At 45.5% G+C, this 502,537-nt stretch overlaps 7 protein-coding genes across 9 annotated transcripts; 4 read left to right on the top strand and 3 right to left on the bottom strand.

Annotated features, from left to right (window-relative positions):
* Positions 1-12,142: 12,142 nt before the first annotated feature.
* Positions 12,143-177,492, bottom strand: LOC132582446 (neural-cadherin-like). The gene is made up of 33 exons (XM_060254019.1): positions 177,307-177,492; positions 128,904-129,101; positions 127,175-127,400; positions 124,179-124,383; positions 120,966-121,077; positions 119,206-119,455; positions 117,967-118,109; positions 104,747-104,919; positions 103,429-103,597; positions 100,135-100,305; positions 96,347-96,519; positions 94,288-94,455; positions 92,985-93,234; positions 87,825-87,952; positions 86,975-87,161; positions 85,347-85,490; positions 77,781-78,064; positions 74,553-76,167; positions 67,499-67,592; positions 56,949-57,133; positions 54,608-54,837; positions 51,987-52,264; positions 51,612-51,826; positions 45,090-45,217; positions 40,809-40,936; positions 38,932-39,055; positions 38,506-38,686; positions 36,098-36,264; positions 33,605-33,869; positions 31,255-31,429; positions 23,315-23,559; positions 15,954-16,108; positions 12,143-12,607 (listed from the first exon to the last, which is right to left on the bottom strand). Exons 2-33 carry the CDS (start codon positions 129,028-129,030, stop codon positions 12,188-12,190), a joined length of 7,515 nt encoding a protein of 2,504 aa, XP_060110002.1. The 5' UTR covers positions 129,031-129,101; positions 177,307-177,492; the 3' UTR covers positions 12,143-12,187.
* A 30,002-nt stretch (positions 177,493-207,494) lies between these two features.
* PDCD5 (programmed cell death 5) lies at positions 207,495-217,318 on the top strand. Its single transcript, XM_060254520.1, has 6 exons — positions 207,495-207,812; positions 211,421-211,461; positions 213,006-213,067; positions 213,816-213,907; positions 214,566-214,637; positions 217,105-217,318. Exons 1-6 carry the CDS (start codon positions 207,747-207,749, stop codon positions 217,147-217,149), a joined length of 378 nt encoding a protein of 125 aa, XP_060110503.1. The 5' UTR covers positions 207,495-207,746; the 3' UTR covers positions 217,150-217,318.
* Positions 217,319-219,877: 2,559 nt separating this feature from the next.
* ANKRD27 (ankyrin repeat domain 27) lies at positions 219,878-307,289 on the bottom strand. 3 transcript variants are annotated; one of them, XM_060253590.1, is made up of 29 exons: positions 307,266-307,289; positions 277,695-277,833; positions 276,031-276,141; positions 275,273-275,429; positions 274,796-274,950; positions 273,915-273,974; positions 273,770-273,823; positions 273,347-273,412; positions 272,464-272,540; positions 271,741-271,862; positions 269,966-270,044; positions 266,416-266,548; positions 256,223-256,315; positions 254,858-254,985; positions 251,690-251,772; positions 250,331-250,446; positions 248,017-248,109; positions 246,544-246,741; positions 246,001-246,060; positions 245,755-245,868; positions 241,283-241,327; positions 236,144-236,266; positions 233,207-233,404; positions 230,982-231,101; positions 230,011-230,172; positions 227,614-227,713; positions 224,267-224,348; positions 221,706-221,778; positions 219,878-221,281 (listed from the first exon to the last, which is right to left on the bottom strand). In XM_060253590.1, exons 2-29 carry the CDS (start codon positions 277,794-277,796, stop codon positions 220,988-220,990), a joined length of 3,198 nt encoding a protein of 1,065 aa, XP_060109573.1. In that variant the 5' UTR covers positions 277,797-277,833; positions 307,266-307,289; the 3' UTR covers positions 219,878-220,987. The 3 variants fall into 3 exon arrangements, with proteins under 3 accessions (XP_060109573.1, XP_060109572.1, XP_060109574.1); XM_060253589.1 differs by lacking the exon at positions 307,266-307,289 and adding an exon at positions 286,754-286,974; XM_060253591.1 differs by lacking the exon at positions 307,266-307,289 and adding an exon at positions 286,754-286,861 and having other exon boundaries at positions 221,104-221,277.
* Positions 286,905-288,503, top strand: RGS9BP (regulator of G protein signaling 9 binding protein). The gene has a single exon (XM_060253592.1). It carries the CDS (start codon positions 287,384-287,386, stop codon positions 288,092-288,094), a length of 711 nt encoding a protein of 236 aa, XP_060109575.1. The 5' UTR covers positions 286,905-287,383; the 3' UTR covers positions 288,095-288,503.
* Positions 307,290-319,682: 12,393 nt separating the features above from the next.
* On the top strand, positions 319,683-326,951 carry NUDT19 (nudix hydrolase 19). The gene is made up of 3 exons (XM_060254124.1): positions 319,683-320,381; positions 324,528-324,735; positions 325,984-326,951. Exons 1-3 carry the CDS (start codon positions 319,683-319,685, stop codon positions 326,217-326,219), a joined length of 1,143 nt encoding a protein of 380 aa, XP_060110107.1. The 3' UTR covers positions 326,220-326,951.
* A 9,251-nt stretch (positions 326,952-336,202) lies between these two features.
* Positions 336,203-416,587, top strand: TDRD12 (tudor domain containing 12). Its single transcript, XM_060253841.1, has 32 exons — positions 336,203-336,226; positions 336,357-336,518; positions 337,446-337,582; positions 338,191-338,310; positions 339,203-339,258; positions 347,125-347,210; positions 348,170-348,365; positions 356,630-356,724; positions 357,812-357,885; positions 360,002-360,073; positions 361,299-361,359; positions 362,514-362,618; positions 364,229-364,411; positions 371,269-371,425; positions 384,993-385,120; positions 386,974-387,165; positions 387,866-387,994; positions 389,766-389,877; positions 390,278-390,417; positions 390,924-391,144; positions 394,521-394,620; positions 395,255-395,442; positions 396,193-396,403; positions 404,138-404,230; positions 405,299-405,468; positions 406,337-406,518; positions 407,160-407,214; positions 408,275-408,376; positions 409,181-409,294; positions 409,371-409,524; positions 409,611-409,677; positions 416,391-416,587. The coding sequence occupies exons 1-32, from the start codon at positions 336,203-336,205 to the stop codon at positions 416,495-416,497; spliced, it is 3,993 nt and encodes a 1,330-aa protein (XP_060109824.1). The 3' UTR covers positions 416,498-416,587.
* A 2,840-nt stretch (positions 416,588-419,427) lies between these two features.
* On the bottom strand, positions 419,428-453,807 carry SLC7A9 (solute carrier family 7 member 9). The gene is made up of 12 exons (XM_060253943.1): positions 453,700-453,807; positions 444,517-444,664; positions 442,363-442,605; positions 438,597-438,722; positions 436,315-436,414; positions 435,336-435,380; positions 431,319-431,442; positions 427,752-427,855; positions 424,944-425,040; positions 424,308-424,457; positions 423,538-423,712; positions 419,428-419,489 (listed from the first exon to the last, which is right to left on the bottom strand). The coding sequence occupies exons 1-12, from the start codon at positions 453,805-453,807 to the stop codon at positions 419,428-419,430; spliced, it is 1,482 nt and encodes a 493-aa protein (XP_060109926.1).
* Positions 453,808-502,537: the final 48,730 nt, after the last annotated feature.

The raw sequence follows: 502,537 nt of genomic DNA, 5'->3' as shown, positions 1-502,537 counted from the left end.
AGAGCAAAATCTTGCGTGAGCTTTTGATACAATTCCATTTAGAACACTATATGCACACATTTTCTGTTCCTGTGATTAATGCAGTCTTGTAGCTGGAGAAGGAAGTGCTTGAACCCAAGATTCACTCCCCCAACTCTCGCCACCCATACCGTTTTTCACCAGGCACTTCTGTTAATCAGCTGCCATCTTGTTCCGTCAACAGCTAACCTAGGAAATTCCGCTCAGGGTTCTGGCTTACTTGTGTTGTCTTGTGATGATGCCGTTCCTTTTCTCCTGTCTTCCCCTTTCCTTAGGAGGCAGATGCAATCTATACCTGGGTGCAAAGTTTAGATTCTGAAATCCCACCCCCCAATCAAACCATATTTCGCAAGGTAATCTTGTCAGTTCCTGTGAAGCTTACTAACCCCAATGGGCATAGAATCCCAGCTTTTAACTTTCTTAGCATCCAAGCTGTGTCTTATGATAAAGGCTTTGCTGTCAGCATCTAGGATCTGGAGACGTTTTGCTCCCAGATGCCAGTGAGGATTCTGTAGCAGCTGTCCACAGTGCAATGCCTTTTGGAACCCTCTTTCCTCCCTATCACAGAACAGCCAGTGCTGTGGGAAAAGAAGAAGATATTGGATTTATATCCCACCCTCCACTCTGAAGAGTCTCAGAGCGGCTCACAATCTCCTTTACCTTCCTCCCCCACAACAGACACCCTGTGAGGTGGGTGGGGCTGGAGAGGGCTCTCACAGCAGCTGCCCTTTCAAGGACAACCTCTGACAGAGTTATGGCTGACCCAAGGCCATGCTAGCAGGTGTAAGTGGAGGAGTGGGGAATCAAACCTGGTTCTCCCAGATAAGAGTCCACACACTTAACCCCTACACCAAACTGGCTCTCTTAACCACTACACCAAACATTTGGCCTCTCCTGCCATGGATTTGGGGGGGAGATTGTCTCCTGCTGGCTACAGCCAGAGGAAAGCTAGAACATCCCTCTGAACTCCTTTACTTCCAACCAGTGCGAGGATTTCCCTGTACACCTTTATTTTTTTGCCAGCCATGAGGCTTTTCCAGATGATGTTCACTTGCTAGTAATCACATTGCCTTCATGCCATTAACTCTGCGACCAGATCTTTAGCATTGGCAGCAGGTCAGTCTTACTTGCAACCAGGGGTGGAATTCTAGCAGGAGCTCCTTTGCATATTAGGCCACACACCCCCATGTAGCCAATCCTCAAAAAGTTTACAAAAAAGAGCCTTGTAAGCTCTTGGAGGATTGGCTACATCAGGGGTGCATGGCCTCATATGCAAAGGAGCTCCTGCTGGAATCCCACTCTTGCTTGCAACCCAAACTCGAGTCTTGTACGTTTGTCACAGAGGAACACGCTAATCACAATCCAGGAAGCCCCCTCAGAAGCACCTAACCGTTTGTGCACCTGCTGTCTTCCACTACAGGGCCCCCATCTGTGTCTGCTGCTTTTCAGTCAATGGTTATTTTCACACCCGTGTTGGTGGTTAAGTTGTAGTCGTTAAACTTGTTTAGATTCCCCCCCCCCCTTCTGCTACTGTTATGTCCTGGGTATTGGGTTTTCGTTATGTGAATTTGAGACAGTTGAAGCATGTATTTTTTGTAACGTGGCATGTTGTGATGTCTCATTTAAACTTTTTAATGGAGATAACACAAACAGAGAACAAAACACACACCCCTCTCCCTTCTGCCCAGCTGTGTTGGGTTCCTGTGTTCCATTCTGTTTGTAATAACAATTATTAAACCTAAACTAGATGACATCAGGCAAATTTGGTTGTGCTCCACAGGACCTTGGTGTTTTAAGGGAGAATTTTGCTTTTACTATACGTGAGAACACGTCTCCAAAAGAAAAGCCCCCTCCAGTACCACAATTGTTTCCTTCCCTGTATGAAACAAAACCATTAATCGTTTAATGTTATGTTCAAGCAGCTAAATTCCACATATCTGTACATTCTAAATTTTTATAAAGTCTGCTAACTTTATAATGCTGCATTTTTTAAAAGAAAGTCACTGTGATCATTTTTAATGCTAATTTTAACATTTTTATATGAAACTAAGAGATGTGACTTTTCTTTCTCATCATAGCAAGATAAGTCACCTAGACACCACAGGTGTATCGCTTCTGCAATTTAAATCCTCCCCCTTGAGATGAACAGGAGTTGGGCAGCTCTTCTTTCTTTTTGCCAAGAGGAACGTCACCCCCCCCCCCCATAATCATGGCCGGTTTTAACATACAGAGCAAACTGCAGTGGGAATCGAATGTCTCTAGAACATATTGGGTCTGTTCAAATAATCTGCATCAAAGAAGTATTACAATTAATTTTGGAACAGTGGGAGACTTAACGGGGCCTCCAGCTAGCTTCTCCATCTTTTTTCATAATTCAGTCAAGTTGTTTAAGGAGATTAAAGGTCCCTAACTGAGCACTATTCCATTTCCTAATGATTTAAATCCTTCGCCCACCCCAGTTGTTCCCAGGTAAATTGCTTGCCAAACTAGATATGGTTCTGTCAGCCACCCACAAAACAATTTCATATTTAGGTAAGTATTCCATTAAGTAATATGCAAGATCCTTCCACACTCTCATACCACTGGCCACACACCCCCCCCCCAAAAAAAGAAAGAGAAAGCAGGCTTTAATCAGTTTGGATTTAAATCAAGCCTGGACGTTGGCCATGTTTCTTTTCCACAAGTCAGCGAAGCCCCTGAATAATTTCTAGTCCGTATCCCTTAATGAGGTTGGAGCCCAGTGCCATTTCCACATAATATAATAATAAAACATTTTAATAAGTAGTAAAACTTTAATTAAGCCTGTCGTGACGCGTGCCTGATCTTGCCGGGAGCGGAGGGTCAGGTCATTGGATTGCTCGAGGAGAGCGCATTCACTAATTCAGGCTAAGTACACCTAAGGCACGGTCGTAAGTTAGAGAAGGTTGCCCTGTTTTAAAGGCACTCGGTGTAATCTGCCAAAGCCATGAGCCATTACACACAGCACCTTCTAATACAGTCTCCAGGAGACCCACGCGGCCACATGGTTTCATTTTAAAGGACAGTACGAGCAGCTCGGTTCGGTCTTCTCCATTCACTGTCGGGGTTGTGCTGTACTCTTCCTCTCTCTCTCTCTCTCAAAACTCCCAACCTATTTCTGTATTTTGACATTGTAATGTTATCAATACAAACGTGGTCCAGGTCTTTTATTGGAACTGTCAAGTGCCATAGATGATTTTTTTGTCCTTAAATGTGAAATAATGTATTACATTGCATTCAATGGTGTGCGGGCTCTGCCTTAACAAGATCTTACACCACAATAAATTTGTTAGTTGTTATCAAATGCCACAGGACTCTTTTGCGATCTTGGCTACAGCAGAAGAACAAGGCTGACCCTGACCCGGATGGCCCAGGCTAGCCGGAATTTGTCAGATCTCAGAAGCTAAGCAGGGTCAGCCCTGGTGAGTACTGGAGAGCCAGTCTGGTGTAGTGGGTAAGTGTGCGGACTCTTATCTGGGAGAACCGGGTTTGATTCCCCACTCCCCCACTTGCAGCTGCTGGAATGGCCTTGGGTTAGCCATAGCTATCCCAGGAGTTGTCCTTGAAAGGGCAGCTGCTGTGAGAGCCCTCTCAGCCCCACCTACCTCACAGGGTGTCTGTTGTGGGGGAAGAAGATATAGGAGATTGTAAGCCGCTCTGATTCCCCGATTCCGAGAGAACGGTGTATAAATCTGCAGTCTTCTTCTTCTACTTGGATGGGAGACCGTCAAGTCCCAAATGGCTACACAAAGTCAGGCAATGGCAAACCACCCCTGAACATCTTTTGCCTTTGAAGACTCATGAGGGGTCAACTGCAACTTGATGGCAGGGGGGAAAACAAGCACCACAGGACTCTTACAAGGCTCCCCCCTCTGGGACTTTCCTCTTCTAGGAGCTCTACTGGGACTGACCTAAGGCCACCCAGCAGCTGCATGTGAGGAGTGGAGAATCAAACCCGGTTCTCCAGTTTAGATAGAGTCCACCGCTCTTAACCAGTACACCAAGCTGGGTCTCTTGGATAGACCATCAAGTCCAAATCTCTCAAAGGTACCCAACAGCAAACCACCTCTGAACATGTATTTGTCTTTAGAACCCTACAGGGTCACCATAAACCGACTGTGACTTGACAACTAAACGGGGGGGGGGGGGAGTATGGAAGGTGTTTCAAGCTTCTCTTCTGCAGTTGCCTGCAGAAGAGAAGTTTCTCACGCATAATGCTCAAAGCAGCATTGGTAAGGCTGTGGAAATAAATCACCAAAAGGAATGGTGGATGGATATTAGAAGTCACACCATCTTTGGTATTGACAAGTTCATTGCTTTTTCTAGCCGCAGAGCATTTCCCCATGCAGCCTTTTTTGCTGTTAACACAGCGCCTGATTATTCTCGATAAAGCCCTTTTCAGAAAAGCACACCTGCAGGTGCTCATCCTTTTTAAAACACAGCTGCTGAAAAACCTGCCCTCCTTTTGTCTGTCGCCAAACGCAGCTCATTTTTCTGCCAGAAGCAGCTTTTTCTGACCTTCCCTTAAGTGCCGAATGGAGTTAATATTTATTTAAATCATCTCTGGGCTTTGACAATGTGTAAGAGTAGCTTTTATTGAGTCTCCCAAGTTAAATGATTTAGCAGTCGCAGGTTTTTTTTTCTCCCTGCCTGTCTGCTGCACTTAGCTTGAGTGAGGTCAGCAGCTTGTCTTTGGAAGTTATTCAGATGGCGTTAAAAAGGAGTTGCTTTTTTTCTATCCACAGGGATCAGCAGCTGCCGTTCCTAATGCTGACTCCCCCCACCCCTCCAACAAGCACTTCTGGAATTTTGTCTGATGGGGAGAAAAGCCAACGAAAAGTAATTTAATTGCACGTGGCATGCACTTTATTTGGAAGTCAAAGGCTGATCCAATGTAGGTCATTTCTTTTTTTTAAAGATAAAGCTGATATTTCACAGGTAACCATAAAGCATTCAGTTCTACACTCTTCCCTCATGGTGCCTCAAACTATAACACGGTAAAACTTAATGCAGAACAAAAGCAAACTTAGGAGCCCTGGCAAATATCAGTGATTATACAGAAGACCTGCTTCAGGTGATGTGTTTTTGAAACGAATGATCTAACCTGAGCAGGTCAGTGTCAGCATTTGATTTTTCTAATGGTGAACTCTTTGCAATGCAAAGCAATGCACCTCAACAGGTCTTGCAGAGTCATGTCCATTTAAACACTGCAAGACGCAAGAACTCTTCAAAATTCAGGCAACTCCTTGGCTTCCTCCAAAACTAAAGACCACAAGGCTCAAATGCCCCAACTTGTTTTTTAGCTGTTGCGAGGTCTTCGCTTCAAGCATGATAAACCTCACTCTCCGATCCTGGGAAGATGTTCTGCGGGCTCTCGGCTCCCCATGCCTGAGTGCTGTGTTATCTCTGGCCTGTCATTTTTATCATGTGGAAAAGCCCCCGTGGGGGGAAGGGGGGAATCTGTAGAGCTGACAAATTGGCAGATTAAATCCTAATGTATGCAAGATTATTTAAATGTCAGACCTGTAACACAATTTGGGTGTAGGAAATCAGAGTTGTTGTTACGAGAGGTTACCCTGTAAAGCTCTTGGAAGGAGATTAGTCGAAGTACCAGATTACCGAAAATCCAACTACCTAGGGACATGCTGATTATTTCCCCCTCCTCTCCTCCCTTCAGCCACAGGACTTCTAATCAAGCCCAGTGTCCTCATTCTCAGCGGTGCCTGCCAGTGTGGTTAACTTTCTTATATTAGTGCTCTGTTGAAGAACTAGGCACATCCAGAAATAGAAAAAAGAAGATATTGGATTTATATCCCACCCCATCCTCTGAATCTCAGAGTCTCCGAGCGGCTTACAATCTCCTTTACCTTCCCCTCCCCCCACGACAGATACCCTGTGAGGTACATGGTGCTGAGAGAGCTCTCACAGCAGCTGACCTTTCAAGGACAACTCCTACAAGAGCTATGGCTGACCCAAGGCCATTCCAGCAGCTGCAAGTGGAGGAAGGGGGAATCAAACCCGGTTCTCCCAGATAAGAGTCCACACACTTAACCACTATGCCAAACTGGCCCTCCCAAAAAGACTTGGGGAAGGGAATGTTCCCTGAAACAAGCAATGTGCTGTTGGTGGTCTGTGACACACACAAACACACATGCAGCTGCCTCATGAAGAATCAGACCCTTGGTCTCTCAAGGTCAGTATTGTCTACTCAAACTGGCAGCAGGCCTCTTGGGTCTCAGAAAGAGCTTTCACGTCATCTAATACTTGGTCCTTTTAACTGGAGATGCTGGGGATTGAACCTGGGACCTTTTGTGTGCAAAGCAGACACTCTATCCAGTGAGCCACAGACTCTCCTGACATGCCTGGAGGAAGATACATGCCAGTAGGATAATACCAGCCTCTGCCCTATGTTATTTCAATATTTTGAAGTGTACTAGTGTCTAGGAATGCTTTTCACTACTTCATCCACTGAGGAGGCTAAAAGGTGTTTTGTTTTTTTAAAAACCCATTCCCCAGTTGATACAGGCTCCCAAAGCATCACTGCTACAAATGGCATCAAAATTTAACATTAAAAATGTTCCATGGGGAGTGGATTCTCAGCCAAGCTAAATGCTGGTATAACAGAGGATGACTCCCCCACCCCCGCCAAGCCCTCTGCCTCAAAGATCTCAATGCACATCTCTCACTTTCAGACAAAACAAACTTGAGCTTTCCAAGTGTGTTCTACACAGTCGTATCTACTTGAAGTATTTACAGCCTGCCTTTCCACCCTAAAGCAACAACAGAAACAGACCCAGCTGACAAGGCTATCTAACAGAGGCACTAGGATAAAAGTCCTTTGACTGGTGGGTTTGACCCCAGTCAGCTTTATGCACCCGGAAGGAAAAGACAAAACTTAGCCAAGCTGGAATTCAGCTGCTGCTAGTGGGCTAACAGCAAGAACTTCTTTATTCCCTAGGGGGGGGGGGAGATATTTTTCATCAGCTGCTACTTGAGATCATTTAAGAGGAGATGCTGGAGACTGAACCTGGAACTCTTGGCGTGCAAAGCATGGGCTCTGTATCTCTGAGCTGTACCCCTTTCCTATAAATCCGGTTGGATACTGAAGCCAGACCTTTGGCCTATCTTAGGCCGCGATCAGAAGAATGCTTTCTCAGAAATAATCCCCACTGAATAAAATGGGACTGACTTCTGCATACATCTGATTAGTCTTGCTCCCTGGGCACTGCCAGCTGCTTTTCTTGTTGTAGCTGAGATCTAACTGAAGATGCCAGGGACTGAACTTGGAATCTTCTCCAAGCAGATGCCCTTCTGCCAGTGAGCCATCTCGTTGTGGCCCACTGAGAGACTCTTCGTCCCAAGGGTCACGGTAGTTTTTCCCAGAGCGTTCTGGGCCTTGTGCAGGGAGGCTGCTTCTCCCCCCTCCCTTTTCTCCATGAGCCACTGAGGCAACTCCTTTCTGCAGAGACCGATTCAACCCTTCGGCACTACGCAGCAACAGAATGCAGGCCAGTTGAAAGAGGCAGGACTGTATTTTGAGAACAGCGTTTTATTCTGTATGGGACACAAAGGGAGTAGAAAGGCATGTTACAGGCAAGAAAGAACACGCTCTTGACAGGTTTGAAAATGCAACCCAAATAACGGCGGATGGGATTTTGGTAGGAAGCCATAAATTAACACTGAGTAACCCGTCTGATGCATTTCAAAGGGCAGGAGCTTTGGGGGATCACAATAGCAGCCAATTCCTGCCGCTTGTTTGTCACGCTCACAGAACATGCAGAGGTTGGCAGCACAACACAGCCATCTCTTGGTCCACAGTTAAAATCAATTTTGCTTTTGGCTTCCTGGAAGTGGATTGTGTTTGGACTAGCTTATTGTTTGCATAAATTTAAAAAAAGCATTCATGAATATTCAATACCAATGAGCTTCACAGGTAGGCAAACCATGTAAGGCTGTGCCAAAGCTTCCTGTGTCAATTTGCGTGGCATCCTGATGAACAGTTATCCAGTGAGGGCTCACCCTCCACAAAACTGCATATATATTTGATGCTCTGACAAACAGCTAAATGTTGCAAGCATCTCTCCACTGAGCTCGGTCATAGCAGTTCTGCACTAGCACTGAGCTCAATGATGTAACAGAACAGACTGTTATAAAGAATACAAAACCTGCAAACTTTAAAGAGCATATTCACTTTTTAGGGTTCTTGTAACCAAGATGTGAAGATTCACCTCGCACGTTCGTAAATTTCAGACTCGATTTATAACAGCCATAAATATTGTTGTGAAGAAAATGGAGAGAACTACTTTCTGTATGCATTCCTAGAAAGGAAATCCAAATAACTCTCCAAGAAATAGGTTACTATTTTTTACCAGCTTTCCTCTTATTCCACTGTGATATATATAATCCACACATCACAGCCGAAGTAAACTCTGCTTTCCAAACAACTTTAATAGAATATCCAGCATTTTAAAAGATGCAACTCGAGATTACATGCCCAGCAAAAACACCATCTATTGCCAGAGATTCTTTTAGTGGTGAAGAATCTCAGATTAGGATTTTAGAGACCCAAATCCAAATCCCTGCTTGCGCCACTGAAGCTTGCTGGGTGACCTTGGGCCAGTCACCCTCTCTCAGCTTAACCTGCCTCACAGGTGTGAGAATAAAATGGAGAGAAGAAATATGTAAGCTGCGTTGGGTCTCTGTTGGAGGGAAAGGTGGGGGTAAAAATGAATTCAGTTAAATTAAAACTATACACCACAATTGAAAACGGGTCCAAGAAGCAAAGACGATTGGGAGGAACTGTGGCTTAGTGGTAGAGCATCTGCTTGATAAGCAGAAGGTCCCAGGTTCAATCCCCGACATCTCCAACTAAAAAGGGCCCAGGCAAGTAGGTGTTAAAAAACCTCAGCTTGAAACCCTGGAGAGCTGCTGCCAGTCTGAGTAGACAATACCGACTTTGATGGACCAAGATTTAGTATAAGGCAGCTTAATATGTTCATATGATTTCTTATGTAAGTCACTACTAAGACCCCTAAACTATCAGTCCTAAAAGTGGGAGGAAGAACTTGGCCTTAAAAACCTGAGGAAATGTCTGATTTAATGTGAAGAAAGCTGCAAGTCGTTTGCATTTTTAAAAAGGAGTATTATTGGATTTCTATGACTGGATTGGGTGATGCGTAGTAAACATTTGGGATAAGGTGTACCATCTATGAAAAGTCATCAACTCTTGAGCTTTTCTGTTGGAAAGACCTGAAATGCATCTGGCCTGTTACATTCCGTCAACCCAGTCCAGTTTAGGGGTGCATCTAGCATACAGACCCTGACCTGGATGTCCCAGGCTAGCCTGATCTCATCAGATCTCAAGTTAAGCATGGCAAGCCCTGGTTAGTACTCAGAAAGGAGACCACCAAGAAAGTCCAGGGTTGCTACACAGAGGCAGGCAGTGGCAAACTACCTCTGTTTGTCTCTTGCCTTGAAAACCCTACAGGGTCATAAGAGCCTCGTCAGATCAGACCAGTGGTTCATCTAGTTCAGCATCCTGTCTCACACGGTGTCCAACCAGTTCCTCAGGATGGCCAACAACAGGGCACGGAGGCCAAGACCTTCCCCTGACGTTGTCTCCTGGTTCTGGGATTCCAAGGTTTAATGCCTCTGAACATGGAGGTTCCCCTCAGTCACCATAGCTAGCACCCACTGATAGACTTCTCCTCCATGGATCTATCAAATCCCCTTTTATTAAAGCTGATTATTCCTGTGGCCATCACTGCCTCCTCTGACAGCAAATTCCATACATTAATCACTCTGTCGGCATCCACTTTCCACCACCATAGCATACAGAGTACCTGTGCACATGATTCCAGCCGGAAACTGGGCCTTTATGCAACAACCCTTTAAAAATAATGTAGTTTGACAAAGAGGACTGAATGAGAAGACACCAAATAGCTGATCAGGGTGTTTAGCTTTTGAGATAAGAATCAAAGTCCAAGAAAAAGTAACGAGGGTTGTCTGGCCACGCATGAAAAGCTCATCGCTTAGAATGCATTTGAAAAACTGAAGCTCAGGAACTTTGGAAGCGATTGCCCATTGTGCTTCCAAAAACATCTCTCTGCCTTATCCACATCTCAGCAGCCTTCTTTATTCCTTCCCTGTCCACAATTGATCTTCCAGGACCCCCACTGCCCTGGCTTTTCTCATAGCAATAGATTTCTCTCTGTTTTGTTTGCTTAGGGGGGAAAAGTACGAATAATCTAAAAAAGGAAAAAGTAGTCCCCTGTGCAAGCACCAGTCATTGCCAACTCTGGGGTGACGTCACATCACAATGTTTTCACAGCAGACTTTCTACAGGGTGGTTTGCCACTGCCTTCCCCAGTCATCTACACTTTCCCCCCAACAAGCTGGGTACTCATTTTACCGACCTCAGAAGGATGGAAGGCTGAGTCAACCTCAAGCTGGCTGCCTGAACCCAGCTTCTGCCAGGATTGAATTTAGGCCGTGAGCAGAGAGCTCAGACTGCAGTACTGTAGCTTTACCACTCTGGCCATGGGGCTTCCACGAATAATCTAAGGAACATTAATAACTGTGGAGTTCTCTTTTTGTTAAGAGGAATTGGGCAGAAGGAACAGGATGTGGAAGACTGGCAGAATGAAACTGAGCTTTTAAGATTTTTTAGCTGATGATGCTGCCTTCTATTCCACTGCACAGCATTTATCCCGAAAACGATTATGTAGGAACCTAAGATAAGACTGAAATTCACCATGTAACACCTTTTCTACTTAAGATATTAGCAGTCAGGCAAAGATACCACCAAATCAAAATCTGAGTTAGTATGAGAAAGGCAATTTTAAAAGGACAGATCTATGAAGCACGATGCACCCATTATTGCTCTGAACCAAAGCGCCCCTCCCCGTTTCACTGTCAAAGGCATGCAAAATTCCTAGTTCTGTAGAAGCTGTACCAAACACTAGCAGGGTTATTTTATTTAGTTGTTTATTTATTGCACATATCCCGCCCTATCCCATGATTATGCACTGTGACATCTGGTCAGTCTCCATTCTGGATTCCTGATATTCTTGTTCCCAACAATAGGTGCCAGCTGTAAACAAGATATTTTTTAGATCCTATTGCTTGTGTTGCATCTTTTCCCAACTTTAGGGCCAACTTTAGCCAATACCGTTCAAATGTGCCAGTCAGTCCATGAGTATTTGGGGGAGAGGGGGCAGTTTTAATATAGTGATAAAGTAGGGAATTGCTTCACTGCATGGACTAGACATGAGTAGACAGCTTGAAACAACAGCAGTTCAAAGCCATGATACTTAACAATGCTTTGTGTTCAGCAACGCTGGATCCATCAGGTGTGCTATCTCCTGCCAATCAAGATTGTTTGAGGTCTTGTTTTTCCTTGAGTTGTTTCCGAAATAGACAACTCTTTGGAGCAGTTGCTGGAGAAGACCGTTTCAGTGGCGAACCTGCTTCTTTAGGGGAAGAGTCGCAAGATAGCTGACTTCAAAGTTTTGTGACCAAATACAAGCTCTGACTTCTTCAAAGCTTTGTGAAGGACCCACAAGAATTCTAACCCAACAATAAAGGCCGGTTTCTTTTGAAAAGAGCACTGAAAGCTTGCCAAATCCAAGTTCTGACACTGGCAAGTTTATAGAGTCAAGTTCAAAATGAAAATTCATTTCAGCTGTACATTTAGTGATTAAAAACTGCACACAACACGTCGAACATGGCAGGAACTGTGCAAGAGATGTAGGGCAGGGTTACGGAGTTCCTGAAAGACTTGAGCCATATGCAGTTAAGCCAGTGCTGCCCTTTCTCTCCTTCCCGATATGCACGCAGAAAAAGTTCTGCAGAAAAGGCATCCCTGCTGGTCACCGACAAGGAGAATATTGCTTTTAACAGTGTCTTCTTGCCATGACTGTTAGGCTGATCCCAAATCCCATTCCTTTCTTGTCTTTTCCACAACAGAGTTTTACCATCCTTTTCATTTAGAATCGGCAGCTGTTCTTGCCACGGCCTAAGTCCTTTCCATGACCTCTGGTTTCCTGCCACTTTGTCTCTCAAACACCTCAGAATGTACAACTTTGTTAAAAGTCACAGTTTTAAAAACAAAACAAAAACCTAAGCATTATGCCGAGACAAATTCCATAGTCTAGACATCATCAGGATCCACATGCGAATAGAGTTCACTCAGTTTTTCAAACTTTGGCCCCCACTCTTTCATATCCCCGTACACTGCATCTTCATCCCATCCGCAGGACCCCAGGGAACTCAGACTGCTGGCCTCTGAACACTCCCCTTCTGTGTAAAATACTTGCAAAGAATCACAGGGCAGAGCCTGGTGCTGCTGGTCAACATTTCTGACCACGCCCAATAAGTAGCACCCGAAGTCTGTGCTTGAGAAGGAGTCTCCTTTGCCTGCCGCCGGAGCTTCTAGCTGCTGTTTTGGACTAAGGGGAAGCTCACAGCCCAAGGGACTGCTCGGGTCTGTCTGCTTCCCTTTCTTCTTATAGAGGGAGTAGGCTGGGCTGGTTTGTAGAGACATCTGGAGCTCAGCCATGTTATATGCATCCTGGAAGGAGATAATCACACAAACACATGAGTTACACTAAATCTGACCACAGGTCCATCAAGTTCAGTATTGTCTACTCAGACTGGCAGCATCTCCAAGGTCTCAGAAACAGAACTTCTGCATCACCTATTGCATGATTCCTTTAACTGGATATGCTGGGGATTGAACCTGGGACCTTCTACACGCCAGGCTGATGTTCTACCACTGAGCTGTATGCCCTTCCTAGCCCTTGGCACTCATTTAAAAAAAAAAAAAAGCTCAGAAACCATAAATATGAAGCTGCCTTATACCAAATCAATTCATACAAATAATATTAAGGTGCTTGTTGGTTTGCTCCGCATATATTCAAACTGTATATCACTTACAATATCGCAAGACTAGTCCACAATATTCGTGTGCAAAGTTGCAAAAAGTCTATTCCTATAAAGTAGAAGGAATGAACTTTTTGTGACTTTGCACATGAATACTGTGGACTGGTATTATGGTATTGTAAGTCTGATATGCAGTTTGAATATATGCAGAGCAAACCAAAGAGCACCTTAATATTATAGTTTAGTTTATTCGATTTATATCCTGCTCTCCCCACCGAAGCAGGCTCAGGGCAGCTCACAATACACAATAAAGTCACAATAAAACAATTAAATTAAACATTAAATTAAAACAGTTAGAATAATGCATTATCTGTATGCATTATCTTTATGAATTTATTCAGTAAATAGTTGAATACAGAGAATCAATTATTTCATCATTGTGATGGTGTCTATATTTGTGCTGTATACCATTTTTCTGTGATACCAAATCAAAGCATAAGCCCATCAAATGCAGTATTGTACACAATCAGTGTTGTATCATCACAGGTTTTTTGGTAGCTGGAACTCCTTTGCATATTAGGCTGCACCCCCCTGATGTAGCCAATCCTCCAAGAGCTTACAGGGCTTTTAGTACAGGGCCTACTGTAAACTCCAGGAGCATAAGGGGTGTGTGGCCTAATATGCAAAGGAGTTCCAGCTACAAAAAAAAGCCCTGGATGTCATGATTTGGAGTATCAAACTGGGATCAAGTTCAAATACCCACTGTTTCATATAAGCACACTGGGTGACTGTGGGGCCAGTGACACTAGGCCTAACCTTCCTAACAGGGTTGTCGCAAGGATAATGTGGAGGAGAGGGAAATAATGTACGCCACTCTGGGTCCCCCGTTGGGGGGAAAGGCAAAGTATAAATGAAGTGCATACATAAATATATTTACAAGGTTCCACATGTTACATCTTCCTCCCTTGCATCAACTACATTTGTAGTGCACTCTCCCCCCTTCCCCCCCCCCCACACCAATAAACAATACAGGCAGGGGTGAAATTCTAGCAGGAGCTCCTTTGCATACTAGGCCACACACCCCTAATGTAACCAATCCTCCAAGAGCTTAAAAAACTCTTTTTCGTAAGCTCTTGGAAGACTGGCTACATCAGGGGTGTGTGGCCTAATATGCAAAGGAGCTCGCTGAACATGAACCTCTGAGACTTGTTGCTGTTTTGCAAAATCAAGGGGCATGATGCTGTCAAACAAGGAGCATTACTTCAAAACAGATCCCCAGCCTGAGTAAACTTATCTGCCCCCCTCTCACAATTTGAAGAGGGAGTTAATCTCATTAAACACTAATAGGATTTTAATACTTAGCTCTCTGTGTGCCACCTTGAAGTTAAATATCCCTTTAAGTGTATAAAACACGTTCACGGAAATTCACCCAAGTCTTCATCCAAGTGTGGGAATTTTGGGGTATAAAATTCGGATGAGTGTAGAAGTCACATCTGAAAAAATTTAACTCCTGCTGGGAACTGAAATATCTATCAGGTGTTTCTATATTTTTCCTTTACTTCCGCTAACAGTTCAGTTAGAGGCGAATTTTACTGTCATACCATCGAGTGGTTAAAAATGATTAATCTGTACAAATATTATTTTTGCCACTGATGAACTAACACAGCAAGTCCTGCAGCTGAAGTTCATGTTCTTTAGGCTCAGAATACAAACCCCAACAGCTTGTAATATTCACCTTTTAACAGAAGTGTTATGACCAGGCCTCAGATTCAGCAAGAGCTCACAGGAGCATAGCTCCTGAACCTTTCTGACCACTTCCCCCTCTTCCTTTCCACCTACCTTGTCCATTGAACTGAAGGTGCGGCTGCAAAACATTTATTTATTTATTTATTTGTTTGTTTATATTTTGGCTTATATCCCGCCCTTCCCACCGAAGTGGCTCAGGGCGGCTCACAACACAATAAACTCACATAAATTCAGCTTAAAACATTAACATAATAAGGTTAAAACCATAATTAATAAGACATAAAAAGATAAAAACCAGCGGTCTATTAAATGCATTTTAGTTCCATCCAAAATTTTTCTCAGTGTCAGTTAGTTGTTGTAGGCCTGCCGGAAGAGGACTGTCTTACAGGCCCTGCGGAACTGCCCTAGGTCCCTGGATTAGGAAAGCAGCCAGCCAGCCAGCCACCAGGGGCTTTGCCATGTCCCCAGCAGCCCTCATTAACCCCTGGAGAAACCCACACCACCCTTTCTCCACTTCTTATGTGATTTTGGGTGGCAGGTGGCTTGCTGGCCTTTTGACGGCAGGGGGCAGCCCAGGAGAGCCCCAGGTGAGCAAGGCCTGCTTGGGCTAGTTGGATCTCTAGCCAGCTCAAGCAGACCTCACTCGCTCAGGGCTCTCCTTTTTTGCATCTGGTTGCTTTTGGCTGGGGGGTTGGTGGCATGTGCTAATGAGTTAAAGCTCCACCACCTATTTTCCTACAAAACAACCCCTGGTTATGACCCTAATTTCCCAGCTCAAACAGGACTCCGAGCTGAGGAACACCTTTTCTCCCCTCCCTAACTAAATCCCCCACCCTAACCTAAAAACCTCGAACAGAAATATATGGAACTGCCCAACATTTCTTTACAAAGTTTAATAATTTGTGTGGCCTACAGAATCTGTCTGACCCAATCTTGGATGGAAGAACTAATAATGGGTAGGTAACAAGAATCACTAAACCATAAGAGCAAGTTCTATTTTTCTTCAGTGAGTATTTTTTTAATAACAGAAAAGTATCTTGATCTGTGTGTTCTTGAATTCTAATTCTGTTCCCTCATTAACTATTGTAGCTCACTCAAAAGGGCTTGTGCTTTAAGGCAAATCAACATTGTTTTAGACACATTTCTATTTTCCCTGTGATAAAATACAATCCAAAACAAACATCAGTGTCCAGCAGTAGAAGCAAAATGCACTATAATGTAATGGACTGTTGGCTGTTTAACCTACAATTTCTGACCACTGTAACCAGCTGCTGAAAGGAGACCCTTACCTGATCCTGCTCGCCACCCCCTTCTTCGTTGTAGTTGAGGATGTTCTCTCGGATGTCCTCCAAGTCATCCTGACTGGTGGTGACATGGTAGGCTCCCCCGTTTGTACTTTTGTGGCTCTTCCATCGAGTCCACAGGAAAACACCACTGAAGAGAACTGTGTAAAAACATATGACAGAAGCGAGACTTGACATTTGGAAACACAGCTTACTTATAATGACTGACATACAGTAGGATCTCAAGAGGGTAACAACTTCCCTATTGAATATTACCAAGTGTAAAGAGGCCTCTAATGTCCACCTATTTAATGAAACAAGTGTGTTTATACAGAAGCCGTTAACGTGTGAATTTATTCCCAAGTGAACCCATCCCACAGCTTTCAAAAGCTACTTTCTCATCCTCCGAGACCCAGTTTTAAGGTCCAAACCAGTAGTACCTTAGCCAAACCAATCAGATCCCAACAATATAGGTGTACAGAGATTTAGACCTTAAGAATGCAATCCAATAAATGCAGTGACTCTTTCAGTAGTACCTTTAGCTCTCCTTTTGTCAGTCCTATTAATAGCAGTAAATCAGTTATAAGGAGACTATTAATCCAGAGGAAAGAGAAGTGGATGACGCCTCTTCTCATTCACATTTTGCAATCCTAAAAGCACTTCCTTGGAAGAAAAATTCCACAAAAACATTAGCACTTAATTAAATATAGATGTAGGGTCAACATATCATGATCCAATTATTTGTTATATTTTTATCTTGCCAAGGCTGGCTCTCAAAGGAGCTTGAAAGGCTTTTAAACAAAATGCAAATGGCAAATATAAATAGTTTTTAAAAAATTCTACCAGCCATATAATAAATTTACTGGATGCGTGTGCACACGTAATCTCCCAACCTCATCCCTTTTGGATAAAATAGGAATCAAGATGACCTACCTCTTATGGTTGTCAAGGGAGATGAATGACATGAAGCACTTTACCGGCTAAAAATGACACACAGATGAAAGACAGTACAGATGAAAAAAATTAAAAGACATTGATTCCATAAAAACCCCTTTTCAGACACGTTTCGTTCACAATAGCAATACACCAAGTTATACTGTAGTGTGCTTGTGGTGGCAAACCTTGCCACAAATAACAAATGTGACAAGAAAGAGGGTGCTAGTGGTGATAAAGGAGCTGGGGAAAGGGTAAACTCTGAGGCATCTTCCTTCCCAAAACAAACATGAACCAGGTACTCTAAACCAAGGGCATTGAATTCATTCGTTATGAGGGCCAGATCTGACATAAATGAGACCTTGTTGGGCTAGGCCATGTGTGTCATAAAACAATACCAAGTAGCAAAGATATAAACTTTATAAAGGACACACACAAACACAATTTAAAAAAAAACAAAAAACTTTAAACATGCTTAAAGCATAAGCACTTGTTGGTCTTAAAAATGCTTACTTTGTATCTCTCCTACGCGATCCAGGGAACTGGGCAAAGGAAGAGAGGCTTGGCTCAGTAGCTCTACTGTACAACTGAGCAAGCATGGCAAAGCAAGTTGTAATGCAAAAGGAAGTAAGAGAGAGGGAGAAGGAAGTAGACGACAACCAGTTGCTCAGGGGCCTGATAGGAGCCCTCCGGGGGCCTGATTTGGGCCCCGGGCTCCATGTTTGATACCCCTGCTCTATACAATGTCAGCACATGGGACCTCAAAGGATGCAATCGCTTGCAGAAATCACACGAACAAGTTCTGCGCAACATGCAACTCTCCTGAGGGCCTAGGTAATACAATGAGGTGCACGGTGGGTGGGAGACAGGTAATAGAGACAGCATCCATCAGGAATGGTGGTGAGAAGCAAAAGAGAGTCATTTTCCCAGTCTGCTCAAAGGAGGAAGGAAAGCTGTGCATAGGAATTAACCAGTCAAACCACTGGCTGCAAAGAAAAGCAAAAGGAGACAAGGTGTTGGGAAAAGAGTAAACTCCAAGGCATAAACCAATAGGTCTGTTCTCCATCTTCCTTTCCAAAACAAAAGTAAACCAGATACTCTATACCAGAGGAGTTGAATTCATTTGTTATGAGGGCCAGATCTGACATAAATGACCCCCAACGCATTCTCATGTGTGAAGTTTTCATCTTAAGTTCATGATTTTGCATACAGCATTGAGGATGTTGGTCTTGTATACAGCACTGGACTGGAACAGGAAACTTCCCAGCAGGTCGCTACCCTAGGGAGCCACTGGTGGGCAGGAGCAGGCAAGTTCGAGCTCCAGCCACTTGCTGGCATCTTTGGAAGTCATCCAGTTTACATCCATCAGAAGGTTACCAACAACCTCCTCGTCCATTGCCTTTAGTGAATGGGTGAACTAATGCCGATTCTCAGTGCTCTACAGATCTGGCTTGTACAGCTGCAGAGATCACTTAGCTTGGCCTCCTCCAAGTAGGGCCATAGCCGGGGGGGAGAGAGAGGTGTAGTGCCCCCTATAGAATCTGCAGCAACATCACCCATGGGGTGCTGCATATTCTTTGCTCCCCCTGCCCTCCGCTGGCCACAGCCCTGCCTCTGGGGCCATTTTAACATCCCAGTCCACTAGTTAGGTGTGTCACCATGGCTGAGCAGACGGCCAGTTCGGGGCGGCCTGAAGAGAGTTAGCCGCAAATAGAGCACCCTGGAGCTTCTGGACCGCACTCGGAAAAGGGGCAGGCCCATCCGTGTCCCATCCACAGTTCTCCAGGCGCTTCCCAGCCTTCCAGACAGCCAGGGAGGCACCTCGGAGGCGCCAGTGAAAAGGCACCACTTTCAAAGTGGTGCCTTTTCAAGCCAGAGGCGGGACGGGGACATGAGGCAGATGTGCGCGTGCGGTTGTGCTTTTTTGGTCCGCCTGCCTCCCGCCCCCCAGGTGGCTTTAAATGTCCATCTGTTTGTTCTCAGTCCATAAGCCATAGCTACAACGGAATAAAATAAGCCCCTGCCTTGGTGTTGCCTCAAGCATACCCTTAGTTTATTACATGAAATGGATATCAGAAGGAACACACAAACTGCGAAAAGCAACAGAAGTGACGAACGTGGTACAAGACAAAGGCGAAGGAGGTTGTGCACGACACAATAATAGTTTTAATAGAAAAATAAATCAGGCACAGGGTTTTGTTGCTGTTGTTTTTTTAAGTTCATGACTTCTGTAATGGAGCAGAAGTTTATGTGATGGCAGCAATCAACTGTCCAGTGCAATGGAGATCAAAGTCTAGAGCTCATTGCAACGTGTCAGCTTCACTAGCTAATGTTCTTTCCCCTCCCCCCTTAAGTCGCCTTGGAATTGATTTTCACAAAATCATAGCAGTAAGATCAACAGAAAGCTAGCTCTGTAAAATTCTTCCACAAAGCCTTAATTTCTTATGTAAATGGGTGTTTTGGTGATCCATCTTCCCAGAAGCTATAAAACCCAGAATTATTCTTGGCCCACTCCCATTCAAAATGCTGGGCTGTGCAGTCATATAGTGCAATCAGTTTACCTGCGGAAATAAATCCCTCAGCACACAGCTAAGACTTATTCCCAAGAATAAGAACTTGAATCAAAGCTTCAGGATAGGATCCTCAGATTTCTCACTGAATTCCAAGAGGAACTAGTACAAACAAAGTATGTTTAAAGGATACAATCCTATGCATTTGTACTTGGAAATAAGTCCCACTTAAGGGAGTTATTTTCAGCTACACGTCAGTAATCAGGTAGTAAGACTGAAATCCTATCTTGGGACTCAATAATGTAACAATCTGAGGAAGCCCTTCAAGAAAAACTCATGCATTTCTAAAATAAATATCTTGAATAAACTTCTCTGTATGCATACCCGGAGCACAGTAGTACAGCTCAGCTGCTAAATCATGTTCACCCATAACCAGGAGCAGCCCATCCCCCTGGGTGGGGGCGCTGTTTAGAAAAAGAAGAAGAATGCAGATTTATACCCCGCCCTTTTCTCTGACTCAGAGCAGCTTACAATCTCCTATATCTTCTCCCCCAACAGAGGCTGAGAGGGCTCTCGCAGCAGCTGCCCTTTCAAGGATGACTCCTGCAATGGCTGTGGCTAACCCAAGGCCATTCCAGTAGCTGTAAGTGAAGGGCCCTCCCACCCACCCTCGCCTCCTTGGCAAGGGAAAGAGGCCAGTGCAGCATGGCTCCTGCGCCTCAGAGTGCACATGCCACCCAGCTGCCGCCACTCAGCCTCCCGGAGCTGCACTTCTGGAAACTTCTAGCAACACAGTGAGAGGCTGAGCGATGGCAACCAGGCAGCGTGTGCACTCTGAGGGGCAGGAGCTGCACTGCAGTGCTCACCCTCACCAGGGGCAACAGTGGAAGGAGGAAAGGTGTGGACTGGGGCCTAAGGTGCCAGACACCCTGAAGCCAGCTCTGTCCATAACAGAAATATCAAGGGTACACCTGAGCTGAGGTAGGTTGCCATCCATGAGAAGGATTTTTCTGTGGTACCCGAGTCTTTGAGACACATTTCTCCAACTGTCTGCCCTGCAACTTGAATGTTTCAATTTCAGGCACCAGACCAAGACATTCCTGGGTTTTGGTTCATGTTCTTCTGTAGCAGTGAACTGCCAGTTACTCCTATATATTGTATATGTTTTTTTTAAAGAAGTATTCTCTGACTTTATTTACTGAACTGTAATTTTATACAGCATGGTATGGTGGTTAAGGGTAAGTTCTAATCTGGAGAAGCGGGTTTGATTCCCCATTCCTCCACGTGAAGCCAGCTGGGTGAGCTCAGGCCAGTCACAGTTCTCTCAGAACTCTCTCAGCCCCACCTACCTCACAAGGTGCCTGTTGTGAAGAGAGGAAGGAAAGGTGATTGTAAGCCACTTTAAGACTCCTTATGGTAGAGAAAAGCAAGGTATTAAAAACTTACTCTTTTTTCTGGAAGCCACTCCTTAACTCTGTGGCTGAGAGGCTGAGTATAAATCTTAGAAATGAATCAATAAAACCAGAGGAGTATCTGCCACACAGATGAGAGAAAATTTAGACGACTGCAGCCACGGCAGCAGGGCCAACTGTGGGTCTTTCCCACACAGCTGGAACAACATCTAAAGCGCACCATGTTCAAGGTTTAAAGTCTTAGAGGGCAGAATTTTACTCCACGTTCACTGCTCCTGGCATGAAAGAAAGCTCTCCTCAGATTACTGAAATCACTTCTTTGGAACAAGAGCCGGATACAGCTCTGCTTCTTCCAAGAGGCTTCTAGTTTCAGCTGGCTGAAGAGAATTCTCAGCGGAAAGTCTCTTCAGATACTGCCTGTCAAAAAGTGCCAGTGGAGGCAGACTCCGCATCTAGAAGTGTACTTTAAAGTGCGTCTAGCTGACCAAAAATCTAGTTCAGGTGTTCATAAGCTTTATCAGAGAAGAGAACAACACATCAACACACCAACCTCTCAGTAGGTACGGGACCATTTACCACCCCGTTAAAAGCAAGCTTCTTGCGCTACCAAAATGCCATTTCTAGAATGGAAAACATGGGAAGTGGGGCTTAGTTTCCCCCACAATCCAACTGGCACAGACCAGCCTCAATAAAACGTCATGCCTAAAAGTGACAACAGGAACTCTTACCAAACTGCCAATGAAAGCAGTCCATTTGCCTCAAAATAAGTCCCCGCATTTCTGAAAGTTAATTCTGACCTACTTGGAGGTATTTGTTATCTCATGTTTGCATGACAAACATATTCATGCAATTTCAAAATGCAAGGATGACTGGCGCTATACTGCTCCCGCCCCCAACTCCCTCCCCCAAGCAATTAATTCTCCAAGCCTTCTTGCAAAAATTGTAAGGAGGATGACTTCAAAAGAGAACCGTGAAAAGCCACCAGAATAGAGATGAGATATACTAGGAAGGACTTGGTTTTACAGAACCTTTCCAGGACAAGATGTGAGATTTAATTAAGGGATCCAAATGAATCAAAGCTTATAAACACGGAGTGAAAATGAGGAGTTGACTAAGACCTTATTCTGGGGCTTTAAACAACAAAAGCCACCAAACAGGGCTTGTGCTTCCCCTGGCAACACGGTCGACGCATGCTTTTCTAGCAATCTCCCTAGCACAGGATTCCCCAAACTCTTTCAGCCTGTGGGCACATATGGAATTCCGACACAGGTGGGCGCAGCAGCAAAATGGCTGCTGCAGGAGACAAAGCCAGCCACAAAAGAATTGCCACAGCTTAACTTCAGTAACACAGTGCAGATCCTTACAGTGTGGTGGCCACTACTGTCAAAGCAACGTTTCTTTAAAATAATCTGCACAGCCAATCAAATCTCCAACGGTCAATCAGAACCTCTGTTGGGCCAAAGCCCTATGGGCCCTGCCCACTTCCTAAACACACTTGGCAGGCACCAGGAAAGGTGTCAGTGGGCGCCCAGTTGGGGACCTCTGCATGAGCAGATAAAGGGAACCACTGAGATCCAGTGAGCAGACCTGGATTTCAGAGAAAGTGGTGTAGTGCAGGAGTGGCCAACGGTAGCTCTCCAGATATTTTTTGCCTACAACTCCCATCAGCCCCAGCCATTGGCCATGCTGGCTGAGGCTGGTTAGAGAGCGGAAACGTGCGTTCGAATCCCTCCTTTGCTGGAAAGCTCACTGGGTGACTTCAGGGCTGTTACCTTCTAAGCTGAATTTATCTTTCTTATTGTGAAGACAGAAGTGGGGGAAGGAAGAACCACAGATGCCTCCCTGTCCTTAGAAGAGGAACCACAGGATTTTGAAAAATGTGACAGGCTGGAAATGGGGAAACCAGGATTCTGCCCCTTATGCATTTTCAGTTTCCTCATCCATGCAATGAAAACAGTATAAATCTCATGGGAATGATGTGTTGATATAGCACATTGTAAAACAACCCTGAAAATTAAAAGTACTATATAATAAATAAAAGTAATAATGAATTTGCCATAAAGAACTAATCAATGATAAGAAACCACAAAAAGTACATTAGAGAAAGGGGAGAATTTTCTGCCTTTCTTCTCATTGTTTTGTTTAGGCTAGGAAACCTGTTTTGCTGTTGGGCTGCATTCCGAGAAAATGGACCTCCCTTTGCTACCTTCTCCCTTTCTGCTCTCACAAAGAAGGTGCACTTCACTCCTGCATCCCAAACTGACTCTTGAGAATGGAATGTGAAATCGCAGCAAACCCAAAAAACAGGTCTCCCTCCAAGGAGGAATCGATTGCAGATGGCAGACAAAACCGGAAGAGATGACGGAACAAAGATGGAAGGACAAAATGATGAAGGCATCATCCAGCGGAAGTTTTCACAGCGAGGTGACATGGAGCAGTCGGAGGACAACACAGTAGGATTGGCTTAGGTCTCGTCACCAAAGGTAGAACAAAACATAGTTGCCATAACTACCTAGGAGGGCCAGAAAGCAAATGCAGATGGCAAACATGGAGCTGAAGCTCAGCCCAGCATCCTTAGTGAAGATCGCCAGTGTGATTTCACAGTTGTGGCCGGCGTAGCCATCGGGGCAGTGGCATCGGAACTTGCTCGCGGACTGGGAGACGCAGGTACCGAAATTGCAGGGTCTCTGAGCACATGCAGTATATATGCAGTGCCGGCCCGTGGCATTCTCCACCAACATATGTCCTGGAGGACAACTGAAAGACACAAACACAAATGAAGAAATTAAGCTCTGAGCCACCACGCTGTCAGCCCATCCAAAATTCTAGAAGTGCCATAATCCCAAATGACTTTCCTATCGTCATTTAGCTACAGAAAAGAGCCAATTCTAGCACAATGCCATTTTGTCCAATGTGAGCAGCATGAGGTCAGGCTAGATTCCTGGAAAAGATCTCATTCGCAGCACTGTCGTTTATCAATGATGGGTACATAGCCAACCAAAGGGTGTGTAGTGCCAGGGGTAAATTTTAACATGACTTAAGTTTCACAGGATCCTTTCCCTTCTGCTTTAAGCCACAGGGTGGAGCCACCAGCTGCAGGGTATCAGTTCCTGAGGGCCAATTAGAGGCTGGTGGGTTAGAAAAGGAGAGTTTCTCTCTTAGTCTTAAGCCTTCTGACAACTTGCTGAGGCAAGGAGCGGCAGTGAGTGACCTGAGGGTCAGCCAGAATATTTTGGAACCCTGGTGGATCTGTGGCCGGACCATCCCAGGAAGGAGTGCCTGAGGGACTCTGGATCATTTTGGCTTTCTACAATCAACCTGAGGGTTGAGGTATTAGCTTTGAAGCTTTTGTTATTTTTACTTGCATTGTGTTGGAGGATTACCTGCACTTTGTTTAAACTTTTGTGTCAGTGGCTTGCAAGGTACTAGTGCCTATTGGCCCTGCTTTAGGGAGGGTAAAAGCCATAACCAGCTTTTGGTTAGCTGGAGACAGCTGAGCCCTTAGGGGGAGAGTTAGGGTGGATTGGGCCCTGTAAAATAAACCAGTCTGGTGGCAGCAGCCAAGGGAAAGGTGGAAGAACTTGGCCTCCCCCCTATTAGTCATACGTGCCCTGGTAGTAAGTCCCTGGGCTGGACTCCTTACAGGGAGCTGGCTAGAGGGACCCCTGGGCATCACCACTGATTGTGGAACAAGAGGTCACAAGGAAACCTACTTCAGCAGATGTTTTAAGTGGGCAATGGGAATGCTGGATACACACAAGGGTTAGGGGAGGAAAGGAACACATGAAACACATGCAGAATCAGAGCCGTGGCCCATCAAAGTCAGTACTGCCTACTCAGACTGGCAGTGGCTGTCCACGGTCTCAGGCAGAGAGAGGTCTTTCACATCACCAGCTACCTGATCCTTTCATCTCGAAATGCCGGGGACTGAGCCTGAGACTTCCGGCATACCAAGCGGATGCTCTATCGCTGAGCCACAGCCCCGCTGATTCAACACAAGGGGTCCATTCCATGTAGTCATGTTGCCACTATGACGATTACTGTATTTACACTTGGCAATGGAGATTCCACACAGTACAAGCAAGAGCTGTGGTTCCTCTTTCATGAGCTGTGGTTTCCCTTTCATACTAAGTGAAGATTGCATTCCCTTCCACCGTCATGAGCCCCTTTTTATACTGCTGCTCAGGAATAATTAGATTCCAGCCTGACAGCATCATTATCAACAAAGGAAGCTTTGACTCTCTGAAGTTTATACCCCCCCCCCAAAAAAATTTTTGTTGGTCTCAAAGGGTCCTAATGGACTGGAATTCAGCTGTTCTGCTTCAGATCGACACAGCTACCCTCTGCAACTAACTTCAGGAATAACACAATGCTGTACCTTTAAAAAAAATCCCACATATTTGCATAGCAGAGCTCCAGAAGAACCCAATCCTTGAAACCCTTGGTAATGCTAACTGCTGGAAGGTACTGGGGTGTCCTTTGTAGTCATCTACATTGAAAAGACTAATGAGCCCCCTAATGCTTTATGGGGAAGGGAACAGAGTAGTTCAAGAACTTTTAAAATGCTAATCAGGAGAACAGAGGAAAAAAAGTTTGCCGCTTGTTTTGTCCTAATGTAGCAACAATGGCACACCTTTGCTCTGAAACAACCAACTCCAACTGTTTTGTTGGTGCCAGCAAGGACACTGAAGCAATTCACTGTATTTATTTATTTATTTATTCCGTAACTTATATCCCGCCCTTCCCACAAGTGGCTCAGGGCGGCTTACAACAAGCCGCTCAGGGCGGCTTTCCCTCTGTGAAAATGCAGAGGGAGGGGGAGAAAAGCCAATCCATATACAAAAGAACCCTCTCAGGAAAGCTCCTCCATTAGCATGTCACAGCCCATGTGACATGTTAATTTCAGTTTTCTGGGTTATACCTCTGAGGATGCCAGTCACAGTTGCTGGCAAAATGTCAGGTATCACAATGCCAAGACCACACAGCCTGGAAAATCTACAACAACCAATGGTGGGTACTTTTATTAAAATGGAAGACATATCTTCCCTTCTGGGCACATGAAAATGATTGACCCAGCAATGCCATACTAGGAAAGATGAGTCAAACTGGGTTGGCTAATCCTGGGATTGCAGTGCATGTTGGGATATGGGGGGTAAATTGCTTTTATGGGGGGGCGTGGTCCTGGGCAGAAGCTGCAGCTGTAAAGATGGAAGTCTTTCTAATGATCCAATGTAACAAGACTGTTTTCAAGGCACCAAGGAATCCAGGATGGTGTACGTGCTGAAAATAATCAGGGAGGGAATCTCCCAGAACAACAGAAACTGTACAAGGATGACCACTTGTGGAGGTGACAGCAAAACCCTCAGAGAGTGCAGCTTCTCCAGCCAGGAAATAAATCTTTCTTCAGTGTTTTTCAAAAGGTGGAGTTTTTAGCAGAAAAAAGGCTGTTCACAATTTGAACAGGAATGCAGAATGACATCATGTGGAAACAATAAAATGATGCATGACTAGAGTGGCTGAAACAGAGGAAAAACTGTGAAGACAAGTCTTATGGGGCAGGTGGTGGCTATACTTTTGTTACCTAGGTAATCAAAATGGCCACTCATGCCAACATAGTCTTTTTGGTTCATTAGCCTAATTTCAATAGTCACCGAGGGGAGGAAGGAATCTCTGATTCCACATGGTCTCTCTTTTTAAATTAATTTCAAATTTAATCGCTCATTTTTTTTTTAATTTTAACAATTTTATTGTAACAAAAATAATTGTCCTTGGCTTACAAACTGAAGTAGGATGGGGAGGGTTGGGGGCATTGACACAGTGTTGTCCTCTACAGGCTTTCTCAGCCCTCAGCACTTTTGCACACTATCTGGATGAGAGGGTATGCATTTTGGAAGGTCCTGCCCAAATCGGTGTCATATTCCTTCTGTCAGCCTCTTGCAGGTATTTTCCCCACCGGGCCACCAGAGGGCTTTTAAAGGATTCTTTTTAAATCAGTAACTGCTATTGTAATATAGCAAAATGACATGATGAAAAGGACTAGAGCAGGGTTCCTCAATGGGTTGCCCGGGGGCATCGTGGCACCCCCATACTTCCCTTGGGGCCTGTTGAGCTTCTCAGAAATTGGAAGGAGCCATGGCAAGGCAGGCTCGTTGGCTGCCCTCATTCAACTGACAGGGTTTACCACATGGAGGATCAGAACTTGTAAGCACCTAGACTTCCTTTCATCAGTGAGTGGCTCCACTTCCCCTTCAGGCCTTCCTTCTTCCTCGGAGGAGGGAGGAGTTCCATTTGGCAGCCATTTTGAGGTGGCTTTCACCACCCCCTCTCAAAATTCCAAAGGTGCCCGCGGTTTCAATTAAATTGGGGACCTGTCATGTAGGGACTTAATATTTCTTAAATGAAAGCAGGAACATTATAATTACTAATTTTTTTGAAAAAAAAAAACTGCTGGGAGGAAAAAGACATTAAAATGGTGACTGACAGAGGAAAGCTCACATAAAATTCTGCTGCCGGTGGAAATGCTCCTGCATTCATGCCAGCAACGATCAGGTAACAGTGGATGCAGCCTGTCTCCTTCAATGGCTGTCTCCGAGACTCTAGGTAAAGGGCCAGATTTATTTTGCTTGGTGATATTATTCACTTAAAATAATTATATCCCACCTTTCTAGCATGATCCTCAAAGGCGCCTTATACGCTTTAAATGCCTTTTAAAAATTCATTACAAGAAAGCAAAACGTGAACATGTCATTTAGAGCCACAGTAGCAGAAAGCAACAAAATCATCATTGCCTAGCCCTAAAAGACCTTAAGACCAGTGTCACACAAATGTCTTTTGGAAGGGTATTCCATAAACAAGCTTCTCTCCCAAAGAAAAGGCCGTTCCGGCCCTGTCTCCCTTGTAGAGGTGAGAGGGGAAAGCGCAGAGTTTGCCTGGTCTGATGGAAGGGAGATGTGGCCAGCCTGATGCTGCCTTCCCTTTGCATGCGGAATCTGGGGTGGGGCAGAGGGAAGTCCAGACGGGGGCGGCATCTGTCACACCACTCCCGTTCTGAAGGCTGGTGAGGGAGACACCCACCTGCCCACAATGTATTTCAGAGAAGGTGCAAGCTGGCTGCATATTTCAAGGCCAAGCAATGGCCCCTTCTGGGGGGACACTATGGTACCTTTGGGGGCTAAGCAGGAATTTATTTCTTTTCTTTTTTTTTTGCATGCACTCTATTCCAAAAGTGGTACCAAGAAAATTCATATTATTTTATTTATTTTATTTACAATATTTATAGTCCACCTTTGTCTCCTGGACTCAAGGCAGATTACACAGAGTGAGAGTCAATACAATCAGCAAGGTGAGACATCCACTGAACAGTGCAATAGGAGTGAGGGTTGTAGAATCAACCAGAAGTCTAACACCAGAACTGAAGCAAAGCATATGTATCAACATCGTACATTAAAGCAAGCCTCATTTTGGGCAGAAGCTCACAGGAACCTCTAAATTTTATTGCGCTCTTTCTTTCTTAAGAAGCCAGCTTGGTGTAGTGGTGAAGTGTGCGGACTCTTATTTGGGAGAACCTCCTCCACTTACAGCTGGTGAAATGGCCTTGGGTTAACCTTGAAAGGGCAGTTTCTGGGAGAGCTCTCTCAGCCCCACTTACCTCACAGGGTGTCGGTTGTTAGGGGAGAAGATATAGGAGATTGTAAGCCACTCTGAGTCTCTGATTCAAAGAGAAAGGTGGGGTATAAATCTGCAGTCTTCTTCTGAAACACCTCCCCCCCCCCCCCCCAATACTTTCCTCTGGGCTCCATTGCTCAAACCCCCTGTGAGAATTTTGCTGACCTCTAAGATTTGATAAACTTTCTAATATTTCCCCCCACAAAAAATGGGAAAATAACCAAAACATATAAAGCAGACAGATGGAAATCTTCATCCTGCTACTGTGGCCACACAGGAGAAATTAATTTTAAAAGTATGAGGGGAGTTAATAATAATAATAATAATAATAATAATAATAATATTTTATTTTTATATCCCGCCCTCCCCGCCGGGGCGGGCTCAGGGCGGCTGACAGACATGGGAATCCCATGAATCATAAAACAGCATAAACAATTTTAAATATCAGTTACAGTAAAAGTTATTTAAAAGTTAAATATATAATAAAGTAGGTGCTAAATGCTGCAGTCGTGATATCCACAAGATGACTAGTTGTCCATTCATCAAATTAGTCGGGTTCCATCTCAAAGGCCAGCTGAAAGAGACATGTTTTGCAAGCCCTGCGGAATTGGTTCAAGTCCCGCAGGGCTCGCACCATCTCCGGAAGGTCGTTCCACCAGCGAGGGGCTATCACCGAGAAGGCCTGCTCCCTAGTGGCCCTCAGCCTGGCTTCTCTTGGCCCAGGGATTGTCAGTAAGTTCTGTGAGCTGGATCTCAGTGCTCTCTGGGGCACATATGGGGAGAGGCGGTCCTTTAGGTAGGCAGGTCCTCGGCCATATAGGGCTTTAAAGGTGATAACCAGCACCTTATAGCGAACACGGTAGACAACCGGCAGCCAATGTAGATCCTGCAGCCCAGGCCGTGCAGTTTCCCACCGTGGTAGTCCCTCCAGCAGCCTGGCCGCCGCGTTCTGGACTACCTGAAGCCTCCGTGTTCGGTATAAGGGCAGCCCCATGTAGAGGGCATTGCAGTAGTCTAATCTCGAAGTGACCGTTGCGTGGATCACAGTTGCTAGGTCGGTGCGTTCCAGGAAGGGGGCCAACTGCCTCGCTCTCCTAAGATGAAAGAAGGCGGATCTAGCAGTGGCAGCTACTTGGGCCTCCATTGATAAAGAGGATTCCAGTAGCACTCCCAGGCTCTTGACTTTGCGCACTGGTTAAGGTTTTATTATGACTATTATAATTCAAGAAGCATTTTAAGGTAGTTGCTGAGCTGATATAATTTAGTACACCTTTCAGTGATGTCAGGAGTGTGTGGCATATCTAAATGAGTTGTGCTAATGAGCTCCGGCACCTCTTTTTTTGCAAAATGCCCCCTGCATTAACCGCTGGAAATATTTCATAGGATGATCCTAGTTTCAGCAAGACTTCCAGTTTCCAGCTGGCAGAGTATTTTATCGGGCTCCTATTAAACTCTATTTTTAATAGCTGGGGCTTTTTTATCCGTTTCTTTTAGTCAGTCCTACTGGGCTGTTGTTTTCTTTTAAGATAGCTGCTTCAGCAGCTGTGTGTATCTTCTGTGAAGATATTTTTTCTTTTAGTGTTTTAACGCTTATTCTGATAAATTGCTCAGTGTCCTTTAACTGATCAACAAAAGCTTCTTATAAATAGACTATGAATGGGGAGGAAAAGAAGCCATCCTTCTAAGGAATCTTCAGTGCCTCAAAGGAAACAAAGCAAGAATGGACACCTTCTTAGATGTCAGCTCCCCCGCAATTTGCCCCAGATGTTTACCTTCAATATTCAGCGAGAAAGCTCCACTATCCACTGATACCAGCATCATTAAGGAGACTAAAATCTCTCTTCATCACCTAAGCTACCAGCAACAAGAGCATTCTAAAGAACATTATGTAAAGATCTGCCCCAAGTTTTAGCAAGATGTAACACAGTAGTACAGACCATAGTGCCTAATAATTTATCCAAGTAACTCTGTGAAACATTTACTACAGTGTAACTCCGTTGCCTGCATAGAAATGGGCTCTTGAATAATTCGGTTTTGCTTAGTTTGAGGAAAGCCAGGAGAGCGGGAGCCTTCCTTACCTCAGGCAGGCCGTTCCACAAGGCGGGGGCCATCACAGATAAGGCATGTGTATTGGCAGTTGTTGGTTTTGCCCAGGGGTGGAATTCTAGCAGGAGCTCCTTTGCATATTAGGCCACACACCCCTTATGTAGCCAATCCTCCAAGAGCTTCCAAAAAAGAGCCTGGTAAGTTCTTGGGAGGATTGGCTACATTAGGGGGTCTATAGCCTAATATGCAAAGGAGCTCCTGCTAGAATTCCACCCCTGGTTTTGCCCATTTGTAGGTTGACACCTGCAGAAAGCCCTGCTCAGATGAGCAAAGCTGTCATATAGAGGAGAGGCGTTCCTGCATGTATGAAGGTTTAAGGCCATGAAGCGGCCCTGTAAGTAACAGCCAGGGCTTTTTTTGAGCAGGAACGCACAGGAATGCAATTCTGGCTGGCTTGGTGTCAGGGAGTGTGACCTAATATGCAAATAATTCCTGCTGGGCTTTTTCTACAAAAAAAGTCCTGTGTGAAACAATGATGACATCAGGGGGTGTGGCCTAATATGCTGATGAGTTCCTGCTGGGCTTATTCTACAAAAAAAAAAGCCGTGGTGATAGCCATTCCTTGAATTGAGCCTAAGAACATATGGGTGTCCAGCAAAGTGCCTGCAGGATGGCAGGAGAAAAGCTGCCTGGATGGTACACGGTACAGCTTAGGGGAGCATCCCGAGGGAGAAGACTTACCTGCACTCGTACATCATCCACAAGTCAATACATATAAACTGCTGGCTGCAGGGACTGCTCTTGCACGCGTCTGAAAGGCAATCTTTTCCCACTCCTTGGGCGCTCAATACCACCTCCTTAGGGTAAGCATCTAGCAGCAGTTCATAGTTATTGAATCTGACATCCTTCATGCATCCTGAAGCAGAACACACACACACAAAAAAGAGGCTCAATTGTGAAAGCTCCATATCCAGAATTATTTTCAAAATGGATGCTGTTAGGCTGAGCCTGGGTTACTTTTCACAATGGATGCAAGTCAGAGAACCTTCAGAGCCAGGTTAAAACTAAAAAGGTAACGGTAGTCCCCTGCGCAAGCACCCAGAAGTTATCAACTCAAGGGGGTGACATCACATCCTGATGTCTTCTTGGCAGACTTTTATCAGGTGGTTTGTCATTGCCTTCCCTACCAAGCTACCAAGCTGGGTACTAATTTTACTGACCTCAAAAGGATGGAAGGCTGAGTCAACCATGAGCCGGCTACTCGAACCCAGCTTCCACCAGGATCGAATTCAGGTCATGAGCAGAGTTAGTACTGCAGCTTACCACTCTGCGCCACGGGGCTCTTAAGATCAAAACTGGTTCCTTGCAATGGCATACACACATGCACCGTAGGAGGGTTCTGATTAAACTCCAGGAAAAATGGATTTCAAGACAATCTGAACTTCTTTACAGACAAATAATTTTTGCCACAAATTCGGTAAAGCAGCAGGGATTTCTGATGCTTGTCAGGTATTCTTAGAAAATGGGCAGGGTCAAATGGCGCTCTTGCCCTTCAAGTTTTCTGATTGGCCATTGAAGATTTGATTGGGTACAAAAATCTTTAAAAACACTGCTTTGATATGAGCTGCCACTATAGCACTGCATGACTGAAGGTAAGTTGTGGCTTCCACCTCCTGTGGCAGCCATTTTGTTGCAGTCAAGAATTCCCAAGGTGCCCGTAGATTCAACAAGGCTGGGGAGCCCCGCGGTAGGGTCTGTGCATCGCCATGAAGACACACTTTATAAGCAGCTGCAGCAGGATCTTCACCCACTGGCTGAGCAACACAATGCAACTTGTATCTTCTTGTCTGTATTTCCTTATCTGGAAGAACTGGGTTTGATTCCCCACTTCTCTATTTGAAGCTGATAGAATGGCCTTGGGTTAGCCATAGCTATCTCAGTGCTGTCCTTGAAAGGGCAGCTTCTGAGAAAGCTCTCTCAGCCCCACTCACCTCACAGGGTGTCTGTTGTGGGGGGAGAAGATGTAGGAGATTGTGAGCTGCTCTGAGACTCTAATTCAGAGAGAAGGGCGGGGTATAAATCTGCATTTCTTCTTATTCTTATTCTTCACTGATAGGTACACCAACAAGTCTCTCATCCTGTGCTAACAGCTCTCTTAAGCAGTGCCCATGATTTAAAAAAAAAGTCCTTCACTTTACACCTCCCTCCAAAAAATGACAAATATTTTACAAAACAATTCCAAAACTGTACCAGGAATTTGGTGGGGTATGCTGATGTCATGAGTACTAACCAATACATAACCACCAGATATTTTCCCCCCACTCCCAAAACCTGCAAAATAATTTTTTCCTAGCATTCTGTGAGCCACCCAGAGTCTGTATGGAGTGGGCGGCATACAAATGTAAGATACATAAATAAAAATAAATAAATTCTTCCAGGTGAGAAAAAGGGAACATTTGTTCACAGAGAAAAAGGAGACACTACCAAATTAACAGCACAACTCTTAAAATGTCACATCTGTCTTCACTTGCAATTTACAAAATGACAGAATTCCCTAAGTTCTGTAAAGGAAAACTTTGAATAACCAAAAGCAGGGACAGGTGGAGAGCTGTCACTAGGATACCTTTTCAGTGTTGCTATTTTCCATTTTTAAAAACTGGCAACCTTATAGCAGGGTGAGAACAACATAGCAAGAGCTGTGGATACAACATGCTCAGACAAAAGACATTTTGCCCAACTGCAACCTCATTGTGTCTTTAAAAACTTAATGTATGTAGGAAGGAAAACAATACAACAGAGATAGTAAAAATGGACTGCACCACTTCTGGTTGCTAATTTCTGCCTCAAACATTCATCTGCATAAAACAACATATGTGATTTTCTTAGCTTGCTCTGTCGGTTTCTCTATTTCCAGGGAATCTGAAACACAAATGAGTATTCCAGAGCGTGAACCTCCACCTGTAACCTGAAATGGTTTGGTTTATTCCGCCACTTCCACATCCCAATATTCTTAATTCTTCCTGCATGTGAGAACCAGACTTAAGGTTCCAGGTAGGACATTTATTAGAAAAGTAATTTTTTTCTCTTTTACCTTGGAAACTGTGGTTTTGATTGACAGGATATACATTGCCAACAACCAAGCTGCTGGGGTCAACGCTGATCTCTTTGTAAACGCCTTCTGCCTTCAGGATTTCTCTCTTCCCGCCTCCTCCATCCAGGCGAAGAATGAACTCATTTTCATTTCTTTCCAGGGAAACGTGATGCCACTCACCGTTATCGAGTCGGTAGGAAGGCAGGCTAAGGGCAGCCACTCCATCTCCCAGGTTATAAGATACCGTTAACAATCCCTGGACCACCTGGGAAAAAAATCCAGGAATCTGGGTTAATCATTGTGCGTGACCCACAATAATCTGGGCTAAGGCCAAAGAGGAAAGAAAGGGCAGAGTTAACAAGCGGACACATTAAAACATGAGCTCCAAACTGCCCACATGTGCAGACAAGAGAATCAGACTTCAGGTGGCTAGAGAAATGGGACAACCTTACCATACGAACGCCTCATTACATTAATATGAATTGACCAAGGAAATGGTTCACTTCAGGGGTGGCCAAACTTGTTTAACGTAGGAGCCACATAGAATAAACATCAGGTGTTTGAGAGCCACGAGACAAGAACACCAGATGTTTGAGAGCTGCAAGACAGGAAGGAAGGGGAGGTGCAAAGAAAGCAACTTTAAATGCATTCTCCAAGCTGCCAGGTGGCCTGGTGAAGTGATTTAAGGAGAGAAGTGCCTTCTCCAAGCCAGCTGACAGGGCAGTGGGGGCTTCAAGAGCCACACAATATGTGTGAAAGAGCCACATGTGGCTCCCGAGCTGCAGTCTGGCCACCCCTGGTTCATTTACTTAGCAAATCTGTACCCCACCACTGGGTCCAAACAGGGCTTGGGGGGGGCAGAAAAAGCCCAGCAGGAACTCATTTGCATATCAGACCACACCCCCTGATGCCAAGCCAGCTGGAACTGCTGGATTGTTCATGCTTTTATGCGCCTGCCTCCTCTAGAAGCTTCACAAAAATTTATGGAACATGTTCACTCAATCCACATAAGGCATAACAAATGCATTCACATGTGCTTCATAAACAAATAAGGGAAATATTCTGATGAAACAGTTCCAGAATGCTATTGGACAAGGATCTGGAGAGGGGTGTAGCCAGGATTTTTTTAGGTTGGGGGGCTTTTTAAAAATTAGGGGGGGGGGACTTGCATTTTTTAAAAACCCTCTAACCTAAAAAGGCAGGGATGGCAGACCAGATCTTCCTACTTTCAAAGCCAGCTGGCTGCAAGAGCACAAAGACCCGCCACCTCTCACCCACCCATCCCGTTCAGCCGGATCGGGGGCCCCGAGTTGGAGGCGCCTCTACAGGAAGCCTGGGGCTGGGCCGTCAGAGGCCCCCCCAGTAGATACAGGTCCCTCTTAGGGAGAAAATCGAGTTACAAACATCTGAATGGATAAAGGGTCAAAATATCTATTCAATGCTTAACAACTTCCCTCCCGGCAATCAGTTTTCCCCCTCACACTAATCCAGGGGTGGCCAAACTGCGGCTCGGGAGCCACATGTGGCTCTTTCACACATATTGTGTGGCTCCAAGAGGTCGAGGAGGAACTTAATGCAGGCTTACTTTCAAGTAAGTGTGTTTAGCACTGGGACCTCAGTCACCCTCTGAGCACTGACCCATAGGTAGGCAGCTATTTCCGTCATGTGTGAAGTGGGGATGGAGGGGAAATAGGCAGATTTGTAAGCTATTCTCCTCCACCACAGAGGCCACCCAGAGACCTAGAGAGGGGAAAGAGAGTGCAAGAGCCAAGGGAGCCACTGGAAGGAGGGGTGGAATTAAAGGGTTCCTCCTTAGTTTCATAGCTCTTGTAGGAGCTCTGTTTACTAACCTTGGAATCAAGGCAAAGAGAAACACATAAGGATGAAAACGCTTGTCAGCGATTTATATTGTACATGTCTGTTTCCTTCTCCCATTGGTGCCAAAAAATAATTCCCTGACCTTTCCCGATGCAGGTCTTATGAGGACTGTTATTCCCACCCCTTGTTTTTTTAAAAAATCTCCTTCAAGCATGGTCATGTTGTAAAGTGCATATGTTTGTGTTTTATCTTTCTGGGCAAAGGAAGTATTAAGAGTTTTAATAAAGATGTATGTGTAATATTTGTTCATGTCTTGCAAACATCTGATGTTTATTCTACATACCTCTTATGTTAAGCAAGTTTGGCCACCCCTACACTAATCTGTCTTTGCATGGCATGCTGTTGCATGGCAGAATGCAGCAGTGTCCAACTATCCCTTAAGTTTGGATAATGAAGACTCTTCACTACTCCCTGGAAATCTCTATGCACACTTTTTGCAGACTGCCGCACTGAAATATGCCAGGATGGGGAGAGGAGGAAGAGAGAGGAGAGAGAAAGGACCGCCAAGGACAAAGATCCATCCCAAGCAATGAAGACAAATACACTAAAGTGGGAGAGAGGCAGGCATCTTGCCAAGGTCCCTCAGTCTGCACTAAATGAATTCTGGATTGTCACCTGCAGGGTGATGTGTTCATCCTTGTTCTGGGAAGACATGCTCACGATGATCCCGTTGGGCTGCCGAGTCCTCACCATTGCCTCTACCAGGGTTTGGCGAGCAGGTATGACGACAGGAAGCTGATAATGAATGTAACTCCCTGGCCCAAAGGAATACTCCTCGGCAACTAGGACAATCGGAAAAGAAAAGTTCTTTTAAAATACTTCATTTTCTGCAGGGAAAAACAAACATACTGAGGAATAGACACAGGAGACTCCACCAGGACTATGCTTTAGTGCATGGCTGTAATCTGGCCCGATTGCCTTGGGCAAGTGAGAACCATCACTGCCATTGCCAGGTGGACAGCTGCAGCGTCTTCACTGCTCCAAGCAACATCTCAAGAGTGACAGACGGAGAGGAAAAAATGTGTTAAGTACTGGAGGAGCAGCTAAATGAGCCTGGAATATGAACTCAACATTTCACAGTCCTCGCCAAGGATAACAGATTCCTCTCCAGCTCAGATGGTTTCTTTTTGATGTGCCTCCACAACTGGCCCGTGGCTCCATAAGAACGTAAGAGAAGCCGTGTTGGATCAGGCCAGTGGCCCATCCACTTCAACACTCTGTGTCACACAGTGGCCAAAACCTAGGTGCCATCAGGAGGTCTGCTGGCAGGTCCCTCCTTCATTTGTCTCTCTTGGTCTCCTCCCGCCACCCCACCACCCTGCCAGTGATCAATTTCCTCTCCCCTCTTGAATGTATTGAAGTGGCAGGCAGTGGTGTTGGTAGATCAGACATAAGCAACATCCTTTTGCTTCTTTACCTATTTCTTCTCCCCTCCCCCCATTCCCTCTCACATTTGGACAAATGTTGTTCCCAAGAGTCATATCCTCTTAACCAGGGGGGGGTTTTTTAAGAAAAAGCCCAGCAGGAACTCATTTGCATATTAAACCACACCCCTTGGCATCACCATTGTTTCACGCAGGGCTTTTTTTTTTTTAGAAAAAGCCCAGCAGGAACTCATGGGCATAGTAGGCCACACCCCGATGCCAACCTAGCTGGACTGAGTTCCTGTGTGTTCCTGCTCAAAAAAAGCCCTGCTCATATATCCTGGTAACTACATTTCCTCAAAAATTCTACTAAATCTGCCCCAAGATCCCTGTTTTGTCTGCTTTGCCAGAGCCCAGTTCTTCTCTACAAAGCACTGCACTTTCCATAACCAGATTTCAAAATCTACATTCAGCATATCTTGGTTTGCCATTATTTATTTATTTTATGACTTCTATCCCGCCCTTCCCAACAAGTGGCTCAGGGCGGCTTACAACACAGGAATCTAACATAAATAGGCGTTAAACATAAAACATTTAAATTTAAACATTAAACCATTTAACACATTAAACCATTTAAAACATTGAAAGCATTGAAAAACATTGGGGGCAGCAGACATCCAGTATAACTACGCTCAGTTTCTTGTACCAGCTAGTCATAGGCCAGCCGGAAGAGGGTTGTCTTACAGGCCCTGCGGAACTGGGCGAGGTCCCGCAGGGCCGCATAATGTCGCATAATGCTGCTCAGGAGCCTTGTCATACATATATGAACATATATTAAGCTGCGTTATACTGAATCAGGCCCTCAGTCCATCAAGGCAGTACTGTCTACTACACAGACTGGCAAAGGCTCTTCAGGGTCTCAGACTGAGGTCTTTCATGCCACCTGCTGCCTGCTCCATCAGAGTGGAGATGCTGGGGATCGAACCTGGGACCTTCTGCATGTCAAGCAAATGCTCTACCACTGAGCCACGATTCCTCTCCTCTTGTCTAAGCATGATAAAGGAGGCAGGAAGAGTTAAGTGTGCAAAAGGGGAGGAATGGGGAATTGCTTCCTTTCCCAAGATCCCAATTCATGGCCAAACTAACATTATATATGGAGCAGAGGTGCATCAGTGGGTATTAGCCACAGCACATTGTTGGAACTCTCTGTCTGGGGCAAGTGATGCTCTGTATTCTTGGTGCTTGGGAGGGGCAACAGTGTGAGGGCTTCTCATGTCTTGGCCCCACTGATGGACCTCCTGATGGCACTTGGAATTTTTGGCAACTGTGTGACACAGAGTGTTGGACTGGATGGACCATTGGCCTGATCCAGCATGGCTTGTCTTATATTCTTACCTCTGCACTGGCCCAGGGAAAACCCAAACTGGAGCCATCCGCAGCATACCAATCTTCTTCCGCATGCTATCCCTACTGCCTCCATCCTTCCCCTCCCCCCCCCGGCTGCAATATTAATTTTCAAGGTTGCACTTGCAGCTCAGCAAAGCACAAAATGCATTTCATTTCATTTCATTTGATTTATATCCCGCCCTACCCCACCGAGGCGGGCTCAGGGCGGCTCACAACATAAGTAGTCCAACAATGCGTAAGGATGTTCTTCACCTTTGTCACACCTCTGGCCGTAGTACCCCGGCAAGCAAAGGCAGGTAAACGAGCTCCAGTCGCTGAGACATTGGCCATGAGCTCCACAGGGAGAGGAGCCCTCCTTCTCACAGCTGCCATCTGTCCACGCGCAGCCAGGAGAGCTATTCAGAAATTCTGCTGGAGATTCAAGGTCATAAACCTTCCAAAAAAAAAACACACACACAAGAAGGGAGAATCATAGCTGACAGCAAAAAGGATAAAGAGAGCTTTATATCAGACTTATAATGATTGATTTTTTGGGGTGGGCCAAGGGAGAGTAATGCTTAGACCCTGATCACCATCGATCACTTTCCCTGCAAAAAATAAATAATAAACAAAGCAGCCTAGACCCTAAGTGATGCACAAGCAGGCTTCTGGCCCCCACTGTGACAGCTCGTCACTTACCTGAGTATCCAAAATGAGATTGCGAATGCAGCCGGTGAAATGCTTGTGCTGCAGCTGAGGGTAGGTGTAGGGAATCGATTCTTTCACACCACCCAGCTGGAGCACCTGGTTCAAGTTCAAGTACCTTCAAAAACACAGAGGTGCTAAATAAGAGATGAATGTTCAGTTAGCACATTGGGCTACTAAAAACAGCACCAAGAAGGCCAAGCAGCTACCACAATGAAATCTTCAAAAGCAACTCCAGAGGTGTAGCCGTGCCGTGTTAAAAAATTAAACAGGCTCAGGCCCCCTGAAAGACTGTTTATTCCAGCGTAAGTTTTTGTGGACTGCAGCCGACTTGCAATATAAAAGTTGTATACTATGGGAAGCGATCCTAAGCCGGCCTACTCAGAAGAAAACCCCTAATTATTCAACAGGGTTTACTCCCAGAAATTTATCCTTAGGACCACAGCCTGTAAGTCAGGGGTGGCCAAACTGTGGCTCAGGAGTCACATGTGGCTCTTTCATACGCATTGTGTGCCTCTCGAAGCCCCCACCACCCATCAGCTAGTTTAGAGCAGATAGTTCTCTCTTTAAATCACTTCTCCAAGCGAAGCCAGCCAGCGACTTGGAGAATGCATTTAAAGTTAAAATTGCATTTGTTCCATCTCTTCCTCCCTCTTCCCTCCCGCCATCTATTTGCCTGCCTTCCCATCTTGCAGCTCTCAAACATCTGACATTTATTCTACGTGGCTCTAAGGTTAAGCAAGTTTGGCCACTCCTGCTGTAAGTGGACTCTAGTTCACAAAAGTTTATACCAAAATAATACTGTTAGTCTTTAAGAAGCTGTGAGGCTCCAGTGTTATTTTTCCTAAGGGAGCTCCCATTTCATTGCAAAGATGGCCCAGATTCTGCAACAGAATAACTCCATTATATCTGCAGCAGCATTCAAGAACTAGAGTTCAGCACTATGAACTGACAATCATTCCAGGTAAGACATTTCAACCATACCTGGCAATGACCTAATGTGTTAGATTGTCCGGTAGAAGGAGCAGACGAACATGTGCACACTCTATCTCAGGGGTGGCCAGCGGTAGCTCTCCAGATGTTTTTGGCCTACAACTCCCATCAGCCCCAGACATTGACCACGCTGACTGGGGCTGATGGGAGTTGTAGGCAAAAATCATCTGGAGAGCTACCGTTGACCACCCCTGCTCTATCTTGTTCTATTCATGCCATCTGTGTAGTTCAACTCTTTTCCTATTTGCTAAGAATCAACAGTGTAATCTCTTTTTGTTATTTAGTGTGTGTGTGCACACGCATGTGCATGCACGCATGCATGGAAGTCACAGCTGAATTCTGGTGACCCCTAGTGGGGATTAGACGTTCAGAGAAGTGGCTTGCTATTTCCTACCCCTGCCTCCCAGCTCTGGTATTCCAAGGAGTTCTCCCATCCAAGTACTTGCCAGGGTTGGCCCTGCTTAGCTTCTGAGATCTGATGAGATCAGGCTTGTCTGGCCTTATCTAGGCCAGGGCTAAATAGTATGATCTTAAGGCACGGCTACACCTTTCTAAATCCACAGAAGCCATTGCGTACGGTTGGCTCAGAAATGTGTGACTCTGCTTAGGACTACATTGTGGTCCCATTTTACCAAATGGAACTCGCTCCCAAACAAATCTGTGCATCAGACTGCAGCTGCACAGCTTGATCCTACACAAAGCTAGGCAAAGCTAATGCCCTGCTACTGAGCACACAGCTTTGCATAAGTTCAGGTTGTTAAACTTATAGAAGCAGAAGAAGTTATCAAGCCAGTTAGATGAAACAAAATGCTGCCTACATGTGCACAACTGTATTTCCAGACACCCTCCTAAATTTAGGAAGTTAATTTAAATCTTACCTATTTGCTTGTGGGATGAATCCCACAACCTCACAGTTCGTTCGGTCTTCAGTCGACAGCCACTCCCCTACTCCTTCCAGTTCTGACAGAATCGCAGCTTTGCACTGGTCCAAAGTGAAGCGAACACCCTGGGCAAAGGCACAGAAGACAGCAGGACTTTTTTGGTGACAGCAGGGCTTTTTTGGTAGAAAAAGCCCAGCAGGAACTCATTTGCATATTAGGCCACACATCCTGCCATCATCATTGTTTCACACAATGCAAATGAGTTCCTGCTGGGCTTTTTCTACATAACAGCCCAGTAGGGACTCATTTGCATATTAGGCCACACACCCCTGTCACCAAGCCAGCTGGAACTGCGTTCCTGTGCATTCCTGCTCAAAGAAAGGCCTGAGTGACAGCAACACAAAGTATGTGAACAAACGGGGGAATTAGGCATAGCTCGGGAAAACTGGGAAGACTGTTGAAACCAAGGTATGAGCTGAGACAAGCTCTCCAGTGGAACCACCCAGCTACTCGCAACTGTGAGGAGTTGTGTGCACCTGACAAACCAAATAAAGGGATCCCCCAGTGTGAATACCAGTCAGGAAAGAAAAACCACTGGGGAATAGAACCGTCAAACAATTATTCAAACATAAAAAATGTGCATACAAGCATTCATATATGTATTTGTTATATTATTAACAATGGCTCACGGCAAGAGCCAGGCACAACATGATACTAAAGCACGACGGCTTATTTAAAGGTACAGTATATGCAAAACAACAAGAATCCCAAGCAGCACAAATTCCAATAAGCAGTTCACAAAATAATTTTCCAGGTAAAACAAAGGCATCAAAACTATCAAAAAATCCTTCTAGTCAAATTGTAGGCATTCTAGTTGCCAAGTGTCCCTGGAAGAAATTCACAAGCTGCGCAGTGCTCAATAAGCAGTTCACAAAACAGTTTTCCAAGCAGAAGAAGAAGACTGCAGATTTATACCCCGCTCTTCTTTCTGAATCAGAGACTCAGAGCGGCTTACAATCTCCTATATCTTCTCTCCCCACAACAGACACCCTATGAGGTAGGTGGGGCTGAGAGGCTCTCACAGCAGCTGCCCTTTCAAGGACAACTCCTGCGAGAGCTATGGCTGACCGAAGGCCATTCCAGCAGGTGCAAGTGGAGGAGTGGGGAATCAAACCCAGTTCTCCCAGGTAAGAGTCTGCACGCATAACTAAAGGCACAAAACTATACAAAAATCCATTATTTCCGTTATCAATCACTTCTTATGATTGGAATCCCATTTTTCTGAAAATTATATCACAGCACCAGCGACGAAGCTGAATAATTGTTTGACAGTTCTACTCCACAGTGTTTTTTCTTTCCTGACCAGTTGTGTCCACCTGTCATATGAAGCAAGTTCCATTTGGGCGCCACTAAACCACGTTTATTTATTTAAAACATGCTTATGCTGTTTTCCCACAAAAACAAGGGCCCCCAGGGTGGCAATTACAACAACATTTAAAAACACATTTCTATAAAGCAATTAAAAGCAACGATTAAACAAAACAGTTGAACACATGACAGTTAAACAGAACAGCAGCTAGCAGGGTCACTGAAGGAACACCAAACAAAACATAAAAGTCTTCACCCACCAACAGAAGACAATAGCGCTGTTCACAATTTACAGTAAATCAATGTATGTACAATCCGTGTACAGTGTTCACTTGATATTTTTTAACACATGCAATGATTAATTCTCATGCTATTTTCAGAGCATGTACAGCTCAATGTATGACTGAAACTGCTCATTTATCTAGCTCAGGGGTGGCCAAACTGAGGTTCAGGAGCCGCATGTGACTCTTTCACACAAATTGTGCAGCTCTCCCACCACCACATTGGCCAGCTTGTAAAAGATATTTATCTCTTTATATAATTTTTCCAAGCCAAGGCAGCCAGCAGCTTGGAGAATGTATTTAAAGTTGCTTTCTTTCCACCTCTCCCTCCCCCATCTTCCTTCCTTCCTTCCTTCCTTCCTTCCTTCCTTCCTTCCTTCCTTCCTTCACAGCTCTCAAACATCTGACATTTATTTTATGTGGCTCTTACGTTAAGCAAGTTGGCCACCCCTGATGTAGCCATTGGTCCCTAGTTCCATTTGTAAAGAAAATATGCATTGGTTTTTATTTACAAACTGATTTGTGCACATAAATGCAGGATGTACATGTGTTCACTGTAACGTATCAACAGGGCTACTGATGGAGAGGAACAGACAAATCTTCCAGAGAAGGGAAGTGCGTAGTTTTTGTATGCTATTATGGGGGCCAGGGTAAATCTTCTTCTTTTTATGTATTTACTATATTTCTGTGTTGTTTTTCCTCATTGTTCAAAAGAGTTCAAAACTGGGTTGTGAACAAATAGGTTGTTGCAACAAATAGGTCATTCCTTCACCACAGAAAGCCACCCCAGTTAAGCTGGTGTGTGTGTAACATATTCACAGCTATACCCTCCTTGACCTATTCAGTTCATCCCCAACAGGTATCAAGCTTATCAAGAGCATAACCAGCTGTTCATAAACAGTGCATTTATGTCCCCCCAAAGGGCTGTTCTGAGGATAAAATGGAGGAGAATAAAACGGAGGAGAGGACAATGGTATAAAATGCTTTAGGTCCCCATAGGGAAGAAAAGTGAGGTGTAAAATGAAGTGAATTAATATAAAGTAAACCACATTCAGCCTGCATGTATTGAAAAAAATTAAGTTGCTCCAATTTACTTTACTAACCTCATTTACAGCCCACTTTTTCTCACTGAGACTGAAGGTGGATTACAAACTTAAGGACTAATGCGATTTTTAAAAACCCAGCACAATACATAACCATTAGCAAAGCAATAGAACTCACATATGGAATTGGACAACAGCAGGTACCATACAATAAACAGTCCAAATATCAAATATATCACAGTATATCATCACTCCCCCCCCCCTTTCCAATAGTCATATGTAAACAGTGAATGACAGCACAACTGTGTGTGTCAAGGCACTTGCCTGCTTCCAGGAGTTCTGAGGCTGAGGCTGGGGTTGCTGTGCCCTCTGGGGTTCCTTTCTCTAGGCAGGCTTTCAGGAAAGCCTTAGAAAAGCAAATATTGAGAGGGGCAGGATCACCTTTACCCAGTTCCCTCTCCTAGTTCCTGGAGGAGGAGGTGGTGGTGGTGGTGATGATGATGATATTGGATTTATACCCCACCCTCCACTCCAAATCTCAGAGTCTCAGAGTGGCTCACAATCTCCTTTACCTTCCTCCCCCACAACAGACACCTTGTGAGGTAGGTGGGGCTGAGAGAGCTCTCCCAGAAGCTGCCCTTTCAAGGACAACTCCTGCGAGAGCTATGGTTATGACTAACCCAAGGCCATTCCAGCAGCTGCAAGTGGGGGAGTGGGTTATCAAACCCGGTTCTCCCAGATAAGAGTCCACACACTTAACTACTACACCAAACTGACTTTTGACATGGGACATGACCTGGCTCTGCCTCTGGGACCTTCTCTTATTCCACTTGTGGGAGGAGCATCCTCAGGCTTCTCCATTCCATCTTCCTCTAAGGTGGCAAAGCCTCCAGCCAAACCTCCCAACTGGCAAAGCCTCCAGCCAATGAAATACCAGCTGGAGACTCCTGCTTCAGATCTCCGCTCCTCCTTGCACCCTCAAGGGTTGGTGCAATAGAACTGGTCTGGCCTGGGAAGGACAGGGCCTATCCTTTTGTGCTCCACAGTCTCCCCAGCATGCACTGGGCCTCAGCCAGGAGGCTGGCTCATTCCCTGCCAGACCAGGCTTGCCAGCTGTCTCCTCAGCCTTCCTCTCTGCAGGAGCATCTCCTGCCACCCACCCACCGGCTGCTGTGTCACTTCCTGCCGTGGCTCCAGCCATCTTCCCACCTCTCACATTGGGTCATATGAAGCTGCCTTCTACTGAATCAGACCCTCGGTCCATCAAAGTCAGTATTGTCTACTCAGACTGGCACCGGCTCTCCAGGATCTCAAGCTGAGGTTTCTCACGGCTACTTGCCTGGTCCCTTTTTAGTTGGAGATGCCAGGGATTGAACCTGGGTCCTTCTGCTTCCCAAGCAGATGCTCTACCACTGAGCCACCATCCCTCCCCTCCTGGATCCTCCTCAGTGGCTCCTCATCCTGCTGCTGTTGACTGCGGCAGTCGGTGGCTGCAGGAAGAATCTCACCCTCCTGCTGTGATGGAAGTGGGTTGGTCAAAGCCACCCTGGGACAAAACCATGACAGGCACTGTGAGAGTAACTGACCTGCCTGCCGCTTCTCACTTCGAGGCGATGCCACTTCTTGTCCGTGATGTTCACATAGCTAGGCAAATGCAACTCCACTGGGCCCAAGCCGTAGTTTAATTTCAGGACTGGAATGCCACAGGAAAGTTCTGGAGATGATTGTGAAAGAAAAAGCACAGAGTTTATTTTAGAATCACAGAATTGGAAGGGACCTCCAGGGTCATCTAGTCCAACCCACTGCACAATGCAGGAAAATCACAAATACCTCCCCCACCCCAAGTTCATACCTCACCCCTAAGTTCTGCCTAAGTTCACACAATCTGCATTGCTATCAGATGGCCACCTAGCCTCTGTTTAAAAACCTCCAAAGAAGGGGGGCCCACCACCTCCTGAGAAAGCCTGTTCTACTGAAGAACTGCTCTAACTGTCAGGAAGTTCTTCCTAATATTTAGTAGGAAACTCTTTTGATTTCAAAGATTTCAGGTTTTCATGGCTGGTAACATCATTAGGGTTTGTAGAATCTTTCGGGCTCAAGTGCCGTGTTCTACTGGAGAAAGTTTTCCTTCCAGACGTTTCGTTCTCAGCTGCGGAGAACATCCTCAGTGGCGTTGCAGCCGGAGCAGGCGCTCAGACCTTCTTGGCTGCTGTGCATTGAGTGTGGCCAGGGCTGCTGGAGAGCTGCTATTTATAGGCTGGAGGGGGTGTGATGAAAGGGCAATTGATTTCATTTCAACCCATTGGGTCTGGTCCAACCTTCTAGGGCAACAGAAAACAACTCCACATATTCCTCCATATCACAGCCCTTCAAGTATTTGAAGATGGTGTTCATATCACTTCTCAATCATCTCCTCTCCTGACTAAACATACCCAGTTTCTTCAACCTTTCCTCATAGGACGTGGTTTCCAGACCCTTCACCATCTCCATTGCCCTCCTCCGGACATGTTCCAGCTTGTCTATATCCTTCTTAAATTGTGGTGCCCAAAACTAAACACAATACTCTAGGTGAGCTCTAACCAGAGCAGAGTAAAGTGATAACATCACTTCTGTTGATACAGCCCAAAATTGCAATGGCCTTTTTAGCTACCACATCACACTGCTGACTCATATTCAGCGTATGGTCCACTAAAACCCCTAGATCCTTTTCGCACATACCACAACTAAGACAAGTCTCCCCCATCCTATAGCCATGCATTGGATTTTTCCTACCTAAATGCACAACTTTATATTTATCCTTGTTAAAATTCATTTTATTGGTTTTAGCCCAGTTTTCCAGCCTGTCAAGATCATCCTGGATCCTGTTTCTGTCTTCTACTGTATTTGCAACCCCTCCCAATTTAGTATCATCTGCAAATTTAATAAGCATTCCCTCTATTCCTTCATTCAAATCATTTATAAAGATGTTGAACAAAACAGGTCCCAGGACAGATCCTTGAGGCACTCCACTTGTCACTCCTCTCCAAGAGGATGACGAACCATTCACATGCACTCTTCGAGTGCAATCTGTCAGTCAGTTACAGATCCACTTAACAGTAAACCACATTTAATCAATTTGTCAACAAGAATATTATGCAAAACCTTATCAAAAGCCTTTATAGCTATATAATCATTACCTTATGGCTGTGTGTGTAGTATAGCCAGGAGATTCTAAGGTTGTATGGCAGCCTGAAATTCTAGCTCTTTTAGTGTTACGCACCACTAGGTGGCAAGCTAGACTTACTTTTTTGGGCTGACAGATATCTGAAAGAGCTGTGACTGACCCAAGGTCACCTAGCTGGCTTCATGTGGAAGAGTGCAGAATTGAACCCGGTTCTCCAGATTAGAGTTCGTCACTCTTAACCACTACTCCACATTGGCTCTCACCTTTCACGCAAACTTGAGCATATGAACCTAGTTCTACAAAAAAGAGAGTGAATATTTAATGCCAAATGATGTAATTGTGAAGGGGGGAAACAGGAAAGAGCCTGTTAGTTCATACAGCTGAATAACATCTCACGGAGTTTGTTTCTCTCTCTTAACACAGGCTGGGGTGTGCCCAGAATTGTGAGTCAAAGGGCTCTTAAGCCTGGGCTTCTGTTCAGCCAATGGAGACAGAAGATCTGCTCAGAGGTGGAATTCTAGCAGGAGCTCCTTTGCATATTAGGCCACACACCCCTGATGTAGCCAATCCTCTAAGAGCTTACAAAAAAGAGCCTTATAAACTCCTGGAAGACTGGCCACATCAGGGGTGTGTGGCCTAACATGCAAAGAAGCTCGTGCTAGAATTCCACCCCTGGATCTGCTCAATCATTAGAAGCCTCTCCTCCTTTTTTTGTATGGTTTGGGATTTCACCCCCTCCCCGCCTCTGTGTTAGGCACTTTGAGTCCTCTCCCTTCCCTCCCAGAGAGAAAAGTTGAATACGCTTTAAAAATACATATATAAACATCACAACGTATGATATAAACCGGGACCAATGAAAAACTCTGGAGAGGAAGGGAGAGAAAAGGAGAGGATGAATAGAGATGATTTCCCTTCCTTGTTCCCTACCATTTCCACCCAAGTTCACAACTTCCATGGATCGAATTCTGGGCACACCTGCAACGCCCTGTTTGTCACAGCCAAGAAGTGCTCACATCACATAGTGGCAGTTGCACTCCTCAGCAACTGACTCAGCTGTTCAATCAAAGAAGCTCCAATGGTGGTGACTGTCCCCAGAACTCACTCCCTGGAGTCAAGTCTGGATAAACCCACTTCTAGCACTTTCCATCTTGAACAGAGAGCTCCAGCCCTCACAACAGATTAAGGAAGCAAGCAGCGTGAGCTTGTTCTGTTCTCCATTCTGGCCCTCGAGCGGCTGTCAAGGACTTCTGTTGCACTCATTCCCTCAGCGCGAGATGTTGAAGTCATACTGATGAACCTGTTCCTGTCCCCCTCTAAAACCACCACAGGCTGAAGGCAGGAGGCCTTTAAGGGGCCTGGGTGGAAGTTCACCTCAGAATATGCCCTTAAGCTCCTCTTCCCCGAGGCCAATTCTCACTATTGCCACTAGATACCTTAAGCTGCGGCAAGAAAGTTCCTGTTGTTCAGTAAGTTAGTGACTAAACTGTGAGCGTTCACTGCCAGTGGAAGCAGTGACAGCCCCAAACACAGAAGGCTTTAAAAGTGGGTCACAAAGATTCTTGGAGGAGAGGTCCATCAGCGGTGAGTAAAAGATGAGTAAAAGGAACCTCCGCCTCCAGAGGCAGTAAACCTCTGATAACCAATGCTAGGAGGCAACATCGAGGAAGGCCTTGGTCTCTGTGCCCTGTTTGTTGACCCTGAAGGTTTTTTGCTGGAAATGACATCACAACATTTTAATTTCACTTCCTGGGGAAGGAGATCATGAGCACCAGCTCCAAGGGGCCTTCCACTAGTCACTGCAGGAAGCCTTCGTCAATCGGTCCCAAAGCTCAGGCAGACAGGTGATTTGATCCAATATAAAATGAAATTCCATCACAACCTACACACACTTTACATCAAAATATGCTGGAAATAAGAGACAGCACTCTGCAACAGTAATTTTTCACTTGATTTCTTCTGTATTAATACAGCAGAATTACATTAATTCAACAACTCAAAATAGTTTATCTTTTCTCCCCCTGTTTTTTAAAGCACTTTTGGGGAGTGTTCAGGGAAGGCAGCCTGGGGAGAGAAAACCTTTTTAGAAGACAACTTTCTGTTCTCACTGAGCCACATAAAAATAACATGCAAGTAGGACTTCATTAATCATGTAATACCTGCCTCCAACGTATTTGAAAAACTTGAAGCAATAGATGTTTCCCACTGGGATCTTTTTGATAGAACTGGCTGCTTTGTTTTCTCTTTGACTATACCAGCTCCAAGAAGGACTCAAGACACTCCAACTGGAAGGCGCTAAAGCTACCCACCAAGAATATGATACACATTTGCTTTCCTTTCTTTATAAAAAAAAATCACTGCCATAACCATGAGAACAAGGACCTATGCTGGTACCGTTCCAGACTAACAATGCCCAATTTGGCACTGAGAAAAATCCAAACTCTGTATCAAGGGAAACCTAGCAATAAGGGTACATTATGCAAATCCAAGGCTGAAGAATGCAAATTTTTTCACAACTTTGTCCATGTGCATTAAAAAAAAAATGTTTAGTTCTTCAGAAAACAGCCCAAGAGAATGCAGCACAGATAAAAATAAATTTTGATTATGTGGAACTTGTACAGCAGGGGTGGCCAAACTTGCATAGAATAAATGTCAGATGTTTGAGAGCTGCAAGACATGAACGTCAGATGAGGGAGGGAGGAAGGAAGATGGGGAGGTGGAAAGAAAGCAACTTTAAATGCATTCTCCAAGCCGCCAGCTAGCTTTGCTTGGAGAAGAGATTTAATGAACGAAATGCCTTCTCCAAGCTGACTGATGGGGCAGCGGGCTCTTTGAGAGCCACACCATATGTGTGAAAGAGCCACGCTGCAGTCTGGCCACCACTGTTATACAGCATGGATTCTGCCAAAAAAAAACCCCCAAAACTTCAATGTAGATCTACATCTTAGAGAACTGGAGAAACACAGTGGCTAAAAGTCGCTACAATACTGTGGCCTGGGAAGACCAAAAGTTAATAATAATTTTAATTTATATCCCGCCCTCCCCACCGAAGCAGGCTCAGGGCGGCTCACATAGCTCTGCTACCAACTTGCAATGTATTCTTAGGCAAGCTGTTATATTCTCAAACCCTATATTCAAGGGAAGGGACATGGTGTGGCTCTGAGCCAGTTTGGTGTAGTGGTTAAGTGCACGGACTCTTATCTGGGAGAACCAGGTTTGATTCCCCACTCCTCCACTTGCAACCACTGGAACGGCCTTGGGTTAGCCATAGCTCTCGCAGAGTTGTCCTTGAAAGGACAGATCTGTGAAAGCTCTCTCAGCCCCACCTACATCACAGGGTGTCTGTTTTAGGCGAGGGGGGGAAGGTAAAGGAGATTGTGACCACTCTGAGACTCAGAGTATAGGGCGGGATATAAATCCAATATCTTCTTCACATCACATGCTTTGGCACGCAGAAAGCCCCCCGTTCAATCCCCAGCACCTCTGCTTAAAGGATCTCAAGCATTCTGAGGCACTCGAGGCATTCCGTTTGGCCCCACCTCCTCTAGCAGCACTTTTGGGTGGCCTTCGCCACCTCCTCTCAAAACTCCAAAGGTGCTCAAAAGAGGTTTGAGACTCCCAGTGTCGTCATTCAGCCCACAGCTGCAGAGGAGGAAGCAGACTCAAAAGTCAACCTCTGGCTTCCTGAAATATTGGAGCGTTTTGCAGACACGCACCTCAGGGTTGCACCCCTATAAAAGTTTTTCATTTGAGTAAAGAGATCTCAACCATGCACACCTAATGAAAGCCCTGTGGCCAGGAACTGGGGGAGAGGAGGGGCACTGGGGAGCCTGATAGGGCAATTCATCACAGCCACATAATTCAATTAAGCGAAGCAAATTAATTTGCCTGCAGCAAGGAAGACAGACTTTTGCTGTGACTAATCGTCACAGAGAATAGAAAAGATCTGCTTTTCCTGCGGCAGGTACTCAGAGTCACTGGAAATAATGCCCCCTCCACCTCCTTCGTGATCCAATTGGCCACCTACGGGGAAGAGCAGGCAGCAGGGCAGCGGGCGAGCTCTCTCCCTCTCTGTCTGTGCCATGGGAGCTCCTGGCACAAAGGAGACAGGCAGGCAGGCATGGCAGAATAGCTCGCCCTGGCACCTCACTGTTCCTGTGCCAGGGTCACATGTGAGCCAAGAAGCAAGCTCCTCCCTCGCCACCCTGGCACAAGTGCAGTCAGGTGCCACGGTGGGACATTCTGCCCTGCCTGCCTGCCTTCTTCATGGGCAAGTGAGTGTGGTGAGGGAGTGCTTTGGGAGCACTGCATTTTCAGGTGGGAACACTGCTCCAAGCCCCGCCCCTTCCTCAGAAGCTATGGCGGAAATGCACACAGCTCGTCCCTCCATTGGCATGAATGAACACCTTGGCATACATACATTTTCAAAATATAACATCACAACCAAGAATTGTCTGTTTCTTCCCTTTCTTATACGAGAGCTGATGTTCTGAGTAATGCATGATAGTCTCCCAATCCCCAGTTCTTCAAACAAAATCCAGACAGGCAGAGGAACAATGCAGAGCTACCAACCTCCTAAGTTTGCTTCTGCTATCCTGTCTGCTTTCACCCTTGAGGTTATCTCTGTCCATGCAAATGTCTTGATACCATACTGACACAAACAGTAATACCTGCCCACCTGAATGAGCTAAACTGCTATGATAATGGACAACACCAGGGGTGGAATTCTAGCAGGAGCTCCTTTGTATATTAGGCCACACACCCCTGATGTAGCCAATCCTCCTAGAGCTTACAAAAAAGAGCCTTGGGAGTGTGGCCTAATATGCAAAGGATCTCCCACTAGAATTCCACCCCTGGACAACACCATTTGGCTTACCAAACAATACCTGACCCTTGTCTTCCACAACAGTCAAAAAGCTGTTAATATTGCGTTTAACGTATACAATACCTATTGCAATGAAGTGCTCTGAATTCTCAGGCCCCTTCTCTGACAAAGGGCCATTGTAGAGCAGAAGCCCATTTGGACCATCAGTAACAAACTCCAGGGACAGGAAGTTCTCAAAGCAAGGCCTGATGGGACGGAACCACGCGTAGCCATTTCCATGGAAACTGTGTTTCGTTTGCTGGCAATCCGGTCCATGGAATGAAGCCAAACACTGGCACCTAAAACAAAACATGAGAGAATACAAAATGGCATTGAAACCAAGTTTTAGATGCAATGGAAACAACCTCTTTAGAGGCGCATGTATCATGTTATTTGATGGCACGATGGTTGGAATTGAAACTTAAAAGAGAAAATTTATGAAGTGTAGGTCTTTCTTACCTGTAACCATGCAGCATGTCAATGCAAGTTCCTCCATTGAGACAAGGGTTGTGGGCGTAGGAGCTACATGACCGATGAACTCTCTCTCTGGCTGCGCATGTGCAGATAGCATGGACGCTGGTTGTCATGGAGACAAGGGAGACACTTCCTGTGTCCGTCACTGTGGGGATGTCACTCACTGTGATGTAGTTGGCACAGCCACTGCTCCCACCACAGTCTGTCGTGTGGCATTCATCCACATCAATCTGAGAAATGTTGACTCCTAAAGCCAATTGGATCTAGAGGGAAAATGCAGTTGGACAAAACAACGCAAATGCTCCTTTAGCAAAGACCCAACCCAATCAGATCTCTGTTGTCTTAAGTTCTCATTAATGACAAGGTCTATCACAGTGAGCAACACCAATGCTCATTTAATATCTTACCCTGATTTCCTGATGTGGGCCAGGCGAGAATATAAGAAGGAGGAAGGTTTGGTTTTATACCCCACCCTTCACTACCTGAAGGAGTCTTGGAGCGGCTTATGATCACCTTTCCTAAGAGCTGGTTTCGTGTGGTGGTTAAGTGCATGGACTCTTAACCTGGAAGAATTGGGTTTGATTCCCCACTCCTCCATTTGCAGCTGCTGGAATGGCCTTGGGTTAGCCATAGCTCTTGCAGAGCTGTCCTTGAAAGGGCAGCTTCTGGGAGAGCTCTCTCAGCCCCACGTACCTCCCAGGATGTCTATTGTGGGGGAAGAAGATAAAGGAGATCGTAAGCCACTCTGAGACTCTGATTCAGAGAGAAGGGCAGGGTATAAATCTTCTTCTTTTTTCCCCAAAACAGACACCCTGATGTGAGGTAGGTGGGGCTGAGAGAGAAGAAGAAGAAGAGGAAGAAAGAAGAAGACAGATTTATACCACACCCTTCTCTCTAAATCAGAGACTCAGAGCATCTCACAATCTCTTTTATCTTCCTCCCCCACAACAGACACCTTGTGAGGTGGGTGGGGCAGAGAGAGCTCTCACAGCAGCTGCCCTTTCAAGGACAATTCCTGCAAGAGCTATGGCTGATCCAAGGCCATTCTAGCAGCTGCAAGTGGAGGAGTGGGGGAATCAACCCTAGATCTCCCAAATTAGAGTCCACGCAATTAGCCACTATGCCAAACTAGCTCTCAGATGAGGAAGAGCTATGCAGAATCAGACTCCTAAGGCCCATCATGTTCAGCATCTTGTTCACACAGTGGCCACCAAGCTTAGGGAGCCTGCAAGAGGGATGACTGCGACAGCATCCTCCCATCCAGGGTTGGAATTCTAGCAGGAGCTCCTTTCCATATTAGGCCACACCCCCTGATGTAGCCAATCTTCCAAGAGCTTACAAGGCTCTTCTTTGTAAGCTCTTGGAGGACTGGCTACATCAGGGGTCCGTGGCCTAATATACAAAGGAGCCCCTGCTAGAATTCCACCATTGCTTCCATCCATTCTCCTCAGCAACTGATATAAAGAGGCACTCTGCCTCTGGTAGGGAGGAAGCAGCTATCCATCATGCCTAGCAGGTATTTTAACGAGTATGCAAAAGAATTCCAATATAGCTCCTTTCCTTTAAAAGTCCACGTGGCAAAAGATTAATGATGCTACGGTAATTATATGCAATTGGATTGTCCTGCCTACCCTGGAAACTCCCTTTGAGAATTATTGCAATGGTGTTTCGAGAGCACAATATCCAATGATGTATAGAGACAGCCAACGACAGCAAATCTGATGCCACCCTTTCCGATGGTATCATATGAAGGCAGGGGGGAAAAAGCTGTGCGGCCACATTGGTCCATGCACAATCCCTAAAAAGAACAAAACTGATACAATAACTTTTATTAGGGCCAAAATGACACACAAATACAGCTTGCACGACGCTTGGTGTTAACCTCGTTGGTCCTAATGAATCGTGTAATCCTCAACAGAGGGGCACCCTTCTAAATCCACTGAAGTCGATGGGCTTACAGCGAGATAACTCTGCATAGGACTGCCCTGAAAAGGTGCTAGTCTGATTTCTATCACATATTTCATGCTTTGACCTGCCCTGAGAACGTAAAAGACACCAACATTGTTCAGTACACTTCTCCAGCATAACCTCTGCTCCTTGGTTTCTGCATGCAACTCGTACATTGCAAATGCAGCATGACACAAAGAAGAGAGCAAACGCTCTGCAAGAAATCATTTGCAAAACCAGACCACTCAAGAAGACTCAAGGAAGAAAAAAAAAAGCTGTGCTTGGTAAGGAAAGGGAAAAGCCTTGAAAGATCTCTAAGCCTGTCGTCGCTGGGGAGACAGATATTTTCCCCCGAAGCCAAGACGTTCAGTCAGACCTAGAGTCTATAAGCAAAGCCCATTTAAGTTATTCGCTACTACCCAACTTCCTATCTCAAATAACTGTCCCAGAAGAAAGGGAAAGACTGTACATTTTTCAAACTCTATTTCCTACAGTTCACAAAACTGAAATCCACAAAACATCTGCCCTAATCCTAAACAATCCACCGGCTTCAGTTAAGATTTCTCTGGATAAAAGTAGTTGCATTTTGCATTCTCAGAAGTACTTGTATACAACCAATACCACACCAACCCGATTCAAGAGCAGGGATGCATCCTCACCTTGTTTTTAAAAGCAGCCATCTGCCCATGCAATTTCTCTGGCCTGTAATAGGAAGAGCCATTGTGAACTGCAAGCCTCACATCTGTCTGTCTTCCATCCACATCCATCACACTAAAAACAAGGACATTATCACGAGGGATCGAGAGGACTCCTGCTAGCAGGTCCTTCAACTTGTCGTGTCTGCTTTCTCCAAACTCATCTTTCCTGATGAATTCTTCTGCAGTCATGTCTGATAGGGAGAAATGTTTTAAGAGAAAAAGCAATGATCGCCATGAATATCTTGAGAGCCGTGCAATTAACTGCTTTTGCTCAAATTTAGCTGAAGGGGCCATTTCACACTTTCATGACATTTTGGTTGTAGAAAGTGCCACCAAGTCACAGCCGACTTATGGGTACCCCCCCATGGGGTTTTCAAGACAAGTGACAAATACAGGTGGTTTGCTACTACTTGCTTCTGCATAGCAACACTGGACTTCCTTGAGGGTCTCACTTCCAAGTAGCTACCAAGACTGACCCTGCTTAGCTTTCAAGATCTGGGTTGTCAGGGCCATGCTGTTTTACCACCAACTATATTTTCAGCAAGCTGCCATGGCCAACAAGGTTGACTCTAGTTGCAGGGAGGACTAGAAAAGATGCCCTACAGGGCCTATCCTCTGTAAAGCATGCCACACTGTTGTGTGCAGGTGTACATAAAACCCACTGCCCACGGGGTATCTCTCCCACCAAGGAACAGTGGTCCAGGAGACAATGCAGAAGACTTGGGGAAAATCTCCCTTTCTTCATGGAAGCAGAAGGGTGAAGAGTCTCTGGTTGATAATGGGTCCCCTCACAGATAGTGGACTTAAGCAGATTCACCATCATGCCAACACCAGATGCTAGCACCAGGTTTCCTGTCAAGCATCCCTTTATAATACACTGGCTAGCAAATATGGTGATAAAGATTAGATAGACAGACAGACAGACAGACAGACAGACATGAATGCAAATGAGTTCCTGCTGGGGTTTTTCTACCAAAAAAACCCCAATAGGTACATAGATAGACAGAATTAACAAACATCTCATATAGTCTTAGGTATACACCATAAAAATAATGTATGAAATGGCCCAACAATAGCAGAAAATCATTCATTACATTTTCCAGGAATGTTGAGGAGCCTCCATTCCATTCAGCTGCAAATCACAGAAATGTGAAACCTAGGAGACCATCTTAAATATTTCAACATTTTAAAAAAAAAAAAAAGGTTTGTAACGTTCCTCACAGTTACAAAGCTTTTAAAAAATGAACAGATGGGTAAACCCCACTAGGTGCTTGGAATTCAGAGATACTATGAACAGGTCTTCCAGAAGTAAAACGTGGAATGTTCTGTACTCAGCCCAAATGGAAGTCTTGAGAAGGAAACCTTCCTTCTTGCACACATTGTAAGTCCTTTTCACATTACCATTCTAAATTGGATGTTACCTGATTTCAGGTAAAGCAATACAGGAACGGGGGTGGTTCATACAGGGAATTTCCTTCCATTAATGAGATGTCTATGAAGCGCTATGGTCATTTCAAACAGAGCTGCTTTTTTTTCCCTGCCCTTTTTCACCGCACAATCTTTCTTGGACTTTAAAAAAAAATGTTCTAAATTGAGCACTATAACGCTATAGCAATGGTGCTATAGCAGCACCATTGAGATGAGCATTGCAGTGCTCACCTTAGATCATTAAAAAAATCTGACAAAGATTGTGTGGTGAAAAAGGGCAGGGGAAAAGTGATATTATAGGGAAGCTATAGACATTTAAAACAGCATATCACAGCAATTCAGAAGTGCAATGAAGGGGTTGAAAATGGAAAATAGCAGTTTCCCTCAAAAGCAGCTCAACCAAGCTTTGCTAAACCGACACAAGTGAGTTTGTACGAACAGGTAAATAAATTCCACTAACAGCCAGTTACTGACAGGTCTATTTGAAATGACAGAAAAAAAATCCATTAGCAATCAGTTACAAAAATGGAATACAAAGGCAGTTTGAAAAGGGTCTATGTATATGTGCATGCGTGTGCATACATGCATGCATGCAGAGGTCCTTTCCCTATAGAAACATTGCTTCCTGCTTGCTCTTAGTCTCATTCCATACTCCTATTCATATCATGACTTTTAAAAAGCCCTAAGTGATAACTATTTATAAATTCAGCAAAAACAGAAAAAACCCACATTAGAAAAGGGAAGAACCAAGCAATTTAAGGAAATCTATGCCAAACAGCACAGCTGCGTAGTCTGGGCCCTTGAGAATACCTCTAAAGTTTAAGAGTTCTCCAAGTACAGCAACGATCAAGCAGAGCTGATGAGTTAAACTAACCTGCCAGGCGTACCGTGGCTGAATTCCGAATGGCTTCGTTTCCCAACTCTTTGACGTGTATCTGCACAGTTGCCGTAACGTCTGGCCAGATTCCATCTGACACCCTGATTCTCATCTCATATGTTCCCTGAGGAGCATTATCCACCATTACCAGAGAGCCAGTCCTTTGATTCAGCCTGAAAGATCTAGAAGCGTAATGCAAACACGCACACACACACATATACACACCAAATCAATAAAAGCCTCAGGAACTAAAATGCTTCATCCCAAAAAGCAGAGGTTATATTTCTGCATGTGTCAAATCTTTCTTGTAGAATGTCTTAGGATAATATTCTTGAGAGTCGCTGTAATGGTAATGGTGCTGGATTAGGATCTGGGTTCAAATAACTAGGGCTTTTTTTGTAGCAGGAACTCCTTTACATCATAGGCCACACCCCTCTTATGTAGTCAATCCTCCAAGAGCTTACAGGGCTCTTATTACAGGGCTCATTACTGCTACAAAAAAAAGCTCTGCAAATAACCATGCTTCCATGATGCTCTTTGGGTGACCCTAGACCAAGCCCATAGCTACAAGGGAACCTGGGGGGTCCAGGCCCCTCCAATCAAAATCCTGTTCCACCTTTGTGGCCTCTCCTTTGAGTTCCCTGTCACTCACCACTGCTGGCTGCCATCACTCTGAACAAGTACGCTGCCGGCTGCCTTCAGTCCCTGCTCCAGAAGGAATGCAAGGGCAAGGGGGAGGCGAGGCCGTGGCTGAAAGGCAGAGCCTCCATCCTTCCTGAGGAGACTGGCTTGTGCATCGCACTTCCTGTGCCTCTGCCGCCACCGTGGATCTGACCAGAGAACCCCAACTGTCAGGTGTGGGACATAGCAAAGCTGTGGGGAGGGGATTATTTTGCTGCAGGGAGGGGGTTATTGGTGGCCCCCAGACCCCTCCAAACAAAAATTATGTCCGTGTGCCCCTCTGAACTTTAAATCCTGGCTATGGCCCTGCCCTGAACCAGTCAGTCTCTCCCATGGCCTAATCGAACTCACAGGCCTGTTTTGAGGACAAGATAAGACTGGACTCTGAGCTTATCAGGAGAAAGGTGAGATTAAAATACACTAGACTGACAGGACACTTTTTCAGCCACAAGACCTCATTAATATACAAGGCAGATTAAAATGCATTCTACTTTGTTCCCATTTTCTCTCCACAGTTTACCGAGGGCCAGCTACCACTGTTAAAAGAAATTCTCAATTCCTCTTTACTCATTTCCCCGTATTTCTTTATAGAGAGACTACACACAAGCAGGGTATGTTCAATAGCTTCTACATTACCTGTGCCACACAGAAAAACACACTCAGCCATAGGCACCTTTTTATAGCAACCCTCTATGACTGCAGAAGGAAAAATGTTACATCGGGCCATAGAAAAGGCCATTCTATGGGATGGAATTACCCAATTCGATAGATAGGGGGCTGGGAAAACTATGTATCTCTTCTTCCTTTTTTTAGTAACTTTCAGGAAAAAAACCTGAATTCCTCTCCCCATAATAATGCTACTGTTTTCTCAGGGAAGAACAGCACTACCATGGAAGAAAAGAAGTTATATCCTCATGACAAATACATACATGATAGGAATAATACATGATCTGGTATCCTGTATGCTGTCTTTCACTGGAAAAGCCACCATAAATTTTACATTTCCAATCCCTCAATCACAACACAACCACCTTCAAGATGTTTTACTCACACACATTTTTGTTTGACTTTGAGTGAAACTGCCTTCGGGCTTTACGTGGCAACTGCGATCGCCATGAGGACATGGCATTACATTGGCAGACCACAGCGGACACTCAAAAAGTACAACCCTGGGCTCAGTTTGGTCAAACAAGAATTATTTTGTCAAAAGAAAAAAAACCCCTAGCAAATAACCTTTCATTCCAAGCTCAATCCTGAGCCTTCTGATTCTGAAATCCTGTCATGAAGCCTATACCAAATGGATGTCTAGCACTCTGGGAGAGGAGTTATATTTCCAAGGGTGCACCTGCTATCCCAAGAACAGCTTACAGGAGCCAAGAAAGGCAAAGCAGAGAGGAGACTGTTTTGTCCTGCTTGACAGCTACTTCTACCACCAGTTGGAGCACAGAAAGTAGCTGCAAAAGTCAGATAAATCAGGGATGGGCAGAGGGAAGGTAGAGAAGGAGTTCCTAACTTGGGATAGGCACTGGAGCCTCCAAACTCAGAGGAAGTGTGCCAGCACACGAAAGCTCATATTGGGGGGAGGGCACAGATTTTTAAGCTATAACGTAACACTTATGCATTCTACAGAGAAGATATGTGGGACTTCTTGTTCTAGTGTCCTGGCCCCACTGATGGACCTCCTGATGGCACCTGGCTTTTTTGGTCACTGTGGGAGTGTTGGACTGGATGGGCCGTTGGCCTGATCCAACATGGCTTCTCTTATGTTCTTATGTACCTTGAATTAACTTTTGTTGGTCTTAAAGGTGTCACTGGACTCAAAATTTGTTCTACTGCTTCACACCAACACAACTGCCCACCTGGATCTGTGTGTCAATGAAAAACAGGTTGCTTACCTGTAACTGATGATCTTCGAGTGGTCATCTGTGCAGTCACACCATTGAGATTAGGCGCCAGCACTGATCTCGATCAGTAAACTTGAAAGCTGCGGATTTTTGCGCCCATGCCTCAGTGCGCATGCCCAGAAGCCCCACTGCGCATGCTCACTGAGGCGGGAGTGGACATCCCGCCAGTTCCTTCTGACTGCAGCATGATCTCAAACAAATGGACCAGCAGCAGAGGGGAAGGAGGGCGGGTAATGTGACTGCACAGATGACCACTCGAAGATCATCAGTTACAGGTAAGCAACCTGTTTATCCTCTTCGTGGTCTCTGTGCATCACACCAATGGGAGATTAGCAAGCCGAAAAGCCTACCTGGAGGAGGGTGCAACGGTCCTTCAGCAGGTAAGAGACTGTAGAACAGCACGGCCCACTGACGTATACTGATGTAAACGCAAGTCCAGCGCATAGTGCTTCACAAAGGTATGCGGGGAGGACCAGGTAGCAGCCTTGCAAATGTCCTGGAGCGGGACGCCCTTCATGAAGGCCGCAGATGTAGACATGGCCTGAGTAGAGTGGGCCCAGATAGGACCTGGGAGAGGTCTCTGTCCCAATAGATAACAAAACCTTATGGTCTCAGTCAGCCATTTAGAGAGTCTCTGGGACAAGATTCGTTGCCCTGAAGTAGTGGGAGCATAGGAAACAAAAAGTCTGGAGTCCTTCTGAGAAGGACTCGACCAATGAAGGTAGAAGGATAATGCTCTTTTAACATACAAGGAGTGCAGTCTCCGTTCAGACTCATTAGCTGGATTCGGAAAATACACAGGCAGATAAATGTCAGCATTTAGGTGAAAGGTGGAAATCACCTTGGGAAGGAAGGTGATGTCTGGACGAAGCAAGACACCTTCATCGGTGAAATGAAGGTATGCAGCGTTGCACCGTAGGACTATAAGCTCACCCACCCTTCGTGCGGATGTAATCGCCACCAGGAAGGCCATCTTCCACGATAGGAGTTGAAAGGAGCAAGTCGCCATGGGCTCAAAAGGCTTCCCAGAGAGCATGTAAAGAACTGAGGTCCCATGCCGGGGCAGGTTGCCTGGTAGGAGGATACAGCCTAGTAAAGCCCTTGAGAAATTTCTTTGTATCAGGATGGGTAAAGACAGAGTGTCCATCAGTCTGAGAGTGGCTGGCCAAGATGGCCGCCAGATACACTCATAGGGACGAGATGGACAAACCCTTGCCCAACAGAGAGAGAAGAAAGTCGAATATGACAGATAAGCCTGCTGAAGGCAGATTGAGGGAAACAGCAGTAGCGAACTGAACAAATCTCAACCATTTATAGGCATACAACTTGCAAGTGGATGGCTTTCTGCTGTTCAGGATGTATTGAGCCCTGTCAGATAACTGACTCAATGTATGTGCCATGCTGTTAGTTTCAGATGAGGTACATCGTGATGTACCATCCGACCCTGGTGGGTAAGGAGAAGATCCGTGGCCAGTGGAAGCTGACGGAAGAGTCCCCTGGACAGGCAAAGCATTGGGGAGAACCAGTGTTGCCTGTGCCACCCAGGAGTGATAAGGATCCCCCTCTGTCACTCCTGTGATATCTTCTGCACCACTCTGGTGATTAAGGGAATGGGAGGAAATAGGTAAGCATGACGCTGATGCCACGGAAGGAGAAGACCGTTTCCCATGGACAGGGGGTCCACCCCTCCCCTGCAGCAGAAAAGTTGGCATTTCCTGTTGCTGCGAGTGGCGAACACGTCTATCTCCGGGGTTCCCCAGTCCAGGAAGACGGGCTGTAGGAACTCCCAGTTGAGTTCCCATTCGTGGAAGAATGCTCCCCCTCAACTGAGGAGGTCCCCATATACATTCTTGTCCCCCTGAAGGTGCGTCGCCATCAAGGTGGAACCCATTGCTTTGCAAGTCTTCTATATGTTCAGAGCTAGTAGACACAGTTTCCAAGAGACTGTGCCCCCTTGTCTATTTATATAGGACATAGCAATCATGTTGTCCGTCAGAATGTCCACCGTCCTGTTCATAACCAATGGCTGAAAAGAGTGGATGTCATGGTGAATCGCCAACAGTTCTAAAAAGTTTATGTGGTGGTGCGCATGGTGCTCGGGCCACTTGTCCCCCATACAGAGGCCATTCATGTGTGCTCCCCAGCCCCTTAGGGATGCATCGGTGGTTACAGTGATGGGGGTGGTTTGTGGAAAGGGGCTCCTTCCAGCAGATGATGACGTCGTTGCCACCAAGAGAGGGAGGAGAGTACATCCGAGGGAATGGTCATTCGACGTGATAGGGAATCGAGATTGCACCTGAAGTGTCTGAGGAACCACAGTTGCAAAATCCGCATATGAAGACTGGCAAAAACAAGAACCAAAGTGGAAGACATCACGAGGCCCAGGAGACGTTGGACCTTATGTGCTATGACTGTAGGGTTGTGTAGACAAACCTGGACCAGAGACACTATGTTGTCTGCTCACTTTGGTGGTAGGAAGGCCTTGCAGGAACTAGTGTCCAGTATGGCTCCTATAAACTGGACCACGCCTGGAAGAATGGGAAAAGGCAGGTGTGGTCTGAAGAAGGTGGGTAGAAAGGGGGGGCAGGGAGGGAAGAGCAGTCAAAGCCCCTGTTTAGCTTGTCTAGGACCCTTCTGGCATGATGACTGGGAGGATGTAAAAGAATATTTGGATTTTGAACCAAAGTTTGGTTTGGAGAAAGGTGCTGCACTCTTGGGATGCTACGGTTGTTCCATAGGCGGTTTTGAGTATGGCTTCTTATTCCATGGTTTGGTCCATGGGCGTTTGTTCTGGGGGCCTGATGAAAAAGGGACTCCTAAGTTTCTGGAGGTTCTAATACTTTTATCCATTTCTTGCAGAACGGAATCGGTGTTAGAACTAAAGATGCCATTGCCATCAAAAGGTAAGTCTTCCACATAGGCCTGCGTGTCAGGTTGGAAAGCCGTAGCTCAAAGCCAAGAGTGTTGTCTCAGGGTATGGCTGTAGTTAAGGTCTTAGCACATATGTCACCAGAATGCTTGGATGAGTTCAGTTGTTGCTTGGCTAGGGTCATACCTTCCCTTTGGATCTTCTTAATTACAGATATGGGAGATCTGGTAATAAGCTGGATAGTTGCTCCCAAAGGGCATATTGGTAACGACCCATGCAGGCTGAATAGTTGGCAATTTTGATGCTCAGCGTCCCAGCAGAATAGAATCACCGTCCCAAGTTATCCAATTTCTTCCCCTCCTTGTCGGGGGGGAAGAGTGCGTCTTTCTCACTTTTGATGATGAAGAAACCACCACAGAGTTGAGTTTGGGGTGGGAGAAGACAAAGTCTGCACTGGATTTTTAAATGCGGTACATGTGATCCAATCTGCGGGAGGAGATAGGAGTCGGAGCAGGTTTTTCCCAAGAGGTTTTAGCAGTGTGGAGCATAACACTTGTCAGAGGCAGAGCTATAGCTGTAGAGGTGTCCATTTGCACAATGTCAAAGACGGTGTCTGTAATGATGGGTTGTGGTTAAACCGTAGGTAGGGATAGTGATTGTGCCATACGTTTGACCAGGTCTCCATAAGATTTCAAATCCTCTGAAGGAGAAACAGGTTGTTCCTCAGCCACTTTCTGAGAGGGAGAAGGTTCTTCTGGTGAGGAAAATGTTTCTGGATCCTCTGGTATCGACCTTTCCTCCAATCTCAGGGAGCCCTCAGTAGAGTCAGAATGATCTGAAAGCTGCGGTGTCGGTACTGACATGTGTTTTGGTGATATATTCTTGGGAACCTGTTCAATAGGTCTTCGGTGCACAGAATCTCTATTCTGTCGATTCGAGTCAGTGTTGGGTGGTCTGGAAAGCGAGGCAGATGGACCCCACCTTGAAGGTCTGTAGGAGGTTCAGGATCGACAGGAGGCTTCTGAATATTGATCCCAGTCCACTGGGCGTGGAGGAAGCCAAGGAAAAGCTGAGTGCATTGGATATGCCAGGTATAAGTACTGCCACTGACGTTGATCCCATGGGATCGGTGGTGGCTGAAGGCGAGATGGAGAGTCGTCCCTGGCTCTATATCTCAGAGATTGGCTCAGCAGAGATTCTTCGATCGACCTCGAGGTGAAGGGCTTCGGAGTCAAGGTGTTTTAGCCACTGTTTGTGATGGATTGGAGGGACTACCTTCGATGCCGGAGCGCTGCATAAGATCGATGTTACGATCGGAATCCGAAGACATTACGAGCTGTGCAGACATAGAGGCGAGCATCAGATGGCTTAGCCGACGGCTCGGTGAAGCAAAGAGTTTCAATGGGGGAATGATTGGTGCCGTCAGATCCAATGGTGATGCCGGAGAGGATGAAGAAACAGTTTTGCTCCTGTGTTTCAGCTTTTCCGTTTTCTTCTTCTTCTCTGAGTGAGACCCCTTATCTTCTTTGTGCTTCGTAGCAGGCACAGAGGACTCCGACCTGGGAGCCGAGTTCGCCCATTTACGAGGGCCATCGGCGTCAGAAGGGGAACGATAGGCATCAACTGTTTTCGAAGCCGCCGATCCAGTAGTCAGGATCGGTTGGTCAGCTCGAGCGTGGCCCGTCGATGCTGACGAAGGCATTCTTCGCGGGGACAGTGCCTGTTTCATCAGGGCTGCTGCGAGGCGGGCTGATCTGTTCTTCTTGGTCTGCTTGGAGAATTTAGCACAGTGCATGCACAAGTCAGTCCTGTGAAGTTCTCCAAGGCAAAGTAGGCACAGTGCGTGGCCGTCTGGTGGGGCGATTTTACTCCCGCACTTGGTACACCTTTTTAAAAATCCCCAGCGTCTTTCCATATTAATTTTTTTTTGTATTTTATTTTTTTATTTTTAAAGGTTATATTTACTGCAAAATATACTTAGTTACAAAAACAAAATAGACCAATGGAGGTTGATTGTGGTATACAACAAAAACCGATATCGTTTACCGTCCTGTATTGCCTATAATTACTTCAATAAACATCAAATGTTTTTATCTATTCTTCCCTCTAAATCATTCTTTATCAAGCCAAACATAGAATTTTTCCCATTTCTTAATGGCATCGCATTTTGACATTCCTCTTACCAAGTTAGACAAAATATCCATTTCGGCGACATTTAATATTTTTTGAATTAATTCATCCTGTTGTGGGATACCTTTCTGTCTCCAAACTTTAGCGAAAAGTATTCTAGCCACTGTCAAAATATAAACTGTGATGTGCTCGTCTTCACATGGAATTTCACTTCGGACACCTGAAAGTAGCATTATCTCTGACTTAAGTTGTATATTCACCTTTAATATCTCTCTTAATAGTCTGTGCACCATGACCCAATATTTTTTCGTTAGTTCACAAGACCACCACAGATGAAAAAACGAGCCTGTCCGTACTCCACACTTCCAACATTTCGGTGACAGAGAAGGGTTAATTTTACTCAATTGAACCGGCGTAATGTGCCACCTGTGGAAAAGTTTAAAAAAAATTTCTCTAAAATTAATCGGTTTAATTATTTTATAATTGTTTTTCCACAGAAGGGCCCATTGCTCTAAAGTAATGTTTTTCTCCAAATTTTTAGCCCATCTTATCATCACTTCTTTGATCGCTTCGTCCTCTAGCTTCATTTGTAATATATAATTATATACCCTCTTAATTACTTTACGTGGTCCCGACATTAATAATTTGTCAAAATCGAAATTATGCTTGGAGAATCCTGAAATTTTATCTCTATTATATTTTGTAGTTATCTGTACCATTACCCACCAGTCCTGTGAAGTTCTCCAAGGCAAAGTAGGCACAGTGCGTGGCCGTCTGGTGGGGCGATTTTACTCCCGCACTTGGTACACCTTTTTAAAAATCCCCAGCGTCTTTCCATATTAATGAAGGGAGGGGAAAGGGTGGGAAACAGTTCTTTCCTCCCCACTCTCCCACAGAAAAAACTAGCAAAAGTGAAAGTTCACCGACTGGAGCGAAGAGTGATCGACTGATCTGAGCGGCGGTCAGAAGAGAACTGGCGGGATGTCCGCACCCGCCTCGATGGGCATGCGCAGTGGGGCTTCTGGACATGCGCACTGAGGCATTGGCGCGGAAATCCGCAGCTTTCAAGTTTACCGATCGAGATCGGCGCTGGCACCTAATCCCAATGGTGTGATGCACAGAAACCACGAAGAAGATGCATAGAGTGGAAAGGGGCCTCCAGGGTCATGTAGTCCAATTCCCTGCACAATGCAGGAAATTCACAAATACTCGCCCCCACAGACACCCCCAGTGCCCCCAGCTCCATACCCAGAAGATGGCAAAAAAACCCCTTCAGGATCCCTGCCCAAACTGGACTGGAGAGAAATTGCTTCCTGACCCCAAAGTGGTGGTCAGCATTTCCCTGGGCATATAAGAAGGGGCCACAAGAACTAAGCGCTGATGCAACCCTTCCTGCTCTCCTCATGATCTGCCTAATTCACAGAATCAGCACTATCAGATGGCCATCTACCTACTGTTTAAAAACCTCACTATAATGGTGAGCATTACAATGAGATTCCTGCTCTGAGCCCACAGAATACAGGACAGCGTCCCTGTGAACAACACTGCTGGGCTGTTAGCACACAAATACCAGTGTCTGTGATTTTTGTTTGGGCTACAGCAGAGCTCCTCATCCTTGATGACCTAGTGGGTACTACTGGAATTTTGAAAGCAGGCAGTAGCGTGGACCAATCAAAAATGGCTGCCATAGGTGCTAGTTCCAATCATGAAGATGCTGGGAGATGCCCCAAAATGGTGGGCGGTTCCCAGGACTTTTTTGTAGCAGTAACTCCTTTGCATATTAGGCCACACCCTTCTTATGCAGCCAATCCTCCAAGAGCTTACAGGGCTCTTAGTACAGGGCCTACTGTAAGCTCTTGGAAGATTAGCTACATCAGGGGTGTGTGGCATAATATGCAAAGGAGTTCCTGCTGCAAAAAAAAGCCCTGGTGGTTGCAAACGGAGCATCTGATCATTGAGGGCAGCTCTTTGCAAAAGGGTGCTTCTGCAGACACAAAAGGGATGTCTCCTGGACTCTTGCAGCACTTGCTGCTCCAATAAGGCAGATGAAAGCCAGAAGTGGATCTTTGTTTCGATAAAGAGATGCTCTGGGGAAGAAACATGTGGTCACTAAGGCTGAGAACAGACAGGCATTTAAAGCCGCCCCAGGGACAGGAGGCAGGTGTTCCAAAAAAGTGCACCCACACGGGCACATCTGGCTCCCATTCCCGTCCTGCCCCCAGCTTGTGGGAGTGGGCTTGAAAAGGCACCACTGTGAAAGCAGTGCCTTTTTGCGGAAGTGGCTCCAAGGTGCCTCCCCAGCCATCTGGAAGGGCAGGAAGTGCCTAGAGAGCACCCGGGGAGCCACAGATGGGACATGCGAGCGTTCCAGATGCTTCCTGGGTGTCCATGGCCCGCCCCTTTCCCAAGTGCCTACCAGAAGCTTCAGGTCACTCTATTTCTGGCCGGCTCTTTTTGGGGTAGCTTGAAGTCACCCTGAACCAGTCATCTGCTGTCAGCCTAAGAAACACATCAGCAGGCACCATGGTATCCAATGGGCACCATGTTGGGGAACACTTGGGCCATGTACACAAGTGTTTAAGGACGTTCATTCATCATGTCCCTTTACCAAAGGGAAACACCACAGCACTCATATGAAATGTGAAACGACTGTGAGAGTGGCGTCTATATCAGTTCTACTTCACAGCTTCGGTAACAGCAAGCAAGATATTCAGCTTCACCCCCAAGTGTTCACTGGCAAATAATAATAATATTAATAACGATGGTGATGTGTTTGTGGCAGCACAGCAATGGATCAAGACTGTTCCCAACAAACGACAAATGCAAAATGCAAGTTTAGAAGACTGTACAAAACAATAATCCCAGCTTTATGCCTCTAACACACACACAAAGAAGCATAAGAAAATAATTACAGGAGCATAAATATTAAATATTACTGAGCTTGACACAAATACAATCCTCACTTGTGCATTTTTCCTTCAGAGACAAATGTTTTATTGTCCCAGTCATCCGGGTCCGGTGCAAACACTTCCCCAAGCACTGTTGTTGACCATTTTCCTGTTGAGATAAATTATAATAAATCTGCATTAATTTTTCCCCCACCCTTCAACGAACTTTCTATTCCCCAGCTTTTATTGCCGCATTTTATCATTTTTATTGCCAACTGGCTTTCAGGAAGGTTATGATCCAAGACATTTCAAGTAATGCAATAGCATATAGTCTGATCTTTCATGTAAGTGCAGCAACAAGGCTAGACTACAAATGCGACACGCAGGGACTGAGCAAACGCTTCTTAAAAAAAAAACAGATTTTTGTACCAAGTTAACCCCAACCCTGATTTCTGCATGGTGAATGAACACAGGTAAGAAAACACTGTTATTATTATTTCAGGGCTTTTTTTTTTTGTAGCAGGAACTCCTTTGCATATTAAGTCACACACCCCAGGTGTAGCCAATCCTCTTGGAGCTTACAGTAGGCCCTGTACTAATATGCAAAAGAGTTCTTGCTACAAAAAAAGCCCTGTTATTGACAATGACAAGAATGAAGAGAGTTAGAGTATCTTTGGGAAAAGAAGGTGCCAGTTGTCATTGGAGCCCTTGGAGTAGTGCCTAGAAGTCTCAAGAAACACTTGGACATTCTGGCCATTGAACAAGTAATAACCAGCTCAGCTCCCGAAGACAGTGTTGCTTGGAACAGCAGCAGTTCTGTGAAATCTGCAATTCCCAAGAACTTGAATAGATCTCAGATTACAGAACACTATCTACCTGTCACTTATCTGACTGTGACAATTCATCATCATCATCATCATCATCATCATCAAAAAACCAAGGATGCTTCCACACAAAAATTTTGGTTTGGTTTGGCCTAAAAACCAGCGCAAGGGATTGCTGGAGCATCACCACGCTGGTCCCTAATTATCATGTTTCTGTGTCTTCCCCCATTTTGCTGCCATCTTTCAAAAATGTGGCTTGGTACAATGCATGGGGTTTTTTTTTAAAAGATCACAGCCAAAGCCTTGAAAACTATGCAGATGGGAAGGTGCATATTTCTGTAGATCCCGTCCATATCAGTGCCATTTTCCTTCCCTCAGTCTTCCACATACCCCATACCACCCCCTGTGCCACCAAAGGAGTATTCTGGGCTTTGCAGAGTGATCTCCCAGATCCTACGCTGACTCTAGAAAAACAGGTTTCCTACCTGTAACTGATGATCTTCAAGTGGTCATCTGTGCATTCACACTCATGAGATGAAGCGCCAGCGCCGATCTCCGATAGGTAATTCCAAAGTCCGGGATTTTTCGCTGCCCGACCCTGGAAGGCATGCGCGACAGCCCCAGTGCGCATGCCCACTCGGTGGGCGCAAATATCCCGCCAGTTCCTTCCCGCCGTCACCTATCAAGAGTACCATGACCAGCAGCAGAGGGGAAGGAGGGCGGGTAGTGTGACTGCACAGATGACCACTCGAAGATCATCAGTTACAGGTAGGAAACCTGTTTATCTTCTTTGTGGTCTCTGTGCTTCACACTCATGGGAGATTAGCAAGCTAGGCTTACCTGGAGGAGGGAGCTGGCAGTTATGCAGAAGGACCAGGGTACCCAGCTGTGCTCTGCGATGCTTCCGGACATCCAGAGCATAATGTCGCATGAAGACGTGAGGAGATGCCCAGGTTGCAGCCAAACAGATGTACGCCAGAGAAGCACCCTTCAGGAACGCTGTGGATGTAGCCATAGCCCTAGTGAAATGCGCATGAAGCGGCCTCGGCAAGGGACGCTTCGCCAACAGGTAACAAAGTTTAATGGCTTCCGTGATCCACTTAGAAAGTCTCTGTGAGGAGATTTTGAGACCCAACCTAGGCACCGCATATGAGACAAATAGATTGGAATCCTTCCTGAACGACTTGGTGCGATGCACAAAAAACAATACCCTCTTAACATTCAAGGCATGCAGACATCTCTCTTCCACCAAAGGAGAAGGGTAAAAAGACTTCCAAATTAAGGTGGAAACTAAACACCACCTTAGGGAGGAACGAGATGTCCGGGGCCAAGGACACCCCATCGTCCTGAAAGGAAATGTACAGAATATCACATCGCAGAGCACGAGCTCACCTGCCCTCCTGGCTGTAGTGATGGCCATTAAGAAGGCAGTCTTCCAGGCTAGAAGATGCAACGGGCAGGTAGCCAAGGGTTCAAAAGGCTGGCTAAAGAGTCGGTCCAGTACGAGCGTCAGATCCCAAGCAGGAGGAGGAACCTTAGACGGCAGGTGAAGCCACAGAAGACCCTTCAAAAAACGTTTTGTATGCTGATGGGTAAAAACCGAAGTGCCATCCACAGGGTCGGGTTGAGCCAAGATGGCAGCCAGATATACTTGAGCCAAAGAATGATTAAGTCCAGCATCAACAAGAGAAAGTAAAAACTCAAACACAAACTCAAGACCAGCAGAATGTGCATTGATACCCTCGTTCTGTAGAAAGGACAGAAACTTAGACCACTTTTCCGCATAGGAGTGGCAAGTTGACAGCTTTCTACTGTACAACATGACATGTTGCACTCTATCAGAGAATTCTAGAAGTTGACCCTCCAAGCCATCAATTTGAGGTGAGGAATGTCGTGGTGAAAAAGGCGGCCACCTTGAGCCAAAAGGGAACTTGTTCCAATGGGAACTTGTGGTGACACCCCCCTGCCATGGCTAGGAGAACAGGAAACCAAGTCTATCGAAGCCACCAAGGAGCAACTAGGATACACTCCGGACGCTCCTGGGTCAATTTGTGAAGCACTCTGGTGAGAAGAGGCAAGGGTGGAAACAGGTAGAGGAACTTGTCCGCCCATGGAAGCAGAAGACCGTCCCCTAGGGAACCTGGGTCCGTCCCTTCCCTGGAGCAGAACTGTTCGCACATTCGATTGTTCACCGTGGCAAACATGTCTATTCTGGGATGACCCCACTTCCGGAACAGAGGTTCGAGGTATCTCAAGTTCAGTTCCCATTCGTGATGGGAGACCTCTCCCCTGCTCAAGGAGTCCGCTTGAACATTTAGCTCCCCGGGTAGGTGGGTGGCTACAATGAAAGTCTGCAAAGCTATGCAGGTCTCCCAAAGCTGCATTGCCAAAGCATACAGCCTTTTGGACACAGTCCCCCCTTGGTGATTTATATAACTGACAGCTGTCGTGTTGTCTGACATCACAGCTATGGTCTGACCGCTGTTTAGGAGTAGAAACGACCTCAAGGCCAGATTAACTGCCATGAGCTCTAAAAAACTGATATGATGGTGAGCCATCGATGGGGGCCATGGGCTGCCTATGCAGATCTCCGAGATGCGCTCCCCACCCCCACAGCGAGGCATTAGTTGTTACCGTGACTGAGGGGAGAGAGAGATGAAACGGCGCTCTTCTGCAAAGATTGGACTTCATCTTCCACCAATCCAGAGTTTGAAGCACCAGCGAAGGAACTTGCAGAATCTTGGAGGGGAGATCTCTCACTGGATTGTAGTTCCTGATGAACCAGAGCTGGAGGACTCGCATCCTCAGCCTCGCAAAGCACAGAACATTGGTAGTAGCCACCATGAGGCCCAAGAGACATTGGATCTGCAGAACAGAAGAGCATCTCACTGTCTGAAGGAGCTGGACCAGGGAGATGATATCCAATGTCTGGGAATCTGGAAGAAATGCCGGATGCTGGGTGGTGTCCAAAATCGCTCCGATAAACTGAACTCTTTGCGTTGGGACCAGGTGAGATTTCTTCTCGTTCACTGGAAGTCCTAGTGCACTCAAGAGGCTGAGAACCACCTGTAGATGCGCTCTGAGAGAAGCTTCGGACACAGCAACCACCAACAAATCGTCTATGTAGGGAAAAAAGATGATACCCTGGAGCCGAAGATAAGCCACCACAACAACCATGGTCTTTGTGAAGACCCTGGGGCCATAGAGAGCCCAAAAGGGGGCACCTGATATTGAAAATGGTGCATCCCAATGGTAAACCCAAGAAACCTCCTGTGACTGGGAAGGATGCTGATGTGGAAGTAGGCATCCTTTAAGTCCAGGGTAGCCATCCAATCTCCTTTGTTGATGAGTGGAAGGATGCTTTGCAGAGTCAGCATTCTGAACTTCTGATAAGCGATGAATTCGTTCAGGCCCCCCAGATCCATGATCAGACAAAGTCCGCTGTCCCGCTTGGGTACCGTGAAGTACCTGGAGTAGAACCCCTGGCCCTTGAGATGATTGGGAACGGGTTCTATCGCGCTTGCTGAGCAGATTTTGGACTTCCTCCAGCAAAACCACTGTAGGGTGTGTGATCAGCAATCTGGGATACGAAGGGGGCTGAACAAATTCTATTGCACAACCCTCCTGTATGATGGACAAGACCCACTTGTCGGTGGTAATCTGCCATCAGGCTTGCAAGAAACTGTGGAGGCCAGTGGGTCCCTAGGAGGGGGTGGGGGTAGAAAGGGGGATATCAAAGCCAAAGCCCCTGCTTGGGATTCCTGCCAGCCTTAGATTTTCCCATATGCGAGGAAAAAGAAGAAAACTTGGTTTTCCCTCCTGCAGCAAAGGAACTCTTAGCCTCATGCTGCCCTGTACGTGGCTTCCACGAACCCTCAGGGGATTTGGCGTGATAGGACTTCTTAGGCCATTGTTTGGACCATGGGCAAGACTTGCCAGGGCAAGTGGAAGATGAAGGTACTCCCAAATTACGAGACATCTTTATACTCTTGTCCATCTCCTGTAGGACCGCGTCCATAGTGGAGCGGAATAGACCTTCACCCTCAAAAGGAAGATCCTCAACCCAGGATCTTGTGTCCAATTGGAGTGGTGGATCGAAGCCAAGAGTGACGACATAATGTAATAGCCGAGGTAAGAGTTTTAGCTGTAGTGTCCACCATATGTTTGGAAGCCTGCAGCTGTTGTTTCACCAGGAGCATTCCGTCCCCTCTGAGCCTTCTTGGCCAAAGTGTGCTTATCCTCAGGCAGAGAAGCCAGGAGCAGTGAAAGCTGCTCCCATAGGGAATACTGGTACCTTGCCATGCATGCAGAATAATAAGAAATTTTGATACCCAGAGTGCCAACAGAATAGAAGCGCCTGCCAAACGTATCAATCCTCTTCCCCTCTTTATCTGGAGGTGAGGCATGGGTCTTCTTAGCCTTAGAGGAGGACGACACTACTACAGAGTTGGGGCGTGGATGGTTGAAGAGGAACTCTGCGCCCTGCTCCTGGATCCTATACATGTGATCCATGCACTTGGATGAGATAGGGATTGAGGCAGGCTTAGACCAAGGATCTTTGATGGCTTGCAAGATGACCTTGGTAATGGGAAGGGCTACCACTGTTGAAGTGTCCTTCTGCATACTGTCAAAGACTGTATCATCAATGACCGGTTGAGGCTGGACCACAGACAAAGACAAGGAATTCGCCATCCTTTTAATGAGTTCCCCATAGGACTTCAAATCTTCCGAAGGAGAGATTGGAAGGTCCTCGGCTGTTCTAGATTCTGGGGACAATCCCTCCTGATGGCCCGATTGCTCTTCGCCATCATCATCAGAGGTCGATGGCGAAGACGATACGATCTCAGCCGATGGTAAAACTGGGGCGTCGATGGTAATCCTAGTTGAGGAAGATTTCTCGACGTCGGGACCACTGGAGCGTGCTGACTTTCTGACCAACCTCGGGGACGAAGTCAGCATCGATGGCTCTCGGCGACCTGGTGGAGAGTGTGCAGAGACTCTAGAGCGGTGCGAAGCCTCCGAGTGCTGATCCCAATCAGGGTTCTGACGAGGGTACCACAGGTATGGAGAATGGTAAGGGTAGCCACCAAATGGGTAAGCCCACGGTTGGGGTCCCAGTTGGGCAGAGAATGAGGACATCTAAAAGGGTCCAAAGGCTCCCCGAATCTCTCGGGCTGGATCAAGGGCATCTTCGGTGTCAAGTGGTCCCTCGGCTGCGAAACCTCTAAGTCCGATGCCGAGCTAGGATCGCCGCCCTCTTTCAAGTCTGCCGACCATTCTATAGGGTTGACCTCCTGGTCAGAGCCGGAGAGAGAGGTCTGCGGAACATCCGTCGGACCTGAGGAGCTCTTCTGTCAAATCGTAGAAGCGAGGATTTTCTCTGGAGGCTCCCCTGAAACGATCGCCGGGTCCTTCGGTGGCGGAGAAGGGGTCTGCCTGTCTTGGTACCTCTTTTTCTCCTTGTGCTTCCTGGGCTCAGCAGAACGTGAGTCCCGGGCCCCTTTGGCCTTCTTGGCCAGGGTCAATGGTTCCAAATGGGATGTCGAGCCCGCACGCTTGTGGGGGTGGTCGACTCCCTGGAATGATTGGGTCAGTTGGCTCAACAACGAGACCAGAACCGATATCGGTGCCGGGGCAGCCATCAAAGTGCTTGTCAACGCCGATGTTAACATCTGTAGTGCAAGAGCCGATTTCACCAGCGCTGCCGAAAGTCTTGCCGCTCAGTTTTTCCTGGTCTTTTTGGAAAATTTTGAGCAACAATGGCAGGATTCCACCTGATGACCTTCCCCAAGGCACAGCAGACAAAGAGAATGTCCGTCCAGAGGAGGGATCTTTCTCCCACCCTTAAGGCACCGCTTAAAAAAACCCCAACGCTTTTCCATAGACAGGGATGGCGGGAGAAAGGCGTGGGGGAAAACCCCAAAGGCGTGAAACAACTAACAGTCTCTAATTTTTTTTTAATATAACAGGAACAAGGAGGAAAAAAAACGAAGAAATGAAGAGAACCTGGAGAAGGAAAAAGGTAATAGCTACCGACTGGAGTGACGAAAATAAGTCTATCTGACGCGGCAGTAAAGAAGGAACTGGCGGAATATTGATGCCCACCGGGTGGGCATGCACACTGGGGCTGTCACACACACCTACCGGGGTCAGGCAGCGAAAAATCCCAGACTTTGGAATTACCGATTGGGGATTGGCGCTGGTGCTTCATCCCATGAGTGTGAAGCACAGAGACCACAAAGAAGATATGCCATGGCCCACAGTCTCTATAGCACCAATACACCCAGAGTCCATGCATTACCTACCTCGGTGCATGTAAACAAAGATTTCCTTATAGCCGGCTTCATGACTGTTATCGTTTTCATCACCAATAGTGATAGTCAAAGTGTTTGTAGAGCTCACTGAAGGACTCCCACTATCAGTTATAATAATGGGCAGATAAAAAACCTTCTGCTTCTCTCTGTCAAAGGATCTCAGAGCAGTAACCATCGCTGTATTATTTCCGTTGTCGGTAACAGAGAAATCCAAAGTGTGTTGATAATCTGGCGGTACGGAAAACATAAACGGTGGCCCATTTTCATTGCTGTCTGGATCAAAAGCCCAAAGCAGGTTAGATGTAGGAGTCATATACACCACCTGAGGTCCTGGTGTATTTTCCCAGACCACAGGCATGTACAATGCCTCAAGCACTGGGCCATTGTCATTAATATCTAGTAAGTCAATCAATATTGTAACACTTCCAGTTCGGGCAGGAAGACCCTGATCGGAGGCCTGTACGATTAAACTATACTCCTGTGTGACCTCCCGATCCAATCCTTTGGCCACTGTCACATGACCTTCTTGGTCTACTGCAAACTGCCCAGCAGGATCTGAATCCTGCTTGATGGAATACCAAATGTTCCCATTTGACCCCGAATCCTCATCGATCGCTGTTACCGTGGCAATGGTAGTGCCCACGGGTGTGTTTTCGAAGAAAGGGCTCAACTGCACAAACTGAGAGCTGAAAACAGGGCTGTGGTCATTACAGTCTTCCACTTCGATCAAACAAAAGGCAACACTGTAAAAATCCAGATCCTCCACTTTGATCGTGAGGTTATAACGTCTCTCATGGGTCTGCTCATAATCCAGGCTCTTTTTCAGCCTGATACTCGCACGCTGACCTCCTTTATGGCTTTCAATGTAAAATTTCTGTTCTGGATCTCCCCCGATAATACTGAATGTTAAGTCAGCATTTTCCCCGCTGTCCTCATCAGCTGCCACCACTTCCAGAACCTCCGAGTCGACAGCACTCGTTTCGGGGATCATGGCATGCCAGATATCCTGTGTGAAACTAGGGATGTGATCGTTTACATCCACAACCCAGACGGTGGCAGTACCCGTTCCAGCCAGTCCTCCTCCATCTTTGGCTTCAACGATAAGGAAGTATTTCTCAGCCTTCTCTCTATCCAACATTCCTCTCGCTATGTAGATGTTGCCAGTTGCAGGATTAATTTCGAATAAGTCTTCATCATGCTCGTTTTTCACATTCTCAATTAGACGGTAAGTCAGAATTGCATTGAGGCCTACGTTGGAATCATCCAGGTCTACGGCTGACATCTCCATGACCAAAGTATTGTCAGGAGAATTCTCAAAAACGCTTCCGTTGCAATCGCTGGGCATGCAAATGAACATCGGGGCATTATCGTTTATATCCCAGACGTTTATAACCACATCTGCAAATCCGGTAAGACCTTCTCCCCCTTCATCAGTTGCCAACACAACAAATCTCCAAAGGGCTCTCTCTTCCCGATCTAACATCTTCTGGGAATAGATGCTGCCGGTGTTCTCATCTATTGCAAAGACATCATCCGCTCCATGTCCGTGTAAGGAATATCTTATGTCACCTCCATCCAGGCTGCTATCAGGATCATTTGCCGCAACCTAGAGAGAGTGAAATTAAAAATGAAAGTTGGTAACCACAGAACATAAATATTGAGTATATGTTCAACAATGTTAAGGTAAAGTGTGCTGTCGAGTCACAGCAGTCTCATGGTGACCCCATGAATTTCCACCTCCAGGGGTTTTCAGGGCAAGAGATGAGAAGAAATGGTTTGCCTTCTACTGCATTTCAACAGTGTAGAAACAGATGTATGCATTACACCACAGAGAGACAGAGAACAATATTTGGAATACTGGGGACAATTCTGGTCACACCACCTCAAAAAAAAAAATACAGCATTGGAAAAAGTGCAGAAAAAGGCAACTAGAATGACCAAAGGGCTGGAACACTTTCCCTATGAAGAACAGCTGGGGCTCTTTAGCTTGGAGAAACGACAACTGAGGGTTGACATGATAGAGGTTTACAAGATTATGCATGGGATAGAGAAGGTAGAGAAATAAGTACTTTTCTCTCTTTCTCATAATACAAGAACTCATGGGCACTCAATGAAATTGCTGAGCAGTCGAGTCAGAATGGATAAAAGAAAGTACTTCTTCACTCAAAGGGTTATAAACACATGGAATTCACTGCCACAGGAGGTGGTGACAGCTTCAAGAGGGGAACTGGATAAACATATGGAGAAGAGGTCCATCAGTGGCTATTAGACACCAGGTATAGATGGAACTCTCTGTCTGGGACAAGTGATGCTCTGTATTCTTAGCGCTTGGGGCAAGGGGCAATCAGTGGGAAGGCTTCTAGCATCCTGGCCCCACTGATGGACTTCCTGATGGCACCTTTTTTTTAGCCATTGTGAGATGGAGTGTTGGACTGGATAAGCCATTGGCCTGATCCAACATGGCTTCTCTTATGTTCTTAACAGACAGAACCTTTATGAAATGGCAACACCAGCATCTTTCACATGGCATTTGCCAACCCTGATATGTCCCATGTGCATTATGTGCACAACTGATTTGTTGAGAGAGACCCTACATGGGGTTTCCAAGGCAGAGGTGGTTTGCTGTTGCCTTCCTCTTCCCAGCACCTCTGGTCTTCCTTGGTGGTCTCCCATCCAAGTACCAACCAAGGCTGACCCTACTTAGGTTGCAAGCTCTCCTGAGCTTGGGCTAGCCTAGGCTATCGAGGCTGCCAGAAATAAACAGGAAGGCAAACTGATAAGACCCACCACTTCCAGAGAGTCAGTTTGATGTAGTGGTGAAGTATACGGACTCTTATCTGGGAGAACCCAGTTTGATTCCCCACTCCTCCACTTACAGCTGCTGGAATGGCCTTGGGTCAGCCATAGCTCTCACAGGAGTTGTCCTTGAAAGGGCAGTTGCTATGAGAGCCCTCTCAGCCCCACCCACCTCACAGGGTGTCTGTTATGGGGGGAGACAATATAGGAGGTTGTAAGCCACTCTGAGTCTCTGATTCAGAGAGAAGGGCAGTGTATAAATCTAGAGTCTTCTTCTCTCAACAATAGGAGGCATGGGTTCCTTTGCCTTGCTGTGACCTGCTGAGCCAGGGACGGCAGCAAGAAGTTAGGGCTACCCCTATAGGGACTTGTTTTGCCAGATCATGCTTAAGTTTGTTTTTTGGTGAGCATACCCAAATGTACCTGAAGAACAAAGACTGGGAGGCCGTCTAGCTCTTCAATCACACTTCCATAATATTCATTAAGAGCAAACACAGGAGCTTCATCATTTTTGTTCACAATGTTGACAATCACAATGGCGTAATCTTCCCACTTCCCATCAGAAGCCAAGAGGTGAAGTTCATACAGCTGCAATTCTTCATAATCCAGCGGTTGGGCCATGAAGATGACTCCTGTTTCTGGCTTGACATCAAACACTCCTCCAACATTCCCAGCTGTTATCTGGTATCTTAGTTTTGCATTGGCACCTGAAAAATGCAACAACAGTGTTGTATAAAAGATAGTTATTTATTTTATTTTATTTTTTTATTTTGGTAAATTTATATTCTGCCCTTTCTCAAACGGGCTCAGGGCAGATTACATCCAAATAAAACCAGTCAAATACAATAAAACCAATAAAATGCAATTAAAAGCAAACAATACAACACAGTACTATATAACAAAGGCAGGTGGGCTCATGGTGCAGGTTGGACTATAATCAATGGCCCAGATATAATAATTCAGATAACGGATCACTGTGGGGAGGGATAGCAGATGGTACAGGCAATGAGGAGAACAACGCCCACTTGCCTCAACCAAACGCCCGGAACAGCTCCGTCTTACAGGCCATACGAAAAGGTAACAAATCTGGTAGGGCCCGTATCTCCATAGAGAGCTGATTCCACCAGGTTGGGACCAGGGTTGAAAAGGCCCTGGTCCTGGCCAAGGCAAGGCCAAAAAATGTTGGTTGGCAGATTGCAACAACCTTCGGGGCTCATTTGGGAAGAGGCAGTCCCACAGGTATATCGGTCCCAGGCCACGTAAGGCTTTGAAAGTCAATACTAGAACCTTGAAGCAGATCTGGTACTCAACTGGTTACCAGTACAATTTGATTAGGCGCTCTTGAGCATTCCTTAAGAGCAAGCAGACCCAGCTTTCATATCACTTACACCGAACAGGATCATTATTAATCATCACTGTTATTGCTTCTAACTACCATTCCCTGAATTAATCACACCAATGAATTTCTATCCTCATTAACATCTGTTCACATTGTTAAAGTTCCATTTCTTTGTCAAAGTTTTTTGGCAACAGCTTATAATTAAATAATAAAAGCATGCCATTAACACTGAGTCTTGTAAAAGCAGATGTTAACATGAAAAACAATAAAATGTTGCCTACTTTCCATCAACATCCGACTCCAAGCTTTCAGCGACACCATTCTGCTGGCAGAGAATATTCACAGTCTAGCTGTTCCAGAGAAAGGTGTCATCAATACAACCCTGACACATGGCACAGCTTCAGTGAAGGAAGCAAAAGCAGACGTTGCTATCTTCTAAAAATTGCCCCACTCCATTTACTATCTTCTAACAACTGCCCTGTTGGAGCAAGAATCTACATAAACCCAGTCTGACAGCTACAGTATGACAGCTGGTGATCTAGCTGCCAGGCTAGGTCACAGTGACCTGATCAGCAGACCGGCTTGAGCCGGCAGAAGCCAAGTGATGCAATCTGCTGAGTCAGCATGGCCAGGATTGGCTGCTTGGACTATATATGATCTGTGTGTGCATCACACAGGTCTCTCCCTGTGAGATGGTGGTTAGGCGAAGCACTTTGTCCGTGGAGGTGATATTGTATAGACTGCACAAGAGAGCACTTGTCGTGTATATATGTTAATACACCTTTTGGCACTAGTTGCACGTGTCTGCCTGATTTTCTTTCCTGAAGCCCTGTGTCGGGCAAGTCATCTCCCTCACTCTGCTACTCCCGCTCCGACAGGGTTATGGGCCCAGGGCGCTTCCGCTGCGCGGAGGAGAGAGTTGAGAGTTGAGCTGACTGTGAGTTTGGAAAGAGCCGGAGGCGAGGAACGCCGGTGAAGGACACAGAAGCACCACCGTTCTCTGTTTGAGAGCCAGAGGGACGTCGGCAGCCAGCCGTGAGGAGGAGTCGGCACGATGGCTCAGCAACAGCTTGGAGTAGCCGTTGAGAAGCTCACCTCAGCCAACTACGCGGTGTGGAGCCTGAGAATGCAACACTACCTCAAGCGTGAAGGGCAATGGCTGTTCGTGAGTAACCCCCCTGCTGACTTATCTCCTGCCGAGACTGTGTTATCGGATAAGGCACTGGCCAACATAGTGCTGTCTATAGGAGATGACCAGCTGGTTTATGTGCGAGGGAAGGACACTCCCAAGGCTGCCTGGGACGCGTTGAGTGCGGTGCATGTTAGCACCACTGCTGGTTCCCTCATGGCCTTGACAAGGAGGATGTTCCGCACCGTTATGCCGGCTGGAGGGTGTGTGAAAGATCACATCAAACGGCTAACGGACTGTTTCGTTGAGCTGGAGGCAAGAGGCAAGACTGTAGCTCCAGACGACAGAGTGTACATTTTGCTGTCGTCGTTGCCACCTGAGTACACTCCCCTGATAACTTCTCTGGAGACGGTGGACGTAGCGACCCTGACCATGGAATACGTCTGTGCCCACCTGCTTGACTTCCAAGAGAGAATTGCGGCCGTGAGCTGTCCGGGGGTGTCGGCCGGGCAGCGTGCTGTTATCGGTGTGTCCGGGAAGACAGCCAAGAATGAGCCAGCTTTTGCTGCTGGCAGGCGTCCGAAGGTGGAGGAAGTGGAGCCGACTGCGTTTGCAGTCCGTCGCTGCTATGGATGCGGGTCGTCGCAGCACCTGCTCCGAGCTTGCCCTGAGAGGGAGAAGAGGCGGGGGCGTGTGCGGCGAGAGCGGAGGACCGCCAGCCCGTGTGAGGAAGCAACCCGGCTGGTCACGTCTGCAGTAGAGAGCACAGGGTCTGCTTGGATTTTAGACTCCGGGGCAACGAGCCATCTCTGCTGCGAGAAGGAGTTGTTGAAAAACATTGACAGTCCTGAGCATAAGTATGTGAGATTGGCTGATGGGACCACTGCCAATTCTGTTTGCTCAGGCAATGTGGAATTTCCTGCACTGAAATGTATGTTGCAAAATGTGTTGTATGTACCCTCACTGCAGTCTAACCTGTTGAGTGTTAGCACACTGTTTGACCAGGGATACCAGGTGAGATTTGAGAAAACCTGCTGCAAAATCCTGGGAGGTGGGGGAAAGTTGCTTGTGACAGGAAAGAGGGAAGGTAAACTGTATGTGGTCCAGAGTGATTGTGCCCAGGTGGCTCAGGTGTCGAATGAGCCTGTGCACAATAATTGTATACATTTGCTCCATAGGAGACTTGGGCACTGCGGATTTAGGGCGTTAAAGAAAACCCTGGAGCTTGTGCCTAGTTTGAAAGTAAATCCTTGCAAATGTTACTTGGATTGCCAGGTCTGCAAGAAGACCAAAAGCAAGGCGTGTGCTGTTGCTAAAGAAAGCTCAAGGGAAAGCACACGAGCCCTGGAACTAGTCCATTTAGACGTTATTGGCCCATTGCCAAAGAGTCTGTCGGGGAGGAGATACTGCTTGGTGGCCACCGACGACCACACGAGGTACGCGTGGGTTTTCACCATGGTGCATAAGTCTGAGGTGTATAAGACATTCACCAAGTGGGTCAAAGCAGTGGAGAGACAATTAGGGGTTAATCTCCTGGCTGTACAAACCGACAGAGGGGGGGAATTCTTATCTAACCAGATGAAACGTTGGCTGGAGAACAAGGGCATCGCCCACCGTCTGACGAACCCGGCAACGCCCCGAGAAAATGGGCATGGGGCTGTATTGCAGAATGTGATGTATTGCATGTTAGAGGATGCACAACTGCCAATGACCTATTGGGCAGAAACCATACATGCAGCTGTTTTTTTGCAAAATAGGGTTTGGTGTAATACTGTGAAAAATGTGCCTTACAGGTTACTGTTGAACAAGACCCCAGATTTGAGTTCTTTAAAAGTCTTTGGGTCACGGGCTCGGGTTGGCATCCACTCCACGAGTAGCGGGGAGGGGGATGTCCGGGCAGAGAGCCTAATTTTTCTGGGCTACAAGCCAAGGGCCAGGTGTTATCGTTTCTGCAATAGCAAAAGCAAGATAACACTTAGTAAGAGTGCCCAGTTCAATGAAGAAAGCAGCTGGCCAAGGTTGCACTCCTTGCAGAAACAATTTGTCCTGCTGCCAAGTAGCGATAACGATGTTGGAGCGCAGCCCAGAACTCCAGCCCAGGAGGTGGCACCCAGTGGGGCTGGAGAAGGTGAGCCGAATGCTGGCACAGAGCCTGACGAGCAGAGTCAGGAGGCAGAGCCTCAAATGCAGGAACTGGAGGTAAAGTGTGAGAGTCAGGAGGTTGAACACCCAATTACAGGGGCAGAGCAACCAGCCCAGGAGGTGGGAACAGAGCAACCCGAAGAAGACAAAGCTGGTCCAAGCACAGGGCCACGGGTGTCTGCCAGGTCCACCAAAGGCCAACGTCCCGCTAGGTACAAGTGTCCCTATGTCACTCTGACTGTCAATCCAGACCCACCCGGATTTGAGGAAATGTTAAAAGAAAAGGCTAAGAAATGGAAAGCCTGGGTGGCAGAGTGCGAGGCAAGGGAGAAGGAGGCTGAAGCCAAGCGTCTGAAAGAGCTGGCTGAACAGGAACACGATGATGTGTTTTACAATCATGATGAGTTCCTGAACGAATTCCGGAAAGGGTTCCGAGCTACGTAAATATGAACTGTAATGTTGCTGGTGGACATGTATGTAAACTGTGTAAAGTGTTTTGGTGCACTGGGTTTAAATAGATTAGGAGGTGTGTTGGAGCAAGAATCTACATAAACCCAGTCTGACAGCTACAGTATGACAGCTGGTGATCTAGCTGCCAGGCTAGGTCACAGTGACCTGATCAGCAGACCGGCTTGAGCCGGCAGAAGCCAAGTGATGCAATCTGCTGAGTCAGCATGGCCAGGATTGGCTGCTTGGACTATATATGATCTGTGTGTGCATCACACAGGTCTCTCCCTGTGAGATGGTGGTTAGGCGAAGCACTTTGTCCGTGGAGGTGATATTGTATAGACTGCACAAGAGAGCACTTGTCGTGTATATATGTTAATACACCTTTTGGCACTAGTTGCACGTGTCTGCCTGATTTTCTTTCCTGAAGCCCTGTGTCGGGCAAGTCATCTCCCTCACTCTGCTACTCCCGCTCCCACCCCAGTTTGGTGTAGTGGTTAAGTGCGCAGACTCGTATCTGAGAGAACCGGGTTTGAGTCCCCACTCTTACACATGCACGCACCTGCTGATGTAACCTTGAGTCAGTCAGTTCTCACAGAGCTGTTCCTCTCAAGAGCAATTTCTGTGAGAGCTCTCTCACCTCCACCTACCTCAGAGGGTATCTATATCGTAGGAAGGGAAAGGTAAAAGATTGTAAACCACTTTTGAGAATCCTTCAGGTAGTGACAGGTGGGATATCAATCCAATCTCTTCTTCTTCTACTGTACTTTTAAAAATCGCTCTTTGATTTTATAAAGTTTTATTAAATTTATAGGGGATACAAAAAGGAAAAGGGGACATGTGGAAAGGGACAGAGAGGGGGGAATACAAAAGGCCATACATGCTCTTTGATACTTCCCCAAGCCTTGGTATAAGGTAGAGACACAGTGCACTGCCAAAACTCCCTTATGAAGGAGACCTTATTTCAAAGTGTATTCTGTTGTCTATCTTCTCAAGGTCAGCTTTGAAAATGGGACCACAACCTTTTTAAATGTCAACCCTGAACATGTTCAGTAGCTACGTTCTAGTAAATCCAACGTCACTAACCTAGATAAGTGCATTTTACAATGGAAGCCTTTGCTAGAGATATAAAGTGAAGAATCCTGATGAACTACCAAAGCGCATAAATTGGCATAAATGAGTTCATTTTGTTGGAAAAGGTATGTCCAACGTACAAAAAAGACCACCCTTTAGGGGGCAGCAAGAAGACAATTAGATAGGTTAATGAGGTCAACACTTCTTTCTTGTTAAGTGCTATACCTTGTCTGTCTCTAGATTGCCACTCACAGGGCAATTTCCCCCTTCTTCTTGGAAATGCTACACTCAGTCTTATCTTCTCAGCTAGAAATGTAGTTAAGAAACTGTCTCTCCTCTTTCCTATCAAGTATATTAATTCCTAAATAAACCTTTACCTACTCTTTAATCAGGTTGTGCACTGTTGCTGTGTTAATTACCCTGCCGACAATTTATGGTTTCTCTTTTGTTTCATCTTCCTCTTTCAGTCCTCTGCTATTTCTTTTCATCTGCTTCTCCTTGCTGCCATGGACAAAAATTCAAACTGCATGTAAAACGTAAGCCCCAAACCAATGCTTACAATGCAGCGCTTTTTTTCCCTCCTGTGTTCAAGCCATGACAAAAACAGACTCTTATGATACCATCAAGTGATGATCCCCAACACAGTGCCCCATGGGCACCATGACACTAAGGGCTTTTTTTGTAGCAGGAACTCCTTTGCATATTAGGCCACACACCCCTGATGTAGCCAATCCTCCTGGAGCTGATGTTAGGCCCTGTTATAAGAGCCCTGTAAGCTCCAGGAGGATTAGCTACATCAGGAAGGTGAGGCCTAATATACAAAGGAGTTCCTGCTACAAAAAAAAAGCCCTGATGACATCTATCAGTGGACATCCTGTCATCCATTTGTTTCTTTGACCAGTCATCTCTTCCCATAGCAAAGAGCCAATCCTGGCTTTCCTCCACCTCACTGGAGCAGGAGGAGCTTCAGAAGAACCTAGTATGTAACACCATTGTGTCTTCTGGGAGTGCCCATTTGGAAACAGCCACCTCCACCATAGGAAGATGCTTGGTTTGGAACTTCCAAGGGGTTTTTTTGTAGCAGGCATTTCTCTGCATAAAAGACCACACACCCCTGATGTAGCCAATCCTCCTGGATCTTACAGAAGGCCTTGTATTAAGAGCCCTGTAAGCTCTTGAAGGATTGGCTACATCAGGGGGGCTTGGCCTAATATAGAAAGGAGATCCTGCAACAAGAAAAGCCCTGGACCTTAGTAGAATTCAGAGTAGACCTGTTTAGGATTACTTTCTAAATACCGCAGGGCCTGGATCTCACTAGGCAGTGTTCTCCCCGCTGAGATCTGGGCCCCGTGGGATTTTATGGCTGCATCTAGCACTAGGTCACATTTCCAAAGATGCCCATAGGCTCAGAAGGGTTAAGGGCCCCCGAAATAGGAATTGACAGATTCATGAACCCTCCTTCCCCTCTACCAGCTCTTACTCTTTTGATTTAGAGTTTAGCTCACTCTGTCAACACTGCCCTATCTAACAACCATTCTTGCTACTCTGCTTCCAGCTCTCTGCTCTCTTTTGAGAGAGATGTTCTGAATAACAAACACCGCATCGTTTCCCTCCACAAACTGAACTCTGCCTAATGCACGGTCTTCCATAAATAGAGTTATTTGGCATAAGTCTCACAGGCCCTTTATAAACCTCAGAGCCTGTCAAGTTCAGACAGAGTGAAGGCTTAAAAAAAAAAAGCTGAGAGACATATGAGACGTTTTCTTTCCCGCTGCTGCTCAAATATATCTCCTCGCTCCTGAAAAAAATTAACTCATTAATATTTCAGGTGCTGCTACAGGGAATTCCAGAGATTTACCTTCGTCTTCATCATTAGCGCCGACGGTAATGACAGTCGATCCCACATCTCGGTCTTCATCTACATTAACTTCATAGACGCTCTGGGTGAAGATGGGTTTGTTGTCGTTCACGTCACTGATAAAAACACGCACGTAGGCCGTGTCTAGAGAGACGGGGGAACAAGAGATTAAAACACTCAGCTGCACTGCTTCTGTCAGCTGCAATTCCTTAAACTGTCGAGCCGCACGTTAAATGAAGACGAATATCGTGGAGGATACAGGGAAAGAAAAAACCCTTAGGGTTGCGGACAATTTATAATACCTATATTACTTCAAAAGAAGAAAAAGGGGGGGAAGCACTTGGGTATCAAATGAATGTCACATCCAATTTTCTTAAGCAGATAACACGCACGCTAACTGACATCTATTATGACAATTGCATCATCGAGTCATAGCTTCCCTGTCCTGAAGACGACAGTGTCCAATTTTAACTTCCCCTTTAAAAACGCAACCAAGCCAAATTGCTGATCGGATTCCCTCGAGAGTCTTGACCTTTTCTGGAGCAGTGCGTCTTTAATGGGCCTTGATGGTCTGAGCAGCTCCTCTGTGACACGGCTGATGCGGTTCACAAGCCCCACACAGATATGCCTCTAACTGTGTACAAGTCTCTGCATGGTAGGTCCCAGGCTTACCTAACCTCTGCATGTTGGATATTGCACTGGAATAAGACCCTGTGCGTACCAGGCTTGATGCATGGAAGCTCATGCTAGCAGAATAGTTCTCTCTCAAAATTAGAGGGGAAAGGGGTACAAATCAAATGGGAGGAAGTTACAAATGCTCAGCTTTACACAGAGGGCTGGCCCTGCCACTAGGTAAACTAGGCGACTGCCTAGGGTGCCAGCCTTCTGGGGGTGATGAATTGGGCCCCCTCCCCCCATGTGACTCAGTGATGTTATCAATGCAGAGGGGATGCCAGAAGTTAGCCTTGCCTAGGATGCCAGACATAAGAACATAAGAGAAGTCATGTTGGATCAGGCCAATAGCCCATCCAGTACAACACTTTGTGTCACACAGTGGCCAAAAAACCCAGGTGCCATCAGGAGGTCCATCAGTGGGGTCAGAACACTAGAAGCCCTCACACTGTTGCCCCTCCCAAGCAACAAGAATACAGACAGTCTAGGGCCAGCTCTGTCACTTGCCCCAGACAGTCTAGGGCTGGCCCTATTTACACATATAGGCCCTTACACATCAATATTAGTCTGTCCTGAGTATGGGACACATGAACACATGAAGTTGTCCTATACTGAATCAGTCCCCTGGTCCGTCAGTGTTGTCCACTCAGACTGGTAGCAACTCTCTTGGGGCTTATGTTGAGGTCTTTTGTATCAGCTACCTCCTGATCCTTTTAACTAAAGACACCGGGAATCAAACCTGGGAGCTCTGCTTGCAAAAGCAGATTGTCTGCTTACAGACCCTCTCAACATAGACAACATGGGTGCAATCCCAATCCACCACTGTGTGCAGGCTCTTGCTGGTCTCTCAGGTGCTTGAATCTAGCTCTCCTACAGGAGATCAACATGGGAAGGAGGAGGAGGAGAAGGAAGAAGAGGAGGAGAGCCAATTACTGATCTCCAAAAATTCTTCTCACCAGAATTTGGCTGCCCATGCTTTCCAGGCCGAGCTGATTCCGAGCCATCGGTTGATTTGACTTCTAAGAGGTACGACGCTTTCTTTTCCCTATCAAACACAGAGGTAGTATAGATTGAACCTGTCGTAGGGTCCAAGCGGAAAAACGTATAGTCCCCATTGCGATCAGGTAGCAAAGAATAAGTGATCTGAAAGATGAAGAGAGATGAGGTCTATAAGGAATCCAGATTTTGGCAGCGGAGAGTTGTCTTACCCACTGGGCAGGATTGAAATGGGCAAAAGGAAACCAGCAAGCCCCCATGTGCATGTACACCCACCAACACCAGCCCATGGTTTTCTGGGCACTTCTTTTCTCTCTTCTGTCCAAAGGAAGCACACCACCTTGCGTTCCACTAAAGAAATGACATCAAGTACGTTCCCCACCCCATAGGTCTCAAACGAGGGCTGGAATCTGCCAGCATCAGGGGGCAGATGCGAAGCCTAACGCCTTCCCCAAATGGGGAAGTCCAGGGAGGTCCATGAGTGGTTGGTCAGTGACAGTATTCTCCCTCTCCTTCTGGGTGGTGGAAGGAGAGGAGCCACTACCTCTACCTATGGCAGGAGCACAGTATGACACCAGGAAGAAGGGAGGTCTTGGATCCTTGCCCAATCCCTGGCCCTGTTCAAAGGGGGAAAGGGCAGACAACAGCCATCTCTCCTAGGTCAAGGCAGCCTGACAGTGAGGCATGCCACCTGGGAGCTGCCAGTTGAAGGTGGGGACCCTCAACGCTGACCTTGATTGTCATTCTTAGCATTGCTACTCATTCACTGATGCCAAACACAACTTCAACACTGCTTTTTTTTACACTTGCCTTGCCGTTTGGACCAAGGTCAAGGTCAGTGGCGGAAACCTGCAGAACTGAAGTTCCAATCTCTGCTCCTTCTGTGACTGAAGCTTCATAAATTGAGGAGGTGAAGAAAGGGACGTTGTCGTTGACATCTGAAAAAAATGTTTTTAAAACAAGTGGCCTTCGTATTTAACTGTTAACATGCTTAAGATTTGTTTTTTTTAAATAATGCTTTTTCAGAGGACTCAAGACAGCTTAAAATAGTAATACACACAATTGCGGCACTGATTTTTATTTATTATATATCTGATTGTGCTCTTTGAGTGCAATGGATAAAACTGAGGATCTCTTTTCATTTGCTATTTTGTAGCTTTTCATGATGTCTCCAGACAAAAATTTGTTGCCTGCTTGGGTTCAGAAGTCAGGAAACCTACCAATTACTTTTGGGCCTTCATACTAAATGACAGATTTCCTTTTGTAATTAGTTTAGTGGCAAAACAGGCAGAACCAGTTATCTGTAGCAGATTTATCTTCCCCAATGTCCTAGACTGTAAAAGTGACTACTCTGTCTACAAGAATACTTTATATTGATGCCTCTGCTAAATGCATATTTCTGACCTGTTGTATTAACAACTGCAGTATTTTATTTCACATATTTTGGGAATTAAATCTGAAGAATATTTGGTCACTTTTACCTGTTTGTGATCTGATCACCATGCACTGTAGCAACCAAATGCCTAAAACTGAACCTGTGTCAATCATATAATGCATTTCTAATTTCAGCAGCTTAAAACAACTAAACAATCTGACAATAATGCTGATTCTGTGAATTTAGGAGATCATGAGAAGGAGGGCAGAAAGGGTTGCATCGTGGTCCTTTCTTACAAGCCCAGAGAAATGCTGTTCATCACTTTGGGGTCAGGTAGCAATTTTCGGCAGGCCAGTCTGGCCAGGGATCCTGGGGTATTTTTTTTTTTTTGTCATCTTCTGAGCATGGAGCAGGGGTATGTGTGGGGAGGTAGTTGTGAATTCCCTGCCTTGTGCAGGAGGCTTGACTAGATGACCCTGGCCATCCCTTCCAACTCTATGATTCTCTGAATCAACACAAAAGGTTAGTGTGAAAAATTCAGATTAATTATTTGCCATGTACAGACTGAGGGCAGCATAAAAGCCAGTTTGGGTGTTCTCTCCCATGGCATCATTATTTAAGGGGACCGACAGTTGCTCAGCATTCGGCTCTCAAGGCTGTTTATAACCACAACACCATCTCATTTCAATGGGCATCTCCCCCATACAAATAAGAACATAAGAGAAGCCATGTTGGATCAGGCCAACGGCCCATCCAGTCCAACACTCTGTGTCACACAGTGGCAAAAAAATTTATATATACACACTGGCTAATAGCCACTGATGGACCTCTGCTCCATATTTTTATCTAAACCCCTCTTGAAGGTGGCTATACTTGTGCCGGCCACCACCTCCTGTGGCAGTGAATTCCACATGTTAATCACCCTTTGGGTGAAGAAATCAAATAATCTGCACAATGGGACAATCCAGGGAGTAGAGAGAGGTAGATTCAGTTTTAAATATAAATAAATAAAAGTAACAGACAACGTCTGTATATATGGGGAGGGCGGTGTCTTTATGGGGAGGGACGGTGGCTCAATGACAGAGCATCTGCTTGGTAAGCAGAGGGTCCCAGGTTCAATCCCGGCATCTCCAACTAAAAAGGGTCCAGTCAAGTAGGCATGAAAAACCTCGGCTTGAGACCCTGGAGAGCCACTGCCAGTCTGAGTAGACAATACTGACTTTGATGGACCAAAGAGGGTCTGATTCAGTATAAGGCAGCTTCATATGTTCATATGTGCAAAATAACACGTGCAAAACTGTTTTAAACAAGGTAAGGATCAGCCAGTGGGGGAAGAGTGCAGAACCAGAAGGGCAACAGTATGATTGTTGCTAACTTTCGCTTGGAAAACTCCTGGAGATTTGGGAGCAGTGCCTGGCCAGGACAGAGTTTGGGAGGGGAGGGAGCTCAGCAAGAGCCCGATGCCAAAGTCCACCCTTTGAAGCTGCCGTTTCCTCCAGGGGAAATGATCTCGGCAGTCTGGAGGTCTTTTGTTGTTTTTTAGTATTTGTGCTGCTGAAGCAAGCACATTTGTTGTTTCACTTCTTACTTTGCAGTTTAGCCTCCTTTTTTTGTCATCATGTTGAAGCTGGCTTAGAGCAACCCCACAGGGCAGGGGTGTCAAACTCATTTGTTATGTGGGCTGGATCTGATATAAATGTGACCTTGTTGGGCTGGGCCATGAGTGTCATAAAATGTAATGCCAGGTAGTGGAGATATAAACTCTATAAAGGACACAGACAAACATGGTTAAAGATTTTAAAAATTTAAAATAAAACATGCTTAAAACATAAGCACTCATTGGCCTTAAAGGTGCCTCTCCTGTGTGATCCTGTGTGATCCAGGGAACAAGGAAGCTCTGGCTCCTTCCTTCCTTTCCCAGGGGACCGGGAGGGAGAGACCTTATAGAAGGGAGGCTTGGCTTAGTAGCTCTGCTGTGCAATTGAGAGAGCCTGGCAAAGCAAGCTGTCCCTCCCCCCTTCCTCCCTCAGGGAGGAGCCTCAGCCAATGCAGAAAATAGAGGTTTTGCTCTGTAGCTCCTGTGCGATTGAGCAAGCCTAGAAAAGCAAGCTGTAATGCAGAAGGAAGCGAGAGGGAGAAGGAAGCAGATGACAGCCAGTTGTTTGGGGACCTAATAGGAGCCCTCCAGGGACCTGATTCAACCCCAGGCTGTATGTTTGACACCCCTGCCAAAGGGTTTTCAAGGAAAGTAAAGTTCAGAGGTGGATTGCCACTACCTGCCTTTGTATAAGTCTCCCATCCCAAGTACTGACCAGGGCTAGCCTGTTTAGTTCTGAGATCCAATGAGATTGGGCTAGCCTGGCCTATCTAGACCAAGGCCCAATTAAGCCTACCAGCCTCTGACAGAAACCAGCAGCCCCTGGATCTTTCTCACTGCATTTTTTTAACCACCCCAAGCTTCTGAAGAGTTTCCAAAGGAAACCCCACATATTACAGTAATCCAATCTGAACGTGACCAGAGCCTGAATAATCAATCTATATGTTTGATTTAATTGGGTCAACGAAGAAAAGGCCACTGCTGTAGCACCAACAGAAGGTGGCTGAAGAGGGGCGTCCAAAAGACATCATCTCATGGCATTGGCTGACAGAACTAAAAAGCCATTCTCTTTAAGAGCCTAAACTGAAGAATGAGCTCATGAATTCCAGCCTCTGAAAAGCCCCTCTGCCACCCCAAGCCTGTTAACAAATCCTTAATAGCAGCTACCACAGTGTTAAACATCTTTCCTGTTGTGAGACACCTGACAAGATCGATTTAACCTTTAGCCTTATTTTTTAAATGGACTGAAGTTATTTCAGGCAGAACCATAAAAAATGGAACCAAATGAGCACAAATGACAGCAGGCCACTATTGGCCAACTGAGCGCTGTTCACTGAAAGCCAACATCCCCCTCTCAAGGAATGCCATGCAATTGTTTTTTTTTAATTACTCTAACTTGATTGAATTCTTCAGACGGAAATTCCAAAACGATGGACCAGCCAACAAACTGACCTCTATGTGCCAGCAACAGAGAGACTGGCAGTGCCATCTAAAGCAAAGTGATGCCCTTCCAAGTTCATTAACTTCATTGGACTCAGAAAGGCACAACTGCTTAGTATGGCACTATAATTATACCTAGCTGGCCACTCACAATTTCAGCAGGCACAACTGGACTCAGAAGCAATAGGTCAGTAATTGGCTTCTGGCTATTACGCCCAACTATTATAAACTTTGTTCTTGCAGACTATCTAGATGTCACCGGGCCTGGATAGCCCAGGCTAGCCTGATCCCATCAGATCTCAGAAGCTAAGCGGGGTCAGCCTTGGCTAGTAGTTGGGGGCTTTTTAGGGGGTGGGGTTTCTTTTGATATTGATGATATTGGATTTATATCCACTCCAAATCTCAGAGTCTCAGAGTGGCTCACAATCTCCTTTATCTTCCTCCCCCCACAACAGACACCCTGTGAGGTGGGTGGGGCTGAGAGAGCTCTGACAGAAGTTGCCCTTTCAAGGAGAGCTACGGCTGACCCAAGGCCATTCCAGCAGCTGCAAGTGGAGGAGTGGGGAATCAAACCTGGTTCTCCCTGATAAGAGTCCACGCACTTAACCACTACACCAAACTGGCTCTCATTGTGTGTGTATGTATGCCTGTTCCTGGAAGTCATGGTGACTTCTAACAACTCCCATTGAGGCATGGAGGACATTCAGAGAAGTGGTTTCACAGCCTGCCACTGCTACCCGCCTCCTGGTATTCTCTGGAGGTCTCCCTTCAAAACAATTGCCAGGGTCGGCCCTGCTTATCTTCCAAGATCGGATGAGATTGGGCTTGCCTGAGCTGTCCAGGCCAGGGCAGCCTTGGCTAGTATTCAGAAAGGAAACCTCCAAGGAATACCAGGGTCATAACACAGAGGCAGGCAATGACAAGTCACCTCTGAAACATCTCTTGCCTTAAAAACAAGTCTGCTCACATCACCACCTAGTGGTGCATAACGCTAAGGGAGACAGAACTTCTGGTGCCAGACAATCATAGGATCTCCTGGTTATTCTACACACAATGTCATACAACTAATTAATCTATATGTTTTAGAATTTCCTAAATATCAAAGAGCTTTCACTTTGGCCTGCTTTAATGCTTTATCAGAAGCTCTTTAGGAAGGGAAATATACATGTATCTCTTACCCTCAACATGTATGTTCTTGACAAATGGACACTGTTGAAATAGCTGACCATGTGTTACAGCACTGCCTATTAGACATTTGGTCTCTAACTCCAATTTTATCAAATTTTCCAGGCAGACTTAATGAATGTTCTATTTCTCTCCTCCTCTCGGATTGACTAGCTTTACAGAGGCCAAATTTAGCACTTCAGCATGTTTAACAAGGAAGCAGCTGGTTCAGCCTTTTTATTAACGATGTCTGTATACTACTGAAATCAGCCTATTACAAGGGTTTGAAATTTTACTGTATGTAAATGTGCGGGTAACTGTGTATCAATCTTGGCTGATCTATTATTGCAATAAATAAAGTTTAATGTTGAACCATTATAACAACATCACCCACCTGTTACATTAACGTAGACTGTTGCGAATGCTGCTAACGGTGCCGCGGCAACATTCTGGGCCCGGACTTTCAACAAAAAGGTCTTGGTAGTTTCATAATCCAAAGGTTCGGCTACAAGGATAGATGCAGAGCCATCCTCTCTGTTTGGTGTCAAGTAGAATCTGACTGGCATGTTGGTCTCTGGAACGAGCCCCTCTTCTAGATTGTAAGTTATACGCGGGTCACCAAGGAGAGACGTGGCTTTAATTGTCTGTGTGGTTCAGAACATTCACAGAAATCAAAAGTCGTATTCACCACTGCTTCAAAACAATCACTTGTGAAAAAGCCAAAAACTAAAAAGTTCCCCTTTCTCTTGCTAGGTGGATGGAACATCTGACTCAGTATTGTTAACCATGACTGGCAATAGGTCGGTAAACAGGTTTGAGACCTAGTGTGGTGTAGTGGATTAAGTGTTGGACTAGGATAGGACTGGCCAAAGTTGTTTAATGTAAGAGCCACATAGAATAAACATCAGATGTTTGAGAGCCACAAGAGGGAGGGCGGGAGGGAGAAAGCAACTTTAACTTTACATGCATTCTCCATTTAAAGCTTGGTGAAGTGATTTAAAGAGAGAAATGTCTTTTCCAAGCCAATCAGAGGGGCGGTGGGGGTTTCAAGGGCCAGACAATAAGTGTGAAAGAGCCACAGGTGGACTAGAATGGCCACCCCTGGACTAGAATCTGGAAGACCCTGATTTAAATCTCCACTTTGTCATAGAAGCTCACCAGCAAGCAGCCTTTTTCATTTTGGATGCCTCAGATTTGTACCTGAAGTTAAGGGATATCAGACTCTGAGAGAGACTGAAGAACTATTTTGTTTATTTGTTTACTTAATTTATACACCACCATTCTCCCCAATGGGGATCCAAAATGGTTTACATCATTCTCTCCATTTTATCCTCACAACAACTCTGTGAAGTAAGTTGAGCTGAGAGTGTATGATAGGCTGAGGTCATCTGGTGCGCTTCTATGGGAGAGTGGAGATTCAAACCAAGGTCTCCCAGATTCTAGCCCAAGGGTGACCATTCTAGTCCATTCTAGGTACAAATCTGAGGCCTCCAAAATGCAAAAGGCTGCTTGCTCTAGTCTAGAATTTTAGCGGGAACCAAAAACATCCAGTGATGAGGCTTTAAATGCATACGGTTTCAGAAAGAACAGAAGGAGAATGTATTTTTCCTCTCTTGTGGGGATAAAAAGAAACAGTTTTATGCCAGGTGGGGAGATTTAAGTATAATTTTCTATTACTAGAAAGACCCCAAACTTACCACAATGGAGGTATCTCTTGTTGTGTTTTCTGGAATGACAACTTCGTAACTGTCCCTTTCCCACCGAGGGGGCTGGTTTTTCGTACTGGTGACTGTAATTCTAACCTCAGCCTTACTGCTCCTGTTTCCTCCATCCGTTGCTATGATTTCTTCAGTTATGAATGACTTCTGAGTCAAAAAAGAAAGTATCTACTTAGAATTGATTCTTAATGGTAAAACATCTCTACTGCTACTTATACCATGGCTACAGGGCTTCTGAATTTTGCTATGTACTTTTCAGCCTTTTTATTTTTATTTTGGGCTGGATTCCTTTTATAGGAGGAATAAGATTAGGTAATCAATTATTCTTCTTCCTCTGCAGGTGGAAAGTCCTCCTGTTATATAGCCCATCTGTTGGGAGACCGAAAAGCTTCTCAGCAGATGTGCTTACGCTCTTTGCTGAAAAGCTGCACCGAGTTTGTTTGGCAAATTATTTCAATGCTGAAGTTTAGAAGTCTGTTCCATTAGGGATCCTGCAGTCTGTTGTCGGGAGACTAGCGCCCTCTATACTGAGGTGGGAGGAAAAGCAGAGTGGAATGGACGAAGAAAGACAGAGCAGAAAGCAAAGCAGGGGCTGTAAGAAGGGCAGAAGAATAAATACTGACGTTAAGAACCTTTCCTTGCCTGCATTAAGTTATGAAAAACAGCAGCAAGTTGGAGGCAGCTACCAGCAGTGAGTGGTGATTTCTGGCCACTGTCGTGCAGCAGCGAGAATTGCAAGAGACAGACAGGGCAGCTAAGGACCTCCACGACAGTGCTCACAGAGAGATACGCAGATGGAAACTGCATTTTATGTCCATGGGTTGCTTCAAACCTGATGTATTATAGATTAATGCACAGCAGGCAGAAGTCAGAAAGCTGCAAATGGAACTGGACTCACTGGGCATATCTTCCCCTCCCACACCCTCCCCCCCCAGTCCTCTCTTTTAAGAGGCAAGGGATGACAAAGAAATAGGGAAGATGCTACATGAGGTACCACAGCTGGAGAATAGCATCTACAATAGTCACAGAACTGGAGTTGCATCCAACTCAGCACACTCCCACACACAGTTAAAGAATAACTGCAACAAGCACATGTTTACATGTGAACTTTGTTAGGACAACCACTGCCCATTTTAAGCCTGGTGTCAGATTTCCAACTTCCTTCCAATACCCAGGGCTTTTTTTTTTTTAACAGAAATGCACGAGAACACAGTTCTGGCAGGCTTGGTGTCAGAAAGTGTGGCCTAATATGCAAATGAGTTGGGTTTTTTCTACAAAAAGCCCTGTGCGAAACAATGGTTGCATCAGGGGGTGCGGCCTAATATGCAAATGAGTTCCTGCTGGGCTTTTTCTACAAAAAAGTTTCTGCTAATACCTATCACAACATTGATTGCTTTCCAGTTCCTCCTTTTCCAACTTCCATAACATATTCTACATTTTGCAAAAAGCCCAAACTTCCCAAGTCTGTGACACCACTTACGAATACACAAACTTGCCCTGTAGATAATTTATATCGTTTACAGAACTGGGAGAGGTCTAGTTAAAGAATCACAGGGAAATGTTGGACTTTTTTGGAGGGGGGGGAGGAACTCCATTCCATTCCCATCTCCTGGTTATGACCAGAGATCTCTTGGATCACTTCCACCAAGGCAGATGTAACAAGGTCAGATGTAACCATGAGGGGGAACATGAACCAACTCATTCAAGAAGAATCAGTGCTCAACTAGAAGACACCAACCAGATTACAAGCAGAGCTCCAAGATGCTCAAGCCCAGGCCTCGGATTCAGCGGGAGCACACAGAAGCACAGCTCCTGAAACTTTCTGAGAGTTCCACCTCCTCCTTCCCACCTTGTCCACTGAATAGTAGGTGCAGCTACATAACAATTCCTGGATGAGCTCCACCACCTATTTTTCTGCAAAACGACCCCTGCTCAAGCCACCCATTACTGTACTTGGTGTCCTGCTGTATCTATTGGTAATTGACACCATCAGCAGACATTGGCAACACATACATTTAAAAGGCTGCACGCTCTATACCTGCAATATGGGCTGGCTTACATAAACCCAGCCAGTGGTAGGATTAACCTGGAAGTATTTCATTTTCCCACCAGCTGCATAATATGTAATGGCAGCATTCGAGCCGTAGTCATCATCATGGGCTGCGACACGAAGGAAGCTCGTCCCAACAGCTGCATCCTCTCTCAGGAAATCTAGGAGTGTAGATTGGACACTGTTATTAGCATTATGGCACCATCTAATGTGGAAGACAACATTTCAAGATTGGACATGAATGACAGATGTACACTCTGGCCGATTTCCCACTAGCCTTATGCCGCTCTCACTCTCCTCTTCTCCACGAAGCTTCCGTCAGATTTCACACGATCTGCCCCAGAGCTGTAACTGTCTCTGCCTCTTTCACGCAGCAAACAAGATCCTCTAAAAACCAATTTCTGTTTGCTGTGTGAAAAAGGCAAAGCTAGTTACAGACCCAGGGCAGATAGTGTGAAATCCAACAGAAGCCCCACTGAGAAGAGGAGCACGAGAGCAGCATAAGGCTAGTGGGAAATTGGTCTCTGTTCTTTACCCTGACTTGGATGGCCCAGGTTAGCCCGATCATGGAAGCTAAGTAGGGTCAAGCCTAGTTAGTATTTGGATGGGAGACCACCAAGGAAGCCCAGGGTTGCTCTGTGGAGGCAGGCAAGGCAAACCCTTCTAAACTCACTGACTTCAATGGACTTTGAAAGGTGTAACTCTTCCTAGAATTGCACTGCTAGTCATATAATCATCTCTTGCCTTGAAAACTTGACAGTGCTTCCCATCACCACTGTGTTCTGCATCCTGGGCCACTGCAAATATCTGAGGGAGCTGAATTACATAGTTCCAACCCTCCATTCGTTCCTGACTTCTCACGTATGCCTTTTTCCTGCAACAGTACCAAAACCTGCTCTGTGGGTTGAAATCTTGGTTAAGGTGAAGATCCAAGCTCACTATAATCCAGGTGAGTAGCCATGTTGATCTGAAGCAACAGAACAAAGTTAGAATCCAGTGGCACCAACAAAGTTTTATTCAAGGTGTGAGCTTTCGTGTGCACACATGCTCTGAGCAAGTGTGTGTGCACATGAAAGCCCATATCTTGAATAAAACTTTGTTAGTGGCACTGGACTGTAACTTTGTTCTAGCTAACTACTGTTATTTTTAGTGCCAATGTAACCTTCAGCTGTGGGGTAAAAAGGGGCATTAATAGAAGGAAAGGTAGCGATGAATCCACGGCTCAATGCGGCACAGCAATCCTAGGCAGAATTACACCCTTCTAAACTCACTGACTTCAATGGACTTTGAAAGGTGTAACTCTTCCTAGAATTGCACTGCTAGTCATATAATCATGGCTGAGATCAGAAACAGCTTGTATTTGTACCAGCCTTTTGTCACAGAATCCAAGAGTTACAGGACTGTTATTTTCTTAAGTGCGCAGCCAAGATGGTATTCTTTAAGATCAATACACATTTTGATAGCGAGCGCTCTGCCTGGCAAAGCCTGAGGAAATGGAAAGGATGTAGGTATGGCCTGTGAATTTAGGAACACAATGGAACTGCTTTCGTACTTGAACTATGCCAGTGCAAAACTCCGTGTGAGCTTTAATTATACAAAGCAATGCCAGAAACAGGATTCCTATTTACTTCAATGGAGATGAGGCAGGTTCATGCACATCGGATGGAGCTGCTTTTTCTATTGAGGGAAACAGAAATGTCCCTAAGAGTGCATAGAACTGAGATTCTATTCATATATTTTATGAATGAGTTATTGTGTGATGGGCATGCCTTCATGTCCATTCAGGGAAGAATTCTATCATCAGCAGAGAGGTAGTGCAGGCAAAGCAAAACACCTTTACATTATACAGGATTTCAAAACGCATGCTGAGTTAGTTTTAAAATGAATAATTTTATTGAATCTCTCACACATCAATCTGACCCACAACTTGGGTAATTCTATCGACAATCTGCATTCTGTGGTTGGCCAACTTCAGAGATCTTTGAATGAAGTGAATTGTTTTGTTTCAAGCCTGGTTATGGAATTGAAATGGTCTTGGTGGCCCTGGTGGATGACCTGCACTGGGAGATGGACAGGGGGAATGAGATCCTGTTAATTCTCTGGGATCTCTCAGCAGCTCTTGATGCCATAGATTGGGGTTGCTTAATGTAAGAGCCACACAGAATAAATGATAGATTTTTGAGAGGAGGGAGGGAAGGAAGGAAGGAAGGAAGGAAGGAAGGAAGGAAGGAAGGAAGGAAGGAAGGAAGGAAGGAAGGAAGGAAGGAAGGAAGGAAGGAAGGAAGGAAGGAAGGAAGGAAGGAAGGAAGGAAGGAAGGAAGGAAGGAAGGAAGGAAGGAAGGAAGGAAGGAAAAATAGGGGGAGAGAAAGATGGAAAGAAAGCAATTTTAACTTTAAATGCATTAGTCATGCTGCTGGCTGGCTTGGCTAGGAGAAGTGTTTTAATGAGAGAAAAGTCTTCTCCAAGCCGGCCGATGGGGCAGTGGGGACTTCAAGAGCCACACTATACGTGTGCAAAAGACACATGTGGCTCCTGAGCAGCAGCCTGGCCACCCCGCCATAGATCGTGGTATCCTTCTGGACTGCCCTCCAAGGTTGAGGCTGGAAGGTGGAGTCCACCCACCAAAGTGGGCATTTGCTCCAGGGGAACTGATCCATATAGTCTGGAGACCAGTTGTGATTCTGGAATATCTGCAGGCCCCACCTTAAGTTAGGCAACCCTAAACAGATACAGTTTCGCTTTGTTTATTTGCCACTGAAGGAGACAACTCTGTGATGATCCCTTGATTTAGCTGATGGGGGGGAAATTAAAATCATCTCTTAATCCTGAGATCACAAAGCTAGTAATTAGGCTTTTTTTTTTTAAAGTTCCACATAAATCATCACATCTATCAACAGTTTGTAATTAAAAAGCTTCTCAATTTTCAAACCATCCTTTAATGGCAGTTTGAGCCAGACCAATTATCAGCTGAAAATCGTCAATCAAAAACTCTGCTAGCTAATTTTGGCATATCAAACCTCTTTTAAAAGAAACAAAGAAAGGCAAGAAGGGAGGGGTGTGTGTGATCAACTGACAATCTTAGATGTTGCGTTTTAACAGATGTAGTAGTTCATTTTGTCCCGACCAGGCTATCCCAATCTTATCAGATCTTAGAAACTAAGCAGAATCGGCCCTGCTTAGTATTTGGATGAGAATACTAGGGTTGCTACGCAGAGGCAAGCAATGGCAAACCACCTCTGAATGTTTCTTGCCTTGAAAACCCAGTGAGGTCACCATAAATCAGCTGTGACTTGACAGAAAAAAAGTTTGTTTCACTGTCAATGTTTAGATCTTTGTCTCATATGGGACACCATAATCCGTTGATGGGCAAACTAGACCACTCAGCATTAGATATTGAGAGGAAAAGGGGAAGAGTAGGAACTGAAAATAAAGATGGAGGAGAAAGTAGGAAAGAACAAAGAAGGAAAGAACTTCTGTTGCCACCTCGCCTGCACCAAGCTACACAACAACGTATTTGATCTGTACTGGATCATTCACACATCCCACAAATGCTGAAACTGACCAAACTGTATTTGTGAACCAGTCTTTTGCAGCATGGCTTCTCCCTCTCACCTTCCCCCAACACCATCTTTACACATTATTTCCATCAGCTGTTGGGACAACAACTTAAAACAAAACCACAAACCGAAACAGTCATGCAAAACAAAAAAAAGCATAGACATCAGATAAGCTCACACTCAGGGAACTGAAACGTTATCCAATGATTCGCAATTACATTCATAGTGGGTGTTTTCAAATCGAGGGCTGTTATCGTTTACGTCCAAGATGAGAACGTTGATCTGGCAAATCCCAATGAGAGGTTCTGCAGCCTGGTCTGTCGCTGTCACGGTGATAGGATATTCTCGCTGCTTTTCTCGATCAAATACCTGAAGCGTTGTCAAGAGGCCTGGAAACAAGATTGCAGACAAAAATAATGAAATTTGAGCAAGGACTGGTCCACTGTCTCCCATTATAGTTTCCAGGTAACACGGTCTGGAGGAAGTACAAAAGCAAAACTCATTGAAAACCCATCAGTGTAAAAACGCATGTACAATCTTCTCACCTGCGGCTAGGCTGTTCCAAAACCCAGCTCTGCAATCTCCTCATCTACAGGAAAGACTGAAGGTTCATATTCTTAAAGGAAAACTGAATCATTTAGAACAAAGTTGGAGTCCAACAAAGTTTTATTCAAAATGTAAGCTTTCATGTGGTAAAAGCACACTTCATTAGAACATGAAAACTGACATTTTGAATAAAACTTTGTTGGTCTTAAAGGTGGCACTGGACTCCAACTTTGTTCTATTGCTTCAAATCAACACATGGTAAAAGCAGGGATGTAAGAACTGTGTGTGTCATCAGGTCACAAATGACTTATGGCAAACCCAGCAAGGGGCTTTCAAGGTAAGCGAGAAGAGGAGGTGGTTTGCCATTGCCTTCTTCTTTGGAGTCTTCCTTGTAAGCTCTTCGAGGATTGGCTACATCAGGGGTGTGTGGCCTAATATGCAAAGGAGCTCCTGCTAGAATTCCATCCCTGTTCTTATCTAATAAATATTAAGTTTTCTGGGCATTCGGACTACCCTTTATGCGCATCCTCTCTATAACCCTTATAACTAGAAATGGGCACAAACTCAAAGCCAAAATTTGAGCCAAATATAGGCCAGTTCAGAGCCTGGGAACTAATGTTTGGGATAGGCAACTCCCGCAAACATTTACCAGATGTTTGGCCAGTTCGGTTTGGCTGTTTGGAGTCAGTTATTTAAACCTAGCAGCAGAGTGGTCCAGGGTCCACCACTCAGTTGTTAAGTTTAAATGGCTGACTGGCAACCATTTAACATATCAGTTTTACTCCCGCTCCCTTTGAGGAGGGGAATAAAACCAAAGGGCAAAATGGCTCACAGTCATTTAAACCTAACATCTGAGCAGCTCATCTGCAAGGTTTAAATGGCTGTGAGCCACTGCACCCTTCAGATTTGCACCCCCCCCCCCTTTGAAGCAAAACTTAATTGTTAAATGGCTGGTAGCCATTTAAATCTGGTAGCCATTAACTCTTTGTTTTTGCTTCCCGCTGCTTCAAAGGGGAAGGGAGCAAAACCAAAGGGTTAAAAGAAGCCCCCTCCCAGACAATACCAGCCCCCTATCTCCTGGCTCCAGTGATCTTGGCTGAAAGAAAGGGAGGGAGAGCCAGTTTGGTATAATGGTTAAGTGCACAGGCTCTTATCTGGGAGAACCGGGTTTGATTCCCCACTGCTCCACTTGCAGCTGCTCGAATGGCCTTGGGTCAGCCATAGCTATCACAGAGCTGTCCTTGAAAGGGCAGCTTCTGGGAGAGCTCTTTCCACCCTATCTACCTCACAGGGTGTCTGTTGTGGGGGAAGAAGATAAAGGAGACTTTAAGCTCCCCTGAGACTATGTTTCAGACAGAAGGGCGGGGTATAAATCTATGGTCTTCTTCTTCCAAGGCAGTCCCCAGTCCTTTTCTCTTGACCCCAGCAAGCCACAGCCGGGAGAAAGGTGGAAGAAGTTCCTTTCAGGACAGTCCCCTCCCCCTTTTTCCCAGTGGTGGGAAAGCCACGGGTAGGAGAAAGGAAGAACTGAACTTGCCAGACTGGTTCAGATGGGGCCCATTTGGGTCGAGTCAGTTCAGGGTCTGGTTCATGGGCTGCCCCGAACCAAACAGCCCTTTTTAGGTTTGTGTCCAGCATTACTTAAAACAACCCTGTAATTCAGGTCAGTATTATCACCTTCACATTGTAGAGATAATGGTTCATTCAAAGCCTCCGATGACAAAGGCAAGAGTTGGAACTTTCTGTTCTCAGTTCAGTTTCTTAGCCAATTTTGCTCTCATCCACATTTTCATGCAGCAGCAATTTTCCTATATATTCTGTCCTGCTGGCAGATCCACTTTAATGGAGATTTAAAAAATGCTATCCCTCTTTATTTTGCTCTCATACTGCGAGGAGAAACGTCAGCTTCTTTTCCCCCTTCAGTAATGTCAAGGAACATGAACAATGCTGCTTTCTCCCCCACAAAGAGCATTCTGACCAACTATTTCTGCTGTTACGTTCTACTCCAGAATCTTCCACAATGGTTCATGCAAAACATTCCACAAGGAACTATCCCTTGATCGTCCAGCTAAAATTTCACAAACTGCCCATGATTAAATGCAAACAGTCAATTCTGCAGAGAAAGAAGGGGAGCTGGTGCCATGATAGCAGCCAAAAGCCCTGGGCGGCATTACTTCACTCCCAAGCCCACTGACATTGAATGACTTTAGAGTGGAGCAACCCTGCTATGGACTGCAATGTGAATTACAAATAAAGAGCTTCTCAGGTTCAACTCATACTGCAAATCTATTTGGGTGGCCTTAGATAAGCCACTCCATCTTTGTCTGAGTGCCGTTAACAACAGGATGATAACACTGATCTAATACTGACCATTTCCTCCCAGCCCGCCAGTTGAGATCTACCTCAAAGGCCCTGCTCTCTGTGCTCTGGCCTTCAGAAGGCAGACACGACTTTTTTAGTAGTGGCACCTCACTCATGGAATGTTTCTACACTGATCTCTTCTGTACACTCAGGCATTTAATTAAGGGGCAGGTCTTTTAACACCACTCTAGTGTGTTTTTGGTCTGGAAACTGTTATTTTAAACTGCTCAGTGATCTATGTTTTTATGATATATATATATTTTATGCTGTGGATGAGTTTTTAATGCTGGGATTTAATAAGTAACTTTTAATGTTTTGTTTCTATTTAGTAAGCAACTTCTGTCAGGCTTCCAGAAAAGAGTCCGCATAATTGTTTTTCTAAATAAGTACATTTACATGGCTGTTATAAGGATTATAATAAAATAAGCACCTGCAACACAAACTCAGAAGACCATACAAATGATCAATAAAGTGCCACCACAAATAAAGTGCCACTGCAAATGTAGTCTAAGCAAGACTCAGCTGGGAGAGCATTTAGGAGCTCTCAGTTGCCTCTTTCATTTACCCTAGTGCCAGTAAAGCCGCAATCCAAAAGTTGGCCTTGCCTGTGTCGGGGTGAATATTAAATGAAGGAAGGGCACCATCTCTGTGCATCAAGCCGTATTTCACCCTGCCGTTGGCGCCTTCATCTGCGTCTGTCGCCTCTACTTGCAACACAAACGTTCCCACAGGCTGGTTCTCTAGCACAGAAGCGTGTTCTCGGTAATGCTGACACTGGCAAAAGGACATAAAATACACTTAAATACGATTTGACATGTGATGCCATTCTCTGGGACCAAGGGCTGAAACCAACAGTAAAATAAAAAAAATGCTTCAAAAATGAGAGGGTTACTCTCCACCATCTCTGTCAAGTGGCAGCGACAGATTTTTTCCTATTTTCTTTCCATCTTTGAAGGATGTTTTAATGGTGCAACCAAACTTTCTAACATATGAAATGAAGGTGGAATGCTGGTATCCCACAAATCTAGCCATATTAGTCAGTAGCAGGATAACTGGCAGAGCAAAAGCTGTGGCTCAGCAGAGTACCAGATTTGCATGTAGATCCCCAGCATCTCTAGCTAAAAGGATCAAGTAATGGCTGATGTGAAAGACCTCTGCCTTAGACCCTTGAGAGCCACTGCCAGTCAGAGTAGACAAGGACTGACAGTATTGACTTTGACAGACCGATGGCTTGACTTAGTAGAAGGCAGCTTTCATGTCTGTAGTAGCTTATAACTACTAGCACCACAATGAAAATAATTATTCTCTAAAGGCCGCAGGATCTCTTGAGTTCCTGTTGAAATCCAAAAAATCTCAAAACCACCCTATGCTAGGAATTGCTTTAACAAGTAACTCAACGTCACCTAATAAGTGAGATCACACCAATTTAGCCTGAAAAACAATTCCACCTTTCCTTTCAGAACTCCGAATGGACAAGACAGAGAAATTATTAAGGGGGATACCATACATAATTGCAACAGTTACTCGGGGCCAATCGTTTCTGTCACTTTGTTAGAATTTCAAGATGTGTTGATTGTGCTGTTGGTTCACCACACAGAGGTGTCAACTCAAGCTGGCTTGGGGACAGCAAAATTTAATGGAATCGGTTGTAGTTGATTGGGAACTCTTCTAGAGTAGTCCAGCCAATCAAATAAAACCTATGCTTCCAAAGCTGCCATAGTGATGCTGAATGGCCTTCACAGGAACATGCAGGAAGAAATATCAATTTAAGTTGGTCATGCTGGATGCACAACTCTTTGATTTTTGCTCCATGTATATATCCTGGCAAGGAAAGTGCAGATAAATTCCCAACGAGCTGAAACACACTGGCAATTCAAGCGATGCTCTCCAGACCTTTAACACAGTTCAGGACAGCATAGTTACCTTCTGAAATACTGGCTTATTATTGTTGACATCATCAACGTGCACAATGACCAAAGCGGTGCTAGAAAGCAAGCGCGGTCCCCCAGAGATGTTGTCATCGATAGCTGTAACATTAAGTACGTACTCTGGTCCTTGAAGCTTAGGGGGTGGACTTGAGCGGAGACGGATTAAGCCTGTAAAAGGTAAGGGACTGTGTTTTCATTATCAGTCTAAATGTGTTCTTCTTCTATTTGCAGTTGTAAGTTATGAAGAGTTGGGTGAGGGCCAAGAAAATACAGGTTCAAATCTCTGCTTGGCCATGGAGTCCCCTGGGATGGTTTATGCTTCTCTCAGCCTGACAGGGTAGTTGAGAGGATAAGAAGGAATAAGAGCCATATATGCTGCCTTGGGATTTTTCAAGGAAAGGAGGAATAAAAAAGCAGAAACAAATGCAGACAGTTATAATCTATATTTTGGTGTATCAACTCAAGCTGGTGTATCAGTTATAATCTATATTTTAGTGTATCAACTCAAGCTTTTTACAATCAGAGCTCTTCTTCCCCTAAACATTGGGACTATAAAAGAAGTGACATTTTATACTCCAGATGAGAATTCAACAGAACCACAGGCTGGAAACAGTTGCTAGACGTGGCCAATTTGGCTGAAAGTAGAAGACTCACATGCCTGAACATTCCCCCCCCCCATTTTTTCAGAAAGCAAACTCTCCTCACACCAAGGAAGTCATCACATCACATCAACGAATAAAACTCCAACCTTCTCACTGATGCATTATTTCCCTATATATACGAGGAACAATAGGGGGAAGGTTTTAAGTATGAAACAGCATACGAAAATGTCACCCTCCACCTCCAGGGCAAAGAGATACGTATAGACAGGTTGTTTACCTGTAACTGTAGATCTTCGAGTGGTCATCTGTGCATTCACACCCATGGGATAGAGCGCCTGCGCCGATCCCCGAATCGGTATCTGAAAAGCCCGGGATTTTTCCGCGCTCGGCGGCAATGGGCATATGCAGGCGTCCCAGTACGCATGCTCACCGGCGCCAGCGCGGGGATCCCGCCAGTTCCTTCCTGACCGCTGGAAGCCCCTACTGGAGGGAGACCGTCAGCAGTGGGGAAGGAGGGCGGGTAGTGTGAATGCACAGATGACCACTCGAAGATCTACAGTTACAGGTAAGCAACCTGTCTATCTTCTTTGTGGTCTCTGTGCTTCACACCCATGGGAGATTAGCAAGCAAGACATACCTGGAGGAGGGAAGACGGTCAACCAGAAGAAATAGCTTGCAGCACTGCAGTTCCCAACCGAGTCCTCTGCTGAGCATGCATGTCCAGTGCATAGTGCTTCATGAAGGCATGCGGAGAAGACCAGGTGGCAGCCTTGCAGACATCAGCCAGGGACACGCCTTTCAGGAACGCCACTGACGTAGCCATCGCTCTTGTGGAGTGTCCAAGAACAGGCCCAAGTAACGGCTTCTTTGCCAACAAATAACAAAGTTTAATAGTCTCAGTAAGCCATTCTGAGAGTCTCTGAGACAAAATCCTGGAACCTAACTTGGGAGCAACATATGAAACAAAAAGCTGCTTGTCCTTGCGAAAAATCTTTGAACGGTTCAAATAAAACAGCAGAGCACGCTTTACGTCCAAAGCATGCAATCTACGTTCCGCATCCGAGGAAGGTGCAGGGAAAAAAGTGGGCAACCAAACCTCTAAGTTGTGATAGTCACAGTAGGAGTCGGGAGATGCAAGGGAGCTCCCTGACAGATGTTGTTCTCTGACTCCCACCACTGTAGCGTCTGAAGAGTCCCAGATGGGATGATGAACCTCTTTCGAGGTGAGTCTCTGAGTGGGCGAAACTGGCAGAGAAACCACAACTGTAGGCCTCTCATCCTCAGTTTCACGAAAAGTAGCACGCTTGTTGTCGCTGCCATCAGCCCCAGCATCCGCTGAAGCTGCTGCGCTGTGCCCCACTTTCGCCTCTGTAGCAATCGTACCAGACCGATAATGTCCCTCGCTTTCTGCGGAGGCAGGTATGCACGATGCTGGTTCATATCCAGCAAAGCCCCTATGAACTGCACTGTCCTTGAAGGAGTAAGGTGAGATTTCTCCAAACTGACCTGCAACCCCAAGGTGTCGAGAAGACGTAGAGTGATGGCAATGTGCGTTGACAAACTTTCCCTCGACTTCGCCACAAGGAGCCAGTTGTCAATGTATGGAAAAACGACAACTCCCTGGAGACGGAGGTGGGCAGCCACAACGCTCATCATCTTCGTATACACCTGAGGTGCAGTGGACAGGCCGAACGGAAGGGCTTTGAACTGGAAGTGTTGGGAACCCACTGCAAACCGGAGGAAACGCCTGAATGCCGGATGGATGCTGACGTGGAAGTAGGCATCCTTGAGGTCCAGGGTCGCCATCCAGTCCCCTTGATTGATGAGGGGCAGGATTGTTTGCAGCGTGGACATTCTGAACTTCTGGTACAGAATAAATTTGTTCAAATTCCGAAGATCCATAATTGGTCTTAAGCCCCCATCCCTCTTGGGGACCAGGCAGTAGCGAGAGTAAAAACCTCCCATCCTGGCCTCCATCGGAACTCTTTCTATGGCTTGTTTCTGTAGGAGGTTGCTCACCTCCGCCAGCAGAGGTGGGGAAGGGGGAGTGGTGATCACCACAAATTGGTTCAGAATCTGAGCAAACTCTATTTTGTAGCCCTCTTCTATGATGGACAAAACCCACCTGTCTGTAGAGATCAACTCCCAGGCAGGTAGGAAAGGGCGGAGGCGGATAGATGTTGAACCAGTAGGGACGATGACGCGTGCCACGAGAAAATCAAAGGCCCTGCTTTTGAGGGTGAGCACCCTTGGATTTGCCAGTGGCCTGAGAACCATAACGGTTCCTGTTGTTGCCTGAGTACGATGGTCTGTTAGGCTGCGTGGAGCGAGGTCGCCATTGCTGTTCGGGCGAGAACTTTTGATAAGGCTTCTTGACCCACGGTTTGTGCCACTGCTTCGCCTTGGGAGCCCTGGAGGTGGCCTGCACACCCAGGTTCCTGGAGGTCTTCAGGCTCTTATCTATTTCCTGCAGCGCACTGTCTGTGGTAGTGCTGAAGAGGCCATCCCCCTCAAAGGGTAAGTCCTCAACAAAGACCCTAGTATCTTGCTGCAGGGCTGTTGACCGCAGCCAGGAGTGCCGACGAATGCACACAGTGGACGTGATGGTCTTTGCCGACACATCCACCATGTGCTTTGCTGCAGCCAATTGTTGCTTGGCCACAGCAAAGCCTTCTTTCTGCAGCTTCCTAGCAGCAGCCTTTTTGTCCTCGCTCAGGGAAGAGAGGAGAGGGGTGAGTTGTTCCCATACGGAGTATTGGTAACTAGCCATGCAAGCTGCATAGTTAGATACCTTTACTCCTAGGGCCCCTGCGAAGTAGACCTTTCTTCCCATATTGTCCAGCTTTTTTCCCTCCTTGTCCAGTGGGGATGAGTGGACCTTGCGTGCTTTGGAGAAAGAAGAGACGACCACTGAGTTCAGTTTCGGATGGGTGAAAAGGAACTCGGCCCCCATATCCTGGACCCTGTACATGTGGTCTAGCCTTCTGGATGACACTGGCGTCGAAGAAGGGCTCCTTGACTTCTTCCAGGGCTCCTTGACTGCCTGCAGAATCACTTTGGTGACCGGCAAAGCGATTGCTGTGGATGTGTCTCTTTGCATAATGTCAAAGACATTATCATCTACGACGGGTTGTGGTTGCGTCACAGGCAGGGAGAGGGAGGTTGCCATCCTCTTCACCAGGTCGCCATAGGACTTCAGATCCTCCAATGGCAAGATAGGAAGATCCTCGGCCGTATGGGACCCTGGTGAAGGCTCCAAAGCACCTTCCTTGGTGTCAGTACCGCTCTCCGAGTCCGAAGAGGAAGACTCCCGGGTGCACAGAGTGTTCGGAGAGGATTGGCGTCGATTCCCGGATGGGCGAACGGGTCGATGTCGATGGCCGCCGATGAGTCTCAGCCGCTGGGGCAGTGCACCTCTCCGGAGGGATCAATACCGATGTCTCTGCTGATGGTCTTCGGGAATGGTGCAAAAGCCTCAACATGCAGGATGCCTCCGACTGTTGATCCCACTCCGCAAACTCCCTCAGTGGGAACCACTGATATGGAGGGTAAGGATACAGATAGGTGGGCGGCCACTGACGCTGCTCCCACGATGGTAGCGGTGGGAAATGGCGTGCTGCCATGGAGGGCTCTAACTCCTGTCTGCCTCTAGGTTCCATCGGGGTAGACGGGTCCATTGGCGCCGATGCCTCTATTTCGGAGATCAAACCACTTCCACTACGACGCCGCAACCCAGATGATGAGGATCACTGAGTGAGGTCAATCTCCTGCTCAGACATCGAGAGTCGGGGCTGTTGAGTACTGCCTCTCGATGCCGATGGGCTGTGGCAAGGGGACGCCAGGATCTTCCCCGGCAGAGGTCATCGGTGCCGAAACATCGCGAGAAGGTGATGGAGTGCGGGACTGTGACAGTAAGGTATGAGTTAACAGAAAACCAAGAAAACTGAAGACGCACAGAGCCTGCGTCAGGTGACCTGAGGGTGGGGGCCAGAGTGCTCAGAACTCTCAGGGAGATTGTCAGCTAACGGCTGAGGAGAGTTAGTTGGTGTCTGACAGAACCAGAGAGAGTTGGTGTCTGTCAGAGGCTGAGAGAGTGGTCTTTGAGAGAGCTGAGACAGTGGCTGAGGAGAGGAGAAAAGCTCACTGCTAGCTCTATAAAACAGCAAGGGGCTGTGTGTGACTAACAGAAGAGTCACGGTGAAGACCTGAACAGTCACAGACACATATACATCTCTTAAGAGCTAGAGAGGTGGTTGAGGGGATATATGTGGGTCTAAGAGTCTGAAGGGCTGGGAGTAGAGGCTCCAGTCGACTTGAGAGACTTGGCACAGTATACCCAAGAGGCCAGCCTATGCTAGAGTTGGAGAGTGTTTATAGAGGAACTGTGAACCTGAGAGACCTAAGAGAAAGAAAAAGATATTATAAAGCCTGAAGTTACTGAGCAACTTGTTAACTGCATGAGTTACTTTATAGCCCATGTAAATATCTCCCATACCCCAGTTAAGACTTCGTGTTTAAAATAAATATCTGTGATTTACGTTAAAGTTCTCTGGTGCCTATAATTTGGGAAAACCGACAAAACTGCTGTGGTCCCCTATGAATTAGAATTATATATATCCCTCTGAAAGCAAAAACCCCGAAGAGACTAGAAGAGTGAAATCCATATCATATCCACCCCTTTGAGTTCTATAGTCCTGAGGGAAAAGTTTTAAGAAAGGAAGAACTGAGGAGAAAGAGGGGCTGGGGTAGCCATAAGCGGCACATACAAAAACGATCCAGTGGGACCGTGAGGCGGGCGCTGTTATAGGGACCTCTTCCGCTTCTCCTTGGACTTGGCCTTCTTCGGAGCGGATGCTCGGGTCCCCGAGTCATCCCGATGCTTCTTGGTGGGCATGTCCACTGATCCTTCATGGGATCGTTTTGTGGAGGAGCCTCGCTCGATCGGCATTTCGGTCACGATCGGGGTCACATCAGCCGATGTGACCGTCGGGGCCGGGGTGTCTGCCATGGTCGATGCCGATTTCTGAGGGCGGAGTGCCGACTCAGTTAAAGCCGCCGAAAGCTGCGCCGCCCAGTTCTTCCGCGTTTGCTTGGAGAAGCAGAGACAGTGTGGGCAGGACTCCACGTGGTGCGCTTCACCCAAGCAGAGAAGACACAGAGAATGGCTGTCTGGGGGGGCAATCTTCTTCCCACAAGAGCGGCAGCGTTTGAAAACCCCCCAACGTCTTTCCATAGACGCCAGTCGCCAAAAAACCCACTCAGAGTCCTCTGAGGGAAAAAAAACTTTGGGGGGAAAACAAACGGGGGGAAAGGCCCCGAAGGGCAGTCCAGCAAACACACACACAAACCTTTTTTTTTTTACTATCTAAACTAACTATCTACGCTAAGAAAACAACAAACGGGCTATATACAATGATAAAGGCAAAAAAATCGATATCTCACCGACCGGGGACACGAAAGGCAAATCTCTCTAAGTAGCGGTCAGAAAGGAACTGGCGGGATCCCCGCGCTGGTGCCGGTGAGCATGCATACTGGGGACGGCTGCGCATGCCCATTGGCGCCAAGCGCGGAAAAATCCCGGGCTTTCAGATACCTATTCGGGGATCAGCGCAGGCGCTCTATCCCATGGGTGTGAAGCACAGAGACCACGAAGAAGATTGTTTAGTTCTGTGCCTCTCTGCTGACCATATTACTCAGCTCTCTGGAAAGAACAAGGAAATCAACAAGGGAGATATCTAAAGATAATGAACATTCAGGACACCCCTTGATTACTATAATACTGAACATCTACAAACATACCACATAACCAAACAGGAGACTATTTACTTTTTCTACCATAGGCCCAAGAACAACCCAGAGTCTTAGTTCCCCGCTGAGGAAAATAAATCTCATTTCATAAAGGCCAAAGATACAACTTTGGTTTAATCTACCACACACACAATCTGGGAAGGGAACAAAGGCACGTAGATGTGCCTGAGCTAGCAACTGGGACCTTTGCCCATCAAGGCTTCTGATCAGCATGTAGATTAAAAGGCCTCCTGTTAAACAGAGCTTCTGCCTGAAGTTCTGAAGAGGTGCTATTAAAGTTATACATAAACTCACTCCCTGACATTCTGTGGTTGGCTCTACTTCCTGTGGCAGCCATTTTGTGACTGTGGTCACCATTCTGTCATAATTCCAAAAGTGCCTGCTCACTCAAAAAGATTGGGGAGGGGACCCTTGGTGTTCAACATCCTAGGTTCAACCCCTGGCACCTTCAGTTAAAGGATTTCGGATAATAGGAGGTAGGAAAGGCATTTCCTTGCCTGAGGCTCAGAAAGAAAGGAGGAGTTGGTTTTATGCCCCGCTCTTCACTACCCAGAGGAGTCTCAGAGCAGCTTACAATCGCCTTCTCTTCTTCTCCCCACAACAGGCACTTTGTGAGGTAGGTGGGGCTGAGAGAACTGTGGCTGACTCAAGGTCGCCTAGCAGTCTTCATGTGGAGGAGTGGGGAATCAAATCCAGTTCTCCAGATTAAAGTTTGACACGCTTAAGCACTTCACCAAACCGGCTCTCATCAAGCAGGCAGCTTCATCAGGAAAAAAAAAATAGCTGTTTTCAGCACAGGAATGCAGCTGATGGGTGACACAGTAATAATAAACTCTCACATTCTTATTCTAACAGTGGAAGTCTATGCATGTGGTATTTCAAGCCTACCTTCACACAGGTAAACACTCCATGGAGCCTCTGAGCAACGTATCCGAGACTACAGAAAGATTGCTGTATGCTGTGGGTCACATAAGTGCTGACAAAACCCCAAAAATACAGAAGTTAACCCTCTATGGAAAGCTGAAGTGAACAAGCATCATTCTTTTTACACTGACACCCATCACTTCTATTATTTATCCGATGTAATAAAAAGTGTCATTTGCAAATGGACTGCTGTTACATGACAAGCGCCACTCACTTTCCCCTTGCAAATGCCACATCTCTGCCTTAGCTGCTTTTTTCTGACACACGCCTCAGCTTCACCGTGGCATTCCAGGATATCACGCATATTTCACTGACAGTGCCATCTTCAAACAGGAGGCAGTACAGTTTCAGGGGCAGAGAGAAAAGGAGGGGGCTGTTCATGAAGTCATATCGCAGACAAATAGTTCTCACAGGGAGAAAGGAGGGGAGGATGCAGTACCATCCCCTTAAAAGATAAAAACGAAAACTGAAGATCAAGGATTTATTTTTTTTCCAGCAGAGGAATTGTGTTTCATCTACTACAAGGAGAACCAGAGTGGCGTTTGGCACCTTATAGATAAAAACAGATTTACTGAGGCAGCAGCTTTTGTGGGTTAGAGTCTTTTTTTTCATCGGAAGCAATTCTTTCACCAGACAAGATTATTTCTTTTGATTTTCATCCCGACATATCACCTTGTTTTAATCGACTGTTTCCAAGACTGCTCACTCAGTGCTGCCTTATTTTTGGGTAGGAAATTTCTGCTGGACATCCAAAAGATAATCTGGATTCTGGAACACAACAGGCCACTGGGTCTTACCCCAACCACTAGCAGCGGTGAGAGATGGTTGAGAACTAATGTTCCCTCTAAGCTGCAGAGTCTTGTGAGCAAAAATTCTACGTTGTGAGCTACTGGTATTAAAGCTGTGAGCTACTGGCATTAAAGTTGTGAGCTACTGCATAAATTATTGCACTCTGGGGTCATTTTTCCTAAGCTAAGTGTGAGCTGGAATCTTAAAATCTATGAGCTAGCTCACACTAACTCAGCTTAGAGGGAATGCTGGTGGGAACTACTTCCAAAACCTTATGCAGCAGGGCTTGAATGTGTTAAAGAGGGTTTTTATAACCTGCTTTTCTCTACCATAAGGAGTCTCGAAGAAGCTTACAACCACCTTTCTTCCCTCTCCTCACAACAATCACCTTGTGAGGTAGGTGAGGAGGAGAGCGCTGAGAGAACTGTGACAGACCCAAGTTCACCCAGCAGTCTTCATGTAGAGGAGTGGGGAATCAAACCCAGTTTTCCAGATCAGAGTCCACCACTTTTAACCATTACACCGCTCTGCCACCTATGCTCACTGGAGCCAAGGGAATCTTTGGAAATGTAGTTCCTGGCACCTCTGGACACTGTCCCACACTGTAATACACAAGGATGCTGGAAACTTTGGTATCAACTGTTCCCGTGATTTCCACAGGATTGGCACACTGTTGCATCCTGGAAGTTCCTCGTCTCTGGGTGAGTTTGGGAGACTACAGGGAGAGTAAAAAGATAAAGGTAGTCCCCTGTGCAAGCACCAGTCGTTTCCAACCCTGGGGTGACGTGGCTTTCACAACGCTTTCACAGCAGACTTTTTAAAGGGTGGTTTGCCATTGCCTTCCCCAGTCATCTACACTTTCCCCCCAGCAAGCTGGGTTCTCATTTTACCGACCTTGGAAGGATGGAAGGCTGAGTCAACCTCGAGCCGGCTATCTGAACCCAGCTTCCGCCAGTATCGAACTCAGGTCTTGAGCAGAGCTTAGGACTGCAGTACTACAGCTTTACCACTCTGTGCCACAGGGCTCTTGCTACAGGGAGAGTACAGGGAGCATTTTTAGGTTAGCATGATGGGCTAAAACAAATTCATATTTGGCCCATATTTCAGGGGGGTTGATCCAAGATGGATCCAGCAGTCAGAGGAATCCAAAATTTCAACATCTGTCCCCCACCTGCCCCCAGTTTCAGATTTTGCCCTATCACCAGTTCTGTTCCTTATTGCATGAAGCAATACTGAGAAATTCAATCTGCAGCCCAGAAGCAACATACAAAACCAGAGCCACAATGATGTAACAAGAAAGATTAAATGGCTGAAGCACTGATGGAATCATTTTTGTGGCAATTTTACTTTAACATCTGCATTATTGGGTTCATCGTGTCACACTATTTAAGTATTTGCAAAACAAAGAAACTCATAAAGGAGGGGAGAAAAGTCACAATCTAAAGAAGATTTCTGAAGCAATTCCTCGTATAATAATTTGATGGCATCTTTTTCTGGAACATATCTGAAATGCATTCAGAACTGGGGCATTAATATTGCAAAAGCACTATTTGCACCAAAATTAAAATTTCATGATAAGCGAACCCCTAAGACAGATCAAACGAAGAGGAGGACAGATCTGTGACTTCTTCTTTAACTTCTGATTAGCTTCCTTTGCTCAGGAGAGCACACACAAAGCCAGGGTAAAAATGGGGTCGCAGTTATGGTAAAATCATCATAGTAACTTCCAAATAAAAGTTACTGCTCAGTTATTTTGTGTTCAAAATGCTCCTTTTTACTTGATGTGCTGAAGTCAAAGCATTCCCAATTATTTAAACAGATATTTTATCAATTCAGAGAGTTATTGTGAAATAACACCCTGACCTGGATAGCCTAGGTTAACTTGATCTCAGAAGCTAAGCAGGGTCAGCCCTGGTTAGTACTTGATGAGAAAGCACCTTCAAGGGAAACTATACACTGTCCAGGCTCAGGCAATGGCAAACCATCTCTGAACATCTTTTGCCTTAAAAAACCCTATGGGATCACCATAAATTTGCTCTCTTTGCACCATAAATTAAGCAAAAAGCTTAAGTGTTGGAGGGTGAGGCTGAAAGAACTGTTGGAGGGTGAGGTTGAGAGACCTGCAACTGGCCCAAAGTCACCCAGCAACGGGTTTCACGTGGAGGGGCAGGGAATAAAATCTGGTTCTCCAGATCAGAGCCCACCACTCTTAACCATTATACCATGGTGCCACCTATGCTCATGGGGGCCAAGGGAATCTTGGGAAATGTAGTTCCTCTGGACGCTGTCCCACACTACAATGCACAAGATCAATTTCAGGAAATCCCATTTCAAATCTTTCCTTAGCCATGAAATAAACAGACAGACCTTGAGTCAGTATCTTGGGGAACCCTTCCCCCCTCCCTAATCTAATTCACACAGGTCGGTTGTCAGGCCTCATTTTGGGCAGGAGTTCACAGGAGCAGAGCTCTGGAACCTCTAAATTTTATTGTGCTCTTTCTTTCTTAAACCCTCCAAAATACCTGCTTCTGGGCTTCATTATTCAAACCCCCATGAGAATTTTGTTGAACTCTAAGATCTGGCAAATTTTCTAATATTTCTCCCACAAAAAATGGGGGAAAAACCAACACATATAAAGCAGACAGATGGAAATCTTCATCCTGTCACTGTAGCCACACAGGAGAAAGTAATTTTAAAAGTAGGATGGGAGTAAGGTTTCATGATGACAGTTATAATTCAAGAAGCATTTTAAGGCAGATGCTGAGCTGATATCATTAAGTACACCTTCCGGTGATGTCAGGGCTGTGTGGTATATGCAAACAAGTTGTGCTAATGAGCTCTGGCACCTCTTTTTTTACAAAACGATCCCTGGCTGTTGTGAGGAGAAAATGGAGGAGAAAACTATGAATGCTGCTCCAAGATCACTGGAAGAAGGCTGGGAAAAGAATGCTACAGAAAACTCAGATTATATTCTCCTCTCTCTTAACATAAAACAAACACAATTCTGGTTTTCTGCATCAATATTCATGGAACTGCAAGAAACTTCTAGCACAGACATCCTCAATACAAAAACTCACTTGCTGGCAAGTAAGTAAGGATTGAGACCTCAGGGTAGTTTTTCAAAATTTAGTCGGGATTGCATGAAAACGTTTTTTTCCCCCGATGGAGATTCGCTGCACTCTTTAAAAATGGGCACCTTGTGCTACAATCTTAAACCCACTAGCTTGGAAAATTAACTTACCACCAAGATCAACAATCCTTCCAACTAAACCTGTCAGGGCAATAGCTAGAAGACTGCAGAATTTCCATATCTTTTTGTAGCTAGGGAGATTTTTGCTGAGTGTCTTTTTCAAAAGCAGGGGAAAGATATGACAGAACAGTTTACCTGCTGAACAGATAACAGTGCCTTGATTTGCTTTCTGCTTAAATGGGCAGTGCAACTTTTAAAAATTCCCAGAGAAGGCTTTGCTAACAAACACAGACTTGCCAAAGACAGAGATGTGGAATATTGTCCAAAAGAAGTGTATGTGCTGGGGATACCAAATTTTATGGGCCTCCTCAGGCATAAGCAGCATAACAAGGATCAAGGGCAGGGCCGTAGCCACAGGGGGTTTGGTGTAGTGGTTAAGTGTGCGGACTCTTATCTGGGAGAACCGGGTTTGATTCCCCGCTCCTCCACTTGCAGCTGCTGGAATGGCCTTGGGTTAGTCATAGCTCTGGCAGGAGTTGTCCTTGAAAGGGCAGCTGCTGTGAGAGCCCTCTCAGCCCCACCCACCTCACAGAGTGTCTGCTGTGGGGGGAGAAGATATAGGAGATTGTAAGTCACTCTGAGTCTCTGATTCAGAGAGAAGTCTGCAGTCTTCTTCTTCCAGGGGGGCCCTCCAGGGCACAGTCTGCTTTTTTCTTTTTGTCATGGCTGAGCCAGTGAAGCAGCAGCAGTAGCTGCCGGAGCTGGGAGAGCTGAGCAAGGCACAGTGCATTGCAGCAAAAGCAGCAAGTGGAGAGGAGGGCGGTGGAGGAAGCTGTATGGAATGGGCTGGGGGGGGATGACAGATGGTCCTGCTGGCTGCAAAATGCCGGGGTGGGGGAGAGGGAGGTGGAAGGAAGCCCCCCTGTTTGCATACACGGTGCAGTCCCTTCTTGACTCCAAAGTTTTAGGGCTGGCTGCCTCAACTTGGCCACATTCAGAGCCTCTAGGTTTTGCCCCTACCCCAGAAAGCTTCTGAGAAGCGACAAGCCCTGCAGTGGATGGGAAAGGGTGCCCCCCAAAAAACTTTTTTAAAAGTTCCCTGACTTTTAAAATCTTGGCTACAGCCCTGATCAAGGGCATCAGGGAAATATGACTGGCAAGGCTTGGCTCAGGAAAACAAGAAGTATACAGGAAAAGGAGCATATACATAGATGGGGATGGGTAGTATGCACAATAAGGAGCAAGCTTTGGAAGAACTTAACAGAAACAACAGAGCAGACAGGAAAAATAAAAAACCAAGCAGCAAGATGTAACAGACTTCAAGGTCAAGGAGAAAGCCAAGAAGTCACAAAAACTACCAGTTTTATCAAAATTCCCATCAGTCACTTCCTTCTTTTACAGGGAATTCTGGGGGACTGAAGCCAATGACTCAGAGAACCTAGCAGAGTTTCTACTGCAGTCCCCACTAGCCTTGCTGCAGTCTCATGCTCCTTTCTCCTGTGGTGCTTCCACCCGATTTTGCACATGCCGCCTCGGAGCTGCGATTTGCCCCACCACTTTCCCAAGTTCTCTCCGGGGCATCAAAATCCAGTTTCCAGAGAATCGTACAGCCATGGAGGAAACTTGGGAAAGGGGCAGGGCAAGTTGCAGCTCCCAGGCAGCACATGCAAAATCGGGCAGAAGCACAGCAGGGGGAAAAGGAGCTTAAGACCATAGCAAGGCTAGTGGGAAATCGGCCTCTATTCACTGTGTTAGGACATGACAGAAGAGCGAGCACATGCCCCAAGGACACAATCTAAAGGAAGCTAGTGGTCCGAGACATCCAAGAATTTAAATGGATTCATGCACTTTGGACAGAGTGTCGTGTAACAACTAGCGGCTGCAGAAAAATGTCACCATTACCTTTCTGAGGGTCAATAACAAAATTTCCTTTTTGATTCCCCCCAGTAATACTGTAAGAGACACCATCTCCATCAGGGTCTATAGCATGAACTGTGGCGATCAAAGTGTTGGGACCCGCATCTTCAGAAACAAAACTCTTGTAGCTATTGGGACAAAAAAAAATCCTCAATGTGATTATGGAAACGCATGAAAGGATCCAAAATTCAAGCATTAAATTAAAATAGGAAATCCTAATTGAATAACGAACCTTAAAACCAATTTTGCCCTGACCTGGAGAGCCCAGGCTAGCCCAGTTTTGACAGCTCTCAGAAAGTAAACAGAGGCGGCCTTGATTAGACTTGGATGGGAGACTACCAAGAAAGTCTGGGGTTGCTACAGGAAGGCAGGCAATGACAAACCACCTCTGTTTATCGCTTGCAAACCATAGCAGGGGTCTCAAACTCATTTGTTATGAGGGCCAGATCTGAGATAAATAAGACCTTGTCAGGCCAGGCCATGTGTGTACCTGTTTAAGATTAGGTAGCAGAGATATAAACTTTATAAAGGATGCAAACACAAGTAATTTTTTTTTAAAATTAAAACATGCCTAAAACATTAGCACTTGTTGGTCTTAAAGGTGCTTTCTTTGTATCTCTCCCACACGATCCAGGGAACTGGGCAGAGGAAGCTCTGGCTCTTTCCTTTCTTCCCCAAGGGATCAGGAGAGGAAGGAGCCTCAGCCAATGGAGAAAATAAGAGATTTTGCTCTGTAGCTCCTGTGCTGTTGAGCAAGTCTGGCAAAGCAAGCTTTGATGCAGAAGGAAGTAAGAGAGAGGGAGAAGGAAGCCAATAGCCAGTTGCTCAAGGGCCTGATAGCAGCCCTCCAGGGGACTCATTCGGCCCCCAAGCCGCATGTTTGACACCCCAGCCCTACAGGGTCACACTAAGTCCAGTGCAGCTTAAGACCACTTTCCACCACTGATCCTAATTTTAACCATACCCAGAACCTTGAAGAGCCACTGCCAGTCACATGACTGAACTAGCGAACTAACAGTCCAACTTGGTCAGCTCCATATATTCATATGACTTCCTGCTTCTTTGCATAGTTTTATTCACTACGCTGTGCTCTCTGTTGCTTCAAATGCTGAGTTCAAGAAACGCTGCTGACTTATCAACAACATAAACCATCACAACTGCCAAGCAGAAACAAGAACAAGCAACTGCTAAACAATGTAAAAAAGCCCAACAACATATATTTACATTATCTGTGAAAACCTGGGTGCTTCATCATTGACATTTGAGACATGAATCCTGACGGTTGCCGTCCCGGTCCTCGGGGGTTCGCCTCTATCTATAGCCATAATAACAAACTCGTAGAGATGGTTAGGGCGCTCGTAGTCCAACTCTGTCGCTGGGAAGATGATGCCATGAGTAGAGATGCTGAAATCAGAGCTCAGAGAATAATAAAGTATTTCTGCATTTTTGTCAGAGTCGCAGTCGCTGGCAGACACTGTTGAAGAAGAAGAAAAACTTCACTTTATTTATTTCCTTATTATATTTATTTGCACAGGAACACAGGAAACTTCCTTATACTGAATCAGACTCTTGGCCCATCAAAGTCAGTATTGTCTACTCAGACTGGCAGAGGCTCTCCAGGGTCTCCGGCAGAGGTCTTTCACATCACCCATGACAGAGCCTTTAACTAGAGATGTCGGGGATGAACCTGGCACCTTCTTCATGCCAAGCAGATGCCCTACCACTAAGCTATATGACCCCTCCCATTTATACCTTTATATTTACATTTAGATATTTATACCCCGCCTTTGGAATTCAAGGTAGCTTGGAATTTAGAAGAATCATCTCTCTGAATCAGGGTCTCAGAACAGCTTACAATTTCCTTTATCTTCTTCCCCCACAACAGACACCCTGTGAGGTGTGTGGGGCTGAGAGAGCTCTCACAGCAGCTGCCCTTTCAAGGATAACCCCTGCCAGAGCTATGGCTGACCCAAGGCCATTCCAGCAGCTGCAAGTGGAGGAGTGGGGAATCAAACCCAGTTCTCCCAGATAAGAGTCCGCACACTTAACCACTACACCAAACGGGCTCTCACAGCTAAGCTCCAGAAGAGAATAAGCAAGGGGTAGGAAATCAACGATAGTAGCAATCAATCATCGCAAGATGGGATGCTTGAAACATTTCCATTATAGCACAGAAGGGGCTTCCTAAAGGTATAGGATTGCCAGCCTCCAGGTGGTAGTGAAAGTCTGAGATTACAACTGATCTCCAATTGAGAGAGATCACCTACAGGAAATGGCTGCTTTGGGAGGTAGATTCGATGACAGGGATGCCCAAACTGTGGCTCGGGAGCCACATGTGTCTCTTTCACACATATTGTGTAGCTCTTGAAACTCCTACCTTCCTGTCAGCTGGCTTCGAGAAGGCATTAGAGAAGCCAAGCCATCCCGGTAGCTTGGAGAATGCATTTAAGGTTAAAGTTGCTTTCTTTTCACCTCTTCCTTCTCCCTCCCCATCTACTTTGTTTTCCTGCCTTCATTCCCTCCTTCCAGCTCTAAAATATCTGACATTAATGTCTTGTGTCTCTCAAACATCTGATATTTATTCTATGTGCCTCTTACGTTAAGCAAGTTTGGCCACCCTTTTTCTACGGCCTCACTGAAGTCCCTGCCCACCCCAAATCCCATCCTCCTCAGGGTCCACCCCCAAAATCACATATTTCCCAATGGACAGCTGACACCGTAACATACCTCTCATGCACTACACCTGTGTCTATGAATGATAGCACACATTACAGAATCACATCACTGAAAAGGGGGGAAAAGCAAAATGCAGGATGTTAGAGGCTCTTCTTACAGGGCCTACTGTAAGCTCTTGGAGGACTGGCTACATCAGGGATGAGTGGCCTAATATGCAAAGGAGTTCCTGCTCCAAAAAAAGCCATGCTTATACTTATTGAGAGTATTGGTCGATCGAGATTCTCTCTTTTAAGGGAAAAAGGGTTTACCTTGTAAAAGTGCAGTGGTTACAGTCACTGTTTCAGGAACATCATCTTTGGTGTAGACAGACTGCTGGAATTCTGGAGCACAATCATTCATGTCTGTAATTACAACCCAAATCTAAGAGGAAGAAAAAAGATCAGAGAACATGTAGAAATATCAAAGTGGATCCCTGCTGTGTCTTCATTGTTACAGGTAAGTCTGTTACTAGTTTTTCCCCCAAAATAATAATCTTCAGAGGATTTCTAGAAGTCTGTAGTTTCCAAATTAAAAAGAAGCACTTAGCAACCAAGATAGCTGAATCCCAGAAGCCAAGATGCTTGAACATCTAGAAATGCGATACCAGTGGCTCAGAGCTGGAAATGTTTTCCCAATCCTGTATCACTGTAAAAGATTAAAAATAGATCTCAACGCTAATCAAATTTTGACACTTACTTGGATGGACAGGTGATGTTCTCTAAGACTATTTTGAGGAAGAAGAAGACCATAGATTTATACCTTCCATTCTCTCTGAATCAAGGTCTCAGAGCAGCTTGCAATCTTCTTTATCTTCTTTCCCCACAACAGACACCTTGTGAGGTGGGTGGGGCTGAGAGAGCTCCCTCAGAAGCTGCCCTTTCAAGGACAACTCTGCAAGAGCTATGGCTGACCCAGGGCCATTCCAGCAGCTGCAGGTGGAGGAGTGGGGAATCAAACCCATTCTCCCAGATAAGAGTCCATGCATCAAAGATTTCAGGTTTTCATGGCTGGTAACATCATTAGGGTTTGTAGAATCTTTCAGGATCAAGTGCCATGTTCTACTGGAGAAAGTTTTCCTTCCAGACGTTTCGTTCTCAGCTGCGGAGAACATCCTCAGTGGCGTTGCAGCCGGAGCAGGCGCTCAGACCTTCTTGGCTGCTGTGCATTGAGTGGGGCCAGGGCTGCTGGAGAGTTGCTATTTGTAGGCTGGAGGGGGTGTGATGAAAGGGCAATTGGTTTCATCACACACCCTCCAGCCTACAAATAGCAGCTCTCCAGCAGCCCTGGCCCCACTCAATGCACAGCAGCCAAGAAGGTCTGAGCGCCTGCTCCGGCTGCAACACCACTGAGGATGTTCTCCGCAGCTGAGAACGAAACGTCTGGAAGGAAAACTTTCTCCAGTAGAACACGGCACTTGATCCCGGAAGATTCTACAAACCCTAATAGAGTCCATGCACTTAATTACTACACCAAACTGGCTCTCTTGATATAACCTGATGGGGGGAAAGTGCTGTCGAGTTGCAGCAGACTTATGGTCATAGGGTTTTCAAGGGCAACAGACATTCTGAGGTGGTTTGCCACTGTCCACCTCCATGAAGCAATCCTCAATTTCCTCGGTGGTCTCTCATCCAAATACTAATCAGGGCCAACCTTGTTTAACTTTGCTATCTGACAAGATGGGGGCATCCCAGGCCAACCAGGTCAGGGCACAGCCTAGCATAACACCCAGCCCTTTATTTATTTAGTATGTTTGTTTCTTCTGTTGCACTCTCCAGTAAATTTTGCTCCAAGCAGTTTCCAAACAAAGATGACAGCAATGCAGTGAAACAATAAAGCAACATTAAAAACACAAAGCTGCATTTTTTTTCCCAAAATAGAAGGAAGCAGAACACATTCAAAAGAAGCTTGCAGCACAAATACAGAATACCACAAGAGGAGGAACTAACAGGTAAAAAAGTCAACCATTTTCAAATGCAGAGAAAACACAACCTGAGCATCAGGTGGAGGGTTTAGAGGCAGGTGTTCTACTGACAAGGTGTCCCAAAGATGGCCTATCCACCATGGTCACCAGCCTCACTTCAAATGGAAGCATGTATCCATGGCTATTAGACATGAAGTATAGGTGGAACTCGCTGTCTGGGGCAAGGGATGCTCTGTGTTCTTGGTGCTGAGGGGGCTTCCAGTGTTCTTGCCCCACTGGTGGACCTCCTGATGGCACCTGTTTTTTTGGCCACTGTGTGACAGTGTTGGACTAGATGGGCCATTGGCCTGATCCAACATGGCATCTCTTATGTTCTTATGATCACAACTCTATGAAAATCTCAGAACCTGGGCATGCTCAAATTGGAGGAGGTAGTCCTCAGAGGGCTAAAATTCAATAACTAAAAAGTTATTACAGTGACTTAACAATGGCCACATTTAGACATCACAACAGGCTGAGATTAAACTGAGACTGGGCAGAGACACAGAGCACTGCCATGTTGGGACGCTACCACTTGCTCCTTCCACCTCCAGCTAGAATTACAACATCCTGGTTTGACCAAGATCTAATGCTCTGCATCATCCACCTGCACATGAACTGATGTTTGTTTACTCACCACACATCAAGACTTTAAACTATGCTTAAACTGAGATAAACACCACTTTACCGAGGAGGCTACACTCGGATGTCCCACCTAACTTGGACTTGAGAGGAGAGGAGCACAGAGACCACACAAGCACAGCAACAAGCTGTATTCAAGTCCAGTCTCAGCTTGATGGCAGGCAATGCTAGAATGCAACCAATAAATGCAGAACAAAGCTGAAATGCACCATTGAGTCATGGTAACCATAGCAGCCCTGGTCTTCTTGGTGGTCTCCCATCCAGGTACCTAATGTGGTCAGCCCTGATTGGCTTCCAAGATCTGTCAAGTTCAAACTAGTTTGGGCTATTGGGCCGCTATCAATGCAGAACAGCAGTGAATTTATACATGGGGACTCAAATATTCAATGAAATTGCCATGTCTGACTCAGGAAATATCTGGAGACTTTGGGGGTGTAGCCAGGAGACTTTGGGGCCAGCAGCAAAGTTGTGACAAGCATGACTGAACTCCATCACATTTAAAGGGACTACACTCCTTTTAAATGCCTGCCCTTTATTGGAAATAATGGAGGATACAAGTGCCACCTTCTTTTGGGGCTCATAGAATTGGACCCCCTGGTACAAGTGTTTTGAAACTGGGTGGGGGGGTGTTGTTTGAGGAAAGGCACGAGATGCTATGCTGAAAATTTGGTTCCTCTACCTCAAAAAACAGTCCCCCTGAGCCCCAGATACCAACAGATTGATGCTCCATTATACCCTATGGGAATGCCCAGTGGACATTCAAACCACCCCCCCACACACTTTCTGATAACCCTGAAGCAGTGGGAGGGCCTCCAAACCCTGGGTTCCTCTACCCCCAACTGGGGATTAGCAACCTTAATTATTATTGATGAGCACGTACCTCAGCTGTACTACTGAGATGCCCCTGGTTTTCTCTTGCTTGGACGAGAAGGAGATACTGGTGCTGATCGCTCTCATAATCCATACTGCGACTGAAGTGGATGTCTCCTGTGGCCGAGCTAATGCTAAACAGGCCATTCGGATTGGTAACAAGACTGTAACTCAGGGACTTGTTTTGATGAGACACAGCATGGACTGTCAAAAACCTAATTCAAGTTGGGAAAAATATAAAAGAAAAAGATACAGTGAATATGCGGTAAATCCAGTTTCCAACAATCTGTCACACTGTACCATGACAAAGAGACTGTAGCAAGGATGGGACCACACAGATGGCAGCGGGCTTAATTCTCCACTTCCAACAAGTCGTTTTCAGTCATTAGGATATCAGGAACTATGAACGATCCTTTCAGTGTGCAGGGCCAGGGGGTTTTTTTGTAGCAGGAACTCTTTTGCATATTAGGCCACACATCCCTTTATGTTGTGAGCTGCCCTGAGCCTGCTTCGGCGGGGAGGGTAGGATATAAATTAAATAAATAAATAAATAAATAAATAAATGTAGCCAATCCTCCAAGAGCTTACAATAGGCCCTGTAAGAAGAGCCTTGTAAGCTCTTGGAGGATTGGCTACACCAGGGGTGTATGGCCGAATATGCAAGTGAGTTCCTGCTACAAAAAAAAAGCCCTGCATGGGGGTCACCATTTTGTGTGAACAGGGAAACATTCATATTTTCCAGCTTGGATACATGCAATCAAAAACTGGATTTTGGGGCGGGGGGCGTTGGTTTTGTTGTTGTTGTTTTTTAAGAGTTCCTAGCCACATGTACCCAAGCTGGAAAATATACACATTGCCCTATTCCCAACCGGAGATTAGCAACTTGAGAGGATCACATGTTCTCCCAATTGACAAAGTAGGAGTAACAAAATCGTAATGATTGAAGAGGGCTAGAGTTGTGGCTGTGGAATACCCCAAGACCCTTTCTTCATGAATAGATCATATGTCAACCTTTATGGAAGCTCTGGATTTGCAGGCTAGTGATAGCCTTGTTCTCACAAAGACACAATCTAGGCAGCTGAGCAGAATTCACAGTGTCTCGTCTCAAGCCCAAAGCCCTGACAATCAACAAGACCTTAATTCTCAGTGGCAAGCAATTACCAGGAACACAGAATTCTGTACCATGGACACACAATAGACCTAGTTCAGTCAACCACATATCTAACTAGGAATGGGAAGAGCAAGTTTAAATTCCATTTCTGCCATGAAGCTGCATGGGACCAAGTCGAAGCCCTAAGTCCTCAAAAGTTTTGATGCTAAAATAAAATCCTTTCATTTTTAATGAAGATGCCTTTCTGGTTTTGTATGCCATATGGCCCCTGTTTGTTTGATGAACGTGACTCACAATCAACCCCAAGCTGGCCAGATTTTGGCCACATGAACATATGTTCTCTTGCTTTCGAATGAGCAAGTTACAAAAAAGAAAAAGAAATGACGGTTCTTAGAATGCTGGCACAACAGATTGCAAACCATACAGTAACCCATTTAAGTTAAAGCCTCGATATCTTCTGATCACACATGAACTAAAATTATAGCAGACTGTCAAGATCAGATGCAAAGTTCAGTGAAGTACACTGGAATCTCATGGACTTTTATGGGACGAGACCTACATCTGTTAAGACTGAAATAATACTTACCCTGGAAAGAGTACAAGTTGCTATATGGTATGTCACCAACCATAAGCAGCAAATAGCCTGTCTTAACTGAGAGGCTTCAAAACCATTCAACCTGCTTGAACATGCAGGGTGGTGTTCCAAAGCCCAGGGCACTGGAACAGTACTTTAGAGCAGGGGTGGCCAAATTGTGGCTCGGGGGCCAAACTGTGGCTCAGAAGCCACATGTGGCTCTTTCACACATATTGCGTGGCTCTCAAAGCCCCCACTGTCCCATTGGCCGGCTTAGAGAAGGAATTTCTCTCTTTAAATCACTTCTCCAAGTCAAGCCAGCTGGCAGCTTGGAGAATGCATTTAAAGTTAAAGTAGCTTTCTTTCCACCTCCCCATCCCTCCTACCTCCCCCATCTATTTACCTGCCTGTCTGCCTGCCTCTCTCCCCTCCCTTCCCTCCCTCAAACTTATGTTTATGTCTTGTGGCTCAGACATCTGACGTTTATTCTGTCTATTACATTAAGCAAATTTGGCCACCCCTGCTTTAGAGGGTTATTTTAATTAAAGCAACCAGGGGGCAGAGAGCAAAGCAATTGGGGGAAGGAGCACAATTCAGGGTCCTATAGTGAAAATTTCCTTAATTTCTGGCACTGTCTCATCTAACCACTGCCTGTACTTTTCCCTTTACTAATGTCCCAATATAATGAATGCACATAGTCCTAACCAACAGCCCAATCTCAGTGGCAGCAGTTCAAATACAGAAAATTTTTTGTTGATCTCTACTGTGCTACTGAACTCAAATCTAGCTAAGGGGAAGAAAAACCAGCCATCTAGTATGTTCTTATCTCACCCTTCCTCCAGCAAGTTCAGAGCTGTGTAGACAGCTCTCTTTTCTCCATTTTATCCTCACAGCAACCCAGAGAGGCAAATGATGCTGAAAGAAAATGACTGGCCCAAAGACAACCAGCGACCTTCACAGCTTTAAAAGGGGACTAGATTAACAGAGGACAGATCTATCAGTGGCCACTAGCCATGGTGATTAAAGGGACCTCCACAATCACAGGCAGCAAACATCTGAAAACCAGTGCCAGGAGGGAACATTGGGGGAAGGCCTCAGCCTCTGTGCCCTGTTGTTTGCTCTCCAGAATAACTATGTCTTTATGTGGCTATCTGAACCCATGTCTCTCAAGCCACACCTGACACGTTTACCAAGACACTATGCCATCTCTCCTGTATTTCAAGCTGGATGAGAGTCACTTATATTTTGCAACAGCGCTTAGGATTTCTGGTTGTAGAATCTGACCTTTTATTAAAGAATTTTATCCTCTGCGAGTACTCACGATTTCCCCGGGGGCGTGTTTTCAGGAACGTAAACTGTGTATGACATATTGGCAAACTGTGGTGGCCGGCGTCCAACAAGGACAGAAATAGAGACAGGTGGCCCTGGGCGGCCAGGTTTATCAGCAGCTAGGACAGTAAGCAAGTATTCCTTCTCCTTCTCCAGAGGCGAGCCTGTTGTTTTAACCCAGCCGCTGTCCCTTTCGACTTCAAATCTACCTTCTCCACCTACAAAAGGGAAAATACGAGGAACTGAGATCACTGGAACAGTTTGGCTGTATTCAGTGTTCCCTCTAAGCTGAGTTAGCATGAGCTAGCTCACAGATTTTTAGCCTCCAGCTCACACATTTTTGTCTTCGCTCAGGAAGGATGACCACAGAGCACACTAATTTATGCAGTAGCTCACAACTTTAATGCCAGTAGCTCACAAAGTAGAATTTTTGCTCACAAGACTCTGCAGCTTAAGAGAGAACATTGTATTTATACCTCCCTAATCACAACTTGGTCTTGACATTGTGGAGGTGGAAAGTGCTGTCAAGTTGCAGTCAATTTATGGCCACCTCATAGGCTGAGCAGGCCCGCCACACACAAGTAGGCCTAGGGGTGCCACCGGGTGCTCCCTCCCACCCCCAAGCAGCCTGCAAGGGAGGCCGAGCCACCAGCAAATAAAAGCAGGTGACAACAAGGCAAGAGGCAGCGAGGAAGGAAGGTATCAGCTCCTCCCTACCACCGCCCTGCCTCTTCCCTTCGCTTCCTGGCCTCGTGAGGGCACTCAGCAGTCAGTATGGGCAGCGGCACATGCGCTCCAGCATGCCAACTGAAGCCTGCTGCCACCACACTCAGGTGGGGAGGGGGGAAGGGCATGCGGCAGGCAGGAAATCTGTGGCCGGGGCAGCTTACCTGGTGCAACAGCCCAGCACTGACACCCTAGTGCTGGCACTGAGTCTGAGAGATGTTCAATGTGAAAGGTGTGCAGAAGTGGTTTGCCACGGCCTGTCACTGCTTCACAATCTTAGACGTCCTTGGTAGTTTCCCATCCAAATACTAACCAAGACTTAGCTTATGAGATTAGACAAGAACGGGCCAGCCTAGGCTATCCAAGTTCTTGATGTTAGCAATTCTCGTATGCTAGGGCAGAGATCTCCAATGCGGTGCCTGGGAGCACCATAGCACCTACTGACACCTTTCCTGGCATTCACCAAGTGTTTTGGAAAAATGGGTGGGGCTGGGTAGGCACTTACTGGGTAGGGCTTCTGACTGAGCACTGGAGGTTCAATTGATTGAGCAGATTAAAATAACATTGTTTCAGTGGTAGCTGCCACCACAGTGGCTGTGAAGAGGGGAGAATGCACTTCCAATCAACTTTCAATGCACTTTCCAATTGGATTTTGCCAGTTCACACAGTAAAATCCAGTTGGAAAGTGCACTGAAAATGATTTGAAGCTGTGTTATTTAGTGTGTGTGTGTGTAATCATAGCCAGTGTTAGTTTTATTCTCTTTGACTCCTTTTTCCCAGTGTTTTTTTTTAAATATTATTATTCCTCTTCTCCCCTGCATTTGGGCTTCCTACGTGTGTGAGGTTCCACCTCCTCTGGCAGCCATTTTGTGGTTGTGTCCACCACCCTGATTCCAAAGTTGCTGATAGGCTCAAAAAAGTTGGAGGACCCCTGTCCTAGGGGATGAGCTCTCCTTCCGTCCCATGCTATCTATGGCTTTAAGAACAGTCTTTACCTTCCACCAGGAAATACTCAATGGCTCCATTCTCATCCTCATCTTCATCCTTAGCCAAGAGCTTGTATACTTTAGTTCCAGGCGCAGCTTTAGGTGACACAGTGGCCAGAAAGGGAAAGGGCTCCATGACCCATTCAGGGACGTTGTCATTCACATCCGTCACTGTGAGTTCTAAATGTACCAGGTACCAATTCTTCCCTGTTGGTTACCAAGAAGAGAGAATGAATTCTTAGAATATCGTATGGACAATGAAAATGTTGCAACATATCACAGTCCTGCATATGGGAAAACCAAAAGGACAGGTTTCTTACCTGTAACTGGTGATCTTCGAGTGGTCATCTGTGCAATCACACATATGGGTATTCCTCCAGAATGGCCCTGACCTCGGAGAGTTCAAAGCAATCTTGATCGTAGATCTGGCGCGCCTCCCCCTCGTCCTGGGGCGGAGCCACCGTTTGCGCATGCGCGGACGAGGGGGGAGGCGTCTAGCCACTCAGTTTCTTCCCGCCACCGGACAGGTGGAAGACGTGCTAGGTGAGTGTCCAGCAGCGGGGAAGGCTGGGTGGGTCTGTGTGATTGCACAGATGACCACTCGAAGATCACCAGTTACAGGTAAGAAACCTGTCCATCTTCTTCGTGGTCTCTGTGCATTCACACATATGGGTGATTAGCGAGCTATCCCTTCGGAGGCGGGTGCTGGATCTGTAAAAAGTATGCAAGGTTAGACCAGAATGTAATGAGAGTGGTACTTACGGTGGTCAGTCGAAGATGGAGCGAAGTACAGCCTGTCCGAAGGAGGCATCACGCCGGGCACGAACGTCAAGAGCGTAGTGCGAGGCGAAGGTAGACGTGGAGGACCAGACCGCTGCATCGCAGATGTCCTCTATAGGGATGCCCTTCGTGAAAGCTGACGAGGTGGCGACGGCTCTAGTAGAATGAGCTCGTATGTGTTGCGGGACTGGTTGTTTCGCCAGTTGGTAGCAGAGTTCTATGGTGGCAACGAGCCACTTAGAGAGCCTCTGAGTAGATATTTTGCTGCCCTTATTATGGGTAGCGTAGGTGACAAAGAGTCTCGGATCCTTACGGAATTCTCGAGTTCTGTCTATGTAGAAAGCTAGCGCTCTGCGCGCGTCCAAGTTGTGGAGAGCCCTCTGGCCTGCGTCCGAGGGGTGCTGGAAAAAGGCTGGTATGGTTGACTGTTTCCCTAGGTGGAATGGAGAGACGACCTTCGGTAGGAAGGTCGGGTCGGGGCGAAGGACCACCCTGTTACTGTGAAAGATTGTGTAGGGTGGGTCCGCCCTCAGGGCACAGATGTCGCTAGCCCTCTTGCCTGTGGTGAGAGCCGTGAGTAGTGCTGTTTTCCACGATAGCAGGTGTAGTGGAATAGATGCCATGGGCTCAAAGGGTGGTTTCATGAGCTGGCTGAGCACTAGAGAGAGGCTCCAGGTTGGAAGGATTTGTCTGACAGGAGGGTGTAGGCGAATGATGCCCTTGAGGAAGGCCTTCGTGGCATGATGAGAGAAGACTGTTGTTCCCCCGATGTGGGGGTGGAAGGCAGAGATAGCTGCGAGGTGTACCTTCAGGGAGGAGTATGAGAGGCCTGTTCTTGAGAGTGCTAAGGTATAAGTTAATACCTGAGAGATGGTAGCGCAGTTAGGGTCAAAGTTGTGTTGAGAGGCGTAGTGGGTGAAGCGCTTCCATTTTAGTAGATAGGCTTTCCTAGTGGATGGTTTTCTAGAGTTCAGTAGGACTTGGCGAACGTCCGGGGGAAAGTCTAAAAACTGATTCTCCAGGCCGTCAATTTGAGGGATGCCGGGTTGTGGTGTAGGACCTTCCCGTCTTGTTGGGAGAGGAGGTCCTGTGCTTGTGGGAGGATTAGGAATGTCCTGTTGGACAGAGACAGGAGGGTGGTGAACCAGGGTTGGCGTGGCCACCATGGGGTTATGAGGATGCAGTTCGTGCGGTCTGTTTGGATTTTCTGCAGGACCCTTGTGATGAGTGGGATGGGGGGAAACAGGTAGTGTAGTTTTCCCTTCCAGGTTTGGAGGAATGCATCCCCTCTGGAGAGCTGGGATGGTGGACCTCTCATGTAGAAGTGGGTGCACTGGGCATTTGATGGTGAGGCAAATACATCTATGCTCGGGGTTCCGAAGGTTTTGAAGATTTGTTGGATGTATTGAGCGCTGATAGACCACTCGTGGTTGTTGGTCGAGTGGCGGCTCAGGGCATCCGCCTGGGTATTCTCGGTCCCTGGTAGGTGAACGGCCGTGAGGAAGATGCCCTGGGTGATGCTCCAATGCCACAATGCCAGGGCCCTCTTGCAGAGTCTGATGGAAGCGGTGCCTCCCTGTCTGTTGATGTAGAAGACCGTGGCGATGTTGTCGGAAGTGACCTGGACGTGCTGATTCCGTAGCGATGGGAGAAAGGATCTCAGCGCTTTGTGTACTGCAAGGAGCTCTAGGCAGTTGATGTGGAGGGACCGCTCGTAGTCCGACCATTGGCCTTGGACTGTGAGGGTTCCTAAGTGGGCTCCCCATCCCCACCTGGAGGCGTCCGTGGTGACGATCACTGAGGGGGGGGCTTGTTTGAAGGGCATGCCCGTGCGGAGGTGATGTTCCATCGTCCACCATTTGAGGGATGTTACGATGTGCGATGGGAGGGTCAAGAGTGTAGATTGGTGCTGTGTGTGAGGATGAAAGGTCCTGACAAACCACATCTGCAGGGGTCGCATGTGAAGTTTTGCGAAGCATAGGACTGCGGTGGTTGCTGCCATTAGGCCTAGCATCCTTTGAAACGTTAGGGCTGTCTGGGAGCGCTGGGCAATGATGGTGTTGGCCAGAGATTGTATGCTGAGTACTCTGTCGTGCGGTAGAGAGGCTGTTTGGGAGATTGTGGAGATGTCTGCTCCTATGAACTGAATTCTCTGAGTGGGGGTTAGTTTGGATTTTGATAAGTTGACCTGGAGGCCGAGTGTGGCCAAGAGGGAGAGGGTAGTGGAGACGTCCAGTTGGAGTTGTTCCCTTGAATGGGCGACGATCAGCCAGTCGTCTATATATGGGTATATCGATATGCTCTGTTGTCGTAATGATGCGGCAACCACTGCCATGCATTTGGTGAAGACTCTCGGGGCCGTCGATAGGCCGAATGGGAGAGAGCGGAACTGGAAGTGTTGTTCCCCGACGGCGAATCTGAGAAATCTTCTGTGATGGTGGTTGATTGTGATGTGGAAGTAGGCGTCCTGTAGATCTATGGATGCCATCCATGAGCGTTCTGGGATAAGCGGAAGGATTGCCTGGAGTGTGATCATACGGAATTTCTTGTAGGTGATGTGGAGGTTTAGTTTGCGAAGGTCGAGGATCGGGCGGAGACCTCCGTCCCTTTTCGGCACCAGGAAGTAGCGGGAATAGAACCCGGTGCGATGGTATTGGGGTGGGACTGGTTCTATCGCGTTCTTGTCTAGCAGGGACGCGATTTCTGTCTGTAGCGGTGCGGACGATGGGGTGGTAAGAAATCTGTGATGTTTCGGGGTGGATGTGAATTCTATTAGGTATCCTCTCTGTATGATGGTGAGGACCCAAGCGTCCGATGTTATGTTTCTCCAGGCGGAGTAAAACTGTTGTAGACGGGTGTGGGGGTTTGGCTGAAGGAGGGAAACTGGACGTCTCGTGGCAGGGTGGTCAAAGAGACGGTTTTGAGGTAGCTGCGGTCTTTTTGGAAGTTTGCGTGCGTGGTCTGTATTGAGATGACAGCTTGGACTGGGGGGTTTTCCGTCTCCATGAGGTTTGTTGTCTGGGGGACTTGGTACCCTTATGGTAGGTGGGCTTCCAGTTCCTCTGCCTGTTGAACTGGGGTTGGTGTTGGGAGACCCCCAAGCGTTTCGCCCGTTTCCTGCCGTCATCGACTGATGTGAGGATGTCGTCTGTGGCTGCGTTAAACAGTCCAAGGCCGTCGAAGGGTAAGTCCTCAATCTTATATTTAATGTCCGGTTGGAGTGACGAGGACCTAAGCCACGCATGTCTGCGTAAGGCTATAGCTGAGGCCAAGGCTTTGGAGGAGCACTGTGCAGCATGGCGAGCTGTGTTAATCTGCTGCTTGCTCAGTCTTGCTAATTCCTGTAGGGCGTTAGAGGCTGGTTTTTGTGATTCCTCGGGTAAGGAGGGTATCAGGGTGTTGAGATAGGTGGTTAGGTTGTATGCATATGCTGAGAAGCATGCCGTGTAGTTTTGTATCTTTGTTGCAGCTGTAGTGAGCGAGTATATCTTTCGCCCTATAGTATCGAGCTTCTTGCCCTCTCTTTCCGGGGGTACCGGGTGTCTCGTCTGTTTCGATTTCGAGGAGGAGTGAACTATTATGGAGTTGGGAGCCGGGTGGGTGAACAAGAACTTTGCATCCGGTGCGTGGATCTTGTAAAGGGCTTCGACTCTTTTGGAGGTTGGAGGTACCGATGCCGGCTTGTCCCAGGCTTCCTTGAGTGTCTCGAGGAGGACGGGAAGCATAGGGAGAGAGGAGCTTGCTGGGAGGTCTGAATGTACGAGGTCAAAGACGACGTCCGAGACCCTGGGTGCGTCTGTGTTAAGCTTCAGGTTCAGCGAGTTCGCCATATTGGAGACTAAGTCAAGGTAGGATTTCGGACCCTCTGATGGAGACAGGTCCGCCGGTTTAGCTATATCGGAAGCCGGGGATTGTAGGTCCGACCCCGAGGAGCGGTCGGATTCGGAGAGTTCGGCTTCGGAGTCGTCGTCGGATTCGTGCTGTAGGTCTGGTTGGGTTTCTACAGGTGGCAGCTGTTTGTTTGTCGCAGTGTGTATGGAGCCCGGTGGTGAGGGCAGTTTCGGCTCGAGGTCGAGGCGACTGCGTTGGTCATGGAGCTGAGCGAGTGTGTCGTAGTCGAGGTGGTGTGTGCGCGGGGACGCTTCGTAGTGTCGGGTTCGATCGTGTCTGTCCGCGCGGTCTCGGTACCGAGGGGAGTCATGGTAGCTGTGGTAGTGGCGCCCTCTCGAATCCGAGCGGTAGCGGTCGTGCGAGGGGGATCGTCGGTGCCCTCGTCGGGTCCGGGGAGAGCGAGATCTAGATCTCGACGGGGAGTAGTAGGAGTATCTCTCTCTACGGCTGTGGGAACGGTGACTGCGGCGGCTGCGGGAACGTTGGCGGCTGTCCCTACGGCGGCTACGGGAACGTTGCCTACGGTGGCTGCGGGAGCGTCGGCGACTGCGTGAGCGTTGGCGGCTGTGAGCTCTTGGTGTGGGTTGCCGTGGTAAAAGGACTCTCGGAGTTGAAGGTTCCCTGGTCAGGGATTGGGCTTCCAGCGGCTTAGAGAGATCTACGAAGGCGCGGGGGTCGAGTGGTTGGTGGCTCTTTGCAGGGGAGTGGACCTCGAGTATTTGGTCGGGTGGAGAGGTCGTGATTGACGGCGACTTGGAGGAGATGCGCACAATCTCCAATGGTGTGATGTTCGGCGTCGGCGTCGATTTCACTGTTGGTGTCTTTGGAGCCGAGGCAGAACTCGTGGTCGGGTTCGATGTCGATCTTACTGTGGTCGAGCTCGTGGCCGGGTTCGAGCTCGTGGGTTGCCCAGATTGGTCGGAGGGTCGATGCGCAGACTTGGTTTTCTTTATGCTGGCGGTGCTCGTCGGATCCACGTGGGCGGACTCGGAGCGGTGACGCTTCTTGGTGCCGTCCGACTTTGTGGTATGTTTGCCGGACTTAGGCTTGCAGGGACCTTGAGCCACGGAAGCTGCCGGCTGCGCCGTTCCCACGTGGAGTGGGGAAGATGGCGGAGGCTGGTGTTGCGCGCCATGCGGTCGGAGGGAGGCTTCCATTAGATGGCTCCGGAGTCTCGCGGCGCGATTCTTGCGGGCCTGTTTGCCGAACTGGCTACAGTGGACGCAGGAATCTGTGCGGTGGGTCTCCCCGAGGCAGAAAAGGCAGAGGGAGTGCCCGTCAGACGATGGGATCTTGGCAGAGCAGCGCGTGCAGCGTTTGAAAGTGACCTTGTCCCTTCCTTCCATCCGCTCCCGGGGGGGGGGGGTGAGGGAGAAAGTCCGAAAGATAGTGAGGAGGGTTTTTTTTTTTTTTTTTATACGATACCAGGTGAAGATGAAAGACTGAAGTAGGTTTGAAGAAAGAAGTAGTTTGCTGAAGATTGCAATGAGGAAGTTGGAGATCAACGAGGTAGGTGCGATCGGATCAGCGGTAAGGAAGAAACTGAGTGGCTAGACGCCTCCCCCCTCGTCCGCGCATGCGCAAACGGTGGCTCCGCCCCAGGACGAGGGGGAGGCGCGCCAGATCTACGATCAAGATTGCTTTGAACTCTCCGAGGTCAGGGCCATTCTGGAGGAATACCCATATGTGTGAATGCACAGAGACCACGAAGAAGATCCTTATTTTTACAAAAAGCAAGTTTTCCTCCCACAACGAACCATGTTGAACTATTCTTCCTTATTTCAAGATTATACAGCTCTTGTTTCAACAAGTAAGTTAGTTGGCACCTTTTGTGGAAAATCTGTTGTGGGCATCTGAGAATAAAACACTAGACTTACCATGAAGGTTCATTTTACCTGTAGAAGAGGAGGACACCTAGAATGTTTGGGATAATGGGTCACAGGGAACCCAACTGTTCAAGAATATCCTCCTTTTTCCCCCTGCAAAAATTATCAGTTGATTGGTGGGGAGGGGGGGAGATGGGGCTCTGGCTCATTGGAAGAGCATCTACTTTGCTTAGAGAAGATCCCAGCTTCAATCCCTGTTTTCCCTAGTTAAAAACTAGTAGGCAATATGGAAGACCTTCGCCAGACCACCACCACCAAGTCAAACAGACAATGCTGGCCTTCATGGATGATAATGTGATTCAGTATAAAGTTGCTTCATGAGTGTAAAACACTAGGAAGTCACAGCTAACTTATGCCAACCCTGTAGGGTTTTCGAGCAAGGGATGATCGGAAGTGGTTTGCCACTGCCTCCCTCTGCATAGCAACCCTGGACTTCCATGGAGATCTCCCATCCAGATACTAACCAAGGCTGATCCTGCTTAGCTTCTAAGATCTGATGAGATCAGGCTAGCCTGGGCTATCCAGGTCATGTCGGGCTACCCAGGTCAGTTAGTGTGTTCAGAAGAAAAAAATGGGTTGCTTTTGTCGAATTTCACTTTCCAATCTTCTCATTAACAAGACTGGTTTTGCAACGCCAGGAGAGACCTTGCTCTGATTCTAATAAAAGTTCTTGCTCTTATCTAGAGAGTGTAGATATTATATTATCTACTAGACAACATGACAAATGACTTCATAATGAAATACACACAGAGGGGGAAAAAGAAGAGTAAAAATATTACTAGTTTCAGAAATGAGTATTCGAGAACAAAGTCTGAGCCCAGTGGCACCTTTAAGAGCAACGAAGTTTTATTCTTAGTATAAGCATTCGATGACTCTGTTTCAACATGCACACTTCTTCAAATATGTTGAAACAGAGTCACCAACCATTACATATAAGAAGTGGGCGAGGAGGATGTTCCTAACGATAAAGGTAGTCCCCTGTGGAAGCACCAGTTGTTTCCAACTTTCACGTTTTCACGGCAGGCTTTTTACAGAGTGGTTTGCCACTGCCTTCCCCAGCAAGCTGGGTCCTCATTTAACTGACCTCAGAAGAATGGAAGGCTGAGTCAACCTTGAACCAGCTACTTGAACCCAGCTTCCGCAAGGATCGAACTCAGGTTGTGAGCAGAGTTTGGACTGCAATACTGCAGCCTACCACTCTGTGCCACAGGAAGGGCCAATTAGAAGAGCCAACATCCCTCTCTCCCTACCTATGTGTAATGGTTGGTGACTCTGCTTCAACGTATCCAAAGAAGTGTGTATGCACGCAAACGCTTACACCCGAGAATAAAACTTTGTTGGTCTTAATGGTGCCACTGGACTCAAGCTTTGTTCTGCTGCTCCAGACCAACTACAGCTACCCATTTGGAGCTTATATTTGGAGGGACGGTGGCTCAGTGGTAGAGCATCTGCTTGGTAAGCAGAACGTCCAAGGTTCAATCCCCAGCATCTCCAACTAAAAAGGGTCTAGGCAAATAGGTGTGAAAAACCTCAGCATGAGACCCCGGTGAGCCGCTGCCAGTCTGAGTAGACAATACTGACTTTGAAGGACCAAAGAGGGTCTGATTCAGTATAAGGCAGTTTCGTATGTTCATATGTTCAACCTACTTTTCAGAGGCATGCAACTTCGTAGTAGCAGACTATTGGGTCCACTGTGATCTTTTTCCTGTTTATTTTCACAAAAGACCATTTTCACAGGGGGAACATATGATCCTCCCCCCCCACCCCTGGCCATAAATCTAGTCCATTCCCTCACAATAAATAAGGACAAGTTCCCTGATTGAGACGAGTGGCAGAACCCACTGGCTGAAACTGCTACCTGACAGGGAAGGCTCCACAAACGGGCGTCATAAACCTGGTCTCATTGAAGTAGATAACATATGACGGGGCCGGTTTTCCTGCTTCAGGGACAGCACAGTCTTTCAAACAGCATTCTTAGACTAGCTCTCTAAAATCGCTGCCAGCACCATTATCTTTGATCTCTTTTTGATCAGCTATCAAAAGCAAACAAAAGCACCCGAACAATAAGTGCAATGATTTTCTCAACTCAAGCACCATAGAGGCAGAAATTTGTGAATAAGACAGCAGCACAAGAGAGGTGTTCATACTCATCAGGCCCTCAAGCACCCTATCATCACCCATCCATTCAATACACACACAAAACTGTCAAAAAAAGAGAGAGTATATCTTAACCACCTTCCCATTGATTTAAATTACAATTCTCCACTCCGATGTTGCCAAGTAACACCTCCAGGTGGTGACCATATAATGATTTGAAAAAGCCAGATAAGGCTTGTTCCAGGTTTGGGAGGGCCCTGGGCAGAGAGTGACCAGAGACCCCCTCCCCTCCTCTGCCCCGCCAGCCCCCAATGGCATCTCCCTCCCCGCCCTCAACCCATTTAAGTGTCCTTCCTCTCCTTTCCTACATGTCCTTTCTCCAATGGAATCAACCAACATGATGGAACCTGGTTTTCTGGTCACTGTGTGACAGTGGACTGGATGGGCCATTGGTCTGATCCAACATGGCTTCTCTTATGTTCTTAACATGTGGTTGGGCAGTGACATTGCTACTGCTAAAAATTCCACCACTCCGCAGTCACCGACACACCTTTTCCCAGTGACTCCGGTAGGGACTATGGGTGGTGGCGTGCCAAGCAATTGGGGGGAAGGGCACAGTGGCAAGTGGCAGGGCAGGCACGCGGGTAAGAGGTCAGTCATGGTGGGCGCTGCCAGAAGCCCTGGCTGCTGCCCCACCTCAGGGGAGGCTGATGCCAGCCCTGTCCCTGATCACATATATCAGCTCAAGTGCCTATGACATCTCTGTCATGGTCTGGGCTGTGCTTTAGAGGCCTGTGGGCCCAGAGAAGCCAGAATGGTAGTAGTGGGAAGGGCCTACAACTCCCAGAAGCCCTGTAAGATTTTGGCACCATTTTGGGCCAACCAGAGAAAGAGGAGACCTTGAAAATGGCCTGGGAGGTGGGAGCCATAGTTCCTTTCCTAGGAGGCAGAGCCAAAGAAGGGTTACTGCAGCGAGGAGACCCTCACCCTTAGAGGAAGGGTGAGAGAACCCAGGTCTGAATGAGACAGTCTAGGGACAGTAAGTCTAGTTGCATTAAGGCATTTGTTTATTTTCCCTTCACCCCTTTTGAACTAGGGTTGCCAATCCCAAGGTGGGGGCAGGGGATCCCCCCCATTTGGAGGTCCTTCCCCAGCTTCAGGGTCATCAGAAAGTGGGGGGGGAGGGAAATGCCTGCTGGGCACTCCATTATTCCCTATGGAGACTGATTCTCATAGGGTATAATGGATAATTGATCTGCAGTTATCTGGGGCTAAGGGGGGACTATTTTTTGAGATAGAGACGCCATATTTGCAGCTTAGCATCCAATGCCTCTCCTCAAAACACCCTCCAAACTTTCAAAAAGATTGGACCAGAAGGTCCAGTTCTTATGAGCTCCAAAAGAAGGTGTCCCTATCCATTATTTCCAATGGAAGGAAGGCATTTAAAAGGTGTGCGGGTCCCTTTAAATGTGATAGCCAGAACTCCCTTTGGAGTTCAGTCGTGCTTGTTGCAACCTTGCTCCTGGCTCCACCCCCAAAGTCTCCAGATATTTCTTGAATTGGACTTGTCAACCCTACACTGATTTCCTGCTAAATAAATCTTTTGTTCTGTTGTTCACTCTGCCTGGTCCTCATGCCTATTATTTGGCTTAAGCTAAAGGAGGTCTGAAGGGCTTGGGAGGGTACTCTGGGCCTTCTCAAGAGGACCCTTAACCCAGAGTGGTGGCAGCAATTGACACCCCCTGAGTCGTGACAAGTCTCCATGCTAGCACTGGGCTCTCGTTGCTGGGGATATGTTGCTATTTGGAGCTGACGCATACAGAAAAGGAGTTTTTGATTGCTGCAGCCAGCACCACCCGGCAGAATGGCTTTGGGGCGTCTTCTGTGTGGGAGCTGCCATGCTTGAAGCCGGCCCTGAACTTATCACCCAGCTGTCCAAAATGGACTGAACTTCTGTTACCGTCCTAGAATTAGGTTTCAGTATGCATTAAGTCTGATTTTGCAAAAGCATACAATCTGCCATTCAATTTTGGATGTATACTTTTTACAGTATCCTAAACTAAATGCCGTATGCAGGAGCAGCAGCATTCTTGGTGAGCTTAAAATAACAGTTTGTTAACTGAGCAATCATGAACATGGGACTCGAGTGCTCTAAATATAAATCTTTGTCAGGTATGCTGAACTGGTAAACGGTATTATCTCTTGAAGTCCCGCATTAACCCTGAAGCACCTCACACTGCAGGCAGTGTAACTACGGTATGCACACTTGATTTCCTTCTCCACTAACTTCCACATTGGAAAAAAAGAAAGAGAATCTTTCTTTTGGCTCTAAAATGTCCGCACTCACTTTGTAAACAGCATTCACCCTGCCTATAGTAGTTTCCTGTTGTGCCTTTGCTTGCCTGTTCAGACCACTCCTTTTATTGATTGATGCAAACACTTTTGTATGGTAAAGGTTTGTCAGGATGTCTCACGGCAACACAGCAAATTTAGCATACTCTAACCATAATCTGTACTCTATAAACAACCGGTAAGTGGATTCTGATAAAGAAAATTCCCTGGTATAGTGATTAACTATGTCAAGTTTAACGTTCCTTCGTACAGACTCCAAAGTTAATCTCTTACAACCTGTAAGTACTTTCTGTCCTTTCTAAAAATAAGTGGTGCTCTGAAGGTAGTCATGAAACTCAACTACTTGTGCCATTCACACTACCTTGAAATCCAATCACTCACACAGGTGGGCAGAATAAATCTGCACAACCAAGGACATGAACCTCATTTTTGGATTAGAAAACTATTTTCAAAATCTCTACCTGCAAACATTAAGAGGCTTCTGATTTGCTGACTGGTGAATTGGGGAGATCATGAATGTACCTGCTGCAGAAGGAAAAGCAGGCATAAATCATGCCCAAAAACCAGGGTTGCCAGCCTCCACATGAGACTAACACTACTAACCCAAAGGTGACTGTGACTAGTGTTCCCTCTAAGCTGAGTTAGTGTGAGCTAGCTCACAGATTTTTAGCCTCCAACTCATAGATTTTTGTCTTAGCTCAGGAAGGATGACCCCAGAGCACAATAATTTATGCAGTAGCTCACCACTTTAATGCCAGTAGCTCACAGCTTTACTGCCAGTAGCTCACAAAGTAGAATTTTTGTTCACAAGACTCTGCAACTTAGAGGGAATATTGACTGTGACCAAAATCACTAAAATATATACAATTCTCCTCTGTAGCCCCGAACCTATGGAACCAACTTCCAGAGGAAATGCGGGCCCTGCGGGACCTTGAACAGTTCCGCAGGGCCTGCAAGACCTTCCTCTTCTGACTGGCTTTCGCTGACGAAGAAAGTAATTGCTAATGATTACCGCCATCATAAAAGAACAAATAGCATTAGCACTTTTATCACTTAATTAATTAATTAATTTTAAACTTATCAGAATTTTAATGTTAAATGTAACTTTGTTTTTTGTATAACTGAATGATGTTGTTAGCCGCCCTGAGCCTGCTCCGGCGGGGAGGGCGGGATATAAATAAATTATCTATCTATCTATCTATCTATCTATCTATCTATCTATCTATCTATCTATCTATCTATCTATCTATCTGAAGCTCCCTTATACTGACCATCAAAGTCAGTATTGTCTTTGGCAGCGGCTCTCCAAAGTCTCAAGCTGAGGTTTTTCACACCTATTTGCCTGGACCCTTTTTAGTTGGAGATGCCGGCGATTGAACCTGGGACCGTCTGCTTACCAAGCAGGTGCTCTACCACTGAGCCACTGTCTCTCCCCTGCATCTTCATTTATTATATCAAGAACAGGCAAACTATAGAATTACTATTCACATAAAGAATACTCAGTCCAATTCCATTCACAATACTCCCATAAAGTCCATAGTCTTCCTGAAGGCATCAGTCGTTCCAATTCATGTAGTAACTCTGTATCTTCATTAATCCCATTAAAAATATACATGTGCAACAGGACAGCTGATGTTTCAGTTCCTGTTTCAATGCCACTTTTCTTCCGGCATGGGACTAAACTGCGAATTCTATAACATCCTTGATACAAGCTCCATGCAAAAGCTTATGCTGGACCATGTGTCTCATCATACACAATTCTTACAGGCAAAATGCTCAGCTGGCTCAAGGCTCCACATGAGGCCTGGAGATTGCCCAGTATTACAACTAATCTCCAGACTACAGACATCAGTTCCCCTGCAGAAAATGGTGGCCTTGAAGGGTGAACTCACAGAATCATAGAGTTGGGGAAGGGTCATCTAGTCCAACCCCCCAGCACAATGCAAGTTCACAAATATCCCCCCCACACACACACACACATAAAGTGACACCTGCTCTATGCCCAGAAGATGGGGGGGGAAGAACCTTTCCACTTGCAAAACTGGCTTGGAGACAAATTGCTGCCTGACCCCAAAGTGGTAAACAGCATTCCGTGGGCGTGTAAGGAGGAGCCACAAGAACTAAGCACTGATGCAACCCTTCCTGACCTCCTCCTCGTAATCTGCCTAGGTTCACAGAATCAGCTTTACTGTGAGATGGCCATCTAGCCCCTGTTTAAAAACCTCTGAAGAAGCAGAGCCCATCACATCCCAGGGAAGCCTGTTCCACTGAAGAAACTGCTCTAACTGTCAGGAAGTTATCAAAGATTTCAGGTTTTCACGGCTGGTAACATCATTAGGGTTTGTAGAATCTTTCGGGAGCGCCTGCTCCGGCTGCAACGCCACTGAGGATGTTCTCTGCAGCTGAGAACGAAACGTCTGGAAGGAAAACTTTCTCCAGTAGAACACGGCACTTGAGCCCGAAAGGGATTCTACAAACCCTAATGTCAGGAAGTTCTTCATAATGTTCAGTTGAAAACTATTCTGCTTTCATTTCAACCCACTGATTCTTGTCTGACCTTCTGGGGCCAAAGAAAAGTACTCTGCACCATCCTCTATATGACAACCCTTCAAGCACTTGAAGATGGTGATCATATCATGTCTCAATCGTCTCCTCTCCAGGCTAAACATACCCAGCTCCTTTCAACCTTTCCTCACAGGACTTGGTTTCCAGACCCCTCACAATCTTCGTTGTCTTCCTCTGGACACATTACAGCTCATCTATATCCTTCTTAAATTGTGGTGCCCAGAACTGAACACAATACTCTAGGTGAGGTCTAACCAGAGCAGAGTGAAGCAATACCACCACTTCACATGACCTGGACACTATACTTCTGTCGATACAGTCAAAAATCGCATTTACCTTTTCAGCTACTGCATCACACTGCTAAGACCCCTAGATCTTTTTCACACATAATACTGCCAAGACAAGTATCCCCCATCCTATAATTATGCATTGGATTCTTCCTACCTAAATGTATAACTTTACATTCATCTCTGTTAAAATTCCTTTTATTTGTTTTAGCCCAGTTTTCCAGCCTGTCAAGATCATCATGTATCCTGACTGCGTTCTACTGTATTTGCTACCCCTCCCAATTTAGTATCATCTGCAAATTTAATAAGCATTCCCTTTGTGACTTCATAACCTTCATGAGACCCCTCTCCTCCCAAAACTCTGCTCTCCCTGGGCTCTACCCCCAAATGTCCAGGAATTTCCTGTTCAGAAGTCGATAACCCTATCACAAAGTGATACACACAGGCCAGACAGAAATCTACCACTTGGCTGGTACCCAGCCTCTACAGCCATTTGTTAATTCAACCCTGCCTTCTCTGAAATGCTTCACTGACATTTCTAGTTTTGCTGCCGTTCTTATTGCTACAGTAAGAACCACAAGCGGAGAAACTAGACAGAACTGAATTCCTTCTGCACTGAGACCTACAAATATGACCAGACAAGCTGTGGAAATAAATCTCACAGTATCTAGTGAAGCATAATAAGACAAGGGCTTGCCAGAGGACAGAGAAAGCAATGCACGGACTAATATGGACAATAATGCATAACACACAGATGCGAGGCAGAACAGTACGGTAAAGAATTTCGATGTCGCATGAACAGGCCATTCCCCCCAAAAAACCACCCTTCCAAATAGGGTTGCCAATCCCCAGGTGGCCCTGTTTGGAGGTCCTCCCCCCAATTCAGGGTCATCAGAAAGCAGGGGGGGGGGAATATCTGCTGAGCACTCCATTATTCCCATAGGGTATAATGGAGAACTTATCCATGGATATCTGAGGCTCTGGGGGGTGGCTGTTTTTTGGGGTAGAGGCACCAAATTTTTAGCATAGCATCCAGTGCCTCTCCTCAAAAGACCCTCCAAATTTCAAAAGAATTGGAACAGGGGGTCCAATTCTATTAGCCCCAGAAGAAGATGCCCCTTTCCTTCATTATTTCCAATGGAGGGAAGGCACTGAAAAGGTCTGCAATCCCTTTAAATGTGGCTAAACTCCCTTAGAAATTCAATCGTGCTTGTCACAACCTTGCTCCTGGCTCCACCCCCAAAGTCTCCTGGCTCCACCCCCAAAGTCCCCAGATATTTCTTGAATTGAACTTGGCAACCCTGCTTCCAAATCTCACATGATATGGGCCAGAAGGTATTTCAAATAGTGTCCTTGCTAGTCAATTCATAAAGCCCCAGTCTGGATATTTGCCCAAAATGGTGAGATAATTCTCCAAGCACCAAGATTTACTTGCGTGCAGAAATGTCCTATGTAATTACAAAAGTTGAAATGGAATAGTGCCTTTAAAAAAAAAATCCTCCAAAATATTCACTCACTAGAAAAGCAGAAATTTAAACAGAGAGAGAGAGAGAGAGAGAGAGAGATCTGAGATCAGAAGAGTTGAAAGAAATGGTAAAATTCCGAGAGCAAAGTCAATTCTCCCCCCCACCCACCCTCTGGTCTTGCTGAATCAATTCACATAAATGTACTGCTTTGCTGCATTTTTTGGATCATTGATCTAAAGTGCAGAAAATAGTTGGAACTCTTTCCCTGTGAGGAACAGCTAAATCATTTGTTCCTTTTTAGTTTAGACAAATAGCGAGCGGGTAGGACACAATACAGGTTTTTTAAATGATGCACAGTGCGGGGAAATTGCATGGAGAGTATTTTTCATCTCCCATAATACTCACTGGAATTCACCCAAAAAAGCCAACTAGCAGTAGCTTCAGGACAGACAAAAGACACTACATGCAAAATAGAATTAATTCTTAGAAGTCACCATCACGACATGGGGCAACAGGAAATCGGACACGTTCATGAAGGATAGATTACTAGGCAAGATAGCTAAATGGAACTTCCATGTTCACAAAGGCAACACACCTCTGAATACCAATCACTGGAAGGAAATAGCAGGGAAATGGTATTCATGTTCTGCTGATGAGTTTCCCATAATGTGGACACACAGATCGTCTCTACAGGAAACAGAATGTTAAAATGGACCTTTTGGACTGATTTTGACAACATCTTTCCACAGATGGGCCCTTAAGGTGGCACTGATTTGTTCAATTACATCTATGTAAACATGCTGAAGCTCTAAAGCAGTGGTGGCGAACCTATGGCACGGGTGCCAGAGGCAGCACTCGGAGCCCTCTCTGTGGGCATGCGTGCTCCCTTCCCGCCCCCCCCCTGCACAAGGCTCTGGAGTCATATCTCATTGAAGTGCCTCCTCTCCCCAAACTCAGGCTCCTTCCCCCAAATCTCCAGATATTTCCCAACCCAAGCCTGGCAACCCTAACTGGGCCTCCTTCAGAGAGACAACAGGGCACTCCAACCTTTTTGAGCTCTTGGGCACCTTTGGAATTCTGACGTGGGGGGGGTGCAACCACAATGCAGCCCTCAAGCACAACACACAGAGGAAAATTCCTTGATGCAGTTTTAGGGACGGGTTTAGATGGGACCCACCAGGGCATGGGTGGTCAAACTTGCTTAACATAAGAACCACAGAGAATAAATGTCAGATGTGTGAGAGCCACCAGATATCTGAGAGGAAGGAAGGAAGGAAGGAAGGAAGGAAGGGAGGAAGGAAGGAAGGAAGGAAGGAAGGAAGGAAGGAAGGAAGGAAGGAAGGAAGGAAGGAAGGAAGGAAGGAAGGAAGGAAGGAAGGAAAATAGGTGGGGAGGGAGAGAGAAAGGTGGAAACTTGAACTTTAAATGCATTCTCCAAGACACTGGCTGGCTTGGCTTGAAGAAGTGGTTTAAAAAGACAAATGCCTTCTCTGGCAAATGCCTTTAAGAGCCACACGATTCATGCGAGCCACAGTTTGGCCACCCCTGCACCACAGAGATGGGTATAAGGCAGCTTCACGTTTTCACGTGGCCAAGACCTGGTTGCATTCCGTATTTCAAAACTGTTGTGGCACAGTCCAAGATGAAGGGAAGAAGAGAGTATGGGTGTGTGGGGATGGGTGTGTGGGGATGGAATGGGAGGAGAGACCTTGAATCAAGCACGTTTTTTTTGAAGGAATGTGGGTTTATTATAGGATCACCTCTGGTTTAGGAGTCAAATGGGAGGAACTGCAGGCTTCCTTGCTTTCAAATACAATGCTTCTGATCGCAGTATCTGAGGAGAGCTCTTTCAAGCTACAGGGACCATAAGGCAAATTGCTGATAAGCTGTTTTTGAACTGTTGCACTGCTGTTTTTGTTTTCCAGAGCATCCCTGACAAGTGTTTGTCCAGTCGCTGCTTAAAGACTGCCAGTGAGGAGACTGACTGCACTGCTGAACAACTCTTACTGTTAAAAAGTTTTTCCTATGCCAGTCCTCTCCTCTGCTGCCAGCAGGAACAGCTCCCTGCCCTCCTCTAAGTGGCAGCCCTTCTAATACTTCAAAAGAGCAATCATGTCTCCCCCCCTCAGCCTTCTCTTCTCCAGACTGAATATCTCTTAGCCTTTCCTCATTGTGCTTGCTCTCCATGGTTACTCAGAAGTAATCTACAGTGAGCACTGTGGCACCTACTCTCTACACATGCACAGAATTGCAGTTTTAGTTTAAAGAAAGAAGATATTGAATTTATATCCCACCCTTCACTCTGAATCTCAGGTCTCAGAGCAGTTCACAAGGGGAGGGGGCACAAGCTTTCCAGCATTAGAACTCCCTCGATTAGATAACAGGAGCTTTGACTCTCGAAAATCTTGTTCTCTAAGGTGCTGCTGGACTCAGATTTAGCCATATAAATCAGTGGACTCCTTTCATCAACTTAATTTATTAACTAACATAATGTATCCCCTGCCTTCTTCCCCCAAAAGGACACTGAAGTGGTTTGACACACTCTCCCCTTCTCTTTTATCCTCACAACGAACCTATGAGGCGAGTTAACTCAGAGTATATTACTGGTCCAAGGTTTCCCAACAAGCTTGCAGGGCAGAGTGGGCCTATGAATCAGGACCTCCCAGATCTGATTTGGACACTCTAACCACCAGCTCCTACTAAACACACTATATTTTAATGTATTCTTTTTTCCTAATGGCAAACTAGAATGATGTTTATAATGTACAGTATGTCACAGAAATGAGTATACCCCCTTAAATTTGTAAATATTTAAGTATATCTTTTCATGTGACAACAATGAAGAAATTACACTTGGCTACAATGTAAAGTAGTGAGTCTACAGCTTGTATAACAGTGTAAATGTGTCGTCCCCTCAAAATTACACAATACACAGCCATTAATGTCTAAACTGCTGGCAACAAAAGTGAATACACCCCTAAGTGATAATGTTCAAATGAGACCCAAGTTGTCAATATTTTGTGTGGCCACCATTATTTTCCAGCACTGCTTTAACCCTCTTGCGCATAGAGTTCACCAGGAGCTTCACTCCTCTATGACGACATCACGTAGCTGGTGGATGTTAGAGACCTCGCGCACCTCCACCTTTCGTTTCAGGATGCCCCATAAATGCTCAATAGGGTTTAGGTCTGGAGACATGCTTGACCAGTCCATCACCTTCATCCTCAGCTTCTTTAGCAAGGCAGTGGTCATTTTGGAGGTGTGTTTGGGGTCATTATCATGTTGGAATACTGCCCTGTGGCCCGGTCTCCAAAGGGAGGGGATCATGCTCTGCTTCAGTACGTCACAGTACATGTTGGCATTCATGGTTCCCTCAATGAACTACACTCATGCAGCCCCAGATCATGACGTTCCCACCACGCTTGACTGTAGACAAGACACACTTGTCTTTGTACTCCTCACCTGGTTGCCGCCACACACGTTTGACACCATCTGAACCAAATAAGTTTATCTTGTTCTCATCGGACCACACGACATGGTTCCAGAAATCCATGTCCTTAGTCTGTTTGTCTGCAGCAAACCATTTGCGGGCTTTCTTGTGCATCATCTTTAGAAGAGGCTTCCTTCTGGGACGACAGCCTTGCAGACCAATTTGATGCAATGTGCGGCGTATAGTCTGAGCACTGACAGGCTGACCCCACACCCCTTCAACCTCTGTAGCAATGCTGGCAGCACTTATACGTCTATGTCCCAAAGCCAACCTCTGGATATGACGCTGAGCACGGGCACTCAACTTCTTTGGTAGACCATGGCAAGGCCTGTTATGAGTGGAACTTGTCCTGTTAAACCGCTGTATGGTCTTGGCCACCGTGCTGCAGCTCAGTTTCAGGGTCTTGGCAAACTTCTTATAGCCTAGGCCATCTTTATGTAGAGCAACATTTTTTTTTTCAGATCCTCAGAGAGTTCATTGCCATGAGATGCCATGTGGAACTTCCAGTGACCGGTATGAGGGAGTGAGAGCGATAACCTGCTCCCCCTTCACACCTGATACCTTGTACCACTAATGAGTCACATGACACCAGGAAGGGAAAACGGCTACTTGGGCCCCATTTGGACATTATCACTTAGGGGGTGCACTCACTTTTGTTGCCAGAAGTTTAGACATTAATGGCTGTGTGTTGTGTAATTTTGAGGGGACAACACATTTACACTGTTATACATGCTGTAGACTCACTACTTTACATTGTAGCCAAGTGTCATTTCTTCAGTGTTGTCGCATGAAAAGATATACTTAAATATTTACAAAATGTGAGGGGGTGTACTCACTTCTATAACATACTGTATGTTACATGTTCAAAAGAAAAGTAGGTGGACAGGAACACCTCTGGGAAGGGCATGTTCTCAGTTTAACCCAGACCTGTAAGAAACAGAGCAATGAACAGCCTCCATTTATTGCCTTATGACACTCTCACCATCATTCTCCCATTCTGACATGTTACTATTTTGTTGATTTCCTAAGCAAATGCTATCCAGACCAAATGTTCTTTCAGTTTGTTAATTTCACTATGAGTTGTTTTTTCTAAACTAAAACCTCAGTATTCAAGTTAAATTGCTGTGTTGGCACTTTGCGATAAATAAGTGGGCCTTGGGTTGCAGTTTGGGCACTCGGTCTCTAAAAGGTTCGCCATCACTGCTCTGAAGCAGGGGTGGTCAACGGTAGCTCTCCAGATGTTTTTTGCCTACAAGTCCCATCAGCCTCAGCCATTGGCCATGCTGGCTGGGGCTGATGGAAATTGTAGGCAAAAAACATCTGGAGAGCTACCATTGGCCACCCCTACTCTAAAGGAACAGAAAAGTAGTCAATGAACTCTGCACACAGAAGGTCCCAGCTTCAATCCCTGGTGTCTCCAGTTAAAGCAACAGGTAGTAGGAGATGTGAAAGATCTCAGCCTGAGACCCCAAAGAGTCAGTGTCAGTCTGACAAGACAATATTGACCTTGAGGAACCAAGGGATTTGTTCCGCATAAGGCAACTTAATGGGTCTTCATGTGTGCTCCCATCTGTAAAAGGCCTCCCTTCCAACCAGGACTAAACCAGAGGTAGAGAAAGAGTACCAAAAATTATACCAGGCTGGGTCCCACAATCCCCTTCTGCTAAACTGGACTGTACGACTCTCCTCTGTTTGGTCTTCCTTCAAGACAGAAAGACTTCCTTCAACAGAGAATGGCTTTCCAAATGGAAAAGGAATTCCCCTGATGTTGAAAACTCTTGCATAGTTGAAGGAAGTTTTTCTCTGTTGGAGGAACACTTGGTGGAAGGAAGTCACAGGCAGGGAACAGAAGAAAAACCCATTCTTGGAGTCACACAGTGAGTCAAGTAGACCACACAGTTTCTCTTGGTTCCACAACTACTTTCACTGGATGTACAGTTATCAGAAGATGCAGAAGTTCTGTGAACTACGTGGATCAGCAATTAACTGGATATGTATCCACTCTGTTCAGAACCCTCCACAGATGCAAGTACTAAGGAATTTGTTCTTGTTAGTTTTACTTGTGCGTGTGTGGGTGTGGTTATCAAGACATGATAGGAGGCGGTATATGCTAATGAATTATGCTAATAAGCTCCACCACCTGTTTTTCTACAAAATGATCCCTGTATATAACCCACTGTGGGTTCAAAGCGTTTCAAGGACTTAATGTCAAATATTATTCAGATGATGCTTTCAAGCTGCTAAACTCCCATTTTATATGTGCACTGTTATTTTAATATAAAAAGAAAACAAAGTTTATACACACACACACATACACATACATACAGCTAGAGAGCTCCCTTCTGGCTACCCAGCTGAGGAAGGTCAGAAGTCATGAGTTTGGAATTTATTTGGGTATACTGCTTCCAAGTGACTTCTATGCGGCAGATTAAACCCGAACAACTCACAGATATTTTGGAATGATGGTACCGAAGCATCATATTTAACCTCCAAGCAATCATTTTTTTTCCTTCCCGTCTCCAAGGTTTTGAAGCCCATAAAGTATATTCCCTACGGTTTGTTGACAGAAAACTTGAAAGAGAAAGATAGAGAGAAAATGAAATATTTAAAAACAGGAGCTTGACCTTTAATTTCTACTGCCAAAGGACAGAAATTTTTCATGCTTCTTTTTTTTGGGCAAACAAACAGCCTTCGTCATAAATCTGAGAGATCAGACAAAGAACGCATGTTTTGATTTATTACTCTTGCTAGAAGGTCTATAATTATTGATGACAGCCGATCTTTCACGTCCAAATTAGTTTGCTGCAGTTTGGGATTCTCAAATGTCTTCTGCAATCTGGTTTTGTTCAGCCTCGCTGAGAATACAGAGCAGCAGACTGGAAACAGAGTTTACTCCCCCAAAGGTGCTTCCACCCATTACACTGAACACACTATTTTAGCAAGGGTGGGGTCCCAGCATACCAAAAAGACACCTGATCACTGCTGCTTCTCCTGCCCTTGCTGACAGCAGCCGATGGGAAGGGACTTCTCAGCAACCACAGCCTAGGCAGGACAGAGAGCTTTTCACTGCCATCCAAAACACCTGCTCCACATCCCATCCTCCCCGCTTTCTGCAAACTCTGAATTATTCAAGAGGGCTTTCTGCACAGGAAATAGGGCTGCAATGTAGTTCCAAAAGACCCTTAGGGTAGAGGGTTACAGACTATACCAGGCATGGCCAAACTGCGGCTCAGGAGCCGCATGTGGCACTTTCACACATGTTGGGTGATTACAGACCAGCACTTTGGGCCGACTCAGAGACACCTCTGAAATTGACCCAAAAAATCCCTCCAGATGGCAGTATCTGCCACCCATCCCTGTCCCGTCCTCACCCCGTCCTCCAGGCTCCGCAGAGCAGCTCAAAAAGCTACCACTTTCAAAGTGGTAGCAAATCTTTCAGCCAACCGCCAGTTGCTTCCTTGCCATCTGGAAGCGGCAGGGCAGATGTGAGGCGACTCGTCTGTGTGAAAGTGCCAAGCCATCCCATGCCACTTCCGCCATTTTTCCCCTTAAAAACTGTTGACAGCGCTTGAGCACATGAGCACTTAACTTGTTGGGGGAAGAAAGAGCGGTCCGGCTTCTGAGGTGCCTCCGCATCTGGAGGCGCCTGGCCATCTGGCAGATGGGATGCAGGCGTTTCACTGGGGAGCCTGTGGAGGCTTCAGGATGGCTCTTTTTGAGCCAGCCGAATTCAGAACGCCTCCCAACTGCCCCAAACTGCCCATCTGTTAGCAGCCATTTTGTGGCTCTTGAAGCCCCCACCACCCCGTCAGCCAGCTTGGAGAAGGCATTTGTTTCTTTAATCACTTCTCCAAGCCAAGCCAACTGGCAGCTTGGAGAATGCATTTAAAGTTGCTTTCTTTTCACCTCTTGCTCTCCCCCATCTATTTGCCTGCCTGCCCTCCTTCCAGCTCTCAAACACCTGATGTGTATTGTATGTGGCTCTTGCATTAAGTGAATCTGACCACCCTAGACTATACCGTTGTGCACAGTTCGTACTATCTGTTGCTGTAAGCAGGTTCCTGCTATGCAATATTTGCATTTGTTTAATGTGCCATGTTAAAACTTATTTTCGCTTCTGGTTGGCTCCTTATGTCTACAAATCATCTATTGGATGTCCCACCCTGTTGACTGTATAAACTTATTCTGTGTAATCAGCCTTGAGTGCCAACAAGAGAGGTAGACTATAAATAACATACATAATAAATTTCCTCCTTTCAGGGTCAAATCATACAAGACATCAGGAGTTCCATGATTAGCTTTTTAAATATATATATATTTATATATACACATACATACACACACACTTATCATGCATATGAAATCAAGATGGCAGAGTGGGGCAAGGAAGTGGGGGAAGGAGGAAATTTAAAAGCCTCCTATTCTGTGCTTTTTTCTGATCTGAAAGCGCCCCAATGAGCCACTATTTGCCTTTATTGGAGCATACGTATTTGCAGGGATTTTTTTTTAGCAGGAATTCCTTTGCCTATTAGGCCACAGCCCAGTGATGTAGCCAATCCTCCTGGAGCTTACAGTAGGCTCTGTACTAAGAGCCCTGATAAGTCTTGCAGAATTGGCTACATCGGGGTATGTGGCCTAATAGGCAAAGAAATTCCTGCTACAAAAAAGCTATGCATATTTGTAATAGCAAGTTTCTTCAACCAGCCAGCTCCTTGGAGAAGAAAAAGAATAAATTGGATTTATACCTCACCTTTCACTCGGAGTCTCAGAGTGACTTACAATCTCCTTCCCCTTCCCCTCCCCACAAGAGACACTGTGAGTTATGTGGGGCTGAGTGAGAGAACTGCTCTTGAGAAAGCAGCTCTTCTGAGAACTGTGACTGACCCAAAGTCACTCAGCAGGTGCTTGTGGAGAAGTGGGGAATCAAGCCCAGTTCTCCAAGATTAAAGTCTGTGCACTTAACCACTATACCAAGCTGGCTCTCAAGCTGGAGCTATTTCAAGTCAGGAAAATATCATGATGGAGAGAGCTTAACCACACACCCTTCCCCTGGCGTTTGCTGTGGTCCCAGTCCAAATTGGGTTGCCTGACCCCCAGATAATGACATATTTTTAAAATGCTGGGAGTTTCAATCACAGGGCTTTCAATGTCTCATCTGATCTGGCTCTTAATGATGATGATATTGGATTTATATCCCGCCCTATACTCTGAATCTTAAGAGTCTCAGAGAAGTCACAATCTCCTTTACCTTCCCCCCCCACACACACACACAAACCAGACACCTTGTGAGGTAGGTTGGGCTAAGAGAGCTCTTACAGCAATAATAAAACAAACTGCACAGTGCACTATCCTAAATGGAGTTTTCCTAGTGGAAACTCACAGCACAGCTTTGCATCTCTGCATCCTGACCCCAACTGGCCCTTCTTTGCAACACCTCTGTCCAACTTCTGACTTGCCTATAAGGGCTAGTGGATCTTTGTTCACCTGTATCTGATGAAATGTGCTTTGACTCACAAAACTTTATAACCATTTGTGTGTGTGTGTGCACGCACCTGGAAGTCATGGTGACTTCTGGTGACTGACCCCCCACTGGAGGTTTCCCGATGAGAAACGGGGATGACCTGCACTGAGAGGTGCCGAGCAGCACCCGCTCGTAGAGAGGCAATCCTGACACTGCCCTCCCTATGCTCAAGAATGGGAGACGACAGTGACCAGGGCACTTCGGAGGCGAGCAGAGGGAATGGTCGGGATGAGAGAGAGGATCCATGCCCTGACCCAGATCCAGAAGAGGAGGAGGAGGAACAAAATTCAGATCCTCGGGATTTCCTCCAAACGATGAGATTGGAGATGGCGGAGATGGCCAAGGGGTTGAGAGATGAAATACAAACCAACGCTACACTCATGGCCCAAGATGTGAGGAGGCAATTAGAGCAGGCACTGCAACCACAGGGGCCGAGAGGAGGGCAACCACCTCCGCCTCCCCCTCCGGTGCTGCAACAGCCCCGATTACCACAACCACCACCACCGTAGCCGCACGCCTACGGAAGGGGCCGTGAACTAGATGCCACCTTCAACGGGGATCCTGAAGAGGTGGAGTATGCCTCCATACAAGCCAATAGCTTTATGTTCTATTGGGGGAACACTTTCCTCGATGAATTCAGCAGAGTGGACTATCTAGGATCAAAGCTGAAAAGGGCGGCTAAGAGGTGGTACGTGAGCCTGTACGAGACCAGAAGCCCCAAACTAGACACCATGGCAGCGTTTCTACAAGCGCTGCTGACCCAGTATGAAGATCCGCTACAGGAGACCCGAACACTCGCTGCCCTATGGGACCTACAACAAGGGTCCAAGGCCGTAAGAGAGTACGCTGCCAAATTCTGAGCAAATGCAGCCAAGGTGCGTGGGTGGAACGAGCAAATGAAAATAGAGCAATTCCAGAGGGGCCTGAACACGAGCGTGCTGGATCGAGCCCTCCAACAGGCTCGCCCCTCCACATTGGTGGGGTGGGTGCAGCTGGCCGGTGAAGTAGAAACTAATATGAACGAGTGGCTCTCCAGCGCCAACAGCAGCAAGGGGGTAAGGGGGGACGTGAGTCTTGGCTGGGGGCAAAAGCAGAGGGACGGAAAGCAAGCCAGGTGGGGGGAACCACTAAACCGACCACCCCCAGATGTTGCTTTCGGTGTGGCGACCCAAACCACCTAGCTGCCAATTGCCCTGAATGGCCTCGAGGCCCCCCCTTACTCTGAAGACCAGCGCACCCAAAGGAAAAAAGGCAGAAGGACAGGCGAAGGAGCCGGCAAAAGGCAGCTCAGCATCTGCGACCCCTCGAGAGGACGAGATTATCATGGTGGACAAGCTGGGGGAAGACGCCTAGGAAGACGAGCCAGCGGGAAATAGGAACGATCTGCACTGAGAGGTGCCGAGCAGCAGGTCACGGAGTTAAAGGCACTGTCGAGGGTGAGAATAACTGGGACTTTGTTTTTCACCCCATTGACTTTACTGAATCCTAAGTTAAAACGTTTTATGCACGCCCAGGCCTTGCTAGATTCAGGGTGCATTAGAGACATGGGACAGTCATGAGAGGGGAACCATGCACGGAGCGAGTATGCCAAACTATCCAAGTGTGAATTCCACCAGATGGAGTTGGATTAGTTGGGTTTCAGAGTGTCGGGGAAGGGACTGGCAATGGACCCCACCAAAATACAAGCTGTCTTAGATTGGGAACCCCCGAGGACACGTTGACAGCTCCAATCTTTCATCGGATTCGCAAACTTTTACTGTAATTTTATACAGGAGTTCGCCCACACTATGCTCCCCTTAACGGACCTTCTCAAAACAAAAAGGAAGAGTCCAGACACCAAACGTCTGGGAGCCAGATTAGATTGGACAGCCAAGTATCAGAAAGCATTCAATAAACTGAAAAGATTGTTTACAAGTGAGCCTATTTTGATTCACCCCAATAAATTAAAACCATTTGTGGTCAAATGCGACGCCAGCTACGTCACTGTGGGGGCAATTCTCATGCAACCCGATGAGGAGGGGGCCCTCAAACCATGTGCATATATTTCCAAAAAAATTTCTCAAGAACAGAGGAATTGGTCAGTGTGGGATAAGGAGGCTTTTACAGTGACTTTCGCTTTAAAAACATGGAGGCCGTGGTTGGAAGGAGCAAGAGTCGCCTTTGAAATATGGACAGATCATGAGAACCTGGAAGCCCTAACGGGGCGCAGGAAGCTCACTGAGAAACAAATTAGGTGGGCAGGATTCTTCACCAAATTTGATTTCAAGTTAAAACATATCCCTGGATCTAAGAACTTTTTAGCGAATGCCTTATTGAGACTCCCTCAGCACAACAGCCAAAGGGAGGAGGTAATCGATTTCCTCATATCCCCCAGCCAACTGGGAAGAGCTGTAACCACATGCTCAAAAGCGAAGCGTGAGAAAGTAGACGAAAAGTGGAGGAGAGAGAGACTGATTGCCGAGGTGGAAAAAGAAGGAGACGCCATACCCGAAGGGGTAAAGAAAGGTGAAGGGGGGGGTTGGTACAAGGATGGTAAACTCTACGTGCCAGAGAGTCTCCGAAAAGAAGTACTCCAGTTTTGTCATGACAGTAAACTCTCTGAGCATTTTGGATATGTCAAAACCCTACATTTAGTGAACAGACAATTTTGGTGGCAGTTTATGAAGAAAGATATTTCCAATTATGTTGCTTCATGTCCAATATGCTTGATGGTCAAAAGAAGGAGGGGAAAACCCCTGGATTGTTACAACCACTAGAGACAGAAACCAGACCATGGTCAGTAGTCTCACTGGATTTCATTGTAGAACTTCCCCCTTCTCAGGGAAGGACCGTAATTCTTGTAGTAGTGGACACCTTCTCTAAACAAGCCCATTTCATTCCGTGCTCACAAATACCCACAGCCAAAAAAATTGGCCCAATTATTTTTCCAACACGTGGTGAAACTACACTCGTTCCCAGACAAGTTAATTAGTGACTGGGGCGTTCAGTTCATACTAACCTTTGATGCTAACCTTTGAACCCGTGACTCAAATTGCATCTGTATACTATCCTTTGAAGTAATCCTATATAGTAACTATGTAACTATGCATACGTCATTATTTCCAAGGATTCTGTCCTTGGTAAAGCTTCTGAGTTTCTACAATAAAGCAACTTTTGATTTAACAACAAAAGACTAGTTATTGAGAAATATCGATGCTTGACATTAGGTGGCTGAATAAAGCCTGCTCCTGCCCTCCAGACTCCTGGTATTACAAGGAGGTCTCCCATCCAAGTATTTGCTAGAGTTGACCCTGCTTAGCTTATAAGATCTGACAAGATTGGCTTGCCTGGGCTATCCAGGTCAGGGCAAGCCAAACTTTTCTTGATGGGAATAAACAGTGCCAGTGAAGCATGTATCTCACTCAACCACCCTTCTCCCAAAATTGGATGTCATTTTGATTCACTTTCCTATAGAGGAGAGGTCAGAGCTATAACCTGGAAATTGATGCTGGATTGTAAGGTGCTACTGGACTCAAGTTTTAGATGGAAATGATATAGTCTGTTAATAGCTGGTACAGAGAAGAGAAGGGGGGCAACAAGATTACTATTTGGGGCAGTAACTGTGACCTAACTCTTAATTGTAGTCTTAGACTTCAGAGCTGTATCTCCTTTATCTATTCACAGGGGTATCAAACTCATTTGTTATGAGGGACAGGCCATGTGTGTCATAAAATGTAATACCAGGGAGCGGAAATATAAACTTTCTAAAGAACACAAACAAACACAATTTAAAGATTTTATAAAAACTTAAAATAACTTAAAATAAAACATGATTAATACATTAAGACTCAATGGTCTTAAAGGTACTTTCTTTGTATCTCTCCCATGGAATCCAGGGAGCTGGGCAAAGAAAGCTCTGGCTCTTTCCTTCCTTCCCCAGGGGACCAGGAGGGGGAGGAGACTCAGCCAATAGAAGGAAGGGAGGCTTGGCTCAGTAGCCCTACTGTGTGATTGAGAGAGCTTGGCAAAGCAAGTTCTTCCTCCCCAAGCTTTGCTCTGTAATGGAAAGCTTTGCTCTGTAGCTCCTGTGTGATTGAGCTTTGCTCTGCAGCTCCTGTGTGATTGAGCAGGTCTATCTAAGCAAGCTGTGATGCAAAAGGATTCAAGAGGGAGAAGGAAGCAGACAACAGCCAATTGCTTGAGGGCCTGATAGAAACCCTCTTGAGGGCCTGATTCGGCTCCCAAGCCACACGTTTGACACCCCTAAGACTTGGTCTAAGACTTTCAATCCATTTGGTCACATCATCCACTTCCTTGCCTCAAACCCCACTGCTCTCACAAAGCTACTACTCCAGCCTTCCTATTTCATGTGGCAGTTTTTGTGAGGTTTTCGTGGTTTTAAACAAACTTCAACTCACAAAGGATATTTCTATAGCAGTTAAGACAGATCTTTCTGGTTTACCCAGCTCAGTTCCAAAGACTGCAACGGGACTGAGATGTTACATGACACCAAACACCCACATGGAGTACTGCTTTTCTTGGGTAGTCTCCACCAGATGCCCATCAACCAAACATAACAGTATCTTTCATACCATTCCCTCTTTACTGCTTCAAGGTCTCTGGAGAGGCAATCTGTATAGTTTCTACATAAATAAACCAACATGTTTGGCAAGCCAGGAGGTGAGGAACGACAACCAGCCGCAGAAACACATCTATTATTATTATTATTATCATCATCATCATCAAATTTATATGCCACCAAGCTGTCTCGAGATGACTAATGACAGCTAAAAGATTAACAGACTTCAATTAAAAACATGATGCAAATAAAACTAAAAGTCAGCCCACATAAAATGACCCAGCTAATGAAAAGCTAAACAGTGCAAAGAGTTCTTCTCTTTTTATGTTTATGGAAATGAATGCAAGGTGCATACTGAAGATTATCCCCAAAAGTGCTGCTGTACCATCATATAATCTGTGGATTGTTCCAACCACTGTAATAGGTGGTGGTGTTTAGTGCTAAATCCCCCACACACACACCATTTTTAAAACAAAGGTCATGTATTAAAAGAGAAAAAAAGAAAAGCTAAATAGAAGAGTTCTGGCTTTGTAGGCCCTGCTGAACTTAGATAAGTTCAGCAGGATCTGTGTACCACTTGACAGGACAGGGCCACTACAAAGAAGTTCCTTGTCCTAGTAGATGCCAAGCGAATATCCAGGGGGCCAGGCACCACAAGCAGGTTGCAAGTAGAACAATGCAAATTTGGGGAGATGACATGTCAGACGAGGCGGTCTGCCAGGTATGAAGGTCCCAGTCTACTGGTCCTTTGGACCATTTGTGATTCAGACAAGGGCAACATTTTCGGCCTCTTTAACACTTTTTAAAAGAAATCACAAACTCCAAATAGCAATATGGATGCCGAGCATGGAAATGTTTACACCCGTACTAGAAAGTTGTTCCTCTTAACAGGTTGGTCGCTTTTCAAAAGTCCACAGAGTACAGTCTGCCTCTGGACTTGTCATTTCGCCTTGTCAAATCATTAAAGATGCTGTCCATCTGCAAAATTCAACATATTTTCAGACTTCGCATTTCATTAAATCTTGTATCAGTTTAAGCCGCCTTCTCCACAAAAACACTCCTGTGCATGCTTCAGAAATGCATTTCCTCTTATCAAATCGGGAATACTCAAGTCATTATAAATACAAGTTTCTGTGCATCAATATAAATTGGGGGCAAAACATCTGACAGTCTTAGTGATTCCGGTGAAGAAACTGACAATACAGAACATCTTCCTTGGGTGAACATGTCTTCACAATTATAGACTCTAGTATGCGTTCGTTTATTTTACTGAGGGAAGAGATATTTTATTACTGTGATTAAACAATAATGGGTGAGGAGACAGGTTGATCCTGGCATTTTTAGGTCATTTCAATTTATTTTTTAAAAAGAATGCAAAAAAAAAAAGATTAAAGGCAATAACAGTTTTACAAGTTTTTAGGTTGATGTTTTCAGCCATTCATCATCAAGTTTAAGATGTTTAGCATTTTTATTGTATGTAATTTACAGCCACTTATTACTATTTGATCTTGTGTCAAATGGAAGCAGAAAGAAGTTTTAAACAGCAAGTTCCATTAAAGAATTTGGCAAGAGTATTTAAGAGGGAGAGAGACCTTTTAAAAGCCCTTTTTAATACTGTTCACATGGTATTTCTGACCTTACTTCACTTAAATCTGATGCATTTTGGCTACTGTACTTAAACTGTCAGTCATGTTTTATTCCTTTTCTATTATTCTTATTCTAACGCTATTTTACTCCTTTTGAAGAGCTTTGGATGTAGTCAAATAGAGAGGTCGGATATAAATATTTCAACTAAATAAAACTGAACTTCATATTTGAAAAGGTCATGTTACGGCTGTTGACTGAGGTGAAGACCTCTTTAGTGCCTAGTGGAAGAATTTCCTCATGAGCACTGATGGATAGAAAGTTTCTTCAATGAGAAGTGATGGTCAGTGATTACTAGCGACACAATCTCTATCTTCTGAGGCCTTTTTCGCCCCCCCCCCCCCGCCTTCGGAGGTTAGGTGGGTGGTAACCTGAGAGGGCCTTGCCGGTCGTTGCACCAAAGCTATGGAAATCTCTCCCTGGGGATATCACCTGTCTCCTTCCTGTCACTGTCTTCAGCCAGAGGATGAAGACCTTATTTAATTTGGCATTCCCCCTCAATGATCCCTCCTTCCCAGATTGACTGTAACAAATAAAAAAGGAGTAGTGTTCAGGAGGAGAGGATTATCCAGAACAAACCTTTCCTGACATTTAGAGGGAAATCAGGCATAGGGATGTCAGCCTCCAGGTGAGTCCAGGTGATCCCCTAGAATTACAGCTCATCTGCAGACTACAGAGATCAATTCCCCTGGAGAAAATGGATGCTTTGGGGGGTGGACTCTATGGCACTGTACTCCTGTCTTCCCCAGGCATTGTACCCCTGTCCTCCCCAGGCTCCATCCTTAAATCTCCAGGAGTTTCCCAACCTGGATCCGGCAACCCTATCCCTTTATCCACTGGTGGCCATAGGGGACCTGAGATCTCTACTCTCATGAATGGAAGTTGTGCAAGGAGATTGTCAATACCTCTAAACAAAGTTAACAGCTATTGCTCCAAACTTTTTTTTAACTTTTCTTAAGAGTAAAACAGTGTATACTTGTCAATTCTAGAAAAGCAACCTGCCAGTGACTGACTTTTTCTTTTAAGTACTATACTTTGCTCATTCATAAAACATAAACCCTTCTAAAGAAATAGACAGCTCCTGCTCTCTTCCTCCGACAACTTACCTTATTCATAGGTAAAATAATATCACTTTGTTATGGCTCTGCTTTTTACTCACTCACCTTGCGTCTTAAAAGCTGGCGTGCTTAAAAAATGAACTAGAAGCTAAAAGCAAAACAGAAATATCACTAGACGGTAAAACCTTGAATCCTTAATGTCTCAGAATTGGAGGAAATTCAAAGCATCATCACAGAATCACAGAGTAGGAAGGGATCTCCAGGGTCATCTAGTCCAATCCCCTGTACTATGCAGGAAATTCACAAATATCTACTCACACACACACAAACACACACTTACCCAGAATATGGCAACAAAACCCCAAAACAGCACTGATGCAACCCTTCCTGCCCTCCCTCTCACAGAATCAGCAGGGCTGTCAGCAGGGCTTTTTTTGTAGCAGGAACTCCTTTGCATATTAGGCCACACACCCCTGGTGTAGCCAATCCTCCTGGAGCTTACAGGGCTCTTAGTGCAGGGCCTACTGTAAGTTCCAGGAGGAATGGCTACATCAGGGGGTGTGGCTTAAGGATTTCCTGCTACAAAAAAAAGCCCTGGCTGTCAGATGGCCATCTATAGCCTCTGTTTGAAAACCTCCAAAGAAGGAGTTTAATATTCAAGTTGCATTCAATGATTTACATAAAAAGCTTCTGCAAGCCAAGGAACTTCTCTGTCCAGGTGGAAAAGAGTCATTCACAACAGAGCAATTGATGTATTATTAGTTAAACAAATCTGTTTCGGACAAAGGAAGGGATGAGTGCCTGTCTGTCCTGCGTGGTATAAATTACTTAAAGAATCTTAACAAAATTGCTTGCAAAACATACCACTTTTTGCAGTTTACCTTTTCAAAAAGCAGGCTGCAAGTCTTACTGAATTTCACACACCCCTCAACGTGCTTCCCCCTTAAATATAATCAAACACGGTGTCCAAGAAGAATTAAGTAACATCATCCCCTGCATTTTTCATATATCCATTTCATCAGGAAATGGATATATGAAGAGGATGGAAGAGGATGGACAATTCCTCAGTTCACCCAAGGCAGTGATCGAGTCAGGTCGAGTTCCCTGCAGAAACTGTGCATGCGCTACTGCACACCCCAGAATCTTCTGTAATATCCCATGACAGATGTCCTTGACAGTTTAGCCAATTTTTCAACTATTTCCCAAAGCTGGAAAGATCTGAAACCACTGGGTGGACAAGAGTGCAGCAGCCAAGAATATGGGTATCGATGGCAATGGAGGACAGTGAACAAGGGCCAGTAATAGCAGAATAGGGAAAACCAGTGGTGGAGGAATACTCCTAAAATTATTTGCGTGGCCAATTCAAGAGGTACTAAAAGGCAAATATTTAATGAGATTCAAATGTACCTTTAGGAAAACAGGCATGTTCATCTGTTACAAAATGGATTCAAATCCATTTGTGATCAAAAAGCTTTCTTTTCTGACAAGAAAATACTATTTTGAAATAACACAGGGAACACAAGCACAATGTGCAAACCGCTTCCATCTTTCCCAGCTTTGTCAGTTAGTGATTCCAAAGTACTTGGCCACCAGTTCGATAGCCAGCTGAACATGCATAATAACCCACAAATTTAATGCCATTTACACAAGTACACTTGGGTGCAGAACGGCTGCCAAAGAAGAATAATTCTTAGAAAGAAAGCAAGGCAGAAATATTTGTTCCCAAGCACACTGCTGAAAAGATTAAACACCCAGTCCTGTTTATAACACAGACCAACCAAACAGCCAGGATTAAAAAAAAAAAACCAGCAATAAATCACTCCTGCTGTCATAAATAAAATAAAATAAAATCTAGCTTTGGTATCTCTATCAAGTGATTGGTGATGGGGGTGAAAACGCAGGCTTCTCAGCAATTATGGATGAGGATTTTTTTCCAGCTGCTTCTACAAGGAGGCTCCAAATAAGTTTCAAATCATTTAATAAAACATTGCAGCACAGATTTGACGCTGTGGAATGAGAGCCAGTCTGGTGTAGCAGAAAGGTCGCCAGCTTCAGGTTGGGAAAAAACATGGAGATTTCCGGACAAAGTCTGTGGAGGGTGGGGTTTGGGGGAGGGAGGGTCCTCAGCAGGGTATAAAGCCATGAAGTCTATCCCCCAAAGCAGCCACTTTCTCCAGGGGAACGGATTTTGGTCATCTGAAGATCAACTGTAACAGCTGGAGATCTATGTGGTAATCAAGAGTTGTGGCATCTAATCTGGAGAACTGGGTTTGATGCCCCACTCCTCCTCCACAAGAAGCCTGCTGGGTGACCTTAGATCAGTCATAGCTCCCTCAGAACTCTCTCAGTCCCACCAACCTCACAAGATACCTGTTGTGGGGAGAGGAAGGGAAGACGATTGTAATTTGAGACTCCTTAGGGTAGAGAACAGCAGAGTAGAACAGTGTTTCCCATTTGCAGGGTCGTGACCCGGTACCGGGCCATGGAAGCCTCACTACCGGGTCACAAGAAAAGCCAAAGGTAGCCCTGCCCCCAGCAAAGCTAGCCCCGCCCCATTTCTGTGTTGTGCAGAGAGAAGCTGGGCTGCCTCTCCTTCCTTCTCCCCTACTCCCAGTGTTTGAAAGAAAAGCTGGCATCCATTGGCACTTTAGACCCATGAAGTGTTCTTCAAGGTATGAGCTTTCATGTGCCTTGAAGTATGTTCTTTTGGGGAGAATTCCCTGGGAGGCCTGGACGGCAAAGAAGGGTGTGTGTGTTTTTTCAGCCGGGAGGGACGGGGAGTGGGCATTCCAGTAGCTGGTTTTTTTACCCAACAACCTCTGGGTAGAATTTTTGCTGGCTGGGGTCATCTGATGGCGAGGAAGGCTTTTTTCCCCCCTTTACACCCCCTCTTTCTTTCTTTCTTTCTTTCTTTCTTTCTTTCTTTCTTTCTTTCTTTTCTTTCCCTGCAAGTGATGCTCTGTCTGTATTCTTGGTGCTGTGAGGGGGAAGCAACAGTGGGAGGGCTTCTAGTGTCCTGGCCCCGATGGTGGACATTCTGGTGCTTTTGGGGCATTGTATGAGGAAATTTTGGACTGGATAGTCCACTGGCCTAATCCAACATGGCTCCGCTTATGTTTATGTTCTTTCTTTCCATGTCGTCCTTTTCATTTCCTTCCATTTCATTCTTTCCCTTTCTCTTTCTTTCTTTCCTTCCATTTTTGCTGGATGAAACTTTTCTGTTCATCATACTGTTGTTGCAGACACAGGAGCTCTGCCAATGAAAAGTTGGCACCCCCAGTTGTAGCCAGGTGGCCTTCTATGAGATTTCTGTGTGACTGAGTGAGAGTAAGAGGTGTGGGGCAGAAAGAGATTATTGGAGATTACTACGGTATATCTCAAAAGCACTGGAAGAGATGGTACTATGAACTTGGCACCATTTTACTGGTCCTGCTTTTAACAGCTGTCTGACACCAAAATTAAACTCCTCCTGTAGATATTAAAAAGGATGGAAGTAGTTCACTGGCTAAGTATTTGCACAACAGGTTGCTTTTAAAGGCATGGGAAACACAGCCAGTAAAAAGTTGCAAGCCCCTCATAAATACCTTTTTGAGATAACTGCAGAAAAGCTTGTATGAACTTCATATAACTTGAAATTAATTCATTAATTTCAGTACAGTTCTCTGCTGCCTTTCACAGCAACTTCCCAGGGTTTCAACCAAAGAAAAGTATGAAAAATAGTTGTCGAAAGATTTGGTTGTAGCTTGAGGCAGGGTTCCATTAGTAGCAGCTGAAGGAAGGGCCTACTAAATGCGTCAACATATTTTGAGGTAGAGCAACTGCCAGGGCCCAGTGTGGATGGTACACAGTGCTGGCATTCCTGATATCAATGGCAACAGCACTCCCAACTGCATACACTGGCCAGTGCTGTTGAGGAAGGGATGTGTAAGTGGTACAGGCAATTGAACATGGGCATTAGGAGTGCTTGCATGCTGGAGAAGAATACACAGATAGGTGCATGCAGATGTGGGGGTGAGAAGAGAGGACTGCCCACTCTCCACCCCCATTTTGGCTCAGCATGAGTTTCAGAGATTTTTTTCTGAAAACGAATTTACTTCCAAAGAAGAGGAAGATTTGGGGGAGTGCCCTAGAAGTGACATCACAGGAAAAGGTAGAGTTTTGGTTCAGTGTGCCCTGGAAGTGACATCACTTGGTCCTTGACACCACAGGAAATGACATAATTCCTGTCTACCGGCTCCACACCCAAAGTCTCCTGACTCCACCCCCAAATTTTAGTGGGTCACAAAGAAGTATAAAAATAACTGGGCCATGGGAAAGAAAAGTTTGGGAAACCCTGGAGTAGAAAAAACAATTCTTCATCTTGGAAGGCTAATGGGAAAAACAGAAATCAAGACAAGCCACGTTCTGACTGTTTAAGGGAATTCAATTCAAGGGAAACAGACATCGTGTGGTCTGACCAGTTGGCCTCTTATTTGAAATGTTACAAACCAGCTTTAAAAACAGACAGACTTAACCCATATGGTCAGCAATTTACATCTGTCGCCAGATTAACAGATTTGTGCTGAAATTCAGTTAAAGTTTTTTTTTTTTAAAGAGAGCCAACGTCTTCTGCAGAAATTAAATGTTTGAAAAAGGAACAAATAGCCAGCAGGTCTAAACAGCTTTGGTGCTCAAACGCAAGTCGTTTCACAAAGATGTTTCTAATCTGACTGCCTGCAGTGAGAGATGTCCTATCTAAATCTCCTGTGTGCACAAAACTCTAAAGACCACAGAGAACCAGCTTTGTTTCCTCAACTTTGCCTCATTTATATTCAGTTGCAGTGAAAGTTGGAAACATGCCAAGATAACAAATTGGGGGGAGAAAAAACCAGAAATATACTCTCACAGTACGAAGAAAGCAAACCTATGGTTATTCTGCATTGTTAAAGCTTCTAGCTGACCATCCTTGTTTTAGGAGGACTGCTGATTTACAGTCCAAGATGGCCAACCATTATTACATCTCTTGGAAGTTAATGCTTTGGGGAACTGCCTTTTAATAGGTGGGGCTGTCCTGTCAAAGTTTTGAACGAGACACCCACCAGAGTTTAATGAAGTTGCTATCCAAGCAGCTGAAGTGACAGAGAAAGGCAGCAGAAAAACACAGTTTTAAACAAAAAAAGAGGAGAGCTGATTGTTTCTAGCTGGAGTGAACTTGAGCAAGTTCTACAAGTACCTCTCTGGATATCTACTACCCAATGAAGGAGCATCTCATTGCTTCCTTTATGCCCTGCTTCCATAAAAAGGTAAAGGTAGTCCCCTATGCATGCACCAAGTTGTTACCGACTCAAGGGGTGACGTCACATCACGATGTTTTCTTGGCAGACTTTTTGTTACGGGGTGGTTTGCCATTTCCTTCCCCAGTCATCTACACTTTGCCCCCAGCAAGCTGGGTACTCACTTTGCCAACCTCGGAAGGATGGAAGGCTGAGTCAACCTTGAGCTGGCTACTTGAACCCAGCTTCCGCCAGGATCAAACTCAGGTCATGAGCAGAGCTTGGACTGCAGTACTGCAGCTTACCACTTTGCACCACAGGGCTCCTTTTGCTCTGCTTCCATACTAGAATGTAAAATTCTATGTATTAGAATGTATTAGAAAACACCGTAAGTTTCCAATGTTCCTGCCTCCAAAGGTAACAATAACCGTTTTCGCACACAGCTCACCTCACAGTCACAATCCTGTTCCCTCTGCAGCGTCTGGTCAGATTTCCCACCATCTGCGCCGAAGTTACAGGAAGTGCTGCAGCTTTTGCGTAGCAAACGTAAACCACTAAAACCCAGTTTACGTTTGCTACGCAAAAGCCGCAGCACTTCCTGTAACTCCAGTGCAGATGGTGGGAAATCCAACAGACACTGCGGAGGGAACAGGATTGTGACTGCGAGGCAAGCTGTGTGCCAAAAAGGTCAATGCTGTCTGAAGCAGAATGACACCCTTCTAAATCCACTGAAATCAACAGGCATAGACGAATTTAGCCGTGTTCAGGATTGTGCTGTTAACCTGCTGTCATCGCAGCATTTCTTTGCTTAAGGAAACAGGGAGCATGTAATAGTTTGCGTGTATCTCCCAACCACAGCAACAATGTCCCTGTACACAAGATATTTTAATTTTCCCTTTATAGTATCATATTATTTCAGTATTGCTCTTGAGTGTGCTAAAACTGTAATAGACCCTTCTTATTCCATCTTGGGTTGTTTTCTACCATTAAGGCCCTTGCAGCAACCATGTGGATTCAACCTGTTTCCTCAGTTCTGAATCCCAGAGATCCCAAAGCCTTGTTCAAATTTGAATCTGCTTTATGACTGGCTCAAAGTCACATGACTTCTGATGTCATTCCATCCTAAATTACAGAGTAAAAAACCAGCTCCTTCAGCCTGCTACTAGAAAGAGCAAAGAGGCAAGACGATTTTCAAATGTTTTGCCGTTTTTTTTTCTGTAAGTAGTATAACCCATATTGGGCTATGCTTGTCAAAACCCCTACAACTAACTCCAAAGAACAATGAGTACAAATGATGAGGGAATCAGCTCACGAGAGATAAGAATCACATCAGGCAGCTGGCAGCTTCTCACTGGTGTGAGGCAACGATTTCTTCAACGTCCTGAAAGAACAGCTAGGCTTCTAGGAACATGGCTACTGTTCAAAGTAGGTCTGGAAACCACATCAACATCTTACCTGAAAATGAGTAAATAAATACAGGATAATAGGTCCTGCCCTTTCACCTGTGGATTTTTGAGGCTCAACCACAATCTCAGTGAAGCAGACAAATGAGGCGGATCTGATGTCTTCATGGTGCACAGTGCTTTAGGCCACTTTTGGTGCTCAGCCTCAGTTTTTGGTTCTCATCTACAACATTCCCAAGATATGGCTAGTGATGCCAGCCTCCAGGTGGGACCCAGGGATCCCCAGGAATTACAGCTCATATCCAGACTACAGAAATCAGTTCCATGGAGAAAATGGATGCTTTGGACAGTCCCTGTCCTCTCCAAGCTCCACCCCTAAATCCGCAGGTGTTTCCTGACCTGGAGCTGGCAACCCTATTCCTCACACCCATTGCCAGTGGCCAGGAGGGACCTAGCAATCCTGTGTGTGACTCTAGGTAACTGAAGACCAAAATCTCAGAAGCCCAATTTTGACTTCATATCTGATAAAATAGGGTCAGGTTATGGTTTTGTATCATATTGGACTACCTGGGCCTTCATTGGGGAACTTTAAGGTGAATATATGACCCTCTCTCTTCCTCAAGGCTGTCTTCATCCAGGGGTCAAACCCAGGACAGGTCACAGCACAGAACACACGTGCAAATTGACAGAGCTTGTAAGAGAGCAAAACCTCAAGTAAAAACTCAGGATCCTTTGCTTTCGTTAAATCTCCACACTATAAAATATTCAAATACTAGATCTGTAACTCTCTATAGCATGCATGGCTTAAGAGACAGAAATATGTGCTTAAATAAAATATAACAAGATCGGCATTACCTACTCGGAGGCCGGGGTGGGGGGTGGAATCGCCCAAAGTAAATCCCTTGATAAGAAAAGGGGGGGGGGGAGAAGCGAACAAGAGAGGATTACGAAGCTAATACCAAGGGATGAAGGAAGGTCATAGAAGCTCGAGATGACAGGGGATTAAGGAGAAAGGATCTTTCACGTATTCCCACCCAAACATTAATGGAAATCTGGTTCCTTCTTAAAATTAAATGTCAGAGTAATGTTAAAACATTAATGCTCATTCCTTAGCTAAAGCCTCTTTCACTTCCTTTCAGTGGGCAGACAGAATACTGCCAATCAAATGTTATATGCATATAAGTACACAGTATGCTTTTCATGTAGAGAGCTTATGCTGGTGCAACAATATTTCATTCGGTAAACAAAAAAAGGTAGAACTAAGGAGCGGCAGAGAAGTGGGTAGCATTGGTGGCTAAATGGGCATTCAACTCCCATCCTGGGTATGCATTCATTAGGTAGCCTCAAGCCTCAGACTCATTTCCCCTCCCCCCTCCCAATCTGCAATATGAGGATAATAATACTGGTCTAACTTACTAGGACTATTACAAGGATTACCGAGGTAATGCATATGAAATGCTCTGAGCCCTTGAACATGCTAAATAAATGCTAATTATTGTCAGATTTGGCAGCCTACTATCCGTAGAAAGGGGTTAGCCATTTTTGCTTGATGTAAACACCTGTCAATGTTAAAAACTCGGAATACGAGTCACTGACGTCACACAAAATCAAGGTTTACGGTCTCAACTGAATCAGGAGAAGAGTTGTTTTTTATATCCTGCTTTTCTCTACCCTAAAGAGTCTCACCTTACAATCTTCCCTTCCTCTCCCCACAACAGGCACCTTGTGAGGTAGGTGGCATTGAGAGAGAACTGAGAATGGCCCATGGTCACCCACAGCAGGTTTCCTGTGGAGGAGTGGGGATTCAAACCCAATTCTCCAGATTAGAGCCCACTGCTTTTAACCTCCACACTATGCTGGCTCTCCAAAAAGTCCCACATTAGTGGCTTCCACACTGGAACAGACTTGTGCAGTTTCCCCATTGCTGGTGTGGCTACCAATACAGCACAGCAGCAACGGGAACTTCACATGTCAGGTTCCTCTGCAGTTTACCAGCCCCAGCCCACTATGTCTTCTTCGATCTTGTTTTAAATTGTCGATTTCATATCAATGTACTATTATAAGGGCAACAGGTTCTGCAACTTCCAGCTTTCACTTCTTTGTTTAAATCTCTAGTCTCTTCCTTTGCAGAGATATATCTTTTCCTTTAGACCTCCACAAAGGGGCAAGAGACTTCTTTCTTTTTAATAAAAGTTTGGAATTTACAGAACCAATTACATTTGTTGTTGTAACTGTATACTGCTTTAACAATTGAAACGGATGAATTTTTTTATGAAACAAAAAAAGGCACAGGTAAGGGGGATGAGGGGAAGAAATAGCTGATATGGGATGGGAAAATGGCTGCCATGTGGGCAGGAATAGCAAAATTCTCCCACACATACAGCAGCCATCCTCATTCTACTGGAATCTTTCCCAAACACTACAACAATTTGAGAAAGACTACGGAAAAGCCAGGGAAACTCTCAGAGGCACGCAAATACACTGCACTGCTGTGGAGAGGTTGGGGGAAAACTTTCATAATACCACTGAATCCAGGACAGATAAACTGTACAGAAATCACCAATACGTGGATTATGAGCCAGTTCCAGCCCCTCAGACAAGCTTATCCCAGTGGTCGCTAGTAATTTTAATTAAGATGAAGTAGAAAGTTTTCCCTCAAAAAACATTTCACTCACACAAAAAAAAAAGACAGTCATGTTCAATAGAGACATTTCATACTGATTTGCATTGTTCTTTGAGTTTTTATATGTAATGTACAGTGAATTTTCTACTATATATGCAGACACCAGCCTTTTTTCTTTTAAATATTGTGGAATTTTTCTGTAAGCAATTTACTATTGCTGGCAATACAACAGCTGTCATGTGGCCTCAGGATAAACCAGTAGTTCTGAAAACAGTTACTTCTAGAATCGACCTTTTTTTTTTCCTTGTGATGTACTGTTCTTTATCTACTACTGCTACTTCAGTTGACAAGGACTGCCTGAAAACATTATAGAAAACCGATTTGCTGTGGAGGAAAAACAGGCTGTAGATTAGAGACGCTTCAAGAAGCTAACCCAACACTTTTAGATAAGCCTGCAGGGAAATAAAATGGCAAGATGGAAACCACTACTGAAAAGTTCTCTCTTTCTGACAACCCTGAAGACCTCCTGTAGAAGTCTTTGGGGCTCATGAAAAGGAGACACGATAGCAAGATGTGCTAGTCTGAGTTCCATTAAATAAAAATTAAAGCCAATTCCAAGGCGGCAACCTCCCAGTTGAATAGATTGTTCTTAGAATAAAAGACAGTCCCTGCCACTTTGAAAAGATCCACCTCAAAGAAAAATTTCTACACAGCAGAAGAGGCATTGATGGGTCTACTCTTTCATAGTGTTCGTATTGTATTCTATAATGCAGCAAACAGAAAATTTACATATACCTCTACTCTCTTCAGCTCTCTTCAAGGATTTCACCCGTTTCACAAGTGGGATAAGCAGAAGAGAGGTAGATTAGCTGGGACAGACTAGAGGTCTGAGGGGAAAAGAAACTCCATGAGGAGAAAACAAGTCAGAATTGAGAGCTGTGAGGAAAAGATACTAGAGAGGTAAGGTCTAATTGTAGGCTTGTACCTAACAATGAAGGGAGCCTCATGACACAGAGTAAGCTGCAGGACTGCAGTCCAAGCTCTGCCCATGACCTGAGTTCAATCCCAGTGGAAGCTGTGTTCAGGTAGCTAGCTCAAGGTTGACTCAGCCTTCCATCCTTCCAAGGTTGGTAAAATGAGTACCCAGCTTGCTGGGGGATAAAGTGTAGATGACTGGGGAAGGCAATGGCAAACCACCCCATAAAAAGTCTGCCAAGAAAATCTCCTGATGTGACATCACCCCATGGGTTGGTAATGACCTGGTGCTTCCACAGGGGACTACCTTTACCTTTTTGCCTAACAATGAAGCAATTCAGAACTGAAGGCTTGGTCTACAAATGCAACAGAATGAGGTGGTAGAATTCTGAGAAGATAAAATGGGCTGTGGCTACTTCAGGCTGTGCTAGGGTTACCAGCTGGCAACTGATGGAAGTCCAATGGGTGCATGAACAACAGTAGCGTCAGTGTGGTGTGACATCATTTCCAGGGGAAACCTGGAACTGACATCACACCTTCTAGGAATCACTGGAAAGTCTGTAGTAAAACCATAGATTTTCCAGCAATTCGTAGAGGGGACTGATGCCACTTCTAGGTTTTCCCTGAAAGTGAGGTCACATCACCACTGGCAGTGTTTTTCTCCATTATTTTTCTCCCACCAGTTGCAGGGGCAGCAGCAGCAAACAAAAGCTGGGCATGGGGAATGCCCTCAGAAGGGAACTGGGAGCTCTGGACTGGGGGAATCACATACATAATGCTCTCCCAACTAGAACCTCCCAAAAAATTAAAAATTAACTCCTCGTGGATAAAGGTTCTAACCTAGCCTTTTGCATGCTGCTCTTGTTTTTACCATCTGTAAGGAATAATTCATGGGGAGAAGCTTCAAAGAAATGTAACCCCCCACCTCTGTCTGAAGTGATACAGTCCAGTTCCAGTTAACCACCTCAGCACTCTGCCCCCTCATTACCATCTTAGGGTTGCCAAATGGCCTGGAGATTAATGACCTGGGTGTTACCTTATCTCTCTCCAAGCCATGACAAGCTTCAACTACTCATTTCCACACATTAAGCTTCTAATAAAGGTGACAGGACATTTTGTTCCAGGCCAACTGGTAATCTGACTGCCACTGGGCCAGTAGGCAGAACTTACAAGTGATGGAGTGACATGACATCATCAGTGACACACTGAGATCACTTCCAGGTGCACAGGGAGTAACATCAGCACGTCAGGACACTGCTGGTGTTCTTTGGTTGCTGCCATTTGTTCCCCTTCTAGCTAGCTGAGCAGCAGCTAGCTAGAAGGGAACACCAGCTGGGTGTGAAGAATTCCCCACCCCAAGCTAGGGGTTGGCAAGCCTAAGAGCAGGCCTCAAATTCTGTACTACAAGATCACATCCGCAAGAGCACCCATTTTGAAGAAGTGAGTTCCCACCAGGAAATTCCTTTTAACAGTACCACAGAGCCCTAATTATGGTTGGGACCATCAGTCTGTGAGATTTCTGCCTTCTCCCATGTCATTTTTTCCAACCCAAAATGCTCCAGGCTTACTGCCAACAAGCCCACCCAGCATCATTTTGTGTTGGACAAATGGCACTGGGAGAAGGCAGGAGCCCTTCTGTCCTGCACCACACCAGTCCCATGGTACTGTTAAAAGGAATTCCCAAGCAGAAATTTACTGCTTCAAAGCGGGGGCACTTTCACTGGGAGGACATGGGGACATGGCCTTGTATAATTCAACCCTCCTGCAGTTCAGCCCACAAAACTTTTTAAAAAGAAATGGGACAATTTATTGGGATAATGAACATTTCTAAAATGGGCCCTCATTTGAGAGCAAGGGACAGTCATTTCAAAGGACCACAAGCCTTCTTATCATTTTGTGCTTGGATAGGAACACACATGCACAGAGCACACATGTGTTGTGTTGAGGTACTCATACATGTAAGGTGAGTCTCTTTAAACTGCTCCTCAGGGGGGCTGAAAAAGAAAAACAGTATTTTTGAGTTTGTGTTGTTTGATTAAAAAAAAAAGTGCAAGAAGGTTCAAAGTTTTTAGCAAAAACCAAAATCCAGAAAATGACACTGATCATTAAACGTTCAGAAAATCTAGTTCCAGAACATCTTTTTGATGTAGTGGTTAAGTGTGTGGGCTCTTATCTGGGAGAACCGGGTTTGATTCTCCACTCCTCCACTTGCACCTGCTGGAATGGCCTTGGGTCAGTCACAGCTCGAGTAGGAATTGTCCTTGAAAGGGCAGCTGGTGCAAGAGCTCTCTTAGCCCCACCCACCTCACAGGGTGTCTGTTGTGAGGGGGGGGGAGATACCCTGTGAAGCAGATGGGGCTGAGAGAGCTCCAAGACAATTCCTCTTGAAAAAAACAGCTCTGAGAGAACTGTGGCTTGCCCAAGGTCACCAGCAGGTGCAAATGGAGGAGTGGGGAATCAAACCTGGTTCTCCCAGATTAAAGTCCGTGCTCTTAACCATTACACCAAACTGGTTCTGAAAGGCTGAAGCCTTACCACCACTTACACTGAAGCAATTTCTCCAATATCAGTAATAAGAACTTTTTAAAACTCCCAAGAAGCCATGTGATCTATCATACCAGTGCTCTGGACAGCTGTACCGTCCGATATACCCTTATGGATACTGCAGCAAGTGAAGTCACCCAGACTAGAAGTTGGGGGTTCTCTCAAAAGAGAGAAACAGATACACCAAATGGCTTGTGATTTTCTATTACCTCCCAGAGAACAATGCAGCATGATAGATTTTTATATATCTATTTATTAAAATTGTATGTTACCTCTGTGGACATTCCAGACCTCGCTTGCATACAACTTGTTCATTAGCCTTGGGTACAGAAGATATAATCAATGAGAGTGCTGGTGGGAGGCAGTGGTCCCTTGTCTCTCCCAAACACAACATCACGATTGGCTGAATGTGAGGATAAGTCAGCACAGGGCTTCTTCAAGGTATATCTATAACATGTCCTAATCAAAAGCAGCCCCATTGCACAGAGTGGTAAAGCTGCAGTACTGCTGTCTGAGCTCTCTGCTCACAACCTGAGTTTGATTCCAGCAGAAGCTGGATTCTGGTAGCTGGCTCAGGTTGACTCAGCCTTCCATCCTTCCAAGGTCGGTACAATGAGTACCCAGCTTGCTGGGGATAAAGGGTAGATGACTGGAAAAGGCAATGGCAAACCACCCTGTAAAAAGTCTGCCGTGAAAAAGTGATGATGTGACATCACTCTTTGAGTTGGTAACAATTGGGTGCCTGCACCTTTTAAACTCTATTTCGGACCATGCCAGAGTTAGCAACCTTTATGAACCTGGGGGCACTTTTGGAATTCTGACACCATGGGGTGAGCACAGCCACAATACGGTTGCTGCTGAAAGAAGCAGAACCAGCCACCATGTCCTGCCAGAACCAGCTGCGGGGAAAGTGTAGATGAGTGGGGAAGGCAATGGCAAACCACCCCGTGAAAATCTGCTGTGAAAACATTGTGATGCGACATCACGCCAAAGTTGGAAACAACTGGCGCTTATGCAGGGGGCTTCCCTTTTTTTTTTTTTAATCAACAGCTACACTGAGAAGCAAATGAGCCAATGCTGTGTGGTTCAGACGGTACTGCCACATCGTTGTTTCTTAAAGGCAAGAACCAATGACAATCGATCTCCAGAGGATCACGTCTCAGAAGCATCCTTTCCTAAGCCCCACCCCTCCACTAATAACTTCATTCATACCATTCACATGAATGAACGCATATGAAGCTGTCTCATACTGAATGAAATTATCAGTCCTTCAAGGCCACTATTATCTTCTCACAGTGGTACTGGCTCTCCCAAATCTCAGGTCCTTCACATCACCTCCTGTCTGGTACTTTTAACTGGAACTGCTGGGAAGTGAACCTGGGACCTTCCAGATGCAAAGCAGAAACTCTTCCACTGAGCCACAGCTTCTCCCCTCTAGCACATGCCCTCCGTAACACCAATGCCCTTACCCCCAAAGGACAGCAATGGTATTACAGCCAGACTATCCACAAAAGAGGCTGGCCTCCTGGTCCTCAGACTAGATTTTGGAGAACAGAGCATCCTCCAGGAACTGGGAAATCAGTTATCTCTGGCCTAGAGAGCTCCACATGGGACTATCTTTTATGTTGAATGCTTGGTGAATACCACTGTAAGAAGCTAAAATAAAGGAAATACATTGCACAGGACTTTCACAATGTTCTGGACTCTGTTGTTTGTGCTGCAATTCTATCGCCCCATTTTTTTGCAACAATGGAGATCAGCACAAAGAGAGACACAACTGCTGTGTAAATCTGGAAAGAGCCAAATGTATTGAATCAGCACCTCTCTTTCCCAACAGATGAAACAGATTTTCTTCAATTCCATCACAGCCAGGTAGACCACCAGTTGGGCTGGTTCTCACTACTTTATCAGCATGACTGCTGTTTCTGCCTCTTCTGGCAAGGTATGTAACAGGAAACCACATGGGAAGGGCATGTGACATGGCCTCCTCATGACCTTTGTTATCAGAGTGGGATATTGACTCCAACGGATATGAAACAGCCACACAGAAACAGCAGGTAACACCACAAAGACAATACATGTACTAGCTGTAATATCATGTTCTTAATGTACGGCACATCTAAATAGCTCATAAGTGGATTCTCAAATGTTATTAACATGTGACCTGGTTTAATAGGTATTCCTATTCCCACTGGATTTGGAGGACTGTTATTGCCCAAAAAGGATTAGGAATCTCAAATACAGGTTTCTCGGTTCTTTCAGCAACCTAAAATTCATAGGAGAGTACTAGGGAGAAGTTGGTATTAAACTGATAGAACTTGCAGGGCAGAGTAGCCCTCAGTGGCTTCCGTAGACCCATGTGACTCCTCTTTCTGCCCAGAGGCTAAGCAATACTGGGGAGTTTGGAGAAGGGGCTAAATTATATTTTCAATTTTTAAACAGTCTAAGAACATAAGAGAAGCCATGTTGGATCAGGCCAATGGCCCATTCAGTCCAAAACTCTGTGTCACACAGTGGCCAAAAAAACCAGGCTCCATCAGGAGGTCCACCAGTGGGCCCAGGACACTAGAAGCCCTCCCACTGTGCCCCCACCCACCCCAACTTGTGCAACTAAGGTGGGCCAGGGCAGGTCCATGGTGGATGTAGCATTGGCCTTTAATAAATAAAAGCATCATTTTGGAATATCTGTGCAACTAAGGTGGGCCAAGAGAGGCCCGTGGTGGATGGATGTAGCGCTGCCCTTCCATTCATAATGAAAAGCATCATTTTGGGATATTTAAGAACATAAGAGAAGCCATGTTGGATCAGGCCAATGGCCCATCCAGTCCAACACTCTGTGTCACACAGTGGCCAGAAAAACAGGTGCCATCAGGAGGTCCATCAGTGGGGCCAGGACACCAGAAGCCCTCCTACTGTCCCTCCCCCGAAGCACCAAGATTACAGAGCATCACTGCCCCAGAGAGTTCTATCAATACGCTGTAGCTAATAGCCACTGATGGACCTCTGCTCCGTATGTATAAGAACATAAAAGAAGCCATGTTGGCTCTACATGCACTGAGCTTTCAAACCAAGTCATGTAGGATTGCCAGCCTCCAGGTGGGGCCTGGAGATCTCCCGGAACTACAACTGATCCCAAGAGGACAGAGATCAGTTCCCCTAGAGAAAGTTTTGGAGGATGGACTCTATGGCATCATACCCCACTGAAGCCTCTTCCCTCCCCACACTTCACCCCCAAATCTTCAGGAATTTCCCAACCCAACTGGCAACCCTAGGTTGAAGCATGATTCAGAACATACACAAAATACGTAAATCTGCTTTAGGAAGACCCCTAAAACAAACAACCCCTGCTTTAGGAAGACCCCAACAATTGTACCAAAGGTAAGCGCTGTGAAATCACAACCAACTTATGGCAACCCAAAGCAAGGAGTGTTCAAGGCAAGTGAGAAGCAGAGGCAGTTCGCCATTGCCTTCCTCTACAGCAGGGGTGGTCAAACTGCCTTGGGAGCCACATGTGGCTCTTCCACAAATACTGTGGGCTCTCAAAGCCACCATCACCCCATTGGCTGGCTTGAAAAATGCATTTTTCTCCAAGCCAAGCAATGGCTTGGTGAGCGCATTTAAAGTTAAATTTGCTTTCTTTCCACCTCTCCCTCCCCACTCCCCCATCTATTTGCTTCCCTCCCTCCCATCAAACATCTGACCTTCATGTCTTGTGGCTCTCAAACATCTGACGTTAATTCTATGCGGCTCTTATGTTAAGCAAGTTTGGCCACACCTGCTCTACAGCCTTCCTTGGTGGTGTCTCTTCCAAAGCAGGGACCCTGCTAAACTCCCTAGATCTGACCCTACAAAACGATGCCCCTCCCTCACCAACTACGGGAAACCAAAATCCAACAGTAGGGTTTGGGGACGCCCCAGTCACAGAAGGCAAGCACCCGAACGTCTGGTCTGCGCAGAGCGATTCCAAAGTTTGCGCCAGAGGGTGTTTCCCACCGAAGCCCGCCTCCTCCTCCTCCTCACCTGTTCTCTCCTGGACGCGGCAGGTGATCTCCCAGCGGGGCGCCGTCTCCCGGTCCAGGCCGCGGGCCAGCGTGACCTCGCCGGTCTCCCCGTCCACCCGCACGGGGGCCTGGTCGGGCGGGGGCGAGAGCACCTCGAAGCGGGCGTCGGGGAAGCGAGCGGCGGGCCCCAGGGTGGCCAGGAGGGTCCCCGGGCGGGCGTCCTCGGGGAGGGCGAGGGCCAGAGGGGGCTGGAGGAGGGCGCGGGGGCTGCGTCGCCGGCGGCGTCGCCGTCGGGGCAGGCGGACGGGCTGGGGCAGGACCTCGAGGTCGAGGGGGGCGCTGAGGAGGGCGGGGCGGCCGCCGTCGCGGGCGAAGAGGCGGAGCGGGATGGGGGCCCGGCGGCTGAGGAGGGAGCGCACCAGCACCACCCGCCCGCTGCGGGGCACGACGAAGAAGTGGGCGCTGGGCGGGCGCGCGAAGTAGCGCAGCTCGGCGTTGGCCCCGGCGTCGGCGTCGAGAGCCCGCGCCTGCCAGACCTGGGCCCGCAGCGCCAGGGTCTCCTCCACGCGGAGCCGCGTCACCGCCTGGCCAGGCCGGGGCGCGAAGCGGGGCGCGTTGTCGTTGGCGTCCAGGACGGCGACGGCCAGCGAGGCCAGCTCGGAGGGCGCGCCCGGGTCAGCGGGGGCGGCGGAGGGCGCGCAGCGCTTGCAGCAGAGGGCCAGGCGCAGGGCGTAGAGGGCGCGCGCCTCGCGGTCGAGGGGCCGCCGGGTGCGCAGCCACACCTGGCCGGAGCGCGCGTGCAGCGCCACCTGGAAGTGCGCGTGGCCCTCGCCCAGCAGGCGCAGGTGCCAGCGGCGCCCTTGCACCTTGGCGCACCACGGCTCCGGCCCCAGGCGGGTCAGCGGCACCGTCAAGCCGCTCACCCGGGTGCCCGCCGGCCGGTTCTCGGCCACGTGGCCGCCGAAGGAAGGCAGGCGCCTGGCGGCCGCTCCCCCCCAGCAACCCGTCGCCGCCCAGCATAGCAAGAGCCACAGGTGGAAGGAGGACGGCCGGGGCATGGCGCCTCCGCGCTGGTGGTGGCGATGCCGCTGCTGCTGCTGCTGCTGCCTCCGCGGCATGCTCCTTGGGCGGCGGGGCGGAGCCGAGGAGGCGCGCTTGGGTGGGCAGATTAGAGGCGCCGCGCCTGGACGGGGAGGAAAGGAGGGGGGGGGATTTGCCTGGCCAATCCTCGCGTTGCAGCCGCGCTCGCCTCGCCCGGGAGCCTGGCCCGCCCGGCCTACACTGGGTTGCTCGGAAGTCGACCCGTCGGGCTCCTGCGCTGCGCGCTCGGGGAGCATACGATTGGATGGGGAGGAGAAAGCGCGAAGCCCGCGCATCCAGAGGGCGCTTTTGGGAAGCTCGGTTAGAGCGATCTAGACGAGACTCCGGGATCCGCGGGAAGCCGCCGTCGGATGCTGGAAGGCTGGGTCGGTGGAGCAAGAAACCGGGCTGTGTGCCTCCTCTGAGGTCCGGCTCGCGGTTCTGGCCACCGACGTGACGCGGGACGGGATTTGAACTCTTGTCCTGTTTTTTTAAAGAAGCTTTTAAACAGTATTGGAAGGCGGGGGAGCTTCGACGTCGATGCGAGCTTCGGTTTTAGCAGGGTAGAGAAGGGAATGTAACCCTTTCCTTTCTGCGCGCCCCTTTCATTTTAATTGCGCTTGCTTAACACCACAATGGGGGAAAATGCAGGCCTGTTCCAGGAAAAACTAAAGCGACAGCTAATGGAATTGTCAGCCTCCGGGTGGTGGCTGGAGATCTCCCGGGATTGCACGGGTCTCCAGCCGTCACAGAGCCCTGGAGAAAATGGCTGCTTGGAAGGGTGGTCTCTAGAGCATTATACACCACTGAAGTTCCACCCATCTCCAAATCCCACCCTCCCCAAGTTCCATCCCCAAAAAATCTCCAGGAATTTGCCAACCCAAAGCTGGCAACCCTACACTGAAGCAAAAAGGCCATATCCTTTACAGTACCAAAACAAGGTTACATCTGTCGCCAATGGGCTTAGAAAGGCACCAGGCTGTTTAGGATTGCTATATAGCAGGAGTGACCAAACTGCAAGACATGAAGGGGAGGGACTGTGGCTCAGTGGTAGAGCATCTGCTTGGGAAGCAGAAAGTCCCAGGTTCAATCCCTGGCATCTCCAAAAAAGGGTCCAGGCAAATAGGTGTGAAAAACCTCAGCTTGAGACCCTGGAGAGCCGCTGCCAGTCTGAGAAGACAATACTGACTTTGATGGACCAAAGGTCTGATTCAGTATAAGGCAGCTTCATATGTTCATATGAATGTCAGATGTTTGAGAGCTGGAAGACAGGAAGGAAGGAAGGCAAATATATGGGGGGGGTGTGGAAAGAAAGCAAGCTTAAATGGATTCTCCAAGTCACCATCTGGTTTGGCTTGGAGAAGGGAGTTAAAGAGAGAAATGCCTTCTCAAAGCTGGCCAGTGGGGTGGTAGGAGCTTTGAGAGCCACACAATGTGTGTGAAAGAGCCACATGTGGCTCCTGAGTTGCAGTTTGACCACCCCTGCCATAGAGTTATGCAGCGTTGTTCCTATCTATGCCCAATGCAAATATTTGCACAGCATTACTGGGATATCTCCAGAGGATTGCACTGTTCCTGTGGCAGAAGCAGCTTGGGTGGACTACAGCCACCTTCATCAAATGCATGAAGTGTGTCCTCAATGGGCAGATATGCCTGCTGTCATATTGCAAGGGTCAAAAAGCCATCAAGAACTAGAGGTACATCTTATGTCATTTTTCAGCAAACCTCTTCCTAAAACAAAACATTGTGACTATTCCAAAAAGCAGTTTTGGGGTCTTCCTAGTGATGATCCAGGGTTAGCTACAGAACAGAGTTCAAGTCAATAGAGTTTAAGACCAAAAATATTAATTCTGGATATAAGTTTTTGTGGGTGTAAACTGTGTTGGTCTTAAAGGTGCTACTGGATTCAAACTTAGTTCTGTTGTGTCAGACCAAACATGGCTACCCTCCTGAATCCAGGTTTAGATATGATACATTATGCATGCATAAGGAGGCAAAGTGTAAACACCTCCTTTTTCCCCCTCCACATTGCTCTGATCAAAAGCGCAGTTGCTTTGAAATATGAAAAAAGGGAAAGATCTGATCATGGGTCTCTGACACTGTGTCTGTTTTCAGCCTTATAATTATTCACGCTGCCTATTCTCGTCGGCACTGAATAAGGCGCTGGGAAGCAGAAACCCACTTGACTTTTTCTTTTCATTATTTAAACTGTGCCCCTTCACATACACATGAAGAGTGCAATCAAATCATAACATTAAAACAGACCTATATAAAATGGAGGAAAGGAGAAAAAGGAATGCTGTTGGATTTGCCAAATCTAGGGAAATTCGTGGAACTTCCAGGGTGGAGCCTAGGAAGGCAGAGTTGGAGGAGGGGGCTCTACAGGGGGTTGACCCTGTAGACCAGGAGTGGCCAAACTGTGGCTCAGGAGCCATTTGTGGCTCTTTCGCACATATTGTGTGGCTCTCCAAGTCTCTACCGCCCCATTGGCTGGCTAGGAAAAGGTATTTCTCTTTAAATCACTTCGCCAAGCCAACTGGTGACTTAGATACTGTATTTAAAGACAAAGTTGCTTTCCTTCCACCTCTCCCTCCCATCTATTTGCCTTCCTTCCTTCAGCTCTCAAACATCTAATGTTCATGTTTTCTGGCTCCCAAACAATCTGATGTTTATTCTGTGTTGCTCTTAAGTTAAGCAAGTTTGGCCACCCTTGCTGTAGATTCTTTTTTCTTTTGGGTATCATGTCATAGTTGACTTATGGCAACCCTGTGGGGTTTTCAAGGAAAGAGATGTTCAGACCCGTAGCCACTGAGGGAGACCTGTGTGGGCACTCCCCCCGACTTCCAGGCTGGGCACCCTAACTTCCAGGGGGCTCTCCAGGTTACAGCCTACTTTTTTCTCCTTTTTTTGCCATGGCTGAGCTGGTGAAGTTTCATCAGTGGCAGCAGGAGCCAGGAAAGCTGAGCAGGGCACAGAGCACTGCAGCAGCAAAAACAGCAGGCAGAGAGGAAGCAGAGGAAGCTAAATGGAATAGACTAGGAAGGGAGGGAACAGATGAAGCTGCTAGCCATAAAGTGCCAGGGTGGTGGAGAGGGAGGTGGAAGGAAACCCCCCTGCTTGCACGCAAGGTGCAGTCCCTTCTTGACTCCAAAGTTTTAGGGTTGGTGGCCTCGACTTGGCCACTTTCAGAGCCTCCAGCTTTTGCTGTTGCCTCTACCCCAGAAAGCTTCTCAGAAGTGGCAAGCCCCATAACTTTTTTAAAAGCCTCCTGGCTTCTACAATCCTAGCTACGCCGCTGGAGATGTTCAGAGGTGGTTGGGCATTGCCTGCCTCCACATCAGGACTCTGGTATTCCTTGGGGGTCTCTTTTCCAAATACTGACCAGGGCTGAACCTTCTTAACTTCCAAAACTGGGCTAGCCTGGGCTATCCTGGTCAGGAAGCCATAGATTCCACCTTAATTCTAAAATCAAATAACCATCAAGAACTATACTTTCTAAAACAACCGGGAGGGCTGCGGGAATGTAGATCTACTAACAGTGATCGTAAATGGCCTTTCCAAATCTGTTGAAGCTGATCACACTTTTAAAAAGCAAGCAGCATCTAACAAGATCAATATCAAACCATAATGAGCTGAACTATCCAGCCTAAGGGAATAATTGATTAAAAGGTAACTGGTTTTTTTTTTTAAAAAAAAAACAGCAACAACAAAAATCCTTGGTGTGATATTGATGAAGATATTTCAAGAAGGGCCCCAGGCTCAAAAGGAGAGGAAGGGGGAAGTCAATGTTTGCACATTTGCGGAATATCCAGGAACCTGTCAATCTGGCAGATCATGAGCAGGAAGACAGGATGGGTTGCATCAGTGCTTAGTTCTTACATGCCTGGGGAATGCTGTTCACCACTTTGGAGTCAGGCAGCAGTTTTTCTCCAGGCCATTTTGGCCAGGGAACCTGGAGGGCTTATTTGTTTGATTGCCATCTTTGGGGCATGGAGCAGGTGTTACTTGGGGGGGAGGTATTTGTGAGTTTCCTGCATTGTGCAGGGGGTTGAACTAGATGACCTTGGCTTGATACAAACCTGGCTACATGAGTGTACCCCTCAAAGTGACAATGTGCAGAGGAGGGGGTTATACCATGTTAGATTGCAGGTGTGGAAAACATATTCCTGAATGTTCCCAAATGCTTTTAAAAGGTCGCTACAAATAGAAAACTAACATGGCTGAGAGCAGGTTGGGCGAGAACCTTTCTCCCTAACTTGTTCTTTTGTTTTGTTTTGTGGTACATCCCACTCACAGCCTTGAGATTCTCCCACCCGATTCTTCTTGGCTGTTCAGGCAAGGGTTAAGGCCTGATTCATACATGTAAGGGAAGGTAGCAGCACAATGGAAGGCATCACTTCAGATGGCCAGGACTACTTTTGTAGGGAAAGCCCAGCAGGAACTCATTTGCATATTAGGCCACACCCCTTGATGTGACCATTGTTTCACACAGGACCTTTTTGTAGAAAAGCCAAGCAGGAACTCATTTGCATATTAGACCACACCCCCTGATGCCAAGCTAGCAGGAACTGTGTTCCTGTGCATTCCTACTCAAAAAAAGCCCTAAAGATGGCAGAGGGGAAAAAAATTAGTTTTGGAGTAATTCAATATGTGGAAGAACCCCTGCTGATTCGGGTTGCTAGTTCTGTTTTGGGAAATTCCTGGAGATTTTGAGGTCAGTTCCTGAGGAGGGCATTGGGGAGGGGAGCTGGGGAGAGGAGAGACCTCAGCGGGGATGGAATGCCATTGACTCTACCCTCCAAAGCTTGCCTGTTTCACCAGAGGAACGCATCTCTGTAGTCTGGAGACAGTTGTGATTCTGGCAACAGAACCAGCACAGAAAGACAAGAAAATGGATAGAAGCTTTCTCCCCATTGCACAATACATCCAGGGCTGGCCCTAGACTGCCTGGCACCCCCAGAAGGCTGGCGCCGTAGGCAATCACCTAGTTTGCCTAGTGGCAGGGCTGGCCCTGAATACATCCGTCTGGATGGACTTTTTCTTGAAAAGGATCGTTTTAAAACTGGAATTGACCACTTGCTTGTCTGAATTTGGTGCCATGTGGAGTAGTAGTTATATCAGGGGTCTCCAACCGTTTTGAGCTTTCAGTTACATTAGGAATTCTGACAGTTTGGTGGGTACAGCAACAAAATGGCTGCCGCAGGAGACGAAGCCAGCCACAGCTTAACTTCATTCACACAGTTTAGATCCTTGTGCTGTGGGGGCAGCTGCTGCCAAAACAACATTTTTAAAAAAATCTTCACAGCCAATCAAATCTCCAATAGCCAGTCAGAAGCCTTGCTGGACAAGAGCCCAACCTGGCCCCACACTCTTCTTACAAGCACTTGCTAGGCAACAGAAAATATGTCACCTCAGCAGGCACCATGGCGCCCACTAGCACGACATTGCCAACCTCTGGGTTATAGTAGAAGAAGGAAGGAAGGAAGGCATTTTCCTTCCTTCCTCCCTCTCTCCCTGTTTCAGATCATCACAGTGGCTTGCTGAAAGATGTAAAGTCAGTCATTCTCCCTCAGTCCAGATTACCTCATGGGTTGGTTGTTGCCCTAACCATAAAATGGAGGGATGCTGTTGTATGCCACTTTAGGTCCTCGACGGGGAAAACAAGGTTATATAAATATCTAAATACCACCCCACCAGCATCCTTCTGCCTATTACCCGATTCTCCTGTCGGGGACAACCAAAGCCTAAGAGCTGTGCTTATAGGGGACCAGGGGTGGAAGAGAACAGAGTCCAGCTTCTTAAGCCATCTTTCCTCTTTCCTGTAGTCTGATTTTCTGCTTAAAACTGCCAGTTTTGTGTCTGATTCCAACTCCTAGCAGGTGAACAGCAGCCGCAGCAGAACAGCCTACTAAATATTTAATGGACATGCTCATTTTTTGGCTAAGTGGTGTTTTTCCCCTTGTCTACTCCAGACTTCATTATAAGAGTATTTTATTGCTTTAACTTGCATTCAAGTAACTTCTGTCTTGAGGGAACTGCCGAAGACGTAACTGCGGAACACGGCTAGGTGCCTGAGCTGATAAGATACTTCTTTTAGCGGAAACGGAGAAGTATTCAGAAGATGTGTGAATATATTGATTTTTTCTAGCTACATTTAATTGGGTGATCAAGATAGAAAAGGGGGTGGTAGGAACTTCTCTCTCTGTGCTAGGTTCAGTTGAAAAAAAACCCACCTCTGTGTATTAGTACTTTTCTCTCATTTCGATTGAAGATGGCTGGTGTGATTTAGAAAGAAAAAAAAAAATTACTGCTGCAGAATCATTTTTGCTTTTCAAAAGGAAAACATGCCGAGCTGTTTTTCCTTCTTTCCTGTGCTGCATATTCCTATTCCCTTTCTGTGCCTTTCTCCTTCCTCAGTCGAGAAACACCATATAAATTGTGTTCTTTAATTGTAATACAAATATTGGGCAAAGAAATATATTCAATTGGATTTTAGCATTGTAACAAGCTTTGTTGGCCTTTCTTACTGCCATCTGGAGGTTACTTCTGTCATTGCACAAGCAGATAATACAGGGGTGGCCAAACTGTAGCTCAGGAGCCACATGTGGCTCCTTCACACATATCATGTGGCTCTCAAAGCCCCCACCACCCTGTCAGCCAGCTTGGAGAAGCATTTGTCTCTTTAAATCACTTCGCCAAGCCAGCCGGTGGCTTGGAGAATACTTTTAAAGTTGCTCGTTCCACCTCTCCCTCTCATCTATTTTCCTTCCTTCCTCCCTCCCTCCATCTCTTGTGGCTCTCAAGCATCTGATATTCATGTCTTGTGGCTCTCAAACATCTGATGTTTATTCCCTGTGACTCTTAGTTAAGCAAGTTTGGCCACCCCTGAGATAATATAAGGACTTCCTTTCTCATATCCTTGCCATTGAGTGGCATAACTTTACTTGGATCACAAATCAAATACTGTTGAGGCTGAACTGGACTGATATAGACATAAATCTCACCTTGTTTCTACAACAGGCCTCAATTTGGTGGTTACTGTTGGACTAGGACCCAGGAGAGCCAGGTTCAAATCCCTAGTCTCCTTTGGTGCTTGCAGGGTTGTGGTGAGGCTAAAATGGTTATGCTCACCTAGAGCCTTCTCAGCATACAGAGTTGCATTCATTGACTCTTTTCATCAATCAGGGCTACAGATCTCGAAGCAAAGGGAGTTTTCAAGGCTGAGTACATTGGTTTAGGAATAAAAACTGTGAGCATCATGGATTGTATATGATTCTTAGACATTTTGTTTTCATAAATTTGTAGGCTAACAGGGTAATCTTAAACAGCATTGCACTTAGGGTTGCCAGCCTCCAGGTGGTAGAACCCAAGATGTAAGTGCATCTGGAAAGAACTTCAGAAGAACTGGATTCATATTTATTGGGCTTTATGGACTTTAATAGAAGGTGGCTTTCCCAATTCATGAAGTTCCTTATTTCGTTGTTATATGAGGTGTGATTTATCATTATATGTGGCTTAATATTAATTATATGTGGGCTTGATTTATAATATTTATATGAGGCTTTACTTGATACTATTATATGTGGCTTGATTTCCTATATTTGGTCAGGGCTTTTTTTGTAGGAAAAGCCCAGCAGGAACTCAATTACATAGTAGGCCATACCCCTGGCATCACCATTGTTTCACACAGGACCTTTTTTGTAGAAAAAGCCCCAAAGGAACTTATTTGCATATTAGGCCACACACCCCTGATGCCAAGCCAGCCGGAACTGCGTTCCTGTGCGTTCCTGCTCCCAAAAAAGCCCTGTATTTGGTGATATAAAATAATATGAATTTCTTAAATTCTTTGGTTTCTTATTTGAGGCTGGTTTCACAGAATGTTGGTGCTATGTATATGGTTTTAATATGTGATTTCTGCCAGGCTCACTGGAGCCATGAGAGCAGAGCTTAGGGACTTGGGAACAATGGACAGTAGGATCCAAATACCTGCTGCTGTACACCAATCACAGGCCCCCTGCCTGTTTGAATGACATGCTTGCGTGGGAACCAGTAGTTGTGTAAATAGGTTTGGCCCATGGGCCCATTCTCCGGTCTTGTTCGGGTGGCCCTATACCATGCTTCCCCTAATAAAGAGCTGTTATCTCTGTTGTCTCGTCTCCTCGATGCTTTGAACCCACTATATTACACTTGAGTTCTCCTACTCTTCCATGGACTCTCTTTGGTTGCTCAACCTCCAGCTGGTGTCTGGAGATCTCCTGCTATTACAGTTGATCTCCAGGTGACATAGATTAGTTCACCTGGAGGAAATGGCCACTTTGGAAGCCTCATGCTCCACTAAAGTCCCTTCTCTCTTCAAACTGTGCCATCCTGAGGCTCCACCCCAAAATCTCCAGATATTACCCAACTTGGAGCTAACAATCCAAGTGATACCATTCTAAATCTGTTGGAGTCAGGGGGCTTAGAAGAGTGTAATTTAACTCAGGATGAGCCCCAAAATTTCTTGCCATCTTGATGGCTAAGAGGAAAACAAATTGGCTCACAACATTTGTCTGGGTTTGGTAGAGATGATGATGATGACTTGGCTTTCCCTTTTTGCTTTTCCACAGGAATCTTGAGTTTTGCTAAACTTAGTTGATACCTGTAGTAGCGAAGGAATTGTTAAATCCTCTGGAAATTCTTCAGCTATTATAGTTGTTAACCATCTTAGCAAAATTAGGGAAATTATATTAACACCAATTACTGCTGCTGTGAGTGGCCTCCATACTTCTTGGATTACATTTGCATTTTACATAATTACATCTCTCTGTGCGCTGCCTGCATTTCATGGCCCTTTGAACCCTGCTGTTTACACTTATCTGTCTAGTAAGAAATGATTGTATACATCTCATGAAGCGAGCTCTAATCAGAAAAGCTTAGTATTAAAAACAGGTTGGTTTTTAAGGCACCACATATTTCCTGCTCATTTTTGCAGCATCCAGACTTTGAAGAAACACAGGAAATCTGTTGGTATCTTTTTATCAATCCCTCCCCCAAATACTGTGTTAGTCATAACAATAGTTTTCTCTTCATGCTTAAAAAAAGAGAAGTCAAAATGATTTTGCTTTGTAATTTCTGTCTTTTGTTTTAATTTCCAAAGATCAAAAAAAGTTACCTTCTTACAGTGTTTGTTCCCACCTTGGCTTTCATCAACGCAGGCTTGTTTTCACTGAAGATGCTTTATTGTCTTGAAATCTTTTTGTTCATTTGTTTTGTACCCATTAAATTATCATCTTTTAAAAAAAAGATTTAGGTCTCTTTTAAGTATGGGCTCACACAGTTGCTGTCTAAGAAGTAAACATGACTTTGTCAAGTGCAGCTATTAATAAATCACAAAAAGAATTCTCTATAAAATATTACTGAAATGTTCCTTGAATAGCATTCCCTTCTTCTCATATGGATGAAGTTTCTGTTGGGTTAACTATAAAAAAACAAAACAATTGCCTTGGAAGCACGGAAGTTTTTTACAGTATCCCTGATCCTTCATGTTTCCCGATTAAGGGAGAAATCCTGTTCAAACAAATTACAAAGGTGACGTGAATCCAGTAGTAACGAGAAAGAAATTTTCCTTACAAAAATAGAACCACATCTTGCATGACATATTCATGCAGGTACATTTCACTTATTGTGAACAGATTAACTTCCAAAAAGGGTTAACTTGCTACAGTTCAAAGCCCAGGTAAGAAAGTAAAGAAGAGAGGCCCTATATTTTTTGTTGTTCAGTGACACAGTCAAGTCTGACTCTTTGTGACCCCACAGACTACATCACGCCAGGCCCTTCTATCTTTCACCGTCCTCCTAAGTTAACTCAAATTCATGTTTGTTGCATTGATAACACTGTCTAACGCTCTCATCCTTTACAGTCCCTTTCTTCTTTTACCTTCAATCTTTCCCAGCATCGGGGTCTTCTTCAGTGAGTGTTCCCTTCTCGTTTGGTGGCCAAAGTATTTGAGCATCGGTTTCAATATCTGACCTTCCAGGGAACAGTCAGGGTTGATTTCCTTTAGGATTGTCTGATTTGATCTCCTTGCCATCCAAGAGACTCTCAAGAGTCTTCTCCAGCACCACAGCTTGAAAGCGTCTATTCTTTGGTGTTCAGCCTTCCTTATAGTTCAACTCTCACAGCCATACATTACTACTGAGAATACCATTACTTTATAAAAGATGGAGCAAAAGGCAAGCAAGGGCCAGCATCTAACCAATGAGAAGGTGGGGTCGACTGCAAAGTGTACCCCAGTAACAGAATTTTCTTTTAACTCTTTCCCTACCAGATCCTCTGAGTTACAAAGTTACAATATACAATATGGAGTTACAATCAGGCCTCAGATTCAACAGGAGCACAGCTCCTGAACCTCTTCCCCCTCTTCCTCCTCACTGCATAGTAGGTGCAGATCCACTGAATAGTAGGTGCAGCTGCATAACAATAGCTAGATTAGGAGAGTGGGCAGCCAGCCAGCCACCAGCTTTGCCACACCTCCAGCAGCACTCAACCCCTGGAGAAGCCCACGTCACCCTTTCTCCACTTCTTACGTGATTTTGGGTGATGGCTGGCTTGCTGGCCTTTTGACTGTGGGCGGGACGGCCAAGGAGAGCCCCAGGCGAGCGAGGCCTACTTGGGCTGGCCGGATCTCTAGCCAGCCCAAGCAGGCCTTGCTCACCTGGGGCTAGGCTTCCCAATCCCCAGGTCCCAGCAGGGGATTCCCCGGTTTTACAAGCTTCCCCCCGCCCCCAGCCATCTGGCCAGCGTGGGAAGCCCCTCCCCCACATCCACCATATACCTCTAGATCTCGGGCAGGACCTGCAAACAGGTCCGGTTTTAAAATGTTTATGTGCCTTTAAATTGGAGCAGGAAGTACTTCAGGCGGAAGTGTTAGCAACAGCAGACCTCCTGAGAGTGCAGCCCCTCTGTTTGTTTTGCTTTCGTTTTGGACAAGTGAGTGTGTGCGTAAAAGAGCAGCTAGCCTCTGTACTTTCCAGACCTGGTTGTGGAGGCACCAGAGACTCCTGCTTTGTTCTACTGCTTCAGACCAACACGGCTGCCCACTTGCACCAGAGACAGTTAAGCGTGTGTGTGAGTGAGAGAGAGAAAGCGGGGAGGGGGAGGGGAGGGAACTCTATTATTCCCTATGGAGACTTATTCTCATAGGAAATAATGGAGAATTGATCCACAGGTATCTGGGGCTCTGGGGGCCCTGTTTTTTGAGGTAGAGGCACCAGATTTACAGCATAGCATCCAGGATCTCTCCCCAAAATACCCCCCAAGTTTCAAAACGATTGGACCAGGGGGTCCAATTCTATGAGCCCCAAAATAAGGTGCCCCTATCCTTCACTATTTCCTATGGAGGGAAGGGATTTAAAAGATGTGCAGTCCCTTTAAATGTGATGGCCAGAACTCCCCTGAAGTTCAGTTATGGTTGTCACACCCTTGCTGCTGGCTCTTCCCCAATGTCTCCTGGCTCCACCCCCAAAGTCCCCAGATATTTCTTGAATTGGACTTGGCAACCCTACCTGAGGCTCTCCTTTCTTGCGTCAGGTTGCTTTTGGCTGGTGGGGGGGCGGGCAGTACATGCTAAAAAGTTATGCTAATGAGCTCCGCCACCTATTTTTCTATAAAACGACCCCTGGTTACAGTACAGTTTCAACCAATTCAACTACTGCCAGAAAAGAGACTGTTAACATAATTTCAAAGCATGTGGAAGGAAGACCATCAAAATTCTCAGTTGCATGGGGATTACACTGTACCACAGAGAAGTTCAGAAAGGTATCAAGAAAGAGGTTTGTATAGCTTCTAAAGCCTGGTTCATGGTTAACAGGGGGATCAAGTACCAATAAAGATCAGTTCCACTGGAGAAAATGGCTACTTCAGAGGATGGATTATATGGCATTGTACCCAACTAAGATGTCTTGCCCCACCCCAAACCTCACTGTCCCCTGGCTTGACCTCCCAAAATCTGCAGGTATTTCCCAGCCCAGAGCTGGAAGCCCTAAGTGGAAGAGACTTGAAATGGCAAAATAGATTGTAGCTTTTCAGATGGCCAAGGGAATGCTCCTCTTTGTTAACTCCCTGCAAGGATAAAACCGCCAAGCATTGAGTGGTGAACAGAACATTTCTCTCTGCTGTGTCAGCTTCCTGCTTGCATGATTTTTTTTAAGATGCAAACATTCAAAAGCTAGAATCTTCCATGTGCTGGGGTGTGCAGTTCACTCTATCACCTAGAGGTGTCAAACTCATTTGTACGAGGGCCAGATCTGACATAAACGTCACTTTCTTGGGCCGGGCCATGTGTGCCATAAAATGGAACATTAGGTACCAGAGATTAAAAAAAACCCTTTTATATAGATAATTTCAGATGCTGAATGGCTATCGCAGGTGCGTTTGGATTAGGTGTGATATAAAGCCGGCGTGGAGATATCAGAATTGGTAATGAGACAGAAAACGGGGTGTCAAACTCATTTGTTATGAGGGCCGGATCTGACATAAATGAGACCTTGAGGGGCCGGGCCATGTTCGGTTGGGCTGAGGTATATCAGGCTGGGCCATGTGTATAGCTATTTAAGATTAGGTACACAAAGGAAAGCTTTGTGGGCAAAGGACGCTCTGGCTCTTTCCTTTCTTCCCCAGGGGCCGGGGGGGGGGGGCGCCTCAGTCAATAGAAGGAAGAGAGGTTTGGCTCAGTAGCTCTGCTGTGCAATTGAGAGATCCTGGCAAAGCAAGCTATTCCTCCCTCCTTCCTCCCCAAGGGAGGAGCCTCAGCCAATGGAGAAAATTGAGGTTTTGCTCTGTAGCTCCTGTGCAATTGCAAAGCAAGCTGTGATACAGAAGGAAGCAAGAGAGAGGGAGAAGGAAGCAGATGACAGCCAGTTGCTTGGGGGGCTGATAGGAGCCCTCTGAGGGCCTAATTCGGCCCCCAAACTGCATGTTTGACACCCCTGATGTAGATCCAGGGTGGCCCTGGATCCATCCCTGATGGTCCAGGACAGGGGTGGCCAAACTGTGGCTCAGGAGCCACATGTGGCTCTTTCACATATATTGTGTGGCTTTCAAAGCCCCCAACCCCTGTTGGCCAGCTTGCAGAAGGACTTTGTCTCTTTAAATCAAACCAAGTCAGGTGGTAGCTTGGAGAATGCATGTAAAGTTAAAGTTGCTGTCTTTCCACCTCTCCCTCCTTCCCTCCCCCATCTATTTATCTTCCTTCCTTCCTCCCTCCCACATCTGATGTTCATATCTTACAGCTCTCAAATATCTGACATTTCTTTTGTGTGGCTCTTGTGTTAAACAAGTTTGACCATCCCTGGTCCAGGAGGATTCAGTCTTGGGGGATGCAAAGAATAAATGGAAATAAGCCTGAACAAGTGAACAAATTTTGTTAGTCTTTAAGGTGCTACTGGACCCTTACTCTTTCTACTGCCATTAGAAACCACAACATTCAAAAACCAGTAGGAAGCATTTTAGCCTTCCAGGACATTTCAGTTGCTGCCCTAAGAGTAGCAGTTCTCTCTCAAAGGAATTTCAGAGGGAGATTAGAGAGACTGCTGACCCTAATGCCTGAAAACGGCTCTGCGATGCTTCAGAAACATACATGACTGAAGATGCAATCAAATTCAGCTTACTAGACATCCTAGAAAAACTAGAGTTAACATGTGCCCTCTGGTATAATAAGCAGCCAATTGATGGTAAGAACTCCAGATTGTGTTATGCCGTCAACCCAAAGCAGAAATAAAGCAAACCATAAAAATACAGATGCCTACAAGGCAAAGAATATGTTTTACAAAATCATAACTAAATTACTGCCAGAAAGTGAAAGACTAAAACAGAGGTAGCGTGCTTAGCAGCAGGTTCTCCACCTGCAGCGTGAATTCAGCTCTCCCGGTGTGCTTTACCTGCAGATATTTCTTTGCAATATTCTCTCTTCCCCGATGTGCCTCGAATACAGATATCTCATGCAAAATTGTTCCAGATATTGGGAGGAAGCATGGGTGATGTTATATACGCAAGCCAATAGGTGCTCACCCCACCTGAGCCTCTCTTGACCTTTTGGAAAACAATTTATTCAGAGCTTGCTGTGGGACAAAAAGTAATGCATGAATTTGCAGGGTACGTTTGGACCGCTTAATGCAATAGACCTTAATGCGAATATTTTGAGGATATCTGCTTTATGAATCAGGCTATATGCATTACTAAAGCGCTGAACGCTTGCAGCCTTTTCCGGCTTTTCCGTCTCCCTCCCACTGCGATGGCCAGATGCTTGCAATGACAAAGCCGGGAGGCCCTGTCATGAAAGATTAATTTAGGTCCCCAAAAATCATTGAATCTTTGTTCTTCATGAATGACTTAGCAATTGATAACATGAAGACAGCTGTTAATTAACCATTAATCACATTCTTTCCCTGACACAGCATTTGCCTTTAAAAAAAAAACAAACTCAAATCAAATTATTTCCCCCCTATATAAGTAGCAGAGAACACAAAAGGAATAATTTCTACATGTATCTAAAGACTGGCAAGTGTGTAATGAGACTTGAATGTCAATGGGAAGGCAAGAATATCATTCCTTTGTCTCGGTCACCCTGCATCTTGCAATGGTTTCATATTGTAACTCTGAATGATGAGGATTTGGGAGGGAAAGAGTTAACAGAATCCTCTCACTCAGATACACTTGGCAGTTGGTCCCACCCTCCTCGCAGGTTAGCTGTTGAGCCTCTTTCACTGTTGCTTGGCTTCTGCTTCATCTTATATAGCAGAGTTGGCCAGACTTCATGTATTGTGGCTCTCAAACAACCGACGTTTATTCTATGTGGCTGTTATGTAAAGCAAGTTTGGCTATCCCTGTTATATAGGACCTCCGTTCTCTCTTCCCTGGGCTTGGAGCCGTAGCAAGTTAACCTTTTTAATGGTAGTCTGTTCACAATAAGTTAAATGACCTATATGAATATGTCATGTAAGATGTGCTTTTATTTTTGTAAGTAAAATTTCTTTCTCTTATTACCACTGGAGCCAGATCATCTTTGTAATTTGTTTGAACAGCCTTTTCCCTTAACAAGGACGCTTGGAGAACTAGGGATACTGTGTAAAACTTCTGTGCTTCCAAGTCTTTTTTTTTTTTTTAATTTATCCCAATAGAAATTGAGCCAGGTGATGAAGCACCTGTTTGTCATGCAGAAGGTCCTAGGTTCAATTGCTGGCATCACCTATGCTCAAAAATGCCCTCCAATCCAGGATGAATTCATGGTTTGTAGGCATGGACACAGACCGGGAAAGCCCAGTTTGCTCCGGGGCTTGCAAACTGGGCAGCCCTGGATTAAACCCTGAAGAAAATCCCACCCGAACTGAACCAGTTTGAGTGTCCCTGGGCCCCGCCCCCAGTGCACCCATGTCATCTGGAAGTGATGCAAGCGTGTCTGTCTCCTGATGAGCTTGAATCACTTCCAGGTGGTATTAGGCCCTGCTCTGATATGCCTGCATTATCCAGAAGTTATGGGAGCATGTCAGTGATGTGCTTGCATCACTTATGGATTACATGTGTGCATCGGAGGTGCAGCCTGACACCACCCAGAAGTGGCATGCCAAACACGCAAGCTGAACCAAACAACAAAGTTTGATGAGTGTTCAGGGATGATGCCTTCCCCGAACCTCAGCTTGCAAACTCCAAACTGGGCAAAGTCCAGCCCAGACTTTGGCTCAGGTTCGGGTCTGTGCCCATCCCTAATGGTTTGTATATCCAGTAGAACCTTGTGGACTTTTGGAAAACCTTTTGGGTTGAGGATACAAGAAAATTTAGATCTTTGGGCAAATTGCTCAGCCTTGGCTAAGAAGAACAGGACTGTAAAATACTTTACCCAACTAACTGCTATAAAAATGTGGTGACTCCATACAGTAGAAAAGGCTGTAGTGGGCAGTTATAAAAACAGAAAACTATGTTGTATGTATGTCCTTTCCTTCAGCTCTAGGCAACTCTGCCTGAGCTAGGCTTGGAAAGAGGGAAAGGTGACACAGCAACTGAGGAAGGGCTGCCAACCTCCAGGTGGGGCCTGGGGATTTCCTAAAATTATAAGGGTGCTCCAGGCAACACAGATCAGTTCCCCTGAAGAATGTCTCCTTTGGAGGGCAAATTCTACAGTGTCACATACCTGCTAAGCTCTCTCCCTCCTCAAGCTCTACCCTCCCCATGCTCCACCCCCAAATCTCCCAGAATTCCCAAAGTTGCCATCCCTACACCAAGGCCTCATCCTCTCCCTTACCAGGTCCACTGATGAAAATGCCAGTTAGTGTTGCCAGCCTCCAGGTGGGGCCTGGAGATCTCCTGTTATTACAACTGGTCTTCAAACAACAGAGATCAGTTGTCCTGGAGCAAATGGTTGCTTTGGAGGGTGGCCTCTGTGGCACTGTATCCTGCTGAGGTTCTTCATCTCCCCCAAACCCCACCCTCTCCAGACTCCACTTCCCCAAATCTCCAGGCGTTTTCCAACCCAAATCTGGCAACCCCAGTGCCAGCCTACCAGTACAACAGACTAACTTCAGGGAAAATACACCCCTCAAACAACTGAAGAGTTCAGCTAGTTTACCTCAGTACCTTTCCCTGTTTACTGAAAAGAAGACGAAAAAATATCAAACCACTATAAACTGGGTTAATAGAAGCTGGGTGGGGATAGGAGAAGACTAAAATCCGTTAGAAATGCAGCCCCACTCCTGGATTGAAATTAAATGCATCCGAAGCTGCAGAAAATGGCTTGTCAATGAAATAACAAGAGAAGTCCATTAGAGTCACAGTCTAGTGTGTTTCAAATCAAGAGCAGTGGCGCTTTTACATCTTACACGGTGACATTTCCACAGGGGACACACATGCAAAACAACAACAGTACCAACACTTAAAAATAGAAATAAAATATAGGGAGCTTCTCAGGGCCAGATTGTACTGTTTGTTCAAATCAAAAATACGGGAAATGGATAGGAAATTGGGAAGTGCTGAAACTCTCCATGAGGGAGATCCTACCTAAGCAGGTCTACTCAGAATCTTACTCAAGTTGATTCAGTCATGCTTACTCCCAGGAAAGAGTTTTTAGGATTGCACTGTAAGAGCTATTTTGTAACACAGCACAATCCTACACTGCGTTTAAGACTGCACACTGGTTGTCTACTAAGCAGAGAGGTGGAATTCTTCCATGGACTTAGGACAAAGTGCGATTAAACTGTGATGAGGCATTAACAGCTCGCTGCTGTGTTCCTGCACACTTTTTGCTTCTCTCATCTTTAGGGCCGCCAACCTCAAAGTGACTACTGATCTTGCCATCCTCAAAGAAAACCAATCTCCAGAGGATGGACATTAGGGCCTCAGAAGAAACAGTAGCATCAGAGGGTGGCTTCTGTGATGTACCAGAGAGCCTAGAAGAAGTAGAAGTCCCAGAGTGGCTACAAAGGGTGGATGTTCTAGGACCCCCTAGGAGCTCCCTCCCCCAAACTCTGTCCTTCTCAGGCATTGCCCCAAAGTCTTCAGGAATTTCTCACATCAGAGTGGGAAACCTTACTCTCAGCAGAACACATCCCGGATTGATCAAACTGCAGAGAACTGCAGCATCCAAATGATGAACAGGAGTTCCCACTGCAAATCTAAATATAGGAACTTTTTCTAAATTTGAAGAAAGTATCTCCTAGCTCAAAATTCAGTCAATGTAACATAGTGAATCAACACAGTGGGTTTCTAGTGATGAGCATATTTTATTCAAAAGGGATATTTTAAAACTTCAGGCCATCTTTTGTACTATACTTCGGTGTTGTAATAAATACTTGGTGGTATATTGTAACGGAACAAAACAAAATGAACAGGAGTTTGCTTAAGCCGCTCATACAAACCAGGATTCCAAAATGGGATTAAACTGATGTTCTGGACTGTGGAAAGACACAGACCCCCGTTTGCCAAGCATCACAAGGAATTGGACCTTGTTCTAGCTGAGAAATGCTCAGTCAAGAGGCAGGAGGTGGGATATGTGAGGAGTTTGTATTCATGCTTCGTCTGTGTTTTAATTGCAGCATCTCCGGGTGTCTGAATGCAGCCTTAATGTCAGACTCAAAGCCCTTAGCTTCCTAGCAAAACTGCAATTACTCTCAGATTCGTTTCACTTCTGTTCTGGAAGTTAAATGCTTGTTTAAATGTCTATACAAAACTGGGTGATGGAACCAGATATTAGAGCCTGTGCTAATTTGGGAAAGGTGCTTTTATGCTTAAGATCTGAATTAGTACGTGTGTCACCTTGACTGACGCAGTGATTACAACCACCGGCGTCTTAAGTTTGGTGACTAACAAAAGGAATAACAGCCCACAAAAATATCAGCATTGCAGGGATTAGCTCATATTTGATGCCTGATGTCAATGTAACTAAACAGCAGTAACTCCCCTCTACAGTTTTCAAAGAGCTAATGCTTCCATTATTTACAGAGCAACCCAAAATCCAGTCTGTAAACCACTCGTAATGGCAAATGCAGGGCTTTTTTTGTAGTAGGAGCTCCTTTGCATATTAGGCTACACCTCCTCCTCGATGTAGCCAGTGTCCTCCGAGAGCTTACAGTAGGTCCTCTAAGAAGAGCCCTGTAAACTCTTGGAGGATTGGCTACATCAGGGGGGGGGGGTGTAGCCTAATATGCAAAGGAGTTCCTGCTACAAAAAAAGGCCTGGCAAATGGAAGGAGCCCTACATTGGAAATATGGTGGCATAACATCCTGCAGGGACAAATCAGTCACGGCAGCTCATTTGGTAACACACGCTCAGCCTAATCTATTCTACAGGATGGTTGACTGAGGAAAAAATGGAGGAGATGAGAACAGTGTAAGCTGCTTCCCCACCAAGGAGCAAAGCGGTGTATAAATGAAGTAAATAAGTAGAAGATGAGGTAGAATGCAACTTCCTATGTTCAGGTGGGAACCTCTTTGTCTCCCCTTGGTGGCATATAATTGGTTCACAGTAGTCCAAGCTGCAGGCACAAGCCTGTGACCATCACAGCGTTCTTTGCAAAGAGGCCCTGCTGCAATTTCTCCCATTGCATTTCATCGAGATTTGAAAGCTATCAGTGGCTACTGGCCATGGTCACTAAAAGGAACTTCCACGTTCAGACAGGGCTGTAGCCAGGGTTTAAAGTTTGATGGGGCACAGAGAAAGAGGGTTTTGGGGGGGGGGAGGGGCTGCCAATAACCCCCTCTCTGGAGCAAAAAACAAATTAAATACCGCTTTCAAGCCTTCAGGCCTTCAAGCTTTCAAACCAATGCCACTTTCAAGGCACAGGAATGCTCCACCCCACCCACCAGAGCCCAGTGCCTCCTGCCACAAGGGGGGAAATCCAGGCCCCACCACCCACTCCTTCTGGCCCACCTGCTTCCCTCTGGGCCAGCGAGGGACCTGTCCTCTGAGGGGAGGGGAGGACAGAAGAGAGCCAGGGTGGTAAGTGGTAGGGCCAGGGTCCTGGTCTCGGTGTTTAAGTGGTGGGGCTGGGACCCTGTGCACCCCATCATGGCTATGGGCCTGGTTCAGAGGCAGCCAACCTCTGAATCCTAGTGCCAAGAGAGAAGCCCTTAGCTTCTATGCCCTGTTGTTGTTGGACCTTCAAAGGAACTGGCTGGCCTTTCTGGGAGACAGGATGCTGGACTAGATCTGACCCAGGAGAGCTCTTCTCATAAACACAACAATTCTGCTGGGAACTGGTGCTGCAGTTCTCAAGATGCCAAGAAAGCCCCTTGTTCAAATGTTACCTCTGCTATAAGTTCACTGTAATCAAAGACAGAATTGTTAAGCATATTTATTTCTTTATAATATAGAGCACCAAGGTCTGCTGAGGGAAAATCAGTTTGGCTTCTGCAAAGCGAAGTCCTGCCTTATCAACTTTTTGGAGTTCTTTGAGAAAGTGATGACCCAGTAGACATTATATACTTGGACTTTTAAAAGTCAAGGGAAAAGAAGAGCCCTTATGGATTAGAAACTGGTTAAATGAAAGGAAGCAATGAGTATAAATCAAGGTAGAGTTAACAGTGGAGGAAGTAAGCATTGGAGTCGCACGAGGATTGATATAGGACCCGGTGCTATTTGATTTCTTCATAAATGATCTGGAACTAGGGGTGAGTTTTATTTATTTAATAGGCTTATATTCTGCCTTTTCCCGTAAACGGGCCCATCCAGAGGAACTGGAGGGCCGCTGTGTGAGACAGGATGCTGGACTAGATGGACCACTGGTCTGATCCAGCAGGGCCCTTCTTATGTTCTTATGAAGGCCTCAGCCTCTCTGGCCTGTTGTTGGCCATCCAGAGGAACTGGAGGGCCACTGTGTGAGACAGAATGCTGAACCAGATGGACCGTTGGTCTGATCCAGCAGGACTCTTCTTATGTTCTTAGGTGGCATAGGCAAAACCACTCTTATCCTCGGCCCCTCATCTGGCAATATGGGGAAACGCTCCTACTCTACCTTTCACAGCTGTCGAAGGGACTGCAGATTCCCATAGGTTCAGCCGTTTAAACAATTAAGGGAAAAGAAGGCTACCTCCATGCTATGCTTTAACTACTATTACGCCAGACTTTTATCCCTTATGCTCAATAGCTCCTATGTATGTGCTCATCATGCAGGGCGCATATGTCTCACTGACCCACATGTTCCAAGATATTAAACCCAAGCTGCTCCTAACGAGAAGGGGCTCTGCTACAGGATAAAGCCGCTTGGCTTTCATTCACAGACAGGCGACTGCCCTAAATCTGTAATTCTGTCTGGCTGCGCACGAGCAAAAGCAATTCCGCTCCAAGCATCTCTCTCAAAAGCCACACAAAGTGGTTGCCTTTCTTCCCCAGAGGTCAGTTTGTAGTCCCTTGGTTAGCACAGATGCTTCGAGTAAGCTCAGATGCTCAGGAATCCCACAGTCAATGCTTTGAATCTTATTGTGTAGTGTGGTTAATAATGAAGGCATTGATCTCAAAGATCCAAACCCCGGGCTTTTTCCCCTGGGGGAACGTGCCAGGATAGAGTTCTGGAACCTCTTTGCAAAAACAAAACCCTCAAGAAATGGCTAAAACAGGGGTGTCAAACACACAGTCCAGAGGCCGAATCAGGCCCCCCAATGGCTCCTATCAGGCCCCGAGCAACTGGCTATCATCTCTTTCCTTCTCCCTATGTCTTGCTTCCATCCACGTGCTCAATTGCACAGGAGCTCCAGAGCAAAACCTCTATTTTCTCCATGGGCTGAGGCTCTTCCCTTGGGAAGGAAGTGGGGGGAGGCAGCTTGTTTTTCCAGACTCTCTCAATCACACAGCAGAGCTATTGAGCCAAGTCTTCTATTGGCTGAGGCTCTGCCCACCCCAGTCCCCTGGGGGAAGGAAGGAAAGAGTCAGAGCTTCCTTTGCCCAGTTCCCTGGATCCCATGGGAGAAATACAATGAAAGCACCTTTAAGACCAATGAGTGCTAATGTTTTAAGCATGTTTTAAGTTTTTAAAAATATATATATTTGATTGTGTTAGTCTGAATCCTTTATAAAGTTTATATCTCTGCTACCTAATCTTAAATAGGTATACACATGGCCTGGCCTGACTGACATGGCTCAGCCCAGCCTGACATGGCCTGGCCCAACAAGGTCTCATTTATGTCACGTCCGACCCTCATAACAAATGAGTTTGACACCCCTGGTCTAAAAGTTCATGAGGGGCACCAGGGGAGAATGAGAGTCTTTGATCCAACAAAGTTATGTTAAAAGATGGTTGCTTCAAGGTCATCATTCTGCGCTAGGCAGCAAAAATAAGACCTGAAAAAGAACTGAGGAAATTGGTGACATGTCTAAGGTTTCGAAACTGCTTTAAAGTAGAGGTAAGTCTGTAGCATATCAAAATAATACTGTTGCAAAGAATCCTGTGTGTTTCTCCTTCATTTTGCTCTTGAGAGTTCCGGCACCTCTTTTTCCAGAAAAAAAGCCCTATCCAAAACCATAATTACTGTAACAATGCAGTCCTTAGCAGAGCTACACCTTTTGAAGCTCACCGACTTGCAAGGCAGTAATTCTGTTTAGGACAGGGCTGGCCAAACTTGTTTAATGTAAGAGCCACATAGAATAAACATCAGCTGTCAGAGAGCCGCCAGGCAGGCAGGTAGGCAGGCAGGAAAGAAAATAGGGAGAGAGGGGTGGAAAGAAAGCAATTTTAACTGCATTCTCCAAACCATCAACTGGCTTGACTTAGAGAAGTGATTTAAAAAGACAAACGCCTTCTCTAAGTTTTTGAGAGCTGCACAATATGTGTGAAAGAGCCACATGTGGCTCCCAAGTTGCAGTGTGGCAACCCCAGGTTTAGGATTTGCACAGGAATTCCCACATTACCACCCAGTTTCCCCAGCTCTTTTTATCCAGTTCTTCCTCTGAGGAACTCAAAGCAACACACATGGTTTTCTCTGCATTTTGTTCGGACAACCCTATGAGGTAGTTTCAGAGGGCAGCCATAAGAACAGCTACATTTGAGACCAGTGCCACTTAAGGTGGCTTTTGAGATATAAGCTTTTGAGAGTCAACCCTTCATCAGATGTCTGACAAAGGCAGCTTTGACTCTTGAAAGCTTCTACCTCAAAAATCTTGTTGGTCTCTTAAGATGCCACCGGACTCAAATCTAGCTGTGAGGTAGGTTATGTTGAGGGTGTGTGATTGAGTGGCCCAAATTAGGGAGGTTGGGGGAATTCAGGACAGCCCGCGAAGAACTCCAGAAGAAAGCATGAAGTGGGCAAATGAAATTCACATTAAGTAATTCCAAAACAATCAGCAATGGTATAAAAAACTCCTGACTTCAAAAAGTTTTGGTAGGCTCTGTGATTTCCCAGGAGAGCTATTTGGAAGTCATGGCAAAAGGCAAAGTGCGGTGGGTGAGGCAGGACTTTGCAGAAGCCATGCTGATTTGCTTTCTGCAAGGCTTTTTCTACCTTGTGATGAATATTCTTGTTTTCAGAATACTTTCTATTGAGTTAGTTCAATATGCAGTGACTGGCAATAAAACACACACACACACACAAAATGCAGGGAATTATTAGGAAAAGCTGTACATAAATAAGCCAGTATCACAGTACCTTTATGTTGTCTGTGCTGTGACTGCATTTGTAATATTATGTATGTATCTAGCGGCCCTGTCTCAGGGACAAGGCCATAGCATTGGAAAAGAGACACAGGAAAGAGCTACTAAAATGCTCACAGAGGCTGGAGCATCTTCCCTACAAGTAAAGGTTAAAGTGTTTGGAAACTGATAGCCGCGTTAGCCTGTTGCAGCAAAACAAAACAGAATGTCCAACAGCACCTTAAAGACCTACCATGACTTATCTTTGTCAAATAAGCTCTGATTCACGAAAGCACACATAGAAATAAATGTTGTTAGTCTTTTATGTGTTCACTGGACTTCTGTGGTAAGCTGCAGTACTGCAGTCCAAGCTCTGCTCATGACCCGAGCTTGATCCTGGCAGAAGCTGTGTTCAGGTAGCCAGCTCAAGGTTGACTCAGCCTTCCGTCCTTCCGAGGTCGGTAAAATGAGTACCCAGCTTGCTGGGGGGGAGGGAAGTGTAGATGCCTGGGGAAGGCAATGACAAACCACCCTGTAAAAAAAGAGTCTGCCATGAAATCGTCATGATGTGACATCACCTCATGGGTCAGTAACGACTCGGCGCTTGCACAGGGGACTACCTTTCCCTTTTACCTTTAATGTAAAATAGCACTGCAATCCTGAAAAGGACTACATCCCTTGGGAACACAGTAAGCTGCCTTAGATGGAATTCAACCTTTGGTCCATCAAAGTCTCCTACTGTCTACTCAGACTGGCAGCAGTTTTGCAAAATCTCAGGCAGAGGTCTTGCGCATCACCTGCTGCCTGGCCCTTTTTAGCTGGAGACATTAGGGACTGAACCTGAAACCTGCTGTATGCCAAGCAGTTTGGTGTATGGTGCAGAGCCAGTTTGGTGTAGCGGTGAAGCGCTCGGACTTTTATCTGGGTATAAGATAGCGGGTTCTATGGATCGATGAGGTGAGGTGGTAGTGAAACATCAGCTCTTTATTGATTACACAGTAAGGCTATGATATAAGACTGCTGAACTGGGCCCACAGGGCCAACTATATACATACCCATGTTCCCTCGCAAGTGTTTGATTGGTCCATTGAAACCAGTAGGGGGCCCATGATTGGAGCAGGGCAGCAGGGTTTTGAATCCTGCTGCCCATTCTTCCCAAGTCCCCGGGCTCTGGCCGTCTGGCTCCAATGAGCCCGGAAGGAACACGCATTCAGTTCTCACTTGAGTCTGCATACATTACACTGGGAGAACCAGATTTTTTGTTTTGATTCTCCACTCCTCCACTTACAGCTGCTGGAATGGCCTTGGGTCAGCCATAGCTCTGGCAGAGGTTGTCCTTGAAAGGGCAGCTTCTGTAAGAGCTCTCTCAGCCCCACCTACCTCACAGGGTGTATGTTGTGGGAGAGGGGAAGATAAAGGAGATTATCAGATGCTCTTAAGAGTCTGAGATTCGGAGTGGAGGGCAGGATATAAATCCAATATCATCATAATCTTCTTCTCTGCAATGGCAGAATGGAACCTCTAGGCTGTCTATCTCTGAACACAAATGTTGAATGCTACAGGACAGAAACGGTGCTTTCATTTCCTTCTTTTGGAATTTCCAGAGGCACCTGACTGTCCGTTGCTGGAAACAGGAGGCTGAACTAGACAAATCCTAGGTCTGACCCCGCAGGCTCTTGTTATGTTGTGCCCATCTATTGAAATTCATCATATAATCGTCATTGACATAAGTCTTCTTATGACACTAATAACAATACCCTTCAAAGGCACACTGCAAATAAACTTGTTCAAAGACTCGTTAAGATGTAATCTCAAAAAGACGCAAGAAGAAAACAATACGCCGTCAAGCACGCTGAGCCACGATTGCAGAACGAAATGCGAAGATTACCGCAGCATCTTCAAGGAGAATCAAAGCATATGGTGGCATAATGGAGCATGAATTTACAGAGCTACAGATTAAAGCTTCATCTGGAAGGACATACCGCATTGTAGCAGAAAACTCCCAATTATGAGGTTTGTCACTTTATAGTCTTGAAATCGAAATAATAATATGGGTAGAGCCAGAGCGCCCTCTGCTGGTTAGAGGTTGTAGGTAGCCACAACCATCCACATTTCAGTCTGAGAATTCTATAGTGTTTGCTGGTTGCTTTAAAAAAAAAACCCATTAAATTTGCAAGCAACTCTATGGCTTGCTGCTCAGACTTCTAATGGCAAGTAATTAATCATTCCCACTGGACTTTCTTACTCCTGTTACTTCTTGGTTATTGTACCATTTTACCCACACCTCCACAGATGCCAAGAGCTGTCCTTTCTCATGTGCTGGGGAGAGAGGGAATGTTTGTTGCAAACCTGAATTCTGAAAGCAGATGACACAGGTGCGACAAAAGCCCTGGGCTGCAGCACGTAAACAGATCTGCAGGTTGTGAGTTTGCCCTGTAACTGTTGTGAGTTTGCCCTGATGTTGTGAGTTTGCCCTGTAACTGATATGAACATATCTTGAGATTTTGGTTTAAAATGACACTTAATGAAATTCAAGGCTTTTGAGAGGTGGATGATATCTTAATATGAACTATTGCTGCTGCTGCTTCTCCTCCTTTCTTTTTTTTTCTTTTTGAGATAGTCTCCTGATAGCTCTTGAACAAAACTTCTATCGGGACCTGGAGAAGATGATCCTCCAGCTGAGATGAAGGGTGGTGTGAGACCAACACAGAAGATCCTCCTATATCCCAGACACTTTTCAGGGATGCTGTAGGCTGAACCTGCACTGAACAAGGGCTTGGACTAGATGGCCTCCGGGGCCCCATCCAGCTCTGTGATTCCATGATTTATTTGTAAACAAGCCCTCCATTCAGCAAGTTTCTTGTAAACTTGGTTTGACAGGGCACTTAATTGTCTGCTGTTTCCTCACAATGGCCACTGGCACCAGGAGATTCCCTGGAATTTTATAGCTCATCGGCAGACTACAGAGATCAGTTCCCCTGGAGAAAGTGGATGCCTTGGAGGATGGACTCTATGGCATTATACTTCACCAAGCTCCCTGTCCTCTCCAGACCCTACCCCCAAATCTCCAGGAGTTTCCCCAATCTGGAGCTGGCAACCCTATGTCCCCTCCCCCCCGCAGTCCCCTGCCAGTGGCCGGGGGAGACGTGGCAACCCTCGAAAGGTTCCTTAATTGTTATGGGCCAAGGAGGGGATGAGTGACTGTTATCACCAGGGCTTTTTTTCCAGTCTGGAACTCCTTTGCATATTAGGCCACACCCACCTGATGTAGCCAGTCCTCCTGGAGCTTACAGTAGGCCCTGTACTAAGAGCCCTGTATGCTCTTGGAGGACTGGCTACATCAGGGGTGCATGGCCTAATTTGCAAAGCAGTTCCTGCTACAAAAAAAAGCCCTGGACTGTTTTTCTCTTTGCAACTACAGTAACTGCTCTTGAAAAAAAGAAAAAGCATTGGAATTGAATGTAGTTTGTAGTGTACAAACAGGGATTAATTACTTAAGACAGAAGTGGAAATGAAGTAAACAAGTTTACAAAGTGTAATAAATAAATAGTGGCCCTGAGAAACCATAACACCATTTTTAATATCTATGTTGCACAAATAGGTATTCCACAGTACAATCTTGTTCACAAGATTTTTTTTTAAAAAGGTAAAGGTAGTCTCCTGTGCAAGCAGCAGTCATTTCCGACTCTGGGGTGACATCACATCACGATATTTTCACGGCAGACATTTTACAGAGTGGTTTGCCACTGCCTTCCCCAGTCATGTACACTTTCCCCCCAGCAAGCTGGGTACTCATTCTACCAACCTCGGAAGGATGGAAGGCTAAGTCAACCTTGAGCCGGCTACCTGAACACAGCTTCTGCCAGGATCGAACTCAGGTCATGAGCAGAGCTTGTACTGCAGCTTACCACTCTGCACCACAGGGCTTCACAAGTACTTGGGAGCAAACATTTGAATACAGATTTCCTTTGCTGCAGACATGCACAGCATTGGACTGGCAGATGTGTCTTCACTTTTAAAAACACTACACATCATATCTGAAAAAGACAACAGAGAGGGGGAAAGCATGCCATGAGCTTGCATTGATGTCGTTTAGGTTCTCTATTAAAGCTAATAACAATAATATCAATAAAACAATAACATTAAACTGCTACTCTTTATTTAATTAAAATAACATTCTTGGAAGTAATAATAATATTGTTACAATATTAATGTCAACAAATAAAGTATCAGTACTACGGTGCAATTATTATTCATAATCATTGTTAGAATCTTAATGTCACTGTAATAACACAGAACTAGTAACTACTACTAATATTGATAGCATAATAACTACATTAGTGTTGCATAATTAAGAACATAAGAACATAAGAGAAGCCATGTTAGATCAGGCCAATGGCCCATCCAGTCCAACATTCTGTGTCACACAGCGGCCAAATATATATATATATATATATATATATATATATATATATATATATATATATATATATATACACACACACACTGTGGCTAATAGCCACTGATTAATCAGGCTGCCAACTCTGGGTTGGGAAATTTCTGGAGATTTGTATGTGGAGACATGAGATCATGAGACATGAGATTTGTATGTGGAGACATGAGATCATGTGGAGGGGTGTTGGGAAGGAAAGGAGAGCTTCAATGGAGTGTAATACCATAGAGCAGGGGGTGGCCAATGGTAGCTCCAGATGTTTTTTTGCCTACAACTCCCATCAGCCCCAGCCATTGGCCATGCTGGGTGGGGCTGATGGGAGTTGTAGGCAAAAAACTTATGAGAGCTACCGTTGGCCATCCCTGCCATAGAGTTCACTCGCCATTTTCTAGAGATGAGTTGTAACTTAAGTCCAGGAAATATCCAGGTCATACCTGGAGGCTGGCAACCTTAATAATTAAGTTAATATTACCATCAAAATCATCATCATCATATTATACTATACAATTACAATATATACATTTACAATTTGTGTGTGTGTGTATTCTATGATCCACATGATAGGACAGGGGTAGCCAATGGTAGCTCTCCAGATGTTTTTGCCTACAACTCCCATCAGTCCCAGCCAGCATGGCCAATGACTGAGGCTGATGGGAGTTGTAGGCAAAAAACATCTGGAGAGCTACCGTTGGCCACCCCTGTAATAGGACAAGGGTGGTTGCACTAAAAGGCAATACACAAACACAGAGAGAATATATAATTGTGGGTAGCCCACCCGCTCTCTACACATATGTAATGGCCAGGGCTTTTTTTGAGCAGGTACGCACAGGAATGCAGTTCCGGCTGGCTTGGTGTCAGGTGTGGCCTGATATGTAAATAAGTTCATGTTGGGCTTTTTCTACAAAAAAAAGCCCTATGTGAAACAATGGTGCAATCAGAGGGTGTGGCCTAATATGCAAATAAGTTTCTGCTGGGCTTTTTCTACCAAAAAAGCCCTGGAAATGGCTGAGGAAATTGTTTCACTATATCTGAAGAAGTGTGCAAGCACAGGAAGTCTGCATTTTGCTGGTCTTAAGGGTTCCACTGGACTCAAATTTTGTTCTGCTAATGTACATGTGATATATAATATAATGATTGCCTCACAACAGATGAGGAACAATATCATTATATGCATGTAAGAAGACATAAAACAAAGTAGGAGCCCAGGAGCACCTTTAAGAGCAACAAAGTTGTATGCAGAATGTAAGCTTTCGTGTGCATGCAGACTTCTTCAGGCAAGGAATGACGTGCACTGAGTAGAGCTACACACAACTAGTAGGCAGTGGTTTAGAATGCAAAATGGTACAAAGTTAAAAATCCAATGGCAAAATAGTGTACTTAACAAAAAGTGGATTTTTAACTTTGTACCATTTTGCATTCTAAACCACTGCTCACCAGTTATACGTAGCTCTACTCACTGTGCCTCATTCCTTGTCTGAAGAAATATGCATGCATACGAAAGCTTACATCCAGAATAAAATACTGCTGGTCTTAAAGGTGCTCCTGGACTCCTACTTTGCTTTATTGCTTCAGACCAACACGGCTGCCCACCTGGAGTAAGAAGACAAATCAACTTCCCTTCGCAAGAGCATCCTGAGAGACTCTCACTCGGCGCTCTTTTGCTCTCGCCTAGCCATCCATCCAGCGTCGGCGTCGGGCTGGCGGGGTCTGCCTGGAGGGGCGCGTTCCGCGCAGGCGCGTTCCGTCCTGTCGGGAAGCAGGAGCGGCCCCCTCCCCTCCTTCGGGCCCTTTTCTTCGGCGGCCTCTCTCGGCCCCTGTGGGGTCCCCGGACTCGGCGCGACGATGGCGGACGAGGAGCTGGAGGCGCTGCGCAAGCAGAGGCTGGCCGAGCTGCAGGCCAAGCACGGGGTGAGGAAGAAGACCCGGCCCCGCCCATCCACGCCCCGTCCTGCCCGAGGGCTCGAGCCTCGCTCCCCCCCGTCCCTCAAACTTTGGCCAGTCCAGGCTGCGGCCAAAGCGGGTGGGCTGTACCACTTCACGCCGAACCGAGGGGGGGGAGGGGCCGCACGTGATTCTGTGGTCGGGTGTGGATTTCTAAAGAATCATTTCCCGTAGAAAAGTAGCTGGTCAAGGAGACAGCCCAGTTTCAGCACGTTGCTCTTGACACGCTAGCGTTCTGTGGGTGGGGGAGCTCATGGAGGTGGCTTGTGAAGAAGGATGAGCTAGAAAGCTCCTTGATTTGAGAGTCTAAGGGTGCCACCCTCCTGGTGCGTCCTGCGGCTCCCCTGGAGTCACAGCTGATCTTCATACTACAGAGACCAGTTCTCCCTGGAGGAAATGGGTGCTTTGGAGGGTGGACTCTATGGCATTGTACCCCACTGAGGTTCCTGTCCTCCCCAGGATCCATCTCCCCAAATCTCCAGGTGTTTCCCAGCCTGGAGCTGGCAGCCCTACCTGCCCCACCCTCACACACACACACCTCCCCGCCCTCACACACACACACCTCCCCGCCCCCCGCGCCACTGCCTGGGGATGACCTAGCAACCCTGTATTGGACGGATTGAACTCACCCCCTTCTGCCCCACAATTCTATTTACATAGAAAACTGGTGAGTCTTAGGGAACCGGTGAGTCTAACATTCTTTATTCTTTGACATGAGAATTTTGAATATTTTTCCATATGAAACAAGTTACATGTATGTAGCCAAGTTAGTGTGTTAAAGAGAAGGTGAAGCTAGGGTCTTCTTTCTTGGAATGATGATGCTTTCTCATGAGAGCAGAATACAAGGAGGAAGCGGCCTCCAATGAAGGTGATGAGCAGTAGATTCAGGAAAGGAAAAAGAAAATATTTCTTTGTGTGAGTGATTAAAATGTGGGATTTGCTGCTAGATGCAGTGACGGCCACAGGGATAGATGGCTTTAAAAAGAGATTCATGGAGGATAAGCCATGCCATGGTGACTGAAGAGAACCTCCACATTCAGAGGCAGTCAGCCTCTGAATCTCAGAGCCAGGAGGCAACATCAGGGGAAGGTGTTGTTAGCCATCCAGAAGAACTGGTTGGCCATTGTGTGAGACTGGACACAGGACTAGAGAGATGATCCAGCTGGGCAGATTTTATGCCGTTATAAGCAAAGAATTTGTATGTAGCAGTAGACTGAGCTTGCATCCCTACATTAGGATAGTGTCATGGTTAGCACTGAACTAGGTCTGAAACCACAGTCTGCCTTAGAAGCTCACTGGCTGATTGTGGGTCGGTCACCCTCTCTCTGCCTAACCTACCTCACAGGGTTGTTGTGAGGATAAATACAAGAGGAAGGACGAATGATACTTGTACACTGTTTGGGTGCCTGCTGAAGAGAAAAAAATGGGAAAAATATCTAAATAAAACATTCTGCTGGGTATGGAATTGATGGATGTTTTCCCAGAAATGGTTTAGCATAGAATACTAGATGTCAAGGCAGGGGCAAAGGGGAGGGGGGAGAACAAACCAACCTACATCACAGTCTTTCCTAACTGAGCCCCAGAGTACACAGAAAACAATTTTGCCCGCCTCTCCCTTGTGCTTTCCTGCCGCAGCCAATCTTCATCCAGCGTCAAAGCTCCACATCCTGGGTACAAAAGCAGCAAGCCAGAAACACTGAGGGGGGAGGGGTTGGGTGTGGTGTGTTGGGGGCACCTGTTGACATGCCCAGGCCCTTCTCTTCTAACAAGCCAGCAGTGAAGGGGAGGGGCAGCACTGTGCCTTTGGGGTGCTACTTTATCCACTTAACAGGTTGGGATTGAAGCAGCTGTGCTAGCCTTACTGGCAAGCAATTAGGGGGTAGGGAGAGGTTTTGTGTGTGTGTTGGTAGTAGACATCATTCAAGGACAGTTTGGTGAAGTGGTTAAGTGCATGGACTCTTACCTGGGGAAACCGAGTTTGATTCTCCACTCCTCCACTTGCAGCTGCTGGAATGGCCTTGGGTCAGCAATAGCTCTCACAGAAGTTGTCCTTGAAAGGGCAGCTGCTGTAAGAGCTCTCACAGCCCCACCTACCTTCCAGAGTATCTGTTGTGGGGGAATGAGATAAAGGGGATTGTAAGCTGCTCTGAGACTCTGATTCAGAGAGAAGGGTGGGGTATAAATCTGCGATCTTCTTTTCCTTTCAATGTGCCAAAGACAGGACAACAGGCACAGTTGCTCTTGCAGTCTCGCAGCAAGTCTTTCCAAAAGCGGCAAGAAATTTGGGGGCCTCTCAGCCCATCTTGTAGGACTCTGTGACCACCGATGCAGAGGCAAAAATGAACTAAAATTTTCTAGGTTGTGAGGAGGGGAGAGGGTAGTTTTATTAGTTCACACCTGATAATTTGTGACCTAGAAGGAAAACCTAGAGCAACATTTGTCCACTTTTCTGCTTGGGTACTTGGGAGCAGTTCTTTCACATTGCAGAGGACACTCTGTTCCTTTGGGTGTTTGCATTAAGGAAGGGACTGTCTTGTTTGTGGCACAGAAAGTTCCTCTTGACTGATAGGTAGATTTCTGGGTAGTCTGAAATGTGTATACTTCTGTGCACACAGAAATTGACTAGTGCAATATGGGCTGCACATTTGTTTAACTCAGGGGTGTCAAACATGTGGCCTGGGGGGGGATAATATGTGGCCCAGGGGCCGAAACAGGCCTCCGGAGGGCTCCTATCAGGCCCCCAAGCAACTGGTTCTGCTTCCTTCTCCCTCTCTCTTGCTTCCTTCTGCATCTCAGCTTGCTTTACAAAGCTTACTCAATCGCACAGGAGCTACAGAGCAAAACCCCAAGTTTCTCCATTGGTTGAGGCTCCTCTCTCTCCTGGTCCCCTAGAGAGGGAGGGAAAGAGCCAGAGCTTCCTTTGCCCAGTTCCCTGGATCCCATGGGAGAAATACAAAGAAAGCACCTTTAAGACCAACAAGTGCTAATGTTTTAAGTATGTTTTATTTTAAGGGGTTTTTTTTAGTCATGTTTATCTGTGTCCTTTTATATCAATGCTATAAGGTAAAGGTAGTCCCCTGTGCAAGCACCAGTCGTTTTTGACTCTGGGGTGACGTTGCTTTCACAACGTTTTCACGGCAGGCTTTTTACGGGGTGGTTTTCCATTGCTTTCCCCAGTCATCTACACTTTCCCCCCAGCAAGCTGGGTACTCATTTTACCGACCTCGGAAGGATGGAGGGCTGAGTCAACCATGAACTGGCTACCTGAACCCAGCTTCCTCTGGAATCGAATTCGGGTCATGAGCAGAGGGCTCCGGCTGCAGTACTGCAGCTTTACCACTCTGCGCCATGGGGCTCTGCTACCTAATCCTAAATAGGTACACATATGGCCCAGCCTGACAAGGTCTTATTTAGGTCAGATTCGACACTCCTGGTTTAACTGTTCCTATAATGGGGCTTATAATAATGTCTACACATCATCGCATACCTTAGCTTAAACTTAAAATGAAGCTCCCCCCAGTTGTGGTGCTTGAATTGCTATTAAAACAGCTTCTGTTTTGTTTCTAAACTTTCAGGATCCCTCTGGTGACATTGCACAGCAAGAAGCAAAACAGAGGTATGGGCTACTGCTGTTACATATAACAGATTAAATGGTCTAGAAACCTGAATGCATTTGAACTTCTTTTCTATAGTTCTGGCATATACATAAAAAGGTAAAAGTAGTCCCCTGTGCAAGCACCAAGTCGTTACCAACGCATGGGGTGACATCACATCACAATGTTTTCTTGGCAGACTTTGGTATGGGGTGGTTTGCCGTTGCCTTCTTCAGTCATGTACTCATTCTACCAACCTCGGAAGGATGGAAGGCTGAGTCACCTATGAGCTGGCTATCTGAACCCAGCTTTTGTCGGGATTGAACTCAGGTCATGAGCAGAACTTGAACTACAGTACTGCAGCTTACCACTCTGCACCACAGAGCCCTTATATGCATACATGCATGCATACATACATACATACATATATATATATATATATATATATATATATATATATATATATATATATATATATATAAAAATCATGACCTTTTAAATAAAATATCGGGAAGTGGCTATCTATTTGCTGCATTCAGAATTACCTTGACTTGTCTGTCTCAGAGGCACTAATCCTCTGAATCCCCAGAGCCAGGAGGCAACATCAGGGGAAGGACTCGGCCTCTGTGCCCTATTGTTGGACCTCCAGAGGAACTGGTTGGCCACTGGGTGAGACAAGATGCTGGCCTAGATGGACCACTGGTCTGATCCAGCAGGGCTCTTCTGATGTTCTAATACAAGAACACAGCTAGAGGTCAGTTGCCTGCAAGTGATTTTTCATTTTGCAGAGGCAGCCAATTAGTGGCTTCCTGTAGGCCTGCTTAAGTAAGGTTCCTGCTGCCTTCTCTTTTTTGCCTTGAGAATAGATAAATTAACACACAAAAAGTTGCTAATCTTCCAGTATCATGATTCTGCTACTAAACATAGCTGGAATTTCCACGTGTGAGAGATTTGGTACTGAGCCGTAAGTAATTTTGAGGCCTGCTTTTGAGCTGAATGGGTGATTGTCTTTCAGTTACTTAACAATTAGTTCACTCTTACAAGTAGGGCTCATTTTGTAGCAGGAGCTCCTTTGCATATTAAGCCACACCCCTCTGATGTAGCCAATCCTCCTGGAGCTTACAGTAGGCCCTGAATTAAGAGCCTTGTAAGCTCTTGGAGGACTGGCTACATCGGGGTGTGTGGCTTGATATGCAAGGGAGCTCCTGCTACAAAATGAGCCCCGATTACGAGTCTCCCTCTGGAACACAGTGTGGGCAGTGGGACAGGACTGGACACTGCCTTTAAATTCTATAATTCTGATCCAGCTCCTTGCAAAGATCAGCCATATGGAACTTTATTTCTAAAAGCAGTGCAGAGATCATAGAATAGCTGTTCACGTGGTGGTTCAGAATGCATGAACGGTTTCGATATCTAAGTCGGCACTTTTGCTGATTCACAGAGACAGTGCCTATAATAATGGTTGTGTGCAGGCTGTAAATACGAAGCTATTTGTGGTTGTGTATCAGTGTACTCTCACATCTCTTCTGACCCTGTAATTTTCCCTGTGTTTCTTTTGTTATTAAAGGGAGGCAGAAATGAGGAACAACATTTTGGCTCAGGTTTTGGATCAGGCAGCTCGTGCCAGATGTAAGTATGCATGTTATCTTCTGCTTGGTTTCTAGAACCTTTATTAGCCCTTCCCTGCATTAAAATCTTCTTTGAAAACTAACAACATCATCTCCAATGGAGAGGAAAGAGGGCAGTGCTATAGGCGCTGCTCAGAGAATTCTGGTTTCACGACCGCTGTGTTGTCAGAGATGGTGTAATAAATCTTCAAATAATTGTTTCTTTTTCTCCTCCTCCTCCTCCTCGCTGTCAAGTCATAACTGACTTATGACAACCCCATGGAGTTTTCAAGGCAAGAAAATTGCCTGTCTATGCGTAGCATTCCTGGACTTCCTTGGTGGGCCCCAGTGCTCCATCTAAGTCTTGTGAGCAACAATTCTACTTTGTGAGCTACTGGCATTGAAGTTGTGAGCTACAGCATAAATTAGTTTGCTCTGGAGCCATTTTTCCTGAGCTAAGACCAAAATGCGTGAGCTGGAGGCTAAAAAACTGAGCTAGCTCACACTAACTCAGCTTAGAGGGAACACTGGGGGTCTCCCATCCGAGTACTGATGAGGGCCTGCTTAGCTTCTGAGATCTGACAAGATCTCGGGCTCGCCCGGACCACCCAGGTCAGGGCTCACTAGTAAATACACATGCCACATTTTTAAGTTCAGGATTTCTCCCCACAATGGCATGAATTAACTTACCTGAAAACCATTTCCTGGCCTGTGTTAAATAGAATGATTTAAAAAAAAATCACAAAATAACCTGCTTTTTTCCCTTGCAGTAAGTAATTTAGCACTTGTAAAACCAGAAAAGGCGAAAGCAGTTGAGAATTATCTCATACAGATGGCACGGTTTGGACAGTTAGGCGGGAAGGTAAGTTTTATTCTGTTCTTTTAATTTTATTCTATAATTAAAGATATCTTGGAAATGTCAGATTTGTGAAGGGATGAATTTAAAGTTCATTGGGAACCCTGTGGTCGGAAGTATAATATCTGACTACCAGAGGCTTCTCAGAGGTTGGATGTTGTTCAGAACAGAATGCTGGGACTAGATAAACCTTGATGAGAACCCACAAGACAGTATTCCTGGCGGTTCCATATATTCTAGAAGAAAAGGCTATAGAGTATTTTTTTTTAATTTCTCATTTGCTGTAATCCTTTAGCATCTCTGCAGTAGTTTTTGAACCTCCTTTTCTTTGGTTTTAAAGTAAAAGCAAATTGTCACAAAATATTTAAATATTCAGCAATGACAATATGACTAATTATGGTGCCACTTCGAATTTGCAAGCTGGTTCTGGGCATCTATTGCTGTTCTGTGTTGGATGGGAGAATAACACCATGGGTACAGTGTGAACTGCTGCTTAGTGCAAGTGAGCCTTTTTCTAAGACAGATTCCAGATAATACAGAAGGAAACTTACAAAATGCCATTCTTCCATTCCCAGAGAGTAGCAGAAAGATACAGTGTGAATGATTTTTTTCCAAACTGCTCTTTTATCCTGCATTAGATTTGTTTGGTTGTTTGTTTCATTAGGTATCAGATCAAGGATTGATAGAAATACTTGAAAAAGTGAGTCAGCAGACTGAAAAGAAAACAACAGTAACGGTAAGAGCCCTTAACATTTAAAGCAGGGGTGTTAAACATGCAGCCCGGGGGCCAAATCAGGCCCCCGGAGGGCTCCTATCAGGCCTGTGAGCCACTCACTGTAATCTGCTTCCTTCTCCCTCTCTTGCTTCCTTCTGCATCACAACTTGCTTTGCCAGGCTTGCTCAATCACACAGAAGCAACAGAGCAAATCTCCCACCTTAAGGACAAAGTGGAGAAGGAGAGCTAGCTTTGTCAGACTCTCTCAATTGCACAGCAGAGCTACTGAGCCAAGCCTCTCATCCTTCTGTTGGGTAATGCTTAACAAGTCAGTGTGGTGGATTAGGCTGAGTGTGTGTGTCTGTGTCCTTTATAAAGTTTATATCTCCCCTACCTGGCATTGCATTTTATGACACACATGGCCCAATCCAACAAGGTCAAGATCCGGCCCTCACAAATGAGTTTGACACCTCTATTTTAAAGCCTGTTTGAAAGTGGTATATGAACCTCCGGAGGTGAGTGGATGAGTAAGGAAGTATCAAGGTGTTAGAAGCTTTACAGAACAAGCCTTTTTGGGCTGCCCTACTCAGTGCTTCTTCAGGCATGCACTCCCCTCGCTCATGGCCAGAATGCACTAATTGCTTTCCTGTGGCCAGAATTGTTTCCGTTTCCCTGATGGGTTCCCTCTTATATTTTGTAGAACAAATGGCCACTGACAGTTAGCTTCTGGAATATCCGGTGGTGGTGGTGGTGGTGGTGGTGGTGGTGATGATGATATTGGATTTATATTCTGCCCTATACTCTGAATCTCAGAGTCTCACAATCTCCTTTTACCTTCCCCCACCCCCACAACAGACGCCCTGTGAGGTAGGTGGGGCTGAGAGCTGTCACAGCAGCTGCCCTTTCAAGGACAACTCCTACGAGAGCATTGTTGTCAGGCTCATTTTTCAGCCACATTTTCTTTCCTTGGGAAGGCATTGCATATATCCCACGTTTCTCCTCAGTGAGAATCCAAAGTGGCTTACTGTGCAAAAATAAAGTGCAAAAATACAGCAACAGCTACCAGTACATTTTGCTGAAAGAGCTTTATAGCGTGTGTTCATCCTGTGGACCAGGGGTGTCAAACTCATTTGTTTTGACTCTTTCCTTCCCCAGGGAACTAGAGGGGTAGGGAGAGGAGCCTCAGCCAGTAGAAGGAAGAGAGGCTTGGCTCAGTAGCTCTGCTGTGCAATTGAGAGAGCCTGGAAAAACAAGCTCTGCCTCCCCCCATTCCTCCCTCAGCCAATGGAAAAAATAGAGGTTTTGCTCTGTAGCTCTTGTGCAATTGAGCAAGCCTTGCAAAGCAAACTGTTATTCAGAAGGAAGCAGATATAGGGAGAAGGAAACAGATGACAGCCAGTTGCTCGGGAGCCTGATAAGAGCCCTCTGGTGGCCTGATTTGACCCCCGGATAGCATTTTTGACGGTTCGAAAAATCATTTCTGGGCCATTAATCTCTATAAGCAACTTGCTTTATACAAAAAGTGTGTTCACATTTTACAGTAGGAGCAAAATAAACAGTAATTATGTGCATCTTTAAGAGACTGGATAAATCCTAACTTTATTTAAATTGTTTTATTTTAAATTTGTTGTTTCCCCAATTGTGCCATTGACACGGTGGTTAGTGCGCTCCTAGGTTCTGTCCACAGTGTGCATCAGCAGCTGATAACTTACTTTAGCAAAGGGAAAGCAACCCCACAGATGAGGGCTCCCAGACTCTTAACAGCATCAGTATAGCTTCTGCCTTGGAAGGCATACAGCTAAACTGGAGCCCCAGAGAGATTCCAGAGAACATCTGCAGAGGCTCCTCATGGCTTTGTAACCAAAGAGTCTGTGTGATTTGGTGGGTAGAGTGTCAGCCTAGGATCTGAGAGGATTGAATTTATTCATGGAGGAGAGGTCCATCAGTGGCTACTAGCCATGGTGACTAAAGGGAACGTCCACATTTAGAGGCACTAAACCTCTGAATCTCAGAGCCAGGAAGAGACATATGGGGAAGGCCTCTGCCTCTGTGCCTTGTTGTTGGCCTAGCAGGGGAACTGGTTGGCTACTGTGTGAGACAGAATGCTGGACTAGATGGACTACTGCTCTGATCCAGCAGGGCTCTTTTTTGTGTTCTTAAACTGCTCCCTGCTGTGGAAATTTGCTGGGTGATTTTGGACTAGTCACACATACTCAGCCTTCTTCATAAGCTTGAAGAGAACAATGTAAGATGCTCTGTGCCCCCCTTGGAGAGAAAAGTGGGATGTAACTAAAAGAAATCAACCAGAATAGTGGGGCGCTGAATTTTCAGGAGCCAGAATCAAGCCTACACCAGTGTGGTCTGGAATCTTTCCCTAAAGCAGTCAGGAAACAGCTTAAAATTTTGCCTGTTCACATTAAGAACTTGTGAATAAGAGTATGGTGTTTGCATTTTTGTATTAGCTCAGATGGTAACTTTCTCCCCCTAGTTCAACAGAAGAAAAGTATTGGATTCCGATGAAGAGGATGACTGAAATACAAAGATGGTTGCCACAACCGCAAAGCACCTGGAAGACATTTGAGGAAAGTTTTCTGTCCTGAACGAAGCATAAATTGAATGTTTACGCGGTTTTTCTGTACACTTTTTTTTTTACACAAAGGGAAAACAAATTATCTCTGTATAATAAAATGAAGTGAAATAGTTTTCTTAGACCATTTTTATATCAAAGGCTGAGGGAGTTACGGACAGAATCCAGGGCTTCGTCTTTCTTTTGACATTACACAGCAAACACACCGACCCACAGTGTCGTTGGCACCTCTAAACAGTTTGCTTCTACATTCATCTGATGCACAATAACCAGAATGGGGAGCGAAAGAGTTTGGGTTGCAAAGATTTTAGTGCAGTTACACCTCCAGGGTAAACACATCTGAGAATGTTTCTTTGTATATATAAAGAGGAGAGGGGAAATCATCATATAGGAGGTCATATAACACTCATAAGCCCTTAACCAGGATTAAGGGATTAGGAACAGGCAGTGGAATTCAACATACCCTGAGGTCTCTCCTCTCAAGTATAAATTTTACGTCTCCCTTCCCTGATTACTTGCTGTGATTATTATTGCTTATCAGCGCTGTGAACAGATGATCCGTGTTAGCATTGGCTGTGGTGTAAAGGAAGAGACATCTCGCCTGGGTGTTAGGAACTGACACACCTGAATGCCACTGTTAGAAAGGTTTGCTGATTAAAACAAAGGAAGAGTAGTTGCAAACAAAAAAATATAAATGTGGCTCTAGGAAAGATAGTTGCTCTTGCTGGATGATCTGTTGAATTGAAAGATGTAGATTTTTTTTGGCTAGCGAGTGACATTTTGCTCTTTCCCTCTAGAAAGGAAATGGAGAATGCTGTCAGCTTTTGGTGTGAACCTAGCCGAAATTAAATATTAAGTCCTATTGCCTTAAATCTCTTCCCCTTTATATCAGTAGGTCTTAAAGGCTTAATCATGACAGGTTTGCATTCAGTGTTGTGTATCGTTGTACCACAGCACCAGGTAGACAAAACACTCAAGCTACCTCACTTTTTTTCAGAAATATGGAACTGGCTCCTCAGTAGCCCAGATCCTATGACCCTCTTACCTGCATGATGCCATTGTAACTTATTTTTATGTTGCGCCCTTCGTTTGTGCATATGCTATAAGATGTGTTCAATACATACTTTGTGGAATGGCCTGTTAAAAAGGGAGGGGTGTGTGAGTTATTGGATCTTTCTTTGACTTGTGGAGGCGAAGCATATAACAGAGCTACAAAACAGACATTAAAAACTTTGTGTAAAGAAAAGGGAACTGAAGTGATTTTTTTTTTTTGTCTCTTCCAGTTGCCTGAAAAGGGCCTATGTCCTTCATTAAAGAAGTCCCCCTAGCCAAATGGAATGAATTTGAGCAGCCAAATGCTTCTCTTTTTAAAAGGCTAATGTGATCATTATACACACACCTCCTGATGGTTTTGGGCTACAGGTACCAATCAGGGATGTAGATTTGTTAATTTACTATTCCTCTCTGTTCAGTCATTTGGCACAAGTTCCAAGGCACATGCCAATCACGGCCTCCATATCACTGTCACCCTCCAATTCTTAGTGAGAAACATTTAACATTTGAGGTTTAGTACCTGCACGTATCAGTTATGCCACCCACATACCACATTTAGAGGAAGCATAACCGCATCTTCCTCATCACTGCAGATGGCAGGTGGAGCCTTCTCCATCTGCATCACAGATGTACAGAATAAAAATGAACCCTAATCACACAGCTAGAGGCAGGTGAAAATATTTTCAAAGGAGCTGTACCTTGTCATGGTGCACTCTGTGGCTATTACACCAAGGACAGAGCCTCTTGCAAAGCCCCCATGAGATCAGAAAGCTGCCTTACACTGAATCAGACCATCGGTCTGTAATGGTCAGCATTGTCTACTCAGACTGGCAGCCGTTCTCCAGGGTCTCAGGCTGCAGTCTTTCATATCACTTACCACCAATACGCCCTCTTAAGCTGTGAGCAAAAATTCTACTTTGTAAGCTACTGGCATTAAAGTTGTGAATAAATTAGTTTGCTCTGGGGCCATTTTCCTGAGCTAAGTCAAAAATGTGTGAGCCAGAGGCTAAAAAACTGTGAGCCAGCTCACACTAACTCAGCTTAGAGGGAACACTGCTTACCACAATGTTCCCTCTAAGTGGCAGAGTCTTGTGAGCAAAAATTCTACCTTGCGAGCAACTGGCTTTAAAGTTGTGAGCTACTGCATAAATTATTGTGCTTTGGGGTCATCCTGAGCTAAGACAAAAATATGTGAGCTGGAGGCTAAAAATCTGTGAGCTAGCTCACACTAACTCAGCTTAGAGGAAACACTGCTTACCACCTGATATTTTAACTATATGTCAGGGATTGAATTTGGGACCTTCTGCATGCCAAGCAGAGGCTCTTCCACTGAGCCATGTCCCCCCCCCCCCCCCAATTTAATGTCCACAGATTCACACATGCGTGATTCATGGCGCAATTCACAGTGCAAGAAAGGCAGGCATGTTCTTTACACCCTGCTCCCAGAGACAATACAGAATTATGCATGTCTTTGTAAACTAGGTTTCCATGTTGCTGAAGCTGTCCTTGGTTTTCCAAAAGGTATTTTTAATATTCACAAGGGAGACACCCAAACATGAGAGGAATGCCTTTAGAAGACAGTGAAAACTGACACAATGCAAATCAAAGTTCCACACTGCGAAAGGATGAAGATTTGTTAATTTACTATGTCTCTCTGTTCCATCATTTGGCACAAGTCCCAAGGCACATAAGAAAAGAGGAACTCAAAGCACTTAGTAGAAAAATATACTTGTTCTCCTTCTGGAACACGCTAGAGCTCTGTCTTTCGACAGCCTACCCTTGAAACTCTGTACAGAGAAATCATCACAAGCCATTACCTGAAACAGGTCATGGATCACATTAAAACAAAACAAAGTTTGTATATAAATATTACATACTAACAAAATGTGAACTGAGTGAAGTTATTGTGCTGTTCAAGTTACAATTCAACTTTGGAAAATTTGTTTTTTTTGAATGGAATGTTTACTAAAGCTGACACATTTCTGGGAGTACAAAGGAAGGCCAGCTGAACTACTTCTGTAAAATCCCAAATGACAGAGGTACTCCCTTTGAGTAGACTCATAATTTAATGGGATTACTTTCCTGTGTATTTAATATTTGCCATTTTAAACAGAATTGGGCTGTAGCCGTTGAATGAGCATTTAAAAATGTGTTCACTGGTGTCCACATTTACCACAATAAAAGCATATTCTTGTTCAGTTCCCATGTTCCTTAAGACAGAATTTATCTTTATTAAAAGTGGTTACTTTCAAGCTCCCTTGTTCTACTCTTTGCTAAAAACGCATGGACCGCCTCCCACTGAAATCAGTGAGAGCTACCGAAGAACTCTGCAGTCTTACCTGGCATGTAATATACCTACAAATCTTCCCTAATATTCAAGTTCCTTCAGGCGAGCCGGTTATAATTCAGAGGCACAAAAACTAAAATAAGGAACAGAACATATGGGTGCCCTTTCAAATTAGAATTTCTGAAGTCACGTAGAACTCTTCCTCTGTCCATCGTAACTGATTTCAAGTGCAAGAGTACAGAAAACCTCCATAAACATGTTTAACTCACAGTTTCATTTGAAGAGGAATCGCCCAGTTTGTGTTTTGGGGATCCTCTCTCGGAGGAACGGAGAAGACAGAGATTCTCTCATTTTCTTGCTGAAAACAGAAATGTCTGTTCCGGTTTTGAAGCTCACACGCATCCTCTGAAACTGACTAGTTTATCAGCCCACTTGCTTCCCTCATCAGTGTCTTGACAGCTCCTCGTCATTGGAGCAGCCTTCTAGTGAGGAAATGCTTGACTCTCTGGAGGGGGGTACATCAGAGATGCTGTTGCCATCTGTGGCCGAAAGGGCCACGTTGACAGTGTGTCTCCGTTGCATGAGCTTACTTCGAAGAGGTGGAGTAGCTTCCGCATCAGGGTCATCTTCCTCTTTTGCAGGTTTGCTTTGTCTGCCAGCATTGAGGGTTTCAGGTCTCCTTTGTTTCAAAAGGTCCACTGGTTTCAGTTTACTCTTATCGAAGCTCTTGATGGCTAACTTTGAAAAGGAACAGGGAAAACGCAAGTTAGTTTTATTTTCTCTTTTCAAGTCAAAGGCACACAAGCAAACTCCAAAGCAAGCATCTTTCTGCAAATACTGGAGAGACGGGGATCAACTGACATCTGGCACATTTGTTTCTTTTTTCTGTCATGTCCTTTCTCCCAACAAGCTTGGGAGGGCAAGGACTGGTTGTCCATCCCGGGGGCTACAGATGAAAGCTGGCTGTTTTTCTACACTGAAGTTCAAAGCTCAGAATCTTGTCGTATTAGTCTAAGCTTCCAGCATTTATTCAGATGCTTTTAAAAAACAACAACCACATTTTGTAGTTCACAAATCCTGGCTTCCCCCCACCCCCAATGCATGGAAAAGTTGCATTTCAAATATTTATTTGCTTTTGCGTGATATTCGGACTTATTCTTACCTGGTGCAGCAGCTTGTCATCAAAGTTAGGGACGCTTTTATCTCGCGTTATGGTTTTCCGCAAGTATTTTGATCTGAAGACAAGAACGGACGGGATTAAAACAATTTAAACCCAACCCATTTAACACGAGTTGTTCAGTAAAGCGTGGTCTCCCAGCCACTAGATGGCAGCATTTAAATGGGAAAAGCCCTCTAAGATAGGCGACTTGAACGTTCTTAACACTTGACCTTCCTGAGTGCTAAAAGGCAGCCGTTGCCCTTTGGTGTCTAAGCCCATAATTGTCTGAACTTGAGCCATTTAAATGCACACTTGGGACCATCAGCCATCCTTTCAGCTGTCTAAATCAGAGCTAGCCAAGGAAGGAGACATTTGGGGAGGGCCTCAGAAGGGTATAATGCCTCAGAGGTCACCCTCCAAAGCAGCTGTTTTCTCCAGGGGAAACTGGAGATAGGGTTGCTAATCTCAGGGCAGCCCCGCCACTAGGCAAGCTAAGCAACTGCCTGGGGTGCTGGCCTTCTGGAGGTACCAAATTGGGTGCCCCCCATGTGACTCAGTGATGTCATTAGTGCTGGGGGGGGGGCACCAGATGTTAGCCTTGCCTAAGGTGCCAGTCTAGAGCCGGCCCTGGCTATTCTCCAGTTGGGGGCAGGGTCCCTTGGTTTGGAGGCCCTCCCCCCAGTTCAGGGTTATCAGAAAGTTAGGGGGGGTTGAATATTCACTGGGCCCTCCATTATACCCTATGGAGACTGGTCCCTATAGTGTATAAATGGAGAATTGGTCTGTGGGTATCTGGGGCTTAGGGGGCTGGTTTTTTTAGGTAGAGGCACAAAATTTTCAGCATAACATCTGGTTCCCCTGTTCAAAAAACTCTCCCAAGTTTTAAAAATACTAGACCAGGGGGTCCAATTCTATGAGCACCCAAAGAAGGTGACCCCATTCTCCATTATTTCCAAAGAAGGGAAAGCATTTTAAAGGAGTGTGGTCCCTTTAAATGTGATGGCCAGACCTCCCTTTGGAGTTCAATCATGCTTATCACAACCTTGCTCCTAGGATAGAATTAAAGAGGGCGGTTCCTCCTTAGTTTTACACTTCTTGTAAGAGCTGTATTAACTAACCTTGGTGTCAAGGAAAAGAGAAATACATAATGATGGCAATCATAGTCAATGATTTATATGGCACATCTCCCACTGGTGCTAAAAACATTTCCTCAATCTTTCCCTGCACGGAAGCAGAGAGAAGGGTGCTCCAAAGAGTGACGAGAAGAGCACAAAAGATTTGTGGATGTTCTCTCCCCTCATTGGTGGATCTGTATAATATGGGATGTAAAAGGAAGATAAAAATGATCCTAAGGGACCCTTCACATCTGGGCCATTTGCTATTTGAGATCTTACCGTCAGGCAGACGATATAGAGTGTTGAAGGCTAGGACAAACAGATTTAAGGACAGTTTCTATCCAAGTGCTGTGGTTAGGCTAAATGCAGGGTTATGAAGGATTATCTGTTTTAGATATATTTAAATGGTTTTAATGGTTTTATGAATGTTTATCTGTTTTAGATGTATTTAAATGGTTTAAATGGTTTTAGATGTATTTAAATGGTATGAATATGAATATGTGTGTTTGATGTGTTGGTATGTTTTGTGGAAGAGCACCTCATTTCGTTGCTCTCTTTTTGTTGAGAACAATGACAATAAATTTATCTATCTATCTATCTATCTATCTATCTATCTATCTATCATCTATCTATCATCTATCTATCATCTATCTATCATCTATCTATCATCTATCTATCATCTATCTATCAATCTATCAATCTATCAATCTATCAATCTATCAATCTATCAATCTATCTATCTATCTATCTATCTATGCTGGTCTTATGGGGACTGTTATTCCCAGCTTTTGTTTTTACAAAAGTCTCCTTCTAGCATGGTTGTGTTGTAAGGTGCATACATGTATATTTTATCTTTCTATGCAAAGAAAGTATTAAAGTGTTTTACTAAAGTCATGTGTTTAATATTTGTTCAAGTCTTGCAGCTCTCAAACATTTGACATTTATTCTTCTCTCAAACATCTGACATTTATTCTTCTCTCAAACATCTGACATTTATTCTTCATGGCTCTTATGTTAAGCAAGTTTGGCCACCCCTGCTCCAAGGAACTGATCTCTACAGCTGAGATCAGCTGAAATTCCAAGATATCTCCAGATACCACCTGGAGGCTGGCAACTCTGGAACATTAGAAATGAGAACAGAATGATTCTGTCATTTGTTCCCAGTTCTATACCAAAGCCCAGTTTCAACCTAGGTTAAGGTAAACAGCCCATTACTGGTTCTGATACCTCTGTGACAAGCAAGAGTAACAAATATCTTCCATAACTTTGTGGAACAATTCAGCTGTTTCTCTTCATCCTCGGTTGGGGAGACATTCTGAAGATCCAGCCCCCTGTCCTACCCTACCCCACTCCACCCCACCCCTATCAGCAGAAGTCTTTGCAACATCCTTATTTTCTGCTACAAGCCTCTGCAGTAAAGTATCCTGAAGGTAGTTTATTCAGGCTTACCTGTTAAACTGGCTGATTGATTGGACCAGCTGAAGTCGCTGAGCAACAAGATTGTCCGCTATCTCAGCAGGCTTCTGACCCTCTGTGGGTTTAAATCAGTGAAGAGGAAAGTTAAGCTGGCATTCTTCTTTAGCAATCAATTCAGCACAGTCCTGAATTGATGCTAAGCAGAAGCGATCTAAGTTAACTTTGTTCTTTAAGGTGACAAAATGATAGACATCACTGCACATTAACAACAACAACGCTGAGTCTCAAAAGCAATGGGAGAAATGCCGTGCATATGAAAAGTATTCCTGCAACACGTTTTGCCCAAAGCAGTGTTAGCATCACTATCAGGGCTATCTGAGACACAAACAGGGAAGTGACAAGCGCAGGCAGAGCGGAGCATCCTGTGTGAAGCGAGAATCCAACATGTGTGGAAGAGAGGAACCAAGACGTGAAGAAAGGCTAAAGAGCCTGGGGCTTTTCAGTTTAGAAAAAAGATGGCTGGGCAGGAGGACATGACAGAGGTTTATCAAATTATGCATGGAGTAGAGACAGGGGGCAAACAAAACTTCTTTCTCCCTCTCCCACACTAGTAGAACTAGAACCCCTGACAACATTGATGGGCAACACATTTGAGACAGACAAAAGGGACTCCAGAAGTAATTAAACTGCAGTATCGCAGCCAGTGAACATAGTGATGGCCGTAAGAGCAGATGGCTTTGAAAGGGGACGAGACACATTTGCAGAAGGCTCATCCAGAAACAGCTGGGATGAATAAAAGGAAACTCCACATCTAAAAGCAATAAACTTCTGAATACCACTGGTAAGATGCACCACTGGGGAGAGGTCTTAGCCTCTATGCCCTGTTTTCTGGCCCTTCACAGCAACTGGTTGGCTACTTTGTGACACAGGATGCTGGAGAAGATGGACGAATGGTCTTATCCTGCAGGGAATGTCTTACATTCCTTTGAAAAAGAGCCCTGTGTATCCCACTCCCAATCATTTCAAAAAACCTTCCTAGAAAGACACCTTCTAGGGTAAATGTCACTGAGATCAGGGGTGGCCAAACTTGCTGAAGTGCCACATAGAATAAATGTCAGATGTTTGAGAGCCACAAGACATTGATGTCAGATGTTTGAGAGCTGCAAGAGGAAGGAAGGAAGGAAGGAAGGAAGGAAGGAAGGAAGGAAGGAAGGAAGGAAGGAAGGAAGGAAGGAAGGAAGGAAGGAAGGAAGGAAGGAAGGAAGGAAGGAAGGAAGGAAGGAAGGAAGGAAGGAAGGAAGGAAGGAAGATAGATGGGGGGGAGAGAAGGGTGGAAAAACAGCAACTTTACCTTTAAATGAATTCTCCAAACCACCAGCTGGCTTGGCAAACTAATTTAAGGAGAGAAGTGTCTTCTGCAAGCTGGCTGGCAGGGTGGTGCGGGCTTCAAGAGTCGCACAATGTCTGTGAAAGAGCCACACGTGGCTCCTGAGGTGCCTTTTGGCCACCCCTGATCTAGATGGACTCAGTACGGGATGTACAAGAAATGACCTCTGGGGATCCAATCACTTTCACAAGATCAATGGATTAATGCAGTTAATTCCCACTTAGGTCAAGAAGCAAAAAAGAGAGACAGCTACCTATGTAAAAGCAAGTAGGTGGGTGGATCTATAAAAGGATCTTGCCCTTCCCAGAGAAGGCTCATCAGATCACCCTTTTTTAAAGCTCAGAAAAAGGTAACCCCAATGGCAGTATCCCTGCTTACACAATGGGAAGACAAAGTAATTTCAGATTCTTCTGGACTGGGCTAACCCTATGTATGGGCACAACATGCCTTTGGTAGCATCACTGCATGAAAAACAGGTGAGGACTCGTTAGCTTTGAGCACAAGACAGATGTGTTCTCGGGGGGGGTGTAGAAAAAGTCCAGCAGGAACTCATTTGTATATTAGGCCACACCCCCTGGCACCAAGTCAGCCAGAACAGTGTTCTTGTGCATTCCTGCTCAAAAAAAGCCCTGCATGTTCCAAATTTTGATTAGCAGAGCTTCCTTCCAAGAAAGGCTGTTCACCTGAGCACAATCAAAGAAACAAAGCGTGCTGTCAACCAGCCTCAATTAAAAGAGCCACAGTGTTGCTCTGCGGGACTGTAGTTTTTCTGCCTACCACCCGATGCCAAGTTTTGAAAACAAATAAGAGAAATATCCTCTGTCTGTTATGCCAAAGAAAAACTCTGCTGCTGGCAGTATGAAAACAATGGATCCAGCACCCACTTTCTAGCAGTTATTTTCGCACTCTGCTGGCTGTGAAAACTGTGCACAGCTGGATTTCTAACACCTTTTTTTAAAAAAACAAAAAACCCTCACTTAATCACTCTCCCACCTATACAATCCTCAAAACCCCTCTAGCTAGACAGCTGCAGTCAGGTTCCATCAACTGTCTCTCCCTTCTGCACAGCTAAATGAAAACCGGCAGCACCTGGTGGGTGGGTCTCTACACTGTGCATCCCTCTAGGAAACCAATGAGCAACAGATCCAGCATCCCCTGCTGCTTTTGGCTGTCGTCCAAGCATTCTTTGCCTTCTTTTAGCTGCCTACCCCTCATGGTCCACCATAGCATGAGGTCAAAGATATAAAATAAGACTGCATATTCAGAATCTCACAACAGTTCCGGCAAAGCTGTTCTGTGTTTCTTGAGTAAGAACTGCCTTGCTGCATCAGGCCACAGTCTAGAATTCTTTTCAAGAATCTCAGTAACCAGCAGATGCAAGAATCCCAGGTGCTGGAAATTTGCTAGTAGTTCACCCTTGAGTTGTGGTCGTCTTAGTCATATAGCATCTGATCCTTTGCCCTTTATGCACCTGCCTCCCCCTCCCCAAACAGCAAAATATGTTTCCGGAAACCTCAAGTTTGCAGCTACATAGAATCTTAAAACAGGTCTTGCTTTTCTTCCTTTTTTTTTTTTTTTTTGCACTGAATATCTAGCTGGATGAAGAACCCTGGAGAACTCAAAAGCTTGAATACTGTTCTCTGACATTAAGGATGGTTCTAGTAAAAGAAACTACACAACTTATTTGGTATTTTCTGTATTTGTGTGTGTGTATGCACACACACACAGCTGAAAATCATGGCGGCTTCTGGCGACCCCTCGACCCCTACTGGGGCATGGAGGGCATTCAAAGAAGTAGCTTGATGCAGCCTGCCTCCACCTTCCAGTCCTGGTATTCCAAGGAGGTCTCCCTTCCAAGTACAGAACTTTTGAACTTGGACATTTTCCTGCAGACCATCAGGACCACACATGTTCCTTCGGCAAAGTGGGTTCCTATGGAGCCACCAAAGCTCTGCCTGCTCGAAAGAACTCACCTCAAAATGGCAGCACTCACCTTTTTTCTGGATCTTCACGGTTGTGTGAGAATCACAGTTTGTCGGACTTCCCTCTTCCGACACTGATACAGCTTGTAAGAGTCTGAAGAGACCTGAATTCTTTAAAGGGGCAGATGAGAGAGAAAAGAAGGTAGGTTGCTTTGGGCTTTCCCTTCTCAATGAAGCCTTCCCCTCAGCCCTGAGACAGCCTTTGCAGATTTACTGGACATAATGTTTTTTAAAAAACTTTATTGTTTTCAAGATGGGTAGCCGTGTTTGTCTGTCTGTACCAGCAGAAAAGAGCAAGAATCACGAAAGCTCATCCCCTTCCACAACGCTTTTGTTAGTCTTTAACGTGCAACTGGACTCTTACTCTCTTCTGTTATTGTTTTTAGTGTAAATACCTGCAAACCCAGGAATGGCATGCACCTCTTTTCAAAAAGCATCCCCCCTTTCTCTCACACATAGGAGAGGCCACCTCTAAAAACAATCCTCTAAAAATAATGAATGATTTATTCTGAGGGACCATAATTTTATTCATAGATAAGCTAATGTAGATTTCATCCACTAGTCAAATCAAACTTGTAAGATTCATCAACTGAGATGGGCTTTGACCAAATAACCAGGTCTTTACAAATAAAAACTAGAGGATGGTTACTTTAAAATCCAGAACTCGAAACGTAAAAGGACACAAAGGCAAGCATCAACAAACATATCAAAACAGAGGTGAAGAGGGAAGGAAAATGCATTTTGAAGATAGATTCAGGTGGATAGCTGAGTTGGTCTGAAGCAACAAAACAAAAAGTTTGTACATGAAAGCTTACACCCAGAATTAAAGTTTGTTGGTCTTAAGGGTGCCACTGGACTCAAACTTTGATATTTTGAAGCATTTTCATGTTCAGTTTGTCCTTAGCATTTCCCAACTTCTCTGCTAATTTTGCCTTCAAAGCGATGCCAGAAAAGCAGCCACATTGAAGTTTATGCATGAATACAGATCAGTGATAAGCTCAAAGGTTTTCAAATCTGTCTGGTGAGAACACCAGGCTTTCTATTTATCTCATGCATTTTTATTCTGCCCCTCATTCAAGGAGCTCAGGGCCGCATGCGTGGTTTTTTCTTCCCCATTTCATCCTTACAACTGCCCTGTGAAGTCTATGGAGCCTGAGAGAGAGTAACGGCTCCAAGATCACCCAGTAAGCTCTCATGGCAGAGTGAGGATTTGAACTCATGTCTCACAAATTCTAGACTGACACTCTAGCCACTGGACCACATCTGACAAAGAGAGCTTTGACTCACAGATCAATTCCCCACTAGCCTTGTCCCGGTCTCACACTCCTCTTCTTCATGGGGCTTCCTTCTGATTTCACACAAGCTGCCACGGGGCTGCAACTCACTCCATCTCTTTCGTGCGGTGAGCAGAAACCGGTTTTTAGAGGATCTTGCTTGCCGTGCAAAAGAGGCAGAGCAAGTTGCAGCCCCAGGGCAGCTTGTGTGAAATTTGAAGAAAGCCCTGCAGAGGAGAGGAGTGTGAGCCCAGGACAAGGCTAGTGGGGAATTGGTGACAAAAACTTATATCCTGGAGGCCTTGTGGGTCTTAAGTGCTACTGGACTCGAATCTTGTTCTTCTACTGCAGACCAACAAGGCTCACTCACCTGAAAGCACACCACCACAGGGGTAATTTCTGCCACTCTACATACATTCAGTTCCAACTGTGCAGTGGAGTGATAGAGGACATCAGTATCCATACTAGGGCTATTTTTGTAGCAGGAACTCCTTTGCATATTAGGGCACACACCCCTGATGTAGCCAATCCCCCAAGAGCTTACAGTAGGCCCTGTAATAAGAGCCCTGTAAGCTCTTGGAGGATTGGCTACATCAGGGGTGTGGCCTAATATACAAATGAGTTCCTGGTACATAAAAAGCCCTGCTATAGACTACACCTGAAGGCAGTTCTTTCACTGGAGGAGGAGGAGACAAAGAAGAGGAGGAGGAGGAGATTGCATTTATACCTCGCCCTTCACTCAGAGTCTCAGAGCAGCGTACGATCTCCTTCCCTGCCTCTTCCCACAACAAACACCTTGTGAGGTAGGCAAGGCTGAAAGAATCCAAGACAACTGCTCTGCAAGAACTGTGACTGGCTAAAGGTCACCCAGCTGGCTGCATACAGAGGAGTGAGGAATCAAACCCTGTTCTGCAGATTAGAGTCTGCCACTCTTAACCAATACACCAAACTGGCTCTCAGTGAGAGCCAACCATCTCCCATGTAGAGCTACGTTTTGACGCAGACAAACAGAATCAAACTTCTGGATGGCTGCCAGATGGGGAACCTCAGGGCGGGCATCATTTCATTCCCGCATAGGTCCAAAGTATTTATTGCTGGCAGAAATCATTCCCAGAACCAAATTCTGCCACTGACCTGTTCAGCGTAGTCGAGAGGAGTCTGCTGCCGGTTGTTCCTGGTGTGAGTTGATGCTTGGTACTGCAGGAGCAGCTGCACCAGAGCTTCGTGGCTTCCCATCACAGCTTTGTGGAGGGCTGTGTTGCCCTCGTTATTGGAAAGGTTCACTGATGCACCATGCTGGAAAGGGGAAAGGAAGAGAAGGAATCCAAAGACTATGAAAGTGGGCAGTAATGAAGAGGGAGAACATGATATCGCTTTTTTACAAAAAGGAAAATTCTCTGGCTGGGAACTTCAAGAGGCAGATTAATCAAGGAATGCTATAATTAAAATGAACTAGAGCTTACTGGGTGATTTTGGAGCCGTTACTAATTAGTGCATAGATCAGTTTGCTCTGGGGTCATTTTCCTGAACTAAAACAAAAATGTGTGATCTGGAGGCTAAAAATCTGTGAGCTAGCTCACGCTAACTCAGCTTAGAGGGAACCCTGGTCACTGGTGTGTGTGTGTTAGGTATTTGTGAACTTCCTTCATTGTGCACACAACTTTAATGCCAGTAGCTGACAACTTTAATACCAATAGCTTACAAAGTAGAATTTTTGCTCACAAGTCTCTGCAGCTTAGAGCAAACACTGTCAGTGACCCCTGCTCCATGACCATAAGATGGCAAAAAACCCCTCCAGGAACCTTGGTCCCTGACATTATGCATTTGTCTCCTGCGACAGCCATTTGGAGATTGCTCCCACTGCCCTATGTCAGTGCTCCAAAGGTGCCCGCAGGCTCAAAAAGGTTGCAGACCCCTGATTTAAAAACTCTCTGAAATCAAAATATAACTATCAGGATGTTAGTTTACAACAGATACATCCCAACAGAGAATACATTCCTATGGAGGTATTACACTCACCACCCTGGCTGACTACTCAATGGGGGAGGGAGAAGAGAACCAAAAGAGACCTGCTAATGTGAAATAGTGCTTGAAATTCTTCTCACCTGTAACAAAAAATCAGCTATCTCCCGATCGCCATTCAAGCAAGCATAAATTAAGGGAGTGTTCCCGTGGATGTCCTTTTTGTTTTGTTTCGCCTCAAACTCCATCAGGCACTTCACGACCTGTTGGCAAAGGATGGGCATGCCAACGTTAAACAGCAGCAACCCCCAAATCAGGTAAGATCGGACAAAATAAAGTCTTCTGCTTCAATACTTCTATGAATGCACTGCAAAACACAGGCAAACTCAGAAAGCAAAGAGAGCTTCATGGCATGTAGCCATTTGGTTGTCTTTTCTCTGATGTTTTTATTTCGCCTTGTTGCTTCTCAATGCAAAGGTGTGGGTATGAAAACAAAGCCACTGGCAAAATGAGAGATGGCAGAAGAAAGGGGGGAAAGGAAGAACTGGTAGGGTATGGCTCACATACGTTTTCTGAACTAGCTTCAACTAGTAACAACTTAGAGAGCAAAAAGAGTTTCAGGGTATAAAAGGATCAAAGCTCTTGACAAAGTATCTGACAAAAGGAGCTTTGACTCTTCAAAGCTTATGCCCCCCAAATCTTCTTGGTCTCTACAGCTATACTGGGCTCAAATCTAATTACTGCAGACCGAAACAGCAATTGTCTGGTTGTACTTGTGTGTATGTTAAGTGCTGTCAAGTTGCTTCCATACTTGTTATCCGGCTGTGAATGCTTAATGTGCACGCATGTGTGTGAGAGAGAGAATATGCGTGAGAGAGAGAGAGAATATGCGAGTGTGTGAGAGAGAGAGAGAAAGAATGTGTGTGTGTGTGTGAGAGAGAGAGAATATGCTAGAGAGAGAGAATATTCGTGAGAGGGAGAGAGAGAAAGAATGTGTGTTTGAGACAAAATATGCGAAAGAGAATATGCGTGAGAGGGAGAATATTCATGAGAGAGAGAATATGTGTGAGAGGGGGAGAGAGAATATGCGTGAGAAAGAGAGAGAAAATATGCGTGAGAAGGGGGGAGAGAGACAATATGCATGAGAGGGAGAGAGAGAGAGAGAATATGCGTGAGAGAGAATATGCGTGAGCCTGTGCATGCACCTGGAAGTCATGGCAACCTTTGGTGACTCACTCCTACTGGGGGCCTGGAGGATAATCAGAGAGGTAGCTGAATAAAGCCTGTCCCTGTCCTCCTGACTGCTGGTATTCCAAGGAGGTCTCCCATCCAAGTAGTTGCCAGAGTCAACCCTGCTTAGCTTCTGAGATCTGATGAGATTGGACTTGTCTGGGCTATCCAGGTCAGGGCTGGTTGTGATTGTTAACTCACCTTCTAGGGGAGGAAGGGCTGTAAATTCATGCCTGGTGCTCTCATAAGATCTTAGAAGCTAAGAAGGTTAGTATTTGGACTGGAGACCACCAAGGAAGGAAGTGCAGGGTCCCTATAAACAGAGGCAGGAAATGGCAAGCAACCTCTGAATTGTCTCATGCCTTGAAAACCCTATGGGGTCGCCATAAGTTGGCTGCAACGTTGGCCCCCCACCACCTCAAAAAAAAGTGAGTTTATTTATTTTATTTTATTCCATAGTTCATAGCACAGTGAGATTAGAACCAGGTAAACCCTGGTTCATAGTTTGGTCTCTTGGTCAATGACATTACCCCAGCAACTTTTCATGGGGGAACAGCCCATCAATGGTCACGAGCCACAGTGACTAAGGGGAACTTTTATAAGAAAGGAAGCAAACCTCTGAATGCCAGTGACAGAAGGCAACGTTGGGGGAAGTCTTAGCCTCTATGCCCTGTTTGTTGACCCTCCAGGTAAACTGTTGAGCAACTGTGTGAGGACGCCAGACTACATGGACCATCAGGAGGGCCCTTTTTAATATAATTTTTTCCTGGTATTTTGTATATTCATGTGTGTGCGTGTGGGTGTGCAGACCTGGAAATCATGTCAACTTCTGGGGACAGACTCCTACTGGGGGTCTGGAGGATATTCAGAGGTGGCTGAATAGAGCCTGCCCCTGACCTCTTGATCGGGGATTTCAAGGAAGTCTCCCATCAAAGGACTAACCACAGTGGCCCCTGCTTAGCTTTCGAGATCTGACAAGATCATGCTTGCTGGGGCTATCCAGGTCCAGGCCAGGACAGCTCTTCTTACATCCTCTGTTCATAACCAGATTGTCAAAGTGCCTTTATTACTCAGCTGCCAGTCATATTTCATGACTCTTCCAGCCGCTTTGTGGCCTTATGCAGGACGACCCGCTTACTTGGAAATGACCGTTCTGGCAGGCCAGGTGAAGGGGCGCGGCACGATTTGAATTTCTGGCTCCAATGTCAGCTCCGTGTTTCAGCAAGAGAGAGACCAAGTCGACGCGCCCATGGAGGGCAGCAACGTGCAGCGGTGTCAAGTCATCATGGTTTGCAGCATTCACGCCAAGGCCATTCGTGGGCACCCTGAAGAGTTCCTGTTAAGGGACAAAATAAACCAATCTGAAGAAAAATGGGAAAAGTCCTCTCAAGTTACTAAATACGGACAAAACAATTTAGGGAACTGAATGTTCAGAAATCAGTAATTGTAGACTGGTCACTTGGATTTATATCCTGCCCTTCTCTTTGAGTCTCAGAGCAGCTTACAATCTCCTTCCCTTTCTCTCCCCACAACAGACACCCTGTGAGCTAGGTGGGGCTGAGAGAGCTCTGAAAGAACTGCTCTTGAGAGAACAGCTCTGAGGGAACTGTGACTGATCCAAGTTCACCCAGCAGCTACATGTGGAGGAGAGGGGAATCAAACCCAGTTCTCCATATTAGAATCCACCACTATACCAAACTGTTCGACACCAAACTGGAAACTAGGGATGTTACAGTGCTCCTCCGTTGCCTATATCTATAGCAGTACAAAATAGATGATACTGAGAGATCATGAGAAAAGAATTTGCACACTGGCAAAAAAAGGAGATCCAATTTCCTAAATATATGACTAATAATAACAGCTTTGCATAAGTAGGTAGAGGCTAGTTGGGAGGTCAAAGTTTTGTTTACTTTCACCAGTCCAAAAACATCTTGGCCAATACAATCCTAGGACAGAACACTGGCCCTTTCCACACCTGGACCTCCACCCGTTTTTTCTCTGAGTTCGACTCACGTTCATTTACCTTGCAGGAAAACCCTGGGCAAAACAGTATCCATATATCCCGGGACAATCATGGGGCAAAACTGGGGTGAACTCAGTGTAATGTGAAAACAAAATAAAAACTAAGATAAAAACAGGGATGAACTTGAATGTAGTGTGGAATGTCAGTTTGGGGACAGGATTGAATCAGGATTAAAGGTCTAGTGTGGAAAGGGCCACTTGAAGAGGCAGGGGAGTTGAGGACACAGCTTCCCACCTTCCTTTGAAGAGTTACCACCTTTCTTCCTCCACGGCACAATGAGCTTCGCCAGGCCACCACTCAGGGCTTTTTGTAGCAGGAACTCCTTTGCATATTAGGCCACACACCCCTGATGTAGCCAATCCTCTAAGAGCTTACAGTAGGCCCTGTAAGAAGAGCCCTGTAAGCTCTTGAAGGATTGGCTACATCAGGGTGGGGGGTTGGGGTGGCCTAATATGCAAAGGAGTTCCTGCTACAAAAAAAAGCCCTGCCACCTCTCAATCCTTTCAAGAACCTGATTAACCAGAGGAGCAGCTCATCCCACAAGGTTGTGAGCTCAATTAAGAATGGGGGCATGGTTAAGAGCTGCCTGCAGTCCATCAATGAGCTTCTTTGCCATCAGTAGATGAAAAGGCTTTGTTCCTACTTTAAAAAGAAGAATGACAGGCTCTTTACATATTACATTTTCCTTCACGAGGACTCATTGCTTGTAATTTTGAAGAGCGTTATGCCAGCTACTGAACAGAAGGCTTGGAACCTGATAAAGAAAAATGATGGTTTGCTCCTTATATAAAAGTGAATGGCAACAATGGGGGAGTCTAATGAATATATGTTCCCTGTGTAGTCTAATAATTTTGAAAAAAAGTTCTAGCTCATCCCAGGGTCATAAAAATGCACTATATCAGTTCAATAACAACCTTTATTAGTATATTGCTATTTGTATTTTTAAGGCAATTCCTTCATGAAGACTCTTATGGAGAGTGTTTAGCCAGCAATAAAACAAGATTTTGTACTTGTTTAAAAAAGACACTGGCTTGCCCCTTATCACAACCCAATAAGAGGAAAATATCAAGACTTCTGATGACGTGGCAACACAAAACAAATCTACAACTAGTTAGTCATATAGTTACACAGGAGTTGTTCTGTAGAAAAATAGGTGGCAGAACTCATTAGCATAAATCATTAGCATATGCTACCCCCCCACCAGCCAAAAGCAACCCAACACAAGAAAGGAGAGCTCCAGGCAAGCGAAGCTAAAGATCCAGCCAGGCTGAGCAGGCCTCACTCACCTGGGGCTCTCCTTGGCTGCTGCCCCACACAGTCAAAAGGCCAGCAAGCCACCTGCCACCCAAAATCACATAAGAAGTGGAGAAAGGGTAGTATGGGCTTCTCCAGGGGTTAATGAGGGCTGCTGGGGGTGTGGCAAAGCTACTGGTGGCTGGCTGGCTGGCTGCTTTCCTAATCCAGGGATTGTTATGCAGCTGTTCCTACTATTCAATGGACAAGGTAGGGGGGGAGGAAGAGGGGGAACTATCAGAAAGGTTCAGGAGCTGTGCTCCTATGAGCTCTTGCTAAATCTGAGGCCTGTAGTTACACAAAACAAGAATGAACGTTGAAAATACGGCATTACAATACAAATTGGGCTTCTTTTTTTGACAGAAGCGCACAGAAGTGGAGCTCCACCTGGGCTGGTCAGGGCTCCAGCTGGCATGCTGGGGAAGGCATGGGAAGGCATCTTTAAATGCCTCCCTGATGGCTTCAGCATTCCCCAGCATGCCTGCTGCAGCAGGCGCACAGGGAGCCCCTGCTGGGCTTTTTCTACCAAAAAAGTGTGAACTCTGTTCATAATGGTCATATAACGTTGTGGTTGTTATTGTTAATTCTTTGTGTGAATAATAATAATAATAATAATAATAATAATGATAGTTATGAAATGTATAAGTTGTTTTATTAAAAAGACAGTAGCCCACATATCATAGTTATTTTTTTTGTATGCAATCAATCACAGGCTGCTGGAGAGGAGAAAGCTAGCTGTGATGGACGTAGGGAACCAACCTTTTGCACGGGCCCACATCTGGAACACTGGCACAAGGGATGACAGAACTCCTGTTTCTCCACTCTGCCGGCTTCCTCAGATTCTTCTAAATCGTCCTCCACCCATTCCAAAAGATAACGCACCTTTTGTGAGGGGGGAAGGAGAAGACAGTCATCTTTTTATACACGAATCACAGGACTAGTATTCAAGGAGCTGCATGTAGCTGAATGCTTCTAACAAAATAAGATCCCTACATGTAGAAAACCAGCAGGTCAGGGAGGTTATAATTTGACATTTAGCTTTCTACATGCAGGGAGCTGGGTGGCAGACTGACAACACCAGTTTACCATCACAGTAAAAATGAAGACAATTTGCCTCCTGGTAGCTTCACAGAACAATCTATACTTGGAAATTCAATGAGAGAGCCAGATGCTGTGCCCTCATCCCCTTCCCTACAAAGTCAGATTAAGAGCCAGTGTGGTATAGTGGTTAGAGTATTGGACTAGGGTCTGGGACACTCAGGTTCAAATCCTCATCCTGCCATGGAAGCCTGCTGGGTGACCTCAGGATATTCCCATGCTCTTAGTCTAGCCTATCTCACAGGGTTGCTGTGGGGATAAAATGGAAACAAGGAGAATGATATAAGGAGCTTTGGATCCCCACTGGGGAGAAAGACAGAGTATAGATCAGGGGTGGCCAAACTTGCTTACTTTAAGAGCCACATAGAATAAACATCAGATGTCTGAGAGCCGCAAGATATGAACATTGTCATGAGCCCTGACGAGGAGGAGCTGGAAGGGTTAACGGACCTGGAAGAGTTGCCAGCCAGTTCCTCAGCTGAACAAACAGCAGCTGGCCCATCAATCACTCTCCAGGCACCAGTGTCAGCTGTTGACGATCAATCTCCTCCAAGCTCTCCTCCTTCCATCTCAAGAGTTCGAAGCAGGCTCCGGAAAGAACTTTCAGAGCGAAGACATGAGGCACGCCGATGCTTCAGATCTTTCAGTCCTGAGTTCTAGCAGAGTCACTGCCACCCAGGGAGCAGGCTGATTGAGACTCCCATATAGCTCCCACCCAGGACCTGGTAACCTTGTGGAAGCAACAAGTCTATTCTCTGGCCTGCATCCACGCTCCTTCCTGATTTCTGATCCTGACCTGCTTGATTTCCTTGGCACCCTGACCTTTTGGCTTTTGGACATTGACTTCTGATTTCGGTTTGTGATTCTGCATTGGTGACTTGGCTCCTGCTTGACTTCCTGGACTTTGACCTTGGACTGGCTTTGGACTCCTGCCTGCCTGCACCCTGAGAACGTGACAAACATCAGATGTCTGAGGGGCTGCAAGACAGGAAGGAAGGAAGGCAAATGGATGGGGAGAGGGAGGGAGAAGTGGAAAGAAAGCAACTTTAACTTTACATGCATTCTCCAAGCTGCCGGCTGGCTTGGCTTGGAGAAGTGATTTAAAGAGACAACTGCCTTTTACAAGCCAACCAGTTGTGGGGGGAGGGCTTCAAGAGCCACACAATATGTATGAAAGAGCCGCATGTGGCTCCCCGAGCTGCAGTTTGGCCACCCCTGGTATAGATGAAGGGGTTTTTTTTAAAGAAAGTCAAGGGAAAGACCATTGAACATCCAAACCATCAAAGTTTGCCAAAGAGCGGGGAGAGTAAATTAGAAATGACCTCTGCTGCTTCTAATTGAGACTTTGACTTCACCTTTGCACCAGGTCGCTCAAATCCTTTTAACATGGGATTGCTGAAGATTAAGCGTGAGGCTCTGGGCCAGTTTGTGTGTGTATGTTTCCTTGGCAGTCACCAGGGGTTATTCTTGGAAAATAAAATCACCATTTGATATTAAAGACACAAAGGATGCTGACATCAAATGCGTTATAACCAGGGCTGTGGGGGACTGCAGTGGATTCCTAAAAGTGGGCTCTGGCTCTCTCATGAGTGGGTTGGGAAGAAGGCAAGGAACCAGAGAAGAGGAGACTCAGGGAAGTTTGAATGGTTTGCCTGGACACAAGAGTGTGGAAATCACCATGAAATGCAGCCTCTTGCTCAGTAATGCTATATATTTAAAAATAAACATTAGAAAATATATATAAACTTGTGAACCGCTGACTAAGGTCTGCATTTTAAGATGGGGAGGGGGGAGGAGGATGTCCCATAACATTTTTAAAGGGTCCCTACCAGTACTCCCTCTAAACTATGGAGTCTTGTGAGCAAAAATTCTTTGTGAGCTACTGCATAATTTAGCTTTCTCTGGGGCCATTTTTTCCTGAGCTAGGACAAAAATGTGTGAGCCAGGGGCTAAAAAAACCATGAGCTAGCTCACACTAACTCAGCTCAGAGGGAACACTGGTCCCAACTTAAAAAGTTCAAGAACCACTAGAATATTCCAAAATCCATAGAATCTCTTTCGTTTTTTTAAAAGCAAGTTTCAGCAGAAACGGCAAGCAATGCCTGATGAAAACCTGATCTCAGAAGCCAGAGGGAACTGCAGCAAGATTCGCAGTGATATGCACCCTATATATAGACACCAAATGCATTATGCAAGCCACCCACCCCCACCAACGCTGGTAGACACATGTAAACTAATGCAGGTGATTTCAAAGCACAACCCTGCTCTTAGCGTAAACTGTAACTCTTCAAAAGGGTGACTAAATCTTTGCAGTCGTAACCAAGTAATTGAGCTGCTTAAGACTTGCCCTTGTCGAAGGCAGCTCTTAACCCCAGTTGCCATCACAGCAGCATGCGCTTTTTGATCTTGTTTCATTCCTACCTCTTTTATCTTTTTTTTCACCTCCATCTCTTACCAATTAAATTGACCGGACCAAAGCTGCTTGGAAGGAAGGGTCAGGCTTTAAAACGAAATCATGAGACCCTGCCTTTCAGAAGGCCAAGAAGTGGAGCCCTAATCTGGGGTTCTGTCTCCACATCAGCCATCTGGTAACAACCCATAAGAAAAGCAGCTACTATGAGTTGAAAGGGTGATGAAGTAAGGGTTGCCAATCCCCAGGTGGGGGCACAGGATCCCTTGGTTTAGAAGCCCTCCCCCTGCTTCAGGGTCATCAGAAAGTGGGGGGGAGGGAAATGTCTGCTGGGCACTCCATTATTCCCTATGGAGACAGGTTCCCATAGGATATAATGAAGAATTGATCTGCGGATATCTGGGGGGGGGCTATTTTTTTTTTAGGTAGTAGCACCAAATTTTCAGCATAGCATCCAATGTCTCTCCTCAAAACACCCTCCAAGTTTCAAAAAGATTGGACCAGGGGGTCCAATTCTATGAGCCCAAAAAGAAGGTACCCCTATCCATTATTTCCAATGGGGGGAAGGCATTTAAAAGGTGTGCGGTCCCATCAAATGTGATGGCCAGAACTCCCTTTGGAGTTAAATTAAGCTTTTCACAACCTTGCTCCCGGCTCCACCCCCCAATGTCTCCCAGCTCCACTCCCAAAGTCCCCAGATATTTCTTGAACTGGACTTGGCAACCCTACAATGAAGACAATCCTTCCCATATGAAAATCAGCAAGGCAGATTTTCCCCACAGGCCCTTCTTTTCAACGCCACACAGTTGTTGGACAACAAGGAAGCTGTCAAACCAGGCTCAGCACCAAAATAGTTTGAACCCGGAGGTCGGCTCTGCCTCTTACCGAAGTTTAATCACGTTTATTTCAAGCGTATCTGTTTCCAATTACAACGGATTAACTGAGGATTTTGGTCAAAAAGGATAAATGCACTTTAAAATAGATGCACATGTTAAGGATCTCAAAGCTGTCTTAATCTGATCTCAATTAACGTGTGCCATTTTGCGACTTCTTTATATTTCACAGCAAGGAGTCTGAAAAACACAAGCAGGAGGGCGCCCCTGCTGCAAAACATTTTATTCTTTTAGAAATCTATTATGTTTTGTGTTGTTACATAAGAAGAAGAGTTGCTTTTATACCCTGCTCTTCAATACCTAGAATCATAGAGCTGGAAGGGACCTCCAGGGTCATCTAGTCCAACCCTTGCACAATGCAGAAAACTCACAAATACCAATGCCCCTCCCCCCTAAATTCACAGGATCCGCAATGCTGTCAGATGGCCATCCAGCCTCTGTTTACCTAGCTGACTTCACATAAAAGAGAAGTGGAAAATCATACCCAGTTCTCCAGATTAAAATCTGCTGTTCTTAACCACTACACCGAACTGGCTCTCAGATGTTCTTCTATTCCTGGTTTGCCAACCAATTGCAATTATGGCCTGTCCTCCGCTAAGCAATTATGGTCAATCCTCCACTAAGCGTCTTTTAAGTATGGTCTAGAATGCCATCTCAACCAAGGCAAGGTGCCTTTTACAAGCTTTTGTATTTCTTTTTTCAAAGAAAATGGAATTTTGCAAACACCTGATATGCGACTGTATAATCTGACGGAATGTCAGCTGCTGCTTTTCATGATGTCAATGCTTTTAAAAAGGCTTCCAAAGGAAAAGATAAAAATTGCCATGGCAGTTTTCAGTCATCGAGAAAGAAAGACAGTAAATAATGCAAATTATAGGATGGGAGCAGCCGAAGTTGATGTAATCGGCACTTTACGGAAAGTTAGATTATTCAAAATCAAAACACTCACAAGTGTTTCATGCTTCTGTAAGCCAATTCCTTTTTAACAGTCCGCGCTTGTTGACAGCATTATTTCTGCTGTGACTTCCCATTCGGAGATTATGATGCTGATGTTGTAAACATTGAGAGCCAAGATGACATAGTGGTGGAGTGGTTAGTGTTAGATGAGGACTTGGGACATACGGGTACGAAACCCCACTCTGCCAGGACAGTTTGCTGGGTGACTCAGGGTCTGTCACAATCTCTCACCCTAACCTACCCCCACAAGGTTGGTCTTGTGGGAATGACTTGAAGGAAGGGGAAACTACAGGATAAGATGTTTTGGCTTCCAATTAGGGAGAAAAATGCGACTGCACACTGCATCGGTACCGCTGTTTCAGTCCTACTACAAATATACCCAAACTCTGGCCTGTTCAGGAAATAAACATCCATCTTGTCTGCCTTTAACAGCTGCGTGTTGTTACCTAGATCTCATGCCAGAGCAATTCCCAGTTCCAGCTCAAGTACCATCAAATTCACAGCCTGAAGGCAAATAATACAGGATGGAAGACAACTTACCATTTCAAGGTCTCCATCAGCAACTGCTCTTAGGAGTTTCTCTACCTAAACAAAAAGGAGGAAACTTAGTTGCAATATACTATTACATTTTGATAGTACAGTGATCTAAAAGACCTACTGACCATTTCAGATTTGTGCAGCTGAGGGATAATTCATGTACCCAGAGGGTCTTTACAGGAGGCACCCACACAGAGGGTCCATTTGAATGAATCAGAGGAGCTGTATTCAACCCACCATCATTTGATTGACTGCAGCAGCATTCTTGAGATAGCACATTTGGTCAAATAATGGCAGCCATGTGCACAGGTCTCACATGAACAGCATCCCTGCATGAACCTTTCTTGCACATATAGCCCGAGGTAGCTGCACACACCTAGAGATGACCACCAGCATAAGGGAGGGGGTCGACCAAATGTAAGAACCACTCCAAAGTCTTGAAACAAAGCCTTATGAACTAACGTTGTACAAAAGCTGTTAGAAACAGGACTCCCTTTGAACTTCAATCAAAAAACCCCAAGCCAGGCTGGTAGGTCCATTTTAAACGTTTTCCTGTTCAGCATGACAAGTACCAAAAGACCAACTCAACTTAATGAATACAGTCAGTACATTTTATCCTAAACACAGCCAGTCAATCCCTCCTGTGTTCCCCAGTGGCTAAGGTACTAAGAGGTCACGGTCTTCCCATCTGCTTCCCACATATAACTACACATTAATGTTTTAATACGACCTTCCTCCCCTTAGAATACATTGCATGACATTAGCTTTGAAGCTCCAAGCTGTGTCTGTTACTAAACCCATCATTCAGCCTCTTCATCCCTTTAGAATTTCACTTTGCAAAACAACTGTGCTGGCTAAGTTTAGCCCTTATTTACTTCACTTACTTCAGCTCAAATCCAAATTCATTTCCCTCACATTCCTAAGTTAAAAGTAGATCTGAAACACAGGACACAAAGAGGAGGGCTCCCAGGTCTCCAACTCTATGGTTTTACCATGGAGTTTCTAGCAATTCCTAGACCTACTCACTTTCACTTCCAGGTTTCACCCCAAGCTCCTGCCAGTTGCTAAGCACCAACCCTAACACAAAACAATTGACCAAGGAAGCAAGTCCCAAATCAACCCGCACACCAGGTAATTGTCATTTGGAATGGAATTCTTGAGAACTCTCTTTCAAAGGGAACGCAACTGTTTGGCAGCCATCTTTAAAAACAAACGATTTAAATAACCACAGGACCTCTTCATAGAAAAACCAACACTCTCCCACAAAAATAAAACTTTCTGGCTCAGGGCAGGTTCAGGGTGGAATATATAGTTGGAAAATGAATAATAAATAAAAAAACGACAGACTTAGGAGTAGCCTTTGGCTTTACGCAGAGGACCAGACAAAGAGGTTCTTTTCCCCCTTATTCAATGAGAGGCAACTGCAAGGCATCAGTGTGAACTGCAGCAAAGTGGCAGGGAACTAAAGTTAGATTACAAAAATGAGGTCAGGAGCTTCACAAGCTGAAAGGACTAAGCTGCTGATCATCTTTTTTTCCTGACTTGAGTGACAGATGCAGCGACTGGAGGACAATGTTCATCTCCACAAAGAAGGAGTGGGGGGAGCAATTCTAACAGTGATGGAAGCAGATCTTTTTTTATAGCAGGAACTCCTTTGCGTATTAGGCCACACAGCCCTGCTGTATCCAATCCTCCAAGAGCATACAGGGTTCTTAGCACAGGGTCTACTGTAAGCTCCAGGAGGACTGGCTACATCAGGGGTGTGTGGCCTAATATGCAAAGAAGTTCCTGCTACCAAAAAAAGCCCTGGATAGAAGGGTTTGCTGTAGTGGTTAAGTGCACAGATTCTTATCTGGGAGAACTGGGTTTGATTCCCCACTCCTCCACTTGCAGCTGCTAGAATGGCCTTGGGTCAGCCATAGCTATCTCAGAACTTGTCCTTGAAAGGGCAGCTTCTGAGAGAGCCTCTCAGCCCCACCTACCTCATAGGATGTTTGTTGTGGGGGAGGAAGATAAAGGAGATTATGAGCCGCTCTGAGACTCTGAGTGGAGAGCGGAATATAAATCCAATGTCTTCCTCGTCTTAGGAATGCACTGAAAATCTGCTATTAAATGAGTTTCTCCATGACTTGCTTATTATTTCTGGAGATGTCGCTTGGTGGGATGTAGAATGTTATGGTATAGCCTGGAGGTCCCCAATGTGGTGCCCGCGTGCACCACAATGCCCACTGACACCCTGTCTGGTGCCTGCCATGTGTTTTTAGGGAGTGGGGTCAGGTAGGGCTTTTGCCCAGCAAGGCTTCCGATTGGCTAGGCAGATTTATTTTAAATGCTACTTGGGCAGCAGCTGCCACCACAGCATGAGGATCTGCACTGTGTGACTGCAGTTAAGCAGTGGCAATCATTTATTTATTTATTCGATTTATATCCTGCCCTCCCCACCAAGGCGGGCTCAGGGCAGCTTACAACATAAAATCCAGAACAATTAAGATCATTTTGTGGCTGGCTCCACCTCCTTTGTGGCAGCAGCCATTTTGTGGCTGGCTCCACCTCCTTTGTGGCAGCAGCCATTTTGTGGCAGCCATTCTGCGTCCACCAAAAAGGTTGCGGGCCCCTGGTATAGCCCAATCCCATCACAACTTGGAAGCTAAGCAGGGTTGGTACTTGGATGGGAGACTGCCCAGAAAGTAGGAAGGCAATGGCAAACCATTTCTGCTTCTTGTTTGCCTTGAAAGCCCTTGGCTGGGGTTGCTGTAAGTGATGGCCATACAAAGATTGCTTGGTCAAGTGAACAAACATGTGGACAAAGGGGATCCAATAGATGTTGTTTACCTTGACTTCCAGAAAACTTTTGATAAAGCTCCTCATCAAAGGCTCCTTGGTAAGCTCAAGAGTCATGGGGTAAAAGGACAAGTCCTCTTGTGGATCAAAAACTGGCTAATTAATAGGAAACAGAGTGAGTATAAATGGGCAATTTTTGGAATGGAGGGTGGTAAGCAGTGGGGTGCAGCAGGGCTCAGTACTGGGTCTGATGCTTTTTAACTTGTTCATTAATGATTTGGAGTTGGGAGTAAGGTTTAAAATTTAAGGTTTATTGGCTTTATATCCTGCCCTCCCCGCCAAAGCAGGCTCAGGGCAGCTCACAACCAGTAAAATCAACAATATATTAATATTACTTACATCATAAATTAAAATTAAACAATTAAAACAGTTAAAACAGTCTGGTGCTAAAGTGGCTAAGTTTGCAGATGACACTATGTTGTTCAGGGTGGTGAGAACCAGAAAGGATTGTGAGCAAAGGGATCTGTCAAGGCTGGGCGAGTGGGCGTCAACATGGCAAATGAGGTTCAATGTGGCCAAGTGCGAAGTAATGAACATTGGGACCAAAAATCCCAACTATAAATACAAGTTGATGGAGTGTGTACTGGCAGAGACTCACCAAGAGAGAGATCTTGGAGCTGAGGTACATAACTCACTGAAAATGTCAAGACAGTGTGCAACTGCAATTAAAAAAGGCCAACGCCATGCTGGGAATTATTAGGAAGGGAATGGGAAACGAATCAGCCAGAATCATAATGCCCCTGTATAAATCGATGGTGCAGCTTCATTTGGAGTACTGTGTACAATTCTGGTCACCACACCTCAAAAAAGATATTATAGCATTCAAAAAAGTGCAGAAAAGGGCAACTAGAATGATTAAAGGGTTGGAACACTTTCCTTTTGAAGAAAGGTTAAAACACTTGGGGCTCTTTAGCTTGGAGAAATGTCAACTGAGGGGTGACATGATAGAGGTTTACAAGATTATGCATGGGATAGAGAAGGTAGAGAAAGAAGTACTTTTCTCTCTTTCTCACAATATGAGAACTCATGGATATTCAATGAAATTGCTGAACAGTCGGGTTAGAACTGATAAAAGGAAGTACTTCTTCACCCAAAGGGTGATTAACACATGGAATTTCACTGTCACAGGAGGTGGTGACGGCGGCCAGCATGGACAGTTTCAAGAGGGGACTGGATAAACATATGAAGCAGAGGTCCATCAGCAGCTGACTCTAATCTGGAGAACCAGGTTTGATGCCCCACTCCTCCTCCACATGAAGCCAGCTGGGTGACATTGAATCAGCCACAGTTCTCTCTGAACTGTGGCTGAACTCTCACAAGTAGAGGTGGAGAGAGGAAGAGAAGACAATTGTAAGCTGCTTTGAGACTTTCCTAGGGTAGAGAAAAGTGCAGTGTCAACACCACCTCTTCTTCTACTTAACGGCTCCAGGGGACCCCCTGTACACAGCAGGTTGTATGAGAAGCCCACTTCTCCCCTAGAGAAGACAATGGAGGAGGAGAAAAAGAACCACATATGACTTTCCAGAGCTCGCTGGAGGAAAGGCAGGATAAAAATGTGACAGAGACAGGCAGATAAGAGTTGGCAGCCTGAGTTTCTTCTGCACTGCTAATGATCCGAGGCTTCTTAATCTTACCTCTTTATAATAAGCTTTTGTTCTGTCTGGTCTAGTGATGGATGCTGTGGTGGATGAAGATAAACTGGATCCAGACGACACTTGACTGGCCATGTCCTCCGACCTGGTGAGTGACTGACGGGGTTGGCAAAGAAAGCAAAGAGAGGGGGTGGGGGAGGTTTGCTGCATCACCGTTACCGATATTGGCTGATCAGCTGAACATCCTTATTGCTAAGTAACAGGTATACAGCAAGCACGCTCTGTTACCTGAGAAGCACTCTGCCTCCTTTCGAACCTCAGGTAGTTCAGCTCCATTAAAGACAAAATCTGCAGGAAGATGAAACATTCATGACCACAAAATGCAATTCCCATCTCAAGAGGTATTGAGCAATTGGATGACAAGGGTTGATGTGAGCCAACAGAGATCAGGCACAAGGGCAGAGCAGAAAGCTCCCCGTCTGCAATGCTTATCTTGCTTGTCACATACTCGGGAAGCAAGCCAAAATTATTTTTAAGAGCTCTGGCTATATATTCTCTTTGCTACTAAGTGCCAGTTAGGATCACAGAGGAAATTAATTTAAAAAAAACACAAAACAAAGAGAAGATAAATGAGAAGTGATGTAAATTTAATGCACAGCATGGAAGTCTCAGAAGAAAAACTGTGATCTTCCTCTATCAAAACTGAAATTATTTTGAAGGCCTCCCCGATACATAATCTTTGCCCCAATTGAGGCAATTAAGCCCCAATTGAGAAAAAAGAGGAATTTCATTGTTTTAAAAAAAAACTTCAAAAGGAAAGATAAATAGTACCGTCGAATTTAATGCACATTGCACAGCGGTCTCTTTCATTCGGTTTTGAATATCCAGATTGGCTCCATTTTGTAACAGCACTTCTATGATCCCTTGGTAGCCCCAGCGAGCAGCTATATGGAGGGGGGTGTCACCTTTTTCGTTACCAATATCTAATTTACAAGAGTGGACATCGTAGTACACTAAAGCCTTGACACACTAGAAAGTGTGGGAAAGAAAAAGGGGACGGGGGGGAGAATATACCAGTGAAGCTATCTGGCATTGGAACTAAGAGATCTACTGTTAATCTGCTTTTTATATTATATGCAATACTATCCTGTATAATATGTTTTGTGCAAGTAACATTTGCAAGCTATTTTTTACAATCATGGCAAGTGTTAGAAAACACTGCATTATCTACATACAGAGAAAAATTAACAACCTGCGCTATGCTTTGTCTATTTCAATCCAGGATCTCTCTGACCCTGCAATCTGAACTTTCTCCTTGGGTCACAGACAGGTTTCCAGGGGTCAAATAATTCACATGCTCAAACAGTTATGGTACAGCAGAATCCACCCATTTCTTTCTCCAAGTTGACCTTTTCCCCTCAGGAGCACCATCTGAATGGGCCCAAATTTCTAAACCCATGGGTACAGGCAGGACTTTTTTTGAGCAGGAATGCAGATCTAGCTGGCTTGGGGTAACGGGGTGTGGCCTAATATGCAAATGAGTCCCTGCTGGGCTTTTTCTACAAAAAAGCCCTGCGTGAAACAATGATGATGTCAGGGAGTGTGGCTTAATATGCAAATGAGTTACCGCTGGGCTTTTTTCTACAGAAAAACCCTGGGTACAGGGATAATTCTGAAAACACAATGTCAAAAAAAATCTAGTGAGAAAATTTAGTTTTTAAAAAATGAGAGAGAAGAGGTGTTAAAATTTTAATAATATAGCAGAATGTACAGATGTCATAAGAACAGAAGAAGAGCCCTGCTGGATCAGACCAGTGCTCCATCTAGTACAGCAATCCTGTCTCACACAGTGGCCAATCAGTTCCTTTGGAGGGCCAACTACAGGGCATAGAGGCCCAGGCCTGATGTTACCTCCTGGCTCTGGGAGGCGGAGGTTGAATGCCTCTGAAAGTGGAGGTTCCCTTCAGTCACCATGACTAGTAGCCATTGACAGACTTATCCTCCACGAATCTATCTAATCCATTTTTAAAGCTGTTTAATTCCTGTGGCCATCCCCACATTCTCTGGCAGAGAATTCCACATTTCAATCCCTCTCTGTGTAAAGCAGTATTTCCTTTTGTCCATCCTGAACCTACTGCCCCTCAGCTTCGCTAGATGCCCTCGTGTTCTAGCATTCTGGGAGAGGGAGAAAAGCATTTCGTTTGTCAACTCTCTCCATCCTATGCAAAATTTTATAAACCTCCATCATGCCCTCCCCCCCAGCCCTAGCCAAGGTATCATTTTAGTTTGTGGCAAATTACTTACATCCTCGTGGCCATAAGTACAAGCTAAATGCAGTGCTATGTTGCCATTGTTGTCCTGGATTTCAGTGCTGGCCTTATAGTGCAACAAAAGGAGCTGAAAAGGGAAGGCGAGACAATACCTTTTATAAGAGGAGAAACAAATAACTGCAGTGGCTTCAGTTTCTAAGCAAACGAATCAGTCCTGTGCATCTCCCTCCGCTTGAAAGCAGCCAGATGAAAATGCATCTCCTCTGGTTTTTTTGCTCCCACTTTGACCCAGTTCGTGACCCATACAAATGCCTCGCACTACATATTTTTTAAAAACTGGCTGAGAGTTATGGCTAGGCTGTTCAGACGGTTATATCATCTGCTAGATGTTGCAGAATAAAACAATACAAGCCATTTCAACAGCAGGTGCTTCAAAGGCTCTCGGAGGAACGAAAAAGAAGTGTCCTTGGGCTAAATGGATGCACAACATCAGCCTGATAAAGGATTTCTTTGTTTCAGATAAATGCAGCGGCTCAACTTCAAAGAACTCCTCGAAATAAAAGAGAGGTAGCGTTGAAATAGTGCCTTTCAGGCACTGAAGGTACTTCACTTACATTGTCTCACATGTATACATGGTGTACAGCATGTACTTTCCCCCGCCTTTATTAATTCACCTTTTTATCCCAAACCTTCCTTCATGGAGATAAAGGTGACCATATGAAAGGGCCTTAAACTGAGTGGGACCAGGGAGTATTGATCCACCTAGCTCAGTATTTCTGCTCTCATGAGGAGGGAAGAAAGCGCCTTTCTTTAGCAGGAAAATCCAGGGCCGAACCTGGGACTGCCTGCGAGTAAAGCTTGTTCTCTGCCACTGAGTCACAGACCCCTTAAGGGTGGTTTTTAAGCGACTACGTTTTTGGGGCCTTGTACAACAATCCTATAATGTAAGTTAATAACTAACTAGCCCAAGATCAATTAGCAAACATTCTGTAACTCTCTGGTCTGTTTAATATCACTTACTTTGACTGACAGTGTCTCTTTTAGGCCGTCAAAGGTCCTTCCTACCACCTGCTACCAAAGATCCTTTTAAACTGGAGGTGGGGCATTCTTTATGTAAAACCTGGAACATTCCATATGCAAAACAGGCATTATGTCACTGAGGAACAACCCTGCCTCTTCCTGTCCCTTGCACTGTGCTGGCTCTCAATGCTTTTAAAACAGGATTGCTTTGGGCTGACTTTGGGATGTCTGATAAATTTAATGAAGAGCCAATCTACAAAACGGTCTGCTTCCAGATGATAAACAACCAAAATGTTTAACCAGTATTTTGCTACTTACATCAGTATTATAACTGGCTAATGGACAAGAAGAACACAGAACATACTAAACTCCGGCCCACATGCATTAACCCTTCAACATTGGGTTCTGCATACCTCAGAGAATTACCTTTCCCCCACCTCTGCATGTGTGCTAGGATGCATCAGAGAGCTCCTATGAACACCTTTGAAAGAACAGCAATGACAGAACAGGACCTTCTCCACAGTTGCCCCAAGGTGAAAAAGAATAGTTCCCCAAGGAAGGTTCTATTTGCATATCACTACTGATTTATGTGAGGAATAATAAAAGGCATGCCTCTTTCAACCCATTTTTTAAAGCTGGACCACAGTGACTATGCGATTGAGATATGCATCAAGAAGTTCAAATTTCACTTCTGCCACATGCTCACCAGGTAGCCTTAGGCAAGCGATTGTCTCAACCTCCGACTGCCCCTCCCATGAAACTAATCATACCAACCTACCTTACAGGTTAGCTACAAGGTAGCATTTGTGACACACTTTGAATATGGTGAAAGCACTATACAAATGCTAAGTATTAAACAGTAGTTAGTTGTTTCAACACTGTATATCAGTAAGCATATCGCACATTGAACAACTGACTGTTGATACGTGTTTCATTATTTTGTTCAACTCACAACTACTGAACAAATTTTTATTGTCAAAGAAAAGTGAACTTTCTGGGAAAATTGAGGCTTCTGTACTGAAATCCAAAACAGCAAAAAAAATTTTCTATCCCCCCCCTTATTTCTATTATGAGGTGTTAGATGCCATAAGAAGTTTTAAATTGGATCGCCATTTGCTTGATACAGAACCCTGGAGGAACCATTGTTCAATAAAACTTCTGAAGAGGCTGTCACTCAATTGTGTCAGGAGCAGGGAAAACAAGCTATTAAGAGAAGTTTTGGCTTTCAATCTGTAAGCACGATTCAGTAGAAAGGAACATAATTATTAACTGGATTTTTTTTTTTAACCTGGCGTGGGAAAATCTTTTGTTAACCTTTTGGTGCTTACAGTAACATTCTGATATCCTTTCTGGCAGGCCAGGTGAAGCGGCGTTAATCCGTGGTAATCTGTAGCATTGACGACGGCTCCTTTGGAGACTAACAAGTCAATTAACGAGGCTTGCCCTGTGAAAAATATATGCTTGTTAGAATTAAAATGGCAGCACCTTGGGAGGTTAAAACGCAACCTCCTTTTCACTTGGCAAACTGGGAGCTTAACAATCTATCCCTTCCTCCCCTGTGTAAGTAATACGCTAGTTATCTTTACGATTCACTCCACAGCAGTAAGCATCCCCCCATTTGCAACAGCTGATTCCTGGTCACAGCTCAGCCAGGAGTTTCCTACCCGCAATAAGTGAATTGAAATTGTCTCTGGAGGGAGTCAGTTAAGAAATGAATGCCAGCCATAAACTGAAGGTACGCCGAAAAAGCAGCCCTCTCCAGGGCTTGCAAAAGGCCAAAGTAATTACGAAAGCCCCAGAATAATGGACTTGCTTGTGACTGTAAAATCAGCAGTGTGATTGACATACCGAGGCCAGATGCTGCAGCTGCATGTTTCACGCTGCAGAAAAGATTAAGGAGGGCTCTAGAGAGGTTCTCCCATTCCCTAGGCTCAGCTGGTCCCGGAGCTGGAAAAGCTCAAAGGTCATCAAGCCTCAGGGCTGCTAGTTCCAGGCTGGAACGTTCTTGGAGATTTGGGTGTGGAGCCTGGGAAGGGTGAGGTTTGCCATTTAAAAAACTCTTTCCTTGCTGTGTGAAGCTGCAGGTATGCACTGAGCACATTACAAAGCACAGGCTTGATGAAAGTGGAGTGACGAGATCTGTACTCCAGAATCCTGTGATGTGTATGATCAGAAATTCTGTTGTGGAAAAAGAACATTACAAGAGTCCTGATGGATCAGACCACTGATACATCTGGCCCAACAACCTGTTTCACAGCAGAACCAATCAGTTGTCCTGGAAGGCCAACAAACAGGACACAGAAGCTAAGGCCTTTCCCCAATGTTGCCTCCTAGCACTGGGTTTCATAGACTCATAGAGTTGGAAGGGACCTCCGGGGTCATCTAAGTCCAACACCCTGCATACTTAACTTCCAGAATCAGCATTGCTGTCAGATGGCCATCTAGCCTCTGCTTCAAAACCTCCAAAGAAGGAGAGCCCACCACCTCCCAAGGAAGCCTGTTCCACGGAGGAACTGCTCTGTCAGGAGAGTCACTGCCATTAAATTTAGAGTACCCTTTCGCTTGCCATGGCTAGCAATCATTGATAGTTCTCTCCTCCATGGAAGACATTCCCTAAAGCAGGTAGAAATTTTGAGAACTGCTACAATAATCCAATAATCCATTAATAAAGAATGTGCTCTGCTTACCACATATAGCAGCTATATGGAGTGGAGTGAATCCCCGGTCATCTCTAGAAAAAGGCGTGACAATGGACGGATCATTCAGCTTCCTTAAAGTAAAGAGGATGTTATTAGCAAATGAAATTATTGGTGTGGGTCTTATCCAAGCCCCAAATAGATGTTATGTTACATGTAACACGTGGCTACTGCAGGGTCTTGCAGCTGGACAGCAGCTGCGAGTTCCTAGAGGAAACTCAGTTCTGAAGTGCCACAGGGACCCGATTTGAATCAAGGTAATGGTGCAAGGAAGAGCCCCGTGGTGCAGAGTGGTAAAGTTGCAGTGCTACAGTCCGAGCTCTCTGCTCACAAACTGAGTTCGATCCTGGCAGAAGCTGGGTTCAAGTAGCCAGCTCAAGGTTGACTCAGCCTTCCATTCTTGAAAGGTTGGTAAAATAAGTACCCAGCTTGCTGGGGGGAAAGTGTAGATGACTGGGGAAGGCAATGGCAAACCACCCCGTAAAATGTCTGCCATGAAAACATCGTGATGTGATGTCACCACAGAATTGGAAACAACTGTTGCTTGCACAGGGGACCACCTTTACCTTTTTAGTGGTGCAAGGGGAGGACAGACTTCAATCACCCTCCCCACACACAGTGTTTTCCTAACCCCAAATGGCCTGAAGGGTATTAGTTGCCCTGTATGGGGTCTGTGCTTTCAAGTATTCAATGAACGGCTTTTTTTTTGTAGTAAGAACTCCTTTGCATATTAGGTCACACACTCCTGATGTAGCCAATCCTCCAAGCGCTTACAGGGCTCTTAGTACAGGGCCTACAGTAAGCTCTAGGAGGTTTGGCTTCATCAGGGGTGTGTGGCCTAATATGCAAAGGAGCTCCTGCTACAAAAAAAAGCCCTGAATCAATGTATATATACCAGGGCCAGATCGGTGGGGGGGGGGGCAGAGGGGGGTGCTTGCCCCAGACGCTGATGGAGGGGGGGCGCCAAATTGGATATGGAGTCCACTGTATTCTATAGGACCATAAGATAGAATGGCCCATAAGGGGGGCACCATTTTTTAATTTTGCCCCCCCCTTAAAAAACATGTAGATCCGGTCCTGATAATATACACACACACCCCTGCACAATGAGGCAAATAACACCTCCTGGGCCATTTCAGGTTAGGAAAGCAGCATGGGGGGGAGGTTGAAGCCCCTCCTCTCCCTACACCATGCTCCTGACCTGAATCCAGCCTCTGGGGCTCTTCAGAATTTAGTTCCCACTGGGAACTCACAGCTGCCATCTGCCCTTAAGTCCCCATACTGATCATGGGTCTCGTTTAGACCTCAATTGCCTTGGATACGCAAGCAAAGTGGCTACATGCAGACTGGTGCAGCTTCAAATGAAATCTGCACAGGAGATGAATTACAGAATTTATTTGTTCATCACTGCATTCAAATAAACCTTCATTTTAATTAAAGTTCAAACCACCAGTGTGGCTGTTCTTCATCTTTACAGGCATGAGGGATTGTTTGCTATTTATGGGTTATCAGGACATTTAGAAATTGGTACACTTAACTGGGATTGTCTGCATAGCAATTTTTTTAACACAATTAAGGACAATGGCTTTCCCCCCCTTTTCTTTCTGTGGCCTCTGGTACTCAGTACCTCGTGTGATTTCTGACAGGTCTCTCTTCTTTTTCACTCTCTTTGCATAAGCGTGTCCCAACCAAGCTCTAAATTTCTACCACCAACGGAGCCTGCATCATTGCAGAGTAGAGTTCCCAGTCCTCAGTTGGGTAAAGACAGTACAACCAAAGATATAGTGACTGAGTAACTAAGAATGTATTGAAACAAAATCATACAAATATGTTCAACAGAAGATTAAATAGCAATAACAATTCCCCAAAATTTTCACAATTCCATCAAAGGAGTCCCAATGAACAGAAGGTCGACTGGATTATTCTCTTGGAGTTTAGTGCCGAGACTTTCTGTCCCATTTGTCCATTGGGAATTTTATGTGCAGTCTTTGGATGCACTGAAAAACAATCCTTTGGGTTTTGCAGCTTTTTGCAATTTATTGATGCATCAGAAACACTTTGATATTTTTCTGAGCTTTTGCCTTTGGTTGAGATATATGGTTGGAGCACCCTTTGCTATAACAGGATTCAAAGCAGGAATAATCAAGTTGATCTCCTTTTCATTGGGACTCCTTTGATGAAACTGTGAAACTTTTGGGGAATTGTTATTGCTATTTAGTCTTCTATTGGTGGAGGGGTGGCTCAGTGGTAGAGCATCTGCTTGGGAAGCAGAAGGTCCCAGGTTCAATCTCTGGCATCTCCAAAAAAGGGTCCAGGCAAATAGCTGTGAAAAACCTCAGCTTGAGACCCTGGAGAGCCGGTGCCAGTCTGAGTAGACAATACTGACTTTTATGGACCAAGGGTCTGATTCAGTATAAGGCAGCTTCATATGTTCATATTTGTATGATTTTGTTTCAATACATTCTTAGTTATTTGGTCACTATAACTTCGGTTGTGCTGTCTTTATCCTACAAGTGACCTCTCTCCCTTTACCAATCCTCAGTTGGAGGCAGGGGATCCTCTGGTTTGGAGGCCCCCCCCTGCTTCAGGGTCATAGGGGGGGTGTCTGCTGGGCACTCCATTATTCTCTATGGAGACCAATTCCCATAAGGTATAATGGAAAATTGATCCGTGGGTATCTGAGGCTCTGGGGGGGGGTGGCGTTTGTTGAGGCAGAGGCACAAAATTTGCAGCATAGCATCCAATGCCTCTCCTCAAAGTTTCAAAAGGACTGGACCAGGGGGTCCAATTCTATGAGCCCCCAAAGAAGGTGCCCTATCCTTCATTATTTCTAATGGAGGGAAGGAATTTGAAAGGAGTGCAGTCCCTTTAAATGTGATGGCCAGAACTCCCTTTGGAGTTTAATTATGCTTGTCATACCCTTGCTCCTGGCTCCACCCCCAAAGTCCCCAGATATTTCTTGAATCGGCCTGGCAACCCTGTTGCAAAGCCATGAAATCTTTATTCTAAGCTAGCATCTCACCCCTGCTTCCCCACCCACTCATCTTCAGCACTAGAAAGAGTGGCAACTTCTTCCTGCATCAGCTCTCAGTGACATTTTGCATGTCCTTTCAATTTTTTTCTTTTTTGGGGGGGACAGAACAAAAACATGGCCCTTACCCAGAAACTAGCTTTTCACATTTGTCACAAAAACAGAGCGGGTGGCACATTTTTTGCACAGTGTCCTTATCACTGTCCCCTTGGCTCAGTAAGCGCTCGACTTCATCCTGGTTGCCCGAAGCGATGTGCTACAATGGAAGTGAAAGAGTAAGGCAGCTGTTGGTACAAAACCAAGAGTGAAGAGACTGGGGTGGGGCATGGAGATGGAGGAGGAGGACAGCCCAAATGCAGAAACATTTCCAGGCTGCTACACATATTACAGCATGTATCGGTTTGTGCCACCACTGTGGGCCATCCGTTTCTGCCCTTACTTTTCAACTGCATTCATGTATCTGGGAAACTGTGACTGGCAGAAGCAACTTCAATACAAACAACAAAGCAACAGGTTATAAACCAGGGGAGGCCAAACTACAGTTCGGGAGCCATATGTGGCTCTTTCACACATATTGTGTGGCATTTCTCTATTTAAATCACTTTGCCAAGCCAAGCTACTTGGTGGCTAGGAGAATGCATTTAAAGTTAAAGTTGCCGTTGTTCCACCCCTCCCTCCCTCCCTCCCCATCTTCTTTCCTTCTTTCCTTCTTCCCTCCCCTCCCCTTCCTTCCTGTCTTGTGGCTCTCAAACATGTGATGTTCATATCTTGCAGCTTTCAAACATCTGAGATTTATTCCTTGTGGCTCTTACATTAAACAAGTTTGGCTACCCCTGTTTTAAAGAGAATGCTAAAATATCCTTTTTTAAAAAATGGAGGGGAGGAAACACTGAAGCCTTATGTACACATCACTTTTGCCTTGCTTTTTCTGCATTTTCATTGGTGTTCCTGTTGCTTAAGGGGAGGGTTATGTGCTGCACGTGTTTTGTTCCCCCCTACTGGTCAATTCACTATTACATTGCTTTATATCCAGCATAAAAACTTGCAGTTTAATTCTGCAGGGAGATATGCCAGACATAAAGCAACATAATACAGAATCAACTGCTAGACGGAGCAAAACACATGTGGAACAGACCCCCTCGCCCAAAGCAATAGGAACAAACAAGCAAGGAAAATGAGAATATGAAACAGCCCTTGGTTTCCTGGCCTTTAACCACACATACAGGGGCCAGGCACACAGGCTTGCGGGGTAAACAGAACCAGCTATCCTGCCCACATCCCTGCATGTGCCAATAACTCAGCCAATACATCCTGACCCAAGGATGATCCAGATGCCTCTGCCATTGAGTCAAGGCCAGAGAGACTGCAAAGGATTTTGCCTGCCAAAAAAAAAAACCTCCCCCCACAAAACGGCTACTGTGGACTATCAGGGGTTCTAAAGCTTCCAAGGAAGTCACCTTACGGGGCTGATACACTAGTTAAGTAATTCATACCTGAAACAAGCAGTCTATTGGCGTTGTAGACATCTGAGAGAGCAAATTCATCCTTTGTCTTAAGAACAGCTTCTCGCTAAACCCTTCAGATCCCTACAAGAGAAAGAACGGATATTCAGTATGTATGCATCTTTCTAATGCTTGTTTGCTCAACAATGGGTGCGTTCACACAACACTAAATAACGTGTTTTGCAAGTGGATTCTTTCTATTCTTATGGAATAAAAATCCAGTCGCAAAACACATTTAGTGTAATGTGAACACATCCAACGAGGACAATCCTAAGCAAGTCAACTCAAAAGTAAGTCCCACTAAGTTCAATAGCATTTACTCCCAAGTAAGTACGCAGTTTTAATGTGCAAACTAGGATAGAAGCAATAGCAGAGTGGAGATGGTGTAGTGCTTGCAAGGTCCGATGAGGACCCAGATTCAAATCACCACTCTGCCATGGAAGCTCACTGGGTGACCATGGGCCAGTCACAGTCACACTCTCCCAGCCTAACCTACCTGGCAGGGTTGTTGTGAGGATAAAAGGGAGAAGAGAACACTAAAAGCTCCTTTGAACTCCTATTGAAAATGTCTGGCACCAACTCCAAGAGATAGGGATTAACAATTTAAGGCCTCTGGGTAATTCCACCCCTCCCCCCCCCCCCAAAAAAAATATATATATATACACACACACTAAATGACTAAACTGAGGCTTCTGTACTTCAGTCACATTTTGGGAAGACAAGGGTCACTGGAACAGACAGTAATGCTAGGAAGATGATATTGGATTTATATCCCGCCCTATACTCTGAATCTCAGAGTCTCAGAGTGGTCACAATCTCCTTTACCTTCCCGCCCCCCACCACCCGCGACAGACACCCTGTGAGGTAGGTGGGCTAAGAGAGCTCTTGCAGCAGCTGCCCTTTCAAGGACAACTCCTATGAAAGCTATGGCTGACCCAAGGCCATTTTAGCAGCTGCAAGTGGGGGAGTGGGGAATCAAACCCAGTTCTCCCAGGTAAGAGTCCGCACACTTAACCACTACACCAAACTAGCTCTCAAAAGGAAAAGTTGAAGGCAGCAGGAAAAGAGGAAGACCCTGCAGGAAATGGATAAAAGAAGCCACAAGGGCCCTCCGTCCGCAAGACTGAGCAAGGCTGTTAACAAGAGGATGTTTTGGAGGTCATTCGTTCAGAGGGTTGCCCTAAGTCGGAAGCAACCTGAAGGCACTTGGCACATACCAAAAAAATCATGGCTTCGGTTGTTAACTCAGAGACAAAAGACCTTAGGTGGGAGCCCGTGTTCCTGGTTATGATTTCACTGTTATCGGTTTTCAAAACAACAGCTTCACGTCACGATTCTGTTGGCTTTAAACTTTTATTGTTACACTGCCATTTTTCAAAAAAGCTTTCTTTGACCAGAGCACAGGAAAAAAGAATATGTTCAAAATAAAGTGGTAACAAAACTTGATAGGTGCGTTTAAGGTGTGGGGGGTACAGCTTCACCTCAAGGGCACAGGCCAGCCTTTGATCGAAAGCACTGTGCCCTTGAACACGTATCTCTGGGTCAAAAGTTCTGACAGGGCTGCAAAAATATATGAGTGACGATTAAGATAATGGAATGCTTTTCATTCTTGGAAGGAATAGAATGAACTCCAGGGCACAGTACAAAAGCTTTAAATTCCTTTGTGCAGCTGTTTCTGGAAAAGCAATTTCTGTGAAAAGTGTGTTGCCAAATTATAACTGCAAACCCTCCTAATTCCAAGGGAAAAAAATAAGGCTGCCCACCTACATTTTCATATAAGCAGCGGTGTGAAGTTGCCTAGACAAGAAACGATCTTAATCGTCCCTTCCTCTCACCCATGTGTAAATTTGTCCCCGCAGGATTCAGTTTTCACACAGCTATACCTTGTGATGAAGAATTCCTTATGTGAAAATTTCAGACTGTGGAGTCAGTGTGTGTAGACCATACTACCCTAACGATGCATACAGCTCCTAAATGGGGAAATGGAATGAAACAAATGTATTGCAAGTGTCTCCAACATTGCTCATGGGTGCTATGGCTTCCAACAACACCTTTCCTGGTGACTACCAAATACTTCTAGAAATAGGGGGTGGATAGATGGGGCTTCTGCGCAACAGGGCTTCTGATTGGCTGTCCTGATTAAAAGGCATCCTGTCAAACAGGGCTTCTGAAATATTTGTGTGTGTGTGTGTATGCAAGTCATAGTGACTTCTGTCGACCCCTACTGGGGGCCTGGAGTATATTCAGAGAGATGGCTGAATAAAGCCTGCCCCTACCTCTCAGCTCTGGTATTCCAGGGAGGTCTCCCATCCAAGTACTTGCCAAGGGTCAGCCCTGCTAAGCTTCCAAGACAAGATCAGGCTTGTCTGGGTTATTCAGGTTAGGTCAGGGATTCTGAAATATAAACTCTGTCTTTAATCCATCACTCTGACATTTGATAGTTGTCTCCATTCCCTATATTGCCTGTTTTCTGACTGGCTGTACCGCCTCTGGCAGCCATTTTGTGATTATGCACACAACCCTATGTCGGAATTCCAAAGACCCCCACATGTTTAAAAAGGTTAGGAACCCCTTTCATGCTGGGTGCACAGTACACTCTTCAAAGGATTGACTAGACACTGTCCAAACCTCAGAAGACTGAACAGCTCTGTGGAATGGCAAGGACCACATGCACAGTTTGGAGCACATGTTCAGACAAAGAAATTTACACTCTTTCAGATAACAAGGCTCATGAATGGCTCATGACATGCTTTGGTCAAAAGATGAGCTCCTATGTTAAAGAACAAAGCAGTAGACACCTTTTAAGACCAACTAAGTTTTATCTTAAAACTTAAAGGTTTAAAAGCTTGGTCTTAAAGGTGCACTTGTCTACTGCTTTGTTCTATTGCTTCAGACCAACACGGCTGCCTACTGGGATCTCTCATATGCTAAAATTAATTGATACTGCTCCTGTAATTCATCATCTTATGAGTCACACAACCAACAGTCCCTTCTTCGGCTGATGTATCTGCATCAAAGCCGCTTTCACGTTGCTTTGTGGCTATATACAGACCCACATTTGGAAGACGGAATTTGTAATACAATCAGTCAAGTGCTATGTCTTTTATTGGTCTCACTCATAGAGTTTGGGCTTCCAAATGTAACTGGGGCAGCATGAGATGTTGTAGGGAAAATGACTGCAGCTGGAAAAATATATGAGGCTCTAATGAAGTATTGTTGAAGTACACAGAATTGGGGGTGGGGGGACAAATCTACGGAAGTATTAATGAGTGGGGAGATATGCAGTGAGTTTTACAAGAGGATATTTAATACCATTTCACACATTACTATAAACCAGGGGTGGCTAAACTGCAGCTCGGGAGCCACATGTGACTCTTTCACACACATTGTGTGGCTCTTGAAGCCCCATCAGCCAGCTTGGAGAACGCTTTTTTTTAAAAAATCACTTCTCCAAGCAAAGCCAGCTGGCAGCTTGGAGAATGCATTTAAAGTAAAAGTTGCTTTCTTTCCACCTCTGCCTCCCCCTCCTCCATCTATTTGCCTTCCTTCTTTCCTGTCTTGCAGCTCTCAAACATCTGATGTTCATGTCTTGTGGCTCTCAGACAACTGATGTTTATTCTATGTGGCTCTTACATCAAGCAAGTTTGGCCATCCCTGCTAAAAACAGAAGCCTCAACCAAGTGAAAGATCATCTTTCCTGCAAGGCTGGAAGGACATCTGCACATCTGGTGAATGTGGCAGCCAAATCTCTCAGTCAAGGACTGCAAAGGAAAACCTTTCTGCCTTCAGCAGTTTAAAAAGCAGACAGTATACGTCATTCACATCTTCCTTTCCCAAACTAACATATCATGTCAAGGCTTGCAATGGAAGCCAGGATTTTGTTCACAGGGTATAGAGGAAGCAATGGCCTGCTCATCACACTCCTGCTATTCTGTACGTACTTACAGATAAACTAGAACAAACAGCCTTGTGATACTGACAGAAGAGTGTGGTTTGATGCTTGGATGATTAAAGCACAACATTTTCTCTTATGCTGCCTAGGCAACTTGCAAATAAGGTCAAAAGACCAAAGACAGAGCTGCCCCACAAAGCAACAGCTCCAAAGGAAGCAGCCGGGGTGGAGGGAGGAAACAGGAAAAGGATTTTGTTTTCACATGTACGTACAACGTTCTGTAGAGCTAGACATCCTTGGCTGGTTTATACAAAAGTTTTTTTTTAATGAGACACTTGTAACACACTTTAAGCTGGTTGGCTGAACAGCACCAAAAAGCCTTTTGTTCCAACTCTGTTCAGATGTCTGAAATCTAAATCCTGTTGTGTTGTTTATCTGTTGTCCCATCTTGTCAATTATATTGATTCCTATGGCACAATCCTCCTTGAGTCACAATGAGAAAGTGTGTATGTGCGTATGTGTAAAGGGGCAGTCAAGTCATGGCCCCCATACGGTTTTCAAAGTAAATGAAAAATGAAGGTGGCTTTAGTCACTGCTTGGCTCTGCATAGCAACTCTAGGATTCCTTGGTGGTCTTCCCATCCAAGGACTAACCAGGACCAATACTGCTTAGCTTGTGAGATCAGGTTAGTCTGGCCCATTCAGGTAAAGGCAGACTATTAATGACAAACAAACAAAAAATTGCAATTGTATTGCCTTTCCCTTTTCACCACATCATAGCTAGTCCCAGAATTATTTCCCATTATTTTTTAATTTGTTTCAAAATATGTTAATGACAATATTAGCTCAATATAGGTATGTATGGGGAAACTTCGGGGCTGCCTCTCATACACCCAACCCTAAGTCATAACTCAAATCAACTGTGATGCTGACAATCTTCAGATATTACATTTTAAAAATGTTGAATAGAACAGACTGTGCTTGTAATTAAAACTATTCTAACCCTTACAAAGTCACAGGCTTAGACGTCACTAACAGAAGTCAGCTACTCAGAAGAGACAGATTCATTCGCCCTGATGGCATGGCCTTCTACTCTAATACCTAGTTCTCAGCAGGTTGGGGATGGTTCAGAACAGGGCTTTTTTGGTAGAAAAAGCCCAGCAGAAACTCATTTGCATATGAGGCTACACCCCCTGACCCCAAGCCTGCTGGAACTGCATTCCTGCTAAAAAAAAAGCCCTGGTTCAGAACACTGACCCAGCCACACCATCAAATGAACTGTCATGGGCATATTTCCCCGGCTCCCCCAGGAAAGCACACAGTACTACTGTTTTATAAACTGAGTCCTAGACTTTACTAGGACTCAGTTTATAAAACAACCAACCTAATTAAAAAACCAGCAGAGCCCCCCTGAAAATTAAACTTCAATGTGATAGTAAAATAGTTGAGTCCTCAAACTCACCTTCTCTCTAATTTAGGAAATAAGAGGTGGGGTACATGGCTATTTAAGCAGCTAGGCATACATGAGATGAAATGCATACACAGTGTATCCAGGTAATTTTCTCAACCAAGCTTTGGTAAAAGAAGTAAGTTGAGCAGGATAAACCCTGAACTCTCTACCAGCATAATCTTTTAGGGTCAAACTTTGTTCCCCTCCCTTTATGGGCAAATGTAGGCTTAAACACAGATGTGTCACCAGGGGTAATTTTGTAGGAAAAGAGGTGCTGGAGCTCATTAGCAGAACTCATCTGCATATGCCACACACCCGACATCATCAGAAGGTGGACTAAATTATATCAGCTCAGCATCTACTTTAAAACACTTCTTGAATTATAATTGTCGTAACAAAACCTTACTCCCATCATATTCCTAAAATTACTTTCTCCTATGTGGCCACAGTGGCATGAGGAAGATTTCCATCTGTCTGCTTGATATGTTTTGGTTATTTTCCCATTTTTGTAGGGAAAAATATTAGAAAGTTTGTCGAATCTTAAAGAGTTCAGCAAAATTCTCACAGGGGATTCGAACAGTGGAGCCCAGAAGCAAGTAGGGGCGGTAAAGAAAGAGCACAATAAAATTTAGAGGTTCTGGAGATCCACTCCTGTGAGCTTCTGCCCAAAATGAGGCCTGTGTGTCACCACCATGACTAACGTCAACCCTGAGAAAAGCTCGGTCAGATAGGGAGATTTGAGTTCTGTTTGGTGTGCCCATTAGTCATACTGAATTGGAGCCGCAGAGAGCTTGGGTTTTCTAGTGTAACACCGGTTCTTTAAGGTGGAATATCCAGTGCTGTGCCCCACAAAAAGGGCGTACTGGTGTACTGGGCACTACGTGGAGGGGAAGTGGAACAGAATGTAGTAGCCTTGCTTCTGCCCATACAAACAGGACATGTCACTGGGAATGTTAGAGAAGCAGAGTTTTTTTTTCACCAGGACAGCAGGTATTTGGCTTTAGCTTGTATATGCACAAAAGCCATGCTTATATTACACCCGTGCTTCTGGCTCCCCTGTACCTGATAATTCTGTACATACATCTGTCATACATTATTATTACAGGAGGATTAAGCTATCCAAAACTGACAGCAGACTAGACCAGAAGACTTTAAAAAAAGCACCCATTTCAGCAGAATCTCAACCTAGTCAACATTATAAAGAAGACCAATGACTTAAGACAGAAGGAGCACATTTTGTTCACATAAGCTTTACTTAAGAGGGGAAAAATACACACATCGTTTGTCATCCAAGGAAGTTTATGCATTTTACAAGAAGGCCATAATTTACTATAGTTCAAACAACTTCTGTCCTGAAGTCTGATAGCAGGGTCAATAACTGCTAGTAAGAGATCAACAAATCTACAAAGTTCTGGGAGACAGAAGACTGAGATTTTTTTTTTTCTTTAAGACACTTAACACTTTTTTTAAACAATCTAATGATATTTAGCAAAGCAACACTTGAGATTCACATCTACAATAGGGACCCGCCCCCTAAAAAAAAAGAGCCAAGTGGTACAAGTTTGCTTTAAAAATCCACCACTGAAAAGCAAAGTGAAAATTCTGTAAAAAAAATAAATTTAAAATGCAACAGGTTTTGGAGGTGTGGCTTACAGAAGTCGGCACCCCTTTCCCCACATCAAGACTTCCACCCATATCAAGCATTCCAAGTTGGGGGGAAAATTAAACCATCCAAATTCCAATTCTTTGCCGTTGGTCGGTTGAAGATTTCATGGTGCTAACACGTGAACATCCTTCAGCCTCCGGGTCAGGGCAGGAGCACCTAGTTGTGGAAGGATAGAAACTCCAGAAATGCTTCTTGGCCATCACATCTAGCCTGAGAAACTATACTGATAAAAAAACTTTTGAAGAATTTGAACACATCAAAACATGGATGAGCATGTGCTCTCTCTGTCTTCATTCCAGACAGCTTCAGTAATGTTAAAGAGTTTCTAGTGCCCCAAGATCTTTCACTGGGAGCACAACTGAACAACCATGCTTTCTGAGCCTGAGACTTTTTTAAAAAATAAAGTCTAGTCTATTGGGATCAGAGTTACAAACTTTCTATAAGCCTTGCCAACAGAACCTGCTCTCCCTTAAATTTAGGGATAGTTCCGAATCCAAGCTTCCCAACTCCTAGTTCCAAACCTGCGCAGAGCCCTTTCCTTGGCCGGAATTAGCATTCTTCCCTCAGCCATTTTATCTGGCAGATTCCAAGGGATTCCTTACTCTAGCAGGTGCTGTCCTTGTATGAAGGACTGTGTTGAAACTGTCTCCCATGTTCTTCAGTGGCCTTTTTATCTGGCGTCCCGTTGTGATTTTTCTATATCCCATATTAGCCCCACTCTTAGAGACTTCTGATGATTTTAAGGTTCTTTTCTTGCTTAATAACCTAGATACTGAAATAACTGAAATAGCAGCAAAGTTTCTTCATAGTGTTATGGTTACATGCCCTGGTAAGTAATACTATATCAGGCTTTATTATGCTGTTATTTCTGTTTTTAACTTTGCTTCTAATCTTACTTTGTATGGACTCTGTACTCTCTTAATTGTAATTTGGCTGACCTTCTATTGTATACGTCTATACATGCCAATAAAGGCTTGTCTAATGAATTGAACATATGAACATATGAAGCTGCCTTCTACTGAATCAGACCTTTGGTCCATCAAAGTCAGTATTGTCTTCTCAGACTGGCAGCGGCTCTCCAGGGTCTCAAGCTGAGGTTTTTCATGCCTGGGCCCTTCTTTGGAGATGCCAGGGATTGAACCTGGGACCTTCTGCTTCCCAAGCAGATGCTCTACCACTGAGCCACCGTCCCTCCCCAAATGTTAATTACTTCACTTATACTCCACTTTGGGAACTCAAAGCGGCTTACAGCCATCTTCCCTCCCTCTGTTTTATCCTCACAACATCCCCTGTGCTGTAGGTTAGGCTGAGCGTGTGTGACTGGTCCAAGGGTCACCCAATAGAGTGGGGAATCCAAACCCGGTTCTCCTACTTGCTGGTCTGATGCTTTAACCACTGCAACATGTCTGCTCTCAAAATGTGCTCCCAAGGCTTCTTACGTTTAAACAGACCAGTATTGGTAATGTCACAGCCTCTCTGACCACCCAAGAAGCAAGCAAGCATCTTGGCTACACTTGTACATGCAAATATGGCCAAAGATCATTCACGTACCCAACACACTGATCTATCAGTTTCTGGGCCAGTGAAATTCCCCCATTCAGGTATATGGGGAAACACGGGTGTATGCATAGATCTAGTCCCTCCATTGATGTAAATGAGACAAAACTGAACATTAAAAAGCTCCGTCTTGGAGGTGGAACACACATGGGGCTCTGGAAAAGGTGCAGGAGTTCCTTTTTGACCATGATATATTTTTCAGTCAACAACAAATGATCAGGGATCGCTCTTCCCCCACCCCAAAACTTAATCCTCCTGAATGAGCCAGAACTCAAGTAGCCATGTCAAGGCTGGAGATAGCCATGCTCTAAGCTGAGTAAGTGTGAGCTAGCTCACAGCTTTTTAGCCTCCGGCTCACATATTTTTGTCTTAGCTCAGGAAAAATGGCCCCAGAACAAACTAATTTATGCAGTAGCTCCCAACTTTAATGCCAGTAGCTCACGAAGCAGAATTGTTGCTTTCAAGACTCCACAGCATAGAGGGAGCATTGGTACTGACTACCGAGACCTGTATAACCTTCAGGCCGTCATTCTGATTATTCACTTGCACTGGCGCTTCAGTTGTCAGCATCAAAAGGAGCAAAGAAGCACAAGCCTGGAGTCCATCAGTTAGGAGCCAAAAATAGAATATACTAATATCGTCAAGCTTCTTTACTAATCCTACACCGATCTCCAGAAGCATCTTTTACTACCGTGAGCCTACCGGCCAAGCTTTTTGAATTATTCTGTCAAGTGGCTTAGCCAGCACTTTAGCTAGAAGAAAAAGAAATCTACCATATTGATGGCAGTTTCACTCACAGTGGAGGTACGCTATAATCTAACAAAGTTGGAGCTTATTGCTTGCAGATTTACTGACAAAAGCCCATAAAGAGTCTGCTGTTATTTAGACGACATTGCTCCCCCTCCCCACATGTGACCCTCAGAACATTTTCTACATATACATCAGAACTTCTTTAGCTCAGCCATCTAGTCCCAGAATTCTGGAAAGAATAGTGCTATTTTTACTACAATGAATCCTCATACAGCCCCATTTACAAAGTATTCCACATTGAGGATAACTGTGGTGGTGGGACAATGACATCAAGTCACAGATGACACGCGGCAACCTCGGAGGGTTTTCAAAGCAAGACACGAACAGAGGTGGTTTGCCATTATCTCCCTCTGCAAAGCAACTCTGGACTTTCTTGGTGGTCTTCTGTCCAAATAGTAGCCAGTTCTGACCCTGCTTACCTTCTGAGATCTGAAAAGATCAGGCTAGCCTGGGTTATCCAGGTCAGGGCCTCCTGCCAACTGCAGATTTTATAAACTGCAAATAAAAGCTAAATTTCTGATGTTCTGTGGTTCCACTGCAGAGAAAAGGCTGCATTTGACCTTTAAAGAGCCTCTCAACAATTTAGGACTTAACTGTTTTGTGTTAAAGACCATAAAGCACTCTGAGCAGGCTAATAGCAAAGCTACTGCAATTTTTTTTTAAAAAAAAAAATATCACTGTAAGTTAGCTATTCTGAGATGCTCTCCATCTAGGGCACACGACAATCCTACAATCATCTGGCAATCAGCCAGTCACTGTAAGCTTGTAATAGCATATCTTGAGCAACACTGTCATTAAAACATCACTCACCGCTGGCCTGTCAGAAAGATTTCCTTGACGGATGTATTCTATTGCAGCCTCCACAGAGGTCAGACAGTACCCCAGTTCATCCTTTGCTGAGCTGCAAAACCTGAAGTTCTTGATGTAACTCAAGTTTGCCATCCTAAGTAGACAAAATTCCATAAACTTAAAAAAAAACTGAATGGAGAGATCTGCTAAAAATGTCATATTTGCATTTATTGTCTAAATTTGGTCCCAGCTTCCGCTATGAAATGTAGAATCCAGTAAAGTTTCTACAGCAGGTTAAAAATTGACAAAGACTGGGGCCGATTTTGCACTCGCCTTACGCTGCTCTCACGTTCATCTTCTCAGCGTGGCTTTCTTCCGATTTCTCACTATCTGCCCCAGGGCTACAGCAAGGATCGTCGTTTTTGCACAGCAAACATAAACTGATAAAGACCAGTTTCTGTTTGCTGTGTGAAAACGTCAATCCTTGTTGCAGCCGTGGGGCAGATAGTGGGGAAATGGGAAGAAAGCAGCGCTGAGAAGACGAACGTGAGAGGGGTGTAAGGCGAGTGTGAAATCAGTCTGGCAGTTAGCCACAGGTTAACCAGCAAGCAGTTTTCAATCTAATGGGAGTTTTTGACTAATGGCTTTCCAGGGTATCATTTAAAGACAAATGGCAGAGTTGCCACCCAGATTATGAGTTCATTGGCAATGGTTATACCTCCATACAAAAGAGACAAGAAAACACCATTCTCCTGCAGAAAACCAGAGTAAGTTCTGCATGTAAGACTGAAATTTGCATTTTTTCCACCTGTCCCCCAACCCTGAAATTGCACCTCTAGCGCATTGCAGGAAACAAATAATTACTATTCTTTTGAACACCACAGTCCAGAATGCAGAAGTTAGAGGGCAGTGAACACTTTGGGTGCAAGACAAGAAAAGTAATATTTTGGCCCCCATCTAGGGACAAATTACTCTTGAAACAAAGAAAAAAAGCCAACAGCCCATGGCCCTGAGGCAATAATATCCTACACTGCCATTTGCACAGCACTTATTCCAAATATCTACACATCTATGGAGGCACAACACAGATTTAAACACAGTTAAACCAGCACTAGATTACAAAAACATAAGAACTTTTGTTAAAGGTACATAATTAGGGTTGCCAATCCCCAGGTGGGGGCAGGGGACCCCCCGCTTCGGAGGCCCTCCCCCCGCTTCAGGGTCATCAGAAAGCGGGAGGAGGGAAGGGAAATGTCTGCTGGGAACTCTATTATTCCCTATGGAGATTTATTCCCATAAAAAATCATGGATAATTGATCCACGGGTATCTGGGGCTCTGGGGGGGCTGTTTTTTGGGGTAAAGGCACCAAATTTTCAATACAGCATCTAGTGCCTCTCTCCAAAATACCCCCCAAGTTTCAAAAAGATTGGACCAGGGGGTTCAATTCTATGAGCCCCAAAAGAAGGTGCCCCTATTCTTCATTATTTCCAAATGGAGGGAAGGCATTTAAAAGGCATGTGGTCCCTTTAAATGTGATGGCCAGAACTCCCTTTGGAGCTCAATTATTCTTGTCACAGCCTTGCTCCTGGCTCCACCCCCGAAGTCCCCAGATATTTCTTGAATTGGACTTGGCAACCCTATACATAATCCCTGGAAAGAGCACTTTGCTGATACACCAGTTCTGCTGCAAGCATTTAAGTTTGTGTGTTTCTTGTTGCACTACTGTTGCACTATACCGGGAGTAAAATAATCGTAAGGTCTGCTTTATAACCGCTGTTTACCTCCAACACATTTTAGATATGAACCAAAAATACAGGGAGAAAGCTGTAAAGACAACTGTTTCTAGTGCCAACAGAAGCAAACAAACCTGAAAATGATTTGAATCTGAATGGTTCCAGTGTTAAAGTTGGTATGAAGATTTCACTTTGACCTTTTTACAGATTCATGTTAGGGTTTGACAAGGCCACAAAATCATTGCTGGCAACAGAGATAACTACATAATGTTATAATGCATGCTGCCAGGGCAATACAACTAGGGAATATACAATTCACAGAAATGGACTTCAGCATTAAGTTGTATAGGCTTTTTTCCCAAGTCACATCCTTTGACTATGATTCCAGTGCTGAAATCTAAACAATTAGTGCTTTGTTCAAGAGGCTACTGGGGAAAGCAATGGCAAACCATCCCATAACATGAAGTCTGCCAAGAAAATGTCATGATATGATGTCACCCTTTGGGTCGATAACAACTCGGTGCTTGCACAGGGGACTACCTTTACCTCAGAGCCTACAACCGCACTGCTGGGTTTGTGTGTCAGCAGGCAAGATTACAGTTCTTTTTTTGTCAAAAAGTTTCCATCTGTTACCTTCCCCCACTGATTAAAACTAAACAAAAAAAAGAAAAAACATCAAATCTTGCATGGGGCTGATTCTATACTTTGACACTATAGACGCTCTACTGGCAAAAGCAAACCTCCTCCTGCCGTCCTGCAAAATCTGCTGGCAGTTGGGGCCTTGGGCAAAAAACTATAGATGAAGGGACTTCAGTAAGGAGGAAATGGGGCAAGATCAACCCACTTCCTTCTTGCATCAGTATCTGTAGATCAGGTTACAATCTACTATTCCCATCAACGTGCACAGCCGAAAATGAAGACAGTTTCTCTGAGCCTTTCAAGTCACAAATTTATGTCTTTACTCCCATTTAAAAGCAAGATGCAGCTGACCAGACTCACAGTCTAGAATTTGCCATGAATGTGTTGTTTACATGTCTAGGTTTCTCCTATGCACTACCATTCCAACATGAATTTTACTCTGTTTTAGACTCTCAGTTTATATAACATGTGCCCAACTGAGCTGCTATTTATAACTTATTAAGATCTATCAAACTGTATTGTTCACATTGATTTGGTTTTTAACTGTTGTTTTATACTGTTTTTAGAATGCTGTGATTCGCCTTGAGCCCATTTTGGGAAAGGGTGGAATATAAATTGCCTAAATAAATAAATAAAAATAAAAAGGAAGAGCTCTAGTTACAGAGAGTGTTCCCTCTAAGCTGAGTTAGAATGAGTTAGCTCACAGATTTTTGCCTTAGCTCAGGAAGGATGACCCCAGGGCACACTAATTTATGCAGTAGCTCACAACTTTAATGCCAGGAGCTCACAACTTTAATGCCAGTAGAAAAAGTAGAATTTTTGCTCACAAGACTGCAGCTTAGAGGGAACACTGGCTACAGATACCTTCAAGGAAAGATTAGAACACAAAGGATTCCTATTACACCAAGTTTATTTCTACCAGCAGAGCACAAATGAAGCTGCCTTCTCTTGAAGCAGACCATTGGCCCATCAAGGTCAGTATTATCTACTCAGACTAGCAGCGGCTCTCCAGAGTTTCAAGTAGAGGAACCAAAGATTTCGTATTACCGTTTCTAGTGAGCTTTTTAAACAGAAAGGGATAAGATAGGGCCTTCCTGACCCCAGGAGTTAAGCAGAGAAGAGATGTCCAAAGTTTGCTTTCCTACCAACACTTAGCAACAGCAGCAATTTCTTGAGGATAGAAGCATGTACTACATACCAATTTGGAATCTCTGTTTTGACAAGCAAATACAGCAGGACTGAGAGGAGGTCATCAGCGCACATGGTCTCCATGTTGACTGAAGAAAAAAATCACCATACAAGAACAGGAGTTACATTCAAGAACTAGCATCTCAGCATTAGGACAAAGCATTTTGAAGTATAATGCAAATATTATGGCCTCAGCCCTGAGCTATTTTATGCAACGGAAGAAACCTCAGGAAAAAAAAAGACTTCTGCATGCTAGGGGTTGGTTTCAGCAACAGAGCAAGAAGGGATCTGGAGTCCAGTTGCTACAGGTAACAAGGACAGATTCCATTTAGCATCCAGGGAGTGCTGAACTCAATGCTGCTAAATCGCTTCATTAATACTGACCAGTGTTCTTCCACCCTCAGCATTTTGTGATGCTATTTCTTTTCCAAACCACATCAAAAAAGTACAAGCATTATTAACATACATATTATCAGACATGTCCATCCTCCAAATGCCTCATCTCAAATTCATCTGCCACTATTACTTAGGCAGTTTGCACTCCAATTAGTAAGAGAGTCTACCTTATGCCTGCTACCTGTGGAGTGCCAGAACAATTTTCTTCTACTTTTGGCATTAACTTATAACTCAAATGTATGATGTCTCAAGCCTAGAAAGATTTCCTCCCCTGGAAGAAGCAGGCCAGCAGCAGAAAAGGAGGGGAGAGATGATGCTCTACAAAAGGAGTTCTCAGTAATGTTTAAGACACCTGAAGAGAGATTTTTGGAGGGTTATGGGCACCTTCCCAGAAAGTGAAGCCACCATTAGACCCTCTACAATGTATTGCCTCCAAAATATTGATGCATCGTTTTTTCCCCGTACTGAATACATGTAGAGATCTGTGGTGTATCAATGGAGAAAAAGAGTATGCACCCTGCATAAAAGGACAGAGCTTGTATTTCACTTTAAAAAAAAATGGGGGGGGGATTTCAATACCCAGCTAGAACTCCTGTAAACTATGCTACATTTCTCAAATGCAGAATAGCTATTAAATGTAGCACCAAGTTCAGGATTCCAGTTTGAAAACCTCAGCACTTATTTTAAAAGTTCACAAGCACATGTGGTCCTAAAAGGCATGTGCGCAATGGCTCAGAAGTCCAAAGAGCTGCTGTACAAGATTTGTAACGGCCAGGGAAGGGGAGGGTCTTCCTTCACCATTATTAGCAGAAACAGGTAGGAAGAATATCTGCTCAGATCCTATGTATAAAGTTGGGTAAATTATAACTAGCAAAGCTTAGCCAGATTAGAAGATTGAAACAGTATGACCCCTGCTTCAATGAGCAGATTTTTAAAAAGGGTGAAAAAAGCACAATTTCACAGGCATTCCCCACTATGGCAAAAGAGAATGTTTAAAAGACAAAATACAATTTTTTATTTAGGGATCTCACTTTATCCATACAAAGTATATGTAAAACTTCAAATTAATCAGCCAATAAACGTCTGTGGGACAGAGCTAGTTCTTCTCAGTTTTATCAAGCTCTTTTTCATGTGAATCATTTCCTAGGATGCAGCAAAATACTGGATTAACCAGGGCCAGGTACAGCTATCTCCATTTTACACTTTTCACCTCCATACAAGCACCACATTCCGCCTCGCCGAATATTTAAGAATATTTCTGTTCAAGACAAGCTCAAGTGACAATAAGCAAAAAGCATCTGAAACGTTCTGTTTTTTTAGAAGTGCACGGAGGGCGCTTTCAAGCGCAGGGAGGCAATCATGTACTATTCCATCGCCATGGTTACCAACCTCTTTGACTTGGAGACTGCATTATGATCTGCACCACTTTTCGCAGACACAGGAGCTTCTGTTGAGGAGAGGTGCACTTATTCAGCTGGCCCAGTTCTCGCTTGGCACGTGGTATGTTGAAGCTGGAAAGCAGGTTGTCAAAAGGGGGGGGGGAACAATTGTACAGCAGTTCAAAAGGTATATAGCCATTAGAGGTCTGCTCACTGGACATCACACTCCAGAGCACGGGGACAATCAAGTTCTGGGTTTTCACCAAGCTTACTTTAAGACTGAGTTGCTAAAAGTACAGCTCTGACAGTGCTTGGAGTATGAGCTACAGCACAAGTCTGTGTTTAAAAGCGCTGTGCTTACTGAGATTATGCACCAGTGTGCATCCAAAGCTGCAAAGTGTCTTTCATACACTGCTGCAGCAAATATGTATCCTTTTAGGTTACCCTCACGCCCTTCAAAAAGAAATGTATCGCTTGTTCAGCCACCTTCTCCTGTGAAGGCAACTGAGGTACAAGGATCATGGTCTCCACACCAGAATGTTTGTTCTTGAGAATGGAACATGAAGTATATAGGAGCATGACAAAACTCTAGAATCTCTTTGAAAGAGAAAGCAGGTCTGGCTTGCTGCCGTGGCTTAAGTGCTGCCGTGGCTTAAGTGCTTGCTGCCGTGGCTTAAGACAAGCTAGACTGGCTGGGAAAGCCTTCAAAGGAGGTGGATGTGTCTTAGCTTACCTGAATTCGGGCTTGACACCCAGATCTTTCTGCTGCAGATCCTGCAAACTTCTCGTGATTTTGTTGAAAGCTGCATCCTAGCCAAGAAATACAGAGAAAGCCATTTTATACAGTAGCGAGAAGCAGCTCTCCTGGGTGCACCTGGGAGACTTTCCATATATCCCCCAGTACAACTACAAATCCTCTAAGGTAGAAATGCTCAGAGAAGCAAAAGTTAAAATGCGCTGTTGAGTCTCAGCTGACTCACAGTGACCCCGTGAAGTTCAACCCCATGAGGTTTTCCAGATCAGAGAGGAACAGAGGTGATTTGCTGTTTGTCTTCCTCTGCATTGCAATCCCAGTCTTCCTTGGTGGTCTCCCATCCAAATACTGACCCTGCTCTGCTTCCAAGCTCAGGGTGATCTGAGCTCTTAGGGCTCCCAATACTACGTGTGTACATTTTTAAAAAGAAAAAGCCACCTCCTCCCTGGATTCAAGTATTCCTTTACATAAGAACATAAGAGAAGCCATATTGGATCAGGCCAATGGCCCATCCAGTCCAACATTCTGACACTCAGTGGCCAAAAAACCAGGAGTCATCAGAAGGTCCACCAATGAGGCCAGGACACTAGAAGCCCTCCCACTGTTGCCTCCCCTCCAAAGTACCAAGAATACAGAGCATCGCATCACTTGCCCCGGACAGAGAGTTCCATCTATACCTTGTGGCTAATATCCACTGATGAACCTCTGCTCCATATGTTTATCCAATCCCCTCTTGAAGCTGACTATGCTTGCAGACTTCAAGTGTCACAAGACAGAGTGAATTTTATCTCCTGGTGCTAGAAAGAGAATGAAAGATGGCTGAGGACAGCCCCCTTGGTGCAACAACTGACAGGATACTTACCTCACTTGCCTCAATGGTTCCCACATATTTAAAGATCAGTTCATAGAGAGCGTGGTGGACATACATCTGGGTGGAAGGGAAGCACACATATAGAAAAGGTTAGATACTTAACCCCAACTTTCACGTAGGAAGTTCAGGGTCGTAATGGCTGTCTTCCCATAATGAAGTAGATTAAGCCAAGTTACGTTAACTGCCTCAAGATCACTTAGGAAAAAAAGCCCAAGTTCTTACACTATGTTTTCTTAATTATGTGTTGGAACCCACACTGAGCCCCACATTAGTGGGAGAGAGTGGGATACAAACTGAATGAATGAATGACCCCTTGGCTGTAGAGCTTGCTAAATCCAATACTGCAGGCACTGCAACAACTCTTATACCAAGTAATTCTGAAATTTCCACCAAAAAACGGGAATTTCCACTTACCTCTACAGCTTGTTTCATCAGAGTCATTTGATGCTCCTGTTTTGCCAGCATCCTCTAAATACGGAAAAGGAAAAAACACTAAGCACACTCTATCTAAGAAAGAGGTAGCAGCTTAATTGTATGTATATACTCAATCGACACTCACATGGTGGGAGTCTCTCAGTAACTGCTGGATACATTTGGTGTACAATGCATTTACAGAATCCTGAAAGAGGAAAAGCACATAGAGGAGTTCTTCACAACATGCTTATCAAGTGGAAGAATTTAAAAAAAATAAATCAGCAAGCATACAGCAGAAGGGAGCAGAATAAGCCTCACACTTGAACCAGGTGTACTGGTAGCCACATTACTTGAGAATTTAAGAAGTTTTCGTTCACATAGCCACAGCATTTTATTTACAGTGATTTGATTTTTTTTAAGAATTCTGGGCTTGATCCACACATTTCCTTGTGCTAGATGTTTCTCTGATGGAGAAACTTTTCCACCAGATTGAGAGCCAGTGGGGTGTAGGAATAAGAGTGTCAGACTAGGATCTGGGAGACACAAGTTCAAATCCCCCTCCCCATAAGTTTGCCGGGTGACCTTGGGCCAGTCACTCTCTCAGCCTAAACTACATCACAAGGTTACTGTGAAGATAAAATAGAGGAGAAGAGAATGATGTCACTCACTTTGAGTCCTCATTGCTGAGAAAAGTGGGGTATCGATGAAGCAAATAAGAATTGCTTAAGACTGTCATACACCATGTTTCCATCCTACAATTTATGCTCACAACACCCAATCCATTAAAAAGGAAAGTTAGGCTGAGAGAATAAATCTGCCCCAATGAGACCTAGCGAGCTTTGTAGCCATGTTAGGATTTTTGAACACCGCTCTCTCTGGTCCTAGCCAAACACTGTAGCCACTATTACCAGCTCTCTAGAACCCATTCAAGATTCACAGTCCTGCCTCTGTCATTATTATATCAGCTGGAAGAAGAAAAACTTAACACCATACGATCCAAGCAAAATCAGACATTGAAATACTGACTATATAGTGCCGCAGGCTTTTCCTGTCATGCTCCTTGAAAGTCCTGTGGAAAGACGCAATCGCTTTGTCAAACTTCTCAGTATGCTTTCCCAAGAACTCCTTCACATCTTCAATAGTTTTCAGGGGATAGGAATTGGAGGGCGTCAAGGATTCTTCTGAAATGGAACAACAGCATGCAGAAAAGTCACCAATTACTTTTAGAACTGTACAAGCCGGACACACAAAAGACAGTTTTAAGGATTCCCATATTGATGAATTAACGGAGAGAGGTGGAGAGAAAGACTCTTCCTGGTCCCTGAAAGTGAAGCTTACTATGAGATTTTCACTTAAGCCTGCTAGGGTGAACCCAGCATTCATCATTCCCCTTTGTTCACAAGGTTTTTCCAGGCCTCCCTTATTAGGTCTCCTAATCAAGCGATAAAAAGTAGAATATTGTGGGGGGTGGGAGTTAAACAAGATGCAAGGGTCATTACTCACCTACACTTTCATTTTTCTCTAGAGAATGAGCTATGCATAGGATACTAAAGCTCTCCTCTTGCTCATTGTAGAAAGTTTCCTCAAAGAGAACAGGTACTGAACGACGATGATTAAAGCCAGTCCCAAGTACAATCAAATTGCCTTGTATGGAGATTTCCTACAGAGACAGGGATAATGGCCAAGACAGAGCATATTGGTATATAAAGCAACACACCAAAATGTCATCAACATGGCATTGTAGAGGATATCTTGCAATATTTAACAAAAGCGCAAATTTAAACAAGGGTTTTAGGATAGGAATAATCAGGTTTTCCTCCTCCTGGGGCTCACATTATTACCCCCAAATACTATTTACAGTTAATTTATTTCAGGGATTCCCAACCTTTTTGAACCTATGGGCACCTTTGAAATTCTAACACAGTGTTGTGGGAGCGGCCACAAAATGGCTGCCACAGTAAAGATCCTTTTGCTGTGGTGGCAGCTGCTACCAAAGCAAGGCCTTTAAAAATCTGCAGTCAATCAGATCTTCAGGGGCTAAACAGAAGCCTCGGCAGGCGAAAGCCCTACCTTGTTGCACCCTTATTCTAGAAGCACCGAGAACGGTGTCAGAGGGGACCATGGCACTCTAAGGCACCATTGCTGGGGGACCCTGATTTATTCACTGAAGTTAGTAAGGCCATATCAGACCGATCGGGGCTTAAGCAGCTGCCACTGTCAATACAAGATTTGTTATAATGATGTTATTAACCACTAGATACCTTTCCATTCAAAGTTTGGAAGTTCTCTTCTGCTGCTTGGAGAACATAGGAGTCAAACTGGCAAGATGAGAGGATACTGCTTGAAAGGCTTCCTTTGCATGGAACCAGGACCTAAAAGCAGCAGTAAAAATCAGGGGACATAAACCAACCCAGACCCATATTTTGCTAGGACACACTATGAAATGTCAGCCATGTCCTAACACACCCATTAACTGCTGAGATGTTTGCCTCAATCACTACTAGAAAAGAATGCATGCACGTATCATGTCTTGCACAATGGCATCCAAAACAAACCATCAATTTTGTATCTTAACCCTTCGGCCCTGCCATAAAAGGGAGTGGTGGGATGCCAATAAAGGGTTACCATAAAGATTTGTGTGCTGTCTTTCTTCCTTAAAAAGAAATCCAAAGAGCTCACAGAAAACAGAAAAATAATCACCATCACCCCAACCACCATGAAAGCAAATAGCTGAAAACAGCAGCATAAACATCCTTGGTAGTTCTTAACACCAACTGAAGAAACGTAACTGACAAATGCAAAGCAGAATCCAGAACTCCACCCCCCTTCCAAAAATCCTAACGCACCAAAAAGAATGGATGTATAGGACACACTGATGCTCAATGTTAATTTTTAAAAAGTCATCTGGCAAAACACTTTCTATGTTAAATTATGATAGACTCATTGGTCCAGCCAGCCAGGTAGTGCAGACAACACGAAACATCACCTCTCCTGTCTGGGCACAGAATGGCATTTCCTACTTGTAGAGATCTCGAAATTGGGGATTTGAAACTGGGATTTTCTGCAGTCAAAGCATGCAGTCTGCCACTAAATCATAATATCTTCATAGGGATCATGGAGATCTTCTGTCCAGCACTCTCCTCTCATGTACAGCACTAAGTCTTGTAACAATGAACCACAGCTCAAACAGAAATTCCACAAATCAGTTGTAAAGACCAAAAAGGCAGTTTTGCTGGTAAAAACTTGCTTAACTACTGGAGGCCAGAGCAGCTGTAAATATACTCGCCTTGTACAACAGAGGTGGACGCTGAAATTTTTAAGTTGTCACGCAGTGGAAAACCATAACGCTACATGGTAGTCCAAATGCAGCAGTTCAACATAGGGCACGCCACCCCAGCTGCTGGGCTTATCAGGTACCCACAATGCTGGACAAACTCATGGTAATTATTTGTGATGCCTGCCAATACTCATCTGGTCAGAGGACAGAAGCAGGCTAGCAAAAGGAGATCTTCATCACCATGCAACGACATCACTTCTGGTGAGACCTGGAAGTATCAGCATTGCACCAAGTCAATGCTCTAGCACTTGTCCAAAAACTTTGTAGTTCAAAAATACCCCAGTGCAATTCCAGTGCTTCCAGGTTGTGCCACAAGTGTTGTCACTGCACAGTGACGAAGATTGCCTGCCTCTCTCCATCTTCCCACCAACTGTATACAATCTCCATGCAATACACCTGTCAGTTATCTCCCACAATGGCATACAAATGTGAAAGAGCATACTGCTGAGTAAATGTAACTCTGTACATGGACAGCTACCACAGGGGAAGATATTTAGTTCAGTGTTCAAATTAGCCCCAAAGAACATGAAATTCTACTTTCTGGAATCTGCGAAAACTCCATTTCTTGAAGGCAAAGAGTTTACTTACAATTCCATGCACTACAGCCACTTTCCTGCAGAGATCAGGACGCCGTTTCTGAAGAGCTAGATAAAAAGGATTCTTCAGGAGGTCTTCATCATACACAGCCATATGGGCCAGCCTTCAAGTAACCCAAAGCACAGACTTCCTTAATAGAAGCAAAAGAGTTATTTTCACACTTCACCCCCCCCCAAAAAAAGTGTGTCAGGGAAAACAGACGATTTCACATGATCTATAAACTGCTATTCTGCTGCTGCTCGTAAGTCAGTTAAGTCTTGTGACTGCAAAACCCATTCAGTACCAAATCCCACTAAAAAGACAGGGTGCACCACTTTGTTCTAGAATTAGCCAAAGCCTACTGGTTTGATGAGGCTGTGAGTTATACTATGGAGGGCTACCCAGGACGGACAGGCCACAGCGGAGAACTCAGACAAAACATGATCAACAGCTATGGCAAACCTAGGCAGTATAATAAAAAGTAGAGACATCACCCTGCCAACAAAAATCCATATAGTCAAAGCAATGGTATTCCCAGTAGTAATGTATGGCTATGAGAGTTGGACCATAAGGAAGGCTGGATGCAAAAGAATAGATGCTTTCGAATTGTGGTGCTGGAGAAGACTCATGAGAGTCCCTTGGACAGCAAGAAGATCAAATCAGTCAGTCCTAACGGAAATCGACCCTGATTGTTCCCTGGAAAGTCAGATGCTGAAGCTGAAGCTCAAATTCTTTGGCCAACAAATGAGAAGAGCGCACTCACTGGAGAAGATCCTGATGTTGGAAAGAAAGAGTACAAAATAAGAAGGGGATGGCAAAAGATGAGATGGCTGGACAGCATTACTGATGTAAGTAACATGATTTTGAGCATACTTCGGAGGATGCTGAAAGACAGGAGGGCCTGGTGTGACTTGGTCCATGGGGTCGCAAAGAGTTGGACTCGACTGTGCGACTGAACAACAACACTGTCCAGATTTGATATTGTGAAATTCTCTTCATCACTGTAAATAAGCCTTCCAAAAATCCTACTGACTGGATACAGGACATATCTATAACATTAATTTTGCCCACACTGGTCTCCATTTTTAAAAACTGTTTAGGGCTTTCCACATAAGCATTCTGCAGGAGTTCAGGTCACAAACATACTTTCAGCAACAAGATAAGTTTATTAGTAGCTGGAAACAAGAGCTCATTTTTTCCCATGTCACAAGATTCCCAAAGAATCTCTCAATTATATATACACATTTTCAAACAACACAATGCCTCTAAACTGTTTTATGAGAGAAAGATGCTTGCTGGGACTAATAGAAATCATACCCAAGACATCAGTCCCTAAACCAGCAAATTATGAAGAAGCCCCCCCAAACCCTATCTGCTAGCGCAAAAACTTGAAGACATTTCTGCCAGACATGAAAAAGAGCAAGTGAATCACACTGGAGTCATGTGATACAAATCCTTACAAGCTAACGAAGTTTGAGTCCGGTGGCATCTTTAAGATTGACAGAGTTTAACTCTGGGCAACCTTTTGTGTGTCTGTGACTTCAGACCAACATGGCTACTCACCTGAATCTCACCAATTCCCAAACCTTCTCTGCTGAGCCTTTCCCCAGGTGGCACAGGTGATAAGCCCAGGAAACCCATGCTTGGAGCATTCCATAAATGCATAAAGCAGAATTTTCCAAGCAGACTTAAAAAAAAAAAAAAGGGAACAGGATGGTAGTTTCAGCATCCAGGCGCGGGGGAGTCGGGATTTTTTTTTGGCAACATTTATAGTATCATTATATTCTAGTACTGTAATCCAGTTTGTTGTGTATATTATACCAATTTTTCACTGTTTATCAGTTCTGTAATCTGCCTTGATGCCCAATAAGAAAGGCAGACGGCAAATGAAGTAAATGAAATTTAAAAATATAGCAAGTCTGGAAGCCAAGACTCAAGAATTGCATCAAGGCAAACAGGAAAGGAGCTCACTGCTCCGAGCCATGTTAAAGAAGAACAAAGTGTGTTCTTAAGTACTCTAAGGGAAAAAACGTCATCTGTTCAGTTTTCACACTGTACAGATGTTACTGTAATTTCCCAGGGCTCTTCCTACCAAGGGTTGGAAGAACACATGTAAAGATTAAAATAGTACCTTGTCCTTATTGTCTGGCTCAGGTACCGAGTACTGCTCGCCACAGACAATTGCTCCATCAGCTGTGATGAGTCCCATTTTCTCAGAAGCTATCCAAACATGCACAGTGGTCAGCATTTGCAAAGGCTACTTTCAGAAGCATGCATGCTTCTGGCCTGCCAGCAGCCCTGCCTGTGTTTCCCTAACAACACAATGAGCATCAGGCTCCAGGTGTCTACTAGAAAGACTCACCAGACCTGAAGAACCAATGTATTGTCTTGATTCACCAAGGGAAACAGCCCTTTGAAAGTCTTTCAAAAGGTCCAGGTCCTTGGGACAGAGAAGAAAGGACTGCAATCTACTCCCATCTAGGACAAAAGAGCCTGTTTGCTTCTGAGCACACACCAGCCTTCTAAGCGAGGGACCTTCCCTGCCCAGAGTGATCTCAGCTGCCTTTGTTCTACCCTGGAATACATGGAAAGTCTCAGATTTTCCTCCTCCTAGGCTGGCTCAAGCTATTTTGAGGCATACAAGTAGGAACGTCTGCCTGAGTATGCCAATAAAAGGTATTATGGATGAAGTAGGAAAGCCTATTGCAGAGTCTCCTCACAGGCTCAACTGCCATTTCCAGATGGGGAGGGCAGGAAGTATGAAAACTAGGGATGGGTACGAAGGGGCTCACAAATGAAAGTTCATGATGAATTTTGGCCAAACCAAAGCTCATGAACTGAAAAGCCACCATGAACTTCCATGAATTTTAAGACAGTTCATTAACTGTAGAAAGTAGGGGTTTAAATGGTTCAGGGCCATTTAACCCCTTGCTTTCTTCTTCCCACCCCTGCTTTCTGCTCCCCATCATTAAGCTGTTTTTCACAGGGAGCAGAAAACAGAAATTTAAATGGTTCTGAGCCATTTAACCCATTTCTGCCCGCTGCTTTTTGAGGAGCAGAAGGCATGGGTCATGAACAGCTACACACCAGCTTGGTTTGCAAACCAACCTCCTAGTTCATATTGGTTCATGGTTCAGACATGAACCACAATGCAAAAATGTGGTTTGTGCCCATCTCTAATGAAAACACACCAAATACTGTCGCAAGCAGAGTAGAAATGGGCTAGAATAGCCTCCAAACGCTTTATTTCCAGAGTTTGTTCTGACAGCACCCATCCTGCTTGTCCCTGTGACACCTGCACATTGCATAGCCCCCAACAACCCTTTAAAGCAGGAGTGTCAAACATGCAGCCCAGAGGCCAAATCAGGACCCCGGAGGGCTCCTATCAGGCCCCCCAAACAACTGGCTTTGTCTGCTTCCTTCTCCCTCTCTCTTGCTTCCTTTTCCATCTCAACTTGCTTGCAAGGCTTGCTCAATCACACAGCAGCTACAGAGCAAAACCTCGATTTTCTCCATTGGCCCGCCTAACAAATGAGTTTGACACCCCTGCTTTAAAGGACTTGTTTTTCTTTCCACCCCAGCTATTCTAGAGCATGGGTCAGTAAAGAAACAAACTTATTTGAAAAAGTGATGTGTTGTGTATGGAGCTAAGCCAAGGTAGCTATGACGGATACGTCAATGGATGGTCCCACTTGCAGACACACACCTACACCCAGTTTCCTCTTTACTTCAGATAAAATTGTGTTAAGAGGGAAAAACCAGGGACCAGAAAAGCTATGTACAGATTTGGGAACAACACTCCCCTTTATGGCAGGGGTCTTCCTCCTGCCCATGTAGGGGAAACTCCCCATATGGAAGCTGACCTTGTAGAGTGAACAGAAAGAAGAAACCACATTAGACAAGTTACATGTTATAGTAGAATGCATTTAAAAAAAAAACTGCTTAGAGAAGTAATATATTTGGAAAGTGTTCTTATAATTTAGAAAAGAGCAAAGAGTTCAGTAACACCTCAAAGACTAACAAAATTTGTGGTGGGTAGTGACTCATGAAAGCTCATACACTGCCACAAATTTTGTTAGCCTTTAAGGTGCTACTGGACTCTTGCTCATTTATATAGTGTCTATCAAGCAGTTTACATCCGAAGTTAAACAGGTTAAACAGCAGGTAAATCAGCTTGGCTTCTATTGGTACGGAATTGAAGGAGGTGCAAATTTAAAGAAGATCCCCAATTTAGGGCTGCCTCTTCAGTAAGAAAACCTGAGACTGATAGGATTAGATCTGCATAACTCTGCATAAAACAGTCATCCAGAAGAAACAAAGAATTCTTCAGACGCTTCATCCCATCTCTTGCAGCCAAAAAAGTTTCCTCTTTTGTGAAAGAGACCTATATTTTTTGTGACAGTTTCATCTAAAGAAAGCTGCTGTGGAAATAAAAAAACCTTAATTAAAATAGAAAGGGGATCGGCCAAACAGAAGCGTTACAGCCTTACAACTGCATACTTCCACACATGTTAATTCAGTGCCTCAATCCTAAATGTATTCCTAAGCAAGAAGTTCCATTAATCAAGTTTTAAGCTATTCAGAGTACAAGAGACTAACACCTGAAAATTAAACGCCTGATTAAGGGGGAAACCCAATCGCTGCTTTAAAGCACACACACACTTCTGAAGGCAGCTGTTTTAGTAAAGTGTGGTGTCCATAATCCTATTGGGCCCCAGTGTACAAGATCATGATGCAAAATCCAAGCCAGAACACGGTGATTTAAGATCATTTTGTTATGACAGATGGTAGTTTTTGACAGGAGAGAGAGGGGGGATGTTTACAGTGATAATATTACTCCAGCTCCCAGCATTTGAGATTACACATCCCAAATAAACTAGCTCTCGGCTGTTCAGTAGAAACAGAACAAGAGCAGACTTGAATTGAGCCAAGCCACCCTCTGGCTCTTGGGATCAGGTGGCACCTTGTTCCTCTTGATTCATTTTCCGGGCATTTCAACTGCAAACCTCGTAGGCATTTATTCTAAAGAGGGAACTCTATTTTTGTAAAGTACAAAGGGCTCTTGGGTTGGCAGACAGAAATCTGAAGGCTATGCATTTGCACAGGAAGGGACTAGCATGGGTAGGGAATTTTCAAATAGAGAACTACCTTGTTGCTTAACAGGAAAACTTCAGGAAGAACAAGCTTAGGCCCCTGGTTGCCCTGACTATACTTCTTTCACATTCACATTCACGTTTTGCCAAACTGCTACCCTGTTTCTTCTTTAGAACAACCCTGCAAGGTAGGTAAGCCTCCGACATAATGACTGGCTCATGTTGACGTGGCAAGGAGAGAGTCAAAATACGCATTCTGAAGAAATGGTTGAATTACACTGCTTTTCTGGAAGGGCTCTGCTTCAGAACATGGGTAAAAAAATGGAAATCCTATGAGACCAATGTTCCCTCTAAACTGCAGAGTCTTGGGAGCAAAAATTTTACTTTGTGACCTACTGGCATTAAAGTTGTGAACTACTGGCATTGAGAGAGCCAGTTTGGTGTAGTGGTTAAGTGTGCGGTCTCTTATCTGGAAGAACTGGATTTGATTCCCCACTCCTCCACTTGCAGCTGCTGGAATGGCCTTGGGTCAGCCATAGCTATCGCAGGAGTTGTCCTTGAAAGGGCAGCTGCTGTGAGAGCCTTCTCAGTCCCACCTACCTCACAGGGTGTCTGTTGTGGGGGGAGAAGATACAGGAGATGGTAAACTGCTCTGAGTCTCTGATTCAGAGAGAAGGGCGGGGTATAAATCTGCAGTCTTCTTAAAGTTGTGAGCTACTGCATAAATTAGTGTGCTCTGAGGTCATCCTTCCTGAGCTAAGACAAAAATGTGTGAGCTGGAGGCTAAACATCTATGAGTTAGCTCACACTAACTCAGCTTAGAGGGAACACTGAATGAGACTTCCCCCCATATAAACTCACTCCCCTCCCCAAACACAGGGATACCATACCAGGGAGATCCCCAGCCTAGCCATCTTTCTAAATTCAGGGGAGAAGTTTCATGACTGATTGGAGATTTGAATGTGGGTCTCCCAGACACTTCAACCATACCACCATGCTAGCTCTAAATTGAGTTGTTAAAGGAAGACAGAATCTACAAGTTTGTAAAGTAATTTTCAAAACTCACTTCAGTGCGGATCAGCTTCCAACCCACTAAAAAGTTATCGGGTCAACTCATACATTGTCTACTGTTTCCATTAGCCAGAGCATCCTGTACTTCAGGGAAATGGAAAAAGTCCAGCCTGTCGCCACTCTAGCACCATTAAATAAAGGAACAAGAGAGCACATTTAATGCAACTAAGTATGTTTGGCTGTGGGACATTTGTCCAATATAATTGCATAAGATTTCCCACCATACTTCAGAGAGGCAGCGTAGCAGTTCTATAATCCACAGTGGATAATGTTATAAGGACATTCCCCTTTACTTATCTTGGCTTCAAATATGACAACTCTCCAGCTTCTGGCTTGTTAAACTATTGATAACGGTTTATCTGTTTTAATCTGGTACTGACATAACATTTTCATTGTATCTGAAGAAGTATGCCTGCACACAGAAGCACATACCTTGAATAAAACTTGTTTGGTCTTAAAGGGGTCACTGGATTCATAGCTTGTTCTGATGTAACACGAATCATTGAAGATACTCAACCATAAATCATCTTACCTATTTGAATGCGGTTATCTGCAAGTCAAAGCAGTATGCCAACCAGGTAATTTAATCATCCCTAGCTCCCCCACCCATGGTCCAACCTAGGTAGGATAGGCTTGTGTATATGTCAAGTCACTGCAGAAAGTGAAGAGAAATGGTGAGTATATTTAACCCTGGGGAGAAACAAACATATTCTCCTGTTTGACTTAAACCAGAATGTTTAAACAGATCAAGCATTTTGAGAACAAACCGCTGAAATTCTAAAGGGATATATGGCAGTCTTAAGGTAGACTGACTGCTTATGTATGGGAGCATGCTGTAATACTGCCATACAAACTGGGCATGAAGCCATGGTCCATGTTTGGAGAAAAGTGTTTTTGTTAGCAAATAAGCTAATTGCATCCCTCTGAAACAAAGACTACAGCCTGTACTGAACATATATAGGAATGTATAATCTTTTTCTCAAGAGTTTCAAGGCTTGCTAACTCTCCTACGATAGCTAAGTCTACCAATAACCCTTTGTAGTACTTACGGTATATGTCAGCACAAGACATTCCAAGGATTAATCCAGCACTGATACAACACACTGATTTTTAAAAAAATTAATGGCAAATTTTCTGCCTTGGTAACATACTACAAAAGCAGCACTCAAGCTAGTCACAGTCCTTGGAAGAGAGAGATTACAAGACTGCAGCACTGTTTTGTTCAGCCACATTGATTCAATACCACTTTGTAATGTGAACTCTGAAATGCCTTGTGCACGAGTAAGCATTTCTCACTGAACTATGCTTGCTATGTTGTTTTGGTGACTTCACACAGAATGAGCATGGCTCTTAGATACACCAGTGTTTCAAGAGACGCTATCCTATATACTAGAACCCAGAACATCAGATTCCCACCAAAACAATCCAGTTTCCATGTGCATGAGGACCACAGTTTAGGCAGGCATATCTCATCAGATCTGAAAAGCTAAACAGGGTCAGCTCTGGTTAGTATTTGTACGGGAGACCACCAAGAAAGTAAAAGGTCTTTATGAGGCAAGTAATGGCAAACCACCTCTGAATGTCTCTTGCCTTGAAAACCCCACAGGATCACCATAAGTCAACTGTGACTTGATGGCAAAACAACAATAACAAAGAGACCAAGCTTCTGAAATAGCATTAATAGTAGCAATAGTAGTAATACCAAAGTATAGGGAGAGTTAGACTTCCATAAGATGTGGATTGCAGCTGATTACAAAAAGTATTTTGTTCCACTCTGGTAAAAACTACTTTGACAAAAACAAAAGAACAACATTTGCACAGAGCCACCCCCCCCCCCCCCGGCAAATTATAAGGTTTTGTTAAGAGTCATAACTTTGACACCACCATAATGCTCCCAGCCCTGCTAGGAAACCCTAGGAAGGAGGAAATGCCACTGTGAAAGGCTTATTCCTAAGTAAGTATGGTCAGACTGTACAGGGTTGTATAGTTGCTAAACCAGATATGCTGAATCACACAGGCTTGCAGCCTTAATTTCTTGCCTAAAGAATAAAGTCACTTAGTGATTTAACCACATTACACTCTTGGCCTTTCAGGAAACATCATAAACAGTTTACAAGGCAGGGCAGATTTTATTTACCCTGTAGACTAACCTTTCCCCTCAAAAATTAAAATCTCACCACAAAACCCAAGTTCAGAAGAGGTAGCCCCCTCCCCATCAAAAGTCCAGATTTCCCATGAACAGAAACTGCAGTGCAAGAATTCCTTACATTCCTTCGCAAAAAGCCTTCAGCTGGCAACACAAAGAGTAGGTTAGAAATCACCGGCTGTAGAGCGTATCCCCCTAGAAATACTACTCCAGCTCAAGAAACGTCAGCTCCATACCCCAGGTTCTTCAAAAAAATAAAAGTCGTTTTAAAAAGGAGCCCCGGAAGCACACATGCTCTTAAATATACTCAGATACCTTACTACTTCGCTTCCTTTGGAAAGCACCTGGGAGCTGAAGGGCAGGTTCCCCCGGCCCCTTAATACTTTACAGAAAGACGGGAGAGGGGGGCAGGGGGAGAAATGCGTGTTTAAGGAGGCGAGTCGCAAGTCTCTTAAAGTCACCCACCAAAGGGGCCAAAGTTTCCTTCGTCTCCTACCTCTGCTAACCCTCCCCCTCCCCCTTTTTCCGCCAGAGTGGCCAAACACCTCTGGAAAGGCCTGGGCGACCGAGGCACACCCTCCCGAGGGCGCAGTCCTTTCCCCAGCCTGGACTGAATGGCGCAGGCAGGCCCCTTACGTACTCACGAGGAGGGGGGCATGGTTTCGCTTCTGCTGAGCGGTGGGGTCCCCTTCGCTTTCCCCCTCCCGCTCGCCCCCTTTCAGCCACAGCGGCGGCGCTCTCCCTCGCCAACCAAGCCCTACCTCTTCCTAGCCGAGCGGCCGAGGCGGGTTCTGCCCGGCGCCGAACCAATGCGCCGGATTTTCCCGCAGCCGCTCAGGCCACGTCCGCTCAATCAGCAGCCGGAGAGGGCGGAGTTGGGGGGAAGGCGGGGCCGCTGGCCGAACCAGAAGCGCGGGCAGCGGCGGAGAGGGGGAGCCGGCGTGCGGGGCGATTTCCCGGCGCGCTCCATGTGATTGCGCCAGAGGTTGCCAGCTGGGCGCTATTTAACACCGCCGCTGCCTTCTGGAGAGCGCTGCCGGGGGCCGCGCGCTTAAGGAGACAGCCGGGCGGGGAACTCGCTGTCCGAAGTGGGCTTCCCTGCGCCTTTGCTCTGCGCGGGAGAGAGAGATGTTGGAGAGCCGTCGGCGCTGGGCGCTGCTGTTCCGCGAGCCCCGAGATCGTCTCCAAACGCCTGGGCTTCTTGCAGACTCGACGGCTTGGTGAGCAGCGCGGGGCTCCGGCCATGCGTTGCTGGCGGGGTCCGGGAGCTGCGGCTGTCGAGTAATTCGGGCTGACTTGCGGGAGGCGAAGGGAGAGAGGAGGAGGAGGAGGCGCGCAGTCGCTCGCCAGCACCTTGTCCGCCGGCCCGGCTGCCCTCGCCAGCCTGCGCCATGGTGAAGGAGGAATGCAAAGCGCTGCTGGACGCGCTCAACCGGGTGACCGCCTGCTACCGGCAGCTGGTGCTGACCGTCGGGGGCACCTCGGACTCGCAGAACTTGCGCGAGGAGCTGAAGAAGACCCGGCAGAAAGCCCAGGAGCTGGCGGTGGCCAACCGCAACAAGCTGACGGCGGTCTTGAGGGACAAGACCATCAGCAAGGAGGACCGGGCGGAGTTCGAGCGGCTATGGGTCCTCTTCACCTCCTGCATGGAGATCCTGGAGACCGACATGAAGCGGGCCCTGGAGCTGGGCCAGGAGTTCCCCCTCAATGTACCCAAGAAGCACCTCATGCAGACGGGCATGAGCGGCGGCACCTCCGGCGTGGCGGCCCGGGCCATGAGCGTCCAGAACATGAAGTACGAGGCCGACCACAACATCGACGTGGTGGATCTGAAGGACCTAGAGAACGAGATCAACCAGGTTGGCGAGATGATGTACGAGATGGAGATGAAAGTCAACGTCCCGCAGTGGACGGTGGAGGCCAAGCAGGACCCCGGGGCCGAGCTCAACTCCGCCATCAGCGTGGCCGCCTCCTCCATCGGCATGATCGAAGTGGAGAGCAAGTCCTTTTGCAACGCTCGCAAAGTGCTCGCCGTCGTCATTTTCACCGCCGTCCTCCTGGTTGCCATCGTCCTGGCAGTGTGTGTGGTCAAACTCTCCTAAGGCTGAGGTGCAAGACCCGGGGAAGATGGTTTCCCCTCTCTCCTCGGGCAGGGGGAAAGAGAGGGTAAGGGGTTTTACACCCGGAGAATACAGGGAGGGGTTTTTGCTGAGCCAAGGATGTACCAGAGTGGATCTCCCTGCTGGAGTGGGGAGGTGGTGGCTGAACAGACCCTAAGTGGGGAGGGGAAGGATCCTTCTTTGCAATATTCTAGCTTTAAAGAACAATTGATACACGATACACCTCCGTTTGCAAACAGGGAAAAAACCCCCACAGGGTGCACATGGATGCCATGGGACTTACTTCTGAGTAGGCATGCCTAGGGTTGAGCCAGGTACCTGTTTGCTGGGCTCTTTGTGGTTAATAATATGTGGGTATTAAAACTGCCTGCTGGAGCAGGGATTTAACTGCTATTTATAGAGGACTATTCTCAGTAACTAAACGCAAATGTTCACCAATTGGCTGCAGTTTGGGTCTCTGTTTATCAACTGCACGGGATTTGAGGGTGGGCATGAATTAGGTGGCAAAATGGAAGGACTTCAGGAATCTATATTTTTTTTTCTCCTACCAACAAAAAGGATGCAAAGTCCTGAGAAAACCCAAATCTTTTCTCCTTCAAAAGGAAGTAACCAACCATGTAATTTTTATCCCTTGGAACTAAGGTTGACAATCTGTGTTCAGAACCAAAAGGTGTGCAGACTTGAACTGTATGCACAGAGAATCAGGCCAGGTCTGCAGAGAAAATGATGTAAACATCAGTTATGGAGATCTTAAGACAACCAGTTTTCAATTCCCTGTTTTATTACATGTTCTTAAAAGAGCCCCATGGTGCACAGTGTTAAAGCTGCAGTACTGCAGTCCTAAGCTCTGCTCACTACCTGAGTTCGATCCCCGGCGGAAGCTGGGTTTTTAGGTAGCCGGCTCGAGGTTGACTCAGCCTTCCATCCTTCTGAGGTCGGTAAAATGAGTACCCAGCTTGCTGGGGGGGGAAGTGTAGATGTCTGGGGAAGGCAATAGCAAACCACCCCGTAAAAAGTCTGCCATGAAAACGTTGTGAAAGCGGTCACCCCAGAGTCGGAAACGACTGGTGCTTGCACAGGAGACCTTTCCTTTCCTTGGGCGGAGCCCCTGGCTTATTGTTAAAACACATTATCCCATGGGGGGGGGGGGTTGGGGGTGCACAGGTCCAGGTTTTTTCCCCACTCCCATTGGTTTAAAGGCCATCGGTGCTATACTCCTCCTGATCATCCTTACCAGAAAGTGTGCCACACTATTGAGTAAGGTTTTCCAACTATGTATATTTCTAATTTGCTTCAATGGTACCATTTAAGTTTAAAGTCTTCTGCATAATAACCCTGGAGAATTCCTCATTGGGGTGTATTTCCTAATGAACAAACATAGGATTGTGCTGTATAACTTCATGGTACACTGCAATGCAACAGTGAGACTGGTGAATCAGTAAGGAAGATGCTAATCATGTTTGGTCAGAAGCAAGTTAAATAGGACTCCTTAATAAGTGCTTAAGATTTAAGTCTTAAATTCTCATGCTCCTGTTTGAACACTTTCCAGACAGCACCATTGGGGTCACACTGTGATCTTGGGTTATGAGCACAGCTGCATAGAAGTTCCACTCGTGTCAAGAATGAAGCGTTAAGGTGACCCAAAAGCAATTTACAGCTTTCTTTAAATGTAAGAAGTATATAGGCCATTCAAAATCATGTAAAGTTCAATAGCCCCTTTGTTTCTACAGATCAAGTAGATGCTTGGCCTCACGTTGATAGTCAGATGTTTGCACATGTGCGTCTCTTAATGGGATTTACATAGGTACTTGCAAGACTCGAGAAGATTAGAACCAATCTTATAATCTTGACATACCCAAGTACGCCACTGTGATTTGGGCCCATTACGCATGCACTGCAGATTTTCAGAGCAGTAAGCCTTTAATATTGACTCCAGATTCTGTGCCCACCTTACGCACCATTCTTTTTCCTCCAGTGTATTTATACTGCAGCTGCAATTTTTAAAACACACTTCTCTAAGTCAGGGTGGAACATCACTTGTGATGTGTGGGGGTGGCAGCCAAAGTTTTTAAAATGTACGCAATTGCCCTATTGCAGCTGTGCAGTAACATCCAGCAAACACCTTCTCTTTAAATCCCCTTGGTTCAGGTTTCGCACATGCATGCACTTTAGTGCAAGTTCATTGTATGAATGGGAACAGAAAGGAAGGCAGGTAAAGGGAGGGAAATCAATGTTGAACTTGACCAGACTTGTTCTTTGAAACTGACAAGCAGCTAATAAGTCCACTTTCCACATTACCTAGGATTAGGAGATTCTCTGCTGTGTTATTGGCCACTGTGAAAAATGGAAAGGAGTCACATGATCTCATAATATGGGAGAACATGTTGAGTGTACACAATGCATGGTAGACTCCACTGACACTGGCAATGCAAGCTGTGATCACTGGCAACATGTGTGTGTGCCTGGGCAAAATTGGCTGCAACTCCATCATGCTTTGCACAGTGTTCCAATTTGTATGTGGGAGGAGTTCTCAGGCAGAAGCCCTGGAGAGCTTTTTTAGTTATGTGCCATATGGGGGTAGGGGGTATTTTGCCAGTGTCCTAGTACAGCTGCACAGTAATACTAGTTTCCTGCCCTTCCTTGCAAATTTGTATGGTTTTCTCTTTGTGATTCTCTAATTTAATCCTGCACACTGGTCATGATCTTGGCAGGGTTTTTTAGAGTCTGTTCTGTGCAGACTGCACTCTGTCCTCCAAACAGAACGGTCCCAAACAATTCTTACGTTTGGCAATTTGCAGAAGATCCATGTGCCTCAGCCGCCTTTTTAATGTTTGGCTTCTGAAAACTGCCAAAATGGTCCCCCCCCCCCAAAAAAAAACCCTTGTTTACTAAAGCATTAAAGGGAAATGTGTTTTCAAAGCTTTCCGTTTCCCATCCCAGTGTCTTTTACATCTTATATCAATTTCATTATGTGCTGAGGATCCTCCACACTCTATTTTGTTTGCATGCAGCACTGAAATCTTTTTTTTTTTATTTGTTGCACTGGCAACATTGCTGTTTGCCTCCCCTCTGATCTTTCTTTCAAATCAATACCACCAGGGAACTAACCCTCACGGAGCTATTTTTAAACTTTCCTCCATCATTTAATTTTTTTTAATTCAGTGGTCCCAGACTAGCGATAGTCTCATATTGCTAGACTCATGTTGCTTATAAAAAAAATTTAAAACAATGAGGGGGAAATGGAACTTGTACACCGACAAGGGGGGAAGGATGTTGGAAGATGCAGAGTGGGTGGAACAACCTTGATGTGGGAGCCTGATCTTTAAGAGGCAGAAAAAGGGTGGGGGATGGAATCCAAGGGAATCTGCACCATTTTGAGTTACCTTCAGCTTGAAAGTGAAGCAAGGGAGAAATTGACACAAAAGCACTCAGGAAACCCAGAGAAACAGCTGCCAAGAAGAGAGGGAGGGAAGGAGGGAAAATCAATACAGAATGACAAAGAAAATCTGACAGACATGCACAGTGAAAGTGAGGGAAAACACACATGCATAAAGACAGGTTGCTTACCTGTAACTGTAGATCTTCGAGTGGTCATCTGTGCATTCACACTCATGGGATAGTGCGCCTGCGCCGATCCCCGAATCGGTATATGCAAAAGCCCGGGATTTTTTCGCGCCAGGCGCCAGCAGGCATGCGCAAGCGACCCACTGCGCATGCCCACCGGCGCCCGCGCGGCAATCCCGCCAGTTCCTCCCTGACCGCTGAAAGCCCCTTTCTGGAGAGAGAGAGACCGTCAGCAGCGGGGAAGGAGGGCGGGTAGTGTGAATGCACAGATGACCACTCGAAGATCTACAGTTACAGGTAAGCAACCTGTCTATCTTCTTCGTGGTCTCTGTGCTTCACACTCATGGGAGATTAGCAAGCAAAGCATACCTGGAGGCGGGAAGACGGTCAGCCTGAAGACACAGCCTGTAGCACCGCAGCTCCCAACCGAGTCCTCTGCTGAGCATGCACGTCCAGCGCGTAATGCTTCATGAAGGCATGCGGAGAAGACCAGGTAGCCGCCTTGCAGACATCGGAGAGGGACACGCCTTTCAGGAATGCCACCGACGTAGCCATCGCCCTAGTGGAGTGTCCACGCACAGGTCCAGGTAAAGGCTTTTTAGCCAACAGATAACAAAGTTTGATCGTCTCAGTAAGCCACTTGGAAAGTCTCTGAGACGAAATCTTGGACCCTAACTTAGGGGCAGAGTAGGAGACAAAAAGCTGGTTATCTTTACGAAAACCCCTTGAACGGTTTAAATAAAACAGGAGGGCACGCTTAACGTCCAGTGCATGTAGCCTCCGTTCCTCGTCCGAGGAAGGGCTAGGGTAAAACGTGGGTAACCAAACCTCTAAGTTAAGGTGAAACTGGGAAACCACTTTCGGGAGAAAGGTAATGTCCGGGGCCAAAGAAACTCCGGCCTCCCTAAAGGCAAGGTATGGGTAGTCACACCGCATCGCTGTGAGCTCCCCCGCACGGCGTGCTGAAGTGATGGCCACTAAAAACGCAGTCTTCCATGACAAAAGCTGCAGGGAGCATGTAGCCATGGGTTCAAAGGGACGGCGAGTTAGCTTGTCCAAAACTAAAGTCAGGTCCCACAACTGTGGAGGGGATCTCGAGGGGGGATGAAGCCGGAAGAGCCCCTTTAAAAACCTCTTGGAATGTGGGTGCGCAAAAACAGAGTGACCCTCAACCGAGACATGGAAGGCAGAAATAGCTGCCAAATAAACCTTGACGGAGGAGAAAACTAACCCCTCATCGATCAAGGACAAAAGAAACTCAAAAATTTTTGGGAGCCCAACCGAGTTGGTTGGCACAGGAGAGCCAGCCACGAAGTCACTGAACTTCTTCCACTTCCTCTCGTAAGAGGCACGGGTGGAAGGTTTCCTGCTACTCTGGAGCACATGTTGAACTCTGGTGGAAAAGTCTAGTGATCGATGAACCACGCTGTCAGCTTCAGGTGTGGCACGTTGTGATGGAGTACGTGTCCGCCCTGGGCCGACAACAGGTCCGGTTCCGCCGGAAACTGGTAAAAGACCCCCTCCGACTGCTGGAGCAGAATCGGGAACCAGCTCTGACGGGGCCACCACGGGGTCACCAGAATGCATCGTGGCCTCTCCTGCACTAACTTGTGGACCACTCTCGTCAACAGGGGTAAGGGTGGGAACATGTACAGGAACCAGCCCTCCCACCGGAAAAGGAGTCCGTCCCCCAGGGAAGCTGGGTCCGCACCCCCTCTGGCACAAAACAATGGGCACTTCTTGTTCCGCGCTGTGGCGAAGACGTCTAACTGCGGGTAGCCCCAAAGTTGGAACACCGGTTCCAGGAACTTCCACTGCAGTTCCCATTCGTGTGGGGACGCTGCGCCCCTGCTGAGCGAGTCTGCCCGTACATTGAGGACCCCAGGCAGATGCGTAGCCTTCACAAAAATGCCCCACTGGAGGCACTCCCTCCAGAGATCTAATGCCAGTGAGCACAGCCTGTGAGACACTGTCCCTCCCTGCCTGTTTATATAACACATGGCAGTGGTGTTGTCCGTCAGTAATGCCACTATCTTCCCCGCTAACAAAGGGCGGAAGGAACGAAGAGCAAAGTGGACCGCCAGCAGTTCCAGGTAGTTTATGTGGTACCGGTTGAGTTCCAGTGGCCACTTGCCCCCCACACATAAGTTCTCCAGATGAGCTCCCCACCCCCACATGGAAGCATCGGTGGCGATAGTCACGGAAGGGGTTGGCAGATGAAAGGGAGCCCCTTGGCAGATGTTGCCCTCCGACCCCCACCATTGCAGGGATTGAAGAGCCTCGGATGGGATGGTAAACCTCTTCCGAGGTGAGTCTCTGAGAGGGCGAAAATGGCGCAAGAACCATAGTTGTAAGCCCCTCATGTGCAGTCTTGCAAAACGCAGCACGCTCGTCGTCGCAGCCATCAGTCCCAGCATCCGCTGGATCTGCTGTGCTGTGCCCCACTGTCGTCTTTGGAGAAGCTGTACTAGGGTCATGATGTCCTTTGCTCTCTGAGCGGGAAGAAAAGCTCTGTGCTGATCTGTGTCCAACAGAGCCCCTATGAATTGAACTGTCTTTGACGGGGTGAGATGAGACTTCTCCACGTTGACCTGCAACCCCAGGGTGCCGAGAAGGCGCAGAGTGATGGCGATATGAGATGTTAGACTCTCCCTCGACCTTGCCACGAGAAGCCAGTCGTCGATGTACGGAAAAACAACGACTCCCTGAAGACGAAGGTGAGCAGCCACCACACTCATCAGCTTCGTGAACACCCGAGGAGCAGTAGACAGTCCAAACGGCAGGGCCCTGAATTGGAAGTGACGAGCACCCACTGCAAACCGCAGGAAACGCCTGAACGCAGGATGGATGCTGACATGAAAGTAAGCATCCCTGAGGTCCAGGGTCGCCATCCAATCCCCTTGGTTGATGAGGGGCAGGATTGTTTGCAGTGTAGCCATTCTGAATTTCTGATATAGAATGAATTTGTTCAGACCCCGCAAGTCCATGATAGGCCGTAGGCCCCCGTCCCTCTTGGGGACCAGAAAGTAGCGGGAGTAGAAGCCTCCCAACCTGGCCTCCGGTGGAACAACTTCTATGGCTTGTTTCTGTAGGAGGTTGCTCACCTCCGCCAGCAGAGGTGGGGAAGGGGGAGTGGTAACTACCACGGACTGGTTTGGGGTCTGGATAAACTCTATCTTGTAGCCCTCTCGTATAATGGACAGAGCCCACCTGTCTGTGGAGATTAACTCCCAGGCAGGCAGGAAAGGGCGTAGGCGAATGGAATGGTCGACAGTGGGGGCGATGACGCGTGCTTGCGGGAAGTCAAACCCCCTGCTTCTGTGGCCGAGCCCCCTTAGATTTATTAGAAGGCTGGCCCCCATAACGGTTTCTACCGTTGCCGGAGTAGGGCGGTCGTTCAGGTTGCTGCGAGCGAGGACGCCACTGCTCAGGGGAGAACTTCTGATAGGGCTTCTTGGTCCAGGGTTTGGACCATTGTTTCGACTTCGGAGACTTAGAGGAAGGCTGGACCCCCAAGTTCCTGGATGTCTTGACGCTCTTATCAAACTCTTGCAGCGCCGCGTCAGTCGTAGTGCTGAAGAGCCCCTCACCCTCGAAGGGTAAGTCCTCGATAAAGGTCTTGGTGTCTTGGTGCAGTGCCGTTGACCTGAGCCAGGAGTGTCGCCTGATGCAAACTGCCGATGTGATGGCTTTGGCTGAAGCTTCCACCATATGTTTCGCTGCAGCCAGCTGCTGTCTGGCTACAGCAAGACCTTCCCTTTGTAATTTCATTGCCGCCGTCTTCTTGTCCTCACTTAGTGAAGAGAGGAAGGGGGAAAGCTGTTCCCACACAGCATACTGGTACCTGGCCATGCAGGCTGCATAGTTGGATACCTTGATGCCAAGTGCCCCCGCTGAATAGACCTTGCGGCCCATCCCATCGATCTTCCTGCCCTCCTTGTCCGGTGGGGAGGAGTGCACCTTCCTTGCCTTCGAGGAGGAGGAGACGACCACGGAATTCGGACGTGGGTGGGTGAATAGAAACTCAGCACCTGCTTCCTGAACCCTGTACATGTGGTCCAGGCGTTTAGAGGAGACAGGTGTGGAGGAAGGCTTGTTCCACGATTCTTTGATGGCCTGCAGAATCACCTTGGTGACCGGAAGGGCCACCGCAGTGGACGTGTTCCTCTGCATTATGTCGAACACGTTGTCGTCCACTACGGGTTCCGGTTGGATCACAGGCAGTTTAAGGGTGGAAGCGATGCGCCTCACAAGGTCGCCATAGGATTTCAGGTCTTCCGACGGCGAGATCGGGAGATCCTCCGCCGTGTTGGAACCAGGCGAAGGCTCCAGATCAGGGATCTCACTGTCCGACTCCGATGACGAGGAGTCACGCTGGGCGGAGTGCTCGGAGAGCCTCGGTGTCGACTCTCGCGGTTGGAGTTGCACCGACGAAAGTCTCGGGGGAGCTTCGACCGGGACTAGCTGTCGATCCGGGGGGACCGACACCGACGCCGACGCCTTCCGGGAGTGATGCGAGACCCTCGACGTCGCAGAAAACACCGAAGCTTGTTCCCAGTCTTGGTAGTCCTCCGGGTACCACCGACAGGATTCGTATCGGGAGTAGGGAGGTTGCCACCGCCGTTGCTCCCATGGTGGTATCGGGAAGCGTTGCGGGGTGTAGGCTAGGTCCCGCCGGGGTCGGGGCTTGAAGGGCGGGTCTATGACCGGTGCCGAAGCGTCCACCCCCGACGTCGATCCGCTGCTCGACCGACGCCGCGAGCCTGAGGATGAAGACCGTTGGGTAAGGTCAATTTCCGGTTCCTGCTCCGACGCCGACAGGCGTTGTTGGGCTGCTGGGCTCCTGCGCGGGGAAACCCGAATCGATTTCGGCGGTTTTGCCGATGCCGATGCGCCCTCCGACGGAGAAGGAGTGCGGGGTCGCTTGTGCTTCTTCTTCGATTTCGCCTTTTTCGGATCTCGGGTCCCCGAGTCCTCTCGGCGTTTTTTAGCGGGCGTATCCACCGAACCCTCGTGGGGACGCTTCGTGGAGCCACGCTCTTCCGGCGATTCCAAGGTCAGAATCGGAGCAGCATCGGCCGATGCAAGCTCCTGTGCCGGGTTGTCGGTCGACTTCGGTGCCGAACCCTCCATCGGTCGATGGGGTCGAAGCGCCGATTCGGTAAGCGCTGCCGATAGCCGAGCCGCTCGGTTCTTCCTGGTCTGTTTCGAGAACCGAAGGCAATGCGGGCACGACTCGACTCTGTGCGCCTCCCCCAAACACAGTAGGCACAAGGAATGTCCGTCGGGGGGGGCAATCTTCCTCCCACAAGCCTGGCAGCGCTTAAAAAACCCCCAGCGACTTTCCATAAGCGGTCGCGCGGGAAAAGCTTTTTCCTTTTACTCAGAAACGTCTGAGAGAAAGGGAGGTCAAAAACGGAAGCGGACCACCCCAAAGGGCGATCCGCCGGACTAAAAGCAAAAACGCTAACTAACTATATACAAATCCAAAACGGGCTGAAAGAGAGAAAAAGATCGCTCTCACCGACCGGAGAATCAGAAAGGGAACCTCTCTAGCGCAGCGGTCAGAAAGGAACTGGCGGGATTGCCGCGCGGGCGCCGGTGGGCATGTGCAGTGGGTCGCTTGCGCATGCCTGCTGGCGCCTGGCGCGAAAAAATCCCGGGCTTTTGCATATACCGATTCGGGGATCGGCGCAGGCGCACTATCCCATGAGTGTGAAGCACAGAGACCACGAAGAAGATCAGGCCTTAGATGGCAGCATTTGGACTTGTAGCTGACAGGAGGCCCATGATACTTGAGAGTCTTAAATGTAATAAGAATGTAAACCTAATGAGAATTTTTTTCCCTTTCTGAACCACACACAGCACACACACAATGAGCTGAGATTTATCAGCTTCCAATTCAGATATTATATCTAAAGTGTATTTCTTCACAGATTATATAAATCTGTTATTTACAGTGGATTCATGAAGTACACCACAAATGTCTGTTTTCCTGTGTAGGAAAGACCATGCCCGCAAAGATTTTAAACTGAAGAGCTGCTTTTTTTGTCACCGTTGCTTGTTGAAAACAGTTTATTCATCAAGCAACTCTTATTCAAAATCATATAGACATTTCTGATACAGAATGCTAACTTATCCAATAACATTTCCTCCTAACTCTTAAGCAGCAACAGTGAGCAGTTCAGAGTACAGTCCCAAACATAAACTCTTCTGCCCATTAGGATTAGAAGGGCATAACTCTGTTTAGGATTCTGCTCTAATAATGCACATAAGACACAGCTCTACATTCGCCCTTAATAAAGACTGAGATCATTAAACAAAATAAGAGACACTTTACAGGTTAAAATTGCACCCTGCAAATTTCATATGCATAAAAGCAAAAACACTAATCCAACCCCCTGGATCTAAATGTAAGGTCTTGCATTACTTTTTTTTAACAGTGTGCCTGGATTAGCAGTGATAAATGCAATCCATCAGTTTGTGATGTCTCTAGCTCAATTCTTGTCATTTCCAGTTAAATGATTTTAGGTAACACAGCACCTCTTAAAACCATTGAGAGCTGCTGTCATTGTAGATTATGCTGACCAGGATGGTCCAATTATAGTTCATTCTGGTTTGGCTTCCCCAAGTCATTTTTGTAGACAGAGGGGGTTTCCATCTATGGAGCGTGATGTCTTCAGCTCCCTGCTTCTACTGTAGCCTGAAATGCCCCTCCTGGGGAACAGAGGACCCCCCTTCTCCAGAAGCACCATGGAGGAGGTCGGTGAAATTCACACCCCCTTCTGTTCACAGAAAACCCCCCCAACAGTTCCAAGCCTATATCTAGATCAAACTATTAGCCATCACTAATCTTAGACCTGCCCTGACCTGGATAGCCCAAGCTAACCTGATCTCCTCAGATCTCAGAAGCTAAGCAGGGGCAGCCCTGGCTAATATTTGGATGGGAGACCTCCAAAGAATACTAGAGTTGTGACGTGGAGGCAGGCAATGGCAAACCACCTCTGAACATCTCTTGCCTTGAAAACAACACAGGGTCATCACAAGTCAGCTATGACTTGATGGCACTTTCCATTACCACCGATCTTACACCTCCATACTAAGCACAGTCACTCGGAAGTAAAGGCACTAAACTACTAATCAAACTGTTCTGTTAGAGTACTTTAATATTACTGCCGTTTCCCCCCAGTTTTATTGTGTTTTGTACCTGTTGGAATTTTTAGCCCTCTTAAATCCAAAGAAAAAGGAAGAATATAAGTATTTTAATTAATAAATAAATTTAAGGCAAGTATCTTAACCACAGTGTGTGTTAGTAGGTCCTATCAGTTTCAAAGGAACTATCGTATCCCATGTTTAGGATTGGGATGCTAGCTCCATTAGCTTCTTTGCAATGTGCAACCCTGAGTCTGATGGAATTTATTCCCAAAAAAGTGTGCACAGGAACACAGTTTGCACTGAAATGTGGGATTAATTTTATACACCAGCATAGAATCAGGAAACAGAGCTGCAATCCTCCGTAATCCCCACTGAGAACAGTAAGACTTACTTTTCAGTAATCATTCATGGGAATAGGCTGCTGGTGTCAGTTGGCAGGGTCTGCGTTTCTCTGAACATGTTAAAGTACAACTGGAGTTTCAAGCTGCTCTTAACAAACTAGTTGAACCAAAACATTTGGATTTAAACCAGTTTGCTGACCAATCCTGAACACGTTCACTTCAGAGTCTGCAACATTTCATTCTATGCAAACACAAGACATTGCCAGTTAAATGTGTTCTGGATGCAGTTTGCCAATCATACTGATATTTATCGAGAATATTTTTTGTTTCTTTACTGACTGACTTTATTTACCTTCCATCTTTCATCCCAATGGGGACCCAAAGCAGCTTAAGTGTGCACAGATTGGGGGGAGGGCTTATGATGATGACTTGCTTCTACGCAAATATGTTTACAATTGATTGACCCATTCATCTTCCTTAATTCACATTCTTTAGATTAAAAGGCTCCTGGTGCAGGCCATCCATTAGCCAGAGCAATGAAACCAGCCGTGTGGGTGTGTGTTGCAGGAGCAATTGCAAAAAGTGCAGCTGAGATGAGAAAAATCTCTTAAGCGTTGTAGAGGCTGCTGACAACTGAGACTTAAGTGGTGTCCTATGAACACTTTCCTGGGAGCAAGCCCCACTGAATAGCCTTGAGTACTATTCCAAATAGCCCTGCAAAAGTAAATCCTATGTTGAGTAAGCAAATGCAATTGAGGGCAAAATTATGTATCGTGTGCAGTTCTATAATATACCCCCCACTAATACTTTAACTGGCTGGAGCAGTGGAGTCTGTGATATCAAGGGGGGAGATGATTTAACACAGGAGGAGAAAAGGCATTTAACTCTTCCCCTTGGTCTCATCTTCTGACTGAAAATTGCCCCTCACATGCAGGTCAGGCTAAATTTTCCTTCAATAGAGAGGTAATAGCAGTTTAGGAGTGATAGTGGCAATTTGCAGCTGGACAACAAGTCAAGGAAAAAGCTAAATACACTTCTCCCCCCCACCTCGAATTCCCCACTGATGTAATATATGAAAGAGAAACCCTCAAGAAAAGATCACAGAACTACATGCAATTGAATTTTACAACTGCAGCCTTGCTTACATTCAAATTATGAAGATAGTTTATTGACTTTAAGTACCATTGGTTTGTGGGGGTGGGGAGGGTACTGAGGATTGAACGTGGACTTTCATTTGAAACTAAAGAGATAACACCAAACTGTGTAGATTTACTGGTGCTATTGTGCCTGACTAGCTGTACATAGACAGGCTCAGATTGATGCTATTGAGTCGGACCATCATTTCAAGGAAACCGAGAGGGATGCCGTGGCTATATTCATGACTACAAGGGCTACAAGTTCCTCTACCGTGTGAAATGCCTGCACATAAAGCTCTTTCTTGTTCATAGACTTTCAGTGCAATCCTAAGAACATTTTCCTGGGAGTAAGTCCCATTAAGCAGATTTTAGTGGAATTCTGAGTAGACCTGCTTAGGACTGCACTGTAAGTTGTTAAAGATGGAAGGGAAAAGCCTCAGGAGGATAATTATCCTGCATGATAGGATGGCCATTAACAATCAAGTATCAATCATGAACTTCTACCTTCTTTGCTCATTTAGAGTCCTAGATGGAGGTTCACCATTGTACTCTTAAGTACAATGGAAGAACTGAGAAATCCACATCTAGGAAGCGAAAAGGCTTTTGTACCCACTATAATTCCTGCATCAAACAAAGGAAGCTTTGGCTCTTGAAAGTTTATACTCTGAAAATTTTGTTGGGCTCTAAGGTGCTACTGGAATTAAATCTAGGTTTCTAAAGTGTAAATCTGCCCCTTTTGTTTTGCAAATTATTAAGGAGTTTTCTCTGTAAATCTGTAACTGAACAAATGCTTGGACAAGATAAGTCTCTATTCTGCTGACTAATTCAGGCACCTTTCCTCAGAACATGTACTTGGTTTATTTTCCTTTAAATAAGTGGGACTTTTTAAAAAACATGCGTTAAAATTGAGTAATTTATTCAAGTTAACACAAATTTCCAATTCATACTCCCTAGGCCATGCTGTAAATTTTACATCTCATTAACTTGTCTGTTCCTCAAGAACGTCACTACCATCATCTGGGCTTACGTAGGTTAATGTCCGTAGACTTGAGTGTCTTGTCTAAAGATAGACTTGAATGACAAAGGATTGTCACCATCTAATTAGTTAATGTCCTCAAGATTAATCTCCCAGGCATGCCCAGTACAACTGCACGTATAGCCTACAATTAATGAAGGTGATCAGATGAACCTATAAGAGTTATATAAACGGTTGCCATTTTGCATGTTCAGTTTGCTGTGCACGAGGCTGAAACACCTGAGCAGGTCTATTCAGAAGACATAAGCCCTATTTTATTAAATGGGGCTTATTCTTAGGAGGGTGTTCTTAGGATTGCAACCTATTAAAAGTATAGGGAGGCAGGGAACATGTTCCACTTTACATGTGATCTTCCTACGGAAATAACAGGAGAGAAACTACCTGGAGTTGGAAGGATTTTTTTGTATACATAGAGTGGTATAGTAACCATTCTCTTGAAAACTAACTTGGAATAATTTCAAAGGGATTGTTAGTACCCACTGTTCTTTTTAGGCCATTCAAGTCAGAACCCAGTTTATCACATCCATAGTTACTTGCTACTGACAAAAATGGAAGACTGGCATATCCCCAATCCTTTCCAGAGGGTTTTCAGAGGCCTACCTCAATTGTTGAACTATTATATAGTTGACTATTTTTTAAGAAATAAGAGCTCATCAGCAAAGACATTACATTAAAAGTGGTGCAGCCATTAGAACTATAATTTATTGATCTGCTGAATACATTGTAAAGAGAAACATTAATTCAAAGGTTAGTTTGGGGGCTTCTGTTTGAAACCACTTTTTAAAAAAATTGAAAGTCCTGATGATTCTTCTATGTTTACAGCCTTACCAATTTTTATCATTGTTAAGAATGTATATTTTCATTGGAAAACACGGGGAGGGGGATCATTTTTGTAAATAAGGTATTGTTTTTTACAGATCAAACTTTACTGTGTTTTACAGAGTATGACAAAGTGAAGTATTTTGGCTGTGATGGTAGCCCAGCAGTTACAAGTGTTCAATACAAAAGGAGTGTGGGGGTGGGGGGGAGAAAGCACATTTGAGTTTTATTTCCATCCTCCCCCACAATCTGTTACAGAATCACTTTAATATGAATGTGGAAGTGTTAAATTATTGCAATGAGCTGGCACCATTCTATTTGCGTAAGAATGCTGCTTTCCATTGGGATCAAGCCCATTGCTATTATTTATTTAAAATAAAGTCTGTTCTGCTAACTTGCCAGTCTGTTTACAACAGTCTTTTTTTTTTTTAAATGACAGATGTTTGGGCATAAGCTTATCAATCAAACAGAGTTATACTCCATACTGAATCTCTTCGATGATGCAGATAACTCAAATTCTGTCCTTCACTGTTAAGGCAAAAATACTGCATGAGATTACAGAATCATTGTAAATTCTACATATTGGCATATGCCCTGAGAAGAATTTACTGTTGTATGTCTGCAAAACCAAAGGGTGTGTTCACACACACTAAATAACATGCTTTGCAAATGGATTTTTACTGTGTAAGAACAGCAAAATCCACTTGCGAACCAGTCGGTGTGTGAAAGAACCCAAAGTGTGAAACTTCTGGCATTCTCAAACTTAACTGTGTTAGTATTCAGTTAATTCCATAAATTGTTTTAATTTAATCTCTGGACAAATAAAATAGAGCATTACATGGTCAAAATATAACACAGTGGATATATGTTTAGTTTAGTAAAGGATTGCAGGCTCCATTTTCCTAGCACCTGCATTACTTCTATCTATACTATGGTATAAAGTATAGTATCTATATTAATTGTCAGAAATCTGTTACAGCTACATCACACTTACTTGGAAGTCTCACAGGGATTAATGAAATTAATGGCTCTCTTACAAAAGTGCATAAAACAAGGTATTAACTTCAGCAGCCTGCCCTACACTGGCACTACACAATCACTGCACCAGGCTATATGCTAGCAAAATCATTTTGTAAGTTTGTGGAGGAGACAGAAATGAGGAATTCAGTGACAGCTGAGCCTACTGTGCTCTTACTGAAACCAAGCTGGCTACAGCCAGGCCATGGAATGTAAATGTACGCATAAGCTAAATAGGCACAAATATTTAATCTGCTTTTGGTCATGTTGGGATCTGGCACGTCATAACCAGGAGGAGGGATTGAAGAATGACGAAAATATTCTCATTTACGGGGTTAAAGTTCAAAATAACAAAATCTGGAAAACTATACAACAGGTGCGTGTTCCAAGCAAAATCCAAGAGTTCTTAAATTTTTAGCCAGAAGGCTGGGAGCTTTTATTTTTAAAAAAGAAAGCAAAAGTAATAATTTGTATATAAACAAATATTTGTGAAGCTCCTCATCAACATATTTACCCTTCACAGATTTTCATTATATAAAAGTCATTCAGGAAGACCACTGGATTATAGCTCTCTAAATGCTTTCTCTCAATACGATTATGTTAGTCTTTTAATGCAAGCTGAGGGCTGGGTGAAATAGTAGCACAGCACTACACGTGCGCAGTCTGTGCCAGTGGTAAGTACACAGCACAACCCAGATTACTGAAGAATGGCCGGCTCTATAAATCTTGCGTGCATTGGTGCCTGGGGCAAGCATCGAAATAATATTATAGCAAGAGATGAGACTCGAATTGGTGGTGCAGAAGAGGATGACAAGCTTCCTGTTGAAATTCTCAAGACTTAGAATTAATGCCCTGACCTGGATAGCCCCAACAAGCCTGCTCTCATCAGATCTAGGAAGCTAAGCAGGGCTGACACTGGCAAGTACTTGGAAGGGAGACCTCCAAAGGGAACACCAGGGCTGGGACACAGAGGCAGGCATATCAAATCATCCAAGCCCCAGTAGGGATCACCAAGAAGTCACCATGACATGCAGGCATACAAGTACACACACATTTAAAAATAAGACTTAGAATTAATGAGGGGCTAGGCTTTGCCTCTGCTGAAGTCATCAAGGCAATGGTTGGGAATGTTTTTAAGAAAATGCTGGGGTGGAAGAGCACCAGATCTCAGAAAGGACTGCATGCCCCATCAGAGTATTAAGAACAGTATGAGTATGCATATTCAGAACAGCTATAGGAGCTTCAGGGGTGAGGTTAATTATTTTCTAATGTTTATGACACAAAGGCTGCACCAACTTACTTAGCACTAAGCTTCAAGCAACACAGAGGAACTTCCACTGCATTGCTCTAGAAGACTACTTCCTTGGGAAGTAAGGCCCTTTCAACTAAGTAGGATTTATTTCTGAGCAAACCCATTTCAGACAGATGCCTGTTTTAAAAAATTATCCTTGGGGAATGTCACACTGATTAATATTGAATTTAATATAAGTACTTAGAACTACAGTATAGCAAACCAATCTTAAACATGCTGGATTAGATTACCAATCAAACTTGCTTTCACATATTTGGGAATATTACTTAAGAGAATGAAAAGGATATCTGCTATAAACAAACATGCAGCTATAGGACTACTGTTTTCTACTGCACTACAGATGATCACTTGTACAAAGAGTATTAATCACTTTGAATTATGATAGCTGCTGTTCACAGAAAGGTTTAACACTGAAAGATAGTTATGGAAAGAAACAAGAGAGTCCTGACAGGTGACCCATAACCCTAATAGTAGATGTCCCTGGTTTAAGAATAATGGGAATTATTTATAAGTGACAGATTTCAGTTTGAGGTTCTACATTTAAGACATATAAGGAAATATGATGACTGGATAAACAAGGTTGAAAGTAAAGCACGGGCATACTATTAATATTACTTGGTTATTTTATATATGCCTACATCAATATTTCCACTTCCCCATGTTTCCTGGTGTGGATCACCACAGCAACAAATGATTATGATACAAGAGATGATCTCTTGGCGGATATGTTGTTCACTATTGGTATTAGTATCCCAAAGGAAAAATAAGTCAAAAGTGATGATCCAAACAAATATCAGAAAATGTACTCATATGAGCAGGTTCTTCCTTTCAATTCTCCCCTCCATTCATTATTTTCTGAACCTAGCCAGGTCTTCCCACTCACACCACCTCTTTCACTAGCCATAGGAAGATTCCAGAGATTAAAAAAAGTGTGAGAAGGGACCAGAACTTCAACAGCACTTTAATCACATTCAGACATACCTTGTAATGCTTATATCTACACATTTGAAGGAGACAAACAAAACTCACCCTTCTGCAAACATCTTCAAGATTGCAACACTATTCATGCTAAACAAAGTATGTCATCTTCAATTTATTTATTCCAGAGTTATGGACCTAACACTGGAGCAAAACCCACAGAATTAAAATAAAATTCTTATGTAAATATGCACAAAAGTGCTAGAACACTGTGGTCCTAAACACTTACTTGGGAATAAGCTCTAATGAAATAAATCAGTCTTTCTTCTAGGTAAAAATGGCTCCATTCAAGCTGCAGTACTTTAAACAGTCAATTGAGCTATCATGAAGCAAATAATACAAGGTTCGCGCCAAATGCTTTGGAGATGGCAACAAGATCTGCAGTTTTCTCTGCTGTCAGGACTCCATATGTCATTGCCTGACAATGTTATAAGATAATTTTGTTGTTTATCTTCTGCTTCCAGACAGAAATGGACTTGGAAGAGTGCAACTCCATTTTAGAATTGCACTATTTTACTGAAATATTCAAAACAAACTGTCATTATCTACGCCTGTGCAAAAAAGGTTGTTTCGACACAAGGATACGCTTAGACCAAATCAATCTGTATCCTTCTTTGTCTGGCAAAATCTACATCTACAGCATTTTAACTGTGAGAACATCGTATTTATGTATGGTTGTTTCAGAGTGTTAAAGGACAGCCTATTATCTGATGGTCTGTTTATGCATTTTACAACTCAATTGCAAAAGAAATTGCAAAATCCACCAGAGTACAAGTAGCACAAAAGTGCAAAGTGAAGTCTAGATTTTTTAAAAAAAAATCCATATAATTCTCACCAGGAGAAACCTAAAAAGAAAGCTATATAGGATGGTAGACATTCAAAATCAGAGTGCGTGTGTGTGTGTGTAGAATACATATATTTTAGCTTTAAAATATGCATTTATACAGAGGAATGAAAGGATATAAGGAACTCCACCAAAAAGCTGAGAAACAGAAGGTAAAGATGGATTACAAAATTTAGCAAAACATTTTCAGTGGACTTCAAAATACTTCTCTAAGGGAATTTTCTAGCAATGACATACAGCCTACAACGTTTTATACTTTTGAAACAAATAAACAGTGTCTTCTTCCTACGAACACAAGAAAAGCCCTGCTGGATCAGATCAGTGGTCCATCGAGTCCAGCATCCTGCTTTATACAGCGGGCAACCAGCTGCCCCTCAGGGCCAACAAACAGGGCATAGAGGCCAAGGAGCTGCCTCCTAGCCACTGGAATTCAGAGGCTTATTACCTATGAACAAGGAAGTCCCCTTTGAACCCACCACAACTAGTGGCCACTGACAGACCTATCCTCCATGACTCCATCTAAACTCCTTTAAAAGCCATCTGTGCTTGTGGCCATCACTACATCCTCTGGCAGTGAATTCCATAATTTAATTATTAATCGAGTAAAGGAGTAAATTGCCTTTCATCTGTCCTCAATCTACTGCCAATCAATTTAATTGGGTGACCCCTTGGCTCTAGTAGTACAGGAGGGAGAAAAAGTTGTCTCTTTCAGTTTTTTCTACCCCATGAATCATTTAATAAACCTCTATCAAGTTCTCTCTTAGTCTCAGACTCTTTAGCCTTTCCTCATGGGAAAGATGCACCTATATTCATACTCTCTATATTCATGCAAGTAGACACTTTTAATTGGAATATTAATTTATATTGACCCCAGTTAAAAATATGGAAACTTCTTATTGGTAGTTGCTAAATATTCACTGGCATTTTTTGGAAGGTAAGATAAATACTTACTATAAATAAGCTGCTTGCTCCAGTCTGGGAAATACAACAACTGGGAAGCTCATAAAGTCAAAAAGTGAACCTCTCACTTTGATGGGAGAAAGGATTCTGTCCTGCAGGTAAAGAAAAAGAAAAAACCCTTATCGAAAAAATTAAAATGCCTGCAAGACATCAGAGCTTGCTGATAAACATTTCAAAACTGGCATATATGCCAAAGAGTTATCAGCATGAAGGTTTTAATATTTACAGTTAGTGCAATCCAATACAATGTATTCAGAAGAAGGTTCTACCGCATTCACAGAATTTCTCTCTAGTTAGGTATACAGAGAACTGCAGCCAAAATGTAGTGGAAAATATTAGTGTAAATGTTACAATCAACAGTTTTTATTTCTTGCCATATAAAATAGCACTATATTGCATCTAGGAGAAAAATAGAGTCAACAGATGTTCAGTTTTATGTGTCCATTTATAGTTATGACAGTGTTTTGTCCCAGTTTTTTTTTTTAATATAATGAAGCTGCTGGCTGACCTGTGCCAAGTTAGAACTAAATGAACTTACAGCACAGTTATATCTGTTAGGTTTTAAGTGCAGTTTGCAAAAGCTGAAAATGGTTCAAAAAATCTGTATTAATTCAAACTTGATACAAACTGCCTGGTTCAAATTCATCTAATAAAGATAATTGCTCCCTTTGAGCCTCATTACTGACAAAAGGCTCTGTTTGGACATCACAAAGAAAGGAGCTTATAATGATGAGCACAAGGATGGGAGGGACGGTGGCTCAATGGTAGAGCAGCAGAAGGTCCCAGGTTCAATCCCCAGCATTTCCAACTAAAAATGGTCCAGGCAAACAGGCATGAAAAACCTCAGCTTGAGACCCTGGAGAGCCGCTGTGCCAGTCTGAGTAGACAATACTGACTTGGATGGACCGAAGTTGGTCTGATTCAGTATAATAAAGCAGCTTCATAGGTTCATAGGATGGTTTATTCTTTTATAGGAGAGAGTCCTTCTTCTTCATACTGTGTCTAGAGCCAAGATTGAAGACGACTTTTTTCTTTAGGATGTTTTCAGGCCAGTTTGCCATGTTACCCAAATGCAGTCACCTCAATAAGCTGGGGCTCACAGTTTTTTCCCAGTTGCCAAGATTCTAAGGATTAAATCAAAGCAACGTCACCCCAGAGTCAGAAACAACTGGTACTTGCACAGGGGATTACCTTTACCTTTTTTAGAGTTAGTCTACACTGTTTATGGAAAGATTGCCATTTTCACAATATACATAATTGTTTGGAAGGGTTACCATATGCATTTGGTGTGCTGACATGAAGAACTCTGTGATTATCTTACAATGGTGTTATAAAAAGGTAAAGGTAGTCCCCCGTGCAAGCACCAGTCGTTTCCGTCTCTGGGGTGATGTTGCTTTCACATTTTCGCAGCAGACTTTTTACGGGGTGGTTTGCCATTGCCTTCCCCAGGCACCTACACTTTCCCCCCTGCAAGCTGGGTACTCGTTTTACCAACCTCGAAAGGATGGAAGGCTGAGTCAACCTGGAGCCGGCTACCTGAACCCAGCTTCTGCCGGGATCGAACTCAGGTCGCGAGCAGAGAGTTCAGACTGCAGTACTGCAGCTTTACCACTCTGCACCACGGGGCTCTTACAAGGTTGTTATAGCCAGTAGCATTCTGAATGTTTGCAGAAGTTCATGGGAAATGGAGCTTTACACATCTAGTTCTGATTCCAAACAGATCTAACAACGGCTCTCCTAAAATACTGCCTTCCACACCTGTCTTTCAAAATTTAGTAATGACATTATTTACAACACTAGTAATGAGACAAGTGACTAACTTTAACCACAATACACAACCTTAAAATAATGTCCAGTCATTAACAGAAAACAGCTTATACAACAAGCTAATTATAAGGCTATATTGGGATGGGCAGCTCTGTAGTTATTTCAGTCCTGTTTGATCCTTAATCAGGTTCAGTTGCTATTTTTATAAAGAATTTCCTTTGAATAGCAATGGCAGGTATTTTTAAGGAGGGAGAGATTTAGGGGCTGGTATTTTATTTTTGGTTTTAACTGACATGTTATTGTTGCTATTATTGTCAGTTGCCTTGAACCATGAGGAAAAATTGGATATAAATGTTTAAATAAATAAAACAAGCCACTTCAAATCTATGAGGCTGTGTAAGAGCCCCAGTATCTTTCTAATTTTTACCCCTTCCTGTAAAATACAGGGGGAAGAATCTGAGCTATCATAGCACCTTGTATTTTGACTCCTTTGCTGTCAAATCCATGTGGACATGCAGTTGTGAACTGGAGCCCCAGCACCTCTTTCTTTGTTTGTTACCTTCTTTCTAACTGTCAAATCCAGGAGGGTGCACAATTTTAAAAATGTGAGCCCCAGCACCTTTCATTTTTACTCCTTTGCTGTCAAATCCATTTTGTCCTGTAGCTGTGATCCTCAGCCCCAGTACCCCTTTTCTTTTTACCCTCTTCCTGTCAAATCCAGGATGTATGTCCTTGCTCCTCTCATTTTTACTCCTTTGCTGTGTAAAATACATCCTTTGGATCTGTGTTTGTAAACCTGAGACCCAGCACATTGTTCTTTCCTACCCTGTTCCTGACTGACAAATCCACCAGTGTAGTTGTGAACCTGAACCCAGCACCTCTCTCATGTTAATCCTCTTCCTGTCAAATCCGGGAAGGGCATGTACTTGCAAAATCTGAGCCCCTGCACCTCTCACATTTTTACCCCTTGGCTGTCAAATCCAGGAGGACGTTGTGTGATCCTTTCTCGTTACCCTCTTCCTAACCATCAGATCCACAAGGGTACATAATTTGCATCGCCTGAGCCCCAGGCTCCAGTTTTCCTTCTAAGTTGAGTTAGTGTGAGCTAGCTCACAGTTTTTTAGCCTCCAGCTCACACATTTTTGTCTTAACCAGGGAAAAATGGCCCTGGAGCAAACTAATTTATGCCACAGCTCACAACTTTAATGCCAGTAGCTCACCAAGTACATTTTTTTCTCCAAAACTCCACAGCTTAGAGGGAGCATTGGAGCACCTCTCACTTTGGCACCTCTGCTGTCAAATCCCTGTGAGCGTGTAGTTGTGAACAATGTTCATTGTCCGTCTTGCTGTGCAGCCTCACGTTGGGATTGCGCAAGCGCAGGCCAGCCGCGGAGATTGATTCTTCTAGCTCAATTTTTTTTTCTAGAACTGGGGCGGTCCACTAAGAGCACCGAGCATGCACGAATTTTCATGCCTAATTTCCCCTTTATAAACACGTACCGCCCCTCATTCCCTCAGTTCCTTTTTAGCCGCCTACGAGATTGGTTCAGCTATCGCTGTTCTTGCGCTAAGGTAAAATGTCAACTTCACAAACGTTAAAAACAAACAAACAAAGGTGACTGTTTCTCAAAAGAAAGGGTGATTTCTGTCAATCCCCTGACATTGCTTTATTTCTGGACGGCTCTTGATATTACTGCCATCATGTCATCTCACCCAGACTTCAAAAAGTGCACCCGATGTGGGTCAAAGATGCCTCAGAAAGATGAACATAATCACTGCCTGATTTGTTTGGGGGGAAATCACAATGTGTGCACTTGTGAGATTTGCCAAAAGTTCACCCTGAAAGCCAGGGCAGATAGATCTGCACACGTTAAAGCCACGTTTGGGAGAGAGTGTTGTCCTCCTCTCTTCCTGGCAAGCTGACAACTTCCAAGGCAAGAGGTGAGGAGATTCATGCTCTGTTGGGGGAACCTAATTTTAAATCCCCATCTACTCAGTCGGTTCATCGTCCGTTTTGCTGTGCATCCCCACATTGGGGACTGCAGCGAGGCAGGCCTGCTGCAGAGGTTGATTGACAAGCCTAGAATTTTTCCAGATCTCTGGCGGTCCGCCATTAAATAGACTACGTCTGCACTACCCCCGTTTAATGGACTCCCCCCAACGGCGGACCGCCCACATTCCCCCAGTTCCTTTTTTGCCGCTGTTGGAGTTAGTTCAGTTGTCAATTTCTTCCAGATTTCTCCTCAGAAATGGCTTCTAAACCAGTATTTAAAAAATGCATTAGGTGTGATGTTAAGATGCCCACTTCGGATGATCACGATTTCTGCCGGATCTGTTTGGGGGAGGGATATAATGTCCCCAAATGTAGCGTCTGCCAGGCGTTTACACCGAAGGCACAGACTGATAGGGCAGCGCGTCTCAAAGCAGCCCTGTGGGAGAGAGCGTTTTCATCTATACTCCATGATAAGGAGGGGCAAGAGCCTTCAGGTGCTGATATAGAGGGGCCCTCAAGTTCTGCCTCTGTGAGATCAGTCCCCTTTGTCCCATTTTCAACGCAGTTCAGACCTCCAAAATGCGCAGCTTCTGTGTTGGCAGGGAATCGGGGCAGGCATGAACGGCCACGGGTGGAGGAGACAGCTAGAGCAGAGTCTGAACCTCCACCCCTAAAGAAATTAAAGAAGTCAAAGACTAAGCACAAGCATAAGGCTGTTGAGTCTGCTTCTTTGGCCAGTAAGGCTTTGGAGGAGTCAGTTCCAAGAACCCCATCTCCACACTTTTCAGATCCTGGGCCCTTATCGGATCATGATCCTGGCTTTGCTGCAGGGACAGCCCCTGTGGAGGAGAGATCTTGACCCCGTGGTGTTGGAAATACTCAAGTGGGTGACTTATATAGCATTGGATCAGTGGGCAGCATGGAACCCTGGCCATTAGATGAGACTGAGAGTCTCTCAGCAGTGGGTAACTACCCAGTACCCAAGGACTGGAACCGAGATTATGATCTTGAGTCTTCCGTCTCAAGATTGGAGGTTAATTTGAATCCATCACCTGATGAGAGGCTGGGAGATGTATTTTCTTCTCCAACTAATGAGGACTTTTAAGTTGTATAATGAACAGATGGTACGCATGGCGCATGCCTTAGAGATTAATGTAGCAGCTTCAGATACAAGGCCTAAAGATAAATCCTGGCACGCTTGTCAGCAGAGTCACCAACCACAATAGCATTCCCTATATTGGAGGGTTTAGATGAGTTGGCATTGCAGATATGGAAGACTCCTGGGTCAATGCAAGCAACGCCAAGGAAACTAGAGCATTTGTACAGGGTAAAGCCTGATAATGCAGAGTATCTGGTGCAGCATCCTGTGGCTTCATCTGTCATTATTGAGGGCATGAAAACGCACTGCAAGCCAGGTCAGCATAATTCTCCGTCAGATAGAGAAGGTCGACGTTTAGATTTTATAGGAAAGAAGATATATGCCTCAGCTGCTTTAAACTTTAGAGTAGCCAATTATGAAACAATTATGGGAGGCTACCAATTGTTTTTGTGGGAAGGCATACAGAAGTACACTGAGATGCTCCCTCTTGAGGCCAGATCACTTGCTAGAGTAATTCATTCGGAGGCTATTCGCCTATCGAAACAACAGATTAGTGCTGAAAAGCACTCAGCAGAAATCGCAGCAAGTTCAATGGCTTCAGGCATTGTTCTGAGACGTCACTCATGGCTGCGTACAACCCTTTGGAAACTCGAAGATGGGTGGAAGATTTACCGTTCCATCGTACATCTCTCTTTGCACAGAATAATGATGAATTCTTGTCAGAGATTAAGAAAAGCAAGCAAGCAGCGAGAACTTTAAGTGTCTACTCTGGTGGAAATCAGCAGGGATATCACTATACACTGAGACAACAGCAGTTCTCTTCTCCATTTTACAGATCTGCTCGTCCTTTTGGCCACAACCCTTCCAGTATCCTGGTCGCCAGTTTAATAATCAATCTGTTCCCTTCTATAGGAAATGTAATGCTCCTAGGTCAAGAGGCCCCTTCCAGCAGAGGGAGCAGCAGCAGTCAAGACTGACTTCTGCAGGAGCAAGAGGGGAGGGAGCAATGTTTTCTGGATCATTTGTTTGATTTTGTTAAGTCCTGGGAGGAAATTTGTTCTGATTCCTGGGTTCTGTCTGTGATCAGTTCAGGTTATAGGTTAGAGTTTTGCTCCCATCCAACCCTTTCGCAGGGGTACACTGCATTTGATAATCAGTTCCCAGAGTTGCTAGTACAACTAGATGAGTTGATAACCAAAGGAGCAGTGCAGGAGGGTCTTTCAGCCACAGATTTTTATTCTAGGTTTTTTGTTATTGACAAGAAAGATGGAGGTCGCAGACCTATTTTAGATCTGAGATCATTAAATGAGCATCTATGTATTAAAAGATCCCATATGGTCACTTTGCCTTCAGTCTTAGAACTCCTTTCCAGAGGAATCTGGTTTGGTGTTTTAGATCTTAAGGATGCATACTTTCACACTGGAATTTACCCAGAGCACAGAAAATTTCTTAGGTTTAGAAAGGGACAGAACGTTTTCCAATACTCTGTGCTACCTTTTGGTGTGGCAACAGCTCCACGTGTTTTTACAAAATGCATAGCTGTTGTCATGGCTTATTTTATAACTAAGGGCTGCACCATTTTTCCGTATTTGGATGACTGGCTGTTGGTGGCTGAATCACGGGAAGGGTTGCAAGAACAAATACAGTTTGTGTTGAGCACTTGCACTAGGTTAGGACTCATAATATACTATGAGAAATCACATTTAATTCCATCACAGCAAGCCCAGTTTATTGGGGCATATCTAGATTCACAAAAGAATAGGGCTTTTTTGCCTAGAGATAGAGCTCTGAGTCTAAAGACGATGGTAAGGTCCTTCCAACGGAAACGTTTTCAGTCTGTTCAAATGATACAACAAGCCCTTGGCTTGATGGTGTCTACAACTGCTGTGGTTCCCTTTGCTAGGTTGCACATGAGGGAGCTACAAAACTGGTTTATAAGACGGTTTGATATACGGGTGCATTCCCCACATCAGGGCTTTAACATCCCTAGAATGGTGGACGTCAGACTTAAATTTATTTGAAGGAGTTGAATTTGGGCCATGGTCACCTGAGGTAGTGTTGATGACGGATGCCTCAAGGGTGGGCTAGGGTGCACACTGTGAACGTATTCAAGTGCAGGATACATGGCCACGGTCACATTCTGGCTATCACATCAATTTATTGGCATTAAGAGCAATTAAGTTGGCTTTAACAACTTTCTCAGATATGTTACAGAAGAAGAAGGTGCAGGTGCAAATGGACAATTCTCCAGTGGGGTTACAGCAGATTGAACCGTTGCAACTTCCTAATGAAGCAAATCAGTCCATTCCGGGTTACCAAGGCATTGACTTTGAGCTTATGGAACCAGTGTTTGATGACTGGGCAGAGGAGCCCTATGATTCTGATGTCAGGCATATGCCTATCTTACAGAGATATTTTGACTACAGACCAGCCCCACGCGAGGTTGATCCTTACAGATCTGCACCACACTTCCACCCCCAGGGCAGTGATGTAGATGTATTGTCAACTTCTTCTCAAGAGAGTTCAACAAGGGGGACAGCGCCCTCACCTGACGACTCTCTGGCTGACACTCGGAATCTTTCATCCACTGAAGATTATAGACTATTCAGTGAACACATGGTGAGAATGGCTAGAGCTTTAGAGCTTGATGTTGCTGTTTCTGATGTTAGGCCAAAGGACAAAATTCTTGCCCGCCTGCATGCTGAGTCTCCAACTACAATTGCCTTCCCTATTTTAGAAGGAGTTGAAGAACTCACCATCCCTATTTGGAAAACACCAGCTTCCATGCAATCTACACCTAGGGAGAATTTATACAGAGTAAAACCTGAAGGGGCTGAATATTTGCTCTCTCACCCCATAGCATCTTCTGTGTTATTGAAGGAATGCAGTCTCAAAGGCATCCTGGGAAACACATAGCACCTATAGATCGTGAGGGTTGTAGGCTGGACATTTTGGGAAGGAAGTTTTATTCTTCCTCAGCTCTCAATTTTAAAATTGCTAACTATGAAATAATTATGGGAGGCTACCAGCTCTTTCTCTGGAAAAGCCTGGAAAAGTATATCAATCTGCTCCCAGAAGAGACCAAGGAGTTGGCTAAAGTAATTCAGTCAGAAGCAATCTGTCTGTCCAAACAGCAAATAAGTGTTGGCAAGCGCTCGGCAGAGGTTCGAGCCAGAGGCATGGCATCCTCTATACTTTTGAGGCAACACTCCTGGTTGAGAAGCACCATTCTTCCATTAGATACAAGAGCATTGGTAGAGGACTGACCTTTTGAAAATAATTCTCTTTTTGCCAAGAACACAGATGAATCCCTTTCCGATATAAAGAAAAGCAGACAAACGGCCCGTTCCTTGAGTGTATATGAAGCTTCCTCACAGAACACTCAACGTGCACCTCAACGTCCTCCTTACCAGTCAACATTTTATCGACAACGAAGGCCATATTACCAGCCCTACCAGTATCCTCCTCGTCAATACCAATACCACTAACAGATGCAGAACCCACCTTATGGCAGACGCAGAGGCTGTGTCCCTCCACAACTGAAGAAAGCCAGTAATCAACATCCACAGCCCCCTAATATGTGACTACAACCAACTGGGGCCATGGGACATTCAGGGTTTTATAATCGTTTGTCCCACTTTTATGCAAAATGGTGTTCTATAACCACTGATTCGTGGGTGTTATCAGTTGTTTTAGAGGGCTATAAGTTAGAGTTTGCGTCATTGTCCCCACTTTCCAAGGGCAGTTCAGCTCCAGATAATTATCTCCCTGAATTGTCTGTCCAGTTGACAGAATCGTTGCATAAAGGAGTAGTAGAAGAATCCCCTGAAGGCTTAAATACCCTGGGTTTTTATTCACATTTTTTCCTTATAGATAAAAAGGATGGTGGCCGTAGGCCTATCTTGGATTTACGTCAATTAAATGTTTATCTGTATATTCAGAGGTTCAAAATGGCTTCTTTGCCCTCTATTTTAGAGCTCCTTACAAAGCAGGTCTAGTTTGTGGTGTCAGACCTGAAAGATGCCTATTTTCATTTCTCTATACATGAAGCACATAGACGTTATTTATCTTTCAGGCAGGGTACCCATGTGTATTGCTACACAGTACTTCCCTTTGGCCTGGCTACTGCTCCTAGGACATTCACTAAATGCATTGCTGCTGTTATGGCTCATTTACGTTCCCTAGGTATGGGGATTTTCCCATATTTAGATGATTGGCTCCTAGCTAATGAGGATCCTATTCTGCTAAAACAACAGGTGCAGGCTTGTTGCACTTCTTTAGGTCTTTTGAACCTTGAGAAATCTCACTTGCAGCCCTCACAGAGGGTTCAGTTCATAGGTGCCACCTTAGATTTCATTGAGGGAAAGGCAATTTTACCTGCAGATAGAGGCAGGTCTATTAAAGCTACCGTTGCCTCTTTCAGAAAGCAGCATTTTCAATCAATATGTGCCATCCAACATTTTCTGAGTTTATTGTCAGCAATGACAGCAGTAGTCCCTTACGCTCGTTGGCAGATGAGAGAATTTCAGCTTTGGTTCCTCAGGCGTTATAACCCTCAAGTACACAGTCCAGCACACTGCTTATCGATTCCAAGGACACTGATCAGAGATTTATCATGGTGGGAGGATGACAGTAACTTGTTTGCAGGCATGCCCTTTGGTTACTGGTCTCCTGATGTAACTATTACTACAGATGCCTCCCTTCTGGGATGAGGAGCACATTGTGCTGGTAAAGAAGTTCAAGTGAAATGGCCACAGTCCCATTGTAAGTTGCACATAAATGTATTGGAATTACGTACAGTAAAACTAGCCTTAACTGCATTCTCAGATTGCCTCAAGGACCAACGGGTGTTGCTACAGACAGGCAACACCACCACAATGTTCTATGTCAACAAACATGGGGGAACAGGTTCATGGTTCCTTTGCAGGGAGGCACAGGAGATATGGGACATTGCAGCCAGATTCAATATTTCTCTGAGGGCGATACACATTCCTGGTTCCCTGAATATTCAGGCCGACCGACTGAGCAGGAAAGTTTTGCAGGCATACGAATGGTCCCTACAGCATCAGTGCATTCAGCCCATGTTCCAGTTATGGGGGACCCCTACAGTAGACCTGTTTGCCATCGCACTCTCAGACAAAGTATAGATGTTTTGTTCATGGGGAGGTCTGGACCCACAATCCATAGGGGGCGCATTCCAGTTTCAATGGGTCAACCATCTTTATTATGCTTTCCCACCTTTCCCGTTGGTCACCAGAGTTATTGGCAAAATGAAGACCGAAGGTACCAGTGCCATTTTAGTGGCCCCATTTTGGTCAAGACAAATTTGGTTTCCATAGCTACTCAGGTTGGCGAAGGGCAGATATCTACATCTCCCCAATGTACCAGATCTGTTGCTTTGGGGTTCAGAGTACTACCCCAGTGTTCAGACACTGCATCTCACAGCATGAAGGATAGGTTAATACCTAGTTCCCTATCAGAAGAGGTCCTACAGGTACTGCTTGAGTCTAGGAGGCCTTCCACTAGAGCCTCTTACTATAGAAAATGGGTTCGTTTTCAAAGCTGGATGTCTAATAAAGAAGCTTGACCTTTTACTTGTGACTTATCAACAGTTACAGGTAAGTGCAACCCTGCTTTCATCATCCATCTTGCTGTGCAGCCCCACATTGGGACACTTCCCACACTTCTTACCTTACAGTGGTGGAGGGTTGAACTCAGTGAAAATAGAATGCAGAACAGCTCTTCCAACTTCTGCATCTCTACTCTCCTGCATGTTGAGTGCGTAATGCTTGATGAAGGTGTCTTCCAATGACCAAGTTGCTGACTTACAGATGTCAGACAGTGGCAAAGTATGTTGATAAGCAGCAGATGAACCTTGGGCTCTAGTAGAATGCGCTCACAGATCAACAGGGCATGGTAGACCACTGGTTCTATAACAAGTCTGAATTGCAGAAACTACCCACCTAGAAATAGTCTGTGGCCCTTTCTAGGGCCACAATAGCATACCAAGAGATGCTCAGATCTACGGAAGGATTTTGTCCTGTCTATACAATAAAACAATATCCGTTTTAAGTCTAAACTGTGTAAAGCTTTTTCAGCTGGGGTAGCAGGATTTGGAAAGAAAACTGGTAGGGTTATATCCTGCTGTAAATGAAACCTGGTAACTATCTTAGGAAGAAATTATAGACAGGGGTGCAGAACCACCTTACCCTCAAATTTTTTTAGGAAGGGGGCATCCGCCCTAAGGACAGACAGCTCACACACCCTTCGTAAAGAAGTGACAGCCAACAAAAGTGTCAGTTTCCAGGTAAGGTAAGACAAAAGAGAGGCGTATAAGAGCTCAAATGGTTCCCTCATAAGCACCGATAATACTAGAGAGAGAGACCATTGAGGCACCAATCTAGGTTTAGGTGAAAACAAATTAAGCAAACCCTTCATAAACTGTTTTGTGAGGCCATGTGAAAAAACAGAGTGTCCTCCAACATAATCATGAAATGCGGAGATGGCAGCAAGATGGACCTTAATTGAGGCCACTGACAAACCTGACTGAGCCAGGAATAAAAGGTATTCTAAAACAATAGTTCATCAATGTCTTCTGTGCAGATACCCATTCCCTCCCTCCTGCCCCACTGTGAGCTCTCATGATACTTTTTATTAAAGATTATTTGGTTATAAGGTGATACCATAGAGCTCGCGGCGGCGGTTTTTGGAACTGAGGCAATGAGAAGCGGTACACGTTTATAAAGGGGAAATTTGGCACAAATATCTGCGCATGCTCTGTGGTGCTCTAAGCGGACCGCCCTAGTTCTAGAAAAAAAAATTGAGCTAGAAAAATCAATCTCCTTAGCTGGCCTGCGCTTGTGCAGTCCCAATGTGTGTCTGCACAGAAGACGTGGATGAACAACAGTTACAGGTAAGTGCAACCCTGTTTTCCCTCTAAGCTGCAGAGTCTTGTGAGCAAAAATTCTACTTTGTGAGCTACTGGTCTCAAAGCTGTGAGCTACTGCATAAATTTTTTTGTGCTCTGGGGTCATCCTTCCTGAGCTAAGACAAAAATGTGTGAGGCTAAAAATCTGTGAGCTAGCTCATGCTAACTCAGCTTAGAGGGAACACGAGTTGTGTGAACCTGAGCCCCAGCACCCTTCTCACCCTATTACCCGTCAAATCCAGGAGGCCATATAGGTTGCCCCGGAACGCCCCTCCTCCCCATCTTACACCTTTTCCCTAAGAGGCAACAAGACGGGTAGTTGTGCGCCTGAGCTCCAGCACCTCATGTTAACCACCCCTTTGCCGTCAAAGCCAGGAGGGAGGACGTCTGGTAGAAGCCGGGCCCTTTTCCCTCCTCCCGCTTTCCCCTCATAGGCCGTCGTCTCCACCGCCTCCTCCCCGCCCTCCCGTTTGCCTCAGAATCCATTCCAGGGCCGCTGGGTGGCGACTGAAACGGCCTCAGGGCGAGGCGGCGGCTGAGGGGGAGAAGGCCATGCGCCCGACCTCGGACTCACCTTCCCACGGGCAAGGGCAGCAGCAGCAGCTCGACGACTTCCCCGGCATGACCTCGCGGCTGCGGCATTGGCGGGAAGCGGCCACGGTGCTCCTGACTGCCGGCGGCGTCGGCGGGGCTTGGGCCCGGCCTCCCGGCGGCGCCTCGCCGTCCTTCGACTACCAAGTGCTGCTGCTGCGGCGGAGCCCTCGCAGCGCCTTCATGCCCAGCGCCCAAGTCTTCCCGGGCGGCGTGGTGGACGCGGCCGACTTCTCGGCCGAGTGGCTGAAGCTGCTGCCGGAGCCGCCGCGCTGCGGGCTGGGCCCCGTGAAGGCGGGCGGGCCGCGGGCGCCTCTCTTCGTGGCCGAGCGGCCCGAGCTGGGCTCGGCGGCGCTGCCGGGCGACGTGGCCTTCCGCATCTGCGCCATCCGGGAGACCTTCGAGGAGGCCGGCGTCCTCTTGCTGGTGCCCGCCGAGGAGGGAGGGCGGCCCGACGGGGGCCCGGCTCGCTTGCTGCCCGCCGAGCGCCTCCCGCCGGCCCCCGAGCTGGCCGAGTGGCGGCGGCGGGTGCAGCGGCAGCCGGCCTGCTTCTTGCAGCTCTGCCGGCACCTGCGCTGCGTGCCCAACATTTGGGCGCTGCACGAGTGGAGCAACTGGCTCACCCCCGTGGGCCGCGGCAGGCGCTACGACACCGCCTTCTATCTCTGCTGCCTCGGGCAAGGCCCGCCGACCGCCTCCCACGACCAGGTGGAGGTCACCGCCTGCCAGGTGAGTAGGGGGTGGGGAGGAGGCCGGCCTCCAGGTGTGAGCGAGGAGGGGGAACCCCCCGGAATTACTGCTCATCTCCAGGCTTCAGAGATCAGTTTCCCTGGAGAAAGGGATGCTTTGGAGCAGGGGTGTGGAACATGCAGCACCGCCCGAATCAGGCCCCCAGAGGGCTCCTATCAGGCCTGCGAGCAAGTCTGCTTCCTTCACCGTCTCTCTTCTTTCTGTTATCAGACTGCTAAATAAAATATTGCAAGAGTGCCAATCTTTTAAGCATGTTTCATTTAAAGATTTTTTAAAAATCTTTAATTGTGCATGTCTGTTTCCTTTTTAAAGTTTGTCTCCGCTACCTGGCATTACATTTTATGACACATGTAACCCAGCCCGACAGGGTCGGGCCCTCATAACAAATGAGCTTGACACCTCTGCTTTGGAGGATGGACTCTAGGGCACTGTACCCCACTGAGGTCCCAGCTCCTCCCCCAGTTCCATCCCCAGATAACCGGGCGTTTTTCCACCTGGATCTGGCAACCCTTTCTCTTCCATTACAAGTTCAGGGAGGACCTGGCAACCCTGCAAGGAGCCTGGGATGAGGAGTGGGGGAGGTGCCTTCTTCCCCCATGCCCCCCAAGACTACACACTCTCTACCTCACACACACCCCCCTTGGGCTCCCTCCATCTTGACTTACTAAGGGAATAAAACAAGTCCAGTGCAAGGGTGGCCAAACTGCAGCTGAAGAGCCACATGTGGCTCTTTCACACATATTTTGTGGCTCTCCAAGCCCCAACCACCCCATCAGCCAGCTTGGAAAAGGCATTTCTCTCTTTACATCACTTCGCCAAGTCAGTGGGGCAGCTTGGAGAATGCATTAAAATTAAAATTGCTTTCTTTCTCCCTCCCCCTCCCTCCCCATCTATTTGCCTTCTTTCCCTCCTTCAAACATCTGACGTTCATGTCTTGCAGCTCTCAAACGTCTGATGTTTATTTTATGCAGCTCTTCTGTTAAGCAAGTTCAGCCACCCGTGGCCTAATGGCACCTGACTACAGATGAGTGCCATCTGTTCCAGCACAAAACTTTCATGAAGTGAGCCTCTAGTCCACAAAAGTTTATGTGGGAATAAATGTTGGTATTAACAGAGAGAGAGTTCCTGTCTTAGTCTACTGTTTCAGACTAACTGGGATGCGCAATTCCTAGATGACGAAAGGAGAAGAATCCTCAAAAGGGGAGAGAACATGCATTTATTAATTTACATTCCTAGGTGCAAATCCATGTATAGTGGCTGTAATATAAATAGAAATGCAACTCTCCCTGAGCGCTATGCAGGTGCTGTCTGGATGGCAAATTTTTCAGGATTCTTAGTCTCCTGTCCGTTGGCTCTTCATCTTCAGACAGCCCAATTATTTGAGCAGCTCTTCTTTCAACTACAGATGGAAGAAAACTTGGTGTTTATACCTCTCTTTTCACTACCTTAAGGGGTCTCTAAGCAGCCTACAATTGCTATCCCTTCCTCTCCCCACAACAGGCACCTTGTGAGGTAGCTGAGGCTGAGAGAGTTTGGAAAACACTGATTGACCCAAGGTCACCCAGCAGGCTTCCTGTGGAAAAGTGGGGGTTCAAACCTGGTTCTCCAGATTACAGTCTGCCATTTTTAACCACTACACCATGCTGGCTCCCTAGAGGTAGCTTCCTAGGTACTCTGTGGCTGCTCAGGAGACCGGCCTCCTCAGCTGATTTGGTTGGACAGAAGCAAGGCCCAGAAATTTGGACAAAGCTCACCAGTCCTGCAAAACAGGACATTTCATCCCTCCCGTCTTTTATTGAGTCCTGCACACCACTGTGTACTGTTAGCAGGATGGCCTGAAAACTCATAAAAGAACACATGCCAGAAGTGTCTTGTGACATTTTGCAAGAGTAGCAGAATAAACAGCCTGAGGCATGTTTGAGGGGTAGGAAGCCCACTGAGTTCTATCATAGCTACCCTGTAGCCAGTTCTCCCTTCCCAGATTGCTGCCTTATAATACCACAAACTTTCCTGGGCTTGAACTTGCTTTGTCAGCTGGCACAGCAAATCTGTCTGCTTTTAAGATGATGCAAGCCTCCCTTTTTAAAACGAATTGGCTTTCAGCGGTGCAGTTACATAATTTAAGACTCTGGCCTTCCTAGTTTTGGAACTGGGCTTCAGATGGTAATGTATGCTTAAGATACAAAGTTGCAGGCTACTTTGGAACATATCCCTCTGCTGAGCCCATGAGCTGGAGTCCTGGATTTCTACCCCAAAGTGCTGGTGGTGGTTTGGGTTGCAACAGACCAATACAGCTGTCTCTCTAGAGTGTGTACGTTTGAACTTATTCTAGCCTTCCAAGTAGACGAGGTGCAAAACAATCAGGCTGCTCTAAAAGGAATAGGATTCTAATAGCACCTTAAAGACTGGTAAGATTTTATGCCTGTCCAAACATGGGATTAGAGTCCACTACCATGAAAATTTATGATGGAATAAAATTTAGGTAGTCTTCAAGGTGATACTAGATTTCTATCTATTTTTGCTACAACAGACTACCTGTTCCTGTGGGTAGGGTGAACTAAGCGTCTGTCTTCCTCTTGGCCCTTGATATCTAAAGTTTTGCAATTGGGAGCCTAGGATTCTGTCACCAAGTTTTTAAAAAAACATTTCTTCTGGCAAAGCTCTTCTTGTGTCTTTTATTTCTGTGCATGACTGGAGAAGACTGAAGAAGTATGTGCTGTGCTGGTTGAATTTCAGCCTGTCATGCAGCAGTTAAAGGCACTGGAATAGTGTCAGATTTTTAAAAACAGACAACCTTATATAAACTGTATTTACCTATCATGGGAGAAGAGACCTAGATTCTAGAATTCCTTAATCTTTTTCAAATAGCAGAGGGGTAGCTATGTTCTTTCTTTGGCACCAGGGAGACAAATAGACTACTTTCTTGTGGGCAGAAGCATTTGTTGGCGTTCACATCCTTTGTCAACTGTGTGAAGTGTTTTGTAATTTGCTGAAGCCACAGGAAACCTGTTCATCTTCAAGGTGTCACAAGACACCTGTTTTACTATCATGACTACCCCTCTGGAATTTGTCCCCAGGAAGTTTTCACGTTTACACAAACTTGTAATCAGGCTGGATGTTAGTGCCTGCTGATGTGTTTCCTATTGTCTGTCTGTTTTTCTTGCTGTACCTCCTCCAGTTCTCTTTTACACTCCTTTCATTGTAGGAAAGGGGAAGCTCCTGCCACCTTCTAAGAATTCTAGGCAGCAGCCACCGCTTGAAGACTAGCAAGTGCCTGAGCTCTTAGCTTGAGTGTGCTAGTCTTCCTTAGGAAGGCGTCTTTGCTTGAAACTGCTTTGTCACTACAACAGCTCCACCACCTGTCCAAATCCAGGATTATCCACAAAGGATGGGATTACAAAGGACTGCAATGGTACAGTCCTCATGGGACCTGATAGCTCTTACAACTTCCAGACATTGCTCTTACTGGGTCAGCAGCAACTGGCACAACTGTTCTTTACTTAGTCCTCTAGTTTAGCATTGTCTGCTCTGACTGGAAGTAGCTCTCCAGGGTCCACCATCGTGATCCATGAACCTCAGACCTGAATGGGCAAATCCAGTACATTGGCCATCTGCCTAAATACAGTCCCTATGCTCTGCACATTGTTTATGTTGTTTTTTTAATCATGGCATTCCTCCAGTGTGCTCAGGGAAGGGCGTGGTTCTCTCCTCCATTTTATCCTATGAAGCAGGTTAAGATGAAAGAGAATGACTGACCTAGGGTCAGATCCCATTGGTTTCCTAAGTACCATGTAGATAAAAATATGGAGCAGAGGTCCATCAGTCGCCATTAGCTAAAGTGTGTATATATATATGTGTGTGTATATATATAATTTTTTGGCCACTGTGTGACACAGAGTGTTAGACTGGATGGGCCATTAGCCTGATCCAACATGGCTTCTCTTATGTTAGGCTCTCCTGCTTCTTTTCAAGTTGCAGCTAAAAATGCAGACCTCCCCTTACAAGTTCCAGTTGTGGCAGAAAAGTGGTTATAATGTTACTGCAGTACTGGCTAATAATAGAAAATCCAAAATGTTCCTTTGATTGTAAAACAATGGAGATCAGCTTGTTCTTCTTTGTTTCCAGTGGACAAAGCCCCCAGAAGTTCTTGAACTTGTTAAGTCTCAAGACATCTGGATACCACCTCCTCAGTTTTATGAATTATGCAGACTCTGCAACTTCCCATCGCTTCATGATCTACATAGGTTTGGCTTTGAACGAGCTGCAGAGGGATGCGAGCGGTGGATGTCTGTTCTGTTAATTGCGTCAGATGGTCACATGCAACTATTACCAGGTAGGTGAAAATGGGGTTTGGGTCTGCCATTCATGTAGTGATGGGGTTTGCAGTCTTTGGGAGGAATAGTCACCACCAGGTTCCATTGACTGTTGTTAAAATATGATTTGCAGCTGATTTCTATGGTTTATTTTGTAACTTCCTAGTGAAGAATAGGTATTTCAAATCACCTAGCATGAGTCATTGTTGCAGTCTTTGTGTAAATACACTGGTGGCTTCTGGCTCTCTTCTGAGTTGAATTGTCTTTCTATCAAATACTTGCTGAGACAAAATGGTGGTTGTTCCTTCTTAAGGGGAACTGAAAAAATTTAATTGTTTGTCTGCTACAGTTCTGAAACCAGTGTGGCTCCTTTTAGTTAGTAGTGTTAAAATTTTGATGTAAGTGTAAGGATTTCTATGAACTTGAGTATTTCCATTCTTTCTTTTGTCATAGGGTAGGAAGCAAGCTGTTATCAACAGAGTTGCCTGACTGAAGGCAGTTGATTGAAGCTATAATTCTTAATTATGTGATATTTTCACTTCTGCCTATGGCTACTGGGCTGCAGGTATCTCGCACAAATAGGGAGAATGTCCAGGATGGGTCATGGTAGAAATAGAATGGGGGAAGCTGTGCTTCATCATAAAATATAATGATAGTGTCAGTCCCCACGTTGCAACTAAGGTTGCCAACTGCAACTTGAGAAAGGTGGAGTTGGGGTGGGCAGGGGAGCTCAGTTGGGATGTAGTGCCATAGAGTCCACCCTCCAAATCTGACATCTTCCCCAGAGGAACAAATCTCTGGAGGCATAGTTGCAACTGATTACTAAAATAAGGTTGCAGTCCTGAGGATCCTTTCCTGGGAGTAAGCCCCACTGAATGGCATGGGGTTTACTTCTGAGTAGACCAGTTTAGAAATGTTCATTAAGTAACTATGCTTGTTCTCGATTTGGGGTTCTGCAACATGTCATGAATAACCATGCACTGCATTTAACTGGGATTCATTTTTCATGATGTAGTTCTGTTGATTTTAGTATTGACAGCCATGGGTAAAGGTAAGCAGCAAGGTTGCCCTTGATATTTCGCATCTATATTTCTGTGCTGTAAGCCTTGACAGAGATAGGATGAGGCCCAGAATAGTGAAGTCCTAGAATCTAGAATTCTTCCTCTTTTATGCAGGGATGCATAAAAGTGCTAGATGTAATTAAAATGTATATTACTGAAATATTAAATATTATGCATAATTTAAAAGTAATACATTATGTTTTATAGGCGATGAACTATATCCCGAAGATCCAGATTTTACAGGAGAAAGAAAACCAGCATTGACAACAAATAAAAAGATTGAAGATATCTTGAAAGAGGCCAGTAGGGTTCACCGGATAGTGATACGAAACCTTAATGATGTTGCAGTTCATGTTAATGTCCCACCCAAATATAAACATATCAATCCACTGCCCCTGGACTCTAAAATGGGAAACACTACAGATTGCAATAGCAAATTATAGCATTCTTTTTGCCATTGACATTTCCAAAAAAGTTTACATATAATTTATTTAAGACTGGCACATATAAGAGGTGCCAAATAGGCTTTCCCAGGGGGGGTTCAGATTGTCAGAGAACATTTGTTTTGGGAACAGCAATAATTAAAATGTTCTTATGCCACTTTATATACCTCAGGCCTGATATCAGTGATATAAGGCTTCAGTCTGAGTGATTATTTCTCTATGAATTTCTTTGCAAATGTGCCAATTCTGCAGTAGAGACTTCTGTCTACTAAGTACTTGGCCTTAATCTACACATTTATGAATTTGGGACATTGACAAGCCTGTCGGACAGTATTGGACCATGACTAACTTCGGCCATGTATCAATTCCTGGTTGTCAAAGTCCTTCACTTTTAGTATGGCTCAGCATCTTGGGACAATTCCATTTTTCTCATTAAAAATGTAGACTCCCTTTTTTAAAAGTAGTAACCACCACCAAATTGCCTCCAAATAACTCTGTTTAGGATTGTAGATGCATGCTACAGTCTGTAACTGATTTTTACTAATTGTATTCAGTTCAGAAGTTGTACTTCTGGAAGATATTTTATGGGTGCCTTAACACACTAATACTGCCAACAGTTCATTGGATAAATTCAGTTGTATGATGGAGCTTTCAGTTTGGAATGTCAACCGTGCATTTAAGCTACCTGTTTTGCTAACTATTTATTTGTCTAAAAATAAATATTTTCAGCAACCCTGTTTGGTTTCACTGGTGCTAGAAATCTTCTGAAACATTGCTTATTTTCAGATTAAGAATGCCATTCAGATTATCTATTTAGATATATATTCCATGTGTACCCCAATAGGGATCCTAAACAGCTTACATAATTTTCCTCTCCTCCATTTTATCCTCACAAAAGCCCTGTGAAGTAGGTTAGGATAAGAGCAACTGGCCCAAGGCAGAGTAAAGATTTGAACCTGGGTCTCCCAGATCCTGGTCTGACACTCTTGTATACCACACTGGTATGTGGATCAGTCTCCTCACTTTCACGGATGAGAATGGAGAAACTTTTCTGCATACCCTTACACCAAGGCTTCCCCAAAACAATATTTGTATCGCTTTTACTGAAATGATGCCCATTGTATTGACTAGCATTCCAATAAAACAGATTTTTATACAAAGTAATAAAAATAAGAAATCAAAATTTCATGCAGTCTCTATCTCAAAGCAAGTAAATTGAAATGGAAATAGAGAAGAAAAGATAAAGCCAAAGGGGAGGGACCAAAAGGAAGGGGCGTGGTTAAAGCAAAAGGGGTGTACTAAAGGAGGCCCAGGTATAGTTTATTGCCCAGGGCCCACACAAACCTGGAACCAGCTCTGCCAACAAGTATTTAGTGCTAGGTAAACTTTGCTTTATTCCTGCATCCCTAGCTATGGGTTTGAAACAGGAAGAAAAGATGGGAGATACAGGATGGCATCTTAGGGACCGGAAGTTATAGGAATTTTCTTCCTATCTGTTGTGCAGGGGGTTTAGAAGATAACACAGTAATTGCATGCAACATTGCTCCAATTGAAGGCCATTTAAAGCAATGTGTTAAAAGCCCCACAGGAACTCATTTGCATATTAGGGTGCACCCCCTGATGCCAAGCCAGCTGGAGCTGCATTCCTGTGCTTTCCTGCTAAAAAAATATGTAGAAAAAGCTCTCTCTGTGTGAAACAATGGTGATGTTGGGATGTAGCTTAATATGCAAATGAGTTCCTGCTGGGCTTTTTCTACAAAAAAAATGTTGCCCACCTGTAACTGTCTGCGTAGGATTGACCATTATTTAACCAGATCAGTGTTCAAATATTGTAATGGGCTTCAGAATATAAAGTGTGACTGCCTTAATGTAAAACACAATGACAAAAAAATTGCACTATTTCTTTGGTTGCTATTGTAACAGGTATATTGATGGTGTGGTTATATTTTAGTCAGCAATATTTCAAACAATGCTATTGTCACCAGTAAATTATAACACAATATTCTTCTCTATATGCCCGTTTTTAAAAAGGGCTGTTAGATCCAGGCTCAATGCAATATGCCAAACTTGGCTGATAACGCTGTAACCTCCATTTGTTGGAATAGTGCTCGTGGTGGAATCCTCTGAAATAAATGGCCCCTGTGTGAAAGAGGTGGATTAAGTCCTAGTGCATGGATGGTCTTCCTCAAGAGACCACACTTGGTGTGCAGGACTATGTTGAGATCATTGATATCTCATGGGGTTATTTCAAGGCAATGAATAGTAATGCAGAAATATCCTCCATATACTTAGCCTAATTGTGGGAGGCTGTAGACCCATTACCCATACATGGGGCTAATGAATTTGCATCTGCTCTCTGCAAAAGGGATTTTAATTTATATTCTCCTAGTAAAGTAACTTGTATTTGCAGACCCTTGAGCACTGGGAAGGAGTGCTGGATGTTTCTTCTTTTAAGGATGGGGACAATACAGAACACCACATGTGTCCCCTCCTCCAAGTATAGCCTGTTTCAGCCCAGCTCCAGGTTGTCATCCTGCTTTTGACAATATTTGAATCTGGTGCCATAAGTCTACATGCCAATCTAAAAAGTGTTGGCTATTGGAGTAGTTAACTGACTGTAGGAGGATACTGACCAACAATTAACAATGAATAAGTCCTTGGGTTAGATGTAGGATTTCCAGCTCTGTGCTTGGAGATTCATATAGAAAATACCAAAATAGGATAGAATTGATTTTTTTCCTAAGACCAGTAGGGTTGCCAGGTCTGTGTTGGAAAACACCTGGAAGCTTTGGGGGTAGATATGGGAGATGGGGGGGGGGGGGGGTTTGGGGAAAGGAGGGGTTTCAGCATAGTACATTGCCATAGAGTCTACCTTCAAAGCAGCTGTTTTATTTAGGGATGCTGATTTCTGCCTGCTGGAGGAGATCAGTGATAAAAGCAGATCTCCAAGCCCTGTTTGGAGGCTGGCAACCCTAGTTTTATGCTTTAAAACAGATGCACATTTAATTTTTAAAAAATCCCTAAATCTGTTCCAAGATTGTTTCATTTTTAAATGGGAAGCTGAATCTGGATCTAGTCTTAGGGTTGCCAGCCTCCAGGTAGGGCCTGGAGATCTGCTTTTACAATCGATCTCCAGCTGAGAGATCAGCTCCCTTGGGGAAAAAAATGGGTGCTTTGAAGGGTGGACTCTATGGCATTGAACCATGCAGATCCCCCAGACTGGAGGCTCTCCCCCTACATCAGGATCATCAGAAAGGGAGAGGGGAATGTCTGCTGGGCATTCCCAATGGAGACCGATTCCCATAGGGTATAATGGAAAATTGATCCATGGGTATCTGGGGCTCTGGAGGGGCTGTTTTTTTAGGTAGAGGCACCAAATTTTCAGCTTAGCATCTGGTGCCTCTCCTCCAACCCCACCCCCACCACCCAAGTTTCAAAAAGATTGGACTAGGGAGCCCCAAAAGAAGGTGCCCCTATCCATTTTTCCAGATAGAGGAAAGGCATTTAAAAGAAGCATGGTTCCTTTAAATGTGATTGCCAGAACTCCTTCTGTAGTTTAATCCTTCTGGTCACACCCTTGCTCCACTCCCAAAGTCCTAAACCCTGCTTTAAATGATCGCGACTAATGCAATCAAGCTATTGCTTGCTGGTAACTTCGATTCGACGAGCTTGGATCGCAATAAACTTGACATTGGCGAGGATCGGCTACAACAGCTAAGTCCCACTCGGCTCATCCGACGCCACAAGCTCCAACCGTCAAAAATTTAAACTGAACCAAAACGTTATTCTCTAACCGCCCGCAAAACCGCCGTTCCGCGCCACACCCTTCCCCTCCCGTCCTTATTGGCTCGTCCAAACTTCACGCATGCTCAGTAAAGACAATCTCGCTCAGGGAGCAAACCCGAGAGAAACATCGTGCTCCGTTACGAAGTCAGGGTTGTTTTTTTTTAAAGCATTCTTGCTGCGCGTGCGTCAAACTTTTGAAGGGGGAAGAAAACCGGTTTCGTTTTAGCCCTCCCCCTTTTTTTCTTTGTGGGGAAATGACTTTTTGTGCTGGCCAGACACTGAGCATGCGTAAACGTTGGCAGCTTGCGGCGCGCCAGAAAAGGTGAGGAGGCGTTGGCTGCGGGAGGGTAGGGGGAGATAACCGTTAGTGGGTGGGAGGAGCCTTCATTTGGAATAGGTGGGGGGGATGTCTTATAATATAGCCGTATATAAAAGATAGGACCTTCTGGCCCTGCTACCTTATAAAAGATTTTTTTTTAATTTCAGAATAGTTTTATTTCAGAAATCATATACAAGACTACAAATATACAAAGCCAAAATGGACAGTTTACAAATTGTTACATGTCAATATAAGATATACAAATAATTGGTACTTATTAATGGCAAACCAATAAACTAGAATTAGACACACCCTGTCCAAAAATACCGCAAGAAAAATAATCTAGAAAAGAGGACCACTTAAGAAGAACGGTATTCCTCCGACCTGGTCTCATCCTACCATCCAGAGTGTGAGCAATTTTATCCAAGATAAAATATTCCCAGCACTTACTCAGGCGGATAACTAACGAGGGAGGTGAATTTAACCTCCAATTTGTTGCTATTGCCCCCTGGCACAGAGTGCAATACTGCAGTTGAGCCCTCTGCTCACGACCTGAGTTCGATCCCAGTGGAAGCTGGTTCAGGTATCCGGCTCCTGGTTGACTCAGCCTTCCATCCTTCTGAGGTCGGTAAAATGAGTACCCAGCTTGCTTGGGGGAAAGTGTAGATGACTGGGGAAGGCAAAGGCAAACCACCCCATAAAAAGTCTGCCATGAAAACGTTGTGAAAGCAATGTCACCACAGTTGAAAACGACTGGTGCTTGCACAGGGAACTACCTTTACCTTTTTTTCCCTTTTTGCTATTACAAACTTTGCTGCGGTTAGCAGCAAGGATATCAACTCCTTGTGCTCAGATATTTTAAAGTCCTCCCAGAAATTGAGAAGGCAAATTTTAGGGGATTGCGGAATCCAGACACCTGTAATAAAATAAATTTCAGTGATGACTTGGGACCAATAAATGGAGATTTGGGGCATGTCCAACAAAGAAAAGTTCAGTGGCACCTTGAAGATGAACATTAGTTTGACATTCAACTGGTAGTCCTGTTGGTCTGAAGCAGCAGAAGAAAGTTTAATTCTGGTAAGCTTTTTGTGTGTGTACACACTTCTGTATCTGATGAAGTGTGTGAGAATACGAAAGCTTATATGTTGAATAAAACTTTGTTGGTCTTAAAGGTAACACTCAAGGGGTGCCAGTCTCTACCTCTCCCCAAAGTCTCCAGGCATTTACCAACACAGACCTGGCAACGCTACTGGATAGGGTTGCCAGGTCCAACTCAAGGAATATCTGGGGACTTTTGGGGGGGGGGGGTGGAGCCAGGAGCAAGGTTGTGACAAGCACGACTGAACTCTGAAGGGAGTTCTGGCAATCACTTTGAAAGCAACTACGTGCCTTCTAAATACCTTCCCTCTATTTCCATTTGGAAATAATGAAGGATAGGCTCATAGAATTGGACCCCCTAATCCAAATCTTTTTGAAACTTGACGATTTTTTTGAGGAAAGGCACTGTATGCTATGCTGAAAATTTGGTGTCTTTATCTCAAAAAAACCTCCCCCCAAAGCCCCAGATACCCACAGATCAATTCTCCATTACACTCTATGGGAATTGGTCTCCATAGAGTATAATGGAGCACCCAGCAGACATTTCCCACCCCCTCCCCCTGCTTTCTGATAACCCTGGAGCAGGGGGAGGGCCTCCAAATCGAGGGATCCCTTGTCCTTAGCTGGCAATTGGCAACCCTACTGCTGGACTCAGACATTTGTTTCAGTGTGAGCTTTTCTGTGAACTTTCTCTTAGAAGTGAGCCCATGTTGAAATAAATGTTGGCAGCCTTTAAAGGTGCTGCTTTGGGTTGCCAACTTCTAGGTAGGATCTGGAGATCTCACAGAATTACAACTGCTCTCCAGACTACAGAAATCAGTTCTGGAGAAAACAGCAGCTTTAGAAGGTGGATTTTACAGCATTATACCTGGCAGAGAGTCCTGCCCGCCCCAGGCTCCACCTCCAAACTGCATGAATTTCCCCAGCCTGGAGTTAGCAACTCTAGACTGACTGGACTTTTGTTTTCCTTTGCTATGACACCCTAATATGGTTACCCCTCTGCAATTTCTAGTCTGATCAGTCCACCAAGGATTTTAAGCCCACAGTCATTTTAAATCCCAATTTTTAAACCAAATCAGACCATTGGGCCATGTGGATCAGTATTATCAGGGTTGCCACGTTTGATTCAGAAAATATCTGGGGACTTTGGGGGGGTGGAGCCATGAAAATTTCCCATTCCCTAAATAAATAAAAATACAGCAGTGCAGTCCCCCTTAATGCAGTCTTCGTTTCCTCATCCTCTTTTGTTTGCTTAACCTGGCAGCTGCACTTCCACTAAATGAAAATGAAATTTGTCATACCCCCACAAGTTCCCTTGTCAGGGTTTGGAAGCATTTCCAAGCATGGCTTTTTTAAGGGGCACACACACACAAATTCACAAAGCAGCCAAAATAAACAGAGTCTGCAAGCCCACACTTTTGTGATCTCACTGGGGCCATTTACTCCCAGGAGTTGCTGAATGTAACAATCTGCTGTGTTTTAACCAGCTGCTTTAGACAGGAAAAGGAAAGGAGAGCAGCCTAGTAGAGTTTCCTCCATTCCATAATCAGCTTCTAGATAATTCTTTCCTATCCATTTTACTATAGAAATGACCTCTGAAGCAAATGCAAAACAGAGGGTCTTTGCTCTCTGCCTTTCTCACATCTTCATACACTTATGGCAATGCCTGTTCACCCCGCCCCCTGCTTTCCTGCTGCTGAGATTTAAATGTGGACACACATTCCAAAACAGAAACATTTGCAAGGGTCTTCTAAGCCTGCCTAGGTTTAAAGGTACATGGTGGCTGTTGGGGTGGAGGTTTCCCTCACTGGCCAGCTGGCTGACAGCAGGGAAGAGCCTGCACAGGGCTGCCAAGCTCCCTCTGGGACGGGGTTCTCCCCAGTTTGTACGCCTACAAGCTGCCGGCATGGAGTGAGCTGCCAGAGGGATCCCTGCCTGCAAAGAGCTCCATTGTCATACGATGTGCCCAGCACGATGACGTCACCCGGAAATGGCATCATCATGCGGGGGATGCTCTAGCATTCAGGTTAAAACTCTGTGGTACCATAGAGTTTTTACACCAAATGCTAGAGTGCCCCTGGCACAACATGCCCAGCGCAATGATGTCACTTCCAGGTGACATTGTGCAGTGCATGCAAGATTCATCCCCCGCCAGAGGCAAGGTAAGACTGTCAATTCTAAGCCTGCAAAACTGGGGGATTTTCCACTGGGACTGCGTAACTGGCAATCCTATCTCTGCCTGACAGCAGCTAATTCTCCAGGGTCTCTGGCAAGGAATGATCTTCAAGCATCTGCTACCTAGGGTTGCCAGCTCTGGTTTGGGAAATTCCTGAAGGTTTGGGGAGGACAGAGGTTGGAGGGGGAGGAGCTCTGCAGGAATGAGATGCTAGGGGACCAACCTTCTGAAACTGCTATTTCTTGCAGGATAACTGATGTCTGAAGATCAGTTGTAATTCAGGGAGAACTCCAGGCCCCGATGGAGGTTGGCATCCCTACCTGAGGTCTGTCACTTGGAGATTTATTGTATTCATTTAGTAACAAAATATATAGCTCAGGAATGTCAAACTTATGGCCCACAGGCCACAACTAATTTGCTTTAATCAGACCTGCGTCTCTTTTCTCCTCTCCTCCTGTCCTCACCCTTTAAAGCTCTTGAGGCTGACAAAGTTCCCAGCTCCCACTGCCTTGTCTTTGTTTTTGCAGAAAGCTCTTCTTGCCTTGCAAAAGCTGCAAAGAAAATGAGGAATGGATTTTCCATTAATGTCTCTGTGCCCAGATAGACTACTCTGGGAGCAGTCCATCTAGGCCTAGAGATCTTAATGGAAAATCCATTCTTTGTTTTCCTGGCAACTTTGTCTATGCTGTAATGTATTTCAATAGAGTGGAGCTCAAGTCGTTTCACTTGTATGGCCAGCTGAAGCTGTTGCTTCCTGGAGTTGTTTCCTTGCAATAAAGAGTTGATGCTTTGAGCCAGCTTTTCTCTGCTGAATGGACCTGAGAACTGGTGCCTAGTGAATACTCTAACTTGGGAACCCACAGCCAAAGGAGGATACTACACTGGAGAGCCATTCCCACTCTGAGTAGACCCAGGTAGGGGGAGAAGCTTGCAATGCCAAGCCATTTCATGTTTTCTTAGGCTCAATGCATTTTGTATTGTTAGTTTATATTTTTAGCTTTGCTGTGATCCTAGTGCTTTTTCTTGATGTTTTATTTTAAAAATTGCATTGCCAAATCCCACTATTCTCCCACCTCTGTATTTTAAGCATGTTTGTATTTTAAGTAAAAAAATATATCTTTAGTTGTGTTTGCCTGTATCTTTTATAAAGTTTATATCGCCACTACCTGGCATTACATTCTATGACACACAAGGCCTGGACCCATAAAGTCCCATTTATGTCAAATCTGTCCCTTGTAACAAATGAATTTGACACCCCTGGGTGTAGCCCATCTTTCTGCCCTCACAAGGGCCACTAAAGGGACACTTGCCAATCTGGTTCACCACATGCAGCTGAGTAGCTGCAAGACCCTCACCACCATCACAGACATTCCCTGTGCTTTGCGAAGGGTGGGAACCAGGCAGATGAGAGAGCATTCCCCCCCCCCTCCTTCCAGAACTCCAGGGGATCTTCCTAGGGAATGTTTCCCATGACATATTAGGGGCCATGGCGCTATGCAGCCATGGCTTGTGCCACCCTAAACCTGAACTCAGTGCTGGGCTTCAGCCTCAAGTGAGGGGAGTGGGGGAGCAGGTTTGAGATACTTGCGCTTTCTTACCTGTCAGTGTTCAGTTGTTCCTGTGGGTTGAGCCTCCAAAGGCGGGATGCCTGTTAGGGTTCTGAAATGGAAGAGGTCAGTCACAAAATACAGACTTTGCATTCCTCCTTGGGTGTCACTCAGAGTGCTCATCCTGTGGTGCTACGTGCCTCTGCCACCACCAAAGTGCCCCACCACCTGCTCTAAGTTCGCACATCAGGGACCTCCAAAACAGAGTTCCATGCTGCATGCCTTAACTACTGAGTTGTGAAAAGGCCTGGTAGAAGTTTTTGTAGGCTGGGGAGTCTGCTGGGTGCCTGGGAGGAGGCTTGGCCTGCCCAGGGAGAGATGGGGATTGGCCAATTCTGTAGTCGACATCCTGAGTTCCTCTGTGGCGGAGAAGTAGCAATGAGGAGGAGACTTGGTTTTCACATTCCATGGGTGCCTTTGGGCTATGCCATGTTTTTTGTTGGCCTAACTTTCTGCCTCTGTCAGGAGGCTGAAAGGGCTCAGGGAGCTGTCTAACTGTGGCCACTCCCCCCAAACTGCCCACAACTGCGCTGGTGCAACGGCCTTATGCCTCAGTTGCACCAACATGTAACAGAGTGCTGCTGGGGGCCTGCACCATCATGTCATTTATGTTGGTGTAAATGGGACATGGGCCTTATGCTGGCATAGCAGTAAGTCAGCTTCCAGAGCACTTTCAGCCTCTCGCCCCACCCTCAGGATTGCTCTAACTGTCACTGAGGGGAACTGAAGTTTTGGCGGGAAAATCTGCCTGGGACTTGAGGAGTGATGGCTCCATTGTGACATGTTCAGAACTACAAAACACCCTGGATTGTAACCTGGATGTGTAAATTTAACTATAGTACTTTAAGGACATTTGAGATATTATGAAAGCAGTTTACATCCTTGTTCCTTTTTACCTTTTACTTACTTTTATATGCTTGTTCTTTTTTGTCTTTTAAGAGGTATGTAAAAACCTAGGATTCTCTTCAGCATAGCTGAAAAGGATATTGGAGAAAAAATGATTGACGTCTTTGTACTGAAGGTATTATCTGTTTTTCATAAGTTCATGTCTGAGAATATTTACATTCTCTAAGCATGAAATGCTTTTAATAATGTTAATAAGCAGTGCACTGTTTTAATATGATTTTCACTATGATTTGCGGATTGATCAGATTGAAAATCCAGACTGCTTTTGGGTTCATGTAAAAGGAGGTGGAAGATTTGTAGAAAATGAAACAGAATATAAAAAACTTCATGAAGAAATGAATATATTCTATAACAAATCATACAGAGGTATGGATGAAATCAAGCCATCCGTGTTAGAAGAAGGGCAGGTAATTTCATGATAATTCGCTGCTTTCATGTGTACAAAACAGAAAGGGGGAAAGTGAAGAATTTAGATACTTGTCAGTTTGTTGTTCAGTCCTGTTCCAAACTAAACATGTAGTTTACTAAATCGTGTTTGTGTGTGTGAGAGAGAGCACGAGCAAGAGGGAGAAATCCTAAAGTAACAGTGCCCTCTTCAGAGAACTATAACCTTACATATCCATTATCTTCAATAGATGTAGAGGGGCATAACTCTGGTTAGGATGACTCTATAAGTCGTACAGATATGAACACTGAACATGCTATGAGCTGATAGTTTCTTTTTAAAAAAAACATTCATTACATATTTTTCTCCAGTAGTAAAGAAATAGAACAGTAGCAACAACTTTAAAATTAAATTAAATATAGCCTTTTGTCTATGTCATCCTGTATATTTGTCTCTTTAATCTGCATTTAGAGAGTAAAAATGACCCTAGCGCTACTGGAGTATAAACTGTCGTTGAAAAATAAAATAAATTTTAAAATGGTAATTGGTCTCATAAAGGCTGAGGAATGCAAGGAATAAGTAGAATATTGAACTTAATAGTGATATTAGCTGTCCCCACCCCCCAGTGCTCTGGGTTACTTGGTACTTTTTGGCAAGGGGTTTCATTCACGTAGAAAATGCATTGTATTGCCTTAAATTTCAACAGAAGGTACAGATATGGAATATTGAATGCGTCAGATAGTCATGTTTGGCCAATATTTTATATGCAAGCGTGGATTTTTTAAAAGAAAAAGATGATGTAAGGTTTATTTCTGCCTTTTAAAAAAAAAAATAACTATCCTAAGGGTAATGTGTTTTTTCCCCTCTGTAAACTTGCCTTGAATTCCATCAAACTCAGCATGGTTTGTGTAGAATCAAAAGCCTACAACTTGACATGTTTCTTTTTCAGGTTTGTGTTGTTTATTGCCAGGAGCTGAAATCCTGGTGCCGAGCCATTGTTAAGTCAATCATTTCATGTACAGATTATTACCTTGTTGACTGCTTCCTTGTAGACCACGCCAAGAGTGTTCCTGTGAAAACAGACAAGTATGTCATGGACATTGCGTAAAGTCTGAGGACGGTGTCTCTGTACAGTGTGCTTATTGTGGCCTAAAACTTAACAAGACCTTTGAGGTCTAAAAGAAGAATATTAGTGTTAGCCTCAGGGTTTTTTTTGAAGAAAAAGTTCAGCAGGAACTTATTTGCATAGTAGGTAACACCCCCTGAAGTCACTCTTGTTTCACACAGGGCTTTTTTGTAGAAAAAGCCCAGCAGGAACTCATTTGCATAGTATGCCACACCCCCTGACACTGCACTTCTTCTCAAAAAAAGCCCTGGTTAGCCTTATCCCCCATCAACATTCTCAGTCATTGCAGTCTAGATGTTGGAACTCATATAGGTGGAACTGGAAACACCTGGATTAAAGTTTTAGTTGAATTTGCTGAATTATCTTGAGCGAATCATCATCTTGGCCCCATTTTAGGAAAGAGGAATAACAGCACCTAAATCACACAGCTGTTGAGGGAGCAAATAAGTTGAGGATTTGTGTATAATTCTTCCCCCTCCCCCCTTTGTATGAAATATTCAGTTTTTAAAAAGGGGCTCGTTTGGCAAGGCTTAATAATGCTGTGTTCTGAAATATGCCTGTTTTCAAGGATTTGCATCGCCTTAGAGTCATTTATGAGACTGCCTTACAGGGCAAAGAAGTTTAGGCTGTACTGTACAAAACCAATGACCCTACGTGTCGACTACTGTAGCAACAATGCAGAGATTGTGTAAGTACAGTTTGTAAGGGATTATATGATGTTATTTTGCAGCATTATGGTTTCTGTAGTCTAGAGCTTCAAGACAGCAATTTGAATAATGCTCACAATAGCTGTAAAATAGGTCCTCTCTGATTAATAGTTCTCAATCTGTAGGGAAAAATCCAAAGAGGACTCTTGTGGCACCTTGAAGATGAAGTAACATTGCAGCATAAGTTTTTATGGGCAAGAGCTGACATAGCTATCCAGTGGAATGTGAATAATAGAATTCTCTCTCTCCTTTCCAGAATGCCACTATACATTTTTCTAAAATAAAATGTAAACATGGTTTATGTAGGTCTTAGTGAGATAGACTTATTATTTTCCTTGTTAGTGTAAGACAAGTGAGGACTTCAAGGAAGCATGGGGAAGGAAAAAACTAGCTTCCCCCTTTGTCTCCTTCCATCCCACTGCTTTTTGCTCCTTTCTGCCACCACCATCTCCTACATGGCCCAATTGCCACTTCTGATCCTGCTTCTCTTATCTCAAGGCAAGCACCACTGTTATGCATCTTGGACTAGGAATCTCAAAAAGTCAGCCAGTTTCCAGCCAACTTCTTTCCTACCAATATCTGCACAGAGATTGTGGATACATGTTTGTTTGTTTGTTGAGGGGGGGGGGTTATCTCAAACTTTTTGTTGTTTTTACAGAGTAAGATTTTTCTGTGGTTTGCAGAATTCTCTGCCATGGTCATGATTGGCCCCTGTTGCACATAGTTTGCTATCTATACAATGGTCAACCCTTCAACATTATGCTAATTATATTCTGTTAAATATACTGTGTGAAGGGGCACTTTATAAATACTGAATGCATTCTTCTAAGTGATAAAAAGACTACAGAGAAATAATTATGTGCTTCATTGTAGCCCTGCTAACAGGTGGGATGTTGCAGCTATCAAATACTTCCAAAACCTTCTGAATGGTAAGAAAATAAGTTGTTAATAGCTATTACCAGTCCAAAAGTAGAATCTAAAAAGTAAAATTTAGAATGCCATCCACATAATGTCTTCTTTTTAACCTAACAATACATAACTGTGTATGAGCTTTCAAGTTCTCCAGAACTCTTACAAAACATAAAAATGAATAAAAAATTTTGGGAAAGAAAAATGCCAGAGAACATACTTGCATTATATGTTAGATGCAGAACAGATTCAAGCAGTGCTGGTTTCAAGTTGTACTTGGTGCTTCTCCAGGCAAACAGCAATAAATCAATTACTCTCCATTGAAGAAGAATTGCAGATGTATACCCCGCCCTTCTCTCTGAATCAGAGACTTAGAGCAGCTTATAATCTCCCATGTCTTCTCCCCCCACAACAGACACCCTGTGAGGTGGGTGAGGCTGAGAGGGCTCTCACAGCAGCTGCCCTTTCAAGGACAACCTTTGCTAGAGCTATGGCTGACCCAAGGCCATTCCAGCAGGTGCAAGTGAAGGAGTTGGGAATCGAACCCAGTTCTCCCAGATAAGAGTCCACACACTTAACCACTACACCAAACAAAGTCTAACAAATGTTTCTGAAGCAGGGAGACTCAAAATCCCTTTTCAGAAGAGAGACCAGAAATTACTTGGAAGCAATTTTATTAACTCAGGATATAATTTTTTCCCACAAAGTATAAAGTCAATTTGATGATTACAATTCAGTAATAATGGAGGTACCAGTTAAGGAGGATTGATGGATATAAATTAATATATGTAGACTATAAAATCAGTAATATATTAATAACTGGAAGGATCAAAGCCCACTGGCTGTGATAGTTACCCTGCAGCAAATGGCAGATCCTCTGATAGTGTGTCAAAATCAGAGGTTTCTGCCCTGTGTTGCTACTCTGATGTCGCAGTTATAGCAAGGGACTTGAGAACCCTTCGAATCTGAATTTTAAAAACAGTGGTTCAATTGTGTGCAGTTTAGCCACATAGTCTTTGTACCACATGCTTTCCAGTGATACCTTGTTGCAGGACTTTTTTTGTAGAAAAGGCCCAGCAGGAACTCATTTGCATATTAGGCCACAAACCCTTGATGTCACCATTGATCTTCTTCGTGGTCTCTGTGCAGTCCCACACATGGGTCTTGCCGCAGGCAACGGATCCATACCTCGGAGCTCCAATAGCTCGCCTATAACGTCTTTTGGCGCGCTTTCCTCCCGCCCTGGGGAGCAGGCAGCGACTGCGCATGCCTGGAGCGGGGGGAGAGCGCCCATTCCACTCAGTTTCTTCCCTTCCGCCGCCCGGACAACACCTACCTCGTTGCGTTCCTCCTCTGGCTCGTCTCTTGGTATCGTACTATCTCCCTATTTTCTTCTACTTCGTTCGCTTTCTTTCCTTCGTCCTAAAAAAATATATATATATATAAAAAAAAGAAACCGCTTCTGCGCTTTTGCTTCTTTTCTACTCTCCTTCCCCCTACCCCCCCACTCCCCGTCTCTCCCTTCCACCTCTCCCCCTGTCCGGAACGGATGGAAGGGAAAATTACCTTTAAAAGGTGTAGGCAGTGTGCTTCTAAAATCCCGTCTTCCGACGGCCACTCTCTCTGCCTATTCTGCCTGGGGGAATCTCACAGAGTCGACACCTGCCCTCACTGCGCTTGCTTCGGTAAGCAGGCGCGGAAAAACAGAGCAGCCCGTCTTCGTAGTTTCCTCATGGAGTCCTCTCTTCGCGCAATGTCCACCTCAGCTCCGCCGCCTCCCCCACTAAGAGCGGGAGATTCGGCTGCTTCGGCCCTACCTGTCGCACCCAGGAAGCATAAGTCCGATAAAAAGGCTTCTAAGCACTCTGAGGGACATAAGACGCCTAAGAAGGCCCGTCACGGGGACTCGAGTCTGTCTAAGTTGCACCTCTCAAGTCCGGAAACTTGCAGTCCGACCACCTCGGCGCCTAAGAAGCACCACGACCCGTCGGCTTCCAGCTCCGCCATCGCGTCCGTGCGTGAGCGCCGCGACCCGTCGGTTTCCAGCACTTCCGCCTTTGCGACGGCTGCGCAATCGGCTTCTGCGCAATCGGGTTCTACTGTGACTTCTCACTCGAATCCGATCTTACCACCCGAACTCTCGGCTCCTTCCGATGTCATCTCAGAAATGCCTCACATCACTCAGCATTCCATCGAAGTTATCCCGATTGGCTCCAGATCGCCCTCGGTACATAGCCTCCTTCCTGCGGATATTCTCGAGTCGGATCCTCCAACTCTCCGACCTGAATCCTTCCTCGACATTACAACTCCATTACTTAAGGAGTCTTCTACCCAGGTCTCGTCTCAGCGACTCCGCTCTCGATCTCCACGGCCACGCTCTCGCTCGCGGTCTCCGCTCCGTCTACGATCTCCGGTCCGAGATCGCCTCAACTCTCCGTCTCCGCATCGAGATTACCATCGTGACCATCGACGTGACCAGTCTCCATACCGTGACTACCACCGGGTCTATCGACGGGACCGCTCTCCATCCCGGTCCCCGTCCCCTCGACCACGCACACGTTACCATCGGTACCTGCGTTCACCATCGGTGCACAGTTATAAGCACCTCTCCGACTTCGAACCCGAGCCTCTCTCCAGAGATGTCTACATGCCTCGACTCCGAGAGTGCTATTCTCCTGGATCCCGTGACTACTACCGTTCACGCGACCAGCGATCCCCTTACTACCGCCACCTGTCTCCCAGTTGCTACGGTGATTATCAGCACCACTACTACTGTTCTCGGGACAGAGCAGCTCCTCGGACCCGAGATGATTTCGACTCACATACAGTTACCCATCGGTCCCGCGATGTTGTTCAGTCTCCTGTCCTTTCTCGGAACCGGGATACTTCCAAGACACCGTCCGCAACGGTATCGAAACCACCTACTTCGCCGGTTAAACGTCCTCGCGACCCTTCACCGGTCGACCTCAAGTCACCTCAGCACCCGGTCTCGGCTTCAGACAGAGATACATCTGACCACTCTGACTCCGACGAGGCCCCAGCCTCGCCTTCATCGGACCAACCTCCTAGGCTCTCACCATCTGACAGCTCCAAGGCTTATCTCAATCTGATCACCACAATGGCCTCCACACTGAACATTCCCATGTCCTCTGATTCACCTAAGGTCTCCGATGTGGTACACGACCTGGTTCGCACAGATTTCCCAGACAGCTCTACGCTTCCTATGCTTCCTGTTCACCTTGAGGGTCTCCGGGAAGCCTGGGAAAAGCCGGCCTCGATCCCTACTGTTTCTAGACGCCTTGATTCTCTTTATAGGGTGCACGCCGCGGACTGCAAATTCCTCGCCTCCCACCCGGCACCCAACTCTATTGTTGTCCATTCCGCCACAAGAATAAACAATCTCGCCACCCCGTTCCACCGGACCGCGAGGGCAGGAAACTGGACACTTTAGCTAAGAAGATTTATAGCTTCTCTTCAACCAACTCTAAGTTGAACAATTACTTAGCCTATTTTGCGGCATACTCCTTCAACTTGGCGAACCAGATCACTCCACACCTTACATCCATGCCTGACTCATCTCAGAAGGCTGTATCGGCTCTCGTCTCTGAGCTCTCCCGTGTCTCAAAACAACAAATAAATTCTATCCGCCATGCGGTTTCCTGTTCCTCCCGAGTCTTCGCTACTTCTGTGGCCCTACGTCGCCACGCCTGGCTGCGCTCAACGAACTTACAGCCAGACATCAAGCAGCGCATAGAAGACCTTCCTTTCGATGGTCTGGGACTATTCCATGCGTCCACGGACGAGGTCCTCGCATCGGTCGATGACGGCCGCAAAAGGGCAAAACGCCTTGGGGTCACACAACCAACCTCACTGCCCGCTAATAGGCAAAGACCATGGAAGCCATCCTTTCAACGCCGTCAACGGTCTCCTAAGTCTCAGGATTTCTGGAAAAGGAAACCCCTCCCAAAGCAGTCTTTCCAGCAGAGGCCACGGGCTCAACCTTCCAAGAAACAATCCCAGACAAGCAAGCAGTCTCTTTGACTCTCCCAACAGTCACACCCGACTACTTCCTTTTTACCCAAGCTGGAATTCCATCACCACCGACTCTTGGGTTCTTACCATCGTGCGTATCGGTTACGCAATAGAGTTCGTTTTGCCACCTCGCCACCACTACTTCATAGCTACCCCTCCATCTGCACTCCTCCATCAGGAAATTCTGGACTTGCTCCAGAAAAATGCCATAGAACCCGTTCCTCCCCAACACCGAGGGACGGGATTCTACTCAAGATACTTCCTGGTCCCCAAAAGGGATGGAGGAAAGCGCCCTATCCTAGATCTTCGGAAGCTAAACAAGTACATCGAATACAGGAAGTTCAGAATGATCTCCCTGCAGGCCATCCTGCCTCTTATTCCCAGGAATTCCTGGATGGCTTCCCTAGATCTTCAGGACGCTTACTTCCATGTGACAATCCGACCTCAACATCGGAAGTATCTGCGATTCGCCATGGGACAGGACCACTTCCAATATGTATCCCTGCCGTTCGGCCTCTCCACTGCACCAAGGGTGTTCACCAAGTGCATGGCGGTGGTGGCAGCTGCTCTCAGAATTCGGGACATCACAGTCTTCCCATATATCGACGACTGGCTTTTCATAGCACCGACTCGATTGCAGAGCAATATCAACACAGCGCTCTCTCTTCTCAATTCCCTGGGTCTTTGTGTGAACACATCCAAATCCCATCTCGAGCCTACCCAGGACATCAAGTTTATAGGGGCTCTCCTTCGCACTTCTCTCCATCGTGCTTTCCTCCCCAAGGATCGAGCAATAACCATCATTACCTTAGCCAGGGCGATTCAACGACAGCCTCGCCAGTCTGCGTTCACAATCCAACGCTTGCTGGGCCTCATGGCCGCCACAACTTCTGTCATCTACTTTGCCAAGCTACGAATGCGACAGCTACAGCTCTGGTTTGTACGAGCCTACCATCTTCAATTGCAACCGCAGAGCGTCTTACTCACTGTTCCCCAGAGAGCACTCTCTTCTCTCACATGGTGGACTGTACCCAGCAATCTCCTCGCGGGCATGCCGTTTCTCCCAACTCCTCCGGTGGCTGTTGTGACAACGGACGCCTCAAAGTGGGGATGGGGAGCCCACTTAGAGGACAAGACCGTCAGGGGCCTTTGGACACCCTCCGAGAGGGCCATGCACATAAACTGCTTAGAACTGATTGCTGTGCACAGGGCCCTCCTATCGTTTCTCCCACTGATCAACGGACGGCATGTTCAGTTTTCAACGGACAACATGGCAGCCGTCTATTACATAAACAAGCAGGGAGGAACCAGGTCTCTCCGGCTGTGCCGTATAGCCATTCTGCTCTGGGAATGGTGTCTGAAACACAACATTTACTTGACTGCCGTTCACCTCCCAGGTGTGGAGAATGTTCTGGCCGACTCCCTAAGCAGGTTTCGCTTGGACGACCACGAGTGGTCCATCAATCCGACCTACCTTCGACGCATCTTCAGATGTTTCGGAACACCCAAGGTGGACGCCTTTGCTTCCAGGGACAATGCCAAATGTCCTCGCTATTATTCCAGGAGGGGAAACGACGCCTTCCTACACAGCTGGACAGGCCCTCTTCACTATCTCTTTCCACCAACCCCTCTACTGACTCGGGTACTGATAAAGATCACACGAGACGGCACGGACTGCATCCTTGTGGCCCCATGGTGGCCACGGCAACCGTGGTTCACGAGACTTCTGCAGCTATCCCACCGCACTTACCGTCGTCTCCCTCTCGTGAGCGACCTCCTGTCCCAGGCCAATGGCCAAATATTACATCACAACCCTCAGGTGCTGGCCTTGACGGCCTGGAGGATACACCCTCCTGCCTCTCCGCAGGGGTAGCCCACATCATTCTCAACGCAAGAAAGCCTTCCACAAGACTTTCGTACCAACATAAATGGAAGCGCTTCTGTTCATTCGCGACTGCTAACCATCTACATCCAGAGTCCGTACCTCTTAGCATGATCCTGGATTATTTACTTTCTCTACAAAAATCAGGACTCTGCTACTCATCCTTAAAAGTTCACCTGTCTGCCATCTCTGCGTTCCACAATCCAGTAGACGGCAAAACAGTTTTCTCTCATGCCTTGTCTAAGTCTTTTCTCAAGGGCATGTTGCACCTCAATCCACCCGTCTCCCAGTTCCACTTATCGACTTCAACTTCTCTGCCAACCTTTTTCTCCAACCCAACCGACCAAGGACAACGAGCCCTGCATTCTCTGGATGTCAGAAGGGCTTTATCTTTCTACCTTGATCGTACACAGCCTTTCCGTAAGGACCCTAACCTGTTTGTGGCCTACGGAAAACCTCACAAAGGACACAAAATTTCTACCCAGAGACTATCTAAATGGGTAGTTAGTGCCATCAGGTTGTGTTACGAACTGGCTAAACAGCCTCTGCCCGAAGGCCTTAAGGCTCACTCTACTAGAGCGGTCTCGACGTCTTCGGCTTTCCTGCACGGCGTCTCCCTAGAGGACATCTGTGCTGCTGCATCGTGGTCCTCTCCTTCCACGTTCGTCTCCCATTATGCGCTGGACGTTCGTGCGAGACGTGACGCCTCCTTCGGCCAAGCGGTCCTCAGATCCATCTTTCACTGAGATTAACGGTGAGTGCATCCGCTTACGTCTCTATGTTATATAATCTTTTGTTATTGGCCATGTGACTAACTTCTTTCTTTCACCAGCACCCTCCTCCAGAACATTTAGCTGGCTAGTCATCCATGTGTGGGACTGCACAGAGACCACGAAGAAGATAAACAGGTTGCTTACCTGTAACTGATGATCTTCGAGTGGTCATCTGTGCAGTCACACACGCCCACCCAGCCTTCCCCGCTGCTGACCTTTGGTACTTCTCGTTTAAACTTGTGTAGTCTCAGTGCCAGTGGCGGCTGGAAGAAACTGAGTGGAATGGGCGCTCTCCCCTCGCTCCAGGCATGCGCAGTCGCTGCCTGCTCCCCAGGGCGGGAGGAAAGCGCGCCAAAAGACGTTATAGGCGAGCTATTGGAGCTCCAAGGTATGGATCCGTTGCCTGCGGCAAGACCCATGTGTGTGACTGCACAGATGACCACTCGAAGATCATCAGTTACAGGTAAGCAACCTGTTTTTTTTTATATTAGGATACACATCCTGACACCAAGCCAGCCGGAACTGCATTCCTGTGCATTCCTCCTCAAAAAAAGCCCTGCCTTGTTGGCTATGGCTGGTTGAGTATTTTCAAAGCCTTTTCATGAAAACATATGAAACTGCTTTATACTGAATCAGGTCACTGTTCCCTTTAGCTCAGTACCATCTGTTGAAATTAATAGCAATTCTGCAAGATGTCAGGTAGAGGCCTTCACAGCTTTGCCACCAGAGGTCCTTTTAACAGTGGATTCTAGGGTTTGAACCTGAGACTTTTTAATGTTTGTAAGCCATGTGCTGTACCAGTGAACTACAGCCCCTTCTGAGGACACAGTATTTGCTGTTTATGTATTCAGTGTGGATGAAAACAAACTAATTTGTGAAAGCAGGATTTTTTTAAGGATACCTAAAACAACTCTGAAATTAACACATTCAGGAATGAAATGTATTAATTTTTAGCTCAATGGGAACAACTGATGTGATGATGCTAATGAATGCATGGTAAACTCTTCTACATCAGTCAAGTTTTTACACCTTTTGGATTACTTCGATATCATGTAAAATACCATATACTGAAATACAGGTTTTAACCTATTTGCTGATGTCTTACCTGCTGAATTTAAATGAGAAACCACCACTCAAATGTGAGGAAAGGACAGAAATAGATCGTTAATGCTGCATTTGTTTTTTTTAATGATTTTTAGCAACCGCCAAAGTCGAGGCCAAGTTATGTGCTGTTGAAGATGAGAGTTTTGATGTGTACCTTTATGTCACAATAAAGGGTCAAAAGGTAAGCCAGTTTGTCCTTTGAAATTGGTTTGCATTAGATGATAGATGTGCATCTTAGGGGAGTGGTAGCACTTGTCCCCATCTTAGCAAGGAACAATATTCTGCAATCCCAGCACTGTTTTAATGGAGATATTATTTGTTGCTCATCATCAGCAATACCAGTCATTGCCCTTCAGTGTCTTGTGTTCTTACTGAGGGTCAGATGAAGCACAGTGGGAGGGAGGGAGCTTTGCTCCTATCTAAAATGGGAGCAGAGTCTACTTTTAAAGATGCATGTAGGGGGAGCCAGCTTCACACAATCAACATCTCTTTGAGCACTTTCTTCCCCAGCCAAGCTCAATTCCAACATTTCAGCTAATATGGAAGAAAAGTGAAGGCAGGGTAGCCAAGGCATCCATTTGTTATAACATGTTCTCCCACTTTTTGCATGGACTTTAGGCACTCCTGTGAAGAAGAAGAAGCCTTCCCTGGTTTTTATAATTTGGTCCAGAGAGGGAAGAAACATTAAAACATAAGAGTCTCAAGAGTAAGATCACAGGTTATGGGTACTGTATACCATCCCCTAATGTTGAGAAGATAAGATGTGCCGATTCTTGTTTGTGCAGAGGCTTATTCTTTGGAATATTTTGGAGTCACACCTAAGGACCTGCTAGAAATGCCACATAGAAGCCACTTTGCTCTCCCCTTGCAGCTACTCTGTGCAAGCAGCCGTATCATTTACTGTGTTTTTCCAAGTAATGTACCTGCATGGCATCAGGTGTTTTCATGCTGTTGTTGGTATAAGTTTTTACAGGTATGAGACAGGTCAGATTAAATGCTCCTTCTTACTAACATATTAGGTTTGAATAGCTATTGTGCTGTGTTGGTAATGTGCATGCCTGCAGTTAATAGTAATACATGTTTGGATTTCTTTCTTTTTACATTAAATCATCCCATGCAAGAAATCTCTTTTCTTTGTAGGTATGTGTGAATGATGATCTTGTTGCAAAAAACTTTGCCTACTATGAGACGAAAAAAGGTGAAATACTGCATATTGCAGAAAAACAAAAGATGCAGCCATCTTTAAGCCCCAGATCGCCTTCTGAGAAGATCAACCCTGCATTTGTTCTGTGGCCAACATTGTTGCAAGCCAAGGAATGCAACAGTTTTAATACATGTGAGTATAGTGAGTCTATTCCTGATGTCAGCTAGGGGGGACTTCCGGGGGGTGGACCCTGGAGGCGGCTGCTTTTTCTCTGCTCTCCGTGAGATTTTATTTTGCCTTTTGTTTTTCTCTCTTTTACTCTCCCTCAAGTCTGTTTTGCCAGTGAGGACTTGTTAAATGTTAAATGGTTTTTCGGCTCTTTAGTTTAATAAGAGTCTTTGAAGCATAGGAGCTGCTGCTATCGTCCTATGTACTGCAGCTGTTATCTGTGGCGCGGCTGCGAAGGACTCATGACCTTGGTTTACAGCAGGCAAAATCACTTCCTCCCTCACACCCTATGAAGGTACTTGTGTGTGGATAACTGCAAGAACTGTTGATTGCATTTTTCAAGGCATGGGTGAGATTATGAATCAACTTAAATCTCTCTCAGCAGCGATAGCAGGATTGTCTCTCTCAGAGAATAATAATCAGGATGTGCCTACCAGGCCATTAACTTTGCAAAATTTTAGCAGTGCATGGAGGTCTGGGCAGCTCACACCCCAGAGAGAGAAAGGGGAGAACCATCAGCAACTGATCCTCCAGCCAAGTAAGATCTGCCTGATGGTATGCAAGTACAGGGGATCATATCCAGACTGGGGAAATAAATTCATGGCTAAGAGTCGGCTTAGTGAACTTTTGAGGATTAATCTAGCTGCAATTGACCTTATATCAATAGAGCCGCTCAGTCATCAGAACCAAGCAAGGAAAGTTTTACTCTCCTTTTCTTCTCCTAAGGTCCCCACTTTACTCCTCAGACAAGAAACGAAACTGAGCACAAGAGGAGTCTTTCCGGTACGTGTATTCAAGGACAGTGTTGTTCGGGTCTTACATCTCATGAGGCCTTGTGACAACTCTCGAGCCAACAATAGACGTGAAACGCAGAACTTAGCCATTCCCTCAAATGCAGCCCGGAGGAATTTATCCTCTGCTGGAGTACCAGCCTTCTGCAAGCAAGTTGGGAGTGAATCCCATGACATGAGGATGGAGTTCGAGGGTGTTTCATCAGGACGGACTATGGAAGATAGCACCTCTCTGGCTTGTCAGATGGGGGATGGAAATGGTTGGCTTGAGAGCACTGAGGAAAAAACTCTGCTGCAAGATTTTGCATATCTCCCAGTGGGGGATCAAACAGCTATACTATCTAGACTGGGAGGGGTTTATAAAAGGTTGGAAGAAGTATACCAAGCCCGTCTGGAGAAGGAGGCACCAGAGGATAAATCAGTAGCAAGGGCTGATAGCCCAGGGGAGATTAACCAGGGAACTGGGGCCGTAGGAGCGAAACCCTCCTCGCCTACAAACTTAATTCAATTTTCAGGGAGGACAAATGAAGTGAGCCCCACCTTGGAAAAGGATTGCCACTATGGATCTTGCCCCCATTTGTCAGGTAATCCTGAGGTCATCAAGCAAAAGGCTAAAGAAGGACTGAAGAATCATAGCCACAATGGATGTGTATTCCAGGACGTCAGTGGGGCCCTGGATGCAATAGAGACTGATTGACTGATCCCTAGCCAACAGAAAGAGAGTCTGACATTCCACTCTCTCTCAGTAATATCATGGAACATCATAGGATGGGCGGCTAGATCTAGGGAACCAGATGCCAAGAATCTTATGAGAAAATATGATGTTATACTCCTTCAGGAGACCTGGTCCTTAGATTCTTTGACTCTGGATGGATATAACATTTTTGTAGCACAGGCTGAACTGTCGGTGAGAGGTAGAGCCAAGGGAGGACTAGGAATATTGATATCGACAGCTCTGAGAGTCCAAGTCATTCAACTACCTCTCTGTATTCGAATGGCAATGGCTCTGATCCTCAAATTTAAAGAAATTGACTGTTTGATTTTGAATGTCTATACCCCCCCCACTAAAACCAAAGCCCATACAGAGCTTGCCTGGAGAGATTTGGAGACCTATATGGAGGAGTTATTCAGGACATACCCGACAGCACATGTCATAGTGGGAGGTGATTTTAATGCTAGATTGGGAAAGGATGACAAGACTTTAAATAGGGGACACGATGTCTGTCTTCAGTATCCCGAGTTGCCCTATTTGCCCCATGAAAGAATATCTAAAGATACAAAGTGCAACTTTGCGGGCCGTCTATTAGCTCGTTTGGCTAGGGTCTTGGACCTAAAAATTTTAAATGGTTCCCATACTAACGACCACCCTGGGGAATACACTTATTGGTCTGGAACAAGGTTAAGCGTAATTGACTACATCCTGGTTTCAGGGAACCTAGTGCCATGTGTTGAATCATTCAAGGTGGACACCTACTGTGGCAGCGATCACATTCCTCTTACCTTGAATATTGTAATCCCCAGTCTTTACCCCCGCATTGAGGATCGTTTCCTGAGGAATAACGAATTTGGGGGGCAACATGTTAGGATTAAATGGGACGACCAAAAGAAGAAATATATGCAGGAGTTTCTTGAGCAAGAGCACATATCTAAATTAGCAAATGACATCAGGCTTTTGGAGGAGGGGGGAGAGATCATCAAATTATATGAGGATCTCATTCGGCATCTCCAATCCCCATTAGAAGGGCAAATATCTAGTTCAGTAAGGAGGGGAGGGAAGAACAACGGTTGGTTTGATAAGGAATGCTTGATGGCAAAGAAGGAGCTTAGTAAAATCTATTTGAAATATAGGGCGGATCCAGAGGCAGTTAACAGAGAACAATTAAAACAACAGAAATCTAGATATAAAAAGTTAATTGTCAGGAAGAAGAAAGAGGCAAAAGAATTGGCATGGTTACAGCTGGGACAGGCCGTCAAATTCAAAAATTTGTCATTATTCTGGAAGTTGGTAAATAGCGGTTCAGGTAGACTCTCCTCACAGGTTACTAATACCATTCTTCCAGAAGTATGGGAGAACTATTATATGGCACTGTACGGGACATCAGATGAGGTGGTTTCCCCCCCGGAGGATTGTCAGGAACTGCCAGAGTGGCCTCCGGTTGAGCCTTCAGAAATAAAATCTTTAATTGGAGCCCTGAAGCCTAATAAAGCACCAGGACTTGACTTAATCCCGGCCGAATTAATTAAAGAAAATACTGACTGGTGGGCTCCAGTACTTGCCAAATTATTCACTGAAATAGACAGGACAGCGAGGGTACCTTCGGGCTGGGATACTGGAATTATTGTACCTATTCATAAGAAAGGAGACAGAAATGACCCAAATAACTATAGACCCATCAGTCTTTTAAGTATCCTAAGCAAATTATACGCCAGCCATCTTAAAGAGAAACTGTGGGAGTGGATTTCGTGTAATAACATCCTGAGAGAAGAACAGGCTGGGTTTAGATCAGGTTGTTCCACTCTGGATCATTGTGTAGTATTGGACCATCTTATTTCCAAATATTCCTCTAACAGCACCTCTGCCCTATACGCTGCCTTTATAGACTTTAAATCTGCCTTTGATATGGTTCAGAGGGACATACTGTAGGAAAAATTGAGAGGGATGGGAATTGATCAGAGGCTACTGGCATTGATAAAAGCATTATATAGGAACACCAAGATCAGGACAAGGATAAATCCGAAGGGACATCTCACGAAAGCCATCAAAGTAGGGAAGGGAGTTAAGCAAGGTTGCATCTTGGCGCCACTTTTGTTCAACCTCTTTATAAACGATCTGGGGGAACATTTAAGTGGTCCAGAGGTGCATGCTCCAAAGATTGCAGATAGGCATATCCCGCTCCTGCTATATGCAGATGATGCAGTGCTGGTCTCTAGGACCCCAATTGGGCTAAAGAGAGCAATGAAAATTCTTGCGCTTTACTGCCAAGCTAATCAGGTTGAAATAAATTATTCAAAATCTAAAATTTTAGCCTTTGCAAATAGACCCAAGGTACATCATTGGAAGATAAACGATAGGGCTATTGAACAGACACACTGCTTTAAGTACCTAGGGGTAGTCTTTCAGGCCTCAGGGGCCAGGAAGGCACATGTGGAATATGTTACAACAAATGCAGCAAAAAGTTCAGGAGCCATAGAGAAATTCTATTGGACCTCCGGGGGGCAGAACGTGGCGGCTGCAGTTAAGGTCTTTAAGGCCAAGGCCCTCGCTCAAATTCTATATGGGGCACCCTTGAGTATAACACCATATCAGCATCTCTGGTATTTAGCGGAGAAAGTGCAATCAAAGTTCCTTAGGCACATACTACAAGTCCCTCCATGTGCTCCCAACTCATTTATCAGAGTAGAAACAGGTATGGTCACTGTGAAAGCAAGACTGTGGATTGCTGCTATTCTTTACTGGTATAAACTAATGACTCAGCCCACCAGTTTGGCGGGGCTGATAGCAAGAGACTCGTTTGTGCCACCGTGGATTAGAGAAACGGAGTCCAAGTTGGGTTATTATGGACTATCTAAACAATATTTGCTCAACATGGAGTACAATCTGGTTAAACCCTTTCTTAAACAGAGAATCTTGGATGTCGAAAGACAGCATGATTTGAATCAGCTTAAAGGTTATTTACCAGGAATATTTATTTATTTATTTATTTATTCTATGACTTATATCCCGCCCTTCCCATAAAATGGCTCAGGGCGGCTCACAACAAATGATAAAACAATAAACAGAGTGCAAAGTTATTACATTTTAAAAAGTCGAAGCGTTTAAAACCTAAAAACCTTAAAATCGTAACGTTAAAACTATACAGTATATTTCACTGAAGTCTGATAAGCTGCATTTATCTAGTCAGGCGTAGGCTAACCGGAAGAGGCTTGTCTTACAGGCCCTGCGGAACTGAGTAAGATCCCGCAGGGCCCTCACCTCTTCCGGCAGCTGGTTCCACCATGTGGGGGCCATTGTAGAAAAGGCCCTGTCTCTGGTTGTCTTGAGACGGACTTCTTTGGGCCCGGGAATGGTGAGAAGGTTTTGCATCCCAGACCTCAGTACTCTCTGGGGGACGTGTGGGGAGAGACGGTCCTTCAGGTAGGCAGGTCCCAGGCCATATAGGGCTTTAAAGGTAATGACCAGCACCTTGTACCGGACTCGGTATATTATTGGAAGCCAGTGCAAAGCCCGAAGACCCGGCCGAATGTGCCCCCACCTTGGGAGGCCCAATAACAGCCGGGCCGCGGCATTCTGCACCAGCTGCAATTTCCGGGTCCGGCACAGGGGCAGCCCCATGTAGAGGGCATTGCAGTAATCCAACCTCGAGGTGACCGTAGCATGGATCACTGTTGCTAGGTCGTCGCGGTCCAGGAAGGGGGCCAACTGCCTTGCCCGTCTAAGATGAAAAAACGCGGACTTGGCAGTGGTTGCTATCTGAGCCTCCATCTTTAGGGACGGCTCCAGTAGCACCCCCAGGCTTTTGACCCTGTCCGCCGCCGTCAGCGGCGCACCGTCAAAAACCGGCAGGGGGATTTCCCCCCCCGGTCCATGATGGCCCAAACAAAGGACCTCTGTCTTCGCAGGATTCAGTCTCAGTCCACTCAGTCTGAGCCACTCAGCCACGGCCTGTAATGCCCGATCTAGGTTTTCTGGGGCGCAGACCAGTTGACCGTCCATAAGTAGATAGAGCTGGGTGTCATCAGCATACTGGTGACACCCCAGCCCATACCTTCAGGCAATCTGGGCAAGAGGTCGCATATAGATGTTAAATAACATCGGGGAGAGAACCGCTCCCTGGGGCACTCCACAATTAAGTGTGTGCCTTCAGGATAGCTCCCCCCCAATTGTGACCCTTTGTCCCCGACCTTCGAGGAAAGAGGAAAGCCACTGCAGGGCCAGCCCCTGAATCTCTGCGTCGGCGAGGCGGCAAGTCAGTAACCGATGGTCGACCGTATTGAACGCCGCCGATAGGTCCAACAGCATCAGCACTGCCGAGCCACCCCGATCCAGATGCCGTTGAAGGTCATCTATTCTGAAGGAATAGAGGAACTACATAAAATAACACTAATGCCATACTTGCTTAATCTTGACAAAGTTGAGTATAGGAGAGCATTTACCCTTCTCAGACTTGATATGTTACCCTCAGCTATTATGGAAGGCCGATACACAGGACAACCATATGAGGAGAGATTGTGTATTTGTGGGGACAAGAAACTGGAAGACAGGGAACATGTATTATTCCAATGTAAATTATATCAGTGTATTAGGGCCGACTATATACACCCGATCTGTTCCAGTGTCCCTGGGAGAAATGTTAGACATCAGCTAGACAAATTATTGGCGGATAGGAATAAAAGAACCACTTTATGTGTGGCAAAATTTGCTTCGCGAGCTATGAGTCTCCGGAAGCAATTCCTAAGGGAAATATCCAACTGAATGCCTTGGCTATGGAACCTAACTACTGTTCTGGAGGGAAATTATACTGTGTATGTTTTATTCTGATTATTGTTTTACCTGATTGTATTTTATTAAGTTATTTGTATCTAATTTGACTGGTCTATGACTGTTTTAAACTTGATTTGACTGTTAACCTTTCATCCAAATTTTAAATGAATTTTATGGATGTTTTTATCCGATTTCTTTGTAATAGTCATAGGCACCCAATTTTATGAATGCTACTGTTGGCTTTATTCTGTTTTTGATGCAAAAAGTTTTATGTGATTCGATTGTACAAGCTGGTCACTGACTGTAACAATGTCAGCTAGGGAGTAGTGGGGGCAGTTAAGTGGTTCTTTACCCTTTTTTGATTGCTGCTATCCCTCTGCAACTCTTCGCTGGGGCAAACTCAGAGAGCGTCTGTGGCGCAGTGGTAGAGTGTGTGTTTTGCATGCAGAAATTCCCTTCTAGGTTCATTCTTCAACTAAAATGATGTGAAAAACCTTCACCTGAGACCCTGGAGAGCCACTGCCAATCTGAGAAGACAGTACTGACCTTGATAGACTAAGGGTCTGATTCAGCATAAGGCTGCTTCATGTATTCATGTGATCTGGTCACTTAACTTACAGGGGCAGTTTCCAGGGAATTGTTGCCCTGAGGGGGCAGAGCAGAGCTAAACCTGTAACCTTACCAGTGCTGGACTCGGAACCAGTTGCCTCCTCTTGCACTGCCCCCAAAATCATGAGTGAGCAGATATGAGTCATTGGTGCTGCTGGTTGGGTCTGAGTTGAGTGGCCACTGTACTGCCAGCTTGTAGCACTGTGTGGGCTACTAGTGCATGTGGCTTGCTCCTGGGTCTACCCCTGCTGTTCCCTTACTAGCTTCTTTGTCCTCTCTCTATGATTCTATAACTTAGACAGATCATGAGAAGGAGGACAGGGAGAGGTACTTGTGAATTTCCTGCATTGTGCAGGGGGAGTGGACTAGATGAGCCTGGAAGTCCCTTCCAACTATGATTCTCTGATTCTCTGCCTACATATTAGCACAGATGTAATTTATGACCATGGACAACTGAAAAGGAAAAAGGGGAGCCTAGTTCCTTGTGTTTACAAAAATTCCCTGTGCAGCTGAGGGATTTATATCCACTGAAGGGTCCTTCCTTGGAGGTTTTTAAACAGAGGCTAGATGGCCATCTGACAGCAATGAGGATCCTGTGAATTTAGGGGGGGTATTTGTGAGTTTCCTGCATTGTGCAGGGGGTTGGACTAGATGACCCTGGAGGTCCCTTCCAACTCTGTGATTTGAAGACTACCAAGGCAAGCAGCCATTTACTAGCCTGTTTCAGTTGCACGGCCAGTCAAAATACAAACAGCTGCGCTTCTATGAACTTACTGAAGAACAGGGTTGATTTTTGCTATAACCGTGACAACATCTGCTTTCATTTTTGGATTAATGTAAGGCAAAGTCTGTCCAGTAAGGATAACCCAGCTTAACAAAGCTTATACGTGTGTGCAAACTGCCAAGTGAAGTTTGTCCCAGAGATGGGTCATACTGATTGTGGTCCCTATGTGTTGTTGATGGATATAGCAGCACTTTTTACTCTCTCTCTCTCTGTGCTGTGGAAAATTTGAAAAGACATGGGTTTTCACAGAATTCTGAATAATTCCTGTGGAATGTACAAAATAATTGTATCCAGCTCTGGTGAACATTTGGCACACTGTCAGGTGAATCCATATCACTGTCGTATTTTTAATAAATATTTTTATTTATTTAATAATATAATAACAAAGCAACAATAAATAGTGGGTTATTAATATATAACTGTTGGAGGTTTATGCACAAACATTATTAAAGCACTTCACTGTCTTATGTTGATTATTTCAAAATAATTATTTCAAAGAATCAAGTGGTTATAGTTTTTGTGAAATGAAAACTTAGCAAGTTACTTGTCCACTTCCTTTTAGATGCTGCTGTGTCTGATAATGCTGAGAAAGTGAAACATGAGAATCTCCATGAAACTGCCTCCCATAATGGAGAAACTACCTCCCATAGAGTAATAGTGAGTCCTAGCATTTCTGGGATCATTTTGGACTGTAGCAGGAGGGGAGGGATACAAGAAAGACCCTTTCTACTGGTTAAGATTCCTTCCATCATAAGAAATTTACCTAAGGCAATGACTTTGGGGGAATCCTTGGATAGTATTATAGAGCTACCCTTGCTTGTTTAATTTTTTTCCTGTATCACCATGGATGTAGGTTTTATAGCAATTCAGTAGTGCCCAGGAAGAAAACTGAGACCAGTTCCAAGTAGTGTGACAGTCACAGTTCCAGTCAGCATATTGTATTGCTGACATCACTGCTCATGGGTAGCTCCAAACTTTCCATGCTTTTGAAATGCCAGAAGCATTTTTAATCAATATTCACATCAGCTATTATCATACAGCTTTAAAAACGAAGATAATAAGGAGTAAAGATCCTACACACCAATGTTGTACCACTTTCCTATCTTAGTATTTTAAATAGCAACATTTTTCCTGTTCAATTTTTTTTTTGTAATTGGCGTACGCTTCCTTTTCCCAACGCATAGTGTGAATTTCTATTGAGTCAGAAAATCTGCCCACCTTTTAAAAAATTGTAATATGGTGTTCTATAACAAATGAAGATTATTGCTTTTTAATTTATGGATGTGCCACACAAACCTGCTTGTTTAGAGGGGTGTATATTGGTTTGCATTTGGGGCTAGTTTTGGATGAAGCCTATTAGGTCATTCTTTCTCCCCTTAATCTGTTTCACTGTGCTGTTGTGAGTACAGAATGACAGAAGGAACACCTATGAGTATCTTGGAAGAAGGGTTGCGTTAACTAAAAGGCAAATCAACTTCATAACTGCCTCAGGTGATGGCATGGCTTGGAGTTGGTACAACAACAGAGGAACCAGTCCAGTGCCTTGTTGGTGTGACTGGCTAGGAAGCAAAATAATATCAGAACTCCTGCACTGTACAAGCTTTTCAAAGCTGTCCAAATTATTTTGTTCCCCATTTTGGACCTGTATTTTGAGTGGCTTTGGCCAGAAGCGTAGAAATGTCCTACCTTCTACACTGTGAATAACAAAAAGGGTTTTTTTCTTTTCTTTTTTGGCTTGTTTAAGGATGTAGTGGTGACTGTTCCCCCTTTGGAAAAAGGCATCACAGTTTCCGTGCAAGCAGATGAGAAGACTGAAAGGTACATTTTTGACTTGCACATATTTTGTTCACAATTTCTTACATAGGCAAGTGATTGAGATGAAGAAACAGAACTCCTGTATGGTTTGCAAAGCAGAATACATCTATTAAATTATTTTTATTGACTTGTTACAGTGCTCAGATTGAGGGGGGAAACTAGAGGTGCTCTTAATGAATAAGTCTCACCCCATGGTTCCCCTCTGATGTAGCCTGTCCTAGTACCAGCTCTCATAAGCATGCTTCCAGTTCTGTTACATAGGAGGCTTTACAGATTATTCACATAAAATGCATTCCATTGGGGGGGGGAAGTAATAACCTGCTATATGTGTAGGAGAAGTAATGAGGTCAAGAAAGGCAGTATCCCTCAGTGCTGAGCTTAAGTGAGAGATTTCCTCAGGGGAAAAGTATCAACTGAGATATAGGGTGGACAGCAGTGAGCAAATTATTCCTTTTAATGTCAAAGCTTCCCTTGACCTCTGAAATCCTCCATGCCAATCTGTGTTTTCCCTGCGCTGTGACAAAATAACATTAAGGGGTGAGACATATTTTTCTGTGCTGAATCCCTCTTCTGCCTATCCTATTACTGTCTGAGGGAAATTTTCAGGAATGTGTTCGTTACTTTCATTCCTATTCTGGATGTTTGCAAGCTAAAGACATAAGTATTTCTTACAGGGCAGATGTTCTGTCTCTCCATTGACAGAGCCTCCAGTCCCTTTTTGGTTCTTGTTGGCCATTTGACTAGGACAGTACACAAACACACACATCTTCTCATTCCCCTCATACAGTTCAAGGATTTACAGCAGCTCCCCTTAGGAACACCAAAGGCTCTTATGGATCCTGACATTACCCCAAATATGAGGGAACTAGTTGTGAAAGCAGCATCACTCCAGAGCTGGAAACGATTAGTGCTTGCACAGGGGACTACCTTTTTTAACAAGTAGTGAAGACAGTCTTGGGATAGAAAGTTCCCTCAGCCAGTATATGTTGCTGACTCTGAGGGGGCTAGGGAAAGACTCTGATTGACGGTAGTGAGTATTTCGCCCAACCAGGGCTTTTTTTGTAGAAAATGCCCATCAGGAACTCATTTGCATATTAGGCAACACCCCTGGTGTCAACATTGTCTCACATGGGGCTTTAAAAAAAAAACAAAACCCTTCAGTGGCACTCATTTGTATATTAGGCCACACCCCATGACACCAAGCCAGCTGGAACTGCGTTCCTGATCAAAAAAAGCCCTGCGACCCAACCATGTATGGACAGGGGGCATGGAGGCAGGAAGCCATCTGGGTAAAGAGAGTTTCTGCCTGGGTATATTTGGATAGAGTATCATACTATGGGTATATCGGGACAGTGTGAAAAGAGCAATGCAGAGCTGGATGTTATACTGTCATCCTCAACCAATCACATAGTAATAGAGAAATCGAAATATCACGATGGGGGGCCAGATGAGGGGATGATGGTGATGGACCCCCCAGACTCCTCTAGAATAGGGTTAGCCAAACTTGCTTAATGTAGGAGCCACATAGAATAACCATCAGATGTTTAAGAGCCGGAAGGAAGGAAAGCAAATAGATGGGAAGGGAGGACAGAGGGATGTGGAAAGAAAACAACTTTAACTTTAAATCCATTCTCCAAACTGCCAGCTGGTTTGACTTGGAGAAGTGATTTAAAGAGACAAATGCCTTCTCCAAGCCGGCTGATGGGGCAGTGGGGGATTCAAGAGCCACACAATATGGTGAAAGAATCACATGTGGCTTGCTAGCTGCAGTTTGGCCACCCCTGCTCTAAAACCATAGCCGTGTTGTAACAATATAGCTTCGGTGCTTTGATATTCTTAATGAGTGTAGTATCTCTACACCACTTATTGTATAGCAGAAGGCATTATTTAACTTTTTGTTTGGTTATCTAACACTATTCTGGTAAACAGTTTGTCTTATCCTCCCAGAATGTACCCTGACATTCAGGGACAGTTTTTAAGGGAGCCCAAGGACCACAGTGAGAAGAGGGGTGGGGTGGAAAGAGAGAATTCTGGTGTGTACACACATTTCCAGGTGTAGCTATTTTTTTAACTCAGCTAGTAATTTACAGATGTACATATTTTCTGTCCCCCACCCCAGCACATTACATCAGAAAACTGCTCAAAAGCAAAAGGAGATAGAGCAAAGACTTGATAAGGAAACTTGTCTGAAGTAAGTTCTCCCTTTTGAATTCTGCAATAATTAATGTTACACATAGCAATAAGGAAATGAAATCAGTATGTCACAGTATTCAAAACTTTCATGGGGTAGTCAGTATTCTAACTGGGTATTTCAGAATCTTAACTATCTTGTACATTTGTTCACAGAAACTGATGGTGAAAAGTCATGAAGGACATTTGTGATTGATGCCTATAATAGCTGTTTTGATATGAAATGCAAGACATTCTAAATACTTTGCACTCCACTTCATGAAAATGTATCTGGCTGGCTCATTCATGGGACAGTGATGCTTGACTGGTGCTCTGAAACTCTTTGTGCCGTTTGGGCGGAGAGCTGATGCAGAGTGGAATAATGGCTGCTATGCTTTTGAAAGGAGGCATAATGTTTGCAACTGATGAAATAACCTTGAGCAGTTAGTCATTTGCTGTTGCGTCAAAACAGAAACTCTTGAGTTACATCCTAACCTAGCACTGGCTGCTGTTTGATACCTCACCGAAAGTACCCTTGCTGGCTTTAAAAAAAAAACCAAAACCTTAGTGAAGTGTTGTTGATTTATTGGGGTGGATATCCTCCAAGAAGCCTTCCTCCCTCCAGGCTGAGGACTCTACCTCCCATGTCAGTGGCTCTTCCTCCAGTGGAAGAGCCACATAAGTTAGAGGAAGGTTTCATACTTTGCTCAGCAGAGTGGTAGGACAGGTAGGATCCTCCATAGGACTGTGTTTGGTTATCACATTTCCTTATAGGCCTTTGAATGTACTGATTTTTTGTTTAAAAAATGTTGCTTTCCCACAACAAGCCTGTAATGGAGATAACACTATTTGCTGAAGAGTGCTTCGTTTAAAGAGGGCCGTGTGGAGGCTTTCGGGGGGTTAAATTCCATAGGGGCTTCCTGACTGAATGCCCTGCTGGGCACTCTTGCAATCACTTGGGGGGAGGGGTGGCTGGGCACACACCCTTCTTCTGGCTAACTAGCAGAGAGCAGTTTCAAAGATGTGGCACAGTGATCAGTTATACCACTTGAGGGAGTCTCCAGAAAGAGTGTCATACATTTGGATCATAAGTTAACAAGTTAACTTTTCAACCAATGCTTAGAGTCTTATGAGGATGCTTGCTTTTAACTGATAATATAGACATAGTTTGCATAAAGGCTCAATAAATTAGTAGTCTGTGTTAACATATTAACTGTGTTTGAATTGTGGGCTTATATATTTTTCAGGCTTCTACAGTTTTTAAACCCTGATCCATTGGAAGCTAAGGAAAGACATGATGAGAAAGAGGTACTCCTAGAAATTAACTTTTCTTGTATTCGTTACAGAAAGTTTTGTACTGTTTTGATTGCCAGTTGTGTATTGTCACACAGCCAGGGGCGACCCGATACCCCATGGCGCCCTAGGCAGACTCGCTGCCTGGTGCCCCCGCAGCTCCACGCCTCCCCCCCTCTCCACCTCCTCCTTCTCCCTCCCTTTGGACCCCACCCCATGTCAATTTCAATGCTAGAACCGGCTCTAGCGCCGCATTCCAACTATCTAAAGCCCCCCCTCCCCGGCTGATCACTCAATCGGTGGGTAAAACCATGCTGCGGGGCTGGGACACGCTTACTGTCTGTCAGGACCAGTGTCCTGAAAGGGCGACCCTGCTGCCTCCTCCCCTCCCCACTTTCTGGATGGGAGAGGAGTCAGCAGCAGCAGGGTCACCCCTTCAGGACACTGGTCCTGACAGACAGTAAGCGTGTCCCAGCCCCGCAGCATGGTTTTACCCACCGATTGAGTGATCAGCCGGGGAGGGGGGGCTTTAGATAGTTGGAATGCGGCGCTAGAGCCTGTTCTAGCATTTAAATTGACTTGGGGTGGGAAAGTGTCCGAAGGGAGGGAGGAGGCACAGTGGGGAGTGGGAGAGGTGAAGGGAATGGAGGGGCGGGGGAGGCAGCCAAACTAGGTGCTTGCTTGGAGCACTGGGAGGGGGGATGGCGCCCCCATCCTCCCGGTGCCCTAGGCAACTGCCTAGTTTGCCTAGTGGGCGAGCCGGCCCTGCAACACAGCCAGATGACCCTCACCTTTAAAATGCCTGTAGCTTTCTAAATTTACATGTAATGAGTATTTTATAACATTCTGGGTGACCTCAGATCTATCAGCTGATATGTTTTTGTTTGGAGAGGTAAATGGGAAAGAGGTCATATGGATATGAAGCCTCTTGTGGCAGCATTTGAGTGGGAAAACTGACAGAGAAGTAATTAAGCTCTGCCAGTAGTCAGATTTCGGAGCCATAATACATAGCATAGATGTTTCCTTAGTGATAAGTTGCAATACATAAAACTGGCTCCTGGAGAAGTTTTAAAATGTAATGTAGGAAAACGTATTGGAGATAGAAACTAAATGCAAGTCTTCACCCATAGCATCCATAATAGTCTTCTGGTTGGTATCTTTACCATTAGGGGTTTCATATGAATGCCAGCGTAGGACATCCTGTTGTTCTTAGTAATGAAATTGACCCATGCACCACTCTTGAAACAGCACCTCTCTTTCCTGGAATGAGAAAGGTAAATAATTTGTTATGCCACATATTAGGTTGTGTAAGTGAACAAATTCCTTGCTTGTAGACAACTGTCATTGTTGTGTGTGGTCATAGCTCAGTGGCAGACTGCATACCTAGTATGTAGATTCTTCCAGATTCAATCCCAGTATCTCCAGTTTAAAATTTTGTTTAGTGGGTGCGGTGGACTGGGCCTGTGCCAGCTACTGCGTCCCGGGCCTGCCTACCCCTCCTTGAACTATAACCTGAAGAACTTATAAGAACATAAGAGAAGCCATGTTGGATGAGGCCAATGGCCCATCCAGTCTAACACTCTGTGTCACACAGTGGCCAAAAAAAAAACAGGTGCCACCTGGAGGTCCATCAGTGGAGTTAGAAGCCCTCCCACTCCACTGCCTCAGAGTATTGCTGCCACCACAACTGTCCCTGTCCTGGGTTCCTAACCTGTGTCACTAGGAACCCACCTCGGGCTTCCCAGGGATACTTGGGGCTCCCCTGGAGAGTTGACCAGTAGCCATTTTTATGACTTTGCTCCTTCCTAGGGATTTTCCAACCCACTCCTAGTGTCTCCAAGCAGTTGGGGGAACTGTGTGGTACAAAGGGACCTCCTTCAACAGTTAAAATATTTATTTAAAACAGCTATTTACAGGCATATCAGAACTGAACAGAAGAAATAAAATAACATAGGCAAAAATGCTCTGTCTCTCTTTCTCTCTTCTCCCCCCCCCCCCAAGTACAGTGTCCCAAATAAGGGGATTTGAGTTTGATTGTAACCCTGTGTATTGCAGTTAATTGTAAACCAGTGACCTTTGTGTTGAAATTCAGTTCTTTTTCCATAATGGAGGAAATGGTATCTCACTGAAGGCTAGTGTTCCCATTCATTCCATTGGGCAATTATACTGTAGGAGGAATGAGTGAATAACCCCATACCCCCCATTCAGCCCTGTGTATTCTACAGCTGGCTATCTCTTAATGCTTTTAATTTAATTTTTCAATTTATACCCCACCCTATCCTGCAACTGTTATATCCCACCCTATTTCTTAGATAGGCATAAGTAATGCAGTCAGAATATGATGTAGTGCAATACGTAGCTGTTAACATTGCTGAGGCACTCTGCCATTTTTTAACCACCAAATGTCAGGAGCAACTATATTTTTGGCAATAGCTACAAACCTGTAGCAGTTTGTGCCCATATCCTACTGATTTTGGAAGAGGGTTATGGCTGATACTTCAGCAGTCGTCTTTAATAAAATCTTGTTGACACATTGTCCCTGCTGCTGCTTGTTTTCTCTTTGTCTTTAATAAGAAATGTATCTTTTTTTTTTCCAGGCATGAAATGCTGAATAACAAGCCTATCTGCACCAAAAATCTTACAAAAAGGTGTGGGTTGTGACCTAGAGAAGCTGTATGCATATATAGAAAACTGGAGGTGAAGATTTCCTTGGAGGTGGAGATTTCCTTGGCGTTTCTGCAGAGTCACTTAATGCCAATTAACTGGGCCACTTTGGGGCTGTAGTCATAGCACAGCTTCTTTGGATCACAATCCTAATCTTAAATGTTTTCTTATAACCAAACATGTACATGATTAATATATATATATTTTAATGTTTGGGTAGGAGCTTCTCCGGAATCAAGTCTTAGGTCCTAACCACATACAGTCATATTCCTGGCCACCGATAGCTCGTGGGTGTGATTCAGTTATCATCTCTCCTGAAAATGATCCCCTTGTGTATCTTCCACCACTTATTACGTTCTTGCAATCAAGAAGTTGCTATGTGTCACTGCCAACTAGGAATGGTGTAAGTAGAACCATCAGTTTATGTTGAAATGGCTCCTGCATTTCAAGCAGAGTCCTGGCGAGGTACAAGGTGCGTTAAAACTAGTGATGCAAGTCGATCTTCTTCGTGGTCTCTGTGCAGTCCCACACATGGGTTTTCCGTCAGGACGACCCCTACCTCGGAGATTTCAAAAGCTAGCCTAGGCATTATTTTTTGGCGCGCGTTTCCTCCCGCTCTGGGGAGCAGGCATCCACTGCGCATGCCTGGAGCGGGGGGAAGGCGCTCCACCCACCCAGTTTCTTTCCGACCGCCGACCGGGATAGTCCTACCTTGCTGCGCTCCTTCATCTCCTCAGCACTAGCCTTAGTTGTTTCCTCAAATTCTTCAATTCTTCTTTCCGTCTTCATCTCTTCATTCTTCTACTGGTATCGTATAAAAAAAAAAAATTTCCCGCTTCTATCGCTCACTCCCTTTCTTCCTTCTATTACCACCCCCCCTCTCCCCTCCCGGGCGTATGGAAGAAAGAGATGCGAAAATATCCTTTAAAAGGTGTTCGCGTTGCAGAACAAAAATCCCCACCTCAGACGGCCATTCGCTCTGCCTCTTCTGTTTAGGCGAGGGCCATAGAACCGACGCCTGCACCCACTGCCTTCAATTCGGAAAACAGGCGAGAAAGAACAGGGCCGCAAGACTTAAAAGTCACCTATTAGAGTCTGCGCTTTGCCCGGACATGTCGCAGTCATCCGATCTTCCGAAATCGCCACCCTCCCTGACTCCCCAAAGGGATGGCGCGAAACCGGCAGCTTCCGTGGCTTTGGTTCCCAGCAAGCCTAAGTCCGGGAAACATACCAAGAAGTCTCACGATTCCAAGCGCAAACATTCGGACTCGTCTTCATCTAAGTCCCATAAGGAGCCGAAAAAGGCTTCGGAGTCGACCCACTTGGAACCAAGAGCGCATGGATCGGAGACCTCTATTGCGACCGCCACTCCACTCCAACCACAGCGGATGGAGGAAGTTATACCAATCCACTCTCGCTCGCCTTCCATTCATGACACCATGCCGGAAGAGTTCCTTACTGACGAACCCGTGGAACTCTCGACTCAGATGCAAGAACATCAGATCGACCCACGCTCCTTCTGAGACATGTCAGCTCCTAAAAAACTGCTGAGCATTACTTCTTCTCCACGCCGTCTAGCCCCTCACCAAGGAGAACAATGCACCCATCGGTACCATGAGAGGTCCTCCAGCATGGAAAGAGAAAGGTATCTACGTACTCGGTACCGTGAAAGGTCTCCAAGCCGAGGAAGGGACCGCTACCGCTATTATAGTCGATCCCGATCTCCATCCAGGTCACCACGAGGTCACTACTACATGACTTCGAGATCCCCATCGATAGACTACCGTCGTCACCAATATTACAGCCGTCATTTCCCTCGGTACCGAGCCGAATGATACCAAGAACACCGTGGGGATGCTTCCACCTACTAAGAGGCCGAAACAACACACCGCCCCACAAAGCCTGCCTCGCCGGCTCCGTCAACATCGACTTCCAAGCTTCAACAGAAGTCGACTCCGACGATGCCCACTCTCCAGCAAACTGCTCCTGACCTTTCTGAGGAAGAATCCGAGGCGGAAACATCGGGATCAACCCAATCCATATCCTCTCCAGCATCTCCTGTATCGGACATTGCGAAACCAGCGGACCTATCTCCTTCGGAGGGAGCAAAGACGTATTTACGTTTGATCTCTAATATGGCCTCTACCCTCAACATTAAACTCACCACCGATGCGCCCAAGATAGCGGACGTAGTCCACGATCTTGTACACGCTGATTTACCTGCTGGTTCCTTTCTACCAATGCTTCCAGTCCACCTTGAGGCCCTGAAAGAGGCTTGGGACAAGCCAGCCTCCATCCCTCCAACATCCAAACGAATCGAGTCGATGTACAAGATCCATGCACCGGAGTCCAAGTTTTTATTTAACCATCCAGCTCCGAACTCAATGATCGTTCACTCCTCTTCAAAATCAAAGCAAACATGTCATCCTGTACCCCCTGAGAAAGAAGGGAGAAAATTGGACACCTTGGGAAGAAAAATGTATTCTGTATCCACAGCAACCGCCAAGATCAACAACTATTTGGCGTACTTTGCTGCATACTCTCACAATATTTCTTCCCAGTTAAGTTCTTTAATAACAGCTCTTCCAGAAACCTCTCAAAAACAGGCTTCGAAGCTGTTACAAGAATTGAACAGGATTAGTAAACAACAAATCAACACCATCAGACATTCTGTGGGATGCACATCCAAATCTATGGCTGCCTCAGTAGCCCTGCGAAGACACGCCTGGCTACGCTCCTCCTCACTCCAGCCGGACATAAAATACAAGATCGAAGATCTCCCCTTTGATGGCAAGGGCCTGTTTAACGCCACCACCGACGACATTCTTACCACGGTAGATGACAGTCGCAAGAGAGCAAAGAGGCTTGGTGTCACCCAGCAACAACAGCAGGGTTACAAACCACGACCTTGGAAACCAATGCCATACAAACGCCCACGCTCTCCCAGGCAAATGGATTATTGGAAGAGAAAAGCCCCTCCAACAAAACAACCTTTCAATCCGAGACAACACTCCCAGCCTCCCAAGAAGGCTGCATCAACAACTAAGCAATCATTTTGACTTCCCAAACCTAACACCATATCATTACCATTCCACTGCTCCCAGACTCCTACCATTTTACGAAGCATGGAAAATAATAACAACAGACAATTGGGTATTGAACATCATTCTTAGAGGTTACTCAATAGAGTTTGATTCACCACCCAACAAACACCACTTTATTTCCACTCCTCCCTCCCTTCCCCTCCAAGAAGAAATTACCGCTTTGCTGGCCAAAGCTGCTATCGAACCAGTCCCAGCCGAATACCATCGCACGGGGTTTTACTCTCGATACTTCCTGGTTCCGAAAAGGGATGGAGGGCAGCGCCCGATATTAGATCTACGTGCGCTCAACAAATTCATTCGACACAAAAAATTCCGCATGATTACCCTGCAGTCCATCCTGCCTCTAATCCCCAAAAACGCTTGGATGGCCCTCATCGACCTTCAAGATGCGTATTTCCACCTTACAATCCACCACTGTCACAGAAGATTCCTGAGGTTTGCTATAGGGGACAATCACTACCAGTTCCATGCACTTCCATTCGGTCTGTCTATGGCACCCAGGACCTTCACAAAATGTATGGCTGTGGTTGCTGCATCTCTCCGCCAGCAGAGAATCGCGATATACCCATACATAGACGATTGGCTGATTGTGGGATCTTCAAGAACTCAATTACAAGACAACATCTCGACAACTCTGAGACTCCTGTCTGATCTGGGTCTCCAAGTAAACGAGCAAAAATCCAATCTGAATCCTACCCAAGATATACAGTTCATAGGAGCACGTCTCTGCACCATAGATCACAAGGCCTACCTCCCCACAGACAGAATAGCAAATATCCAAACACTGGCTACAAGTATAATTCTACAACCAACGCAAACAGCCTTCACGTTTCAACGTATGTTAGGCCTCATGGCAGCAACTACATCAGTCCTTCCTCATGCAAGACTTCGCATGAGACCTCTGCAACTATGTTTTGTATGGGCTTTCCGTCCACAACATCAGTCTCAACAAACCCTTCTCACAGTTCCACAAAATAAACTGCCACCACTGACCTGGTGGACAGTACAAGACCATTTACTCACAGGGATGCCATTCCTGCGCCAAAATCCATCGGCAATCGTCACTACAGATGCTTCGAGGTGGGGCTGGGGAGCCCACTTCGATGCACTGACAGTCCAAGGGCAGTGGACGACACACGAAAAGTCTCTCCACATCAACTGCCTAGAACTTTTGGCAGTGCACAGAGCCCTAAAGTCCTTCTTACCGTCCCTCCACGGCCGTCATGTTCAGGTAACATCGGACAACGTGGCCACTGTGTTTTACATAAACAGACAAGGAGGGACTGCATCCACTCGCCTCTGCAAGAGAGCTCTGCACCTATGGTACTGGAGTATAGAACACCACATTCACCTGACTGCAGTGCACCTACCAGGCATTCAGAACACCCGAGCGGATGCTCTGAGCAGATGCTTGGTCAACGACCACGAATGGTCCCTGCACACACCATACCTCCGACCTGTGTTCCAGAAGTTTGGAACACCTCTCATAGACGTATTCGCCTCACCGGACAATGCGCAGTGTGCTCTGTTTTATATGAGGGGTCTACCCTCAAACCAATCTGCGGGAGATGCCTTCATCCAACAAAGGGCGGGTCCACTGCACTTCCTCTTTCCACCGTTCCCATTGATAACGAGTGCACTCCAGAAAATTCAATTAGACAACACAGACTGCATCCTAGTCACTCCATGGTGGCCATGCCAGCCGTGGTTCACAACTCTCCTCTCCCTCTCCAACAACACCTTTCATCGATTCCCTCGAGTACGGGACATCCTCTCACAGCAGAATGGCAAGGTCCTACATCACGACCTGGACCGCCTCCGCCTAACAGCATGGAGGATCAGTTCTCAGAGTTCCCTGAGGGAGTAAGACATGTCCTACTAAATGCAAGAAAGCCATCAACCAGAAAATCTTATACCTTGAAGTGGAAACGATTTACCACGTATGCAGTTAAACACAACTTTCAACCCCTGTCTGCCTCAATATCGCAAATCTTATCCTACACACTATCACTCTCTGAGAATGGACTAACCTATTCGTCCCTCAAGGTACACTTAGCAGCTATCTCAGCCTTTCACCCTCACATAGAGGGCCACACTGTCTTCTTTCATCCTGCAGCAAAATCCTTTTTAAAAGGAATCCTGCATCTCCATCCACCATTACATCAACTATACCCCACTTGGAGCTTGTCTCTGGTGTTGTCAACTGATGCGGCCCCCCTTCGAGCCCATGGCTTCAGTACCGTTGCATCTGCTATCGTGGAAGACGGCGCTATTGGTAGCACTCACGTCTGGCAAGAGAGCCAGTGACATTTGCGCATTCGGAGCGGATGCTCCCTACACCATTTTCCACCACAACAGAGTGGCCCTGCGCCCAGACCCCACTTTCCTTCCAAAAGTGGTATCTCCATTCCACTTGCAAAGAACAACAACACTACCCTCCTTCTTTCAGGACCCTAAAGATAGGGGCCAAGAAGCTCTCCATTGCCTGGACGTCAGAAGAGCTCTTGCATACTATATAGACAGAACCACTGCGTTCCGCAAAGACCCGAGACTCTTTGTTGCTTACGGACTTCGCAAGAGAGGGCAAAAGATATCTACTCAAAGACTCTCAAGGTGGCTGGTTGCTACCAGTGCGCTGTGCTACAAGCTCGCAAAGCAACCAGTCCCAGAGCATCTGCGAGCTCATTCCACAAGAGCTTTGTCCACATCTTCGGCCTTTGCCAGGGGTGTGCCAATGGAAGACGTCTGCGCTGCCGCAGTTTGGTCCTCCACATCAACCTTCGCCACGCACTACGCTATGGACGTCCGTGCACGGCGAGATGCATCCTTCGGCCAGGCTGTGCTTCGCTCAATCTTCGATTGAAGCTGACCCTCTTTTCTGGTAAGTGCCACCTTACCATGTGGTCTGATACCCATCTTGACTGATATGTATTAATCTGTACAGTTTCCTTTTAGCACCAGCACCCACCACCGTGCAGTTCAGCTTATCAGTCACCCATGTGTGGGACTGCACAGAGACCACGAAGAAGATAAACAGGTTGCTTACCTGTAACTGATGATCTTCGAGTGGTCATCTGTGCAGTCACACACGCCCGCCCAGCCGTCCCCGCTGCTGGTTGCTCTTTGTAAACAACATCTCCTTACCTGCTATCAGCGGCGGGAAAGAAACTGGGTGGGTGGAGCGCCTTCCCCCCGCTCCAGGCATGCGCAATGGATGCCTGCTCCCCAGAGCGGGAGGAAACGCGCGCCAAAAAATAACGCCTAGGCTAGCTTTTGAAATCTCCGAGGTAGGGGTCGTCCTGACGGAAAACCCATGTGTGTGATTGCACAGATGACCACTCGAAGATCATCAGTTACAGGTAAGCAGCCTGTTTTTCTCTTTATCTGATTTTTTTAGCGAGAGATTCTGTGTTTTAAGCAGGATCAGCCTTGGGGGAGATAAATGTGAATCTGTGGTATTGGTTCAGTCAGCATTCCTAGAATGCATAAGCCATTGCTTATTAGTTTATGAGGAAAAGACACTGACAGCAGACACTAGTTTTTCCCAATGAAACCAAGTTCCATGATCAAATTATAGGGATTTACTTTAGAAAGGCTGTGGGAATATGCTGGACTGCATGACTGTCCCAAAAATTTGAAGAAAAATTGTTAGGTGAAGTAATTTTAACATAGCTGTGTGAAGTGGATGCTTTTTGGTTCTCAGTGGCCTACCTGTTTTATGTCAAACTATCCATTTTGGTCAGATAAAACATCCTCTAATTGCTTTTAAATGAACATTTTCAAGTCACACTGTACTTAGCTTATGTCACAGATGTAAAATCTCTCCTTGTAGAAATACAGGTCTAAAGAGAGATCTGAGAGTAAAAGAAAGTAGATACTTATCTGATTTCATGGAACTAAACAAAAATATGCATAAGAATGTTCAGAATAGAGATGGCAGCAGAAAAGCAGCTGGTGAGAGCTTAATGAAAAATGACTATACCATGGTAGAAATCATTTTTCCCACATGGGCTTTAATACATCTTTACTTTTAACAGTGGGGTCTGTAATTTTGCTAAACATAGATTTGTCCTGATTCATAGAATGTTTCTTATTTTAACTGCATGGGGTGAGGTGATTTTAACTGTATGGACTGAGATGTGTTTCTGTATTATAGCCCGTAGCATTAATCATATGCCCCGGATGGAAGAAAGCTGAACAAGTATTTGAGTTACTAGAAATTTACACTCGGTGCTCTAGGCCTCTTCATCCCAATTTGGTTTTACTGGGATTGAACACAGAAGAAATCAAAAGCATGAAACTTCCAAGAGGATGTAAGGACAACTTGATTGTTTGAAAAAAAAAATTGAATTTGAATAAGTAAATATCTAAACCTAGGATCTTCTTCGTGGTCTCTGTGCAGTCCCACATATGGGTAATCCGCAGGATCGGGCCCGACCTCGGAGAATTCAAAGCAATCTTGAACGTTAGTTTAGGCGCGTCTTCCCCTCGTCCTGGGGAGGAGGCATCGTCTGCGCATGCCTGGAGGAGGGGGAGGCGCTAGCCCACTCAGTTTCTTCTTTACCGCCGTCCGGATCATACCTACCTCGTTGAGTCTCCTGCTTCTTCATTGCAATCTCCCTCCAACTTCCTTCTTCAGCTTTCCCAGCTTCTCTTCACCTCTTTGCTTCGTCTTCTGGTATTGTATTAAAAAAAAAATTCTTGCTATATTTCGATCTTTCCCTTCCTCTCCCCCCCCTTTCTTTTCCCCTCCGGGCGGATGGAAGGAAGAGACAAAGTCACTTTCAAACGCTGCACTCGCTGCTCTTCTAAAATTCCGTCATCAGACGGCCATTCCCTGTGCCCATTCTGCCTCGGCGAGGCACACCGCACGGATACCTGCCTGCACTGCAGTCAGTTTGGCAAGCAGGCCCGGAAAAACCGCATCGCGCGGCTCAAGAGCCATCTCCTGGAATCTTCCCTCCGGCCAGCCATGTCTCACGCGGCTCAACAATCTACGCCATCTTCCCTGCCTACTACGGGGATGGCGCAGCCGGCAGCTTCCGTGGCACAGGCTCCCTGTAAGCTTAAGTCCGGGAAACACTCCAAAAAGTCCAATGACGTCAAAAAGCGCCATCGATCGGACTCGACTCATGCCGACTCGACCGGTCTCAAGCCTCCGAAGAAGCCTAAAACCAGCCATAAGTCTTCCGACCCTAGGCCTTCGGCTTCGAATCCGATGACGACTTCCACCGCCTCGGTCCCGATCACGCCAGGCTCGAAGTCGACTTCATCCCCAGCCATCACTCCACTAGAGATCGTTCGCATCTCCTCCAAATCACCATCCATACAAGACTCTCCACCCGAGAAAATACTGGACATTGACTCGCCCATTTCGCATAAAAACCAACCCCTTAACGCACTCGATCCTTGCTCCTTCAGAGAAGTTCCTCTGCAACCGCTGTCAGCTCTTTCCCTGGTCAGGGAGCCTTCGACCCCGAAGGAAATACCACTCCGTCCTCGAACACAACGATCCCGAAGCCACCTTAGGGAACGTTACTATTACTATTCCCCTTCAGGGTCTCGATCACCGTCTCCCCGGGATCGGAGGAGACATCGAAGATCCCCTTCTATCGACACCTACCGCTGGGCCGAGCCTAGGTACGGTGACGATTTCAGACACGACTCTCCTCGATACCGTGACCGAGCCTATAGAGATGATCGGGTTCGATATCAGGAACCTTCTCCACACAGACGCTACTCCTATTACGAGGATCATCCTCGATACCGAGAGGATCATCCTCGATACCGAGAAGAGCCAGCTCATCATGCCTCCAAACCAAAACTGGTCTCTCCGGCGAGATCCGCCTCTGCCGCCCCCAAGCAACAGCCTCCAGAGCCTCCGCTTAAACCTCTGGACCAGGATCTCGATGTCGACTCTGAAGCGGAACAATCTGACTCCTCTCATTCGTCGACCTCAGACCTACACTCTCCACTCTCCGACATAGCTAAACCAGCGGAGTTGTCGCCTTCTGAAGGCCCTAAATCTTACTTAGACCTTCTGGCTAATATGGCCAACTCGCTCAACGTCAAACTCACCTCCGATGCTCCTAGGGTCTCTGACGTTGTATACGACCTAGTGAATGCTGACCTTCCTGCAGGCTCCTCTTTCCCCATGCTTCCCGTCCATCTTGAAACGCTCAAGGAAGCTTGGGATAAGCCAGCATCGGTACCACCAACCTCCAAAAGGGTTGAAGCCCTTTACAAGGTCCATGCTCCCTAATCAAAGTTTTTGTTTAACCACCCTGCACCGAACTCCATGATAGTTCATTCCTCCTCCAAATCCAAACAAACCAGACACCCTGTGCCTCCAGAGAGAGAGGGCAAGAAGCTGGATACCATCGGCAGAAAGATATACTCCCTCACTACTGCCACGACTAAGATCCATAATTACATGGCTTATTTCTCAGCCTACGCATTTAATTTAACTTCTTATCTGAACACCTTGATTCCTTCGCTACCCGAGGCGACACAGAAACCAGCTGCCAACGCCCTGCAAGAGCTTGCCAGAGTAAGCAAGCAGCAGATTAACACAGCACGCCACGCTGCCCAGTGTTCTTCCAGGACTCTCGCCTCAGCTATAGCTCTCCGTAGACATGCCTGGCTTAGATCCTCATCGCTCCAACCAGACATTAAATTTAAAATTGAGGACTTGCCCTTCGACGGCCTTGGATTGTTTCATGCTACCACAGATGACATCCTCACGAATGTAGACGACAGCCGTAAAAGGGCCAAAAGACTGGGGGTCACCCAGCCTCAAACTCAGCTTAACAAACAAAGAAACTGGAGACCATATTATTATAAGAACTCGAGATCTCCAAGACAACAAGGATGGAAGCGCAAGCCTCCCCAATCCAAGCAGCCCTTTCAACAAAGGGCTCGCCCTCAAACATCAAAGAAGTCCACTCCTTCCACCAAACAGTCTCTTTGACTCCCCTGCCCCCCCGAGACGCCCAGACATCCAACTTCAGCCAAACCACTGTTCAGACATCTGTCTTCTACCCTTTTATCCCAGATGGGAGTCCATAACATCGGACTCATGGGTCCTGGCGATCATCCACAGGGGTTACACAATAGAATTCAGGTCCACCCCGAAACATCACAGGTTTCTCACCACGCCACCATCTATACAGCTCAAATCAGAAATCGCAACCTTGCTGGACAAGGGTGCAATAGTACCGGTACCACCACAGTATCACCGGACCAGATTCTACTCCCGCTACTTTCTCGTGCCGAAAAGAGACGGAGGTCTCCGCCCTATCCTCGATCTCCGCAAACTCAATCTCCATATCACTTACAAGAAATTCCGCATGATCACCCTTCAGTCAATCCTGCCTCTCATTCCAGAACAGGCCTGGATGGCATCGATAGATCTACAGGATGCCTATTTCCACATTACCATCAACTCCCATCACAGAAAATTCCTCAGATTCGCCATCAGGGATCAACATTTCCAATTCCGCTCCCTCCCATTCGGTCTCTCGACGGCACCGAGAGTTTTCACCAAATGTATGGCGGTGGTGGCCGCAGCACTACGTCAACGCAAAATATCTATCTATCCGTACATAGACGACTGGCTGATCGTCGCTCACTCAAGAGAACAACTTCAACTGGACGTCTCCGCCACTCTTTCTCTTCTGGCCACCCTTGGCCTCCAAGTCAACATGTTAAAGTCCAAGTTAATCCCAACTCAAACAATACAATTTATAGGAGCGAACATTTCTACGGTCTCCCAAACAGCCTCCCTACCACAGGACAGAGTACACAGCATTCAATCACTAGCCAACACAATTATCACTCACCGCTCCCAAACAGCGCTCATCTATCAGAAAATGCTAGGTCTAATGGCAGCTACCACCGCAGTTCTCTGCTTTGCGAAGCTCCATATGCGCCCCCTTCAACTGTGGTTCATCAGGACCTTTCACCCTCAGAGACAACACCAGTCCACACTACTGACGCTTCCGTCTCATATCATCCCATCCTTGAGATGGTGGACGATAGAACGTCACCTCTGTATGGGAATGCCATTCAAACAGGCACCTCCCTCCGTGATCGTCACCACCGATGCTTCCAAGTGGGGGTGGGGAGCCCACTTGGGAACCCTTACAGTTCAAGGCCAATGGACGGACTACGAAAGCTCCCTCCATATCAACTGCCTGGAACTCCTCGCAGTCCACAGAGCCCTAAGGTCCTTCCTTCCATCTCTACAGAACTGCCACGTCCAGGTCACCGTGGACAACATAGCCACTGTCTTTTACATCAACAGACAAGGGGGCACCGCTTCCACCAGACTATGCAAAAGAGCCCTAGCGCTATGGCATTGGAGCATCAGTCAAGGCATATTTCTCACTGCAGTCCATCTACCAGGAATCGAGAATGTGCAGGCAGATGCCTTGAGCCGCCACTTGGTCAACGACCACGAATGGTCCATCAACAGACAATACATTCTACCTGTCTTCAAGCTCTTCGGTACCCCGAAGATTGATGCCTTTGCATCCCCGTCCAATGCCCAGTGCACCCGCTTTTACATGAGAGGACCTCCGTCCCACCTCTCCTTAGGGGACGCGTTTCTCCAATCCTGGAAGGGAACACTACACTATCTTTTCCCTCCAATTCCACTCATCACCAGAGTCCTGCAGAAAATACAAGTGGATCACACCAACTGTATTCTAATAACTCCCTGGTGGCCACGTCAACCATGGTTTACCACCCTTCTGCTCCTGTCCAACAACACGTTCCTTCAACTTCCTCAAGCGCAGGACCTGCTATCCCAGCAACACGGCAGGGTCTTACATCACAATCCGGCTCTGCTGAAACTGACGGCCTGGAAAATCAATTTTTAGACTTTTCCCCCGATGTCCGTCATGTCCTAGTAAACTCCAGGAAGCCTTCCACCAGAAAATCCTACTCATTAAAGTGGAAGCGTTTCTCTCACTACGCTCTGCAGCATAACTTTGACCCCAGCCGAGCTAGCATCTCTCAGGTTCTGTCTTACACTCTAGCACTCTCCAAAACGGGACTTTCTTACTCCTCCCTGAAGGTCCACCTGGCAGCAATTTTTGCTTTCCATCCACGCATTGAAGGTGTTACAGTATTTTCCCACCACGCTACCAAGGCTTTCCTTAAGGGGTTTATCCGCCTACACCCCCCAATTCGACAAATTTTACCGACTTGGAGCCTTTCCCTTGTCTTAAGCCAACTTATGAAGCCACCCTTTGAGCCTATGGCATCTATCCCCCTTCATCTACTGTCTTGGAAAACGGCACTACTGACTGCACTCACGACAGGCAAAAGAGCCAGTGACATCTGTGCCCTCAGGGTGGACCCACCGTACACCACCTTCCATAATGACAGAGTGGTCCTTCGCCCTGACCCTGCCTTTCTACCTAAGGTTGTCTCACCTTTTCACCTAGGGGAACCTTCTACCCTACCGGCTTTCTTCCAGCACCCCTCGGATGCAGGTCAGCGAGCGCTACATAACTTGGATGCACGGAGAGCCCTCGCCTTTTATATAGACAGGACTCGCCAATTCCGTAAAGATCCCAGACTCTTTGTCACGTATGCAACTCACAACAAGGGCAGTAAAATCTCTACCCAAAGACTTTCGAAGTGGGTTGTCGCTGCCATTAAGTTATGCTATCAATTGACAAACCAGCCAGTTCCAGAGCACATACGAGCTCACTCTACCAGAGCCGTCGCTACCTCGTCAGCCTTCCTAAAGGGCATCCCAATAGAGGACATCTGTACCGCTGCAGTCTGGTCCTCCCCGTCTACCTTCGCCTCGCACTACGCCCTCGATGTTCGTGCCCGACGGGACTCATCCTTTGGACAGGCTGTACTGCGTTCCATCTTTGACTGACTGAGTTCTTCACGCTTTATTGTGAGTACCACTCTCTCTATTGTTTTTTCTCTAAATCATGCCTATTCTTGCAGGTCCAGCACCCTCCTCCTGATGGAATAGCTCGCTAATCACCCATATGTGGGACTGCACAGAGACCACGAAGAAGATGGACAGGTTTCTTACCTGTACCTGGTGATCTTCGAGTGGTCATCTGTGCAGTCACACATACCCACCCAGCCTTCCCCGCTGCTGGATACTCCTCATCTTTATTTCCACCCTTTCGGCGGCGGGAAGAAACTGAGTGGGCTAGCGCCTCCCCCTCCTCCAGGCATGCGCAGACGTTACCTCCTCCCCAGGACGAGGGGAAGACGCGCCTAAACTAACGTTCAAGATTGCTTTAAATTCTCCGAGGTTGGGCCCGATCCTGCGGATTACCCATATGTGTGACTGCACAGATGACCACTCGAAGATCACCAGTTACAGGTAAGAAACCTGTCCTTTTAGCAAAACCTAAAACACAATCATGAACATACAATAGAAAATTATATAGTAATGCTCTTTTATTATTAAACAGCCTATCACAGCCTATTATACAAGCCTATCACAAAGTTGTGATATCCTGTTTAGGATTCAGGATTCTGGCTAGGTAAATGCAATAGTGTCTTGGTGCTACAAGGTAAAATGCTATGAAAGCCTTCTCCCTTCACAAAGTCCACTGACGTCAGTGGGTTTAGAAGGGCACGACTCTGTTTAGGATTCTGGTTTATAAACAGTGTAGTAAGTCTGCGGGGGTGGGGGTGTAGAGAATTCATTGTTGATCATCATATTTTTTCTAACAACATGCTTCAGCCACATCTGCTTCCTGTTCATTCTAGCCAAAAATTCCCAAATGATTAAAATCTGGTTGATACAGCATGAGAGATGTATTAGAATTCCATTTCTCACATCTGGCTTTCCTTAATCTGTTATGCCAATAAAGGTTGTGGTGGTAATGGTAGTTGCGGTTGCAGTTCATACCATTTTGAAGAGTGGTGTCTTTTTAGTTTATAGATGCACAAGACAAATTCATCTGGGCAAAAATCTTACAAACTGGATGCCATAACTCAGTAATGTTAGTGTATTGTTCAATAGTAGCCAGCTTTATGATCAGTTACTGTGGATAATTTTTTTAAATGTCCATGTAGAGTGGACAAGTATTTTCCAGTTGCACATGTCTGGTTGCTGTCCGCAGTAATACATCACATGGTATACAGATAAAAGAAAAAAAAATCTATTATATATGCAAGCATTTAAAACACGACCACAAATACAAAGTAATAAGTGGAGTAGGTGCAAGGACGTTTGAGAGGGGCTTCTCATTTCCCCCTCTGAACTTTTTCTTCTTTCCTTTCTGTAAAGCTCTCCATTCTCTCTCCCTTTTTCCTGCTTCCTTCGCCTTCCCACTCACCAGCCAACCTACCTTTATTTTTTTCCTGTATTCAGCTTTCCCTCCTTCTGTCCCTGGCAGCCTCTACCACATCACATCACACAACCTTTATTAGCATAACAGCACAATAGAATAGATTGCAATAGAATCTGTGGACAAAAGGAACATCTCCTAGAAGCATAGTAAAGGAATTTTGCTACAGATTCAATGATTTCGCATTTATTTGTGGCTAAAAGTGAGAAGGTCTTACAGTCTTCAGATCGACCCTCTAAAGGTTGCAGAAACAGCCTCTACCTTGGAAAACTATGGCCCAGTTGTGTGGTACCTGCTGCCAGGCTGGGTCCAGTTATGTGGAAGGCTTTGGAGTGAAAAGAGGCAGCTCACTTATCCCTGTATCCACTGTGTCATACAATTTCTTCTTTCCCCCCTCCTGGCAACTCTCTTATCCTCACTTTTCTCAGTTTCCTTCTTGCCTTCCCACCAGCCAACTAACTAACCTTTTATTACCCTGCATCTTCACCTATATTATTTACTTTATATATGTCTTGCCTTTCTTCACCATGGAGACCCAAAGCAGCTTACATCATTCTCCTTTTCTCCATTTTATCCTCACAACAATGCTATGAGGTAGGTCAGGCTGAAAATCAAATGGCATCAAGTTGCCCAGTGGTTAGGCTGGAAATCACATGGCATCAAGTTGCCCAGTGGTTGCTGCTGGCCCTAACCCTGACAAGTCCTTCTGCAAAGGCCCCAGCAGCCCTGGAAAGGGCCCAGCCCTCTCTCCTTACATTCCAGTGACAGAAACGAAGGCTGGAAGTCTAACTGTACTGTTGTTGCTTAGTGATGCCCTCTGAAGGCATTCTGATCTTCATCTTGGTCTCTGTGCAGTCCCACACATGGTTGCCTGTGGCAAGAGCCATGTGTTTAGTCCCACATATGGGTCTTGCGGCAGACAAAGGAGCCATACCTCGGAGTCTCCAGTAGCTCGCCTAGAGCGTTTTTTGGCGCGCTTTCCGCTCGCCCTGGGGAGCAGGCATCGACTGCGCATGCCTGGAGCGAGCGGGAGGCACTATTCCCACTCAGTTTCTTCCTTTCCACTGCCCGGACAACACCTACCTTGCTGCGTTCCCCTCTCCTCAGCTCGTCTTCTCCTGTTTGGTATCGTATTCCTCCTTTTTCTCTTATCTCCTTTATAATTTTTTTTTAAGCCCTTGTTTCTGCGCTTTCCTTTCCCTGTTTTTCTCCCCTACCTCCCTCGTCCAAAGCGTATGGAAGGGAAAATTACTTTTAAAAAGTGTCAGAGGTGTGGATTTAAAATCCCTACTTCAGACGGACATTCGTACTGTCTTTTCTGCTTGGGTGAAGCTCATCGGGTAGATACTTGCCCTCATTGCGCCAACTTTGGTAAACAGGCGCAAAATATCGAGCGGTCAAACTTCAAAGTTTCCTGCTCGAAAAATCTCTCAGGCTATGCCCAGCTCTGATTCGCCACCTCCCCCACACCGAGCGGGAGATTCAGCTGCTCCTCAACTCCATAGAAAGCGTAAGTCCGACAAGAGACCATCCAAGCACTCTGACACTGGCCACAAGACTTCGAAGAAGTCTCGCCATACCGATCCATTGGCCTCGGCTCCGAAGAAATCTCGCAATCCAACAAGGTCGACTCCGATGACTTCCCCGAGGGTTACCACTTCGACCGCTATAGCGACATCGATGGCGTCGGTTTCCACACACTCGGCTCTGATCCAACCTCTTGTTCCACCAGAGCTTTCGGCGCCCTCTGACATCATCTCCGACATGCCTCATCTCACTCCCCAGCTGCAGTCGAGGTTATACTGGTCTGATCTCGTTCGCCTCGGTCCATAGCGTGGTGCTGTTCAACATCCTCCAACCTGACCCCCGTTCAGATCTGACTTTCTCTCAGGAGCATCCCCAGTCTTTGCTACAGGCTGGATCCTTTTGAGACATCGGAGTCTCTCCTCTCTACAGAGAGTCGTCGACACAGGTTTCCACCCAACATGTCCGATCTCGCTCACCGGTTTGACGTCGTGATTTCCGCTCACGCTCCCCAGTCTACCGTGAGTACCAGGACTATTACCACAGGGGTCGATATGAATATTCTTCACTCTCCAGATCGCCGTCTCCCAGACACCACCGGGTTTACCATCGCTACTCCCGTTCCCCCTTGGATGAGGATTTCTGTCGCTCTTGATACCGTGAATTCGAGGTCGCGTCCCACAGCCGTGATGTATCAACACCTCGAATCCATGACTTCGAATCTGCTCAGTACCGTGAGCCTTCTTAAACCCGAGACCCGGAGTATCTCTCTTCTCAAGTCCGTGAACCTCCTCGGTACCGAGAATCTTTTATACCCCACACAGCTTCCGCCAACATATCTTCTGCTCTGGCCATGACTTCTACATTGGCCACAACTTCGACTGCCTTACAAGTACAGTCTAAACCTTCCGAGGAATGTGCATCCACATCTGCACCTACCAAGCCTCTGATCTCTCCCACAACCGAGGAATCCCAATCCGATGGGGACAGCTCAGGCTCTTCTGACTCCGAAGATCCTCCTGGCTCGCCTGCCTCAGATTCCACAAATCCAGCCCGTCTTTCTCCATCAGACGGTTGGAAGGCCTACCTTAATCTGATTACTACCATGGCTGAAGCCTTGAATGTTACTCTTCCTTCCGACTCACCCAAGGTTTCTGACATAGTCCATGATCTGGTTCAGGCGGATTTCCTAGTGGGGTCACTCCTGCCTATGTTGCCAGTGCACTTGGAGGGGCTGCGTGAGGCCTGGGACAAACCTGCTTCGATTCCACCTACCTCGAAGCGCTTTGACTCCCTGTACAGAGTATACGCTCCTGATTCTAAATTTTTAGCCTCCCATCCTGCTCCAAAGTCTATCATCGTGCACTTAGCGACTAAAGCCAAACCATCCAGACATCCTACTCCTCCTGATCGTGAGGGCCGGAAGTTGGACACCTTGGCTCGCAAACAACCTTGCCTCTACTAATTCCAAACTTAACAATTACCTGGCTTATTTTTCTACATATACATTTAATCTCGCCAACCAATTTACTCCTCTCATTCCTTCTCTGCCTGAAACTTCTCAGAGAGTCGCATCCAACTTAGTCTCTGAGCTCTCACGAGTTTCTAAACAGCAGATTAACACCATCAGACATGCCATTTCCTGTTCATCTAGAGTTTTCGCTTCATTGGTGGCACTGCGTCGACACGCCTGGCTATGATCCACGAACCTGCAACCCGACATCAAACAAAAAATCGAAGACCTACCTTTTGATGGCCTTGGCCTCTTTCATGCATCCACTGATGAAGTCCTCACTTCGGTAGATGACGGCCGCAAGAGGGCGAAGTGCCTTGGAGTCTCTCAGCCAGCCTCTCAGCAGTTCAATTGACCCAAGCTCTGGAGATCATCTTTTCAGAGGCATCAACGCTCTCCTAAGCAATCCGATTACTGGAAGAGGAAACCCCCCCAGTAAAAGCAACCCTTTCAACAGAGGTCACGTTCTCAGCAGACAAAGAAGTCTTCTCAGCCAGCCAAGCAGTCTCTTTGATTCCCCTCTGCATCTCACCCAACAGCTGAATCCCTGCTATCAAACATGTCTTTTCCCATTCTACCCAACCTGGAGCTCAATCACCATGGACTCTTGGGTGCTCACCATAATCCGCCTAGGTTACGCAATCGAGTTCATTTTGCCACCTCACCGCCACTACTTCACTGTTACTCCACCATCCCCTCTTCTCAAACAAGAGATTCTGGCTCCAAAAAAAATGCCATAGAACCTGTTCCTCCTCACCATCGGGGACAGGTTTCTACTCACGATATTTCTTGGTGCCCAAGAGGGACGGGGGCAAGCGACCCATTCTGGATCTCAGGAGACTAAACAAGCAGATAGTCTACATGAAATTCAGAGTGATCTCCGTCCAATCCATCCTTCCCCTAATTCCGCAGGATTCCTGGATGGCATCCCTGGATCTCCAGGACGTTTATTTCCATGTGATCATCAGACCTCAGCACTGCAAATATCTTCACTTTGCCATGGGACAACATCACTTCCAGTATCGATCCCTCCCGTTCGGGCTATTCACCACCCCGAGAGTGTTTATGAAATGCATGGCAGTGGTTGCAGCTGCCCTGCATCTTCGCAACATTCCAGTGTTCCCGTACATAGACGACTGGTTACTCATCACTCCCACAGCACATCAACTGGCGAAGAATCTCAAAACAACACTCTCTCTTCTCACCTCCCTGGGCTTGTGTGTGAATGCTACCCTTGGCCACTGTGGACCTTAATCTTCTCTCTTGGAAGACTGCCCTGTTGGTTGCTCTCACTTCTGGCAAGCGGGCCAGTGAGTTATGTGCCTTCCGCTCTGACCCACCTTATACAGTTTTTCATAGGAACAAGGTGGTCTTGAGAGCGGATCCTGCTTTCTTACCCAGGGTTGTATCGAAATTTCATCTTTCAACTTCTACTTCGTTGCCCACGTTTTTCCTAATCCTAAGGACTCTGGACGAAGAGCTCTACACACCCTCGATGTCAGAAGAGCTTTGTCTTTTTACCCCCTCGTATACAACCGTTCCGTAAGGACTCTAACTTGTTTGTGGCCTACGGCAATCCTCAAAGAGGACGCAAAATTTCTACCCAGAGACTCTCTAAGTGGGTATCCATTGCAATCCGGTTGTGTTACGAAGTTGCTAAGCAACCTTTACCTGAAGGCCTTAAGGCTCACTCAACTAGAGCAGTCTCTACCTCCTCGCCCTTCCTGGAGGGCGTCTCCTTAGGGGACATCTGTGCCGCTGCATCATGGTCCTCGCCATCCACGTTCGTCTCACACTATGCCTTGGACGTTTGTGCCAGACGGGACACCTCCTTCGGCCAAGCGGTCCTTAGATCCATCTTCCACTGAAATCATCCCAGGTGAGTGCATGCATACATTGTAAGTATGAAGATGTTTTTTCTTGCCAGCACCCACCTTCCTTTTGACTTTTAGCTTTCTAGTCACCCTTGAGTGGGACTGCACAGAGACCACGATGAAGATAAACAGGTTGCTTACCTGTAACTGATGATCTTCGAGTGGTCATCTGTGCAGTCACACACGCCCACCCAGCCTTCCCCTCTGCTGGCTTTTTCTGCCTTGGTTTCTACCTTTGTAGACTGACAGTAGCGGCTGGAAGAAACTAAGTGGGAATGGCGCCTCCCGCTCGCTCCAGGCATGCGCAGTCGATGCCTGCTCCCCAGGGTGAGCGGAAAGTGCGCCAAAAAATGCTCTAGGCGAGCTATTGGAGACTCCGAGGTATGGCTCCGTTGTCTGCGGCAAGACCCATGTGTGGGACTAAACACGTGGGTCTTGCCGCAGGCAACCATGTGTGTGACTTCACAAATGACCACTCAAAGATCATCAGTTACAGGTAAGCAACCTGTTTTTCTTAAAGCTACAAGCACTGCTTCTGTTAGAATCAAAGAGTTGGAAGGGACCTCCAGGGTCATCTAGTCTAACCCTCTGCACAATTCAGGAAATTTACGAATACCACCCCCTAAATTCACGGGCTCCTCATTGCTGTCAGATGGCCATCTAGCCTCTGTTTAAAAATCTCCGAGAAAGAGGAAGCCTGTTCATTGAGGAACCGCTCTAATGATCAGGAAGTTCTTCCTAATGTTGAGCCGGAAACTTTGGATTTAATTTCAACCCACTGGTTCTGGTCCTACCTTCTGGGGCCACAGAAAACAATTCCACACCATCCTCCATATGATAGCCCTTCAAGTACTTGAAGATGGTGATCATATCACCTCTCAGCCATCGCCTCTCCTAGCTAAACATGCCCAGCTCCTTCAACCTTTCTTCATAGGATTTAGTCTCCAGACCCCTCACCATCTTTGTTACTATCCTCTGGACCCATTCCAGCTTGGCTATATCCTTCTTAAAATGTGGTGCCCAAAACTGAACACAATACTCCAGATGAGATCTTGCCAGAGCAGAGTAAAGCGATGCCATCACTTCATGTGATTTGGACACTATACTTCTGTTGATGCAGCCCAAAATTGCATTTGCCTTTTTAGCCACTTTATCACACTGTTGCCTATTATTATTTGTTATTTTGGACTTTTAATCCCTCCTCCGAGTGTGTGTGTGTTTGTGTATTTTTATATTTTGGAATTTTCTGCAAACCTGGGGCTTTTGGGAGGGAGGGTTGTAGAAAGATCTGTCTTGCCTGTCTGTGGCCCCATTTTCTTGAGTTTAATTATCCACAGATATGGCCACGTGGAAAATTAGATATTTTCTAAATTTAGTAGTTAGATTGTCAGAATGTGATTGGTGAGATCTGGGTTCACATCTCCAATCTGTAATGAAGCTCACTGGGTGAACTTGGGCTCACAGCATCTGCTTAGACTGATGTATCTCAGAGGTTACCGTGAGGAAGAAGGAATCATATATTATTCCCTGCAATGTATATGATAAAAGTCTAAAAATGAAACAGTGAATGTGTACTGATGTCTTTCACACTTCACACTTGTGTACTGATGTCTTTCTTTCAACTTTATAGGTGAGGTCATTATAACAACCCCTCATAACGTTTTGCGGCTGCTTGAATGCCACAGTTTAACGTTCCTCAGGCTTTGTCATCTTGTGTTTGATGAGGCTGAGGTACTGTTTTCTGAAGCCAATGAACAAGTGAGTGTGATTCTGTTCATCTGTTATCTAAGTGTTTCAGTGTGCAGCCAAAGATATTTCAAGGTAAGACACGTCTGGTTGGATTGAGACAGAAATGCCTTTCATCAGCGGGAAAGATCTTTCCTGTCCCCCCCCCTTCCTCCTGATGCAGCCCATTTATCTCCCCAAAATGCTGCTCATGAGGGACAAGAGACCTTCAGGAATGGCATGAGAGACAAATTGGGGATCAGCAGCAGCAGCAGGAACGGTGAATTGGTGGAAATGACACCTCCCCTTCCATTAGTGGAAAATCTAGTCTGGATGCAACCGCTCCAGTAGTTGGCCTCAAGTCAAAATGATGCCCACACCAAAATCAACATCAGTACTAATTACCCCAAATACACATTAGTCAAATATGATTCCTTGTTGCTGACATTTTGAAAAGAAGAAAAAGCAGGTGCAGTGTCAGGAAACCTTGTGCTTTACCTGAATCAAAGACCCGGTTCCTTCAAATAAAGCCCTCAAATAAAGCTGCCAACTTAGTGGTGTGAGTTTGGCTAAATCCAAGCAAAAAAAGAAGAAAAAATTCAAAAAATACCTTACTGGTATTTTTCAGTTATTGCTTCAGTTGGATAGTAACTTTGGATGCTGTTCATCTACCCAAAATAGCCAAGCCTCAAAAATATAGACGAATATAAAGGACTGCAGACTCTTTAAATCAGGGGTGTCAAACTTGCAGTTCAGGGACTGAATCAGGCCCCTGGAGGGCTATCAGACCCCCGAGCAACTGGCTGTCATCTGCTTCCTTCTCCTTATATCTTGCTTCCTTCTGCATACATCTTGCTTTGCCAGGCTTTCTCAATCACACAACAGAGCTACTGAGCCAAGCCTCTCTTCCTTCTAATTGACTGAGGCTCCTCCCTATCCAGTCCCTGGGGAAGGAAGGAAAGAGCCAGAGCTTTTTTTGCCCAGTTCCCTGGATCCCATGGGAGAAATACAAAGAAAACATCTTTAAGACCAATGAGTGCTAATGTTTTAAGCATGTTTTTAAGATATTTAAAAAATATAATTGTGTTTGTCTGTGTTCTTTATAAAATTTATATCTCTGCTGCCTGATCTTAAATAGGTACACACATGGCCTGGCCCAACATGTCTCATTTATGTCAGATCCGTCCCTCATAACAAATGAGTTTAACACCCCTGCATTAAATGTCTTCTCAAATCCATTCTTTTCTGGAGTGAGTAAACTCCCAAGGCATTTAAAGGAGTTGCAGTCCTTTTAAATGCTTTCTGAGTTCACTCGCCAAGGAGTTGTGTGGCTTGAAGAAGGGATTTGAAGGAATCATGACCCCTTTAAATGCTTTTTTCACCAGTAAAATTAATAGAGGATGGAGACATCTCCGAGGGCTCATAGAATTGGACCCCCTAGTCCAATCTCTTTTCAACTTGGCATTTTTTTAGGAGAGGCACCTGCAGCTATGCTGCAAATTTAGTGCCTTTGCTTCAAAAAAAACAGCCCCCCACCCCAATTCCCAGATACCCCTGGATTAATTCTCCATTATACTCTATGGGGACCACTGACTTTAATGGTCCCCATAGGGTACAATGGAGCAAAAAGAGTCAGGTTTCCCAAATATTTTCTGAATCCAAATACCATACTGGTATTGGGATTCAGGAATATCCAGAAGAAATATTTTGGGATTTCAAATTCCTGAACACGAAAAATACCAGATTTTTTGTTTGTTTTTTGCACGCCCCTACCGCTGGCTGGATGATTAAATCAACAGCTTTGGTTATCACAGCATCCAGCAATACAGTTACCTATAGCTTTGCCCTCTTGACACAATGAAAACATAATTATTCCTGTTCTGTAGATGTTAAATATTTTAGAGTATTGCAAAAATCACTTCAGCATTGAAGAGAGGGAATCTGCACCATGGCAGATTGTTGCTATTGGAAGGCATTGGAACAAAAAATTGGAATATTTAACCCAAGAATTCATGAATGATCCATATGTTGTGATTACAGCCATGGAAGAAGCAGCCATATATGGGAATGTACAACAGGTAAAATATGTTATTTATGTTGCATATATATATATATATATAAGAATGTGTCAGGAAGAATTAAATGGATGTAAGAAACTCGCAGCTGTGGATGGATGGAAGTGAAATGACTCATGATCAGCAGCGCAGCTTGAAAAGGGGTCTAGGTAGACAGTAATGGTTTTGCTTTTGAATGGTTGGTTGAGCAAAATGAAATCATTATTGCAAATATTATGTAAATAGCTGAAACCTAAATGTGCTGAAAGGTGCGGTTGGAAGCAGAATAGGTTATGGAGATGGGGAGAAATCCATTGGTTGGTACCATGAGTTGTACATTTTGCTTTTGAAGACAACATAAAGAGTGGTTATTATGATGCCTTCTATTAGATCAGGTGCTGTATGGGAAACCTGTTAATGGACTGAATAAAATATTAATGAGATGGGCCCTTTCAAGGGCTTCTTTACACATAAGATTCCTGGGTAAAGAATAGTTTTGGGTTATACTCCTAAGTTTATTACTGCCTTACTAGAACAGTAGATCTAAGAAGAGTGTATGCTGGAACTGTGGACTATTTCATCTGTCATAAAGTCACCTCGTTTAGCAATCATCATCAGTAGCTCAATATTTAGAGCAATTGGCTTGTATTTCTGAATATAACTAGAAGTAAAATAGTCTTTGGCTTTTTGTTAAGATTTAATAATGTATGGCATGTGACTGCAGATGGTACAGCTGTGCCTTGAGTGTGACAAAGTCTCTACATTACTTCAAGTGCTGGATTTTACTCCTACTAGTACTCAGAAGACGTTGGTTTTTACCAGTTCTAAGGAAGAAACAGATACAGTTTCCAAGGTATTTTCCTCCCAAAACCCATGGATTTCCAGGAAAAGCCCGTATGATCACTGAAATTTTGTGGAAAGAGTCTCTCTTTCAAGCATCGTGAACTGAACTCTAGCTTAAAAATTGTAAGAGAAGTCTTCAGAGGTGTGAAGAGCTGTTATGGTGTAAATGAAAGGCCTCTTTATCATAGAATAGATTTATGAGAAATCTTGTGGTTATTCCTCCTCACCTTCATAATTATTGTTGGGTGGATAAATAGATGGGTAGGAAATATTTCAGAAAACAAATCATACAATGGCAAGTCTGTTATCAGTCTGCCCATCTGTAAATGAGTCCCTCTGAGTTTTCTCATTCCTGTGCCACACAGATTGCTGCTACTCAGTCACACCACCTCTTGCTGTCCTTGTCTGTACAAGACAGGTGACTGTGATAACACTGCTATTGCAGATGGCTGTTTTCATGCCAGAGCAGAATCTGAAAGCAGAAGTCCTGTGATGAAACCAGCCAAAAATAATACTAAATAATGTGCAGGATTTCAGGTTCTCCAGAACTCTTTGTCAGGCTGGATTTTAAACAAAAATTGCATCTGGGAAATAAAAGGGAGAGTTTTCAAGCCATGATCGTAAGGCCTGTCCAGCAGGCTAGAACAGGAAACATGGTTCTGAGCTGATAGTACTGCAGCTAGATGAAATGGCCAAAGTTCATGCTTGATAGCTCCTGAAAAGGCTCACGTTGAATTGATGTTTGTGTTCCAAACAAATCAGTCCAATATTTTCTTTGGGACAAAAACTTTGAATTTAAAAATGTATTTCTCTGAACAAGGAAGGCTTTAATTTAAAGGTGCATTAAACTGATTCATTCTGCACTTTGGAACACAAAAGAGGACTCATGAGCTACTTTCCAGTCTAGTATTTGTAGTATTCTGATATCTCCTATTTCCACGCCATCCTTCTAAACTTGTTTCAGTTACTAAATTATTAAACTAATCATTGGATTATCACTCACACTTTTAGTCATAATCAAATTGATATAAATGCTAAAAAAAAGCCTTTTGACTTTGGCATAGTGGACCAAAGCCTTTTTAGAACTAGAACCTAACCCCAGTCTCCAATTAGGGACAGCCTTTGAAATTTTGTATTCAATGTGTCCACCTTTCTCAGCTCTGCACAGTGCCACCTGGTACAGAAGAAGATGTGGTCGTCTTGTACTGTACCAGTTACAGCAAACTCCACCCCCTACCTCAAATGTGGGTGGAGGTGCCAGAATGGAATTAGTGGCTATATAGAAGTGGATGGTCCAGTAGGTGCAGCATTTTGTCATTCCTCAAAAAGAGCTGCCCAGGAAGATTACTTTCATCAAGCACCAGGAAAAGAACTGAAAATTTTATAGCAGCTTTTATGGAGTTTTAAATTATTAGTTAATTGGATTTGAAAGCTTTTTTAAAAAACCACCTATAAACTTGTTTTTAAAATACTTCTAAATAACAAACTACTGCTTGCTTTCATCCCATTTGTGTAAGTATTGTAAAGAGAAGAATGCTGACACCTTTTGCATCTTCCCCATCTTTCTAAAAAAAAAAATATTTCTCTGAAGAGGGAGGCTTTCATTTAAAGGTCCATTAGATTCATGTTACCAAAAAATGCACCTTGGGACAAATTGAGACCTTCTTGTGGTTCCTGACCCAGCCACTGAATGCCAGTGCAACAAGAGCATTCTTTGGAATTGTAATTCTGTTCTGATTGTAATCCCCAGTGTTTGAAGCCATTCTCATTTTCCTGATCAGGCGGTGGAGAGCACTTCAATATTCTGCTTGAAAGTACAGCCAGGAATTGATTTTGATTATGTGGTAGCGCAGTGGAACAAAAAATTTAGCTCTGGCACACATGCTGTGTTAGGTAAGTTTTTTTCTTCTTCTTGAGTGGGTTTTGTCAAGGTTTCTTGCCAAACTGTAAAATCTTTGTTACTTTTGTTGTCCCTGGTCAGGATTTAATTAGGAATTTACATAATTTGCAGATTTCAATGGCAAAATGGTATTTTGTGGATTTTAGTAGCTTATAAATTATTACATACTGGAGTTTTGTGGGGAGAAAGAACACTGTGAAGGTTAGTTACCAGGGGGAGAGACTTTAAAATGTCAAAATATGAGATGGTGCCCCTGCTTTGTTAGGAGCCCAGCTATAAGTAAATGTTGCCTGATCCTTTTGACTTTTCAACTTTTGAATAACAGCCACAAGATACAAGAGACCTGTCAATTACTTTTCCCCCCCGCTTTACAATTTCTGTTTCTCTTTGCAGTTTTAACTGATGACTGCATGTCAGCCCTAGGAATTACTGATGCAACACATATCGTCCATTTCAGCTTTCCCACCTCCCCAAGAATCTTTGGTGCGCGTTTGTATGGCATGTCTGCTAACTTCCAAAATTCAGTAGAAAAGGTCTGCATAAACCAAACTTGAATCAGATACCACTGTAAGATAACATTTTGAATGTTTTTGGAGGGAAACACCCTAGCAGTTGAGCTTATGTCCAGCTTCCTCCTCTTGCATCTTTCTGCCTTTATGTCCCAGTAGATCCCTGCCTGTGTTCTTTCCACTTTATCGCCTCCCAGCTGCCTGAATGTCAGCACTCTCAGGTGCCTTGCCCAGACTTTTGACTTCTCTAATGCCTGAAACCCTCTCCAGGAGCACTCATGTGGTGTCCACTCCTTTGAACCCCATCGTCAGTTGCATCTGCTGGCATTTGTCCTTCCCCCCCACCTCTCTCTCATCCCATCCTTTCTGTTCTTGGCCCACTGTCAAAATGTACATTGTGAGATTCTTGGAGTCCTTACCTGTCTGTCTTGCTGATGTGCTTGTTAAGCACCTTGTTCAACTGATGGCACTGTATTATAACAAACACTGAAGGAAAGTTGTTGTTTTTTAATTTCCTGCTGCTTTTTAAGGTTTTGTCTCTACAACAAGGAGATCCAAAGGCAAAGTCCATCTTGTTGTTGACAGAAAAGAGTGCATGCCATGCTGCTGGGGTGCTTCGTTATTTAGAACGCACGAAAGCCAAAATCCCACCAGAGTTGTGTGACTTTATAGCAGGAGTACTGGAAGCCAAAGAAGATAGTAAGAGTGGGCAGCCGCTCTGTCGCTACCTCAAAATATTTGGCATTTGCAAGTAAGAAAACATCAAGTTCCTCTTAAGGTATTGCAGCTACTTTGCCTTGGTCATGGCTCATGGGCAGAGCACCTGCATGACATGCAAAAGGTCCCAGGTTCAATCCTTGGCGTCTCCAGTCAAAAGAATCAGGTAGTAGGCGATGTGGAAGGCCTCTTCCTGAAACTCTGGATAGCCACTGCCAGTCTGAGCAGACAATAGAGAGTCTGGTTCAGTATAAGGCAGCTTCATTTGTTCTCCTGGTTTTTCCAGTGTACCATGTTAGGCTGTTACAAAACCAAACAACATTTGTCTGCTGTCTGCTAACTGTGTTTTTGGATAATGCTTTTAATTATTGGTTATTCCACCTCCACCCTCATAAATCAAGGGGTCTGATCCACTAGCAGCATCACAGTGCTTGATGAGGGATGGTCAGTATGGTGGCTTGTTTGGTGGAGGGATGATGAGTATTGCAATCCAGACAGCCAGGAATGTAAGTGAGAAGGGAAGCAACAGAAATGGAGGGGCACTATAAATCTGGTAAGGATGGGGAAGCTTTATTTTTGGGATGCTGGTGTGACTCATGGGCTGCACTCAGGTGGCATTAACAAACTGGGTAGTGGGGAGGACTCACTGCACCTTCAGCCTCTGCAGAAAGCTTGCCGGTCTTACAGTAATCCCTGTTCTGTAAAAAAAAAAACACTCTTATCTAGAAATAACCTTGGTGTACATTGTTACGTTAAAAATTATTTTCTTTGTAAAAGGACATAGTTAATATTTAGTGTGCCTTCTGTAGCTGTTTCTTTGAAAGGGCGGTTTGTTATTGTATAGTATCTTCTATATGAAGATACGATCTGCACTATTTTGTTCCACTTGAATAATGAAAGTCAGGAGGTTCTGTAATAAGCCCAGAGATTTTCTTCAGTGTTTGGGAAATTGGTTTTAAATCTTCAGGCAATCCACATTTCTGAATAAGTTCTGTTAAATCTGGTTTATATAGTTTTTAAAAAGCAGATTTAACAGAACGTTGATGTGGCTGAAATGTTCTTTGCTCAGTTCTTTATTTAATGACAAGTACGAACTGTCCTCCTGCTTTGACAGTGTTTGAGTTAAATACGGTGGTGGAAAGTGCCATCAAGTCACAGGTGACCTATGGCAACCCCATAGGGTTTTCAAGGCAAGAGATATTCCAAGTGGATTGCCATTGTCTGCCTCCATGTCATGACCCTATTATTCCTTGGAGGTCTCTCATTCAACTACTGGATAGAACTAACCCTGTTTAGCTTCCAAGATCTGAGGATATCACAGTGGCCTGTGCTGTCCAGGTCAGAGCAAGTTAAGAAGATGAAGAAGAAGATATTGGATTTATATCCCGCCCTCCACTCCAAAGAGTCTCAGAGCGGCTCACAATCTCCTTTACCTTCCTCCCCCGCAACAGACACCCTGTGAGGTGGGTGGGGCTGGAGAGGGCTCTCACAGCAGCTGCCCTTTCAAGGACAACCTCTGCCAGAGCTATGGCTGACCCAAGGCCATGCTAGCAGGTGCAAGTGGAGGAGTGGGGAATCAAACCCGGTTCTCCCAGATAAGAGTCCACACACTTAACCACTACACCAAACTGGTTAAATACATCATGCCTAGTAAAACTGATCTCCCACACTCAGCGCCAGCTCTACAGAGCCACCATACGCCTGGTGCCCCAGGCAAGGTGCCTTGCTCTGTTCTTGGGGAATGCAAGCGCAGCAACAGCACACTTGTGCCTCAGAGCATACTTTGAGGCTGCTGTCGCTCTCCCTGCAGCGTTTGAAGCACAAGGCAAAATGACAGCAACCTCACTGTGCGCTCTGAGGTGCAAGTGCTCTGCTGCTGCGCTCGCCTTTGCTGATTATTTCTCTCATCCCAGAGGCAAGGGCAGGTGGGAGGGTTAAACTGGCACCCTCCCCAGGTCCGCACCCCAAGCAGCCACATAGGGCTGCCTAGTGAACGGGCCGGCCCTGCCCACACTTATAATGCCATCCTAAACAGACTTGCATCCTTCTAAGCTCATTGATTTCAGGAGTTAGAAAGGTTATTTTATCCTATGTTTGCTACAAAAAGGATGTTGACATTGAAAGCAGAAGAGGCATAATAGTTGTCTGGTGGCAGTGTATATTAACTAAAGCAAGATAAGATCAGGCCCGTAACAGTGGGGGTCCAGGCCCCACCAATCAATCCCCTGTGTAATTTTTCTGGCCACATTAATCAGTCTCCCATTGCTCGCTGCCACTCTATTCAAGAGGCCTTAACCCCTTTCTTTCTCCACCAGCCTGATAAAAAGTGCAAAGGAAGATGAAAGCTCATGCATAATTTTGTGATAATAAAAGGAATAATGTGCCATTTGTGTTTTTAGAGGCATTCACAGAATATTTTGAAAGTTGACACTGAGAGCCTGGCCCCCTTAAGCAAAAAATCCTGCCGCCCCCCCCCCCCCGCCCCAAATTTAAAATCCTGATTACAGCCGTGGATAAGATACTTGCTGAAGTTTGCTAAAACTCTTGGAACCCTCTGTGTGAGTCTCAGAGGAGTCCCCTTCTGGGGTTTTTTTGCATGAACCAAATGTTCCAAGCATGTCTTGTGATTGGGAGAGAGGCAAACCTAGCAGATCTATTGGACCCAAAAAATATTGGTATTCCCAAATACTCCTGAATTTCAATATTGGTATTCTGTTGGTATTCACATAAATATTCAGAAAACCCAAGTTTACTTGGCTCCATTATACCCTATGGGAACCATCTGAGGGTATAATGGAGAATCAATCAATTTAAATTAAGTTTAAATGCCTTCTGAGTTCACTCACAAAAGTTCTGCCACTGCACAACTTGGCATTTAAACTTGGGCATTTAAATGCCTTCTAGCTGCGCCCAAATAAAAGCCAAATAATACCAGTTTTTGTTCATGTGCAGCTATTTCGGTGCCAAATCAGATTGTCTAATCTGTATTCAGCTGAATAAGTATCCCCCCAAAAATGCCAATAAGGTATTTTTCAGGTGTTTAATTGTCTTGGTATATACTGAATGCGCACCCCTAGTGGTGAATTAGCCAAAAATGCTCTAAGCAACTTCCTATTTTGACTGGAGGCTCTGGGCTTGCATGATAATGTAATTAATTAATTAGAACACACTGCCTCCCACCCCCCGCACAGCTTGGAAATTTTGCTCAGTTGATTTTGTAGCCTCATATTTCACCACTGAGGTTGGTGCTTCTCAGGGTTGCCATACAGGTTGTCATACTGGCTTGTGCACCTCCTTGTCCTTTCCAACCATGTGTTTTTCCCCCCAATGGGCATGTGTTTTAACTGCCTTTATCTTTTCAGCATAGTTCATTCCTGTTGGCTAAGACTGTCACTTTATGAACATTACAGGGATAAAAACCGCTGTCCGGATCGACATCGAATTAATTTGCAAATAGATTTGCCCCGAAAGCTAACAGATGAAACTCTGCCTACTGCGGGTAATGTAACGGTGAGAAAAACCTTCCCCCCCAACTTTGTATCTTTAATATGTTCTAGTTAGCTAGAGCAGTTGGACACAGACAGTCTAGTGACAGCAGTCACCTTTGGAACTGGCCTTGAACGTACCACAGTTGCCTCGAAAGCATGGTGTTGGCAAGCAATTGAAGAAGCAAATCTGGAGAAAGTGGGGCAGAGGGAGGGTTGTTTCCACAGCTGATGTCTCTGCAGCTGCTTTGCACAAAGATTTTCTCTGTAGTCAGAGCACAAATATTGGAACTGATCCTGGCAGTGAGAGAGAAGGGGCAGCATTTTGGGAAAGAGGATACAGTGAGGTAAGCCACAGGAAAGTTGGGTTTCCTTGCCCATGGTTTGCTGTTTAGATAAGACATTCCCAAACTCTACTTTGTATCTGATTGTGGCAGATACAGGATTAAAATATACCTGTCATAGTAGTGTCTAGTTTAGCCCTAAAAGATGTGACTGAAAAGGTAACAGGAGTGGAGAGAAATGGTAATGAGGAGAGATAAGTTGGAGAATGTCAGAATCAGAACTGGCATAACAGGTATGTAAATTCAATAACTTGGCAGAAATCTTTATTGCTTTCTTTCTGGAGATACTTTTTATATGCATTTCTGCCATTTCAGATACTACCGCTTTTTATTGTGGATGCCACCCAGTACTTTGGCCGCATAGTAGGTAAACCAAAGGATCAGTATGCAACCCTTGCAGAAGAGCTGAATGAGTATTATAAGAAAGCTAGCAATCGCATCTCTGTTGATTCAGTGGAGAAACTGGCAATGTGCGGATTACAAGAAGAAAACTCTTTCCACAGGTAGAATGCTTAGATCAGTCATCCCCGTTGTGCCCAGTGAAGTGCTTCCTAGTGCCCTACTTGTCTCTTCCCCAGAGTGACTTGTGACATGTTTTTTGGAACTGGACACCATTGCAATTTCTTGCCTGCCTCTCACACTGGGATTCCCAGGAGGAATTTTAAAAATTAAGGGATACAATCTTGGGCCTAAGCTAGTGGCTGAGGAGTGAGGTAAACCAACAGGGAAAGGGTGGCTTACTTTTCTAAGAAACAAGAATATAGTTTATTTAAAAGCTGGGGGTGGGGGACTGGGTGATATTTCAGGTTCCTGCCTTCCCAGTGCACAGCTCCAGTGGGCTGTTTCAGAGAACCTCTCTCAGGGGTTCCTGTTTTGGTGGATTAATTTTTCCTGCTCTGCTTGTCACTTGCCCCTTTTCCCAAAGCAGAGAGCCACTCCTGGCTTCAGTGGAGTTGGAGGTGCTTCAGAAGACTGTTGACCCTTGGGTCTGCAAGGAGTATTCATTGAGCAAAAGCTGCCTCCATCACAGGAGAAAACTTGGGTTAAATCTCCCAACATTCTTGATTGGTCCCACCAGCTATTTTTGTGGTGGTGTATACAGTCCTTTCCCATAATACTAGTTGTGCTTACAGACTGAACAAGTTGGGGGACATCTGACTTCTGCAAAGAAATTACTGAACGAGACAGAAACAGTCTAGATTTTAGCAGATCGAAATCATTTCCCAGTACCCTTTTTTGGTGTTCTCTTCAAGGGTTCAAGTACTCCAAGTAGCAGCAAAAGAAGAAAACTGTGTGTTTTATAGTGTTCATATCAAGTACATAGACGAAGGCCGATCTGGTCAGGTCCAGAATTATCAGTTGCTTCACTTGCCAGAGAAGTTTCAAGTCTTACCCCCTCAGGCTGTGGAATTTATCGTTTGTCGGGCTAAACCTATTGACAAAGAAACAGATTGGCATCCAAAGGTAACTATCTGTGTTTACTAAAGAATCGCAAATGTAATCCTTTTCCAGATGTTGTGAACTATCCCACTAGAACAGGTATGGCCAAACTTGTTTAATGTATGAGCCACATAGAATAAATGTCAGATGATTGAGGGTCACAAGACATAGATTGTGGGGAGGGAGAGGTGGAAAGAAAGCAACTATAAATGCATTCTCCAAACTTGCTGGATGGCTTGGTTTAGAGAAGTTATTTAAAGAGACAAATACCTTCTCCAAGCCAGCGAAGCGGAGTGGTGGAGGCTTTGAGAGTCACACAATATGTGTGAAAGAGGCACATGTGGCTCCTGAACTGCAGTTTGACCACCCCTGCACTAGAATACATTTATTTAATTAATAATTTGTATCCTGCTTCTTTGTAGTACAAAGCAACTAACAACGTTAACAACAGTCAATGTTGATGGAAAGTGCCATCAAGTTGCAGCTGATTTATGGCAACCCTTTAGAGCCTTCAAAACGAAACAAGCCATTGCCTGCCTCTGTATGGTGACCCTGGACTTCCCTGCTTAGCTTCCAAGGTCTGATGAGATTGGGCTAGCCTGAACTACCCAACCAATTGAGTCACCCAGCAAAATACCATTGTCTGATACATGCCCCAAGAACCAAGACAATAAATAATCCCACTTTAGTGTACACAGCAGGTGTCATTCACCTCAAAGCTTCAGGGTACCCAAAGTCTCCCATCTCAGGAGATAAAAATAGCAGGGCAAGAAGTTAACCCCCGGCACTTGGTGTCTCTCTCTTTGTGTCAAAGGAATATCAGCCACATAAAGTGAGGTTCTTTCTGTAACACATTACCCTATCAGGATGGAAGATTCTATTCCTTGGAGAAAAATAGGGCAGTCTGAATTTTTTTAATGTGTTGATGTTTGTGTGATAGGTCTGGTATTCAAACGGGCTTTGAAGAAAACTCAGGTGAATCAATCAGCTCATCTTCCAAAGTATAACATAATTCAAAAAGCAGCGTATAGCTGAAATGGCGAGCCACCACTAATTGTCTCTTGCCTTGAAAACCCCACGGGGTCACTATGAGTCGGCTGTGACTTGATAGCACTTTCCACAACAATATGTAGTCATCAGTCAAGGATCACATTCCCTTTGGACCAAACCAGGCATGTGCCAGGAGTTCAGAGATCCCTGTATCTGGTTTGTTTGTTGTTGTTTTTAAATTATCAGTCATGTAGGCTGAATCAGATCAGGACGCTGTGGAGGGGAGGTGGGTTTCAGCTTTCCTCTCACACAATTGTTTGATCTCATATTTATCTAGGTAATTGCTATTCATTCTGTTGAGAAAATGCCATGGCAGGGTAAAGTTAACTTCTCCTCCTCTCACAATTCTTATGAGAATTAGATCTCTTCCATAGCTGGCAATTAATGCATTTGAAATCACTGGGAGCTCTGGACATAGAACTTCTCAGTGCATGGCTGGCTTGACCCTTTAACAGTAAGAAAGTACAACCATAACACCCTTTCCTACCTTTCCAGTCTCCCTCCACTGCTCTGCTCAAGTTTCTCAATGAAACTTCCTGAGCTGAGGCAGTGATTGGTTGTGTTTGTTCCAAATCCAGCAGGGCTTCTCTCACTTTCCTTAGCCACAGTGTTTGAATCCAAGAGCTGAAGGTGTCCATGATTAGTCTGGGAAAGAGGGAGAGCAAAGGAGACCCAACCCATAAAAATAAATTTCTGAATCTGCCTAGGAAGGATTGATCTTCTTCGTGGTCTCTGTGCAGTCCCACACATGGGTCTTGCCGCAGGCAATGAATCCATTCCTCGGAGTTCCAATAGCTCGCCTATAGCGCTTTTGGCGCGCTCCCCTCCCGCCCTGGGGAGCAGGCAGCGACCGCGCATGCCTGGAGCGGGGGGGGAGCGCCCATTCCACTCAGTTTCTTCCTTTCCGCCGCCCGGACAACACCTTCCTCGCTGCGCTCTTCCTTAGCTCGTCTCTCCTCAGCTCACGAGTCGACGCTTGCCCGCATTGTGCGAACTTCGGCAAGCAGGCACGCAAAAACCGCGCCGCACGACTACAGGCTTTCCTCTTAGAACGGTCCCTGCGGGCTATGCCCACTTCCGACTCGCCGCCTCCCCCACCTCGAGCGGGAGATTCGGCTGCCCCGGCTGCGCCTCAGTCTCAAAAGACGCACAAGTCCGGGAAACGACCTTCGAAGCACGCCGAAGCCGGCCACAAGTCTTCGAAAAAACTGCGTCATTCCGAATCGGAGTCGGCGCCTAAGAAGGCTCGACACTCGGATTCGGCGCCTAAGAAACCTCACCATTCCGAACCGGCGCGTCATTCCGAGTCAGCGGACGCGGCGCCCATAAAGCCCCGTAAGTTGTCGACCCCGGTTGACGTCATCACGGACATGCCTCGGCTTACACCTCACACCTCCACGGCCGTGGAGGTGATTCCGATTCGATCCCGATCGCCTTCAGTACACAGCGTGGTACCTTCTGAGATCCTTGAACCCGACCGTACCACCGACCCGACACAGACTTACCTACGCCCATCTTTGCGACCTGACTCCTTCCATGATGTTGCACTCTCTCCGCTGTACCGTGAATCGGCAACGCAAGTCTCCTCCCATCGGATTCGGATTCGATCACGCTCTCCGCGTAGCCGCCACGACTCCGGTTCCTCGGTCTACTATGAACAGCAAGATTACTACTCCAGGAGGCGATATGAATACTCTCTATCCAGATCGCCCTCACCTCGACAGGGCAGGTCCCGTCACCGCTCCGGCTCCCACTCCGAGTGGGACATCCATCGTAGATATCAGGAGTCAGACTCCTACTTCCACCGTGATCCCGCTACTCCACGGATCCGTTATGGCGGTTCGCCTCGGTCTCGTTACGCGCGCACAACCCGACATGAGGATTCACCTCAGCTCCACTTCGACCGCCCTTCTCGACTTCGTGACCCTCGAAGCCATTTCGAGTACTCACCCAGACTCCTCAACCGCCTCCTATCATCTGAACAAGAGGCTGGCCCCTCGCATCAACGCCGTGAGCACCCTCGGTACCGAGACGTGGCTAAACCGCGTACTGCTTCTGCCACTGTATCTGTGGCCCCGGATTCTCGAGTTCGGTCTCCTCCCAAGACCTCGGAGCCTGCAGCCCCCATCTCGGAACCGACTGTTCATCCACCCTCCCCCTCCACGGGAGCCTCTTCCTCGGGTGGGGACTCCCCAGCCTCTTCGGATTCGGAGGACCACTCTCCATCTCTCCCCTCGGACTCTGCGCAACAGCTCAGGCTCTCTCCGTCTGATGCATCCAAAGCGTATCTCAACCTTATTACTTCTATGGCGGAGGCACTGAAGATACCTCTCCAGGCGGACTCCCCCAAAGTGTCGGACATGGTACATGACCTGGTGCAATCAGACTTCCCTCCCGGGTCCTTGCTTCCTATGCTACCGGTGCACCTGGAGGGTCTTCAGGAGACTTGGGACAAACCTGCATCAGTACCTCCCACTTCTAAGAGGCTGGACTCCCTCTATCGAGTCCATGCCCCCGACGCTAAGTTCCTCGCCTCACATCCAGCTCCGAACTCTATCATCGTTCATTCTGCCATGAAGGCCAAACCCTCCAGGCATCCCGCGCCGCCGGATCGTGAGGGAAGGAAATTAGACACCTTGGCAAGGAAAATCTTCACACTTGCCTCCACCAACTCGAAGCTTAACAATTACCTGGCTTATTTTGCTGCTTATACTTTTAATCTGGCGGACCAATTCACACCACTGATACCATCGCTTCCCGACTCCTCTCAGAGAACAGCATCAGCCCTGGTTTCCGAACTCTCCAGGGTCTCCAAACAACAAATTAATTCGATTCGACATGCGGTCTCCTGTTCATCCCGTGTCTTCGCCTCTTCAGTTGCCCTGCGTCGTCATGCTTGGCTGAGATCCACTAATCTTCAACCCGACATCAAGCAGAAGATAGAGGATCTTCCCTTTGATGGCCTCGGCCTCTTTCATGCCTCTACTGATGAGGTCTTGTCCTCTGTTGACGACGGGCGTAAACGGGCCAAGCGCCTAGGAGTCTCTCAACCTGCTTCGCAACCGTTTGGCCGCAAACAACCTTGGAAACCATCTTTCCAAAGACGCCAGCGTTCTCCTAAACAGTCTGAATACTGGAAAAGAAGACCTGCGCAACAGAAGCCTTCTTTTCAGCAAAGGCAACGCCCTCAGCAGTCCAAAAAATCATCCCCCCCTACCAAGCAGTCTCTTTGACTTCCCCATTCAGTCACCCTACCCCACGCGTCTTTCCCCATTCTACAGGACTTGGACTTCAATCACGACCGACTCCTGGGTACTCACCATCGTACGTCTGGGGTACGCAATAGAGTTCGCTTCGCTGCCTCGCCACCACTACTTCGTGGCTACCCCTCCATCCCATCACCTCCATCACGAGATTCTGGACTTGCTCCAGAAAAAAGCCATAGAACCGGTTCCCCTCCAACATCGGGGAATGGGACTCTACTCAAGGTACTTCCTGGTCCCCAAGAGGGATGGAGGCAAGCGCCCTATTCTAGATCTTCGGAAGCTGAACAAATTTATCCAGTACAGAAAATTCAGAATGATCTCGTTGCAGTCCATCTTGCCCTTGATTCCAAAGGATTCATGGATGGCTTCCCTAGATCTTCAGGACGCTTACTTCCATGTGACTATCCGACCTCAGCATCGCAGATACCTCCGGTTTGCGATCGGCCAACATCATTATCAATACATCTCCCTACCATTCGGCCTCTCCACTGCACCCAGGGTATTTACCAAGTGCATGGCGGTGGTGGCAGCGGCTCTTCGACTACGAAACATCACAGTCTTCCCGTACATAGACGATTGGCTCCTCATTGCACCTACTCCAAATCAGCTCGAGGCCAATCTTCACGAAGCCCTTCTCCTCCTGGAGTCTCTAGGCCTGCGGGTGAATGTCACCAAATCGCACTTCACCCCCACTCAACATCTCTGCTTCATAGGGGCCTATCTTCGCACCTCTTTACACCGTGCCTTCCTTCCAGAGGACCGTGCTATGACAATCATCACCCTTGCCAGGATGGTCCAGCTACATCCCATCCAACCGGCCCTAACTATTCAGCGTCTTTTAGGTCTGATGGCCGCTACTACAGCAGTCCTCCTCTTCGCCAGGCTACGAATGAGACCACTTCAGCTCTGGTTCGTACGTGCCTACCGGCCTCATGTGCAACCTCAGAGCACCCTGCTCACCGTCCCCAGGAGAGTCCTTCCTTCTCTCACTTGGTGGACCAGCCTCGACAACCTCCTCGAGGGCATGCCGTTCTTACCAACTACTCCAACAGCTATCGTGACAACAGACGCCTCCATGTGGGGATGGGGAGCCCACTTAGAAGGCAAGACTGTCAGAGGTCTCTGGACCCCTCAGGAGAGGACCCTGCACATAAACTGCTTAGAACTGATTGCAGTACACAGAGCTCTTCAATCCTTCCTTCCTCTCATTGCGGGTCGCCACATCCAGATTTCCACGGACAACATGGCGACAGTATTTTATGTAAACAAGCAGGGAGGCACCAGATCCCCTCAACTATGTCGCATAGCCACACTGCTCTGGGAATGGTGTATCAAACACAGCATCCACATGACCGCCATCCACCTCCCAGGTGTACAGAATGTATTGGCCGACTCCCTAAGCAGGATACGTATAGACGACCACGAATGGTCCATCAATCTGACCTACCTTCGTCGGATTTTCAGGCGCTTCGGGACCCCCAGGGTGGACGTCTTTGCCTCCAGGGACAATGCCAAATGTCACCGCTTCTACTGCAGGAAGGGCGACGATGCCTTCCTACATCTCTGGAGAGGTCCCCTCCACTACATTTTTCCGCCAACCCCCCTACTGACACGCGTGTTGACGAAGGTCGCACGGGATGGCACGGACTGCATCCTTATCGCACCGTGGTGGCCACGGCAACCATGGTTCACCAAACTTCTGCAAATGTCATAACACACTTACCGCCGCCTCCCGATCGTGGGAGACCTTCTATCGCAGGCGAACGGCCAGGTACTTCATCACAACCCTCGGGTTCTGGCCCTCACTGCTTGGAGGATACACTCACCTGCCTCTCCACAGAAGTGACCAATATTCTTCTCAACGCAAGGAAGCCTTCCACTAGACTCTCGTACCAACGCAAATGGAAGCGCTTTTGTTCCTTCGTTGCACCCTATCATTTGACTCCTGAGGTAACACCTCTAAACCTGATTCTAGATTATCTCCTATCCCTGCAGAAATCAGGCTTGTGCTACTCTTCACTTAAAGTACACCTGTCTGCCATCTCGGCATTCCATGACACTATCGACGGCAGGACAGTGTTCTCTCACCCCTTATCTAAATCCTTCCTCAAAGGAATGCTGCACCTACATCCACCGGGTAAACCATTCGTCCCAACGTGGAGTTTATCCCTTGTTCTTTCCTGTCTAATGAAGGCGCCCTTTGAACCCATGGCGACAATACAGCTCAATCTTCTTTCTTGGAAGACAGCATTGCTAATAGCCCTCACCTCGGGTAAGCGCGCAAGTGACTTATGTGCCTTCAGACATGACCCTCCCTACACCATCTTTCATAGGGACAAGGTTGTCTTAAGACCGGATCCTACGTTCCTCCCCAAAGTTGTCTCCAAGTTTCATCTGTCTACCTCCACTGCGTTACCAACGTTTTTCCCTAACCCGTCGGACCAGGGACAGCGATCCCTGCATTCTCTGGATGTCAGAAGGGCGCTAGCCTTCTATCTGCATCGCACACAACCTTTCCGTAAGGACCCTAACCTGTTTGTGGCCTACGGTAAACCACGTAAAGGACACAAAATTTCTACCCAAAGACTATCCAAATGGGTAGTTAGTGCCATCAGGTTGTGTTACGAACTGGCTAAACAGCCTCTTCCCGAAGGCCTCAAGGCCCACTCTACTAGAGCGGTCTCCACGTCTTCGGCTTTTCTACAGGGCGTCTCCTTAGAGGACATCTGTGCAGCTGCATCGTGGTCCTCTCCTTCCACGTTCGTCTCCCATTACGCTTTGGACGTTCGTGCGAGACGAGACGCCTCTTTCGGCCAAGCAGTTCTCCGATCCATCTTCCACTGAAGTATGGTGAGTGTTTTCGCTTCTGCCTCTATGTCTTGGAACATGATCTGTCTTCTTATGTGACTAACTATCTTCTTTTACCAGCACCCTCCTCCAGGTTACTCAGCTGGCTAGTCACCCATGTGTGGGACTGCACAGAGACCACGAAGAAGATAAACAGGTTGCTTACCTGTAACTGATGATCTTCGAGTGGTCATCTGTGCAGTCACACACGCCCACCCAGCCTTCCCCGCTGCTGGCTTCCTGTGATTGTTATTTAACTCTGTACTGTGTTATGTCAGCGGCGGCTGGAAGAAACTGAGTGGAATGGGCGCTCCCCCCCCGCTCCAGGCATGCGCGGTCGCTGCCTGCTCCCCAGGGCGGGAGGGGAGCGCGCCAAAAGCGCTATAGGCGAGCTATTGGAACTCCGAGGAATGGATTCATTGCCTGCGGCAAGACCCATGTGTGTGACTGCACAGATGACCACTCGAAGATCATCAGTTACAGGTAAGCAACCTGTTTTTTTCTACTAAGAATAGCACTAAAAGGTTTTAGATTGATAAAGACAGGCTGAGGTCATTGTAAAATATCCTACCTGAGATTTTGTTGTTGTTGTTAGGTTATTAGACACATTCATCAAAAGATCCAAGGGAAACCACACGAAGCAAAAATAATACTTACTTTGGAAAACACTATTTGGGTAGATCCAGTGGTATGTAATATTATTTTATCTCTTTTCCTTGTAAACACCCAAGAAGCTGTTCCCTCTCTTCCCTTTAAAAAGGGAATCTAGGTATTTCTCTGTCGCTTTTGAAGACGGTAGGAAGTTCTTAGGCTGATGGCATCCCTAGTATAGCTGGTTTGAATGTTAACCCTGGAACTGTAAATCTGGGCCCATACTTCAATTAGTTTACATAGTCAGTCTTCCTTCACAGAAAATCTGGAATCTAAGACTTAAGAGTTGAGTTTAGAGGTCTTAACTATTAAGTTTAAAATTGTCTTTTATTTGATTAAAACTAACTGCAGTATCCCAATATAGACAGTTATTTGGAGGCTTTTGAATTTGATTATCTTTCAGCTAGGTAACAAAAAAAAATACTCTGGCTTGGATACTGAAATGTATGGAAGTGTGGCTTCCCCTCCCTCCACAGCTCAAGATGCCTCCAATCCCCAAAATGCTGCTCCAGGGGATGGGATACCCCAATAGCATGAGAGGGGAGTCAGAGGGCTACTGTGTGAAGGGAGAGTTGCCCAAACACACATGCAAGGATCTTTTCAGTGGGATCCAACTCGTTGTTTTTAGAACATCACTGGCGATTACAGTTCATGTAACAAAATCAGTTGACGGTTTTGCCTGGAATTATTTTCTAGCAAAGAACATGACAGTGATGCATTATATGTGCTCAGTATAGATGAGATTTCATTGGGTTTTCTTTAAAAAAAATTAAGCGAGGTGGGTTGCCTGTTGTCCCTGGTCAGGAGCTTGGGCTGGTCACCAATGACAAAGGTAGTGCGTAGTTACCTTGGCTGTCAGCTGATGTTGCATGCTGTCCTGCGACACTGCTGGCCTTCAGTTCAAAAATGGTCTTCTAGCAATATCCAGGGTTTTGCCTGTGATCAGTGAAAAGGAGCAGTAATGAAGGTGGAAGGGAAGATGTATTGTGGTCATTAGGAAGGTGGAAGAGACAAGCTATGGAAAAAGGATTGCCTACAGCAGAAGGAAGCAGGAGTTGTACGTGAATAGTGTTATGGAAAATGTTTATTTGTACTAAAATTCCAGGTCCGAGTCACTAGACTCTTAGATCTGAAGACTTCTATCAATGAATACAATGTCCGTTCTGAGATTCTCTCTACTGGAATGGGAGTTGACAATCCAGAGCACACACAAGAACTCCAGAAGTTGTTTCAAAATGCTTCAATGGCCCCTGAGAAAAAAGATTTGCCTCTATTGTAAGGGAGCACTCTACAGTTTGGACTGTTCAAAGAATGTTCACTGCATAAATTAATGTTTTGCTAAATGAATAGACTGTATGTGTACTGCAGTTATCAGGTGATGGGTCGGGGTCCTGCTGAGATAATCTTACCAGCTCAACGACTGCATCAGCAGTATCACTGTTCGCCATAGCTGCATGATACTAAGGGTGGTCCTCACACAGCAGTTGCATCATGGGTGTTGAAATTGCTTCTTGTGTGTGAGATCAATGTGGATTTTTCATTTACTGGAGCACATAGCCAGGATATTTTGTTTGGCAGGCCAGAGCAGCTTAAGCAGTTCAGGTCCTGGGAGACCCAGGTTTGAAGGCCCGTGTCTGCCATGGAGGTTGGCTTCATGCCTCTGGGCCCACCCAAAACTCACAGCCTGGCCTGCCCACAGGGGCTCCCTGGTTTGGTGGCCCCAGCCAGGCTGTCAGTGCTGGAAGGTGGTCCCTCCTGCATCTGTTGCTCACCGCCTCATCTGCAGGTAGGGAAGCAGCAGCAGTCTCTTTCCTCTGGGCCTCTCGGCACCAAGCAGAGTGCACCTCCTCTGTCCTCTTCTCTCGGCTGCTGCTACAAATTGGAAGTCGGGAGTGGTAAGCAGTGGAGCCGGGACCCTGGCCTTGGTGTTGAAGTGGTGGGGCAGGGATCCTGGGGGCCCTTCCAATAGGTATGGCCTAGTGAGTTACAGTATCAGGCTAAGATCCAGGAGATCCAGATGTGACTCTCCACTCTACCTTGAAGCTCAGTGAGAGACCTTAAGCCTGTCAGTTTGTCTCGCAGGATGGTTGTGAAGCTAAAATAGGGAAGGGAGAACAAAGATTTTTTCTCCCTCCCCTTTCAGAGTGCCTCTTCTGAAATGTGGGAAAAGTGAGTTGGCTGTACCTGCTGAGCAAAACATGTTGGACCCAATCAGTCTGAGTTCACACGGCACCCAGGAAGAGGTCAGGTCCAGCGTGCAAAGTGCAGAAGATGATGCCGTTACTGATGATGGTTGCTTCCAAGAGATTTTGCAAAATCACTGTGGTAAATTTCAGTTGTTCTTATTATACAGGTAGAACACTTGATTTTTTTTTTAAAAAGTAATGCTAATTATTAGTGATTCCTATGTGAAATGCAGCACTTTGTTCACACATGTTTTATAGAAATAGGATTTCCAGTGTTGCTTTAGAGTTTTAAATGTCCTGATGATACACAGAAATTTTGAAGAGCCATTGGACAAATCTTAGCTCCCTTACGATGTATTGTAGTACCAGGGGTTAGTGATGTTACTGTTACATGGTATGAAAAGTTCCATTCCTGAAGGTTGTTAGTTGGGAAGAGTGACTGAACCCCATTCTGACATGTCACATTTTCCATCATATTTTGCCAAGAACTGAATCCTCACCTAGGTCTAACCTCACATGTGCCATGGCACCTCTGCTAGGTGATCTCTCCACTTTAGAAGCTTTTCCCATTCCCCATCTTCCTCATTCCCTTGCCTGCCTTATAGTTTGCCCAGATTCTCTCATTTCAAACACAATGTATATGCTGTCCCAAATAAAATGGGTCTTTGAATCAACAAAGAGAGAGGAGGCTTAGATATCCAGTGAGTCTCAATTTACTGGTTAATTGAAAAACATCTGTAATATGTGTTGTCTGATGAACTTGGCTTTTCTTTTATGTAGATGGAGCTCCACAAAATAAGAAAGCAGAAGACTCTCCACAGCCGCCTTGCAAATGGTACTGAGACATTATGTACGTCCTTGGACATATATAGTCGGGGCTCTGAGTGGGTTATCCCTGGCTACCAAAAGCCAGTCTAAATAGTGTGTCTTGAGTTTCTTTTGGAAAATGTGCAGATGAGTCTCTGGAAGGAGAGCATTCAAAAGTTGAGGACAGCCACCAGAAAGGGCAGTGTGATGTCGTAGTTAAGAGTGTGGGAACAGTATCTGGAAGACCTAGGTTCATGTCCCCCCATGGAAGCTTGCTGGGTGACCTTGGGCCAGCCTTACTCTCTCAGTCTAATCAACCTTACAGGGTTGTTGCGAGGATAAAATGGAGAGAAGAATGATGCAAGCTGCTTTAGTGGGTCCTCATTGGGGAGAAACACAAGTTATAAATGAATTAAATAAACTCTTCCCTTGCTGCCTGATTTGACACCCAGATGGTGTACTTAAGAGTAAGCATCCCTGTGTCCTTAAAGTTCACAATCTTGGCTATGCTCGGCCTGGGTTGCTTAGAGCCAGCCAGGGCTTTTTTTTTTAACAGGAACGCATAAGGAATGCAGTTCTGGCTGCCTTGGCATCAAGGGGTGTGGCCTAATAAGAAAATGAGTTCCTGCTGGGCTTTTTCTACAAAAAGCCCTGTGCAAAACAATTGTGATGTCAGGGGGTGTGGCCTAATATGCAGCTGAGTTCCTGCTGGGCTTTTTTCACAAAAAAGCCCTGGAGCCAGCCCTTTAATGAAACCATTACAGGCCTTGAAGGTACTAGTTGAACATGCTTTAAGTGTTTTTCGGGGCACCTGTTGAAGCCACAGAACTATCAAGGGCAGCTCTAGATAGTTTATCAGTTGGATTTTTTTCAGCCCATCCTTCCTCCAAGGAACTTTGGACAGCGTACATAGTACTTCAGCCAGAGGAAAACACTTCTACTACTAGAAAGGATCCACAGGATCCAATCCATGGTCAGGATCCCTTAGAACCACCTTGCCTATCACAAATTGATTTTGCAAATGTTTCCGTGGTGTTTGCTCTTTTTCTGCATCTGATGTTAACCTTGTTTTCCACATGGTTGTTGAGTCCAATGGAGGAGACCAGCAAGGTGCTTCTAAGAAACTCGCCAGCAGGGCCTGAAGGAGATGACCACCCTGTAATAGTAGCCCCGCCATCTGGTAGTCAGAGGTATGCTGCTTCCCTTTTCACAATTATTTTTGATGCTGAGACGCCCTTTTTCTATCTCGTGACACAGCAGGACCATCAACTGAATTGTTACCAGATGTCTCAAACTCACATATAGGTATATCCAAGTGGGCAGCCGTGTTGGTCTGAAACAGTAGAACAAAGTAGGAGTCAAGTTGCACCTTTAAGACCAACAAAGCTTTATTCAGAATGTAAGCTTCATGTGCATGCACACTTCTTCAAAGACGAGGAATCGGGTACAGTGAACAGAGCTACATATAGCTGGTAGGCAGTGGTTTAGAATGCAAAATGGTACAAATTTAAAATCCAATGACAGAATAGTAAAATTAACAAATTGAGCAAATCTTTGATCTGGGTAGCATAAACATGAGAAACCAATAAAACAGTAACATGTCAAAATGTGAGAATGTCTGCTAATCACTCCCATGGAAAAAAGTCTGAAAAAGAGATGTCCTCATTTTGGCCCAGGCTTATAAACATTAGAGTGAATAGCAGACATTCTCATATTTTGACAAGTTACTGTTTTATTGGTTTCTCACGCTCATGCTACCCAGATCAAAGGTTTGCTCAATTTGTTAATTTTACTATTCTGTCATTGGATTTTAAATTTGTACCATTTTGCATTCTAAACCACTGCCACCAACTATATGTAGCTCTGCTCACTGTACCTGATTCCTCATCTTGAAGAAGTGTGCATGCACATGAAAGCTTACATTCTGAATAAAACTTTGTTGGTCTTAAAAGGTATATTACTTTAATAACAGATCCTATGTCCTAAAATTTCAGCTTCTATCCATTAATAAAATGGTTTGACAAGCCGGATGTCACTGTTGTGAAGATAAAATTACAGGACGTTACCAGCCATGACTGCAAGTTCTTCCCACAGAGGATTATCTTCAGGTAGGTCAAAAACTTTTACCAGCTGAGATCAAAATATAGGGAGTTTGCTTTATTTTTCGTTAAAACCTGTTTACAGTGCTTCTGCAGGAGGCAGATTCTACTTGGCAGATATGGAGCTGCTGGGAAGTATCCTCAAAGAGAAATCTTCATGCCTGCTTAAGAACGGCGAGCCCATGATTATCCTGGCAAAAGAGAAGGAGGAACCCTGGAGCAATTTGCTGAAGCTCAAAGTAAGTGTGTAAATTGAAGAGCTGTGCCTCATTCATAAGGGATTAGTGTAGTGTGTTAAAATGCTGTTCAATATTTCTGTCAACAGAACTCCAATGTGACATATGATTTTGATTACTTGGAAGACTCTGAAGAAAAAAAACCCTTTCCTGTTGGTAAGCCATTAACTGTGCATTCCGTGTATATTTCCACTGATTAGCTATGAATGAAACGCCTGTCATTGGGATATATGTAAGGAAAGGCTTGCATAAAGCAGGCAGGTGGGGAAATGCCTCGGTAATTACTGGGTTGGATTCTGCAGATCTGATCTGGTACCGGAAGATCTTCTTCGTGGTCTCTGTGCAGTCCCACACATGGGTCTTGCCGCAGGCAACGGATCCATACCTCGGAGCTCCAATAGCTCGTCTATAACGTCTTTTGGCGCGCTTTCCTCCCGCCCTGGGGAGCAGGCAGCGACTGCGCATGCCTGGAGCGGGGGGAGAGCGCCCATTCCACTCAGTTTCTTCCCTTCCGCCGCCCGGACAGCACCTACCTTCGTTGCGTTCCTCCTTTAACTCGTCTCTTGGTATCGTATTCTCCTATTTCTTCTACTTCGTCGCTTGCTTTCTTTCGTCCTTAGAATATATATATAAAAAAAAAGAACCGCTTCTGCGCTTTTGCTTCTTTCTACCTTCCCCCCCCCCCCCCCCGTCTCTCCCTTCCACCTCTCCCCCAGTCCGGAACGGATGGAAGGGAAAATTTCCTTTAAAAGGTGTAGGCAGTGTGCTGCTAAATTCCTGTCTTCTGACGGCCACGCGCTCTGCCTTTTCTGTTTGGGGGAATCTCACAGAGTCGACGCCTGCCCTCACTGCGCTTGCTTCGGTAAGCAGGCACGGAAAAACAGAGCAGCCCGTCTTCGTAGTTCCCTCATCGAGTCCTCTCTTCGAGCAATGTCCACCTCAGCTCCGCCGCCTCCCCCACTAAGAGCGGGAGATTCGGCTGCTTCGGCCCTTCCTGTCGCACCCAGGAAGCATAAGTCCGATAAAATGACTTCGAAACACTCTGAGGGGCATAAGACGCCTAAGAAGGCACATCACGGGGACTCGAATCTGTCTAAGTCGCACCGCTCGAGTCCGGGAACCTCCAGTCCGACCACCTCGGCGCCTAAGAAGCACCAGGATTCGAAGCACCAGGACCCGTCAGCTTCCGGCTCCGCCATCGCACCCCCGCATGAGTGCCGCGATCCGTCGGCTTCCAGCACTTCCGCATTTGCGCAATCGGCTTCTGCGCAATCGCCTCCTGTGCAATCGAGTTCTGCGGTGACTTCTCACTTGAATCCCATCGTACCACCCGAACTCTCGGCTCCGTCCGATGTCATCTCGGACATGCCTCACATCACTAAGCATTCCGTCGAAGTTATCCCGATTGGCTCCAGATCGCCCTTGGTGCATAGCCTTCCTCCTGTGGATATTCTCGAGTCGGATCCTCCAACTCTCCGACCTGAGTCCTTCCTCGACATTACCACTCCAGTCCTTACCAATCCAGTACTTCAGGAGCCCTCTGACCAGGTCTCGTCTCAGCAACTCCGCTCTCGATCTCCACGGCTACGCTCTCGCTCGCGGTCCCCGCTCCGTCTACGATCTCCGGTCCCGTGACCGTTTCATCTCTCCGTCTCCGCATCGAGATTACCATCGGGACCATCGACGCGACCGGTCTCCGTACCGCGACTACTACGGGCTCTACCGACGGGACCGCTCTCCATCCCGGTCCCCGTCCCCTCGATCACGCTCGCGCTACCATCGGTACCTGCGTTCGCCCTCGATGCACAGCTATAAGCACTTCTCAGACTTCGAACCCGAGCCTCGCTCCAGAGATGTCTACCTGCCTCGACTCTGAGACTGTTATTCTCCTGGACCCCGTGACTACTACCGTTCACGCGACCAGCGATCCCCCTACTACCGCCGCCCGTCCCCCAGCGGCTACAGTGATTATCAGCACTACTACTATAGTTCTCGGGACAGAGCAGCTCCTCGGACCCGAGATGATTTCGACTTGCAGGATTTCGAATCCCTCGCACTTACCCATCGGCCCCATGAGGTTGTTCACTCTCCTGGCCTTTCTGGGAACCGGGATACTTCCAAGACACCGTCCGCATCGGTACCGAAACCACCAACTTCGCCAGCCAAACGTCCTCGAGACCCCTCACCGGTCGACCCCAAGTCACCTCAGCACCCAGTCTCGGTTTCAGACAGGGATTCATCTGACCACTCTGATTCCGAAGAGGCTCCAGCCTCGCCTTCATCTGACCAACCTCCTAGGCTCTCACCATCCGACAGCTCCAAGGCCTATCTAAATCTGATCACCACTATGGCCTCCGCACTGAACATTCCCATGTCCTCCGATTCACTCTGATGTGGTTCACGACCTGGTTTGCACAGATTTCCCAGACGGCTCTACGCTTCCTATGCTTCCTGTTGACCTTGAGGGTCTCCGGGAAGCCTGGGATAAGCCGGCCTCTATCCCTACCGTTTCTAGACGTCTGGATTCTCTCTATAGGGTACACGCCACGGACTGCAAATTCCTTGTCTCCCACCCGGCTCCCAACTCTATTGTCGTCCATTCCGCCACCAAGAATAAACAATCTCGCCACCCCGTTCCACCGGACCGCGAAGGCAGGAAACTGGACACCTTAGCAAAGAAGATTTATAGCTTCTCTTCAACCAACTCTAAGTTGAACAATTACTTAGCCTATTCTGCGGCATACTCCTTCAACTTGGCGAACCAGATCACTCCACACCTTACTTCCATGCCTGACTCATCTCAGAAGGCTGTATCGGCTCTCGTCTCTGAGCTCACTCGTGTTTCGAAACAACAAATAAACTCTATCCGCCATGCGGTTTCCTGTTCCTCCCGAGTCTTCGCTACTTCTGTGGCCTTACGTCGCCACGCCTGGTTGCGCTCAACGAACCTACATCCAGACATCAAGCAGCGCATAGAAGACCTTCCTTTCGATGGCCTGGGACTATTCCATGCGTCCACGGACGAGGTCCTCGCATCAGTCGATGACGGCCGCAAGAGGGCGAAACGCCTTGGGGTCACGCAACCTACCTCACTGCCCACCAATAGGCAACGACCATGGAAGCCATCCTTTCAACGCCGTCAACGGTCTCCTAAGTCTCAGGATTTCTGGAAAAGGAAACCCCTTCCGAAGCAGTCTTTCCAACAGAGGCCACGGGCTCAACCCTCTAAGAAACAATCCCAGACAGGCAAGCAGTCTCTTTGACTCTCCCAACAGTCACACCCGGCTACTTCCCTTTTACCCAAGCTGGAACTCCATCACTACCGACTTTTGGGTTCTTACCATCGTGCGTATCGGTTACGCAATAGAGTTCGTTTCGCCACCTCGCCACCACTACTTCATACCTACCCCTCCATCTGCACTCCTCCATCAGGAGATTCTGGACTTGCTCCAGAAAAAGGCCATAGAACCCGTTCCTCCCCTACATCGAGGGACGGGATTCTACTCAAGATACTTTCTGGTCCCCAAGAGGGATGGAGGAAAGCGCCCTATCCTAGATCTTCGGAAGCTAAACAAGTACATCGAATACAAAAAGTTCAGAATGATCTCCCTGCAGGCTATCCTGCCTCTTATTCCCAGGAATTCCTGGATGGCTTCCCTAGATCTTCAGGACGCTTACTTCCATGTGACAATTCGGCCTCAACATCAAAAGTATCTGTGATTCGCCATGGGACAGGACCACTTCCAATATGTAGCCCTGCCGTTCGGCCTCTCCACTGCACCAAGGGTGTTCACCAAGTGCATGGCGGTGGTGGCAGCTGCCCTCAGAGTTCGGGACATTACAGTCTTCCCATATATCGACGACTGGCTTTTCATAGCGCCGACTCAACCCCTATTACAGAGCAATATCAACACAGCGCTCTCTCTTCTCAATTCCCTGGGCCTTCGTGTGAACACATCCAAATCCCATCTCGAGCCTACCCAGGACATCAAGTTCATAGGGGCTCTCCTTCGCCCCTCGCTCCATCGTGCTTTCCTCCCCGAGGATCGAGCGACAACCATCATTACCTTAGCCAGGGCGATTCAACGACAGCCTCGTCAGTCTGCGTTCACAATCCAACGCTTGCTGGGCCTCATGGCCGCCACAACTTCTGTCATCTACTTTGCCAAACTACGAATGCGACCGCTACAGCTCTGGTTTGTACGAGCCTACCATCCTCAATTGCAACCGCAGAGCGTCTTACTCACTGTTCCCCAGAGAGCACTCTCTTCTCTCACATGGTGGACAATACCCAACAATCTCCTCGCAGGCAAACCATTTCTCCCAGCTCCTCCAGTGGCTGTTGTGACAACGGACGCCTCAAAGTGGGGATGGGGAGCCCACTTAGAGGACAAGACCGCCAGGGGCCTTTGGACACCTTCCGAGAGGGCTATGCACATAAACTGCTTAGAACTGATTGCTGTGCACAGGGCCCTCCTATCCTTTCTCCCACTGATCCACGGACGGCATATCCAGATTTCAACGGACAACATGGCAACCGTCTACTACATAAACAAGCAGGGAGGAACCAGGTCCCTCCGGCTGTGCCGTATAGCCATTCTGCTCTGGGAATGGTGTCTGGAACACGACATTTACTTGACTGCAGTCCACCTCCCAGGTGTGGAGAATGTACTGGCCGACTCCCTGAGCAGGTCTCGCCTGGACGACCGCGAGTGGTCCATCAACCCGACCTACCTTCGACGCATCTTCAGGTGTTTCGGGACACCCCAGGTGGACGCCTTTGCTTCCCGGGACAATGCCAAATGTCCTCGCTATTATTCCAGGAGGGGAAACGACGCCTTCCTACACTGCTGGACAGGCCCTCTCCACTATTTCTTCTCACCAACCCCTCTCTTGACTCGGGTACTGATAAAGATCATACGGGACGGCACGGACTGCATCCTTGTGGCTCCATGGTGGCCACGGCAGCCGTGGTTCACGAGACTTCTACAGCTCTCCAACCGCACCTACCGTCGGCTCCCTCTTGTGAGCGACCTCCTGTCCCAAGCCAGTGGCCAGATATTACATCACAACCCTCAGGTGCTAGCTTTAACGGCCTGGAGGATACACCCTCCTGCCTCTCCGCAGGGGTAGCCCACATCATTCTCAACGCAAGAAAGCCTTCCACAAGACTTTCGTACCAACATAAATGGAAGCGCTTCTGTTCATTCGCGACTGCTAACCATCTACATCCAGTGTCCACGCCTCTTAGTATGATCCTGGATTATTTACTTTCTCTACAAAAATCAGGACTCTGCTACTCATCCTTAAAAGTTCATCTGTCTGCCATCTCTGCGTTCCATAACCCGGTAGACGGCAAAACAGTTTTCTCTCATGCCTTGTCTAAGGCTTTTCTCAAGGGCATGTTGCACCTCAATCCACCTGTTAAACCCTTTGTCCCAACTTGGAGTTTATCCCTCGTTCTTTCCTGTTTGATGAAAGCACCTTTTGAACCTATGGCTACCGTTGACCTCAATCTTCTTTCCTGGAAGACAGCATTGCTGGTAGCCCTTACCTCGGGCAAACGGGCAAGTGATTTATGCGCCTTTCGCCACGATCCTCCATATACCATTTTCCACAGGGAAAAGGTTGTTATGAGACCAGACCCTGCATTCCTTCCCAAGGTTGTCTCCCAGTTTCACTTATCGACTTCAACTTCTCTGCCGACCTTTTTCTCTAACCCAACTGACCAAGGGCAACGAGCCCTGCATTCTCTGGACGTCAGAAGGGCTTTATCTTTCTACCTTGATCGTACACAGCCTTTCCGTAAGGACCCTAACCTGTTTGTGGCCTACGGGAAACCTCACAAAGGACGCAAAATTTCTACCCAGAGACTATCTAAATGGGTAGTTAGTGCCATCAGGTTGTGTTACGAACTGGCTAAACAGCCTCTGCCCGAAGGCCTTAAGGCTCACTCTACTAGAGCGGTTTCGGCGTCTTCGGCTTTCCTGCACGGCGTCTCCCTAGAGGACATTTGTGCGGCTGCATCGTGGTCCTCTCCTTCCACGTTCGTCTCCCATTATGCGCTGGACGTTCGTGCAAGACATGACGCCTCCTTCGGCCAAGCGGTCCTCAGATCCATCTTTCACTGAGCTTAACGGTGAGTGCATCCGCTTTGGTTATTGGCCATGTGACTAAACTTTGCTTTCTTTCACCAGCACGCCCCTCCAGAACATTTAGCTGGCTAGTCACCCATGTGTGGGACTGCACAGAGACCACGAAGAAGATAAACAGGTTGCTTACCTGTAACTTATGATCTTCGAGTGGTCACCTGTGCAGTCACACACGCCCACCCAGCCTTCCCCGCTGCTGACCTTTGGTACTTCTCGTTTAAATTTCTGTAGTCTCAGTGCCAGTGGCGGCTGGAAGAAACTGAGTGGAATGGGCGCTCTCCCCCCGCTCCAGGCATGCGCAGTCGCTGCCTGCTCCCCAGAGCGGGAGGAAAGCGCGCCAAAAGACGTTATAGACGAGCTATTGGAGCTCCGAGGTATGGATCCGTTGCCTGCGGCAAGACCCATGTGTGTGACTGCACAGATGACCACTCGAAGATCATAAGTTACAGGTAAGCAACCTGTTTTTCTTTCATCCAGCAGAAGGGGGCTTCCCCTGACAAGAGGGTCTTCTGGTGGAGGAAAGCAATTCTGCTAGCAGAATGGGGTCCAGCCTAGTGTCTACAATCCGAAGCAAGTTTTCTTTTGGGCCCTAACTTAGTTGAATTATGTTTGACCAAAGTCAGTCCATGCAGGGTCCTGTTGGTTAATTGCAGGCTGGATTGGAATGTTGTGGCTTTTATGCCCATGTGTACATAATGTGCCTTTTCCCTTAACCAGGCACAGGTCCTAAAAGGGTGTATCAGTTTGCTGCAGAGGACGAAGAAGAAGAGGATCAGTCATCCAAAGACAGTGACACAGACAGCGATGATTTGTCTGCCTATTAATTTAGGCTCAGAATTAGAGACTGAGATTGTCTTTCAGTCTTTACTCACGGAGGACTCCATAGAACCTTTCAGACTTAAAGGTGCTGTTTTCATAATTGGTAGAATTCTACGTACAATCCTTTTGCACACATACTTGGAAGTAATTACCAGTGAGTTCCATGGAACGTCTGTGCAACTGAACACATGCAGGATTGCCACGTTAAAATATTTTTACTGTGATCTTCAAAACATGAATTCCATGCTGGCCCTTTGATTTAACCCTTGGAGGCTGCAATCCTAAGCACTCTTATTTAGAAGTAAATGTCACTGAAGTCTGGCTGAGGCTGGCTCATGCAGCACAATGAGGCAGGGCAGAGTTCTGAGATGTAGTAGCGCTATGGGCTGTACCACTTCATGTGGGGGAAGGGGGACACATGCTTAATGCCCCATGTGAAAATCCCTACAAGTTTTTTTTCAAATTACATCAGCTCTCCCAAGTCTGTCAGAATATCTAGCTCCAGCCTTGGCTCATTTAAGACTGGGTTACTCCTTAAACTGTTAATGGTTTTGTGATGCTGAATGCATAAACTGTGAAAAGACAGAGCAAGTTTGTTTTCAGACTCTTGAAAAGTTCAAGTAGCTGATCCATTTAAGCTTATCCTTGTTTAAGAAGAATGTTTTTGTTTAGTTCCCTGTTTTTAAGTTGAATATGTAATACATGTAACTCCAAACATCTTTTTTTCTGATCCAAAAAAAAAATAATAAAGCTTAAAAATATACCATACATTGGCCTGAAACTTCAAACGTGTACATAGGCAGATAATCTTTAGTTACTGCAGTCCTTTGTACAGTTTTTTTTCTAGAAAACAAATAAATTGCATTGGAGATAGGTGTAAATTTGTTCCACCCTCACATAAAGCAAAGGTTGCTCAAGTATTTTTAAGAACTACTATATACAACCTGCCAGTTACACAGCAATTTTTCCACTACAAATCGTGTGTATTCTCACCCGTCATCAACAGAAAAGCAAAGGTGTGTGGGGGGGTGTTAAGCAGAAAAGCCAACCCAAGGGGAAGTTCCCCTGCTGTTCCTTTGAGAAAATTAGCATCCTCCAGCGTTTCCTGTACAGGTTTTTTTTTTTTTAATTGCAAACAAGTCTGCCACATGATGTCGGACCCTTATCCCAGGATATCTGGCCTTATAGTGCCAGTTGTAGTTATGGAAACCCAGTCTACTGGTGGACAGAATTATATAGTAATTAAAAAAAAATAATGCTTGGCTTCCCAGATGAAATGCCCTGAAATCATGTTATGAGTACTTTAGTGATGAAAAACCACAAGTATTTTAAATCCATCTTTAATTGGTTGAAGTTTGCAGAAGGTTTACTAATATATATGCATAGTAAATGATGTTTCATGCACACCTTGAGGGCATTCCTAACATTTCTGCTACAAAGAATAACACTAAGCCGTTGGTAGATCCAGGTGAGCAGCCATGTTGGTCTGAAGCAATAGAACAAAGTAGAAGTTAAAGGTGCTGGACTCCTACTAGGCTGTTGGGTTTTGAGAATGTGTAGACCTGGCAAAGTATAGCCGAGGGCGCAGACAGCTTTCCATGTGCCCACCTGCCAGATGAATGCATGCCTAACTGATGACATTTAGTGGTTAGTTGACAAATAAAATGTTGCATGTGTAGTCCCAAATACAGGTCCTAAAGTGCTACAGAATCTGTACAGATTAATTGTACAGATCCTAAAGTGCTACAGAATCTGTACAGATTAATTGTACAGATCCTAAAGTGCTACAGAATGCCTCTGACCTGCACTGTGCTGCATTTCTGAAACTGTTTTTTGCGATGTCATCAGAGGCAGCCCCCCTGCTGGGTTTGTGATCCCTGACTTGCACCCTTTTCAGTTTTAATTACCCAAGCAGGCTGCTGGATCCTTCCAGCAGCGAAGACTTCCTCATTAGCCCTTGCCCAAGGGGGCACAGTCAAGGATTTGATAAAGCCGTCTTCTCTGTTAGAGTTAGGAAGGGGTCATGCTGATCAGATGCTGCTGTCTATGTGCTGGCTAGTTTGCATGCATTCCTTTCTGCTTAAAAACCCAGAGATATTGACTTACATGGCAGAGCCCAGGAAGCTGTACTCTTCCCTTGCACCTCCTAGGGGGCTGAAACCAGAGTCTGGAGTTTCTTTTACAGGGCACAGACTCAGAACCATCTGCCCCTAGGCCTCAATGAGAGAGAACCTTGCAAATATATCCTCAGGTGAGGCAGGGCTGCTGCTGCTAACTTGCTGACAAAAAGCTATTCCCATAATCGGTTTAATGCTTCTGAAGAGTAAATGCTCTGCAAGAAGCTTAGCCTGTCAAATCTTCCCACCCTAATGCATTTGTTCTTCAGCTTCCAGAGCAAGCATCCAATCAGAAGGGCTGGGATCAGTGCCGATTCTTGATCCACATTCCTTTCCCTTTGTTATATTCTTTCCTTAGATAGCCTCTTGATTTCTGCCTCTAGCATACCTCTGAGACAGGTTTACCAGGCCTTTCTGAATGAGATTTTTATTTCCATGCTTCCACATTTGTTTGCTGGTAGAGGGCACTGTGATACTACTTGTTCTGTTCTCTTGTCTTGTTGAAGGGACTTCAGGCTTTTACTAGAGGCAGAAGTGCTTTCCTTTGCACAGTCCTGATAAGGGCTGAAATCAAATCTCAGGCCCAGAAACCCCTCATGCAGTTCAGGCCACTCCTGCCCCTGTTCAAATATTTTCCAACAGTGTTACCAACAGTTGACTTTTAAGTGCTGAAAACAATAAAAAGGAGTTGATTTCAGCAGAGCTGCCTCACAGGTGGGTTCTGATGCTGAGAGTGCTACAATCCTGGGTCCTGATGTCCAGTGCAGTTGCCTGTTTTTCAGGATCCTTCCTTCTTACGCACTGGGAGAAAACAGATGCTATTCTGTCACTCCTTCTGGAACAACTTCCAAAAGCAACTGAAAATGCATCGTGATCAGCCCTGCAATACAGAAATCACTGTGTTTATAGATCTTTCCTAGAAATATATTTTGCAGTGTTAAATAATAATAATTATTTTCAAACCAATTTAATTGCAATGTCATTCTCAGATACTGGAGGGGAACCTAGTCAAAATCACTAACCACCAGCTCAAAAAATGGCCCTGTAAAACTACCGTGATCATTCTTTTCTCCTTGACGCTCTAGTCATGTTCATTTTACTCAGTATTAACTTGTCAAGACTGGGCTGATTTGATACAGCCATTTTACTATCATGAAAAGAGGAATTGCAGTAGTTGGTATGGTGACTGAGTGAAGGGTGAGGACATCCTGATTTACAATGTTTAGACAAGGGGTGTCAAATATGTGGCCTGAGGGCTGGATCAAGCCCCCAAAGGGGTCCTATCAGGCCCGCAAACAATTCACTGTGATCTGCTTCCTTCTCTCTCTTGCTTCCTTCTGTATCACAGGCACAGCTTGCTTTGCCAGGCTTGCTCAATTGCACAAGAGCTATAGAGCAAAGCTTGTATTTTCTCCATTGGCTAACCAGCACATGAAGCTACAGCATAGACATCACCAGATTTTGATGCAATAATTCAGAGCGAGAGGTGTCAGTTATAAGAGACAGTTAAATAAAAAAAATAGTGCAAGAGTGCTAATCTGTTTAGCATATTTTTAAGTTTTTAAAAAATTAACTCTTGTCTGTGTCCTTTATAAAGTTTATATCTCCACTACCTGACATTGCATTTTATAACGCTCATGGCCTGGCCCTGCAAGGTCTCATTTATGTCAGATGCAGCCCTCATAACCAATGAGTTTGACACCCCCGGTCTAGAGGCCACAGGAGGAAGGTTGCAGGCCTAATGTGCTGAGAAATTGTAGATGTTTGTATACAAATGCTAGAAGAGTCCAAGGTAAAATGTGGGAGCTGGAATTCGTAGTGTTGGAGGAGAATGTAAACATTTTGAGCATTTCAGAAATTTGGTGGGATGAGAAAAATCAGTGGGATACGGTAATTCCTGGATATAAATTATATCAGAAGGATAGAGAGGGAAGGATCGGAGGTGGAATGGCTCTATTGGTCAAACAGCATAAGACTGAGAGTGTAAGAGAAATAGATTTACTTACAGAAATGCTACAGGTGGAAATAGTGTGCCCCAAAGGAAGTTTCACTCTGGGAGTTAACACCCACCAGATCAAAAGTTTGAGGATATTTTAAAAGCATCAAAAGAATTAAGGGAAGCAGCTAGACAAAATAACTGTTGTAATAGTCGATTTTAACTATCCATACATTGATTGGGTCAATATGTGCTCAAGTCAAGAGAGAGAGACTGGGTTTCTAGATAACTCTCAGTGACGGTGCCATGGAGCAGATGGTCTCAGAACCCTACCAAGGGAGACAGGTGATCTTGGACTTGGTCCTAAGTAATGCTCAAGACTTGGTGAGAGATGTAAATGTGATAATACTGGTCAGGAACAATGACCATGTTTATTAAGTTCTACATTTATGTAAACAGGGAGTTGCTCAAAAAGACCAACAACCACTTTTAACATTAGAAGGGATAACTTCTCTTAAATGAGGGGCTCATGAAGAAAAAAACAGAAAGGAAAGGTATGCAGGGTCAAATCCCTTTGAGAAACATGGAGATTTATGTAAAATTATGATCCTAGAAGCTCAGATAAAATGTATACCACACATTAGAAAAGGTACAAAAAGGTATTTAAAAAGGCCTTTATGGTTAATGAACAAAATAATGGAAGCAGTTAAAGATAAGATGGATTCCTTTAAGCAATGGAAGACAAGTTCAAGTGAGGTAAATAAAAGGGAGCACAGGCAGTGACAAATAAAATGCAAATCAATGATTAGACAGACAAAAGAACACTATGAGGAACATATTACAAAAAATATAAAAGAGCAACAATTAAAAAAAACTTCAAATACATTAGTGGCAGAAAACCAGCCATGGAGGCAATGGGGCCCTTGGATGATGAAGGGGTAAAAGGATTACTAAAGGGTGATAGGGAAATGGCAGAGAAGCTGAATGCATTTTTTTGCCTCTGTCTTCACTGTGGAAGATGGGAGGTGCTTGCCGTCTCCAGAATGCTGAGTCAGATTGCAGTGAGGAGGCCCTATGCCTGATGGACAAATTCATATTGGCATGCATTAACATGGCAAATGTGGTTCAGTGTGGGCAAATGCAAAGTAATGTGCATTGGAGCCAAAAATCCTAACTATAAATACACGTTGATGGGGTCCACACTGGTGGAGACAGATCTTGAAGTTGTGGTAGATAACTCCCTGAAAATGTTGATCCAGTGTGCGATGGCCATTTTAAAAAGACAAATGCAATACTGGGGATTATTAGGCAGGAAACTGAAAACAAATCGGCCAGTATTGTAACGCCCCTGTATAAATCGATGGTGCAGCCTTATTTAGAGTATTGTGTACAGTTCTGGTTCCTGCACCTCAAAAAAGACATAACATTGGGAAAAGTGCAGAAAAGGGCAATTAAAATGATTAAGGAGATGGAACATTTTCCCTATGAAGAAAGGTTAAAGAGGTTAGGGCTCTTTAGCTTGGAGAAATGATGACTGGGGTGACATGATAAGAGGTTTACAAAATTATGCATGGGGCAGAAAAGGTGAAGAAGTACTTTTCTCACAATACAAGAACTCATGGGCACTCAATGAAATTAATGAGCAGTAGATTTAGAACAGATAAAAGGAAGTACCAAAGAGTAATTAACATGGAGTTCACTGCCACAGGAAGTGGTGGTGGCTACAAGCAAAGACAGCTTCAAGAGGGGATTAGATAAACAAGGAGCAGGGTCCATCAGTGGCTATTAGCTGTAAGGTATAGATGGAACACTATGTCTGGGGCAGTGATGCACTGTATTCTTAGGGGGCAACTGTGGAAGGGCTTCTAAAATCTGGCCTGCAGTTGGACCACCTAATGTTTTGTGTTTTGTTTTTTACCACTGTGTGATAACAGAGTGTTGGACTGGATGGGCCATTGGCCTGATCCAACATGACTTCTCTTATGTTCTTAGAAGTAAACTAATCTTTGGCACTCACGGAACCACAGGACCAGATTACAGCCTCACAAAGGGCACTCGAGGTTTTACGCTGCCATCCTTGTATCAAACTATGCAAATCTCATTTTGAAAATGCAAAATAGATAATGGGGGTCTAAAGTGTGTCTTGCATTAAATAACAGCTGCCCTGAGGGCAGGTGGGGCTGACTGGAAGATCCAGCAATTATGTGTTGGTATATAGTAAGGAGCCTGTATGCTGATGCTGTGCAGATAAGGGCCCTGGGGAAAGTGTTGCCATCTATTACCTAGCAGGACTCCTGTACCTTTAATTTATCTGAGTCAGATTGTTATTTGTGTCAGATTGTCAGGGCTTTTTTTGTAGCAGGAGTCCTTTGCATATTAGGCCACACACTCCTGATGTAGCCAATCTTTCAAGAGCTTACAGTAGGCCCTGTACTAAGAGCCCTGTAAACTCTTGGAGGATTGGCTATATGAGGGGTGTGTGGCTTAATATGCAAAGGAATTCCTGCTACAAAAAAAAAAGCCCTGTAGATTGTAATGACCTTTGGCCATTGACAATAAACTATACCTACCTATTTTATCTGCCGTGCACCTCTTAGAAGAACAGGTGGCCTCCTGTTGGTGCAAAATGAATAGCCTGGTGCAAAACAATAGAGTGCTGGTAGCTCAGACCAACATTGAGTAGTCCAGCATTCTGCCTACCAGCGGTCAACCAGATGCCTCCAGGAGGTCCACAAGCAGGGCATGAATGTAACAGCCTCACAGCTCTTGTTCCCCAGCAACTGCTGTTCAGAGTTCTACTGCCTCTGCATGTGGAGGTTTCATTTAGCCTTTGTTGTTAAATCCAGAAGACTTTCCCTTAGAGCTTTCTCCACTAGCACAATTCCATTGGCAATAAAACATTCAAACACATTTACAGCAACACAATTTCCTGCCATTGCCACAAATATCCTAGTTAGATGGAAGACACTGTTGTTGTTTTTTAAAAACTTACTTGAAATTTTTTGAGTCCAGCTGAACTTAAAATGAACGAAAACGACATAAAAGATAAGTCCGCTAAGAATAAATAGAGCACAGTACAAATATGGCAGTTCGGGAGCAGTGATGATGGGTGCCAACACCAGCATGATGGATACTAGTGTCACAATTATGGGGATGATAATTGGTACCTGCGGAAGATGGAAAAACAATCATTCGTAATGAGATGGCCGGGGTCCCTGATTGGCTTGGACTTCATGGGGCTGCCTGCCAAGGAGTGGCGTTTTGGACCGCAAGATGGAAAAACGAGAGTTTAGTTGCACCTTCCTCTCTTTTTTTGCACTATACTATTGGTGTCTCTTCTGGTCTCTCTTCTGTTTACCCATCAGGCATGGGCAAATCTTGCTTGCAGGGGTTCTTAAAGAGTTTAATGCAAAATATAGGCAACAGGGTCATATGGACAATAGGAAGATGTGCCATGTAATCAAAGAAACTATGGAGTTAAACACATCTGGCATTACACTTACGTGGATTAGCCTCTTGAGTTCTTTTCTTGTAAAGCATATGACAAAGAGTTTAATCCAAAATATTTCAAGTTATAGGCAACAGGGTCGTATGGACAATAGGAAGCCAGATAAAAGTCCTGAGAGAATTTACTGAGAGGTTCTCTGATGCCACTCTTTGGACAGGATTAAGACCAGTTTACAGGTGCCAACCTCAGATAGGGCATGTAATCAAGGAAACAATGGAATGGAATTGAAGCACATCTTCTGGCGTTACACTTACACGGATTGGCCTCTTGAGTTCTTTTCTTGTAAAACGCATGACTATGAGTCCCAGTACAGTCAAGCCATAGAAGATCCAAGTGGCGAAGCTAAAGTAGTTGATGAGTGTTTCGATATCTCCAGGGATGATATAAATGATGCCTATTGCACCCTGGAATTAAACAGGGAGAGATTTCACAGTGCTGCAAGTGCAACTATGCTAATATTTACATACTAATGCAAGACTTTCAAATGTCAGTTATGATTATCATGCTGTTTACTGAAATCTCCTCATAGGTTCAAACTGCAAGATCTGTGATCAGATCACCATTCTTGTTTAAGTAATCCAGGAGAGCAGTTTGGACTGGGTACATGGGGGGCAGGGGTAGATATAATTTTTTTTTAAAAAAATGAGTGACTTTACTGTAGCTGTCGAGCATAGCTTGCCTCTTGTTTATATAAATCAATCTCTCTTCCAGCCAATTTGGAATTGCATTCCTAATACTTACAGGTTTCTGTCTGCATATTAACATGAATCCACCATTTAATCTCAGCACTTTCAATGAAAATGAGAAGGCCTAATTGTAAATACTTGCTTGGGGGGGGGCGTGTTTGCTGGAAGGTCTAATTTGGACACTTCTTAACTTATTATACTTACATATAATATGATTGCTGGCGCCGGAGTTAAGCGCTTAACACTGATGTAGGAGAGCACTTTTAGCATATGTCCTTCGCGACCTGCTACGTAAATAAGCCTAGAAATACAAATTGTTTGGGTTATCTCTTTGGATGGGGGTCCAGATGCAGAGGAGGACAAGAATGCTGTACTTTTAATGGTTCATAGCCTAGGGAAATGTTGCTAAGTGCAGCTTTCCCTTTAAGGACAAAACAATGCAGCATGTGCAGAAACTACATCTGGCTGGTTGGTGTTTTGGCATGAGAGGTCATTCTAAGGTTTCCCCACAGCATTGTAGAATTTGTGCACAGCACAAAACATACACAACCCTTTAGTAAATGGTAACTTACCACAGTGTGGATGCCTGGATTGCATACCTAAGTGCTGTCTAGTTGCAACTGACTTATGGCGACCCAAAGCAAGAGGCTTTCAGGGCAAGTGAGAAGCAGAGACGGTCTGCCATCGCATTCCACTGCGGAGCCTTCCTTGGTGGTCTCCAAGTACTGACCCTGCTTAGCTTCCATTTCACCCGCCCCTATTGGCAGCCTGCATTATCCTGCCCAAATTATAAGGAAATTTTTACTATACTGCTTCCTTGGGCTTCTGACCAGGTGCACTTGACAGGACAATACAAAAGACCAGCCTAACAAATGATTCATCCAAACCAGGGATTTTCTTTCTTTTTTTTGAGCAGGAACACAATGAAACACAGTTCCAGCTGGTTTGGTGTCAGGGGTGTTGCCTAATAGGCAAATAGGTTCCTGCTGGGCTTTTTTTCTACAAAAGCCCTGCATGAAACGATTATATCAGGGGGTGTGGCCTAATATGCAAATGAGTTCCGGCTGGGATTTTTCTACCCAAAAAAGGCCCTGATCCACACTATAATCGGTTAAAAAGGTAAAGGTAGTCCCCTGTGCAAGCACCAGTTGTTTCCGACTCGGGGGTGATGTCGCATCATGATGTTTTCACGGTAGACTTTTTTACAGGGTGGTTTGCCATTGCCTTCCCAGTCACCTACACTTTCCCCCCCAGCAAGTTTTACCAACCTCGGAAGGATGTAAGGCTGAGACAACCTTGAGCCGGCTACCTGAACCCATCTTCTGCCGGGTTCGAACTCAGGTTGTGAACAGAGAGCTCAGACTGCAATACTGCAGCTTTACCACTCTGCGCCATGGGGTAAAAACCACATGGTAAAAGGGAGTTCACATTTAATTACTTGATTGTACTTAAATCCTGTTTTCATTTTTTGCCTGGAGCTCCTGAAACAATGTTTGTAAAATACAAGAATCGGGGGAGGCGGGGGGACTAGATAATAAACAGATGGCGCTGTAAAAAGGAAGATGTGTAGGCAGGAGAGATGATGACCGAAAAAGACCTCCCCACGAAAGCTTCCAAATAAAATCTAAACAGATATTCCTGCATATGGAGAACATTTAATTCTTCTGAACATACTGAGAAAGTGAAGAGGGAACTCTGAGCAGATATAGGAGTAGGCCCGCGTGGCCATATGCCTGCTTCCTAGCTGCCCGTGAGAAAGTAGGCAATCCTACATAGCCATTGTTATGGTGCACGGAACAGTCCATCAGATCCAGAAGCAGGAGTATTAATAGGGTTTTGGCCTCACTCCATCACAATCCCTGTTTAAGCACTGATGTAAAAACTGGGCCACACAGGAGAGCATGAAAAGCCAGATGTAATGACTGCAGGTGTAATTATTGCAGATCAAGATGGGTAGCCACATTAGTCTGTCTGGAGCAGCAGAAGAGTCCAGTAGCGTCTTAAAGGCTAACTGCCACAGATTTTGTTAGTTTTTAAGTTGCTACTGGGCTCTTGCTCTTTTTCTACAATTATTTTCAAATTTTAATTCATTGTGGATTTAGAAATCAGGATGGCATCACCACATGTCCTGTGATTAGTGCAGGATAGTTAAGAATCCTTTGCTGGGTGAGTTGCCAAACTGATCCTGCTTTTGGGGGGGGGGGGGGCGGGGTTGTGAAGGGTCCCATGAGAAATCTTCCAACAGAGACCTTTCTTCTATTGCAAAAAATGTCTTTCTCCACTGAAGCAAGTGGAAGGAAGCCATAGTAGAAGAGAAAAGTGACTGGATCCTGCGAATTTAGGGGGAGGTATTTGTGAGTTTCCTGCATTGTGCCCCTGGAGATCCCTTCCAACACTATGATTCTATGATTTATATCCCATCCCTCACTCAGAGTCTCAGAGCAGCTTACAATCTTCTTTCCCTTCCCCTCCCCACAACAGACACCCCGAGGGGTGGGTGGGGCTGATAGAGCTCTTTCAAGAACTACTCTTGAGAAAGCAGCTCTTTCAAGAACTGTGACTGACCTAAGGTCACTCCAGCAGGTGTATGTGGAGGAGTAGGGAATCAAACCCAATTCTCCCAGATTAGAGTCCACCAGGGCTTTTTTGTAGCAGGAACTCCTTTGCATATTATGCCACACCCCTCTTATGCAGCCAATCCTCCAAGAGCTTACAGGGCTCTCATTACAGGGCCTACTGTAAACTCTTGGAGGATTAGCTACATAGGGGGGGGGGGGTGTAGCCTAATATGCAAAGGAGTTCCTACTACAAAAAAAGCCCTGGAGTCCGCGCACTTAACTGCTCCACCAAACTAGCTCTTCAGTAGTGGGGTTGTCTGATCTAACATGGTCATTGTGATGCTCTCAGCCACCTGCACGTAGTAGTTGTCTGCAATCTAGATCCTTGGAAAAGTGTTCACATGAACTTGTATATTTATGCTGGAGCTGCATATTCAATAGCTTTGAGTTTTACCTGCCAGAAGTGAAGCAAGTCCCGTTGGCAGAGCCAAGGGCTGAAAAAGCTACAAACAGAGGAACCACCCAAGAGGCAGGATAAAGAATTCTGTCTCCAAATGTCTGTGAAGGAAGAAATCAAAGCATGTTTTTTAAAAAACAGACTCTAGGATACAGCCACCCCAAAAGGCACTTTAAAAATGTATGCTTTGACGTTTACAAATTAGCACATCAACGTTATGCCGTGTTGATGTGTTTCTTGTCTCTCAGATGATTATTTATTTATTTATTTATTTATATTAGGATTTATACCCCGCCCTTCTCACCTAAGTGTCTCAGGGCGGCTTACAGCATAATAATTCAAACACTTCAGTTTAAAACATTTAAAAATACTATTAAAATACAATTAACCATAAATTAATAAAAACAAGATAGAATAAAACCGGCGGTCTATAGATGCATTTTGTTCCATCCAAGATATTTTCATTGTCAGTTAATATTATAGGCCTGCCGGAAGAGGGCTGTCTTACAGGCCCTGCGGAATTGCCCTAGATCCCGCAGGGCCCGCACCTCTTCCGGCAGCTGGTTCCACCAATAAGGTGCCGTTATTGAGAAGGCCCGATCCCTGATTATTGCTCTCAGAGCAATTAAAGCAACTTCCCCGCTGTCACCACCATAGTACTTACACAGATGAATTTATTAATATCTGTATAGCTATACAAACATAGCTTCACTTCAGGGGTGATACAGGAAAAGTGGTGCAGCGGTCTTTCTGGTCAAGTCCGTTACAGGGAAACCATTTCACCTTTTTGTCTTTCACATAGGCACATGTGTGAATGCAGATGCTTCTGTTCACATTTTAAAGTATAATCTAGGTTAATTAATTTTTAGAAGAGAATTTAAACTGTCTTTTACAATGTGCGTGTCTTACAAGCAAGAGCTCCTCCTTGCACAGAAAGGGCAAGTTAAACAGATAGCGGTCATATGCTGAATTCACCAGTAACAGTGATTCTGGCCAACTCTTCTGCATTTGGTGTTGATGTATGAAGGAATAGAAAGGCAGTTCTAAGCAGGCTTCCACTTTTTTGGGGGGGGGGGTTGTATTTTTTATGTGTGTGTGTGCATCTGGAAGTCATGGCGACCTCTAGTGACTGAACCCTACTGGGGGTCTGGAAAATATTCAGAGAGGTGGCTGAATAAAGTCTGCCCTTGCCCCCTGACTACTGGCATTTCAAGGAGGTCTCCCATCCAAGTACTTGCCAGAGTTGACCCTGCTTAGCGGTTCTGAGATCTGGTGAGATCAGGCTTGCCTGGGCTATCCAGGTCAGGGCCAGCTTCTATTGGGTTTTTGACGGCACAATCCTTCAGCTTCTCTAATCTAAGACCACTAATTTCAGTGAGCATAAATTGGAATAACTTCATAGGATGGCTATGCAGGAGGATGGAGGATAAACTAGAGTAACCCCGTAGAATTGAGGACTTCTAGTGTCTTGGCCCACTGATGGATCGCCTGATGGCACCTGGGTTTTTTGACCACTGTGTGACACAGAGTGTTGGACTGGATGGGCCATTGGCCTGATCCAACGTGGCTTCTTTTATGTTCTTAATTGCACTATAAAGCAACAATTGGTTATTTGGAATCTCATTTCAACCTTCCTGTACTTAACCCATGTAATTTCAGTCTTAGGTATTGCTTCAGTAGAAGCCAAGGACATTATAATCAAAGCCATCTATCAAGTTTAAAACTTGGTTTGCGTTTCTACTCTTTTCTGTGTTGTATTTTATGGGTACATTCTGTGCAACCAATCATTTTCACTGCAATATTAATTAAAGATGCCAATAATAAAATCTGAAATGTTTTCTAGCATGCTTGCTTGGTTTTCCTCCTTCAGTGTTAGCAGAAGGCAGATTAAATGGCCACTCTTTGGCAGTTATGATAGGGAGATTCTTGAACTTGTCTTGCCCAGAACAAATTTGCTGCTATTCTTTATGCATAATTGATACTAATGCACCCATTCTCCTGGAGTGTCCATTGTATATAGCCTGAGAAGATATTACATTCACCTTGCCAGTCAGTAGGGTTTCCATTGCCCACCCCCGACAGGGTTTTCACCAATTTCAAGGCCTTCAACCTACTGACATGGAGATGTCCAGCAGGGGGAGCCCTGCCCTCGAAAAGCTCCATCATTGCCCAGTATGATGACATCATCCAGAAGTGACATCATAGCACCAGGCATATTGTGCAACAATGACACTCTTTGGGGGCAGGGCTCCCCCACCAGCCATCTCTATGCCAGTGGGTTGGAGGCCCCAAAATCAGACGAACTCTCACCAGCAGCCAGGTAAGATCTGGCAACCCTATCAGTCAGCCTTAGGGTTGCCAATCCCCAGGTGGGGGCAGGGGATCCCCCGGTTTGGAGGCCCTCCCCCGCTTCAGGGTCGTCCGAAAGCGGGGGGAGGGGGAGGAAATGTCTGTTGGGAACTCTTATTATTCCCTATGGAGATTTATTCCCATAGAAAATAATGGAGAATTGATCCGCAGGTATTTGGGGTTCTGGGGGGCCTGTTTTTTGAGCTAGAGGCACCACATTTTCAGTACAGCATCTAGTGCTTCTCCCTAAAATATCCCCCAAATTTCTAAACGATTGGACCAGGGGGTCCAATTCTATGAGCCCCCAAAGAAGGTCCCCCTACCCTTCATTATTTCCTATGGAAGGAAGGAATTGAAAAGGTGTGGCGTCCCTTTAAATGTGATGGCCAGAACTCCCTTTGGAGTTCAATTATGCTTGTCACAGCCTTGATCTTGGCTCCACCCCAATGTCTCCTGGTTCCACCCCCAAAGTCCCCAGATATTTCTTAAATTGGACTTGGCAACCCTAGTCAGCCTGCTCTGATTCATATCCCTATCCAGAGATCGTTTTGTAGAAAAATAGGTGGTGGAGCTCATCCAGGATTGTTATGTAGCTGCACCTACTATTCAATGGACAATGTGGGAAGGAGGTGGAACTCTCAGAAAGGTTCAGGAGCTGTGCTCCTGTGAGATCCCGCTGAATCTGAGGCCTGTCCCTATGAGATGGTTACATCTCTACTTGCTGATAAGGATCCAGGAAAACCCCTAGCAGTTATAAAAAAAAAATTTAAAACTTCTTTTACCTATTGGATATCAGGGCTTTTTTTGAACAGGAACACAGTTCCGACTGGCTTGGCACCAGGGGGTGTGGCCTAATATGCAAGTAAGTACCCGATGGGCTTTTTCTAAAAAAAAAAAAACAAAACCCCTGTGTGAAACAATGGTGACATCAGGAAGTGTGGCCTAATAATCAAACGAGTTCCTGCTGGGCTTTTTCTACTAAAAAAAAGCCCTGATTATAATAACTATCCCCATCTACCCTCCATAGAAAGGGTTTCCAAACCTTGGGAAATATCAGGATTTTGGTTTTCTCATAAACTATTCACTGCTCAAGATCTATGCATCATAGAGCTTTCATTGGACAAAAGGAAAGGAAAGGTTTCTACTATTTGAACCAGATCTGAAGCAAAAATAGTTTCTGGAAAGTTCAGCTTGACTCTTTTTTTGTTAACTCACCACAGCAACTGCTGGGGACTGCAGAAGTTCTGTTGAAGTCATCACCGTGAAATATGAAAGGTTGATAAGAGTATAACAAACTGTGACCAGGGGGATTCCAATAATGATAGCCAGTGGTAGATTCCTAAATAATATGCAGACATGTATTATCAGATTATTCTCCCCCACCTTGTTTAGAAAGATCTTCAGAAAGATGGGTGATGCCTCCCCATAGCCAGGAATATTTATTTATTTACTTCATTTATATCCCTGCCTTTCTCCCCAGTGGAGATCCAAAGCAGCTTACCTCATTCTCTTCTCCTTCATTTTAACCTCACACCCAGGGGTGGAATTCTAGCAGGAGCTCCTTTGCCTATTAGGCCACACACACCCCGATGTAGCCAATCCTCCAAGAGCTTACAAATAATAACCTTGTAAGCTCTTGGGAGGATTGGCTGCATCAGGGGGTGTGGCCTAATATGCAAAGGAGCTCCTGGCTGGCATTCCACCCCTGCTCACAACAGCCCTGCAAAGTAGTTTAAGCTGACAGATGTGACTGGTCCAAGGTCACCCAGTGAGCTTCCATGGTAGAGTGGGGATTCAAACCTGGGTCTTCCTAATCCTAGGCCAATCCTCTAGCCAGAATGCCATGCTTATATTAAACAAGAGTGTCCAAATATTTTTCTACACTAGATTTGTATGTGAATGTTGTGTTCCATTTTAAGACTGGACTGTTTGCTTTAATTGTGGCAAACTGCCTCCAGGGAGGCATAACAAACATACAAATCCTTCATTAAAAATTAATTTGAGTCCTTCTTTTGGTCTGAAAGCACATTGCTTGTGCATATCTATGAGGAGAGCTAGGATGGACTGTATGTTTTATGTAGTTCCATTATCTCTTTTTCCACAATTTTTGTTTATTTATATACAATGCTTATATACAGAGAATAACAGAGTTACAGTAGAGACATAATAAAGCATTACTTTTCATTACACATACATACCTTCATATAAAATAAAATTGTACAAAAATAAAATAATCATGAAAAAAGAATACTCTTGTGAATTACCCGTTGGTTAAGTGAAGAGGAAAGGGTGATGTCAACGTCTATCTTATCCAGAATTGGGTACCACTTTGCATAAAAATTATTAGCTGCCTTTATCGGGTCTATATTGTCAATATCAGCTGTGATTTTCTCCATCGTGATGAAATCCCAAATTTTAAGGATCCAATTATCTATAGACAAATTAAGATTAGATTTCTAATTCTGGGCTATTATATTCTTGGCTGCTGTTATAAGCGAAATAATAAGAGATAGTTTAGACCTTGAAGTCTTAACAGATTGCCAATCATTTAGAATGATGATGTCCACTTGTCTTGGGATAGTAATACCGGATATGTTTTCTACTTGGGTAATAATTTTTTGCCAAAAAGAATTAACAATCAGGCAATCCCACCAACAATGTATTGAAGAAGCTTTCATGCCACAGTTTCACCAACAAAGTGAGGAATTACTAGGGTCAATGCTAGCGAAGTGGGAGGGAGTGCGATACCATTTTGACATAATTTTATAATTCTGTTGAAAACTAGCTATTGATTTGGTCTTACAAACTTCTGATTCCCATATGGCATCCCATTGTGTGTTAGTAAGTGTGACTTTGCATTCTTTGTGCCATTTTTCACAGTAGGATGGTAAAGAGTTACAGACCTGCTGTAATAGGATATGGTAAATTTTGGAGATTAGACCCTTGGAATTTAAAGAAGAATGAGAAATCAAATATTCAAAATCCGTTTTAGGCCTTGTAGTAGACATTCTTTAAAAAGAACTGTTAAGGAAATGGCAGATTTGTAGGTATTCAAACCAAGGGATCTTAATAGATGCGGAGTCCTCCAACTGAGCCTTGGTCTTAATTTTGTTGTTGCTAAAAGTTGAAAGAGAAAGACCACTGAAGCAGATTCCCATGAGCAGAATGAAGGAAACTGAAAAGCTGGGGGAAACCAAGGGCTGTTTTAGAAATGAGGAAAGAATAGATAAATCAGGGGCCAGAGCCTTCCAGACTTGGTCCCAAATAGTGATTAGGGCCTGACTGAAAGTGTTGATTATAGTCAAAGAAGGGCGATCTTTTTTCTTTAGCCATAAAAATTCATGATATTTGTAGGGAGATATGTGAGTCTCCTCAATGTAAACCCATAATGGGCACAGTCTTATATATAATATAGTGACCATGGAACATAGGCTTTATAATAAAGATACAAATCAGGGAAAGCTAATCCTTTATTTTTGGGCCTTCTGGATTGTAACAAAATGGATTCTTGGAGGTTTATCACCCCATATAAAGTTTGTCAGTAGGGCCTGACACTTCTTAAATAAGGCTACAGGAATGTTAATGGGAAGAGCGAAATAAATAAAGAAATTTTGGAAAAATAAATGACTTGATTGTGTTAATCCATTCTATCCAGGACAGAGCTAAGGAATTCCAAGATTGTAAGGTTGTTGAAATTTGATGATATACTGCTGAATAATTAATTTTGAGAAGATCCTTAAGATCGACCGGAATCTTTACACCTAAATATGACCACGATGAACTGATCCATTGATAAGGGTAAGAGGTTCTAATTGAAGACTGGGTATCGGAGGAGATTTTTATTGGGAAAATAAGGGATTTAGATAAATTAATAGATAAACCAGAGTATTTTCCAATATCTAAGAAAAAAGGAGACAGTACAGACAAAGATTCCAAAGGTAAAGAGCCATGTTATCAGCAAATAAGCTAATTTTGTAATTAATATTGTTAATACTGATGCCATGGATTAATGAAGATTCCATTATCTTTTTAAGAAACTTGGGATTCTGCTGGCACGTATCCTACCGGAGGCTGGTAGAGAGCCTTCCTCCATTGTAAATGGCCCTTTCATTGGGGCAAGATCCACCTATGTCAAAGATGCACTTCCAGCTTTGCTCTCTTAAGAGTAGGGCTGCCAGGTATCCTCAGCCACTGGAGAGGGATGAGGGGAGGTAGGATTGTAAAATCTGGGTTGGGAAACTCCTGGATATTTGGAGCTATCCTAGGGAGTGCAGGGACCTCTGCATGGTACAATGCCACAGAGTCCACCGTCCAAAGCATCCATTTTCTTCAGGGGAACTGATCTTTGTGATCTGGAGACAAGCTGTAATTTCAGCGGATCCCCAGGTCCTACCTGGAGACTGGCCTCTCTCATTAAATGGTCGGCTATATCCTGCTGTTTATTATATTTTTACCTCATCTTTCTTTTTCAAAAATCAAGGCAGCTAACAAAGAAGTATACAACACACAGTGGTGAAAGTGGTCCTTAGGGCTTTTTTTGTAGCAGGAACTCCTCTGCATATTAGGCCGCACACCCCTGATGTAGCCAATCTCCCAAAAGCTTATAGTAGGCCCTGTAAGAAGAGCCCTGTAAGTTCTTGGAGGATTGGCTACATCAGGGTGTGTGGCCTAATATGCAGAGTTCCTGCCACAGAAAAAGCCCTGCTAGTCCTCCCTGTCGCTCCTGAAGAGTGGCTGGTGAAGGGCAGGGGGAGAGTTGAGACCTGTAATAAAGGGATCTCCTCTTTGCCTTCTTTCTGCTAAGCTACAAAATGGCTAGCAGCTGATTGTGTCGGAGTGGTGCTGAGGATGTAACGAGTGAAAAACCAGACAGGGAGGAAACACCTTGGTGCCTCCTCCCAGCCCCCCTTTGTGCTGTTTCCCTTCTTAAAATTCTCTGTTCCCCTCCCTCCCTCATCTGCTACTGCTGGAGAGAACATACAGCTAAAAGCAGTTTGGGGTGGATGGAAGGAACAGTTTTCACTGGCAAATGCCACAAAGGGAAAACATTAGGAAATCTCCCCCCACACATACACACACGAGAGATGGCTTCAGATTTCAGCCTATACAGCATAAAAAGGGAAAGCGGGAATCAATGAACTGAACAAACAAGTAATTAAAATACACAGACAATACCTAAGCTGAAGGGTGTGATGGGAAGATGCTGCTACAGCTGCTTTATGTTTCTCTTACCTGTAGGGATTTTTAAGCTCTTCTGTGATATAATTGAGCTGATTCCTGGAAGAAAAGAAGCACCAAAAATGTTACTTCCCAAGCCCTCAGTCCTATTCACATATACTCAGAAGAAAAGTCCATTGAACTGAGTGGGTTTCCTTTCTGGATAAGTGTGCCCTGGACTGCAAATTGATTGGAAGATCAGATGTAGTTCCTGCAGTATTTAAAACACTGCTGTTGATAATATAAATGAAGAAGAAGACCGTAGATTTATATCTGTCCCTTCTCTCTGAATCAGAGTCTAAGAGTGGTTTACAATCTCCTTTATTCTCTTCCCACACAACAGACACCCTGTGAGGTAGGTGGGGCTGAAAGAGCTCTCACAGAATCCACCCTTTCAAAGACAACTCTGCAAGAGCTATGGCTGACCCAAGGTCATTCCAGCAGCTGCAAGTAGAGGAGAGTGGAATCAAACCCGGTTCTCCCAGGTAAGAGTCCGCACACTTAACCCCTACACCAAACTGGTGTATGCCTTTTTAGCCTCAAGGTATGCTGGTGCCAAGCCATATTTCCATTCTGTGGGTTTTGCACCTAAGGAACAATCTTTATACAACCCTGGCATGATGAGGAGAGATTAAAATAAGGCATAAAAAGCGCCGGAACATATGTTTATTTACTGACGGTATTTTTCATAAAAATGCTCCAGCTGTTTTACAAAGTTAACACAAACAACAACAATGAAAGAATCTCAACCAATCATAAAACACAGATAAGCGTCAATAGCAAATTCAAAGCAGCGGATGGAGCTACCCTGTTTTTCAGATAAGCTCTTTTTCCAAGAGTCCGCTGTTATGATTCTGAGAAGCAAGAAAGCACACGGCAACATTCCCAGAATAGCTTTATGACAGCATGATGAGGAGAGATTAAAATAAGGCATAAAAAGTGCTGGTAACATATGGTTATATTTTAACTGCTAACAGTAATAAAATTGCATTACCATCCGTCGTATGCCCAGAGTCCATTATAAAAGGCCAGACTAATAGCACCCACCGAAAGTGGGGGACCATCGAATGAATTATTTAAGTTCTGTGTGTTTCCTGCAAACAAACAGACTATATCAACACTTTAAAAGTACACATTTGGTACATCTGATGAAGTGGCCCATTGTTCTTTCATTTTTTACAGTGCTACAAGGCTACTATTTTTATATCAATACTGGTCTTGAACCATTTATTTTAAGGTATTTGCATATTGTCCTTTTCCCCCAGGTGTATCTCTGTACATGTGCCCCCCCCCCAGTATTTCAGATCACATGCAATTATTCCTCAGTACATCTCAAGCGACTATATAGATCCTGCAGAGTGATACACAGTTAAACTGACCATATAATGTCTGTGTACTCCAAAGGCACAAATTCATTCCCTTAAAAAAAGTGACTGGCCTCAGTTGATAACAGTGCTGTAGACATGTAGCTATTTTCCAGGTGCAATAATAAGGAGTCTTCTGGCATCTTAAAGTCTATGAAATGTGTTGTAGCAGAAGTTTCCATAATCCAGAACCCACTTCACCAGAGGCAGGGGTGGCCAAACTTGCTTAATGTTGGAGCCACATAGAATAAACATCAGATGTTTCAGAGCCACCAGACAAGAACATCAGATGTTTCAGAGCCACCGGAAGGAAGGAAGGAAGGAAGGAAGGAAGGAAGGAAGGAAGGAAGGAAGGAAGGAAGGAAGGAAAATGGGGAGGGGGAAGAACGCAACTTTAAATGCATTCTCCAAGCCACCAGCCAACAGAGTGGTGGAAGCTTTGAGAGCCACACAATATGTGTGAAAGAGCCACAATGTGGCTCCTGAGCCACAGTTTGGCCACCCCTGACCAGATGTATGCATATTTGTTTTTTGCCATCAAATCACAACTGATTTATAGCAGCTCTGTAGGGTTTTCAAAGCAAGAGATGTACAGAGGTGGTTTGCCATTGCCTGCCTCTGCCTGGACTTCCTTGAAGGTCTCCCACCCAAATACTAACCAGGGCTGATCCTGCTTAGCCTCCAAAATCTGATGGGATCAGGCTAGCCTGAGCTATCCAGGTCAGGGATCAAATAGGTCTATCCCCACACACACTCAGAGCTTTTTTATAGCAAAAGTCCAGCATGAACTAATTTGCATATTAGGCCACACCCGTGACACCAAAACAGCCAGTACTGCGTTCCTGCTCAAAAAAAGCCCCGCATGTATTCACGAAGAGGCATATCTATGTCTATCTATATTAAAACATATACAGACAGCACACAAATATATATATGGCAACTAAGTACAATAATATTTAATGCACCTGATGAAGTGGTTCTGGCTCTCCCAGACTTTTTGGCACATACAGTACTCTTTGTTGATTTGGCTGCAACACACTAACACAACAACCCGTCCTGAATTTGCCAGCATAATGCTGTTATTTTCACAAATGGTTTTATATTATCCCTCGCAAGATCTTCTCTTCTAAGTGGCAATTGCCCACAGCTTTAGGCTAGCTTTTAAAAACCTACTGGAACAGAACAGGTTGCTTCTCTGTAGCTGTTGTCCTTCGAGTGGCCACCTGCACATACATGTGACCCCCACCCACCCCACAGCAGGTGCCTGACGTGCTGCGGCATTTTAGAAGCGATGGAGCAGGAAAATACAGCACTTCTCCCTTGTGCAAATGCAGTCGGAGCTGTATGTCTGAGGGGGAAAGATTTCCATGGCTAAATGCTAGCTCTAAAGGTTTTGGAATTGAAGCCCTGTCCAAGTCCAAAGCCTATCAGTGTGATGCACATAAGTGATTCCCCTCCTCCTGTCTTTTGTGCTGAAGGTTTGTTTTGAACTCATATGGATTTATTTACATGGAAAGCAGCATTTAAAAAGTCAGTGAACAGATATTTCCCCACAATGAAAGCCAACCACCTCTCAAACTAAGAAGAAGAGGAGATTGGATTTATACCCCGCCCTTCACTACCTGAAGGAATCTCAAAGCGGCTTACAATCTCCTTTCCCTTCCCCTCCCCACAACAGACACTCTGTGAAGTCGGTGGGGCTAAGAGAGCTCTCACAGAAAGTGCTCTTGAGAGGAACAGCTCTGTGAGAATTTGTGACTGACTCAAGGTCACATCAGCAGGTGCATGCAGAGGAGTGGGGAATCAAACCTGGTTCTCCCAGATAAGAGTCCGCACACTTAACCTCTCTACACCAAGTTGAGAAACAGCCATTGTAAATAACCTAGAGACTGCTGCACAGATACTAACGTACCTTTGGCAAGGAGGACAAGTCCACTTACAATGATAATTACGACGATCACCATTTTAGCAGCGGTGAAAAAATTCTGCAAGTAGCTTGCTAACTTTACACTCAGAGAATTCACTAAAGTAATGATCACTAGGGAAAAGGACAGGAATGAAAAAAGGATCAGAAATACCACAAATCAGATCACATCAGGCTCCAGTCTTCATACATTAAAATATTGGGGGAGGGGTTCTTTCCATTTTTCAGCACAGTTTTAAATTGTAAACACCACGCTATTTTGTTACAAATTTAACAACAAAGAGCATTTTTTAAAAATGTACTTCTGTCCACAATATGTGAGCAGGATTAACAACCTTTCGCCTGTATTTATTACATACAAAACTTGACATAGCTGAAAATATATAGCGCAACTGAGAGCAAAACAGGGGCAGAAGACGAGGCCCCAAGGAAGGAATGGTTTAGCAAAAGTGACTGAAGATTTGTTTGAGATGAGATTAAATGTTGGGTCATACTCTTCAGTCAATAGAGTTCCACACAGAAATCTATGGAATGTGGGTCTCACAGCGAGACTGTTCATTATGCACTCTGCCCTGAGGAGGAGGCAGTTATCTGTTTAAGCAGGAAGAAATACTTGAAAGACATGTTTGAGATGTTGTATAAAGCAGAGGCTCTTTGCTGATGGAAAAATGTGGTCAAAGCTGCTCCCCCCCCCTTTTTTTTACATCACTGCTCATTGTACCACCATCACCACTCCGTTCAGCTCTCTCAGACAACCAGAGATAAATGCATTTGTCCTCATGGAGCCTGCATCTACTCTCTGCTTGTCTCTGCTTGCCTGTCTCTGTGAAGGCTGCACCCTAAGAGGCTTGGATTGGGAAGTTCTGCCCCTGACCGTTCCTTCCACTTGCAATTCTGACCCAATTTGTTCAGGGAGCTGCCATTCCACTGTACCACACTGATGCAATCCCATCTAGAACAAAGTAGGAGTCAAGTGTCACCTTTAAGATCAACAAAGTTTTATTCAGAATGCAAACTTTTGCATGCATGCATACTTCTTCAGACGAGGGGATGGTGCATGCATACAAAAGCTTACTTTCTGAATAAAACTTTGTTGGTCTTAAAGCTGCAGCTTCTCCTACTTTGTTCTACTGCTTCAGACCAACACAGCTGCCCACCTGTATCAATCTCATCTAGTTAGTTTTGCAAGCCATCAAGTGGTGGCTAGAAACCTGGGATTTCAACTGAACTCCAAGCGACAGAGATCAGTTCACCTGGAGAAAATGGCTGCTCTGGATGGTGGACTCCAGGGGTTTTTTTGTAGCTGGAACTCCTTTGCCTATTAGGGCACACACCCCTGATGTAAACAATCCTCCATGAGCTTACAGGGCTGTTATTACAACGTTCGGGGGTCATTTTGTGGGAAAATAGGTGGTGGAGCTCATCCAGTAATTGTTATGTAGCTGCACCTGCTATCCAATGGGCAAGGTAGGTAGGTTGGGAGGAGGAGGGGGAATCCTCAGAAAGGTTCAGGAGTTGTGCTCCTGTGAACTTCTGCTGAACTCAAGGCCTGACAAGGCCTACTGTAAACTCTTGGAGGATTGACTACATCAGGGATGTGTGGCCTAATAGGCAAAGGAGTTCCTGCCACAAAAAAAGCCTTGGTGGACTCTATGGCATTATACCCCACTGAAGCTCCTCCCCTCCCCAAACCCTACCCTTCTCAGGCTCCACCTCCAAAATTTCCAGAGCTGGCAACCTTGGGAAGCTGAGCTATGACAAACCAAAGGCAGACCTGGGAGCAAGGAAGTTGCCTGCTGTATATCAGCCATTGGCATTTTTGTTTATTGCTTATGAGAGGGGGCACAGCTCAGTGGTAGAGTATCAGCTTGGCATGCGGAAAGTCCCAGGTTCAATCCCCGGCATTTCCAGTTTAAAGAACGAAGTAGTAGATGATGTGAAAGACTTCTACCTTGGAAGGCCTCTGTCAGTTTGAGTAGATAATATTGACTGTGATGGACTGATTCAGGGTCTGATTCAGTACAAGGCAGCTTCATGTGTCTGTGTGGCTCCTGGCAAGGTTTATGACTGATCAGACCAATTGCAATGGCTGCAACAAACAAAAACTCACCGAAATAAACAATATTTTCAAATGATAATAAGGTATCTTATTCTGATATTCTAGGTACCATTTTATATACAAAGTGAAATTTTCAATATGTGCAGCTATATCAGTCCATGAATAATAGCTTCCGCGATCCTGTGTCGTACTGTCTCTTTAAACAGAAAAAGACTTCAAAATTTATTCCTCATTTGTTGCTTTTGAAATTGTCCACCGTTTCCTTGTTTATGGTCCCAAAGGCTCCAAAACAGCAGGAAAGAAACAGTAGGTGCACAGGAAATAAAAATGAATTATACAGACAGATTAGTGAAGAGATTGTGTTGATCCTCTATATAAGACTGTATACTGTGGCTTGGTGAAAGGAATTTGTTGAGAGAGGCGGAGCGAACGAAGGTTGCATAACTGCCATAAAAGTCTAGATTTGGTGAGTACTCTCATTCTTTCCTGGAGTTCATCTCTCCCCCGTTCTAAGCTTGTGCATTGTGTGGTTTCTGGGTGCAAATGTCCAAGACAGTGCATGGAGATGTGTATTGCAACCCACACTGTGAGACAAACAGGAACACACATCCCCATTTAAACACACGCATCAGGAATAGACAGCACACCAAATTTATGGGGACCCAAGATTCCATAATTCCCCTCTCCTCTGTTTTATCCTTATAACCCCCACAACCCTGTAAAGTAGATGAGGTTGGGAGTGTGTGACCAGCCTAAGGTCAACCAGCAAGCTTCCATAGCAGACTGAGGATTCAGACTTGGGTCTTCCAAATCCTAGTCTTGACGCTTTAACCATTACACCACACTGGTTCTCACTGAATACTTTGCATCCATTCCTGATGCGCTTAGTGACATGGATGATGATGAAGAAGAAGAGATTGGATTTATACCCCACCCTTCACTACCCAAAGGAGTCTCAGAGCGGCTTACAATCTCCTTTCCCTTCCCCTCCTCACAACAGACACCCTGTGAGGTAGTTGGAGTTTAGAGAGCTCTCACAGAAGCTGCCCTTTCAAGGACAACTCTACAAGAGCTATTGCTGACCCAAGGCCATTCCAGCAGCTGCAAGTGGAGGAGTGGGGTATCAAACCCGGTTCTCCCAGATAAGAGTCTGCACACTTAACCACTACACCAAACTGGCTCTCTCCATCATCATCTGAGTGTTGTCACTCTACCAAGAGGGGGATCCATGAGCCAGCGCAGTGTAGTGTTTGAGTGGCAGACTCTAATCTGGAGAACAGTGGATTGGATTTCCTACTTCTCCACATGAAGCCTGTGGATGACCTTGGGCCAGTCACAGTTTCTCTCAGACCTCTTTCAGCCCCACCTGCCTCACAAGGTGCCCATTATGGGGAGAGAAAGGGAAGGCAATTGTAAACCACTTTGAGACCCTTGGAAATAGAGAAAAGCAGGGTATAAAATCCTACTCTTATCATTATTTTTCTTTTTGTCAGCAGGTTTTCCTTACTGCATGAGGGAGTCAGCATACAGCCAACTTGCATCACCCAGGCTGGTGTCATGCTGACCCAAAGTCTTGCTTAGGCACCAAATCAGCCTCATTCACCTGCAGGTTTTGCAGTTGTCTCCAGAAAACACAGCTTGTTAATAGCCGTGCTTCAGCTCTTTCTTATTGCTATACAAAACCCAAATACTCACAAATGGCAGCGACTGCCAAACACTTGACGACTGCTATGGGAGGGTCACATCCTGGATAAAATGGAGCCGATGCATACTTGGCGAAGCTGAGGCAAATAATGGCAAAGGAACTGGGCTTCGTGACAATGAAAGCGGTCCAGGAAAACAAATAGGCCGGTATGGGGCCAAAAGCTTCCATAAGGTAAGGGTATTCTCCTCCTGATTTTGTTATCATGGTGCCAAGTTCAGCAAAGCACAACGCCCCTGAGGAAAGAAGAAGTGAAAAAGGCCTTTGAACCGCAGCCTGTTGACCTTCAACGCATCTGACAGTGAGGTCCGAAGCTTATGCTACAATGCTTTCATTGGCTGTTAAGTTGCCACAACACTTCTGTTGTTTTGGCTGCAGGCAGGCAATCACAGATGCTTCTCAGCATTTTGAGCTGTCTTATCTAAAGCCCTAATTGTAATGTGCACCAGAATTTAATGGTGCCCCCTAAAGCAACCCCCTTGCCTCAGTTTCCAATTAAATGCTAGATTTATTGGGAGAGATGGAATGAGTTGACTCCAGTTAGAAAGAGTAATAGCTGTGAGGAAACCATATTTACCCCACCATTCAGGGGGGTAAAGAATTTGAGAATGGATCTAGCAACACAGGAGCAGAAAGGAAAATGTAATTTGCATGGCTCCATTAGCACCTGCAAAAGCACATTCTGGAGTAACACACCATAATTTCAGTAATTTTAATAAAATACCAATGTGCATATGGAGCAACAGTTTCCATGATTTGCTTTTGAAAGTGTATCGGAAAAAATAAAATTGCTTTCATTTGGGGCAAGTAGACAACGAGGAGCAATTTCAGGGCTTTGCTTGCATGTGGAAATCTTCCATGGGAATCCAAGCCCTTGGAATTATTAGGAAAATAGTTTTCTCCTGTGTGATTGCGGTTATCCAATTTGTGAGTGCTGCTGTAGTTGGAGCAGCACCTATTGGACAGTGTCTATACCATCAGCATTTGTCAATGGGTACATTCACCCAAGCTAAATAACACACTTTGCAACTGGATTCTTATTGTGTAAGAACAGCAAAATCCACTGGCAACCAGTTGCCATGTGAAAGCACCCAATTACTACCCTAGGTTCAGGGGGTAGCAATAAAATAAAAGGCAGTTGAAAAAAGAAAATATTTGGGCCAGTTCTCATAATTATTTGCATTATTATAATCTACCTTTCTCACTCAAACTCAAGGTGGATTACAAAAGCGAGCCAATACAATCAATAGGATGGGACATTCAATAAACATTGAAATAGGATTTGGGTTGTAGATCCAACCAGAAATCTGAAAAAAAGAACTGAACCAAAACATAAATGTTAACATGACACATTAAAAGATCCTACTAGGATCCAACTTACAGCAAACTATACAGAGTAGTACAGACAACAATCTCTAATAATTTGTCCAAGAAACTGCACCATTTTATACAGTGCTTCCCTATTGCCTGCATAGGAAAGTCCTCTTGAATAATCCAGTTTGGCATAGTTTGCAGAAAGCCAGGAGAGTGGGAACCTTCCTGACCTCTTCAGGCAGGCCATTCCACAAGGTGTTGGCCACAACAGAGAAGGCATGTGTTTGGGCAGCTGTTGGTTTTGTCCATTGGCAGACTGGCACTTGCAAAAGGCCATGCTTGAATGAGTGAAGCTGTCATGGCAGAGAATAGGGGGATAAACAGTCTTGCAGATATGAGGCCATGAAGGGCTGCGTATGCGACAGCCAATGCTTTAAATTGAACGCAGTAACTGATGGGCAGCCAGTGGAGTGACTGTAGAATGGGAGTAATATGTATGCTCAGGGCTTTCTTTGTAGCAGGAACTTCTTTGCATATTACGCCATAGACCCCTGATGTAGCCAATCCTCCAAGAGCTTGCAGGGCTCTTCTTACAGGACCTACTGTAAGCTCCAGGAGGATTGGCTACATCAGGGGTGTGTGTCAGTCTACAAAAAATATCCTAACTATATGTGACCAGTGATTTTTTCCTGTTTTTTCTCACTGTTCACAACATAGTACTTTCGAAGCAAATACTGAAATCAGCAAGTAATCAGCTATAACACAAAATGATACAGTGCAAGAAACTTGTTTTACTTAAAAAGAAAAGAAGGAAAACACTAGAAAACATTTACCTAACATAGCCAGAATTCCACAGGCTGCCCATATGACTAAGCAAGGCCCAACGGCTCCAACATTTCCCAGCACGGACTTGGGAGAAATAAAGATTCCTGAACCTATCACAGTCCCAACAATGACACAGGTTCCACTGATCAAACCCACCTTGGAAAGGAAAGAGAGGTAAATTAATTCCACAGCAGTGTGAATATGCTAATATTTTATAAGCAATAGAATAAGGGAGCAACAAAACAAAACACATGCAAACATCAGCCCAAGGACTACCCTGGGCTCATAGAGGCAGGTGATAAGTACCATTGGGCAAAGGCAGCTGTGATACATTGGCAACCTACCTACCTTCCTTCCTTCCCTACAGAGCTGCCATAAATCAGTTGTGATTTGATTGCAAAAAAACAAATATGCATACTTCATACATCTGGTCAGGGGTGGCTCTTTCACACATATTGTGTGGCTCTCAAAGCCCTCACCACCCTGTTGGCTGGTGGGTTGGAGAATGCATTTAAAGTTGCTTTCTTTTCCCCTCCCCCATTTTCCTTCCTTCTGGAGGAACATTGGGAGAGATGGTGGCTCAGTGGTAGAGCATCTGCTTGGTAAGCAGAAGGTCCCAGGTTCAATCCAAGGCATCTCCAACTAAAAAGGTCCAGGCAAATAGGTGTGAAAAACCTCAGCTTGAGACCCTGGAGAGCCACTGCCAGTCTGAGTAGACAATACTGACTTGATGAACCAAGGTCCTGATTCAGTATAAGGTAGCTTCATATGTTCATATATGTTCATATGATACAACTCCTGTTCTACCTTTCTATGAACCTTCCAGGTAGAATCATAGAGTTGGAAGGTACCTCCAGGGTCATCTAGTCCAACCCCCTGCATAATGCAGGAAACTCACAAACACCTCCCCCTAAATTCAAAGGATCTTAATTGCTGTCAGATGGCCATCTAGCCTCTATTGTATTTGTAAATGTTTTAAATCGAATTGTATGAATCACTATGCTGTGAGCCGCCCTGAGACACTTCGGTGAGAAGGGCGGGATATAAGTCCACTAAATAAATAAATAAATAAATAAATATTTAAAAACCTACAAGGAAGGAGAGCCCACCACCTCCCGAGGAAGTCTGTTCCACTGAGGAACTGCTCTAACGGTCAGGAAGTTCTTGCTAATGTTGAGCCAGAAACTCTTTTGATTTAATTTCAACCCGTTGGTTCTGGTCCTACCTTCTGGGGCCACAGAAAACAATTCCACAGCTAAAAGTTCTACCAAGGTCTAAAAGTTCTACCAAGGCCATACTCAAAGTTCCATCTGGTTCTGTCCCAGGAGTGCCAGCTTTGGGTTGGGAAGTAACTGGAGCTTTTGGGGGTGGATTTCAGGGAGCATGGGGTTTGGAGAGGGACTTCAATGGGGTATAATACCATAGAATCCACCCTCCAAGCAGCCATTTTCTCCACAAGAATTGATCTTGGTCATCTGGAGATCAACAGTAATAACAGGAAGAGGTTGGCAACCCTATAAAGCAATACTGTTAGCCACAAGGAGGTCCAATGTGCAACTCATAGAGTTGGAAGGTACCTGCCCCGGTGATGCTTCTTGCTGCACACTCCCTTCCTGCCCCGGTGATGCTTCTTGCTGCACACTCCCTTCTAGTGGCAGGAATGGTTTAGCAAAAGTGACTGAAGATTTGTTTGAGATGAGATTAAATGTTGGGTCATACTCTTCAGTCAATAGAGTTCCACACAGAAATCTATGGAATGTGGGTCTCACAGCGAGACTGTTCATTATGCACTCTGCCCTGAGGAGGAGGCAGTTATCTGTTTAAGCAGGAAGAAATACTTGAAAGACATGTTTGAGATGTTGTATAAAGCAGAGGCTCTTTGCTGATGGAAAAATGTGGTCAAAGCTGCTTCCCCCCCCCTTTATTTTTTACATCACTGCTCATTGTACCACCATCACCACTCCGTTCAGCTCTCTCAGACAACCAGAGATAAACACATCTCTTTTTTTATTTAACCACACATTTGACACAAAGCTGTAAGATCCAGCCTATTTCTGTGCCACTTTTTCTACTAACATTTTTTTTTGCTTCTATGATGGTTCTTAAGGTGATTTTACAGCATACAATTTTAAAACTGTTTTTAAATAACTGTTACATATAACAGCATATAATTTTGAGGAAGGAAGGTTGCCAATGCAAGCACAGACAATGAACCTCAAGAGATAAGCACATGGTTCCTTTTTGCAGTCTTCTGAAGAGAAGGAGGATAACATACATTTGCTGGATCAAATCAAGGTCCATCTTGTCCATGATCCCATTTTCAACTGCAGGTGACTCTTAAAGTTCTCAGGTAAGGGTTTAGCTCCTTTGTAAGGAAGGTGTCCCTAACGGGCAAAAAGGCTGCTTCAAGCCATATTGCTAGGATCACACACAGATGCTTGTCCAACCTATTTTCAAACTGATGTCCCTTTGAATTTTTGCATCTGGTAGGTACTTTTGGCAAGGATAACCAGCACTTTCCAAGATGGGTAAGGAACATGCAGTAATAAACTGTACTTGACATGAATGGGTCTTTGTAGTCAGTGCCAAGAAAACCTACTTGACGTTCTAATTATAAGCCCTGAAAATGGGTACAGCAATGAAGATGCCAAAGAGGACCCTTGGGCTGAGCTTTTTCTCGCCATTAACGGGTAAGAGTAATGCGAATCACCCAACTTGTGAAACATTAACAAGACATTCCAAGGAGCCAAGGGATTGTGTTTGGACTTCACAGCACTTCATGATTCCTGTCACTTTTGGAAACCGACATTCTACTAATTAACTCAGGTGCAAACATTCCTGGGTCACTTTGCTTGCTTGTGCAACTGAAACAAGGACCTGTCAACTACAGTTGACAGGGCTGCACCTTCGCCTCTCCTGTGAAGTAGAATTCCTCCTGGAAGAACAGGGTTGAAGTTTTAAGGCCCTACCAAACTAATTGGGGCTCACCTCTAATAAACCGTGGTTAGGATCGAGGCGCTAACTCCCACTTTTTCTGAGATGAAAACATTTTTTCCACCTGTGATGTACATAGAGTTGCCAACCTCCAGGTTGTAACAATCAAGAGAGATTCACAGTATGCAAGTTACAACCATAGGCAAAAAGCTGTGAGTATGAATAACTAATCAACTGTATATACTTAAGGAGCCATATTTATTGTAATTTACAACTATATATGTCTTTTTTCTTCATGGTGTAATGAATAACAGCAGTTTCCAACTCCCTGGGAAAATCATCAAACGAGCATTATGTTATTTGAAGCTTGAAGCACTTTATTCAAACTTTATTGGATCAGCACAAGCACTTTTGCTCCAAGGAGTTGGAAACTGCTGTTATTCATCACACCAACAGGGCTGACACGTGGAGGTACAGGAGGTAGGCGGCCACCTAGGGTGCCACCTCATTGCAGGAGTGTGGGCAGGTGCCCCCTCCCTGTCCCCACTTGTGCTGACCCTGACTGCTGCATTCTTTCTTCACTCCGATTGCTCGGAGCGAAGAAAGAACAAGGCGGCCCCTGGTCAGCTCCCTCTGAAGCAGGAAGCAGGCTGGGCAGCGGGCAAGCTGTGTGCTGTCACGATGATGTCACTTCTGGTGATGTCATCACTTCACGTACACTATTGGAGTTAAGGGGGGGGCAAGGGGTTCTGCCTGGGGTGGCAGAACCCCTAGCGCCGGGACTGCACACCAAGAAGAAAAAGAGATATAATATGCACTTTATTCAGTAGAAGCTATTAATTGTATTCCTCCTATGTTTTTGATAAGTGTATGGTTGTAAATTATAATATATATGGCTCCTTAAATAGCCAATACCATGCATGTAATTCTAGCAGGAGCTCCTTTGCATAGTAGGCCACACACCCCTGATGTAGCCAATCCTCCAAGAGCATACAGGGCTCTTTTTTGTTAGAGGATCAGGGGTGTGTGGCCTAATATGCAAAGGAGCTCCTGCTAGAATTCCTCCCCTGGACAATACAGTTGATTAGTTATGCATATTCATACCTTTTTGCCTATGCTTGTAACCTCCAGGTGGTAGCTGGAGATCTCCTGGGATTACAACTGATACCCTGGAGACAGAGGCCAGATCACCTGGAGAAAATGGCCGCTTTGGAAGGTGGACTGCATGGCATTATACCCCACTGAAGTCCCTTCCCTCCTCAAATCCTGCCCTTTTCATGCTCCATCCCCTAAATCTCCAGGTATTTCCCACATTAGAGCTGGCAACTTCAAATATACACGACATGCCACTGATTTCAGTGGGCTTCGCTTTGAAATGTGGGTCTTGCAGGTAACAAAGTATGCAGGCCTACAAATACAGAAGGAAAGGAAATGGCAGGCCCAAGCAGAACCACAGTTCAGTGGTGTTCTTGCAGGTGTCTACTGCCTACTTACAGATATGCATCTCCCCTTTGTTCTTTTATTCTCCATGGCAAATGCACCTGTAGCACAAAACAGGCTGTGACGGAACCGGCCCGATTCTGCCTTCAGACCCAGTCCCATCAACTTCCTCTTGAGTCGCCAACTCCTGGAGGGAGCTATTTCTCCTCCTGCCCCTTGGGCTCGCTGCCACCACCTGCTCAGTCTAGGGGTTCAGATTGAGAGGAACAGGACTCCCAATCCCCCTCTCCAGCTATGAGGCCAGGCCTCAAGGTCCTCTGCCACCCTGCACTTGGGTTTCACAGAGACCTCAGCACTTCTTTGGGGCACACCTGGAGGATTGGCACCTTATCCAACTGCATGCCTTCCCCCTTCCCCGGGGCCCCCTTTATAAAGCAGCGTGGTCTAAACGGTCGGGAATCTATGTGGTACAGAGATTGACTGCCAGCATTCCAAACAGTAAAAATATTTAATTAAAAGAAAAAGGAAAGAAAAGAGAAACAAAACAAAAACAGTTGCATATAAAAAGTTAGCACAGCACAGCACCCGCACAGCAAACAGCATGACAAAGGAAAGGTGTTATAAACGCATCCTACTGTCCCTGGTCTAAACTTGCCCCGCCTTGGGGATGACTTACTTGGTCTGACTGCCTGGGGGCCTCACAGGCAGGAGCCCCCATGCTCACCACATGCTCCCTGGAGCGCCAGTTGCAAAACTGCCTTCTCTTCCTGCTAACTCCAATCCCAAGAACAAAAGAACTTCCTGCCTCTCTAGGAGACTTTCCCCCTAGCGTTGTTGGTTTGGCTCTGGAAGGGAGGGGGGGTTTGGAGGGAGGCTAGGCCAAAGCCTGCTTAGGAGTTTAATGATCCCTCACAATGAAGCACCAACATTGACTAAGATGGCGTTTCTCCACACGTCCCCCTCCTTAAATTCTGAGCCGGAGGGGTTGCCTCCTACAGAGGTGACCCCGTAGCAGAATCCAACCAAACAAGGAGACACCCGTTAACCCAAACAGAACATTTACCAAGATTAGGCATTTTCCCAGCAATACACAAAGTCCCACACCCTAGGTGTCCATGTCCTTTCTGGACAAAAAGATGCATTGCTACCTTCAGAAGGAATGTCCAGTCTTTAAGATGTACTCCTCCATCTCCCAGGACCACCTCTGGAGTTTGGTGCTCTCCCTCAGTTGCTGCTGTTGCTGGGATGAGTGGTCCATCAAAGAAGGAAATTCCTGGCCCCACATATGGGGTTGGAAACTGCCCAGTTCCCACACAGTTGCTTCTTCTTTATCCCTCATTGGTGGAATGTTCCCTCTGACCTCCCAGAAAACCACCTCTGGGGCTCCAAACAATTGCTGTCCCAGCTTCTTTTTGTCTCCTTCCTTCCTACCTATATGCAACACCATGGACCTCGCAGAGAATGGCTGTGGTATATTCACCTGCACCACTTTAACTGCCTTTCCCGTCTTCTCCATAGCCACCACATAAGTAGCATCGTCCAGGTCATCCACAATCATATGGGGTCCCTCCCATTCCACTTTCCGTTCACCAGTATGAAGTGGCAGGAAAGCCATCACCCTATCCCCTGTCTCAGCTTCTGAGAACTCCACTTTCTGGTCCCTTGCCACCTCACACAGTGGTTCCAGCCTACGGTCACTTTGAACCTCAGACAGGAACATTCCTGGCTCCCCCAGACTTTCTATCATCTGTTCCTTCAAGCCACCCCTAGTCCCACTGTTCCCAGGAACTTCAGCAAGGGTTTGGCTTGGGTTCTCAGTCCCCTCGGTTGGTTTTTCAGCACTACCCAACTGACCCCCCTCCTGCCTGGAAGGTCCCACAGCTTCCCAGGACTCCTGTCTGCCCTGCTTCAAGACAACCTGTTCTGAGAGCGTCTCGGATGATCCCACTTCCTGATCCACAGCTACTTGGTGAACCGGTTCCAACCTAAGGTCACCCAGGACCCCCTTCTGGAACCGCTCCCGTTCCCCCAAGCCTTCAGCTATGTGCTCCTCTGAGCCCACATTAGCCTTGCTGCTCTCAGAACCTCCTGTGAAATCTCCACTCTCCTCCTCTGTCTCTTCAGGATGCACATCCTTTACACTAGACAGGTTCCCTTCCTCGCTAGGAACATCTACAGCCTCTTGCTGCACTTGAGGAAAGCTACACCCCTCTTCCCCTTGGGAACACCCTCCTCCAGGGCTTGAGACAGGCTGGTCCTCCCCCTCCTGGGTGACTGCCCTCTCTTCGTCCTCAGTAACCTGGGCTATTTCCCCCTCCCTGGTTGGTGGTGAGGTGGCTTCCCTAAAGTTGCCTTCCTCCTCCCACTTTCCTCTGAGGGTTTGGCTGCGGGTTACAGCATTGATAGAGTACTGGCCAACCAACAAATCCCGGCCCAATAACACTGGAACTATCTGTTCCTTCATTACCCCAAATTCAGAATAGGATTTACATTCTTGTGGAGCTAACCCCCTGAACTGCTTTTGGGAGTGGTCTGCCCCCAGTTTAAACCTTTTAAATACAGTGGCTTTATAGGCTGCGAAAGTTATCCCCCCATCTTCCATAGGCATGCTGTAATAGATGGCTGAAAGTTCTCCAGTCAGAATGCTACAGAGGTAAGACATATAGTCTTCCTCTGCAATCCCCCACTGTTTGGCTGCCTTCTCAAAGTTGGAGAGGTATATGGAGGGGTCTTCTCCCTCTTTGTACACTACAAAGTCTTTGGGGGTGACTTTGATCTTTTTGCTTTGTTCAGCTTCCAGATGTAGCACCTCAAGCTCATGGCGACGTTGCTCTTCCTGCTCCCGTCTGCGGATCTCAGCTCATCTTTCCTCCTTCTCTCTTTCCTCCTGTCTGCGGATCTCAGCTCTCTCTCTTTCCTCCCGTCTGCGGATCTCATCCCTCTCTCTTTCACTCTCTCTTTCCTCCCCTCTGCGCTCTCGGTCCGCCTCGATACGCATTCTCTCCAGTTCCAACTGTAGCCGCAAGATTGCTTCTGACTGGGTGGGGGGCACTTCTGCAGGTGCCCCTGCATGCTGATGATGCTCCAACAGGAGGTCTTTCATATCTGCTACAGTCATGTTGTCACACTCCAGCTTTTGCTTTGCGCACTCTTCCTGGAGCTGTGGCTCTGTCATCTTCAGGATTTCCAGTCTCTTAGCACGCTCCATCCTAACTAGCTAAACTTTCCCTATTCCAGTTGACCCGAAAATAAAACAAAACCTCTGTTGCTTCTTCTGGGTGCTTGCACGTATCAAAAAAAACAAAAATGCCTGGCCAATCAAGTTCTCTGTTTGTTCTTATCCCACCGCTGCCGCCAAATGTGACGAAACCGGCCCGATTCTGCCTTCAGACCCGGTCCCGTCAGCCTCCTATTGAGTCGCCAACTCCTGGAGGGAGCTATTTCTCCTCCTGCCCCTTGGGCTCGCTGCCACCACCTGCTCAGTCTAGGGGTTCAGATTGAGAGGAACAGGACTCCCAATCCCCCTCTCCAGCTATGAGGCCAGGCCTCAAGGTCCTCTGCCACCCTGTACTTGGGTTTCACAGAGACCTCAGCACTTCTTTGGGGCACACCTGGAGGATTGGCACCTTATCCAACTGCATGCCTTCCCCCTTCCCCGGGGCCCCCTTCATAAAGCAGCGTGGTCTAAAGCGGTTTGGGGATCTATGTGGTACAGAGATTGACTGCCAGCATTCCAAACAGTAAAAATATTTAATTAAAAGAGAAAAAGGAAAGAAAAGAGAAACAAAACAAAAACAGTTGCATATAAAAAGTTAGCACAGCACAGCACCCGCACAGCAAACAGCATGGCAAAGGAAAGGTGTTATAAACGCATCCTACTGTCCCTGGTCTAAACTTGCCCCGCCTTGGGGATGACTTACTTGGTCTGACTGCCTGGGGGCCTCACAGGCAGGAGCCCCCATGCTCACCACATGCTCCCTGGAGCGCCAGTTGCAAAACTGCCTTCTTTTCCTGCTAACTCCAATCCCAAGAACAAAAGAACTTCCTGCCTCTCTAGGAGACTTTCCCCCTAGCGTTGTTGGTTTGGCTCTGGAAGGGAGGGGGGGTTTGGAGGGAGGCTAGGCCAAAGCCTGCTTAGGAGTTTAATGATCCCTCACAATGAAGCACCAACATTGACTAAGATGGCGTTTCTCCACACAGGCATTGGCTCTAAGCTGGATTTTTAAAAAGATTGCAAGAACAAATGTCTCCGTAAACAGCAAAGAACCTCTCTGCCTTCTGTAATGTGGACCAGTTGATAGATTGCCACTGAAACAGGCATAGAACCTTTCCTCTCAAGGTACAGGCAGGTATGCATGTACTGTCACAGGTACTGTGAAAAACGCCGCGACTCAGTTCATTTGGGTGCAAAACCACATATGTGGTTGGATCCTACCAGCTTTTCTGTTCTGTCTTGCCCAATTCCCATCCCTAATAAAGTTCTCATCCCAAATGGGTTTGACCAGTGCAGATCTCAAGACCCCCAGCCTAGCATTTTCAGGTTGGTAAAAGAGGACCCCCCTCCCCCACCAGCCCCCAATTTTCACCAGCTAGAAACCTGGTCAGGTCATAAGAACATAAGAGAAGCTATGTTGGATCAGGCCAATGGCCCATCCAGTCCAACACTCTGTGTCACACAGTGGCCAAAAAAACAAGTGCCATCAGGGGGTCCATCAGTGGAGCCAGGACACTAGAAGCCCTCCCACTGTTATCCCACTCAAGTACCAAGAACCAAATACACATAGTGTAACAACATTCAGCTTTGAAAACAGTCTTGCCTCTTTCTGCAGCTTCATGGATTTGGATTTCTTGCTCTTGATAGATGACCCATCCTCAGTTCTTTGGTCTGAGCTCCATTTTCTGCTTCTTATGCTTCCTTCATCCATTTTGCCTTAATATTGCCAAACCCTGCAACCAGCATCAAGTACATTGTGATTTATAAATACTTAAACAGAATTGTGATTCATAAATGCTGAAGTACAATTGGCTGGATTCCCTGCCATGTATCCAAAAGGGATCTTTCTACTCCTGGGAGATGGTTTCCTGCTGATAGAAGGAGTGCTCCCAGAAGATGCCTTTCCATGAGTTGAAGGTCATCATTGGATACAATCCCACAGTTTGGAACCAATCCAATATTAACCCATTAGATGAAAGAGACAAACCAACCGAACAAAACTGGGTTTCAGTTTTCCAAAATGTTAATGAGTATGTGCAATAGAGTTACATAGTTAACACAAAACAGTCTTCAGCTTGGATAAATGCATGGATAGGAAAGACTGCATAGCAGCCCCATGTAAGCCAATCTTTGCTTTCAGGAGCGAATGAATGAATGGCTTTCTGGAGGAAAAACAGGGTCTAGGTGTAAATGAGTAAATGTGTGCACTGAACTTTTCCTCTGTAAAAGCTGCTTCTGCAACTGCCAGTTAGATGTGTGGCCAATCTGTTCAGCTAAACTTCAACTTTGGTGCTCATTTGTAGTCAAATTATAGGGGCCTTGGCACCTCCAGATACACGTGAAAACCCAAGAAAAAATGCTGTGAATGTATTTAAATTCTAAGTCATCAATAAGCAAACCTATTAACTCAACTGCTAGAAGCCAGCAATCAACATATCAATTTTTTGTTTAATAAAACAGGCTGGTCAATAGTCCGTGCTGTCTCCTTTCTCTTCTCAATTTTCACAAATTATACAAAGTCTTGACTGATATCTTCATAGTCAAGTCCTTTACAAAACATACCACTTTTTTTGGAGGGGGGAGCTTGAGGAAACTTTAGCCACTTCAGTTTATTATAAAGATCTTCCATTTGCTAAAAAAAATAAATTGCACATTTGCATATAGCCTTATCTACTGGTACTTGCATTTTAAAAACAGAATATTTAACAAAACAATTGTTCTCCAAGGTGAATTGATTTGAATCAAGGTGAATTAGATCAGCAATTTAAATAACAATTTAAAGCACCAAGAAAAAAGTTTAACCTAAATTCATGATTTAAATCAAAAACATATACTTATTATTTAGATATTACTTCATTAAAAGTTATTGCTATAACCATAAGCAAATTGAAGAGCCATTATATAGCCTCTGATACACTGAAAAGTTTTATACTTCAATAATTTTACTGTTTTGTTTTTTTAGTTTACAAAATATATCTGCCCGTATTAGGGCCAACAAAGTGGCTAACAAAATAAAAACATACATAATAAAATACACTTTAAAAACCATTAAAACCCAACAAAAACATTAAAATTCTAAAAACCAAGCTAAATTGCTGGGGGGGGGGCAAACTGAGGCTTGGGATCCACATGGCTCTTTCACACATATTGTGCGGCTCTCAGAGCCCTCACCACCCCATTAGCCAGCTTGGAGAAGGCATTTCTCTTTCTAAATCACTTCTCCAGTACAGTACAAGCTGGCCAGCAGCTTGGAGAATACAAGCTTGGAGAATGCAGACCGTTTGGCTTGGATACAGACTCCAAAGTTAAACTCCCCAATCAGCTGTAAATGTAGTCAGTCATGAGTCATCTGCACCAGCCCAGAATAATTCTGTTGGGAGGATTCCCTCTTGTCTTTCATTCAGCTGTCCAAGCCGAGAGCCCCATCACCATTTTGGTGATCTGCATGTAGGGCAGAATCCTGAGAGAGCATGTGTGGGGCTATCCACACAGGATTCAGAGAAGCGCTAGCCCAGCATTCTTCTGTATATGCTGTTGTGATCCATAAGTTTCTGACCACTGATCACCCTTGGGAGAATGGAGTGATGTCTCTGAGCCTAACCTATTGTAAATGAGGTATGAGCGATGCATGGGGTGCAAGGTGGAATGGTGGTTAAAATTAGAACTGGGAAGACGCAGGTTCAAACCCCGCCTGCCCTCCCCCCCCCCCCCCCCCAGCAAGAAGCGCACTCTCTCTGCCAGTCCAGTCACTCTTTCTGCCGAACCTACTTCACAAAGTTGTCATGAAGGGTACAAAGAAGCCAATGATAAGAGGCAGAGCTTTTGTTGTAGAAAAAGCCCAGCGGGAACTCATTTGCATATTAGGCCACACCCACAGCTGGAACTGTGTTCCTGCTCAAAAAAAGCCCTGAAAAGAGGTATAGTGGAATGTACTGAACATAATTATGCCGATACCTATGCTTGCTATATGAACACCGGGCAGCACATATTCAGCCTAAGGCAAGCACTTTCAAGTTCCGCTGATTGCAATGGGAGAGAGATGTACACAGGGCTTTTTTGTAGAAAAAGCCCAGAAACTCATTTGCATATTAGGCCATACCCCCTGATGCCAAGCTAGCCAGAACTGCGTTCCTGTGTGTTCCTGCTTTAAAAAAGTCCTGGATGTACATAATTTCAGAAATCTTTAATGACAACATTGCAACCTGACAACAACATTGCAAACCCTCAGCCTTGAGGCCACTTTGCAAGCTTTGGGCAGAGGCAGAATCAGAACCAGAGACGTCCCCATTCGCCTCTTCAGTCTCTCAGTCACTACTTTACAGTCGCTTTCTAGAAAGATTGTAAGAATTTGTGCTATTAAGCATGAAATGTTATTCACACCACTACTATGACTGTGCCATGCTCTTTGCAGCAATGCAGCACGCATTCCTTAGTTTGCTTGACCTTCTGGCCTCCTTTTTATAGTAACATCCGCCACCCCTACCCCATCCTGCCCTCTTTCTGCTTCCAGCTCTCTCTGTGCATGTATGATGTTCCCACTGAGGATAACACTTGGGAAGGATTTTCACATGCGCCACTTTACAGTGCTTTTTCAACCCTTCTCCCACTGCAGGGCGTGCATGTGTGAAAAACAGAAAAGGCAGATGTGTAGGTGCGAATATCGGGTCTGTGGTGTGAGAAAAACAAAGGCGGCTATTAAAGACTGAAGGATCAGATTCTGAAGCAGAAAGGGAAACAGAAAGGCAATGTTTGATGTGGTCGGACAGGATTTCTGCCTCAGCAGAGCCCTGTGCAATACATTCATTTAAAATTGTGTTTCAGCTTTTCCAGAGCTTTGTAATGTATGATTTGGCTCTTAATGCATCTGATTAAGTCATCTCTGGTTCATGACACACTACACAACAATACGTTTATGAGCCTTCCAGGTGGCATCAAGACTTTTTATCGTTTTGACCACAAAATCTTCAGAAATTCAGAAGACACAGCGTCCTAAAATTTTCATGCAGGTGTTGAAGATGATGGGCCGCCTAGTGTTAATGCATATTTAAAGGTAAAGGTAGTCCCCTGTGCAAGCACCAGTTAAATCCCAGAAAGTTCAATGGGACAGTTTGCCAAAGAAGTAGACATACGACTGCAGCCTTAGATCGAACTTTTGGACTGTATGTTAATTCCACAAGACCAAGTTCTATGTTAATTGTTTCCCTTAAAAAAAAAAACCAAAAAGCTTAGGAGACTTTTCCTTGGATTGCTAGCCATGAAGATGTGGGTGCCTATATCAAAGTCATGGCAAAACTCACTATTATTCCCAGGGATCAATTTTTAGAAAAAGAGGTGCCAGATCTCATTTGTACAACTCATTTGTATATGCCACACACCCCTGACATCACCGAAAGGTGTACTAAATTATATCAGCTCAGCATTTACCTTAAAAATGCTTCCTGAATTATAATGGTCATAATAAAACCTTACTCCCATCATACTTTTTAAATTACTTTCTCCTATGTGACCACAGTGGCATGATGAAGATTTCTATCTGTCTGCTTTATATGTTTTGGTTATTTTCCCTTTTTTTGTGGGGGAAAATATTAGAAAGTTTGTCAAGTCTTAGAGTTTAGCCAAATTCTCACTGTGGGTTTGGACAATGGAGCCCAGAAATAAGTATTTTTCTTTTGAGGGGGGAGGGGGTAAGAAAGAAAGAAAGTGCACAATAAAATTCAAAGGTTCCGGAGCTCTGCTCCTGTGAGCTCCTGCCCAAAATGAGGCCTGATTGTTCCAACTGATTATTTTTCCTGTTCTGGGGTGCGGCAAGAACAGTGCTTACCTTGCGAGGTGATGCATGCGAACCCTTTAGCAGCCGACTCGCCTTGTCCAGCAACTCTTCCTGGTGTGTTTTTTTATAGCCGTTCAGTAAAGAATCTCCATGCCTTAAAGACAGGCCCCCGGGAAAGAGCAGCCACTTAAGTACAGAGGTTGTAAAAGGTAACTATTAAACCCGAATGCTCCCAAGAAGCTATAAGAGACCAATTAATTCACCTGCTACACTTCTCCATCTCTCCCTTCCACCCCCTGGCTTTACAGTCAGCCCAAGCGCTGAAGGATTTGACTGCATGGTACAAAAGCACTGAGACGCCAGCAAATTGCAGGTTGCCGTGATTTAGGACATCAAGGCCTTCTGGTACATTTAGAAAGAAAAAGAAAAGTGAACTGGAAGAACAGGTTAAATGGTGCATTCTGTGATTTCATCAATAGCCTGTAAAGGCAATAGTTTTGCAGAGACGTGGAGAAGGAGCTGTGTCGTTAGATTATTTTTAAACATTTCTAATCTTACGTTCCACACCAGCTGCCCCTCTCCAGTCACGTAGGGATGCCAACCCCCAGGTGAGACCTGGGGATCCTCCAGAATTACAGCTCATCTCCAGAGTCCAGACTACAGAGATCAGTGCCCCTGGAGAAAAATGAATGCTTTGGAGGGTGGACTCCATGGCATTGTACCCCACTGAGGTCCCTCTTCTCTCCAGGCTCCACCCCGCAAATCTCCAGGCGTGTCCTAACCTAGAGCTGACAACTCTACCCCCACCTCACCCCATGCAGGTGGCCAGGAGGAACCGGGCAACCCTACCCCATGACAAGCAAAAGCTATATAAGATGCCTTGTATGATGCCAGTCAACTGTTCTATCTTGAGTTGACTCTAACTTACAAAAGCTTTTCAGGGTCTCAGACACAGCGAAATACCTCCAACCTGAAGTTTGTTTTGTTATTTTAATAGAGATGCTATGGATTGAACCTATGGCTGCCAGGTCCGACTCAAGAAATATCTGGGGACGTTGGGGGTGGAGCCAGGAGACTTTGGGGTGGCGCCAGCAGCAAGGTTGTGACAAGCACAATTGAACTCTGAAGGGAATTCTGGCAGTCACATTTAAAGGAACCACACACCTTTTAAATGCCTTCCCTCCATTTGGAATAATGAAGGATAGGGGCACCTACTTTTGGTGCTCATAGAAGTGGACCCTCCGGTTCAATCTTTTTGAAACTTGAGGGGCACTTTGAGGAGAGGCACTGGATGCTATGCTAAAATTTGCTGTCTCTACCTCAAAAAACAGGGGACCCCAGAGCCCCAGATACTGATGGATCAATTCTCCATTACACCCTATGGGAATCGGTCTCTATAGGGAATAATGGAGTGCCCAGCAGACATTCCCCCCCCCCAACACACTTTCTGATGACACTGAAGTGGGGGTAGGGCCTCCAAACCAGGGGATCCCCTGCCCCCAACTAGTGATTGGCAATCCTAACCTGAGATTTTCCTTATGCAAAGTTTATGCTCTACCACTCAGCCACAGCAAACTGAAACAATCCACAATCTAACCATTCACAAACTATAAATCAGCCAGTACCCACAATGCAAAAACCAGGTGCTGGAAAATGCCATCAAGTCACAGCTGACTTACAGCAATCCTGTGGGTTTTCAAGGCAAAGGATGTTTAGGGGTATTTTGCCATTGCCTACCTCTGAATAGCAAGCCTGGACTTCCTTGGTGGTCTCCCATCCAAGTACTAACCAGGGCCAACCCTGCTTAGCTTCTGAGATCTGTCACGATTGCGCAAGTTTGGGCCATCCAGGTGAGAGCACACAAAGCTCCATGAAGTTAACACCAGGTCACACAAAAAGAGAGCAATTAAAGCAACACTTCTGTCATGCCTTATGACTAGAAACAGATAAATGCCCCATTCTGTTCTTTGACCATAATATTTTTGCAGCCTTGGGAGAGGCAAAATCAGCCTCCCAGAAACTAGACTTGTGTTGCCACAACAAACCTGGTCTGGATGAGATTTTCCTGGAGAGCCATGTGGGTAGGGCTTCTTTTTCGAACACTGCTTTGCAAAATGAAGGACAGGAACTGGACACTTATAGACTTTCTTAGGAGAAAGTGATGTTCCTAAATGCCTTCTTTGCATAGCTATTAGCCACCCTTGGGTATAAGGCAGGGGTTTTCTGGCATGGTTATTGGTCTTAAAAGTCCCACTGGATTCAAAAACTTTGTTCCGGGTTATAGTTATATATTTAAGAGTTATATTTTATATTATTGGATATGTGTGTTTGGTAGAGTGGCACACAAATAATACAATAGTCGTACAGTAAAGTCAAAAATCATACAACAGTGATTTTTTTGGTGGAAGGAGCCTGAACAGAGATCCAACACAATTCTGGATCCATTCAGAGCGGTGGAGTTCCCTCTGCAAAATTTCCTCTAGTGTCCATTTAATCTCTCAAAACTGGATAATGAGCATCCATTAAGTACATTTCAGTTAAAGGCTGCTTTTCTAAGTACAAGAACCATAGGAGAAATAGCTGACCTGAGATTAAACTTCATAAATGACATTGCGTCATGTATTGTATTTATTGCAAACTTCCTGCTGGACCTAGGGAGTAACAAGTCATCACCAGTACTAGGATCCAGAACATCTCTCACCAGACTCAATTGCAATAGACATAGGAGTGCTCTTGAACTCCTGACTTTTGTCCTTCATCAGCCAGGTCTGATAACTTTTTAATGTTTATGATAGGAAAGGCATTTCCTTTCATCTTATCAATAAACATTAATTTTGATCTTATGCTATCAATCTTTTACTTCTAGTCACTTAACACCCCAGTTCTAGGCATATTTAACTGGAACTCTTCCAAATTTGTTTAGGGTTGCACGTTAAAGGCTAACAAAAATTGTGGCAGGGAAAGAGCTTACATATCTTTGTATAGGAAGAAGTGAGCAGTAACTCATGAAAGCTCATGTCCTGCTATAAATTTTGTTAGTTTTTAAGCTGCTACTGGACTCTTGCTCTTTTCTACTGTTACAGACAGTACTGTTACAGACAGGTGGCTACCAATCTTGATCTATCTCCAAGAAAATGTAGTGATCTTGCTTAGTATCCTTGCAAGTACACAGAGGGATCCAAAGCAAAGCATAAGAACATAAGAGAAGCCATGTTGGATCAGACCAGTGGCTCATCCAGTCCAACACTGTGTCACAGTGGCCAAAAAAACCCAGGTTCCATCAGGAGGTCCATCAATGGGGCCAGGACGCTAGAAGCCCTCACACTGATGCGCCTCAAGCACCAAGAAGACAGAGCATCACTGCCCCAGACAGAGTTCCAACAATACACTGTGGCTAATAGCCACTGATGGACCACTGCTCCATATGTTTATCCAATCCCCTCTTGAAGCCATCTATGCTTGCAACCGCCACCACCTCCTGCGGCAGTGAATTCCATGTGTTAATCACCTCTTGGGTGAAGAAGGACTTCCTTTTATCAGTTCTAACCTGACTGCTCAGCAAAATTTAACCTGACTACTCAGCAAAATCTCTTTTTTGTATCTGGGAAGATATTATCCTGCCTAATATCTGAGAAGATATTGTCCTGCAGTGCTAAAGACACACAGTCCATTTGTCTAAAGATTTTAGATTATATGTGGGGCTTTTTTTTTTAGAAAAATCCCAGCAGGAACTCATTTGCATATTAGGCCACACCTCCTGATGCAAAGCCAGCCAGAACTGTGTTCCTGTGCGTTCCTGCTAAAAAAAAAAGCCCTGATTATATGTGTACTGAAATATTAGTTGTGAATTGATATTTTTAGGTATTTTAACAGCAAGTTACATGCATTCTGGTCCTGGACATATACATGAATTTCAAAAAGGGAAACTTCATTCTTGGTGAGTTACATCATATTAAACCAATTCACCCTGAATAAAAATATTGATCTGACATTACTGAGTTAATGTGTGTGAAGTAGTTTGAACACTCTAAAGTGCGATCTAAATGTCACCTAGCATGAAACTGTAAATGGATTTCCAATTATCGTGGCTGATTAGATGAATTTGCATTAAGTTCAGTCTAAGACAGTTGCATGGGATAGGCCTCTACACGTGTTGGTAAGGCAACATATAAACTGAAGAGTTTGGACCTCTCCAGAAGGAATGATAAGAACCCTCATGTTTGCATAGCTCAACGGACTCAACACTAAAATGCCCTTTGGCTTCCTCTAGATAAAACTTAAAGAGAATGAAGTTCAAAATTCTGAAATAAGCGCAAAGTTCACAATTTTCCCTTACAACTCTATGATCAATTGCTGGCAATTACATTACTCAGGACTGGAATACACAGTTTAATATAGTTTGGCAATGCACAGACTACAATAATTATCTACTCTAGAGATAATTCCTTGTGGGGAAAACAAATATGAGGAAGTGCTAATTATACTCAACCACCAAAACCAGCAAGTATTTTACTGTGTCTTAAAGAACAGCCCATAATTAACTACATTTATGATGAATCAGCATAACAGTGACATTTCTCTTGAGGTCAAGAACGTTCCGTACCAAGAAGGATGCTAACTCACCGGCAAATGAACTTGACTTTCCAGATGACGTATGTTGAGAACTGGCTCTCTTGCTTGAGCTATCTGCATTGTTTCACTAAATTGTTCCTTACCAGCAGGCACCTCTGATTTAAGGCATTTTCTTATTTGGTCGTCACATTTCAGACTGGGAGCTAGGGATTTGCATTCAGAACTGCCCAATCTGAAAAATATCCCCAAAAAACACCTTATTGGTATTGTTCAGGTAAATTTCAGCATCCCAAATGTATCTGAAATTTTTTGGGAAAACAAAAAAAACCCCAAAAAATTCCAGATCTAGTCGGGAATTGTTGGCAAACCACAAAAAAAAAAAAAAATCTGAGGGGCTTGAGCAGATTGCTCTTGCTGTTTTCAGGTTTTCTTCTGCAGTTCCTTTAAACAGGGAGTTTTTAAAGGGATTGCAGAAGACAACCTGCAAACAGCCAAGGGGGAGGGGGAGGAGACCACTCACCCCACCAGCTCAGCTGGGGCTCTCTTGGGCAGTTTGGTCAAACTGCCCCAAAGAACCCCAGCCCTAGAGGAGACTGCAAGGAGAGTTCTCCCCATAGGATCAGCTGCTTTGTGGACACTCTTGGGCAGCCTGGTTTAAAGGGACTGCCCAAAGAGTCCCAGCTGAGCTGCCTCTCAGCTGCTTATTTGTGGCTTTGCCACTGCTTTCTTCCCTCTCTGAACATTTCAATTCAGATCTACTGGATTTGGGGGAAAATTGGGATTTCTGGAAAATCCAGGATCTGAAATCTGAGTATTTTACCAGTATTGGGATCTTGATGGATGCTGTGTTTTCAGGTTGTGCTTTGGTCTTAATTTTGTTATTAGTGAAGAGTTGGAAAAGAAAGACCAATGAAGCAGACTCCCACGTGTAAAAATAAGATAAATGGAGAGCTGGGGGAAACCAAGGCTGTTTTATAAAGGACGAGAGAATAGATAGATCAGGGGCCAAGACCATCCGGACTTGGTCCCAAATATTAATTAGAGTATGACTGAATGGGTTGATTATAATCCAGAAAGGACTATCTTTCTTCTTTGACCACAAAAATTCCTAGTATTTGTACGGAGAGATGAGAGTCTCTTCGATGTGGATCCACAATGGGCATGGTCGTGTATACAGTACAGTGCCATGGAAGAGAGAACAGAAGCCTTATAATAAAGATATAGATCAGGGAAAGCTAGCCCACCCTTATTTTTAGGTCTCTTGATAGTGGCAAAGCGGATTCTTGGGTGTTTATCACCCCATATGCAATCTGTCAATAAAGCCTGCCACTTCCAAAATAAGGCATCGGGGATGTTAATGGGAAGAGCTTGAAATAAATAAATAAATTTTGGGAAAATAAAATACTTAATTGTATTGATCCGTTCGATCCAAGACAGAGCTAGAGATTTCCAAGAATGAAGAGTTGTTGAGATTTGGTGATATACAGTGGAATAGTTTTAAGAAGATCCTTAAGATCCACAAGAATCGATATTCACAGGTATGACCATGAGGAGCTAATCCAGCGATAAGGATAAGAGGCTGTAAGAAAGGTTTGTGTGGCAGCTGAAATGTTTATTGGGAAAATCATAGATTTAGATAGATTAAATGATAAACCAGAATATTTCCTAAAGTCCAGGAAGAAAGGAGACAATGCTGACAATGACGCTAAAAGGTCTCGCAGATAAAGAGCCTTGTCGTCAGCGAACAGGCTGATTTTGTATTCAGTACTGTTGATGTTAAAAACCTAGGATTGATGAGGATTGTCTGATATAGTTCGCTAACAGTTCGATAGCTATGGTGAACAACAGAGGAGACAGGGGGCACCCTTGATGGGTCCCCTGGGAAAGAGAGAAATCAGGTGTTGAGACCCCATTAATGTGTAGCAAAGCTTTTGGAGAGGAGTAGAAGGAATCAATAATTGAGAGGAATTTAGGGCTAAATCTCATTATTTTTAAAATCGAAAGTAAGTAAGTGGGTTCTATGCTATCAAAAGCTTTCTCAACGTCTAAAGCCAAGATGCATGATTCATATGGCTGGAATTTGCCATATTGGATGATATTTAATGTTTGATGGATTTATTTGATATTTAATGTCTGTAATTTGTCGTTGCGGAATAAAGCCTATCTGGTTTTCATGAATATATTGGTCTATAAAAGACCAGTTAAAATAGATGTTAAAAATTTATAAATGGTATTGAGAAGAGAAATTGGGTGAAATGATTTTGGGTCTAAGAGATCCCTCTCTTTTTTTGGTAAGAGTATTATTTTTGCTAACTTCCAACTCTCAGGAATTGCGCCACAATCTAAGGCATGGTTACAAATTTAAGTGAACGGCATAAGAATGTCTTGGGAGAATTTCTTATAGAATTCGGACTGAAAACCGTTCCTACCAGGGGTCTTATTAATTTTGGCATTTTTGATAGCAGAAAGGACTTTCAAACTTGTAATTGGGGAATCCATAAAAGATTTATGAGCTGTATCCAATTTTTTTAAGAATTTTGTGTTTACTAAGGAAGCTGTTAATAAAAGATGAGTCTGGGTTTTCAGAGGCATATAATTTTTTAAACAAGTCTTGGAAAATTTGCCTAATTTTGGGAGGAGATGAATGAGTTTTCCCTACCGAATCTGTAATTAGATGAATTTGACAATCTGCAATTTCAGTTCTGAGTTTTCACGAAAGAATTTTTAAAGATCTAGGGTGACAAAATCAATACTTCTGTTTAGTAAAAAGATTTTTCTTGATGATATTGGACTCCAGTAAATCTAGTTTTTTGCATTCTATTAATAATTTTTGGTAGACCTTTTTAGCACATGTAAGCTTATGTAAGGTTTCCAGCTCTTGAATAGTTTTGCAAAGCTAATCTGGTTTCTTATCTTCTTTTGTTGTAGGCCGCGCTCAGTGAAATGCACTTACCGTGGAGGACTGCTTTAAACACATCCCAGATCACAGGTTTCGAAAACCCACATCTAGAATTTAATTCAAATAAATTTTTGATTTCTTTTTCAATTTCTTTGCAAGCATTGGAGTCCAATAAAAGAGCTTTGTTGAAAGACCATGATCGTGAATGCGGTTCTTGGGTTACGATTAGTTAAGTGGCATTCCAACCAGGCATGGTTGGATAGCGTTCAAAGACCAATATTGGAGTAACTAATCTGGGGAATCAAAGAATTTGAAATCAGAAAATAATCTATATGTGTAAAAACATTATGTTGTGCGGAGAAGTATGTATATTCATTCACTCCATCATGCTGAAGGCGCCAGATGTTGCACAAATGATGTTGAGTTAGTAAAGAGTGAAGAGGGGTACATACTTCCTTGGGGGGCTTTGAGTGGGGATGAGATCTATCCCATGTGTTGTGCATTATATAATTAAGGTCCCCACCTATTACGAAATGACCCTCTTGAAAAAGAGACAGTTTGGCAAAGACCTCCTGCAAGAATGTGATTTGATTGTCATTTGGAGTATATAAGGAGGCAAAGGTGTATAGAGAACCATCAAGATGACCTTTAATGAACAAGTAGCACCCCAAAGGGTCTGCTTCTTGGGCCAGACATGAAAAGCGTACCTTATTGGAGATGAGAATAGCTACCCCATGAGACTTGGATGAGCCTGCTGCTTCGAATTAAAGGGGAAAGAGTTTGGACCAGAAAACTGGATGCCCCGTGTTTTTCAAATGAGTCTCTTGCAAAAAGAGGACGTCAGATGAAAGTCGAAGGAGGGCTGATTGTATTTTCTTCTTTTTTATAATATTATTGCGGCCATGGCAGTTTAAAGAAATTAATTTGCTGTCCCCTGTCATATCGTCAAATTAAAAAATGAGTTAATTAGAAAGTCCTCCCAAGGTATTATAGAGTACTGTGACCAGCACATTTTCCCCAGCCTCCCAACCACGATAGTGCGATTCAACCGAGGTATCTCCCTTCTGTGGCTAGAATGTACAATATAGTCATAATGCCAAGCCAAATAATATAAAGACTAAAACAAATGTACCCACCAATTCCTCTTTGTTATAGAGATTACATGAATTAGATATTCACAAAATAGCATTAAGAGGAGAATAGTATTACAGGGGATCACCATATAAAGTGCTTGAAAGATACACAATCTTACAGGGGATAATCATATAAAAAGCTTGGGCAAGCTCCTGTGGTTCATACCAGAAAAACAAATAAAGAAATAAACCATGGGGCTGACTAAGTAAATTGTAGTAAACCAAAGCAGTAGGTGGCTGTATAACAAGGCCTAGTTTCTACAGGGGATCCCGTTTTGAATAGCTCAGGGGGGGAAATGATGAGAATCAAAACTGAGCTCCTATGGGCATTCACTGCTAGCTGGGAGAAAAAACAGACAAAAGTAGAAGCAGGAATAAAGAATCAAGGAATAAAGAATCAAGGCCAACGCCATGCTGGGAATTATTAGGAAGGGAATTGAAAACAAATCAGCCAGTATCATAATGCCCCTGTATAAATCGATGGTGTGGTCTCATTTGGAGTACTGTGTGCAGTTCTGGTCGCCACACCTCAAAAAGGATATTATAGCATTGGAGAAAGTCCAGAGAAGGGCAACTAGAATGATTAAAGGGCTGGAACACTTTCCCTATGAAGAAAGGTTGAAACGCTTGGGACTCTTTAGCTTGGAGAAACGTCGACTGCGGGGTGACATGATAGAGGTTTACAAGATAATGCATGGGATGGAGAAAGTAGAGAAAGTACTTTTCTCCCTTTCTCACAATACAAGAACTCGTGGGCATTCGATGAAATTGCTAAGCAGACAGGTTAAAACGGATAAAAGGAAGTACTTCTTCACCCAAAGGGTGATTAACATGTGGAATTCACTGCCACAGGAGGTGGTGGCGGCCACAAGTATAGCCACCTTCAAGAGGGGTTTAGATAAAAATATGGAGCAGAGGTCCATCAATGGCTATTAGCCACAGTGTATGTGTGTATATAAAATTTTTGGCCACTGTGTGACACAGAGTGTTGGACTGGATGGGCCGTTGGCCTGATCCAACATGGCTTCTCTTATGTTCTTATGTTCATTTAGAGACAAGTCGACCTTTAGGAGATAAAGAATAATAAAAAGAAAGTAGAAAGGAGAGCTAAAGTACAACAGGCCATGGTCCAACAGGCCTTACAAGAACAGTAGGTGACAAAAGTGGGGAGAGAGAAACGAGAAGCATAGCATGAAAAAAGGTAGAACATACTGTCAACGACCAAACCTGTCCACCCCCCAACCCCCCCCAACAATCACCCCCCCACCCTCCACACATATAACAAACACACAACCATTCTTATCATTTTCTGCAATAGCAAAAAGCAACGCTATAAACTTCAAATAACTTGTTGCAAGAGGGGAACAACCCCTTCTCAATCCAAAATAGTACTAAACCACGTAGAAAAACCTAACTCCGACCTAGAATATTAGAGTATCTGAAAATCCCGCCATGATACTGTGCATGCAGGAAACCATAGTAAGAGATTATGAAGGAATAAAGTTAACTAGCAGTAAAATCAGGTCTTTCTGTGGTGTCTTGGAGATGCCTGGCCTGCCGCGGAATGTCGGCTATGGGAATCAGATCGGTCAGATGAGGAGAACGCTGAAGAGTCAGGCCACTCAAGATGGAGAGCGGCGAGAAGTTTCCATTCTGAGGTAAGGTATGATGCCATCGAGCATTGACCTTGGTGCATTACCAGGATTTGTACAGGTGTAGACCAACGGAATCGGATCTTGTTATCCATAAGGCATGAAGTAATCAGGCGCAATTCTTTGCAGTGTTGCAAAGTATCAGGGGATAAATCTAGAAGGACGAGAATCCGTTTATCGTTGTGCAAAAGCCCTTTCTCTGAATGAGCTTTGGTAAGGATGCATTCCCTGGTGCGAGCATCAGGAAAGGTAGCAATGATGTCGCGAGGAAAGTCTGCTGAGCGCTGCTTAAGGGGCCCCAGACGAAAAGCGGTCTCAATGACTGGGGCGACACCATCTTCTAAGTTGAGAGTGGAGGCAAGCCAGTTCATCAGTAAAATACGAACTCCCTGGTTTTCTTCTGCCTTTTCTGCTATCCCCCTGAATTTAAGGTTGCGTTCATGCAATCTGTTGTCTAAAAACATAATTTTTTCCTTAGCCCATGATTCTGCTTGGGATAGGGTGGTAAGATCGTTCTGTGCTTGAGTGACTATTTCGTAAGCAGAGTTCGCTATCTGCGCCACATCAGAGATAGTTTCATTTAGTTTTTTAAGTTCATCTTGAATAGGGGAGATAGCCTGTGCAAAGTGGGCCAAAAGATTTTTTTCTAGTCTGGAAATGGCTTCAAAGGAGGTCTGATTTGAGAGAGCAGCGTTCCCTTTAGCCCAAGGGGAATTCTCGCCCGCCATTTTCTCTAAGGCTTCTTGGGCCCAAGGGGAGTCGCGGCGTTGTTCTCCCGAGCAGAGATATTTGGTCAGATTTTGAGAAGCCCTAGAGGTTTTAGACTTACCTAGGGTTCGTATGACCATGTCTTAAAGGCAGGATGAGACTGGAGACCGAAGGAAGGGTGATGTGTCTGGACTGAAGAAGGAGTGGTTCTTTCAAGCGTCCGCCATCAACAACGACGCCCCACCCCCCCAAGCAGGTTTTTAACAGAAGATAAAGGCAGAAAGATAGGATGGGGTAAGGCAGGGAGAGCATTTCTAATAATAGGACTCATGTCATATGGTGACAATGAAGGAAGCAGTATTTTCTATACTCTTACTGTCCATTATATCTGTTTTTTTCTAACCTATTTCTTGTCTAAAACTCCTCCCCAAATCCCCTTACATATCTGTAATCCTGGGAGTAGTGCCTCAGAGAGAGGCTATGGCACAGTGGTAGAGCATCTGCCTTACATGCAGAAGGTCCCAGGTTTAATCCCCAGCATTTCCAGCAAGAAAATAAATCAGATTGTAGCATGATGTGAAAGCCTTCCGCCTGGGGCCCTGAATAGCTATGGCCAGTCAGACTAGACAAAGGGTGGCCAAATTTGCTTAATGTAAGAGCCACAGAAAAAATGTCAGATGTATGAGAGCCACAAGACATGAACGTCAGATGTTTGAGAGCAGGAAGGAAGGAAGGAAAATAGGTGGAGGGAGGAAGAGGTGGAAAGAAAGCAACTTTAAATGCATTCTCCAAGCTGCTGGCTGGATTAGCTTAGAGAAGTGATTTAATGAGAAAAATCCCTTCCCCAAGTCAGCCAAAAGGGCAGTGGGGGTTTCAAGAGCCACACAATATGTGTGAAAGAGCCACATGTGGCTCCCAAGCCACAGTTTAGCCACTCCTGGACTAGAGAGTAGTGAGCTGGCTAAGTAATGTTTGTAGTTCAGTATAAGGCAGCATCCTGTGTTCCTTCCATGCTGTTTCGCTCTCAAAATTGCCCCAAACATGCAAAAAGCTTTGTGGTGGCAAAAAATACGTTTCCCTATGGAGCTAATGACAGTGTTTTGTATGGAGGTGGATTTTAATTTAATTTATTTTAATTTTTCAATTTATACCCACAAGCGGGCTCAGGGCAGCTTACAGCATTAAAACAGCATTAAACAAACCACGTCAAATCAAACAATATCATAAGTACAAAAGTCACATAAAATAAAAAAAACCCATAATCCACACAATTGGCAGCAAACCAAACAACAGCATATAGGCTGGACGCTTTCAGTAAAAACTTGAGCACCTTGATAGCAGGGTGCTGGGGGGAAGCGATGACTTCAGAGGACGCCTGCTGGATCAATTAAAAGTCTGGCGGAAGAGCTCCATCTTGCAGGCCCTGCGAAACTTGGATAAGAGAAATGGAAATGGAATTTTGATGAGACAAATAGAATTAAAAGGGTTAAATTACTCATCCCTTAAGGATCCATAGTCCCAATCCACATAGCTGTGTGCGGCTGCAAATTAATATAAAAAGAAAGGGCAAACTCCCATGTCCTATATAGTTTGACACGTCCCACACCCTGCACTGCCTTGACCTGCGCTATCAGTAGAAAAATTAATAGCTTACTATCAAATTGTTTTTCCTCTCCTCACACTGGTGTACAATGATGAGCACGACAGAGATCAAAGAGAAAATAAAGATGAAATCAGTAAGCGAGGAATGTCAAATGACAGACCAGAGAATCTATTATTTAGCAGCCATTGCCGGTCTGTTTAGGAATAGAATCGCAAATTGCACACTCTTGCCCCAGATAATGAAAATTCAAATCACGTCCCTTGTTTTTTAATCCAATGAGAGTTTTTAATTATGCATCAGAGGAATGGGAGTCCTGTGTTCTCCTGCACTGTCAAACTCCAGCCTCGCTAATTGCTACCATTTTTCTTCATTTGTCCACTGGGTTTTGAAATAAAAAAAAAAAGAGTTTATAATTTGCCTACTTTGGGTAAATAAACCCAGAGCAATTTGGTCCTCCTCCCCACCCTCCCATAGCATCTGGAAGTAAAGGACTTGTTCTCATTTTAAACAGAAGAAAATCAAGACACACAAAAAAATATTTCCAGTCTCCAGGGTCTACTACAAATGTCAAACCTGTCAGTCACTTGCCATTTGGCCTCTGTTTTTCTGTTTCATTCAGAAGGAAAGAATTAGTAGAAATCAATTTGTTCCGGCTCTTGCATTTTGCACTAATATCATCCCACTCCTGGTAGATTGTAGCAGAACCCGTCTTAAGGAACGAGACCCCTAGCCCGAACTTTTACAGTTTCACCCCTAGCCCGAACTTTTACAGTTCTAAGTTCTCTGAATTTCTGCAGGGTGGTCAGCTAGTCCTTTGCAGTGTTGGTGAGCTGAGGAAGAATTATTCATTCAGTGATTTAGAAGAATCCATTTAGCAGCTGATGTCACGAGCTGGGGCTGAGTCAGGCAAAGTCCAGGGGCGGTCCAGGGTCTGCAACTGGTGAGCAAGGTGGGTCCAAGGCGCCAAAACAGAATCGTAATCCAGGTATCACAGGTCAGAGGTTCCGAAGCCGAAGTCAGGGGGTCCAGAGGTCCAAGCCAAAGTCAGGAATCCAAAAGCCAAAGTCAAGAGCCAGAGTGGATGCTAGGATGTCAGGTATGTGACTAGTTGCTTCCACAAAGCCTCCTCCCAAAGCCCACAGCTATATAGCCCTCTGCTGCCTGTTGCTCATTTGGGCTAATTGCTGTCTCAGAGCAGCAGCCAGGATCCTGCCGAAACTTAAGCATCCTCACACTTAGAAGGGCCAGAATCCTTTCAACACTCAGGGCTCAGGGAGCGTCTTGCTTGTGAGCGTGCCGCCCTCCTCCGATCCCTGAGGTCCCGACGAAGGCGGTCACGCACACGAGCCACCCGAGAGGGCGAGGCAGGGGGGCTTGGATCTTCTTCAGCAGGAGGCAGGGGCACTGGTGCAGGTGGCAGGGGCACAGTTCCTTCTGCAGGCTCTGCAGGCTCGGCTTCTTCTGCAGGGTCCCCAGCACTCATGACACTATCCCCCCCCCAGGGCCCCCCTCCGTCGAGGGGCCAGGGAGGTCGGGGTGGTCGCTGTGGAATCGTTGCACCAAGTCCGGGGCATGAAGATTGTCCACAGGCTCCCAGGACCGGTCTTCTGGGCCGTATCCCTCCCAGTCCACCAGGTACTGGAGGCCTCCACGATGGTACCGGGAGTCCAGAATCTGGCGCACCTCATATTCTTCCTCGTCATCCACCAACAAGTGGAGCAAGTCTTGGCTGGCGCGGAGTTCTTGCAGGTAGGCATCGACGGCGGGGACATTCGTGGGTGGTAGGATCGCCGGGAAGAACCGAGGGTGGTACCCGTAGGTTGCAGCAAACGGGGTCATTTGGGTGGATGAATGGACCGCGTTGTTGTATGCAAACTCCACTAGGGGCAATAGAGTGGTCCAGTCATCCTGCTGGTAACAGGTGTAACAGCGGAGATATTGCTCTAGCGTGGCATTGGTGCGCTCTGTCTGGCCATCTGTCTGTGGGTGGTAGGCTGAGGACAGGTGCACTCGAGTACCCAGGCTGGAATGGAAGGCTTGCCAGAACTGAGAGGAGAACTGAGGGCCCCGATCGGAGATCAGATGGGCTGGGAGTCCGTGCAGACGAAAGATGTGTTGCAGGTAAAGCTGGGCCGTCTCCTGAGCTGTGGGGAGTTTCGGGCACGGAACGAAGTGCGCCATCTTGGTAAATAGGTCGACGACCACCCAGATACAAGTCTGACCCTTGGAGCGCGGAAGTTCCGTGATGAAGTCCATCGAGATGGTATCCCAGGGTCCTGAAGATGTGGGCAAGGGCTGTAGCAACCCTGAGGGTTTGGCTGGGATGTCTTTGGCCCGTCGGCAGACGTCACAGGAGCTGACATAGCGGGCAACATCAGCGCGAACTCGTGGCCACCAGAATTCCCTTGTCAGCAAGTGGGTGGTCTTATGCTGTCCAAAGTGCCCGGCGGGTAACGAGTCGTGGGTCAGGCGTAGCACTTCTGCCCGCAAGGGCCCGGGCGGCACATAGAGGCGTTCGCGGTGTAGCAAGAGGCCGCCTCGAGTCGTGAACTCCCCTGTTGGGTCATCTTGGAGAGCCTGGAGGTGTTGCTGGACCCAGGGATCATTGGCCTGGCTAGCCCGAATGTCCTCCACGAGTGCTGGTGAAGTGGAGGTGGCTGCAAATACTGAGGGCGGCAGGATTGGAGCAGCGGGCGCGGTCTCAGTTGAGGCAGGGGCGTATTCCGGTTTCCGGGAGAGCGCGTCTGCTTTCCGGTTCTGGGTATGGGGGATGTAGGAGATCCGGAAGTCGAAGCGAGAGAAGAATAGGGACCACCGGATCTGGCGCTGGTTGAGACGGCGGGTGGTCTGGAGGTGTTCCAAGTTCCGGTGATCGGTGAGCACTTGAACAGGGTGGCGAGCCCCTTCGAGGTAACGTCGCCAAACCTCAAACGCCGCCTTGATCGCGAGCAACTCCCTCTCCCAGATGGTATAGTTCCTCTCTGCAGCAGTGAGCTGGCGCGAGTAATAGGCGCAGGGCTGGAGTGGCTGGGACGGCTCCTCGCGCTGGGACAGCACTGCTCCCAGGGCCACGTTGGAGGCATCAGCTTCCACCGTAAAGGGAAGCTGGGGGTCGGGGTATCTCAGGAGTGGCCCGGTGGCAAAGCGAGTCTTCAGGGTGGAGAAGGCGTTATCAGCCTCTGGGGACCAGCGGAAGGGTTCTTTGGGGCGGAGTAGTTGAGTCAGGGGTGTGGTCAGGGATGCGTAGGCCGGGATGAATTGCCGATAGTAGTTGGCAAAACCGAGGAACCGCTGCAGGTCTTTGCGATTCTGAGGAGCCTGCCAGGTCAGAACCGCTTCTACTTTTTTCGGGTCCATGAGGATCCCCTGCGGTGACACAATGTGCCCAAGGAACTCGACGGAGCGCAGGTCGAAGTCGCACTTCTCCAGCTTGGCGTAGAGGCCATGGGCTCGTAGGCGCTGCAGGACCTGGCGGACGTGCTCGGCGTGCTGGGCAGGATTGCGGGAGTGAATTAGGTTGTCATCCAGGTATATGATCGCGAAGCAGTCGAGCAGGTCCCGGAATATGTCATTCATGAACCTCTGGAAGACAGCAGGGGCGTTGGTCAGTCCGAAGGGCATTACCAGGTGCTCGTACTGCCCGTATCGGGTCCCAAACGTGGTCTTCCATTCGTCTCCGGGCCGTATGCGCACCAAATTGTACGCTCCACGGAGGTCCAGCTTGGTGTAGATTTGGGCCCCCTTTAGGCGATCCAAGAGTTCAGGGATCAGTGGCAGAGGGTACCGGTCGCGGATGGTGATCTTGTTCAGGGCCCAGTAGTCATTGCACAGCCGGAGCTCCCCACTTTTCTTCTTCACGAAGAGCACTGGAGCAGATAGGGGAGAGGTTGAGGGTCGGATGAATCCGCGTTTCAGGTTTTTTTCCAGGAAGTCTCGCAGAGCTGCCAACTCAGGCCCCGGCATTGGGTACAGACGCCCCACCGGGAGTGGTGCCCCAGGTACCAAATCAATGGCACAGTCATAGGGCCGGTGAGGGGGAAGCTGATCAGCTCCTGTCTCTTCGAACACATCAGCAAAGTCCACATACTTCTGAGGGAGCTGAGGACCACCACTCGGGATGCCGGCTGCTAGAGTGGTGGGAGGAGTCAGATGGGGGCATGGGTCTTGGAAGCGTAGTTCCTGCTGGGCCCAGTCCACGATGGGGTTGTGCAGCTTCAGCCAGGAAAGGCCTAGAATCAGCGGGAAGCGAGGCATGCGGGCGACATCAAACCGCAGCTGTTCTTGGTGCTGCTGGACGTGGAAGGTGATGGGACAGGTCTCCTGGGTGACGGGGCCAGAACGGAGGAGGCGCCCGTCAATAGCCTCCACCAGCGACGGAATCCCTTTTGTCTGCACAGGGATCTGGTGCTGCTTTACGAAGGCGGTATCTATGAAACAGTGGGCCGCTCCCGAGTCCAGCATGGCATACACGAACAGCCAGCGTTCATCAGGCAGACGGAGTTTGACTGGTAGCAGGAATGGCCCTGGGGTATCAGCCCGCTGTTCGGAGGACCCAGCTAGTCGCCCCAGGCTGGGGGGTCCACTTATGCCTGGGGCTGCCCTTTTGGCGGCGGTGGCAGCGAAGGTCCGGGTATCCGATGCTTAGCAGGGCAGCCAGAGGCATAGTGGCCTGCCGTGCCGCAGTAGAGGCACAGATTCTGCGTGCAGCGTCTGGTCTTTTCCTCTGGGGTCAGGCGGGGTCGAGCAGCTCCAAGCTGCATAGGCTCATCCTTGGTGCTGGTACTAGCTGGGGACGGGCGAGGAGCCAGGTAGCACGGCGCAGGGAGCTGGCGCCCTCTGGTCTTGGCTTGGCGGCGACTTTCCAGGCGGCCATCGATGCGGAGGCAGAGGGTGATAAGTTCTTGGAGCGTGGGTGGCTGCTCCACTCTGGCCAGTTCATCCAGGACTTCCTCTGCCAACCCCTCGGTAAACTGGTCCATCTGGGCAGCCTCATTCCATGCCAAGTCTTGGGCCAGGAGCTTGAATTCGGTGGCATACTGAGCCACCGAGGATTTGCCTTGTTTCAGGGCCCTGATTTGCCGGTTGGCTGTGGCTGCTTGGACTGGGTTTGAGAAGGCAGCAGACAGGTGGGCTTCAAACCCCTGGTAATCAGTCAGTAGGGGAGAGGACGCAACCAGCAAGGGTGTGGCCCATTTGGCCGCCTGCCCCTTTAACAGACTGATGATGAAACACACCTTGGTTTTGTCGTTGGGGAAGTCCCGAGCTCTTAGTTCGAAGTACAGCCGGCACTGCGCTAGGAAAGCAGAAAATTCTTCCACGGCACCCCCAAATCTGTCAGGTGGGGGAACTGGGCACTTGGCTGGAGCACTGGCCACAGGTTGTTGCTGCAGGTGTACTACTGCCTGTGTCAGCTGCTGTACCTGGGCTTGGAGCGCAGCCAGTAGTCCTGTGGTTCCACTTGCTTCAGCATCCATCCTGTGGAATGGGTGTTGGTTGTGGGTGGAAGCAATCTGTCACGAGCTGGGGCTGAGTCAGGCAAAGTCCAGGGGCGGTCCAGGGTCTGCAACTGGTGAGCAAGGTGGGTCCAAGGCGCCAAAACAGAATCGTAATCCAGGTATCACAGGTCAGAGGTTCCGAAGCCGAAGTCAGGGGGTCCAGAGGTCCAAGCCAAAGTCAGGAATCCAAAAGCCAAAGTCAAGAGCCGGAGTGGATGCTAGGATGTCAGGTATGTGACTAGTTGCTTCCACAAAGCCTCCTTCCAAAGCCCACAGCTATATAGCCCTCTGCTGCCTGTTGCTCATTTGGGCTAATTGCTGTCTCAGAGCAGCAGCCAGGATCCTGCCGAAACTTAAGCATCCTCACACTTAGAAGGGCCAGAATCCTTTCAACACTCAGGGCTCAGGGAGCGTCTTGCTTGTGAGCGTGCCGCCCTCCTCCGATCCCTGAGGTCCCGACGAAGGCGGTCACGCACACGAGCCACCCGAGAGGGCGAGGCAGGGGGGCTTGGATCTTCTTCAGCAGGAGGCAGGGGCACTGGTGCAGGTGGCAGGGGCACAGTTCCTTCTGCAGGCTCTGCAGGCTCGGCTTCTTCTGCAGGGTCCCCAGCACTCATGACAGCTGAAGTATGAATTGAAACTGAAACATTAAGGTCATGCATATTTCAACAACAGTAACAGAAACAGCAATGATGACCAAAATGATTTGAAGTTATATTTGTGTGTTCCTTTAATTGTTGGGAAGGAAGGAGGAGGAGGAACCACCCGCCCTTCACTCTGAATCTCAGAGTGGCTCACAATCTCCTTTACTTTCCTCCCCACAACAGACACCCTGTGAGGTGGTGGGGCTGAGAGAGCTCTCACAGAAGCTGCCCTTTCAAGGACAGCTGTGCGAGAGCGACGGCTGACCCAAGGCCATTCCAGCAGCTGCAAGTGGAGGAGTGGGGAATCAAACCTGTGCACTTAACCACTACACCAAACTGGCTGTCTAAGAACTCAGAGTTGCTTTTGGCTGGTTGATATTCAAATATCATGATTGGTAGCTTTCACCCCCATTCCTGTTGCTCTATGAAATACTTTGAACACATGATGAAAAAGCAGCATATACATTTAAAACTAAATAAATAGAACTTTCCTAGAGCTCCTGACCAGAACACTTAAAAGCTATTGTCTGTGCTTCCTCTCCATAGAGCTTGCTCAAGGTAGTACATACAGCCTAACCTCTGCCAAATCCCTTTTCAAAATCTGCATTTTCCATTATGTCTGATTCGACCCTTCATCCTCACTCCCAATTGAAATGAAGCCTAAGCAGATGTTTTCATACATTCAACCATCACCTACCTCTTTCATTATGTCCTTCCTTTTCCATCCCTTTCAAGTCTTCTCCACTGTCGAAATCAACAGGGAGGTGTGTCTTGAAGGTGGCTTTCATTTATTGGCTTTTTAAAATTTGGTCAAAAACTAGACCATTTTTCTAGATACCATTTTTCTAAGCCTCCCCTCCCCCACTCTCATATTCAGGGAACCAAGGTTTTTTTTTGCAGGAATGCACAGGAATGCATTTTTGGCTGTCAGGGTGTGTGGCCTAATAGGCAAATGAGTTCCTGCTGGGCCTTTTCTACAAAAAATCTCTGAGTGAAACAATAGTGATGCAGGGGTGTAGCCTAATATGCAAATGAGTTCCTGCTGGGCTTTTGTTGTTGTTGTTGTTTTTTTACAAAAAAAGCCCTGCAGGGAACTGAATAAACGTCTTACCTGCCCCTTCATTAAACTGTACTTGAAAACGGCAGTGAGGAGCCTGTGAATTTAGGGGGAGGTATTTGTGAGTTTCTTGCATTGTGCAGAGGGTTGGACTAGATGACCCTGGAGGTCCCTTCCAACTCTATGTTTCCATATTGCTGATGTGTGGATGTGGAGTTTCTCTTCTGTTTGCAACTGAAAGAACATTGATAGTGTTGTATAAAAACAGGAAGGAAGGTAAAAGCACAGCAAGTAGAACAAAGAAGAACTTAGAGGTACACTTGAAGCTATTTTTTAGGATCTAATGAGGAAATCAACCCAGACTGTTCACTGGAAAGTCAGATGCTGAAGCTGAAATACTTTGGCCACCAAATGAGAAGGGAGCACTCCCTGGAGAAGATCCTGATGCTAGGAAAGACAGAAGGCAAAAGATGTAAAAAACACGAATTTGAGCAGTCTTTGGAGGATGGTGAAAGACAGGAGGGCCTGGCATGTCTTTGTCCATGGGGTCGCAAAGAGTCGGACTCGACTGTGTGAGTGAACAACAAAAAAATTAGTTTCCAGCTGGAGGACTTTCAGGGAACTGAATGAATGTCTTACCTGCCCCTTCATTAAACTGCCCTTGAAGAATTATCTGATTCAAAACATTCTGGGCCACAACAGATTTTTTAGTTTTCCTTTTCTTCGTTGGTCCAGGGATGGAATTCTAGTAGGAACTCCTTTGCATATTGGGCCACACACCGCTGATGTAGCCAATCCTCCAAGAGCTTACAGGGCTCTTTTTTGTAAGCTCTTGGAGGACTGGCTACATCAAGGGGTGTGGCCTAATATGCAAAGGAACTCCTGCTAGAATTCCACTCCTGGGTACAACAGGAACAACTTTTTGAGGTTTCCTATTCTTCACTGGTACATTTACAACAGAAACAACTAATAAAGGACTTGTTCACCCACTTTACACATTGCAGCCTACGGTCACACAGATCTTCAGAAAAGCTTGATTAAACTTAAGGCAAATCTCCCAATTACAGATAAAAGAACTGTCAAGGAAGGAAGCCAGACAGTCATGCTTTCTTTGCTTAAAGATCAGTTTAGAATTAAAGCAGACTCAGGAGGTTGCCTGAGGACAAGAGTAAAAATTTAGAAAGGAACTGAAATTGCAGAGGGAAGGGCCCCCCTCCTGCTTTCCAGCTGAAAGCACACCTGCAGCTGTTTTTCATGCAGCTCAGCACTCACCTTCCTCACTATCCCAGAGAGGGATCAAGGCAATCCAGTCCACAGAGCTTGACATCTGGGGCTGTTTGTTTCCACATTCAGATGAACCTGTAAAAATCACATTCTCTGTATGCATGTAAAAACGGAACACATTCATGCATCAAGAATAACTTTGCAAACATGGGTATTTTATAAGGATTCTTAGGTCTGTGATTATGTGCTCAACAGCAAACATAGGATTGCACTGTATCATATGGGAAGAAGCTGTTTTTTGGGTGGATGCCTAAGCTAGATCTAATAATGAAACCTGTGGAAGAATGAACTGTAGAGATCACCTAGAAAAGGTGTCACACAAAACATCCCTTCAAGTTACTTATTTAAAGCAACAATATGTGTCCTTAGCACATAGATATTGTTCTCATTAGTGGAATGAACTGAAACAATCCTTACCAATATTCCCTCTAAGCTGCAGAATCTTGTGAGCAAAAATTCTGCTTTGTGAGCTACTGGCATTAAAGTTGTGAGCTACTGCATAAATGAGAGTGCTCTGGGGTCATCCTTCCTGAGCTAAGACAAAAATGTGTGAGCTGGAGGATAAAAATTTGAGCTAGCTAGCTCATACTAACTCAGTTTAGAGGGAACACTCGTCCTTACAAAGCTGAGGTAACCCTGGGTTGGGAAGGCTGAAGTCTTGAGAAATACTGCACTCCCTACTGTTGATGAGGTCCAGTGGTCATTTGCTGACTCAGTCAAGAGCCTGTCTCAGTGATAGAGCCTTGGCTTTGTAGGCAAAAGGTGCCAGGTTCAATTCTCAGCATCTCCAGTTAAAAGTTAGGAGATGACACAAACAATCTCTGCTTGAGACTGTGGACCACCTCTGCCAATCTGAGTAGATAATGGTGACCTTGCTGGACCAGTGGTCAGATCCAGTACAAGGCAGCTTCATCGGTGCTCATGTGTGTTTAGGTTAATGCAGCTGCAAAAAAGGCAATCTGCCTGTTTCTTTTAGGTTGGAAGATGGTTACCTTTGACTGCGCATGTCTGGAGCAACCGGAAGGCACCCCTCCCACTCAGTTTCTTCAAGCCGCTACTGACGATCTAATTAGCATTAAACGCCAGCAGAGGGGAAGGTTGATTGGATGTATACCGCCACAACCACGTTTAACTTTAAAAGGGGTAAATTCTCTGAGATGATGAGGCATGTGAGGAGGAAACTGAAAGGAAAGGTCAATACGGTCAAAACCCTTGGGGAAGCTTGGAGACTATTTAAAACTATAATCCTAGAAGCTCAGATAAAATACATACCACAAGTTAGGAAAGGCACAAACAGGCATAAGAAAAGGCCAGCATGGTTAACAAACAAAGTAATGGAAGCTGTAAAAGGTAAGAAGGATTCCTTTAAGCGGTGGAAAACCATTCCAAGTGAGATTAGTAAAAGGGAACACAGGCTGAGGAAAACTCAGCATGGGTTCTGCAAGGGAAGATCTTGCCTCACTAACCTGTTACATTTCTTTGAGGGGGTGAACAAACATGTGGACAAAGGAGACCCGATAGATGTTGTTTACCTTGACTTCCAGAAAGCTTTTGATAAAGTTCCTCATCAAAGGCTCCTTAGAAAGCTTGAGAGTCATGGAGTAAAAGGACAGGTCCTCTTGTGGATCAAAAACTGGCTGCGTAATAGGAAGCAGAGAGTGAGAATAAATGGGCAGTCTTCGCAGTGGAAGACGGTAAGCAGTGGGGTGCCGCAGGGCTCGGTACTGGGTCCCATGCTCTTTAACTTATTCATAAATGATTTAGAGTTGGGAGTGAGAAGTGAAGTGGCCAAGTTTGCGGATGACACTAAATTGTTCAGGGTGGTGGGAACCAGAGAGGATTGTGAGGAACTCCAAAGGGACCTGTTGAGGCTGGGTGAGTGGGCGTCAACATGGCAGATGTGGTTCAATGTGGCCAAGTGCAAAGTAATGCACATTGGGGCCAAGAATCCCAGCTACAAATACAAGTTGATGCGTTTTGAACTGGCAGAGACTGACCAAGAGAGAGATCTTGGGGTCGTGGTAGATAACTCACTGAAAATGTCAAGACAGTGTGTGTTTGCAATAAAAAAGGCCAATGCCATGCTGGGAATTATTAGGAAGGGAATTGAAAACAAATCAGCCAGTATCATAATGCTCCTGTATAAATCGATGGTGCGGTCTCATTTGGAGTACTGTGTGCAGTTCTGGTCGCCGCACCTCAAAAAGGATATTATAGCATTGGAGAAAGTCCAGAGAAGGGCAACTAGAATGATTAAAGGGCTGGAACACTTTCCCTATGAAGAAAGGTTAAAACGCTTGGGACTCTTTAGCTTGGAGAAACGTCGACTGCGGGGTGACATGATAGAGGTTTACAAGATAATGCATGGGATGGAGAAAGTAGAGAAAGAGGTACTTTTCTCCCTTTCTCACAATACAAGAACTCGTGGGCATTCGATGAAATTGCTGAACAGACAGGTTAAAACGGATAAAAGGAAGTACTTCTTCACCCAAAGGGTGATTAACATGTGGAATTCACTGCCACAGGAAGTGGTGGCGGCCACAAGCATGGCCACCTTCAAGAGGGGTTTAGATGAAAATATGGAGCAGAGGTCCATCAGTGGCTATTAGCCACACTGTGTGTGTGTGTGTATATATATATATAAAACTTTTGGCCACTGTGTGACACAGAGTGTTGGACTGGATGGGCCATTGGCCTGATCCAACATGGCTTCTCTTATGTTCTTATGTGACTGCACAGATGAGCACTCTAAGATCATAAGTTACAGGTAAGCAACCTGTTTATCTTCATTGTGGTCTCTGTGCAGTCCCACACATGGGTGATTAGCAGGCTGAGGAACAGGTAAGGAGGTTGGTGCTGGTAAGCAAGAATTTAATACTTACGGTATATGCCGGCACTCACCTGAAGCAGCTTAGTGGAAAATGGACCTGAGAACCTCTTGGCCAAAGTAGGCGTCACATCTTGCATGAACATCCAACGCATAGTGGGAGATGAACATGGATGGAGAGGACCAGGACGCAGCCAAGCAGATGTCCTCTAAGGGGACGCCCTCAAGGAAGGCTGAAGAGGTCGAAACAGCTCTAGTTGAATGAGCCCTGAGACCTTCAGGTAATGGTTGTTCGGCAGTCTCATAGCACAACTGAATTGCATTGGATGCCCATTTAGAGTCTTTGGGTAGAAATTTTGCAATGTCTACGGGGTGTCACGGCTAGGGCCGGGTCAGGGGGGCTGGGATCTTCTCCAGCAGGAGGCAGGGGCGCTGGTGCAGGTGGCAGGGGCACAGTTTCCTCATCAGACTCAACTTCCTCTGAAGGGTCCCCAGCACCCATGACATGGGGATTACCGTAGGCCACAAACAAGTTAGGGTCCGTACGGAAACGTTGTGTGTGTGAGAGGTAGAAGGATAAGGTCTGCCTGACATCTAGGGTGTGCGATGCTCTCTGTCCAGAATCTTTGGGTTCAGGGAAAAATGTTGGTAAGGAAGTAGAACCTGACAAATGAAAAGTTGAGACTACCTTGGGAAGGAAGGCTGGGTCCCGTCACAGCACCACCTTAGTCTTATGGAAAACTGTATAAGGTGGATCAGACCTAAACGCACACAGATCACTGGCTCGTTTGCCCGAAGTGAGTGCAACCAGCAAGGCAGTCTTCCAGGAAAGGAGACGTAAATCAATAGAAGCTAAAGGTTCAAATGGAGGCTTCATGAGATGGGAAAGAACCAAAGAAAGGCTCCAAACTAGAACTATGGGTTTAACTGGAGGATGAAGGTGTAGAAGTCCTTTGAGGAATGATTTAGATAGACGATGGGAGAAAACGGTTTGACCATCAACAGGTACATGGAAAGCCGAGATAGCAGAGAGGTTGAAACATGATGGCAGGTTGACTTGGAGAATGTATGGCAGCAATAGCCAGGAGTAGAATTGTCTGGCCTCGATCCTGAGGCAGGAAAATGAGGTGAAGACCTGTGCATAGACGAGCACCGATAAATTGCAGATCTTGAGTTGGAGTGAGATGAGACTTGGGAAGGTTCACACATAGACCCAGAGAGGGGAGAAGAGAAAGAGTAGTGTTGAAATCTCTCTCTAGTTGATGCAGTGAAGGAGCAATTATTAGCAATCGTCTATGTACGGAAAGACGGAGATGTTGCGAAGATGAAGGGCAGCCACTACTACTGCCATACATTTCGTGAACACTCTCGGGGCGGTTGATAACCCAAAAGGAGGGTCCAGTATTGGAAGTGATGATGCTCCATTACGAACTGCAGAAACTTTCTGTGCTGAGGTCTGATGGTTATGTGGAAGTAGGAATCCTGGCGGTCCAGGGATGCCATCCAGGAGCCCTGAGGTATTAGGGGAAGGATAGACTGAATAGAGATCATTCTGAATTTTTTGTAGATTATTCGATTGTTTAATCTTCGCAAATCCAGAATGGGTCGTTTGCCACTGTCCCTTTTGGGAACCAGAAAGTACCTGGAGTAAAAACCTGTGCCCTGGTGCTGTAGAGGTACGGGTTCTATGGCACTTTTCAGCATCAATTATTGAATTTCCTGTTGGAGATGTTGAGATGCGGGGGTGGCAATGAAATGGTGATGGTAAGGGGGGCGAAATGAACTCTATGGCGTAGCCTATGCAAATAATGGTGAGGACCCAAGAGTCTGTGGTGATCTTGTGCCAAGTCTTGAGGTAGGGAAGAAGTCTGGTTTGATATTGGCGGGAAGGGTGGAGTGGAAAGTCAAAGAGACTGTTTGGATGGTGGTGTAGGCTTTTTGGTCTGCTGAGAGTGGGACTCCTGATGAAAAGGTTGCTTAGGCTGAGGTGCCCACCTTTTCCAGAATTCAGATTGTTTGGGAGAACGTTGGCGTCTTTGATATGAAGGTCTCCATGATCTGGAATGGTTGGCTGATTGTTGGGCAGGTTGTGCGACTCCAAGATGTTTAGCACGTTTGCGACCATCGTCAACTGATGTCAGCACCTTATCAGTGGAAGCATGGAATAATCTCAGACCGTCAAAAGGGAGGTCCTCAATTTTTTGTTTTATATCAGGCTGGAGATTAGTACAGCGGAGCCAAGCATGACGCCTAAGTGCCACAGAGGAAGCGAAGACTCTTGATGAGCAGGAGACAGCATGTTGAATGGTATTGATTTGCTGCTTGCTGACTCTAGAAAGTTCAGAGACCAAGTTGTTAGCCACCTTTTGGGAAGTGTCAGGTAATGACGGGATCAGTGGTGTTAACTGACTAAACAGGTTAAAGACGTAGGCAGAAAAATAGGCCAAGTAGTTATTGATCTTGGAATTAGTAGAGGCAAGAGTATACATTTTTCGAGCCAAGGTGTCTAGTTTGTGACTCTCACGATCTGGTGGTGTAGGATGTCTGGAGGGTTTTGCCTTAGTGGCTAAGTGGACAATGATAGAATTCGGGGCCGGATGCAAAACGAGGAATTTTGACTTCGGAGCATGGATTCTATATAAAAAATCAAAACGCTTAAATGTAGGGGGGACGGAAGCAGGCTTTTCCCAGGCCTCGCAAAGGCCTTCTAAATGCACCGGTAGCATAGGTAGGAGTGATCCAGCAGTGAATTCAGCCTGAACAGGTCATGAACCATATCTGAGATTTTGGGTGAGTCAGATGGGAGAGTGACATTTAAGGCCTCAGCCATAGTTGTGATGAGGTTTAAGTAGGCTTTGGAATCATCAAAAGGGGAAAGACGGTTGGGTGGGGTGACATCCAATTCCAGAGAACCTGGAGGATGTTCCGAGTCCTCGGATTCAGAAACCTCTGCCCGTGGAGGTGTCTTGGGGTTGCTGGGTCCTGTATCAGGGCCCTCTGCAGGTTGCACCAGTGCGGAAGGAGAGGTATGGGGAGTCTTCGGCATCGGATCCACAGGAACCGTAGCAGAAGCAGTCACAGTTGCAGGAACATGATAAGTTCGAGGCGGCAAGGGTTGAAACTCACTGTCCCGCAAAGGAAGATAGTCAACATCTTGGATTCGAGGAGGGTAGGACTCGATGTCTTGGAATCGAGAAGGGTAGGATTCAATGTCCCATCTCCAAGAGGGAAAAGCTTCAAATTCCCTGTAGAAGGTAGCCTCAAAATCACGGTACCGAGATCTTCTGAATCTATCACCAGAGGGTGATCATGAATAGCATCGATAGGTTCTACAGTGCCGAGGCGATGGGGACCTAGAAGCAGATGAATATTCATACCGACCACAGTGGCCATAATCACGGTAATCCCTTTAGAGTGGAGAGCGAGAACGGAGGTCATGACCGCGTCGGGTTGGAGAATAGATCTAGACAGTACCGGAATAACATCTAGAAGTACGGTAATCCCTTTAGAGTGGAGAGCGAGAACGGAGGTCATGACCGCGTCAGGTTGGAGAATAAGGTTGAAGATGTTGAGTAGACACTTGTGTAGAGGATTCCCTGTACAGAGGAGAAACCCCTATGTCCTTAAAGGCATCCTGTTGTAGTTTGTTCCATATGCGAGACTGAGGAGTAGGCTCGGTAGGAAGATCAGGTTCATGGAAATCCAAGGGTATGGTGCTATGGATGGTGATCTAGACAGTACCGGAATAACATCTAGAAGTACGTTATGAGTTTGTCAAGGCATGTTCGAGATAACATCGGCCAGAGTTGAGATCTCATCTGGTAACATGGGTTGTGTCGAAGTTGAAGAGAGCAGAAGCTGGGTAGGAACTGAAGCCAAGGTGATCGTAGCTGTAGGAGCCGAAGCCATAGAAGCAAAGGTGATCGTAGCTGTCAGAGTCGACTTGACTGTATGGGTCTGAGAGGCCATCGGATCGGTGGATTCACAGGATTTTTTAGGAGCTGTGACCAAGGCGTCGGAACGGTGCTGAGACTTTTTCGAAGATTTGTGTTCTGAATCAGAATGCCGGGAAGCTCCCTTGTCGGACTTATGCTTTCTGAGAGATTGAACAGCAGCCGACGCAGTCGAATCTCCTGCTCGTTGTGGGGGAGGTGGTGAAGTGGAGATGGCATAAACCACAGGAATTTTTCCAGCAAGAAACTTTGAAGCCTTGTGGTTTGGTTTTTTCGCGCCTGTTTTCCAAAGCTGGCGCAATGAGTGCAGGTATCAACCCGATGGGCTTCTCTCAAGCAAAAAAGACAATGAAAATGTCCGTCTGAAGTAGGGATTTTAGTCCCGCACCTCCGGCACTCTTTAAAAGTTGTTTTCCCTTCCATATTCTCTGGACAAGGGAGGGGGAGGGGAGGGAAAACAGAGGAGAGAATAGTGCAGAATAAAGGGCCTCTTTTTTTTTTTTAGGATGAAGGAAGACGAGTAATAAGAAAAAAGAAGAGGAAATATGATACCACAAGAAAAAAAACAGCAAGAAGGACGAGCTGAGGAGAAGTGAACGCAGCAAGGTAGGTGTTGTCCAAGCGGCAGTTAGGAAGAAACTGGGTGGGAGGGGCGCCTTCCGCTCGATCCAGGCATGCGCAGTCAATGCCTGCTCCCCAGAGTGAACTGGAAAGCGTGCCTAAAAAATGCTCTACACGAGCTATTGGAGACTCCGAGGTAGGATCCATTGCCGGTGGCAAGACCCATGTGTAGGACTGCACAGAGATCACGATAAAGAGACTGTAAGCCACTCTTAGTCTCTGATTCAGAGAGAAGGGTGGGGTATAAATCTGCAGTCTTCTTCTTCTATCTACATGCTTGTTGAAAATCACAAGGGGTTCTAAAAGGTTTGTTGAAGCATGGTCTTCTTTGTAGACGCTATGCTGGCAAGACGTGTTGTTCTCCATGTTTTACAATTCCTGCCTTAATTCTAGCTTCCACTAATTTAACTGGCACAGAAGTTAGGATGACAGGTCTGTAATTTCCTAGATACTTTAAAAAAGATTGCTTTTACATTAGCCATCTTCCAGTCAATTAGAAAGGAGGCTGCTTTCAGGGGGAAGTTACATATAAGAGTGAATTGTTCTGCAGTTTCACATTTTAGAGAGCAACTAGACAAGATGTGAGAAATCCATGGTGTTATCTCTTAGCATCTTTAATTGTATTCAGAAAGAGCCATGGGGACACCCATAAAAACATATGAGAGAAGCCACGATGGATCATGTTAATGGCCCATCCAGTCCAACACTGTGTCACACAACAGCCAAAACCCAGGTGCCATCAGGAGGTCCACCAGTGGGGTCAGAACTCCAAAAGCCCTTCCATTGCTGCCTTCCAAGCACCAAGAATACACAGTATCACTGCCCCAGACATAGTGTTGCACCTGTACCTTGTGGCTAATAGAATCATAGAGTTGGAAAGGACCTCTAGGGTCATCTAGTCCAACCCCCTGCACAATGCAGGAAACTCACAAATACCTCCCCCTAAATTCACAGGATCCTCATTGCTGTCAGATGGCCATCAACCTCTGTTTAAAAACCTCCAAGGAGAGCCTACCATCTCCCAAGGAAGCCTGTTCCACTGAGGAACTGCTCTAACGGTCAGGAAGTTCTTCCTAATGTTGAGCCAGAAACTCTTTTGATTTAATTTCAACTCATTGATTCTGGTTCTGGGGCCACAGAAAACAATTCCACACCATCCTCTATATGACAGCCCTTCAAGTACTTGAAGATGGTGATCCTATCACCTCTCAGCCACTCAGGGTTGATGGACCTCTGCTCCATATATTTATCCCCTCTGGACTGTACCTTAATTTCTCTCAGGCTATAGAACTGGGACACGGGACCTCCCCCTTCTGTGTGTGTGAGAGAGAGACAGACAGACAGACATGATGAGATTTCTCTCTAGGAAACTGCTCAGTAGGAAGGATTAATGCATACAAACATACTGGTCCCATGCTACAGTCCTGAACAAAATTGTTCCCTCTTATATTTACTTTCAAATAAAATTAGTCAAGAGGTTCTTGCCTCTCATCTACTTATTTCCTTGTTTTTAGAGAACTATTAGATCAACACTATCCATCCCCAGCAAAGAATAGTTTTGAACCAAGGTGTGTCCAGAAGTCCCAAACTCACTAGTGAAGACTTTAAAAATTAATCCAGAGTGCTCTGCAATTTACTTGTCTCCCTTCAATGTTCCTATGACAGTTGTTTTGTCTGGCAGACAGTACCACCGCTTCTCTGTCTGGTTTGTCTACTTTTGTGCTTTAAACGTTTTATCCCTTTGGCTATAGGTTCTTCACATTCCTTCCTGTCTTACCTTTTTAAAAGTCTTACCTTCTTGGTGTAGTGGTTCTTGCCAGTTTGGTGTAGTGGTTAAGTGCATGGACTCTTATCTGGGAGAACTGGGTTTGATTCCCCACTCCTCCACTTGCAGCTGCTGGAATGGCTTTGGGTCAGCCATAGCTTTCATAGGAGTTGTCCTTGAAAAGGCAGAATGGGTGTGACATGCAGAGCTGGCACATGGGAGTAGGTGGGGTAGGCAGCTGCCTAGGGCGCCACCCTGCCTGGGTGCACTGCTGGGCGCCCCCTCTCTCCCCTGATGAGCCGGGCCTGGGGCTTGCATACTGCGCTCCTCATGAGGAGCGTGGCACGCAAGGGTCGGCCCTCTCTGCCCCCGATCAGGCTTTCTTCAATGCAAGAAGCCTAAGCAGGGTCCAGGCTTGTGTACCAAGCTCTTGACTCCCCAGAGCGAACTTGAAAGCGCGCCTAAAAACGCTCTATGTGAGCTATTGGAGACTCCGAGGTAGGATTCATTGCCAGCAGTAAGACCCATGTGTGTGACTGCACAGATGACCACTCGCAAGATCATAAGTTACAGGTAAGCAACCTGTTTATCTTCTCCCCCCACAACAGAAGTGGGTGGGGCTGAGAGGGCTCTCACAGCAGCTGCCCATTCAAGGACAACTCCTTCAAGAGCTATGGCTGGCCCAAGGCCATTCCAGCAGCTGCAAGTGGAGGAGTGGGGAATCAAACCTGGTTATCCCAGATAAGAGTGCACACACTTACACCAGACTGGCTCTTTTTCTTATAGGGCTATCCTATAAGACATTATAGTGGCCCCGTGGCGCAGAGTGGTAAAGCAGCAGTACTGCAGTACTGTGGTCTGAACTCTCTGCTCACGACCTGAGTTCGATTCCAGCAGAAGCTGGATTCAGGCAGCCGGCCCAAGGTTGACTCAGCCTTCCATCCTTCCAAGGTCTGTAAAATGAGTACCCAGCTTGCTGGGGGGAAAGTGTAAAAGACTGGGGAAGGCAATGGCAAACAACCCTGTAAAAAAGTCTGCTGTGAAAACGTTGTAAAAGCAACGTCACCCCAGAGTCAGAAACGACTGGTGCTTGCACAGGGGACCTTTCCTTTCCTATAAGACATTATGAGGCTGAATTCAAAAGTATCCTTCTACTCCCTGAAGGAATCCTTCCAGTAATGGAAGATATTTTTTCTAGATCAAGTCTTTCCAGTCATGGAAGGTGCTATGTTTATTCAAATACAAGACACATTTTTGGTAGTCTTCTTGTCACAGAAGGAGTCCTTCTTGTTATCTTTCAGCCCAGCACCATGGCTTAGATTCAAACTGTGCATCTGGATTTGACAAACTCATGCAATAATGGAATAAACAGGAGAACATGGCTACCCACCAGAATAAGCAGGACACATGGATCAATAAATAGCAATGCCAAGGGGGGGGGGGTATTGGAGAAATCAATAGGACATTTTTTCACAATGGAGGAAAGCAAGCAGTGGAATTTCCCATGAATCCTCAATGCCAGCAGTGCTATTTACTTTTATGCACAGATGATCGGAAGTCAGGGATCAGTGGTGGGCTAGCCAAATTTGCAGATGACATCTAGCTATTTAGGAAGATAAAATCCAAAGCAAACAGCAAAAAGCAATAGATAGACATGATGCTGCTGAGAAAACTTAACAAAGCTAGTGTGCTGTCCAGAGGGATACCACTTTTGAGTTATTTTGTATGAGAGTGCAAAATATACGTACATATTTAATGTGTAAATTGCAAAATTCCCTTTGCAAATACATGAGCCAGGCATTTGGAAGGCAAAAAGATTCCTGGGCTGAAATTAAGAGGTGTGATATGCATTGGGTATTGGGTCCTGAGTAAGGATGCACATTCAGCTCTATCTGAGCCAAAAAGTACCCAAGGAAAAAATGAGCCTCCCTGAGCCTGCCTTGGCAGGGAGGGCAGGGTATAAATTTAATAAACTAAACTAATCAGTATTTTTTTGGCCAAATACAGAAAAAAACCCAAACCCAAATCCAAATCCAAATAGTGTTGGCAGGGGTCGTTTTGTAGAAAAAAGGTGGTGGAGCTCATCCAGGGATTATTATGCAGCTGCACTTACTATTCAATGGACGAGGTGGTGAGGAGGTGGAACTGTCAGAAAGGTTCAGGAGCTGTGCTCCTGTGAGCTCCCACTGAATCCGAGGCCTGGATGTTGGTATGCAGGAATATGGGGAAATACCAGTTTTTTAGGCCTCAACATGCCCCATTTTTTAAAAAAATATATATTTTTTGCACACCCTTAATGCTGAGTGCAAAATGTTTTGAAAGAACTGGCCCTTACTCCCTGTCACCAACAACCACTGGAACAAGACTTTAAGATTTAATTTTGCTCATTGATATCCTACCTTCCTTCCAAGGAGCTCATGTTGGTGTACTACACAGTTATTTTTATCAGCTCTACAACCCTGTGAGGTAGGTTAGGCTAAGAAGTGACTGGCTCTAGGTACCCAGTGAGCTGCACGATGAACGGGAATTTGAACCCACATCTCCCTGATGTGTCACTAAGCACTGGAACGTCTTCAGACTGGTTTGGAAAGCTCCAGGTGAACATCAGGGATGTGTATCCATAAAGGCAAAATGATCTGTCAAGTCGCAGCCAACTCATGGTGACCACATGAAGTTCTACCTCATGGGGTTTTTCAAGGCAAGCAGGAGCAGAGGTAGAACCAAGTGGGCAACCGTGTTGGTCTGAAGCAGTAGAACAAAGTAGGAGTCAAGTTTCACCTTTAAGGCCAACAAAGTTTTATTCAGGATGTAAACTTCCGTATGCATGCATATTTCTTCAGATGAGGGGATAGGGTACAGTGGGCTGAAATACATGCAGTTGGTGGGTTAAGAGTGTAAACTGATACAAAGTTAGGATCAAATGGTGAAACAAATGGTAATAAACTGGAAGACCATTTGGTCTGGATAGCAATAAAAGATAATAAAAGTTGCCTATTAATTGCTGTTGCTGCAAGTCTAGGTAAAACAAAAGAACATGTGTTTCCTAGTGATGTTCTTGTCCACCTAATATACTTTTTAACAGAGATTTAACAGAAATTTAATTTACTTTTAATGGAGCAGAGGTAGTTTGCTGTTCCCTGCCTCTGCACAGAAACCCTGGTCTTCCTTGGTGGTTTCCCATTCAAGCACTGTCCATGGTCAACCCTGCTTAGCTTCTGAGCTCTGATGAGATTGAGCTAATCTGGCCTCTGCTCTCTCCAATAACCTCTCCCGCATGGCGTGGTATAAATACATAGACTTTAAAATGATTCATGGTCATACTTGATAAGATTTGTTTAAATCTATAGCACATTTTGTTACAGTTGCAATTTTCTTGTTTAGACATATGTATAATACACTGGAATCCATCTAGTGACTCTCACAGAGTGGCACAAATGGCCACAGCCTATAAACACACTTTTTCCATAATTGCCCCCACAACAGTGGAATGAGCTTCCAGGGGAAGCTCACCATTTGTAGATAGCCACCATCTCACCATTTGTAGACAGCCAGCATGGTGTAGAGCAGGAGTGGCCAAACTGTGGCTCAGGAGCCACATGTGACTCTTTCACATATACTGTGTGGCTCTCAAAACCCCCACCGCCCCATTGGACAGCTTGGAGAAGGAATTTGTCTCCTTAAATCACTTTTCCAAGCCAAGTCAGCTGGCAGCTTGGAGAATGCATTTAAAGTTAGAGTTGCTTTCTTTCCACCTTCCTCACTCCTCCCCATCTATTTGCCTTCCTTCCTTCCTGTCTTGTGGCTCTCAAACATCTGATGTTCATGTTTTTCAGCTCTCAAACATCTGATGTTTATTCGAATGTGGCTCTTACATTAAGCAAGTTTGGCCACCCCTGGAGTAGAGGTTAAGAGCAGTGGACTCTTATCCAGAGAACCAGGTTTGATTCCCCACTCCTCCACATGCAGCTGCTGGGTGACCTTGGGCCAGCCACAGTTTTCTCAGAGCTGTTATCTCAAGAGCAGTCCTCTCAGAATTCTCTCAGCCTCACCTACCCCACAGGGTGTCTGTTGTGGGGAGAGGAAGGGAAGGCAGTTGTAAGCTGCTCCAAGATGCCTCAGCCGCCCTGAGCCACCTGGTGGGAAGGGCGGGATATAAATCACAAATAAAAAAATAAATAAGAAAGCAGGGTATACAAACCAACTCTTTTTCTTCTTCTTAGCTTTCAGGAGAGCTGTAAATAGCATTTTTTTAAAAAAAATATTCAAAGTGTGTTTTAATGACACTTCTGTGAAATATTTCATATCTGGGCTGCTGTTTTTGTTTACTGACATTTAATGTTTTCAGTACTATTTTAAATGAGGGGTTTTTAAAAGAGGGTAAGAAATTAGCATACAAGGCACCCATGAGGGCAGTGGTTCAACTGAACTGTATTATTTAGGTTGTGGTTGGATAAAAGCAGCACGGGCATATCCCATAGGATCCCTGATGTTCCTACTAATGCTGTCTAACAATCTGTAGCTCAGTAAGCTCCCAGCTGCTCATCTCCTCTTCTCCAATAAATCTCCAGCTGCCAAATAATTTTCCAGTCCAACAGTTTTCCAGGCAAGAGCCAACTCTATGAAAAGTTAAATGGTGAAAAAAGGCTAGCAATGGAGAAGCCTGGAACCTGCAAGCACAAATCTGGTTGTACAATGGTCTTCACAGCCATGTGAGTCAGTCTGTGATTTGGGAGCCTTACCTTTAGGCTTCTCTTCTGTCCAAAGGCAGTAGAGCAGTCCAATATGGATCTGAGTAGAATGCTACTCAGATCAAAGGTTTGTTCAATTTGTTAATTTTACTATTCTGTCATTGTACCATTTTACATTATAAACCACTGCCTACCAGATAATTTTACTTCACTGTCATTGGTTCTTAAATCTGTACCATGTTGCATTCTGGGCCACTGCCTATCAGCTATGTATGGCTCTGCTCAGCTATGTATGGCTTTGCTCACTCTGCTGGATTCCTCGTCTGATGAAGTGTGCTTAAGAGCACACAAAAGCTTACATTCAAAATAAAAATTGGTTGGTCTTAAAGGTGAAACTTGACTCCTGCTTTGTTCATCTGCTTCAGACCAACATGGCTGTCCACTTGGATCTACCTTTATTTAAATGTATCTTGAATCTTTTTGAATTATCTCTCCTTTCTTAGTATTATGATATGCAGAATGTAACATTTCCATGTTCAGTTTTATTCTCCCATCCCCTTTCTAATCTCCCTACCTCCTTCCCTTTTATTGTAAACCTAATAAAACTCTTTAAACCAGAAGGATGGCCAATGAAAACTGATACCCACAGGGAGAACCTTCCATGACTAGCCGAACACTGAGGGGAGTCGGGGGGGGGGAGACTTTAAGAAATAGTTTAACCAAATATTACCAGCTTTATAACAAGACTAAACACTGACTTTTCAAACAAGAGAAAGACATGCCATATGATATAAAATATCCTGTGGATGATTTATACCAGATGGCAAAAATCAACCACTCCTGTTTAGAAGAACATCAGAGGACTTCACCGGACCAAATCCTGGAGTTAATCTTCATCTGAATGCCAGCAATGAATTACATGCAAGAGGAACCTCTCCATCTTTCCTATGAATTCCTTCCCATTGGCAGGTGCAGGTAATGCCAGCGTTAAAATCCTTATTAACTGAACCTCTATGCAAAGAGTGGAGAGGAAGGCTGCTTACATATTCAAGGCTATTTCCAGAGCCAAGCCCTACTAAACAGCAAACACATGACAGGAAGTGCTGTTACAAGAGGAATGGCTGGTTCAAGGATAGGGTTGCCAAGTCCAATTCAAGAAATATCTGGGGACTTTGGGGGTGGAGGCAGGAGACATTAGGGGTGGAGCCAAGATCAAGGCTGTGACAAGCATAATTGAACTCCAAAGGGAGTTCTGGCCCTCACATTTAAAGGGACGGTACACCTTTTCAATTCCTTCCTTCCACAGGAAATAATGGATAGGAGCACCTTCTTTTGGGGCTCATAGAATTGGACCCCCTGGTCCAATCTTTTTGAAACTTTAGAGGTATTTTGGGGAGAGGCACTAGATGCTATACTGAAAAATTGGTGCCTCTACCCCAAAAAACAGCCCTCCCAGAGCCCCAGATACCTGTGGCTCAATTCTCCATGATTTTCTATGGAAATAAATCTCCATAGGGAATAACAGAGTTCCCATCAGACATTTCCCTCCCCTCCCGCTGCTTTCTGACGACCCTGAAGCGGGGGAAGGGCCTCCAAACCGGGGGATCCCCTGCCCCCACCTGGGGATTGGCAACCCTATTCAAGGACCTCAACACTATCAAGACCAGGATCACAAAAGAGGGGATTGGAAAAGCAAGCCAGGCACTAAGAAGTGTACCACAGAGAACAAGGTAAGGGTCAGACCCTCTGTACCACCAAGTGCCCTCACTTTGCTGTCCTGCTGCTCTTTTCAATGTGTGTGCAAAAAGCATTAGGTGTGTGTTCATTATACTGGTATTGGGATTTGGGGATATCAGAAAATACTGATATTTTTTCAGGTCCAATGGACCCAATTTTTTCAAAAGGCCTTTTATTGTGCACACTCCTAGTCAGGAGGCATGGTACCTTTGTTCTTTACACAGCAGATCTGTTCAGACCACCTCTCCCCCAATCGAAGCTTCTATAGGGACTCATAACCTCACCACAATTTTTGGAAACAGACCTCAGAACTAGATGGACCTAAATCTCAGCCAACAAGGCAATGGTTATGGTTTTATGCTTTTCCACCATTTTTGTGGGGTCTTGACAACTTCAACTTTGACCCTTCCTTCGCCTCACAATGGTCTGGGAGTAAGGCCATGGCACTGAACACACAAAGAAGCTTTCCCTCAGCTATGGATAGCCCCTTAAAAATGTGAGGTAATCTGGGGGAACTAATGGCCCTCTCTCTTGGAAGAAGAAAACTGCGGTCTCAAAGACATGATGCAAAAAGTTCTAAACCTGAAGCCAAATATCCGTTAAATTTTTTTTTAACAGATTGTATGTATCCTAGTTCATGAGATACAGAAGTGTCAGGGGACCTTCTTTTCCTAAAGGCAGGTAAGGGTTGTTCTGGGCAAGGGAGATTCTTCCCACAGCTATCAGCTTGTGTTGGCCAACTTTCCGGTAGCAGAGAAAGCAACCTATAGCAGAATGTTTCATGCCCATAGGATGAGACTGCATGGGGGAGAGGACTGAGTGTAGCTGATTAAATGTTGCAGATGTTGCTTTAATGGAACACTGACTTTTAATGCTCTCAAGTCGGGGATACAAAGAAGTGAAGCTATTGATGTCTTTCATTAGCTGTAAGAGGCCTCCCAGCAGAAATATCCTATCTAGTCATTAATTTTGTTGGTATAAATCAACTTTATTTTATACTTTTGATCTTGTTCCTCATCATGATTCATCTTTTAATTTCAAATAGTGTGAGCAACTCCAAGAGTTACTCTTTGAAGTCCAATTAACTACTTGAATTAATCAGCAGTTCAAGCAGAACACTTTATAGATTTTTTCATCAAATATTGATTTCAGCACAACTGTAGAGCCACTATTCAAGCAGCATTTGTATTATGAGGAGAAAATAGTAGGCTCTTAATGAAATCCACAAGTCTCACAAATCTGGCAGGAAGCCTATCACGAAAGGTAGGGGAACCAAGCACATTCCCACTCTCCCTACAATTTGAACCCTGATGCATACATGTTCTTAATATTCAGTGTTTTTACTGGTGATATGGTCCAAAAATGAAATACCATATGCCTTCTGTCCACATGAAAATAAAATTATTTTACTGTTGCAAACTTCACAATTGAAAAATACATATTTGGCAACAACTGGGATATTACACAAACAAGATAAAAATGAGTATTTATGCAAATATTGGCTGTAATGCAGGTGAATAAAATATTTAAAACTAATCTAGTATGGCAGCAGGAAAGAGGGAGTTAAATGGAATGCCCCTGTAACCCAAGATCTATCCAGAATCATTCTGGTCCATTGGCCTGTTACTGCTAAAGCATATCAGTTTCCACGATCCACTCGCAATACATAAAAGATTGATGTAAATAATATGCTGGGCTATTTTGTATTTCTCTTGTCCTTTCTTTATACTTGTTTTTCATAAAGTGGGTTTTCTCCCCACCCCCCCAAAAAGGGGGGATAAACTACACTTGCATATTCTTTAGTTAAGTCTCCAGTTGTCCCCTGACGACAAGTGGAAACTTAAAACTTTGACGAGGACTCCATTGAATAGTTTTGTGCAAAGGGATCAAGGTTTACACATGTTTCTAGATGTGCAAGACATCACTGGTGGTTTGGATTGTCCCAAGAGCCCCAAGTCTGTCACTAAAGAGGAAAGGCAATGTTCCGGAGATTCCATGTTCTGTTTCAGTTGATGGCAATGAGATGTTCTCACTGTGCTAGGGCCAGGGCTTTTTTTGTAGAAAGAACTCCTTTGCATATTAGGCCATACCCCCTGATGTAGCCAATCCTCCTGGAGCTTACAGTAGGGCCTGTACTAAGAGCCCTGTAAGCTCTTGGAAGATTGGCTACATCAGGGGTGTGTGGCCTAATTAGGTTTGCCAAGTCCCCAGCTTCCTGGAGTGGAGGATTTTTGCGCATGTGGCATGATGTCACCCGGAAGTGATGGCATCAAAATGGTGGCACCCATGCGGGGCCGCTCTAAGCGTTTCTGGGAAAACTCTATGGTTTTCCTGGATGCTCTAGCCATTTTGGAGGTGAAAATTCTATGGTACAATAGGTACCATAGAGTTTTAACCTCTCAAATGGCTAGAGCATCTGGGGAAACCATAGTTTTCCTGAAAATGCCTAGAGCGGCCCTGCATGGGCACTGCCATTTTGATGACATCACTTCTGGGTGACATCGCACCAGTGATGTAGGGTGACGTTCCCCCCGCTGGCCCAATGTGGGCTGGCGGATTGAGAACCTCCTGGGCGGGGGATTTCCCGCCCTGACCAGGGGCTTGGCAGCCCTAGGCCTAATATTCAAAGGAGTTCCTGCTACAAAGAAAGCCCTGGCTAAGTCTCTGTTGACCAGCCTCTGGAAGGATGCAGCGGCTCTATGTAGACCAAAGTTAGGATTGGGGTACTGGGTTTTGCAACAGGAAGGGGGGAAGAAGCTACTTTGAGACAATATAGAACTGAGTGAGTGTAGGGTGTGGTGGGTGGATGGATGGAACCAGGACCAGCTCTGCTACTAGGCAAATTAGGCAATTGCCTCGGTGACATTATCAGTGCAGAGGGGGGCACCAGAAGTTAGCCTTGCCTAAGGTACCAGAAAATCTAGAGCTGGCCCTGGATGGAACCTTTTCAACACAGCCCTCATGGTGTAGTGAGAGCCAGTTTGGTGTAGTGGTTAAGTGCGCGGACTCTTATCTGGGAGAACCAGGTTTCATTCCCCACTCCTCCACTTGCAGTTGTTGGAATGTTCTTGGGTTAGCTCTCACAGAGCTGTCCTTGAAAGGGCAGCTGCTGTAAAAGCTCTCTCAGCCCCACCTACCTCACAGGATGTCTGTTGTGGCAGGGGTCGGGGGGAAGGTGAAGGAGATTGTGACCGCTCTGAGACTCTGAGATTCATAGTATAGGACGGTATATAAATCATCTTCTTTCTTCTTCTCATTGCTGCTGTGAGACAAATCTTTTACCTTAAAATTTTCCCCTGGAAGCGACAGCAGCATCTGTGTCAGTCAAATGTGATTCATAAGCCCTGACAAGGCTTTGCCTTGCTCTTCTCCCAAGATTTATGCAAGAGTTCCTTCATCCTCCAGGTTTCTTTGGTGGTCATTTCCCAAACCGTATCAAGTTCATTTTCCACTTCTCTGGGAAACAAAACAAAAAGAAAACAAGTTTGCTAGTTTCAGATGTTTCATTCCTGCATTTCCAAAGAGTACCATTAAAGGTGAATTGTCAAGTAGTACAAACAGAACAGTTACATTTAATTTTGGTTTCTGGAGTGCTGATTCAGGAACATACCATGCTCAGAACTCTGTGACCAGACACTAGGTTTAAGTATCAATAAAAATGTAATTTAACCAGCCTTTATCAGCACTTAGCTCTGAATGCATCACAAGGAAAGCTAACCTAACCTTCCTATCCCTTACTGATATCAACACAGCTCAGAAGACTCTATGGGTGATAACAGATGGGCAATTTGGGGTGGTTGGGAGGCATTCCGAATTCGGCTGGCTCAAAAAGAGCCTCCACAGGCTCCCCAATGAAGCGCCTGCATTCTATCTGCCGGTTGGCTGGGGGCCTCCAGATGCAGAGGCACCTCAGAAGCTGGACTGTTCTTTCTTCCCACAACAAGTTAAGCGCTCAAGCACTCCCAACAGTTTTTAAGGGGGTAAATAGGTGGAAACGGCTTGGGGTGGCTTGGCACTTTCACACAGTCAAGTCACCTCGCATCTGCCCTGCTACTTCCAGACACTGACTGGGCGACTGGCTGTTGACTCAGATATCTGTTACCACTTCAGAAGTGTTAGTTTTTTCAGCTGGCCTGCAGAGGCCAGAGGACGGAGTGAGTAAGGGACAGGGACCAGTGGCAGATGTTTGTTTGTGGAAGGGTTTTTTGGGTCGATTTCAGAGCCATCTCTGAGTTGGCCCAAGTACTGGTCTGCAATCACCCTGTGGGTCACTCCAATTTTTCAAGAGGGTTCTATGATGTAGGCAGCTGAGAATCCGGCCACCCATGCAGAGTAGACTGGCATAAACGTGCTTTTTATGGCCAAAGATCTTTTTCCACAATAAACTGCTGGTTCCATTTTTTTCCATTCCTCATTCCTTTATGCTCATCCAATGCTATTTTAAAACCCCATTCACAAAACCTGCAGGGTTTCGTACAATTACGTTAGCGAAGTTGCTGATAGAAAGCCACTTTCCAAGAAAAGAGATGGTTTTCTTGCTGGTTGTCCAGCTGGTTTTAGAGATACCCAGCTCATATCAAGATATTCCTTGGCCTCCTCGGCTCTCAGAATGCAGGCAAAACACTGGGTTTTTGTAAAAGTTTGTGACACCATTCATATGCGCGAGAGTTCATGTTTTGATGAGATAGTGCTTCCCATCAGGTCTCACCTCCTTAAAATTTGGTCTATTGATGGATGTTGGATTTAAAATTCATCAAAGAAGACATTTCTTCACACAAAGCATAATTATTTTATGTTTATAATATTCTGAACAAGCAGACAGTAGTGAGGGAAAGCCATTCTAGCACGAAATTACTGTGTACATATTTTGGGACTTAGCACAGAAAATAAAAGTGGAGACTAAGTTCTGGTTATAATATTTATGTGCTGAGACAGGTTCTTCCAAGCTGTTATCTTGGATTACTCCTTGTTTGATTTTCTTACCCTACCACTGGGAAATCTCAGAATCCCATCTGCTCCCAAAAAACCTGTTAAACTCAGAGGAATTTGAGACTGTTTTCCAAATGAATCACTATGCAGCCATTCTGCATAGGCATTGCTCACTTAACATTTGTAGCTTTGGTATCCACAGCATGAAACCGGAAGTGCCTTTATTCAAATCACAAAACGGTTTGCTTCCAAATACATCCAATGGTTTCAAAAATTACTGTGATGGGTTCACTGCAGTGACCGCTCTCTTCACACTTGTTCCTATACTTTCTGCTGTTTCATGGAATCTAATTTCCAATAGTCCACAGTGGTACTTCATACCCTGCTTCTGCAAATTTGATATTGTTTCACACTCTGTATGGAAAGTTTGCCTCTGAAGCAGTTGTGAATGCAGCTGAAGGGCAGGGTATCAGGTCAACCAACAACTGAGAAATTGTTTTGTTTTCTGTGAATTAGCTCCCTGGTCAGAATCACATTGTGTGCAATGAAGGTACAACAGAAGAAACGTGGCCCACAGCGATTTCTAGGAGCTGCACTCTGACAAATTGTAAGACTTGGTCCTTTTCAAGAGGGCAATGAAATCTTAATAGCTCTGAAAGATTGATCCATCAGAACATCTGAGGACATTTTCACATATTACTCCCAGAAGCGCTGGATGCATGAAAACTGAACATGAAGCAGGTAGCTGCTGTTGCAGAGTTTAAGAGGCACTGATAAAATGTTGATGTTCTGGTACTGTGGCAGCCATTCTCCATAGGCATAGCTCCCTTAACATCTGTGGCTTAGGCATCCACAGCATGAAACTAGAAGCGTCTTTATTCCCATTGCAAAAACTGTCTGTTTCCAAATACGTCCTTTCAAATAGCAGCAGTTTCAAAAACTAATGTAGTGGGTTCACTGCCAGTGACTGCTCCCTACGCTTTCTGTAGTTTCACTGAATCTAATTTCCAATGGATATTATCGTCAGCAATCTGCAGTGCTCTTTTAGTCTTCAAATCTGTCTCTGATCAATTAATCATTCAAGCAATCTTTCCCACAAAGCAGCCAGAAATCTGTTTGAGTCCTTTCTCAACTCGTTAATGCTGCATTGCCTTGGCCATCCGGTGCTCTAACTTTGGGCTCTTTTTCAGCATTTCACTAGTTAGTGAAAGAAACTATGACTGATTCCTCACTACAGTTGCTCTGCCCCGGGCTTCTGCTTTTCCCAGCTCAAGAGATCAATTCCCCACCAATTGCTGCATGGGAAGCCTAAAGCCCATTAGGGGAGGGCAAGTTATAAATGTAATTAAATAAATAAATAAACCAATTATGTGCCCAGAATAAAGTAGATTTAATTGATATAGAACTCACTGGCGTTGCTCTGCCTCTGGGCTTCTGCTTTCCCTGACTCAAGTGATCAATTCCCCACCAGTTGCTGTGCGGGGACATTTTGATCCACAGCTCCTTCCAGTTTCCCTCACATCTTCCTGCTCTTGGTTTTATGGAGATCTGGAAGCTGCGAGGGAAATTGGAGGGAGCCACGGATGTGCCTGCACAGCAACTGGTGGGGAATTGATCATTTGATCCAGGGAAAGCAGAGGCCCAGAGGCAGAGCAACGCCAGTGACGTCTATATCAATTAAATCTACTTTATTCTGGGCACAGAATTTATTTATTACATTTATAACCTGCCCTCCCCTAATGGGCTTTAGGCTTCCCTGGTGCAGAAAGCTCATTAAATTGCAACAATGTTTAATAATTGTCTGGTAGAGTCAGCATGCAAAATAAGGAGTGTGACATAACATGGGTGCGAAGAGTCTCTTGGTTTTTTATATGACTGCCGTTCACCTCCCAGGTGTGGAGAATATTCTGGCCGACTCTCTCAGCAGGGTTCGGATAGACGACCACGAATGGTCCATCAACCTGACCTACCTTCGCCGCATCTTTCGGTGCTTCGGAACACCCAAGGTGGACGTCTTTGCCTCCAGGGACAATGCCAAATGTCCCCGATTCTATACCAGGAGAGGCAACGACGCCTTTCTGCAAGTTTGGAGAGGCTCCCTTCACTACCTCTTCCCGCCAACACCCCTGCTGACACGGGTATTGATGAAGATCACGCGAGACGGCACGGACTGTATCCTCATTGCCCCATGGTGGCCACGGCAACCGTGGTTCACGAGGCTACTACAGATGTCCGGCCACACTTACCGTCGCCTGCCTCCTATGGGCGATCTCTTATCTCAGGCCAACGGCCAGATACTACATCACAACCCTCAAGTTCTGGCCCTAACAGCCTGGAGAATCCGCCCTCCTTCCTCTCTACTGAAGTAGCTAACATCATCCTCAACGTGAGAAAGCCGTCCACTAGACTTTCCTACCAACGCAAATGGAAGCGCTTCTGTTCATTCGCGACCTCCAATCATCTGCAAGCAGAATCAGCGCCTTTAAATCTGATCCTTGACTATCTACTGTCCCTACAGAGATCAGGACTCTGCTATTCCTCCTTAAAAGTTCACCTCTCTGCTATTTCCGCGTTTTATGACCCCGTTGACGGCAAGACGGTATTCTCTCATAATCTTTCCAAATCCTTTCTCAAGGGCATTCTGCACCTTCACCCACCTGTTAAACCATTTGTTCTGGCTTGGAGTTTATCCCTAGTTCTTTCCTGCTTAATGAAAAGTCCCTTTGAACCCATGGCTACCATTGATCTCAACCTTCTATCTTGGAAGACAGCATTGTTGGTTGCCCTTACCTCTGGGAAACGCGCAAGTGACCTATGTGCTTTCCGCCATGACTCCCCCTACACCATTTTTCATAAGGACAAGGTTGTTCTCCGACCAGACCCTGCATTCCTCCCTAAAGTCGTCTCCCAGTTCCATTTATCGACATCGACTTTCCTACCGACGTTCTTCTCCAACCCTACTGACGCAGGACAAAGAGCCCTGCATTCCTTGGATGTCAGAAGGGCTTTATCTTTCTATCTTGCTCGTACACAACCTTTCCATAAGGACCCTAATCTGTTTGTGGCCTACGGTAAACCTCACAAGGGACACAAAATTTCTACCC

The sequence above is a fragment of the Heteronotia binoei genome, chromosome 14 (assembly GCF_032191835.1).
Source record: "Heteronotia binoei isolate CCM8104 ecotype False Entrance Well chromosome 14, APGP_CSIRO_Hbin_v1, whole genome shotgun sequence".
NCBI lineage: Eukaryota > Metazoa > Chordata > Lepidosauria > Squamata > Gekkonidae > Heteronotia > Heteronotia binoei.
The sequence above is the reverse complement of the archived record's forward strand: the minus strand, read 5'-3'. Positions and strand labels throughout refer to the sequence as shown.

Excerpts from the sequence above, each read along its gene's own strand:
- TDRD12 (XM_060253841.1), top strand. The coding sequence starts at position 336,203 with ATGATTGACGTCTTTGTACTGAAG. Across the intron at positions 348,366-356,629 it reads ATGCAACAGTTTTAATACAT|ATGCTGCTGTGTCTGATAAT; the intron begins GTGAGTATAGTG and ends ACTTCCTTTTAG. Across the intron at positions 409,525-409,610 it reads GCAATTTGCTGAAGCTCAAA|AACTCCAATGTGACATATGA; the intron begins GTAAGTGTGTAA and ends TTCTGTCAACAG.
- RGS9BP (XM_060253592.1), top strand. The coding sequence starts at position 287,384 with ATGGTGAAGGAGGAATGCAAAGCGCTGCTGGACGCGCTCAACCGGGTG.
- PDCD5 (XM_060254520.1), top strand. The coding sequence starts at position 207,747 with ATGGCGGACGAGGAGCTGGAGGCGCTGCGCAAGCAGAGGCTGGCCGAG. Across the intron at positions 211,462-213,005 it reads CAGCAAGAAGCAAAACAGAG|GGAGGCAGAAATGAGGAACA; the intron begins GTATGGGCTACT and ends TTGTTATTAAAG. Across the intron at positions 213,908-214,565 it reads TTGGACAGTTAGGCGGGAAG|GTATCAGATCAAGGATTGAT; the intron begins GTAAGTTTTATT and ends TTGTTTCATTAG.
- NUDT19 (XM_060254124.1), top strand. The coding sequence starts at position 319,683 with ATGACCTCGCGGCTGCGGCATTGGCGGGAAGCGGCCACGGTGCTCCTG. Across the intron at positions 320,382-324,527 it reads TGGAGGTCACCGCCTGCCAG|TGGACAAAGCCCCCAGAAGT; the intron begins GTGAGTAGGGGG and ends CTTTGTTTCCAG. Across the intron at positions 324,736-325,983 it reads TCACATGCAACTATTACCAG|GCGATGAACTATATCCCGAA; the intron begins GTAGGTGAAAAT and ends TATGTTTTATAG.
- ANKRD27 (XM_060253590.1), bottom strand. The coding sequence starts at position 277,796 with ATGGCTGTGTATGATGAAGACCTCCTGAAGAATCCTTTTTATCTAGCT. Across the intron at positions 231,102-233,206 it reads GCCAGAACGGTCATTTCCAA|GTCGTGAAGTGCCTGATGGA; the intron begins GTAAGCGGGTCG and ends CTTTGCCAACAG. Across the intron at positions 221,779-224,266 it reads TCAATCAGCCAGTTTAACAG|ATCAAAATACTTGCGGAAAA; the intron begins GTAAGCCTGAAT and ends TCTTGTCTTCAG.
- LOC132582446 (XM_060254019.1), bottom strand. The coding sequence starts at position 129,030 with ATGGAGCCCTTTCCCTTTCTGGCCACTGTGTCACCTAAAGCTGCGCCT. Across the intron at positions 119,456-120,965 it reads AACCACTGCACTTTTACAAG|TGTCTGCCAGCGACTGCGAC; the intron begins GTAAACCCTTTT and ends CTTCTTCAACAG. Across the intron at positions 40,937-45,089 it reads AAGTGAGAAGCGGCAGGCAG|GGTGTTCGCTTCACTTTGGA; the intron begins GTCAGTTACTCT and ends GCCTTTGCCCAG.
- SLC7A9 (XM_060253943.1), bottom strand. The coding sequence starts at position 453,807 with ATGGATGAAGGAAGCATAAGAAGCAGAAAATGGAGCTCAGACCAAAGA. Across the intron at positions 436,415-438,596 it reads ACTTGTCCTCCTTGCCAAAG|GAAACACACAGAACTTAAAT; the intron begins GTACGTTAGTAT and ends GTTTGTTTGCAG. Across the intron at positions 424,458-424,943 it reads CGCCAGCAATCATATTATAT|GGTGCAATAGGCATCATTTA; the intron begins GTAAGTATAATA and ends GTTTAATTCCAG.